Raw genomic sequence first — 506,689 nt, 5'->3', positions numbered from 1 at the left:
ATCTATGTCAAGTGATGCCCCAGGTATCAAAACATGATCCAATCACATTAAACAAACTACAGAATCCTCGTAAAAAATAAAATAAATAAATAAATAAAAAAATCTAAAAATGAAAGAAAAAATGTGTTTGACAAACAAAGATCCTGGACTATATTTTATTTTATAGATATTGTGCAAAAAATAGCTTATGTATAAGTAATAATACAACAAACTTAATAAAATTTAACAAATTAACTTAAAATACATTAGACTTGACATTTGGATAATCTGTACTTTGCAAACATAAACAAATATGTATTTAACAGCAGTGACACATTGGAATGCTTTAAACAAATATCACCCAGACTGAATTATTATTAGAGCGCAAGCATAGGAGCACACAGATTGCTGTAGGTTACAGAGATGTCAGTCTAGTCAGGTTTCACATGCTTATTCAAAACAAAGCATCTGCACCTAATACGTTTAACCAAGCACAACCAGAAAGAGATCCTCTGTAGGAATTGTTTTTATAAAGCTTTCTATGCCAATGTTAAAAGCAACTGGGATTGAAACCTGTTAGGTCTTTGAAGCTGACACCTGCTTGCATCTAAACAGTATGGTTTCTGTGGCAGAGCAGCTCTTTCCTTCAACTCTTTCCAGAATCCCACTACCTCCCTGCTTTGTTTGAAGAAAAACAACAGATGGAAAGAGCAGGAGGGAATCGTTTAGTTGGGAAGATCACAGCATGTTCAACAGTGCAGAACAGAAATCACAAAGCTATTTCCTTAAACAGGACACCTCCTGTTAAATGATCCACTGGGACAATCTGCACAAAATCCAGAGAACTAGGAGCAAATTGTGCATGTCAATTATTGTGTGTTTTTTAATCACTTTACTACAGGCTTACACAATGCAGGTACTATTTGAATGAGGGTAGTCACCATATTATTAAATTACATTTAACGTGCAAGGAACTGATTGACAAAAGAAAAGGATGAGGAAACAACACTTGAAATGTGCAACACTTGAAATCAAGCATTTTATCCTCGTGTATGTTGCTTCTGCTCTCTGTTTCCATTTGCTGTTTCCAAAATGGATTCATTAATGACTGAAAACTTTGTGGCCCTTCTAATATTAATGCTAAATCAAAAAATTGGGATGAATAAAAATGCTAACATAGCATTCTCACATACTATATTGTCACTCTGATAGATAGATAGATAGATAGATAGATAGATAGATAGATAGATAGATAGATAGATAGATAGATAGATAGATAGATAGATAGATAAGAGTAATTCATGATGTGTCGTTAAATTGCTTGGCTGGCAGCTAGATGGCAGTAATTCCCCATTCATCCTTGAGGGAAATGCAATACTTGAGCCCTATAGCAAACACTGAACTCAATTATTAGGTGATTTATTACAAAGTACTACTCGCTGGCTTTGTCAGCGGTACATAGTTCAAGTATACAGGTGTTTCATGTTTTGTAACAAAAAGATGAAACAGCAGAAAAGGGAAATGGCACACGGGCTCTGTGAGACCTTGCTCACTGACGTTTCTGAAGTATTTTGTGTTTGCTGCAGCTGCAAAAACATAAGTGGTAATCTATCTTTTCTGCCTAAGAAAGAAAAGTTATAGGACGAAAGAGCAAATAAATACCTTGGAACGTGGCGATGAAAATCTAGTCTCTGTGAAATAAAGGTCACATATAGCTACACACTGCAAAGTTTTAGCAGCGTCAAAGCATTTAAATACAGGAGTGATTCCTGTGGACTATCGTTGTGTGTGTGAATATAAGAAACACTTCTGAACCCCCGACGGCTGACATCGCAATGTCTCTGCTGTAAGAAGAAGAAGATTGCTAATTTTATATAGCCCTATGCCTATTTATATAAAATATGTATTAGCGACCAGAGCTGTTCGAGCAACTATGTAGAAAGACCCGAATTCACTACCTGAAGATGTAATACAGGACATGAATGTATTATGTAGATAACCTGGAACTTACTTGTCACTTTTCGTTGGAAGGTTGATGGTTGGTTTGTTGGTTTTATTTATTTATTTGCAGGCATGAAGAACACTGCAGGTTGCTGTCAACACCATTGATGTGTGTTCTGTCACGGAGCATTATCCTGCTGGGAATTTCAATTTGAAAGTGGACAGACTGTATCTAGCCATAAAAGGACAGTCAGAAGGAACACATTTATGTGAATTTGTATGTAAATTATGCTCATTTGACATAAAGCGGCTTAGTTTTGCCAGGAAAACATTTCCAGTGGCATTACACTGCCAACATCAGCTCAAAACACAGGAAGAATCCGTAGATTTGTGCTGTTTATGCCTAATTTTGACCCTAGTATTTGCGTTAACATGATGGAAATTGGGATTAATCAGACCAGGCCATGTTTTTCCTGTCCTCACTCATCTGTTTTTGCTCATTTGGCTGCTATAAGCTTTATCTTCCAGGCCTTAGCTGGCAGGAACGGAGCCTGGCGTGTTATTTCACTACTGTAGTCCTTCCAACCCTTGATGTGTTCATGTTTGAAGATGCCCATCTGCTGTTCTAAATTGTTCCGTTTAAGTAATTGTTGCATTTTTGACAGCTTGAATATGGATCGCTGTTCAACTACTCATTAATAGGGGTTTTGTTCTTAGCAATGGTGCTTATTTGGAGTCGCATTTGCGTTTTGGTTTATATGAAGCCATGTGATTTGCTCTTTGGCTATTTACCTGAATGTTTACATTATTTAAAGGCCTAATGATTATTGAGATAATGCAGTATTGATGCGCAGTCTCATGTTCCATTGTCCCATGAGACACAATAACAGTAAACTGCAGGTCCGGAAATTGAATGAAAAGATAAGCAGCACAGGAAGTCACATGATGGGTGAGCAAGCAAACAGTTTGAGACGAAAGACTTTAATTGCCTAATTAATTCTGAAAGATGCCAATAATTGTCTTCAAGCAAAAATTTGACAAACAAATTACTGTGTAGGCTATTTTAAATAAATAATAATAAAAACATATCAAGTATATTTATTGGTTATTTAAATGTGTTCTTCCTTCTAAACTCTCAGGTTTTAGTCGAAAGCAATGAGAACATTATTTTTAAACTTCATTTAACTTGGATTCCAGGATCATTACATGTTCTTCAGACCCCAAAAAAAAAAAAAAAAAAAAATTGAGTGAAATTGAGTGAAAAATGATCTCTTTTATTGTCATATTAATCTAACCAGTCACCTTAAAGCCTAAGAAAACTTTGTAAACATTGTCGAGGACTGGTTTTGACAAAACTTCAGCCTTATTTACTTGGCTTATGCCAAGTGCATATTAAAAGGAAATGACAAAGACATCATGGTTGAAGTCTTACAGAGATGTCTCATTTCAAGGCCTTTTGCCCTTTATGTTTCTTTAGTGATATGAGCCTCTCTCCTCCCTGTCTCTCAGCAGCTCTATCCCCTGCCTGACAGACACTATGAATGGTCGGTTTGAGTCTAAACATCACAGTGGCTGTGGGTGGATGATGGAGCATGATACCAGAATCGATTCCCCACAAATTAGATACAGTAATGGGTCATTTCTCCCCATAAATACCCATCGCCGCTGGGACCACTGTGTGTTCTTAGCCTTGTTGTGTACACACAGTGTTACACTTGTATCAATCTTGTTCTAACCCAGATAGGTCTTCCTCTATCAAATTGGCTCATCTAATAGAACAACAACAGGAACTGATCTATGGCACAATCTGTAAAATACATAATAGATTAGTAAGATGACTGTTTTGTAATCTTTTCAAATGAAATTCAAAACTATGATTAATATAATACTATAAATATAATTATGTCAGAGTTTTTTTGAAATACCTTTCATGATTCACGTTACCAGCTAAAGGCCCGGTTCCATCTGAGTCTTGATGCATTTCAAACAGTGTAGGACCACCTCCTCACCTGTCAATCAATCAATTACTGTCAGTGCACTAAATAAAACAAGGGTTCTAAACTCTAATTGTTATGAATGGCTTTAAAGCTTATTCAAAACAATAACAAAGCCGTAGTTGATGGTGCCGTGAATGAGTGTGGAATCATAGGAGTTGTCATCTTCACTTCCACAGCTGATGAAAAGCAATCCGATGGGACTCAAGGAGAAATCATGTTCATAGATGAGCTAATATATTCAAGTTTTATTAAGATTACTGTGGTATGAAGCAGCGCGCGGCTGACAGCCGGGGACATTTTATGTTGCTGTTTTTATTTTGCTTATATGCCACAGTCAAACATTGTCGCTCCTTTCATTTGGTTGTTACTACAAATAAAGCCCTTTCTGATTTTGCTATGTTAGCGACTTGACAAAATAGTGTTGTCTCTGAGGCATGGTAAAAACATGGTACTTGTATGTCAAGAAAACAAGAGATTCAAACAGTAAGACTATGAGATATATAACAATGATTAGTATCTGTCGATAAAGGTATCCAAACAGTTGCTCGCCTGTCTATAAAACGCATAATATATTAAAGTGTATTTGGTTTCCATGGCCTCTATGGAAGTAAAACGGAAATCGAAGGGTAAAACGCATATGACGTCATTAACAGGCAATGCAATACAATTAAAATAGCTGATTTTTCTGGATTTAAAGGGATAGTTCACCCAAAAATTATGCCATGATTTACTCACCCTCAAGCCATCCTAGTTGTATATAACACAATTGGAGATATATTTAAAAATATCCTTAGTCCTCTAAGGTTTAACGAGCTTCCGGCAAGACAGCCATATGCATTCGACATACGTCTTCCATGATATTCTACACAATGACATGACGTACCTTGTGCAGAATGTCATGGCATTGTGTACTACGTTGCAGAAGTTAACGCTTTTTGGACGTACGTTGAATGCCTATGGCTGTTTTAAATAAGGATACTTGTCTTACACAAATGCATCTATTCGCTTCAGAAGGCCTTTATTAACCCCCTGGAGATGTATGGATATCCTTTGGTAAGGATATATATATATATTTTTTTTAAAGATTTATTTTTGGCGTTTTTGCCATTATTATGATAGAATGGTGATTAGTCAGGAAGCGAAATGGGAAAGAGAGAGGGGGACGGGATCGGGAGAGGACCACGAGCAGGGATTCAAACTCGGGTCACCCGAAGCGCATTGGACTAAGGATATTTTTAAATACATCTCAGATTGTGTTCGTCTCACAGAAGATAGTCATACACACCTAGGATGGCTTGAGGGTGAATAAATCATGGAATAATTTTCATTTTTGGGCGAACTATCCATTTAAACATTGTTGGAAACATTTGGAATAAAGTACACAAGTCAACAAAATATATAACATTTCTTTAGTGGTTTTTGGATATTAAAATTGAATAAATAGAAACACTTATTAAAGTCGAGGATAGCAAAGACAGAAAATATGAATTGAAAAATTAAAATATGAAAAATATTTTACCAAGAGAGAACATATGAATGGCATTTTTTCAACTTTTATTTTTTAATTCATTTTAATGTATTTTTTTTTTACTTAAAGGTAACCAGATTTTCAAAGCCAGAGTGTCCAGTTCATGAATTTCAGGCATTTTCAAATGTTTTGTTGTTTCAAATGTTCTTTGCTGTGTATCTGGTAAGAACATTTTATTTTAATAGACTAAAGATATATTCAGGAACCGTTTTTAACACTGTGTCCTTACCAACCGACTTGATACAAGAACTTATGTGTGGCGTGAAAAAGTTGCAGCCAATTGGGAAATATTTGATGTTTAATATACTCTTTTCTGAAACAGGACCAACTTTGGACCAATCAGATTTCACAGTGAATAGGTAACCACTGCAACTGTGCGAAAATAGAAATCAGGCAATCAACAAAATGTCCTGTTGCTTCTCATTATCCCAGTCACTGCTGGTTATGACAAAACTTTTTTATGTACAAGATCTAGTTAATACACAGTGTAATAATGAGGGTGGTGACTGAACCATGATCCTATGTTAATAGGAGATAAAAATGAGAGAATATAGCAGTTGTATTTAAAATGAATCATCATTTGTCTCATCAAGTGAACTGAAATTGGATTGCCCCGTCAACCTCATAATTGGGTGGCCCCCCTGTTGAGCCATGCAGGCCAGTTTCCTGCCCTGAAATGAGGTGTAACCTGTCTGCCAGCAAAATTGTTACCTTTGGAAACAACAGACAAAAGGTTCTTTTAGCTTTAGAGGAGAGGTTTATTTCACACCCAGTGGAGAGGTTTATTTCACAATCAGTGAGAGATAGAGTGAATGTGGGCAGCATTTATGGAATGTCTGTCCCATTCAGCTTCCTGACATCTTGGTCAGCGCAGCAGCTCAATTGAACCTTAATAAAAGTGCCAAACCAGCAGTTTTCTGCATTGGAAATGGAGTTCTGCCGTCAAAACTGTCATATTATCATTCTCCACCAGATAGCCTTGACAGCAACACATGATTTTACGACCCTCAAAGCATAAGGCCAGCTGCATTTCACATACTGGCAAAACATATTCTCAAGGGAAGCTTTCTTACCATTTCAACTGAGCTATATTGCTTCCAAGTACCTTATTATTCTCATCACCAGCTAAGCTGGATGCTGCACACGTTACTGGTGGGGTTTAGGTCACGTCTTCCAATATGAAGGTATCAAAAATGTATCCATACTATATGCAATTAATGGCAGAGCTTCTTGCTTCACAGCTAACAAAAATATTTTCTAAGAAAATTTTGCTAACATACCCATTAAGTTATGAAAACGTTATATCTGAATGTTGTCTGTCTGAACTAAAACATCAATTTTTTAAATGTTTAAAAACAATTTTTCTTGGTTATGCTATAATGTTAAGCGAACATTCCAATTTATAATTTTGCAAACATTATGGGAACGCTACTTTTGGATGTTCTCTGAACATTTTAAAACAAGTAATAACATTTAAAAATGTTAGATGAACATCCAACCAATATATTTTTTAGAAAGAAGATGAACATCCAACCAATATATTTTTTTAGAAAGAAAATGTTTCATGAAAATGTTTCATGTATAGGGTTGAATTCAGGTTGAATTCAGTCATCTCAGTGGCAGAAAGTGTCCCAATCAACCTGAATTCACCCGGATAATGTTTTTGCGCTAAGGTTTTGAAAACAGGTTTTCGAACAAACATTTTATTAACAATACTGAAATAACTTCTTGTCTTAAATTTGAGAGAACCTTGCCAGAACGTTCTAGCCAAATTATTCCCTGTTAGCACATTGAGTTCATCACCATTTAGAGTGCTGGAGTGTGTTGTTTGCCAGTGCTGAATTGTTCTGTTTTCAAAACTGCATACGATCAGTGTAAATCATTATTTCAAGTACTACACTTCAAGTAACTGCAACCCTACAAGCTTTTCTGAAGCCTGAAGCATTTGATTAGAGACTCTAGGATGTTTCGGGGAAATTCCTCAAGCTTTCTCTAAAAGGGTTCATACATGCATGTTCATCATTGTCAAAAAAGCTGCTGTCTTTGTGCTCTGGCTGTCACTAATCCAAAAAACCCATTTCAGTACAATGATGTACTGTACAAGGACTGGCAGCAGAAATCAGAAATGGCCTAGCTCCAAAAAAGAAAGGTGAAGGCTGTTTGTTACTTAATACTAAATATTCCACTATAGGCACTGTTGACCTATGGACTTTTTATAAAATAACTCCCTTAAAACACTTTTCGCACTCTCACTGGAACAGTGCTGTTACTGTTAAAGGTGCTAAAGAGGATGTTTTGTTTTATACATTTTTGCAATATTACTTGAAACTGTCTTTACTAACTGATAAAAGACTATTTATTAGGTGCACTGAAAGGAATAGTATTAATATACATCATCTGTGCACGAGGTAGGGCCTTAAAAACATCAGCCAATCGTTTACGCAATCATCGTGTAAACGATTGGCCCTCTGGCTTGTCAATCACTGCCATGACGTTCCTTGTGAGAGACGCGCGCTCCAGTAACTTTCCACACTCCACAGGCGCCGCATGCAATGTTTTTGTCAGGAGACTGGAGTAACAACTATCTGCAGTTGTATGAGTTACCTGTGGTGAGTCCGGCATAATGAATCCACTAACACGACACAGCGAATGCCGGTGGTAAACAAACACTCGTGTTCCAATACTCGTGCACGAGTTTTGGGAGGCGTTCCCTCGAAATTTTTATTTATAAATACTTTTTGATATACTGGTTGAAATTCACTTCACATCCTGATAGCAATCAATAGTATAAGTGGTCTAAATATTTAAAGGTGCCCTAGATTATGTTTTTAAAAGATGTAATATAAGTCTAAGGTGTCCCCTTGAATGTGTCTGTGAAGTTTCAGATCAAAATACCCCATAGATTTTTTTTAATAATTTTTTTTTAACTGTCTATTTTGGGGCATCATTATAAACACGCCACAGAGCTCGCGCTTGCCTTAAACAGTGCCTTAACAAAGTTTACACAGCTAATATAACCCTCAAAATGGATCTTTACAAAGTGTTCGTCATGCATGCGGCATGCATGCGGCGGATTATGTGAGTATTGTATACTGTTATATTGTTTACTTCTGATTTTGAATGAGTTTGATAGTGCTCCGTGGCTAACGGGTAATGCTACACTGTTGGAGAGATTTATAAAGAATGAAGTTGTGTTTTATGCATTATACAGACTGCAAGTGTTTAAAAATGAAAAAAGCGACGGCTCTCTTGTCTCCGTGAATACAGTAATAACCGATGGTAACTTTAACCACATTTAACAGTACATTAGCAACATGCTATTGCTAACGAAACATTTAGAAAGACAGTTTACAAATACCACTAAAAATATCATGATATCATGGATCATGTCAGTTATTATTGCTCCATCTGCCATTTTTCGCTATTGTTCTTGCTTGCTTACCTACTCTGATGATTTGGTTGTGCACATCCAGACGTTAATACTGGCTGCCCTTGTCTAATGCCTTTTATAATGTTGGAAACGTGGGCTGGCATATGCAAATATTGGGGGCGTACATATTAATGATCCCGACTGTTACGTAACAGTCGGTGTTATGTTGAGATTCGCCTGTTCTTCGGAGGTCTTTTAAACAAATGAGATTTATATAAGAAGGAGGAAACAATGGCATTTGAGACTCACTGTATGTCATTTCCATGTACTGAACTCTTGTTATTTAACTATGCCAAGATAAATTCAATTTTTCATTCGAGGGCACCTTTAAAAAATGTACATACAGTATATCTTCTGTGGAAGTCTTGGCACCAAAAATGTTCGTCCAATCATTGCATTTGGTCCAAATGCAATGATACTATGTCCTACCTGCCAGTCAACATATGTATTTACATACCTCCATGCACTCTGCTCACACGGACATCATTTCATCAGCACGTTTCATAAGGCTATGCGGAGTTGTAAACAGACGGTCACTAAGCGACAAAAACAAACAGCAGCCGCCTTTTACAGTTCCTCCTGAACCAAAACAACGGGCTTATGCTAGGGTTAGTTCACCCAAAAATTAAAATTCTGTCGTTAATTACTCACCCTCATGTCGTTCCACACCCGTAAGACCTTCGTTCATCTTCAGAATACAAATTAAGATATTTTTGATGAAATCCGATGGCTCAGTGAGGCCTGCATTGACAGCAAGATAATTTACACTTTCAAACACCCAGAAAGCTACTAAAGACATATTTAAACAGTTCATGTGATTACAGTTGTTCAACCTTAATGTTATGAAGCGACGAGAATACTTTTTGTGCACCAAAAAAAACTAAATAATGCCTATCATATTCAACATTGTATTGTGGCTCATTATCGGAGAACCCAACGTTAGGTATGCCTTGCCTGGCAAATTGAGCTTTCAGCTTGTTAATCACCATGGAAGACTTTGTGTCTGGCAAATAATCAACCTCCCAGAAATTTGAAAAATTATCCACAGAGACCAGATAGTCATAACTGTTGAATACAAACAGATCTGTGCCTCCTTAGACCACAGTCGGTCTGGCAGTTCATGTGGTGTTTTTATCTGTTGTTTCATTTCCAGTGATCTACACAAATCACACTTTTCAAAACATCTCTTCCACGAACTTGCTGGTATATTTCTTTTGTTTGTTGGCCATCCTTCTCTGATTGTCTTCAGTAGTGTGTGAAGTGTGTCATCTTTTATCTCGCCTTTGATTTCTTTTAGTCTCTCATCAGATATCGGGAGTTCCTGAATCATGTTCACACTCTATCTCCTTTTCCACCAATCCTTCCTGTGCGGTGTCCTCCAGGTATGCTCGACCCATTGCATCTTCCAACAGCATTTCCTTTACTGGAACATGGGTAATGACAAAATCATATTTTTGGAGTGACATCCTTTGAAGTCTCTTGGGTGCATGCCGCAATGTTTTCCTCACAATATTCTCAAAAGGCTTACGGTCAGACTGTACAAACACTTTCTGTCCATCGCTTTTTGTATATTGATGGAATTTCTCAATGCTAGGCACTCTTATTCAATTTTGGCAAAACTCCGTTCAATCAGTGATAATGCACAGCTACCAAAAGCTACAGGTTTTCCCTCATGTGTTAAGTACTATGTTTGTTGCCTTGGTTACTGATTTAGTTACACATGGGGTCCATTTTATTGATTGGTTTGATTGTGTATTTAAGCCCTGTGTTTCTCTCAGTTCTTTGTCAGTTCTTGTTGTGTTATACCCTGGTTGTTCTGTTGTTGTGCCCTGAGTGTTTGGTTTTTGAGTTATTTGTTTAATAAAAACTTTATACTGCTGCGCTTAGATCCTTTCCTCAATTTTTATTTCAACTGAACTCTGACAGTTGCATTCAGCATTATTTAGTATAGCTTGTATTTTAAATGCACACAAACATTTTCACATTCCCACTTAATTTGGTGAAATTTTATTTTAAAATTGTTTGGTTTCAAATGACTACTACTGTCAAGACCAGGTCTTGAACTCAGGTCTCTGGAGTGAGAGTCTTATTTACCACTGAGCCACAGACAGGAGATGAACCCAATAGTCAGACGTTTTCTTAAGTTGCTTCCAAAGAGTTTATTAAAAATAGAAACAGGGTACAATAATCCCTTTCTTCAATGCAGTCAAAAATAGAAGAGTATCCAGACCAAAAAGGAAGAAAAAAAAAAAAAAAAAAAAAAAAAAAAAAAAAGGGAGAACCAATGATCTCCAAACAAAAACTTTGGAAAAATCTTCCAAAAGCAAACTCAGGAAAATACTCCAAAAGGCACAGGAGAAAACTTAGAACAAGAGCAACACTTACGGCAGCAACTGGCTAAGAAACCACAATAACCAAGCAAAGATACAAAGAAAGAGCACAGCTTAAATACACAGCACAGAACGAGAAACATGTGAAAACAATAGAGCTGATTACTAAAGGTGAAAATTATAGGCATGAGAGTCCAATGGCGACATCTAGTGGCCAAAATAAAGCATTACAAAGCCTAAACTCTGACAGGACCCCCTCCTCTAGGAACGACTCCTGACGTTCCTTCCAGGATGACTGGGTTTATGAGCATGAAATTCTTGAATAAGCTTGGGGTCTAAGATGTCCTTAGCAGGGACCCAGGAGCGCTCCTCAGGGCCATAGCCTTCCCAGTCCACAAGATACTGCCGGGACCCACGTACTTGACGGACATCCAGTATTCGGTGGACTGTGTAGGCTGGCTGGCCACCAATGATACGAGGAGGGGGAGGTTTACCTTTCGCAAGAAAAGGAGAAGACAAAACAGGTTTTAACAGTGAGACATGAAAAGTAGGATTTATCTTTAAAGACTTAGGCAAGTATAAACGATAAGTAACTGGGTTAACTTTCCTGGAGATCTTAAAAGGCCCGATGAACCTCTGGGAAAGTTTACGGGACTCCACCCACAAGGGAATGTTCTTGGTGGAGAGCCAGACTCTTTGGCCTGGGCGCAGAGTGGGGGCAGGCCTGCGTCTTCGATTAGCCTGGTGCTGGTACTGCTGAGAGACCTTAAGGAGCTTAAGTCTGGCCCTTTTCCATGTCTGGCGGCAGCGCTTGACGAACTGTTGAGCGGAGGGAACTGCAGTTTCCACTTCTTGCTCAGGGAACAGTGAAGGAGTATACCCGAACTGGCACTCGAAAGGGGACATGCCTGTAACAGAGGAGCGAAGGGTGTTGTGAGCATATTCTGCCCACATGATGAAGGAAGACCAAGAGGATGGGTTGTTAGCTGCCATACACCTCAGGGTAGTCTCAAGATCCTGATTAAGCCTCTCTGTTTGCCCATTGGACTCTGGGTGGAACCCAGAAGATAAACTCACTGAAGCCCCCAAAGATTGACAAAATGCCCGCCAGAAACGAGAGGAAAATTGGGGTCCTCGATCAGACACAACATCTTGAGGAATGCCAAAGACTCGAAAGACATGGGTTATAATCAAATCAGCCGTCTCTTTTGCCGTGGGCAGTTTGGGCAAGGGAACAAACCGGGCTGCCTTGGAGAATCTATCAACTATGACCATGATAACAGTGTTGCCCTGTGATAGAGGTAGTCCAGTGATAAAATCCATGGAAAGATGAGACCAAGGTCTATGAGGTATAGAAAGAGGATGCAATAGCCCCTGGGGTGAACGGTGAGAGGCTTTACCTTGGTTGCACGTGGGGCAGGCACTTACAAATGTTGTGACATCCTCTTTGATAGTTGGCCACCAAAACCGTCTCTGGAGGAACTCAAGAGTACGAGAAGTGCCTGGATGACAAGTTAGGCGTGAGCAGTGGCCCCACTGGAGGATCTGGGAGCGGACAGCTTTCGGGACAAACAGACAGTTAGTAGGCCCTCCTCCTGGGTCAGGTTCTCTGGCTTGGGCTTGTTTCACAGTATTTTCCAGCTCCCACCTGATAGGAGCTATTATCTTGGAACTGGGGATAATTGGTGTAATGGCAACTTCTTGGGATGCTTTTACATAAACTCGGGACAGTGCATCAGGTTTTAGGTTCTTAAAGCCGGGGCGGTAGGATAAAATGAACTGGAATCGGTTGAAGAATAAAGACCAACGTGCCTGGCGGGGGTTGAGTCGCTTAGCTTGCTGAATGTACTCCAGGTTCTTGTGGTCTGTAAGTACTTGGAATGGGTGTTTGGCCCCCTCAAGCCAATGCCTCCACTCTTCAAGCGCTAGCTTAACTGCCAGTAACTCTCGATCTCCCACATGATAGTTCCTCTCAGTAGGCGTAAGGCGGTGGGAAAGGAATGCACAAGGGTGGAGCTTGTTGTCCGTACCCCTTTGGGACAGCACAGCTCCAACTCCCACATCTGAGGCATCGACCTCCACGGTAAAAGGAATCTCGGGGTTTGGGAGAATAAGAATAGGGGCAGAGGTAAAACGGCATTTGAGTTTGTTAAAGGCCAACTCTGCTTCAGGACCCCAGTGAAAGCCAGCTGTGTTCCCCTTGGTGAGAGCAGATAAAGGAGCTGCTACAGAACTGAAGTTCAGGATGAACTTACGATAAAAATTGGCAAAGCCAAGGAAACGCTGCACTTCCTTTACTGACGAGGGGGAGGGCCAATCCACAACTGCTTGAACTTTTTGAGGGTCCATCTTTATCTGGCCAGGCTTGATGATGAACCCCAGAAAATGGACCTGGTTCACATGAAACTCACATTTCTCAGGTTTGACATATAGATGGTTGTCAAGCAGGCGTCCGAGAACCTTGCTGACGTGTTTCACATGCTCTTGGAGGGAACTTGAGAAGATGAGGATATCGTCTAAGTAGACAAACACAAATCGGTTGAGCATGTCTCTGAGAATGTCATTAATGAGAGCTTGAAAGACTGCAGGAGCATTAGTAAGACCGAAAGGCATGACTAAGTATTCGTAATGCCCAGTGGGCGTGTTGAAGGCAGTCTTCCATTCATCTCCTTGTCTGATGCGCACAAGATGGTAGGCATTGCGTAAATCAAGCTTGGTGAAGATGGAAGCTTCTTGAAGGATTTCAAAGGCCGTGGCCATTAGAGGCAAGGGATAGCGGTTACGAATAGTGATCTTATTGAGCCCCCTGTAGTCAATACATGGCCGAAGTCCACCATCCTTCTTACTGACAAAGAAGAACCCAGCTCCAGCAGGGGAAGTGGATGGGCGGATGATCCCTGCCGCAAGGGATTCGTTGATGTACTTGTCCATAGCAGTGCGTTCAGGGGAGGACAATGAGAATATACGACCTCTGGGGGGACAGGTTCCAGGGAGCAGCTCAATGGCGCAGTCGTAGGGGCGATGAGGTGGTAAGGATGTGGCCTTCCTTTTGCTGAACACTGCCTTGAGATGGTGGTACTGAATAGGGACTTGGGACAGATCTAGGGGTTCCTGAGACTCGAGAACAGGATCAGGGGAGTTCTGGACCAAGCATGTAGTCTGACAGGTGGAACCCCAACTGAGGACTGTGCCAGTGGACCAGTCAAAGTGTGGGTTATGCTGGAGGAGCCAGGGGTAACCAAGGATATCAGGAAACTCAGGAGACTGTATTAGATGAAAGCACATTCTCTCCTGGTGCTGGTAGGTGGAGAGACAAAGGAGAGAGGTGAGGTGTGTTATTTTCCCAGGAGCTAACGGTCTTCCATCCAAGGCTGTCACAGTTAGGGGAGCAGGAAGAGAATTAGTGGGGATCTGGAGACTTTTAGCAAGGGAAACATCCATGTAGTTTCCGGCCGCGCCAGAATCAATCAAGGCCTGGAGTATGTGTTTTTGGTCTCCCCAAGTGAGTGTGATGGGAAGGAACAACCCAGAGTTGGAAGGTGAAGTAGTGCTTGTTACTCCCGTTACAGTCCTTCCTTGCCTGTGCGGGACCGGGCATTTCCCGAGAGTTCTGGACAGGTGGAACGAAAATGACCATACAATCCACAATATTAACAACAGCGCTCCCTCATACGACGGTCTCGTTCTGAAGGAGAAAGTCGAGTCCTACCCAACTGCATAGGTTCAGGGGAATCTTGAGGCACTGGTAGCATTTGAACAGGAGTAGGGCTGGCAGACAGGGTGGAAACAACAGGACGGTTCAGGTTTCTCTCTCTCAAGCGATTATCCAGCCGGATTGCTTGATCGATAAGAGTCTCAAGATCACGGGCAGGTTCTCTGGTAGCCAGGTCATCCTTGATCGCCTCAGATAGACCGTTCAGGAAACACACCATGAGGGACTCGTCATTCCAGCCACTCCCCGCTGCAATTGTCCGAAACTGTATGGCATATTCAGTGGCACTACCATTATTTTGTCGGAGGGTGAGAAGTTTCTTAGAGGCTTGCCGGCCACTGAGAGGGTGGTCAAAGACTCGTTTGAACTCCTCTATGAACATAGTGTAACTCGAACAGAAGGGTGCCTGTGCCTTCCAGACAGCCGTTGCCCAGGAGAGGGCCTTACCAGAAAGGAGGGTAATAACATATGCAATCTTGGCCCGATCTGAGGGGAAGGAAGATGGTTGCAGTTCAAACGTGAGAGAGCATTGAGTCAGGAACCCATCGCATGCACTGGGATCACCAGAGAAACGTAGCGGGGGAGGTAGACGAGGCTCAGCCAAAGGAGAAGGCATTGGAGAATCTGGGAGAGGCACAGAAGCAGCAGAAGCAGTAGCAGAAGTAGAAGGCAGCCGGTCAAATATCTGACGGATAGAAGTCATGAGATCAGTCAGCACCTGTGAGTGTTTAGCCATTAAGGTCTCCTGCTGAGCTAGAGCTGTCTCGTGGCGTTGAACTGTGGATTCATGCTGAGCCACTGTGGCAAGAAGTTCTTGAGGATTAGGCGTCTCTGGGTTCATTATGTGGCTTGGTTATTCTGTCAAGACCAGGTCTTGAACTCGGGTCTCTGGAGTGAGAGTCTTATTATTTACCACTGAGCCACAGACAGGAGATGAACCCAATAGTCAGACGCTTTCTTAAGTTGCTTCCAAAGAGTTTATTAAAAATAGAAACAGGGTACAATAATCCCTTTCTTAAATGCAGTCAAAAATAGAAGAGTATCCAGACCAAAAAGGAAGAAAAAAAATCCAAAAGGAGAACCAATGATCTCCAAACAAAAACTTTGGAAAAATCTTCCAAAAACAAACTCAGGAAAATACTCCAAAAGGCACAGGAGAAAACTTAGAACAAGAGCAACACTTACAGCAGCAACTGGCTAAGAAACCACAATAACCAAGCAAAGATACAAAGAAAGAGCACAGCTTAAATACACAGCACAGAACGAGAAACATGTGAAAACAATAGAGCTGATTACTAAAGGTGAAAATTATAGGCATGAGAGTCCAATGGCGACATCTAGTGGCCAAAATAAAGCATTACAAAGCCTAAACTCTGACAACTACTGTCATCTTTCCTCACCCCCACATTCCCATTTTGTATGACTTCTTTCATCTGTGGAACACAAAGGGACAATTCAGTGCACATATCATATGGTACTTTTGTGCTTTTTTGTTCTTTTTGATATACGAAAACTCCAGTCCCCATTAAATATAATTGAATAAAAAATTACCAGTGCATTACATTTTTTCCCCTTTTTTGTTTTTTTATTAAAAAATGAGTTTAGAATGACACAAGGATGAGAAAAATTTTGGATGACATATCCTTTTAATAAAAATCTACCCCTGGGAAATAATCCATATGTAGTTGAAGAAACATTTAGACATATTGCTGGAAAAATGTGCCTTGCTGAGAATCTTATTTTTTCTCACCTATATTCTCATTTGAATGATATTTGCAGCTTAAATGCCACACACTTAAGATATCGTTATTTTAAATACCTCTGCCCAGGTTACATAAAATAAAATGATATGAATTTGATTAAAGAAATAAACATATGAAAGATCAGTAGTGATGACTCATGACTTAATACAAAAGCTGACATTATAAGATTTCTCAGCATAGCTGACCTGACAATGAACCAGATAAAAGACTGATGAAGCGGAGTTTGGCGAGAAAGGATTGTCACCCTGAGAGAAACATCATTTTGATGCCACCATATATCAGTTGGGTTGATAACACTAAAAAAAAAAAAAAAAAACAGAATAGCCTGGTATATCTCAGGGTAATGGCTGTGCACAGCTGCTAGTAAATAGTTTTTCTTTTTCAACACACTTGAATACATTTCTAAAGATAGAGAGGTCAGTTCATTAAACAGTTGCAACATTGCATGCAGTATTTCAGTAAAGCATCCCTGATTTTGATATTCTGCTCTGTATTCACTCAGAACAGGCCTGCAAGATGGGAAATTGCACCTTGCAAACTGCATTCAGCACAGATTTTTTTTGGGGGGGGGCATTTGCACCATTATCAGATTAGCATAATTACTATAGTGAATTGGGTGTTAAAACAACACATGCAATTAAACGATTATATCTACAGGTGCAAATATATCTGAACAGAAATTAGGAATGAGAGAATGAGATTTCCTCAATGTCAACATAATAAACAAATACAAAGTTCTGTCATGAAACTCTAGATAATGCAGGCTGATAGGTCCTTTACTCAATCTGCGAGCAATCACATCGTTGTCTACATAGTGCAGCTGATTGGTTGCTTTTGCATTAGCAGCCAATGAGCTTTCTGCTCAACATTCAAATACTTGGTCGTATTTGCTGTTAGCAGTTTGCAGCACACTTTTGGAAAGCATCCGAAATCAACATCTAAAGCCCGGGATACACTGCACGATTTTCGCTGTCCAGGCGAAACATTGCCATTGTGAAACAATCGTGGCGATTTCTGTGATCGTGGCTCTTAATCGGTGGTCAAATGTCATACAGTGAGAGAGGTTCAAATACAGCTGTTTTCCCGGTCTTGCGACCAAAGATAGCCTACGATAATTTTCTGACAGTGTCAGAAATTCAGCATGATCAACACACATTGTGTTTGCTGCTACGACCTACGTCTACTGACCAGCCAATAAAAATGCGATATGAAATTAACACAACACGGTGCTAAAACTTAAATCTTCTTACCTCAAGCTCTTTTCCCTTCTTCTTTCGCCACTTCCTTTTTTTTCAGCACACATAAAAACTACAACTGCCAAAGTGTGATTCAACATGGTCTTTTTGTTAACTGCTAGCACATGCTGCTGACGTTTTATTCTTGTATAGAAACTTGCATCGTAGCCTTTGAGTCAATAGGTGTCGTCATCGTACAGTCTACATGCATGTCGTACCCAAGTTTAATAGATCCGTGTCACACAGTGTGATAAAGTAATGATCTTATAGGATTGCTAAAATCATGCAGTGTATTCTGGGCTTAAGATAAGTAAGCTGTTTTAATCCATGTCTCTGTGCATATTGTGTGGTCTACTTATTAATTCCTAAATAATCATGACAAGTTTAAAACCTGTTTAAGGAGTGAATTACTTAGCATATAAGCAGCAGTGTTTATGCAACTGTGTTTATGCAGCAGCAAGCAGTCTATTGTATGTAATTGCTGTGAGGATACGCTGTCTAAGTTACTGATATCATAACAGGTTAAATCTTATCTAGCTTCTGCCAGACCGCCTTCCGTATTCAACTTACAGAAAAAGCTTTTTTCACAATTTGAATACAGAAGGCATAGGACGTAGCGTAAGCTTTTGAAATAAGAGAGTTTTACACTTTCTTCGTGAGTTGAATACGGAAGGCGGTCTGGCAGAAGCTAGATATTTTATTATATAACTTGTTAAATATGGATATTTTTCTAGCACAAATGTGTTGCTTTGCATCAGAAGGCCTTTATTAACCCTTTATTAAATGGTTGGTGGAGTACGTTTATAATGGATGGATGCACTTTCTTGAGCTTCATACTCGTTGGTCCCGTTCACTGCCATTATAAAGCTTGGATGAGTCAGGATATTTACTAATATAACTCTGATTGTGTTCATCAGAAAGAAGAAAGTCATATACACCTAGGATGGCTTGAGGGTGAGTAAAGCTTGGGGTAATTTTCATTTTAAAGTGAACTAATCCTTTAAGCCATTCGGCGTGGTAGCCCAGGCACACATAGTCATAGGCTACTAGAGTTAAGCCATTCGGCGTGATAGCCCAGGCACATGTAGAAAGTAAAACATGCGGTCTCATGGCTCTTGAAGCAGCAGCAGTACATATGTTTTGGTAGTAGATCTGCTTGTTTGGGTGGGTGGGGGTGTTTTGACCTGTCCTGTCCTATGTTCATCCATACAGTATGTGCGGATATATGCATGTCTGATCCAGCAGCTTGTTTTCTTACCCTCAGCATCATGCATATATTGGCATAATGTATTGTCCATTTCCAGTAGCAAGTCTCTGTACTTGTTCTGCAGCAGCAATAATCAACAACAGCAGCAGCAGCAGCAGCATAGCAGATCTATTCTGCCAAACACATTAATCGCCATGTCCATTACCATACTAATCTCTCCAAGATTTGTCATGACAGAACTAGTTTAAGAGTCAAACACTAGCAGCAACAGCAACTTATCATGCAATGGAGATGCAAATTAACAAAATATTAATGTATTAAAATATTAATATTAAAACATCATTCATGCAACATCCTGGAATGTATAAACTTTACTACAAACATAAATGGTATGACAAAAATAATGCATCATTAAATTTACTTCTAGTTTAACTCACAGTATATTAAATCAGTTCTATGGGTTCGGGCTCAATTTCAAGCTCAGAGCCCTCCCCTTGGAAAGCACGCCAAATGCCTCTATTTAATTATATGTAAGTGTGAATTCCTGAAAGAAACAAAATAAAATGTGATCTGCCTGCAAATCAACAAATTTTGGTAAACATATTTTCAAAATCCATCCTTTTTGAGCCAAAATCCTGTTTGAAGACACATTTCTATCTTTTTATAATCCATTATCCCTGATGACAGCAAGGACAGTGACATCTGTGGAAAAAAACGGATTTTGTTACTGGTTGGATCAGATTTGCACAGATGTCTTTGAACACTATTGCTGTCTAAAGGAATTTATATGTGTGTGTGTGTGTGTGTTCCACATTAGCACATTTATATCACTCAGGATGAATATTCTGAGAGACATCATTAATTAACCCAAATTGCATCATCAAAGGAGTGACAGGTTATTCACATTAATGGCTTTTGTTAATTACAAACATTAGTGATGAACATGAATTGAGGTCAGTATTTATTTATGTGTAGTTTACTTGGGTCACCAAGGACGATATTTGGAATCTCACTGGCAATCAGATTATTTAAAAATGACATATATGGACTCATCAAGTTTTTTGTTTTTAAGCTAGTTCACGTAAAATGAAAACTCTGAAATCTTGTATGACTGACTTGCTTTCTTGGAACACAAAGATGATTGGTGGGGGGATTTTTTTGTGGATTTTCTTGGTACATTTTCTGCCTCAAATTATATGAAGTAGTTATCTGAAAGAGCCCGCTTTTTATTCCTTTTTTATCCTTGTATTTGACAAACAACTTCCTTTTATTTTTCTGAGATACAAAGTATCTATAAACAGTAGAGTCAATGGGTACATTTACCACTTCATGTTCAATATTTGGCACTGTCATTGCCAAAGCTCTCATAGCTCATTTTAATGGATTATGCTTTCTCTGAGCTACTGTAGGTCATGTCTATCTATCTATCTATCTATCTATCTATCTATCTATCTATCTATCTATCTATCTATCTATCTATCTATCTATCTATCTATCTATCTATCTATCTATCTATCTATCTATCTATCTATCTATCTATCTATCTATCTATCTATCTCACACACATACAGTATGTTTAGATAAGTTCCATCTAATACATAGTGCAGAACTCAGAAAATGCAGTTGCTATTCTATTCTATTCTTCATAAAAATGTCTCATCACACATACCCCACTGTCTTCCATTATCATTTTTATTTTCTTGTTTTTAAACTCCTTAGCACAGATGTTTATTTGTTTTTTGTTTTTTGTTTTTGTTTTTTTGAAGACTGGTTTGGGGGTTGAATAATTTGCCTCATTAAAACACTCAGTCTTTTCATCATTCTTCATGATCCTCTGAGCTAAAGAGCATAATATGCACATTGTGTTTTAGTGTTTTGGCTGAGATAGTCACACACACTGTACTTACCCACTGATTTGTAATCAGGCATAGATTAGAACACTTGTAATAGAGGTTGGAAAGGTGACTTGTAATTTCAAGGGCCATGAGGCATATATCCATTCCCACCCCATTTGCTTTATGTAAATTTGCTGATAACTGATAAGTTGAGCTGTAACTCAACTGGTAGAGCATGGAGCCGCCAGCTATGCCAAGGTCACTGTTTCAATTCCCAAGGAATACATGTTCTAATAACATGTATAGCTTGAATGCACTGCAAGTCACTTTGAACAAAATTATCCTTCCACATGAACAGATGTAAATTCGATAAGGCTAACAAAAAGAGAATTCTTTGGGGGAAAAAATATACAGTATGTGTTACACAATACATCTGAATGTGTTTTTGAGGCAGAACAACCTCTACTTTGTTATCTGCTTGCACTTGTATGCACATATATACATGCATTATAGATGTTATCGGTGGTTGGCAGGGTGTTGTTATGTTCTTGCTAAGGTTTTTAAAGTCCCCCTGTGTCCACCTTTTAATCTTGTTTTTATGTGGAATTCATAAGTCAACACCATTGCGGAGTATTTTCTTGTTTGTGTAACATTAGCAACACATTATTAGCTGTTTGGTTAAAGGGTTAGTTCACACAAAAATGAAAATTCTGTCATTAATTACTCCCCCTCATGTCGTTCCACACCCTTAAGACCTTAGTTCATCTTCGGAACACAAATTAAGATATTTTTCATCAAATCCGATGGCTCAGTGAGGCCTGCATTGACAGCAAGACAATTAACATTTTCAATTTCCAGAAAGCTACTAAAGATATATTTAAAACAGTTCATGTGACTACAGTGGTTCAACCTTAATGTTATGAAGTGACGAGAATACTTTCTCAAGCCTCACTGAACCATCGGAAAAATATCTTAATTTGTGTTCCGAAGATGAACAAAGGTCTTATGGGTGTGGAACAACATGAGGGTGAGTAATTAATGACAGAATTTTCATTTTTGCGTGAACTAACCCTTTAATCATTAATTACCATTATGTGTTGGAGTGTGGTTTCCATGGGGTGTTGTGGGACATGGGTGGTTGCCAAGGTGTTGCCATTGTGAAATGCAATAAAATACGATGTTTTGTTTGTTATATTCCAATATTCCAGAGAATATTATTCAGTTATTTAACATTATCCAGCGAATTATTCTTAGCCTATGAAATAGCTTATAAATCTACTAAAACTGTAGTTTAAAATGAAGTATTACATTTCTGCAAAGTTGATATGACTCGTCTTTAATTTATTTTCTCCATTTGAAAACATTAGACATTTAAATAAGATTTGTTTTGTTTTCTATGCCAGGAAGGACTGAGTGTTATAAATAAAATGGTTTGTGTTCAGTTCAGTGGTGTTGTAATCGTGTAATCACTACTATTTTTGATATGTTGCTAAGCAGTTTCTAGCATTTCTTGGATGGTTGCTAAGGTATTCTGAGTGGTTGCTTACTGGCTTGAAAAAATGAACTTTCTGTGACCTTCTTTAGATATAAGTCAATGGAATTTATTTTAGCCCATTTTTTTTTTATCCTGGCAAGTAAAAATGATAAATCTGACCACACATCTCAAATCTGAACACATTTCTCTTAAGGAAGCCACATAATTTGAGTTGACATTCACAAATGTTAAAAAGCAGTGATGAGTAATATATGTGTTTAACAGGTTTGTTTAATAGGTATGTTCATGTCCAATCGTGTATTAGAAAAATTAATAGCGATTCCTGTATTGTTAATACCTCCCTTCCCAATATAATAGAGTAAAAAGCAACCTGACAGACATTCAGACTTCGTATTCTGATTCTTTACATTTTTGACTAGATGCTGTATTTAAAATTTAAAGACTTATTTTAAGGCTATGGATGAAAGACTGTCACTTACCTTATAAAGATGGCTCACAGCTTAACATCACTATAATTATGTACTTTGTCAAAGTGGTGGGAAAAGATGTGTGTTATTCTGTTATATTGATTCTAAAACATTGATCACAAAAGATTAAAAGCCTTAGTGCACTGCGTGTCACACACAACTGTAATGAACTGGCTGAGAAGGGAAGAAAGAAATAATGAGTGAGTAATTGCAGAGAGAGATAAATAGGTGATTGCAGTCATGTGCTTTCCTGCTTTTCCCAGATTGTAGTGATTATTCTGAAGTGTTGTTTTGACTCTTGAGTATTGATTGACTCCATATTTAACATCTGATCGCCTCTGTGAACAAACCCTGTTAAACATGTTGATCCCCTTGAGTAGCATCACTACAGCACCGATGCTATTTTTAATGCTCTTTGCTTCCATCTCTGCCAATAAATGAGCTGAACTGCACAAGTGCTCTTGTGGAAAGCTCAGGGCATCGTGCGTGTCCTCATCATCATCTATCCACTCATAACTTCACAAGCACAGCATCACTTCTTTCCATGTAATCTGCAGTCTAAACTCAAAGGAAATTTTATATGGCTTAAAAGGATCTATCACTACAGATGCCATTTTTCATTTCAGCTTTGCAGTTAAAACTCTAGTAAGCTAAAAAAGGATGATGGCATAATATTCCAGGAGGTGGATGGATCCATAAACTCATTCCAGGTTTCCCTCAGTACACCTCTGAATGATTGCTTTCTCAAGCACTTCATATCTTCCTATAGATGGATCAAGGGGATAAGCAGGTTTTAACAGAGCTTTATCACTGTCCCCATCTCATCCCATCTCAGTTTAGATGTTTGTCAAAGCTTCCTGCTTCCTTCCTGTCCTCTGTCAGTCATCTCCATTAGAGGATTCCTCTTTTTGTCACTGTACATTGCAGTTGTACACTCTACACCAACTTCTTTCACCTTGCTTTTGCCTTCATTTACCTATATTTTTGTAGCATATGGCATTTTGGTACAATTATGCCTTTTTATTAAAAGTGCGCAAAAACATTTATATTATTATTTACTCGCCCTCATATGGAAGTCTGTTTCTGCCTCAGAGTAAAAAATAAAACATATGCATATAAAAATATATAAAATATGAAATATTCACATTATGGGATACAAAGTCCAAATTTGGGACATAAATTCTAATACACTACCTTTCAAAAGTCTCCAATGCTTACCAAGGATGCAATTTATTTGATCAAAAATACAGTATAATCATAATATTGTGAAATATTATTACAATTAAAAAACTGTTTTCTATTTTAATATTCTTTGGTGTTACATGATCCTTCATATATCTTTCTAATATGCTGATTTGACACATAGCGGTAATTAATATGATTAGGCTTTTGCTTGACTATGTTATCAAACAGCTAATAATGTGTTGCTAATGTTACACAAACCCTGTTCCCATTTGTGAATCAGACAGCTGTCTTCCAAAAATCAGTATCCTTAGAAATGCTTTGAACAACTCAGAACATCAGTGAAGAAAGGCATATAGTTCATCATAACATCGTTATATACAAACCCGATTCCAAAACAGTTGGGACACTGTACGTGTAACGAAGGGGGACTCAGGCAGGGGATCCAAATGCAGCGTTTTATTAAAGGTAAGCGAGGTCGTACAAGCAGGGTCAAACAGGAGCAAACAGGTACAGCAGAGGGTAGACAGAATCGTAATCCAGATACAGGCAGAGGTCAGGACTGGCAATATCACTCACAGGTCGGTATACAAAGCAAGGGTCAGGACAGGCAGCAACGGGTCAATAAACAGGTACAGGCAGGAACGGTAACAACAAACAGGCAGACAGGATATAACGCTCAGAAATGTCACACGGGGTAAACAAGACTTCGCGATCAGGTGGTGTGTGCGCGAGTCCTTTATAGTCTAAGTGATGTGCAAAGCTGTATGTGGTGACAGGTGATTGGTGCAGAGTGTGAGCATGTGACTGGCTGGGGGGATGATGGGAATTGGAGTCCGGGAAGTGACAGGAACTGACGGTGATCGTGACAGTACGAATTGTGAATAAAAAAGGAATGCAATCATTTACAAATCTCATAAACTTATATTTTATTCACAATAGAATATAGATAACATATCAAATGTTGAAAGTGAGGCATTTTGAAATGTCATGCCAAATATTGGCTCATTTTGGATTTCATGAGAGCTACACATTCCAAAAAAGTTGGGACAAGTAGCAATAAGAGGCCGGAAAAGTTAAATGTACATATAAGGAACAGCTGGAGGACCAATTTGCAACTTATTAGGTCAATTGGCAACATGATTGGGTATAAAAAGAGCCTCTCAGAGTGGCAGTGTCTCTCAGAAGTCAAGATGGGCAGAGGATCACCAATTCCCCCAATGCTGCGGCGAAAAATTGTGGAGCAATATCAGAAAGGAGTTTCTCAGAGAAAAATTGCAAAGAGTTTGAAGTTATCATCATCTACAGTGCATAATATCATCCAAAGATTCAGAGAATCTAGACCAATCTCTGCGCGTAAGGGTCAAGGCCGGACAACCATACTGGATGCCTGTGTTCTTCGGGCCCTTAGACGGCACTGCATCACATACAGGAATGCTACTGTAATGGAAATCACAACATGGGCTCAGGAATACTTCCAGAAAACATTGTCGGTGAACACAATCCACCGTGCCATTCGCCGTTGCCGGCTAAAACTCTATAGGTCAAAAAAGAAGCATATCTAAACATGATCCAGAAGCGCAGGCGTTTTCTCTGGGCCAAGGCTCATTTAAAATGGACTGTGGCAAAGTGGAAAACTGTTCTGTGGTCAGACGAATCAAAATTTGAAGTTCTTTTTGGAAAACTGGGACGCCATGTCATCCGGACTAAAGAGGACAAGGACAACCCAAGTTGTTATCAGCACTCAGTGCAGAAGCCTGAATCTCTGATGTTATGGGGTTGCATGAGTGCGTGTGGCATGGGCAGCTTACACATCTGGAAAGGCACCATCAATGCTGAAAGGTATATCCAAGCTCTAGAACAACATATGCTCCCATCCAGATGTCATCTCTTTCAGGGAAGACCTTGCATTTTCCAACATGACAATGCCAGACCACATACTGCATAAATTACAACATCATGGCTGCGTAGAAGAAAGATCCGGGTACTGAAATGGCCAGCCTGCAGTCCAGATCTTTCATCCATAGAAAACATTTGGCACATCATAAAAAGGAAGATGCGACAAAGAAGACCTAAGACAGTTGAGCAACTAGAAGCCTGTATTAGACAAAAATGGGACAACATTCCTATTCCTAAAGTTGAGCAACTTGTCTCCTCAGTCCCCAGACGTTTGCAGACTGTTATAAAAAGAAGAGGGGATGCCACACAGTGGTAAACATGGCCTTGTCCCAACTTTTTTGAGATGTGTTGATACCATGAAATTTAAACTTATTATTATATTATATTAAACTTATTTTTCCCTTAAAATGATACATTTTTTCTCAGTTTAAACATTTGATATGTCATCTATGTTGTATTCTGAATAAAATATTGAAATTTGAAACTTCCACATCATTGCATTCTGTTTTTATTCACAATTTGTACAGTGTCCCAACTTTTTTGGAATCGGGTTTGTACATCATACACCCGCTACATTGCTAAATCTACCTGATTTTTCAAATCAACAGAAATATATACCAGGATAACCTTCTCTTGAGATTCGACTGGTTCAGAGCGGTCATAGATAATGATATGCTAAAGCCTGCCGGCACATTGATGTGATTGGTTACAAGGTAGTTTGTGATGTCAGAAACACCAGCGATTTCAAACTGTCTTTAGATCACTGCAGTTTTAAAGAGAAAATACTCAGCAATGGTGTTGACTTATGAATTTGCACATGATTTGTCTGAAAGCATGTTAAAAACATATATACATACTTGATTTTCATCACAGGGGGATTTAAAAACAAAAATCTTAATGACCCAAAAATTTGAATGGTAGTTTATATAGCATGATGAATAAACATATAATTGCATATTTTGATAAAGTTTCATTTATTTATTTGCAGTGAAAACGGCTTATATTTTGGTCTGTTCCTCTACTTTATTAACTACTTTGACAAGGCAACACTGTAGCCACGTCAGCTAAAAAAGCAGTCGGCTTTCAGGTATTCAGTTTGCCACTACAGTAGACTAGATCTTATTAGGTCATGCAGATGAAAATGTGTTTGTCTTCTCTTGAAACACGATTTGGCTCCATGAGTCATTGCTTTGAATCCATTCCAATTAATAATTTCGGGAAAATCAATGCCAAGGGCACCTTAAGCATTTTGAGGCTTCCTGACTATGACCCCTTTAGATAACATAATTACACACCAATCGAGAAGATAATTCATGAATTGAATGTCTCTCTACTGTCTCTGTGTGCCCATTAATTAGCCTCAATTTCTAGGAGATTGTTCAATTCTCTGAATTCACTGCAGCAGAAACAAAAAGCAGGGAGGTGGAAGGATGATTGAATGAAATGCATGTCATTTTTTTTTTCAACCAGATTGGTCTTTACCAGTATTTTTAGTATAGGCCTACATTGTATGTTAGACTAACTGTACAGTGTATCTCTGTGAACCAGAAAAGTGAACTAGTAGACATTACAAGCTGGCAAAATTGATTTCTTGCTGAGTAGGTCAACTGCAAGTAGAATATTCTGCCATAAATCTTTGCAAAGCCTGTTATAACCGAGATCTGGATGTTTCGAGTACCAGCTAAAAGAGGTTGAGCTAGTGCTGAAATATTTGTTGCTCTAGTTACCTGTACTCCTTACTGCACAAATGTTGCAATTAAATCTCAAGGGGCTGTGACAACATACAGACACTATTGAGGCCCAGCTGGAAGAAGGATGTGAACTGCTTCAGACTGGCTTCATATGGGTAGAGTGGGTCATGCCTCATGCTGAGAAGCATTAATCAAAGCGATCTGAGTTCCCAGTGCCCACAGGTAGGAAAGGAGAGATGTCTGCCGTAACTAAAAGAGAGAGAGAATGGCTGGCGGCGAATTCTCCCATTAACTGCTTCCACACATGCAAATCTTCCTAGCAGGGCCCTTCCACCGCTTATGAGGAGACAGGAAGTATAAATAGCAGGAATCATCAATAACTCGCTGACTTTTCATCAGTCTCTAATTTCCCTACAGGAACGCTGTTGGAATGCCCATCAATGCAATCCAAACATGACAATTCTGTAATAAACCTGTAACCTGTATGCTGTATTTTCATTTTCAATCATATTCAAACAAGTCTTTTCTTTTTCAACTCCAAAAAGGCATTAAAAACACCATAATAATTTCAGCTTTGTTTGAGAAACAAATAGAAATTTAGGTTGCTAGTCACTGAAAAATCTTCAGTTTCTCTCCATTCCACATGTTCAAACTGGTTATGACAACCTTAAATAGATAGTTCATTTCAAAATAATGAATAAATGAATATTTTACTCTAACCCTCATGTTTTTCCAAACTTGTATGACTTACTTTCTGCAATGGCACATTAAAGATGGTCACCAATGGTTATGTTACCAACATTCTTCAAATTATAATAATAAAAAAAAGATAGTCCAAGGCACACTCCAGATACAAATAATTAAAAAGCCTTTATTCAACTGGCTAATTCATATATAAAACTTTTTTTGTAAGTTTTCTATATGAATTATCCAGTTGAATAAAGGCTTTTTAATCATTTGAATCTGAAGTGTTCCTCTGACTATCATTTTTTGGATTTGTCCCTACCAGGGGTGGTTCTAGGCCCCTTTCTAGAGGGGCTTCAGCTCCCAATCTGTTGTCTTAGCCCCCCTAAAATCTAAATGATTGGGCCAGTGGTGCTTCCTCAAGAAAGTTGATCATTTCCACGTTTTTAAATTTTGTCAGTTAAAATTCAAGTGATTTTAAGCCATTCAAGCGCAATATGGCGCGAAAGAAGAGAACTCAGATCGTTTCTGTGCGCGCACACACCTGAAGCACGCACACAGAAAGCTGCCTCTCAGACAGCATGTGAGTACCGAACTGAGTTATCTTTTGCATCTTTTGAGCAAATTCACACAAAATTAAGTAAAATCGCCCGTTTTGACGAGTATCCACATAAACGCAGTCTTAAAGGAATAGTTCACCAAAAAATGAAAATTCTGTCATCATTTATTTACCCTCAAGTTGTTCCAAACTTGAATAAATTTCTTTGTTCTGTGGTGCACAAAGGAAGATATTTGGAAGAATGTTTGTAACCAAGCAGATACGGCAGTTACTGATTTGAACTGTACTGCAGAAAGACTGGTATCATTATATAATTTAAAAATATTTGTATTTTCTTAGTACCAGTTTAAGTACCGGCAGGCTACTTTTGATTTACTATACAGTAATATAGTGGTGTTGATTTAAAGATGCCCCTGTTCCCTACCGAAGAGCACCTTTGGAGATATCTTATGTTTTTTTTTAAAAACTGTATAAGACTATTACAGTGCATAAGAATGACTTCCATTACAATAATGACACACATCTTTGGCATGATGCAGACATTCAGCACATCTTTATTAAACTCAAGGAGCAGAAAATCATGGGGAAATTTCTAGATTGAAATTACTGAAGTGTCTCTGATTGTATGTATTTCCAGCTTCTCATGGCCATACGCTGAATGCTGTGCTTCGCTGTTCCAATTACATCCGTTCTCTGACAATTGGATCACTTAAACCTATTATGCAGCCTGTCTCAATCAGGGTCATCATGAAGGGTAGAACAATCAAGATGATGCAAAGGGATGTTGTTCACTCATACTGTACCACAGAAAAGAAAGACGTCTGCAAACTCTGGGCAGAAACCATCCATAAAAATAATGCTGTCTAAAAAGGTTTGAATTGTATAGCTCAATAGGAATAATAATAAAATAAAATGTGTCATTATTTACTCACTGTCATGTATTTGTATGCTGTTCATTGTGTTCATTGTGTATGTCAAACTCCAAAAGGAAAAAAAGGACCAGCACATATGATTCAATATGATTTGATTTTTGAGTTTTAGTTTTTTTTTTAGAAATGATTTTAATGCAATTCACATATTTTACAATATTGTGATTCTACATTTATACATTATAATCACATTATAATCAGAAATAGAACTTTTGAAACAAAAGATCAGCAGATTCTGATATTTAAAATGCAAAAAAAAACCAAAAAAAAAAACACTTATCTATAAAATATTAATCTAATTACTGATATCCATCTAATCTTTAAATCTCTGAATAATTCTTTGTCAAAGGCCTATATGAGCTTTCCCAACTTGTATGGACTACACATACTTTAGCATGTAAAAGTCATTACATAATGAAAGACCAGTTCTCTAAAGACACAATAAATCTCCCTCTATTAGAACATTTTCTAAGCAACTGCCAGAAATATAGAATCTTTACTCGGCTGTATACTCTGAAACGTGACCAGAGTTTTAAGTAGTACATGCTAAAGGTCACATAATGTCATCCTACCCCCCTCCTCCTTATATATCTACACACAAAGTCAACAAAGAGTATAAAGAGCATAATTAGACCCTGAATTATGTTCCTCTGCCATAGTTCAAGGAAGATAATTAAAGGCTCAGGTCACTCCAAATCATGTTGGAGAGCACCTATATATACATATATACATATTATTCATATATAATCTTTCTTCATAATGTTCCAAGTCAAATTTACTATGCATTACTAACATTAAAATAGATAGTTCAACCAAAAATAAAAATTCTGTCATTTTTACCCTCGTTATTCTAAATCTGTATGTTTCTTTGTTCTGTTGAACACAAAAGAAAATATTTATCAAAATTCCTCAAAATATCTTCTTTTGAGTTCAACAGAACAAAGAAACTCATACAGGTTTAGAACAACTTGAGGGTGAGTAAATGATGACAGAATTTGTATCCCTTTTATTTTTATCATCTATATTTACATGAGTACAATAGTAAATGTTAACATTTCAATTCCCACGAGAATTCCCTCATATGTTCCTCAAACACAGATTTTCACTGCTAGGTTTTTTTCTACCTTAAAATCTGTTGCTATATGCAATATGAGTACAGCAATCACTAGCCAATTCAAAGCAAAGCGTACTGAACTAACGCACCCTGAACATGTGCAACCACAAAGAATGATTGACTCTACAGAGCACTTCACTTGCAAGCCAATCCCAAGAGCAGATGCAATTAGATTTGTAATCTACACTTGTCAAAACGAACAACGCCTCTGAGACGCCATCAAGACAATGAAAAATTGAACATGACAGATGGACCGAAATTAATACACAGTTCCAAAGGCTTTTGAAAACAACACTACAAACCTCAACAAAACATCTGATCAGGAACTCATCTAAAAATTAATTCAGTGTGCACTTTGGGGTGACACAATCAAACATACATGGAGGATAACAGCATAGTTTTTCTGAACTCTGTCACCTTACTGAGAAAATTACATTTCGTCATCTTGAAAGAAGTTTTAAATGGAAAGATAAGCATGGTCTGAATGCATTTCGATGTTTGGGATTGGGGATCATCTGCAGAGTTTATAAAAACAGGTTGGTACAGTTAAATATAATAAAACTTTGGATTTTATTAGGCCATTAGTGTGTGTCATCAGCCACTCCTTTGAGAGAAAGATTGCCCTGAAATGACTTGGCTCATTCAGCTGTATTATGTGACATAAAATGTACATACAATTAACTGTAAATAATGATAAAAATGTGTATTTTGTTAGGGCATTACAATGTGTATTGAGCCCAGTGTTGCCAAGTCCGCGGTTTTCCTGCGGAATCGGGCTACTTTTATACTGTTTCCGCGGGTTGAATTGACAACAAATAATGTAATATTTAGCCCTTGAATGTGAATTTTACCAGTGGAGCCCCGCCAAAAACAAGGATTTTACCCCCCGGAATGCTATTTTTACCGTGGGGCTAGTTTTGGGCTAGTTTTGAGCAATTTGGTGGGTTTTGTTGTGAAAACCTGGCAACCCTGATTGAGGGTTACCAGATGGATGCCACAATCCCACTCTCACTCTGGCTGCGTCCGAAATCATCCCCTGTCCCCTTAAATAGGGTACTATTTGGGGGAACAGCCATTTGTACTGGTGTCCAAAACCATAGTGGACGTTATCAAGTGCATGCATTCAATCCCACAATGCACCGCAACAATGAGTGTACAAACAATGTTTGCTCACTGGCTAGAGAATACCCAAAATGCACTGTGAGGGTTGCGTCGAATGAATCATCCATTCATCCATTTTCCAAACTGCTGGTCGAGTGGCTACAGTGTTATATCATACAGGCAGGGGCATAGTTTGTGGGGGGGATGGGGGGGAGGTAACTCCCCCAATATTCAAAGCCATCAGTTACAACCCCCCCAATACAATACAACCATACCAACGTTCAACCCCCCCAAAGTTGAAACCAAATCTACGCCCTTGCAGGATATATAAGTTCCTTCTTAAAGCCTCTTTGTCACCATCTCTGCTCAAAACCTGCAATTGCAGATTGTAGTCTTGTAAGTATGACCAAAATAAGAATTTTCTCCAGAGCTAAGCGGTCATTAGATTTAAACACCATTGGTAGTGCTATTTATTGAACAAAAGTGGCAGATTTGTGTATTTAGCGTGTATTAGCGTTAATTTGTCATACCATACAATCCGCCATCAAAATGATGTTTAATTACTGCAGCCTCTGTGAGAGAAGGCTATAAATGAACCACCACCTGCGGCATCCACACGCGTATAGCCTACTAGCTAGGACTCCTCTTTTATATAAACAGACATGACATAATGATGCAAAGAAGAACGGCTGCATGCTCGAATTTCCAGTGGAAACCTACCAGTATCACTCGAATTAAAAAACATTATTACAAGCTTACCGTTGTGAACCGGGCTAGGGTAAGGAGATAGTTTTGAACACTGGCTGGTTATGTACTTGCTCAAAAATTGATTTTGGATCATATTTAACCAAAAAAAAGTATGGACTGCAGCTTTAATTGATTATTAATTTGTCTTATTACTTGACCTGCCAGTTTGCTAAGTTTCAAATAACTGTTAAACAGCAAGCACAAACTATGCATAAGTGTCTGTAGTCGCTCGTTCGTTTTCATTTACTCCCTCAAGTGAACTATATTAGTGAACTAATTGTGAATGAGGGTGTTTTGGTGTTTTGATAGCACACAGAAACGCAGCTTCACTTGAATCTAAAACTTTTCAACTAGTTTAGCAAGCAACTACTTTTGCCTTTTGCAGCAAGGGAAAATATAGGCCTAAGTTTGTTTCATGCCACTAAAAGCACTCCAGAACAAACTGGTCAATAAACATCTACTATGATATAATGACATTTCCCTCTATATTGGTATAGTTATGCCATGCGTCTAGTAGATACCTGCAGAAAAGAACCAGTCAAACCCCAAGCTTTCCTTTAATTCCTTTAGCCTTCTATACACTGTAACTGAAGTGGTTGCATTATGCCATAGGAAAAAAAAGGGATTGGTGCCTTTCATAATTAGCCAGGAGATTTCACTTTCATTACTAAAAAATGCAAACAAGATCATGCATCTAAGTTTAATACTGTAATCACAATCGGCTAAGAGCAGAACCCTGTGACACACCGTTCTCAGAGTGACAAGGCACTGTAAAGCTGATTTTATCGCTAATACGTTGGCACTTCACCAAAGCAAGTCACTCTTTTCTTCAAAGTGTATTAGTCTTTTTATTGGATGGAAGACTCCTTTACCCAGTAGGCAGAACATTAGATGAGCCCAGTCTGACAGAGGGCATTTTCAAACTGAGTGTTTTGGGTGGACAGTATTGATTTATTCTTGTGCTTCTGAAATCTACAGCCAAGGAGGTGTTACACTTTCGCTATGCCTACAGCATGTCATTAATCTCCCTAGATGAAGCTCCCCCTGCCAAGTTAGGCACAGAATGGATTTGCTGCTGAATCTTAGGCTAATAACATCTTTTAATAATGATTCACTTTCTCGGTCCCTTGAATCTGTGCAAACAGAGCTTCCTATCAAATCCCAAAATACAAAGTGGTTTAAATCCTCTTCACATGCATGAGCGTTTAGGGCTTAAATGCACGCATCAAACAATGTACACAACCCTTGAATGAGTATGTTCTTTTATTACTCACAAAACAAATCAATAAAACCTTTACAGATTGAATTTCAGGCGTTTCTGTGTACGTTCCAGAGACAGCGAGATTAATGTATAAGGTACTGCTGTAGCATGTGGTTTATTTCTGAGGTGGCAAAGTTCCCTCTCTATAGACCTTATTTACCAGAGAAACAAGCGCGCCGCCATCTTTATAAAATTGTCTTTGAACTTCCGTTTTGCGGTAGCTCTGTACATTTCTATGGCATCGCTGTCAAAGAATAATTAGTTGGTTAAGTGGATTTACTTGTTGTAGAGTTAATGAAAGTTATCATGAGCATTGTTATGTTTAAAGCTGATGTCTTAACAAATGTCAGTAGGTCGGGAAGATTTTAAAATGAGCAGTTAATTCATAAATGTAATATCGCTGTGGAAATACAAACCGGAAGTCAAAAGACAACGAGCGCAACGCTGAAAAGGGGCGGGGCTACATAAGGTCTATATTTGTGGTTTTTAGTGCATTGTGAATTTATATTACAATACCAAATGCTGTTTACACAGAACACCATTTACCTTACACAAAAAACAAGCAAATACACATATCATATGTAATCATACACTAGGACTTCAATGAGAACACAGTGGCCTTGAGGGAAGCAAAAGAGATGATGCCTCCTGTATCCACTGTTGCTGTTGGACAGTGATACTTTATAAAAACAGTTGCCACACTATTTAATTTCACAATACATAATATTTGTTTTGTCTTTTTTTTTTTTGTACTGTCGATTATCTTCTCTATGAATTTCTTTGAGGTGGCACTGCCTCCTTGAAGAAAGCATCCCTGAGGTACAGAGGTAGATTAAAGTACATAATACCTTGAATAGCAGTCCCACTCTCCTCCTCACGCACTCTGTGAATGTGAAGACAGACTGACCGCCTGTTTGAGGAGGAGGTGGTGGGAGAGGGTGAGAGTTGGCGTAACATGCTGAATCACACAAATAGTCTCAATGCAGTCTAAATTTACTGATGTCGTCAATGGATGAGCCTTTCCATCAGTGCAAGGAAAGAGACTTAATCATTTAACTTAACAGATCATTTACTATATGATTTTCTTCTGTATAACACAATTACAGAAATTTACTGGTAGTTTTTTTTTTTCTCCATGCAACTGAATAGGGTTTAGAGTGTTTATATATTCAATCCACTTTATTTTTCAGTTAAAAGGGCCATATAATGCCACTTTTACAAGATGTAAAATAAGTCTCTGATGTCCCCTAGAGTGTCTATGTGAAGTTTTAGCTCAAAATACCCCACAGATAATTTTTTATAGTATGTTAAATTTGTCACTTTTTGAGGGTGAGCAAAAATGCTCCGTTTTTGTGTATGCCCCTTTAAATGCAAATGAGCTGCTGCTCCCAAGAAGAGGGTGGAGTTTTTAAGAGCTCCTGTTAGCAGCTCTGATTCTGATTACCTCACGCAGACACAGTGAAAATGTCAGAAACTGTTCAGCCTATTATGTTCAAACCGGAGTCGGACAATGATGGAGAGACTCAAGAAGAAATGACAACGTGTAGAATGCAACAGGACGTTTCTGAATGGTTAGTTGATGAATTTATGTAGCTGATGTGGAGTTAACTATCTTAAATTCATTGATTAGCATATTCTGTCATGATAATCTATACATCGGCTCATGTGGGAACTGTTGTAAAATGCCTACAGAGCCATAGAATATATGCTGCATGAAGATATATAGTTTAGTTTGATTACGGTTATAACTTATGTTGTCATCTTGCTTTTATGACATGCTGTTGCATTTGCTGTTGCATTTGCCCTCGCCCCCTTTATTGTGTATTCTCGGGGGCAGGGTTTATGTAAATTTTAGGGTTAGTGATGTCACCAACTCGGGAAGAATCTCGTTGTAGTCCTTAAAAGGTGATTTATTTAAAAGAAAATATCTCTCTTTGCTTTGAACTTTGAGCGTCGTAACTTTGCAGATGTTGTTTATGCTCAAACAGCAACATTACACACTAACTAAAGATAAAAAAAGTGAAATTATAATCAACCACCCCTTTAAGAGCGGACACGGCCATTTGTAAATTTAATGTGTCTGGCTTCCACTTCCATTTATTTTTTTATTTTTATAATTGTCTCAATTATAAACATGCTGGTTTGTAGCGCATACAGATTTAAAGTTTACTGCACTTTGATATCCTTCATTATTTCCCTATAGTGGCTAATAAATCGGAAGTCTTGCACATTCACAGAAAACACATTACTTCAGCTTTGAAAAATAAAGTGGATATTCTGAAGTAATACAAGGTTTATGTGATGAACAGACCAAAATTGAAAGCATTACTTGAAAATAATCTCCCCCTCATGAGGCTTTAACTGTTCATAATTGCATCGTAACATGAGAATCGGATCAGTCATATTAATATATGAATCATTAAGACACAAATGAATCATTTGTGAACGATTAGTTAAGATTCATTCCTCACACAAAAGCTATTGTATGACTTCAGGGGCCTGTTGCATAAACACAGACATTATGTTTAGAAAATTAAAGTCAAGTCAAGTCAAGTCACCTTTATTTATATAGCGCTTTTTACAATGCAGATTGTGTCAAAGCAGCTTTACAGTGATAACTGGTATATAATTTGGCTGCACAGCAGCTCTTAAAGAATAGTGTCAATGCAGGCAGATCAAAGCACTGTTGAATAAATGTCAAGAATACTGTTGAATATCAAATGTCAAGTCAAATGTCAAGAAAGGGGAAAAAAGTCTTAAAGAAAAAAATTGATGACTAACTTGTAAGACCGCCAAAGAAGCAACCGCGCAACTGGCCAGAGAAGATTTGCAGTATAGTTAAAGTATTCGTTCACTTCTGAATGAAAATTTCTGATAATTTACTCACCCCCACGTCATCCAAGATGCTTATGTCAAAAAGAAATTAAGGTTTTTGAGGAAAACATTCCAGGATTTTTCTCCATAAAGTGGACTTCAATGGGGTTCACCAGGTTGAAGGTCCAAATTGCAGATTTAATGCAGCTTCAAAGGACTCTACACGATCCCAGCTGAGGAATAAGGGTCTTGTCTAGCGAAAAGATCAGTCATTTTCTAAAAAAAAATAAAAGTGTATGTACTTTTTAACCACAAATGGTCAAGGCGACGCGTGATGTAGGCGGAAGTACCTATCCAGTGTTTACAAAGCGAACATGCAAAGACTAAGCCAAACGCCCTTTACAACAACAACAACAACAAAGGTAAAACAATGAAATTGGCTGATTTTGAAGTTGGATTAGATGAAGTTTTTTGCACTACTCCGGTACTTCCGCCTATGTCATGCGTGACCTTTTAACGTAATGCATGGCTTATCGCAGAGCAGCGCTCTGTATATACTTTGTGGTTAAGTATATACAGGTGCTGGTCATATAATTAGAATATCGTGAAAAAGTTCATTTTTTTATTGTAAATTATTTTAAAAAATGAAACTTTCATTTATACTAGATTCCCTACATGTAAAGTAAAACATTTCAAAAGTTTTTTTTTTAAATTTGTTGATTAGAGCGTACAGCTAATGAAAGTCCAAAATCCAGTATCTCAAAATATTAGAATATTTACATTTGAGTTTCATTAAATGACCATCCCTACAATATAAATTCCGGGTATCTCTTGTTCTTTGAAACCACACTAATGGGGAAGACTGCTGACTTGGCAATGGTCCAGGAGACAATCATTGACACCCTCCACAAAGAGAGTAAGTCACAGAAGGTCATTACTGAATGTGGTGGCTGTTTATAGAGTGATGTATCAAAGCATATTAAATGCAAAGTTGACTAGAAGGAAGAAATTGGGTAGGCAAAGGTGCACAAGCAACAGGGATGACCACAAGCTTGAGAATACTGTCAAATAAAGCCGATTCAGACACTTGGGAGAGCTTCACAATGAGTCAAATGAAGCCGGAGTCAGCGCATCAAGAGTCACCACACTCAGACATCTTCAGGAAAAGGACTACCAAGCCACTTCTGAAACAGAAACAATGTCAGAAGCATCTTACCTGGGCTAAGGAGAAAAAGAACTGGACAGTGAACAGTGGTCGAAAGTCCTCTTTTCAGATAAAAGTAAATTTTGCATTTCATGTTGAAATCATGGTCCCAGAGTCTGAAGGAAGACTGGAGAGGCACAGAATCCAAGCTGCTTGAAGTCTAGTGGGAAGTTTCTGAAGTCAGTAATGATTTGGGGGGCCGTGACATCTGCTGGTGTTGGTCCATTGTGTTTTATCAAGTGCAAAGTCAATGCAGCCATCTTCCAGGAGATTTTGGAACACTTTATGCTTCCATCTGCTGACAAGCTTTATGGAGATGCTGATTTCCTTTTCCAGCAGGACTTTAGCACCTGCCCACAGTGCAAAAACCACTTCCAAGTGGTTTGCTGACCATGATATTACTGTGTTTTATTGGCCAGCCAACATGCCTGACCCCTGAATCTATGGGATATTTTCAAGAGAAAGATGAGAAACAGTCGATCCAACAATATACAGATGATCTGAAGGCTCAGTAGTGCCTCAGCAGTGCCACAGGCTGATCACTTCCATGCCACACTTCACTGATGCTGTAATTTGTGCTAGGAGCAAGTCATTTGCTGTAATATGTGCTGCTGACCAAGTATTGAGTGTACAAATGAACATACTTTAAAGAACTTGAACTTTTCTGTTTTGAACATCCATTTTTTGATTGATCTTAGGAAATATTCTAATATTTTGATATACTGGATTCTGGACATTCATGAGCTGTACGCTCTAATCATCAAAATTAAAAAAAAAAAACAATATTTTCACGATATTCTAATTATATGACCAGCACAAATATATTTTTAAATGACTGATTGTTTTGCTAGACAAGACCCTCATTCCTCATCTGGGATCGCATAGAGCCCTTTGAAGCTGCACTGAAACTGCAATTATGGACCTTCCACCCGGTGATCCCCACTGAAGTCCATTATGGACAAAAATACTGGAATGTTCTCCTCAAAAACCTTAATTTCTTTTCGACTGAAGAAAGAAAGACATAAACATCTTGGATGACGTGGGGGTGAGTAAATGATCAGGAAATTTTTATTCAGAAGTGAACTAATCCTTTAATGGGACCACTTTTATGATACTTGCAATTTTTGAAGCTTGAAAGTTCCAATTCTCTTAATCATAGAAAATCCTTTGAAATGTCATTGTGTTCTATTGATAGAAAGCCATACAGGTTTGGAATGACGTGACGGTGAGTAAATGATTTTTTTCCCCCTCCCTTTCTGGCTGCATTATTCCTTTGGCTTAAATTCTAGAATAACTAAAGCTCCTCAGCCTCTACAGGAAATCAACACACAGAGAGCTCTCTACGCTCTGAGAAAAAAAAAAGCAGTGAATGGGAAAGCACATGAAAGAAGCTCCATTAATGAAACAGGAGCTTGAGAAAACAAAGGAGTGCACATGCATCTTCCATTAGGGTCTTTTTGATCTTACGCATGGTCTCTAGACCAGCGAGGGTTCGTTTTAGGCAACATTTCATTTTAGCATCTGCACAAAACCACAAATGAGGCCTGCCAGCCGCCTAAACAACACATGATAAAGAATAAAGCCAGGAACCAAGGTAAATGTGAGCACACTGACACACATACGCAAAAACAAATAGAATTTGAATACCTCCCCCACAAAAATGGGTACTTAAAATATAAAAACAACAAAAGGCTTGTCATTTAAATCGGCAATGCCAGAATTAATGCTTTATAAAGGTCACTGCGTCACAAATAATATTGGTTTGTTTTTCTCCTAAGATAGACAGATTTAAAACCGATATGTAAGACAACAATCTCTTACAATTATCACAGTCAAATATATTATTCCATCAAAATAAGACTCTGAGCGAGTAGAGAAATGGATGCATTCGTTTAGCATCAGATGCCAGTGGAAAACTAAATTTGTCAAACTCATTTCCTTTAAAAAAAGGAATGATTACAGCTGTTCGTGTAAGTCACGCATCACATTCAGAAAATCACATTTAGTTCTCAGGAAAATCTCTTATACAAAAACTGAACCTCTAGTTGTAGTAGATACAGATTTCCAGATCCAGTTTAAACTGGAGTGGGACTTGATTGGAAGAATGAAGAAACCCTGACCTCTGTTCATGAATTTCAGATGAGGACATCTAGTTTTAAAAGAATAAAGGAGTGACTAAAACATTTTAGGTTTAATTCATAATGAAGTAAACACATTCACATGAAAATAATATGTTATGATCATGCATGCATATTAGAAATTACTTTGGACCCACTAATGAACGTGATGAAGAAGGTATGGCGCATTCCTATATATGTGAATGAAGGTGAATGGAACACAAGTCTTGAGGGAGGTGGGGTCAGAAGGGGCACAGCATGTGTGCTGCCTGACTGTGCGTCCAACCGACACACACATTACACCTGAATGCCATCGGGGGGAAATGATGGCAGTAAAGGTAGTGCATCAGAACAAGGACAAATGGCTGTGTGCTGCAGGAAGAAGAAGCAGGGGGTTTAATCTAGAAGTGTTTATATTGTTATGAACAGATGGCACATGTGGCTAATGGCCAGACAGAACAACCAAACACAGACTGAGGTAGAGGGTCACATTCCTTCACATAAATTAGTACATGTAATGACAGGATGGCTTGGTGGTGTTATGGTAATAATAGATAATGAGTGAAGAGACTGATTTTAGTGCTGCCATCATTAGAATAGAGGAAAATGTTGCCATTATTTTGTGCAAACAAAAATTTCATTTGTACCATTAGTTTATCACGTGGCAAAGCAACAGCAGACCAGTCAAAGGAAAAGCAGTGGCGTGTCTGAGACTACACTGAAAATCTCTGATTCAAGATCAAATTTAAAACAAAGTTTAAGAATTTTGAAAATTTTAAAACATGAATAAGACAAAAAAAAAAAAAAAAAAATGTTGATTTTTAAAGTAATATTAAATGTAAAATAAAAATACAATTAAAAAATACAGATTTGGCACATTTATCACACACACACATACTTGTATATAACAGTTTTGAGGTTAATGACAATGTATTATGTTGAATATCAAAGATTTGTTAATGAGGGATTTGTGGACACATTAATGTTTTTAGATTTGTGGAGTAAAAGTTATAGTTTTTATTTTAAATTAAAACATACATTTTTAGTAGAAAGATAAAATTAGACCCGTGGGGGAAGATTTGCACAAAAGGCTCCAAGTGGAATGTTGTTTCTAGTGTTATTATTTTTTAAATGTAATAAATATTGTTATTGATGGGGTTATTATTCAGTATTTCCTTGAATTAGGTGTACATTTTAGATATCTTTGCTTTTATTAAAACCTAAAGGTTAGTTGAGTAAAATCATTATTTGCATTCATAGTGTTGTTATTATGTCATGCAATTAAATAAATATTCATATGCCTGTATATAAGTCATAGAATAATTTTACCTTTCAGATGAATCACTTTTAATGGTATTCTGCTTTGTCTGTCGTTGGTTATTCAATTATTATCAACTAAATTTTCAAAATAAATATGTTTGTTTCTTTTATCTAAATATGTTTGTTCAAATGTAAATCCACATTTTTTTTTAAGGGGGCATCTTCCGCATTCTATATATAATACAGCAGAAGATTTATTCTGTTCATGCATAATTAGTACACACATTATGTAAAAAATGTCAGTGATGTAAAAAATGAAATGAAAAAAATAATCTGTGAAATGGTGAATTTTGAAGGACTATTTTTTATGAATATGCACAATAAAAAATTGAAACAAATGTATAAATAATAAATACAAATAAATAAAAACACTACCAGTCAAAAGTGGAAGAGTCAGCATAATTTAGAAATGTGGAAAATATTTATATAAAGAATGACAAGATGTGTCCAGACATTTGACTGTTACTGTAACCGAAACTGTAAATAGAAACATATACCCACAGGAGCTTTCTGAATTATTACTAAGAATTTTCAGAGAAATGCAGGAGGCTCAATACGCCCAATCTAAGAGGAAAACACTGTTTGGATGGTGCAGATTACCCCTGTGGTGAAAGAGCACCAACAAATAAACATCTCAGTAGAAGGACACATGGCCAAGCAAAGATAACACTTCTGCAAATGACAATCTAGAGCAGATTGTTAATATGCACTAAGTGCTGTGAGCTCCACTTAGAAAAACACTCCTGCCAGCTATATGAATAGCTCAGGAAAAGTGGTTTATAAAAAGCTCTGGTTCAGTATTTCTGATAAACAAAATACTGAACCAGAGCTTTTTATAAACCACCATCTTAAAAGGTGTCTTTCATTAAATGCAAGTGCCCAAACTAAGATCAATAAAAACAATTCATATTCAGGCGGTATTATGCTTGAACACATGGGGGTCTCTAGTCAACATTTTATTCTTATGTATTCATTTCAAATATGTTTTTGTGGCCCAGTCTTTCATGAAGTCTTAGCTTATTGTAATTGGCGGCCAGAAAAGAAAAGAAAAACAAATTGATTCTTTATTTTTGGTCTGAAAAAGTTTCGACCATGTAGCAGACTGTGAGCTCATTAAATGTGAAACTTGCTGCAAAATCTTTTGTCAGCTAAACGACATGAAATATGTTTTCATCAATAAAAACATTGTCTAGTGCATGACCTGCGAGGAGATGTGAATAGAAATGTGAATAGAATAGTGCATGTTAAAAACCAGTAAGGCTACTGTGTGTCTTTGGACCAGCTGACTGCATGTCATATTAGGGCACAAAGAGCATCTGTCATCTATGCTGTCAGAGACTGATGGATAAGCCATGCTGAGATCCTCAAACAACATCCATCTCTCAGAGGTGAACTAGGTCAGTGATGACGTTTGGAAAATTGCTGATGTTTCCTTAAGAGTAAGTAAGCCTCTTGCTTTCTGGTTTTGTTTTGAAAGTCAAATGCACTTCACACAGTGCTGTGGTCTAACCCTAAACTGTTGTGGTTGGAGTCTATTATATGCTCCATTCTGTCATCTAATCCTTTTTCCTTCTGTACTGGCTTTAACCACAGGCGTAAGAGTTATAGAGCTAAAACCCCATCACATCAAATGTATTAAAACAATAGAATCAGTCATGTACAATACAGCTGCCAACCACACCCACAACATATTCAGCAAGATGATGAGTTATTGTATATTATATAAAAGGGTTATAATTCATTGAGGTGATCAAAATGGCTCTGTTCCAACTTGCTGAAACAGGAGATTGATTCATTTGATTTTGAAGGGTTAGTTCACCCAAAAATGAAAATTCTGTCATTAATAACTCCCCCTCATGTCGTTCCACACCCGTAAGACCTTCGTTCATCTCCGGAACACAAATTAAGATATTTTTCATAAAATCCGAGGGCTCAGTGAGGCCTCCATTGCCAGCAAGACAATTAACACTTTCAATGCCCAGAAAGGTACTAAAGACGTATTTAAAACAGTTCATATGACTACAGTGGTTCAACCTTAATATTATTCGAATCAGTGGTTCGGAGCGTGTATCAAACTGCCAATTTCTCCAACAGTGTAGCATTAGCCCGTTAGCCACGGATCACAGCCTCAAACTCATTCAGAATCAAATGTAAACATCCAAATAAATACTATACTCATATGAACCGATGCATGCACACAGCATGCATGACGAACATTTTGTAAAGATCCATTTTGAGGGTTATATTAGCTGTGTGAACTTTGTTTATGCTGTTTAAGGCAGTTGCGAGCTTGGGGGCGGGAAGCGTGAAGATTAAAAGGGGCAGCAGCCTGAATCTGCGCATTTTTAATTATGCCCCAAAAAAAATTATAAAAAAAAACCTATGGGGTATTTTGAGCTGAAACTTCACAGACACATTTAGGTGACACCTTAGACTTATATTACATCTTGCGAAAACATTGTTCTATGGCACCTTTAAGGTTGGACCACTGTAGTCACATGAACTGTTTTAAATACGTCTTTAGTAGCTTTCTGGGCATTGAAAGTGTCTTGCTGGCAATGCAGGCCTCACGGAGCCATCGGATTTTATGAAAAATATCTTAATTTGTGTTTTGAAGATGAACAAAGGTCTTCCGGGTGTGGAACGACATGAAGGTGACTAATTAATGACAGAATTTTCATTTTGGGGTAAACTAATCCTTTAAAATTAGCTTAACCCTTAAATGCATGAATGTTTCGCCAATCATTATTACATATTTGGGTCTTTTGTGACCTATAATAAAGCACATATATTTATCTTTTAGAACGTGGAAGGATTCAATTTGAGCAGATGCTTTTTACCATAATAACTGTCATCAACAGAGCTCTTTTCCCCTGTACATTCAGCATCTGGCTCATATTCACTACCTCAACCATATTATCAAAACTGTTGTTTTCAATGTCTTCAAAATTAATGTTTTGATCGCTTACAGCTTCTTCACCAGATCCACCATCATGTTACAGTGACACTTGATTGCACACAGTACGAGCTAAACACAGTAAATTGCTGAGCCATTTCAAGTTTTGTTGATGATAATTGTGTATTATTTTGCTTTTTGTGTCTACTGTAATTATGAGTGAAACATCTCATCATCATTGTCTATCAGACATTGCAACCTTGAGAAATAAAAGTGAATTGCACTTATTGAGTCATCAGTGATTCAATTATTGTTGTGCAGAAAAAAAAAAAAAACTACCTACAATATTAGTGTTGTAAAAGTCGGTATTGAAATTTTAAAAATGTGACGATACCAGCATTTCCCTCTAGCATTTTGAGTGTTCAACAGATTCTCAAACACCTCTGATTGGCCAATGTGTTCATGCACTTAAAATATATGTCTATGATTGGCTACAATGATCTAGATGTCTATAAGATGACATCTGTTGAGCACGTGAACACAATGGCCAATCAGAGGTGTTTAAGAATACACCCAACAGGATTCAAAAATGCTATGGGAAATGCTAGTATCGTCAATTTTTTTTTAAATTTCAGTACCGACTTGGTACCAAAGATAGTACTTTTGACAACATTATTACATACACTACATTTGTTAAAAAATTAAATAGAAAACATTAGTTCTTTTATAATTTTGTTTTGTTGTTGTTGTTGTATTGTTTATAATGAATAGATTGAGGAATACTAAGAAGGTTGATGTCTAACTTTAAAAAACGGTAGGGGCAGGGTAGTGAATGACGTCCTGGGTCACTAAAGACCCGAGATATGCTTTTATGTGTTAATAATTTTTTTTTTTTAAATATGCTCCAAACGGGGGTCTTCACAGCAAAGCCATTGAATAACCATTTTTGTTTTCCCAAAAAACTTTCAGTGATAAGTTCTTAAAAGAAGAACCCATTGTTAAAATAATTGTGTGATTGAAAGGTGCCATGGATGTTAAAGGCTCTTTATGGAACCATAGATGCCAATTAAGAACCTTTATTTTTAAATGTGTATGTACTGCAGGCAGCTCATTAAGTTTTAGAAGATGGCAAATGTCTTCAACCAGACATCTAAATTACTCTGTAAAAAATGTTGTACATAAAACAATAATTATTGTAGTATAGTATTTTACAAGAATATACTGTTTCAGTCTTTCTACTTCAAAATTTCACATTTAATTCAGTGTCATTTCTTTATTATTTTTGAAATTTACAAGCAATCAAAATTGTTTCAAAGAGGGGTTTTCCCCCCCAGTGTACTTACTATATCATTGGGATGTTCATTCCCAAAACTGCTGAAACAATATTACTATGAATAATTTACACAATTTTAAGAGATAATTAAAACATTCCAATTTTCCATTAAGTATGAGAAACAACCCAGCAGAAATGATAACTTAAATTATGTACATAATAAATCATTCATGTCCCAAATGTGATAAGCTTCTCCTAGATTTAAGTAATATCCTGCTAATGTTTCCAGATAAGATTTATTAGAGTTAATACTTGCTAATGGGCTTTTTATATAACATATAATCACAAAATGGCTTAGTACATGAAATTCTGGAAGACAATCATGATGTAACAGATTTTATATATATATATATATATATATATATATATATATATATATATATATATATATATATATATAGTTTTACAGTGTTGAGGGAAACTGATAGTGAATCTGACTACATATGATCCAAAATCCCATGTGTTTTAAAGGACAAATCAAGACTTTGGCAAAGGTACATTTATAGACCTCAAGGGTTTCATGAACAGTGCTATATGGGGATTTACTGCAATTAATAAATACAAACTTTAGGGTCATTTGTTTACATATAATCAGATATAGTAAATCGTTATGGAGCACTTTAGTGCTAAACAGTCCAGAGCACCCCTTCAATGTTTTCTTTTAAGACAGAAGCAAAAACACAGCCACTTTCACTTACACTTTGGCTTGATAGATCCTCACTGAATTGAGGGTGCCATCTAGTCCCAGAACAGCATGCCTTAAAGCTCACTGCAGTTTTCCAAACCTTCTCCTGTAATGAATCTGTTATTGATCTAGAGCTACAGACTCACATATGGCTAGACCTCAAGCACCCTGCTGGAAAGCAATCATAATATCCTCTCTCAGTGGCATGACTCCTCATGAAATCCCTGAAGGTTCAAGAAACATTTCTGCAAGGCATTGTTTTGTGCCTAGTACTCACACAAAACAAAGGTAAATAAAATCAAGGACCTCAAGCTATCGATTTTTTGTTTGCTGAACATGTCCACAAAAGCTCATTCATAGTAAATTGAATGCAACTTAAAAAACACCAAAGAAATTGAAAAGTCTAGGCAAGAAGGCAGAGTCCTTCTAATAGCATTTTTATTTTCTTATGATTCTATGATATACACACTACTGCTGAAAGGCTTATCACAATGAAAAACTGGTACATGTGGACAGAAATTCACATTAGCCTACATGAAATATAACCTGCAAGCCCTTTTAACTAACACACAGGTGACATAATCCATTTTGAATGTCATCTCATGATATCTTCTAATCTTACATAATAGCAACATCAATCTGAAAAATCTTTAAAATACACCAACATTTTCACTTGACCTAAAATGACACTGTTCTTCTTAACACTCACTATTAAAGGATTCTTTTTTATTATTATTGTAGAACAACAGAGAGATAGCAAACCAAATAATGCCCAATGCACAGTGTATTGGTGCTGAGGTACCAGGATCAGGCACTTGAGTTTAAAGAACTCTGCCAAAAATGGGGCAAGTTTCCAATTATCAAGGCAGAGCTTAACTTAACTTTTTTTTTGGCAGTGCTTATGTACTTGCTCTACTTGGTCAATGCTATAAAAGAAGGAAAATAAAAATCCTGTTAATCCAGCATTTAATATTCAGTTCTGAAACACCATTACATTAGCATACAAATTAATAAATCAATTCAAGAAATAATGTGATTTAAGCACCTGCAGAAAAACTGAAGCTTCTGCAGAGCTTGTTGTGAGGCACAAAGCGGCCACCACAGAGACTGCAGGACTTATGTAGGTCGACTGAGGGGAATGGGAACACGGAATTGCATCACGGAACAATTGTCAACACATTCATTGTTTGAAAACCCACTGAAAACATTCACAATCAAATCAAATAATAATGTAACTTAGGAACAGTGGGGTAAGATGTGTCAGATGGTAATCTGTCACCCCCTTAAACCAACAAAGTGGGCCATATATTTTTAACTCCTTCCCCGCCAGCATTTTTTGAAAAAGTTGCCAGCCACCGACAGTATTTTTTGATAATTTTCACAAAACTTTCATGGCCCCCAGGATATTTTTTGTATGAATATCTGAACATAAGACATGAAACGGTTGAGAAAATTGTGTTTTTGTCAAAGACTATGTCCGGATTAGATTCAGAACATAGATGGAGTAAATTGAGTCCATCAACACCTGCAAAGCTTCACAGCGATAACGTTAGATAACGTTTGGCAGGTTTAATTTATATGCTGTTTGATGTTTGACGATCGCTTTATTTTACATGTGCATAAGAAATGCTTTTATGGCTTGTTTCTGCTTTTTTTTCGCCTGATTTGAGCTGGAGACTTTATACTCTTTCAAAAGATGTGTAATAGCGCCCCTACAGTATAACAGTGAAAACATGGATTGCCGGAAATTTCAGTCAATGTCAGAGAAAGAGGTAAAAAAGGACTTTTTTTCCATGTGCATCTCTCTGTACAAGATTTTTGAATGCTAAAAATGTTTTTTGTTGTTTTTTTGCATGTAAAAATATATTTTCTGCAGAAGAAAAAATTAATTTGATGTCAAAGCAAAATAAATAAATCAATAAAAAGATATATTTCATTTCATGCATGTTTGGTATTTGGTAAGATTTGGTTCCAACTGCACAAAAATACTATTACAAATAAAAAAAATATTTAAACTAAAACATTCATAAAATGAAATGTTTTTCATTCTTATGAAAATGTATAATGTGCAGCAAAATAATACTTTGTAATAGTAATTGTGCATTAGCAAAACGTTTTCTTTTCCTCATTTACATTCATATATGTACAGTATTTGAAATGTAAATCTTACACGTGTTCATCAGTGATTCTTTACTTTTCCTTTCCTAGAGATCATCTTCAGTATATGACACATCTTGCCCCACTTTTCGTTATAAGGCTTGCTGTTGTGCCATCATCACTGTACCAAACACATTCACTCCTACACTGCATTGATTGATGCTAGAGAACAGTGCTGATTGTGTCAAAGTCCTTACTAATTTGGGAGCTACTTGGCAGAGACTTGAGGTACTCCAGATGCCTCCTGGCATCTTCCTGGTTATGCCGTACGTAATAGATGACATAAGCGATGACCATCGTGAACCAACCAAACATGGTGACAAACATGGCCACATCAGTAGTCTTATGGTGGAAGTTACAAAAGTTTATGCCTGAATCCAAGACTTGGATGACAGGCTTGCCCGCATACTCTTCCTGAACAGAGGTGTGGCAGCTCACCTCGTTCACCGTCTCGGGGTCCAGCCTGAGTTCGCGCAACACCTCCTGCAGGGTGCACTCACAGTGCCACGGGTTATTGGACAGGCTGATCTTGGCATGCAGCCGAGCAAAGGCCTCCTTGGGGACGCTTTGCATGTGATTATGGGATAGGTCGAGTGCCCGCAGACTCTCTGCGACACCTTGAAAAGCCCCAGCATCCACGGTTTCGATAGCGTTCCTTGATAAGTCCAACTCTTGGAGCCAGGGAAGGTTTTTAAAAGCCTGGTTTGGGATTTTGGTTATATGATTGGAGGACAGCTGAAGTGACACAGTATCGTGTGGAAGGTCGGGGGGAATCTCCTCAAGCTTGCGAGAGGAACACTGCACTACTGTCAAGCCATTCCTCTCGGAGCAGTGGCAGCTCTTGGGACAGGCAAAACCCATCACGCTCAAACAAATCACAGCTAAAAGTAATCTCAAGATAAGGGGACAGCCATGAGGGATGAAGACTTTCTTTGACACATGAGCCCCTCCAGGGTAAGTCATGTCCAGTTACTTACTTTCAGAATGCTCTACTGTTCAAGGGCAGCCATTGTTAATCCATGTCATATTGGAAAATTAATGAATAAACATTACAGGTCACTGTGTCATTCCAACAGCAGGAGTTTTTCCTTATTAACGCCCTTTGAGCACATGTAGATTAGCGGTTTTAATTTTCAGGTGTTTGAAGCCATTGTGAATGTCCTGGAGAGAATCCAAATGAGTCAATCAACATCTGAAAGGCAATAAAACATTTGAGAGGAAAAGGTTCTACAGCCAAGCTTTAATTAGGCTAGAAACCAAAAGCAGAAGAAATGTGAAGAGGGCTCCATTCATTTAACATCCATCCTGCCAAGTCTGGAAACTGCAAAAACAAAAGAAAAACACAAGAATCACCCACACATAGATGTTGTGGATTAACAAAGTAACATATATTTGATCAATATAAATATGAATTAAAGACTGACAGAAAGAGAAAAAATGAAAATTCTGTTATTTTCTCACCCTCATGTCATTACAAGACTTTCATTTTTTCTGTGGAACAAAAAGATATTCTGAAGAATGAAGTAAATGATCTCATTTTTATTTTTCGATGAACTATCCCTTTAAGATATGCTTTGTAACATGCAAAGCAGCATCATATCACACAGAGTGCTCTGACCTGAAATGGCTCCAACCATGACAAAACAATTTTAGATAAGTCTCGTAATCTTGCAGACGAATACATTTGTTATGCTGCATATAATCCAATAATATTAGAAAACAAAACAAATCAATTTCTCATTTGCACAGCAACACAATGCTCATTAATGGCTATTAAAAACTCTAATGATGCAAACAAAAAAGAATCAGGCTCCTTTAGACATACATTTTTCTAATATCCCAATAGTTCACTCAAAATTAAAAAAAAAAAAAAAAAATACCATTCCAATGTCATTCCAAATCTGTAATTTTCCCATCAGAGAAATCCAAAAGATGTATGCAATAGGCCAGTGAGAACATCCCAGTTGTGTGTTTCAACACAAGGGAAGTGAACACTGCAATACTTACAAACTCCAAATAGGATAAAATGGCTTCTCATAAGTATCATAAAAGTTGCCCATATATAACAACTATATTTCACATTTTTTGAAAGAATATAGTGTTCATCAAACAAAGCTTGGAGCAGCTTTGAAATTTGAAGAACGAAAATAATACAGTGTCAGAACAACATGAGGGTGAGAAAAACATCACAAGATTTTAATTTCTGGGTGCACTATACCTTTAAGCTTAGAAGACAGGAGAGGAATACTTCATTCTAGAACAATGAACTCCTTACCCTGCGCCGATCAATCAGATCATGAACCAGTCTACACGGATAGCTTACACCTTAGGGCATTTCACATTGTGCTTAACCCTGGGTTATCCACATTCTATAAACCCTGCTTTTAACCCCAGGTAAAGGAACACTTCACACTTGTAATTTAGAAGTTTTAAAACTTCTTTTTACCTGCTGTTATGAAACCCTGCTCTGGAGCAGGGTTAGAACTGCTTTTACTGGATTAACCCTTCATTGCAGTGCCAAACTTGTACAGTGTGAAACGATGCGGTGTTATAATGTTATGACTATCTGACAGCCAATCGTGTGCCTCACAACCTATTAACATTTTGTGAAAAGCCCTTTTGTTAAAACCCCCTCTGCTGAGACAGCAACTCATTTTACAAGAGGCCGTAAGGCAGGTAGAAAAGATTAATATGCCGAACACATGCTGCAGTGAAGCGACTTTCATTCTTTCCAGTAAAACTTTGTCACATGCAGGCAGCACTCGAGACATGTTGAATGCATCATTTTGAAAATGTCGAAATAAAAGATTAATTCACTGGCAATGTACAGTGAGCAATAAGCAACACAGCTCAGGATTGATTGCAGTATCAGCAGCAGCTCAGTAGCGGTTGATTATTGTGATGGATGCTAAAACCACAAGCCACATTTAGAATCCAATACGATGCAAGTAGGCTATACATGGTTCATCTATAAAGGTGTGTTGCGAAAGAGGGATTGTGATACACCCCCAGCAAGCACAACTTCGGTTGCTTGCAGTTAGGTAAAGTCACAGTAAAACGTTTTAAAAACATCCTAAAGAAACCACACATAGGCTAGAACTGAAAAATACTTAAAAACGTTGAAAATTTCAAATTGGTCAGTTTTCTTTAGCCTTAAAAAATGAACATTTTTACTACGAAAACAAAACCTGACCAAACTGCAACGTTTGTTTTTGAATAAGACGTTTCAAAAAATTACCTGAATGCAAACACGTATTTTTTCTGCTTTTTTAAACTTATCGTTACATGAATTAAAAGTAAAATGTGTCAGCAATGTACCAAACGTTTCAACTATATTGTCAGTGGAGGAGACTTTTTGAATGAGAGCACGAGATACTGTAGCGTTTTCCCCGCGAAATAAAGGTTAAAATGACTAGAGCAAGGAGTCTGAACAGGAGGTGGATTTTCTGAGGTAAGAGACTTTTACCTCAACACAAATTATATCAAAAATCTTCTAAAAAAAAGAAAAAAGATAGAAATAAACATAACATACGAGATCAATGTAACAAGTAGGTACATGTAAGATTGAATATAAAAACAATAGCCTACATCTGGAAGTAAGACTGTTCACGGTTTAGACTTGCATGAATCATATACCTTTGATATAATTTGAGAGCGAACTAGACAACGCTGGAGTATCATAATTTATCTCAATCTCTCTGTCTTTTCTCATTGGCAAAGACGTAGGTTATATGCTACTGGTAAACACTTTACATTGAAAAATGTACCTGACAAAACATGACGACGCTTATGTACTCTACGAGGCTGGACTTGTTAAGCGTAGCCTACTACCTACTAACAACAGACTGAATACGAGAAAAAGGAACGCAGAAAGTGAAATAGTTATCGCATTTAGACAATAATGTGGGAAATTAAGTCATTTGCAAACGAAACTGAACATAGTGCTTGTGAACCTACTCAAAGTCTGTATTTAATGATCACGCTTGAAAACACAATATATTACAATAAACAGCTGACTAGGGAATATAATATATAGCATGTCAACCTAAATTCAATGGGGAACTACAAAAGACGTAATAATAATAAAATAAATGAAAATATGAATGCAAGATTACCAGAAACACATTAGGCGACCATACTGTATAAAGACAAGACAAAAAGACAAACCTCAATACTTTCCAGAACAAATTACAACTTACATTTAAGCTTTTCATGTACGGTTTAAAAAAAAAAAAATAGAAAATTAGCGTTTTAACAAAAATTGCATGCGTTATCATGACTTACCGTAGGCTACTTGTTGATAATTTACTGGATCAGACGCCTTTGCAGTGAGTGTAAAAAGTGAAGAACACACAGCAGCTATAAGACAGCCGCCTTGCGCTGATTGGATGGAGAGCTCTGTTTGCTGTGCTGGAGAATGACCGCTCGCTCCACCCGCTTCTGACTGAATACTACTGGTGGGGATTATGATTCATTCCAATGACTCGAATCAGTTCACCACAAAGATTCATTCATGCGTTCGTTCAGTGACGCTTTCGGAGTTTTTTGACTCAGTTCATCAAAAAGATTCGGTAACTGGTTCGTTCAGTGGTTCTTTTCTGCAGGTTACATCGTTTTACTCCAGTGGTGGAGATAGTGTCGTTTTGTTTTAAAAGTACCACTTTCTCATAAAACATTATACAGGCATCTTAACAGCAAAAGTATTAAAATGCCCTAAACTGACTCTTTATATATAGGCTATATATCTATATATATTATACACACACACACATTTAATTCCAATTAAAGGGTTAGTTCACCCAAAAATGAAACTTCTGTCATTACTCACCCTCATGTCGTTCCACACCCGTAAGACCTTCGTACATCTTCGGAACACAAATTAAGAACTTTTTGATGAAATCCAAGAGTACCTGATCCACATACTGGCAGCAACGTCATTGCATCTTTTTACGTCCAGAAAGGTAGTTAAAAACATGGTTAGAATAGTCAACATGACTACAGTGGTTCAACTTTAATGTTATGAAGCGATGAGAATACTTTTTGTGTGCAAAAACCAAAAATAATCATATGCATGAGTCGTGCTGCTCACGTGTTCAGCTTCGGCCAATACTGAGTTGGCATTCGGACGTAAACAAAGAAGGGTTAGTTCACTACATATGAAAACGGTTCAAATTGTTGAATAAAGTCGTTATTTTTGTTTTTGCACACAAAAAGTATTCTCGTCGCCTCATAACATTAAGGCTGAACCACTGCAGTCATGTTGACTATTTCAAGCATGTTTTCAATTACCTTTCTGGACGTCAAAAGGTGCAATGACGTTGATCAGATATCCTCGGATTTCATCAAAAATATCTTAATTTGTGTTCGGAAGATGAACGAAGGTCTTAAAGGGTTAGTTCACCCAAAAATGAAAATTATGTCATTAACTACTCACCCTCATGTCATTCCACACCTGTAAGACCTTCGTTCATCTTTGGAACACAAATTAAGATTTTTGATCAAATTTGTTGGCTCAGTGGGGCTTGCATCGCCAACAATAACACTCCCTTTTTCAGTGCCCAGAAAGCTACTAAAAACATATTTAAAACAGTTCATGTGACTACAGTGGTTCAACCTTAATATTATAAAGTGACAAGAATATTTTTTGTGCGCCAAAAATAACAAAATAGCGACTTTATTCCACAATATCTAGTGATGGGCGATTTCAAAACATTGCTTCATGAAGCTTCGAAGCTTTAAGAATCATTTGTTTCGAATCAGTGATTCAGAATGCCAAAATCACATGATTTCGTCATAAGTCTTTTGAAACTTCAATAGTTCACATGACTATGGCAGTTTGATTCACGCTTCGAACCACTGATTCAATACAAAATATTTGTAAAGCTTCAAAGCTTCATGAAGCGGTGTTTTGAAATCGCCCATCACTAGATATTGTGGAATAAAGTTGTTATTTTGTTTTGTTTTTTGACGCACAAAGTATTCTCATCGCTTTATAATATTAAAGTTGAACCACTGTAGTCACATGTACTGTTTTAAATATGTTTTTAGTAGCTTTCCAGGCATTGAAAAAGGGAGTGTTATTGCTGGTGATGCAGGCATTACTGAGCCATCGGATTTTATCAAATATTGTGCAAACCAATGAGAAGAGGATGCTGATGCTGGCATACTGTGTAGCCTATTTGTAATATGGAAATATTCTGAGTGTGCATTGGAGACTGGACATTGGAGATTAGATGCAAATGTTCTCTCAAAGTAGATTTCTATTTACCTGACTTAAAGATTATACCTGTACAAATATTTACTAGCTATATTAATAGCTAGTATGTTTTGGAATGCATGTTTTGGAATACTTTAGAACATTTATACAGACCTGTATAAAACTCAAATATACCTGATTGTTGTGAAATGATTCGGGAACTATTAATTCAATCCCTCAGCATAAACCTAGAATAGCCAACACCTCCTTATTTTGGCAGGACTGCAGAATATAAAATGATTCAACATAATGAGTAGTCTGTCAGTGACAGCTGACAGGTCAGACCATCACTGCACAGGATGGGAAACATACTTGTCTAAAACTTGCTTATGTGACATACTCACAAGTCCTGTAATACTGGGTGCACTGCTCTATGTAAAATGAAGATAAAAATTATATTAAAACAATTTGTCTGTAGGGCAAATAAGAAATTAAATGAAAAATATGCATCAACGTCCACCACCAATTCATTATATTTCTTGTTGAAACAATGTTTTATGTTAGCAGCAGAGCACATCACAACATTTTTTTCTGTATTTTGAAAGCCTTATGGGCACATCATTTGCAGAATCCTATTAAATGTGGTAGTTCAGGGTTTCTTCCCTAAGGTAAAGATAAGGAAACTGCTCCTTTTTTAGTGTTGGATTTTCTCAAAGTTATACAATGAATCCAGTTTCAAACAGGACTGTAGTCCTCGAGATAATTAAAAGTGTGAAATCAAAGGCATTTAATTACTTACCACCACAGTGTTTGTTCCAGCACCATCCACCTATTAAATCACATCAGTTACAGGGTGTGATTTACATCAAGCAAACGTGCCTATAGTACACATTACCTTAATTGCTTCAGTTGAATTATAGGTAATGTAGTTAAAAACCAACAAAAGTTTAAAAATAATTGAGGATACTGTGAACAAAACAATCAGAGAGCTCCTTGCAACTGAAAATATGGAGATAATTGGGACATTAGAAGGAGTTCATAAAAAGAATAATGATCAAATCTTCACTGAGACCAGGAGACCTTGGTTTGAGAGCATAAGTCCAAAATGTTTCCCTCTGGAGAGCCTCCCCTTCTTTTATATTATTCTCCACAGCTTTAATGACTTCAGTGTGACTGGATTTAGTCTTTGGGCAATTTCAGAATGCTGTTGTTACTCTAACAACCCACAACCAAACATGTTCAATTCACAATATCTTCTTGTAACCAAACACCTATACAGTACATCCTTTACCATTGGCCACAGATAAGAGAGTTTTGTTGTTGTTGTTGTTTGTTTGTTTTTTGCTATTATACTGGTTTTCATTGTACATTTTTCTGATGGCACTGACCTCCATTGATTGTTTTGTGTTTTGTAAGCAGTTCTCCAAACTCTTATTTCCTCAGCGGCTCATTGTACCTGGGGCACTATTTTTATCTCTCAGCCATTTATTAGAATTTCGTAAGAGGCCATTTCTACAAATAGAAACTAGTTCACTGGTGGGACAGATTCACCCTAATGTATTTCAGTGTAGATATACTGTATTTTCATATATTTTCCTATACAGGTATGTAATAAAAAGCACGAAAAAAAAAACTCCAAATTATGTAGCATGTATGGCATAACATGAAAATTCATACAGACTTAAAATTTACATCAAGCAATACAGCTGCTGCCACTTTACATTCAGTTCTTCAAATTGTGATCAGAAATCACTCTCTTTTATTTCAGTCTGCTGCAAAAAGTAAAAAAAAATAAAAATAAAAAAAGTTAATCACATAAATTTATTTTTACAATGCCCAGAGCGCTAATAAACTTGTTCTCACCATGCAAGAGTATGAGTTGTAAAACAAAGCAAAAAAGTGCCAATAAGTGCACATAAAAATAAGCCTTTTACAACCCCAATTCCAGAACAGTTAGGACATTTTGTAAAACACAATAAAATCAAGAACCTGTGATTTGTTAATTCTCTTGAACCTTTAATTAACTGACAAAAGTGTAGAAAAAAATCCAATGTTTTCACTGACTAACGTAATTGTATTTTGTAAATATAAACAAATTTAGATTTTGATGGCTGCAACACACTCCAAAAAGTTGGGACAGAGGCAAAATAAAAGTGAAAAGATCTCCAAGTTAAACTGTTTTGAAACAGTCCACAAATGGCAGTTGAATTAGTAAAGGTGATGGTATCATATTTGGGTATAAAAGGAGCATCCACCAAAGGCTCAGTCTTTGGGTCATGGCTTATCACTTTGTGCCAAATTTCAGAAAATTGTCAAACAATGCAAAAATCACATTTCTCAATGCAAAATTGCATTGTGTTTAGGTCTTTCAGCATTTAACACATATATTTTGAAAATATTCAGGGAATGCTTGATCTTCGAGCCCTCTGATGATATTGCATGAGAAACCATCATGCTACGGTGTTAATGTGCTCCAGAATACTTTGGGAAACCGTTGTCACTTAACACAGTCTGCTGCTGCATCAAGAAATACAACTTGAATCTCTGTTACGCAAAATTGATTCTATGCAGAGATGCCGCCGAGTTCTCTGGGCCCGAGCTCATTTCATATGGTCCAAAAGAGAGTGGAAATGTGTGCTGAGGTCAGATGAGTCCATGTTCCATCATGTTTTTTGGAAAAAAATGGACATTGAGTTCTCAGCTCCGGAGATGAAAGGGACCATCCAGACTTTCATCAGCGACAGGTGCAAAAGCAAATATCTGTTATGGTATGTTGGTGCATCAGTGGAAATGGGTTACTTGCATATGTGTGAAGGTACCATTGACGTGGAGGCATATAATGGAATTGTACAGAGACATATGCTGCCATAAAGGTGACATCTTTCCTGTGAAGCAAGACAATGTCAGGCCTCATTCTGCACGTGCTACATCAGAGTGGTTTCTAGAGACTCTAGTCTACACCATATGGATGTGTTTGACTGGTTTGCCTGCAGTCCAGATCTGTTTCTTATTGAAAATAAATGGCTCATCATGAAAAAGAAAATTAGGCAACGACGACCACGGACTGTCGAGCAGCTGTCTTGTATCAGGAGAGATTGGGAAAAAATTCCACTTCAAAAACTGCAACAATTACCCAGCAAACATTGGTCCAACGGCAATGTCGATGTCCCTGGCCAAAAATAGTTGCGGTAGGATGGCATAAATCAGTAAAAATATGCAACACAGAACATTCACATACATTTGTACATGTCTACAATTCTCTGGGATTGCATGTATAATTGTTACTTTGACTTTAAGTTACGTGTAGTTCAATATATGATGCTTAATTAATTATTTAATTAATAAATAAGATAACATCTCAGTTATCCTAAATTTCATTTTGGAACTATTTTTTAACCATGGTGGGACAAGTCGGAGGTATTTTCAGGGATGCACCGATCCGATATTCAGATCGGTATCGGCGCCGATACTGCCCTTTTTGCCGGATCGGGTATCGGCCGGACGGGACCGATCCAAAATCCGATATTGTGCGTGTACTATTCTGCTGTTGTTAAGCTCTACAAAAGGCACAAACACATTAAAAAGCACCATAAAGTTTCTGTAACTATATTCCAAGTGTTCTGAAGCCATTCCATAGTTTAATTTGAGGTACAGATGAATATTTTAGTTGTTAAATTAAAGTTCACGTAAAGGCCCCCTCCGCTGCGGCTGTCAGTCACTCTCCATTCAGCATTCAGACTGGTTCGCGTTCAGTTACGACAGTAACACAATGAAACTCTCTCCAAGATGAATCAATGTTTCTATTATTATACTTAATCAAGATACCGGTAATACATTACGCATTAATATTTCTTCACTTTGTGCTTTGAACTTTTCACTGGGAGCGCTGCCGCTGCGCGCTGATTCCATGGTGCTTCAGCACATCATTCTGCACACGGGATACGCATAAAAGCGCTTTGTGCCGCTCATGGGAGCCGTTCATATTATAATATTTTTGCGCAATGAAAGATTGTTTAATAGCTTTTTTTTTTTTTGTTCTTCCTATCACAAGTTGCTGCATCATTTTAATTTTTATATTTTAATTATAAGACATTTAATAGCTTCTGATTTCGTCCACATTTTCATATGTATTCACAAACGTATACGTAAACAAATAGGCATAGGCTATGCAATTATTTATATTATGAAAAGAAAGTATTATGAAAAGTTAAAGTCTGCGTCACTTTTCAGTTTTCATTTCATCTCATCTCAACACTTTTTGAGGATCTGAGTAACGTGATCATCTCTTCTTCTTTACTACTTTACAGAAGGAAATAAACATGAATGAAAATCAAAAAATATGTTGAAAGTTGCAGTAGCTTACCGAAATCTGTATTCACAATCAGTGTTGTAAACAATGTCACGTAGGAAAAGCCATTCATTGACCATAAACTTAGTCAGCAACAACAAAAATAAAAACTTTAAAACAAAACGGATTAGAAACTTTATGTAAGCATAAGTATTATAATATAATATATAATAAAATGGACAAACTGGGTGTGTGTAATCAAAGGCATCGTTTTCATTTTATTTGGAGACTAACTCGCGCTCTGCTGCCACACTGGAGCACACTACCACCTCTGGACAGGGGTGGGAATTACAGTTGTTACATCAGTCAGTAATCTGTCAAAAACGGACAGGCTCAGATTTTTTCTCACTTAAAAAAAATTCCACAATGACGGAAAATTTGTCAGTTAATTAAAGGTTAACCGTGGTGGCGCGGTTGTCATGCCGACCGAAATTATGTTTTATTAACCAAGTTCGGGAGGAGGAAGTGAAAAAGGCATGATTTATTTTCAACAGATTTGGGTCATTTCTATTAAATTATGTTCATCTAAAAAATGGGAGCAACCCAAGTTGGGTTAGCACATTGGGTTAAAGGGCACCTATTATGTTAATGTAATATAAGTCTGTGGTCTGGTCAACTCAATTGTTGCCCCTAGGGGGTGAGCATCACTATATTACTCCACTATATTTACTATATTAATCCAAAATTGGAGGTATATATACAGCAGACTTACCTCTGTTCTTTGACAGTTTTCCAGCATCCCTCCATCACCACATCTTATTGCTTATTACTATTCCTTTCCCAACCTGGGATGGGAGGAGTACTCTGGGTTCAGGCCAAATTCTGAGCTCGGAGCCCTCCCCTCGGACAGGAGGCCAAACACACGTAACCTCTATTTAATTGCACTGCCCTCCAAAAGTTTGGAAACACCCCTAGCAAGGTTTGTTTTTGGACGATATCAGCATAAATCCTTATCATTTTTTTTGGTGCAAATACATTAAAGTAACTTGACATATCATTAAAGACCAGCAATAAAAATTTTAATTTTGATTTCATAATAATGGCAATATATACATGTCAAAGTCAGACATGCCCCTTTGCCAGCTGTGATGTCTGGTGGTTACTGGTTTAAACTTGCCGCAGGTTTGTAAAAGATTTTTGGGTCAGCACACCTTAATAGCTTCAACAATTGGTTGCCAATTAAGTTTAGAATACAATGAACCAATTAGAACCCAATTTAGTTCATTTACCCAACAGTTCACGTGATGTGCCAGTGTCATGTACTACTGTTCGTCGGAGACTTCAACAAGCAGGTCTACATGGCGGAATATAAGCTAAGAAACCACTGCTAAGATCAAACAACAAGAAAAAGAGGCTGCAGTGGGCAAAGAAGCACAGAAACTGGATAGCAGATGATTATTATCCAACAGATGAATCCAAATTTGACGTTTTTGGCTCAAAGAGACGATTTTATGTGAGACGCAGAGTTGGTGAAAAGATGTTAGATGCCTGTATCACACCCACTGTGAAGCATGGAGGTGGCAGTGTGATGGTCTGGGGCTGTTTTGAAACAGGAAAAGTTGGTGACCTGTATCATGTCCAAGAAATATTGAACCAGCATGGATACCACAGCATTTTGCAATGACATGCTGTTCCTTCTGGTCAGCACCTTATTGGACATGGCTTCACCTTCCAAAAAGACAATGACCCCAAGCACACTTCCAAGCTGTGCAAATCCTAGTTGGAGAGGAAACAGTCAGCTGGCATCATGTCTGTCATGGAATGACCTCCCCAATCACCCGACCTCAACCTAATTGAGCTACTATGGGAGGAACTGGACCGTGATATCCATAAGAAGTGTCCAACCAGTGTGAATCATCTTTGGGCAATCCTTCAGGAGGCTTGGAGTAATATATCAAGTCAATGTTTGAATAAACTGACAGCTCGGATGCCCAGATTATGCAGAGCTTTAATAGCTGCTAATGGTGGATGTTTTGATTAATCGAAAATTTAAGTTTTTTTCTATGTATAAACTGTTTATGTAATAAAATATGTTTTCGTAGTTTGTGTTGTCCCTTATCAGTGCAAAATTATCACAAATTAAAAAGGATTCATGTCAATATTGTTCAAAACCCCACTTTTCTAGGGCGTTTCCAAAATTTTGGAGGGCAGTGTATATGTAGGTTTGAACATGTGAATTAACAAATCCTTGATTTTATTGCATTTTACAAAATGTTCCAACTTTTCTGGAAATGGGGTTGTAGAAATATTGCTCCCTGGTTGATTTTGTTAGTTGAGTCCAATCATAGCAGAAGTAGACAGCTATTTCAGAAATTATAGATGACCTGTCAATGCTCAGTCTAAACGAACAGGAATTAAGTGACAGGTATGGACAGCAGTCTGTCTGCACAGTTAGTCGTTTGTCATTCTGCTTTGAGATTTCTTACAGCTATATGACACATCATGGCATCCAACTGAGATAAACGTAGACTTTAAATTATTACTAAGATAATAAACTAAGATAATATTCCCAATTTGGTGATCCCCTTGAGGAAGATTGAATTTAGATTGAAGGGTTGAATTTAGATTAATGAATATTTCAACACATCACCTGCCTCAATGTGCTCCGGATTGATTGAAAGTTAAAAGTGAAAGAGTCATGCAAGTGAGCTGTGATTTATAGCCCATGAAATCACAAACAGCACAAAACAAACTACTGTAGAAGAAAAAAGTCTATACTGATTTGGTTGATTAGAATATATAAGAGAACATGAATGTTACACTCAATGTTGAGCAGATTTGGACTCTTAATGGTGTGTGTGGAGACCTTTAAAGAGAATGTTTCTTTGACCTTTGTGTTTAACTACGGTAGATTAGATACATTATTAATGTTCATCTTCGCTAAAGTGGACAGTTATGAAAAGATAAAAGAAAGATGATGGCATTCACTTATGAGAAAGTGAGACTTCTAGTATATAGCAAGCTATAGTCCCATAAAAACTCAGTTATTGGATTCATCCATTTTAATGTGAAAACCGTCCTGTTTCTATCTCTTTTTGAAGGGCTATATCACTCTTCCATTAGTTTCATTGTTCTGCTGTCCATTGGAAAATGTTCTTGCACACAGGTTGCTCTTTAGCTCTTAAGACTCAATCGAGTTCTTCTAAGTTAAATTTCAGTTGTTTCTCCTAAAAATCCTTAGAAAACAGTTGACATACAGCTCAGTGGGAGTATAATAATTGTGGATAACATAGCTCAGATAATTTGGTTTTATTAGAATTTAATGTTTTTTAGTTCACATCAAAATGACCTGACCTTTTATTGCATAATTAAATGGTTCAGAACACAAATTAAGATATTTTTGATGAAATTTTATTTTTTATCCCCAATAGAAAGCAATGTAATTACTGTTATTCAATGTCCAGAAAAGTAGTAAAGACATCATTAAAATAGTCATCAGTGACTGCAGTGGTTCAACCTTAGTGTGTGAAGTGACGAGAATACTTTTTGTGCGCAAAAACAAAACAAAAATAATGACTTTAATCAACAATTTCCAGCTCAGTATTGGCCGGCTCCCGCGTCAGCATCACACGCATGCATCGTGGTGCTCACGTGAACAGTGTTGGCCAATAATGAGCCAGCGTTCTGACGTAAACACGGAAGCGCTGAACTACATCAACTGTGTAGGAGCCTGACAGGGTAGAGAAGAAACTGTTGAATAAAGTCATCATTTTTGATTTGTTCTTGCACACAAAAAGTATTCTCATCGCTTCATAACATTAAGGTTGTGTTCCGAAGATGAACGAAGGTCTTACAGGTGTGGAACGACATGAGGGCGAGTAATTAATGACAGAATTCTCATTTTTGGGTGAACTAACCCTTTAATTCTGAGCATCTCTTCTGAAACTCTATAGAGCAGTCTCAACCTTTCTGACTTTCATTGGTTGCCTTTTATTTACATTATTTATAGTTTACCTCTAAAAACTAAAATCTTACCTGATCAGCATGGCATGTATTGCTTTTGAGGGTCCAAGGAGACGTAGAGTAAGTGTCATTGCATGGTCCTTAGCCATGAACAAACTTTACCTAACTGTTTATCAAGGCAGCTCATTTTCTCTTTCAATACACCTTCACCTGAATGAATTCCTCTTCTCGAGCATCTTTAATGGATAAATTACGTGTGTCAAGTCCCAAAAGAGAATTCTGCCTCTGTAACCATTGGGCTAATTCAAGCGAATCAGTGCTGTGACAAAGCAAATCCATCTCCTCTGATGGGTTGGTTCCTGATTAAAATACGCTTTTAACCCACTTAGATTTATCACAATTATCCTTTGAGGTCCAGCCAGGGTTTGCTGGTCACTGTCACCAATCTGCAAACCAAGTCCCACAGCGCACATACATTAGTCAGAGCCAAGACGAACGGAGTGTTTCAGAGGTTAATTAAAAAACCTGCTCTTACAACGCATAAACACTGTGACAATCCAATGTGAAACAATCCGAGAAGCACTGACTCTGTAGCGGATAAGGAGAGGTACTGAGCTGTGAAAAAGGGAAATTATTTTGTCCTGCATTGTGCGTTAAACGGTCAGCCATGCGCAGAGCTGATAACAATACAATGCCCGGAAATTTGAGCGGCTTCTGAACAAACTGGAGCCTGGCAAATTCAATCAACAATTTAAAGACATCGGGATTAGGCAGCATGTAGAGCACAAATTTAATATAGATTTACAAATAACATTTTAGACCTTGTGATACCTTCAAAAGTGATACCTTATAATTTGTAAAGTCTGGTCTGCAGATATGGCTCAGTTCCCTCCTCCAGAATTAAAGGGATAGTTCACCCAAAATTGAAATTCTGTCATTAGTTACTCAACCTCATGTCGTTCCAAACCTGTATGACTTTTGTTCATCTTTGGAACACAAATGAAAATCGTTTTGATGAAATCTGAGAGCTTTCTATTGACAGCTACACAACTACCATTTTGACACTTCAAAAAGTTCATAAAGATATTGTAAAATTAATCCATATGAATTGAGTGGTTTAGTCCAAATTTTATTTTAAGAGATTTGATTATATGATGAGCTTTTATTTGCATTTAAACATTGATCAGTGAACATAAACAGAAGATCAACCAAACCTGCTTGATGTGCAAGAACAAACCTCATGTGGAAGCTCAAACGTGCTGCATAACACACGAGAATGAACCTCATTGGTTCTCGCACGTCAAGCAAAAATGCTTGAGCTTCCGTTTACCACAACTGATGTGTGTTGATGAAAGTTTATATGTGATTAAAAGACTAAATTCAATCTGTTCACCATATAAAGTGATCATGTTTCTTTGGAAAATTTGGACTAAATGGCTTAATTCATATGGATTAATTTTACAATATCTTTATGAACTTTTTGAAGCATCAAAGTGGTAATTGCGTAGCCGTCTATGGAGGGACAGAAAGCTCTCAGATTTCATCAAAAAGATCTTCATTTGTGTTCTGAAGGTAACCAAAAGTATTACGGGTTTGGAACAACATGAGGGTGAGTAATTAATGACACAATTTTCATTTTTGGGTGAACTATCCCTTTAATTCTGTGAGATTTTTTTTTTAATCCATAGAGGTTTGTTCAAATCACTAACCTTAAAGTTGTCATGAAACAGAAATAGCAACCGTAAGGTCCTTTTGTGATGCATATCTGAGTGAAACGCTGTCTCGAACAAGAAAACATTTAGGGTGGGACTGGATTTTGTCCATTGGGAATTGATTGAATCATTGGACCAAGGGAGAAGGGACATTATTTATTGATTTGAACAAATCATAGAAGCTTGTTCAAATCCCTAAACTTAAAGTTGGCATGAAAAGGAAAACTGTAGGGTGGGAATTTTGTCCACTGGGAATTGATTGGATCGTTGGATCAAAGGAGAATGGATGTTAATGTTTTTGATTAAACATTACGAAGGCACATGAATTAAAAAAAACATATATAATGATGTGCATGGATAAATTATTTAGAATAAACACTGCAACATTCCATAAGAAAATAAGAATTCTCAATTTTGATTTCATGGTGACATTAAAGAGAAATTAAAATAGTGATGATTGCTTTAGCAAACACCACAGTATCTCTGCACTAAAGGCTAATAAGCTTATGGCGATCTAAAATTCATGATGAATTTGGGCTTTAAAAATTCAGAACATTATATAATATGAAGTGTAATAACTCTTATCATTTCCAAGATTACATGCCTGATGTAGATCTGTGTCTTATCTTTTAAATACACATTAAATGTCCTATCTTGATGAATAATTGATGGGGGAAAAAAACACCTAATTAGCTTCCATGCCCCATTTTATCCAACATAAAAGCCAACCTTTCAGCAATTCAGAGGGTGCCACCCAAGGGAATTGGGCGTTTTGCTCTGTGATTGACAGTGAAATGTATCCTGCTCCACACATTTATGAACAAAGTGCTTGAGTTTTTTTTTTTTTTTTTTAAAGTGTAATTCATTTAATCGTTGTATTTGCTGTCTAGCAAACCCAAGCCTCGCTGAAGATTCGTTGTCGTTTTTAACTTGCTTAAAAAAGCATTTAATTGAGATTATCTAATGTATTTTGTCAGCTGCGTTCTTAATGAATTGAGTTTCTTTTATTGGCACCCGCTTTATGCAACTTCAAATAAGGCTGTCAGGACACATGGGAATCACACATTATTGGGTTTAAGTATATTTAGGATGAAGTCAGTTCCTCAGGGCACAGTTTTAATTCAGAATATTGTCAGTGGAAAATGAATGTCATATCAAGAGATGAAGATATGCGTAAGTGCACATCTAAGAGAAATATTCTACAGAACGAAATAGAACACTTGAAAAAAATAAATCCCTTTTTGCTTGACATATTTAAGATCACAACACAATGCAATGTCTGCAAGCAGCTATGGAAGAACAGGCAACTGAATGCATGTTGAGAAGAAATTTAGGAGCTACCCACTATTTATCAAATCTTAAAGAGATCAGCTCAGATTCTGCCACCATTTACTAACCCTCATGCCATTTCAAACCATTCTTTCTTTTGTGGAACACAGAAAAATGTATTCTAAAGAATGTTGTTGTCCAAACAACATTGAATTTAAAAAGATTTCTCAGAAATTAGAATATCTAAAAGTATATATCAACTCTCATGAAAATTCTGCATTCTAAATTGCTTAAAAAATATTAATACTATATCAATACAGACCTTTTCTAAACCTCTCTTATTGGAAATTGAGTTTCACAGCAGTATATTATACAGCAGCAGTCAGCTGTCCCTCAAATCCTTCCTACAATGGTCAATTTTATTCAGGAAATTGAAAAGCATATGGAGTTTTGGTTTACTACAAAGACTACCAGCGATAACACAACAAACACTAAAGTTATGGGCTGTTTATTCTCTGGACTGTACCTTGTCTCCTCTTTTCCACTGGGAACACGTACAGCCAAATGTATTCAGGGACTTGGGGAGGGCAATCAAGAGGTGTTTTAATTTGAGCTTATTTCTGGCTGGGAACAAACCGAGGCCAATGACGGAGGGTGGGTAGAGGTGACCTCTTCTCCCCCTGGAGTGACGTACTAATTTTGAAGCATAGCGGTGATCAAGGGCCATTTCTGCTGCCTTCCCTTGGCGTTCAGGAGAGGCCGGAAGGATCAACCGGCGATTAGCCACACTGCCATTTTTAATTTAAAGAAAATGACTTTGAGTTTTATTAGTGCTGTCGAGAACCTTGTGCAACAGAATTACAGAGGACGGCGAATAAACTTTTGTTCAAAACCTAATGGATTTTAAATAACAGTTCAGGTTGTTTGTGGTTCTAAAGTGATTCATGTGCAACCTTGAGTCTTTCTATATGGTCTCTGCAGAAGAGAAAGCATCACAGAAACCTATAGCCACTGGCTATTATTGATTATGTCACACATGAACAACAACATCTTCAGCCTGACAATTAATCACTTTAAATGCAATTGTATAATGCTTGTTTGTGGTTATTCTAGGTAAAGCATCTCAAAAAATGTAAGGTTTATACTAAATAAACATCTGGTCACACTATAACTGTTCTTGAGGCAAAATCATATAGTTCAATTTGCATAAAGGTAATTACAACATTTAGTGACCTCTAGTGGTAAGGATTGGCAAAAAGTGCAAAAGTATTACTGGTTTGCTTTATATACGGTACAGTCAAACCAAAAATTATTCAGACATTTTTTTTATATGTTTTTACTAGTGGGTGCAGGACACTATAGTTCATTTATGTAAGTGAGGATAGCAAAATATACCCAAAAATTCTTCATACAGTGGACTACCAGTAAAATTGATAAAAATTTGGAAACAAAAATTATTCAGACGCTTTGACCTGACCATGTTTTGTTTAAGTGTTATCTGACATAATTAAGATTTTTTTTCTGACACAGTTTAACTCTGAGATCTTGTCATATTTTATTACCATTTTTTTTAACTATAGTGAATAAACTGAATTAATGAATTGACAATAATATGACAATTATATTATATATTATATGACAATTGATGAATTAATTCAAGATGTCTGAATAAATTTTGGTTTGACTGTATGAATTAATTTATTCTCAGTCTAAATATCTACAAAATCTATAAAATCAGTATTAAATACAAAATTGTAAATTGAGAAAGTTGAGAAAACTCAAATTTCCTACAGCTGGTTGCCTTAAACTTTTAAGTTCTCAACTTGATTTTTTTTAAAGTGTGCTAAAAATGATTTTACATAAACAAATAGTCCCTATTTCATATTATACAGCACTGTTTACCATTACAATAAGTTATGATGTATTTAGACTAGGGGTGTGACGAGATCTCGTGGCACGAGATCTCGCGAGACTAAACTGTGACGAGATTTTTCGTCGAGGCGAAAAGTAGTCTCGTGATGTTGCCATGACAGAGTGTTAGGATGATTAGTAAAGAATATGCCACAGCTACGTTTACATTATGCCTCCACTGTCGTTTTGCTTTGTATTTAAATAAAAAAAAAAACATTTAATTCAGTTGGATAACGGTCGCCGCCGCTCCATATTTACAGAGTACGCGCGACCGTTGAAAGTGAAAGTAAACGCGCGCGCGCATTCAAACGTGATTTCAATACCCCGCATTTGAAAGCGGCTCCCTGATGAATGCAAATATCTCTCAATATGAAACCTATTTTAGGCTGGGCAGTGTAGTTGTAACCATCTCCTAGCTCTGTATCAAAGAAAAATTTGGTCTTATTTGATCTTTGAATATTGAGAGAGTGCGATTATGGTTGCACTTATTGTAAAGTGTTACCATAAAAATGAATAACAGTTTTCTCTTCTTATTATTTACTAGTACAAACAATAAGGTTTCATTTGTTAACATTAGTTAATGCACTGTGAACTATCATGAACTAACAATGAATGACTATTTTTATCAACTAACAAACAAAGATTAATAAATACTGTAGCAAATATATTGCTCGTTGTTAGTTGATGTTGGTTAATACATTAATGTTAATAAATGAGACCTTATTGTAAAGTGTTACCATTTTTATTTATACTGTTTTATTTCTGTGATCAGTTTGTGGAGAGGAGTTCAGTTAGGAGGTCAAAAGCTGTAGAAGCTCATAATTCATGTACAGTAAGATCTGAAGAGAAGCCAGTCAGTTGAGTTAGTGGCAAAACCTTTTACAGTACTTCAGTATTGTTGTCTTTTACTGCATATGATAATTCAGTCTCAGAAAGTAGAACTGAAATGACATTCATTACAAAATGATTAGTTAAAACATTTCAAATACACCTGCAGAATATTTTTTCTAGTCATGTATTTCGCCATCTTGTCTCGTCTCGTGAACTCAATCTAGAGTCTCGTCTCGTCTCGTGAGATACTGGTCTCGTCACACCCCTAATTTAGACTTATATTATATTAGTATGAAGAGGTTGCTAATGTTTTTTTTTTGTTAGTTAAGTTTTTAGATCACAGCTATTTTTTTGTTTGCCCTAAGCTCTGGCTAATTTCTTACCGTAGACCATAGTGACAAACCGCAAATAATAAATATAAAAAAAAAGGCATCACAAAAATTCAAGGGAAAAAAACAAACTTTATTCTCTCCTTTTTACAAAACATTTCAAAGTTAAACTAAACTCAGCAGTAAATTGAATCTAATATAGACCTGCAAGCAGCAAATTGTCCAACATAAAATAATTACTCTGTTACATTTTTTCCCCAAACAGAATCATTTACAGAAGCACAGACAGGTAGATGTTTTTTTTTTTTTTTTTTTTTTTTTTTTTTTGCTGCTCTAGTACATTGAAAAACTGCATGACCAACAAAATGAATGTAATGATTTCAGATGTGCACAGTGTGAGTTAATGTGTATTAAAATTATGAGTGCAAATCAACCACATGATTTGTACGAAAACAACATCATGTGATATCATGAGGTCGGGCAGAGATGAAACATGAAAAAAATATAAAAGCCATTTGTAATGCCATACCCAGTTTTCCACCAAATAGTTAATCATTTCCGACACGGCACTGCAGTCCTATACGCACATTTATTTTTATTGCATTTGTGAAATAATAGGCAGAACAATAGTAATAAAAAATAACAGCCTCCCTTGGTAAAGCATTCTGCTACTGAAAAATGTCAAAGTTACGCATGCTGCTGTCTGAATATTAATATGCATCTGTACAGTGATCTAGAGTACAGCACATTATGGACTAAACATAACATCAAATAAAACATTCCATACATATATCACAAGACATAGTCTTGTGTAAACATACAATCTAACTTAATGTATAACAGAGCCTAAGACACTGACACAAATTACATTTCAAAGCAGTGCAAAACGTATGGTAAATGTGACAAGAAACTAAACGTTGAATATATATATATATAAAAAAAACAACAACAACAAAATGTGTTGAATAATTCCAGATAAATTAGTTATTTTAAAGCAACAGTATGACATCATTTCCGGCCATGTGCACGGATGTGCATGCCTTTTAGAGTTCCAATATTATAAAAGTTCTGTGCTCATAATGGACATTAAATCATAAAATGTCTGATTTTGGTGTAAATTAACTCTTGGGTGGATATCTATGATTTGGCTGCAGTGCATGATACTGCTCAACAGATACCAAATAAAAATATAGAAATATATATCTTTATGCCCAAATGCATTCTTTTGTACTTGATTACCTCAATGAGAAAGCATTTGCTGTTACAAGACTGGGAAAGAAAATTGTTTCCTCTAGTGCAATTGGAAAAAATGGCAATAAGTGTAAACTAGAGGTTGAATAATGGATCACATGTTGAAGCAGTTACATTCAACTTTCAGCCTCAATACCACATTTTAGACATTTAAATGTGGAGGATGAAATACATATTGATTGCTGACTGATTTGGATAAAAGGGTAAATCAACATGACCTCTGCTTGGTACGTAATCTTCAGAAAAAAATTGGGAAAACTTAATCAAAGGGCTTCGATGCTGGAAATAAATTGCTTAACTACAGCAACACCACACTGACAGTTTTGGTGAGGCGAGAATTGAAGTGTGTAATTTGTGCGCCACTAGCGGTAACAAACAAAATTGCAAAAATAATGGCTTCAATCATTCCCCTGTATGTTTGAATGGAATTCAAAAGACGAAATGCCTCGATACAGTAACTAAACAGATTTTGTGTGGAAACGCATAATAAATTTAGTTCCTTGCTGCTAATCTTCAAGATGCATGGAGGAGGGGGAACTCATTTCCACATTCAAGCCACAAGGATTTCTCAAGAGGTATTTACAGTACAACAGGTGGGATTTACGGCACTACACATTCATTTTAAAGGTCTTTATACTTGAAAAGCATTTCAATGTCTTTTTATACTTTCCTTATGAGATGCGTCGCATTTTATTAGAACATTTCTACCCCCCAAACTCATCAAGAAACAGATTACAATTGTTTTGTGCTGCAGAAATTACACATTTCTTCTAGCTGGGATCAAATTATAATTGAAGGTGCCAGTAGGTGAATAATATAATAGGAAAGAATATGTATGCATTATTTATAGTGTACACAGGCTGTCTTAATAATAACTATCCACAGCAAAACATGCAACATAACAGCCTAAAGTCAATCAAATTTTGCATGTGAGAAAAATATTATTAGAGCTGATCAGTAAGGCTACATCAGCAGGTATCATGGGTATCAGTAATAATAATAAAAACACACCTTAACTGAAACAAAACAGCAAGAAACAATCATGTTTAAGAGCAGACCAGGGTGGTAAATCTGAAATCACACATTTGAAATTCTGGCCTAAACCCATGAACATTCCAGAGCCCGAGATATAAATGCTCCTGACTTATCATTGGTGAGGTGGCCTAGGGAAAATAACCAAGCATTCTGTTGTATTGCCATGTAGCAGAAATACACCCTCGGCAGCTGTGTCGACTGTGTGCGCGTGTTTCAAAAGCTGTCAGTGGAGAACGACCTTTTAGTCTCGTTTGACGCATGCAGAGCTTGTGCATGTCTTTTCGCTTCAACTGATAAATGGGTTTTGGAGAGCAATATGAAAACACTGTCAAAATGAAGTGTGTCGCTGAACTCATGAGGGCAGGGTCCAAAATTAACACTAATCAAATACCAAATGTGAGTAGACATTGATCAAATTTATCAGGAGCCTCATTTATATAAAGATGCGAGTATAAAGACGCGGTCACGCTAGACTTTGAGCAACGGTCGTGATTTGTGTTGTCAAAAGTACCGACTTGACCGAAACTTTGAAAAAGATGTGACGATACCAGCATTTCCCACGAGCATTATGAGCGGATTCTTAAACACCTCTGATTGGCCGTTGTGTTCACGCGCTCATCAGATATATCTGATGTGATTGGCTACAATGATCAACGCTTCAAAAACATGTTGTAAATAGACATCTTTGATGCTCTTCACCGAGCGCTTACACAGATACACACGGGAGCCTTTGAAAGCAGGCGTCTATAAGCGGACCGGGCCACTGATAGGCGCCTGCTATCAAACGCTCCCGCTTTCAAACATTTCCGTGTGCTTTCAAATGCTCCTGTGCTTTGATCATTGTAGCCAATCACGGTTATATCTGTTGAGCGCGTGCACATGATGGCCAATCAGAGGTGTTTATGAATCCACTCAATAGCTCTCAAAATGCTGGTAACGTCACATTTTGAAAATTTCAGTACCGACTTGGTCGTTAATTTTGAAAAAAATAATCTTTTTTTATAAACAAATTCAATATACAGTACAATATACCACTAAGATTTTTAATGTTTTTAAAAGAAGTTTCGTCTGCTCACCAAGGCTACATTTATTTAATTAAAAATACAGTAAAAAACAGTAATATTGTGAAATATTATTACAATTTAAAATAACTGTGTACTATTTAAATATATTTGACAAAGTAATTTATTCCTGTGATGCAAAGCTGAATTTTCAGCATCGTTACTCCAGTCTTCAGTGTCACATGATCCTTCAGAAATCATTCTAATATGCTGATTTGCTGCTCAATAAACATTTATGATTATTTTCAATGTTGAAAACAGTTATGTACTTTTTTTTTCAGGATTCCTTGATGAATAGAAAGTTCAAAAGAACAGCATTTATCTGAAATACAAAGCTTCTGTAGCATTATACACTGCCGTTCAAAAGTTTGGGGTCAGTAAGAATTTTTATTTTTATTTTTTTGAAAAGAAATTAAAGAAATGAATACTTTTATTCAGCAAGGATGCATTAAATCTATCAAAAGTGGCAGTAAAGACATTTATAATGTTACAAAAGATTAGATTTCAGATAAACACTGTTCTTTTGAACTTTCTATTCATCAAATAATCCTGAAAAAAAATATTGTACACAAATATTTTGTACAATTGTACACATTAAATGTTTCTTGAGCAGCAGATCAGCATATTAGAATGATTTCTGAAGGATCATGTGACACTGAAGACTTGAGTAATGATGCTGAAAATTCAGCTTTGCCATCACAGGAATAAATTACTTTGTCAAATATATTCAAATAGAAAGCAGTTATTTTAAATTGTAATAATATTTCACAATATTACTGTTTTTACTGTATTTTTAATTAAATAAATGTAGCCTTGGTGAGCAGACGAAACTTCTTTTAAAAACATTAAAAATCTTAGTGGTTCCAAACTTTTGGACTGTACTGTATAACATAATAATAAATCCAAAATGTTAATATATAATCTACTCCACTTTACTGCAAAAAATTGCATTTAATTCAGCCAAGAGGTCGCAGTGGTGACGTATCGATCTTCTATTTGTCACACGTCTTCACATGACACGAATTTACAGGTCGGAGTTTAACTTGAACTTTGGAATGCTTCGAAATGTGAAACTTCGATGTCGATGTTCGACTTTGTGTTTCCGGTCTCCAGGATTCACATGCATTTGAATGGAAGTCAATGGAATGAAAAACTGCCACTTAATGTTCCTAAATATTAAAGTACAACAATTTCCGAAATGTTCCTTTACAAATGATTTATAAAAACGTCTATACACACAAAAGATTTTCCTGAATTAATCCCCCTTTACAAATCACTTCTTTGTTTTCAGGAAATCATATACAATTAATAAATTAAATTCAGTGACGTAATTATCACAAAGCAGTTGCTCATTTGCGCATATCATAATATTAATGCATATTGTGATTGTCTATTTACCTTTACATTTTTATTAACGACTCTGGATTATTTTAAATCACTGGTATATATATGAGTGCAAAAAGTTTGCATGCATTCTCTTCAGTCGGCGTATACGTAAGAACATTTTCACGTCAATTTTTACCTTTATAAACCCCAATATATTCCTCACGTTTGATGTAGGATGAAAGGGAATTTAGGATCAAATCCGATCGTACATGCATTTTAAAAATGAGGCCCCTGGTGCAGATCCGAAAAATAATGCAAAATACAGTTTCATAGTAGGTAAAAATGTTCAAATTCATCTGCCATTGGTAGATATGGCCAAAAGTTAATTTTGGACCCTACATGAGAGTTTACCATACTCACAGAGGCCGTATGGTAGATAAGCATGGGGCGGATTTCATTATCAGCAGGTCTGTATTCACTTCTGAAAAGGAATAAAGCCTTCGTATTTCTCATACTACTGCAAAAACACGCCGCATATAAAAATATTCTATAAATAATTCTGCTGTGATATATTCAATTACTTAAACTAAGATTGTGGGCTGAATTGAAATGTCTCAGCATGCAGTAAAGCTGTCACATCCTCATATCCTTTGTTTTCACACTGATTTTTTTCTTCCGCTCTCAAAGTGAATACAAGAGGCTAATAATGGATTCTCTGCGTTACTCCGCATGCCACAATGACAAATGCAAACAAATCGTGCAGGCGTGGTGCAAACATTCCAACTCCATCAGTTTGTTTCATTATTCATGTAAAAGATGCATGGTTGTAAGGTACCTGGTGAGCAAAGCCCTGGAGCAAAGCACAGGACCGCTGCTTTAAAAATCACAAATTCAGTCTGACCAAATGAAAGATTGGAAAAGGTAGGATTTCATTGGCTTAGCTGTACCACACCATAGAATACGGATCGGAAAACGTGAATTCACAGTGAAAGCTATGGCAAAACAGGACACCGGTGACGTGAGGTACTAGAGAGTCAAAAAAAAAGTAAAGTGTCTTTTAAATTAAACAGGTAATAAGTAGGGAGCACAACAAAGGTTGAGTAGGAGGAACATTATGTGCACATTATAGAATATAAATTAGTCAGAAGTACTGAAAATACAGGACAGCAAAAGTACAGAGAGAAAACAAACTAGGTGCAATGCCATTGGCTCAAGGGTCATGTGATGCAGTGAAGGATCATGGGTAGAAATTAGAGAGTGCCCATTCCAGTGACCTCAGACGTCAGCCTAGAATAGTTCAGGGAAGAGGAAAAAGGGGAGGGGTAAGGAAAAGATAGAAAAAAATAGATAACATAAAATAATTCTGAAAGCATTTGACACTTCTGTACAAGAATGATCGCTTTTTCCGCCTGCTCTCCACGTTGAGTAATAATCATGCATTTCTTTCAAATCGGTCAAGCTGAAAACAATCAAGCCACTGTCAAATGTAAAAATAAAATCTTTTCCGCCTCTAAAGAAACACAGTTTCCAACATCTCCTCGATTCTGACATGCGTTTGTACTTCATTACAACATCTGCATCACATCACTAGCTCCTTGCCAACAGCATTGCTAAAAATGCTATTGGATGCAATCTTTTTTTTTTTTTTACATTTTTTAAATCATGTTAGGCTTTGCTGTCAAACTACAAGACTTATGCAGCAACCATACTGAACTAATCTATCCGATTTAAAATAATAAATAAATATATAACAAGATCCAAGCATTCAGCATGCTAAAATACTACACTGAAACACGGCATAACATGAACAAATCATACTACAGTTGTCCTGCTTTTTTTTTTTTTTTTTCTGCTTTTTTTTTTTTTTAATTTCAGGAGTCTGCCTACATGAGTGAAGCTACTGATGAAGTTGACCATGGGGTTTAAGGGAAGGGTTGGTGAGTTTTAAGGGAAGATTGTATGTAAGGTTTATTGGGAATCAGCTGCTGATAGCTTCAGATAATGAAAGCAGTTTGGGGCTTCAGGATGTAGTCATTGATGAGGGGTCATTCCACATGGCTGCCACGTCTCTGAACCTGCCATCAGAACCGTGGGAAAGCAATATGCATTAGTATCGCCCCGGCCGCTACCCTGCAAACCTCAAAATCACACACAAGAACAGATTTAGAGGGTCTGTGGCTAAGCATCTCTGATTCCCCAAACACATTGCTAGGAAAACAGAACACTGTTGCATTTGCGATGACCCTATCTGAGCTTCTTTTAAGAAACTGTGTTGAGTTAGAACAGCATGAGGCCATTAAAAAAAGTTAGGTTACTGCAGTTTGGAAGAAAATGGCAACACTTTTGTGAAACGTTGATGGGCTCACCTTGCATTGATGAGGTACTGGGCAAGGCTGATGTTGGCGGGGGTTCCTGTAATGGTGATCTGGCGCTCTGATGACCCTTCCATGGCATTAGCTATTTTGATCTGCGCTCCAGACATCTGACGGATCTCGTTGATTTTGGTTCCCTGGCGCCCGATTATGCAGCCTATTAGCTGGGAAGAAAGCGTAAAGGTTCTTAAAAGACTGTCAAAAGAAAAAACTGTTTTGTTTATTCATGTTACAGAAAGTATGATCCGTTTTGTAATATTCACAACAGAATATATGAGTATAGTAGGTAGGTATGCTTGAGTTTTGTGACAGTCAGATAACCCATGTCAAAAGATCCTAGAAATGCAATTTGAATTTTTCTAATAATGCGGAAGCAGACTTAAAGGTGGGGTAAGTCATTTTTAAAAAACACTGTTTGGAAGTTAGTGGGGGCGACACCAACAACAAACTTGTAACCAATCAGCATTAGGGGGCGTATGACGGTCGAGGAGACAGAACGAGCAAGAGGGATATTTGAAGAAAAACTACAGAAAGAGAGATGAGACAATACAAAAGAGCTCAAAAGAATATCACTGGAATGAAGGTTTATGACTGGGCAAGCGCATTAAGACACGTGTTTATATTAGAAAAGCTTTCCAGCACTGGAGAGAGCAAAGCGGGAAGGCCTGAAAACAGATACGGAGGCTGCTTTTATTCCACTTCACATGTGAGCAACACTGGGTTTCGATTGTCTGGAGCTGCTGTGCTGTTGGCGACCAACAACAAACTCTTGTTTGTATTTACTCTTGTGTACTATACATTCATTTTGTTTGTGCTTGCTTGTTCGGTCATCATCTGCGATTTATTTTTCGTTAAGTATTTTGTTGGTGGTTAGGATTGTAGGGTGAGTTTTGGAGGCGGAGCAATGAAGAGAGGGGTGGGTTTGTTTGGGTTGATTTCAAATATCAACAATGTCCAATAGCGTTTTTGAAATATGGCTTACCCCACCTTTAATGGGATTGAAGAATCAAATTTAATCCAACTGGATAAACTAGAGATGGAAACTCAAGTCTGAAACATAAAATCGAGTCACACTTACACTACCATTCAAAAGTTTGGGATCTTCTTTTGAAAGAAATAATACTTTTATTCAGCAAAGATGCATCAAATTGATAAAAAAAATGAGAGTAAAGACATATCTAATGTTACAAAAGATACCCATTTCAAATAAATGCTGTTCTTTTGAACTTTCTATTCATCAAAACATCCTGAAAAATATATTACATTTTAAAATATATTAAAGTAGAAAACAGTTATTTTAAATAGTAATAATATTTCACAATAATACTGTTTTACTGTTTTTTGATCAAATAAATGCAGCCTTAGTAAGCATAAGAGACTTATTTGAAAAACATTAAAAAAAAAAAATAATAAATCATACCGACCCCAAACTTTGGGCACATTGGTATGTGTACAAACATATTTTTAAAAGATTTTCAGACTTAAAGGATTAGTCCACTTTTAAATAAACTTTTCCTGATAATTTACTCACCCCCATGTTATCCAAGATGTCCATGTCTTTCTTTCTTCAGTCAAAAAGAAGGTTTTTGATGAAAACATTCCAGGATGTTTTTCTATATAGTGGACTTCAATGGGCACCAAACAGTTGAAGGTCAAAATTAGTTTCACTGCTGCTGATCCCAGACGAGAAATAATGGTCTTATCTAGAGAAACAATCGCTCATTTTCTAAAAAAAAATAAATAAAATTTTATACATTTTAACCAGAAATGCTCATCTTGAACTAGCTCTCTTCTTCTTCTCTATTAGAATTCCAGCAGTGTAGATACTGCTGAGTGTATTACTGCCCTCCACAGGTTAAAGTTTGAACTAATTGTTATATACTATTGAACTAGCATATTGCATATAAAAAATACTTTGACCTCTGGAGGGCAGTAATACACTTAGCAATGTCTACACTGCTGGAATTCTAATAGAGAAGAAGAAGAGAGCTAGTTCAAGATGAGCATTTCTGATTAAAATATGTAAAATTTTATTTATTTCTTAGAAAATGAGCGATGGTTTCTCTAGATAAGACCATTATTTCTCGTCTGAGATCGTGTAGAACAATTTGAAGCTGCAGTTAAACTAATTTTGACCTTCAACTGTTTGGTGCCCATTGAAGTCCACTATATGGAGAAACATCCTGGAATGTTTTCATCAAAATCTTTAATTTCTTTTCGACTGAAGAAAGAAAGACATGGACATCTTGGATGACATGGGGGTGAGTAAATTATCAAGAAAAGTTTATTTAAAAGTGGACTAATCCTTTAAAGCAACACCATGGAACACTCTTCCGCTGGCAGGGGATGGGGTGGGGCTGTGTGTACCGATCCGAGCACGAATCTTGCAGAATGTGGTTGTAGCCACTAGGAGGCTGCTCAGGTAGCAGCGGCAATATAATTTCTCCGGTTAAGAGTTGTTTTAGAGACATTATTTTAAGGTCGAAAAACTACATAGTGTTACTTTAAAAGCCTTGAGACTTGATGTAGATTTGTTCTTGAAAGATCCTGACATGGACTCATTTCTTCAGTTATGACAAATTATTTTTAGGATTTTCTGACAAGGGACTGAGAGTCAAAACTGAGCATAAATCTACTTATACTCACATCATTGGGAATGGTGAGTTCATGAGTACTGGCCGGGGGACTGGCATCCAGACCTGGATCAGAGAGCAGAGGGAAGCTCGAGAGACAGCCTAGGACAAACAGCACTGCATGCACACTCATGATGGTGTCAACACTGAGTGTGAGCTGAGCAGTGTAAGACTGGCGACCTTAATGGACCAGGTGCAGAGTGCGAGGAACTCTAAGTCCTCCAGAGGCTTTTATGAAGGCCTTTTTTCACCTTAAACTACCATAAATATCTCTAGCAGTTCTCACATCTTGTCATCTGTCAAAGCTAAGATTCCTACAGCATGTCCTTGGTCTGACATAAACATATATTTGATATGTGTGTGATATACTGTGTGTGAATAGCAAGGCATGTTCTACTCAAGTGTACGGCATTGGGTTTGCCCTTAGTAACTGCTTTAAACTGAGCTTGTACAAGAACGTTTTTTATCAAGATGAATACGTAATGAATGGCTTGATGGAAGATGTGTTGTGGTCTGTAAAATCAAAACACTGATATGGTTCTCTTACACCAGTTTCTGAAGGGCAGGAAAGAACACTTTTTGTGCCACTGGTAATTTCTTTCAAGCATAAAATTCTACACCATTAGTCCCCTGTACGTGACAATGTTGCATAAGCAGCAAAACTTCACTATCTTTTATCCTGGGTCTTAGCAAAACAGGATAAGGTGCTTCAGAAAAATTTGACAAATAACAAAACGACAACAATGCAAGTTGAGTTAGTGTAACAGTGAGATGTCATTTTCTGACATTTATGACTAAGCTTTTTTTTCCCCAAAGTTAACCCTGAAGTTAGAAAATAAATAAAAAAAATGAAAAAATTAAAAAAATTGAAAATAAATAAATAGTGGGTAGCAAGAATGAAACAATTAATGGATATATGGTTTAATAAAATAAAAAAAAGAATTAAACACTAGCAAATAAAATAAAATACAAGCCAAATAAATAAAACACTGACCAAGCCAAACAAAACAAAAGTAAACAAAACAAGACAAAAAAACAAAACAAAACAAAACAAAAAACAAAGAAAGAAAAAACGAGACAAAACAAAACAAGGCAGTAACATTCATTTTTAAACAAACACCACCCCCCAAAAAATAAGTAAACAAAAAAAATTTGACAAAGTGAAGAGCAACCACCACGGGCATGTCATGATGCTTGACATGGAACGAGAAGGAAAGAGAGAGAGAAAGACAAAGAGAGCGTCTCTACAGGTACAAAGAGAAGGAAACTTCAAAAGGGCTCGTGGGTACGTACCAGGGAAAGCAGGGGTGGTCTGTCCGAGGGGGGTAAAGGGGGTTTGCTGCATAGCCAACTGGTGGAGCTTGGTCAACTGCTGAGGGTTTGGAGGGACAGTAGAGCTAAGAGGTTATTGTTATAAGACAGGTCACACCAAGAAATCAAGAAACTAAACTAGAACAAAGAGACAAAGAGGATAAGAAGCCATGACACACTGTGGTGGAAGAAGAGCAAAAGAGAAAGCTGAAGAGATTGAAACTTTAGTAGGACTTGGCCTGGCCTTGACCTGATCTGATCGCTAACTGACCTTTGCTGAGCCCCACCTTAAATTATGATTTATAAATGTAGCACAATTAAATCACGTTACTGGGTTTTATCACTTTAAAAAAAAAAAAAAATGCTTAGCAATGTCATACTTCATTCCAGACCACAAAAGAATATCCAAATATCAAATATTTTATATAATTATATTTTAACATTATTTACTACTTTATGACCACATTTTATTGAAAATAGTGCTGTTCACAGAAATGTCAAAATTAATTCTTATTGGACATTCTGTAAAGCTTGCCTGATTGAGCAACTGTAACCAAGGGGGCGGAGCTTAACAAAAAGGTCAATCGGACTCTAGCACAATGTCATTTCGAAGATAGGCACTAAATGTCCTTGTGAGTTTAGTTTGTTATTTTATATAACCTGAGCATCTCAGAAGAGTATAAATGCATTAGAAGGTGACGTTATTACCAAGAATAATTTGTCCTTAAGACAAGCCTGAACCACGAGTGAACCGTTATTTATCAGAGATATGAACATGTAAGTGCTTGGGCAACCTTCAGAGGACACGCAAGCCTCCTTTATAAACAGTCTTTGAACCAGAGCAGACTTGCACTGGGTGTTGTTGTGTACATCCCCTAAATCTGAGTTTAAAGGAGGTTGAAAGGATGTCCAACCTCTACTTGAGTTATTGCAGTGTCAGCTGAAGCATCTCTAAGCATCAATCACTGCCAATCTTAAATGAAAAGGACTAACACACAGCATCTCTCCTTCTCTCTGAAAGATATTCATTCAGATTATCAGTGAGGAAAACACAGCTATCAGGATTAAAGAATCACCAAGATTCCATTTTGAAAAGGTCAGTGGTTCTCAAACTGGGATCTGTAATTTGTGTTGTAGGTAGAAAATACATTTCCTATCTATATACACTACCATTCAAACGTTTGGGGTCTGTAAGTGTTTTTAAATGTTTTTGACAGAAGTCTCTTATGCTAACCAAGGTAGCATTTATTTGATCAGAAATCATTCCAATATGTTGATTTGAAGTTGAAAAACAGTTTTGCTGCCTAATATTTTTGTGGAAACCATGATAGTTTGTTCAGGATTCTTTGATGAAAAGAAAGTTCAAAAGAACAGCATTTATTTGAAATGAATTTTGTAACATTCTAAGGGCCCGATTTTAACGATCTAATCGCATGGTCTGAAGGTGCACTTAGGGCGTGTCCGAATCCACTTTTGCTAGTTTAACAATGGAAAAAATGGTCCAAAAGGGTTGTACCTACCTAGTCTCTTAATGCTGTGTTTTGGGCATAACATGCAATAAACCAATCAGACTGTCATCTCCCATTCCCTTTAAAAGCCAGGTGCGCTTGCACAGATTTCTGTTTACATGGCGGAATATAGACACCCTCAACCTGACGAGTCAGTTTAAATACATGTGTGTATTGCCACGATTTGTCAAATAATTAGCCAATTTCATTCGTTAATTTCATTCGTCAATACTGCAAATAGATAATTCTGATACATGCAATAACTAACATGTCCTTTAAATAACAAAAAAATACTGCGCCATTGACTTTAGACCAGGTTTTTGTTGTTCGATGTTGGCAGAGTTGCTTTCAGTGGCCTAAAAATAGCAACACGCCAACAATGCGCCTGAACACACCTCGTTTTCAGACCAGCACGCCCATGGGCGAACAGATGGGCGTAAGTGCATTTGCCATTTAAACAACGTGGGCGCTGGACGTGAAAATGATAATTGTGTCAGGCTGAAACTAGCAAAAAACACTTGCATCTCGCCTGGCATTGCATTGTGCCGGGTGCATGATAGGGCCCCCTAATATCTTTACTATCATCTTTGATCAATTTATTTAATCTTTCTTTCTAAATAAAATCTTACTGACCCCAAACTTTTGAATGGTAGTGTACAATTTTAATGCAGCTTTGTGCATGTTAAACTAATGCAACAGGTAAAGTACAAACAGATAAAGAGATGATCATTCTCAAGCTGTGTATGCTGAAAATAGAATGACAATCAAGAAAAAAGAGAGATAATTCTGTTTGCCTGGTTTTGATACTTATATCCATAATGTAACAAGTTTGACAAAGGATTTGTTTCTCTGTAAACAAATGATGCCTTTTCATCCTTTGACAAAACTACAACTGTAGTTTTAGGCAGTATTATATTTTTCACAGAAATGCTGATTTGCTTAATGATGAAATAAAAAGACGAAAAAAGGATAAGTGGTTCATGATGGTCTGAAAAGTTTGCAAACCACTGGATTAGGTATCCACGTCACTTTTGAATTACCACAGAGCGCAACGAGTCTCATATGTAATTCTATGCGGACCATTTAGAAAATGACAAACGGTGTCATTTCCTCCAACAGGCCAAGTCCTTAGAAGTTCGGTTTACATTTCGGAGGGCTGAAGTTGAGAACATTTTCAGATTGTAATGCGACAAAAATTACACATCAGAAACTTCATATTAATATTACTGCTTAATATTAATAGAGAGGTCCACACTGAAAACTACATAGCCATGCAGACTGCTGACGGTGCTGGGGGGAAGGGGGTGGATGGCTGGGGACTCACATCTGGGTGTGGAATGGCATATTGTCCCTGAATTGTGTAAGCCTGTGAAAATGGAGAGGGGAAAAAAGAGAAGAAAAATCGAATCAACATTTTTACAAGGCTGCAGGGCCCATTAAACACAAGAACTAACTGATTCATAACCGCTAAAGGATCTATTAATATTTTACAGAAACATTTGGCTTCAAAAGATAAAATTTTCTTTCATATCTTGCGTGAATAATTTTATGGGTAGTTATACAGTAATAATAGTCATCGTCTTAAATAATAGAGGCTTCTCCACACACATTTACAACACTCCCAGCTTTTCTTATCTATGCTTTTAATATATTTTATACTGACTGCAAATAATAACAGATAAATACATTCCTTGTTTGGGTAAATATACCCAACAATAAAATCAAATCTATTTCTGAACCATTTGAATAGATGAATATATAACATCCTTCAAGATTTCTATTTAAAATGTTAACTTCATATCAGCTAGTATCATATTTTCAAAAATGACCTCATTTCCTATACATGTCCCAGAGAATTCAATTTAAAGTGTCACACTGATAATCATGTTGTATTTCATGGAAAAAGCTGTGATGTGGCATCTATGGTGATGTTGGATGAAGTGCCTGTGAATGAGTTATGTTAAAAAGATGTTGAGAGTTTTGTTAAAGGATATTATTATTATTCATCAATGGAATGTTAGATTAGTGGGAAAAAAAATTTTACAAACAAATTGTATTTTGTGTTGGTTAGCGAATGAGTGGGGATGACTTTGTTTGCTAGCATATCCATTTAATATTTATAACTTGGAATGGGAATCTCAAATAATGCAAATCCAGGTCATTCAGAGTTTCTAGTGATGTTACACCTCAAGCTTTGAAAATATTAAAAGGATATGATATTTGCTCGGAGAGGGAGGAGTTTATTTTGCAATAAGAGTGAGCCGTCGATCTAGAATTAAAATGCATTCAAAGCAGCCAAAATGAATTCATTGCCATGTAAAGATGAAGTGTGCAATTTTGTATATATCAAAGAATTTAATACTTTCTTTCTAGCCCAGTTTAATCTGCAGAGACCACTATACGGCATTTGTATGTTGATTTCCTGAAGAGTGTAAGAGCGGCCCAACATGTTACAGTTTTTCAATATGTGCCTCATTCCAAACTTTGTATGGTAATATAGGTGAAATGTCTGGAATATGAAAATGAAGTGAAACCAAAGCACTCGAGTTCAAAATGCACATAGATACAAGCAAATGCAAAGTAACTTGCAAAGTGATTTTAAAGTGAACTAAACTTTGAGCAACTTCCAAGAGCTCTTGCAATGCATTACTGCACCAGAATGACAAAAACATAAAAATGTGCATTTCATTTCATTTCCATATTTGCTTAAAATTTACTTTTTGGATGGCAGTAGAAGACTAAAATATGTGATGGCAGAAGACCAGAGCCCACCGAGGCCGCTTTGAGCTCTCATTCACAATCTAAAGCTCCTTCCTCTCTGCAAGCATTTCCCTGGTTAGGATGGTGTGACAACATGCGAGTGAGAAGGTGAGAAAACCTGAGTGAACTAACAGGCAGTGGCTGGTGCTGCAGTAAAAGGCTGAGGTTGGCTGCGGACGCCGCCAGCGGGTCGGCTCTTACCTGGCCACCTGAAAAAATGACGGGGGTGGAGGCGGGCTTTGGGCGGTAGGGAATGGTGGCACCTTTCGGTGGGGACTAGGAGAGGGGAAGAGGTAAGAGGCAGAAACAGCGTTAGACCAGGAGACAGGTGCAGACAGGTGTGCGTGGTGGAGCGTTTGTGTGGTAAAGTTGTACAAAAACAAAGTCAGGCATGTTGTGAGAGCCCAACGCTAGGGGTGTCCAATTTGCTAGGCCAGGAGTGTCAAATCCTGCTCCTGGAGGGCCACTGTCCTGTGGAGTTCAGCTCCAACCCCAATTAAACACACCTAAAACAGCTAGTCAAGGTCTTACCAAGCATAACTTCTAGACAGGTGTGTTGAGGCAAGTTGAAGATAAACTCTGCAGGACAGTGGCTATCAGGACTGAGTTTGAACACCCCTGCGCTAGGCTGTGTTGTTGCTGTCTACTCTACAAAAACTACTTAAGGGTTAGTTCAATCAAAAATGAATATTCTGTCATTAATTACTCACCCTCATGTTGTTCTAAACCCGTAAGACTTTTGTTCATCTTCAGAACGCAAATGAAGATCGTTTTGATGAAATCTGATTAGTTTTACAAGTTCTTTATAAACTTTTTGAAGCATCAAAGTGGTAGTCGTGTAGCTGTCTATGGAGGGACAGAAATATCTCAGATTTCATCAAAAAGATTTTCATTTGTGTTCCGAAGATGAACGAAAGTGTCACGGTTTGGATCGACATGAGGGTGAATTAATGATGACAGAATTTTCATTTTTGGGTGAACTATCCCTTTAAGACTCTCTACATAAGAGTAGGCAGTATACAGTGTATTAAGTTAATATGTAGCATTATTCCATGATAAACGTTTAATATAGTGGTACGCTACATTGTAGTCATATGACCTCATCACATTGCATGCTTACTTCACTGAGTCTACATTTTATTTTGCATTTTTATGTTAAAATTCATGGCTGATATTATTTCCAATTAATTTGTCACACTGGAAATATAAGGTTGAATCAAGCACAGTGAATTTTGGGTACAATAATAACTGCAGTGTTCTGTATACTGCACATTTGTAAAGATAAAAAATAGCCCTAAAAATTCATCTACCCACAAAGGATAAGAGTACCTGTTGTAAATTCCCAGGCGATCTGATTACATTAGAAATATGTCTGTGTCTGTACAAGTGAAGAATGAAAATCATTCGGTAACACCCGATCAGAGCACAATTCACCTCAGCAGGACATCAGCCCAGCACGTCATTGGTGGATAAGAATAACATTTAAATCAATAAACCGAGATGGCGGAAGTAAGCCAACGGATGCTTTGTGTTTCTCATTAATCACAACTAAAACAATGTAGTCTCTCTTTGGCAGAGTGGCTGTAATGGAGTGTGGCTGTGTGTATGGTTGTGAATCCACCCTATTGTTATAGTCATAACAAATGGATTTCACCCCTCCAAAAAAGAAAATTCATTTGTTACTCAGCCTCAAGTTGTTCCAAATTGGACTTTCTTCTGTGGAACACAAAAGGAAAATGCTCTACTGTATGTACTGGTTGCTCTGTTCCATGCAATTACAGTGAATCAGCACTAAAGCTTTCAAGATTTATAAAGGATGTATCATAAAAATATACTTGAAGTAGTCCATTTGCACCATATCCAAGAATAGTGAACTTGATCAAACAATTAATCTAACTCAGATCTAAATGAAAAGAACAATTTGTTCATGAATTGGATATCAACACAAACAACAGCTTGGGCATAAAAGCAAAAAAAAAAATGCCTATTTCAGTAAATAGCCACTTAAAGTTATGATAAAATGGAATTACAGCAGTGATCTTTCCTTCCATATTGTGATGCACATTCAAGTGAAACAGATTTTTTGAAAAGGAAAAAAATGTAGGGCAGGGACTTGGTTGTTGATGGAGGCAGACCTTAATGTAAGTTACCCGAGGACGTAGCCTCACGTTTCACCAGACGATCGAGCTATGACATGAAATCAAATTGGACAATTATTTTTTTTCTGGAATATTGCAGTATTTATTATAAATGTGACCTCATAACCTTTAATCAAAATAGCTTCCACTCTCTCTTAAAACAACATCTTTTCTCTTCTCTGATGACGGGACAACCTGTCACTCAAATGAGATCACAGCAATAGCAATTCCCGATGGACAAAATCATGTCCCGCCCTACATTTTCTCTCCTTCGAGAAGCCGTTTCACTCGGATATACTGTACGTCACAAAAGGGAAAAAAAGACTATCACAACTTCCATTTAATGCCACATTGGAAAAAAACAACATGCATGGATGAATAGTTCCCAATAACATCAATAACATGCATTTAGAAAACATTTTAATTTCATGCCAAATTTAAATTTCAGTCATGTAGCTTCAGAAGTCGAAAAGACTGCTTCAATGAAAATGTTATAGTGCTTTTCTGTCCTTTTTGAGCTTTTGTGTTCAACAGTGTAAAGAATGTCACATGAGTTTTAAATGAAATGGGGGGGACTATAGGATGACAGTTTTCATTTTGGGTGAACTATCCCTTGAGCAGTACTGTTCAATACTCTACCTCCAGCATGACCACACATATTTGTTTGACACACTGGATGATGGCTTCCGGGGTGCCGGAGATTGTCACTGCGCGCTCTGTGGAGTTAGGCAGCATGTCCCCTGCTACCTGAACCTGAGCTCCTGTGGACTGGAGAGAGAGAAAGAGAAAACAGCCGTCTAAGATTCAGAGCATCCACTGCTGATAATGGTGTGATCGGCTCTGAGACCACACAGCTCTCAGGGGAATGCTGGGACAAATGTTGCCATCTGCATGCAAGCATATGTTTCCATTGAAGTCATTTAAAAGACAAGAACATAATCAGCACTGTCATGATTTCCATACAGCAGGGGTCCTCAACCTTTTTTAGACCAAGAACCAAAGAATTGTGCGTGACCCTGGACCACAAAACCAGTCATAAGGGTCTTTTTTTTTTTAAATTGCTTTCCACTGATGTATTGTTTGTTAGGACAGGACAATATTTGGCCAAGATACAGCTATTTGAAAATCTGGAATCTGAGGGTGCAAAAAAAAAAAAAATCTAAATATTGAGAAAATTGCCTTTAAAGTTGTCCAAATGAAGTCCTTAGCAATGCATATCCACTCACAAAAAAATAAATTTTTGATATATTTATGGTAGGAAATTTACAAAATATCTTCAGGGAACATGATCTTTAACTTAATATCCTAATGATTTTTGGCATAAAAGAAAAATTGATAATTTTGACCCCTAAAATGTACTGTTGGCTATTGCTACAAATATACCCATGCGACTTGTGACTGGTTTTGTGGTTTAGGGTCACAGGGTCACAATTGCGTTTGTAGGGTGTGTTAGTCCTGGTCTGCTTAGCGTTTACATTGGCATTTTTAACACCGAACCTAAAGGCATAGGGATACGTTTACAACCTGATTGGTCGACTTTTATGACGTATATTTAGTGACGAAACCTACCGAACATCCAAAACAATACTGTGTGCTGGGCTAAATGCATTCGTTGTACATGCATAGCCTACATATGATGGTATTTTGACCAGCTGAGAACTCGTGAAGAGCTTATAAAATGTGTAAAGGAGTCAAAACAGCAACAGGATTCCCACCTTCACACACACACAAACGAAGATCTGCTGCGAGGAGACGCGGTTCTATTGCCTGTACCGAACTGTAATGATTATGACGAGAAAAAAACAGGTATGCTTGAGCATTCATCTTGTGACATCGTGTCCTGTTTTTGGTTTGTTTACATGTCTTTGGTCCGTGTTGCTTTCATATTTCATTCGACATGCACCAGAGTTCATTTGGAAGCACACCCGTCTTTTCAGGGGTCTCGGTCCGCCTGTTTGGTGCGCAGCAGTGTTCTGATGGGAGCGTTCACGGTTAATCAAATGAACCGCACTAACAGAGCAATCGCACCAGGGTTCGTTTTAATCGAACCAAGCATGCCAAGTGTGAACAGACGTTTAGTCTGGGCTATAATAGCATGTGTTTGGTGGCATATTAATATATTTACATTGTTTGTGGCTTTGTGGTTGAAGACTCCTATCATACAGTATTGCCTATTTACAGTACAAAATGGGCTTGGTAAAGTTGCATAGGCTAGTAAATTCAATGGCAATCCTTAACCTGAAAGTGAGAATAATAGCAGTTTCATACCTCTCTCATCTCTTTGATTTTTGAGCCTCCCTTGCCAATGAGGGAGCCGCACTGACTGGCGGGCACCACAAGGCGCAAAGTGACAGGGGGCTTACTGGTGGCTGGGCTGTTGCTCATGGAGTTGATTATATCCTGAAGAAATATCAGAAAATAAATTACATAATAAGCAAAAAAACTTTAATATAGCTGCAACAACAATGTGGCTAATCTAATCAGAAATCACAGTTTAAATTTTTGTTTTTTGTGAAGATGTTTGTGCATTGAAGCCAGACTAATCTTATCTTTTGGTTTGTCCATCAAGTTCCAAATATAAAGAGAAGAAAATTAAAACAGATGAAGTACTGTTCATTTTGCAGGATTATTTAAAAATGTGTATTGCCAATTTTGAAATTAATTGTTGAAAGAAATTAATATTTTTATTCAGTAAAAATCCATTAAATTAATCAAAAGTTACAGTAAAGTAAAGCACATAATTGTTCTTTTAAACTTTCTATCAATCAAAGAATCTTGAATTTTTAGTCACAATTTCCAAAAAATTGAGCTACACATCTGTTTTCAGCCCAATCTTTCTTGATTAGCATATTAGAATGATTTCTGAAGGATCATGTGACACTGAAGACTGGAGTAATGATGCTGAAAATTCAGCTTTGCCATGACACAAATAATTGACATTTTACAGTATATTAACATAGAAAACAGTCATTTTAAATGTTAATACAATATTACAGTTTTAACTATTTTTTGATCAAATAAATGTAGTGAGCATAAGAAATTTCTTTCAAAAACATTTAAAAATCTTACTGACCTTTTGAATAGTAGTGTATACAGTACCATTAAAGGATTAGTTCACCCAAAAATAAAAATTCTGTCATTAATTACTCATGTCGTTCCACACCCGTTAGACCTTCGTTCATCTTCGGAATACAAATTAAGATATTTTTGATAAAATCCAATGGCTCAGTGAGGCCTCTATTGCCAGCAAGATAACATTTTCAATGCCCAGAAAGCTACTAAAGACATATTTAAAAGGGTTCATGTCTACAGTGGTTCAACCTTAATGTTATGAATTGACGAGAATACTTTTTGTGCAGCAAAGATAACGACTTTATTCAACAATATCTAGTGATGGACGAGTTCAAAACACTGCTTCATGAAGCTTCGAAGCTTTACGAATCTTTTGTTTCGAATCAGTGGTTCGGCACGTGTATCAAACTGCCAAAGTCACATGATTTCAGTAAACGAGGCTTCGTTATGTCATAAATGTTTCGAAACGTTTTTCAATGGTTTATGTGACTTTTTACGTTGCAGTTTTCAAAGCTTCATGAAGCAGTGTTTTGAAATCGCCCATCGCTAGATATTGTTGAATAAAGTCATTATTTTGTTTTTTTGGTGCACAAAAAGTATTCTCGTCGCTTCATAACATTAAGGTTGAACCACTGTAGTCACATGAACTGCTTTAAATACATCTTTAGAACCTTTCTGGGCATTGAAAGTGTTAATTATCTTGCTGTCAATGCAGGCCTCACTGAGCCATTGGGTTTTATCAAAAATATCTTAATTTGTGTCCTGAAGATGTACAAAGGTCTTACCGGTGTGGAACGACATGAGGGTGAGTAATTAATGACAGAATTTTAATTTCTGGGTGAACTAACCCTTTAACATTGACAAATAACATTTTGGTCAGTTGTGTTAAAGTGGTTTGTTTGTGTTAAGTGAGATTTTCAAATACTGTATTCAAGACAGCACCTCTTCAAACTTGTACGCAATCATAGCGAAGGCCTTAAAGATGGCATCTGTGGGTCCAGTGATGGTGACGATCCTCTCAGGACAGTTTCCTTCTGAGATGTTGATGCGAGCGCCACTCTGTAAGATGCCAAATGTCAAGTTAACCATCATGTTCTTGTTCTGCTTGGCGTCTGAGAGACTCCAAGACCCTTTTAATAGCTCAACAACACACATAAAGGTGCAATTTTAAAATATCTTATTTTAACAAGGAAAATAACATGAAAATTTCAAATTACTATTATTATATTTAGACATACCATTGAGGTTGTTGTAATTCATGAACGTGAAAAACAAAGCCAATCTCAACAGAACAAGAGGGTTTTGGTCAAATGAATTAGTGAAAAGAAACATACCTCTTCACGCATCTTCTTCACAGTTTCCCCTTTCTGTAGCAAAAAATAAGAACTGAATATTTAGATTCAGTGCTTAAAACGTACACACACATATACATACAATGCCTGTATCTAACATACCTTTCCAATGATGCTTCCCACTTCCTGCAGGAATAAAAAAAAGAACCAATCAAATCTTTGCAAGCATAAACAGAACATTCTGGCCATTCACAGTTTTGTAAGAACAAATTTCCTCACAAAAAATGGCTCTATTTATATTCAGTCCTTGTTTACAGAGATTTAACGAGTCTAAAAGGTCACTGGTATTGACGACCCCTGATTCACCTTGTCCTGAAACAGTGGGTCAGGAGAGGACACATCCCTCAGGCACACTCTGCAGTGACATCACCAACCTACCCCCATCCACTTCTCTCTGTACTGCTCTGCGGGCTCAGCTTACCTTGCCGTGCATGAGAAGCCGGATGGTCAGGGTCACATTCAGCCCGCCCTCTGACTGGACTTTGTTGGGTTCCATACTAGGAGTGGAGGTGAAGCAGGAATATGGTCACGTGACAGGAATTCCCCAGGAGAAGGACGAGAATGATGGTTCAGCAGCCAACCAGTCACCTGCAAGGGAGGATGGGATAACAATTCACAAGAGTCATAAAGAGCCCAAGACTTCCAAATGAGAAATGAAGACGGTTACAGAACGTTTGGCTCGGCTCAGGATCGAAAGTTTGGAATTAAAGGAATGTTCCTCCGTTGAATGGCTCAGCATTTGTGACATTTGTGACAGTCACAAAATATAATCTCGACTCGTTTAAAATAAACACACTACTGTTAAAAAAAAATTGTGTTTTAATTTATTTAATCAAAGTAGAGAAAAAAAATAATAGCATTGTGGAATGTTCTTACAATTTTAAATAACTTATATATAATTTTAAAATATATTATATATAAAAAATATTATTCCTGTGATGCAAAGCTGAATTTTCAGCATCATTACTCGAGTCTTCAGTGTCACATAATTCTTCAGAAATGAATCTAATATGCTGATTTGGTGCTCAAGAAACTGTTCTTATAATCAACATTGAAAAAAAGTTTTTGCTGCTTAATATTTTTGTGATGATACATTTTTCTGGTTGAATAGAAAGTTAAAAAGCATTTATTTGAAACAGAAATCTTTTGTAAAATGATATAAAAAAAGCTTTACTGTCACAATTACTGTCAATTCAATGCATCCATGCTGAATAATAGTAGGCTATTAATTTCTAAAAAAGACACAAACGAAACAAATCGAAAAAAAAAAAACACTTGCTGTCCTCAAACAATAGTGTAAATAAAAAAATTGCAAATTTTTTTTTATAGTTAAACGTTAATGTAAAAAGTATACAGTCCGTTCCAGAGAGTTTAAAAACAGAAATGTGAACTTGAAGTTTAACTTGTATTGTAATTTCTGTAAAGACTGAATATAATTTGATCATCTCACTATAGCCTCATGTATGTTAATATATGTTAAGTGGCTATATACATTTTATATACAGTGTATGTTTCATTATTTATTTATTTTTTTAAATTACTTAAAAGTCAAACTATTTTCTGCAATGAATCAACCTTATTCACTAAGCATAGTTGTATTGAATATGGAACATTCCTTTAACACCACAATGCCACGTCATTAATAGCCTTTTATATTCATAGTCTGAACACAAGAGGGAGCACTTCACAAGTAATCAAACTAAATATGTTTGTTGCCAGGCAGTAATCTCAAATTAATTTCAAAATCTAATAGCCGCTGAGGTCATTCGGCTTTTAGCATACAGTACAATACTTCATGGGCTATTAAGCCAGTGTAAGAAAATACATGAACAAAACCCGTAGAGTTAAAACCAAACTGATCTCAGTAAACTCATGTTAAAAAAGATTTCGATCCAGTGCCCAAAAATACTGGAGAGAGAATGACCAACACTCAACACAAACACAATATTGATGACAATATTATGGGTAGACAAAGACGGTAGTTGATTTCTGCATTCATTAATAAAATTCTATACATTCCAAGGACCAATTCTATTCAATTAAAACTAATTTACATGGCATTTTAAAATCATTTAAGAACATGGAACTAAAAAAAATTTTTTTTAAAAAGTAAATTAATAAAAAAGAAGCATCAAGCCTCTTCAATTCTGCGTAAATCTGCAGATTTCTGTGGGTTTACCATAAACAAGGTCATATAAAACAACTTCTTTTCCATTTTGTGTAATAATTCATAACATTCAGCTTATCCGAATCTGTATTTTGGGTCTCTCTGATCCCTCTGATGATTTCTCATCCTCAGAGGTTATAATGAGTATCTGTCTGTACTCTCATGAGGGAGGGGGAAATCCTAACTCCTCAGCACAGCTTCAGACCTGTCCCTTTTTCAGTGATTTATGCCGTCATGTGGGTCTGGGGATCAACAACGATTGAGAGATTGAAACATTAAGCCGTTCCAGTGCAGCTGCCAGACCTTCGAATGGAGCGCAGGATAAAGAGAGAGCAAAAAGTGAATGATGGCGACTGTAAAAAGCACGACGAAAGAAAAATAGCACGCGTGCTCAAGGATGAGATGTGCGGAGCAAAGTTTTGAGCACAAATGTTTGGGTTATGTGTGAGAGAAACGCAACGAGAAAGCAAAGGGAAGATAAGAACAGATTCACATGGGTATATGAGATGAGCTGCCAGCTGTCCGCAAATCTCCTGCTTAGCACAGATTGCATAAAAATTCTAATCTGAGCTAAGAGCACACAGAAGCAACAAAGCAAATGGACAGAAGTGAACCAGCCTGTACTCTTACAAATGGGTGTCCTCCATTTTAAGAAGCCCCTGACCTGAGAAAACCTTCTGAAAAAGAAGTGCTCTTAACGGTAATAAATGTGCACTTTAAAACTATTAAGTATATTTTTGAAAAACTATACTTGCAGATATTATAATATTAATGTAATAAAAAGCCACTTGAGTGCATTTAAAAAGAGTTCACTTTTAAGACTTAAAGGTGCTAAAGAAGATGTTTTGTTTTATACATTTTTGCAATATTACTTCAAACTGTCTTTACTAACTGATAAAATACTATTTATTAGGTGCACTGAAAGGAATAATATTAATATACATCATCTGTGCATGAGGTAGGGCCTTAAAAACATCAGCCAATCGTTTACGCGATCGGCCCTCTGGCTTGTCAATCACTGCCGTGACGTTCCTTGTGAGAGACGTGCGCGGCTGCGCGCTGCAGTAACTTTCCACACTCCACAGGCGCCGCATGCAATGTTTTTGTCCGGAGACAGGAGTAACAACTGCAGATTATGAGTTACCTGTGGTGAGTCCGACATAATGAATCCACTAACACGATACAAACACTCGAGTTTTGGGAGGCGTTCCCTCGAAAGGAGGGGGGGTTGTTCTTACGCATGCGCTCATTTCAAAAACTCAGTAACAGTCTTTGGTTTCTCAGTCGACGAAAAGATCCTCTTTATCACCTTTAAGTAAACACTTAAGTACACTTTTAAAAACAAGTACACAAGTTTTTCAAAGTACTGTTTTATATCATGTAAAATCAAAGTAATGACTTATAATCATGTTTTAAAGGTCCCGTTTTTCGTGGTTTTTTGAAGCTTTGATTGTGTTTATAGTGTGCAATATAACATGTGTTCATGTTTCGCGTGTAAAAAAACACAGTATTTTTCACATAATTTACTTATCTGTATACCGCTGTTTCCACTGTCATAAAAACGGGCTGATGACTTCCTTGTTCTATGAAGTCCCTCCTTCAGAAATACGTAACGAGTTCTGATCGTGCCAGCGGTTCCTGTGTTGTGATTCGACAGCAGCTTAGCGGAAAGGTCCCGGAAAGGTCACGCCTCTTACCATAACGTGGAGATGCACGCGCTCAGTGTTATTGTAAACATGTCTTTAATTTTACCCTATCAATTTGAGCCGGAATCAGACCCGGTGATTGGACTGCGGGATGAAAATAACAGCGTTTCGACGACATGGCGACAAACACACTCTACAAACGCAACTCTTGTGTATTCCTGTGGGCGGAGGTTAGTCAAAAAACTGTTTTAGTGACGTCATTAAAGAAGGAAGTAGAGGGATGTAGTCCAAACTGGCCGTTCGATGTAGGCGACTTCTGTTAAATAAAATATCTCGCTTGGCATTGAACTTTGAGCTTTAAAATTTTACAGATTTTATTTATACTCTAACAACAACATTACACACTAACTAAAGTTTGAAACATGGGATCACGAAGAACGGGACCTTTAATAATATATCGTCAAGCTTTTTATAAAAAAGTACAAGTATTTTGATTACTAAAGCATATGTAAAGTACTTTATTATAACTTCAACTGTAGTGTGTTATTTGATGTACATTTTAAATGTACTAAATTGCAACATCATTACAAATGTGTAAATACAAATATATTTAAATAGATTGCATACAATTTTCGATAGAAATTACATTAAACTATATTTTAGTTCACCAAAAATGCTCGTCAGACAATAGAATTATGCAATTAGATATAAAGAATGTTTTTTGACACAAGTAGAATTTAAGTTCAACCAATACCATTTGATATAAATTTAAATTAGAATACATTGATTTAATTGCAGAAAACATGCAATTAAGTGTCTGAAAACATTACATTCAGTTAGCATTTAAGTATATTCTTTTAAAGGATGAAGTACTGTAATAAGTAATAGGGGTGCGACGAGATCTCATGCCATGAGATTTTGCGAGATTAAAATGTGACGAGATTTCTCGATGAGGTGAAAAGCCGTCTTGCGATATAGCCATGACGGAGTGTGAGGATGAAATTATGATAGAATATGTCACCGCTCATTTTGCTTTTTATGGAAATAGAAACCATTCAATTTAGTTAGATAACGGTCACTTGAGTTCCATCCAGCTCATTCAACAAGGGCTGCAGAGTCACGTGACGAGACCATGCCGGAGGATTTGTAGCGCAACAGAATAGAATTGTAGAAGTATTGCAGAATGCTCACTCGGCACCTCTGCTCCCTATTCACAGAGTACACACGAAAGCGAAAGTAAAACGCGAGCGTGCAATCAAAAGCGATTTCAATACCACGTATTATGAAAGCATCTCCCTGATGCATGCAAATATTTCCCAATTTGAATGTTATCTTAGGCTGGGCTGTGTAGTTGTAACCATCTTAGCTCTGAATCAAGCTTGAAGAAAAAAACCATCTCTATTTGCACTTTGAATATAAGAGAGTACTCTGATTATGGTTGGTTTAAAGTTTGCACTTAATAAGAGTAAGCGAAAACTGTGTTAGTCATTTTTATTTATGCTTTTTTTTATTTCTATGATCAATTTGAGGACAGGAGTTCAGTTAGGAGGTCAAAAGTTGAAGAAATTAAAGGGATAATGCATACTCAGAAAGTAGAACTGAAATGACATTCATTACAAGATGATTAGTTAAAATATTTCATGCACCTGCAGACTATTTTTGTAGTCATGTATTTCATCACTGAGGATTTCTTAAAAATAATGTGTAAAAATCTTGTCTCGTCTAGTTCTCGTGAACTCAATCTTGTGTCTCGTGAGTTAACGGTCTCATCACACCCCTAATAAGTAACTTTAAAAAGTATGCTAAAGCGTACTTCTTTTTTCACAAGAGAAATCAAAAGAAAACTTGTTTGAAAATGGGTACAGAGAAACTCTGTAGCATTTCACTCCAAGAATAAATAATGTAAAAAAGGAAAGTAATTACAAAGAAAATTGGGTTGAATACAAACACTTGATGTTTTATTCTTCAACATTGAACTATTTTCTGTCATAGTGTGTAGAAACTCACACACACACCACAAATGCAATGTAAGGTTTTAGAAGTGACAACTACATTTAAATTCCTTTAATTACAAATGAGGAAAACATTGTTCGGAGTAAATGTGGTTGGAATTTGTTGAAGGAGATGTTGCAGATATGACCGTGTGCGTACAGAACGGGAATAAAAGTGGCAACTGTATTTAGCTGTAGTGTGTGCTTGGTCACAGAGAGCAAACAATGTTCCACGCTTCTCCTCATGACTCACTTAATGTTGTAGTTCTTCATCCTCCTCAGATGACTTAAATCTCAAATGCCTTCAAGTTCAACCCTGCATGAAATCTTATCTAATTAAATCAGCATGTAAGACAACAAACAGCATGGATGCTGTGGGCGAGGTGCTAACACCTTGTGGCAACTTTACGCATACACTAAATTTGGATTGAGGAAAGGCAATCTTATCGTTTATGTGATGCTAATGCTCCATATCTGGTGCTTCAATGAAAAGCTGCTTGAATAACATGAATATTATTACTCAGATGATCATGTTTAGTGAACCGTTACGAATGCCTGAAGGATTACATTTTTAAAGTGCTTCTTTCTTTGTATACTTTGAGGTGACATAATAGAGTGTTTCTTCAGACACTGGGTTGATTTAAATGCACAAATATTATTTTTGTCACATGAAGGTCACAATTAATATGGTCTAGGAAACTTTTTACACCACCATTATTTTTTATTTAAAGGGTTAGTTCACCCAAAAATGAAAATTATGTAATTTATTACTCACCCTCATGCCGTTCCACACCCATAAGTCCTTCGTTAATCTTCAGAACACAAATTAAGATTTTTTAGTTGAAATCCGATAGCTCCGTGAGGCCTCCATAGGGAGCAATGTACACTTCCTCTCTCAAGATCCATAAAGGTACTAAAAAACATATTTAAATCAGTTCATGTGAGTACTGTGGTTCAATATTAATATTATAAAGTGACGAGGATATTTTTGGAGAGCCAAAAAAAAAACAAAATAACGACTTATATAGTGATGGCTGATTTCAAAACACTGCTTCATGAAGCATCGGAGCATAAATGAATCAGCGTGTCGAATCTGCTGTTCGGAGCACCAAAGTCACGTGATTTCAGCCGTTGGCAGTTTGACACGCGATCCGAATCATGATTCAATACACTGATTCATTTGTGCTCTGATGCTTCATGAAGCAGTGTTTTGAAATCGGCCATCACTAAATAAGTCGTTATTTTGTTTTTTTTGGTGCTCCAAAAATATTCTTGTGGCTTTATAATATTAATATTGAACCACTGTACTCACATGAACTGATTTAAATATGTTTAATAGTACATTAATGGATCTTGAGAGAGGAAGTGTCCATTGCTCCCTATGGAGGCCTCACGGAGCCATCGGATTTCAACTAAAATATCTTAATTTATGTTCCGAAGATTAACGAAGGTTTACGGACGTGGAACGGCATGAGGGTAAGTAATAAATGACAGAATTGACAGAATTTTTTGACAGAATTTTTTCTTTTTTTTTTTGGATTTTTGCGAGTTTATATCTCGCAATTGTGTGAAAAAAAATTGTGAGATAAAAAGTCGCAATTACCTTTTTTATTTAGTGGTAGAAACAAGCTTCCATAGTATTGACATTGTTCATAAATTATAATGTCAGAATTGGGAGATATAAACGTGCAATTACGAAAAATAAAGTCAGAATTGCAAGATATACTCACAATTCTGACTTTTTTTCTCACAATTACGAGTTTATATCTCGCAACTCTGACTTTCTCACAATTCTGACTTTTTTCCCACAATTCGGAGTTTCTCACAATTGCAAGTTTATACAGTATCTCGCAATTCTGACTTTTTTCCTCACAATTCTGATTTTTTTCTCAATTGCGAGTTTATATCTCGCAATTCTTTTTTTCTCACAATTCTTACTTTTTTTCCCTCAATTGCGAATTTATATCTCACAAATTCTGACTTTTTCCCCCTCACAATTCTGACTTTTTTCTCAATTGCGAGTTTATATCTCGCAATTCTGACTTTTTTTCTCAATTGCGAGTTTATATCTCGCAATTCTGACTTTTTTCCCTCACAATTCTGACATTTTTCCTCACAATTCTGACTTTTTTCCCCCTCACAATTGCTAGTTTATATCTCGCAATTCCGACTTCTTTTCTTCCATACAAAACAGAATATGAAACAAATTTCACAATGTGTACACAAATAAGGATTGGCCATCTGAACCAACAATTTTGCCTCTAAAACATAACTAGCATGATATTTAAATTGTGCATCCTCAATAGTTTTGCCAAATAAGCAAGAATTGTGAAAAATTTTATTGTGTGCATTTAGTATACATCATCTAGCTATGAAATTAGTCATAGCAAGACAAAACAATTCTATCAGAAAAAAATAAATAAAATAAAATCACAAAAATGCAGAATCATGTGAGGCATGCATATAGTTAGTAGACAAATTAAATAAACTAATGAAAGTGTTAAAAGTGTGTTTAGTTTCTAAAAGTCCACAGGGTCAAAAGTGCCCAAAAAACACCCAAACACAGAACAAACACATGGTCGGGTGAACAACAGCCCGCAGAATTCAGCAGACATCTGAACGCTACATCTGTGGGCTGATTACAGCAGTCATCAGAGCAAAAGCAATGGCTGCATAAACACACTAATGTTACCTTAAATGGCATGTGTCCTTTAAACCACTTTCTTTTGATGTCAAAGTGTGTGCATTTAGCAAGCACATTTCCAGTGCTTTTCAAAAAAGTATGAGCAGATTAAAAATTAGCCATTGAAATACTTCACATTTTAATTCTATTTTATGTTAATCATAAGTCTGATATCTTCCCGGTGGTAGATAAGCTCAGTCTTTGCTGAAGCGCAGGATACAGAAAGTGGGTCAGCCCTTCCTCTAAAGAGCTTCTGGCCCCTTCCTCTGTGGTACCTATTGAATTAATCACGCTTTACGCTTGGTCAAGCAGTGCTCCCAAAATGCTCCTTTTTCTATCTCTCTCCACTTTGCTTCAAAAGCAGCACAATACTGTCTCATTTTAATTCATATAAATGACCAACAGCCAAACATGGTATACAGTATCTGTGAAATTATGTTGTTTAGTAAAAAAAAAAAAAAAAAAACGTTCAGACTAAATTTTGATTAAATAAACACATGACCGCACATTCAATTTTCTCTAAGGGATAGTTCATCCAAAAATTAAAGGGGTCATATGATGCTTTTTAATGTTTTCCTTTAGTGCGTAATGTATCTCTTTGTGCAAGTATATGACCTGCAAAGTTACAAAGCTCAGTCTCCCAGGGAAAGCTCAGGGATTTATTCACAACACTGTTCCAGACCTGCCTAAAAATGCCTGAAGTCCAGATATTACTTCCTCAAACTTTACATCACAATGTGAAATATTAGCATAAAGCCGCCCAAAGGCATACGCAAAGAAAGAAGGCGAGGTTTCAGTAAATGTCGCAGAGATGCTGTGTGTTTGGATGCGAAAGCAAAACCGTTTTTGTTGGGCCTGAGCTGGTCCTGAGCAGTACAATCCATAAGTTTGCTTGCGCACAGCGCATTTTACAGAGGACCTAAACCTGGGAGAGCAGGCTACAACACCAGCAAAGGGGGCAATACACAAAGACTACTTACCACCAAAACGTTCTGCTCAAGTCGTGCTTGCAAAATTGGTTCCGATCGTTCAGCTTGATAATCTGCATTTTCAGAATCTGATTTTGGCTCAAAACTAATACGGTAAAACCCACAACATTATTAACTGTGTTTTTTCAAATGCTTTAGAAGCTGAAGCTCGTAATATGGTAAGGGGCGTTATATTTCTGACACAAGCTTGAGATGTTTGGCCAATCACAATGTACTGAGTCAGCTGGCCAATCAGAGCGCACTGGGCTTTTCAGAAGGAAGGGCTTTGCAGAAATCTGTTCGTTTCAGACAGACTGAATAGAGGAGTTGCAAAAATGTACAGTATGTGTTTTTTGAACATTAAACCATATTCTACTACACTCAATAATCAAATTAATAAACATTTAAAATAGCACCATATGGCCCCTTTAAAACAGGCATTAACTCGCCATTTACTCCAAACCAAGCCATGCATTTCTTTTGTTTGCTGAGCAGAAATGTAGATTATTTGAAGAATGTTGGAGCCACAACATTAGACCCCATTTGAATGTTTTTGATTTCATTGAATGGACATGAAGAAAGCACTGTTAGAATGAACTAAAAATGATTAAAAATTGAAATAAAGATAAAAATTGAATAAAATATAAATATTAGATGAAAAACGTAATGCTTAAATGAAAATTAGAAATTTTGCCATGGCAGTTAAATGAAAATAAATTAAAGTATTACAATTATTATAATCAAAATTGAAATAAAAATATATAAAAACAAAATCTAATAAAATGACAAAAGCACATCAAAAATAAAAAACTTAAAAGCTAATTCAAAATATTAATAAATACTATAAAAGTATATAAATACTACTAAAATAACAGTAAAGGACAGTCATACATGTCTTGAATGCCATGATTAGGAGTAATTTTCAGTAACTTTCATTTCGGGTGAACTATCCCTTTAAGTTGCTACATTGCTCTGACCCCTAAAATGTGGTATAAATCTGTGTAATACAGAGCCTTCAACTGGCAATGTTAAAATTTATTTAATTCAATTAAATTTTGCAGATGTACCTTGAGCTGCCAGTGTCCCGTAAGTGTTTTTCATGTCCACTGTCTCTGTGCTCAACTTCACCTGTCTTAATAGCTAAAATCTCAATGATTATTGGCAAAAAATATCTTAACTTCTGTGAACTTTCTAAAAACAATGGATACATGAAGACAAATTACACGGGTTATATGACAAATATACAGATGTATAGACTATGTTAGATTTAAAGTGAAAAATAACTGCTATGCCTTCACCACTCCTGACCATGGTTGATGGAGGTTAGAATAAGTGTATATATGGAGTGTACAAAAGAATAAAAGATTATTCAAAGAACATTTAAATCTGGTGTTTTGATAGCTGCTATAACAGGAGAAGAAAAATAATAACCCTATTGCTTACAACGGTGTGACCATGTAATAGGGAAAATAATAGGAGACAGAACCTGAGGCTGCAATTCACTCCCACACAACCAGAAACGAACAAACACCCCACTTCCTCACATGACCACTGCAATTTAAACAGTTCAGCAATGAGAAAATAAATCAAAATGCTTTTTCACACCATACAGGCTGTTTTTCTAATTACTGTGAAATGGAAAAAAAGTTCTTGAACATCAGGAGCCAGAAGACTACATAAACAAGCCATTTGTCAACTGCTCAAAGCTATTGACCCCTACTGGCTGAATCACAAAACAATAGAGGTGTGGGTAACACTAGGGTACAATCATTTAAAAGGTACACTATGTAACTTTTTGTGCTCATTATCAGTTCTTCTTACAAAACTTGTTTTTGTCTTACCCTTATTCACTATGGTAAGCCTAAGTGTTTATGTTTTAGACCTGATGGGATATGGTTTTTGCAGGAAACTGCGTACATGCGTCACTCACCCGTGTGTGTCACGTCATATCCGTAAATAGAGAAAAGTTGCTCCGGCTACTTTGATGCGTGTATAGTGTGGGAGTGGCATAGTTTAGTTGTCACAACACGTGAGAAAAGGTTGACATGGAGCATGTTAAATCTCGAACCTCCAGGGAATCACCCGTTTAAAAAAAAAATGCCGAACAGAGGAGAGTTTGCTGGCAAAAAGAGTACGCGAAAGAACTCGTAATAAAATGAGAATTAGCATCGGTTTCTCTTTTCAGAGATAGCGACGTGTAGACGTTTTTATTACTCAACAGGTGAGTAAGGTATTTTACTGAAGAGATAAATTGCCATAAGTAGCTCTCTAACAGAGTTCATTGTAAAGAATTATCTATTCTTAATGTAGCACTGTGCTGGAATTTATTTTCAAGGAAGTACTTTGTCTATTATTGGGTATAGCTACTAAACGTCTTTAGCTAGTCAGCTTGAGATCCTTTCCATTATATCTCTTGAGCCTAGAAGTGAATTTATGAGCAGTAGGATAATCTCTCCCTTTCTCTCTCTCTTTTAGTTATGAGAATGAACCATATTCATCTACAGCAGTGGTCTCAAACTGTCATTGCGCTCTCCACGATAACGAAGTTTCAGCAAAAGAAAAATTGATTTCTAGTCCTTGCATTAGCTCTACTACGATATATATATTTATGGAGATAAGAAATAAAAACCCACCCTGTACAGCTATGATCAGCTGTTCGGCTGAGCTTTCGATGTTGTTAAGGAAAGGCCGATGCTAATCGGTTGGTCCTTGTCACGTGAAAAGTTGAGATGTTTTCATCTCGCAGTGGCATAGGTGCGCCTGGAAAAACGAGCGCGCCGCACCACATGCGTCGCTTCTATTATGAGCGCGTTTGCCTAAATTACAGTAAAAGCACTCGCGTAAGTCACGAGCGTCGATTTAAACCACCGAAACGCGTCCGATGCGCGTCAAACGGCATCTTGGACAAATGTGGCTCAGCTGTGTGAGCAGAAGCGTTGCCAGGTGTCTGGCAAGAAATATAATAGTGTACAAATGTATTCAGGGATTGCATTTGTTCAGTGCAAGATTTTGATGTTATTTAAGCTAAAATAAATTAAGGGAAAATATTTGCACTAACTGTTAAAACTGTAACAATGATAGAGACACTGCTGTTTAAATTTTTTAAGTATGGCAAAAATATTTTAGGCAAGGCAATTTTATTTGCATAGCACATTTCATACACAATTGTAATTCAAAGTGCTTTACATAAAGAAGAACCAAATACATAATAATAAAAATGGAACGCATAAGAAATAGAAATAACAGTAAATATGGGGAATACCGCTATCTGGATGGAAGAGTTAGGAAGTTTCAGGGAGTTTTTTGTTGTCCGTCAGAGCGGATCTAAATGGATCTATCCATTAGAGCAAATCTAAATTTTAGAAATGAAATCTGAAGTAAATGAGAAATAATGCAAAGGAAAGTAAATTTTCTTGTGCTTGAATATTAAAATGGCCCTCCTATGAGGCGTCAATCACAGCAACGGCCCCCAGCCAATTTGAGTTTGAGACCCCTGATCTACAGTCACGCAGAGCCAAGCACAACCAAAACAATGTTCTTCTGCTAAATGCATGCAGTTACATAGTGTACCTTTAATTTCTCCTTTGACAAAATCATGATAAAGAGAAAGGCCAAATACTGTAATGAAACAATTTTGCCAAAATAGTCACCTGACATTAAAGTTAACCTGAAATGTCGTTCACAATATGATGCATTTCCGAGTGAAACATGTGACCCTATTTTAACGATCTAAGTGCATGGTCTAAAGTGCACGATTCAAGTGCACTTAGGGCGTGTCCGAATCCACTTTTGCTAGTTTAACGACAGGAAAAATGGTGGGCGTGCCCGGCACATGGTCTAAATGGGTTGCACCTAGTCTCTTAATGAGTAATGGGTGTGTTTTGGGCGTAACGTGCAATAGACCAAACAGAGTCTCATCTCCCATTCCCTTTAAAAGCCAGTTGCGCTCGCGCCATGGCGAATTTGCTATTTACATGCCGGGATTTGCAAGTGGAAAAACTTATCTAGTGAGGAAACGCATCTGCTCATGCGCAAGATTAAAGCGCACAAGCAGACCATCTACAGGACAAGCCGGGTTCCACCAAAACATTATCTTTATGCACACAATAATAATCTTTTACATTGTAATCCTTTTATTTTTCCAACGTCAACTGTTTGACCATCATTCTTTAAAATATCTTATTTTGTGTTCAACAGAAAAACAAAACTTGAAACTGGTTTTGAACAACTTGAGGGTGAGTGAGTGATGACAAAATTAAAATTTTTGGGTGAACTATCACTTTAAAGTCAACATGAAATGGCATTCACAGCTCATTTTCTTTTCTATATATATATATAAAAAAAATAGACTGGGATTTGATTTGATTAACAAATGAGACGTTTATATTACAAAGAATTGTTTTAATTGGAAAAGTTTTCAACAAGACCAGAAACCTGTGAATAGAGTTTTTCATGTTGACTTTAAGGTAATGTTAAATCATAAAGACATAGAACAGCGAGTGTGGTCCTCTCTGGCAGAAAGATGGGGTAAGTCCCCGAACAAGTGGGCTGGCAGGGAGGCCTGGACAAATCAAGCGCCATGATTTATCGTGTTAAACACATCACTAGTCCTGTCAGTGTATCAAGGGCGAGAGCCTAACAAGAGGCGACAGTGTTTATTGGAGACACTGGCTCATGCGAGATTTCAGGGCAAATTATAGCCTGAGGCAGTTTGTCTTTTCTCTTGCTTTCGAAATCACAACCATGGGCGGGCATGAGGATGAGAGACAAAAAGCAACCAGGAAGAAGGGAGGTAACGGAGGAATAATCGGCAGTATAGTGTGGCGGAAGCAGCACAGTCATTCTTCATCGACCTGAAAGACTGTCAAATACTATTTTCAGAGGGCCAAAACAACAGCCAAATTAAATTGTTCATGCTGTCTAAACTATTTTTACTTGTTTTTTTGTACATTTTGTCCTGGTTTAGCCCTTCTTAATACAACAAATCTGGTCATTTAAAAAACAAAACATTTCTAAAAGTGATAAAAATAGCAGAAATATCAAAAATATGTTCACCTGTCAATCAAAGGTGTTCCTCACCCCTTTAACTAATTTGATCACTCTTCCAGCCACCAATAAGTGTTTTGTTTAACATGCACTACATTTAAACAATTCACAACAACAGATTTTTGCTGAAAACAGTGCAGAAAATGTGATAAGTCCACAGGATTTGTCTATGCCTGGTTGGAAGGGTCATGCAGAAATTTTAGATGAATCAACGGTATTTATGCTCAACATGAAAACAACAATAATCAAAAAGAGAATTTGCTGTTGTGGGCAAAGAAAAACTAGAGGATTAAATATTATATGTGTAGTGCAACAAAATAATATGATTCCAAACAGGATTATGAACCCACAGCAGAATACTTCCACTGCGATTTACAGCAGGATCAAAAAGATCAAAGAAAAAAAAAAAAATCTAGTAGCATTCTGTATTTAACAATAATAAACATATGGCAACTGAAAAGTCTGAATATTCTAAAATAAACACTGATGTATGCAAATAAGTAACAGACCACCCACTTCTGATTTTCACGTTCACAAGAGTTCATGAATGTAAAATATGTGCAAACGGTCCCCTTAATACCGATTTGAAGATCTGTATTATGATTGCTTCGGCTAAGAGAGGATATTCTCTCCGGTGATGAGGTCCTTATGATGGGTCATCGCTCTAACTGTGGGGAGGAATTAAATTAAAACCTCTGAATAAAGAGCAGGGTGGGAGCATCTGATCTGCAGCCATTAGAGATACAGAGAGGGAATAATGTTGGAAGATAATGCATGATTCCTACGACTGTTGCAATTTTATAAATACAGAAAACAAAAAGCAATATAACAGGAGCAAGAGGAAAACGGTAAATATAATCTGAGTCTATCCACCGTCATCTGGCCTGCCCTAATCCTCCAAGGCAGTCATTACATTCGAACATAAACCGGCCATAAGCCTGCTCCATAATTCCACGGCATAAGGAGTTTTTGACTGCAGAAAGTGTTGCTTTCATCCTAAATTGTCATAAAATACACAATGAACTTATGAACCCTTTCGTAACCACTCGGTTTATGAATGTCAAGTACTACATTGTGTACTACATTTTTTAATTGTACAATACTTTTTAATATAAATCTAAACTGCATTTTCAGATTGTGATTCTGTGATAATAGGATGTTCCATAAATGTGATAATAGGATGTTCCATAAATAGATTAACACTAAGTATTTTAGGTATTACGCAGTTAAAACTTTTAGGTAAAAATGTCGTTTTTAATCACTTTTTGTTTTATTAAACATAAAAAATAAACTAAGAAGTGATAACTTAAAAATTATCATTATTAAAAACAAACAAAAATATTATTAAAAATACTTTATAATCTTTATATTTTATAAAATATATATTTTAAATACATTATTATTGACATTTTTATACAATACACATAACTTTGCAAATTGTTTAAAAAGAGAGCAATGTGGAATATTCATTTAAAGCAAGACTACAGGCAAAAACTTTTTTTCTTTTTTTTTCACGCATTTCAGGCTTTTTGGCTTTTCATAAAGTGTTTTATCAAACTAGTGGAAAGAAAATATCCAAAAAACACTTTTATGTGTATATTCTACAGCACTTTATCTATTTGCGTCTTACATTTCAATTACAGTACATATCTTTAAAGGCTGTTTTCTCAAAAAGGATTTTTTTTCTCCTGCTCTCAGCCGGAAATCTCCACTTCAGTAGCACTTACATACACCAAACTTTACAGTTTTATTTATCTATATTCTGAAGGTTTTTGCAGAGGGGTTCGTTCATATATAATTTGTCTGATTTTATACTACATTTAATTCCTAGAAAAAATTTGAAATTTATTATTATTATTTATTTATTTATTATTCTTTTTGGCTGTTGACACTATTTTCTGATTTATAGTGATAAAAAGAGATATCCAAAATCCCCTATGCAAATCAGTGCAAATTTAATTAGATATATATGCAAATGAGGCAGTAAACACAACATTTCAGAAAACTTGTAATACAAAAAAAAATGTTTGCAATTCTTAATGTAATCAATCAACTGGGGAAGTATGGTGATCTCTATTAGTTAATTTTTTTTACCTTGTTCACCTGGGTGACTTGCCTTAATTAATCAAAATAATTGACAGATTAATTGTTTATTAAAATGGTTGTTGGTTGCAGCCCTAATCTGGAGCTAAAAGTTTTTAAAGGGAGAATTTTAATTATCTTTCAAAAAATATTCAAAGTTATATCCTCCAGCTTACATTATGAATAATCACAAACACTATGATTAAGGCAAAGCCAATTGCGCATAAACCTATAGTCTTCATTTCATTTATTGGATTCCCAGCTCATGCACAAAATGAGCAATCACAAAGTCCTTGATACAGATAAAGTAATTTGCCCAATCAAAATCTTTCATGAGAAACATATCGATTAAAACGGCCACTCAGCCAAACATCAATTTCCTAATCATGCAGTACAAGCACACTATGTTAAAACCAAGTGATAATACAGCTTTTCACTGTAAAAAAATGTAGGTTTTCTGGCACACACGTTCCCCGTAGGCATACAGCATCACCAGGGCTGGGGTCCCTTTGGCTTGGAGTTGTGTTATGAGGGAGGAGGGGGCGCATGAACACTCATATGTGAACAACTCTAGAGGAGCCTTTTGTTGCAGTACGCGTGTCTGCAGGGGCACCCTCCCCTACTCAGCCTGACAGGCGGCTCGAAAACTGTCAGCCCTGATCAGTCGCCCTTGCCTGGATCTCAACCCAAATTATAATCAAGAGCTCAGTCGCCCAGCAATGCCAATGCAAGATCAAGCAAAACCGATCCAGGGATCTGAGATCCAGGCTATCGGTACCAACGACCCATGCTACGCTAACGGCCTACTAATCGAAAGTGCCGAAATGCTAAATGGAGACACCTCTGGCCGTCTCCAGGCATCACAGTGAAAACCATTTCTGAAATCATCGACATGCTGGCAGAAAGCGCAATACCAATTTAACCCTGCATCTTTAGACACTTTAAAAAGCGTTTAAGTACATTATCTGCAAATAAACTGGCTGTTTTTCTAAAGAGTCTATAATGCAATGTTCAACCCTTGAATTAGACAATTCTGTGACACCAACAATCCATTAGACATGTTGGGAAGATAGTATCATGATGACAATATAAATACACCACTTGAAACTCTTAAGGTTCTCAGGTTCAGAATAACCTAAAATATTGTAAAAACGGTTTGTTCTGTTCATACATAAATCTATTAAAAAGCTAGCAATGGTTAGACTCTGCACCAATAGTTTTTAGGATGAAATCTCTTCCGCTTCATTGTGACAGATAAAGAACCCATGACGATAATTGAAGTAACGACGACGAACAAAATTGTGTACCTCTCTAGAAGCATTAATCAAAGGGCCGAGCAGCGTTTAATGTTACGAACTGCCATCAAGGTCGGAATCGCAACTGAGACTGACACACAAGTCACAATCCTTCACGCCATACTGTCTGCGGCATACAGAGCATTGTCGAACAATATACGGATATATCACAAATGCCACAACCTACAGCAAATAAAGCAAATCACAGACTACAGGCTTAGACTACATACTTCCTATAGTTTCAAGAAATTTCATCCGATGTAAAGACCATTTAATTTAATGTTGAATGGTCAAAAGTCTAAATATAGCTAGCATTAGGAGACTTGGGGCTAGAAGAATGATTCCAATGGATGATTCCAAAGGAACATCATTCATAAAGATATTGTAAGGTTCATTTCTCAGTGAACGGACACACAGAATGCCGTTTCTTAAGACCAATCATAACTGACCAGGCCACAATGTTGTTTTGAAACATAAGATTTGAAAATGTAAAAAGATTTACCTTCACAGAGCTCCTAACCGATGGCCACCAATATTGACGTTCGGAAAGGACTGAAATTAAAAACCACAGAGGGAAAATGATTTCTCCAGCGATCTCTTGCTCAGCCCCAATGGAACGACACCATTTGATTGGTCCTGGTATGAGGTCATGTGGGTAAGGCGCTGGACACGTGATCCCTCACCGGATACAATGCGCAAAATAAAAAAAACGCCTAAATCCAAATTTCACTGCAGCAGTTCCTTGTTTGTCGACAGCATTATCACTGCTTGGGCTGAAGTAAAGGTTTTTGAGGCTAGAGAAGTCCCACTACGCTCAGCGAGCAGCCCCAGGGGTATTGGGGGTGGAATCGGCACCCAAGACTCCAGCCGTCTGGGTATCTCCAGCGGGCAACACGTCAACGAAGCTGTACCCACCACTGTACATGCCCATTCCTGCAGTCTGGTCCAGCCCAGGGTGTCTGGTCACCATCTGTACACTCAGTTACTTTTGTCATTACACTGTATACTTGTCTGTTGTGACATTTAAGCTTTAACCTTCATATGTTTCCATGCCCCTTCTACCTATCCCTCACCGCAATCTGTCCTCATTTTTTCAGAGCTAAAATACGCATGGCATGAGCAACAAAACCAGGGGAACAGACATGGCCTGAAAACCAAGAGATTTAAGCAGGGTGAGGGGTGGCTTTCGATCAACATCACGATATCTGACAGTCATTGCGTCTACCAGCCATTTTAATCTGGCAGAGTAAGGAATTATGGGGAGCTGCGCTGGCACAATCTGGATTACAAACCCTAGGCTAATTCGCTTCAGTTGACCGGCAGAATAGGAATTAATCATGAATCATTGAGGTTAAAATCCTGTAGAATCACGACTCTGTTACAGGAACTACAAATTGCTACTGAGACAAATATCTCTTTCAATGTCTTTGACTTAGCCACTTAAGGCATAGTACGCAAACAATTGAGAATCTAAGGTACTCCTGAGATAAGACATCAACTCAAAAGCATTTAACTTTGAGACTCATCAAATGGGTCCCATCTTCCGTTCTCCACTGAGGTAAATTCAATCCGGTCACTGAAGACAACAGAAACACTAATTCAAAGAGACAAACGTTCAAACATTCACAAAGGGAAAGAAACTTTTGAAGAAACCAAAATCAGAAACCCAAGATATTCTAGCATCCTTACCAGTTAAAGGGAAGTTCTCAAGGTTTAGTAAGGACCAGAGATGGAAGACAGTAGGCAAATGAGAGGAATGTGAATGTGCCTAGTCCTATAAGTAAACTCGACCATTGCCCCCAGCAAGGTCAAAAGGCAGGGTGGGGTGGGAAGCACAGTGGAGTTGTTTGGGAACAACATTGAGTCCATCATACACCCATCAATTGAGCAAGCTAATAGGCCTTGACGAGCATGAAGGAGACAAAGTTACAACAATCATACAGAGTTTGAAAGGGTGAAGGGCAGCTGATCTCATAGAAAGCACAATGAAAATTTTGTACAGAACATCAAATCAGTCTCTTGTTCTTTAAAGTACTCTTCTACCGTACGTCCGTCAGAGCTGCCGTGCTCTGCAGATGCACTTCCAGGATTGATCAGTTTAACTTTGTCTGTAAGCCCTAATTGAGCCACAGGCCTGCAGGGTTTAATTAAGAAGCTCATTACTGACTGCATGACACGAGGACCGCTGTACTGGCTCAGTGCCTTTGCTTCGAGAGGCCTGAAAAAAATCCATAAATCGCTGAGCGTAGAGGGAATGTGCAAATGCCTACGCCAGTACCGCATGACAGCGGCCTCTTATTTTATGCACTCGAGCAAAATCTCTTTCCACTCAGATCCTCAAAAAGAGTTCTTCAGGACGTTATTAGTGACAATACAGGTTCCTTTTGACAGTGGAAAGAAAGGTTTGTACCCTACTAGGTTTAAAATGCTTGAGGTCAATGTGAGAATAGTTCTTCCTTTCTAAGAGGAAGTGGATGCTTAAGACACGTTGCCCTGGAGGTTTGGAGGAATTCTGTAGTTTAAGTGTATCCCTTGGCCATACCTTCACACATACAGGCTGAGGATAAGTGGAAAATTCTGTTGCCTCGGGTCTCAGTCATACTGTTGCGAACTGGCTTTTGCCCCTGCTCTAAAAGCTTTTACGCCACCCCTCTCATCCAGACCTAGCTAGAGTCGGTAATGGAAAATTTCGCCTGACCCTCCATTTGGTTGCAGTGAGAGCTTTCAATAATGGGACACCCCTGCAGCTAAAACCAATAGCTTGTGACATCCATTTCAAATGGATCTTTCAGAGTGGAACTGTCACCTTTATGGTGCATAAACAACCTTGGTAATTCACAGAGCTAAAACATGCAAGGCCATGTAATTTACAAAACTCAAAATGTTACGTGTGTGCTGCATCTCTGATGAAAAGTGTTTTATTAAATAAATAGTTAAAAATTCTGTTATCATTTACTCACATTCATGTCCTTCCAAACCTGTGTGAATTTCTTTCTTCTGTGGAACACAAAATGTATTTTTGAAATAAACTGTAAATTTTTAAAGATTATTTTGTAGATACTGAAGAATATTTGTACAGAAACACTTTTAGATGCGTCTAAAAACACTAAAGACACCACTGATTACAAACAGGTGCCATATTTGCTTTAAGAGGTAGTGTGGAGGACCAGTTTTAATTAATAAAAACTTTACATCATATATTGTATGACTTCAGAAGACTTGGAATATATATTGCACAGGTCATATAGACCACTTTTATGAAAATTGTAAGTTTGTTTGTTTTTGTTTGTTTGTTTGTTTGTAACTTTGAAGCTTGACAACACCCATACCTACTTACTTTCTTTATTTGGGGAGAAAAAAAGCACTAGGTACTCTTGAAAAATGCAATTTTTGTGTACCACTGAAGAAAGTAAGACAAAAAAAGCATGTCAACGCAAGTAGTTTTCAGTGACATAAAGGTGACTAAAAGACAACATAATTTTTATGTTTGGGAGAACTATTCCTTTAAGGGATGTTTTCATTTTCTCTCTTTGCTCTGAGAGAGGTGAATTTAAGCACAAAAACGTCAAAGATGGGCTCAAAGAGAGACATTTCTTATAAACCCTTTTGTTTATGAATCCTTTAAGATATTTTTTTCCCATTAAGTGGATATGAACAAGAATGGACAGTTGGAAGGGATGCTGCATAAATGCATCTTAGTTGTATTAACACAACTAAGATGCATTTATGCAGCATCCCTTCCAACTATCCATTCTTGTTCAACTAGGGAAGGGTTATCAAATAGCTATCAAGAATCGGCAGATGTTTAAAGGGATAGTTCACCATTGTTGTTCCAAACCTGTATGACTTTTTTCCTTCTGTGGAACACAAAAGATGTTTTTTAAAATGTAATTTTTTGATCAGAAAGACTTTCCTAAGATGGGTTAAAACAGTTGAAACAGTATTCAAAATACCTTCCTTTGTGTTCAAAAGAAAGAAAGTCAGGTTTAGAATAAAAAAAAAAAGAGGGTGAATAAATTATGAAAATGTTTACCTCTGAGTGAACTATCCCTTTCTTTGAAGAAACACCTCTGAAGAAAGAGACGACGACAGCTTCACTATGATACCATCATTTGTTCTGTGTGTAAAGTTTTGAATTTGCCGTAAAACTTTACACACCGAGGGAAATTATTATTTTTTAAGAAGTTAAAGGTGCCCTAGAATAAAAAATTGAATTTATCTTGGCATAGTTAAATAAACAAGAGTTCAGTACATGGAAATGACATGCAGTGAGTCTCAAACTCCATTGTTTCCTCCTTCTTATATAAATCTCATTTGTTTAAAAGACCTCCGAAGAACAAGCGAATCTCAACTTAACGCAGACTGTTACGTAACAGTCGGGATCATTAATATGTACGCCCCCAATATTTGCATATGCCAGCTCATGTTCAAGGCATTACACAAGGGCAGCCAGTATTAACGTCTGGATCTGTGCACAGCTGAATCATCAGACTAGGTAAGCAAGCAAGGACAATAGCGAAAAATGGCAAATGGAGCAATAATAACTGACATGATCCATGATAACATGATATTTTTAGTGATATTTGTAAATTGTCTTTCTAAATGTTTTGTTAGCATGTTGCTAATGTACTGTTAAATGTGGTTAAAGTTACCATCGTTTCTTACTGTATTCACGGAGACAAGAGCCGTTGTTATTTCATTATTAAACACCTGCAGTCTGTATAATTCATAGACACAACTTCATTCTTTATAAATCTCTCCAACAGTGTAGCATTAGCCGTTAGCCACGGATCACAGCCTCAAATTCATTCAGAATCAAATGTAAACATCCAAATAAATACTATACTCACATAATCCGACACATGCATGCAGTATGCATGACGAACACTTTGTAAAGATCCATTTTGAGGGTTATATTAGCTGTGTGAACTTTGTTTATGCTGTTTAAGGCAAGCGCGAGCTCCGGGGGCGGAGAGCGTGAGCAATTAAAGGGGCTGCAACCTGAATCGGCGCATTTCTAATTATGCCCCAAAATAGGCAGTTAAAAAAATTAATTAAAAAAAATCTATGTGGTATTTTGAGCTGAAACTTCACAGACACATTCAGGGGACACCTTAGACTTATATTACATCTTGTAAAAAAACGTTCAATGGCACCTTTAAATCTTTTATTCAGCAAGGATGCATTAAATTGATCAAAAGTAACAGTAAAGACTTTTATAATGTGACAAACATTTCCATTTCAAATATATGCTGTTTTTTTAACTATCTACATGCAAAACAAAATCATGTATCACAGTGAAAAATACATTAAGCAGCAAAACTGCTTTCAACACTGATAAGAAATGTTTTTTGAGTACCAAATCAGCATATTAGAACAATTTCTGAATGATCATGTGACACTGAAGACAGGCATAATGGCTGCTAAAATGTATTCATTTTAAATTGCAAAAATATTTCATAATATTACTGTTTTCATTGTATTTTTGATCAAATAAATGCTGCCTTTGTGAACTTAAGAGACTTTTTTCAAAAACATTTAACAATCTTACTGACCCCAACTTCAAAGGCAGTGTGTTTCATACACACTATATCAAAGCACTATTCAAACATGCTAGAAACAAGATTTAGAGTGAAAAGATTCTGCTGTGTGTTACTAAAAAAAAAATAATAATAAAAAAGACCCCTATAAAATATAGGACTATAAGTAAATGCTTTCTGGGGAAAACACTTTAGAAAGCTTTCATTTAAGAGGCCAGGTATATATTTTGAATGAAACGAAAAATAAAAATGCAAAAGCAAAAGCCAATTGCATAGAAGTGTAATGCAAAATAATAATCTGGTGTGGAGATATTCAAATATTGTGTATCTGGAGGAAACAGGCGCTGCATGGTAATGTGGTCCATCCTACCAAGATGTCTGTTCAGGTCAGCTTCGCAGCACACTACATGGCTCATCCTTCCTTAAAGCAACGCCTCATCATCCTTCAAACAGCGCCAGTGATTCAGAGAGACCTCTGGAGTCTTCTGGGTCTTTCCTTCCTTGCTGTCCTATGCTATATCTTCTCGTGCGCACCAAGCCCCCCCTCTGATCTAGAACACGGAGCCCAAACACTGCGGCTCATGTGGCCGGGTGCCGAGACCCAGTGACACAGGACTGAAGTGGCCGAGGAAGATGTCACAGCGACTCACTGATGAAGTTCTCCCAGAGTTCTCTTGCCAAACTCCCTCTACTTGTATACACTTAAGGCTATTCTTCATAGCATGTTTGACTCCTACTGTCTACACTGGCAACTTGAACATACAATACAGAAAACCAACTGGTGAGCCAAATATCTTTTATAACGGTCAATCGGATATATAGCCTACATTGCTATCTGAAAAAAAAAAAGGATAATAAAATTGAAACTGCAATATCAGCGAGGATGTAATTGCAAAGGCTTGTAGAACAAGTCTAAATAAATCAACATGCATTTATCAGTGTCTGAACGTTTGTCTCAGGGGAGTTGTGAGATATCATCCACACATTCTGTCGAGAAGGCAAGTTGCAGAGTTTTGAGGAACAAACTAATTCTCTCCTATTTTCTATCTAGAAAAGAGCTGGCCTGTTGCATGTTATAAAAATCATGTATCACAGTAAAAAATACATTAAGCAGCAAAACTGTTTTCAACACTGATAAGAAATGTTTTTTGAGCACCAAATCAGCATATTAGAATAATTTCTGAAGGATCATGTGACACTGAAGACAGGCATAATGGCTGCTAAAAATTCAGTTTAAAATGTATTCATTTTAAAATGAAAAAATATTTTTAATGGTATTTTTGATCAAATAGCCTTGGTGAGCTTAAGAGACTTTTTTCAAAAACATTTAACAATCTTACTGACCCCAACTTCAATGGCAGTGTGTTTCATACACACTATATCAAAGCACTATTCAAACATGCTAGAAACAAGATTTAGAGTGAAAAGATTCTGCTGTGTGTTACAAAAAAAAAAAAAAAAAAAAAAAAAAAAAGACCCCTATAAAATACAGGACTATAAGTAAATGCTTTTGGGGAAAACACTTTAGAAAGCTTTCATTTAGGAGGCCAGGTATATATTTTGAATGAAATAAAAATGCAAAAGCAAAAGTTGAACATACAGAAAAGAGCTGGCCTGTTGCATGTTATAGATATTCTCTTGTAATTCTGGGGGCTAATGGGAAGATTAATGTGGCAGATATTTGTTCAAAACATAAAAAGGTAATTGTGAGCTACTCTAAAACAAAAGAGTCACATTGTTTCTGAGAAATAAACTTGTAACTGTGAGATATGAAGTCACAATTATGAAAAATACTCACAATAATGGGAAATAAAGATGCATTTTCAAGATAACTCATTGTGAGATATATACAGGTAGTTGCAATTACAATAAACAGTCACAATCTTCAAAAATAAAGGCACAATAATGAGAAATAAAACCACAATCATGAGAAATAGTTGCAATTCTGAGAAATAAACTCACATGAAGTCAATTATGAGAAAAAAAGTTCTAACTTTTCATTTTTCACTCAAAGCAGAAACATGCTTCTATAATTCTGGAGGCATTTACATCTTATGTTGTATTGCTATGAAGAACAAAATTTCTAGTTGTTTCAGTCTATTGACAGCCCTGAATTATTTAAATTGCAGCCTCTATTTAAAATATTTAACAAAGCTTAAATGTACTTTATGATGCTTATGTACAGTATCGCTGGTTGCAAATCAATGAAATAGAAGACCACAAAAGCAGTGCAATAATAAAAAGGGGGGGGGGGGGGGGGGGTAGTCGTCAGGGAAAAATTAGAACTTTATGCACACAACAACAACATCTATAAAAGTAAGTATAAAACATGCTTATTTATATAAGCTTTCAGAATGTGTAGATCTATAAATCAAAGCCAAAATGCCTGCCTTTGTTGTTTTCTGGAGCACTGAGAAGTGTGTGTGTGTTTAATGCCCTGCCTTAGAATCAGTCAGACTGCATCAGCATCAAAGTGAATCATTAGTGGCAGAGGAAAGTATTGCAAAGGAAGCTTGAACAGAAACAAACAATCCATGTGCTGTTGAAAAGCATGACTGTTTAACAAGGCGAATTATGCAAAACACAAAAGTGCGTTTTGCTCGAGACCGGCTCAATGTGGCAATCGCTCTGGATTTCAAAAAAGCTCAGCTGACAGGCAGGGGCGGTTCTGGGGGGGGGACCTTTTGCAAGGTTGTTAAAATGATCAAATAAAGTGTTTTTTCCTTCTACAGAGTACCTCCCACTTTCACAGTGTTCAGGTGACATAACAGGTTTCAGACTATTCCGTTTACATAACACATCCATACTGGACTTTAAGACTAATTGGGGAAAAAATGCTATTAGCAATTATTGCTATTATTTTATTTATCCTACTTTTCTTCCCTCTGTGCACACATTTGCAATTGCAGACAGCTAAATGTGTTCCAAATCATCCACTTCATGTATTTTACTCATCATAGGCGCATTTCTGTTCTTAACATAACCAGGTCTCACTAAAACCATGATTATTTTATTACAACATTATATACTGTATTCAGTGATGTTCCTACTTTTCATGCTGTATTAAGGAATTATATGTATAATTTCATGCGTCGATTAAGTGATTCAAGACATACAATCACAATGGTCATAAACTATGCTAAATTAAGTTCTCCTGGTTCTGGAAGCACTGGAATGCAAGTTTGTATGTCTTTTAAATAATGTTTGTTGTATGTAATGTAAGTTTGTATGTTATTCTTTTCTTTCTTTTTATTTGTTTGATATGGACCTAAGGGTCTGGAATAAAGAATGAAATGAAATGAAATGAAATATATACTGTATATATGGCTGGTTCTGCCTTTAGGGGGCAGTTACATTAGTCTAGAACAGGGGTGCAAAACTCAAGACTGCATCTGAACCGCATACTTCCTTTATATATAGCAGGTGAAAAACAGTATGTGACGATGCACCAATACCCCTTTTTCCAGGAGTCTGATACTGATACTTTCATTTTTAGTACTTGCTGATACATGTATTTACTGTATTTTCATTGCATTTGTTATTTTTAAAATACTGGACAGAGAAATCAAAAGAATATGAATCAAATTAGTTGGCTTAGCAAATAGATATATCCTCCATTTTCACACCCAATTATGCCTGTTAAAGGTGCTAAAGAGGATGTTTTGTTTTATACATTTTTGCAATATTACTTGAAACTGTCTTTACTAACTGATAAAAGACTATTTATTAGGTGCACTGAAAGGAATAATATTAATATACATCATCTGTGCACGAGGTAGGGCCTTAAAAACATCAGCCAATCGTTTACGCGATCATCGCGTAAACGATTGGCCCTCTGGCTTGTCAATCACTGCCATGACGTTCCTTGTGAGAGACGTGCGCGGATTGGCCCTCTGGCTTGTCAATCTGGCCATGACGATCCATGTGAGAGACGCGCGCGGCTGCGCGCTCCAGTAACTTTCCACACTCCACAGGCGCTGCATGCAATGTTTTTGTCAGGAGACAGGAGTAACAACTGCAGATTATGAGTCACCTGCGGTGAGTCCGACATAATGAATCCATGGCTTTAAGTCGCACACACACTTAACGATTGTAAGACCGATTATGAATGTAAATTGATACTTATGACAGTCAGAGCCAGTTGCTTTCAGTCTGCGTTTACAGTCGGTGTTCAAATTCCATGTGAAAGTATATAAATCTGCTTCAGGAGCAGGAAACAATCGCTGTATGTTGAGCATAGTCAGAATGTTTTAGCTAGTCGTTAAATGTGTGCCCGGCTTAATAACATGGTGAATGCCGGTGCTAAACACTCGTGTTCTGATACTCGTGCACGAGTTTTGGGAGGCGTTCCCTCTAAATGAGCTGTGAAGGAGGGGGGTTGTTCTTACCCATGCGCTCATTTCAAAAACTCATTCGACAAGAACCTCTTTAGCTCCTTTAAAATGTATTGCAGGAGCTACTGATACTTTCACTGTTCATATTATTGCTCTATTATATTTTATCATTAATTTAATTTATTGCACAAAAGCTGCTCCAGCAGGGCTCAAACAGTAAAGAGCAGTTTGTGATTTTCTGTTTTTTGTTGTTAGATTAAAGGTGCACTATGTAATATTTTCTGTCCGCTAGAGGTTGCTAGAGGTCTATTCAAAACAAAGGCGTAGCTTGATGACGCCAAGTTTAAGCACGGAATCTTGGCATATGTGGTCTTCATCTCAACGGTCGGTGGAAAAGAATTGGGATAGGACTCAGGAACAAATCATGTTCATGGATGCGATTATTAACGTTACTGTAGTATGAAGCAGAGCAGGACCGAGTGCTGTGGGAGCTGAACGAGGCCACTGGAGCGATTGCACAAGACATGCCGCGAGCAGCGGAGCTTTTATTATGCCACAGTCGCCGGTGCTGCTTCCGCTTTTCCAGTCATGAGTATGAGGTAACACAGCTCTGTTTATCATATTAGATGCATTTGAGAGTATTGAAAATGATGTTATAACTCTGTGCGTTTGCTCGGTGGCTGCTGTGAGACACTGTTACACACTGCAGTGAACTAGATCGATTTTAGAATATCATATTAAATACTGGATGGCTTATGTTTATAAATGGCATGCAGTTAATTTTAAAATGTATTGTATGATGGAGAAAATGCTGTATTACTGTTACTAAAAATAAAGCTGCATCTGATCATGCTATGTTAGCAACTTCACAAAATAGTGTTTTTCTCTGAGGCATGGTAAAGCATGGTACTCGCAAAAAAAAAATCAAGAAAATTAGATTTAAACAATAAGACTAAACATGTTGAGCTATATAACAATTTGTTTCCTGTCTATAAATATATCAAAACAGTTGTTCCCTTTTCTATTAAAATATGTATTATATTTAAGCGTCTTTGGTGTTTCCATGGTTTCTACAAAATAAACCAGAAACCGAGGGTTAACGCGGGTATGACGCAATTGACAGGCGGCGACTCACACATCCCAGAGCCTTGGTTTAAAAAAAAAAAAAAAAAAAAAAAAAAAAAAAAAAAAAAAAATCGCAATTTTCTCACGATTTACAAATAGTTGGAAACATTTGGGATATTGTAAGTACTCAAGTGAATATATACAATATATATAACCCTGGCCTAGTGGTTTTTGGATATACTGCAAAATTCTTACATATTGCACCTTTAACATTAAAGACAGCAGTGGATTTATTAGGCTGCTGTCACTTTGATAGCTGCATGTATCCAACATACTGTTACGCACGCGTTTTCGTTCTCAACCGTTTACATTCACTTAAGACATAACCGACTGTTTCATTTTGGCATTGAATTTGTCCATTCAAGCACAAGAAGACATGAAAGAGAACTCAATTTAATAGGCAATTCACATGCTGTCTGAGAGGAAGCTTTCTGGGAGCGCGCTTCAGATGTTTGCGCACAGAAAACTTAATGAAAACGTCATGTGATTACAGTTATAAAGTAGGGAACCACTCGTTATAGGCTACAAAAATCACTTAACAGTTCATGTTTTTACTTGCACACATGATTTAATTTTAATCCAAATGATGCATGTGTGCTCCGTAAGCGATCAACAATCAAGAGCATACAACAGAAGTGCGCACGCTCTCTCTTTTACCATCAGTTAACGTTAATAATATGCTCCTCGTTTTACTTTCTTTGCTATTGCCATATCCGACGGAACTACAAACTTAGTTTAGAGTGATGTCTGTGAAAAAAGGGATGTCATCGACAAGCTAGAACTGAGGAATTTCCACTTCCGGCAGGAGAGATTTACAAGACCTCAAAGCTCTGAAATAGATGGCAGTGCATTTAAAAAATGATTGCAGTGAGGATTTACACTATATGTGAAAGAACTACAACAATCTGATGGTATTTTATACAAGGCTCACAATGATTTTCAATTACAGTTGGCTGGCTCATCTTTCTGTACAATGTAGGTACAAGACCCTGTGTGCAGAAGTCCAAACAAGTTTTAAATTCTAATCAGCTAAAAACTGGCAACAATACCTCTGCATGGTGATACTTTCCACATAACAAATCCAAAAAGCAGAATTCATATCAGAAAGCAATTTCAAGATTTGGTAAATATTGCAAGAGGGCATCTTACAATGACATGGGGCTTGACAATAAGAATGGCCTGATGCCCTGGGGTCAGTGTGAGAGAGTTTGGGTGCAGCTGATGGAGTGGTCACTTGTCTAATCGGACCAGAGCTGTGTTGACACTGTTGTTGATTTTATACTTGTGTTTTTACGTAAATTATAAAAGTAATTAGTAAAGTTTTGTATAAACATTTGTATATATTATTGCAAATTTAAAATCTATAATAAAAAAAACGACATTTTTATTTTTTTGTTATATATATATATATATATATATATATATATTATATATATATATATATATATATATATATATATAAAATATTATATTATATTATAGTCAAGGTCAAGGCTTATCTCTGTGCTCTCACGGGGCTTGACTCTAAGGATTTCTGATGGTTATGATTTTCTAACTTTTGCAACACTTTCTGTCACCCATCACAAAAATGCATTTTGTTTTTAGAAATGTATTTTTATATGTACCAGAAAAAAAATCTTATATATAAAAATGCAGATACAATTATTATAAATATTTATATAAATTTGGCTATTTATCTATGACTTTTTTATTTAATGAAAAACATAATATGAAATATTATATATATTTTAAGATTTTTTTTCTGGTACATATAAAAATACATTTCTAAAAACAAAATGCATTTTTGTGATGGGTGACAGAAAGTGTTGCAAAAGTTAGAAAATCATAACCATCAGAAATCCTTACAGTCAAGCCCCGTGAGAGCACAGAGATAAGCCTTGACCAAGCTGTAATGTGGGATTTTTAAGATTGGGCATGTTCTTGCATATCCTCTCTGTGGTAGGTTCAAAACATGCATAACTAAAAAAAAAAAAATCTCAAAAGTGAGATATTGACATCTTAATAATTAGGTCAAATTGTCATTCACTTAATGAGCTGATTAGAAAATGCTTTTGATTTAAAATGAAAAAAAAAGAGTCTATAATGGACTCACACTACAAAGAGTAGGTGCTAAAGGAATCATGCAAATGTATTCTGTAGCTGGTAAACCAGTCATTCCAGTGAGCTTGAATATATATATTGATTTGCGGTGATGTTTACATAAGTTGCATGGTCATTGCCGTCATACGCTGCATACATTAAGAGAAGTTCAATGAGTTCAATGAGAGGAAAAAAACATGCATCCAAGCTCTCACAAACAAACACAAGTGAATGTGCTCAAGCTGTGCACTATGAATATATGAATACTTAAGAATGACAAATTAGAGTCACGACCACACAACACACCAGACGGAGTCGGTCTTAAACACGGGTGAAATAGTCCATCATAAGTCAGGCTTTGACTACACTGGAAACATTAACTGTGACAAACTGGGGACTCCAGTCCCCGCTGAGCTGATAATGGTGGCACTGAGATGTTAATAAGAGTAATCTGCGTGTGCCCTGCATTCACTCATCCCGCAGTCACAGATGGGCTTGCCTTTAATGTGTGCCCAGATGACAAGAGCATCATTTAAGCCAAAATACCCGAAAAGCCAAAGCATGCAGTCGAGACAGGAAGCGCTCCAGCATGCTAACTACCCACAAGCCTCTTCATCCATCCTCCTTGGACTGTGTAGAATTTTTATGTCTTTTGCGCCATGTTTCGCATATTATTTCCCCAAGCAACCCTTGCTTTCAAAGAGAAATTTCATAAAAAAGGAGACACTCCAAGACAGGAGAACATTCTGTACTGCTATCACTGATTGAGGAAATGTATGGACATGTGGACCCTGTCAGAAACATCAGCTCTGTGTTCAGATGGGAAAAAAAAAAAATAATCAAACCTTGTTGTAAAACATTTTATAAGTGAATCAAATGAATCTGTGAAGAACATCTCCAGCCTGGGGTGTAAAGCCCAAAGTATACTTCATTTTGTGCGCAAAGGTAAGCGTAGTGCGCAACTGCGCACAACACAAATTTCATCATCAGAAGAGTATGCGCATGAACGTGTACGTGCACCGCCGGATTTGTCGCATATGCGCAATGTTTTTTTTTGTAGTAATTCTTTTATCCACAAGGTGGCAACCGTGCCCTGGGGGCGTAGTGCATAAACACTACAGACCGGAAACCTGCATAAACAGAACAGACCAGAACGCATGCAAGCTAGTTACAGCGTCAATGGAGGCCTACAGTATATAGACAAGAGATTGTGTGAAGAGGTTAGAAAGTACCCTCATTTGTACAACTCTAGCATGAAAGAATACGAAGATATTTTCATGGGTTGTAACTAGGGCTGGGCGATATATCGCATGCGATTCTCACGCGCATTTCGTCAGTAAAGCCGGTTCCCTGATTACCGCTAAATGCATTTAAAAAATGATTGCAGTGAGGATTTACACTATATGTGAAAGAACTACAACAATCTGATGGTATTTTATACAAGGCTCACAATGATTTTCAATTACAGTTGGCTGGCTCATCTTTCTGTACAATGTAGGTACAAGACCCTGTGTGCAGAAGTCCAAACAAGTTTTAAATTCTAATCAGCTAAAAACTGGCAACAATACCTCTGCATGGTGATACTTTCCACATAACAAATCCAAAAAGCAGAATTCATATCAGAAAGCAATTTCAAGATTTGGTAAATATTGCAAGAGGGCATCTTACAATGACATGGGGCTTGACAATAAGAATGGCCTGATGCCCTGGGGTCAGTGTGAGAGAGTTTGGGTGCAGCGAGAGATTGTGTGAAGAGGTTAGAAAGTACCCTCATTTGTACAACTCTAGCATGAAAGAATACGAAGATATTTTCATGGGTTGTAACTAGGGCTGGGCGATATATCGCATGCGATTCTCACGCGCATTTCGTCAGTAAAGCCGGTTCCCTGATTACCGCTAAATCGCCATCACCTGCTTTCAAATGGAGCGGCATTTAATAGACAGAACCGTGGTTCACCAACAAGCTACGCAATATCGCGTTCATTTTCATGTCTTACAGTTCAGTATGTACATGTACATGACAAATAGAGCCTAACCTTGTAGCCTAACCACCATTAACCACCAATAATCGCAATAAGCTCCATGTTTTGTTACTTTTGATAAGAGACAAACTTTCATCTTTCAAATTCTGTCATTTTATCATGAAATTCAAACAGTAAATACTGTTTTGACATTCTTTAATGTGATGTGACAGATCACTGTATGGGTGCCCTTAGTTCAAGCGTGAGCGTGACTGAACATGATCATCTCTTCCTCTTTAATACTAGTTACAGAATAAACATGAATGAACATCTGAAGGTATGTTGAAAGATACAGTACAAATTACTGAAGCGTATCATATCTCATGTAATCACTCAATCAGTGTTTCAACGACGGAAAGACATCAATAAAACGGCTTGTAAACATTGTCATGTAACATTACATTTACCTCAGGCAAGTCATTCATTGTCGACAGCTTGTGAGAAATGAACTCTTTCGCTACATATATGCACTATATTAACCTATTTATTCATTATATTTTACTTAACCTATGTTTTAGGTTTAGTTTTCTCCCCCTGCTTTACCGAACCCGTACCGTACCCAACTTCAAAAACTGAAGTACGCACCGAACCATCAATTGTGTGTACTGTTACACCCTATTAATATATCTAGGGTACACAACACACACACACACACACACACACATATATATATATACACACAAAGTTCTATCATGAAACTCTAGATCCTTAATAGGTCCTTTAACTCAACCTGCTCGTAATCACATCGGTATCTATAGGGCACAGCTGATTGGTTCCTGCTGTATCAGTGGCCAATGAGCTTACGTGCTCAACCTTCAAATACTTTTGCCTTAGCAGTGCAACACGCTTTCAGAAACCTTCCATCTTCCCCAGCTCCACCTGTATAGATCTGCTACAGGTAATTCATATACACTATATTGTAAAGCAGCGACAAGTCTTACTTGTCTTACTTGCACTTCAGCGTGTCGTGTATGTATTGCCAGTACCAAGTCCCGTACTTGATCTGCAGCAGCAGTAATAACCTACAGCAGCAGCAGCGTAGCAGATCTATTCCGCTAAGACCAAACATATCAACACTGTCATACCCATTACCATGCCAAACACTCAAGAGTTGTCATGACAAAAATTATATTATATATATATATATATATATATATATATATATATATATATATATATATATTGTCTAACCTCAAACTACTGATCAGCTAGTGTATAAAATGTTTTGTATTATCTTTTTATTTTAAATGTAACATGGACGAAAAAATGCAGTAATAAGAATCTATTGAAAATCACCATTGAAAATAAAGGTAATCACTGTCACATTAGAGTAATGAGATGTTGGTGGAAATATATGCTTACTTACAGTATTATTTTACTGTATTATTTTATAAAAAGTACTGTATTACAGTAAAGAAAACCTAACAGGATTTACATCCAGACACATTATGGCAGTGGTTCTCTGATATATAAAATGACTATTGTTTTTTATTGAAGAACATACAGTTCTTGAATTTTATTACCTATCGACACTTTCTCTCTTCCCCCTCAATGTCATTCATCACACAATAGCCATGTTATTATGCCAAGACACATGAAGAGATTTGGTCATGTGATGTGTCAGAGCTGGTTAAATTAGTCTAGTCTAGTCTAGCATTTCTCAACATCTAAGCAAAGCCTGTCAGGGTGAGCTCGCTCGCGTCGTGACAAAGCTTCGACGTCCCCTTTCGCCACCAACATGAGCCAACGTGTGACACAAGCTCTCGACGGTTCACGCGAGTTATTTTTAATGCTCTATTCCGCAGTCCCTTTGCTGATCGCCCTTGAGCAAAAGCTGCCAATGTGGCAAAACTACTTGCGATGACAAAGGACAAAAACTCCCTTTAGAGTTCCCTCTGAGGTATCTGAGACAGGTCGGTGGGACGGAAAATAACCATGATGCAACATCATGTGCAGGGAGATGCCAGAAACCTCTGGAACTACCCATGGTGACAGATGCAAACACGCCATCTGCCATTAATATTCATTACGAAAATTATCCTCATTTCTACAGCATTCGCTCAGTCAGAATCAACCAGGCCCTGAACCGCAAGCACAGTCAGCAAGAAAGTCTCACGTCAAACTGGCTAAATATATCACAGTCAAATTTTCCCATACTACTGCAAATGACTTTCTCCTCCAGAAACATGCTCATAACATTCAATGGGAAAAAAATAAATAAATAAATAAAAATAAATAAATAAATAAATTCATACGCTGTGCTCAGAGCTTCCACGCTTTGAATTCAGCACAGAAATAAACCTACGCGCTTCAAGGCCTACAACAGTCAGCGAAAGCTCCCAGCCGAATGGATGCTGATTCATCAATAGATTGCTAACTCAAAAGGTCATCCCATTTCCTATAATGACATTTCCTGTTCAAAAATTGGGCCTAAGAGGAACTTGCAAGAACCAGTTGAGCAAGATTATAAGGATTAGAAGGGGTTCTAATAGGCACATGGACAAAGAAATAGCACGGTACTCACCAGAGTTGCAGAAAGTTGTGGATCTCAGGACATAAATGGGGAGATTGGACAGACGAAGAGGGGAAGAGAGCGCAGCTGTGTCGCTGTGCGGATCAGTTCATCAGCCTTTAGACTTCTTTCCAGGTTGATAACCGGCCCATTCTGCAGGCAGAAGGGCAAATCAAAACAACACAGTGTGTCGTCATGTCAGTTTAAGCCACATTTGTCAGTCATGCGAGGCTGCCATACGTTGCACTTTCTCCACATCAGGGTCTCTGTGTAGCGAAAGGGGGTTTGCCTCAAGAGCACGGGTGAAATCGCACAAGCCATATGTGCGCTGAATTACTTATCTCACGGTTAACTGAATCCTTGAACAGGAACATTGTGTAAAAAAGGCCAAAAGCGTCAGCTTCTAGTTAAGCGTCTAACATTTCTGTGGATGCACCACCTTGGGGGTTTTAACCAAAAAAATCTGCCATGTTATGAAATTCATAAAAAGGTGAAATGTTGTCACTAACCAGATAGGGATCCCAGAAGTCTCTTGGGTTTTCTCTTCCAGGTCATGTGACCACGTGCCGTCACACTTCCAGACGACTTGGGTTCCGATGTCCGTCTGTCCAGTGTACCTCGCCTTTCAAATAGATGCAGATGTGTGAGAAAACATTCAAAAATACATTGATTCACAGAATTGTATGAATTCTATGCATTACCTGAGCAACTCCTTACTGTTTCTCTGTACAGGAGTTTTTTTTTATTTTATTTGAATTTAAAGGTTTTCTTCTGCGTGTCCAAACCAAGATTCTGCAAGAAAGACAGGGGGGAAACATTTGCATATTATATTAAGTAATAAATTAAAGTTGGAATCCAATTCCATTCAATGTATTTGCACGGTGCCTTTAACAATACATGTTTTTATTTGATGTTATGTAGGATATTTTAATGTTTCCATCACATATGTCTTAATAAATTGGGTAAAGTATTATTTAAAAAAATAATAATAATAATTAAATCATACAACTTCATAATTAAGTGAACATTAAATTGATTTAAGCAGATGTTGTTATTTCTGTCATGTCCTTGGGTGACTGGGGGGGCCTGGCAATGTATTATGAAATATTTGAGGTGTATTTCAGATTTCATTTTCTACTAGAAATGTTTCAAGCCAAACATGCAGAAATTGGTGTGATCAATTTAATATAAACAAAGTGTTTATTATTATAATAGTATCATATAATGTTGCATTATTATCATTATTTTAAAATGTTAAAGTCTTACATTTAAGAGAATAATTCTATTTCTGTTTGAGCATAGGTCTGTTGTATAATTTTATATAAATAAGACCATAAATTACAACACAAGTTACAGGAGATCTGTATTGTTCCAGATTCACATTCCATGTCTAACATACAAAACTGCATAAAAAAAAATGAGCTTTTTTGATATATATTATTGTAATTGCGACCATCTCTTACGTCTGTGACTGCACTGCCAAATCCAGCCTTCAACTCCAAGCAATGAGAAATTCCTTCGAAAAGACAAGGAGACATTTATCAGTATAAGTAAATGAACGTCTGTATCTGTGTGTGTGAAAAGTGCTCCCTCTAATGGTCATGTTTTGCACTGTTTAACAAGATGGTGATGAATTTGGTTCTGGCTCTGTAGTATATCTATTATAAAATGGTTAGTTTGGACTACATTTTGTTTGGATGAGCCACCATTCAAATCTGCAGAAAAATGCCACTAAACATACTTACGACCGCACATTTCATATTCATTCAGCAAGTTACTACATTAATCATGGTTTCTGTCTTATTACCAAAGCATCAAACAATAATTTATCTAGTGAGATATATTTAGCCTGAATAGACATGGCAGAGAGAGAGAGTGAGCCATCTGAAGTTTCTCCTGAACACTATATCAAAAACTCTGAAGCTTGACCCGAAAACACAATTTACAGTCCTTAGGGAAGACTGCCATCTACTGGCAAAATAAACTACTGACACCTACTGTCAATCATTTTCCAGTTTGATGACCATTCTGGAAAAAAAGGAACGTGCAGACTTCTCCACATGTAATATATTGGCAGAAGAAAAACCTGCTAAATATTTACCCAGTGTGGAGCTGGTCCAAAAACCAATTTGGCCAATTTATTTAGAGGCTTCAAGCGGATGCAGATAAAACACTTCGGTCGCCAGCCTGTGAGCGATTGTGCGAACCAGAAGTTAATCAGTTCCTCTAAAGGCGCTTACAATCTGATCTCCTGTTTGACACGGAGCCACTTCAGAGGGTCCCCGAGATGAAATTCTATAATGATGTAGACTGAAATTCAGCACAAGGGCTCGACACACAAATCACACTGTATTAATGTTTAATGATCTCTAAAAGCTTATATTCCTTTTTCGCTTTCTCAGGGTCCCGCGTCCTGGCGTTTACAGATTATCACCTGACCCCTACTCAAGGACTGTCCCAATGCGCTGGCGAACACACATCAGTGAGATTAAAGATCTCCGTTGTGATGGCGGTTACAGTGCTCATAAGATCCATAAAACACACAAGTTATCTCCTTACGACACACGGCCCAGAGAGACAAGCATACTCACTCTAGGCACATGCATGATGTAAGTGCATATTTAACACAGCCGTTGGACTCCTTTGTTACAAATTACGCTCAACGAGTGAAGCAGGAATTATATCAAAAGACAAACACATATGGCATGCGTATGTTTACGTTTTGCTTTTCCTACAGGCAATATTTCAGACGAACAGCTTTTATAATATATTTACAGATTTTCAATACTGTAGCAGTCACTCAAATCTTTTTTTCTACCATAAATGAAATATTAATAAGATCTAAACTATTTATATTGTGAGCATTAATAATGAATTGCAGCCCTTTCAACATTGTGCTTCAAAACGTAATATCAAGCCTGAGAGGAAAGCAGATATTTTTCCATTTTCATTTAGCCGGGGGGTAATAAATTAAGAGGGTCTATGCTTTGCTAAATATTGTAAAAGCACCTAATGCATTAATCAAATAAGTAAATCTTTGTGGGTGCTCGGAAGGCAATAAAACCAGAGCAGCACAAAACAGTGCTATTGAAATGTGTTTAAGCGTTTCATTACTTTCATTTACTAATAAATAAATGAATCAACTCAGAGACACTTCACTGGCTGTAAAATTTTAGAATCAAATGACATTTTGATGGAGATGTTAAATAGGGAAAGATCTCCACGGGGCTTTTAGAGAAAGTGCAGACTCTTAACTCCGTCATGGAAAAAGTCAGCTCACTTCTGCCGGTGTGCAATTTCATTAACGCTTACATGCAGGCAGTCATTGATTTGCAAAGGAATCTCTCTGAAATGCAGGTCTAATCAATCAAACGTCTCCATTAATTTCAGCCAGGCCTGTCGCTTGAATTCACAGGGCCTCGGATGAAATTTTTATGGGCGGACCCAAGGAAGTTTATAATACCTGGAGAAAGCTATCCGTTAGCTTTCCCATTCATCTCAATGACAGATGTTTGGCTGGCCAAGACCCCCCCGGAAGTGTGCAATGAATGGCCGTCGATAGAAAAATATGTAGATACACCATCTACCAATATAATAACTAATCTAATTATGTGTGATTATTAGTAATATTGTTTCTGTTAATATTCTACTGTACAATTTAACATGAAATATTTATATTATTATTATAAAAATAATAAATAAATAATAATAATATAGAATACAATTATCATCATTTTATTATCCTAGTTTGGATTCAGTGCCTTTTGTGTCACCAGTAAAGATTATGATCTTAATGACTTAATGTTGAACAATATCAATTTTAAAAGCCGTCTAAGTCATAAATAACACCAATTGAACTGTAAGCATATTGAAGTTGATTAAAAGAAATAATTTGAGACATTTTACAGCATTTTGAACCACAATATATCATAAATTTGTTCTTCTCCAAGTAATCTATCTCTATATTAACTGTCTTGCAATAAATAAATAAATTGCATGATAAATACAACACTTACTATACATTATTTTTTCCATTGTTGTCTCATTTTATTCCATTGTCTCTCTAATGTATAGAGCTTTTCCAACTATTACATTTATTTGAACAATTATAATAAAGGTTTTTAGCTTGTCCCTCAAGTTATTGTCCACTCTCTTATTTTTGACTACTTTCCCTTCAAATGAAAGTTGGAAAAGTTAAATGACATCAAATCATAAAGCAGTCATCACTCAAAGTGAGTGAGATCCTCTATTAATCCTCTATAAATTTTGACAAATTTGATGTAGTCAACCTTGTTACATCCACTCTGTCAAGGGAAATATGAAAAAAAGTTAGTAGAAAAATCTTATTTTTAAAACTACAATTTTAAAAACCATGCATTTCTTTATTAGATAAACCTTATATGTTCACTTTTGCTCAAACATTAGCTCAGAATCCACTCTGGAAAATCAGAAGATTTAACAGAGGGGAGACTGAGAGTGTACATGGAGATTCTGAAGGAATTTGGGCACCTATTAAATCCAAAACTTTTACAAGGTGTTTGGATATAAATGTGTGTTGGCAGTGTGTGAACACCACAAAATAGAAAAATCCCTCCCACCCACTCCTTTTTTTAAAAATCCCCATTAAACCAAAGCAGTCTCATTAGAAATGGCATTTTGATTTTCTGAGCAGCGTGACATCACACTGCTCAGGCCCCGCCCACGCTCACTGACTGACAGTCCCGCATTACCATAGTTACCATTACCCTCAGCGAGCTGTATTGCTGTCCGCCATTTTCTCCTCACTCAGCAGCTGTAGCGACAACAACGTCTGGTAAGTAATTGAGATGTTTTGTTGTTGGGTGTACGAGTGAACATAACAGTCTTCATTTACTGACATCTGAGCCGCTGAACGCAGTGGATTGGTTTTAGTTTTGAAGGGAATGCGCCACAGATCTAATATACACGATTTCTGTAATGTTGCCTGCTATTTACGTTCACACACATAACTGTTTATGTGAACTGTGTGTGTTTTCGACAGAACCTTGTGTGTATGACAGTTTAAACAAAACAAAAAAATGTGAAGGAGAAGTTACTCACGAGAATTGACGTCTGACAGTCAGCTGTCTGTGTGCATGTGCTTCAGATAAGTGCGCTCAGAAAATGATCCATTAGAAGTTTAAATTGATATAGCTTTAAAACGTGTGGAAATAATACACTTTAATGAAAGAAGAACTATGCTATCCATTAGAGTGATCGCGATATAGACGATAATCAAAACCAAGCAGATGTGTTGTTAATATTTGGTAGAGAATCCGATTGAGGCAGGAACTGTGATCGTGGAGAGGGGGCGGGGCACAGCAGCTCATTTGCATTTAAAGGAACATGCACGAAAACAGCCTTTTCTTGACTGTAGTCAGAAATGGGTATTTACAACATGGATTTATAAATAATCTGTGAGGTATTTTAAGCTGAAAATTCACAAACACATTCTGGGGACACCTGAGACTTAAATTACATCTTGTAAAAATGGGCATAATAGGTGCCATTTAAAGTTGTAGTAGTAGCGTATTTAAAGTTCTTTGGTAATGTTTTACACATTGTTCAAAATCCAGTGCAAGGCTAAAGTAATATTGTAACCAGTTGTACAGTATGTGAGAGATAGGACATCATCCATCCATCCATTCTTTATACCACTTGTCCACCCTGTTATTACTTTGTCCATCCCATTACTTAGTCCACTCTGTTATTACCTTGTCCACCCTGTTAAGCAGTTTTTTTTTTGTTTTGTTTTTACAATAATTTAATAAAAACAGCAAAATATATTAATAATTCAGGGATGATGAACATTTATTGGAGTATCAATGTAGTACTTTAAAAACTTGACAAAAATGCATTTGAAGCATTTTTATCTGAAAACGAAAAATGTAAAATCATGCATTTGTAAGAAAGTCAGTAAAATTCATACATAATATCTATATTTTCTGATGATTTATTAACTGATATGCCTTTAAAGTGTCAAATTGACATGAGTTGTCTAAGGAAAATGTACACAATGGCCATAAATTAGAATCATACGTATTTTAAACTGTTGTTCATTTGTCCTTAACAGGGTGGATATTTTTTGTCTTTCTTTTCATTAAATTTTGTTTAATAAATGGTTAAATTCATTTACCCGAGCTTGACCAAAATTATCAAAATCAAATGTTTTACATCGACCTATCATGATTTTGATTTTCTAAAATGTATGATGTCCAAAAGGCACCAAATATCAGGAATGTTATTTCCATATTATTATTATAATGGATGATGATGATGATGATGATAATGAAGAAATATATAAATAATAATATAGAATAAAATTATTAGTATAAATATATACTGTATCTGTATATAATTATTTTATAGATATAAACCAAAAATATTTTATATTTGTTTAATTTAATAAAATATTTAAATTATATTATGAAGAAATATAAATATACATATATGATATAAACAATAAAATATTGTAATTTAAAAAAAAAACAAAAATGAAAAAGAAGAGAATGTAAAAGCCACACACAGAGACAATTAAGAAGAATAATGAACAGTAAATAAGATGTTCTTTTGATATATAACTGAATACGTTTCAATCCCAGTATTTAGCGGACGCAAAGCAACTTTTAAGTTGAACAATCACATTTTTGTGATACCAGGACTATACATCAAGTGTAAATTCTCCCAGTAATATTAAAATTGTTGCTAACTGTATGCCACCATGCAATAAAGAAAACACTGATGAAAGCTCTTTTTTGCCCGGTAATGAAAATAATGCGGGCGTGACGGTGTGAGAGAGTTTGTTGGTTTGCTTTCTCATGACAAGATGCTTTGAAAGTCAGTTTGAAAAGTTGAGCAAGGTTTAAAAGCGAGCTGCAGTTTCAGCAGCCCGAGCACAGCGAATGGAGCCGACCAAGTGCGGAGGGATTACACAGGAACAAAACAAGTCAAGAAGCAGTAAGCATAATGTTAGGAGAACTGCTTATGTGCAGAAACAGTCTGACAGGGCTGTGAGAGGCTGTCATTTATACACAAACACCCAGCAAAGGAGCTTAGAGGAACCTTTAAAAGCATTTCATCTACACCAGCTTGTTTGACTTGCCACCTCTTTTCATTCTCTGCAATAAAAACCTGTTGAAAATGCAGACATTAGTGCATAATAATGCCTTGAGTCATAAATCTAGAATACAATATCACTAGAATCAAAGTCACAAATGACTTTCTAGGTATTAGAACTGCAAACAAGTGACTTAATGTATACGAGTAAATGACAAAGGTGGCAGAAAGGTATTCATGCAGGATTCATTTCTGAAACACTGATAATATTTTCAATAAAAGTTTTGATTTAATGAATAATATTTTAGATTTTTATTACAATATATATATTTATATTACACTCTCTGGTTAGTCATACATTTTTAATTTAAGCCTCAAAAAATTATGAATATATAATTTTTAATATATCAAATCAAGTCAAATTTATTTGTATAGAGCTTTTCATAATACAAATAGTTTCAAAGCAGCTTTACAGAAAATCATGATGGTAATGTTTACAATATCTTAATATCTTTATGCCTTATAGTCGCATTTAGTAGATTAGAGCTGGGCAATAATATAGTTACTTTTTGCTTTTACCTTTTACTTGATGTGTACATGCCAGCCGCATCTCTTTAAAATCTCTTAAACAGTCATTTACTACTGAATTACAAGCATTATTCTGAGTTTTATTACATCAGACAATATTATGTCAGGAATATAGAGCAACCTCATTATTTGTTGAAAAACATGACCAATAACATAAATTGTAAAATATTTGACAAACATAGTGGTACACAGTGTTGGGGAAAGTTACTTTTAAAGTAATGCATTAGTAACTTTTTATAAAAAGTAATGTGTTACATTACTTTTGGCTGGGCTTGCTTGTTTGTTTTTTAATAACAAAAAAAAGTTTTTTTTTGGCAAATGTTAAGGCCTTCGCACCAAAAGTGAAACGAATAAGCCTCAGGCTGAAGGAAATGCACATTTACGCCTGTACAGTAGAGGGCGCAGCTCAAACTAACCTTTCAGATGTGCTGCTGTAAGTTCTGCATATAGTGTTGTTGAATTAGATTACACTGATGGTCAGCAGCAAAGGTTAATAAAGTGAGACCAAAGCAATGGTTAATAAAGTGAGATTAAATACATAAAGTATATTTGTGTAATTGAATATAGTTAATTACTACGTTTGCATAAATTTATGAGATTGCATTTCACAGTTTTTATTCATTTTGAGGAATACTGAATGTTTTTGTGCAAGTGAGATGAGTAAATGCATGTTCACATTTAGTCAGAACTACAATAACCATCATGTTTACACAGCGCACACAACACCTCCGCACTTTATTTCTCTCAACATGGGGACAGGAGAGCTGTCAGTCAATAAATGTGAAAAAGTACATTTTAAAATAATGCGTTACTTTACTAGTTACTTGAAAAAGTAATCTGATTACATAACTCAAGTTACTTGTAATGCGTTTACCCCCAACACTGGTGGTACATGCCAGTATATTTTCACGGGGCTTGATCTTTTAGCCGTCAGTTTGTCCAGCACAACAAATAGAAACATGAAATTAATTAAGAAGTTGTCTCAACAAATTACCAAATCTCTAAAGGCATCAAAACTAAGGTGTCAATGTATTCTTGAGAGAGTGCTTCTTATAAACTCATAAGTGTGACTTAATCTAGAATTGAGCAAAGTCTGTGAAAAATGAAGTGATGATTTAAATGCTTCAGAAACACCTAATACTGAAACTCATGAGCAAATAATACAGTGCAGAAGCTTCATTAACTCTTAAAATTAAACTATACTGTAGAATTATTTCATTGTAAATACAAACTACCATTCAAAAGTTTGGGGTCAGTTTTTTTAAAGAAATGAATACTTAATAATTATTAATTATACTTAATAATTAATAATTATTCAGAATTCAGATTTTTACTGTATTTTTGATCAAATAAATAGCCTTGGTGAGCATAAGAGACTTCCTTCAAAATCATTTAAAAAAATATCCAAACTTTTAAACAGTAGTGCAAATACTAAAATACATTAAATTAATGGGTATTTCTCTGTGCAAAGTAAAAACAAATAATGATGTTACAGAATTAAAAGGACTATTTTAATATGAAAATGGCCAAACTATCCTCACAGCCACACACCGAAGCCTTCCCTCACCCCCTCTCAATATGCTCTGCTCTACATGCAAAGTAAGATAAAAGGCTTGTATGCCAATTTTCAATAGCTGTATCAGCCTTTCCGGACACACGCGTATTACCCAGACGAGTCATTATACTTTATATGCCCTTGGCCTTAATTGAGAGCTAATGGCATTTCATAGATATCCTTTATTTGACCCCTTTTGTGCTGAGCGGCTTTTGTATATTGCGGTTTGTGCTGAGCCTCAGACAAGAGTCAGTCCCCCAGAAGCCCCTATTCCACCTGGGTATCTTTGCCTGAGGGAGACAGTTGTCCCATAATACCCTTCACAGTGTGTGTGTTCTTAACATATGGGTGGGATTCTTCTGAAGTCGCTCGCACAATCTGTGAAAGGGCAGAGCTTAGTACTCCGGCCCAGAACAATGCAGAAGAATGCTATAAAATACTGCTGTAAAACACAGACGATGAAGGAAGTGGCCACACCACAAAATATTACTTACAGTAGTGGTCATAATTACAGTTATTGATCATTGACAGCCAAATTGGAAATTTCAAATGCTTAAATGTGCATCTCTATCAGTCTGACTGCATTTGACTACATCTGATTGATTTTGTGTTTGCAGTAGAGATGCACGATTAATTGTTAAAAGATTGTGATCTCGATTCAAACACCCACACTTTCTTATTTATAAATGACTATGATTCGGCTAGATCTAATAAACCTTTGACAAGCAGCGAACATTCAGATCTGTGTTGATGCTGCCACTGACCCAGAGAGAACAGTTGTCATGAAACAGCTTCATGAACAGTCTTTTCAACCACAGTATCATTATTTCTGTGTTACAATAACTAAAATTAATCAGAGAAATACTGGGATAAAAGTTTATAGCTCGAATATAAACACTGATGTCTATGGCAGCAATCAAAATAGAGTAAATCACCTTTTGAAAGTAACTTAACTCAAATGAAGACCAGTAGGTGGCGACTGACCCGAAACAGGTATGATTTGGACTTACACATTTTTAGATTTTGTTTTACCAAAATGTATTACTTTTGTGAACACCTCACAACATTAATGACATATTTAACTTTCAGAAAAACATATTTTCCCATCTCAGGCATCAAATCCCTATTATTATTGGTCATTGTTTTAAGTTATGGACACTATGGGAGCTCTCTGAATATTATTATAAATGTATTTGTGATAAAATCAACATTTTCCTATTAATCAGATGTCCCTCACACTAATTCAGTAATTGCAAATATAAAAGTTACATACAATCTCACACTTTTGCTATACCAAAGCCTGAAATGGGCACTTTTTGTGACAGCAACCTCATCATTTTTGATCAAAGGCTTAACTTCAGAATTTGAACTAAAATCAGTATTCTTATGAATGCTCTGAATATTTCAGACAGAATTCAACTAACTTTAAATTACTTTTTCATAAACAAATAATAATAATAAAATTGTAGGCGTGACGGGGTTGACTGTGACAGGGTTGTGATTTTTTGCCCAAATTGGCCACTGCTCTAAATCTAGTGAATAAATGGAGAGCGTGGCATGCATGATATTAAGAAATCATGAATCATGTTGAAATAACAAAGATAATTTTCCCAAGTAATAGTTTTCTATCTTTAATTGATGTAACAGGGTTGAGTTGTTAAGCTTGACAAACACAATTTCACAACATAATTTAGTTATAATTATTAAAGAAGGGGGTAACTTGCCTGTATCTGCTCACAATGTTGTTCAGAAGACTTCTATGATGTCACATAAGTATCAGTTCATTATTGGTTTGTGTAACGGGGTTGAGGGGTTACTGAGGTACGGAACTAAATAATGTGATTTTAATAAATAATCATGAATTTACTTAGAAAAAAAGCACAAATGGATATTTATGGCAAATGGCAAAATGTATGGATTTTTTTCTCATTTTATTATTCATATCCCAAGTACACTTTCATAGAAGGCCTTGAGAGACATGACAAAATAGGTAGTGTCAACTGAAAAAAAAAAAAAAAAAAAAAAATTCTAATATGAAGATAAAATGTAGGTCATGTTTTTAAACATTATTAAAGGAGATATTTCAAGCAATACAAAAAGCTTTTAAAAAAAAAATATTTTGGTGACCCAATAGATAAAATACACTGGAAAAAGGTCAGAGGTACTCAAATCATACCGGTTTCGTGGAATGACTCAAGTACTTGTCATTGAATCATTCATTCAAAAGATTCGTTCATAAACACTGATTCATCCAGTTATGAAATAAGTGATGTGTTTATGAGTAAATCATTGAACCATTCATTCAAACCAATTTAATAAAAAAAAAAAAATGAATACAAATGTAATATTTTTTGTCAGAACCTCTAGTAGGCAGGGCTTGACATTAAAGGTGCCGTAGAACGTCTTTTTAAAAGATGTAATATAAGTCTAAGGTGTCCCCTGAATGTGTCTGTGAAGTTTCAGCTCAAAATACCCCATAGATTTTTTTTTAAATAAATTTTTTTAACTGCCTATTTTGGGGCCGATTTAGGCTGCGGCCCCTTTAAATGCTCACGCTTCCCACCCACGGAGCTCGCGCTTGCCTTTAACAGCATAAACAAAGTTCACACAGCTAATATAACCCTCAAAATTGTTCTTTACAAAGTGTTCGTCATGCAACATGTCTAATCACGTAAGTATGGTATTTATTTGGATGTTTACATTTGATTCTGAATGAGTTTGATAGTGCTCCGTGGCTAAAGCTAACATTACACACTGTTGGAGAGATTTATAAAGAATGAAGATGTGTTTATGCATTATACAGACTGCAAGTGTTTAAAAATGAAAATAACGACAGTCTTGTCTCCGTGAATACAGTAAGAAACGATGGTAACTTTAACCACATTTAACAGTACATTAGCAACATCCTAACGAAACATTTAGAAAGACAATTTACAAATATCACAAAAAATATCATGATGTCATGGATCATGTCAGTTATTATCGCTCCATCTGCCATTTTTCGCTGTTGTCCTTGCTTGCTTACCTAGTCTGATGATTCTGCTGTGCACATCCAGACGTATCCATATCCTGCCCTTATCTAATGCTTGAACATGAGCTAGCATATGCAAATATTGGGGGCGTACATATTAATGATCCCGACTGTTACGTAACAGTCGGTGTTATGTTGAGATTCGCCTGTTCGTCTGAGGTCTTTTAAACAAATGAGATTCATATAAGGAGGAGGAAACAACGGTGTTTGAGACTTACTGTATGTCATTTCCATGTACTGAACTCTTATTATTCAACTATGCCAAGATAAATTCAATTTTTAATTCTAGGGCACCTTTAACACCTGCCAACCCGCTAAATGTGGGTAGATTTCAGCTGTGGCGGGTAAGACAGCCACTTTCACTAGCCACTTTGGCGGGTTGAATATAATTTCAGCCTACAGCCAAATGAAATGCCAAGTTCGTCGTGTCACAAAATTACAATTCAATCACAATTCTTTATCGATTAACTTGCTGTTAGCGAAGGCGGGATAGGCGGAATCGCACTGAATGACACATTGCAGAAGCGCTCTCTCGCGTACGCTCGCTATCTCTCTCTCTGTCGCGCACGCGATCAGTTCTCCTTGCACCTGAATAGTCAAATGCACGCACACACAGATGTCAAAATGCCCATTGTGTGGAGTATCTCGCGTAAATAGTCGGTTATGGCTTAAGTGGACGTAAACAGGTGGGTAATAACTGGATATGTGTCAGTATATTACATCCGTGCATTCAGCAGCCCAATTAAATACCTGTCTGTCATTAATGTTAATCTAACAACAAAAGATGTTAAATAAATATATAAATGTTAAATAAACCTACTGTATCTGAAAAAAATATATATTTTACTATTGTTTTTAATTTGCTTTGTTCTTTTATATAGCATAACAAAAATAACCTTTCCTAACTGTACATACCAGCTGATATACAATGTAGTCTTGATTTGGGTGGTCACTCTGCATTTGAAAGTTTGAAAGGGTTTAAAATCCTCTAAATCAAGTAAAATGACTCAAAATCAAGTAATTTAAGTTTAATTCAACTTTCAACTTTAATCATATAAAATGTAATTTCCCAACAGCAAAATTGTGGCCAGTGAAAATGCTGAGTGGCTAATAACTTTGGAAAAACACTACTCTCAGTGGCTGGTGAGCAAAAAAGATAATGTCAAGCCCTGCTTACAAGTAAATGACATTATGTTTAGTTGTCTATTCAGAATCGTGGGATAGATCATGATTTCTATTAAAAAAAAAAAAAAAAAAAAAAAATCATGATTCTCAATTAACCCAGAATCATGCAGCTCTACTTTGCAGCAACACAAACTGACATGCTTGTTTTGTTGAACTCCATATGTCATCATTTTATAAACACTGCAGTTACTGAGTCCTTCAATTCTTAAACGAACAGTTCCAAAAAAGCATCTTTAAAGTCATTTACTCATCCTCATGTCATGTCATTTCAGATCTGTATTGTTTCTTTCTCCTTTCAAAGACAAAAGCAGATGTTAGGTGGGATATTGTTTACACACTGTTGTTTCCAATGAAAGTGAATGGGGTGTTGTCAACCTCTAAAAATAACAAAAAAGCACCATAAAAGAACAATAAAACTATTATGTATTGTATGAATCGCATGCAATATTGCAAGCCTCATGAAGCCATATGACAGGTTTATGTGTGGAAGAGACCAAAATTTAAGTCGCCATTCACTTATGTGCTATAACCCTTAAATCTCATTTGTATGATTTAAATATGCACATACAGTGTATGCATACATAAATATGTATATGTGACATGCTTGTTTGATTGTGCAAATTATATATAATTAATTATTGCATTTATACATCACAATAGGGTAAGAGATACACAAGAACTACTGACTTCAAACATGGCGACATGTCTTGACGCTCAATATTTGAATACACAAACATGAATGAGATTTAAAAACAGAGGCTCTTCAGCAAGTTATCACTGAGCAACAACTTAAATTTCAGTCTTTTTCTCTCACAAAGCTATTGCATGGGTTCAGAAGACATAAAATGCTTTGGATGAGTTGTAAGGATGACTTTTACATTGTTTTTTGTTATTTTAAGAGCTTGACAGCCTCTAGTCACCAGTCATGTTCACTGTAAAAGAAAAGAATCTACATTCAGCTAAATTTCTCATTTTGTGATCCACAGAAGAAAGAAAATCATACAGGCTTGGAATGACATGAGGGTGAATAAATAAATGCAGATCATTTTTAGGTGAACTATCCCTTTAAAATACAGTAGCTTAAAATAGTATATGATACATAAGAAATTACAAAAAATATGTCTTACTCAGACGTGCATATACATTACTGTTCAGAAGGCTGGGGTCAAGGGGCAAGGTTTCATTTTTTTAAAAATTAAATTAACACTTTTAGTCAGCAAGGATGCATTAAATGTATTAAAAAAATTACAGTAAAAACTTTTACATTGTCACAAAAATGATCCATTTCAAACAAATGTGGAACTTTCTATTGATCAAAGAATCCTGATCAATGCATTGTAATATGCTAAAACAGAAAACAGTTTTAAATTGTAACGTTTCACAATATTAGTTTTTACTTAAAGGATTAGTTCACTTTCAAATTAAAATTTCCTGATAATTTACTCACCCCCATGTCATCCAAGATGTTCATGTCTTTCTTTCTTCAGTCAAAAAGAAATTAAGGTTTTTGATTCAAAGGGCTTTAAACGATCCCAGATGAGAAATAAGGGTCTTATCTAGAGAAACCATCACTCATTTTCTAAAAAATAAATAAATAAATAAATAAATGTATACATTTTAACCATAAATGTTCATCTTGAACTAGCTCTCTTCTTCTTCTCTATTAGAATTCCAGCAGTGTAGACACTGCTAAGTGTATTACTGCCCTCCTCAGGTCAAAGTTTGAACTAAAGTGTCATATACAATATGCTAGTGCAAGTATATAACAATTAGTTCAAACTTTGACCTGTGGAGGGCAGTAATACACTTAGCAGCGTCTACACTGCCGGAATTCTAATAGAGAAGAACAAGAGAGCTAGTTCAAGATGAGCATTTATGGTTAAAATGTATATAATTTTTAATTTTTTTTAGAAAATGAGTGATGGTTTCTCTAGATAAGACCCTTATTTCTCATCTGGTAATGTTTAAAGCCCTTTGAAGCTGCACTGAAACTGTAATTTTGACCTTCAGCCATTTGGGCTCCATTGAAGTCCACTATAAGGAGAATAATCCTGGAATGTTTTCATCAAAAACCTTCATTTCTTTTCTATTGAAGAAAGAAAGACATGGACATCTTGGATGACATGTGGGTGAGTAAATTATCAGGAAATATTAATTTGAAAGTGAACTAATCCTTTAATTTCACTTTCAAAAATATTTTTAAAAATCTCACCAACCCCAAACTTCTGAGATATGCGAAGATGCACATACTGTATGAGCTGCTTATAACTATTAAAATGTGTTTGGTTAACACTGAGCAATGTGAAAGACTGCAAATTAGCTTTTAAAATAGACAGGATCCGAGACTTGCAGAAATGTTTGGCAAAACGCTTGCCACTTTCACACCTTTATGATTGGAGGGGTTCTCCTTTAAAGGCTTTTAAGTCTTAATCCTGCAAAAAGGCTCCTGCAGAAATTCAAAGGCACGTCATACATTTGAATATCTCTACAGCTCTGTACCTCCCCCCTTGAGAGAAGAACAGATAGCGATATCATGTGCTTTACCTTCTCTGCTGAGGTTTTATTGAAGTGAGGGATAGTGTTGTGATGTCACAGACAGTTCTCATCGAGTGGAATTAGCCGATAGATCAAATCCCTCAACCTCGTGGGAGAAATCATAGCGCACTAACTAATCTGCAGTTGAGATTTTCCTGCAAGAAGCAGATTGAGTCTCAACTTGTGATGTGATGTGCTGTTGAAAAAAATGTCAGAAATCAAATAGATCCCATTAATTACACTACACTTAAATTGCTTATGCATGGGCGCACTGAGTTAATATCTTCAACCGTGGATGAAATCCTGCTCATCTGGTTTGGGTAAATGTTTTCAGCAGTCATCACACAGAAAATGCATGCAATGCAGATAATATATGGGTTTAATGTGTCAAGAGTATCATATGGCCCTATTCCATTTCCATGTGCTCTATTTGTTAAGTCTTCCTCTTGCTATAATATTTCAGATCCTCATTGTCTTCTATAGTTATGTGGAGCATAGCATAAAAAATCAATATCAATATCAATATATCTCTACACTGATCTTAATAATGACAAAGCAGTATGTAAGGGTATATTGACTAAGCCTTTATTCACAAAACAGAGAAATGCCTACCTAATAAGTATCCTGTTAATACTTGCTAGCCCACGGTACTTTGTTTAACTGTTTCAGGCGGTTCAGAGAAAACATAAGCTCAATATGTGGTCAAACACACAGCATTTCTCTATACTGATGATTAAGACTGGCCAATACAAATCATACCATTTTTCAAGTGTGTTAATAAATATTTTAGACAATACACACACACTACCGTTCATAAGTTTGGGGTCAGTAAGATCATGGATGGATTAAACTGATCAAAAATATCAGTAAAGGCATTTAAAAATGTCCATTTCAAATAAATGCTTTTCTTTTGATCTTTCTAGTTATCAAAGAATCCTAAAAGATTTTTTATTTCACCAAAATATCAAGCAGCACAACTGTCCACATTGATAATAAGAATTGTTTCTTGAGCATTAAATCAGCACATTAAAATGATTTCTGAAGGACACTGAAGACTGCATGGCTGCTAAAAATTCAGCTTTCCTATTCACAGGAATAATTTACTTTTTAAAATATATTAAAGGTGTTGTGTGTAAATTTTAGCTGCATCTAGCGCTGAGGTTGCGAATTGCAATATAGAGAAGCTACGGTGGCCAACACAGGGCAAACATGTCGTCATCTGAGACAGAAGAGAGTAACCAGTCAAGCAAACATGCTCTGTAGAGCAGTTTGTCCGTTTAGGTCTACCGTAGAAACATGTCGGCGCAAAGACTCATAAGACTTAGGGGTGTAAGAGTACACAAAAATTACGGTTCAGTACGTACCTCAGTTTTGAAGTCATGGTTTGGTACGGGTTCGGTACAGCAGGGGGAGAAATCTAAACATAAATTTTCTTTTTTCTCTCTTTTTTTTTTTTTAAACAGTGGTTTACTGAACAAATTATGTCAGTCTATAAATGAATTCAGTTTTAATTAACATTTTCTTAAGGATAAAAACAAATCTATCTCTGCTAAACTATAAGGAGTCCTGACTTTACATTACTATAATATTAAAGGTTGCAATTAACAACAGAGACCAAAAAATAAAATTCAGTTCCTCTTTATTTTAGAAAAAATAATCAACACTCAAATAAAAAATAAAAAAATAATTGTGTGTAAATATGTAAATTGCACATGGGGCCGTTTTTGTATTAACTTCTATATCTAATTATAAAATTATTTTTATACTCAAATTAATTTTTGAAATATAATCATTTACACAGTGGCTGTCATAATTTGTTTTCATGATGGATTTATTTAAATTAAATAATAAAGATATCACTAACAATATAAGCACTACTAAAGCAGATGCTTCATTATATAAACAAAAACAAATCTTGTTAGCAGGTCCTCAACCCAAGCAAAAGCTCTACACTTCACCACAATGGTAATCACCAAAAAACATTAACATAACAAAAACTTTTACATAACAGAACATTAAACGGTAAGACGTCTCTCCATATTCTCATCTTTCTAAAAAATGCATAAAATAACACTTTTTCAACATTTACTCTCCCAATTCAGCCCGGTGCAAAGCATGATGGGAAGTGAAAGTCCTGTTTGATTGGGTTACTAGACTGAAACATGTTATTTCAAAATGAAAACATCAGGTGAGTTCTAGTAACCATTTCAAGTCAATTTAACATGATGCAATCACATTTGAACCAAAAACAATGGTGTTAAAGCAGATCCTAGTAAGATTTGCGAAGCTCCCCCTACAGGTTCCTTCAGTGAATCACACTGTCGTAAATACTCCAAGCGCAGCTCTGGACTACAACGACTACAACGCTCACCAGTGCAGTAGTTTTGCAAATACAGTACAAGAAATCTCGATGGAGGTGGGTAATTTTCGAAATTGTCTTATAAAAAGTCATAATATATACATTGTTTTTGAATTACCGTAAAGCATTTTGTCACTCTTGCGTGAACATGAACATGAGGCGAGATTGTGTCAGGTTGGCGCAGCTCAACTTGCAAGTGCTGTTTTTTGGCATAGACGTGTCAGAGGGGGTTACTGCTCGCCTCAAACACACCACTACAAGTCAATTAACCATCGTAAGGACTCCAAGTAATACATGTGTCTTCTTTGAAACACAACGTTAATCTGAAGTTAAACCTGCCTCCTGGTAGGTTTAATTTAAGCCTCAGTTTAGTCCTGGAGTAGCTCTAGTCTTCCTCCAGGAAATCAGCTTATTAAACTCTGGACTGGACTAAGTCTAGGACTATTTTAAACCATGACAGAGAAAGCAGATTTCTGTTAATCTGGTTTAAAGGGCCATTTTATTCTAGGACTAGGCTTAATCTCTGTCCGGGAAACCGCCCAATCGTGTACACATGCGTACCGAAAATTTGCGTGACGAATACGTGTTCCATTACACCCCTAATAAAAAAAAATATATTACCAACTCTAAACTTCTGAATGGTATCTTTATCAAATATATACTATTCCTGCATTTTAATAATGAAATATGCCACAATTGGACAGACACACATCATGCTGATGTCCAAATGAAAAACTCCAAATACTTGTAAATCATGCAAGTCTAACAACACAGTCTTGAGGAAACGATAGACAAAAATGTATTAGAATTATAGTAAAGTTCACACAATATCGCCAGCAGAATCATCTCAAATATATTGTAAATATTTTATATATCAGCCAAATCCTCCTGAGGGCAAATATAAGGACACAGAATTCAGATTTTCAGATTTGCATACAGTACACTGCACAGAGCTGAGAGGAAACTCATGCCTCTTTCCTCAATCTGTGCATCCCCAGAACACAGAACCGTTACTGCTGACTTAGCTGCGCAGATGCTTTGGAAGAGCGAACGGCATCGGCTCAGGAAAGTGTGTCAGGCAAGCATATTTGTTATAGAGAGGGCAAGCCAAGAGCTATCCTGAAAAAACGACAACAACAAAAAAAAAAAAAAAAAGACCCCAGGTGAACCAGCAGTCAAAACACAGCCGATGTTTACAGGTTTAAGACGGTAACTGTCACTCGGGAGTCCATTTCAGAGGCTAAAAAAGACTTTTCAAGCAGCAGGTCACACCTTTCCCCTCACACCTCGCCCTGCTGGGTTCAATCTGGCCATCGCTGCGGTCACAACACTCTGGATCGGAGGCCTTGCCAGGGAGCAGGTGGGAGGGCATCAACAGACACCAAACATGAGGTAGAGCTTTTACTAAAAGCTCCAGAGGCTCTAGATTTTATTAGAACGCATTTGCAAGGAAGCGGACATCCTCTCTCTCCTCCTCGCGACGCTGCCGATCACTCCCCGTCCGATAAGAGGGGCGAGGCCGCTGAGAAAATGCTGCATCATTCATGGTTGGGTGTCTCCTCGCGTCACGCCATGTGACCCGCTGACACACTCCCATATTGTTGGGGGTTGGGTGCGAAGGCAGGCAGGAGCATGGTAGGAGAACCTGACCAAAGCCTCGTGCCATAGTGACACTCAGCGGATTATGTCTAAATAAAGCCTCAGCACTGCATGAATCACTCTGCTACTGATCCCACTGCTCAATGAGAAAGGAAGAGAGAGAGAGAGGGAGTAAGAAAGCAATGCAAAAAAAAAAAAGTCAAGGGAGCGGGAATGTGAAGTGGAGAAGGCGTTCATCACTGGAGTGCCATGGCTTAGCCTAAGAGGCTTGAATAATCAGTGGTTAAGCTGTCAGCCCTGCTCTTGCACCTACCGTGTGCTACAAACTCCTGTGCGCTTTTAATCAAACAAAAACGATGAGATCCAGCCATGCTGCCAAGACAGCGCTATAAGACAGGCCTCAAAGTCTCTTTAAGACTTATCCTGACATATTATATTCCCTGCAATGCACAGGCACCATATGGCAGACATTTTCTCAAGTCGCTGACGTAAAGACTACACCGAGTCTCAAGTCTTTGAGGTGAAGTGAACCGTTTTCTATTAAAGGTTAGTTTTGTAAACCTTTTTGAAGGGCAAGCAATTTTGCATATTTTGCTCATCTCTAATTTGGAGTTCAAGCCAAGTCTCAAGTACCTGTGGTAAAAGTTTTCTATACAATGCAGGTTAGTTTAATAAACCTAGCCGAAGAACATTCAATTTTCATTATGCCGTTCAATTGAGTCTAGACTTCATGTCTAAAGTTTTCAAGTATAGTGTGAGTGTCAAGTCTTTGAATAAGAGGCTACAATTCCAAGTCCCAAAGTCCTTTACAGAGTTTTCTATAAGTTTTATAAACCTTGTTGAATGGCAATCAATTTAATGCATTTCAGGGCTCAACAAGGATGGCCACTATAATAATAAAAATAATAATATTAATAACCTTTTCCAGAACATCTCCACTACTTCACTGGAAAATAAAAATAATAAAAATTAAGGAAAATATATAAAAAAGAAAAAGGATCATTCCTCTGTGGCAGATCAGTAAGAAAAATCTGTATTGTTGAGTCCTGGATTTTGTATTTGGAATCCAATTCAAGTCTCAAATCAAAAGTGTGAGCCTAAAGCCGGGTGCACACTGTGCGATTTATAATAGTCCTTTACGATTGTTGCTTGTCAGACTGTACGAACATTATCCTCATGTCACACTGTGGGATCTCAGCTGTCATTTATGTCAGACTGTACGACAGTCAAGACACGTTAAAGGTGCTAAAGAGGATGTTTTGTTTTATACATTTTTGCAATATTACTTGAAACTGTCTTTACTAACTGATAAAAGACTATTTATTAGGTGCACTGAAAGGAATAATATTAATATACATCATCTGTGCACGAGGTAGGGCCTTAAAAACATCAGCCAATCGTTGGCCCTCTGGCTTGTCAATCACTGCCATGACGTTCCTTGTGAGAGACGAGCGCGGCTGCGCGCTCCAGTAACTTTCCACACTCCACAGGCGCCGCATGCGATGTTTTTGTCCGGAGACAGGAGTAACAACTGCAGATTATGAGTTACCTGCGGTGAGTCCGACATAATGAATCCACTAACACGACACAGCGAATGCCGGTGGTAAACACTCGTTTTCCAATACTCGTGCACGAGTTTTGGGAGGCGTTCCCTCGAAAGGAGGGGGGGTTGTTCTTACGCATGCGCTCATTTCAAAAACTCAGTAACAGTCTTTGGTTTCTCAGTCGACGAAAAGATCCTCTTTATCACCTTTAAAAACGGACGCGCACATGAAAACTTGTCCGGAGTTTTACATTAACAACCCACACACATTCGGTGACTGACTGAAATGGCGGCTAACAAAGACATCTCTAGCGTTAATTTTGATCACGGCTTATCTTGAAAAATGAAGACACACTGCAGGACTGTGCGCCAAATCTTCTGACATTGCCAGAATTTCGTCGAAGGGTAAAATTGGATTGCAACGATCATTAATCGGCTGTCTGTGAACATGTCAAACTAGCGACCAAAGACTACAGATTTTAGCCTAGGATTATAGGAATCTTTTAGGATTCTCAAAATTTGACCAAATCTTGGCCAAAATCACACAGTGTGAACCCGGTTTATGTTGATTCTCATACCAATTAATTTGTGACATGCACAACTCGAGTCCAAGTTTCAGAGTATAGTTTCTTCCTCTGCCATATAGAAGCACAGAGAACGGCACAAGGTAACTTTGTGCATTCGGTGTATAGCTTGGACTCCATGACTGATTAAACTGGTTCACTGACAGATTAACAACAGGATGACCTGACTTAATCAAACAGCCAGCCGCATCAGTAGCTTACATGACCCACGGATCTGCAAATTCAGACAGGCCTGCAATGTTTGCCTAACCTTTTCCAGAAGATCTTCTCCACTACCTCACTGCAAACAATAAAAATAGCCGCACCATCCAGCCAAGCATTAAGAACGACGGCAGCGGGTGGTCCAGGGCTGGTTCGACTCACTCCCACCCCCCTCCAGCTTCCTGGGTCCTGATTGATCTCACGGCCCATCGGCGGGTTAAATTACACTGCAGAGTGGCTTTGCGGAAAGACAAAGGGCCCAGGATTTCACAGGCCATAATTCTTTCCGGGCCTTAACTTTGAAAAGGTGCAGCATTCAATTTCAGCCCTCGGCAACACTTTGCATTCGCTTATGAGTTATGACACAACCATGACGTTTTTAACTTACTATACGGCCATGCTGAGGAGACCGGCGTACTAATCAGGCCTAAGGGAGGATGGGTGGAAAAAAACAAATTCTCTGTCAGCACAGAGTATCAGTAATAGCGAAATGTAATACAGTAAATAAAAGTAGCCCATCTTCTGGCTGAAGCTAAAGACGAGTTGGCTTCTTTCCACATCCTACTTGCCGAAAGCACTGAAGTAAAGTCGGATATGAAATGATTTACATGTACATGTTTGGATCTCAGTCCGAAATGACATCCAGGCTCCCATAGTTTCCTGGCACATGGGGAATGGAGAGGAAGCCCAGGGAATGGCAGAGGCCTTTTGATACTGCAACTCTGCCGAACCAGCAACTCGGAAGCCAGGACAGCATGAGATCCGGAGAAAAAAAAAAACAGCCAAAGCACAAAAAGACCAGCTGCTTCGAGATCATGGGCGTCAGCGGAAAAAAAAAACGTCTTGTTAGAGAGAATATAATTGAACTTGTCTGGCAAGTAATAGCTTTTCCTAAAACTTCATGCATCTGTTTCATGCTGATGAAAATATACAGTGAAGTAAATATGCAACTGAAACTAATCTAAAGTGGTTTAAGAGATATAAGTCCTCATCGATGACATTTGCAATTTACTCTAGCTTAAGAATCTGCCCATATTTATAATTATACTATATGTGATAAGCACAGCTTTCAAGGCCAAAAGCTAAAAAAAGGCACCATGCTAAAATGCAAATCCTGATTGCCTGACAGGAACATTTCAAAACATTCAAGCTGTCAGTAAAACAACCTCCAAATCTAAGAACCTACTAGATCTAAAAGTCACAGAAGCATTAAGGCACGTCTCACTTCTCAGGAGGTGCCGCTATTTGTGCAATGATTTAGAAATAATATAAAATCAGCCATATGAAACCGCTGAGTTGTTTTAGAGTAAACACGAGGGGCAGCTAAAAGTCATTGTCAGCGTCATTGTAAGGGAGAGGTTAAATGAATTTCTCGATTAGCATAAAATATGCTGTTTGCATCTTAGGAGTTTTGATGTAATCCACTTTACAAGGACTGCGGGACACAAGATGCTATGTAACTTGATAAATCAACGCTCAGTTAAATAAAGAAAGGCAAAATCTTTTAGTCCTTTTATGTTCCTATAACACGTCTGTGTTAATTGAAGATCTGTTTTTTGTTTGAACAATCATTCCTTCTTTATTCCGCAGTTGGAAACAGGCCAACAAGGCGGCGAAGGAATAATGGTGTTAATTAAGACACCTGTTCTTCTGTGAATTCACTCACCTAATCATTGCTTCCAATAACCTCAGATAGTTCAGCTCTACATTTCAAAATAGCTTAATAAAGAGAATATATACACATGTATGATGTGCTTGTAACCAGAGCAAACAGTGGAACTGTAGTGCTGTTAATCAAATTGATTGGAAATGTCTTTACTATTAACCAACTGCTAAGGTGCTGGAGACAAGTTCAAGATCTGTCAAACCATGGGCCGCTATTGATGTTTGCACCACTTCAATCTCACACAGAACCCATTCACATCAAAGCACTGAACTGGATGAAGACCTAAGCAGTTTTTGTCTGCTGTGCTCTGTAGATTTAGACCCGAAACATACTCTAGCAAGTATATTAACGTTAATGCTTCTAGCTACTTGATTTCACACATCAGTGCGTCCTGAATTGCAAGTCCAAACTTCTACGGTCAGTTTTCACCTTCAGGTCAAACGCTGTCGTGACAGAGCAATAGTTTCTTATAGAATCGTGTTAACGTAAACAACTTTTTGTCTTCTCTCTATTCTGAGTTTACCCAGAAATAAAAATTCTGTCATTTTTTTTCAAATCTGTATGACTTTCTTCTGTGGAGCACAAAGGAAGATATGAAGAACGTTGGTAACCAATAGTTGGTTTCTATTGTAAAAACACTAAGATATTTCTCAAAATATCTTTTGTGCTCCACAGAAGAAAGAAAGGCATACAGATTTGGAACAACATGAGGGTGAGTAAATGACGACAAAAAAATCATCCCTTTAATAGCTAAAAAAATTTGAAGGTAACACTATCGTTTCCCTTTTGGGTAGTGACGTTTATCACTGCCAGATTTGTGCAAATATAGACGTTAAAGGTGGAATGTGTAATTTCCCCGGCATTATTATCAACAAACATGTTTTAAACACTTCCTAAAACAATCCTATTAAACTAACGTCATTGGTTGAATGTGAGAAATTTTTAAAGTTCAATGTTTACACACTTTTTTTTTTTTTTTTAGAGAAATCAAACTACAAAATGGCTTACCGAAACTTTTTGTGTTTTTAAAAATGTAAAAACTATTTACAACAGAGCCAAAAACTTAAAACGTGTCGACCAAGCATTTGTGTGATGCATGGAGATGCACGTTTCTGGCCTTACAGATCATATTAAATGTTTGAATACCTTGTCTGAATCAGTCAGTCCAGTAGTTACATCATGACATTGGTAATCCTAGAGCCGCAAAACCATCTGTAAGTTTACTTGAAACACTTCAGCATGAAACAGAAAAGAAACTGCTGCAGGGGTCAAGGACAACACAGAGGAAACGTGTGAAGCTAAAGTACACACTCGGTTCGTGGCGCGGAGCATCGGTTTTCCAGCATTGCCGGTGGGCATTACATCGCTTCAGATAAAGTCTTAGATAGAAGAAGTGGTAAGCACTCTGTGTGAACTGAGTTTGGGCTCGCAAACAGTGACCTCACAGATTCTAATCCCTCATCTCTCTTTGCACGCTTCCCTCTGAGAGGAACTGCCAGAGGGGAAAACTTGAAAGCTAAAGAGAGTGAGGGAGGGTGCGTGAAAAAGAGCGTGTGTGAGAAAACAGAGACGAAATCACATGCAAAGAGGAAAGAGTGTACAGAAGCAGAAAAAAAAAGCACAACAAAGTCACATTTAGGTGCTGGCTTACCTGCACACAGTTCACAAGATGGGACGGTGAAGTGAGGATAGTCAAAGGGGTTGTGGGAGAAGGGTCCGGGCGGGTTGATCCAGCCGCTGACGGGTGGTCCGGGAGGGAGGAAGGAAGGATGGAGTGACAGGGAGCAGGGAGACGGGGAGGCCAGAGGGGGGATATGAAGAACTAGTCCTCTGTCTTTCTCTCTTTATCCCTCTGGCACAGAGGCATAGAGGCAGACACCAGTACCTGCAGCCACTCAAATAATAGGAGAGAAAAGAGTGCTCACATCCACACACGCTCCAGCACAGGGAGGAAAGAGAGAATGCCCCTCCCACTCCCTCCCTGGATCCAATCGCACACAGACTTCACTGGCAACGAATAGGAGCGCAGGCAGCCGGTGCCATGCCCTAGCCAATAAGTGCAATTGCTCATATCCAGTTGGAATAATTAGTCCGAGAGCAACGCGGAGCGGCTTGCCTTCTGAAGGACAGACAAACGGGCGCACTTACCCAATAAGTGTGATTTAAGACCGCATCCGACATTAGAGTAATTAGATTGTGCCGCACTTAACCTAGCAGAATAACGCTGCATGCTCCACTGCAGAACTGGCAGAGGCGCAGGCTACACGGGGAAGGGTTTGAAAAGGTGGAATGATGTTAAGTAGGCAGAAATTATGCTTATATAGGAGAAGGAATAGGAACTTTTACCATGGTGATCAATGTGTATTATTATCACTGTGTGACACTTCCAGGCTTTCAGGTGCTGTATTCCCAATATTCACAATTAGGGGCAGGAATGTTAAAAAACACACAGAAAGTATTGTGTAATGCACATTAAATTCAAAATGTTGGCCAAAAAAAAAATCATTATGGACTTCTGTGATTTTAATATTTAAAAAAAAAAAAAATGAATTTTAAAAATGCATTTCTAGGTTGTTATGCATATTATCACATACTATAAACTTTTTTTTATTTAATGACCATTCATATAATTAGGGATGTCCCGATCACGTTTTTTTGCCCTCGAGTCCGAGTCCGAGTCATTTGATTTTGAGTATCTACCGATACCGAGTCCCGATCCGATACTTCTATAATACATGAAAAAGAATAAAGAAGAGCGAAAAAAACAGATCCAGGAACAGTGCTTTTCGGGTTTTTCAGGAATCTAACAATCGTTTTCACGTACAGAAAATGGATAAAGTAATCAAATATAAAATATCACTGCATATTTAGGGCTGGGCGATATATCGCATGCAATTCTCACGCGCATTTCGTCAGTAAAGCCGGTTCCCTGATTACCGCTAAATCGCCATCACCTGCTTTAAAATGGAGCGCCTTTTAATAGACAAAGCCGTAGTTCACTGATAAGCCACGCAAAATCGGGTTCATTATCGAAGTCGATTCATCTTCGATACGGCGCGCTGACTGAAATAAGCGTGTACGCGCTTCGGATGAGTGCACACAAATCTTCTCACAGCGCGTGCGAGTTCTCTTTCGCGTCTTGTTCTTGAAGGTTTAAATCAGCAAGGCTTAAATGAGTTAGTTTAAACACAGACAGCAACATGTGCTGTTCAGGTCTCACCTGTATCAACACCCGGGTGATGACGGCGTAAATGACTGGACATTAGAGCATACGGCACTTGCAGTTAACAGTTTACAAAGAGTGACTGTTTTGTCCACGCTTTCTGAATATCGTTGTTGCGCATCCATCGACTGAAACATGCATTATTTGAACTCTGTCTGTCTGTTTTCCACGTTGCTATTTTAAACAAACCATATTAACCAATAGATGCGTCGTCATTCGAGATGGACCGCGGTGCAAGTGCATACCTAACCGTAAGTGGAGAACCGTAGGGTTCGATTTTTTTACTGAGACCCGTTGCACCCCTAATACATATATATCCGAGTCCTGATCGGGAGGTAACGTCCGATTCCGATCGAGTCTGAAACCACGTGATCGGGCCCGATTTCCGATCATGTGATCGGATCTGGACATCCCTACATATAATGTCATTATATCAATGTCATTATATCATATATTTTATAGTCCATTTTATTATTTTTTTATATATATATATATATATATATATATATTTATTACACACACACAATGACATTTGATCAGAGGTCGCATTAACCGAATATTTTCTGTCATTGACAGAATTTTTTTTGCAGTGATGGAAAAATCAAAAGGCCGTCCGTAATTTTGACAGATTACACTGAGGCTGATGTAAACTGTAATTCCCACCCCTGTCCAGATGGTGGTGAGTGCGCTCCAGTGTGGCAGCATAGCGCGAGTTTTTGTCGACAGAATAAAATGAAAACGATGCGTTTGATTACACATGGGCGAGCACACAATTTAAGTCCATTTTATAATAATTAAGTTATAATACTTATACTTACATAATTAAGTTTCTAATCCAGTTCGTTTTGATTTATATGGTTTGTTTTGTTATTTTTCTTACTCACTATCAAGTTTATGGTCAGCGAATGGCTTTTCTTAGGTATAATGTAGCCTACGTGACATTGTTTCTAACACTGATTAAGACGTGATACAGATTTCGGTAAGCTACTGTATCTTGCAACATATTTTCTGATGTTCATTCATGTTTATTTCGTTCTGTAAAGTAGTAAAGAGGAAGGGATGATCGCGTTCACTCATGATTCGCGACAACTGTTCAAGATGAAAACTGAAAAGTGACGCACGGTCTTTGTTCAACTTTTTTTTCATAATATAAATAAATGCATAGCCTAGACCCATAGCTCATGAATAAAAATGAAAATGAAAATGTGAACGAAAAAAGAAACTATTAAACGTCTTATCATTAAAATCTAAAAATTAAAATGACGGGTAATAATTGATCATGACGGAATTTTTACTATCCTGTCCGTCAAAATGACGGACAGTGTGAAAGTCTAACGCGACCACTGATATAAATATATATATATATAACGGTTAGTTCCTGTCCTTGATTCTGATTGGTCAGTAGCTGTGTTTTACTCACAATAAAACATGGCTATGACCACTGTTGCCAACTATTTTCAAAAGAAAGTAGCTAAAGCCTGCCCAAAAAGTCGCTAAATGTCGCTAGATGACATCATGCATAAATTAGCATATTCGTGACGTCATCAACTCGGTTGCATTCTGCCTGCCTAATGTGTTTCCTCTCCTAATCCATGCTCACATACTGTATTTTAATACAATATAATATAATATAGCCGAATGTCAAATAAAGCTGTTCTTAATATATATATATATATATATATATATATATATATATATATATATATATATATATATATATATATATATATATATATATATATATATATATATAGCCTATATAAATTTTTATTTTTTTGTCCGGCAACAAAACGCGTGTGATATAATGAATGACATTTTTATACATTTGTAAATTAAATGAATTCAGAGAGTTCGGAAACTGGATGAACTAAAGCTCTGTGATAGTGAGTAATATAATAAGCACACGAGAAAAATGGAAATCAAATCCACCAAACTAAATTCTTTAAATATAAATCAAAGGAGAATCAGAAATAGTATTTGGTCCGTGGCAACACTGTGTGCTCGTGTGTACTCGCTCATTCACGTCTGTCAGATGCCGTGCACTCAACGGTGCTGCTGCTCTCAGCCACTCAATGAACAGAGTAGACGCTAAGAGAGGTGTGATGGCAGCGGGAAAGCAAGACCTCGCGCTCACAGGACAGTGCTGGTGACATTTGAAAAGTTACTGAGGTTTGTCCAAAAAGTCGCTAGATTTGTCGCTAGGCGCTTTTTTGAAAAATTGTCGCCAAAGGGGTCTGAAAAGTCGCTAAATCTAGCTACAAAGTCGCTAAGTTAGCAACACTGGCTATGACTGCTTCACCCAACGGTTCTGTGTATCACTACACAACAACCTTAGCAACCACCCTTAGCAATGTAAACTGTTTGTTCTCAATTGATATTGTTCATTGAAGCTTACTGTATTATGTAGATGAGAATTGTGAGAAAGAGATCGACTGAGGGAGTTTATTACCTGCATTCAGATTTAGCATTTTCCTTCAGGTCAGTCCTATGTTCTTAATAAAAAATTTGTTTAAATGTCCGCTGCAATATCTTGTCCTTTTAACAGTTAAGGGGTTTTCCCGTGACTGACAGCGCTAGTCAAAGCATTTGTCAGTTGCGTCTTGTTCCGTGTTCACAACAATTCAGTCTTTTCAATATAAAAGTCTTCGCTACTGACTGACAAACCCATGAAGACCGTTTTCCCCGCCATTTAATGGCGTAATAATGTAACTTCTGTTGCTGTTCATGGTCAGGGACTATTTTTTTCCAGTGGAAGGAAGGCTTTAGTGAAACTTTGAAACTTTGCATACATATTTTTGGCTTTAATATTTGTATTGTGTGGTAACCGTTTTATAAAAGCAATAAGGCACTTGAGGCTAGTGCTGTATCGTGAATAAGTCACAGCTGAAGGGCACAGCCTCTCGTACCTTATTGCTTACATAATATAATATAATATAATGCATAAGGATTACATAGTACATTTTAACTGGCTATAAATAAAATGTCATCTTAATGCCATCTTAAAAGAAAATGCCCCTTAAAATTAAGTCCAGTGGTGGCAAATATAGCCTGTTAATCAAAAAGATAATTTTTGACTTTACACTTTCTCTACATAAAACCAAAATCATAGAGCCGGAACGGAACTCATTTCATGAAGACCTTTTTCTGTTTTCTAGATCGATATTCTGGCTCAGGTCTAGGCTTGAGAAATGATCAATGGCGAACTGTTAGAATGACGAATGAAAAGCACATCGTCTGGCACCATCCCCTTCACAGCAGGAAGGACCGATGTGGGGACAGAGACTTAATAATGTCCTATTAACAACCATAAGAAAGGGACCTCTATATACTTTCAGGATGACAGGACGGCGCTCAAAGTGGCGAAACTTCTCTTAGCACCCAATTCTGCTGACATCCAAGCAACGAAGCATTATTTCAGGGTCGGGGCTCCCAAGCCGTTCTTGCTTTCTCAGAAGAATACGCACTTCTGCTCATTGAATCTAATGCAGCGGTAAAATCGATGCACCTATTGATACCGTGCATCATAACATGAGCCGATATGCATAGCATGAGCAAGCACAAACCTATGATGATTCAGCAGGGGTCCAAACACAGCCCTCCCAGATATCAGCGTGTCAGTATTTACGAGTAAAGCAGCTTAAGTATGAAGTTGACAGCGACGGTGAAATGTGCTATAGACTGTGGTACGCTACAGAGCGTAGGGTTTCCTCCAAGAGGACTGGGTGGGAGAGGAGGGCCCATAAAAAATGCATGAGCAACAGGAGGAGATGTCACATCGGATATGTTTCCAGCTGCAGAGATACCGGTGTGTGGAAAGCCATGAGAGTGAAAGGTACAAGTGAACTCAGGTCTAAGAGGAGAGAAGTAAGGGGAAAAAGCACTTAACTTCCACCGCTAAACCTGCCAAAACCATTGCCGCACTGTGCCAGCAATAACAGAGATTTAGACATAAATCCATTGATGCACAAGAGATTTAATGGCTCATGTATGGCTTAATGTGTAAACATCCACAATCGCTATAAAAAACTAGCATTTATTTAGCCTGTATATATAGGCTGTCATTACACTTACTGCCCCAGTGATTTACATTTAGTCTGAGACACAGATCCATTTCATTATAAACACATTTACAACAATGGGGTTTTGAGAGCATGGCATACCACTGCCTTAGTCTACAATTTCAGAAAGATATCTCATCAAATATTCATTAATTCTGGGGTACAATCATGCTTTAAATGTCATGCTTAGCAGGGGAGATGGGCTCCACTTAGGCAAGAGGATTTATAACATGTGGCACTTATAAGTGGATGTCATTATACTGGGGTTTGATGTCTTTAAACAGACACTGACAACAAAAACAAACATATGTAGGTGTTGAGCACAAATAAATTGAGGTTCTGTTGTTTAAAATAAAGCAATTAATTAGTTATTGGGCTGTGATTTTTTTAGAATTGCAAAATATAAATGGTTTACATCCAACTTAGGCTCACTGGAAAAACATGCCTGTGGCGAAATTTCTATATTTATGCATTTAGCAGGTGCTTTTATCTACATTTCTACAAAATTATGTTACTGTACGTTGGTTCTTGCACATTTCCTGACATTTTCAAAAAGAAATGTCCAGTGAGTTGCGCTAAAAGCACATTCAGTTTTATTCCAAACAGATGAACGTGAATCTGGCAACAGTTTCTGTACATATCGCTGTAGTTCTGAAATGAAATCTCCAGGGAGTGCAAGGCGCTAAAAGGGTTAATGCGTTTGAAATAACTTACCACCTACAATGAACCCCACACTAAACCTAACCAATAGTGTTAACAAAAGCAAATGTGAGGGAAAAAAAACGCCAGTTTAGATTTTAAATTTTAGGTTTCTATTTTAAAATCTGGCAAGGGGCAACAGATGAAAATTAGTCTGTTGGGCTAACTCTGGCTTATTTACGATGTCTGACTGGTGATTGATGAGCACTGTCCCTATCCAAATAAAAAAATATAAAGCTTGCTTCTAAAAGTCCTTGATCTGTTTTATTGTGACTCGTACCCAAGCACTGAGTAAGTGCAATGCTGTATCAGGTGAGCTACCAAGCAAGATCACTATGTCAGAAATGCCATAGTAAAGACGTGATTATGTGATGCAAACTTTAAAATGTATTTGTGTACAAATCATGCACTATGGTAAAATTGTTTAAAGGTCATAACATAGTATTTTGAAAAGAATTAAGCAAAAATAAGTCTTTATTAACTGATTATCTGCCCTTTAAAAAAAAAAAAAAATCACTTTTACATAGTGTTTGAACATAAATCTGTGTTGGCAGTGTGTACACAACCACCCTATAATGACCCTCATAAATCACAAGTGACGTCACTTTGCTCAGGCCCTGCCCAAGACTGCTGACAGACTCTGCCATATTATCACTGACCCTGCCCTGAGCGAGTTGTACACTGTCCACCAGCTGTAGAGACAAGAATGTCTCATAACCAAGGTGTTTTGTTGTTGGATGTAAGAGTGAATATAAGTCTTCATGTACTCCCGACATCTGAGCCGCTGAAGTCACAGTGGATTCGTTTTATTTTTGAAGGGAAAGCGCCCCATATACCTAAATTTGTTTATGTCTGCGTGAATCATTTTACACCAGATTGATTTGCGAATGAGGGTCAATACAAAAGGGACAATACAAAACACGTAAGGGTTTTGCTAAAACTTTGTTACTCACGGATGGATCAGTACCAACTGTCCGTGATCCAGCTTATAGTCTCCGGAGTGATACTGGTCACGTCAGTAATGAAAGAGAGAGCACGCTCTTTATTACAGTTCTTCAGAGTTGTTTTACGGATATAAAGTTTACCAGTTTATTAAGGACCCCTTGAAAAGGCATAAGGTCTGTATATATTTGCCAACTATAAGATGTAACGAGCGTTTTTGTGTAATTCGCTGTGTATGTTGATGATAATGCAAGGGAGAGAGAGAGTTTATGGATAAGACTTTAATGCGCACTTCTTGTGTGTTTTATTCAGCTTATACTGTGATTTTCTGGAGTGAAAACAGATACTTCATCTTTTGTGAAGTACAATAAATTAAAGTAAAGTTTTGGCCATCATTCGGACGGGGTCCACTACAACAGGCTTGTACCAATAGTGGATAAAAGCAAGATGACCCCATAAGTTATAACCATAATTAAACTAAATTATACCTGTTCTATCTCCATGCAGCATATATTCTCTGGCTCTGTAGGCATCATTGTCCGACTCCGGTTAGAACGTATAAGGATAAACACCGCTACTGACAGAACTGACATTTTTAGTGCGTGAGATTGTCCTGTTTTGTTGTTGCATGAGCTCTTGAAGCTCTGCCCACTTCTCGAAAGGGGGCTGGGAGCAGCAGCTCATTTGCATTTAAAGGGACACGCACAAAAACGGCGCGTTTTTGCTCATCCCCAAAAAGTGGCAATTTTAACATGCTATAAAAATTTATCTGTGGGGTATTTTGAATTTAAACTTCACATACACTCTGGGGACATTAGAGACTTATTTTACATCTTGTAAAAAGGGGCATAATAGGTTCCCTTTAATCATAATTTGTTTGAGCATGAATAAAACTTGTTGGTGTTTTTACATTTATGAATGCGAATCATGACTAGTACAATAGCACAATTAACTCTTATCTCAAAAGATGATTCCTAATGACATGACTGCTTTAATGATGTATTTAAAATACATTTTCATGGTCGGTAAAGACATTTATGGATCGTAAATCGTCTCAGTTAACATCCAGTGGAGTTCATTTTGGACCCTGCTTATATAGTTAAGTAACCTTTAAAATATGTAGATTACAATGACTACAATTTCATTGTTAGTTCAACAAATAAGCCAATATTTTGCTTGATATAATATTGAGTAATAAGGGCTATCATATTTCCGTAGTCATTCGTGTGACATTTCATTTAAGCTGCATCTCATTGACAATTTTGGCAGCTTCATATGCAGAGACAAGAGCGCAAGATAGTAAATGAAGCAGCAGCATAAACCACCTCCATAAAACCAGCAGCGTTCAGCGGCAGAGCATCTTCATTTCAGTGACTCACAAAGACAGCATAAACACAGCACGTCTAACAGACATGGCTTTGCCTCTGCTACCAATGTAATTAAAGCCAACATCTTGTCCCGCTCTCATATCATTACCGTCTGTAGACCATTTGGATGAGCTTTGTTATTACTTACTTGCTGCTAAATATAGATTTCCTGTGCCAGCGCTAGAGATTGCAGTCAGCTGTGTTCCTCGTGTTTGCAGTCACAAAGACTTACGTGGATACTATATTACTAGACAGGGGTGCAAAAAGCTCTTTTGGATCCGTCACCCCTTTTTTTGGGGGGTGATTACAATGAACAGAATGTCAAGGTTTATATTTAGGATATTTTAGAGCTGTATTAACGGTTAAGCTTATACTAAAAGTAAATGCATGAGTGCATTTTTAAAATATTTCTATTTTATTAGCTATTTTTCACATTTTAGAATAATACTCTAAAATGAATAATTTATTTTAGAATAAAGGTCAAAGCAAAAGTATTAAATAGCATTAGGTAGCGTAGAATTAGGTAGTGATCATCCATAAAAAAATTATTAAAACATTAGTTTTGTTCATTTACAGTTTTTCTTTCCATTCATATATTCTTTTTACTTATTTAGTCAACTAATTTCCACTGACATATGTATGAACATAGATGTATGTATGTAGGTAGGTTGTTGCAAGTATGTATACATATAGTATGAATATGTGAGTGTGCTTGGTCATGTACTGTATGTGTATATGTACTGTATATATATATATATATATATATATATATATATATATATATATATATATATATATATATATATATATATATATATTAGTATTTCTATATATATTAGTTTTTCGCTGTGTGTGTATATGTATATGTTTGTCTATATCATTAGTATGCATTCTTATCAAGTTAATTTTAGTTATTAATTCATTTTATTTATTTTTTATTTTTCATCTTATATATATATATATATATATATATATATATATATATATATATATATATATATATATATATATATATATATATATATATATATATATATATATATATATATTATTCATACATACATTTACAAAGGATTAGTTCACTTTCAAATTAAATTTTCCTGATAATTTACTCACCCTCATGTCATCCAAGATGTTCATGTCTTTCTTTCTTCAGTCGAAAAGAAATTAAGGTTTTTGATGAAAACATAACAGAATTTATCTCCATATAATGGACTTCAATGGATCCCAAACGGTTGAACGTCAAAATTACAGTTTCAGTGCAGCTTCAAAGCGTGCTACACAATCCCAGATGAGGAATAAGGGTCTTATCTAGAGAAACCATCACTAATTTTCTATGAAAAAAAATAAAATAAAAATAAAAAAATTATATAAGTTAACCATAAATGCTCATTTTTAACTAGCTCTCTTCTTCTTCTTCTTCTTCTTCTCTATTAGAATTTCAGCAGTGTAGACACTGCTAAGTGTAATACTGCCCTCCACTGGTCAAAGTTTGAACTAATTGTTATATACTTGCACTAGCATATTGTATATGACAATTTAGTTCAATCTTTGACCTGTGGAGGGCAGTAATACACTTAGCAGTGTCTACACTGCTGGAATTCAAATAGAGAAGAAGGAGAGACCTAGTTCAAGATGAGCATTTATGGTTAAAACTTATAAAAATTAACCTTTTTTTAGAAAATGAGTGATGGTTTCTCTAGATAAGACCCTTATGTCTCGTCTGATCATGTAACACACTTTGAAGCTGCACTGCAACTGTAATTTTGACCTTCAACCGTTTGGGATCCATTGAAGTCCACTAAATGGAGAAAAATCCTGAAATGTTTTCATCAAAAACCTTAAATTCTTTTCGAATGAAGAAAGAAGGACATGGACATCTTAGATGACATGGGGGTGAGTAAATTATCAGGAAATTTTTATTTGAAAGTGAACTAATCCTTTAAAGGTGCCCTCGAATGAAAAATTGAATTTATCTCGGCATAGATGAATAACAAGAGTTCAGTACATGGAAAAGACATACATTAGGGCTGGGCGATATATCACATACGATTCTCACGCGCATTTCGTCAGTAAGTCGATTCATCTTCGATACTGAACGCGATTTTGCGTGGCTTGTCCGTGAACTACGGCTCTGTCTATTAAAAGGCGCTCCATTTGAAAGCAGGTGATGGCGATTTAGCGGTAATCAGGGAACCGGCTTTACTGACGAAATGCGCGTGAGAATCGCATGCGATTTATCGCCCAGCCCTAACATACATTGAGTTTCAAACCCCATTGCTTCCTCTTTCTTATGTAAATCTCATTTGTTTAAAAGACTTCCGGAAAACACGCGGATCTCAACATAACACCGACTGTTACGTAACAGTCGGGGTGTACGCCCCCAATATTTGCATATATGCCAGCCCATGTTCAAGCATTAGACAAGGAAAGGCAGTATTAACGTCTGGATCTGTGCACAGACAAGGTAAGCAAGCAAGAACAACAGTGAAAAATGGCAGATGGAGCAATAATAACTGACATGATCCATGATAACATGATATTTTTAGTGATATTTGTAAACTGTCTTTCTAAATGTTTCGTTAGCATGTTGCTAATGTACTGTTAAATGTGGTTAAAGTTACCATCGTTTATTACTGTATTCACGGAGACAAGAGAGCCGTCGCTATTTTCATTTTTAAACACTTGCAGTCTGTATAATTCATAAACACAACTTCATTCTTTATAAATCTCTCAAACAGTGTGTAATGTTAGCTTTAGCCACAGAGCATAGCCTCAAACTCATAGAGAATCAAATGTGAACATCAAAATAAATACTTTACTCACATGATTCGATGTATGCACACAGCATGCATGACGAACATCTTGTAAAGATCCATTTGAGGGTTATATTAGCTGTGTGAACTTTGTAAATGTGCTGTAATATAGTCGAGAGCTCGTGCGGCAGGGGGCACGCGATTTAAAGGGGCGGCGACTGAAAAAATCAGTGTATAGTTAATGATGCCCCAAAATAGGCAGTTAAAAAAATTAATTAAAAAAAATCTATGGGGTATTTTGAGCTTAAACTTCACAGACACATTCAGGAGACACCTTAGACTTATATTACAACTTGTGAAAAAGCATTCTTGGGCACCTTTAAGTATTCAGTTACTTATTAATTCATTTTCTATTAGTACAACATGTATGATTTACATTATTCACGAATGATGGCAGTGTAAAGTCTTGTTTCTGACACTTATTGCTATTAATGTTTCCCTGTTATGAAAAGCAAAATAAAGTATTTTAAATAAAAAAATAAAAGCTTTAAAATATTTTATTTATACAATTAAAATATAACAACTGTCAACAAAATAATTAATGAAACAGCAAAAATGTCAAATGTAACACTGAAATGTATCAAACGAGGCCAACAAATCCTACAATAATATAATTAATAAAGTGCATATAATATTATAACAGATTACATTTTGCCTCAATAAACTTGACAACTTGCCCCAGCCTTACATTTAGAATAAATAGGATGATATTTTAGTTTAGATGAATAGTTTAGACTATGCATTTGAAAACAACACACAAATCCACTGCTAGAGAAAATACACATTTGTACAAAATACACTGGATTTTTTTAACCTTACTTAGATAAAAAAAAAAAAACCGTGACACTTGTTGACAACAGAGAAGTGTACCAGACGCTAAACCGATAACGACGTAAAATTAAGGTAGTCAAATAATATTCAATACAAATAATCCCAAAACTGACTAATATATAATTAAGAGAAAATACCTGTATATCCCAGATGAACCTCAAACGGTTACATTCGCCAGTCCAAACTGCATGGAAGTTAATGATCGCGATAATAAGGCGCGTGCTGATTGTCATGAGAGCTTCTGTCGTCAGTGAATGCTTTTCCTGATTCTGCCGATTCATGAATAAAATAAAATATAGGGCCTTTTTGTACCTTATATCCATCGTTTGCTCTGTGTGGAGTCGTTTCCCTCTGGTTTATGTCACGGCCAAGTGTTTACTGATTGGATCAAAATTGAAATCTCGTTTGCTAACCTTCTGGCTTGCCGTAGAAAGTCAACTTTACATTTTCCAAACTAAATAACATAAATCTAGGGATATAAAAAGAAAATTTTTCTTTTTATATCCCTAGATTAAAAAATAATAAGGATTTGACGAATAAGGCAAAAAAAAAAAAAAAAAAAAAGTAAATTTACTTATTTTTTTTCCTTATTCGTCAAATCCTTATTATTTTTTTAATTTAAATTTAATTAATTTTAATTTAATTTAATTTTTCCAATTTAAAATTACTGTGCTTTCTATGGTTTCAGTTAAATTGGACCACTTTTGCCATTCATCTGAATAACAAAAAGAGAAATTTATCTTTTTATCTAATTTATTTATCTTGAGGTGACCTCTATTGTTGATGGGTCATTCAGCTGGTAGCTGGTTCTAGAAATGTGCAGTAAGGCACTGACCTAAGAACAAAACTTTGTTTTTTACTTTAATTTAAATACAGAGATCACAACAAAAACCACAAAAGTTAATCATAAAGACAGTCATCCTGCTGAACTCCTGCAGAGTTCCTGCTGTCATCCTGATCCATACTCCATCTCAAACCATTTTAAACAGTACTCTTTGACAGGCATGACATGTTATTCATTTTTGGCACACCATTTTGCTTAATCAATTTTCTCAAATGCCCATGGGTTATTTTACCACAGGCTTGGTCCACCTGACTGAAATACTTGCAGAGGACCTTTACGTCCTGAGATACAAAAGGGGCCGCTCCACCAGCTCCCTGTCAGCAGTCTCTGATTTGTGCCTTGAGGCCCTCTCAAGGCCACATCGCTAAATCCTATTGAACAGGCTGTAAAACCCTTCAGGCGGACAGAGAATCAGAGCAAAAGGCACTGAGGAGGGACTGCAATGTCATCAAAGGGGCACGCTGTGCAATTTAGAGACATGCATGAATCAGGACTTTGGGGCCCTCTGCCATAGGCGCACAGAAGATGTTTGCCTGAGAGTATTTCATTGCTTAAACAGCATTTAGTAGAATCGCATAGTTTACACTTCCATCCATTGAGAATGAAGAGCACTTACGCCGATCAAAGATGGCTTTTGTGTGAACTATAAGTCAGGATTTATAGCAAAAGTCACTTAATCTTTGCCTGACCGTGAGTTCTTCAAAAAATATCTGGTTTGATGTACAAAATTACAACAAATGCATGGCCTCACTAAACGATGAAAATAGTGCTTTTTAGGTGAAATACTCTATTAAACATCTAATGCTTGTGGGGAAAAATGAATCTCACAAATGAAACAGTGGGTGAAAACCTTTTTTTATGAATTTAAAATCTAAAATACATACTTGTGAGAGGAAAACAAAATGTACCTTTATTTTTTTAGTAATCAGTCAGTGAGCAGTAAACACATTCATGATATGAAATGGCTTGTGAATGATATCTAATGTTAATATTGTGCATGAACAGACAACATAGTCTAAGATATATGTTGACAGGTCAGGTTTTAAGGAAACAGATTTTAATAGTGATGCCAAAATTATTGTGGCAAACGAAAACAAAATCATTTATTCAGTGCCTCTGAGACATGGTACAGCACATACTGGTAAAAAAAAGAAAAAAGACTAGAAGCCCACAGGGTTGTACTGAACACAACATCAGTAGCACTATAGTGGATTAGGTGTCTGAAATTCCATATGGATAGAAGATAAAGTGTCTTCATAAAACACATCTGTCTCTCTCAAACAAAACTGTCAGCAGCTGTTTCATCAGTGAAAAGCACCGAATGCAACCAAAGCCTCTGATATGTCCAATGAATTATGGGACATGTAACCGCTATTTTTGAGTAACAATTTTTTTTTTACATCAATATTTGTTACAAAAATCTTGCAGCTTCTCTTTACTTAATCATCCACTTTGCTTTATCAAAACTTCTGGAATCAACCAGAAGAATAAAACAAGCAATGACACTAAGAAGAACGTCCATATGAAATTTCACATTAATCACAATAGAAAAAAACACACAGTGATCCCATAGATGCAACAGGAGTATTTAAAATAATTTTGTTTTGTACAAAAACTCTTCCGAGGGACAAGTATTGAATTATTCAAGGCATCTTCTCTTTGCCTTCTGGAGCTTTTTTGAGAGAGCGACCATTTTTTAGCTACAGTTAACTATCTTGCACTTTTATCTGTGGAAGTATGTAAAAGTATGTTTATTAAAATAGAAAAAAGTATTCTATCTAATTGTTTCAAATCATATTTTAGCTCTCTTTATTGCAAAATAAATATTTTCTCTTTTAAATCGTAAAACTATCAGGTCTGCCCCTCAGTATCCAACAAACCTTAGATAAAAATGAAAACAGTACAGGCAAGTAGGGGGGAAAAGTTACACAAAAAAAATATAGCTAAAATTGGTTAAATATACCAATTAAGACATCTTCAAAAAATAAAACAACACAGATGACAAACAATTCATATACAAAATTTTATATGGATACAGTTAAAAACACTGCCTCAGTTGGCCTCACTTCTCTGGTTTAACCCCCTGAAAAATATGTGCCAATGCCCTGAGAGAGAGCAAACACCTCCACGTTCAACCTGCCTCTTTGGCGTTACGGTGAGGGAATAGATGACTGGCAAATTCTCCTTAAGGCAGACTCAGTTCTTTTTTTAATTATTTTTTTCTCCATTCATTAGATACAGGCATCTACTGGAGTGAAACAGGACCTGTATAAACTGTTGTGTTGAATGTTCAAAAGCGCCTTAGGATGGCTTTATTTCTTGGATTGTGCCATGTAGCTGTTCTCGATGCACAGCACGATGTAGGAACTGGAGCAGCTGCTGGAGGTCTGCTGGAGGAGTTGGCCAGCCTGCAGAGATGAGGCTAAGCCTGTCACTGCGTGGTCTCCGGCTCTCCATGTCTCACAGTAGTTATCCGTCTGCCTGTGACCCCTGCCACTGGACCCGTGCCAGATCATCTTCTCTGGCCTACAGGACAGAGGAAGAAAAATGATCATTTTAGGTGGTTCTCAGACGGCACTCAAATCCTACAAGACCTTTCCAAAATTGCAAAGTCAAATTGCATTGGCTGACTGTGGGGTCAGGATTTTAATCAGTCTTTTGGGAAAATACATTTTGTTTACAAGGTACCAGGCAGCTACAGAAAGAATGAATCATTGGACCGGCCAACGATTGGGCAATGAATTGTTGAAAGATATTGTTTGAGGCACTTAATAGCAAGTAAACAGGATATCCATAGATAAATAGATACATAGAAACTTTGGTCTACAGCCGACAAAATTTTAATCCCGTCTGGCTAGCACGCTTCCCATAATGTTTAGGTCAGTAGGCGGAGAGTAGGCGGCTTTTTGTGGCTGTTCGACCACATTCGACCACATGATCGTCTCCGTCTACATTACGAAAGCTATCCAGTTGAATGCGTTTTCGACTACCTCTGGAATTGGTCAAAAGTGGACAAACTCAAAATGTTTTAGACCCCATTTACACATGTGTTTAGCATTGTCCACTTGTGATCTGATCGACCAAAGCACATCTTAATACCAGGGCCATGGATGGATGGATGGATGGATGGATGGATGGATGGATGGATGGATGGATAGATGGATAGATAGATAGATAGATAGATAGATAGATAGATAGATAGATAGATAGATAGATAGATATTGCATTCATCTCTAACTCCAGTGGACTGAGTGATTTTAAAGGAAAATGAAAACTGACAGGATGATCTGCTGAGGCCTCTGTTTGAAGGGTTCACACAGATCAGCCAAAGCCACTGGCACTCACCAGGCACTGTCCCTCAGGACATCTCTGCCATCAAAGGAGTAGATAGGAGCATTGTCCTTTATCCTGCTCTCTGAGTCACTGAAGAGAGACTCCCAGCTTCTGAAAAGGACTTGATCCTGCAGAAGAGAATATCAATGCCATGAAAAGACAAGAAACACGATCACCAAATTAGTTCATTGGTTAAGTTTGGAGAAAACCTTGAGGAATTGTCAAAATGATCAAATGATCACCTTTATATTCTGAGGCCCGAAACATACCGGTACTTAATGTGAATGGTAGATGATTCTAGGAGCTCATAAATGTGATGGGCTTCATCTCATTCTACCTAAGCAAGCTCGATTTTGTGTGTTGTGCGTTATGTATTTTCAACTGAACTGCGTGATCAAGTCATCTCTTTCATGTAAATCCAAAGTAATGTCCTATTATGTGGCGACAAAACAAGCAACATGATATTTTCAATTCTTTGAAAGCAATGGAGAGGCTGTGCATTACAGTGATTTTATCACGCACTCAATTGGCCCGTTTGTGATCGTCTTCTGTGTTCCCCCTTCTGTCTGTGCGTGTTCACTGCAGGGCACCAGATGGGCACCGCCCTAAAGACGACCCTGGTTGTTGCCATTTTATGAAAGCAATGGAGAGACCGTGCGTTACAGTGATTTTATCATGATTAAGGGGTTTTGACACCCTTAACCATGGTAAAATCAGTGTAATTTAATGGCTTGTTGCTTTGATAATCTGGAATGAAGTAATGGACTACACACCTTGAGGTTAACAATCGGTAATGTCTCTCTGTCGGATTTGCGGACGATACTGTAGAGATCCTGAAGTTTGGAAGACAGGAAGGCTCTGAATGTTCCCTTCATCCCCACGGCCCGAGCCTGCTGGAAGCACAGGAAGTCTGCCCCACGAATGCCTCTCATGTTCCCCACTTGTGGAGAATTCAGGGCAATAAGATGCAACTGCACAGAGAAAGAAAGTGGTGTCAAAAAAGCAAATAAAAAAGGGGACATGTGCAAATGTTGTGATGAAGTTGACTGAACTAACCCCTGGTCCGGAAGTGTGGCTGTGGCCTTCTGGTTGATTGACAGGGGGGCTGGGACGGCGGGCTGGAGTGATAGGGATCCTCTCAGGTTGAACAGGGTATCTGATTTCTGGTTGTACAGGATTGTACCTGCTATCAGTGTAGGGTGGGTATCGTGGATCTGGGTAACGGGAGTCAGGCGGATTGGGGTTTCTATTCTCTGGCTCGCTCCTTGGAAACTCAATCGGCTGGTCCGGTGGAGAAATCTGCTCTGCTCCATTGTCCTGGGAATAGTGAACAACAGGGGGCGGTTGGACCGCTGCCACCTCATTGTCCTGAAGGAAAAGCCAACAATCTACAGTCATACCTTCAGGAATTGATATGCACATCCACTAATTCCAACTTCCTTTGATTAAATGGTGGGTCCTTATTTGAATATTAAAGCATAAAAAGAGCTTTATTCACACTGCTTACCAGGTCTCCATAGAAGGGTTTATAATCTCCAAGCTGCAAATAAAGGAAAAATTGTGGTAATGTGTGAAAAAAAGGAATACATTCCTACACTATTCTTCTTGAAGTGGGTCAATGACAAATAAAGATAAGATTATGAAATGGAGAATTTAAAAAATATATCTAGTTTAAAACACATCCACCATGTTCTTAGAAATCTCTGCATTCATGTTGTCATTTTGATTATCATTGATTTAATGGCTCTAACAATGCCAAGTGGTATGACAAAGTAAAAAGTGATAACATGTTTTATTACACCTTGAATAATTAAAGAATTATTTTCATAAAAATAGACAGTAATAACTAATCATCTTCATTATTTTTCTAAGTAGTTTTCAAGCATATTTTTCATAGTATTTTTTGTAAGGTTTCTTGGAGTTATTCCATATGACAATCAGAACCCTGCTATACCATAAAAAGGTCAATTATCAGATATTTTTTTAAAAACTTACTGACCCTTCCAGTCATGTCTACAGTCTACAGTAGTCCTCTTTATGACTCATTTCCAGTTTTATGGTTTTCTTGTCACATGACAAGAAAATTGTAACCTGTATGTTGGTTATACAACTCTGACTTTGATTTAGCAGACTCATATATATATATATATATATATATATATATATATATATATATATATATATATATATATATATATATATATATATATATATTGTTTTTAAAGAAATAATAATGAAGGATTAAGTTTTTATTAATAATTTCTAATAATTTCAATCTTTTAATAATATTTTTTTCTTAATTAATAGCTTTACACTAATTACACCAGATTTTATAATTAGATTATAAATAGATTTTTATAACAGACCATATATAATTAATTTAATTCAGAAATGTAACATGTGTCTATCAAAAAAGACGATTATTAACATCATTTTATTCATAAAATGCATTTTTTTATATATATAAATCAATAGGTGTGCACAAAAATTAGTGTTTTAAAGAATCCTACCATCACTTGTCTGACACCATCCCGAACTCTGAGGTAGAGATCGTTTCTGTCCAGAACATAAATCAGAGCTCCTTCTGTCTGTCTGCGTGCCGTAGCAATCATGATGTCATAAGACCTCAGGACAGTCACCTGCTGACACATTTAAAACCAGGGGAATGATTAAAGTATCAAGTGTCAGTGTTTTATCAGATACACTCCATTCGTAATTTCTTCAGCTAATGTCCCACTCACCCCAGATCCAGTGCCGGGAATTCCAGGTGGGCCAGGGGGACCTGGAGGTCCGGGAATACTGAGTGCTGAAACATACAGAAATCATACAGCATTGTTTGTTATTTAAGTTCCTCAGGAATATTCTGAAAGCAAGAAGAATTTGTACTTATTTTTTTCTTACATGGTCTGTAGGCTCCTGGCAATGATGGTGACCCTGGAGGGCCAGGGGGTCCAGGAGGTCCTGGGTTTCCTGGACGGCCATCATAACCAACCCCGGGTGGTCCTGGTGGGCCCTGCGGTCCAGGGGGACCTCTGATTGAGTCTCCTTTAGGTCCCTGGAAAATATGACTTTGATGAGACCCTCCATATGAAGAATCAGGTTGTGTCTAGAAACTCCTATCAATCCTTACAGGAAGTCCTGGGTTTCCTGGTGGTCCCTGTACCGCTCCAAAACGAGGGTCATAAAATCCACCTCCTGGCTCTCCTTTCTCTCCTTTAAGACCGGACTCACCGCGCTCCCCCTTCATCTCATTCTGGGAAAACAGGTGTCATGTTTTGCATTATGTTACATCATAATCATAAACAACTGTTTCATCAGATACTGTGATTTATGTATTTAGTGATCCACATACCTTGAGGGCATAGATATCAAAGTTTGAGGATAAACCTGTTACAAAAAAATAGTGAATATTACATTTTAGTGAATTAATTATCACAATACCTTTTACAATGATTTGATATTGATGTCAAGCCAGAAGTCAGGGTACTTTAGCAAGAGAGTCACTAAAATTTACAGGGCCCAGGATAGCGTTGTTTACTCGCCTGCCAATGGCCCTGAATGTCTAGAAACAGCAACAGTGGTAAATTTTACCTGGCGATCCGGGAATGCCAGGAGCTCCCTGGTCTCCTTTCTCTCCTTTCGTTGCTTAAGAAAACAAAACAATGCATTGTTCAAAGCTGTCAACAATTCACAGAGTTATGGATCATCGGAGACATCTGAACTCTTTCTATGCATTAAAATCAACATGAAATGCAGTTCTCAATCCCTTTTTCTTCCGGCATGTTGAGTTCTGGAATTTTTGAGTGAAACAAGGCATTGAAGTGGGGAAAAAGGGTAGGTTGGGACTTGATTTTGTCCGTTTGGAAATAATTGGACCAGAAGAGACATTGAAAAAGTGCATTACATGAAGGATTCATTGCATCAGCAGTAAAATAAATTGTTTGAGAGGCAGAGCAAGTTTTTTATTTTTAGGAAATAAAATATATAATTTTATTTGAAATAACATGTACAGATAAATCTTGCACAGTAAGAATTTATCAAAGTAGATAGGGTACATTTTGATTTCATGTTGACTTTTGTGACACTTTTATAAAATATCTTTTGATCATCTGCTGTGACAAGAATGACTAACAACTTACCTGTATATTGCCTTGAATAATCTTCGTATCTCTGAAATGGAAAAGGAGATTGCAAATTGTTGCTGTTGCAATCATGATCACTTTAATTCAACATAGCCACCATATGGAGCTCATTTTGCAACATTTCATGCATGAATTACTCCTTATTTGACACAAAAAGCACTTACTCCAAATCTGTCCAAGGGCACAGCAGGTCCGGGGGGACCAGGGGGTCCTGGGGGACCGGGGGGACCCTTAAAAAGACACAAAATAACTTACGAGGACAAGCCATTTATATAACAATCACTGATGGAACAAATTGCATGGTGTACTTACTGGGTAACCATATCCAGTGCCTGACCCTGAGTCTCCCTTCTCTCCTTTGTATCCGTTCACACCTGGGCGGCCCTACATTTATAAAATGAAGATATTAATTAAAATTCAATTACATACTTAGTTAACTATGCTGTTGCCTGTTAACGAATATTTTTTGTTGATGAAAGTTATTTTTTGAGGGACTTACAGGTCTGCCTGGCATTCCAAATTCACCTTTCAAACCAGGAGGTCCAGCTGGACCCTGAATAAATGAGATTTGACTTAGTTGTTCAGAATGTTATTTTTACCAAGTAGAGGCTAATGATAGAATTGTTTCTGAATTTAAAAAATATGTAACAAATATAAACGTACAGGAGGTCCGACTGGTCCAGGAATCCCTCTCTCACCCTACAGAGAGTGAAAAACAAATTAATTTTGATGTACGCTACTCTAGTATTTTCTTAAGTAAAGTCATCAATACTATGAATCAAATATATGGTTGTAAAGTAAAAAATAAAATAAATAATAAAATAAAATAATACCTTTTGGCCTACCGATCCACCAAGGTGAAATGGGTTTCCATCAGGTCCAAGAATAATTCCAGGTTCTCCTTTATCTCCCTGCAAACAAAGTAAAGTTGCAGCAGTGAGCTGTTGAGGTTTTTAAACACTTCATATTTAGCTTTGTGTGTTGAGTTCTGCTTACAAACCTTAATGGCATAGCCTGGTGAACCAGGTTCTCCTCTGTCACCCTTTGGTCCCATTGGCCCCTGATTGGATAAAGAGACATAGTGTTAGATAAGTGCACACAAGTCTATATTATTAATGCACCAAATTGCAACATTACTTTGAAGCTGTGAACAGTCTACAGTTGAACTACTGTAAAAAAAAGTTTATTTAGATTATAATATTTTTTATATAATTTTAATAGAAAATTAACTGAACTATTAACTAACTGGGAGCTCAACATTACCACAGTTAAGGGTGTTTCCCAGCTTTGCGTCATACCAAAGAAACCATTTACCCATAGTAAAAATCACTGCAACAGTCTCACTTGTCTAGTGGCTTTATTAATTACTTCTAATATATATATAAATGTCTAAAGTGTTTGGATCAAAAAAGGGGGATGAACAAATGAAATTATACAGTACTTACAGGGAATCCCGCTTGACCAGGACGACCAGGCCCACCCTAAAAACCACACAAATGATAAATAGATATTAGAAAATGTGATGTTATGAGTCTATTTTTAAATGCCAACAAAACTATTTCTGGTATCTTTCATACCTGAGGCCCTGCTACTCCAATTTCATCATCCTTACAGAAAAATGACAATCAGCTTAATAAAAACAAACTATTATAGGCAAAAAAGGGCAATATAAACTTGAAGACTTACAGTTTCAGAATAACGATAAATAATTTGTCCAGGTGGTCCAGGGGGGCCGGGTGGACCTGGAACACTAGTTCCATCTCGTCCAGGTTCACCCTAAACAGATGATCACATTTAACAATGATCAAGTAAGTAATTTGCAATTTCAAAGTCCTAGATATTACACTAAACCATTTCAGACAGAAGTAAACTCACCCTCTCGCCTCGGTCTCCTCTGTCACCCTTTGGTCCCTGCAGGCAAATGCAAAACACTGATATCAGCCTGAAGTACTGCACACAAAACTGACTATTTAGTAAATTTGCACCTTGGAGTTTTATTAAAACAAAACGCACCTGTGGTCCAGGGAAGCCATCCAAACCAGGGCGGCCATCTTGTCCCTGAGGTCCTTCACTACCTTTCTCACCAGGAAATCCTGGGAAACCAGGCTTACCCTGAGGAGCAAGATATGAATAAATGACAAAATCCCCAATGGAAAATTATATCTTTGGGATATCTCAATCTCATTTGAATGAATAAATAGTCTTACTTGTGGTCCTGGAATACCGGGAGGTCCCTGAAATGAAGTAGGATTGCAGTAAATGAAAAAAAAAATTCTAAAAATTCAGTAAATTCTAAAAATCCAAAATGGTAAATAAAGGTACAACAGAGAAAAATCAACCTGGATTCCTACTGGTCCTCTTATTCCAGGGACTGAACTGAAGTGAATACCAGAACCCTCCATATCATCCTGAACACATACAGAGAACACAATATTTTGTGGATTTCCTAAAAGACAGCGAGGCACAAAGGATGATTGAATAATACTTACAAAACCAACAAAGCTCGGGCCAGGAGGACCAGGTGGCCCTGGTGGTCCGACGGGTCCCATTGGTCCTGGAAGACCAGCAAGTCCACCCTGTCCATTGAGGCCAGGAGAACCAGGAGAACCTGTGGCACCCTTTAAAGACGAAGATGAATAAAACAAAGAATGCCGTTAGCTTGCAAGATACCGAGATTCCAAAAGCAAAATATGTTAGTTTGCAGAGAACACATTCACACAACGCATCTACAAAGCAATGCCGCAAAAAGTCCACACTACCATCAGTATAATAATGATACTACATTTCAAGCATTAGAACTGTAGAGTAGAAAGTTGAGATGTTTGTGAAGAAAATCGATTGCCACACACAAGACTTGCTACCTGCCACCCTGCAGCTTTAGAGGAGAAGGATGAGGTATAGTAGGAGAGAAGATCATAGAGATAGCTGGGAAAGTAGGAGTTTTGCTACAGAGACAGAAACATAAAAGAATCCTGAGTGGGTTTGACTGTTTCAGAAAAAGATGTTTTCTGAAACAGCTTTCCACACAACACCATTTTCTAACTAGGCGTGACACAATAAAGCAACATTATTCTTGCATTTTTCTTCAACAATGGGCATTTTTGATCACGAACATCTGCTCAACAATGTCATTTCTACTATATTTCAAAATATGCATTGTGTTTGAGAGCATTTTATGGAGGAAATTTTTTATGTATCTTTACAGTGTTTTTTAAATTATTATTATTATTTTGGCAAAATCACAGCTTGATTGGAAATGATGCACACTTTTAAAAATCTATTAGCAAATAATATTTATCTTAATGTTTAACTTTCAATGCAAACATGCTCTTCACTGACTGCATGGTCACCAAGTAAACTAACTTTTAATTAAATGTTGTTATAAAATATGTTAATATAATAGGTAAAGTATGTATATAAATCACTTTCATAAAATAAATGGTGAAATCACTTTCACTTTGTCTGGATTATTCCATTTATTCTATTTAAAGTATTGTTAAAAATATTTTAGTATTTTATTAAATATTATAATATTTATTTATGGATTTTCATATTTTAAGACTGAAAGGCTGCATCTGGGAAAAAGTACAGAAGAGGGTTAGGGCCAAGCAATAATAAAAAAAATAAAACCATCTCGAGATTAAAGTTGTTAAATTTCGAGAAAAAAGTCGAAATAAAATGTTGAGAATAAACTCATTAAATTACGAATTTGTTCTCATAATTTAACGACTTTTTTCTCGTAATTTAATGACTTTATTCTCATAATTTAATGAGCTTATTCTCAACATTTTATCTCGACTTTTTTCTCAAAATTTAACAAAATTTTTCTCATAATTTAACAAAATTGTTCTCGTAATTTAACGACTTTTTTCTCGTAATTTAATGACTTTATTCTCAACATTTTATCTCGACTTTTTTCTCATTATTTAACGAGTTTATTCTCGTAATTTAACGACTTTTTTCTCGTAATTTAATGACTTTATTCTCAGCATTTTATCTCAACTTTTTTCTCGAAATTTAACGACATTTTTCTCATTATTTAACGAGTTTATTCTCGTAATTTAACGACTTTTTTCTCGTAATTTAATGACTTTATTCTCATAATTTAATGAGTTTATTCTCAACATTTTATCTCGACTTTTTTCTCAAAATTTAATGACATTTTTCTCATAATTTAACGAATTTGTTCTCGTAATTTAACAACTTTTTTCTCGTAATTTAATGACTTTATTCTCAACATTTTATCTCGACTTTTTTCTCATTATTTAACGAGTTTATTCTCGTAATTTAATGACTTTTTTCTCATAATTTAATGACTTTATTCTCAGCATTTTATCTCGACTTTTTTCTTGAAATTTAACGTCATTTTTCTCATTATTTAACGAGTTTATTCTCGTAATTTAATGACTTTTTTCTCGTAATTTAATGAGTTTATTCTCAAAATTTTATCTCGACTTTTTTCTCGAAATTTAACGACTTTTTTCTCGTAATTTAACGAATTTGTTCTCGTAATTTAACGATTTTTTTCTCGTAATTTAATGACTTTATTCTCAACATTTTATCTCGACTTTTTTCTCGAAATTTAACGACATTTTTCTCATTATTTAACGAGTTTATTCTCGTAATTTAATGACTTTTTTCTCGTAATTTAACGAGTTTATTCTCAACATTTTATCTCGACTTTTTTCTCGCAATTTAACAACTTTAATCTCGAGATGGTTTTATTTTTTTATTATTGTTTGTCCCTAATCCTCTTCCGTACAAAAGAGTTTGTAAAAGATTTTAAAAAAAAATCTGTAGATACTTGAAGATAGTCGTGGAAAAAAAATTCAGAATAAAAGTTTTTGAATAAAAATTAACCCCTAAAGTGATGAGAGACTCCTATAGGTTCCATAGGTTTGTATTTGTGATGCTGACAGTTAAATCTCACTGGTACAAAATCTTACTCTCCAAAACTATACATCAGACAGTTTAGTGATTGTTATTGTGAAGACAAACTACTTCTCCCTGGATCTTGCTGTGTCACTCCTGGGTAGAACATTATGTTTGACTCTTACTTAATTCCCAGTCATACAGAGCTTCACAGTTTGTTCAGCTGTACACAAGAGACATGTGATATACGAATATGTTCATACTGTGCACAAGTGTTTCAGAGGTTTCTCACTAGGTGCGCACATTACGCAAACTGACCTTCTCTCCCACAGGTCCAGGTAGGCCCAGCTCACCGGCATCGCCCTGTGGAGCACAAAATCAGTCCAGCGTCTAAAGATAGCTACCATTACAGGGATCTCAACAGAGCTGAATTATGCAAGTCCGAATCCATTAAACGACCAGCATAGCTGACTATATATAGCCAGGGTTCCCATGCTTTTTACCAATGGATTGTCATGACTTTTCCATGACCTTTCCAATCATTTATGATTATAGCATAATGGTGTTTTAGAAATCATTTTATAGAGATTGCTTGGGTAAATTTACATTTCTACGTCAGACTGTGATGAGGGGGTCCCACTACTGTATGTTATTGCCTGCTCATTTAGCCCAGCCATAAATATTTTGTCAATGAACGTGGTAATTTTACAGATTACCCTGATTTCAAGGGAATTGATGGATTTAAAATGTACGCATAGTTTTCAAAATGTCTCCAGTAAGACTAATAAACAAACTGATGTCATCACTTTGGCCTGTGAGCATGTTTACTCTACACAAGCACTCACAAACAGCGAAATTTAGATGATGAAATGTTTTATAGCAACTTCGTAAGATTTTATATATTTCTAAGACTTTTCCAGGCCTATAAATCACAACATCAAATTCTCTGTTATGTTTTAGGTTCTTAAGTTTCAGTCCACTACTTCATACCTTCTCTCCTCTTGGGCCAGGTGAGCCTGGCTTTCCATCAGCACCTGGTGGACCTGGAAGTCCCTAATAAAAACAATATCATTTTTTACAATTATTTTATAAGCTTTTTATGACAGGGAGGTGGGACTATATACTATATAATGCAACAGAGAACACACAATAGCCACATCTAATAAACTAATAAACACTTTATTCCGACACAACATATGCAAACCAATGCTATACATGTGTATCATGTCCCTTAGACTTACAGGTTGACCTGGAGCTCCATTTTGCCCAGGAGGACCAGGAGGCCCAAAACCACCGGAGCCTGAAGACGCAAGGCCAGGGGGACCGGGGGGACCAGGAGGACCAGGTGGGCCTGGTAAACCGGGCATTGCCTATCAACCAATTTAAAGAAACTAAGTGAAAAACTTTTAATGGAAAATTACAGATGAAATGTTAATAAAATTGATAACATTCTGCTTCTTAACATCCAAAGTCGGAGGTCAGTAAGATTTTTTTTTTCTTTCATTAATTATTTGTACTTTCTATTCATCAAAGAATCAGGAAAAAAATATATCATGGTTTCCACAAAAAAATATTAAGCATCACAACGGTTTTCATCTCTATACTAAGAAAATGTTTCTTGAGCAGCAAATCAGCATATCAGAATAATTTTTGAAAGATCATGTGACATTGAAAACTGGAGTAATGATGCTGAAAATTCAGCTTACCCATCACATCACATTTCTTTTTTTTTAAAATATATATATTAAAATAGAAAAAGGGTTATTTTAAATTGTAGGAATATATTTAATATAATATAAACCACCTCCAAATGTGGTTTGAATCAGATTTGAAAACATAGTTTTTTTGCTGTCCAGACTTTCAAAAACCCATCGGGAAAAATATGAATATGCAAAAAATCTGATTTTTGCTGGCAGTCTGAACATGGTTAATATAGTTAATATAGTGTCCACATGACGTACCCGCACACTGTCCATATCAAACCCAGAGCCCTCCATGTCCACAAATGTCTGAAAAACGAAAACAGAGGAATGAACGCTTTTATAAACCAGGTTTTTAATAGGAATGGGTTCATAAAAAGAGATGACTAATAATGAACTCACAGGCCTATCAGAGCGAGAGGGGGGTCCTGGTGGACCAGGAGGCCCTGGAGGCCCACGGGGTCCTGGCTGACTTTCACCTCGGTCTCCCTAAAATGAAAACAAGAAAAAATGTCAAACAACTGAACTGGAATATAAAGGCATTCACAATTCAATTCTAATGGCCCTATTTTAACAATCTAAGCACATGAAGTGCGTGGCTAACGTGTACTTAGGTCATGTCCGAACCCTCTTTTGCTAGTTTAATGAAAAAAAATGGAAAATGGTCCAAAAGGGTTGTACCTAGTCTCTTTGGGTGAGATTTGGGCATAACATGCAATACACCAATCAGAGTCTCATCTCCCATTCCCTTTAAAAGCCAGTTGCACTTGCACCATAGCTGACTGCTATTTACAAGGCGGAAATTGCAAGCGGAAAGACTGAACGCTTCCCCAGAGAGGAATCCTTTTATTTTTAATATTTGGCATGTTTGTGTGCTGCGCATCCCTGTGTGTGTAACAAGCAGAGTGTATGCGTGTTGTACACCTGCCTATAAGTGCATATTTCTAACGCGCCCTTTAAATAACAAACAAAAATAAATAAATACTGAGCTATTGACTTTAGACCATGCTATTATTGGCCAATGGCGCAGTCGTTTTCAGTTGCCTCGATATAGCAACACGCCAACAATGCACCTGAACGCACCTTGTTTTCAGACCAGCACGCCCATGGGCGAGCAGATGGACTTGAGGGCATTTGCTATTTAAAAATGTGGCGTAAAATGTATAACTTCATCGGGCTGAAACTAGCAAACAAGATGTGTCGCACCTGGCGTCGCATTGCGGCAGGTGTTTAATAGGGCCCTAAATGGTGAACAAGCCTGATATTGTAAATTATCATTGACTTATTATGACACCAATAATACTTACTTTCTCTCCTTTGGGTCCAGGGGTCCCAGGAAAACCGGGAGGTCCAACTTGGCCCTGTTACAAAAATAGATTTTTAATCATTTGTACATGAAGCGTATGAATGCAAACACAAATCAACAACACCACAATCAGACTTTACTTCCAGTTTTGTATGGTGAAAACAAACTGGTCCCTCCAAATACACAAGCAGGTATAATTTCAGAAGAATAAAGTCATTCAGATATATTGAGAAACGTACTTGACCCAGGCCTGTTTTATTAGAGAGTTTATGAAATGCATTACTTACAGCTTTTCCATCTTCACCAGGGTCACCCTATAAAAGAAAGGATAGAATATTAGTTTTGTTCAGATATGACCAATGCCCGATGCATTATGCATAGTCTCAAGGACAGAAACACAATGTGCCTTTGTGTTTGCAATGATGCATATCTTAAACCTGTATTAACATCATTCTCTGCTTGTGATGGGGAACACCATAGAGATCTATTACTGTCCTAACACATCCACGGCAAATACAAGACCACTTCTGACACATGCGGCTTGAAATGGTATAATGCTGTTCCTTTTAAATGTAAATGCATTCGCTAATAGAAAATAGAGGTGGTAATTGAACCATTCCTTTCTCTGCGAGCTACTCACCGGCTCCCCATCAACTCCAGGAGGGCCAGGGGGTCCTGGTGGTCCTCTTGGTCCTGCCACCTTTTGAAGAACTGACCCATCTCCTCTCACCTCTACCTCTGCACTGGGCCCGGGGGGACCGGGAGGCCCTGGAGGCCCAGCGGGACCACGATCACCCTTTGATCCAGGATAACCAAAACCAGAACTGCCCTGAAACCAAAAGGTAACAGCGAAAATCTTCATAAATGTCAGTAAATGAATATGCATTAAAGAGAGGCGCTTAAAGGTATAATTCACCCAAAAATTATAATTTTGTCGTTTTTAGTAAAAGCATGTTACTAATTTTAAGAAACGCAAAATGAGAAATTCTTCTGTTTGCTTATTATCTAATGCTGTGATTCACAAAAAATAATAATAAGGACAAGACGGTAAGTGAATGATGACAACTTTTTCATTTTGCCACAATCTATTCCTTAAATTCACATTAAAATATGTTTTCATTGTCAGTCATGTCTAGGTATAAGCATCACAACAAACCTTTATTCCTTTCTCTCCTGTGTCACCCTGTGAAAACACAAAGACAAAAATGATTGACCTGTCTGCCACTCGCACCACTCGAACAGACGACTGAACATTCAAGCTCCCCATCATTGACTTCACACATTACTGTGAATTTTGAAGGACATAAAAATATAACAATTCAACTAAAAAAAGGGCCCTGTATCAGATACGTGATAGAATGACTGAATGTAGACAGACAGAATAATAATACTTCTTATTACTTTATATTGAAACTGAGCTGTTAGAGATGTTCAGAAACATTCAGTGAGGTTCACACTACTCAACAGACCTTCTCTCCTTTTGCAGCACCACCAGACACAGATCCAGATCCTGAATCGCCCTTTGGCCCTGTAAGGCCCCTGTCACCTTTGACACCCTTCTCTCCTCTGTCTCCTTTCTCTCCTCTTGCACCAATAGAACCTGTAAATTTGATCATGCATTAATCTTATGTGCTTTATATTTACCAAAACATATCTGGTGCATTTCGGAGAGCGCAAGCAATTAAAGGGGCCGCAGCCTGAATCGGCGCATTTCTAATTATGCCTCAAAATAGGCAGTGAAAAAAATTAATTTAAAAAAATCTATGGGGTATTTTGAGGTGCAACTTCACAGACACATTCAGGGGACACCTTAGACTTATATTACATCTTGTGAAAAAATGTTCGATGGCACCTTTAAATTGTTGAAAAAAAAATGAAATTTCTGTCATTAATTACTCACCCTCATGTCGTTCCAATACCCGTAAGACCTTCGTTCATCTTCGGAACACAAATTAAGATATTTTTGATGAAATCTGATGGCTCAGTGAGGCCTGCATTGCCAGCAAGATAATTAACAAATCTACTAAAGACATATTTAAAACAGTTCATGTGACTACAGTGGTTCAACCTTAATATTAGAAAGCGACGAGAATACTTTTTGTGTGCCAAAAAAACAAAATAACGACTTTATTCAACAATATCTAGTGATGGCCGATTTCAAAACACTGCTTCATGAAGCTTCGAAGCTTTATGAATCTTTTGTTTTGAATCAGTGGTTTGAAGCATGTATTGAACTGCCAAAGTCACATGACTTCAGTAAATGAGGCTTCGTTACATCATAAGTGTTTCGAAATGTCAATGGTTCACCACTGGGGGGCGTGACTGGCAGTTCGATACACACTTCGAGCCACTGATTCGAAACAAAAGATTTGTAAAGCTTCGAAGCTTCATGAAGCAGTGTTTTGAAATCGCCCATCACTAGATATTGTTGAATAAAGTCGTTATTTTCTTTTTATTGGGGGCACAAAAAGTGTTCTCGTCACTTCATAACATTAAGGTTGAACCACTGTAGTCACATGAGCTCATTTAAATACGTTTTTAGTAGCTTTCTAGGCATCCGAATGTGTTAATTGTCTTGCTGTCAATAGAGGCCTCACTGAGCCATTGGATTTTATCAAAAATATCTTTATTTGTGTTCCGAAGATGAACGAAGGTCTTACGGGTGTGGAACGACATGAGGGTGAGTAATAAATGACAGAATTTTCATTTTTGGGTGAACTAACCCTATAAGTATGTATTTATACAACATGCTAGTATTTGGTGTGTGGCATTTACTTCATGCTGATTACTACAGTAACAAGAATCCAACTGACAATACATGCATGGGAATTACAAGAAAATGCAAAAAAAAAAAAAAAAAAAAAAAATCATACATACAGACTTATAATGATAATAAAAATTTAGGGAAAAATGTGCCTAATTGTTATGATAATAATGTCAGAATGTAGAAGATCTAAAAGGTCCAAAAAAGATTTATCATGTCTTTTTATATATGTCTTTGTTGTGAAACATAACTCTTTTTTCAACCTAAAATACTTATTTAGTTGTATGTAAAAAAAAACAAAAAAAACAAAACAAAAAAAAAATGACAATATTCAAGGAAGATGGGCAAAACTCCACATATTCGTGTAAGAATATGCTTCCAAGCAGAAGCTTCTATAAGCAGCTGAATAAGCAATCTGTCAATACAAAACCAATACATCAATTATGCTTGCATTAAACAACAAACATACATATGTGCAATAAACAACATACATATGCGGCAACGCTATCACTTGCACCCAGTTTGATACAGTCCTTGTTGGGCATCCACAGCTTTTTGCCAGCATTTCATGCAAAGCATCATGTAGAAATTCTGCTGCGAATTTCTATCCAGAATTTCCATGTCCATTTGAGAGATTATCATCTCTTTATTAGTGACCCACCTGTTGGACCTGCAGAACCCAGTCTGGACTCCACAGAATACCGTATTCCATCATCAGCTGAGCCCGACGTTCTTAGAGAGTTTGAAGCTTTTCTAGAATCATCATACGACCCCGAAGTTTGCTTGCTAACAGCGACCGAGTCAAGAGTTTGTCGAGAACCACCATACGTGCCCGATGATTGTCGAGAACCGCTATATGAGCCAGAGGTTTGTTGGGAATCACCATATGAACCAGAAGTTTGTTCAGAATCACCATATGAGCCAGAGGTTTGTCGAGAATCACCGTAGGAGACAGAAGTTTTTCGGGGATCCCCATATGAGTCAGATGTTTTTCGAGAACCACCGTAGGAGCCAGTTTGCCGAGAGGAATCGACTGATCCTAATGTTCATTAAAACTTGCCAATTCAGCTCATTTTGAGGAAAGATCACACAGCAAACCATTTAATGTAGATGATTGTTGAAGAATGGATTATGGTCAGTTTGACTACAAGGCCATTGTTGCCCACACACCATGGGGGTAGTAAAAACAACCCCCAAAAATCTGTGGTATAAAACCAGCATTTCTCATAATTGTGATTTTATATCTCAAAGTTACAACTTTCATAAGTCTAACTTTGAAAGGTGGCAGATAAAAATCTTAAACGTAGATCTTAAATGTGAGATTTTTTGCTAATATAAATGTATACAAATATACATTTTTACAAATACAACTGTGAATTTAAATAGTCACCATTACAGTACATTCAACAATAACAAATGTAGATTTGTACACATCAAAACTGCAATATTGCCCCATAATCCATCCTTGGGTTCAAGCCATCTATTACAAAGTCTGAAAAACATATCTTTTAAGAATACATATGCAATTGAATGTAAAAGACATTTTCTCTTTGCTTTCCACCAGTAGAGGGAGCCAAATACCACAGTGGCTCTTTCCATAAACACACATAATTTCATGATTAATACTAACATTACTAAACCTCAAATCTCCTTGCATTCAATACCCTGCTTAAACACTATCTTAGATCTGGTTGACCATTTGGGGAAAGTGTACCTTTTTGAGTAAGCAGGCTGATTAATAAACTGAACTTGCTGGTTGCAACACATACTGGTGACCATTCATGCTGTTCTTTTCAGAAGTGGAATCTATGCATGCAACTCAAATGTCATGAACAAAATGACTGTATAAACATAAAGAAAGTTGTAAATTAACCAACAAAGGTACAAAAATGCATTACTCCAAGTTTACGGGAAGAAAAAGAGCCACTTAGGAGCTCAACAGAGCAATAAATACTACTGATGAGCCGAACTGTCAGACTAGCTGATGTTTTACAGACAGACCAGTTCAGACCTGATACTGAAAAGAGAAAGCTCACCTGTCTGCTGCTTCTCAACAAGTGTTCTGCTGGTCACCGGCGGCTGCTGGATCGGCCGAGAGGAGGGAGGTGTCGGCTGAAAGTGATACATATCATTAATTTATCAATTAACATAAACTGCAAATCAGACAATCAACTTTGTAATGCAATGCATGACAGCATGCACACTGATAAAAATCATATCCTGAGGCAAATGTCTAAGCATCCTTAAAACAAGACAAATTTGCAAAACAATTGTAAATATTAGATATTATTGCCTGTTTTCAGATCATTTATCTTGTAAATAAGTGTATTTTGTCTAGTGGCACTGGCATTTTCGATATTTTTGTTTAAACACACAAAAGTTGAAAAATCTGTCAGTGCTACAAGACAAAACACACTTCCATTCAAGATACACTACTGTTCAAAAGTTTGAGGTCAATGTTTTTGAAAGAAATGCTCGCTAAGGCTGCACTTATTTGATCAAAAATACAGTAAAAACAGTAATATTGTGAAATATTATTACAATTACTAAAATAACTAGTCACTATTTAATGGAAGCTTATTTCCATAAAAAAATTAATTGCCATAAGTGCCTTTTTATCTCACAATTCTGACTTCTTTTCTCAGAATTGCAAATTATGTCAGAATTGCAAGTTATAAACTCACAATTGTGAGAAATAAAGTCAGAATTGCAAGATATAAACTCACAATTCTTCTTTCCTCACAATTCAGACCCTCATAACTCACAATCCTGACATTATAACTGGCAATTGTGACTTTATATCACACAATTCTGACTTTATAATTCGCAATTTTGACTTTATAACTCCCAATTGTGAGTTTACATCACACAATTCTGACTTAATAACTCGCAATTTCGACTTTATATCACACAATTCTAAGAAAAAAGTCAGAATTGTGAGATGTAAACTCGCAATTGCGAGAAAAAAGTCATAAATGATAAAATGTCGCAATTCCTTTTTTTATTTTTATTCAGTAGCGGAAACAAGCTTCCATACTATTTTAATATGTTTTATAATGTAATTTATTACTGTGAGGGAAAAGCTGAATTTTCAGCATCATTACTCCAGTCTTCAGTGTCACATGATCATAATTCAGATATCATTCTAATATGCTGATTTATTGCTCAAGAAAAAATCTTATTGTTATCAATGTTGAAAACAAAAACATGTTCAGGAATATTTGACTATTGGAAAGCTCAAAAGAACAGGAATATTTGAAATAGAAATCATATGTAACATTATAATTGTCTTTAATGTCACTTTTGATCAATTTAATGCACCCTTGTTGCTTAACAGAAGTATTAAAAGAAAAAAGTCTTAATATGTTTTGCAGTTTTGCTTCTCAGGTAAACTTATCTTGTTTTAAGGACATTTAAATATTTTTACTTTCCTATGTTTAGGGGAACTCTAGAATATAAAGTGCCTTAAAGTTAAAAGATGTGGACTAAATGCCACAAAAATCCTTGGGTTCTTAAAGAATAGTACAAGAACATCACTGCTTATTCCTTTCATACCTGTTCATACCAGTTTCATTTCACTGATTGTGTACAAACACTTTGGCCTTTTGTGACCTCAAATATTACCATGACCATCTTAAAACACTATTGACACTACTGATTTGGCAAATCAAAGGACGGTGACACTGACTGCATAGATATTTGTACTCACACACTGCTTTCAACCTACTGGTAGAGAGATTGAGACATGCAGCTAACAGTTAACAAAGCTGCTTGAAGAAAAGCTGCCAGGGCTGGCCATCTGAAGCGCAGACACAAAGAGGGTCTGACCTTGCACTTTACAAAACACGCGCTGCTGAAACTGCAGAACCCACTGATGAAATCCCAGGCATCAGGTTCTAGAACACTCTGATCCTCAGATTTCATGCCAGGATTGAGAAAAAGGAGACTGGAGGACATGGAGTGCTCTGATGGCCAGTGTGAGAGGATGCTGACAGCATGTATTTTCAGACCAAGAGAACGACCATCTTGGGGAATGCAGGCCATGGGTCCAGGGGTCTAAAGATAGAGGTCAGGAGTGGGCAGGTGGGGGCCGTCCGGCTAGATGAGGAGGGGCTGCTAAACATCTGCCATCACGGTCACTGCTGCGGAGATGGAAGAATCTCGCCAGCCACTCTGACCTTGAACACATTACTCTGAGTTATGGTGGAGGAGTTGAGGATATGGAGGCGATCATAAGGCACAGAAGGATATTTCCTTGTGCATTAAAAAAGGGGCCATTCTTTGCTGCCACATGTTTTTTGCATCATGGTCTTCCAGGAGAGCAATTTAGATGTAATGGATTCTTCTGATTATGTTCTAGGGCTGATACACTTCAGTAAACTTGTTATAGGAGTCCAGATCTGAGGGTTCTAAACTATTTGATTCCACAAAATATGATGATATTTTAAATTCTATTAATTTATACTGTGGAAAAATAAAAATATCTGGAAATCATTACAATGTTTTAATGTCAAATTTGGTAAATTCAAATTTATTTAGTTATTTATTTACCCACTAGCACCCCTTTGTGTCCCGTTCATCCTGGTCTAGATTATATGCTGCTTCAAAAGAGTGAGATAAACTGATTCAAAATTATTAATCTACTTTAAAATAATGTTTTAAGATTTTAAAATAAAGATTTATATTAATTTCATAACTTATGGTTTTTTATAATCAATTAACATAGCTTTTGTCATTTTTTACAAGAAGGACAAAATTTGTCACCAAAAAAGTCAATCGGTTTAACCAAAATTTTGGTTATACCGACTGACGATATTTTCAAACAATGTTAACAGGCTGATATCTAGCTAGCTAGCAAAAGGACAATCAAACATTTTATTTTTAGTACAAGTTTTTAAAATATTACAACATGCGCATGAGCAAGTGAAAACATGAATTTTTCAAATAGTTAAAAGAAAGTTAGTTACTTTGCTTCATGACCATGTGGTCCTTTGCAGGTGTCTGAATGATCTCACATCCTGTCACATGATATTGATCGCATGACTTGATCCAAAATGGTCCCTTTTTATTGGTTACTCCGAATGACATCAATGAAATTCATTTTTATGAATCATAACAAAGCAACGATTTCTACACATAATTTTAATACCATTCTGCACTACGTTAATATATGATGTTATAAAATCATGCCAGAATAAAAAATAAATGCATTTATTACATTTAAGATATTTTAATCACAAATGAAATGGCTCTATTGGCCTTTGGACGCTTAAACCGAATGACCTTTTGACACTTCAATTCCTTTAAAATACCTTTATATGTATCAAAATATAATTAAACCCTTTTGGATTTAACAAAACAGATCTAGTGTCATATCTTTGTTTTTTTTATTATTATTAAGGCCTTTGGACAAAAAAAAAAAAAAAGAGCTATCAACACTTTCAACATACATATATATAATTTAATTTTAATTTTAATTTTTAATTTTTACTTCTGTTCACTCTTCAACTTTTCACTCAAATTGTTATTTTATATATTATAATTTGCATTGATAGTGTTTCATTAAATTTGAAAAGAATACAAAATTATTTCAAATAAAATCATTTACCGAATGCTTAAATTTAAATGTGATTTCGTTCTAGGTAACCTTAATTATTATGAGAACAGATAGAAATAAAAAGACTAATGAAACTTGAGCACTGAAGACATGCTAAAATTCAATTTTGTCAAACTGAAAATGAAGTCAAACTTGTGTTTAGCACACTGTCACAAGACTACTTCTCTTCCACTAGATATAATAATCTCATAAAATTGGATTACACAAAATTAGGCCTACACACACATAAGGCAGTCATGCAACACAGCTTGCAAGAATGCATGCCCACCAGATGCCCTCTCCTCAAATGCACTTTCTAACATCCAAGCAGAGTTGGATTGGTTGTGAAACAAGTGTGGAAAATGTCCCAGGGGGGAATGTGGCATCCTTCAAAATGAATTGCACGGTAAGACAAATGAAAGTTTACTTTACAGCACTTCGGAAAATGCTGTCTCTGTTTCTGTCACAGCATGTTAAAATGCGTTGCATACTGTAAAAGCAAACAAAAGCCATGTAATTTAAAATTACTCGGTTAGAATTAAATTAGTACCTGCATGCTTGGCAGCAGCTGTTTAAAGAACTATAATGCCAATAAACTCTTGTAAGTGAATACAAAGAAACAGCAACTTCAAAACAAGTACAATTTACTCATAAAATTCAAACACAAAATGAAAAATGGCCTAAATGTTCTCAAATTGCACTAAACTTCAGCACTGATGAATAAACCAGTCGCACAAAAAAAGCAGACTCTTATGGAAGACGATCTTTGCGGTCCACACCTAAGAGCCACCTGGTTTCTTTCCATTGTAATTAGCTCTGGCATGCTCAGACAGGGCCTCACACATCAGTAGCAAGGGTTCATTTCAATTTCCACATGGCCTATTTCTGGATTAGTAACACAAGGCATGGGAAGATGGGTTTTAACATCTGGGATTGGTCTGGAGATAATAGCGTTCATCCGGGACTTTCCCCCAGAAGAAGAGCAAGTGTACAACGACAGATCTGCCAGAACTCACAGGCCGCAGCTCTGTAAATAGCCCGGAACCTTGAGATCATCATTAGATGTTTTGAATGTGGACATTAAACCGATCACAAGAAGTTTACAAATGTGAGCTCAGCGTCACATGGTTACCAACCAAAGCATAACAAGGAAAATGAAGGTAATACCTGGACTGATGGTGGTCGGTCGCCATCTCCACTTGCTCCAAAATCACCTGATCCCTGCAGATTCTGAGGGCGAACGGAAAACTGCGTAAATTCTCTTATAGTGTTAACAATGAGAAAGGGACATTTCATCACACTGTTTTCTAGACCACTGGAAGGCATGTAGTACGTCAGGGGTCAAACTGATAGGCATTAAAGCTTAAACCTAACTTGAGGTGACACATTCTTTTCTTGAAATGAATGGAAGTGAATTCCTATCGGCCGCAGATGGATAGCAATCAGTTGACAAACACTCCAGGTACTCTTTTAAAGGAACGGTTATTCACCCTCATGTCATTCCAAACCCATATTGTTTTCACATATTGTGTTAAGCATAATGTCCAATAATCTTCCTCTCTGCCTGAGTTGTTAAAGGATTAGTTCACTTCAGAATGAAAATTTCCTGATAATTTACTCACCCCCATGTCATCTAAGAAATGTATATACTTTTTAACCACAAATTCTCTTCTAGCACTAGCTCTGCGATCCGCCACGCATTGCGTAATAATGTTGGAAAGGTCAAGCGTGAAGTAGGCGGAAGTATTGTTGTTTTACCTTTTTTTGTAAAGGGCGTTTGATTTAGTCTTTGCATGTTCACTTTTCCGCCTACGTCACGCTTGACCTTTCCAACATGATGACGTAATGCGTGGCGCATCACAGAGCTAGTGCAAGACGAGCATTTGTGGTTAAATGTATATCATTTTTATTTTTTTTTAGAAAATGGCCAATTGTTTCGCTAGATAAGACCCTTATTCCTCGGATGGGATCGTGTAGAGCCCTTTGAAGCTGCATTAAAACTGCAATTTGGACCTTCAACCTGTTGGTCCCCAGTGAAGTCCACTATATGGAGAAAGAAACTTTTCGACTGAAGAAAGAAAGACATAAACATCTTGGATGACATGGGGGTGAGTAAATTATCCGGAAATTTTAATTCTGAAGTGAACTAATCCTTTAAATCACTTTTAGATTTGTGTGAAAGTCATAAATGGCACCTTTTGATGCTTTGTGCCAGGTTTGACATACAGTACAGTCCAAAAGTTTGGAACCACTAAGATTTTTAATGTTTTTAAAAGAAGTTTCGTCTGCTCACCAAGGCTACATTTATTCAATTAAAAATACAGTAAAAAACAGTAATATTGTGAAATATTATTACAATTTAAAATACTTTAAAGTACTATTTAAATATATTTGACAAAGTAATTTATTCCTGTGATGCAAAGCTGAATTTTCAGCATCGTTACTCCAGTCTTCAGTGTCACATGATCCTTCAGAAATCATTCTAATATGCTGATTTGCTGCTCAATAAACATTTATGATTATTTTCAATGTTGAAAACAGTTGTGTACTTTTTTTTTTTTTTCAGGATTCCTTGATGAATAGAAAGTTCAAAAGAACAGCATTTATCTGAAATACAAAGCTTCTGTAGCATTATACACTACCGTTCAAAAGTTTGGGGTCAGTACGAATTTTTATTTTTATTTTTTTGAAAAGAAATTAAAGAAATGAATACTTTTATTCAGCAAGGATGCATTAAATCAATCAAAAGTGGCAGTAAAGACATTTATAATGTTACAAAAGATTAGATTTCAGATAAACACTGTTCTTTTGAACTTTCTATTCATCAAATAATCCTGAAAAAAAAATATTGTACACAAATATTTTGTACAATTGTACACATTAAATGTTTCTTGAGCAGCAGATCAGCATATTAGAATGATTTCTGAAGGATCATGTGACACTGAAGACTGGAGTAATGATGCTGAAAATTCAGCTTTGCCATCACAGGAATAAATTACTTTGTCAAATATATTCAAATAGAAAACAGTTATTTTAAATTGTAATAAAATTTCACAATATTACTGTTTTTTACTGTATTTTTAATTAAATAAATGTAGCCTTGGTGAGCAGACGAAACTTCTTTTAAAAACATTAAAAATCTTAGTGGTTCCAAACTTTTGGACTGTACTGTACTTGACACTAAACATCACTGATTCTTGTTTGTAATGTGTTCCTTACATTCAGTACTGTAGAGCTATCGTGTGGCTTCAGAAGACGTGGATATAGGCCACACATGGAAAAACTTTTGTGATGATTTCATGATGTTTTTTGGAGCTTAGCGGTATAAATGAAATTGTGTCGTCTGGAAAAGATCTCAGACGTTCTGTCTTCACATCTTGTTTTGTATTTCAAGGAAGAAATAAATGATGAAAACATTTTCATTTTGGGATAACCTATACCTTTAAGGGTTGTGTTTAATGTACATTTATCTAATTTGGCAGGGCTTTGGGAGGACATTGGTTCAATTCCCATGAAACAAAGAACTGATGAAAATTATACCTTGAATGCACCGTAAGTCGCTTTAGATACAAGCATCTGCCAAATGCATAAATATAAATGTAAAATGATGCCGCATCTAATATAAGATGAGTCATCTGGGTAAAACAATGCACCAGGCAATCTTTTCCTTTTACACTGGTCTCTAAAAAAATAAAAAAAAATAAAGACTACACAATAACTGGGTAAGCATTAAAAATGAACACACACAAGCTTTCCTTTTTCCACTTGTTTGAGTATGCGGGTATTTAAAGACCTTGCTTTTTACCACTGATCTCCCAGGGTACAATTTCAGTGCTTCTCACTTCACTGCATTAGCTTTTCTTTGGTTTAATCACCCATTTTAGAACCGCTCAACTTAATACAGAGTTTGTGTAGCTGTACTGTGAAGCATTTATGTAGCTATTTCCCATTCCCAATTAGCTGAAACATAATTGAGGCATGACTCAAGTGAAAATGATTATTTCACTTAGGGCGTTTTCAGCCCTGTATATCATTTGCTTAAACAGGATCTAAAATGTTACAATTTTGCATGTTCTTCTTGGTTTGGTTCACTTTCACATAGTTCCGAAATGAGAACCACAACCGAACTGCTCCAGAGTTCATTTTCAATCAGGCCAAGACCACCTCATTCAAGCGATCTCTGACCGATTATTTTGGTGCCGATCTGAGCGTGATTGCTGTGTTCAAATGTCTAAACATACCGAACTAAGGGAGAAAACGTTCCAAAACAAATGCTCCAAATGAGCCAGGTGTGAAAAGGCACTTAGACACTCTCATTAGACAACTTACCGCATCAAAGTCATCCTCTTCTTCTTCACAGTGCCGTTCAGCCGCCCCAGGGTCTCCCACCACCCTCAGATCACCGATAACACCCTAGAATGCACAAGCACAGATTGGTAAGCTTATTTTGATGGTCATGGAAGGTGTGGTGACATGCAGTCCATGTTGAATGGCAGCTGCTCATTAGAGATTGAATCCACTGCTATTGCCATTGCCTTGCACGACAGAAACGTTGGCAGTCAGATAACAATGTGTGCCTGATATCTTGCTTTAAAAACACATTGCTATCTGTCTTCCATGTGGGATTTCCTTTTTATGATTTTTGGCACAATTTCAATGCAGATGGGGATAACATTCAATACAATCCTCCAAAACAACACATTTCTACATTCAATGGCTAACATACAAGTCTCATTAAATGGATAATTGATCTAAAAAGGGAAAATTCAGCCATCGTTTAATCACTCTCATACAAACCCGATTCCAAAAAAGTTGGGACACTGTACAAATTGTGAATAAAAACAGAATGCAATGATGTGGACGTTTCAAATTTCAATATTTTATTCAGAATACAACATAGATGACATATCAAATGTTTAAACTGAGAAAATGTATCATTTTGAGGGAAAAATAAGTTGATTTTAAATTTCATGGCATCAACACATCTCAAAAAAGTTGGGACAAGGCCATGTTTACCACTGTGTGGCACCCCCTCTTCTTTTTATAACAGTCTGCAAACGTCTGGGGATTGAGGAGACAAGTTTAGGAATAGGAATGTTGTCCCATTCTTGTCTAATACAGGCTTCTAGTTGCTCAACCGTCTTAGGTCTTCTTTGTCGCATCTTCCTCTTTATGATGCGCCAAATGTTTTCTATGGGTGAAAGATCTGGACTGCAGGTTGGCCATTTCAGTACCTGGATCTTTCTTCTACACAGCCATGATGTTGTAATTGATGCAGTATGTGGTCTGGCATTGTCATATTGGAAAATGCAAGGTCTTCCCTGAAAGAGACGACGTCTGGATGGGAGCATATGTTGTTCTAGAACTTGGATATACCTTTCAGCATTGATGGTGCCTTTCCAGATGTGTAAGCTGCCCATGCCACATGCACTCATGCAACCCCATACCATCAGAGATGCAGGCTTCTGAACTGAGCGCTGATAACAACTTGGGTTGTCCTTGTCCTCTTTAGTTCGGATGACATGGCATCCCAGTTTTCCAAAAAGAACTTCAAATTTTGATTCGTCTGACCACAGAACAGTTTTCCACTTTGCTACAGTCCATTTTAAATGAGCCTTGGCCCAGAGAAAACGCCTGCACTTCTGGATCATGTTTAGATATGGCTTCTTTTTTGACCTATAGAGATTTAGCCGGCAACGGCGAATGGCACGGTGGATTGTGTTCACCGACAATGTTTTCTGGAAGTATTCCTGAGCCCATGTTGTGATTTACATTACAGTAGCATTCCTGTATGTGATGCAGTGCCATCGAAGGGCCCGAAGATCATGGGCATCCAGTATGGTTTTCCGGCCTTGACCCTTACGCACAGAGATTGTTCCAGATTCTCTGAATCTTTGGATGATATTATGCACTGTAGATGATGATCACTTCAAACTCTTTGCAATTTTTCTCTGAGAAACTCTTTTCTGATATTGCTCCACTATTTTTCACTGCAGCATTGGGGGAATTGGTGATCCTCTGCCCATCTTGACTTCTGAGAGACACTGCCACTCTGAGAGGCACTTTTTATACCCAATCATGTTGCCATTTGATCTAATAAGTTGCATATTAGTCCTCCAGCTGTTCCTTATATGTACATTTAACTTTTCCGGCCTCTTATTGCTACCTGTCCCAACTTTTTTGGAATGTGTAGCTCTCATGAAATCCAAAATGAGCCAATATTTGGTATGACATTTCAAAATTTCTCACTTTCAACATTTGATATGTTATCTATATTCTATTGTGAATAAAATATAAGTTTATGAGATTTGTAAATTATTGCATTCCTTTTTTATTCACAATTTGTACAGTGTCCCAACTTTTTTGGAATCGGGTTTGTATTGTTCCAAACCTCTATGACTCACTTTCTTCTGTGGAACTCAAAAGATGTTGTTTAGCAGAATGTTGACATTGTTTTTTTCTAATACAATGAAAAATAAATGAAGACCAAGATCTGTCAAGCTCCAGAAATAACAAAAAGCACAATAAAAATAGTCCATACAACCATTTCTGCTTCATTTTAAGTCTTCTGAAGCCATATGATAACTTTGAGGAGGAAAAGACAAACATTTAAGCCGTTACTCACTAATAAGGTGGCTAAATTTTAGTTTGTTCCCCACACAAAGCTATCATATGAAATATAGTGTATGGACTACTGTTATGGTACTTTGGTTGTGCTTGATGTCATTTTTTTGGAGCATGACTGGTGTGGTGACCATTTATTTTCATTAAGAAAAGCATAAACATCCTAATATTTCCTGGGGTAATAAGATCTGACAGGACTTCCCCTCTCATGTCTCACGAACTAAGGTCAAAGGTTTAGGAGCAGAATGCAGTGAAGGAAGCTTTAAGATGGCTTAATTGTCCTTTTGTGTAATGCTGTGACCTGCGCCGAGACCCTCTTACATCCCCAACACAAGGTCAGATTTACAGACCTGATTGCCCCCACAGTTCTGCAGATAAGCACATGCTCTTAATGAGAGGGATGGAATAGCAATCATATCCTGCCTAATCAGGTCTGTAATTATGATGGCCATCTCCTTATGGTGGAGTTCCCACAGGAAATGGAAGCCACATGAAACAAGGAGTCATACTGAACTGAACAAGATCCATCTGCTTTTGAGTGGACATTATGAGCTCTGGGAAATGTGAGGCATTCCTACTGTCCTTAGTTGCCTCACTATGGTAATTGAACAATATGCTTGAAAGCATTTGCATAACTGCTGGACACAAGGCAGGAAATTCAATCACATTACTTCACAGATAAGTTAGGCTATTGTAGTAGCACAGCAGCTGGTAAAGAATCTGCTGGCTTATATGAGCTATTTGTTTATAGTGCTATATTTGTATTTATATTTATTTTACATTTTAATGTATTTTTATATGTAATTTAATTGGCAACATATTTATTTCTTTACTCCTGGATGATTTATGTTTAATCATGCTATTTCAAGGCATATGAATAAAGACTAAATAATGTAGCCAATTAAAGTACATTAAATATTAAATTTTAAAATAAATATACATAAGTACTATATATATATATATATATATATATATATATATATATATATATATATATATATATATATATATATATATACACACACATTTTATTAATTAATAAACAATAACACAAAAATTTAATTAAAAATATTAATAATTTGATTAAAATCATAAAACATAAAAATAAATATATATATATATATATATATATATATATATATATATATATATATATATATATATATATATAACATATAAATAAAATATATATATATTTTTACAAATAAATGATAAATAATTTGTTTAATAGAAAAAAAAGGATACAAATAAAACAAAGAATACCGAGGAAAGAATAGGGCAGCGGTCCACTGGTTTTCACTGATTTGAGATCAAGCTGTGGGGTCAGCTGCTAAACATCGGCACACAAAGCTAGCAGGAGCTAATTGCTCCCCTGTGGTTTCTTAAAGCAATTAACTACTCTACTCAAACAAGGAAAGATGAGTGGACTTTTGTTTTACAACCACAGATTGTATGTTGGTTTTTTAAACAGGCCAATTTGAGCAATCAAATCATGCAGGAGTCACTCAACCACAGAGATCTTTATTGCACTTTCCCTTTTCTAGCCTAAGCTAACCTTAATTGGACTTGTTTTTCAATAAGTTTTCTTGATATCAAAGTAGGGTCCTTGTACGTACCACAAACTTATCTGGATCTGCTCCACTAGCATGGCCAACAAATACTCCAGCCCTGGCATTCAGCTCCATATCATCTGGGGACCGCTCAAAATTGATGACCTGAGGATCTGAGTCACAGTTGAAGTAGAGGGAAACCTTCTCATTCAAAACACTGATGGAAAACCGGGTCCAGGTCATAGACATTGAGGGCACGGTGAATCTGGCCGCCTCATATGAACTCTGCGAGTCAGGCTCAGTGTAGTAGAAGATAATTTCCTGCTTGCCGTTTTTCACTGCCGACAGCTTCACACCAACATACATGATGTTCTGGGTTGGGTCAGTGATGGAGAATATGACACCAGGCTTGGCAGACATGAGTTTTATGTTGAAGATGAGGGAGAAATCACGGTAGAAAGGGTTGGGCAGGTGGGCCGCAGCTGACTGTCCCACATTGGCGTTTGGGCCAAACATATAGCTGGGGCTGTTATCATGTTCAAAGGTTTTGGTGACGCCATCAGGTGGAGGATCGCCAGTTAACTGTAACAGTGACACTCCGCTTTCTTCTGTGGAAGGAAAGGAAAACAATATAAATGGACTTTACAAAGAACAATACAAAAGTGAATGGTCAGGGATGGGCAGCAGGCTCAGACTAGGTTAAAAAGCACTTTATTAGTCTGCTCAAACAAATATTGTAGTGTAAAGTGTTCAACATTGACAGCTGTGATGAAAATCAAGCAGTGAGTCTTGACTTTAGTTGTGAAATACTGTGAGAAAGTATTATTTTTGGCTGTATATAGTATCTTTGGTGAGATAACTTTTTTGTTTCAGGAGGAAAATGTGTGAATAAAACAGACAGCTGGCTCTCTATAGAATATTTGGGACTTTTTGATATCCTGAACCAAAATACAACCCTTTAGATTTAATAAGAATGTACATTCATCAGCTAGTAAAAATTCCCCAGTTTTAATAGAAAGTGACCCCTTTGTTTATTGTTCCCAGAGAACCTTCTTAAGAATGTAATTTACTATGTATGGAATGCACTGACAAAAAAGTATATATATGTGAACACCCTAAAAACAAGATTTTTTAAGACCCATGAGGCAGCAATAAGTTAAAGTACTTTATACTAGACTCAAGAGGATAACACTTGTTTTGACCCGAGACATGGGAATGCCATGCCAACTACTGCAAATTTAGGTTTCTCCAAAATAAAAAGCTATGTTATCAGCAGTTGACGCAAAGTGAAATTTTAGAGAAAATTAATTTTAATAAAATAAAATGAACTCAAAATAAAAAACAACACTGGATACTTTTTGCAGATGATTATGAGTGCATACAGTAATCAAACTCAAGATTGTTGGCTGAGATCAAAAGGCTTGCCCTGAAGAACTATGGATAGAAACCTTCGAACTCATGCTAATATCACTCAGCACAGACATATTTAGCTAGTTGTGAAGATAAGCTAGACATGGAAACATCACAGACTCTATGTGCTGACATGTCATGAGGAGGAGGGAAAGGTGTGAGGTTACAGCTGGACAGCTTAAGACCCTTCCTGCCAACACACACAAAACACACTTCATCCTCTGAGCGATTCTGCTTTGTTAAATATAGATAAGTAAGGACAGTGTGTTTCTTGACAAAAAAAAAAAAAAAACTCCTTTTTTCATCATACGGAAGATGATTTTGTTTTGTTAGATAAATCACAGTAGCATGAAAAGAAAGCAAAACGAAACAACATGAAAAGAAAGCCAAACAAACCAAAACAAACCAAAACAAAAAACAAAAGCAGAACAGCATGAAAAGAAAGCCAAACAAACCAAAACAAAAAACAAAAGCAGAACAGCATGAAAAGAAAGCCAAACAAACCAAAACAAAAAACAAAAGCAGAACAGCATGAAAAGAAAGCTAAAACAAAACAGCATGACAAGACAGCCAAACAAACTCCTTACAAAAGAGAACAAAACAAAACAAAAAAGTTAATTATACTACTGCATAAATGTGTGTTTTGTAACCATTTACAGAAACAAAGGATGATGTCAACTTCTAGAACTTTAAGCTGCTTTAATGTTGAAAAATAAATGTTTTGAACCATGACTTGACTTGTAAACTTCCTGTAAAAGACTAGCAAGTATAACTCACAGCCACATGGTCTTATTTATCAAACAAGGATCAAAGTCCTTTAGGGGCTTACATTTTCATCATTAAGTTCTTCAAATGGTGCCTTTGTTATTAGTTGAAACAAAACCCCTCTTGTCTTTGGTGCACATGAAAGGAATAGAAAACACCTTACGTATGGTTTTGGTGTGACATGCATTTCTAGTGGATAACATTTAGTTTGTGAACCTATTCTTTGGGTTGATTTAGACATAGAAAGAGAACCACTGTTCCAAGTTTCACTATTCAAAGAGTAAACTGTGTCTTTAGATCATGACAGAATAATGACAAGCTTAGAAGAGGAGGAGCTTTTGAAGATCACCTCGCATTCCTGCACATGTTCAGGAGCTGCTGTGTAAACCAGCGCTCTGAATGGCTAATGGCCATATCAACACGAGACTCAAGTTTTCTGAGACATTTTGGGCTTGTGAAAATTACTTTAGGGAAACCAGAATCCTGGACTGTTGCTTTTCTGACAGCAGGCAATAAATTCTAATTCCAGAATCCAGATGTGTGTCGGGATAAAATGAGACAGAAGTCCTGAGGCCATGTGTGTCTGCTCTTGTACATGAATACAACAACCCAGATATTTGACACTAATGACTATCATAAAGACAACATTTTTGCAACTGAAAAAGTGCTTCAATTTTTGACAGCATCATCATTACTTGGTCTAGCTAGGGAAGACAGAAATAACAATTTTAAAGTAAATGGATGCAACTGATTTACTGATGCATAATGCATTGGGGTAAGGGGGGAGATGTAGGACTTGATTTTATTTATCAGGAATTGATTGGATTGAAAAAAAGTATATTACATACAAAAAAAAATTGTGTTAAAAAAGTAAAAATAATTAAAATAAAAAACATTTAAAATAAAAAATAAAATAAAAAGTAAAACATTAAATGTGCTAATATAATTCTTACAGAGTAATACAAAGCAACTATAAATGCATAAGTTATTCTTATTTATAAAGCAAATCTTTTGGCAAAAACCATTTTATGTCAGTTGGTTGATCTGATTTTGTACAAAACAATATAGTTTTAGTCTATTAACTGCTTTCCATGTCACACACTGCTAATGACCTATAGCATCCATATGTTCACCAAACAAACCAACCTTGACATCAATATGTGGTCAATGTTTTACTAGCCTGCTGTAATATGGTGAAGATCTTAAAGGGCCACCTTGTTAGAGTTAAATATTAGCATTTTAATTACAGTGCCTGTTTTTCTATCGATCCATAGTAGTCTTCTTGACCTCTTTGAAAATAAATAGGTTGGTTAAAGCAAAAATGAAAACTTTTACAGGTGCTATAACCTTTCTGGGTGGATTTATTACTGAAAACACAAATGTAATGTTAAACTTCAGGCCTTTTACACATTCAAAGTCACCCTTCAAAATATTCTCAAATTATAGCTGATCAGGGCATATTTCATATAGGGGCAGAGTCCGCATGCTGACAAGAGAGTATTACGGGGCATATCTGAATAGCAAATGGCCTTATAAAACTCTGAAATATAAACATTATTATATTAAACTGCTTAATTGTTTACGATGTTTCATAATTTAAACTATATTCATCACCTTCAACAGCACCTGGAAGTGCATGAAACTGAACTGAAATAAAAAAATTAAAAAAAATGTAACCCGCTCTTTCAAGCCCACATATACTAAACCACACATAAACAAGCAGCTTGTAACTTTCTGAGAGTTTTAGCTTGATGTTAGAGTAGTTTACATAAGTTTGGCATTTTAATCTAAGGCTGTCTCAATTTCTAATCAAAAACTTTAAATAAGATGCGAGTTGTAATCAGTTTATCCTAAAGCTTTACTAGGCATCCCCTCTTAATCCTGACAGAAAATGCAAAATCATCAGCGTCATTCACCAATCTTGCACTTTGAAGCTTGAATGTGATCACTTGTAGGGGTGTAAAGAGTGGGTCTACATTTTACGTCAGCAATCAAAACGCTACATGACCTAATTAAACCAAATAGGCTTGTATTAAAGATTTGTTGACTTGTACCTTTTATTGGACGCTAGAGAGCATTAAAGGCCGAAATACAGTTTCATGCAATTGGAAACCTGCACAGCATCCTTTGCCAATACAATGGATGAAAGAAGTATGATCCAAAGTGACATCAACACTACCAATTTACCCCAGCAAACCCGTTTAACCTTGGAGGCACAATACAGGCACAAAAGACATCTCTGCTAAGATTCTCAACACAACACTTCCACATTTTTACTTTTTTCCTGACAGTCAAGTCATCTTGGCAATTGCAGGAATTGCCCTCTCAGTTGATCCATTACAGAATGAATTGAGCACACTGTCTATTGGCACTCAGAGGCTCTATTGTTGTGGAAAAGGTCCATGGAGGGCCTCTGACCCAATGAGAAATCTCACACAATCACTTCCATTTTCCCACTGAAGCCATTTTTTTTCTAAATCTAATAGCTCTATCTACAAGCTTCACTGGAGTCCAGACACTACATAACCCCATTATGATCTGTGACACTATTTGAGAAAGCTTTCAGAACAGTCATGGGAGGATATGAGACGGGACCGTACAGAATATGAAAGTGTGTGCGCAGCAGTGAAAGGGAGGAACTAACTAAAAGTAGTGACACTACTAACAGAATTACTTTTCAGTAGATTGTAGTAGCTCTAGTGATACAATACTGTTCAAGTTTGGGACTTTTTTCCCATTTTTTTAAAAGTAAATGATTCATTAAAGGCACAATATATAAGATTTTTTAATTAAAATATACAAAAACCACTAGAACAATATTATATCTTTTGTTGATTTGTGTACTTACATGATCCCAAAAGTTTCCAACAATGTTTAAATCCAGATAATTCAGCTAGCGTAATGGCCCGTGTTATTGTGTCACCTGTCAATGATGTCATATCCGCGTTACCCTCGATGTCCAAAGACACTTTAATATATTAGGTTTTACTAGATAGGTGAGCAACTGTTCCTTTATCGACAGAAAACTTTCTGTATTTTTGATCAAATAAATACAGTCTTGGTGAGCACTTCTTTTAAAAACATTCTACCAACCCCAAACTTTTGAATGGTAGTGTACATCAAAGAAATACATATCTGTTCATTTTAGTGAATAAATTTACAAGTATTAAATTGAAATTTATTTTTCAATTTAATACTTTCATCACAATTTAGACTGTTTTTTTGTGCCAGATAAACACATCATCTAAAAACTGATGGTGTGTTCACATCATCAGTGCTTTGTTAAAATGCTTCAATGGTTAAGTTAAGGTTTCAGTGTAGTTTCCCCAGAAACGGTGATCAGAAGGGAATTCTGATGAGGAATGCAAATACCTTAACATAACAGACTAATTAACAAGAAAACCAATCAATTGTAGTTAAAGGAAGACTAGACAGTCTGTTACACATTAGCTTGTACTTTGCACATGGGCCCAGAGACTCACAAAAGCTAACAATGGCTAGACGCTGTCACACTTAACAATCTATTGCCCCTGACAATTTCACTTTCCAAAACAAGCAGAACACCTGGAATTCACTTTTTAGTTTGCGTTGAAACAAATGTCAAATCCTTTACATGTAGCTAACATGAGGACCGTATAATTAGCATAACTAAAACTATGAACACAACATGAGCAGTCTGCAGCACCACAGGGAAGCTTTACAGCTGCTGAGAAAGCCTTGCTTTCTGACATGCTGCTTGCATTATAAAAAACAATAATATTGTGGTTTGATCTTATCTGCCATAAATTAGCCTTTGAATGTCTGAAAACACTGCCCAATCTAATTTAATTTAGATGTTTCCATTATTATATGACTCTAATAGAGGTTGATGATTAGATTATTCAAACATATACACGCAAACACATCTCTAATTCTGCAGCAGAATCTAAGTCCATGTTTACACTTGGTATTACAATGCGTTTTGGTCGATCGGTTCACAAGTAGACGAGGGAGACATGTACCCATTTACAGATGGTGCTTTAATCCGGAGCCGTGCTGACTTCTTTTATAATTTATGGGTGCAATTTTTTGGACTTCAAATTTTGGGTCACCATCCACTCCCATTATAAACCATGGATTACCCTGGACATTATTTAATATAACTTTAATAGAATGTCACTAGGACACCTAGGATGTCTTGAGGGTGAGTAAATCATGGGGTAATTTTCATTTTTGGGCGCACTATCCCTTCATTAGGCGGAGAGAGGGTGTTCTTTTGTGGCTGTCTGAATGCATTTGACCACATGAGCATCTACACTACGAAAGCAATCCGGCCTAATGCGTTTTCAACTACTTCTGAAAGTGGTCAAGAGTGGACAAGCTCAAAACGTTTTAGACCCTGTTTACACCTGTATTTAGTGTTGTCCACCAGTGATCTGGCTGACCAATACACATCTTAATACCAGGTGTAAACAGGGCATAACATATAAGGGAGAACAATAAACTGATTACAGCACACATTTTCTAACTCCAGTGAAAATTTCTCAAGGTAGGTTTTTTTTTGAGAGTGAATTCCTATACATGCACATACATTCAAAATATTTCTACCATTAATGCCCAGGGGGGGGGGGAATTCACTGAAGTTCATTGAAAACATGTTGAACTTTTGTGACAACATGCCCCAATAGTCACAATATATGGGGTAAGTTGTCACAACAAAGCCTGTCATTAAATAGCATATATATATATATATATATATATATATATATATATATATATATATATATATATATATATATATATAGCAATTGCAACCATTTCCAACATTGATAATAATAAGAAACTTTTCATATCAACATTTAATGTTACCATATGGCTGCTGAAAATTCAGCTTGAGCTTTGCATTAGGAATAAATTATATTTTTAAATATATAAAAAAAAAAAAAAAACATTTTCAATAGTAATAATATTTCACAATATTGCAGTATTTTTATCCTTAGTGAGCCTATTTAGCAAAATGTAAAAGTTTTATGACACAAAACTGTAAAAGGTAATATAAAACTTACAGTATCAAACTATTGTTTTGGCCACCAAAGTTGTACTTGCCTTAATAAAATCTGACAGCTTTGTGCCCCTAAACTCTCAAAATAATTCAAAGAGACTTTCTTCTGCTGTGTCCCTTCAGAATGACTTGGATGGGCTCCTAAAACACGATGTCCACTCAAAGTTGTCAATATAACAAGCTGTCTGAAAGATAAAGTCTTTTTTAGACACTCTTTTAAGATAAAGGCCTTTTGGCCTCAGCAAACACAGCTTATAGTGCACTAAAAATACTGCAAATGAACAGCACTGGAAATTCAAGCAAGAGTCTCAACTGCCAAATGAAATCTACTCATCATGACTCTATTTTCTCATTGTGTATTTATATATGTTCATTTGCTTCACATGACAGTTTATTCTGTAACCGTGTTTCTAGATGTTTATCACAAAACCACTCAAATACCCACTGTATGCTCTCAGGATTTACTTGGCAGAGGATTGCAATCATAAATTCAGCCCGAACATATGGACTAGCAATTCTGTGCTAAAGTCACTCCGGCCAAAAATGTAACCTGAAACTGCATTTACTGCGTCTCAGCACAAAGACATGCTTATTACAATACAGATGTTTCTCTCCTCCAGCCACAGAGATGATGAACATTTATCTGTCCTTCACTGTTAAGGACAAACTCTGGAATGAGGGGAAAGTCATATGAACGTAATTCACTGTCGAAAACAACTCAAGATCAAAGTGTATGCTTCCCAGCCATATATTCAATAAAAAGAGCTCATGTTTCAATAAGAAAAACACATAGTTTCAGGCAAAGTACAGCAGACTCCTTTTTGACCATCTTTATTCAATAAAACCAAATCAACTTACAACCGGAACAGCTCATGGCCTTTTCAACATACCTACTAATAGCACCAGAAATGACTCTGTTTAACTTGCATTGCTATTTATTAATAAAGCAAAGTAAAGGGACTTTCCACTGCCTTAACATGCATGCATGGAGGAATGTAATCCAGTTTATTGGTGATGTATGGATAGGTTAACAATTTGACCACTAACTGCATACTCAGATAAGGAACAGTATGCATTAGAGAAAAGTAATGTGCAGAGGTGTTCCTCTGTATTTACCTATACTTGACAAATAACAGGTCTAAGATACCCCACTTGAACGTAGGTTAAGAAAGAATGTGGGGTATTTTTATGGTAAATTGTTTGACAATCTCTTATGGATTTATTCTTTTAAGATCACCAAGTTTAACCATGGAAACCATTTGAAACTATGATTATCTGTACAACTGCGATACACAGGGTGAAGTCATGGTTTAAATCCTACCTCTCACTACCAATCATTCCTTCAACTGCTAAAATAAAGTTAAGCTATTATACTAAATGATCTTTAGCAGATCCCTGTTTATATCATTGGAAAATTAAATGTACCATCAGATTAGGTTATGAAGAATGTGTGCTGTTGATACTGGATGTATTCAGTGCTTCACGGGTTGGTTAAGGGTCATGATTCCCAAATCTTCTGACTATTGAACTTACAGGGCATTTTCAACCATTCTTGATTTGAATTCACTCAACAGATAACCCTCACAGACAAAATTTTTAGTTAGATGCTCCGTTCGATCGTCTGCAGATCGGTATCAGCCGATAATGACATTTTATGACTCGTTCGGTAGGGTACGTTTACACGACAACGATGCACTAAAAACTGAAAAATTTTTCCATTGCATTTTTCAGATACAGACAACACCATTGTCAAAATGATCCCTGTTCACACAGATCAGTGAAACCAACTAAAAACACTGTATTATGCTTGCCAGGCCAGTAGTTGGCAATGTCACTTTGTACAGAAACACTGCGTGCCTACAAACTGAACACGTAATATGCATATCCATGACGTCACCGTTTTCACAAATCCGCGTTTTTGTAGTTTTCAAAAGTTTGCTTTTTCAGGCCTCCAAAATGCCGTTGTCATGTAAATGAATGGCCAAAATGCATAAAAGGTGATTTTAGTTGAAAATGGTGTAATTTCAAATAAATTTGGCCAATCGCAATTTGATGACGTAAAACCGTAAAACGTTGCCGCTGACGCCCGTGAGGCTTTCACGCCATGTTCTGCTTTGTAACTTCACAAAACAGTAATAAAACATAGTTGTCTCAATTCAGACAAGCCCACACAAAACTTAACATGATGCATAAATCTTGAGAAAACCCTCACGGAGTGACATGACATGCTGCTTGGCTAAAGCTATAGGACTTCGATAGCGTTGTGATCATGACACAGTGTTTTCCAACTTCATTTGAAAGTTTAACCAACGGAAACTGGATCTCGGGTATGGTGAGTAGGGACATTTCTCATGGATTGGATCGATCTCTGATATTGACAGGTCTTGAATTTAACGTGTAGTACAGAATAGACCTTATGTAGCCCCACCGCTTTTTAACGCTATGCTCATTGTGTTCTGTCTTCCGGTTTGTATTTCTACAGCATGAAGGTAAGATCTTACGAATTTATGAATGAACCACTCGTTTTAAAAACTTCCCAGTCTATGACATCCGCTTCAAACATTACAATGTTCATGCTAACTTTCATTAACTCTACAATAAGTAAATCCACTTCACCAGCTAATTACTCTTCGATAACAATGCCATATAAGTTCAAACACAAAATTCTAAGGATGGCTGTGTTCTTGTTTCTCTGGCACATAAGGTCTATAGAAGCACACAGCTGAAATAGCGCTGAAAGATCATCACTCATCAACCAGGATCTTATTACTTGTTCTATGTAATTATAAATATTTTTATGCGTTATGGTGTTTACTAGGGGTGTGACGAGACCTGTATCTCACGAGACGAGACGAGACGAGACTCGAGATTGAGTTCACGAGACGAGACAAGATGGCGAAATACATGACTAGAAAAAGCTCGTGTTTACTTCGTGTTTACTTTCACTTTCAACGGTCGCGCGTACTCTGTAAATATGGAGCGGCGGCGACCGTTATCCGACTGAATTAAAAAAAAAATTTTTTATTTAAATACAAAGCAAAACGACAGTGGAGGCATAATGTAAACGTAGCGGTGGCATATTCTTTCCTAATCATCCTAACACTCTGTCATGGCAACATCACGAGACTACTTTTCGCCACAACGAGACTACTTTTAAATCTCGTCACAGTTTAGCCACGAGATCTCGTCACACCCCTAGTGTTTACACAATGAAATTATTTCTTATGTCAAATCATTTGACATGACTGTGAACAAGCCCAATTTTGATTTTATGACCAGTCACATATGCTTTCTAATAGTCATGTCAAGCATGAATAATAACAGAATAAATCAATCAATTGAATCACTTTTTCTGGGGTTTTCTTAGCAGTGTTGTAACATAACCTCAAAACATTATCAAAATCTATGTTCTTTAAAATTTGAAAAGTTAACTAAGAAATGATAGACTTACTTGATGATAACTTGTTTTTCCTTTAAAGTATTAATTTTAAGTATGCCACTTGAAATCACATGAAATCATTAAAAATGCCTTCAAAATGTGTAAGGAGTTAACAGTGACAGTCAACAGAGAGCTTACAGTACATATCACTTATATAAAGCTTGAATGAATGGGATCGGAATCAGCCAATCATGATGACAAGAAATCGGTTGTCAGTATCAGCTGTAAAAACTCTGACTGAAGGATTCATATTTTTAGCCAATAATATATTTTGGAGCTGGGTAACTAAAAGAAGAAATCAAATTCGGAAAATTCTGAAAACCACAACAATCCAAGGCCGTGGGAACTGAGAGTTGCATGTCTATTGAAATACAAACACATAAACATGCAAAGACTTGATTTAGTAGCGCCATGCAGTCATCCTTCACACTTCCATGCAGTTTTGACAAGCGTGCAAAGTGAATGCATTAAAACACATCTCCCCAGAGACTCTGAGTGCTTACAACTGTTGAGGACCACACAACACTTACAGACAAACAAAAACCCTCACCAATACTGGTGGATGACAAACAGACAGACAGGTGGCACTGGTTGAAAATGCATCTCTCTTTTTTGAGAGGGATGGCATTCTAACCGTCCGTTACCTTTCTGGTTACTAACTGACAAGCACCGATACCCATCATGCTTTTCTTCAGGCAGAGAGTGGCACTCCACGGGGAGGCGGCCCTCATCCAGGAGTGTCCAGCAACTGTCACGCAGGACCTCGCAGAAACTGCGACAGGGCAGCGGGGGCGGCAGTCCAGGCGGGCCACACCGCGGTGTCAACAGCAGGCAGAAAAACCATTCCAAACTATGATGGCAGTTTGACCGCAAAAGCCATGCCCATTGGGTTAAAACCACCTGAACTTCCTCCACGCTGCTTTGATTTAGAAAATTGGGCACCATGAAACTCTCCTCTCTCGTTCTGGTGCAAAATGGCAAATCAGGATCGACTGGCAAGCAGCGTGAGGATTCGACGACCGGCATGCGAGCTACAAAATACTCACTTTCAATGGTTAGTAGATTATCGGAGACAGAGTATTCAGAGGAATACAGCGTCGTGTTATCATACTCATCATGCTCAGTATTATTATTATTATTATAAGTGCTAACATTTTTAACATTAATGCTTTCATTAAATTGACTGTATGCTGGGTCACTGCCGCTCTGAAGTCCATCCATCTGGTCCGCTTTGGTCTCCAATTTGAGGTTTCCCACATGCAAACTAGCATTTTCACCAGCAATACCAGAAACGTTGGTTGACGTAACATAGGCATCCTGTCTTTCAAATTGAGAAGATCCAGATCCGGATCCAGAAGCAAATTCAGACCCATTTACAGATTCAGACTCAACCCCCAACCCGGACCTGGATATGAACTCTGATTCCCCCTCAAAATGACCTCCATTGTAACTGACCTCTTTTTCCACCACAGTTACAGAAGCACTTGTACCTGCTGTTCTGGGCGGCTCTGTCCTCGGTGGTGATATGGGCCTTAGGGTAGACAGGTAGGCCGGTGTCTTGGTGCCCTTTGCATTTGAGTCATCGTACCAGAACCAGCCATGTGTGTGGCAAATCCTCAAGCACACCACAATAAAGAGGCACAGCCAAAACCTGAGCTCAGACATCACGTTCACTTCCAGTCATTCAGCAATTCAAGCAGGATCCTGACATGCCCTCAACGGTAATCCACACCACACACACAGAGACTCGTCCCTGGCTCACCGTAAACTCACCACAACCAGCCCACAAGCCAGGCAGGAAAAGTTTAGAGGAGGAGTAACATATTTAAAAAAGAGCAGGGGGCTGCTTCGTCATTGGACGAGCTTGGGACCTTTTCCTCCCCCGTAGCTCCATCTCCCCTTTGTCCTTGTGAAAGAGTGTCTCTGATGATAGATATTCTTACCAAAAATGCCTGTAAGGCGTCCTTTTGTATACGCCGGTGCTTCTAAATGCCCTCGCGGATGGAATTTAGAGTTGTTTCAACTTACTTTTATAGCCTTTTTAGGGGCACAGAAATTCCAGAGACCCACTGTTACACAGAAACAAGCGGCTTAAACACCCAAAACACCTCTTAAATACAGACATTTATGCTTAAAATAGGGGGTTTAGTCATTTTCTACACCTCTGATTTTAATTATAATTAAAAATTAATACTTTTTTGTATTTTGTGAAAGAAAATACCAGTGCTTGCAAGGCATGAAAAAAAGAGATATTTAGGAATTTTATGAAATGCTGCATCAGAGACACTTTATAACACTACTATTGAAAAGTTTGTGGTAAGTAGTTAACAAAGTATGCATTAAATTGATCAAAAAAGACAGTTAAGTAAGTTTTACAAAAAAAGTTTCAAATAAATGCTGTTCTTGTGAACCTGAAAAAAAAGTATCATGGTTTCCATAAAAATATTAAGCAGCACAACTATATTCAACATTGCTAACAATAAGAAATCTTAAGTAGCAAATCAGCATACAAGAATTATTTTTTAAGAGTCATGTGACACTGAAGAATTTAAAATCAAATCTAATATTCTGTGCAGGTCCTGATAATTGGCAGTTCGGCTGGAGACTGAGAGACGCCACCTCATGACCCCAAAGGGACATCCAGTCCCTAAATCCAGGGTCCCCTCATCAGCGTCCTGATGCATGGAGATACGCTTCTTACTATCTGTCCATATGTGGAAGATTTCTAATCTTGTCTATCTTCTCTTAGCCAATCAGAATCATTTTTACCTTAGTAATATATAATTAGTGTGGAAATGTGAATGTACGCAGAGCGGCCTACGAACTCCTTGTGAGACCTGAAGCTGGCTTCTGCTGATGAAACTGCAAACTATTCTTCAGTAAAATTTCTTCAATTGATTGCATCTCTGACTCCTGGTCTTTCATTCGACATATCTGGTCAAGGGTCCTAAAACTGTTAATCCCCAACAGTTTTATGGTTGGGGATTAACAGACACTGAATTTTAAAATATATCAAAACTATAGAAAACTTCATTTAAATTGTAATAATATTTCACAGTATTACTACTTTTTACTGTCTAATAAATGCCACCTTGATGAGCCTAAGAGACTTCTTTCAGAAACATGTTAAAAATCTTACTGACCTCTGTAATTATTATACATAGTTAACAGATGCTATAAAAACCAAACTATGCTACCTAGTTAAAACAAAATTAACAGTATTCTCTGTTTAGGAGTCAGAGATGTCATAAATCATTTCATAACTGTGTCAGTGAAGTTCAAACAGTAGCTAATTCCACACTCCAGCTTGGAACAAGCTGTCTAAAAAACTTGCTCACCTCCAACATAAATTCTGAAACCAACCCCCAATATAAATCACATTCTCTGTTTTAAACTTACAATTAGTTTTGACAGGGGCCACCTCATGTTCTGTGCTTCATGCAGGGCACAGTTACAGAGTTATCCAGAGCTTGTGCACTTGTTCAGACAAGCCTACGGGAGCTGGTGACAGAGACCCTCCGCATGCTAACTGACACTCTATAAGCACTGTCAAACTACAAATATTACTCCTGAAGAAATTTACAAATATGCACACATGCATCAGTGGACATTGTGCCCCCCTCTGTATACTGTAAAAAAATAAAAGATTTTAAAGTTAAAAATGAAAAAAGTACATTTCACTATTCCAGTCTTTCATGATTTTATGTTTAATTCAACGTTACTTTAGCAATTACTAGTATTTTTTAGCAAAATGATATGCCACTTCAGTCAGAAACAAATGGACTACAATATGATATAATGAAATATTGACAAAAAATAAAAGACAAATTACTATTAATAACAATAAAAAGATTTAAAAAATAAATAAATAAATTTAAATAAAACTCAACACTGGTCATGTCTAGATCTGACTATAATTTAAAACATCTGATTTCAATCCACTGAAAAAGAATGAATTTATTTATTTTATTTTTTTCATACAATACAAAACTAATTTTAGAAGTGTGAAGTACTTTGCTTAAAAGTTGAGAAAATGAATAATGAATAAAGTTGTATAACTTTATGACAGTGCACACTCCTCAAAATAACAGTAAAGCCAAAAGATGCAATGAAGTATTATGTTGTGTTGTGTTTTTCTTATTATCCTCAGAGCTGACGGAGCACTGAATTTACAGCAAGATGAGTCTAGGATGCAAAATCACTCTTTAGGGTTTTGATAAACCTGGATAAAAAAGCTGAACCAAGGGATTTGGTTCACAGAAAACTCTAGAGTTCACTTAAACAGTGAAAGGACACAATGAGGCATGCAGATATTTCAAAAAACTTACAACGTCTGCCAAACCCCTTGAGGCACAATGGAGAAATCAGCCCCTCAGAACAATTCATCAGGAGGCACAGCCAAATCACTGGGGCTGCCCACAGTGAATGTGGGAATGACATTAACAAATGCTGAGCAGCAGTAGGGTGGACAGTCCTCAAACCACAGCCAAGAACACAGTGAATCTAGCATGGACTCAGCATAGCATTAGAAGAATTCACTGCTAGAAGAATTCTCAGTGGTTCTGTGGCAAAACCTAGTGAGCAGCCTTGTTGTCTACTGCCTATGTAGACATTAACCTTCTGAGATAGCATTCGAACTGAAATGTAACCTTGTTTAGAACAATTTAAACAGACTCTACTGTAGGTGTGACGGAAATCACACACTGTCTGAGTAAGTACACTCGATGAAGAATGAATTTCAAGTGCATTCTATATGGTATGATTCCACTATGTTGGCTTTTACAGCGTCGTTTGGGTCGCTTCATTGCCATTCCCATCTACTCCCCCACTGCCTCATGGGATAGTAAAGTGTACATTGGATGTATGCTTCAGAATCTCACCAGCAGTAGTAGGACATCTGGGAACTTTTCGACTACTGTTTTATACTGTGAATTTGGACATAATATTCTTTTCACATACTGTTTCCACATACTATGCATAGGAAGGAAGTATGCAACATATTTTATTTTTAATTTTTTTTATTGACAATGTTGTTATGCATTATGGGATTGACTTCTATAAGGAGGATACATGCAATGCTACATTAGAACTAGGCCAAAAGAAGATTTAATGCTGTCTACCTTTTGGGAAAAGGTCACATTGGGAATTGTGCCAACAATACATGGACACTTTTTCCTTAAATCTGAATGAATTTGGTCCGATTGATGAATCTGAACGTAGTGTTTATATGAACGCTAAATAAATTATCGGGTTGATCCACGTTTATATGTCACAAGCTTCTGGCCGGATTTAATCTTTTGACAAGCGCACACTGCACGAATATACAGAGTTTCCCACTGTTGTTGCATACTAACCATCCTCCTTTCCTTTGTTTTAAAATGCACACTTAATATTTATCCATTTCGGCGACGACAATTAGGCGACGACGAGCACATGAACCGTTGAGTCGTGCTGCTTGTATTTATCAAGCAGTAAAAGCATCTTTTCTCCATGCAGCCTAAAACCAATAGTCTGTGGATGAGTCAGTATAAAACAAGGACTGGTGGGACATTATCCTGGTCCACTTCACAGACGATGAGTGGAAAGAGAATTAAGAATGACAGGACACTCATTTAAGAACAGCTCGTTCCGTGCATCATACACCATTACGCTATTCCTTTTGTCCTCTCGATCGGATTACAAAAGGAATAAACCACGCAGCTACTGTCTTTAAATGCTACATATGTAAGCAATGAACCGAGCGCCGATTGGTTCTTCCAATGCCATGGCATCAGCCAATCAGAAGTACTTCCTAATCCACGTAATCATATATCTTGTACCCTAGCCTGCAATGCGCGATTATGAAAACTTCTGTCCCTCCTCCTCCTCCCCAGCACCACCTGTAGAAATCTGCTATGGGGATTCTACCATTTTCTTGCAGCAGCCTGTCCTTTTTCTTTGTTATTTTGACTATAAGATAAACAAATTCTTGTATTTGCTCAGCAGCAGCAGTGTAGCAGATTTTCAAGCTTATGTAAATTCCATGCTCTATGCTAATAATTGCTAGTTGAAATAATCCACTCCGAGAGTTGTCATGACTGAACTAGGTTTTAGAGCCGAGCCCATTTGTTAACAAATAGGAAATCTTCCACACACAAAAAAAAAAAATCCATAGTAAGTCACTAAAAATATTTTATCACAGAAATCTTTTCTATTTACTGCCAATTCCTACATGCAAGAAATGCAAACAGTAAAGTCAGTTAGACTCCAGCGTTCACTGCAGGTTAAAGGAAGTATGACTATCTTCATTTTTTTTCGTCTCTTTACACAGGAAATAAAGGTTAATGAACTGCAAACACAGCTTTACCCACAAGGACACTGAAACACGAGCAGCTATGAGAACATGACATCGACACATGCTTCTTATTACCTCGAGCCAAAACGTCACATATATCACCAAAGCAGCTAACAATTCAATAATCCTGCTGTTTGCTTTTACATAAGGGTTAATGCTAAACCTCATGATTCAGGTCCTACATGGGTGGGAATCTTAGTTTACAATTCTCCACGGAGACTCCCTCACAGTCATGACCTTTCTCGGCACACATTCAGGGCCAACGTGTTTTCTGCCATCGGCCAAAAAGATTGTTTGGTGGATGAAAGCTGCACTCACCAGGATGTGATTTAACATGAATTGTAAAAGATATGGCAGCTTTTACTCGTTGCCGTTACAGAAATAAAAAGGCGCTTGTGATGTTTTTTCTTTGGGGAGTCCCTCATTCCTTTATGACTGAACTGGGATACCCTTTATCTTGAATGCCAAGGGACCAAATGATTTGGAAAGTTTGGTATCTAAGCTTTGTTTTGAGTAAAACTGGTATTAGTCATACATCAATAGCATCAAAATAGGTGTCACATGTTAGTCTGAGGAGTTTGAGGTGCTCAGGATATGTGGGATGTGCGGCCAGAAAGGATGGCCAAAAACAACATCCACACCGGTATGTTTTCAGTCACACTCCTCTGCAAACTTCTATGAGGAAACTGAGCTTTCCTTACATTTCCTCCCTCTCAATGATGAGAATTGTGTCCTTGACATGTAATGGCCTTGGGTGTGTTTGAATAAAAAGATTGTGGTTTTCATTAATCGCTTATTTTTCGGATGGTGTCCATCGAATCTACACGGTCTCATCAGTATCTTCAACTAAATTACCAAATTAAAACATTATTTGAAATAGAAAAAAAACTATACACTGTACATTGTCATTTAAAAGTTTCAGTCAGATTTTTTAAAAAGAAATTAATACATTTGTTAAGCAAAGAATTGCATTAAATTGATCAAAAGTGGCAGTAAAGATATTTATTTTTATGTTATAAAGATAAACTTTCTATTCAACAAATCCTGAAAAAATGTATGAAGTTTTACACAAAAATATTAAGTTTCAAAACTATTATAAAGTATATTAAAATAAAATTCTTACATATGCACAACAGTGTATCAGGGTATGTATTGGCAGTAGCAAGACCCCAAGATTTTAAGTATATACACTTAAAATCTCAGGGTCTTGCTACTGCCAGTGCCAATACATACCTTGATACGCTGCTGTGTGTATGTAAGACATACTGATGCTGCACAAATAGCATATATAAACTACCCATAGCAGATCTATACAGGTGGAGCTAGGGAAGGTGTAGGGTTTCAGAGGAAGCATGCTGAAAAATGCTATAGTGATATCTAACCAGCCATTTAAATGTTGTGAGCAGCAAGCTCATTGAACCAATGAGATTGTGCCAAGTAGTCAACACTGAGAATATCATCAGTTTGCGTTAAGCCTGCATCAGCCTGTGCCATCTAGAGTTTCATGACAGAACTAGGCATTTACAGATATACACTATATTGCCAAAAGTTTTGGGATGCCTGCCTTTACGTGCACATGAACTTTAATGACATCCCATTCTTAATCCGTAGGGTTTAATATGGAGTTGGCCCACCCTTTGCAGCTATAACAGCCTCAACTCTTCTGGGAAGGCTTTCCACAACGTTTAGGAGTGTGTTTATGGGATTTTTTGACCATTCTTCTAGAAGTGCATTTGTGAGGTCAGGCAGTGATGTTGGCGAGAAGGCCTGCCTCACAGTCTCCACACTAATTCATCCCAAAGGTGTCCTATGGGGTTGAGGTCAGGACTCTGTGCAGGCCAGTCAAGTTCCTCCACACCAAACTCACTCATCCATGTCTTTATGGACCTTGCTTTGTGCACTGGTGCGCAGTCATGTTAGAACAGGAAGTGGCCATCCCCAAACTTTTCCCACAAAGTTGGGAGCATGAAATTATCCACAATGTCTTGGTATGCTGAAGCATTAAGAGTTCCTTTCACTGGAACTAAGGGGCCAAGCTCAATTCCTGAAAAACAACCCAACATCATAATCCCCCTCCACTTGGCACAATGCAGTCAGGCAAGTACCGTTTTACTGGCAACCACCAAACCCAGACTTATCCATCGGATTGCCAGACAGAGAAGTGTGATTCATCACTCTAGAGAACACGTCTCCATTGCTCTAGAGTCCAGTGGCAGCGTGCTTTACACCACTGCATCCGACGCTTTGCATTGCACAAGTGCAGCTGCTTAGCCATGGAAACCCATTCCATGAAGCTCTCTACCCACTGTTCTTGAGGTAATCTGAAGGCCACATGAAGTTTGGAGGTCTGTAACTATTGACTCTGCATAAAGTTGGCGACATCTGCGCACTGTGTGCCTCAACATGCACTGACCCCACTCTGTGATTTTACGTGGCCTACCACTTGGTGGCTGAGTTGCTGTTGTTCCCAATTGCTTCCACTTTGTTATGATACCACTAACAGTCGACCGTGGAATATTTAGTAGTAAGGAAATTTCACGAATGGACTTACTGCACAGGTGGCAACCTATCACCACGCTTGAATTCACTGAGCTTCTGAGAGCGACCCATTCTTTCACAAATGTTTGTAGAAGCAGTCTGAATGCCTAGGTGCTTGATTTTATACACCTGTGGCCATGGAAGTGATTGGAACACCTGAATTTAATGATTTGGAGGGGTGTCCCAATACTTTTGGCAATATAGTGTGTGTGTGTGTGTGTGTGTGTGTGTGTGTGTGTGTGTGTGTGTGTGTGTGTGTGTGTATACATTACACACACATATACATATATATATATATATATATATATATATATATATAGTTAGGCTTCTTCAACAGTCACCTTTTGTGTTCAAAGGTATACACCAGGATATAAGGTAGAAAAATACAACATACTGTATATGGTTGGGACCGCATTGAGGTGAGTTGGAAAACACTGTCAGATAAATGAAAGGATATTGTGAATTTGAGCAAAGCTTTCTGTATTTACAGGTGACAGGGAATTTGTTGAGTGCTTGTAATTAAGCACAAGGATAATAACAGCATCTCATCCTGTTTCCGCTGTCCACAGGATTTCTTTTTAAATGCAGAGAGAGTCTGAACCTTTAACTCAAGCTGACATGCCAAAAGCAGAAGTTATGAGATGTGCAAATAAGGTGTCCTTGATCCATAATAACACAGAAACAGATGTGACACAGGTTTACTGCATCAGTAAACAGGAGCAGACAGAACAACAAACTTGATTAAATATATTCTTTGGGTTTTTCCCACTGAGACTACTCAAACAGCACTGAAGCAGACATTACAGACTTTATAAGGTATATGGTCACACAGTCTCCCTCAATCCTGAATATAATGTTTACATACTTTTAGGTAGAGAACTTACAAAGTAAACTCTCTCAAAATTATTTAATTTTAGTGTGTGTTACTGATAAGAAACAACAGAATGTTGTCCAGCGAAAAAAAAAAAAAAAAAAAAAAATCATAGCATAATGTTATTTGCCATTACTGTGATTTAAAAGAAGTGTGGTTATGGGCTAAAAGAATCCTGCATTGTGGCTCCTGAGCTTTCCAATGTTGAGCAGTACACAGAGGCACAAAACAGATGTGTTATAGATGGACCACCTACTTAATAAATGAAAAGACAGGCTTAGATCAGATTAAAGCTGCCATCGAACGTTTTTTTACAAGATGTAATGTAAGTCTAAGGTGTCCCCTGAATGTGTCTGTGAAGTTTCAGCTCAAAATACCCCAAAGATTTTTTTTAATAAATTTTTTTAACTGCCTATTTTGGGGCATCATTAAATATGAGCCGATTTATGTTTACATTTGATTCTGAATGAATTTGAGGCTGTGCTCCGTGGCTAACGGCTAATGCTACACTGTTGGATTTATAAAGAATAAAGTTGTGTTTATGAATTATACAGACTGCAAGTGTTTAAAAATGAAAATAACGACGGCTCTTGTCTCCGTGAATACAGTAATAACCGATGGTAACTTTAACCACATTTAACAGTACATTAGCAACATGCTAACGAAACATTTAGAAAGACAATTTACAAACATCACTAAAAATATCATGTTATCATGGACCATGTCAGTTATTATTGCTCCATCTGCCATTTTTCGCTATTGTTCTTGCTTGCTTACCTAGTATGATGATTCGGCTGTGCTGCTCCAGACGTTACTACTGGCTGCCCTTGTCTAATGCCTTTCATAATGTTGGGAACATGGGCTGGCATATGCAAATATTGGGGGCGTACACCCCGACTGTTACATAACAGTCGGTGTTATGTTGAGATTCGCCTGTTTTTCGGAGGTCTTTTAAACAAATGAGATTTATATAAGAAGGAGGAAACAATGGAGTTTGAAATTCACTGTATGTCATTTCCATGTACTGAACTCTTGTTATTTAACTATGCCAAGATAAATTCAATTTTTAATTCTAGGGCACCTTTAAACTGAAAGACAAATTACAGATTAGATTAATATGTCCTCTTAACACCAGCCAAAGGGGGAAACCTAGTGATCACATGCTGCAATTTAGAGTAAAGTCACTCTTTCTCCCGTAATTTCACTCTTAGACTTCATCCATATGGCTTAGAAGCCAAACTGAGCACATGTGACCCACTTTAACCTCTAATTGCTAGGTCAGTCCTAAACGGACACCATATTGGACCACTTACGGGGGAGTTTAAAAAGGGTCACATCACCTGCCAGTCTAACATTTCATCATATGCCACTTTATAGGTCTATTAAACCCTACATACGTTCAGATACACAAGCTTGCAAAACTATTCCACACAAAATGATCAAACCAATAAATATTTCTCCTTTTGTGTTGTTCAAATGACATGGGCATCTCTAGTCTAAAGCTTCATAAAAGTGCTGCAGTCAGTAAGAAAACTGAGCATGTAATCAGACCCCTGCCAAAAAACCAGAGGATACTCAATAGCCCCTCGCGGCGTCCAGTGAAATTTCTATGCATTTTAGCTTCCTCCAATCTGTCCTTACCTTTCAGGTCCCCCATCTATACATCCAATATAACATTATACCATACAACACAATTAGTGAATCTGATATGCACTAAGGCTGACAAAAGCTGTAGACATTTCAACATAAGTCCTTTGTGAAAGAAAGAAAGAAAGAAAGAAAGAAAGAAAGAAAGAAAGAAAGAAAGAAAGAAAGAAAGAAAGAAAGAAAAAAAGAAAGAAAGAAAGAAAGAAAGAAAGAAAGAAAGAAAGAAAGAAAGAAAGTGGGACTCGACAGACCAAATTTAAACAATTTCGTCTTTAGCTGCATTTGAATATGATTATATTATGAAAAGCTTGGGTTAAAGGAATAGTTCACCAACAAAAGATTTTTCTTTATAATGCCATTCCAAACCTGTAAGACTTTACCTATTTGTTTAAACTTAAGAAATGTTAATGAATTTTCATCAATTATTTTACAATTTAGCAGAATTTTCAATCTGTGAAATGAAACTGTGAAATGAAAATGAATGCTGACCATGGTGGTGTCAAGTCAAATGGGTTTCAGGAAATTTTGGGGTGAACTACACCAAAGTAAACACACAAAGGAAGTGCAAATGGATATATATGGTCACCCATCATTTACATGCATAGAAAGGTCCATGGTGACCTACAGTATGAGCTCTCTAAGGAGCATATGGAAAATCCATATGATGTGTTTTTACAGCTACAAGGGGTTGTAACCCCTGCACTATGTCTCCATAAACCGAGGTCACCCTCGAAAAACTAATCTACAAGACCCAATGATGGTAAAGGCAGTTTGCACAATAAAAACACCCTCAGCCTGAATCAATTACAAACAAAGACACAAATGCACATATTCTACACAAAAGATCCATGTCCAGCACCTTTCTTGCTTTGTACATAAATGTACATAAATCTTTTAGGACAAAAGAAAAGAAAAGAAAAAAATAGGCAACTGGGGAATACAGAAGGATACCCCATCCTAAACTTCAAAGACACAGTGACAATGACAAGGAATGCATGGCATGCCTTCATGACACCAGCAGGCTTTTGTCTGGACCTCTCTGGTTCTCTGCTGGGTAGAGAAGTCAGCAGGCGAGCCGCAGGAGGGCATTTACATGCTAAACACTGCTTCCTCAGGGAGGGTGCACTGGACAGAGCTTACCCAGAGGGGCATAGCACTGCTTCAAAAAAGTAATGAGTTTTGTTAAGGGGTAACTCCTGAGCGGAGGGTGGTCCTGATTTCAATCTATCTCCAATGGCTCCAAGAGCTCCACCGCTAGTCTTCTAGTGAGTCATGGTATGTGTCATCTAGCTGTGTTCAGTAGTTGCATTGATTCTGCAGTTGTATTGTTCATAAAGGCACTTAAGGTTAATTTTTGTGTATATATTTGTTGAGACATATATAATGTTATATATATTTCATATATAACCAAAAAATGTATGCACCTCTTGATAACATTACAACATTTATTCCATCAGGAGGTTCATCAATTTTTGGTCAAAATCTTGTATTGACAATGCAAGAGGTGAGCACTCTGTAAAGTCTCCTCCAGTACATCCCAAAGACTTTCAATGAATTTAGGGTATGGAAATGATTCTTTATGCTCCCTCCCAACCATTCTTTCACAGTTTGAGCCTGAATCTTGGCTTTGTCATCCTGGAATATGGCCATGATGTGTCTTTCTACATGGTTGTTTAAAGGTGCCCTAGAACTTCTTTTTAAAAGATGTAATATAAGTCTAAGGTGTCCCCTGAATGTGTCTGTGAAGTTTCAGCTCAAAATACCCCACAGATTTTTTTTAATTCATTTTTTTAACTGCTTATTTTGGGGCATCATTAACTATGCACCGATATATAGGCTGCGGCCCCTTTAATTCTCATGCTCCCCCTCCCCCGAAGCTCGCGCTTGCCTTGAACAGCATAAACACAGTTCACACAGCTAATATAACCCGCAAAATGGATCTTTACAAGATGTTCGTCATGCATGCTGCATGCATACATCGGATCATGGAGTATTGTATTTATTTGGATGTTTACATTTGATTCTGAATGAGTTTGATAGTGCTCCGTGGCTAACGGCTAATGCTACACTGTTATAGAGATTTATAAAGAATGAAGTTGTGTTTATGAATTATACAGACTGCAAGTGTTTAATAATGAAAATAGCGACGGCTCTTGTCTCCGTGAATACAGTAAGAAACGATGGTAACTTTAACCACATTTAACAGTACATTAGCAACATGCTAACAAAACATTTAGAAAGACAATTCACAAATATCACTAAAAATATCATGATATCATGGATCATGTCAGTTATTATTGCTCCATCTGCAATTTTTCGCTATTGTTCTTGCTTGCTTACCTAGTCTGATGATTCAGCTGTGCACATCCAGACGTTAGCACTGGCTGCCCTTGTCTAATGGCTTGAACATGAGCTGGCATATGCAAATATTGGGGGCATACATATTAATGATCCCGACTGTTACGTAACAGTCGGTGTTATGTTGAGATTCGCCTGTTCTTTGGAGGTCTTTTAAACAAATGAGATTTACATAAGAAGGAGGAAACAATGGTGTTTGAAACTCAGTGTATGTCTTTTTCATGTACTGAACTCTTGTTATTCAACTATACTAATATATTTACCAACATTATTAATGTAAATGACAAACTTGAACAAATAATCAATTATTTAAAAAAATATATATTTATAACTAATATTTCTCATACTTTGTGTCTGGTCTTTACACTTACAATATCATAAAATGCTGCACAGATCTGGAATAGATCCAGTGAATGCGTTTTATCAGCAGTTAAACTCTTTCAACATAAATTTTCAATGCCACCTATACTTCCCTGGGCTATGTTTTATGTTATTTTATATACCAAAACTGCACAGCATTGACTGCTTTCTTGTAAATCTTGAAAGATGACAGAAAAAAACAGAGCCTAGCGAGGTGGTACAGGATAAGAAAAACTTTCCTGTTCCTTCTAACACAATCAGCCCCTCACCCTCCCATCTTGTACACTGTAAAACTTCCAATTCTATACTACACTCCACTAAATCTGTCAGAAAACAACTGCTGGGCAATTCCCTTAACTTTTCAGCATTATCTATGGACTTGCTGAAACCAAATCCTTACAGCTCCACCATGGGAAATAAAGCAGTAGAATTATAACTCTAGGCCAAAAGTTCATGTAAAACCAAGCATCACAGATACCATAAATGAGAACAGACCTCCAATACATGCGCTACAGAAGGTTTGCAGAATGAGGTCAGACCATCAACAGTCTATTCCGGCCTTCAGGAGACTTAGAGGAGCATGTCTGGGCAGAAACAAGTGTGAGAGACAGTTGTTTCTCAGCTGTGGCAAAGAAGTCACCCATTGAGAATTTGGACAGGAAGGAGTTAATTGGTTAGGGTTGATGTCTGCAACGGAAAATATCTCTCAGGACTCTGTCAGGGACGTGTCATGGCCCAGCAGTGCAGATAAGAAGAGCCTCCTCTTGACAAGCATCTTTCAGACCTCATTCAAGTCCTGCGTTCTGGGTAAACACATACAACAGAGACAACCTCATGAAGAGAGCAGCCCAGAGGGTCTTTATCCTGCTCAGACACGCTCGACAGTCGCTCTCATTCATGTCATCAAATTATCAAAATGTAGAATCCCCCGGTGATCCTTCACAAAGTCCGTACTAACAATGGACGGCAAATACTGCAGTCTAATTCAGAACAGGCCAAATCAGGATGCAACATGTAGCTTAATGTGATTAAGGAAAGACTTTCAACTTTTCTAGATATAACAAAAAGATACAAAACAGAGCTTAATTACTAAATACCTGAGCAAACTATTGCCAGAAAACGTTGGCTACATCTGGGCATATATATTTTATTGCTGCAAATAATATAGTTTTAAAGATGTCTGAGAATGCTTTCCAAGTGCCCTAAGGACAAACTTCAGTGAGCATGATGCCCTTTTAGCATGGGTGGCTCCCTCTGCTGTACGATGAGAGGTTTACACAATGTAAACTCTTGTATAAATGATATCTCTTCATAAAATTTTAAAAACTTGGAATCATCATTCTGATCTGAAGAATACTGAATACAAGTGCTATTTAAGGAAACACTTTACAATAATGTTTAATTCGTTATCATCAGTTAATGCATTAGGTATCATGAACAAACACTGAGCATTTTTACAGCATTTATTCTAGATTAATGTTAATTTATAAACATAATATTGTTGATTAAAGTTCATTCATAATAGACTGGTAATCTGAAAATGTGAAAATGTACATGAAGCAAATAACATACTGTAAATAAAAGTATTGTTCATTGTTTGTTTATGATACCAAATGTAGACAACATGCGCATAACCAAGACAATAATCATAATTAATCTTATATTGATCTTATATAAAATTTTACCAACTCTCAAAAAAAAAGTAATGATTTGACTTTTGATTCTAATTTTCTTCTGATAGATGATAAAACAAAGAAATTTGAAAAATAATTCTCACTGACTTGCATTAAAGAAGGGAGAAATCTAGGGACCTCAATATTAAAGAGATTTGGACAAGCAAGCATCAGCCTTAGCAAACACATAAAAACCATTCAGATCATCTAAGCCACTGAATAGCAAATATCCAGCACTGAGGCATGACTTTTGCAAGTCAAAGTCTTTTTCACTCAAAATCTAGCTTTATCCATTTATTTAGGATTTAATAAATGGTAACTATTATCGTTCTCCACTAGAGGGAACTACAAACACTCCATGTATAAACAGCTAAAGTGTTCAGTGTAAAGCACGAGTGACATCTTTAAAATAAAATGAGAAAGGTGAAACAAAATAAGCTCTTAGGCTTAACATTACAAACATGTGTTACATATAAAGAAATAAAATCCCAGTTACTGTACATGCACCTTTACTGTGGAAAATCAGTGGAAAATCCTTGGCTATGACCATATTACACATTTACACCATGACAATATGCACTCATTACCTCACTTTACATAGCCTGATAAAGTGTGTTTGATCACTGAATATAAAGCTTTATCTAATACTGATCAAGCCTGAGGAGAGATCGAACGTGTGCAGCAAAAGCATAAAAAAAACACCCCCTACGGCCAAAACGCACCTGTTCAAACACGCATGCAGACACACACGCTCGGGCTGTTAATAAGACTTGTCAGCATCTGATGCTGTGCTCTCTGTAACACTGCAGTTCGCACAGTTTATACACAAGAGACAGAACCGAAAAAAAAGACAAACACAGAAGGCCGTCCCTCATCTGCTACTTAAAGTGAAGGAGTGTTGACATTAATCCCTTTTATCTTGTGTAAATCAACACACTCGGGACCCATATAACATACGGTTACAATAATGTGCTGATTGCACCTCACTTTTCTGACTGTATCAGGTTTGTTAGTCTCACGTAGACAGACTTAAGATTTTCAGCAGGTTTGGTCCATATGTGCCATTTAGTGGCATGTATACCACAAATATCACAAAAATAAAAAATATTATAATAAAATAATAAAAATCTTTTATTAAGCAAGGATGCATTAAATTAACCAAAAGTGATAGTAAAAACATGTAAAATGTTAAAACAAGATGCCTATTCTATTTCTGTTGCTGCTCTTTTGAAATGTACAGTATATACATAAAAAAATCCTCATTAAACTGTATCAGGGTTTCCACAAAAAAAAAAAAAGAAAATGAAAGGGGTTATGAAGTGGATTTTTTTTTTTTATTAATGTTCCATGAGATTCACTTATAATGTAAATAACGTTTTTTTGCACAAAAAAAATGAAAAAAATAAAATCAATCTGACCCTCTGTCTGAAATGATCCGTTTTTAAAGGGTAAGACCTTTGTTCATCTTCAGAACACAAATTAAGATATTTTTGATAAAATCCGATGGCTCAGTGAGGTCTGCATTGACAGCAAGACAATTAACACTTTAAGATGGCCAGAAAGCTACTAAAGACATATTTAAAACAGTTCATGTGACTACAGTGGTTCAACCTTAATGTTATGAAGCGATGAGAATACTTTTTGTGCGGCAAAAAAACAAAATATCGACTTTATTCAACAATATCCAGTGATGGGTGATTTCAAAACACTGCTTCATGAAGCTTCGAAGCTTTACAAATCTTTTGTTTCGAATCAGTGGCTCGACGCGTGTATCAAACTTATCTTAAAGGTGCTACAGAGGATGTTTTGTTTTATACATTTTTGCAATATTACTTGAAACTGTCTTTACTAACTGATAAAAGACTATTTATTAGGTGCACTGAAAGGAATAATATTAATATACATCATCTGTGCACGAGGAAGGGCCTTAAAAACATCAGCCAATCGTTTACGCGATGATCTGGCTTGTCAATCACTGCCGTGACGTTCCTTGTGAGAGACGAGCGCGGCTGCGCGCTCTAGTAACTTTCCACACTCCACAGACGCTGCATGCAATGTTTTTGTCAGGAGACAGGAGTGACAACTGCAGATAATGAGTTACCTGCGGTGAGTCCGACATAATGAATCCACTAACACGACACAGCGAATGCCGGTTGTAAACACTCGTGTTCCAATACTCGTGCACGAGTTTTGGGAGGCGTTCCTTTGAAATGACCTGTGAAGGAGGGGGGCTGTTCTTACGCATGCGTTCATTTCAAAAACTCAGTAACAGTCTTTGGATTATCAGTCGATGAAAAAAATCCTCTCTATCACCTTTAATTTGTGTTTCGAAGATGAACGAAGGTCTTACGGGTGTGAAATGAGGGTGAGTAATTAATGACAGAATTTTCAATTTTTGGGTGAACTCTAAGGGGCGGCTCTATTAAAGCTTGTCAGTAAACTGCCAATGTTATGATTGGCTAACATCATTGCATAGGATAGAGTATCAACACCCACTCGCTACTCACTATATTAACCATATAAAACTCACAGTTTACAGACAAAGCATTAGAAAATCATTTACTTAAGGTTTGTGATGCAGCTGCTGTCAGACTGAATACAGTTGCTGTTTCATCTGTCAACAAAAGTTTCTTTGCAAACTCTCCATTACACTGTGTCTCATTTACAAAACAAAATGCTCCGAATAAACATATCCTCTGATGTGATCCGGCAGGCCATTAAACCATCCACTTGTTTCCAATGCTGGGATCCTTGTGAAGTCAGTACAGACACACAAACAAGCTGTTTAAACTGGACGCATCAAAGCGAACAATCTTTCACTTTACATTTGTCCTTTTGTCGACAGACTCAAGTGTGTGGGGCATGTCATAATCTGAACATACATCTGTATACTGTATCCAGTGTAGACAGCATCAGTTATTATAATGGGTTTTATTTGCTTTTGATGCAACACAACGCTCACATCCAGTGTAGGCAAATAAACTGATTGCCAGTGGGCGGGGCCTATGGTGTGATGATGTATAACTATTCATTGATGTTCTGGATCCATGCATATGCAAATGTATTTGCCCATGAGACATTACAGATCCCGCAATATCAAAACAAAGACATTTTTGGAGCTTAAATAAATGCTTTGGTTATATACTGAGGAGGACATTTTAAACTATGAAACCTGCAGGATGTTTTAATGGTACAAAGACCTCTTATATGTCAAAAGATCAAGGGAAATTCATGACCCCTTTAAGAAAACATAACTGTTTTCAAGATAGCAATAATAAATGTCTCTTGACCACCAAATCAGCATATTATAATATGAAGGATCATGTGACACTAAAGACTGAAGTAATGATGCTGAAAATTAGATTTTCTTATCACAGAAATAAGTTAAATATTTTGCAATATTACTGTTTTTACTGCATTTGTCTGCAAATAAATGCAGTGTTAGTGGGCATAAGACTTCTATTAAAAACTTTTTTTTTTCCTTTTTTCTTTTTTTTTAAACTCACAATATACAGGTGCTGGTCATATAATTAGAATATCATCAAAAAGTTGATTTATTTCACTAATTCCATTCAAAAAGTGAAACTTGTATATTATATTCATTCATTACACACGGACTGATATATTTCAAATGTTTATTTCTTTTAATTTTGATGATTATAACTGACAACTAAGGAAACAAAACCTATTCAAAAATGTGAAACAAAACCCATTCAAAAATGTGGGGGAGATTCACAAAGAGTGGACTGCAGCTGGAGTCAGTGCTTCAAGAACCACTACGCACAGACGTATGCAAGACATGGGTTTCAGCTGTCACATTCCTTGTGTCAAGCCACTCTTGAACAACATACAGCATCAGAAGCGTCTCGCCTGGGCTGAAGACAAAAAGGACTAGACTGCTGCTGAGTGGTCCAAAGTTATGTTCTCCGATGAAAGTAAATTTTGCATTTCCTTTGGAAATCAGGGTCCCAGAGTCTGGAGGAAGAGAGGAGAGGCACACAATCCACGTTGCTTGAGGTCCAGTGTAAATTTTCCACAGTCAGTGATGGTTTGGGGTGCCATGTCATCTGCTGGTGTTGGTCCACTGTGTTTTCTGAGGTCCAAGGTCAACGCAGCCGTATACCAGGAAGTTTTAGAGCACTTCATGCTTCCTGCTGCTGACCAACTTTATGGAGATGCAGATTTCATCTTCCAACAGGACTTGGCACCTGCACACAGTGCCAAAGCTACCAGTACCTGGTTTAAGGACCATGGTATCCCTGTTCTTAATTGGCCAGCAAACTCGCCTGACCTTAACCCCATAGAAAATCTATGGGGTATTGTGAAGAGGAAGATGCGATATGCCAGACCCAACAATGCAGAAGAGCTGAAGGCCACTATCAGAGCAACCTGGGCTCTCATAACACCCGAGCAGTGCCACAGACTGATCGACTCCATGCCACGCCGCATTGCTGCAGTAATTCAGGCAAAAGGAGCCCCAACTAAGTATTGAGTGCTGTACATGCTCAGTTGGCCAAGATTTCTAAAAATCCTTTCTTTGTATTGGTCTTAAGTAATATTCTAATTTTCTGAGATACTGAATTTGGGATTTTCCTTAGTTATAATCATCAAATTTAAAAGAAATAAACATTTGAAATATATCAGTCTGTGTGTAATGAATGAATATAATATACAAGTTTCACTTTTTGAATGGAATTAGTGAAATAAATCAACTTTTTGATGATATTCTAATTATATGACCAGCACCTGTACAGCATCACCATTTAGGGAATGCCAGGACACCTACAAACTTTTGAACAACATTGTTTCCACACAAACTGATAACGTGCAAAAACCTGTGTTGCTCTTACTCACAGAATGCAACCCAATTAGATTTCAACCAGCAATATACATCGGACGTACATGCATCAGTAAACGGACATTGGGCACAGTGGGCAGGTGAGGCTGAGACAATAATCTCACTGTTTTCACCCTAGATAAATAAAAGCACTGTGGTCTTTTCCACTTTAAATGGTCATGCACCTGGGAGATGTTTTGCTAGATCTCAGAATCACCGTGAAGAGCTTTATCTCATGCAAATAGCTCATGAAAACAAAAAGTTGAGATCAAATCTTCAAATGTTGACCTGAAACAAAGCAGCATCAAAACTGCATGTGTTCTCTATTACAGTTCTTTGATTTGTTAGGTTTGCAACTTTTAACAGAGGTTTGCCATTTTAATTAGCATTTCAACAATAAACCTGATTTCCCAGAACAGTATTGGCTGAAATGTGAGAGGAAAAAAACAGTTTTACAAAAGTACCATTAGGGTGCGCTGCTGAGCCTAGTGCCGGGGGGCCTCTTGGGGGTGCTGAGTGCAGCCTTTCCCACATTGACCTCATTACAGAGGACACCTCAATCGAAGCACTATCATTAGCAGGGCTTAAGTTCAGTGCTGTGTTACAGCGTGTGTGTGCATGTGTGACGTGGTTCGCACAGGGAGAGCAGACAGGCCACATTGCTGGACATGGGACCCGTCTGGCAGGAACAAGCCTCGTCTGTGTCTTGTCAACAGTGGGGTTGGGCTAATTATTTACCTGTGCTAAGATTTCAAACCTCTGACATGACCAAGTCAAGGACAAGGTGTGGTCGTCCCCCGTCCAACCATCCTTCCTCAGGTCATATTAACTGAGAGCAAGGGTGAGGCTCAGATAAAGCAAACATGCCTGAGGAAAGGCTTTGTTGACGCTGAAACTTACAGATGACTACTCATCCTTCCTAAGTGAGCTCAAGCCAACACTTGTCTACACAAGTGAGCAACGATGGCATAGATTTGGATTAGGTATATGCAAAAGTACATTTTTTCTAAATCATTGCTAAGGAAGCCATGTATAAGGTTGGTTTTGGGATCACCTGACCCTGATCAGATGCATTCGGGGGCGAATACACAATACATTCTTGTATTGAAAAGCAGCTGTATAGTGTGCAACAAAACAGAACGCATTTTTAAAAGTAAAGGTGCAGTCACAATAACAATATATAAGCAAAATTTTGTGAGAAAAATATCCATTGTCTCTTGTATGAAGCACAGGTCACAAAGAATTCACATTCAAACCAAAGAGCTTTTCTGTTGGTCAGCATGTTGAATTCAAGTGACTAAATGGAAAATTAGTGAAATATGTGTGGGGAACTTTTTCGGCCTCATGAAAAACTCAAAAATCGCATGGAATTCTTTTGGAATGATTCATTTATTTCCAGAAAAAAAAATTAGAGCAAAGGTAAATGTGTCCTTGCTGAACAAAAGCGTTACTTTCCACAATAGTACGATTTTAATAGTTTCCACAATAATATCCCGAGCGGGATTCGAACAGCTGTTCCAGCGTGGAAGGTAACAAGGAAGCTAAAGACCGCAGCGCCAGTGTGCCTCTAGAGGCCAGAGGAGTGAGGTTTACTCACACAGCTCTTAAAGGGTTCAGCATATCGAATCATGATTCGGATTGCGTGTTAAACTGCCAAACTGCTGAAATCACGTAACTTTGGCGCTCCGAACAGCTGATTCGAAGCAGCGCTTTGAAATCGGCCATCAATATACATCAATATCGTTATTTTGGTTTTTTTTGGGGCACCAAAAATATTCTCGTCGCTTTATAATATTAATATTGAACCACTGTACTCACATGAATTGATTTAGATGTGTTTTTAGTACCTTTATGGATCTTGAGAGAGGAAATGTCATTGCTCCCTATGCAGGCCTCACTGAGCCATCAGATTATAACTAAAATATCTTAATTTGTGTTCCGAAGATTAACAAAGGTCTTACGGATGTGGAACGGCATGAGGGTAAGTAATAAATGGCAGAATTTTTCCTTTCATGAGAGATATGCCATTACATTGAATGAATTCAATGCACACTACATAACTTCTATTCACACACAAAAAATTGCAAGCAGATGCCGAATCTCAAAATGGCCAAATATTGTCTAGTCTCGCGTAGCCAGACCTTCAGACTGACTTCAGAAAGTCTGGACTCTATTAAAGATTTCATTGGCCAAGGACCACCCAAGAGGACGTTTGACTGACATGTAACGCAACCAATCACAGTTTGTTTAGGGGCGTGAAAATGTAAAGTCAATGTCCCTACAATAACAGACCGGCGTGCATCTAATAAATGATTCATTCAAGAACATTGTGCAAGTTTAGTGCAACAATGAAGCCACGAACTTCACATACTTTTGAAAATCCAGCTTTAAGTTGATCCTGATACACGCTAATTGTCACAGTTGTAAACACGACAGCGTTCTTCTTCCACAAGGGGGTTTGGCATCACAGCATTTGTTTCCAGGCTGAGCGTTAAAGAACGTGACACACACATCTCCCGGACATCCTGTAGAATTTAACTAACCAAATGATGACTTCGAAACTCCTGAAGCGTTTCCAGTTAAGTCTGCCATATGCATCAGACGTTCAGCCAATGGTCCGTGGCCGTGACATATGAGGCTGAGACTAAATATTGTCCGACTAATCTGCCTGACTGATTTATCAGTTTATCAATATCACAAAAGAAAAGAAAAGTTATGAGGTGAAACTCAAACTACTTGTGACCAAGCAGTGGCCTCTGTCTTGCCCTCCTTCGTTTGCAACAATGGCTTCGCTGACCTCAACAGAAACCCACACCTGTCAGTCTTTAAAATGCCCATCAATCTGTTTCCTGAAAAGAGAGCCCTCTGCTGTCCTAAAGCTCTTTTGAAAGGCGCCGGGGGATGGGGATGCTTGTAGACAACAGCTGTTTGTTGGGTAAGGTCTTTGAAAATCTGGATTTTTGAGGCAGCAGAGGGCAAAACAGAATTTGGTGGGTTAGCAGAAGTGGACATGAAACTTCACAAAGTCTATGAGTAATGGTCAAGTAAAACAATACCCTTATATAACACAAAAGAAAAATAAAAAAGGATACGTTTTGGAACAAACAAGTTATATAACTGGACATATTTCAGCAGTTTGCCGGGCTAACATGGTTATTTGTGCCACAAGAATTAGGACAAAGCCAACAATTAAGACAAACAATCTGTGTGACTCTTATTAGAAGGGAGGAAGTTGACCAATGACACATTTGCTCATTGTATAATGCAGTGTGGCACCAGTTGCCATCAAGTCACGGACAGTGACTTTTTTTGAAAAAAAAAAAGATCATTGCAAATTAAAAATGCAACTAAATATATAAAAGCAAAGATAAACATTCTCCATATCTTATGTGGTTGTGAAATCAAAAGCCATACATCTATTTAAGCTCTATGGTACCTTTTGCTGCAAATTCGTTGGTTAAAAAAAAGAAGTCAGCCAAGTTAGTCATATACCAACATGGACAAGTTGCATGGCATGCCATGTTATGAAAGCCATGAAAAAAAAAAAAAAACTAAATTAAATACTTACTTTAAATACTAAATTAAATACTTTGGGTTGCCACTTGATGTCTAACGTGAAGTCTTGATCCTGAAGCAAAACCAGTCATGAATCACTGTTATAATAGAGGTCTAAACACTGACTCTTGGATGCATACCCAACTAAATGTACTGTCATCCCTTTGTCGCTCTCACCTCCTCCATGAGGTGGATCACAGACGGAAGAGGGGAAATGGAGGTGGTGATTGGAAAGGAATAACATCTGGAGAAGAGGCCATAATGGGACACGAGCCACCCAACAACATCTGCACACGCTTCAGCAGAAGGAAACCTACACAAGCATCCTAATTCTAATCTGAACACTACTCTTTTCTTTGACAGAAAACACTACATCCGCTGCATTTATTGGATGCCTCGTAATACTGTCAGGATGTGTTTGTTCTTCTGGGAATTTCATGAAATAGTTATGTTTATCTGAAAATCATCTGTTTCCTTTGCGTTTATTTCCAGATAAGTGAAGGCTTCAAGAATGAAAGGGTATTCCGCTTCAAAAAGCATCTGGGGAAACATCTCTCACGAGGACAGGCCCAGCATTCTCCAGACATCTCTGGGGTTCGGGAACAAAGCTCCTTCAAAGGCTAGCCATCAGGGTGACGAAAAGGTGGAAAATGCCGTCTGCCAGAGGGAGAATAGCTGGGTCCTCCCTGCCCTCCCACCCAAACACTAGAGCGGCTCACAGTGTGAGATCTTTTCAAACCCCAATGCACAGTTGGACAGAACATGTAGAAACCTTTGGGTTCTTTGCCCCTTCCCCCTTCTCACTTTTTTTTCCTTTACTGGCCTTTCTTCATACCGACTAAGAGCAAAATTTTGGGCACTTGCTAGGATTTTAAGGCATCCTCAGACATGTAAATACTGGTTTCCAGAAAAAGCTTATCAATAAGATTTTAAAGGGATCATGACATTAGAATCAAATTTGCCTTTGATCTTTTGACATATAAGAGGTCTTTGTACCATTAAAACATCATGCAAGTTTGATAGCTTAAAACATCCTCTTCATTATAAACAAAGCATTTATTTAATCAAACTCCAAATCAGTTAGTGTTGATATTGGGTGACCTGTGACATCACACGGGCAAATACATTTGCAAATGACTGCCTCCAGTGCAAGACATCGACCCAATATCAAGACAATAACCCAAAAGACATCGACCCAACACTAACTGTTTTTGGTGAGGAGGCAGTAATGCTGCGTACACTACTATTTAATTAAGTTTAGAGTTGGTAAGATATTTCAATGTTTTTGAAAGAAGTCTCCAAGAAGCTCACCAAGGCTGCATTTATTTGGCTGTATTAATCCAAAGTGACTAATAGTAGAACAAAAGCAATTAAGTTTAATGCATTCTTGCTGAATAAAAGCCTTCAAATCCTACTGACCCCAAAATTTTGAATCGTAGTGTATATAAGGATGACTAGAGCACATTTGGACCTCCCTGATAGTTCACAATTCCTTTGATTAAGAGCCAAATGGTAAATATAGGAAGTTTCTCTTCAATACCAGCATTTCCTTTTTGCCCTAACTCAATACTTTCCATCAGTTCCTCTGTTAGCAGAACATTTGAGTATTTCAGTGAGCACAAGAAGCTTTTAATCAAGTGGAAATGAGGCAGACTGACAGCAAGCGCTTTGTCAAGATTGCTCCATCACCTGTGCTGGTCCCACAGGACCCACATGTCTGCACGAGACTACACCATGTAACCTTTATTTATCCTGAGCCTCACTTTGTTAAAACTTAACAGCTTGAAGTAAGGACATTATGTCTGTCTAACCTTTTATGTCAAGCCATTTCCTTTGTGTCACTCAACAAACCCTTGTTTGATAAGTCTAAATTTGGTTTTACAGCATCTTGTTTAACCTGACCTTGTCGTTTTGTGGTACATCTACCCTCATAATTTAGTCTCATTTAATGGCTTTGTTCAAACAAAAAAAAAAAAAATCTTTTGTCTCCTTGATTTTGTTCCAACTTTAAAAGCCACAGGAAAGAAATAGTAAAATAAAAAACCCAGACGCATAAGCTTGGTCTTAAATCTTAAAGACAGGAAGAATGTTTTTTTATTTAACACCTGAGGAATTAAGGGAGCAGCTACTGATGTGTTAAGACATGACTTTACATAAGCTGACACCAGCAGAATTGAGTTAAATTTTGGCTCATCAGTTTCCCTTTGATTCATAAAAAACAATTCCATGTATTTTGCCAGATTAGTCTTTGTCTGAACAAAACAAAAAAAAAAAGGTTATTAATTGTTAAAAAAAATTGCAATCTCGATTCAAACACCCATAAAATGTTATTCAGCTATGCCTATTAAACCTTTGACAAGTACAGTCACAGTAAACATTCAAATCTGCATTGGCTTTGCTGCTGCCCCAGAGAGAGCAGCTATCATGTATAAGTATGAAACAGCTTCACAGTATTTTCAACCACAATGTATCATTATTTCTGTTTTACAATAATTCAAATTATTGCAGAAGTTCTGGGATACAGGTTTATGGTTCAGATATAAACACTGATGTCTACGGTAGCAATCAAAATAGGGCAAATCACCTTTTGAAAGTAACTTGACACTTCAAATACAGATTGTATTACACAGTTACGCCAGTAGGTGGCGACAAATGAAATGTGTTTGTCTTTGAATCATGCATTCAAGAGTTTCATTCAAAAACGCTGAGAGAAGTCTTCATGAATGAGTCATTAGCTATATTTTCATCCAAAGTTGCGAATTTAACTTGTGCGCAAATATATAATATCGCTTGTAACATTTGCGAATAAAGCAGCATGTCCATCCAGTGAGTCGAAGAGAACAAAATAATCACTTCCTGATAAACTTGCCCTAAATATCACTAAGAAAAATGGAATATAATAATTTTCATATAATAAATTATTTGCGCCTCAGAGCTCGCAGATGAAATACAATAAACGCTGTCATGTTATCTTGCATTCAGATGCCTGGTGTTTATGAACGCATAAACACCTGGGAGGGAATTAAACTGAACCACTTTAATGACAGACTTGCTCAGGCATTACAGAATGATTAAAACAGCATTTCAGATGCTGTGCAACGAGATCGGTCTGCTGGTTGGTCCAGTTATGCTGTTACATTGCAAAGTCACATGTCTTTTTTGATGCGCATCCTGCTATTTATTCAGTAATAGTGTTTCCATCATAGTTTAAACACATTAAAAATTTGATTTTGTGCACATTTTTAGAATTTATGCGCATCTTGGCTTTTCCATCCAGCGTTTTTTTATGCAATATCCTAAAATGCGCATAAAAATAGGTGGGTGGAAACATAGCTATTGAATCATTCATTCAATCCATTTTTTTTTTAAATAGTTCATTCAAATTAATGACATATTTTTAAATAGACTGTTTTGTTTAGTTGTCTATTCAGGGGAGAATCATCAACAAAAAAACCGTGATGCTTAATTTAGCCAGAATCGTGTAGCTCTAGTTTATGCCTAAAAATATAGATAGGAAGAGGTGGAAAACAATTGCTGAGGGGCAGCAGCAATAATAATAATAATTTGAGCAGTGATTACACTGAAAAAGTGCAACTTCTGTAAAAGCCATCAACTCCTTTCTAAATTACAGAAGGAGGATCTCGTAACTCCCCAAAGCGCATGTTAGTAAGGTTAATGACATAGACACAAGTCAGTGACTCAGGACTCAAATAAATGAGTCACGGCATCATTTTTGTCTGATTATCCCTTTCACTCACTCATGGGAAACTCCTACTCCATCCTGTGTTTATACAACCATGACGAACTCTCGAGTATTTTGCATTGAAAGCAATCATTCTTATGTTCTTGAGGACTGCTTTCTATGCAGCTTTTCATACAAAAACTCTTCCAGTAGTCTACCACTTAGTTCTTATCTTCTCAACTAATTGTGTCAAAGAAAATGCTTGCACTTTTCACAACTTTTTAAGATCAGACAAGTATGAACTACTTGAGTATGCGACTGCAAAGCTTCTACAACCAGTGTTTGTGGCCAGACTGAGTTTTGTATCAAAAGCCCCCTGCTAGGGCAACATTCAAGCTTAATTTTCCACAGGCCTGTCTATGAAACAGAGCCCTTATTGCATTTCTTTAATTCGACACTTCCAGGGTAAAGGCCTATTCATTGAACTGACTCAAAAATATGATAAAATAAACCTTGACAAATGTATTAAATAAATAGGCAGATAGCAAGGCTCAACAGGTATTGGAAGAGAGTCAGTAAGTGCCACTAAACATTGTGACAATAGATACAGCTGTGCATATCTAAAAGAAAAACACAACTGACAGGATGTCCTAGATTGCAGAGTGTAAGTGGACGTTTCAGGAGGGATTAGCCAAACTCACTGCCCTGTCCTGTGGTCACATGACCCTGAACTTCAGCTGTCTATAAGCCCACAGGCTGACTCACATTCCCTGGGGAAACAGCCCGAGTCAACCAACCTTCCCTCGGGGCATAAGAAATGCTTTCCCTCCTCCATCCTTCCCTGTATCCAACATGTGTTGGAAGCGTTCAAGAGCTTTTTCCCAGATCTGAGGTTTAATGTGCTTACTCATCAGAGCAAGAATGAAAAAAAAAAAAACAGGAGAGATACAATGCTACAGTTTTGAAGAACACCCATTATTTTAACCATTAACACACAATGTGAGCCTTGATGTGTCTAGGAGGGAAAGAGCTTATGAGAATAGAATTAATGAGCATGATCCGAGAGCCCCTTTGAAACACCGCTCTCCCGATGAGTCAAAGTGCTGAGCAAACGGAGACAAAGGAGAAATCTGGAGGGTGCATGTACAGTCCGCTTGATGTGACAGGCAGACATCTCTAAAAGAGGCTAGACTCTAGGCTAGAGGCTAGACTAACTACTCTTAGAGAGAAAGAAATCAGTCTTGAACCAAATTCTGGAAAAGAAGATCTTCAAACATCCACTGCCTCTGCCCTTCCTACACTCTCTCCGCTTATCCAACCCCAAAGGCCCCCTGAAGAGAATACATTCCAACTTAATTATCCTGCTGGAACAAAAGAGCCATGCCAAACAAAAAGAGAGAGAAAGCGCGAGAAAACGAACAAGAGTTCAAATCATATTAAGGCTAGGCATTATTTACAGATCAAAGAGTCCAAAAAAGACAGGATCAACATGAGAGCATATCAAAACTTCCTGTTTAGAAAAATTCCCAGATTCATAATTTATCTTGCACAGTAAAAAAATTGTTTTCCTGTGTTTGGTAACGGACAGGGAGTGTAAAATTAACATTCAAAAAGTAAAATAAACTTTAGAAAAGACTGCTTTACTTGAAAACCCCCTTGTAAGACTTCCTAGTTCCTTAGTTTTACTATGCCTCTAAAGTTAAAACAATAGCATCTGGTAGATCAATACCCAGCAGATAGATAAAAAGAAAATATCATGCTCTTCCTGTTTGGAGGTTTAGAAAAACTGATTTCCCAGGCTGTTTCACTTGGCATTCGCCAGTAGGCCACTCCTACAGTGAAGCGTGACTATAAAAACTTTGTCTGTACAAATTCTTCAACATGTGGGCCTTAGGCTAAGCTGTTGAAAATGTTGTGGTATTCTCTTAAGATGAAAAACACTACTTAAAGTAAGTGCTTGAATATAATTACTTACAGTTTTCATTCATTAAAATCTTCAGCATAATTACTTTTTTTCAATGACCTTAAAATAAACGTTCAAGGAGGGCACAATGTTCAGTAAAAAGGAAGGTTTTTAAAGATAAACTTTGACAAAGCGTTTCTGAAATTTTTAGGAGATAAAGTTTGAAAGTTTGAAAATGTGGTTGCTAGTAGTTGCTAAGCAATGGCTGGGTGGTTTTCAAAGTGGTTCTTAGAAGTTGCTAAAGGCCGGGATACACCAAGCCAACGGTTGGCCAGCGGACAATGTCAGGGCCTTTTTGAGCGTCGGTCAGCTATGTGTTCCACATAGTTAGCTCTAGTTGTACGCCGTCTGGGTTTGTTTGTTTTTTTGTCGATACAGCATGTTGAATCGGCATTGGCGCCGTCGGTGAGAAAGAGAACTCTGGCTGTTCAGCTTTGTGAATGAGTTAGTGCACAAGAATAAAAGGTGATGAACGCAAGCAAAGATGTTCTAATTTAACGTCATCTCACCTGGGCATTTGAATGCGCAAATATTTTTATGATAACATGAGCCATCTGGAATGAAAAAAGTGATCAGCATGACTGATATTCAAAATGGTAAGCAAGCACTGCTTTGTTTACAGATTGTACATCCGCAGTTCTATCATGACAACTCTTGGAAGATTTTAGCATGGTAATGGATATGACAATATTAATGTAATGGGTCTTGGGCAGATTAGATCTGCTATGCCGCTGCTGAATTGCTGCTGCTGCTGCAGAGCAAGTACAGGAACTTGCTACTGCCAATACATACGCCAATACACTGCTGTGAGTGTGTAAGACATAATGCTGCTGCACAAATAGCATATATCAATTCCTCATAGCAGATCTATACAGGTGGAGCTGGGGAAGGTGGAGGGTTTTAGACGAACTCTAAAAGTGCGCTGCAACTGCTATAGTGAAATCATAACCAGCCATTTAAATGCTGTGATCACAAAGCTCATTGGCTGCAGATGCGACATGAACCAATCAGCTTGTGCTGTTAGTTAACGCTGTAAGAATCATCAGCTTGAGTTAAGGACCCATCAGCCTGCGCCATCTAGAGTTTTATGACAGAACTAGGCAATTTCCCTTTTTGAATGAGGAAAATAGACTATTGATACTTGCTGAAATAGACAGATATTAACTTACACGCAGGTGCAGAATGCATGTGCTTCTTGACAGTCCTTTTGGTGTATTCAAGCACAGCTTTTTGGCCAAGACACACACAACGAGAGGCGACAACACAGTCGACAACTTTTGTCACCACTAGTTCTTTGACGATGGATTGGTGTGTCCTGGGCTTAAAAGGATAGTTCACCCAAAAATGAAAATTTGATGTTTATCTGCTTACCCCCAGGGTAACTTTGTTTCTTCAGTCTGACACTTCATCAATAAGAGTCAAAAAAACATGCACAGACAAATCCAAATTAAACCCTGTGGCTCGTGACGGCACATTGATGTCCTAAGACACGAAACGATCGGTTTATGCGAGAAACTGAACTGAAACTGAACTGAGAAACTACTGAAGAAACAAAGTCACCTACATCTTGGATGCCCTCGGGGTAAGCAGATAAACATCAAATTTTCATTTTTGGGTAAACTATCCCTTTAAGGTGTTGCTTAGCAGTTTCAATGGTGTTTCAAGAAGTTGCTATGGAATTGTAAGGGTTTGAGAGAAAATTTGAAAGCCATGTGCTTGCTAGGGTATTGCTACAGTAGGTGTTCTGAGTGGTTGCTAAGCAATCTCTAAGGTGTTTTAAGTTACTAGTCGGTTGCTTTTCTGTTATGGGTGGTTGCTAGGGCATGGCTAAGCAGTTTCTAAAGTGATTTCCAAGTCGTTGCCAAGCAATGGCTGTGGACTTGCTAGGGCATTGCTAAGGTTTTCAAAGTGGTTCTTAGGAAGTTGATAGGGTGGTTTCTAAAATGGTTCAAAAAGCTGTTATGAAATTGCAAGTGGTTGTGAGAAAGTTTGAAAGCCATGTGGTTGTTAGGGTGTTGCTAGGTGTTCTAAGTTGTTGTTAGGGTGTTGCTAAGTGGCTAAGGTGCTTCAAGAAGTTATGGAATTGCAAGTGGTTGAGATGCCAGACAGACAGACAGACAACAAACCACATTTTAATTTTAAAGCATCTTAATGGGATTCAACCTGATCTCTCATCCTGACTGTGAGCATGCTTTAGGGAGTCAGTCTGGTGCTGAGGTAAGAGAGGGTCTCATTGTCCACCGGCCACATTCCTGAAGTTGTCTGCGCTTTACTAAGGAAACCCTGTGGGGTGGGCAGTGGCCTCTCAGGCTGACCTTTGCTGGAACTTCAGCCACTATCCTCACCAGCATTGAAGAGCAGTGGTGGGGAGCAGAGATGAATCAGCAGGAAGATAAAGGGACTTGTTCAACATGAGAATGGACAGAAATCAGGCCCATGTATGACAGGCCCCCTACAGCAGAGAGGATTTATTAAAGGTAATGGGTAGCTGGCTTTCTCTCTCTCTCTTTCTCTCTGCCTCTTTATGTCCTTCTTTTCAAACAATGCATCATTCATAAAGGGATAAATAAAACAAAAGCACAACCAGAGGGTATACAACAGACAATTTGTAACAAGGACTTTAGAAGCCATAATTTAATTAGGGCACAAAGCAACAGGAAAATGCTGAAACACTCTCACCACAGTTCAGACAGGCCAGTCACTTAGCTGTTTCCAGCAACAAAACATTTATGAATAGGTTGTTTTGTACAGAAAATGACAGACAGACCGTGTACAAACATAGTGCAAACATAGGCTAATATGAAATGTGCGTAAGGGATTTGGGAATTTATTCATATGTGTGTTTTAGCTTACAATTCTAAAATTTTGTTGCATGCTCCTGTCATGGCTTTGTTCCCTTAAAAACTGATTGATCCATATGACCATTTTAATCATTACTTCTATTCTAACTAATTTATTTACTTCTTTGTAAATCCCTTTCAGAAAAAATACTTATGAAAATCCCTCAAGATGTTGTCAAAAGGCTGACAATAGTAATATAAATAATATTGAATATATATTTCTTCCAATATATCTTACCCTCTCTATATTTAGTTTTTGCTCTGAAATTTTTTTCCCATCATTTACCATCAACTAAATGCAAGATGTAAAGAATTTTGTTTATATGCATCATTTAACAATAAAAAGTAAAGAACAGCACAATTAACCTACTGTAAATAAAACATTAATACGTGAAAAATGCCATCTGAAGACTTCCATGAACATTGTTGAGTTCTGATGCAAACAAACCACATAATCAGTTTTGAATCAATTCACTGAAACAGTTTGAACTGGATCACGAAAATGATTCTAATGGCATCTTTTCTACTAACGTTTAAATCAGATACACATTTACAACATGCCTGCAAGAGTATAGACTTATTAAAATTGATATTAAAATGTTCAAGTGTATTTAAAAGAATTTTGGAGCCAATGGAAAATGACGTAAAAAATTGAGTCTGAGGTCACAGAACCCAGGATCACTGAGATTTGTGTAATCTTGAAATATACAAAGCTTATTTCTTCCCAAGCATGTTTCCCACACAAAATGGCTTTACTTCAGCTTGTAAACAAATTACAGTTCAGGAACGGTTTCGCTCAAGTGTGTTTCTGCCCTTTGGGGTGGAGGGGGTAGGGCTGTCAGGAATTTCCTTTGCGGTATTTTTGAGTGGCTCAATAGCGCGATATGCGGTATTACCGCCAAATTGTATATATATTATATATTATATAATCTGTGTAACGAGGTCATATTCAAAACAGGAAGTGAGGAAGAGAATGTCTAAATAAGGGTCTACATTACAGAACATAAACCTGACATTAAGATCGTAGGGCTATTGTTATATGTAAAATACTTATTTACGATCTTTGAATCTGACTAAACGAGACTTTCTGCTGATATTTCACGAGTATAAGCAGAACTAGACGGGCTGTCAGTCAGTACAGTTACATTGTTGCACCACAAGGTGGCGACAAGGGACTGTCTTTGAGTCTTTAAACCGTTCATTCAACTACACGCTCAAAAACGCTGATTCATTCCAAGAGAGATGTAAATAAACAAGCTGTTGAAATCATTTTAACTTTGAGCGCCACTTTATAAGGCTCAGCTGACTAGTAATCGATGCTAAGGCAGAGATTTCGCTATCCTTGGACACGGCCTTTTTTCACAAATATATATATGTCTCGGCCTGAAGGACAGGTAATTGCACACGCTCAGTTGATCTCTCTCACATTCACTGTCTGTTTAGGCTTGTTTAGCACAAATCTACAGAGCCTCTGTACAAATCACCAAAGTACACTTGCTATCATTATTAACTTGTAAAATTAACTTTTAAAATATTTAGTACACATGCATGAAGTGTAAAACGAGAAGGACATAATCTTTCAAAAAATAACATGCAAATATCGCGGTTGCTGCATTTTTTGCAGTCCTCTGCGGTTGGCTCGCCAATAGCGCGGTATTACGATACTGCAGTTATCGCGACAGCCCTAGGAGGGGGGGTAAATTATGATTATTCCTAAGAACTGTGGAAAGACATAAACCCAAGAAAAAGTCTGAATAGCATCCCAAAACCCTACAAAGCCAAAACAGAGCATTGCTCACTTTGAAATGCTAGCCCGCAACAGAAACATGAAAAGCTGTCAGTTGCAAAACCCATTAGATTTATTTCCTTCACAAGATTTCGGTCTTGGTGATCCCTGAGATATACAACACAAGCTAATGGAGCAAGTTGCCTCTAGGTAGTGAAACCATGGCCATCAAGACATTTTGGCTGCTGTTGGCCTGTGGCTGAGTAGTCGGCTAAATAAGTTCCTCAGTAACTGTCCAAAGGTCTGTTTAGCAAAGATCAGGTGTATTGAATGACATTGTGTAACTGAATAGCGCTGTAAGAGCAGGCAGACTGGTGAACAGAATGCATGGCAGGAATGTGGGCAGATACCGCTGTTAGGCTGAGGGGAGCTACACCTGACAGGATCACAGTTTAAGAGTCTCTTGTTTCCCTTCACTGTCAGGTCAACACGTATCTCCCTCCGCCCTCCGGAGAAAGTCCCACCACAAATCTGCAAAAATACAAGACTCCTCTGACTTTATTGAGGAATAATTTGTTGCCGCTTTGCTTCTCAGTGTGAATAATGCATCTGAACTCCTGGAAGATGGCCAGTGCCCACTAAAGCTCTCATCCATTGAAATCTTCCCACTGTGGCTCCTGGCAGCCCAGGCACATTTTACAGAGTTCTTGCTGGCAGAAGTGAAGTCCATGTATTCTGAAGGAGTAATCCCTAACCTTTGCCATCAAGTAAAAGGCTGAATCTAATTAGATTAAACAGGTCCTGACCAGACTTTGGTAACAAAACAAATACACAAAACAATGTTTTACACCAAGTACAGTGCCCAAACTGAGACTTAAAATGTCTCGAGCAGCTTTCTTTGTTTGTTCAGATATTTGCCTTTTCTTGACCAGAGGTTTCACATAATCATGAATTAATGTCAAACTTTATTCAGTCTGAGAGTCAGGACTTGCATTAATCCTTTACATAATGGCCTCACGCCATGGGTTTTCAGTGAGGTTACTGAGTTCACTACTATTCCACAATACTTAAAGGCCGGTTTCACAGACAAGGCTTAAGCCAGGATTAAACCTTAGTTCAATTAGGGTATTTAAGTAGCTTTTATGAATGTACACCAGAAAAAAAACATACTGGTGTGAATCTTGAGACAAAACAGTGGCACTGATTTATTTTAAGGTATGCCAGTTCGAGTTGCTTTCATTTAAAAAAGCTCAAACATGCATTTTAGTCTAGGACTAGCTTAAGCCTTGTCTGTGAAACCAGGGGAAAGTGTCTTAAGGGCTCCTAAGCTTATGCTTTCATAATGATGAAAAGTCATTAATGTCGACGCATAAGCAGCATCTCAAATACCCCTGAAGGTGTGCTGTGGTATCTGGCACCAAGATGTTAGCAGCAGATCCTTAAAGTCCTGTAAGTTCCAAGGTGGGGCCTCCATGGATTGGACTTGTTTGTTCAGCACATCCCACAGATGGTCAATTGGATTGAGATCTGGGGAATTTTGAGGCCAAGTCAACACCTCAAACTCATTGTGGTGCTCCTCAAACCATTCCTGAACCATTTTTGCTTTGTGGCAAGGCGCATTATCCTGCTGAAAGGGACTACCGTTTCCATAAAAGGGTGTACATGGTCTGCAACAAGTCTTAGGCAGTTGGTTTGTGTCACAGTAACATCCACATGGATGGCAGGACCCAAGGTTTCCCAGCAGAACATTGCCCAAAGCATCACATTGCCTCCGCCAGCCTGCCTCCTTCCCATAGTGCATCCTGGTGCCATGTGATCCCCAGGTAAGGATAACATGTTTTTTTTTCCTTCTGCTCTATGAGCTGTTAATATGTAAAAATACTCTGTTTCAAATCCTAGTGAGCTGCTTTGCAACTTTCTGTCTACAAAGACGGCTTCCTATTCAAAATGGAATAAACAACTTGAACTCATTGCAATGCTTTACGAGATCGCATTCTTCAGGAAGGTTACACTCAAAGCTGTATTAGATTTTGGCCATAAAATGGTATAGCAGCATAGTTATCTAGCAGTGCAACACCAATATAAAACAAAGACTATACACAAGAATGCATTATCTTTCATCGAGAAACTGCAAAAGGAAAAGCATATTTGTTACATGGGAATGAAAAGTATGTGTTTGGTGCACCAGGACAGATTATCTCAGAGGTTTTTAACTGATTGGAGCTCAGCTGATCCTCTAAGGAGACGCAAACAAACCTGCTATTGTCACTTTAAGAGGGGTGCACTTAATACACCTAATCCCTGGCACCTGACAAGGTGAGGCCACACAGCAATGCTGCCACAAAAATCCAATGACAAGCACAGGAAAGGGTTTAAGCTTTTGTTTCAATGGTAAATGTCAATTGAACTGGGCTTAATAAGTCTTTAACAAGAATATACCTGAACACAAAACTTCTTTCTAAGCATGTTAGTCTAAAGGAAAATGATCTGTGAGTCAAATTTATGACTCTTATGTACTGGTTCTTTCAACTGAACCTGTAAAAATGACTCACAAATAAGTTTATCAAGTCAGTTCACTTAAGGCCAATTCACACTGCGCCGACAGGCGACAATACACACTTTGTCAGGTTTTGTCAGATTAGTGTTACCTCTGTCGGCATCTGTTGGCATTGGTCTGCATTTTTGTTGAATCTGCGTTTGTCGGGTCATGGAATGCCTGAGAAGTGACGTACTGTAATCTGGTGATTGTCTGTGATGATCGAGTCTGTCGGTGCATTGTGAATTGGTTTTATTCACCAAACTGCAAATATCCAAAACTAAATGAACCAAGAACTTTTGCTGTTTATGCTTGTGAAACTCAAATGGATCAACTGTAAAATCTCAAACAAATAAAATGGTCTTCTAAACCCAGTGAACCTGTAAAACATGGAATCTGTTGCTGTTTTTTGGTATTGCTTCATTTTAAGATCTCTAGAGTCTGTCAGTGCCTGTTCACATTCCTGTAAGTAGTCATATCTAATGAAATAGGGGCCCACAGCTTCACTTTTCTGTGGGCATCCACTGACACACGAACCAGACATCCAGCATTCTTGGCATTCCCCTGTCAATCAGTGAGTAAAAGTGATTTGACTTTTATCACCACAACATTGTAATGATGGAGCCAAAGATTAACAACCCCATGGGCACATCACAAAGCAATTAACGTTTTCCATATGGTAATATAGGATGAATAGTGAGTTTACAATATCAGAATCTCAACACTCTATCTACAAGTGATATAAATTACGTGGTCTGGCAAAGTTTCCAGCAAACATTTTTTACGTTTTTTTTTTAGATTTGCTACGGTTTAGTCAACAGCATTACCACATATTTGGGATACAGCCTAATAAGAATTGGCTACTGTGCAATATAACACATTTTCTTGCAATATAAACATGATGTCTTCACTACATAGAACATGGTGAATATAGAAAACAGCAATTTTTCAGACTGAGCAACTGCTCTTATTTAGGGAGGTCCCCAGGTTGTGAAGCAAATGCTGGATCCGTAATCATGATTCCGAGTCGTTTAATCTTCACACCTTTGGTGCGAACAAAATCTGACTCTCATCTTACTTACTTTAAGGGACCCAAAGCCACAGTGTGAGAACTCCCATGTAATGACAAGCTTTTGGTTAAGGCACAGCATACAAATTATAAACCATAATTTGGAGAATGAAGAAGTTTTGAGTCTTTAAATGATCTTTTGAAAGGGATGTTAGTGAAGACACAACACAAGATAAGGCTTTTAAGCCAACACTGTCTGTAATTTTTACTTCCAATAATCAGGCCGACATATTAGAGCCTTTTAACCTCATAAGGCGATGTCTATTTATTACCATTTCACAAAAGATCCCACACAAGCTATGTAGTCTCACGCCCATGGACTGTTGGCTGAACGTCTGATGCATATGGTTCACTTATCTGGAAACACTTAAGGATTTTCGAAGTCGTCATCTGGTTGGTTGAATTCTACAGGATGTCCGTGCAACGTGTGTGTCGCATTCTTTAATGGGCTGCCTGGAAACAAACGCCGCAACGCAAAACCCCCTTGTGGTAGAAGAACGCCGTTGTGTTTACAACTGTGACAATGAGTGCTTACCAGGATCAGCTACATGCTGGATTTTCAAAAGTATGTGAAGTTCGCGGCTCTATTGTTGCAGTAAACTTGCACAACATTCTTGAATCAATAATTTATTAGATGCAGGCCGGACTGTTATTGTAGGGACATCGACTTTACATTTTCACGCCCTTAAACATGACGCGGAACAAAACGAACTGTGATTGGTTGCGTTACATGTCAGTCAAACGTCCTCTTGGGCGGACCTTGGCCAATGAAAGCTGCGATAGAGTCCAGACCTTCTGCCGTCAGTCTGAAGGTCTGGCTACGCGAGACTACAAGCTGTGTGACTACAATTATCAATTACTGTCACTTTATGTTGATGAGGTAACTTTATGTTTGAGGAAAAAACAGCTACAATAAACAAAACTGTTTAAATATTAAATAATTAGCATTTATGCTGTCAAATTTGCTGAAGCCAAAAGACATTTAACTCATGTTAATTTTTTGTTTATATATATATATATGCTACCATTTAAAACATTGGAATCAGTAGGACAATAAACACTTTAATTCACCAAGCATGCATTACATTAATCAAAAATGACAGTATAGTTTTACATTGACACAAAAAGAATTATATTTTAAATGGTAACACTTTATTTTAGGGTCTTTTAACTAGTTGCTTATTAGCATGCATATTACTAGACTATTGGCTGTTTATTAGTACTTATTAAACACATTTTAATGCCTTATTCTGCATGACCATATTCTACATTATTAATCCTACACAATACCTAAACTTAACTACTAACTTACTAACTATTAATAAGCAGTAAATTAGGAGTTTATTGAGGGAAAAGTCATAGTTAATAGTGAATATGTGTTCCCTATACTAAAGTGTTACTTTTCAAATAAAGGCTGTTCTTTTGAACTTTCTATTCATTAAAAAATACTGAAAAAAATGTGTTTTGATTCAGCTTTTCCATTGGTGAGCATAAAATATTCTTTCCAGAACATTTAAACAGTAGTGTATAAGCTACATGTCCAAGCAGGTATCCCTCTTAGTCTACTTATGATAGTATATCTTGCATGAATGATGGCACTCCAACATTCTGCTGTGGTCAAAGCATTGCATTCTCATTCTGCTGCTGTTCATTGCCAGGCTCATGAATCACCAACAAAGATGCAGATAGTGTTTTCCAGAGTTGCTGGAACAGGGAATTGTTAAAACAAAACTGTCCAGGCCTGGTACATGCTTCATCCTTGAATGAAAATGACTAAACTAAACTCTGGTTATCATCTTAGGTTTAAAAGAGCTTCGCTCACTGATACTGCACAAAACAAGAGTAAACTAAAAGAGAAATGGTGCTTGGTTGGCACACAAAGCAACTCAAATCATCTAGAAACACGCAAAACAGAATCCCTGCCATGTCAAACCACACATCATCATCATAATCCCACCCTGTGATATCTGGCAGAGTACTGCTTTATGCTGTCTTCATGGAAAAACCCAGATATTATGTGAACCGTACAACTTCAAAACATATTCTCTGAAAGCACCACTCAAAGCTAGCATGAAATCCCACGGCAAGGGGAATGAAACGGTCCCAACTTCAAACTTAATCCCTGTTGTTTGGTGACTGACTGTTAAAGAAAGCTAATACTTAAGGATTAGTGGACAGAATGTGACCTTTTTGCTTGTTTGTAAGAATGACTAAGGGAAGTCTAAGTCTTGCTGATAAAACAGAACTAAGAAGTAAACTTACCTCTACACACTCATATGTAACTATACCCTACCCTTCTTTAGTCGACATGGTAATCCTGTGTAATGAAGTAAGAAATTATCTAAAGGGTGACGTCTTGCCTCAAGCAACATCAGAAACTTTAGATTCAACAGGACCACTGAGCATGACAAAGGGGTCCTTCATCAGTCGGGCCGTGCCTGTCCCGCAATTAGTGACAGGCAGGCTGAAAAGAGACCGGCGGTCGCATTGTTTTCCATGAGACGATTTCCAAAGAGGGTCTAAAGATTGCCAGCCACTCGACTCGAGATAATAAAGGGCAAAGGAATGATAATCTGAGGGAAGAATCTCTCTGAGAACTGTGGTGACACTTGCCTCAGAAGAGCACTCATTAACTGAATGTGTTTTGTAAACATAGTAAATGTGCTCCAACAACAGGAGACATGAGACTCGTAGCCGAAGACTCTACATCTGAACGTTCTAAGCTAGATAAAATCATGACATCAATCAGCACCAGGTACCAACATGGACCTGACCCAACCAGTCTCTAAACTCAGACTGACCTGGATTCCAGTGGAGATACACAAGTTTTATTGTTCATTGTGTCTCAGGAATTGGTAAGACAGATCATTAGGTAGACCATGTGTACTGTAGCATTGTGCATTCTGGGAAACGTAAGGAACTTAATGATTCTAGTACCGATTCCATTTCCACTTCATGATTACGGTTCCTCCATTGATTTTTTGATTAAGCACCAAATAATCTAAAATTATACAATAACTTACTAAAGTTTTGCTTACAATTTTTTTTATGTTTTTGAAAACTGTAATATTACTATTAGGGGTGTAACGGTACACGTATTCATACTGAACCGTTTCGGTACAGGGCTTTCGGTATGGTGCACGTGTGTACCGAATGCATTACATTGCAACATTAAGGTTTCCTGTTTGGGAACACTTTGGTTTCCCGGTGAATTATGACAATGGACAAAGGCGAAAGCAGTACACGACGAATACAGCGTTGTAGCCTAACCACCATTAACCACCGATAATCGCAATAAGCTCTGCGTTTTGTTACTTTCGATAAGAAACAAAGTGTCATCCACAAATTCCACAAAATCCAAACAGGAAATGCCGCTTTGCCGCTTAGCATGACAGATCACTGTACAGGCAGCACGAGCGCGAGTGAACGTGATCATCTCTTCCTCTTTAATACTAGTTACAGAATAAACATGAATGAACATCTAAAGGTATGTTGAAAGATACAGTACAACTTACTGAAACGGTCATATCTCGTGTCATCGCTCAATCAGTGTTTCAACGGCGGAAAGACATCACAATAAAACTGCTAGCAATTTGTCACATAGCATTTATCTCAGAAATGCCATTCAGCGTCCACAGCTTGTAAGTTCGCCAGAAAAACTCTTTCGCTTAATATATGCACTATATTAGCCTATATATTCATTATATTTTACTGAACCTGTTAGTGAAAATGACAGCCACTGTGTATTAATGATTATATTTCAACAACGAATTGGAGTAAAACATAATTTTATAATCAGATTTAGAAGTTAATGCATAAACTGCCTTATGTGCAACATGTTTGCATACAATTTGTTATTTGAATGTTGATTATTATATCTAAAAATAAATAGCAATTGAATTAAGGCTAATAGTTTGGGCTCAGTTGTTAACCTGTAATATTATAGTAGCCTAATGTTCAAATAAGGGCTCCCTACATAGTTTATAGCATTAGCAGAGATAATTTTTTATCCTTATGAAACTTTTAGTTATAATTTAATTTAATATATTAAAAGACAGGTCACAATTTGTTCAGTAAACCACGGTTTAATAAAAAAAAGCAATTTTATCTTTAGTTTTCACCCCACCTGCTGTACCGAACCCATACTGAACTGTGACTTCAAAACTGAGGTACATACCGATCCGTGAGTTTTGTGTACCGTTACACCCCTAATTACTATAAATTAAAACTGTAAAGTTGTTTCTATTTTAAAATGTAATTTCTTTCTGTGATGGAAAGCTGAATTTTCAGCATCATTACTCAAATCAGTGTCACATGATCCTTCAGAAATCATTCTAATATGCTGATTTGGTGCTCAAGAAACATTTCTTATTATCATAATTGTTGTGCTGCTATAATTGTTGGAGATTGATAACAGACCCTAAGAACTTTCAAATGATGTATAATTTATTATCATTCTCAATATTTTTAGACAGTATTCTATATAGTACCTGTAAATGTATACCATGGTAAACAAAGTGACGTCAAGCCCGAAGTCGGGACAGTGCGCCTCAAGAGTTTAATGTTTTTGTGGAAAATTCTAGTTCACCAAAGAGATCACAAACAGAAAAACAAGGACAAAACAGACTTCAGTGGCATAAAATTTCAGAACACAGAGAAAAGCAGTGCCAAAGAATGTATAACATTGCAAGGGTGTGGAAAAAATGAAAATCTATTGCTCCAACTTGGCTTTGGGGCAATGGAAAACGTCAATTGTCATGCAGTCTGATATCTTAAGAAAAAAAAAAAAATTTCAAGCATGCAGCTATGTAGCCAGGGTAATTGGTGCATAACGGTATTATAAACCTACAGCACTTCAATGAACCATGTTCATTCTCTCCACCAAGTTACCGTAGAGCAAAGCAGCTTGGGAAATTTCAGCCAAAAAGCCTGTAACAAGAGAGTCAACTGTTGACTCTTCCAAAATGATGGCCCTCCCTCACTTGTTGTGTGGATAACTCTATAGCTTTGTAAAGGAATGGACTGGCAAATCTTTCACTGCTCTCTAAATGTTCTAAGTACCCCACAATTGGCTTAATTCCCTTCCCTTTTTGTGAATGTCTCAAAGAATGGCACCGTGCCATCTGGCCTACATTACAGAGAAGAATAGAGGACTTCCTTCACTGTTTCAGTTCCAGCTCAAAGACAGAACAGTTATGGCCTCCAAGCATGCTGAGCAATGTGATGCTTTGGCTTTTGTGCTGATACAAGCCCATGCAATTAACAAAAAAAAAATTTGGTTAATAAAGTCAAAACTACTAAGAACCTCCAGCCCCTGCAGTCTGTTTTTATTTAGCAAATTAGATGCATCCTTAAGCATCTCAATAAACTGTTTCAGCATCCATGGAGACATATGAAGGGATAACTCACCCTAAAATTGAAAATTCTGTCATTATTTACAAACCCTTTTGAATTTTTTTCTTCTATAGAACACAAAACACGAAGACTGTTACATACTCTTTTGTTTGCATTTTCAAGGAATGGGAACTGAAGCTTTCAATCTTCAAAAAAAGGAAAAGAAACAAAAGCACCACAAAAGAAGTCATCCATATGACTCGTACACTATATTTCAAGTATTGTGAGGTCATACAATAACTTTGCATGAGGATCAGACCACACAGATCCAAATAAATAAATAAATATTTGGGGTCAATAAGCTTTTGTGCAAGATATTCAAATTTTTATTCAACAAGGATACATTAAATTGGCCAAAAGTTACAGTAAAGACTTCCACATTGTTACAAATACATATATATTTCAAATAAATGACTTTCTATTTATTAAAGAATACTGAAAAATACTTACTGACCTATACATACAGAGAGATTTATATTGAGTCACATTTTTCAATGAATCATTGATCTGGTTCACTGGAGGTAAAGATTATCATGGAATAAAAACTTAACTTGTGATCTTGGAATACAGCACACTAGCTCTAAAAACCATTGTTAATGTACATTTCTGTTGCTTTTGTGTCCTTTTCTTAAGTTTGAAAACTTTAGTTCCCATTCACTGTTCTGCTTATACTGCTTGGAAAGGAAAAACGAGCACTATCTTCAGAATTTCTCCTGTTGTGTACCACAAAAGAAAAAAATCATAGTTTTGGAACGAGATGAGTGTGAGCAAATGATTACAATGATCATTTTTGGGTGAAGAATCCATTTAATTCCCTCAAGCCTTCAAATAAAGACACTTCCTCTCAAACTAAACCTACATCCATGTTAAACCCACACACCCTGACTCACCACTCTTGAAATCAGAGAAGGCAAGAAAATGGTCACAGCACAATATTTGCTCTATCCCAGCATGCCTTAACATGCCTCTAGCTGTCAAAGCAAAGAAGAGAGCCGCACTAGCAGTGAGAACCGAGAGGATCCCTGAATGCCATTTCATGTGACCTCCTATAGAAAAAAGGTGTTGCTATAGAAAACAGGGTTTTTGCACCTGCCTCAAGAGGGTCTTTAGAGTGTTAAGTCTCATTGCATTCTTTCCCTGACAACTAAAGAGCATGAATGATACCGTCTCCCATATCTGACCTCAGCCCCCATTCCCAGAACTCTCAGGAGAGACAGAAATGGGTAAAGGACCTCTGCAAATCTGTGTTTTGTTCTCAAGCCCACTGCCCTTGATGGTAATCTCCCCAACCCAGGGGACAGACGTCTTTCACACCATTGGGGAGAAAGATTTATGTGGGGTGAAACAAGAGAACTGTCTGTGGACACTGCTGTTGGTGAATGAATGAACGAAAGAAGGGAATTTCAAACATCATCTTTTAAAAGCTACTTCAAGGAAGACTATCACAAAGTAGAGAGTTTTAAAAAACAGAATCTACAAAAAAGACAAGAAGAAACTCATATGATAACAAGAAACCATAAAATTCACAAGCACATACAGAGCAGAAATGGACGCTAATTTGCCTTGAGCAACTAAAGGTATCAGTTCACTGGTCTTTGCCCTAATAGTCTTGTGTGGTGTACAGTGGTGGTCATTCAAATCCCACTTTCATTCATGAGAATAAAGGCGCTGGTATGGATTTCGTGGGATGTTGTATCTGGTTTCATCCAGCCCTGCGTTCAGCAGACTGTTACTTGGGACATGTAAACACTTCTTAAGCTGGTGGGAGGATAAAGTGCCAGGTAACGGGATCTTACTTCTCACACAGGGGCCAAACTACTCTTTGTGCCTGACAAATCTACACCTGGTTGGCATGGAAACCATTTTCCTATTGGCAGCCCCTCATTACTGACCAATTGTCAAGATCTAATGACGAGATGACTATCTGCACAAGCGTAGTTTATATATCTCCCATTAGAAAACATGTCAGGGTAGGGCTGTGCGATATATTGAGTATTTACTATTTATTCACTGTTATTTTGTTGGATGTAATGAATATTTCAATAATTTTATTTATTTAGCCATTAAATGTCTAAATTATGAGTGCATTAGCACAGAGAAATTTGAAGTTTTTCATTAATCATCATTTTTGAATAGTCTATTTCAAAGAATTAGTTGATTATTTTTAACTACATTTTACAGTAATTTCCCAGTCCTGCATTTAACATTTTGAATGCAACAATGGCTCTTTGATCAAGATATTAAATGTACTGAAAATTGTCAAAAGGCTGAAAAAAAGTGTGACTTTTTTTAAAGATTCAATTACATATGAAAATACTTACACAATCACGTCTACGTGCCATAAAATTCTCACTAAATCAAAATGATCACCTTGGAAGTTAAAATGATTTGCTTCCAGGCAAAATAAAACAAGTTCAGCTCTCATCTTTTGCAATTACACACAATAATTGTTATAGAGAATAATTATTCAAAAACAGTACTCGTGCCAACTGCCATTTAGAAGACATAAAATGAAAAATGACTATAATTAAAGACATAAGATGATCACATAAATTATTTTCAGTTGGCTTTTTGTTTTTACCAATTTATATATATTTATATATATATATATTTTTTTTTTTTTTTTTTTCTTTCTCACCAAGGCTGCATTTGATCAAATAATGTACATATATAAATTATATTTTATAACATAAACATATTTTAAAATGTAATTTATTCCTCATGGCAAAGCTGAATTTTCAGCAGCCATTATTCCAGTCTTCAGTGTCACATGATCCTTCAGAAATCATTCCAATATGCTGATTTGGCGGTCAAGAATCATTTCTTGAATGACAAGCAACACGCCAAAAATCCATTCTATCCTCAGATCCACTGAAGTGCAACTTTACACCGATGACAACTGACAGTAATAAAGATAACGTGCAGTTGTCCCCAACCCCACCCGTCTGCCCCTCCTTATCAACACAATCTTCTTCCACAACAGCTGCAAAACCAAGACACTATCTGTAAAACCCAAATAGGAAGTCAATCCATCATCTGGTACACAATACACCTTACAATAAAAGTACACAGTGTCTATATCCACATAATGCTATTTCGGCAAAAGTCAACTTTTCCTATTTGCCTTTAACGCCTTTAAACCACAGGTGCATTTTCTGGGGAATTTGAGATGTGTACAAAACCCATTGGCCTGTCATTTGTCAAATAACGCTACAGAGCCACAATTACAGGTGAAGGAAGCGAAAAAAGTAAGGGTTTCAACCTGGGCAGGAAGGACTTCAGGAGCACTCAGTGCCGCTCAGTGGCCTATTAGCCATGATGATGGTAGGGTGCGGGCCATAAAGAGTATTACAAATCGTCCTTTCATGACCCAAGAGCTGTAATTATGGTTTTCCTATTGGTTTTTGGCACTAAATTGCTAAAGCTCAGTGTGAGACCAAGAGGCTCAGACACCAAGGACTGACGCTACATGAAAAAAACAAACAACAGCTGCTAGCGCTTACAGCATCACCCTGGAAAGGAAGAGGACATGCTACAGCAAATTCAGATCAAAGCTTTTTAGAGAATAAATATCTAGTGGTATTAAATATCTAGTGGTATAGAGGCGGTAGCGTGTGTTTGCAAATATTTTCTAGAATTCAATTGTGGTTTAAACCTTGGAAAGCTTTGAAGATCACTAAATCACCACTTAGAATAGGCCTAATTGTCTCAGGAAGATATCATTTAAACAGAGCTGCGTTTATGGCACTGGACCAAAATGAGAGACCTTTCAGCTTTGACCTTGTGAATAGCCACAGCGCACACCTGCTTTTATTGAGAGGACACAAATGCACTAGAAGAACAGCTGATTGCTCATTGTGCCAAGAAAACAAAGAGAAAATCTAACTTTGTGACCCAATAAAGTTAAAGCTTACAAAAACATGACCGACAGGTCTTTAAACCCTACATACATCTGCCATTGCTTACAGCTGCAATCCAAAACTTTTTTTGGTTAAAAATAATCCAAAATCAATTATTGAGCAAGTACATAACCAGCCAGTGTTCAAAACTATTCTTACCTTAGCCCGATTCACAACAGTAAGCTTGTAATAATGTTTTTTAATACGAGTGGTACTGGTAGGTTTCCGCGGAAAATACGAGTTTGCCTTTGCGTCAATACGTCTGTATACATAAAGAACGCTGCAGGTGGCGGGTCATTTGAAAACTCTTTTACAGCAGCTATAATAATTAAGCTTGTCATTTTGATGGCGGATTGTAATCAGAACAGAACAGTAAAGACGACCATCCTCATTGACAACTAGTGAATCACCTGTAGTAAAAAAAGACTTCGGACTGTGGAGTGGCTACAGCAAAAAGGGGAATGCATTCAGGCCCACGCGAAAACAAGAATAAAAATATCGGCAGGGCTTTTGAAAGGTGGCGTGAACTCTGTGTTTTGAACGGGATAAAAACGGACACAGAGATTCATTTTAATGTTCATTTTAACATTTTAATGGTTTATTGGGTAAATAATGCTAATTATATAACGCTAATACACACTAAATACAAGTAGTCACACAATGTTGATGTTGTTAACATTAACAATTTGAGAACAAACAGTTTGACGTCATATGATATGGTTATGTTTAATCACCTTCAGATTTATTGTAGAACTTTTTTTCCAGTTGGTCAACAAAAGTGGCAGACATGCTACTTAGCCTACTTGTTCAGATGAAATTTTCAGGAGAAACGTAGTATCTGCAATTCCGAAGTATTCCGAAGTATCCACACCTGTGCAGTGACTGACAATCTATTCCTCAAAACATTAGATTCATCCACGCTGAGGAGCCACGCCGATGCACAACCCACGTAAAATGATAATTCCGCAAATAACTGCAATTGCAGGTTTCAAACAGAGATGGCGACAAAACTTACGGACTGCAGCTTTAAAGAGTTAGTTCACCCAAAAATGAAAATTATGTCAATTACTACTCACCCTCATGTTGTTCTACACCTGTAAGATCTTCATTCATCTTAGAAACACAAATTTAGATATTTTTGATTAAAAAGCTCGAAGCTTTACAAAATTTTCGAATCAGTGGTTCGGATGGCGTAAACGAAGCTTCATTTACTGAAATAATGTGACTTTGGCGCTCCAAACCACTGATTCGAAACAAAAGATTCAAAAAGCTTCGAAGCTTCATGAAGCAGTGTTTTGAAATCGTGCGTCACTAGAAATTGTTGAAAAGTCGTTATTTTGTTTTTTTGGCACACAAAAAGTATTCTCGTCCCTTTATAACATTAAATTAAAACCACTGTAGTCACATGAACTGTTTTAAATATATCTTTAGTAGCTTTCTGGGTGTTTGAAAGTGTAAATTATCTTGCTGTCAATGCAGGCCTCACTTAGCCATCGGATTTGATCAAAAATATCTTCATTTGTGTTCCGATGATGAACGAAGGTCTTACGGGTGTGGAACGACATGAGGGGGAGTAATTAATGACAGAATTTTCATTTTTGGGTGAACCAACCCTTTAAGTTTAAAGTGATTTCTAAGGATGGTGTGAATAATAAACCAATTGGGCTCTAAATTAAATGTACCAAACAAAACAGTGACCTACAGATTGAATGATTTACCTGCTGTAATCATTCAGTCTGAAATACTATGCTCCTGATCTCATCAACTCTAAATCTCGGACATTACGCATGCTATTTGAATGCACATCCTTTAAGCCCCCCAACTTTTGTGTGGTAAAGTAAAAATGACAAGCATTAAGGAGAAACATATGTTCTCATTCCTGTCACTGAATGTTAGCGGTACCCTCTGTTCTTGCAGGATTACTGTGAATAGATTACAACACAGTGCTGTAAAACACAGATGTGTCGCAGTCAGTTCCCATTCATCAGTGCGGTCCCCACCCTTTTAGCTGGCATGCTGGAGTATCACATCTCCAAAATATGCACATATTTAAAGCAAATCTGTTGTGATAAGCCATTATTTGGCCATTTGGGGTTCACTGGATGATAACAATACCCACTTGGTTGATTAACAGAAAAAAAGAGTCAATTTTGACCCACACTGCCCGACATATATCCTAGACCCTACTTTACTATAAATAAATTGCCTTTTACGTAACTTTGCCAGATTGTTCCAAACAATAAAATCTCAAGCTGTGTTGCATATGTAGCCTACATTGGTTTCAAATTTTGTGAGGCAAAAAGCCACAGACAGCACAGCAGGCAAACCTACTGCATGAACTTTCGATCTTCGGTTTATATTTTTCATGTCAAGGTGTGAGATTTGCCTCATTGCATATACTGCAGGTCATTGCTGGGTCAAATTGACTAACTAAACACATTAACTGTAAAAAAAAAAAAAAGGACAACATAATTGTGCATGATGAGGCAGAGGAAATACATTCTGTGTGCATTCCAAGAACATGCACAGTTTTTGTTTACTTTTGTGTTATAAACAATTTGTTACTGTGGAGGGTCACCACTTCATGTCTTCAATTAAAAAAAAAAAACATGGTTCCTCTCTCAAAACAAATCTTAAAGGTCCCGTTTTTCGTGGTTTTTTTGAAGCTTTGATTGTGTTTATAGTGTGCAATATAAAGTGTTCATGTTTCGCGTGTAAAAAAACACAGATTTTTCACATAATTTACTTATCTGTATACCGCTGTTTCCACTGTCATAAAAACGGGCTGATGACTTCCTTGTTCTATGAAGTCCCTCCTTCAGAAATACGTAACGAGTTCTGATTGTGCCAGCGGTTCCTGTGTTGTGATTCGACAGCAGCTTAGCGCTCCTTGCCCGGAAAAGTCACGCCTCTTACCATAACGTGGAGATGCACGCGCTCAGTGTTATTGTAAACATGTCTTTAATTTTACCCTATCAATTTGAGCCGGAATCAGACCCGGTGATTGGACTGCGGGATGAAAATAACAGCGTTTCGACGACATGGCGACAAACACACTCTACAAACGCAACTCTTGTGTATTCCTGTGGGCGGAGGTTAGTCAAAAAAATGTTTTAGTGACGTCATTAAAGAAGGAAGTAGAGGGATGTAGTCCAAACTGGCCGTTCGATGTAGGCGACTTCTGTTAAATAAAATATCTCGCTTGGCACTGAATTTTACAGATTTTATTTATACTCTAACAACAACATTACACACTAACTAAAGTTTGAAACATGGGATCACGAAGAACGGGACCTTTAATATTTTTTTTGAAAAGGAAGCTGAAATCTACCCATGAACTACTGATTTATAATGAATGTTATGAGAACATCACATGGAGTATGCTTTACAAATCTAAAACACAAGTGACGTCTAAAGACAGAGAAGTTTGGGATGCTTCAATTTAGTTGTTGATAGTGGAAAAGTGAAAAACGAGAGCTATTATTTTGCTTGACATCTTTGTAAATCCTTCGCATCACCGGTTGCCAGATCACAATACCTCTGAGTTTAATGATAAATCCAGACTCTTTGTACTGATGGGGTACATGAGAAGTGCACAAACACACATACTCTCTCACTCACTGTCCCTCACACACACACTTTAGCCATCTCTTGATCCCAGGGGCTCCCATTCTCACAAAGTGGGTTAAATACAGCCCTTTTAGCTCACAGGATAATGCCGTCTCCACTGCTCCCCTTGAAAAGAAGAGGTGGGTTAAAGAAAAATTCAATTCACATCTCTGCATCAACACTTCTCAGACAGAGAAACGGGCCCCCCACTAGAGTCTGCAAGTGAAAAAGACTCTGCTATAAGGGAATCTGTTTATTGACTGGAAAATCTGTGGATTACTGAAACCACAGGAGTTGCTGAACCAGGACAGAGCTTCTGTCCACACAAAAAATGTGGTTGGTGATTTTTACTGCCTACCTCAAAAAAGCACCATGCAAATCTGAAAATAATGACAAAATATTTAATCTCTGGCTGAACTATTCCTTTAAGAAAGCACTGCCATTCACCTACAAGAATGCTGCCGCTAACTAAAAGGTTACGCTTCGCTTGTGGATCACGCCCTTTCGTCAAACATATTGTCGATCATCTGTTTAAAGTGTAAATGAAAACTAAAGGACTTTGTTGTAATGATTACATTTTATCTTTGAAGGCATTCTATTCATTTTAAAATATGATTAGCAAATATATGTTTGTGCCTGTGGGTGTTCAAAGGAAACACATAAAACATGTTTAGGCAGTTAACATAAATCTAGCATCAGAACTCGCATTTAAAGTCATCATGTCGTATCATGTTTAATCCACCCTTTTTAACCTCATCAACAAATTTCCAACAATAAATTATTTCATAATGGAAAAGCAACAAAGTTGATGCTATTTTCTGAGGCGAAGTGAAGGGGATATAAATGCTATGAGATCATCAATCCAATAGACGAGATATTTATGTAATAAAGTAACAAGCATCAGCAATCAAAGAGGTGTCAGGGTTACCGAAGTCTTTAAGTAAATCAGCAAGTGTTAGGTCTTCGACTTCTGCTCTACCCATAAATTAATTTTCATCTTTGAAAATATGTTTGAAAAGGGCTACAAACTAACCTTTTCGTTTTGCCAAAGTTACTTATATTAACTTTGTTTATAGAACTATTGTATAAAACCAATATCACATTTGCAATCGAGTTTGTAACGTAAAAAGCTGGTCTAACTAAAGCACTGCGCAGAGAACAGGTCATGGAGGTTATTTGGTCTCCAGGTATCCCTGAGCATGAAGAAAGCTTTGTTTTGGGTAAAAGCGTATTGTTACTTGCAACCACGGAGTTCTCAACAGGACATTCCTGCCTCCTATCGTTTAGGCATCCATATACAGCAGGTGGGAAGCCTTGTTTGCTGTGATTTTTAATGCAGAATTTAGCTCGGCGATTAAATATCCCGGTGGGGTGTCCTTTTACAGCTGTTCTCCTCCGGCCTGCTGTGCAGCCTCAGGCCACGATCAGTCAAAGAGCGACAAATTGATGGCATGACAAAAGAAAAGTCCACTATGAGGCAAGAAAGTAGTCTGCACTCTGACAATCCCAGACACTTATACAAAGTGGATCTGATCAGTGATTATTTAAATTACTGTGCAGCCCTCTCTCTCAACAATACTACATCGCTATAAAACAATCAAACAGACATTCATATAGTCACACAGTGAACACTTGACCTCTCTGTAACCCATCAAGAATTTACTACCTCCCATAAATTTATAAACCCAACCAGGGAATCTTCATGGTATATATTATTTGAGAAATTGAGATGCAACACTCATAGCCTATGCAACACTCATGTGCCTCAATAAAAAAGGCAAATGGCACACCCACAAACTTTGATGCAAGTTTGTCCATTATCCCTATATAATGTGATGACAGCAACAGTGATCTCTGTCAATCAAATATTTATAAAGAGGTTCTCAGTTTCTAAGATCTCTCAGTTTCATGTCTGCCTAACATGACAGCTGTATAGACCTTTTCTTAATTAAATGGTCTGCAACTGAAGTCAATGCAGAACAAAATACATTGGAAGAGACTCCATCACTTGCAAAACTACTGCATGGTAGGCAGATCCCACAAACAGCCACAGAAACTTTAAACAAGTCCAGGCTAACACTCACAAAATCACTGAGAAAGACACCGGATGAAGGAAAAAAAATTATGTAAGCAAATTTTGGCGCCTCTGTCTAATAGCAGTGGGGGAAATTAAACAGACCTAACTTTAAAAAAAATAAATAAATAAATGAAAAACTCCAAACCTGACAAAATATTTTATGATGTACACCAGAAAAAAGACAGATAGTTATCTAAAAAAATAATAATATATATTTTAAAATTATAATTCTTTTGGATTGGGGACAGGAAAAATTGGCAAGTAAAAAAAATGCAACTGTTGGCCTGACTAGGGAAGCAGAATAAAATCCTTATTGTTGAACTGATAGATTAGATAGATAGATAGATAGATAGATAGATAGATAGATAGATCATTTTTTTCCCCACAAAATTTATTAGACAACATGATCTTTTACATTATGCAGTCAAACCAAAATTTATTCAGACATCTTGAACATTTAATTCATTAATTCTGTTTATTCACTATAGTTTAAAAAAAATGGTAAAAAAAATATGACAAGATCTCGGAGTTAAAAAAAAAATTATCTTAATTATGTCAAATAACACATGGTCAGGTCAAAGTGTCTGAATAATTTTTGGTTCCAATTTTGTATCAGTTTTACTGGTAGTCCACTGTATGAAGAATTTTGGGGTATAATATGTCACAGTTTATTTTGCTATCCTCACTTACATAAATGAACTATAGTGTCCTGCACCCACTGGTAAAAACATTAAAAAAATATTAAAAATGTCTGAATAATTTTCGGTTGACTGTTGATCATTCTGCTGTCTTTGATACTGCAGCACTACAGATAATGAAGTCTGTATTTCTCGACTTTTCAACAAGTGTAAGAACACACGTGCCAGTGGTCCAGCTCTCATCCCGTGCGGATCTGTACTCACCTTTTCTCTGCGATGCAGCCGGTGACAGAGCAATGAACACGCAGCAGATGAACCGCTCCAAAAACGCGAGACACCTGCAACGATGACCCACATTTGCTTAGTTTTTTTTTTCTTTTTTCTTTTTCTTTTTCATCTTAATCATTTACACTCTGAAAGGCTTCTGAAGTGCATCTCTCACTTATACCTTGCCATTTCAGTTTTAAAACTGATCGGTTCCGATAGCTACATGGGATCCTGGTTGGAAGGTGGATGAAAGTTTCCCGCTTTAGAGTGAGAACAGCCCTCGCGCCGGTGCAACAGCTGATGAGCGTGATCCGAGAGCCGCACTGATGAACGAGACGGAGCGAGAGGACAGCGGCACACGAACAGTTCAAGACAAGTCCTCTGGGTCCTAAAGCCAACCGCGACAACCCACCTACCTGCATTCTTGGCCCCCGTGACGCCACGCGCTCTCCATGTCAAGTCGCCTACGGAAGCCTTTGGAGACCATGCTTTTTTTTTCTTGTTTTGTTTTTGCATTATTGTCTTGTGTTCTTGTTATAATTTTTTTTTTCTTGTGACCTAAAAATAGCAAGTTTTTTTGTAATCTTGCTTTTTCCTGGTCTAAAAAAATAAACAGAACAAAAAATAAAATATACTTTTTTTTTTTTACCATCAAAATAGGTGATTTCTTTAAGTGATATAAATTAAGATAAATTACAATAATATGTTTTCTTCACTACATGGTTGCTCAGTTTACACAAAATATGAACCACAAATATAGTTGTTGTTTTTTTTTCCTTAAAGGGATAGTTCACCCAAAAATAAAAATTCTATAATCATTTCCTCACCCACAAGTTGTCCCAAACCTGTATGAATTTCTCTCTTCTGCTGAACACAAAAGAAGATACTTTGAAGAATATGGGTAACCAAACGGTTTATGGGCCCCATTAATTTCCATAGTATTCCATAGTATTTGAGGGTGAGTAAATGATGACAGAATTTTCATTTTGGGGTGAACTATCCCTTTAAGAAAAAAAAAAAAAAAACTATATTTGTGTTTCATATTTTGTGTAAACTGAGCATCCATGTAGTGAAGAAAACATATTATTGTTAATCATATGGCTTAAAATTGCAATTCAGTGCAGCTTCAAAGCAGTGTTCATTTTGGCAGCCATTTCTGATTTAGTCTTCATCTTCAGATGAAAATGCTTTTTAGTCTTTTGTCTAGTTTTAGTCAACGAAAAGTCATGGTATTTTTGTCAAGTTTTAGTCATCACTTTTAGTCAAACTACAATTACCAACATAAATTTTGATAGTTATTTTATATGTAGTCTTTAAACAACAGTCATAATTTTTCTCTTTAGACCAATTCATTTGAATTAAGGTAACAGGCTGTATTGACATTGCACTCTTAGCAGTAGCACTTATGCAGTTCTATATCTCTTTTCAAAATCATCCAACATCGTTGTTTTACCTTCTTTTGTAAAGGGCATTTGACTTAGCCTTTGCCGGTTCGCTTTGTAGACACTGGATCAGTACTTCCGCCTACCTTTCCAACGTAACTATGTAATGCGTGAAGTCGTCGACGCACATTGCAGAACTAGTGCAAGATGAGCATTTGTAGTTAAAAAGTATATCAATTATTATTTTTTTAGAAAATGACCGCTCGTTTCCTAGATAAGACACTTATTCCTCGTCTGAGATCGTGTAGAGCCTTTTGAAGCTGCATTGAAACTGCAATTTGGACCTTCAAACCATTGGTAACTGCCCACTATATGGAGAAAAATCCTGGAATGTTTTCCTCAAAAACCTTAAAGGTGCCCTAGAATCAAAAATTGAATTTACCTCGGCATAGTTGAATAACAAGAGTTCAGTACATGGAAAAGACATATGTTGAGTTTCAAACTCCATTGTTTCCTCCTTCTTATATAAATCTCATTTGTTTAAAAGACCTCCGGAAAACAGGCAAATCTCAACATAACACCGTAACAGTCGGGATCATTAATATGTAACAGTCGGGATCATTAATATGTATGACCCCAATATTTGCATATGCCAGCTCATGTTCAAGGCATTACACAAGGGCAGCCAGTAATGCTTTCTCATATGCTTATGTCAATTTTCTATACAGAGGAGTTATATTTATTTAATATTCATTGTCATTACTGTGAGCGCTGGTGTTTTCAATTCATCCTTGAAGTCGGAGGGCGCTCTCTGTGCATTTTTAGTCCACAAATTCATCTAAAAGAAGAAGAGGCTATTCCATGAATGGAGTTTCCAATTCATACTGCAGCCGGAGGGCGCTAAAGAAACAAAAACTCATCTAAAATGTCTATAGAAGAAAAGAAAACAGGAACTAACTGCATGTCTTCTAGAGCTCCCTAACCATGACTTTTACATCCAGATAAACACTTTTCAAGACAATAAATACACGATTGAGACGATGAATGCATGTATTGACTGAATTTGCGTCTGAATAGCGCTGGCTCCGTGGGCGTGGCCGCATTAGCAGATAATGAGCTGAATCACGGACTTCTGACATGGCTCTCTTTTCATACAGATTACATAAACACAGAAGGTTTGTTTTCGATTTGACTTACATGATTTAAAACCTGACATCTTAACGTTTTAGACATAAGTTTAGGATTGTTTCATAAGCAGGGAGGGAGAGATTTAAAGGGGCCGCGCAGCCTGAATCAGTGTATAGTTAATGATGCCCCAAAATAAGCAGTTAAAGAAATTAATTTTAAAAAAATCTATGGGGTATTTTGAGCTGAAACTTCACAGACATATTCAGGGGACACCTTAGACTTATATTACATCTTTTAAAAAGAAGTTCTACGGCACCTTTAATTTCTTTTCGCCTGAAGAAAGAAAAACATGAACATCTTGGATGACATAGGGGTGAGTAAATTATCAAGAAATTTTAATTCTGAAGTGAACTAATCTTTTAATCTAAAAAACTGCAGAAACCTGTTTAAGAAAAAAAAAAAAAAACGTTTGGATTTCTTTGATGAAGCGGAGTGTTGTTTCGCTGTCTTTATTTGATAGCACTGCCAGCATGTTGGCAGAAAGATCATAAACACTAAATCACTGGCATCACTGCTATTATTAAATGTTAAGTGTGTAATATCTGCGCCAATGTGGCACCAAACTAAAATGCAAAAACAATTGCTCATTCACGGGACAGATTGTAAATTTTGTTTGACAACACAAGTGGTGCAAAAATTAATAACTTCGGCATCACCAAACAGATTTACAAAACTTTCAAACAGGTTTCCTGAACATTTCTCCATCCACCATTGGTCAACCAAGGGGATAGACCTGCTGCAAACTCACACCATTGGTTAAGTCAATGTAAATGGCTTATCTAGCTGTCTCTGCATGTTAAACTTGAATATGAGATCATATATTCACATGGGGAAAAAATGACATCACCTTTAAGCAACTTTGTTTGTACTGAGGAAAGTTTGAACTGCCATTAAGAAAAAGGGTCAACAAAAGAGAAACAAATCTGATCCTGTCTTTGACTGGGAACAATTTCAAATGTGTACAGAGTTCCTCCTATGCTTCCAGCCCTAATTTGTTCTTCCAGGTGAACTTGTCACCAGCGCTCTTGAGCAAAGCATGACCTGGAGTGCAGTTTTAACTTGGTGTTATGTGGTGTACTTGTGCAATGCAAAGGATAAGGTGAAGTCCATTGTGAGCAGAGTGCTTCTCACACATAAAAGTTAATCACTCCTCAAATATGTCTGTCACTGTCTGGTATGCTGTCAGTTGGAATGGACTCATAAAATCAGAATCCAGATAAGATGTATCCAATGAGCTCAAGACATGATAATTCTTCAGAATCTTACCGATTGCAAATGACCACTTTAGGCAAATATGCTTCTGGACGTAGTATAATATTAAACAAAGATCCTTTTAAGAGTGATCACAAAATATTTCCATTTCTTTCAAGTTGAACCCAGAGCGCACATTCTTTACAAGTGTGAGGTAAAAGAACGTGTCACCCAATCAGATTTATGCACCAGTGTGAAGTGGGTCAATAAGAGTGCAGCTTTTGTTTTCCCAGTCAGGTCAGCTTTCTTGGGAACAGTGGGTCAACAAGAGAGGAAGGGGAACAGACACACACACACACACACACACACACACACACCTACGATTTCAGGAACACCCACTGGGTAACCTCTTACTGCGGAGGAGAGGGAGGAGATGGGGAGGATCGCCGAGGAGTCTGATGCTAGGAGTTCAGTGACTGCCTTTGGAGCCAAAGCTGTGATCAGCAGCTTGCGGGATGCTGTTGAAACACGTTCACAGAACTGGTGAGCTTTGCTAAAAGCAAAGAATGTATTAAAGGGTTAGTTCACTCAAAAAGGAAAATTGTGTCATTAATTACTCACCTTGATGTCGTTCCAAACTGTAAGACCTTTGTTCATCTTCAGAACACAAATGAAGATATTTTTGATGGCCTCCGATAGACTGCAACATAATTACCACTTTCAAGGTCCAGAAAGGTAGTAAAGACTTTGTTAAAATAGTCTTTGTGACGACAGTAGTTCAATCTTAATGTTATGGAGCGACGAGAATACTTTTGTGTGCAAAACCACGTCAGTCTTCCATGTCAATCTCCTACGCAGTTGACGTAGCAAACACAGTGCAGCACTTCCAGGTTTTACGTCAGAACGCCAGGTCAGTATTGGCTGACGCTGTTCACGTGAGCTGCGTGGTGTGGTGCTCACGCAGGAGCCGGACAATAATGAGCCGCCGTTCTGATGTAGAACCCGGAAGTGCTATGCTGTGTTTACTACGTCAACTGCGTAGGAGACTGACATGGAAGAGAAGAAACTGTTGAATAAAGTCGTTATTATCATTTGCTTTTTGCACACAAATGTATTCTTGTTGCTTCATAACATTAAAGGTGCCGTAGAATGGAAAATTGAATTTATCTTGGCATAGTTGAATAACAAGAGTTCAGTACATGGAAATGACATACAGTGAGTCTCAAACACCATTGTTTCCTCCTTCTTATGTAAATCTCATTTGTTTAAAAGACCTCCGAAGAACAGACGAATCTCAACATAACACCGACTGTTACGTAACAGTCGGGATCATTGCATAAACATCGTTGCATAAACAAAGGCTACGTTTACACGTGGGCGGCTATTTTCATGAACGGACATTTCAACCTCTCCGGTTTCAAAAATAACATTGTGCACACATGTCAGTTTTCAGAAAAGTGTTCATTTACACGTACCCGTGTATATATGACGTCAAGAGTGTAACGAGCAGCTCAAGCCCACGTAAGCCAATCAGAATCCCGAAAAAGAATCCCGAATTCCTCTTGAAGTGATTCGAAGTTGTTGCAAAATTGCTGATCTCCGAGCACTCATTCGTCTCTGCTCCTCGACATAATGAAGCAGCTGTATTTGCAAATGCAAACACACGAGAAGAGTTTGCACCAACATAAATGCGACTGCTACTCTGAACGCTTCCATGATCACATGTAAACGTAGGTCGCACTTTTGACGTAGGTGCGAGCTCTGGCGCATACTGTGACGTTGGCTGCCTAAACACCCGTTTGTCTCAGTTTACATGCAAACGTGCAAACGAAGATTTTCAAAATCTCCACTCTGGCCGGAGTTTTTAGAAAAACTCGTTTTCAGAGGCGACTTCTCCGTTTGCATGTAAACGAAGGGCGCAAACGAAGGGAAATGTCTCCGTTTTTCAAAATAAATATGTAGCCTACGTGTAAACGGGGCCAAAGTTTACACAGCTAATATAACACTCAAAATGGATCTTTACAAAGTGTTCGTCATGGAGCATGTCTAATCGCGTAAGTATGGTATTTATTTGGATGTTTACATTTGATTCTGAATGAGTTTGATAGTGCTCCGTGGCTAACGGCTAATGCTACACTGTTGGAGAGATTTATAAAGAATGAAGTTGTGTTTATGCATTATACAGACTGCAAGTGTTTAAAAATGAAAATAGCGGCGGCTCTCTTGTCTCCGTGAATACAGTAAGAAACGATGGTAACTTTAACCACATTTAACAGTACATTTATACAGACACTTGCAGTCTGTATAATTCATAAACACAACTTAATTCTTTATAAATCTCTCCAACAGTGTAGCATTAGCCCGTTAGCCACGGAGCCTCAAACTCATTCAGAATCAAATGTAAACAACCAAATAAATACTATACTCACATGATCCGATGCATGCATGCAGCATGCATGACGAACACTCTGTAAAGATGCATTTGAGGGTTATATTAGCTGTGTGAACTTTGTTTATGTACTGTTTTATAGTCGAGAGCTCGGGGGGGAGCGCGAGGATTTAAAGGGGCCGCAGCCTGAATCGGTGCATAGTTAATGATGCCCCAAAATAGGCAGTTAAAAAAATTAATTAAAAAAATCCATGGGGTATTTTGAGCTGAAACTTCACAGACGCATTCAGGGGACACCTTAGACTTATCTTACATCTTGTGAAAGAACATTCTAGGGCACCTTTAAGGTTGAACTACTATAGTCACGTGGACTATTTTAACAATGTCTTTACTACCTTTCTGGGCCTTGAAAGCGGTAATTGTGTTGCAGTATATCGGAGACCAGATAACTCACGGATTTCATCAAAAATATCTTAATATGTGTTAAAGCATTATACATAAAGCTGAAAACTAAAAATATAAAATTAAAAACTATTTTAAAATATGAATAATTGCTATAATAGTATATTAATAATACTTAAATGACACTTAAAGCAACTCTATGTAGTTTTTCGACCTTCAAATAATGTCTCTAAAATTATTTCAGTGGTAGAACAACTCTTAACTGGAGAAATTCTACTGCCGCTGCTACCCGAGCAGCCTCCTAGCGGCTATAACCACACTCTACAAGTTTCGTGTTTAGGTCAGTACACACAGCCCTGCCCATCCCCTGCCGGACAACATTTTATTGTATTATACAAATTACACCCTTTGCAAACAATGCTACATACGAAATATGCGAGCGAAAAAAAAAAAAAAACTAGGCTAACATTCTACCGTTCTTTTTGTCATTGTACTTTTCAATTCTGGAGTAACAATAAATAAAAATATGTAATAATATTTGTAGAACATAGTGTAACACGGGCTACTTTACCTGGTCGGTGGACATGGTTTCCAAACGAAGTTTCTGCATTCGCCGGTTTTGTCAGCTTAGTCAACAAATTCACGTGTATTGAGCTGCACACGGGGAAGCTTATACAGCGACAGTATTTACGACACTGGTAACAGATAACTGCGCTTATCAACCACATGGGGGAACCGTGAGCAAATGTTCCATGGTGTTGCTTTAAACGAATAGTTAAATTTGCTATGAACTGCTTTTCTCTTTCATTTAATGGAATTGAATGGGGCAGTTGCTGTCAAGCTCCAAAGTGATTATAAGAGAATTATAATAAAAGTAATACACATAATTTGAGCAATATATCTATAATTAATTATATAATATAAAGTCTTTTTATAGATTTGCATGACGAACAGGCCAAAATGTAAGTCATCGTTCACTGAAAATTATTTTCTCCACTGCAGCTCTCAAGTCATATATTATGGTGCTTTGAGATGCTGGAAAATATGGAATATGGAAAAGAGCAGCCAGGGCAGTCTACACATTTTCACTCTTTGTGCTTCACAGAAGAAAGCTTTATTCTTTTAATAAAGGCAAGACCATCTGGATTACACAGTGTGTTTTCTGTAAATTGAAAAAGATGCTTACTATGTCAGGATGGTATTAGTAGACTCATTTTGATTTCAGGAAGGACTTTAAGTCTAGAAAAATATAAACACCAGATTTTTTGGCAGCAAACATAAGGAAGTAGATTTGCTTCACAGATGGAAGAATCAAGGTAAACAACATTCAAAGTGTAAGTTTAGTCTATTTGAAAAAGGTTAGTAATCTAATCAACAGAGCTAGTAACCGCAGAATTGCACAAATACACAACTAGATTAGCCTTTCACCAGACACAACACAAACTCTTGGCCAAGACAGCATTTTTTCACAATTATCAGTCATTTCGCAGTTCACTAGCTGAGAAGAAAAGCTGTTCTTTCCAAGCCTGGGCATTAGTGGCAAATTTCATGGGAAAATAGGGGACAAAAAACACTGTGCATTTTTGTTATACACCTGGAGTTAATAAGAGTCTCAAGAAAATGAAGTTATGTTGTATAATCCCCTTACATAAGCATTCACCAAATTCAATTATAAGTGAACTATTTTTAACTTTTACCTTCATTTCACTTTTTTATTTTTGCATGTATGCTTGTAATTACTATAACTATAAACAACTTATGAGAAGAACTCAATAAAAAGCCAAACTCCAAACTACTTTTAGATGGTGTTCTCATTGTTAGTTCCACTTGTCAAATAGTTGTTGAGACCTAAGTGGCAGTTGGTTTCTGCCTGATGACTGAACATCTCTATCTTGTCAATTTTTGCTCACAAAAGTGCTTTATTGTGCTCATCCATGTCCTTCAGCTAAACTCCAATCACTTCACTCTTGATTTATAATGTGCTGCTGTTGTGCTGAAATAATCTGCAGTTCTGTTTCAAACATAGACCCTCTGAATCCATTCTATTTGTGAACGTCAATCAAAGACTCTTCTGTTTGGAGATGAATGTGTCTGGTCTAGTTGAGGATTTTTTTCTGTCAAGAGTGGATTTCATATTTTAACTTTTAGAATAGTGATTCAAATTCCACTAATATGACATTCGAGCTGATGACTGATCTGTGTATGCTGCTTTATTCTCAAGGAATTTGAATTGGTGGTGTTTTGCCACAGTTAGGACTTGACGCAGAACAATGGGCCAAATTGTTTGAAAGCTGCTTTTTTTTGTCTGACATAACTTTTAGCAATATGTGTATTCATGTAGTATTTGCAGAAAATCCCCCAGGACTATGTCAACATCAACGTTCAAAATGTTCAAAAGTTTGGGGTCAGTAGGATTTTTTTTTAAGAAAAGAGGAAAGATGCATTAAACTGATCAAAAGTGACAGAAAATACTTTTTTGTAACAATTTAAATTTCAAATAAATGCTGTTCTATATTCATCAGAGAATCCTGAAAAAATGTAGTTTTCACAAAAATATTAAGCAGCACAACGGTTTTCAACATTGATAACAATAAGAAATGTTTCTTAAGCGTCAAAATTGGCAAATTAGAATGATTTCTGAAGGATCATGTGACTGAAGACTGGAGTAATGATGCTGAAAATTCAGCTTTGCATCACAGGAATAAATTACATTTTAAAATATATTCAAATAGAAAATTATTTTAAATTGTAATAATATTTCACAGTATTACAGTTTTACTGTGTTTTTGATCAAGTAAATGCAGTCTTGCTGAGAATGAAAGACTTTCAAAAACATTTTTAAAAATCCTTTGAAAGGTGATCATTCATCCACATATTATCGCCTAAACCTGATGCGAAGTTAATGGTATGTTATTCCTTCGTGTTATACAGGTACTTTCCAAATAAATGAATAAATGGACATGAAATACTGATATGAGTTGAAATTATATGAAAAGAAAGAGAGAGCAGAGTAATATTACAGACTAGCACAGCTTCATATAATATCAATTGGCTGGGATTATGGATCATTAAATTAATGGTCATTTCACTAAAATATTTGATCAATTAAAATAATGACCAATCAAAATTGAAAATTGTCTTCAAATATGTCTCTGGGCATTTTTAGTACATTTATATTCTATGCTTGGAATTCACAGTGTCTCAAACTATGGATCTAGGCCACACTTTTAGTTATTTGGGTGAGGCAATGGCTAACAATGTCATGCATGAAAGAATCCTGTTATCTGATTATGGAATCAGGACGAGGGGCCTTTTGCCCCAGGTTGGGTTAGGTGTATAAATCTAGTAGCTGCAAGAAGTTCAGGCGAGATAAGCACCGATACAGCTTCCCGCTGTTTATTGTATGACAAAGGTCTCTCTTATTAACTTGACTCCTTGTGGGTATTAACATAATGCCAAACATTCTGAAACATTGTGCCTCAAGAACAAGAATGTGCAGGTGTTATTAAATTGTGTGCTATATAAATTCAGACATACTCTTTAGTTTGGCTTTCACAATCCCTCCTTCTGCAGGTCAGAGGATTGTCCTGGTTTCGTTCTTCTCTCTGGTTGAACCAGCATTCAACAGAAAAAAATAAAGACCTATAGGCCATTTATCTATTTGGATTTGACACCACCTGCTCTTCAGCTATTGCCACGGTGTTATAACCAGGAAAACCAGTATTTAGCAAGCACAATGTCACAAGACATTTACAGCCAAAAACAGCAAAACTGATGATTAATATACAGTGCGATTTTGGGACAAAGTTAAATTTAACGTTGGTTAGGGCACAACGCCACTGTAATAGCAACCAAGCAATTGAATGTCATGACCTGAAATTACATGGGAGTGTTTATCACTTGTCACTTTAACATATCGTGCCAATTGGTAGCTGAAAAGAACCAAAACCATTTCTGATTAATTTTTTTGAGTGAGCAACATCACTAAAATGGAAAATGCTTATGAATTATTGTGATTTCAACAAAACAGTCAACAGAAACCAGGACAAAAGGTCATGAAAACTCTCAATGGAAGCACCTGAGTGGAATCTGCATAATTTGATTCCAGGTGCTCCTGCTGACTGCCTTGTTCACACATGTAGGCCAGCATACCTTCAGCTACCACCCTATACCTCAACTCTTGTGCCTGGAGGCAAGTAGTTAGTGCTGTCCAGGTCTCACAGGGCCATCAAAATTCCTGACACCTTCCATTCGGGTCATTTTCCATCTGTAAGGGTGGAAGCCATTGGCACCTAGACTGGAAACAAATAACAGCTTATGCCACCTTTATTTATGTAATGCTTTATACAATACAGATTGTTTCAAAGCAGCTTTATAGTGATAAAAAGGAAAAGAATGATCAATTACACACACAGAATTCAACACAATCAGAGATATATTTAAAAATCCACGCTTTATAATGGTAGTGAACAGGGAGCATGTTTTGAAGCCCCCCAAAAATCCATCCATCCATCATAAATATAATCCATACAGCTCCATGGGGTTAATAAAGGCCTTCTGAAGCTAAGCAATGCGTTCTTATAAGAAAAATATACATATTTAAAACTTTATAAACTAAAATAGCTACACTCTAAAAAATGCTGGGTTAAAACAACCCAAGTTGGGTTAAAAATGGACAAACCCAGCAATTGGGTTGTTTTGACCCATCTGGTGGGTCACCTGCTGGGTAGTTTTATTTAACTCAACTGATGTTTAAAAATTACTTTATTGATCACTTAAAATGAACCCAAAATAGGTTGGAAATTAACATTTATTAATATGTTTAATTAATAATAATTAAATAATAAACATGTATTAAATTGCTTATTAATAAATGTTCATCTTTTGATTATTATTGTTGCCTCTAGTAATTATGTGTCTGATTTTTAATTTCCAACCTATTTTGGGCTCATTTTAAGCCAGACATATAATCATTTTTAAACAATAGTTGAATTAAATAAAACTACCCAGCATGTTGGGCAAACATTTAACCCAACCGCTGGGTCAAAACAACCCAATCACTGGGTTTGTCCATATTTAACCCAACTTGGGTTGTTTTTAACCCAGCATTTTTTAGAGTGTAGCTTCCGCCAGACGATCGCATGCATACTGCGCAAGTCGACTTGTGCCAAATGAGTAACCCCTGAAGCGATTTAAACAAGGGCTGTGCAACAAACTCAAGCTCCTCTTCTCTTATATCGAAATCCTCCAACATTTCACTTTAAAATTTTGTGACAAGTGTTTTGTTTTGCTCTATCCTCTGTGCTTCCGCGTTCGTCATTGCATCATGCGCCGGGTCAAATCGATGCGTATGGCCGTCTGCCGTAAGCTAGTTATTATACTTAATAAAGTTTTAAATATGGATATTTTTTTAACAAAAACCATTTGCTTCGCTTCAGAAGGCCTTTATTAACCCCCTGGAGCCATATGGATTATATTTATGATGGATGGATGCATTTTTTGGGGCTTCAAAACAGGCTCCCATTCACTAACATTATAAAGCTTGGAAAAGTCACGATATTTTTAAAAATATCTCCGATTATGTTCATCTGAAAGAAGATAGTCATACACACCTAGGATGGCTTGAGGGTGAGTAAATCAAGGGAAAATTTTCATTTCTGGGTGAACTATCCCTTTAACATTTATGGTTCATGTTCATTTCTACATATAATGCATAACATTTTAGGTTGCATACATTAACATTAGTTAATGAATTATAAACTTAAAACATGAATTACCAATGGATATATCAATTTACTAATCTAGATCTAGATTAATGCTGTAAAAATATACAAATTAAGTTAATGGGCCATGTAAAGAGTTAAACAAGGCTTTTAGCAAGGTTAAAGAATCATTTGAAGAAAATATTTTGAAAGAATAAAATGAAAGAATCAAAGTCAATGCAAGTGTGGACTTCAAGTCTGACAACTAATGCATGAATTCTCTGATTCTTTATCACCACACAGTGGTTGCCAAAAGAACTGCAGAAGTTTCAATTCTTCATTTGTGAACAAACTGGCCTACTTTATCCACAGTGCATTAAAACATTAGTCTTTGTTCAGATTAAACAGACTGTGCTTTGATTGTGAACATGTTTAAACAAATGAGTACTCAGGCAGACGGTTCGTAATGACTCGGCTCAGACAGACAACCTTCCAGCTGAAATGTTTCCTGGCGAAAACACACACACACACATACACACACAAATAAGCAAGTAGAGACAGGGTACTACAGACCTTTAGCATCCAGCATCCAAAACCTTGTGTGAATTCATTCATAGCCATTGCCAGGTCCATGCAATTGTCTGATATTTATGCATCACCTGCCTGTTCTCTTTCAACACAGCAGAAGAGCAGGATTAATTTTAGGATTTACAGAGGTAGTAATATTAAATGATAGCTTGGCTCTGTTGTAGATCAGCGAGGTTGTATAGAAATAGACTTGCCAAGCTCAATTTTAAATCATGAGGAAAAGGTGAGGTTGATGTAGGAAAAACAAATAGCTTTGCCCCTATGGAAACTGAGAGGTCATGCCAGGTTTATGTCACTCTGATTTAGTAAAACAGAGGTAAACACTGTCATGTCAAGAAACCAGCCGTTTGATTAGTTAACTCTCCACTGACTGAAACGGACCAACTAAAGTGACAGCAAAAGAAATGACCGCTTTCAGTTACCTAAAGAGATCTCCATTTCAGCACATCACCTAGAACATTCTTTCAGACAGCGCTCTGAACAAATGTCAAAGACAAACCCGTTCACCTGCAATAGAGAAATGCAATGAATGGACATGCATAGTTTCACAAATAATCCAACATTTTCTTGGTATTCTTACATCCCCTGAGAATTCTCTACTTAAGATGTGCTGCAATACACATTCATCATTCATGTCCATTCATGTTTCAGGAGGCAATCTGAGAAAGTATTTGGAGCCTGGGGAAACTATCTGTGTTTTAGGTTTAGTAGTTTATCAGCTTATTGCAGCCAATGAAACTTCAAAAGAGTTTTTAATAAGATAATTTACACCCATGAAAACCAGCCCACTGCATATTATATTGTGTTATTACATACTTGGGCAAACAGTAGGTTGTTTCTAGCGGACTTTTAGAAAAGAAACACTTCACATATTCATTAGTTTCATTTCTGTACAACAAATTCTGTGATTATTTAAGCCAATAACATTTACGCCACATCAAAAATGATTTTTCAATATTTTTTTGGAATAAAATAGCTGACTACTTTCATTACTATTTTATGTACCCTAACAATTTTTGCATAATCACAAAAAATACCTGAAATGACAAGCAATATATTTTCTTCATAAGTAATATTTACCTTGATTTTTATTAGCCTTTTTCTTGTTCCTCAGTAACACTTTGGTTTCCTAAGTATACTAACTTTTGGGGAGGAAATGTAATTAAAACAACACATGAACACACGTGTGCTTTTATTAATTTATGTGTATTTTTATTATATATATATATATATATATATATATATATATATATATATATATATATATATATATAAACACACACACACACACACACACACACACAAGCGTTGTTAAAATAAAAATTCACATAAATAAATAAAAAAAATGCAATGTGCCCAATAATGTTAATAAATGTGCAGCAGAATAACAGCAATAGTGAAGTACTGAATAATGAAAATTAAATATTAAATAGTTTTTTCTATCTACATGACATTCAGTTCTTCACTCTGGTGAAATTAGATTAGATTGCCCAGTATTCCAGAGTCATTGTTTATTGCAATTCACTCTTTGGGGGAGCTCAGAACTTAAACATTTAAAACATTGTGAGTAGATATGTTTTACACTCTTTGACATATCTTCATCTCTGTGCCTCTATCTATCATATGCTTGTTTACCACAGATAAAAACCAATGTTTTCTAAGAGGAGATATCACTTGTCGGTCCAGTGGCCACCTTTGTAAACAAATGGCTAGAAATACGTGTGGATAGTTCTGGCAGGCGTGCAGCCAAGATCTTACAACATGTCTGAGCCAGTCAGAAGAAAGACGCTTATAAAGCAATGACGACGCTTTCCTAAATTAGAGTACCTCTACTCAGATACAAAAGAACTTTGTGACGATTTCCAGCAGACAGATTACTCTGATTATTAAGGGGAAGAAACATCATAGACATCTTTATATTTTATTATTTTGGTGATGGAATCATGAGGTAAAATGAAAAAGTTTCAGACAAAGTTGATAAATGGATAATGACAGCTGTAATCCTGCCAGCAGAGGGAAGGAGCAAGCCATTTAGAGCTCTCCAGAGATGCACTTGCCATCATCAAAAAACTATAAATAACAAATCATTTATTGTTATCATATTGCGACTCTAAACAAAGTTCAAACACTATTTAAAAAAGAAAAATTCTAATACCTATTTCATACATAAGCTACAGAAAAACTGGTTATATGTCATTGATGGCAAATTCAGGAAAACTTACTTTACATGAAAATCTGTGGTGATATAAATTAAAGGAAGAGAAAGAAAAATGTTTCTACAAGTTCCAGGTTTTATCATATATAGGCCACATTCTTTCAAATATTTGAGTTCTTAAATACAGTAACATTCACACACAATTCAGTTATTTACAGGAGTGACAACCACATTCAATAACCAAACTCACACCTGTAAATTTTCAGGATTCACAACTGCATTCTCAGAAAACCCACGCTGAGTGAATGGAACCAGACCGGACAACTCGTGTCATGAGGCGCTGCACAAATACGTTTCTACCGTGTGTTGAGGGTTTTCACATGTGGTTATCCTTTCGGTAATTTACAGAGATGGAGATATGAGCTGTGTGTCATCTAAAGGTTTTAGATAACAGTCACTGTTCTCCATCGGAGCTGCTCCCGTCAGTTTTGTATTCTACTCGTGACTGAAATGCTCCACTTTCCATATAGATATAAAAACTGCTGTCGGTTAGTGAAGATTTGACGGATAAACTTTATTGGACTCTTGTCGTATCAAAATTGATAAGACTTTTATGGACGTCACCATCTTTGAAATTATTTTGGTCACTGGTAAGAGAATATGGGCTTGGCTTGTTGTATGAACAGGACATTTCGAGACTCACACCTGTAAATGTGGTTGTCGATCCCAAAAACTGACAGTGTGAACGTAGCCTCTTTTTCTTCCAAGAAAACAGAACATACATGACTCAAGAATGAGAATATCTTACTCTTTCCCCCTCATCTTGCAGCAAATCATATTACTATCTAACATAACTAAAGCTTTTCCCCAAACTTCCTGTTTTGACAGAAACTGTCAACACGGAAGACAACTGTGTTCGTCTTGCAATTTCACTGGGTCTTTATCAGCAGAGCATAGCTATTAACAGACTCTCAGTGTTGTTTTTACAATTATTCCTTTTGCCGAGTCCTCATTGCAACAGGTTGCAACACAAAGAAACGACACACTTGCTAATATCTTCTTTAGCAGCTCGGGGAATTTAGAAGTTTCAAAAAGAGGACCGCTAATCCCTGCAGGTTTTCACAAAGTGGCTTGTACAAACCGTTTCATTGCCAGGATGCTGGTTTCAGGGTTCAGGCTAAGATCAGATTACTTCCAATGGCTGAAATCAGAGGAGGCAGCGTTGAGCCTGTGAGACGTGAGCCTCTAAACAGCTGAGGGGTCACTGCTCTCTGTGTTCACCCTCACACATTCATAAGCCTTATCACACGTGCATGCAGCACCCCTCTGGATCTTTTCTCTGAACGCTTCGTTTTTACATATTTTGCTGAGCTTATTTAAGGACACTTTGCTGTACCTTCTCTGACAATGAAATACATAATGCATTTCAAAATAACACCATCAGCTATGTCAGTTGTGTCAGATCCCTCCAGTTGACACATAATGCTATTTACACCAAATGTTGTTGTCGTTGTTTATACACAAAGTACATGTGATCAGCATACTTGTCTAAATCATTTGTAGGGCTACACATCTACTAAGGCTGATGACAGATCCCATAAAATTATGACCATTACCAGGAATCCTCTGCGGTGTCTGAATGCCTTCAAATGACTACGCTGGCACTGCTGCCATAAACAAAAGTTTCTGAACATTCATCTAAATGCTGAAAGTTTTCAGGAGGCCAGAGGGCTGCTCCCCTTCTCCTTAGATTTTATTGCAAGGTCTCAAGTAAGTCAAGCAATCTGCCCAGGACGAGCAATCCAACCTATCTTTAGCCACTGCGAGCAAGTGAATGGAGAGCCTGACTTATCTTCACTGCTGTCATCGAGGCTGCCAGTATTTTTAGGGGACAGGAGCAGCTGCAAAAGCATTTAACAGTCTTCTATGAACAATAACACTAGGGGTGTCTCAGGACTAAACGCCATAGAGATCGTGAGACTGCTGGAGCGTTCAAAGGAAAGCTGTCTGATTAGACTAAAACCATCTTAAAAGGGGCACTTTAAAAGCCTTGGCAAAATGGGCAGGTGACACTGACCAGATGTTAATGAGGAGAACATACCGCAACAAACTTACCGAAGCGGAAAAGGATTATTCTGTAAAAAAGAAAAAAAAATACTACAGCTGGAAGTGAGGGCCAGTGAAGCAGGAGGACCTGGTTGCCGTGGAATGTATATTGACAGTTGTCTCTGAGGACTAAAGAGAGGTAGGATATGTTAATGTTACAAAGTGCAGTTTCCCTGAGGTCAAAGGTCAGTCTAATGAAATTAGGAGCACAAACAGGAGGTTAATCTCCTTTTAAAGTCCTAAGGGAAATTCCTGCTCTAGATTGTTGATGTTATACATTTAAACCTTCAACATTAATACCAGTTGGAGATATAATAGGAGTATCTGCTTTTCCTTTCTTTTTGATGTGTGTTCTTCAATGCTGACTACATGATGGAACATCTGAACACCTGTTTTCTTAAGACAATATACAGTATGCAGTCGATATATAGAGTATAAAGTGATATAATTGATATTTTAGGGAGATTCTTATAAGGTGATTTATGTGTTACATATCATGTTTTGTTGTCTTGTTTGTAGCGTAGCAAATGCGTAGCATGATGAATAACTAGCAGACGTTTAAGGTTCTGAAGAGGATACTTATACCCGGATCGTTTTCCTGAAGTTAGCTGTGCGTCATAGATTCCCAAGACTAGCGATTCATGTGTTGTGCCATCCTAAAGCAGATAAATCAGCCATGGCGAATAAACATCCCTCTGTACACCCCAGAAGCCAAACTTGCAGCGTGATTGAAATTGAGAAGCCACACATTAAAAAAAAACCATTAAGCCAACATGATCTGGATTACTTCATATGCAACAGAGGATATTTTCAGAGGAAGATATCACTTAATAGTACAGAGAAAGTGTTTCTTTCCTGAAACGAATGACAAACAAACTAATTTTGACAATGACATTTAACAGCTAAATTCGTCGCTGCATTTGTTAAAGGGGGTGTGAGAGGCATAGCATATTTTGACTGAGAGGTCCCCATAGGGTGTGTCCATGCGTGAGTGTGCAAGACCTGTGTTGTATGTGCACGCGTGTTCTGTGGTGTGCTTTGTGATACCTGACACATGCCCTCCTACAGGTCTTTATTTAGGGCAGACTATATAAAGCACTTTCCCATTGAAATACAGCACCAGCTGTGTTAGTTATGTGTTGTGGTCGCTGTTGCAATAGGGCTAAAACATGGTTCACCTCTAGAGCTCTTCTCACACAAGGTATAATATCTAAGAAAGTTCTGGGCATTAAGTAATCTGGTGTAATAGAATCCTTTCTCTCTGGGGAGAGCCCACGCTATCAAATCCCACTAGTGCACATACATACCAACACCCTCACGCAACAACTAGTTTTTAATCTAGTCTGTATACTTTAGCAGATTGCTGAAGATTTGAGAAATATACTATCAGAAAACCTTTAGAGGTACAACAACTTGTCACTGGGGCAGAACCCTTAAAAGGACATCTTTGTACCTTTTGTACCTAAAGGGTGCATATTAGTACCTAAGGGTAGCAATATATACCTGAAGGTACTACTTTGAACCTTTCAGGGGTAAATAAGGTACAAAGATGCCCTTTGAAGGGTACTGCCCCAGTGACAAGCTGTATGCACATTTTTTTCTGAGAGTGTAGCTGAAGCAGTTTTCTTTGGGACATGAAACATGAAAGGTTGGGTTAATAATTTTTGATAGATATGAGAAAACTTAAAAAGTTGAACCAACATTGCATTATACTACTTTTGTAAATGATGGCAAAAAGTCAAATGTCAGATCCAGTGGCAATTGTAATTCTGCTTTAAAAATATAATAATTATGTTTTACATGTAAGGTGAATTCAGTTGATTGGGACACTTTTTGCCATTGAGATGACTGGGAAAATGTGTCCCATTCAACCTGAATTCACCCCTACACAAATGACCAAGCAAACAAGACATATTTCAAATGATCAAGTTGTGATGTTGGAAGTGTTGCAGTAAAACAGAGCAGTAAAACTGCTAACACGGTTTGATTTAGACAAAGTACATTGTTAGTTGTTAGATACAAAGCTTTCCAGGTGCAGCTGAAGGCAGCATTATGCAATAATCAAACTAACATGCAGTTCTGCACATTTACTAAATGAATTACATTAAATGATTTCCTGTTTGACTGACTACTGTGGCACTTTACTTTCCTCTGGAATTTAAAAGGCATTCTATTGAATTTCGAATGGTCCCCAACCCTTGTATTTACATGCAGTATTATATAAATAATGTATGAAACTGCTGTTTATCAAAGCATTTTAAATGCATTTTTCTTTGTTATGATTTAGAGCCTTACTTGATAAACAGCTGGACAACAAAATTCTTTCAAAGTAATAAAGAGACTGAATGCCTGTAGCCTGTCAATCTGAGTGGAGGTTGGCAAGTGAGCAGGGATGGATGTCTTTGGTGGAGCGCCACGGTTCCTGGCCTACCCTCGTCCCGTGGTTGTACAGAGTGGCACAGATGCAGTTCTGAAATGCCAGATCAGTGGAGATCCCAGACCAGCAGTTATATGGGAGAGAAACAATGAGAAGATTCACCCAGAGGGTAGATACCGGGTGTTTGAGGATGGCAATGTCTACAACCTTATCATAACTTCTGTGACAATGGAGGACAGTGGACAATACATCTGTAAGGCCAAGAACTGCATTGGAGAGACTTACGCAGCAGCCACTTTGAAAGTAGAAGGCGAAGCACAGGAGATGGAATTTCGGGAGGAAAACAAGCCACGCTTCCTCATTAAGCCCCTGTCGACTAGAGTCGGACGAGGAGAGGATGCAGTGTTCTCCTGTAAGCTGTGGGGAAATCCTAGACCAGAAGTGATGTGGGAGAAGGATGGCAAGAAGTTGAATGAGATCTTTGAGAGCACACATTTCACCATCAGCTATCAGGATGGAGGATGGTTCCAGCTAAAGATTTTCAAGACAAGAGCACCAGATGGAGGGGTGTACACATGTAAGGCCAGGAATGAATTTGGAGAGAGTCTGGCTGGGGCTGTGCTGTTAGTGGATGCTGGACCAGGACACGAGGATGAAGGGAACCGTAATGGATACACAAATGCCCACTGGAAAGCACATCAGGGAAAACAGAGAAGTGGTAGGCAAGTTGCAACAAGACTGAAAGATGACCCGCTACCAAACTCAGCCAAAGTGAAAATGTTTGCAGTGACAGAGGGGAAGCATGCAAAGTTTCGTTGCTATGTAACCGGGAAACCAAAACCAGAAATATTATGGAGGAAAGATGGGAGACTTATCTTGTCTGGGAGACGGTATCTCTTGTATGAAGACAGAGAGGGTTACTTCACACTTAAAGTTCTCTACTGCAAACAGCAGGACAATGGAGTTTATGTCTGTTCTGCTTCAAACACTGCAGGGCAAACCCTGAGTGCTGTACACCTTATCGTCAAAGGTAAGATGCCTCTCATTTGGAATATGATAAATCCAGAACAATACAAATTCAATACAATTTTATGGATTTACCACCTGATCTATAACATTATACAGTATATATTAGTTTGGAATACACTTTAGTTGGTGTTTAGTTTCCAGTTGCCGGCTGTTGTGTCAAGCATTTGGTTCCTTAATCAACGGTAACTTTTATGATGATTCACTTGTAGGAAATGCATCAAGGGAGTTTTAAAATTACCTGACCAGGCCAAACTCATTAACATGAAATAGATTCCTTCCAGTCCTATATCTGCAAAGTCACTTAAGCTTTGAAAGACCTGAGGCCCACACATGTGATAGAAATCTCTGGAGGCAAGCTCACATTTCTCACATGGACCATCAAACAGTCAAAACTGATTGCTTTGCATGACTATATTGTATCAGAGCCAGGCAACTACATAAAGCTCAAAAGTGTTTCAAGTCACCAAGGCTAAACTGAAGGTATGACTACTAAAGCAAGCACGAACAAGAAAAAAAAAAAAAACAGAAAAAAAACATTAATAATGTCAGGGGTGTGGTTTAAAAGCTTTAAGACATAATCCATAAGAGTGGCAAGAAATAACAACTCAATACTCCTAAAATCTTAAGACTTTTATAAATCACAAGTTTTCATAAATGTTATCTTGAATGTAAGCCTTACTGCACTGGTAGATTTTTTAACTTGTTTATACTTAAAATCATTGAATTACACAAAATACCCTCATATTAAAGATACATTCTCTGAAAACTTGTCTAAATATCTTAAGCAGGGTTGCTTCTCAAACAAATTTGTTTCAAGAGCCATATTTTAAACTGAAAAATTAGACAAAAATACTAATTTACAAATGGAGTACAGTACAAACAGCACTTTCCAAAATGTAATACAGACTGCCTCAAAGACACTATTGGACAAAGAAAAGCAACAAGACTACTTTGATTTTCCACGCATGAATATCCATGCTGATCGAGGCTAGTGTATGCTAGTGTATGGTAGTGTTGCTCTAAAAGGTAAACAAGCATAGTCATGCAGTTCACCAGGAAAAAGTGTGCTTTTCGACCAACATGGTTTGTCTGATGAAGCTGTTTTATCAAGGAAGTCTTGCTGACTAAGCTTGTTAAAAAACATGGTGGGGACACCAGCACATCAGTATCCAAAACACAACATGTGCTGGTCTGATATTTTGTAAATGCATCTCTGCAATGTATCTCTGAGATAATGCAGATCTATCCATTACTGACATAAAGAAAAAGTCTCCTTTTTGGGTCCTTTCCTTCTTGTAACAGAGCCACCTGTTCGATTTAAGCAACCGCTGAATGACTTGCAAGTATGGGAGAGAGACTTGGCTGTTCTTGAGTGTGAAGTTCCTGAGGACTCTGTTCCAATCACATGGTACTTAGAAGACAGACGACTACAGCCTGGAGCCAAATATGGGATGGAAGAGTGGGGGACAAAGCGCCGACTCACAATTCGTGATATTGGAGTTGATGACGATGGGATTTATCTATGCGAGATGGCTGATGGGGGTAGAAGCATTGCAGAGGTAGCAGTCAAAGGTAAAACAAAAAAGTTATATTTATTTGCCATCATCTGTCTGGGAAAACAAATTCATCTGATTAGCATTTGCAGTTGTATAACTTCAATCAAGTATAAACTTACTCTATTGAAGGCACTATAGTAAGAAAGCTGCCACGAAAAGTTGATGTCCTGGAGGGGGAAAATGCAGCCTTCTGTGTGGAGGTGGAGGAGGAGGAAATGGACATTCATTGGTACAAAGATGGAACCGAGCTAAGGGAGACCCATCAGACCATTCTCAAATCTTTTGGAAGGACACACATTTTGGTTTTTGTAAACACCACACCACAAGACTCTGGTTTGGTCATGTTCTACGTGGGTAGATCAAAAACTTCATCTCAGCTACGGGTGAAAGGTATGAAAACATTGGAATTATTAATATGTAAACACATCTTTTCCATAATGTCCAAATGTATTCATTTCCAACTAACCTCTTCTTCTCTTGTGCTAATTTCAGCGGCACGGCACTGTCCACCAAGCTGTCCTATCGGGGTACAGATAAACACAGAACGAGCGAATGCAGCTCTTCTTTCCTGGTTTCCAGCACAAGACTCTCGAAAGAATCCACCTTCAGGGTATATAATTGAGAGACAAGAAGTTGGCTCACAAGAGTGGCTGCAATGTTTGACCACAGACTCTGCAACCTCAGTGGAGATTCTTGGCGACAGTGTTCCATGCGAGGCAGACTACAGATTTCGGATATGCAGCGTCAACAAATATGGAAGGAGTGGAAATGTAGAGTTCCCTCGAGCAGTTCACCTTGGTAAGCTCCTTTATAAGGCTGTCCATTGCATACATATTAAGAAAGCACTAACAAATCTCATTCCCAATTTTTCTAGTTCCAGTTGCCAGAATCCAAGCACCTCTACAAGATGCTTTGGTGCCAGAGGGCCAGGATGCCTGCTTTACCATTGAGCTCTCTGCCTCAGTTATAGGCACTTGGTTTCTAAATGGAAATCAGCTTCAAGACGATGAACGTTTCTCCATAAGGCGTTCACGTACACACCAGTCCCTACGTATTCGTGGGGTACGAGACACAGACAATGGAGCAGAGATCACCTTCATTGCTTACGGAATTCGAGATTCTGCTGCTTTGTATATACAAGGTGAACACTTAACTTTGATTTTCTTTGCATTGAGATATATTTATGAGGATATTAACATTGTTTGTGTTGTGCTGGCTTGTATATTCTTCTTAATCAGCTCCACTGGTAAAATTCACTCCACTTTCTGAAATGGATCGAAACAAATTTGTAGAGGTTGGCAACCCTATAGTACTCTACTGTGAGCTGTCAGACCCTGAGGCTCCAGTTCGCTGGTATAAGAATGGTGTTGAACTTCAATCAATGGAAGGTCTGCATATCCAATCAGAAGGAACAATGAGGAGGATCGTCATCCAATCAGCAGAATTCTCCCACTCAGGAGTGTACAGCTGCGACGCTATTGATGACGTCATCAGATTTAATGTGGAGGTTGAGGGTGAGTCATTTTTGTTCTTATTTCTCCTTTCTTCAAAGATGTTAATCAGCTTCATAAAGTTGACATGTTTGAAATTAAAGAATGAAGGCATAAAAGAATCTTGCACTTGCAAGCCTCTAAAGTTTACCAAATAATGCTGAATGAAAACGCATATAGCTCCACCAGTGAGGTTCTCAGTTCTTCCGGAGGGTGAGAGGAACAAATCCATTGAAGTAGGCTCAACGATAGCACTACAATGTGAGGTCTCAGATCCACTTGCCTACGTCTCCTGGTACAAAGATGGTGCAAAACTTCTGCCACAAAGTGGACTAGACTTCAAATCTGAAGGCACAAAGAGGGAACTGTTTGTCCAGTCAGCTGAATTTTACCACTCAGGGGTGTATAGCTGCAAGACAAGGGGTGATGCGGTCCACTTCAATGTGGATGTTAAAGGTGATTTTGTATTTTTACTAGTTAAATTACTTTAATTAAATTGCATTTTCATTTTGCCAGACAACTAACAAATGGTAAGACAATGGCAATGTTGATTAAAACTGTACAGATGTTAAAATGTATTTCAAATTAAATGTAACAAATAACAATTAAAATCATAAAGTGAGACTTAAATCACTCTAAAATATCCATAGCCCCACCTGTGAGGTTCTCAGCTGTCCCAGAGGTTAAGCGGAGAAAGTGCATTGAAGCAGGCTGCCCCATTATTCTGCAGTGCGAGATTTCAGACTCTACTGCACAGGTCCAGTGGTACAAAGATGGGGATCAGCTCCTTGTAGAATCTGGAGTAGACATCAAATCAGATGACTGCATGAGAACACTCAGTATTCAGTCAGCACACCCGTCTCATGCCGGTGTGTACAGCTGCACAACAAAGGATGATGTCATCAAGTTTCATGTGGAGATAAGAGGTGATTTGCCATCTTTATTCCTGACTTACAAATTAACTGTATGTCTTCTTGCAATTATGCCACTAACAATCACTGCTTTCTGTGTTGCGCTTTTGTCACAATCTTTAGTAATGTTTCCAAGATTTTTTGTTGTAAAATACCTGTCTCCATTTTTTTTCTCGTTTAGTTTTACAATTTTGGATGATCTTTTCAGCCATTATGTTCTTGTAGTTGCAGTTGTTACAGTATTTGTTATCTTAAAGCAATAGGTACTTTAATTTCTTGTAATTCTTGATGATTCTGATACAAAACCATAATCTGTAGCTGCACCGGTGAGGTTCTCAGCTGTTCCGGAAGCTGAGAAGAATATATGCACTGAAGCTGGTGGCCACTTTGAACTCCACTGTAAAGTTTCAGATCCCACAGTCCATGTCCGCTGGTTCCACAACAATACACAGCTTCAGCCAGAGACTGGTTTGGATATTCAGTCAGAGGGAGATTCAAGGACACTAGTAGTCAATCCAGCTGAGCCTAGTCATTCTGGATTGTACCGCTGTGAAACATCTGACGACTCTGTCCAGTTCACTGTGGATATCAAAGGTGATTTGTGACTTTTTGAGAAACTTGTACATCCAGTAACACATTTGCAAAACTAGATGCAAACTAACAATCAAGCTTTTTTGTTGTCTGCGTCTCTTAGCATTGCTGTTATGGACATGCCTCTCACCATGCATCCAATTTATGGGCAGTGATTTGATACAGATGTTACATGTTTTGCATTACTTTATTTAACTTGCTTCTTGGCAGATGGTCTGAGAAATCACAGATTAGGCAGCCTAGATAACTTTTTAATAAAGGATATTAATTCTGTATATTCTTTAATAATGCAATGGATCACCTTTAGACCCACCGGTGATGTTCTCAACATTACCAGACACTGTGAAGAACCAGCTGGTTGAAGCAGACTACTCCACTGATATGCACGGTGAGATCTCAGATCCAAATGCCAAGGTGTGTTGTTACAAGGATGGTGTAGAGCTCGTCTCAAAAAGTCAGCCTCATATCAAATTGGAGTGTACCAGGAGGACGTTAGCTGTCAAGACAGCACAGCCCTCTAACTCTGGATGGTACGACTGTGTGAAAACGGGTGATGTCATCCAGTTTAATGTACAAGACCAAGGTGATTTTCAAATATTTGCTTCTAACCTTCTTAAAGTTTTTGTGTGACAACTAACAATTGTGTGCTTTACGTAGCTTTTTTATTCTCTTTAAATGTATTCTGACTATGTTACTTGTACATGCCCTTGGCTTCATTGGCCATAATTGGTTCTGTCTTTCTGCGTTTTGAAAAATAGTCACATTGAATAAAGCATTCCTCTGTCAATGGTCATCTGTAGTGCCACCACCAACATGTTTGGCTGATCCTGACGTTGAGATGACCAAATGCACGGAAGAAATGGAACCTGCTGCACTGCATTATGAGATCTCAGATCCCACTCCATATGTCAGGCAGACAAAAGATGAGGAGGTCATGCTTCCTCAATCTGAACCTGCAGCTGAATTTGAACCTGAATTGGAACTTGAATCTAAATCTGAATTTGAACCTGAATCTGAGCCTGAAGTTCACTCAGATGCATCCAGAGGAACTTTAATCATCCATTCACCTGAGACATCTCTTTTTGAAGTAAACAGCCCAAAGACACCAGATGATCCCATCCAGTTTGAAATGGACCAAGGTGGTTTGCCACTTATTTGTACGCCATTCTGAATTAGGAACATTGACATGGCTGAAGCAAGTCAGTTATTGTTTTCTTTGTGGCTTTTCTAACAGCAGAACTGTCTCACTATGAGGTGTTCAGTGGTGAGACCTATGATGACTCTGTCCAGTGCACGGTGGATATAAAAGGTGATATAATGCTACCTCAACCCAAGCATTTAACCCAGCACCTCTGTGCCACTAACAAGGATGGTTTTAACTATCCAATAGCTCTTCCTGGAGATGCTGGTCCCCTGCATCTTGGTTACCTACCCAAAACAGCTCCCAAAACTAATCCATGCTATCATGTCTTTATCCAACATCCAGTTGGTCTGCAAACCCTTCTTCCAAACTAACACTCATTCTATAGACTTACATATCTTCATTCTTCATTGAAGCACATTTCATTTAAACTTATATTGTACACCGTCTTCATTTGCTTGAGTCATGTGCCATTCAGAATCATCATCAGTGTTGTGCTGACTGAACTATAGAGAACTGTAATACAGAATGAATGGTTGAGTGAATGAAAGTTGGTGATCTGAGTTCTTGCGTAATCATGTTTTGTTCTTAATGTGTTTTAACCAATGTTTGACTTGTTTTTAGACCACTATGTGATATGGTCATCTCTCTTACATTTTTACAATCTTGAAATAATCTTAAAAATTAACCAATCAATAAAACTACGTCTTTAAAAGCTTTTCTGATTACGACGACAGAAAAGTACTTCAACTTTTCTTTGTGTAAACCACTCAATCATAGAAGAGTTCCTGAGAAGATCAGGAACTGAGGCTGAGATCAGATCTGAAAAAGAGAACAACAAACTCACAGCGGAAAGATCTGGAGAAGGGACCCCAGTGTCCATTCCAACAACCTTCAGACTGACTAAAGAGGAACCACAGCTACAACCAATACTACAACCACAGTTAAAAGGAATGCCAGAGTTACGACAACATTTAGAACCAATGCTACAACCACAGTTACAAGGAATGCCAGAGCTACAACCACATTTAGAATCAATGCTACAACCACAGTTACAAGGAATGCCAGAGCTACAACCACAGTTACAAGGAATGCCAGAGCTACAACCACAGTTAGAACCAATGCTACAACCAATGCTACAACCACAGATACAAGGAATGCCAGAGCTACAACCACAGTTAGAACCAATGCTACAACCACAGATACAAGGAATGTCAGAGCTACAACCACAGATACAAGGAATGCCAGAGCTACAACCACAGTTAGAACCAATGCTACAACCACAGATACAAGGAATGTCAGAGCTACAACCACAGATACAAGGAATGCCAGAGCTACAACCACAGTTAGAACAAATGGTACAACCAATGCTACAACCACAGTTACAAGGAATGCCAGAGCTACAACCACAGTTAGAACCAATGCTACAACCAATGCTACAACCACAGATACAAGGAATGCCAGAGCTACAACCACAGTTAGAACCAATGCTACAACCAATGCTACAACCACAGATACAAGGAATGCCAGAGCTACAATCACAGTTAGAACCAATGCTACAACCAATTCTACAACCACAGTTACAAGGAATGCCAGAGCTACAACCACAGTTAGAACCAATGCTACAACCACAAGTGCAACCTCAGCTACAACAGCTGCAACCACAGCTGCAACCAATGAATCAAACAAGAACTTCAATTTCCGAAGATGAAGGCTCAAATCACATCACAATACAAGAGAGTGACATGGATCAAGATGTCTTAGCTTTTAAGGTGGATGTTGAAGGTGATTTAAATAGTTAGCTCCATCATTCTGCAAATAATGATGAGAGCAAAATATATGCCATTGACATTTACCACCTAACAACCATTTAATGTCATCTATTTGGATCCATTTTCTGAATTTAGAAACAAAAACAGCCCTGTTCTGCAATGTAGCTGCATTTCATAATTATTCACCAGTAAAAATCTATCACCAAATATTTATCTAACAAAGATCATCTCACTAAAACATATTGTATCATCTTGAATCTAACTTCTAGCAGAAAGAGTGAAATTTTGATATAGATAATAAAAAACACTAAGATACAAACCTTTTTCGATTGTAAGGCCATAAATACAGTGCAGTTCATTTAGCTTAGTTAACTTTAAATATGCAATGTAATATGTCATAATTGTAATACATGTCTCTTTTTATATAACTTGAAATATCCCTAGCTTCGACGACAAATTCCACATCACTTTGTGGAATGGATGAGAGCTTGCCCATTGATGCAGACTGTTCCAGTGCACTACTAATTGAGAGCTCTGACCACACAACTCAAGAAAAACCTATATCCTGCCAACAAGATGAAGCAACCATGATATTCAATAAACCTGCAATACAGAAAGAGCTCATCCAGTCATCAAATATGTGTCTGCAAGAAGCATATGAGACTGTTACCAAGGAAGAATTTGTTTATCAAAAGGAACTGAAAGGTGATTTAAAACTGTTTAACACAGCATTCATGAACAAAAGCAACTAACTTCGTCTGGCTTTTTGCTTAAATGTTGTGTACCCAAATCAGTCCAAATTGATTTATACTTATACTCTTGATAGATAACTCACTATAAACATTGCTTTGTCCCCTCAAAACTGAAGAACCTGTTCATAATGAAGAATTATTTACACAACCACTTGAAAGTGAAGTTTCCAGACGCATCGAAGGTGATTCTCCAGTTTGTTGGTACGAGGACGGAATGCAATTTTACTCTGAAAATGGACATGTTCTTGAAATGGAGGAAGGCGTACAAAGACTGAATGCTCCAGCCACTGACTCTGGTCAATCAAAGGATGATGACATAATATTTAAGGTGGATGTCAAAGGTGATTTTAAACTAGTTTAAATCCACACTGCTATATAATCAGTTCCAGTCATTCAAGTATTATTTAAAAAAATAATAATTAAAATCTAACAACAACAACAACAAAAAAATCATACATGAAATATTTTTTATATCTAAAAAAAAAAATTAACCATTAAAAAACATATTAAAGAAGCAATTGATACTCATAACAACTTTAATGCAGTATAGCCTCTCATTTTTCTCATGGCTATGAAGCAAAAAAACAAATACTTCCCTTTCATGCATGTCACATGTTAATTATAAAAACATTTATTTTAAATACTACCTGTTTAGATCAAATTATCTGCTCACATTAAAACATATTAAATTAAACTCCTTAGCTACATCTTTGCAAACTTCAACTATCCGTGAGACTGAAGGGAGCGAGTCAAATGATGAAACAGGCATTGCTTTTCCACAATCTGAGGTATCAAGCACAATGGCAGAGGTGTGCCGGTACAAGGAAGGCGAGGACCTCCAACAATGTGATGTTATCACTCAATCTGAAGAGACTTTCAGAGCTCTTGTTGCCAAAACAGCTGAGCCGTCTCACTCTGGGGAACATGCTTGTGAGACAGATGATGTCACCGTCCAGTTTGCAGTGGACCTACCAGGTGATTCATCAGTCATCTACGCCAACTCAATCCATCCGATTACCAAACTAACCCCTTCAATCATGCAACTGTCACTAACTTTGTAGCATCTATTATTCAAATAAATGCCAGACTAATAGGTTGTTGTAAGATGTTGCACCACTGATGAACACTTCAGTAAAGAATTTACTTTTTAGCTAAAATCGTGCTTTTTTACCATAGACCATTCCCTTTCATAAAGTTAAAATAAACACAAAGTAAAATAATTTCCAAAACTAGAAAATTGGTAATACCAATGTCTAAAGTATGCTTAAAGAAATTTTACAGTAATTATCTCCTTTAGATAGAAATCTATTTAGATATGCTCCTGTTGATATATTACTACTACTATTAATACAAATAATATATAACAATCATTATATATATATACTGTGTGTGTGTGTATATATATATATATATATATATATATATAGTATGCTGAGGGAATTACACAAAGTCCCATCAAATGTGCAAAGGCCTGATACATAAAAAGGTAACAAAACTAAATTTGTTTTCATGAATGTTTGTCTTTGATGTTTGTTTCCAATGTTTTGTCTTTGTTGTTAAATATCTGTGACTTTCCATTTTGTCCTTTACTCTTGCGCAACTAATCTTTCATCTTATATTCTGATGTTTGAGTATGTCTGTTTTCAGTTTTGTATTTTCATTTTATTGATCATTACAGTTAATCGTCAGCATATTCTTAAAGTCATGTTCTTAAAGTCAATGAATGATTGTCAATATTTTGGTTCATTCTTGAGAATCAAGTTTTGAGAAAAACTATAAATATAAAATGTATGTTTTATAAAAAGGCAACAAACAATATAAAAGTAAATGTGTCTGTACAAAATTGTCTGTAGCTCCTCCAGTGACGTTTTCCAGTGTCCCTGAGGCTCAACGGACCAAATGCATTGAGTCAGGAAGACCCTTTAAACTGCAATGCGAAGTCTCAGACCCTGATGCAGAAGTCTGCTGGTACAAAGATGGGAATGAGGTGCTTCCTCAAGATGGTATTGTCACTGTGAATGAGCAAGCAATGAGAACACTCTCTGTGCAAACTGCTGAATTACGTCACAGTGGAACATACAGCTGCCAGACAAACAATGACACCATCACATTCCATGTGGAAATCAAAGGTGATTTGATGCTTTGTATCATGAAGACACCACATGAGATGTGTGTAAATCAGGTCAAGCAATCTCCTTCATGTAACCATATATTGTGGTTATTCAGAAGCAGAAGGCAAATATTTTGGCCTTTATCCATCAAAAGCAGCTTGACATGTTAATTCATTGTCACTCAAGCACATGCATTTATAAATAGCAGAACAACAACACAATAGCCAGTAACTTTCCATTAAATCATGCAGTTCTTTCTCTATGCCATTCACAACTTTGTAGCTCCATCACTGAAGTTCATTCCAATTTCAGAAGTGGAGAAGAACAAGTCCACCGAAGTAGACTCTCCGATTGTTCTGAAATGTGAGCTATCAGAGGCTTCCGCTCAGGTGCTCTGGTGTAAAGATGGTAGAGAGCTGGCCCCAAACCCTGGGCTCAATTTCCAATCAGACGGAAATATGAGGAAACTAACTGTTCAATCAGCAAAACTGTCTGATACTGGAAACTATACCTGCCATGTTCCAGGTGATACCGTATCATTCAATGTGGACGTTCAAGGTGATTTTCACAACACTACCACACAAATTAACTATTAAAAAGATAATTTGCTGTGTATTGTTTCATTGCCCTATATATATTCCTTTCATTTCTAATCACTCCCTGAGTCCCTATGGAAAAAAAGTATCTCCAGTAACACTTTTTACCTTTTATCCATTTAAACCCTGCTTCTCTCACTTCTTGATAACTCTGCAAATCCTGAGACTAACACATCTGTAGGTTAAGACTGCTTAAATGTCTTTCAACAGATTTGTACTTTTTTGCAAAAATTACTTTGTTGATAATCTACTTTTTTTATTTACATTTTCCAAATTTTCATAGCTCACCCTGTTAGGTTCTCAGCACTCCCAGAAATTGCAAGGAACAAGTTTATTGAAGCAGGCTGTCCTATTATACTTCAATGTGAAATCTCAGACCCCACTGCACAAGTTTCCTGGCTCAAAGATGGAGTCGAACTCCAACAAGACAGTGGACTTGACATCCAATCAGAGGGCACTATGAAGACAATGATCATCCATTCCGCTGAGCTCAAACACTCAGGCGTGTACAGCTGTGAGGCTGTGGATGATCGCATAGCATTCAAGGTGGATGTTGCAGGTGATTTTGAGTCTACATACTTTTTCTCAAAACCACTAACAATGTGTCAAATAACGCTTCATCCACTAAATGCTGTTTGCCCTCATCAGATTTTAACAAAGAAAACATTCATAACCAAATAATCAAAGTCCCATTTTGTTAAACAATTCAATAATCTCCTCACCCATTCTGCTGACACAAACAAAAACTACTGTATAAAAAGGATTGCATAGGTTTTTGAACATCTTTCGAATCGCTTATTGCTATACAATATCACTATATTGTATAGATCATGTCACCTAATTTAGACCTGCTCATTAAGTTATATGTTCAGAAGAATATGCTTCAGAACTACAGTAGCAAATAACACAAGAGATCAACTCGTAATATACACATGGACTCAGCAAAGTGTCTAATTCATTAGCCGTACGTAAGTTTTAATCTTTTTCATTATTTCATTTCATTATTTCTCATCGATTATCTGGATATATAACTTAGAAAGGCTCTCTTTTTTTTTTTTTTTTTGGTAATTCTATGAATTTTGACTGAACAAAATCCTCTTAGCTCCACCAGTGACGTTCTCAGCTGTTCCTGAGATTGAGAAGAACAAGTCAGTTGAAGCAGGCTGGCCAATCATTCTCCAATGTGAGATATCTGATCCTACAGTCCCGGTCCAATGGTACAAGGATGGATTACAGCTCCTACCTCAATCTGGGGTTTACATCAAATCACAGCACACCATGAGGACATTGGTTATCCAATCAGCAAATGTATCCCACTCTGGGTTTTACAGTTGTAATACTGCTGATGATATCAGCGAATTTTTTGTGGATGTTAAAGGTGACATACAAACCTTATCCAAAGTTTTCTGTTATATAACTAACAAATACATCAACTTTGTAGAATTCAGTTTCCATTGGGTGAAAGCATTCTTCTCTACCTTTCAACAGATCCATTCTGCTGCTTTTATGGGCTCCTTAACCATTTCCCTAATGCAGGAATATTTTTGAAGCTTCACAAGTTTGTTTGCAAGTTTTCCACCAACTACTGCCATCCGTAGATGCTATTTAACCACCATCTTTGTTCTCTTTACTTTTTAAAAAAATTACGCTGGGCAAGCATGCCTTGTAACCATTACTATCTGTGCTTAACAGCACTTCATTCTCACAAAGCTTTCCTTAACTGTATTCTCTTTTTCTTTGTATTTGATTTGGCTTTTAGAGTGGAGAAAGAGTTCTACAGGGCTGGCCAAGCAATCATCATCAGTGCTTGAATCGCATGCTTAACATGCCATACTTGTGTGACTAAGTAAAAGCAGCATAACAAAAAACTAATGTCCACTTCCTTCTCATTGCAGCACCTCCTGTGACATTTGACTACATACCAGAAGACGATCTGCACAGAAATATAGTGGAACAAGACAATCTGCTCCTTTGCTGTCAAGTGTCAAGGTCAGATGCTACCGCACAATGGTACAAGGATGGAGTAGAGTTAAAGTCTAGTGACAATGTCCTCATAGAGGCAGAAAACACTTTACGAAGGCTGATCATCCTGTCAGCTCAGCTGTCAGATTCTGGAACATATACCTGTCGAGCTGGAGATAATGCCTTAATATTTAAAGTTAACGTAAGAGGTGAGTAAATGCATCTATATTCCTACCAGTCAAAATCTGATCAAATTACAATTACAAGGCTATTTTCTTTGTTTTGCTTTACAGAACCTCCAGTGATGATTGTATATCCCAAAGAAGACGTCCACCTTGATCGCTATGTTCCTGAAGAAATTGTCCTTAGCTGTGAACTTTCACGACCAAATGGAAAGGTGACATGGTTCAAGGATGGACAGAAACTACAAGAGAGTGAAAACATAAAGCTAAAGACAGAGGGCCCATATAGACGGCTAAAAATTCTGCGCAGTGGTGTTGAGGACTCTGGAGAATATGTCTGTGACACAGCTGATGATTCAATATTCTTCAATCTAAACATAAAAGGTATCAAATTTGGCTTTAAATATAGAGATTTAAGGGAAGAGAAAGGGATTTGTGATGCCAGCTGGAAGGAAAATAATCAGAACAAGTTATTCAATTGGATAAGATTACAAAGACTTTTTTTTATCTTTGAACAACATTCAGAGATGAATTGCATGAATTCTGTGCAATTAGGTCAGGAACGTGCATTAAGAAGAACATACATAAGGTCAAGTTTGATGTCATGTTAACTTTTGTGGCATGTTTCTCTAAAGAACCACCGGTACGCATAGTTTCTCCAAGCCAGTCCCAAATGGAACTTTGCCAACAGACTTCTGAGAGGATGGTCCTGAGCTGTGAAATCTCAAGACCCAACGCCACAGTACGTTGGTATCGAGATGGTCTTGAAGTGGAGGAGAGTGACAGCCTAATTCTGGAGGTTGATGGTGTCTATAGGAGGCTTATTATCCCAAAACCCACTGTTAAAGACTCTGCAGAATATGTCTGTGACACTGCTGATGACTCAGTAACTTTCTTTGTAAATATTGCAGGTATGTCAAAGACCCTACATTTAATAATTCATAATTTAAAACAACTTTCAGTTCTCAGTATCATTAATGACTTAATTTCTTTGTGCAGAGCCACCAGTTAGATTTATTCGGCCAAGGAAAACAACCTATGCAATAGAGAAACTTGTTGGAGAAATTGTGGTCCTTGAGTGTGAAGTGTCTCGACCAAATGCTGAAGTTAGCTGGAAGAAGGATGGAGAAGAGATTGAGGAGAACATCAACATTACTATCACAGAGGATGGCACAAGTCGACAGTTAACGATTCACTCCGCAGCTTTGGATGATGCAGGGCAATATGTCTGTGATGCCAGAGATGATGTAATGGACTTCCTAGTGAAAATCAAAGGTACATTTCAGCGATAAAGAGATTTTTCTTTTACAAAAGCTGTTGAATTTATCACTGCAACTAACTAAAATTCTACCCTCGTCCTTCCAGATCCTCCACTAAAAATCATGCGGAAAGCTGACATAGAAACGAAACGCCAGTTTGTAGTATCTGATGCGATTGTCTTAAAATGTGAGATCTCAAGAGCAAATGGGGTGGTCAGTTGGCTTAAAGACAATGAGAAGATTGAGGGAAAGGACCATTTCATTTGTGAAGAGGAAGGGACATTCAGATCTCTGATTGTTCTGAGTGCTGAGTTGATGGACTCAGGAGAATACATTTGTGATGCACAAGATGATAAAGTTGTCTTCACTGTTACTGTAGAAGGTACAACTTGTTTACCACAATGAAAACCTTGCATGTACACGGTCAGAGAAGATGTATAAAACTTGTACCTTTAGCTTGTCATTGGGGCAGAACCCTTAAAAGTTCTCTTTTGTACATTATCTACCCATCTTTAGGTGTACAAAGCTGTACCTTTGAGAGTACTACCCCAGTGACAAACTGTTGTGCTTTTTGTTTTCCTAAAAAAAAAAACGCATTTTATTTCTGACAGTGTACAAAAAATAACTTTTTCTTTTTGCACAGAGGCTCCAGTGTCCATTGTTGGAAATTCAGAGAAGCCAGAACACCATATTTTAATGACAGGAGATGAGCTTATCCTGGAATGTGAGGTATCACGAGTAAATGCTATAGTCCAGTGGTACCGCAATGGAAGTTTACTACAAGAGGATTCACGCACACACATTGAAAGCAGAGACACAATGAGGAAGCTTGTGATATCAGGACTTCAGACATCTGACTCTGGAGAGTATCTCTGTGATGCCATTGATGACAAAATGATAACTAGGCTAACGGTTCAAGGTAAATTTACCAATAGCATAGCCAAGAAAATGCAATTTCATATGTATCAACTGAAACATTGTGTGCAAAACACTAAATAATAACACAATTCCTTTTCATAGAACCACCATTCAAATTCATCAAAAAAGAAGAAAGAACAAATATTTCAGCCTATGAAGAAGACAGTGTGACACTACATGCCACTGTTAACAGGGTCAATGCCCCAGTGAAATGGCAGAAAGATCACAATCCAATCAGAGGGGATCGTTTCCACACGACAAGTGATGGTAGCACCCACTACCTTACTATTAACCCACTTAAGAGATGTGATACTGGAGAGTACACATGTCATGTGGGATCCGACGAGATGCACTTCAGTGTCCATGTCAAAGGTAAGACTGGGGAATGAACCATACATTTCTACAAAATTGTTACTAATAATTGATTGCTTGTAAAGGTCTGCAGTAAAATGTTGTCTTTACTCTTTTGTAATCAGCAATGAAAGTGAAATTCTCCAAACCACTGGAAAACATAGCGGGACTCAAAGGTAGTGATGTGGTTTTAAAATGTGAACTGTACAAGTCAAAAGGAGATGTTCAGTGGCTTAAGGACAGCCAAGAGATTGTGCCAAACAGACATTTTACAATCAGAGCTGATGGTCGAGTGAGAAGCCTGACAATACATAATGTCACAGAAGATGATGCAGGAGAATATGCTTGTGAATCCAAAGATGAAAGGACATCAGCTGCTGTAGTGGTCAATAGTAAGTAAAATTCTACCAAAGGATTTACCTTACATAAAGTTTAACCTGAAATCAGGAACAAATCACATATTACTTTAGTGACAACTTCCTTCTCTTCGTTTCTCAAGTTCCTCGCATTGTGGAGTTTATTGCAGAGCTACACAACATAACTGTCATGGAAGGAGAAGACGCAACATTTAAGTGTGTGGTGTCTCCAGAGGATGCAAAGTTGGCCTGGTTTAGAAATGGCCAGCTAATTTCATCAAATGATAAGTTCAACATCTCAAGTAATGGATTATGCCATATATTGCATATCAACAACTGCCAAGTCTCAGATAGCTGCAAGTTGACAGCTAAGGCTGAAGGTGTGATTTCCAGAGCTATCCTTCAGGTCCAAGGTAGAACATCATCCATCATTATTTCATTGCTTTGCTTGAATAAAACATATTCAATATAAATACACAAGTCAATATTGGAGGGTAGGGGGAGTAATTTGAACAGAATATTTAACTATTAAACATTTATTTTTAGTATCAACAAATTAAAGGGTTAGTTCACCCAAAAATGAAATTTCTGTCATTAATTACTCACCCTCATGACATTCCAAACCCGCAAGACCTTTGTTCATCTTCAGAACGCAAATTAAGATATTTTTGATGAAATCCGAGAGGTTTTTTATCTTGCATAGAAAGCAAAGAAATTACCACATTCAATGTCCAGAGCAGTAGTACAGACTTCGTTAAATTGGTCAATGTGACAACAGTGGTTCAACCTTAATTTTATGAAACAACGAGAACACTTTTTGTGCACAAAAACAAAACAAAAATAACAACTTTATTCAACATTTTTTTTCCTTTTCCCTGTCGGTCTCCTACGCAGTTGACGCAGATAACGAAGTGCAGAGTTTAGTTTTTTACGTCCGAACGCTGGCTCAGTATTGGCCGCAGGAGCAGGCCAATACTAAGCCGGCGTTTTGACGTAGAACCGTTAAGCCTGCACCGTCTACTAGGGCTGTCACAATAATTAAATAATCGTCTCACCGCGATTGTTTGACCTCATCAGCGATGTCCGCGATGATGCACACATCTCTCTCTAAAAACACAAGAACATCTCTCTCTAAAAAACACAGCGTCCCTACATCCACCACTCTGGCTGCACGCAATACAGTGCTCTGACGTCATCAGAGTTGTACATCCACGGGTAAAATGGATCTAGTTTTAAAGCCGAATACGACGGCACCAATCTGGAAGTATTTTGGTTTCAAACCAGATGACAAAGGGCAAACAAAGGACATTGAGAAGGCAATATGTCGTATGTGTAAAAGAGAAATATCCATGAAAAGCGCTAACACCACAAACTTACGGACTCACCTGAAGACACATCACCCCACAGAATTCGCCGAAATCACGAAGACATCCGCGACCGCGCATCAGTCTCGTCAATTGCCTATAACGCAGGCTTTTGAGCGTATAAACGAGACAGTTTTAGATGGCGGTCTTTGACTGAGAGTGTAACGCGATACATAGCAAAGGAAATGCAGCCATTCAATACAGTCGAAAAATCAGCATTTAAAGAAATGCTGCAAAACTTCGACAAGCAATATGACCTTCCAGGTAAAACTTACATGTCAAAAACATGTAGTTCAATCAATAATTAATACAAAAGAGATATTATACAGTTTGCATAGTAGAATTGACTACTAAGGCCTGTTCTGTTATAGGCAGTTTATTTTTGATTGCATCTTATTTCAGTTGTTTTTCAGATACTTTATTGTGTTTATTTTTGATAAAGAATTTTCAGTTTTTGAAACATATATTCATTAAAAATACTTTTAAATATGTGTTATGTGTATTGTGTATTAATATTTACTGCTAGGAAAAACTTTAAAATTTAATCAAATTTAATTTAAATAATCACAACAATGTGTGAAAATTATTTTCTGAACAAACAAAAAATGTATGAGAATTAAATGTCAAAGCAATAAAACAGACAATTAATCGTCATAGCCCTAAAACAGGCAATTAATCGTCATAATCGCCATGATTTATTAGACAATTAACCGGCAGCCAAATTTCATAATCGTGAAAGCCCTACAGTCTACACAACGTAAAGAGTGTAGAAGAATGACGGGGAGAGAAGAAAATGTTAAATAAAGATGTTATTTTTGTTTTTGCACACAAAAAGTATTCTCTGCACTTCATAACATTAAGGTTGAACCACTGTAGTCACATGGACTATTTTAACAATGTCTTTACTACTTCTCTGGACCTTGAATGTGGTAATTTCATTGATTTCTATGGAAGATAAAAAACCTCTCGGATTTCATCAAAAAAATCGTAATTTTTGTTCTGCAGGTGTGGAACTGCATGAGGGTGAGTACTTAATTTCATTTTTGGGTGAACTAACTACGGTGGCCCAGTAGTGCACAACACAACGAAATTAAAAAAGCAAACATAAGTTCACAACACAACGGAAACAAGCCACAACACAACGAAATAAAGCCACAACACAACGGAATAAGCCACAACACAACGGAATTAAACCACAACACAACGGAATAAGCCACAACACAACGGAATTAAACCACAACACAACGGAATAAGCCACAACACAACGGAATCAAGCCACAACACAACGGAATCAAGCCACAACACAACGAAATAAAGCCACAACACAACGGAATTAAACCACAACACAACGGAATCAAGCCACAACACAACGGAAATGCTCCCGACCACTTGGGGGCTCTCAGAGCTAGGTAATATTACTATTCCTTGCCACTGTTCTATAAAGTCGACAGTTTTACAAAGATATCAATACCATGATTAGTTTTAAGTATGTAAGCATTGTATATCGACATGGTATATTAATTAAAAATCAACTACGTTCACAATAGCTTCATATTTATACTTGTGAATGATTTGACGCGATACCACGAATCATGATGAAGGGAACGTCTGCCAGTTCCACCAAGTGGTTAAAACGTATAATTTGTATTCATTAAAATTACTTTTAACATTTAAAAACAGACATGTTCAAATTCCAAAGGTTGTTAGTTCCTGTTGGTAATACTGACAAGCTTTGGAATTTGAATATGTCTGTTTTTAAATGTTAAAAGTAATTTTAATGAATACAAATTATACGTTTTAACCACTTAGTGGGATTGGCAGACGTTCCCTTCATCATGCGCCGTGGTAGCGCGTCAAATCATTCACAAGTATAGGCCTAAATATGAAGCTATTTTGCACGTAGGTGATATTGAATTAATATTTCATGTCGATATGCAGTGGTTACATACTGTTTAAACAAATCGTAGTATTGATATTACTGCCGACTCTATAGAACAGTGGCAAGGAAAACTAACTTTACCGAGCTCTGAGAGCCCCCTAGTGGTCGGGAGCATTTCCGTTGTGTTGTGGCTTGATTCCGTTGTGTTGTGGCTTTATTCCGTTGTGTTGTGGCTCGATTTCGTTGTGTTGTGGCTTTATTCCGTTGTGTTGTGGCTCGATTCTGTTGTGTTGTGTCTAGATTTCGTTGTGTTGTGAACTTATGTTTGCTTTTTTAATTTCGTTGTGTTGTGCACTACTGGGCCACCGTAACTAACCCTTTAAGTGAGAAATTAATCAATAGGTCATTTTCTACAAAACGGTATTTGGAGTGTAGAGAGTGGTATTTTCTTTAAGAGCCTGCACAGGTCTTTAATGTCATGTCAACATGTTTGAGTTTAATAATGACCCTTTCAGGCATGCCTAAATTGTTGAAAAGGTGCTTATGATGGCTTGTGCTTAACAGCTTCTCCAGTTAGAATTCCACTCTTAACTGACAGAGACAAGTGTTACTACAGCACATTAGCAATGTAGAACGAGGAGCTGTACTCCAAGCACATGAAATAATGTTGTTCTTATTGGCTTCGATCACTGGTTTAGAGCTTCACAAAGTGTTAAAAACTGCTACGGGAAAGATTGTATGAATTACCCTGATCTGTATTCAGAGGCGCAGGTGCTTTTCACAAAGAGCATGGACCCGGTGGTTGCAGAGGAGTTTGGTGAGGCAACACTTGAGGTGGAGGTCAGCCTTGAGACTGCGGAAGTGCAGTGGATGAGACAAGGAGTGGTTATACATCCAGGGTCCAAATTCACCCTGAAGCAGAGTGGCAAAAAACGTTCTCTCACAATCCACAAACTCACCCTTTCAGACCGAGGCACCTACAGCTGTGAAACGCTCCATGACCGCACACAAGCCAAGCTCAGTGTGGAACGTGAGTCCGCAAATGCTGATCTCTTTCTCACTATGTGCTGTTGTTAGCATTTCTCTACGGTGATGGTACCTCATTATTGCCCGTTGCGACGTTGTTGTCTTAAACAAACTGAATCAAGTAACCAAGAGTAATGTGAGCAAGAGGCAGCTACTTTAGTGACACTTGTTCCATGGTTTGACAGCAGCAAACAGGTGATTGGCAGACCACTTATTGCAGCAGCTTTCTGTATTGACATTAGATCAGAAGAGCTATGATAATTCAATTAAGCATGTCAAATGAGAACTAGATCAAGAGCTGGTAGAAGGTCCTGGCTGAGTAACCTTTTAATTCCTCTTAGTTGCCTGCGAAACACAGATATTATGAGAGGAGGATAAAAGTTACATGTGTCTACTCACAACTACTTTCCATTGCCTTTGATTATTAACTGCCTACATCAAACTTCTCACGATAAAATTAATTTGTTCTTTAGCAGACAAGCAATTAATTACCACTGATAAACATTCCTTTCAGGATAGCTAAAGAAGATAAAGCTGTGTTGTACAAATGAGTAAGTGATGAGAGAAAGTCTGTGCTTTGGCCGTTCCTGGCACCAACTATGAATCTGGATCTGTTTTCATTGCAGCTAAATTTATGCACTGGCCTTCAAAATCTAGGGTGGTGTCACCAACTCTCTAAAATAAACCACCCTTTTCCACGGGGAATGCCTGTCTGCTTGTCTGTTTTGGAATACTTTAAAAAAATGTTGGCATAGCCCTGATCGAAGGCAGGATTTAGTGTATTGCTAACACCAAGCGGACAAAACCGAGCCAACTAATTCAGCAACTGTTGTTCTATTTTTTTCTCTTTATAATCTTTACCTTTCATCTTAATCTCTTTCCCTTTCTTTTCCAAACTCTTCACTGATTTCTAACTGCATCACCACTGAACTATACTTTTTTTTGCTTGTCATGCAGCACGAAAAATCAAGATTCGGAAAGGTCTAACTGAGATCCAGACTTATGAACGAGAGACAGCTTCTTTTGAAGTGGAGCTGTCACATAGCAATGTGGAGGGTGTATGGCAGAAGGATGGGCACGCTCTCAAAAACAACAACCGTTTGCGTATGACTGCAAAAGGACGGGTACACAGCCTTACAATCTCCAGCCTGACCTTGGATGACACTGGCACCTACATATTCTCTGTTGAGAATGTCAGATCATTAGCAAGATTGGACGTTAAAGGTATTGTGCAAATTAAACTATTTTTAGAGTGGAGACTTTAATGTGGGTCTTTCATTTTGTGTAAACTTGTTTAAAAAAACATCCAAAAGTCTTTAAGAGAAACTCACAGAAGCAACACAGCATAAGATATTAAGACTTGTTTTCATAAATTGTATCTTATCTTACTATACTTGTATATGTAGTTTGTATTTTTCACGTTTTTAAAACAAATGTAAAAATCTGTCAGTACAGTAAGACAAAATACACTTGTGTTAAAGACATATTCTCATGAAACAAGTCTTAATATCAAATATGTTATCTCAAGTATATTTATCTTCAAGGATTTAAGACTATTTTAACTGGAAAATTAGATTGAAAATACTTATGTAGGTTTCAAAGTTAAAATATATTAAAAAAAATCTAAGTTAAAACATAACATTTAATCCAGTTTCAATTGAAAAGACAACTAAAAGTAAGTCATTTGTTGGCTGACTTCTTCAAGAGTATAAATACTGTGGCTGTATAGGCACCTTTAAAACATTACTTTGTTCATTTGTGCCTGACATGTCAACTACTGGCTCAACCAATGACATAAGTTTGGGGCACGACAACTCTTGGGGACAGTTTTCAACTAAAAACTTTTCAAGGATTCTGGCCATTCATGAAAACGCACACTTTTGAAAACATTAAACTAGTGGTGCAGGAATTACACAGATCACCTTTAAAGATGCTGTAATTCAGCCATTATATTCCAATTTAAGGCCCATTCACACTAAGAACAATAAGTATAAAGATAACTATAATGATAACTATATCTATGTCCACACCAACAAACTATGTTTTGAGTGAATAGCTAGTGTAATCGATCTAATCTAAAAGTGAATTTAGCTGACAAAGTCACTATAGTGGAATAGACACAACTCCTAGTCTTTTTCACTGCAACTTCAAAGGAAGCAAGACATTGTTGTCGAAACTAGCGCTGTATACCTGAGGTAATTTTATGTTACACTGTTTTGCTAGCCTGGCATGATCTCATTATTACTTATCACCATTTATTCCGAGGGTATGACAGATTATTTTCCATACATCCATTTTCTTTAAAGTATCCTTGAAAAGGGGGTTTGACTTGTCAAACAGTGGTGGCTTTTTCTAGACCTAACCGATTAAAGGTAGCCTGACTACGTCAGACTTCCTACTTCCGCTCAATTTCATTTCGCTTCTGTACTCAGTCTGATACAGCGTCAGAGCTTTGTGTTTGCCACCGGTCTGGAAACAGCCGGGCCAATCAACGAACAGAGGGCGGGCTGAGAGCCGTGACGTAATGCTAAGCGCCGAGTTTTACATTGTAGGTTAGAGAAATCGAAAACCAAAACGACCGCGGAAATGGGAAACGAGACACGGGATGCAAACTTCGGGATGCATTAACTTCGCATAATCTGCAAAAGTCGTTTACAGCCATGTTCACTCCGGTATTTCGCTCGCATCATCATGTGTTTACAACAGGTTTACAGTGGAAGTTCAATCATAGATTTGAGTTCGATGCATGATGTCTGTGCTTCGATGCGGCTGTACAGGCCCATAACATACGTCATAACTAAACGTATCTGATTGGCTTACGGGTAACCAATGATTTTAAACTTCAGACAAGCGCCCCCTAGCGAGAGAGAAAACACTTCTCTATTATGCCATTCCAGACTCTGTCTACGAAGCAAAGTGAAGTAGCAGAGTCTGGTATTACCAGGCTAGATTAAAGGTGCCCTAGAATAAAAAATTTAATTTACCTTGGCATAGTTGAATAACAAGAGTTCAGTACATGGAAATGACATACAGTGAATCTCAAACTCCATTGTTTCCTCCTTCTTATATAAATCTCATTTGTTTAAAAGACCTCTGAAAAACAGGCGAATCTCAACATAACACAGACTGTTACGTAACAGTCGGGATCATTAATATGTATGCTGCCAATATTTGCATATGCCAGTCCATGTTCCAGGCATTAGACAAGGGCAGCCAGTATCAAACTAGGTAAGCAAGCAAGGAGAATAGCGAAAAATGGCAAATGGAGCAATAATAACTGACATGATCCATGACATCATGATATTTTTAGTGATATTTGTAAATTGTCTTTCTAAATGTTTCGTTAGCATGTTGCTAATGTACTGTTAAATGTGGTTAAAGTTACCATCGTTTCTTACTGTATTCACAGAGACAAGAGCCGTCGTTATTTTCATTATTAAACACTTGCAATCTGTATAATTCATAAACACAGCCACGGAGCACAGCCTCAAATTCATTCACGATCAAATGTAAACATCCAAATAAATACCATACTCACATAATCCGATGTATGCATGCAGCATGCATGACGAACACTTTGTAAAGATCCATTTTGAGGGTTATATTAGCTGTGTGAACTTTGTTTATGCAATGATAGAGTTGAGAGCTCGGAAGGGGGCGGAGAGCACGAGATTTAAAGGGGCCGCAGCCTCAATCGGCGCATTTTTAATTATGCCCCAAAATAGGCAGTTAAAAAAATTTATTTAAAAAAATCTATGGGGTATTTTGAGCTGAAACTTCACAGAAACATTCAGGGGACACCTTAGACTTATATTACATCTTGTAAAAAAAACGTTCAATGGCACCTTTAACTTCTCCACAATGTCGTCTGCCATTTTAAATGCGCAAGCCCTTAGAATGGATTCTGATTGACTGTCAGTGTTTTATCGTTCAACAGCCAGAAAAAAAATCATTCTGAAAGTGATCCCAGCGATTATAGTTTCTCTATATCGTTGTTGTTACAGCTGTGGTGTGGACAGTGCTATTCTTTTATCTTTAGAACAATTTTTATATTTATAGTTATATTTATAGTTATCATTCATGGTGAAATGGGCCTTTAGCCACAAAAAAAAACACCTTTATCCCTTCAACACCACACCTTCTCAACAACACACTACCACCCAAAAACATCTCAGTTAACTTGAACACACCAAAGACAGAGTGTTTTCCAGCTGACTAAAAGGCACAGGCTACTACCTCAACATAACAGACATGCAAAATGACCTAAAAGGAAATCAATCATCCCTAACATATCCCTAAATAAACCATAAAGGTCATGCAAATACTCATATTTACTTATTATAATATTATCACTCATATTTACTTATTTAAGGTATACAGGCTTGTAATCATCTGTCTTTTGTTCTTAATTGCCTTGGCAACAATTAATTTATAAGGGGTGGAATCTGGCCATGATTAACTTAGTTGTGAGAGGTAAGAGCGTCCAGGGCAATGATGTAAGTCCTCAAACTGGTTAAATTTCTGATGCTGATGACAGTACAATGGCATGGACAGACAGTTTTGCTACTGCTCTTACCATGTGTCAGGTTACACATATAAAAAGATATGGATCACATGATCGGACTCCAGCTACCGAAACATTTCAAACATTCACAAGCATAAGGTGCTGGTGTAAGGTAATCTCTTCTATGCCAAGTCACTCAATAGGGCTTATCCTTTGGAGTCACAGAGCTGTCATTGAGGATGACAATAACATGTAAATGCCACTACAACAAAGGACTCTTCTCAAAGTCCTCTAAGCACAAAGCTGAGGTATGGTTAAATGATAAGCTCCAGTTGTACTAGACAGATTGACTTGTACACAGTTGACTATGTGATCTCAAAAGTCAAACAAGGGCAACCAGAGGTAAATAATAATTAATAAGTGACTTGCTTTTAAGATAACAGCCTTTTCAAATGTGATCAAAATGGTTTTCTGTCAATAAGCTGATCAATGTCAAATGAAGTCTAATGATGAATGTCCACTTTAGCAGCAAAACTCCACCCAGTGCCGCTGATAATGCTAAAATACCTCCACTTAGGGATGTGTCTGTAGCAAGTGTGTTTAATCAATGTTTCCAAATGAAGTAAAGATGCTGCCAATTTTATAAACTTTTGTAAACCCAGCCAGTATAATAACAATGAAAGCATGCAAACTGCAATATTTGACCACTAAATCCAGCATAAACCCCAGCACAATCTGTTTATTTTTAATACTCAAGACAAAGGTCACTACCTGAACTTGTCTGTGATTGGCTGCCACCCACCTTTTTCGCTTGATATTTGCATAAAGTCGAGAACTGCCCAAACTTTTTGATGCTCTCAGCTGCGCTCAACACTTTCTCCGGTCCGCTGTCAATCTCACAATTCACCACGCAAATGTGAAGCACCGAAACAATAGCGTTTCTCTTTTATCTAAATAAATGTTTATATCTAACATATACAAAGTTCTGTCATGAAACTCTAGATGCGCAGGCTAATAGGTCCTTAACTCAACCTGCTCGTAATAACATCATCAATAGGACACAGATGATTGGTTCCTGCTGTATTAGTAGCCAATGAGCTCATGTGCTCAATCTTCAAATGAGTAGCATTTGCCTTAGCAGTGTAGCATGCTTTCAGAAACCCTCCACCTTCCCCAGCTCCACCTGTATAGATCTGCTACGGGTAATTCATGTATGCTATATTGTACAGCAGCAACATGTCTTACTTGCTCACAGCAGAAAACACTCCGAAAGTTGTCATAGGCCTGGGCAATAAAACTGTATCGATATTTATCGATGGTACGTCTTAATCGATAATGATAGAAAAAATGTTCGATATAACTCTCAATATAGTTTCACTTAAATGCGTTAGAATGTAAATAGACGAAGTTCGGTTGCATGAACAACTCTCAAGCTCGTGGTCACAAACAGATGCGCTATGAGTGACGTGCAAATAAGCTGCTGTGGAGTTCAGTTGCGCAATCGCCACGTGAGATCAGAACACACAAACACATGAAAATGAGTGCTGTACCTGCCGGTGACAAGGAGATTGTGAATAAAAACAGGACATGTCAGCTCGTCATTGTGGAATTTTCATTGTTTACCTTCTGTCTTACAGTTGATCTACTTCATTTTTTTCAACCACAAATATATGTTACAAATATTCAAATTATCACGGAAATACTATAGTTTAGAAATAAACACTAATGTCTATGTTATCAATTAAAATTGAGCAAATCAGCTTCTGAAAGAAACTTGGCGCTGAAAACGACACATTTATCGATTACATTGTTTCACCACCAGGTGGCGACAAGTAAGTGTTAAAAAAATTTATCTGACATTGAATCTTCATTGAACAGATTCTTTCAAATACACTGATTCATCCAGTAATGAAACAAGAGTATTTATGAGTGAGTCATTGAATCATACATCCAAACAGATTTTTGAAAAATAAATTAACTCAAATAAATTGAAAATTTTAAAATTGACTGCAGCAATTAATATTTTGTCAGAACCTCTAGTAAATTACATGTTATTTCGTTTAGTTGTCATTCAGAATAGTGACCTTAGTTTGACAAATCTAAAAAGTTTCTCAATTTATCCAGAATTGTGCAGCTCTAAGTTTCTTTAGCGCTTTACATTTTATTTTTTATTTAAAATTATTTGTTGTTTGCCTCAATTAAAAATGCATTGGTTGAATTCAAACCTTTTTTCTACTGTTCTTTTATTGAAAAAAGGTTTATTAAATATTTTTCAAAAATTATCGATACCGAACAATATGAAACATTACATAGTGATACATTTTTTAGCTGTATCGCCCAGCCCTAAGTTGTCATGACAGAAATGTTTTTAAGTCAAAAGTAATGTTTTCACATAAGCTGACAAGACTCCTTTGCTTCCTCAGAAATCCCAGTAACAATCTTGAAAAAGCTTGAGGACATCAGACAATCAGAGGGATCTGGTATAACCCTTGAATGTGAGCTGTCACGCCACAACATAGACATAAAGTGGACAAAGGTAAAATTACATGACAATCCCACACCCTCTTGCTGCAGTAGATTAAAAATCACTAATATTTTAATGTTTATTATTTGAAGTGGCAATTTGTTTCTACAAAATAAAGCGGGTGTCTTTCAATTTCAGAATGAAGTTCAGCTTAAACCAGGAAAAAATCATCGCATTTACTCTATGGGAAGAAAGTGCTTTCTACATATACTGAAGTGTGAGCTGGGAGACTCTGGTTTATATGCGTGTGATGCTGGGGAAGCTAAAACATCCTGTTCAGTGGAAATCTATGGTAATAACAGAGAGTCTGTTAATTTATCATCACATTTATCTGTAGATTGTATACTTTCCTGATGATAGTACTCTAAATATTAATCCTCCTGCTGAAATAATGCATTCTATGTACAACACTACCATCTACTGGTACAGGTACAAATTTGACAAAATGGAAAGCATTCTCACTTGCTGTTTTAACTGAATTAGTAATATATTATGGAATTACGCAACACCTTTCTATGTTTATTAACATTTTAACAGAGAGGGAACTTGAGATACTACAAAGCTTAGAGGATCTGGATATTCAAGAAGATCAAAATGCAGTGTTCATGTGTGAAGTGTCACTAGATGATGAGCCCGGTGAATGGTTTAAGAATGGAGAGAAGATAAAACCAACCAGCACCATCAAGATCCGCCAGGAAGGTTATTCTAGCACCCGTTGCTAAACTTTGCCCTTTTCCAAACACTGACTACTCAAACTCAGTAAATATTTATATCAATATCTGATCATGACTTTTCTGAACCATGTTTTCTTAGGGACTAAGCACTTCCTCCTCATATGCAACGTTAAAGGAGATGACTCTGGAGAGATCAAGTTTGTATCCAAGAATGTTGAGACTACAGCTTACCTTGAGGTGGAAGGTCTGTATGTTTAAGTCAAGCACACACTACAAAACCAAAGCTTGTCACCCTCTTTGATGAGTAGTCACAGATGCTATGACATTTCAAACAATTTTGAAATGTGGCCAACCAGACATCAGGTATTTACACTGTCCCGACAAGTAAGAGAGCAGCAATGATGACCAACAGCCAAACACAAAAACTGAAACCTGTTTTCCAAGCACTCTTTCATCTATATTTTTGGTTCTTTTTCTCATTCTGTGCAAATTATTAACTTTCACGTTACTATATGCATACGTTGTTGAAAGTTCAAGATCATACCTATAGTTAGGGATAAGAATGATCTTACAACTGACACACAAAGTCAGTGATTAATTGTATAAAATGCACACAACACAACATAAAGCAAGAAATGGGTCTTTAAATGCATGCAGAAGCTTCAGTCTTGCACATAGCATTACACTACTGTTAAATGCTAATGTCTTGAAAATGTGTATTCTTTGTATCATAAAATATTTAATTATGGCTCACTAATTTGATTGGAAATTAGAGGTCGACCAATATTGGATTTTACCGATACCGATAACCAGTGGCGTGCACGGGGGATAACCAGTGGCGTGCACCTTTGATCGCAAAAGTGAAAGTGCTCTTTGCAGTCGCATAGTGGCATCCACCGATCAACTATTGGTGCCGATTAATCGCAAATCAGTAGACCTTTATTGGACATATTGCATTCCAAATGTGAATGATGACTGGTATAAATCTGGCATTTCACTGTTTTTACCACACTGATTGTCCATGTTCACCACACACAATTCCAAGTCTATGGTTCTAAAACTGTAGCCAAATGTTTAATAAAATTGTTGGCAGAGCTGCAAAAATAAAATAACTGGAAATATTACATCACAAATGTTATTTGTTATAACAGCAATATCACACTCAAAATGCTTAAAACTACGTCTTTTTATCTCCACAGCACTACCAGCAAACATTGCGAAACCACTTCAGGATAAAACAGCTCTAGAAAAAACCCGTGTCATACTGGACTGCACTGTGACCAATCCTCGTTGCAGCATTCGCTGGTATAAGGGACCTAATGTCATCCTGCCCTCAGAGCGTTTTGAGATCTGCAGTGAAGGGTGCTATCGAAAACTTGTGATTCAACAGGTGTTGCTAGAGGATGAGGGCACCTATAGTGTTCAAGTTGGAAACTACACATCCTCAGCAAAACTAACTGTTGAAGGTGAGACAAATTCAGTCCTTTCAAACCAATTAAGAGAAGCATGACAACAGTTGAATGTGAACTGGAATGATTGACAGCACTTTGATTTTCAACTGATTTACTTCTTTAAGCCGTCAATCATACAGTTGTTCATTTTGATTTGATAATAACAAGACTTTCTCATACAGAATATAGAATGAAATGCATGTATGTTTGCAGTACATTTTTTTAAACATTACATCTTGATTGTGGGAACGTCCAATTTCCTTAATGCAAGTGGAACATTATTTAAAAGTTAGAATAAATTTAAATTAGGGATGCATAATATAACATCACTATTATGGTAATGGAAAATATGTCAAAATTAATATTTATCCATATTACATAGTGTAGGGTACACCATAATGTTGATACCAAAATTCACTTATAGCAGGGGTATCCAAACTCGGTCACAGTAATTTTGCCAGGTAATACATGTTCCTGGATCAACATATTTTGTCAATCCTGGAACATACCAAGTCCAAAACTTTAGTCCTAACCCTACCCATAAAAACTTATCCCTAATGTCAGAGGGAAATGATAGGTAAATAGCACTGATGTAGAAGCACCTAACCCTTGTTGTAAGCCTAAACTTGACCTAAACTGTAAACTTGTCCCTCAAATCTGATTGGCTCATTGGAATGCTGTTGCAGGATCAACAAAGATGTTGATGGGCTGTGTTTAAGTGCAATTTTTCATGCACTTAAGTGCTAACTTTTCTCCGTCTCATCTCGTTCACTCGGATGTACATCATTGCTTAAGTTGCATGAGTGCCCACTACTGGCAGAACCCTTGCAATGTGTTTAAAAGTAATGCCCTAAGCCCTTGATCACTTGGAATCCACAATGGAGCTGATTTTTTATTTTTATTATTATTTTTTTTTTTAAAGGGTTAGTTCACCCAAAAATGAAAATTATGTCATTAATGACTCACCCTCATGTTGTTCCAAACCCGTAAGACCTCCGTTCATCTTCGGAACACAGTTTATGATATTTTAGATTTAGTCCGAGAGCTTTCTGTCCCTCCATTGAAAATGTTTGTACGGTATACTGTCTATGTCCAGAAAGGTAATAAAAACATCATCAAAGTAGTCCATGTGGGTTAGTTAGAATTTGTTGAAGCATCCTAAATACATTTTGGTCCAAAAATAACAAAAACTACGTCTTTATTCAGCATTGTATTCTCTTCCGGAATCCTTTCCATTGAATTGATTCCATTGAACTGATTCCATTGAATCCTTTCATCTGTCGGCGTTGGTAATGCACTTTTACGTCGCCGTGGTTGTTTTTGGCGATTAGGACATCCGCAACACTTTGAAGCATCGAAAATACATTTTGGTCCAAAAATAACAAAAACTATGACTTTGTTCAGCATTGTATTCTCTTCCGGGTCTGTTGTCAATTCGTGTTCACGACCCCGCTTCTTCTTCTTCTCCTTTCCTGTTTTACGGCGGTTGGCATCCAGCTAATTGGTGCATTACCGCCCTCTTCTGCTCCGGAGTGTGGTTCACGACTCCGCAGTGATGCTGCTGACGTGTTATCTAGTGCGCCAGAGCTTCGTTTACAGTCTGAGGGAGACGCACGCTGTATTGAAGCTATTCTACATTGTTTGTATTTTGGTATTGCTATATTTTTTTTAAATGGTGCGTAAGTGTGCATGTCGCGGATGTCCTAATCGCCAAAAACAACCACGGCGACGTAAAAGTGCATTACCAACGCCGACAGATGAAAGGATTCAATGGAATCAGTTCAATGGAATCAATTCAATGGAAAGGATTCCGGAAGAGAAGAAAATGCTGAATAAAGTCGTAGTTTTTGTTATTTTTGGACCAAAATGTATTTTCGATGCTTCAACAAATTCTAACTAACCCACTGATGTCACATGGACTACTTTGATGATGTTTTTATTACCTTTATGGACATGGACAGTCTACCGTACAAACACTTTCAATGGAGGGACAGAAAGCTCTCGGACTAAATCTAAAATATCTTCAACTGTGTTCCAAAGATGAACGGAGGTCTTATGGGTTTGGAACGACATGAGGGTGAGTCATTAATGACATAATTTTCATTTTTGGGTGAACTAACCCTTTAATGTAGAATACCATTCTATAGGGCCTGTGTGTATGCTTGGGCTGTTTGGAAAACATAAAAAAATACACAAACGAAAATGATAAAAATACAATAAAATATAACAGTCAGCTTAAGGTAGCTACAAGTATTATGAGGTTAAATATCGAAATAACTCCAATATCATGCATTACAGTTGTGTGGGGTAGGAGTAAATTAAGCGTGATCTGCTGTGACGTCACAATCATGTTGCATTGTGGTCTATGGATCCACCTGAAGTGTACATATTCAGTAGACTCGCTCTCTCAGTCAAAATTGAGAGGTCAAGAGTCTGTCATTTGATGAATTGAACGCACTTCAAAATGGTGGCGGGAATTTAGTGAGTGAGTGGGTGCTTCTCAATACTCAAATTGATGCTTCCTCATTTCCTCACTGCTCCGTCCTCCAGCCCATGGCCCAGAAACCGATCGAATTCAGCCATCTTGAAAGACATCTCAGTTCTCTAATTGCATCGCGAGGATACACAGGTGTATCCTTCCCTCGCATCCTAAGTGGGTGGAGTTGGGACATGAGGAATTGAAACTAGGATGCACAAATAAGGCCCTGTCCCAAATGGCGCACTTCATGTGGACTTTCGGTCTCGTGGACTTAAATTGCGCGTCCTCGCCGAGTCTACGAGTCCGTAGGGCGTCCCATTCAGCATTTTAACGCTCTGAAGTGTGCTCAGCAGTGCGACCTATAGGCAGCATATTCCCAGAACCTGCAGCTCCTGTCAAAAAACAACCAGACCGTTATTTCCGGCGTGACGATCGAGACTGTCCCAAAAATACCTCTCAATGCGCCCTCGTGGACTCGCGCCAAGGGCATACATGACGTCACCAAAGTGTGGACTCTGAGGAAGTCCACAAGTCCGGAGTGTGCCATTTGGGACAGGGCCTAAGAAATGAGAAGCACCCTATGTCTAAAAGTGGAGTTAAATGCAGCCATGTTGTACTTGGTGAAATCACATTCACCTCCAAACTCGGTCCTGGAGGGCCACTGTCCTGCAGAGTTTAGCACCAACTTGCCTCAACACACCTGCCTGGAAGTTTCTAGTATGCTTAGTAAGACCTTGATTACATGGCTCAGGTGTGTTTAATTGGGCTTGCAGTTCACTACAGTTGACATTGGCCCTCCAGTAGCAGGACTGGACACCCCTGACTTATAGCATATAAACTATTTTTGCAGTTTGTTTATTTTTTCTTAAACGTATCAGCCGCATCGGTTATTGCCCAAAATAGCTATCATCTTATCATATTTGTCTTAATATTTGACCATTTTAAATTCTGTGCATCCCTACTTAGCCCTATATCAACAATACTTTGATATTCTGCTTGCTAATATCTAATATTTATTAGAAATAAATAAAGAAGGGTTTACTAACGTTGTGACAACTTCAATCAGTCAGTCAGTCAGTCACTTACCTGTTAGGTGGGATGTTCTCAATGAAGGTCAAATTAGTTTCTTGGCACCCAAGATGAATCAGTCAAGAAATTGTCTCATAAAACGCCTATTCTCGTAGGAAATTACCTCACAACTGTCTTAATATTCGGTATTATTCGACGCCAAATACATGACAAAGGCTTCCAAACATGTTTGTAGCAAAATTATTAAGCAATTTGCATTTCGAACTACCTTTGACGAACAAATCTCTGGACCGCTCTGAGTGTCAAAACTTACCGTTACTCACAGCGCCAAACTTCCACTGCAGTTCCTACGACAACCGGCAGATGGCGATGTCTCCTTTCTGCACAGGAGAGTGTGCACAAAACACTGGCTGTAATACCACAAAACATTAGAGACCTTTCATTTTGAAATAGACAACTTAAATAAAACTAAATTAAATATAGCATCTTTTATTTAAGTCCAATGATAGATGTCCAAGATGGCAAAAGCCAAAGTCTTTTTTAAAATCGAGTTCAAAATGCATTATACATGTCATTCATATTTATGTTGTGTTTTTTTTTAAACCTGATAAAAATGTCAAATAAAACCAATATACGTTCCTTTCATCTTGAAGTGCATATACTATGTGCTTTTCATAATATGGCCAAAATAAAATGATCGACAGCCATAAAGGGTTTTTGGTGTTTTAAAGTTTTCTTGTGTCACGACAATAAAATAATTATCTATATCATACTGACTTTAATTTTGCAGATAAAAGCTTTTCAGATATTAATAGTATCCCTATTAAAAAGAAAACTGCTTCATTGATTGTTTGTTTAAAGAAATAAGCTAATAAAAGATTATGGCAATTTCAGAAATTAAAAACATGTTCATCGTAGAGGAGCTTTTGTCTATATGATTATAATGAGAAAAGGACTATGTGTGGTCTACATTGTACTTCAGGAAATAAAAACATATTGCATGTACATAACTGGGATAATATAACACGTGCCAATGTGGATTGGCATTTCCTCTCTGTTTAAACAGCCCAGTCAATCCTGATGGTGCGAGAGCTGCAAGATGTGGATGTAACTGCTCCTGCAGATGCATGCTTTGAATGTGAAGTCTCTCTGCCTGTGGTCAAGGCACCTTCCTGGACCCTGAAAGGGGAGACACTGCATCCTGGTCCTAAAGTTGTGCTGGAGAAAATGGGAACTGTTCATAGGCTCACTCTTAAACAAACATCCGCAGACATGAGCGGCATTGTGTGCTTTATCACAGGAAGAGTTAAAAGCACTGCACATCTGCGTGTCATAAGTAAGTCATACATTTTGTTATTGACAATGTGCATGTTTATATATTGCAGAGTCGAAGTTTATATGTATATTTGTTTATATACTGTACATATATACTGTAGATCATTACCTTTACTCTGAATAGGAGACGTTTCTGATGCCTATTCATAGAAATGGAGTCTGGACTTGTTTTAATAAGAACTTGATACTCAGCATGGGCCATGTGATTTGTAGTGGTATCCAGCTGAGGGTATATGGTTTATCAACTGACTGCTGACTTGTTGATTTCTTTTTCCTTTTTTGCAGGTAACCACTGAGAATCAACACATATGCACTTACAGTGCATAATACTCAACTATGCCACTATTTAAATACCAAATGAAATGATGAAACCATTAAATCTATTTTCTTTCAATGTGTTTGAAAGTGCGAGGCTTATAATTCATTTATTTTAAATCTTTAGTGCCTTTTTTGCACATTAAATCCCATTCTACATGGTTGACCATCCATTAGGCTACATAATAATTTCTTAAATTCTTGACAATTCTTGTCTAAATTTATGATCAAACACAATGTGCTTTATTAAAATAAAATGAACAGCACCAGGCCAGACACCCATGTAATTCACCCACGTTGTTATGACTTAAATTTCTTGCACAGTAATTTGGTATTTAATTTTGAAAATTGTGTACTACTGTATATCCTTGTATAGATATCCTTTGTTTTGTTTTTTATTATTCTTGTTTTGTGGGATGCAGATTAAAGTGAGGTTAAGGCGTGTAATTATAATGTGCAGGGCCAAAGATGATCAAAAGAGGGTTTGGGACGGAAAGTAACTTTAGCATATGTAACAAATACTCTGAGTTCATGAATGCAGCCATTTTACAAATTAGGGAAACATTTACAAATAAATGGAAATGCTTTTGAGAGTTTTAGTTTTTTTGCTTCTGTTGTATTAAAAAGGTAGCCTATAACAGTTCTTGCCTTTTGCTGAAGTATCCAAATAAGTGCAAAAGTGCTGCAGTTTTCCCTGGTTTAGCTATCAATATCTTTCAATAAAATTTGAAAACAAATTTTCTTGAGGAGTGTTCTATCACTGTATTTTTGTGAACAGTCAATACAACCCTGAAAATATTTATCTCTTTCTTTCTGTGGAAAACAAAGCTTATAATAAAAGGTAGGCTATATCAACTTAAACATTTCTTCTACCAGTGCATTCTCTAGTGTTTTAGAGAAAGAAAGAAAGAAAGAAAGAAAGAAAGAAAGAAAGAAAGAAAGAAAGAAAGAAAGAAAGAAAGAAAAGTGATAAAATTATAAAATTATAAAAGCGAGGTGATTAAATAAAGTAAATAGGTTTGTAATGGCATGAGATAATGAAAAGGTTGATTTTCCAACGCCCCATGACGCTTTGCGTGAATTATGGGAGTATCTTCTGTTCAACTGTAAACAATCAATCTATGAACACATTTATACGAATTTTCAAAAACTGGGTAGGCTACAATGAGATGACATATTAGCCTATTCTACTCACTTTTCAACCATCGAACTTTAAAAGTAAATTTTAAAACTTCAAAAGCAGTAACATTTATACAACAGGCCATGAATAACCAGAAAGGCTCAATTATTTCCGCTGCAATCAAAAATGTTTATTAACTGGGACATTTTTGAGTGATGATATTTCAAAGTATTTTCCATCATTTCGACAGACAACAGTGGGTGGGAGATGTAATTTGAGAATAAAAACTCTTTCTTTGAGAAAGTTTATTCTTTGAGAATAAAAAATTCTTTGAGATTCTTCGTGCATTACAGTAAATTATTCATGGGATAGATAGGCTATATGGTAATCGGGAGAGCAGAAAACGAAAAGAAAGAATAATCAGGAGGTAAACAATGCAGGGACTGAAAATTCTTGCCATATTCTTGTTACATCACATTAAAATACTAAGCTCAACTACGTTAATCTCCTGACGTCTGAAAATAGAACGTGAAAGGTTGTTGTTTTTTTCAGATCATTTAGTCAAACTGATGGATATTAGGATTATTCGAAGGGCAACATTATGATTTGAAATGATTTGTTTCAGTCGTTTTAGTGGAATTTCCACAAACCGGAAGTGCCTCCCATAATCTAATGCTGCCTTCACGTGCTCGGTTACTTCCTGGTTGTCGTTAAACCAGCTTGGGCATTTCCGGTGAGTTAGCTATTTATTCTGTAGTCGCTGTACATTGACACAAAACCATCAATGGTTGACTTTTTAATGTTGTATTCATATTTTAATGCAGTTATCACATTTACCTAATTTGTCAATAAACCAGTTTTATTGATTGCAAAGACGAAGCTATTGGGGCCGTTTAAAAACACTGTGTCTGTAATTAGACATGCACAGGCATTTTTCCCCAGCACTTCAAATGTTATTTTTAATATGATGACAACAAACATTATTTGTTCATCCTTCTGAGACTGTCCCCATAAACCGAACGTTTAAAAATGTAGGAAATTCAACATTTGATATAAAACACTTATTTAAAAAAAAAAAAAAGACATTAATTAGCCTACCACTTTAACAACCAGTGGCGACAAAGTAGCATTTTATGCGCATATATCAGCCATTTCCTCTAATCGCTTTTCACTTCGTTTTGACTAAATATTAAACATTATAAAATAACTAGGTCTAAAAATACATTTTGTCAAGGTGAAGTATGAAGTACTCACAGAATCTCATGAAAAACAATAACTTTTCGTGTGAATGACACAGAAGCGAGCACCGCGCTTTCCCTTTATAATCACGGCAGCTATCAGTCATTGCAGCGCAAGATCAATGATTTCAGCACACTTGTAAAAACACACATTTTATTCAATTAATCGAACTAAAGTGCACAATAAATATTTAATTTTTGAAGGTTTTTTTCACATGAAAGTGTGAAAACTGATGGGCGAATTTAATTTAGCCAAGGAGGAACACTGAGGTACGTCTTTATTTATTTATTTTTTATACTGTCTTACGTTTGAATACCTAAATTAATGCTATGCCTGACTATTTAAATGACTATATTCTGATTATAAACTAAGTATTACTCTACTGATGCTCAACACACCAGCAAATGACATCTCACCGGTAGTTTTCAAGCTGGCTTATATTAATGCGGAAGTTCTATAATGCTCTGTGCATATAGCCCATTATCATAAATACTAGTTTCCTAGGTAAAAAATTGCACATGAACGCCCTCCCATTTCGAAACTTGAATGCGATGAACTCGACGACTTCAGAAGTGGGAATTATCAAATTTCCGATAGCACGTGAAGGCAGCATAAAAGGCAGTAGGCTTGTTTTTGGGTAGCAATCAGTGCCCGACTAATTATCCCTTTTGATGTATATTATATTACATAACTTTATGCAGTTTTAGAAAAAGGCTAACAAGAAAAGTCATTTGCTATTACAATAACATAAAAAGTCCCTTTTAGAAACACATTAAACATCTTTGCACCAGTGCACCTAATAAAACGAGAATCGGCATTGGCTTGGCTTTTCGGAGATGGCAGAACTGAGGGATTTCAAATGTTTTAAAAGCGACGCAGAGTTGCCGTTTTTATTACTCAACAGGTGAGTAGCCTAAGGTATTTTATTGAACTGATAAATCGTATTTCTAACATAATTCATTGTAATGCATAATCTATTGTGAAGGGTCACATCCAAAACGATGTTCTTCCGCAAAATGCATGAAGTTTTGTTTATTAACCGTTAGAGGGCAAAGTACTACCCAGTTAGTGAAGCACTGTATTATTTTTCCCCAAAAAATATTCACTTAGATTTGATGCCTCTTAGTCATTTTTAATGATATATCCCACCTTCACACTGACTTACAATTACTTTTGATTGTGTTGTATTAATATTTAGATTGTTTGCATAGGGCATTTCATCATGTGCTTCTTCTCAAACGGAAGGCTGCATCCTGAAATGTTAGACAAAAATAATGTTTTCGGACTTGAAATTATAGATGTTTTGTTCTGCTGTAAATTAATCATTTAACACTAAACTGACAATAGTCACTGGGAGACCTCAGATGGCTGTCATTCACTCTATTGCATTAATAGAAAGCCAGTTAATATAACACTTATTACACAGTATTATAACACAGTTAGTATAACACACTTGGTAGACTGTCTCGTAGTCTAGAAGCCTCCGAAGGTCTGGACTAAGAAGGACGCAGCCTTCGGTTTGAGAAGCACCCATGGTATTGATGTAAAAGATTATTTCTATATGCAACGCTAGGTGGAGCCATTAACCTTCAAATAAATGTAAGAACAGATCTAAGCAACCTAACAGTTTTTTTATGGCAATGTTTTAAAATTTAGCCTTCATTTTATCTTAACACCTATAAAAAGACAGGCTATGAGAAAACTGACTGCTAACTCATGGAAGGTAATTAATTGTGAAACAATTTATAAAGCCAGGCCTACATTAATCCTTTAAATCTAACCATCATCAAATTTTTGTTCAGACCAAAACTAGCATTACATGTTTCTGATTCAACAATTACACATTAGGAGAAGTGCATTTGTGGCCTCTCTCATACATCTGTGAGAATATTAAAAAGAAGGCGTATCATTCAAAACAAGCACTACCAAGACTGTTATATAACCTCTGAAAAACATGGGCCAGGGTTGGTCCGGTTGCATAATCAGACAAGTGTGAGAAGTCCAACTGAGACTGATGAATAGTCAGACTTCGGAGAATGTAATAAGTCAGACATGCGATTCAGTATCATGTCTTATACTACATCATCAGTTTTGAATGTTGAAAGACACCATGTACCCAGTTAATATAGGCTGATCTTCATTGAAGTTTCTTGTGTTTTTGTTTTCATGACTTTTGAAACGGAAAAGTGGATCTCAAGGAAAACTAGTAACACTTTACAATAAGGTATAAGTAAATGAACAATGTTTACTCTTTCTCCATGTTACCTGGACAGAGAAATTCACATTTATTTGTCAGCAAAAGTACATTGATTTTAATAAAATATTACTAAATGTTGAAATTAAACAAACCACAATTAATAAATGTGTCTTTTTCAGAGCTAGTTCATGTTAACAAGTGGAACCTTATTGTAAAGTGTTACTGGAAAACGTTGAAATACTGACATTGTGTATTTTTTTCTTTTCATGTCAATTTGTTTAAAAAGGTAAAAATACCTTATTCTTTTTTCTTTTTTTTTGTTACATAATGATTTATGTTCAATTGTTTAACTCATCTGTAGAACACAACCCAAATATCTTAATACACAAACCACGTTACTGTACATCAAATACTACTGGAAACAATACCGGAATAAAACACAGGGTGAGATTCAAGTACAAAGGGGAGGGGAAATAAATTGTGCTTTTTAAGAGTCAAATATTCAACACTCAAGCTGCTCTTTAAACTTTTATGAATAACAAAATCTTTTTTTTTTTTCTCCATGGCACAGCACTATTTTCATTAATATCACAAATATAGAAAGATGGCAAGTGTTTCGCCATTCCCGAAACTATTTAAAAGTCAAACACTGAAAAATGGACAAAACACCAGTATTAAAAACCAGAACATCATCTTTCCACTCTCTCTCGTACACATGAACATCAACATTGGCACTTGCAGAACAATCAACTCAAATAGTGCTGAGCAAGTATGCGATTCCCATGAGGAAAACCATCCATATTAAATGGCACAACTAACAAGAAGGCACGTCAACTGCACGTTAACAGGGGCTCTCCAGTCCACGTTACAGCATGCTTACGCCAATGCCCACATCACTTTCTCAATAAACCACCTAACAGCTTTAGTGATCTAATGGAGCGTTAAGGCATTACAATTCAAACATCTGTTTCCACTGACAAATCAAGGTTTGATTCCAGTATTCTTTACTTGCTTTGATTAATATAAAACACACAAATGGCATACTGTTATGAATTTAAAACTATACAGTCTCAGACAAACTGATTTTTTGTAAATAAGACCATTTTGATATTGTCTGACAAAAATTTGCTACAGTAATTTTAAGGCCACATTGAAGGACCTCGCATTAGACACAATAAAGCATACTTTATGATTCAAAAGGTGCATTAGCTTAACCTTCAGAGTGAAACGGACCGCGTGACACAGTAGGTGCTGGGCCGATTTCCCTTTCTTACATCTGTTGATTTGTGAAACTTGAATTTCAAGTGCTGCTGATTGCATCATGACTCTTTCATTTCTGATTTAGAAATTAAAATGGAGAAGAAAACAACATAATTTTTGAAAAATAAAGGGATAATGAATGCTTGTTTCAGAGTCTAGTAAACTTGTCTAGATAAAAAAGATAGACAGCATATTATTCATGTGATTGCCATTTATGGTTTTGTCCTCACTTGAGATCTTGAGGTAAACTCATTTAACAAAGGGAATGAGGGAAGCTTAACTCAAGATATAAACTCAAGAAGAGGAAGTCATTTTCTTAAAACACAAATCTTCTCAAATCACCCACCGAAGAGGATTTTTAATTTTAACAGGGCTTCCCTCAAGCATGAAAATGAAAGAGTTGCAAAGAAGGAAAGACGCGTCTTTTTGTGAATCTCACCGAAAACAAGCCTAGGCCACGTCTACCCCTGAATTCAAATGAAAAATAAATACAAAATAATATTTGCATTAAGAAAATATTATATTTTATGACAATTCAGATTTTATTTTGCATTGTGAAATTATTTTCATGACAATTAAAAAGTTTTTCCCTCATTATTACCATAATGCATCTGGACGTTTTTTTTTTTTTTTTTTTTTTTTTTTGTGATTTCCTTTATTATTCACACTAGTGATTTTCATTAGATTTTCATAACCGTAATACAGTACTTTTTAGCAATAAGCATTAAAAGGCAGTACAACAAATATAACCATAACGTATAAATACAATATAATTTAAATATATTATCATATTTGTTTACACATTACAGTAAATATAAGTTTGCATTTATTTGCATCATGGCAGAAATTGGGGGGAATGTGCTTAGTTGTCAAAATATTCTCACAAATGCAAAATCATTTTTCTTAAGCAAAATATAATTTCTTATGTCTATTATTTGACTTCAGGGTTAAATATGGTCTTGTCAGCTTTCCTGAGATTCACCCATTCGAGTGTTAAAACAATCAGCTTGTTATTTTATGCTTGTAATGGATAAAGCAGTCCGTCACAGTTCTGTCATTCGCCTTCTTTTCTCTATCAAACATCATGTGAATGGAATTCTGGGTAGGTGATGAGGACTGAGCTAGTGGCTGGTCCTGTTAGGGGGAAGCAGTGTGGTGCTCCGAGCCCAGCAGCCTCCCTGGCCCCATAGTGACAGCTGCCCTTAGTGTCTCGCTAGCTAGTAGTCCTCTGCTGCTTGAGCACAGTGTAGACATTATCCACTTTACTCAGTCTTTCGAAGAAAGGGATGAGATCCAGCAGCTCTGTGTCAGACATGTCATCAAACCAGGAGGCTACAGGTACCTAAACATGACAGAGAAGAGTTTCTGTTAAAATAATATAAAAGCTGGGACAAAGCAAAAAACCATAGCGACAAAGCAGGCTAAGCACTGCGCAGACTCTATCGTCAGACCCAAAGCAGTAATATGTGCAAAAGAACAAAGAAAGGCAGTAACGTACAGCATTGTCTGGGTGGAAGATGTAGGAGGCTGGCGAGTTGTCCACAATGATGACTTTGTTGAGATCCCTGCCTAGACGGCTTAGGTCCTTGACGTAATTTCCACGGTGGAACACACAAGATTCCCGGAAAAGACGGCTTCGGAAAGCTCCCCACTTGTCCAGCAGATCCGAGACAGGATCGGCATACTAGAAAAACAGAATCGGATTAATGTGATGGACACGGTTAGACCGAGGAGACAAAAAAAAGTGCCAAGTATCAACAAAAAACTCCTTTGTAAAATGCAAGGCTCACACCAATGAACCAATGACTACTGAAATTCCATGTCAAATTCATGTGTGAGTACTGGATTAAGAAATCATTAATATAAACAATCCTCTTTAATTATATTTTGTTATTATATCTAGGTAGAAACTGATTATATGTAATCTGGATTACATATCAGATTCCAAAATTTATATTACATTTTAAAATACTCAATCAGACTACTGTTACATTTTTATTGATTACATGATTACTTAATATTCAAAAAATGGAAGTAAATTATTCATAATTTTTATTGATTCTTACTAATTCTGTCCTTTCTAAAACAGCCAATTGCTTATGTATGTTCTGAAAGTCTTCCAGTTTTGTGGAAATGCACAGCATAGATAAAATATTTCATCTTTTTTGTGTTTTACTTTGATTATTTTAAAATTCTACATTTTTATGGGTTGATTATTACCTTCTCATCAACTTGCTCCCTGCAGTTCCTTCACAAACCCTGGTTTGGAAACCCCTGACATAATGTAAAGTTTAATGCGCTTCATTTTGTTGATGACATTTTCAACCATTTATTTTTCTTTATTTTTATAATCACTATAGTACAAGATAATCCTATTCAAATCTATGTGATAAACAATTTCTAAAAGTAAGGTCAAAAGTAATCAGATTATAATACCTAAAATGCGTAATGTAATAGATTACATTATTAAACTAAAATTTTCATCATGTAATTTTTATTCAGTAATGGATTACATTTTCTGTAATTGTAATCTGCCCAGCACTGTGTGTGTGTGATATGTATGTTGTATCCACTGTATGCATGCATGTGTGTGTTTGTGATTATATTATATATATATATATATATATATATATATATAGGCATGGACTCTACAGGACCCCTGAAGGTGTCCTGTGGTATCTTGCACCAAACGTTAGCAGATCCTTCAAGTTGCGAGGTGGAGCCACCATGGATCAAATCTGTTGGTCCAGCACATCCCACAGATGCTCAATTGGACTGAGGGCAAAACCCTGAACTCTTCATCATGTTCCTCAAACCATTTCTGGCACAAGTCAAATTTGAATCCACATGAATGGACGGACCCAGTGTTTCCCAGCAGAACATTGCCCAGAGCATCAAACTCCCTCCACCGACTTGTCATCGCCCCACAGTACATCCTGGTGCAATCACTTCTCCAGGTAAGTGGCGCACACGTACACGGCCATCCACGTGATGTAAAAGAAAACAGGACTCATCAAACCACTTCCACTGCTCCAAGGTCCAGTTCCCAACACTCGCGTGCCCATTGTAGGCACTTTCAAAAGTGGAGAGGGATCATTAAAGGCACTCTAATTGGTCTGCAGCTACGCAGCCCCATACACAGCAGAGTGCGATGCACTGTGAACTGTGACACATTCCTCCCATAACTCATTAAAAATTTGCATGACTTGTGCTACAGTAGACCTTCTTTTGGCTTAGACCAGATGGGATAGCCTTCGTTGTCCTCGTGCATCAATGAGCCTCGGATGCCCAACAACCTGTTGCCAGTTTGTGGTTGGTCACTCCTCAGACCACTGTTGGTAAATTCTCACCACTGCCGACAAGCCTTGTCGTTTTAGAGATACCCTGACCAAGTTGCCTTGCCATAACAATTTGGGCATTCAAGTCATTCAGATCTTTATTCTACTACTGATTGTTTGCTTACCACCTAATCTACCCAGACCTTAATATGTGGCCTTGAAGGGAGATGATCAACAATATTTACTTCACCTGTGACTGATATATCCTACACATCCTAAAAAAAACATTTTAAGCTCACCTAGAGACCGCAAAGATATATTTGCTTTTTTACAGGTTCGAAAGTACATTTTAAAGGTGCCCTAGATTATGTTTTTAAAAGATGTAATATAAGTCTAAGGTGTCCCCTGAATGTGTCTGTGAAGTTTCAGATCAAAATACCCCATCGATTTTTTTTAATTAATTTTTTTAACTGCCTATTTTGGGGCATCATTATAAACGCGCCGATTTTATGCTGCGGCCCCTTTAAATCCCGTGGTCCACGCCCACAGAGCTCGCGCTTGCCTTGAACAGTGCCTTAACAAGTTTACACAGCTAATATAACCCTCAAAATGGATCTTTACAAAGTGTTCGTCATGCATGCGGCATGCATGCGTCGGATTATGTGAGTATTGTATACTGTTATATTGTTTACTTCTGATTTTGAATGAGTTTGATAGTGCTCCGTGGCTAACGGCTAATGCTACTCTGTTGGAGAGATTTATAAAGAATGAAGTTGTGTTTATGCATTATACAGACTGCAAGTGTTTAAAAATGAAAATAGCGATGGCTCTCTTGTCTCCGTGAATACAGTAATAACCGATGGTAACTTTAACCACATTTAACAGTACATTAGCAACATGCTAACGAAACATTTAGAAAGACAGTTTACAAATATCACTAAAAATATCATGTTATCATGAATCATGTCAGTTATTATTGCTCCATCTGCCATTTTTCGCTATTGTTCTTGCTTGCTTACCTAGTCTGATGATTTGGTTGTGCAGATCCAGACGTTAATACTGGCTGCCCTTGTCTAATGCCTTTTATAATGTTGGAAACGTGGGCTGGCATATGCAAATATTGGGGGCGTACACCCCGACTGTTACATAACAGTCGGTGTTATGTTGAGATTCGCCTGTTCTTCGGAGGTCTTTTAAACAAATGAGATTTATATAAAAAGGAGGAAACAATGGAGTTTGAGACTCACTGTATGTCATTTCCATGTACTGAACTCTTGTTATTTAACAATGCCAAGATAAATTCAATTTTTCATTCGAGGGCACCTTTAAAATAACTGGATGTTTTTCATAACCATGGGAACCCTGTATCCGTCTATAAAACTGATACAGTAAGTGATGTTAAATCATATTTCTTAATAAACTGAATTCTGAATGCCTTGCATAGTGCAAAAATCATTTTGCATTTCTTACCTTGGCTAAGCTTGCAGTGAATAACACACACTCAAACAGTTCCCCCATCCGTTTGAGGAACTCGTCAACATGAGGTCTCTTCAACACATACACCTACATTCAGAAGGCAGACACAGGAAAAAACGGTTAAAATGTGTCATTACTTCAAAGTATTAAATTCACAGCATATGAGAAAAACTGGCACTAAACCAGGTCACATTCATAAAGTGCTTACAAAGCGCACTGTTACAGCTAAGATATATTGCTAAATAAATAAGATTTATATTAGCCTGCATCTTGATATGATGCTTCATGTAACGATGAACTTTATGTGACAGTAGAACGATAAACCCTGTTTTAAGAGAAGCAATCAAACGGGTTGTTTTACTCTAACAACTAGGTCAGCCAAGCTCGTTTGTGAAGCTGGTGGTCTCATTCCTGAACCAAGTCATCCCGAATAGGCTTTCCGGACATCACAAGCCTATCCTGGATTACTTGAAACAGGCCAAAGCCTTGTCTGTCAGTCGTCTTCAGTCTCCTGGTGTAACAGGGGCCGTTGGCCTTTAAAGGGCCAAGGCATCGTACTGTCATAGCTCAAGAGAGCAGTAGTTTCGCTCTGAGGAGAGATTGATGGCCAATGACTTCTCAGAAGCCGGTCAGGGTTTCTCCATTTCGTCAGGGCACAGAAATAGCCACCTGCTGCTCTGACCCATCAGCCGAGATGGCAACGATACTGTCAGGTTGCACACCCGTGTTAAGTGGTAATAGGTAAACAGAGGAGAAAATGCTTGCGTTGACAGACAAATAATAGCGGTCACAGGCATGACTTTTACAAAAGCATAACTGATGCTTATTTTTCTTGATATTGTAAATCACAATTGTTCATTTTAATGAATAGAAATTACATTAAAACAAATACTTATTCTGCGTTTGAAAACGTAGTATTCTTTATGCATGTACGCAGGAAACAAACAACAGAAAAACATGACAATGCTCACATTATAATCAACAAAGATGTCATTGCAGATTTGAACAGAATTAGGACCGAAGTTTACAGTTCTTAGTTTAGACCTATTTATAAGGCTCTGCATTCATGCGTATAATGGACTATGACTGACTACAATTCTCAACCAGAGCATGTAAATCATGTAAATAAAACAATTTGATCAAACACTGTAACACCGGGGGCAGCAAAAGGGTCCGTGGAAAATTTGAAGAACAAAACAAAAAAAGATTTTCGGATTGGAAAGATAAATATAAAAGCTGCTTTCGACCTCTAACAATGTTTATCTTGAAAAGCACTGTACTAATAAATCCGATGTGGAGTTTCTTTCAGGTTTATATATCTAACATTAACGGTGATTAAGAAAAAAAAAAGATACACTTAATATATTATTATAATAAATTGTCTTCAGTGCAATAATATTATAAATTATTTAATTTTACAAATTAGTTTTTTCCTCACTCAGTATAAATTATCTTAATAATGGGGAATCTTGGCATTGTGGTAATGAACACTTTTCATGATTGAAAAAGCAGCAATCATATTTTTATTTCCCCAACTGATTGATGGCTGCCCTACAGCTAATGACATAACCTTCCAATCGTCAGTTATCCATGGACAACCTTGCATAAGAACAGGTTATGCTCACCTGATGTACTGTCCCATCAATTTCCACTGGAATGATGAAGTCAGCATTGTTTACCGGCTGGGAAATAAAAACACATTAAAATTGATTTAATTGCTGTAGGCAGGTAAGATTAATTTGTATTGCAGGTGACTGACTCAATGACTGACAGGATGTGTAAACAATATCCATCAGGCTCCAGTCACTTTCAGAATATTGCCACAGACTCTGAGAGTGGTCTTTAGATAGGTCTAGAAACTCAATCTCAAATGTTGAGATAATCACGTTTGTGTTATAGAGATGTCAGGACAGTGTGACCTACATTCACAGATGTGGCATGAAGTAACATTATGCTGTCTTATGCTGTAGGATCACACTTGTTTTACTTCTGACTGACTTTAAAGGATTAGTTCACGTTCAAATAAATATTTCCCGATAATTTACTCACCCCCATGTCATCCAAGATTTCCATGTCCTTCTTTCTTCAGTCGAAAAGAAATTAAGGTTTGTGATGAAAACATTCCAGGATTATTCTCCTTATAGTGGACTTCAATGGAGCCTAAATGGTTGAAGGTCAAAATTACAGTTTCAGTGCAGCTTCAAAGGGCTTACTGAAAAAAACTGAACTGGTGCTGTGTTCGTTCCGCAAGTTGAACAGGGAAGGTGTAGGACATACAGCGTAAGCTTTTTGAAGAATACGGAAGGCGGTCTGGCGGAAGCATTTGCGAGGCGATCATTTGTGTTTATAAAGCAGATACATTTTTATTTTTTTTTCCCGAAAATGACCGATCGTTTCTCTAGATAAGACCCTTATTCCTCATCTGGTATCGTTTAAAGCCCTTTGAAGCTGCACTGAAACTGTAATTTTGACCTTCAACCGTCTGGAGACCATTGAAGTCCACTATAAGGAGAATAATCCTGGAATGTTTTCATCAAAAACCTTCATTTCTTTTTGACTGAAGGACATGGACATCTTGGATGACAAGGGGGAGAGTAAATTATCAGGAAATTTTTATTTGAAAGTGGACTAATCCTTTAAAGGAATAGTTCACCCCACACATGAAAATCATCATTATATATTTAGTCATTCCAAAATGATATTCTATTAATTTTCAGTAAAACACAACTTTTTTCAGTAAAAAAAAAATGACTCTTCTTCTTTTGTGTTCCACAGAAATAAAAAATATATATATAAGCATGCAGATTTGGAACAACATGGGGGTAAATAAATTAGGTTTTTCAGCTCTTTCAATCTAATGGACAAAATAAGCTCACGCAATTTACGTATGAACGCGACCGGAGACAAAAGAAAACTTAGAGGCAGGTTAGAAATCATGAATGGTGAGAGAACATTGTGCTTAGTATGTTTTCCGTCTTCAAATAAAATCTGGGTCTTCAGCCAACAAAGTTTAAATCCTGTGTGGTTAGCTCACTTCCCATAATGTTTATGCATTAAGTCAGTCTTCTGTGGCTGTTCGAACACATTTTACCACATGAGGGTCTACACTACGAAAGCAATGCGGTCGAATGCGTTTTCGAATACCTCTGGAAGTGGTCAAAAGTCGACAAGCTCAAAACATTTTAGACCCTGTTTACACCTGTATTTAGCGTCGTCTACTTGTGATCGGTTCAACCAAAACGCATCTTAAAGGGTTAGTTCACCCAAAATTTAAAATTCTGTCATTAATTACTCACCCTCATGTCGTTCCACACCCATAAGACCTTCGTTCGTTTTTGGAACGCAAATTAAGATATTTTTGATGAAATCCGATGGCTCAGTGAGGCCTGCATTGCCAGCAAGACAATTAACATTTTCAATTTCCAGAAAGCAACTAAAGACGTATTTAAAACAGTTCATGTGACTACAGTGGTTCAACCTTAATGTTATGAAGCGACGAGAATACTTTTTGTGTGCCAAAAAAACAAAATAACAACTTTATTCAACAATATCTAGTGATGGGCGATTTCAAAAACACAGCTTCATGAAGCTTCGAAGCTTTACGAATCTTTTGTTTTGAATTGTTTTAAATACGTCTTTAGTAGCTTTCTGGTCATTGAAAGTGTTAATTATCTTAGAACGGTGTCACAGCTGGGACTTCTGTGAGGAAAACATTCCATTTCTTTCTGGCTTCCCCAAATTGTGCACATAGCATCTTTATGATGTCATGTAGACAGAGAAGAAAAAAAAACTTCCATAAAGAGTCAAATCAGGGGCTGCCACATTTCTCCATCAAGTGCATGTATGCGTGTAAAAACAAACACTAAATGCCGCAGAATCATTTAACCAAATGTAGCAAAACAGCACTTTCTTTAGACAATTCAGTGCTTTCCATCGGCTCAAATAAGCTTATGTGTATTTACACTGGTACACTCCCTGCTAACTCGGAAGACTGGAAAATAACTATCTGTTATCTTGCATTTTGCAAAAGATGACTTTTGTGCATACATTTTCTGTTGTGTTCTTTTGTCAAGCACATTGTAATAGGCACTGCATGTGTTACAATGCAAAAATTATTTATATTATTACACTGTAAAAGAACATTACATTGGTTGAAAGCATTGCATTAGGCCTGCAAACACTTCTCTACATTAACATGCAAGAACATACTGAACTAATACTGGAGTTTTTTTTCCTCTATGCTTCCATATGAGGCAACAATCAGTTTACAGTAGAGTCAGAAATTGTTCACTTAAAAATAGGAATGAAAAACCGCAAAAAAATGTGCATTAATGCATTCTGAACCATACCACCAAATGGTATTTCAAAAGTAATAATGTACTATATAGACTACAAACAGGTTTCACAAACCCTCCCATTATCTGAAATTGTTTGGACAAACAGAAGTCCATTTTGGAATGACATGAGGGTGAGTAAAGTGTTTTCCTTTTTGGGTGAACTATGTCTTTATGCTCAGACAGGAGAAAACATTTTACCACACTTCAACTTTAAGGTCCGTGATTATGTGAATGCATGCAATGGTGTTAAATGTCTATCTATAACATTTGAGTCAAGTGTATCTCATTGCCATGATATGATTAGCTGAGCTTCCAACAGCACATGTGACATATAGTTTCTTCACACCCGCTGCCAGCTATAAACTGATGGAAAAAGAGGGCTCAACACATTGGCTTACCTTGAATGAACTGTGGACTAGTGTTTCATCCAGATCAATGACTACACAGATCTTCCCTACATCTTTAGACTTTATCTGTGGAAGAAGTGGCTTGGCTGGGACCTGTAATTAACATTTCAAGGACATTGGTAAATAAGTAGCTAAGTTGGCATTTACAACAAGGAGCTATTATACAGTAAAAATACAGTATAGGTCAGTGTTTCTCAACCAGTGGGTCACAACTCAAAAGTGGTTCGTGGACTGTATAAATAAAAAGCCTCTCACTTCAGAAAAATAAATTGATGTTATTAAGATGTTATATTAAGCTCACATAATATTGGGCTGTGGCGTAATGATCACAGGAAAACGTGGGTCCCATGGCCAAACCAGCTGAGAGCCACTAGTATAGGTTTTTAATGTCACAGACATTATTAAACAAATAAAGATTAAAATTTCACAGCAGCTATGCAAAATACTTTATTATAAACATTATGACTCATTATTAGTCTTCTCTAATCTGTTAGTAAAGAATCGAGTTTTATGAGTAACATGTAGGATTGTCTGCTGTAATGGAATGTACTGTATGTGATGGACAGTAAAGTTTGGTAAAGATTTTATTTGATATTGTATAGGTAGAATTTAAACAGAATTTAAAGACAGAATATTACACTAGTTTAACTATTTGAATCTTTTGTTTTAACCCAGATATTAGACAAATGTCAAACTAATCTTTCACAAAAAAAAAAAAAAATAATAATAATAATAATAATAATAATAATAATAATAATTATTTGTAAAATATTTAATTCACTGGAATGTTAAAAAATTGTTTACTGAATAAATAAATAAAAAAATTCCCAATTGAATTTCCTGGGGAAAAAATATATAAGTACTATTCTAAAGTTTGGGGTTGGTAAGATTTTATTTATTTATTTTATTTTTTTAAAGAAGTCTCTTATGCTCATCAAGGCTGCATTTATTTGATCAAAAAGACAGTAATATTGTGAAATATTATTACAATTTAAAATAATTGTTTTCTATTTTGATAGATTTTCAAATGTAATTTATTCCTATGTTAGCAAAGCTGAATTTTTAGCAGCCATTACTCCAGTCTGCATTGTCACATGATACTTCAGATATGATTCTAATGTTTATTTATTTGGAGCGTAAGAAACGTTTATTATTATCATTATGTTGAAAACCGTTGTGCTGCTTAATATTTGTGTGGAAGCGCTGAATCTTTTATGAATAGAAAGTTCAAAAGAACAACATTTATTTATTGATTTATTTTACAGACATATTTTTCATATTTGATCGATTTAATTTGTCCTTGCAGAAATAATTTTTTTACTGACCTCAAACATCAGAATGGTAGTGTACAGTTAACAAAATGCAAAAACACCATGATAGGATTTTGGTCATACAGACCATCCCAAACTGGGTGTATTAGTTCTAGAGATGAGTATCCATAAGGGGGCACAAGGTAGCTCTTTTAGCACTAGCATTCCATAAGCAGAGGAAGATCAAGTGACTGACTGCAGCTGGGGTGGAATTGCAAAGCTGCTGGCCAACCAATTCTTCAGCAGAAAGTACATAGTGCACACAGAGTCTGAAACCGTCTGTCCTACGCTTATAGAATGAGTATCTCAGGACCTACGTGGCCTTCCGGATTCATTACAAGTTGAAGAGTGTGCAGATGACTCTGATTTAATTCACATAACATATGCCATGGAATAAGAACCCAGCATGGAGTCTTATTTTAGTTCTGTTGCTAATGACTTCATACTAATTAAAATTCAAATACATTCCTTCACAAGTGAAATCTTTTGAGATTGTACTATCAAATTCATGCATATAAGATGCTTTTCAAAACATGCTTTAAACTCTTAAAATCAATCAACAAGTGCCTCCCCTAAAATAAAAGTACCTGATCTATGGGCGGAACACAGATTTCACAATCGCAGTCCTCGGAGTATTCTTCATCTTCAGATACATCTCCATCCTCATAATAATCACTCTGTTCACTTGTCTTGCTTTGGTCAGACTTAAAAAATGTGTCCTGTTCAGATGCCTCACTTCTAGCAACTTGATGTATAAGTTCCTCTAATTTTTCATTTTGCTTGTTCTCCTCAGGCTGACCATCTGTTTCAGGAGGATGAAGGAGCCCAGAGGTGTCTTTTGACTCGCTATGGGTTTCTTGCTGACCATCTGATACACAAAGAGAGCCAATCTCTGCGTTTGACTGATCCTCAAATGCACAAGAGAGCAGTTGAGCAGCAGTTGGTGTCTCTTTACCTTTATCACTTTCCTCAGAACATCTCACAAGATCTTCAAAATCTAAAAGTGTTGTTTCTTCATCTTCAGTAGTTTCAATCTCTCCACAACACGGTCCATGAGCCCCTTCATTTTCATCAAAGTTAGGGTGCGTCTCCTCATTTCCATCAATTTCAACCACAGAACTGAGATCCTGTATGATTTCCTTGTTCTCAGAACTGTAATATTCAGATAAATTCTGACAGACCTCATTTTCCAACAATTCTTCTTCAGGTGATTCTGAAGTATCAGCTTCTTGAAATGTGTTCTTTACAAAACAGGACCCTGTGGAATCTCCAGATATATTGCTGAAAGCATTTTCAACCACTTCTTCCAGTCCATAACCTTCAACGGCTCCAACACAGGATAATTGTACTTGTGTATCAACATGGGGTTCAACGACCTCTCTATTTTTGATGCAAAGATCATTGCCCTTGCCCTCAGAATACAATGTGAGACTCTCCTCAATAAAATCAGGCCCATGGGCTTCAGTTTCACACACCTCATCTAGTATAGCACATTCATGGATTTGAACTGGTTCAACAGGGAGTCCAACAGCTACAACTTCAGCATATGTTTTACTGCTTTCCTTTCCTGTCACTTGTTGCTCAGAATCAATCTCACATGCTTCTTCACAAGCATCTAAATTTTCCTGCGTATACATGTCAAAGTTCTGATTACCTTCTTCAAGGTACTCATCAGGCTGTAATATTTGAATTGAGGACTCATCCTCGGCAAAAAGTTTTTCCTTTTCACATGGCTGGTCTGAGAATATTTCAAATGATTCAGACTCATCAACAAAACTTTTGAATGATTCATCACAGCTACTTTGACTTTTAGCATCCATGCAGTCACCGTACTCCTCCTCGCTTGATTCATCTGAAGAACCTGGTCCCATGGTCACAACATCCAGGGATATGTCCACATTTGAGTGGAGTTCAAAAGTTGCCTCCTCCTCTTCATCATCATCATCAACTTGAAAAGGTTGACGAGTTTCATCATTACAACATTTCCCTTTCTCCAGCTCTTCACACTTTCTACAGAGCTTCCTAGAGATATCCAAAGCTTGAACTTCAGGTTTAGAATCTACAACTTCAGGGATTTCTACCTCTCCCTTTGACTCACTAATTTCAGCAGCAAGACTTGAAGTCTCCTTATTATGTCTCAAAAGATCAGTAAGAAATTGAGAAAGCCAGCGAGCCTCAAAATTTTCCATTGATCCAGAAAACATGGCATCGCACTCAGATGGTTTCCTACCCTCAACTCTGTTGCTATGATTAGGCAAATTCTCTTTGTTTTTTACGTCAGGGTTGTGAAAGACAGAGTCGTGTGTTCCTGACAACTTTGGGCAATTTTCTGCAAGTCTGCTTTGATGTGGGCCCTCAGAATGGTCAGTGGACACAGAGGGAGTGCATTGTTTAAGGACGTCAGATTTTTCGAAGTACATTCCACAGCTTGTGCATTGTTCTAAAGCCTTAAAAGATACAGAGGATTCGCTGTGCTCAGAGAGTTGGTTACAGTCTTGATATCCTTCAGTCGAGGAGTCAAAGGTCCGGCTACAATCAAAAGTCTCCGACAAACAAGTGCAATCATCTAGACTGTTTAGCAGAACTCTGTCATCAGAGGTGTCCATTTGCCCAGTAAGCTGTGTTTGCTCAAGGGACGCACAGTGGTCAGATGGCTTACTTTCTTTAGAGTCCTGACACAGTTCAGGGGATTCAAAATGTGTGGCATGGTATTCATCAAGCTTGTTTTGATTGTTAGTCTGGGATTGTTTAGATGTCTCACAGTCTTCAGAATCTAGTTCAACTACTTTGTTTTGTAGTTCTTCAGAACTGGTGTTTTCACACTTGCTGTACTGTTCTGGATATTCTGCACCACACTCAGAAAGCATTTCATAATCTAAGAGATAAAATTGTGAGGACTCAACACCAACTTGAGGAAAAGAATCACAAAGATCTTCCTCAGTTAACTGTTCTGCATCATCTTGCGGAAAAGACTCACAATCATCTATACTCGTCTCGGGTGAAGCGATTTCTTCTGCATCGTCTTGTTGAAAAGACTCACAAAGATCTTGGCTCATCTCAGATGAGTTTAACTGTTCTGCATCATCTTGTTCAAAAGAGTCACAATCATCTAATCTCATCTCAGTTAAAATGATCTGTCCTTCATCTTGTTGAAAAGATTCACAATCTTCTAGGCTCATCTCAGATAAAGTTAACTGTTCTGCATCGTGTTCAGAAATCTCACTTTGATCACTTGGCACAAATGCAATACAAAGTTCATCATTTTGGCATATTTCAACCAAGTCAACTGAAGAACTGCTTGTTTCAAAACACTCACTGTGCTCAGAGCAGCTGTCCAACAAAGAGCTGTACCCAGATGAACCAGACTGATCTGAAAATTCACCATTGATTTGACCATTTTCAATGCAAAGTCCATCAGCTTCATTCAATTCGATGGAGTTTTGGCCAATAGATGTTTCTTGTTCTGTGCACAATTCTCCAGCGCATTCCAAAGACTGGTTTTCCTTTTTAGGATCTCCTTGTCCAGAGACCTCCGGATGGCCAAAGCACAGTTCAGCGGGCATGTTTACTTCGGTGTGCTCGCTTTTAAAAAAGGAAGAGGATTCCAAGTATTTAGTAATGTTGCTTTCGACAAAAGACATCCGTTCTCCAAAACACTGGCAAAGGTCAGAAGAAGGGAAACACTCCAGACATTCTCCCATAGGTTTGCTTTCTCTAGAGAGCCTGCAAGAACAGTCAGAGATCTGCTTTTGCAGAGGGGGCTCACAAAACTGAAGGGATTCGTTGAGCCCACAGCCTGCCTGAGACACCAGCAGCAATGTGCACATTGACATGACAGAGGGGTTGAGACTCCACTGAACCCTGCACTCAGCCCGCCTTCAGGACACCTACCGATTTATTTTGGTGCTTCAGAGACGTGACAAATAACCCTGGTGTATCAAATCACTATAAAAAGCTGAAGTAAGGCATAAATCTGAACCCGACACCAACAGCGTCTTGACACCCGATCTGCTAGTAGTTGTTCACAGCCATGTTTTTTTTTTCCTGAATACTTTGTTTAATGGAATTATGAGTGGAAAAATGCTTGACATATCTTCATATCAGCTTTCAATTAATTGGGAATTTTGAGGAAAGATGGCTTTTCTTTTTGCTGAATAAATTACCAGCATTCTTTTTGAGTAACTTGGGGTCTCTACATGAATGCAAATTTGATTAATTCTTATTATGGTACATTCAACTGTGAGAGCTCGTAAACAGGAAAAGAATTGCGCAAAAGCTAACATGAGGTTTTGGTTTCCTCACTATCACAGCTGATCATGTGGCTCTCGCTTGTGTTAACCACGAGCTGTCCAGTATTCAGAAAGAGCAAGAGAGTACACGGTGGGGAGGCAGTGGGACGTCAAAATAAGAAGTTACCAAAACCAAAATAAACTCTTACTTTTGAGATGGTTCCATTCTCTTCCACCAGCAGCGGGGCATTGTTATTGACAGGCACGTGATCCGTTTCGTCATGACAAAGGCAGCAGAAGAGACTGTGGAAAATGCCACGACTACGGGGTTTCTTCGTTGAGGATGCAGCATGTGGAGGGGTACCTGGGAAACGAGAAGCATATCATATCATACCAACAGCTACCCTGCTGTTCACCATCATATAACTTTGCATACACGATACACTCAGCTAGTTCCGACAGCTTATGCTCGTTATAAGATGAGTGTACTCAGATGCGGATATAAATGACTGGTCTTAAATTACATATTATCTAAACAGCTGAGTGCCAGCATCAGAATTAAAAACAAAATGGAGAACTTGAAACAAAAACTGTAGGGGACACAGAAACAGCAAGTAAAATAGAGTGTACCATAAATTAAGGCCAAATCCAAAGCATATGTCTAAGTCACATGTTGAAATATTGATTAAGACAAGCAAGATACTTAACACTGCAGTAAAATCTTTCACTGAAAGCCTTAGCATATTTGGTGTTTTAACTGTATAGAACGAAATGGCGTCTATGAATTTCTAAAAGGGTGGAGTGAAGGTTTTATTAATAGGAAACACATGTATGTCACACCCATGAGTTCCCCAAGACTTACCCCATACTCTGAGCTTCAACAACTTACTTAACCATACTTCTGACATACAACAACAATGTTTTTAGTCTGGGATGGTTTGAGGAAAAACTATGGGGGAAAAAGGATGTCAAACTGCTTTTTGCACACTTGTTCTGCACCAATTAGTCATCCACAAAAAAAAAAAAAAACAGCACAAATTGATTTTACTTTGCATCTTTGCTTAGAATTACTCAAGTAAGCTCACATTTTACCTGATTTCAATTTTTAATAGCCCACTTTTTTCCCCACAGAGAGTTTCAATAGGGTCTCTAAGCGGTCAGAGGAAATATTTTTAGAATTTTAAAGTTTTTACTAAAAAAAAAAAAAAAAAAAAGTACTATTAAAAAGAATTATTAACTCTAAAGTTAATTGTAAAACTGCTCTGGCACAAAAAATTTTGTAAAAAGTGATGTACAAATACATTTTTAGAATAGGAAAAAAAGACACATGATTGCATTTCAAAAAGTAAATCCTTTGCAAAGGGGATCATCATAATCAGGGATCCATGGACTCCCTGGCATCAAATAGTTTGAAATTCGGTGTCAAGAGTAATCAAACACTACATTATTCTAAATACCCATGTCTACTGTTTGCTAATAAGCAAGATATTTGTCACCAAATACAGCAGACGGAGACATAGTATCCATGAATAGTGACACATTACAGGGAATCCACGTGATTATGGATCTATGTTGGGCTCGGGGCAACAGCACAGCCCTAAGCAACTTACAAGAGCGAACAACAGCGACGAAAGCTGGACTTTGCGAGACAAAATCTTTGACAAATTAGGCTGCGGCCAAGACAGCCGAAGCAGCTGTCAACAGGGAGGATAATCATACAGTTCAAAATTCAAACTTAAAGCTCATGTATCAATCAAAGCCGTTATAAACAAGTTGTTAGAACATATTGTACTTTCATTCAGTTACTCTGAGAGCCTTATTGTAATGGTAAGAGTTGATAATCAGAAACTGAAAGTTTTATTTTAAATTTAGCCTGTTAGATTTAGCTCCGTTCTGACGTGTCCTTCAACATAAAAGTTGCCCTTAAAACCAAACTTAACCTAAAGAGTATATATGCCATGAGCTGCCAACCCATCATCAGGATATAAAACACGTCTCTTGACCTTCAAACATAAAATGTACATTGACTTGTCAATGGTGGCACACACGCTATCCGTGCATATGACCCTCTGGAAATATCCAGAGAATCTGACAGGCCGTAATAGTGAAACATCGCCAAGTGAGCACACCTGCATCCCGGCACAGGTCACGAGGGCGGCGGGTCTACAAATGTGATGAAAAGGGCAGGTGAAGAGGACTGAAGAAACTGCATCCATCTCTTCACTCTGATATCACACATCAGAAGGCTTTAAATAGCACCCCCGGGCAGCTGTTGACAGTGGTTAGTGATGGCATTCTACATAAATATAGACCACGCCATAAACGGAATCGCAAAACAAAACTTTGTTGTGTTCCCAGCGCAGGGACAGGAGGGAATGGCTCAACCATATGTTTATCTCATGCCGTACATATGATACCTTGATGGATACCATGATGAAAGGCTGAAAAGCTGTAAGCTATTAGCCTGGAGCAACAAACTTGAACTTGTAAACAGAAAAAGATCAAACAGAGACTAGCTAGCAGAGACGATTCTAAGGAAAACTTGATTCCTTCGTATTCTGTAATGAGCCAAAGGCCTGAATGCACTTCACTTCTTAAGAGCTGATAATAAGGGTACAGTTTTTTCACTTTACCCAGGTCAGTTTCTAGTCACATACTTAAGGGTAGCTTATCTAAGTCTCTTTTAAAGAGGGTCTTCATGCTATTCCAATCCTGACAGAGAGAGGCCACACAGCGACTGACTTTACGACCGTGACATGTGATCCCAAGTTACAATCTCACAACTTGTTTCACGCCACCCCTCGGAGGAGGAGGACAGCTGATTTGGTTGACATTGCACATACTTTACACAAGTATAATGAAAGGCTCTAGACTAACTTATGAAAGTATGACACTGGTGCCACCAAATTCATATTCTAATCGTGATAATTTCTGCTTCTCTCAATTAAATAAAAGTTAATTGTCATGATATTTGCCCCACTGATTATTTGTCCTGAAAATGCGTTTAACATTTTTTGCAGACATTACCGTTATCTTGCATTGGTAACAAGCCTCCACTATTTTTCCTGCTTGGGGTTGCCAGATGTCAAGAGAATAAATCCCCCAAATGGGGCTTGTCTCTTAAAAGCATACATTTTCTGGCCAGTATTTTACTTAAAGGGTTAGCTCACCCAAAAATGAAAATTCTGTCGTTAATTATTCACCCTCATGTCGTTCCACACCCGTTAGACTTTCGCTCATCTCCGGAACACAAATTAAGATATTTTTGATAAAATCAGATGGCTCAGTGAGGACTGCATTAACAGCAAGATAATTAACACTTTCAATGCCCAGAAAGCTACTAAAGATGTGTTTAAAACAGTTCATGTGACTACAGTGGTTCAACCTTAATGTTATGAAGCGACGAGAATACTTTTTGTGAGATTTGCTGCCACTAAATCTGCGAGCGAACCTTCTCTGTGATGCACTGTAATAAATCCAAACATGATTCTTGATCATATTGTTTGCAATAGAGGGTGGCTGATAGTGGATTTTTACTCCATAAAAGTATTTATTTCTTTTTTTTAAAAAAAAGGTATATATTCATGAATACTGAATATATATCATAATATAGATAACATGCATTCATAAATCCATCTGTTGCAATCACAAAAAATATACACACATATACAAATGATATATACACTACTTAAATCTCAGTTTCAACAAATGCAAAAGCTGCTAAAAGCGGTAAAACCCACCCACCGCTTAATGACACAAAGCGGCCAGTACCAGAAAGGAAACACAAGACAAACAGAGCAGATCGTAAAATGACAAGTCTTGCTGCTTGGATTAAACTCAGAGAGCATGAGAATCCCTCTGGGGGCCCCAATGAACTCGTTCTCCCTCCCTATCTTTCTCCCTCTCGCACAACCTCCCTGGAATCCAGCCATGCGTCTGGCCCATAACTCTGCTGCACTGTGCCCGGCCAAGCCAAAATAGGAACAGGAAGTGTGAGGAAGTGAAGTAAGAGCCGCCACAAGGCAATGGAAGGCCCACACTGAGCCTTCATTGTGTCCCGCCTCAGCCAGATCGTGTTTCACGTGCAAACAAAACAGGTACAGAATGGCAAAGGCCTGGGAACACCACGCTGAGATAATCCACAATGCTGTGCAGACAGGGAGGGATTCCGATTACTGACCACATCCACTGACCCACTTCTCTGAGGCTGTAACACCTTCCTAGACAGGAAATAACAAAAAGGGATATTTTTGAAATATTAGGAATATTTGGCAAATGCATGCAGACTTGCCAATGCAGCCTTGGCCGCTGTCAATCCCAAACATGGAGAAATGACTAGGGCACAGCTTTGAAGCTCTGCCTTTCTAAAAATACAGTACTATAGCAAAGTAGAGAACAGGTGTTCCGTCTCCATGCCGAAAATGTATCCGATAGTCCTGGACAATGTCTTGGCACACTTTCACAGGGTCACACTAAAAGCTAAGCCTCAGTAAACAACATTATCCAGTAACATATCTTCTATGTCGCCGCATTAATAAGCGCACCCAAATTAATCCAGGTACTAAAATGTTCCTTAGCTCAGAGACCAAGCCATTAAGAAGACGATTACTGAATTATGCAAGTCCGGGTGCTTGTGGGGCCAGACACAACACGTCAAGAGTTTAGTCTAACTCCAGTATCCAGGAAAAGAAGTCAGTCACACGCTGATTTAAAGGGTTAGTTCACCCAAAAATGAAATTTCTGTCAATTACTCACCCTCACGTCATTCCAAACCTGTACGGTCTTCTTTCATCTTTGGAACACAAATTAAGATACTTTTAAAGAAATCCAACAGGTTTTTTTATCCCCCACAGAAAGCAACGTAAATACCATCATTCAGGGTCCAGAAAGGTATTAAAGACATTGTTAAAATAGTCAACAGTGGTTCAACCTTAATGTTATGAAGCAATTTCAATTTCAATTTCAATTTATTTATAAAGCACAATTAAACACAACTGCTGTTGACCAATGTGCTGTACAAAATAAAAACGACAGAATCACAAAATAAACGACAGAACATCGAAACAGGACATCAACATCACCCGTCATATAGAATAGGACAGATCGAATAAAACAGTTTTTAACTTAGATTTAAAAATGGACAGAGTTGAGGCAGTTCTAATATCCGTGGACAAACTGTTCCAGAGTTTTGGTGCCGCTATTGAAAAGGCTCGATCTCCCCTGGTCTTGAGCCGCGATCTAGGAACCACTAAAAGCCTCAGGTTGGCAGACCTGAGAGCACGTGTAGGCTGATGGATTGTCAGCAAATTAGAAAGGTAAGGTGGTGCTAACCCATTCAGCGACCTAAAAACTAATACCAATACTTTAAAATGTATCCTATACTGCACTGGTAACCAATGGAGTGACTGAAGGACAGGAGTTATATGTTCTCGTTTGCGAACTCCTGTCAGGGCTCTGGCAGCAGCATTTTGAATCATCTGAAGGCGATTTATGGACGACTGATTAATCCCCAAATAAAGAGAATTACAATAATCAAGTCTTGTAGTGATAAAACAATGTATTACTCTTTCAAAGTTTGCAAATGACAGAAAAGATTTCATTTTTACTAAGGTTCGCAGCTGATAAAAACTGGACTTCACAACTTGATTAATCTGTTTATCGAGCTTTAGGGCACCATCCAACCACACGCCCAAATTTTTCACACATGGTTTATGTGTTTAAATTATAAACACATAAACCACACATCAATTTATGTGTTAATGTTATGAAGCGACGAGATTACTTTACCAAATAACAATTTTATTCAACAATCTCTTCTCCTGCCTGTCAGTCTCCTATGCAGTTTGAACTGAATTTATCTGACCATACAATATCTCAAAAGAAAGAACAGAGCCTCAGCTTTTAAATGACAAAAAAATTATTCTAGCTTCATGCATTCTTCTTTTTACCATCATAAATAAATGTGGAATGAGAATGTGGGTGAATTTCATAAAAAAAAAGCAACAAAAAGCTGAGAAAATCACATTTTTGTCAAAGACTTCACCTAGATTACAGGTCGACCGATATGGTTTTTTCTATGGCCGATACCAATATTTAGAAATCAGGGCAGCCGATGGCCGATATATGATGCTGTTTTTTTTGTTTTTTTTGGCCAATATGTTTGGCCGGTTTTCTTTTTTTTCCCCCTTTATCTCATAAAATTGAACAGTAAAGTAATAAGAAGTGATACAAAAATTGCTTAAAATAAATATTTATTGAACAACACAAGCCTCTCCAAACAGTCCACTTGTATAATTTAAACAAAAAAATAATGTATACGTTAAATATTAAATACACAAAACATATAATCAAAAATTTAGGCTTTGGATAAAAAAATTAAGTTTTAGAGCACAAAATTGGCCATCGGTCCTCTTAGCATGAAAAACTATAGTTTTATTCAGAAATCAACAACTACGGCAGGATCATGTGTTCCACAACAACGCTTAGCTGCTCATAGATGCGCCCGACTATTAATCTACCTAACCTGCAGCACAATCGACCTCTAATCTGGATCGGATTCAGAACGATGATCAAAATATAGATCAAGTAATTTGAGTACATCAACACCCCCAAAGCTTCACAGTCCTATAGCTCGTCCTGGATCGATATTTCATTCGGTAACGTTAGGCAGTATTGATTTACATGCTGTTGAATGCTTGATGATCGCATTATTTTACATGTCCATAAGCAATGCTTCTACCGCTTGTTTCTGCTGCTTCTTCACGTTTTTGGATCCGGAGATTCTGTACTCTTTCAGAAGATGAGTAATAGCACCTCCTACTTTATAACAGCGAAAACATGGATTGCCGGAAAAACTCATCAATGACAAGGAAACATTGTGTCATAAATGATGGAAAAATTCAGTAATGTTTTGCACTACGCCATTATTTTGGAAAAAGCAAAAACAACAAAGTATTAATTGAATGAAAATATTGGCATGGGAAAGTAAAAATCTGCACCAGTGGTAAAAACATTTTCCTTACTGATGAGCTTTACAAACTAAACCGCACTGTCAACATTCAGCATTAGAACTTACTATGAATAACACCAATTTCCGCCATGATCCTTCATCACTGGCACACCCCAAACTCAGAGGTCAAAGAAAATTCAGAGTTTCTTACTGGTTATTATGACTTTGTAATAGCGTTCATGAGCGCTTAACATGTAAACAGAACACAACCATTACAACACAATCTGAAAGCAGTAATAGTACCTGCTAAATTGAGAGTACAAATACTCAAGACAAGAAAATCCAGGGATTCCTCTGAAGCATCGGGGCATGTAGAAACAGGCCACACGTGAAAAACTGAAGCATAATGCTGGACTCACACACATGATGTGATGACTACCATGTTTACAGTACATGACAGAGCATTAACTGAGTTACTTTGATGTCGTTCACCTTTAAGAACAAACACGTAATTCAAAATAAGTTTAGAAATGAATGTATAAAAAGATCTCACATCGAAGACCACAAGAGCGTCAGCATATACACCTCAAGCTACAGCACTTTTGCTAGACAGGCCAAGAAAGGGACCCAATGCATGATGCAAGCACACCCAAAAGTTTAATCTATGACAAAATCCACACATCAACAAATCTGACCACAGATTATAAGCACTGCTGGTAAAAATAAAATGTCATTCTATTTTGAGAAGGAATCAGTCATTTAAAAATATATTTACATTTTAAAATGTATTATGCAGGGGAAGGTTTTATATATGAATTGCAGTAGTTCAGCATTAAAAAAAAAGAATGATTGTCAATAAACAAATAAACCTTAGTGAATCAGCATGCAGACAATTTCTGACTTGGTTTTTTTATGCAACATTATTTTTTCATTTTCTTCCATGTGCATGTACTCAGTCAATACATCTTCAACTATATTATCTCATAAGAGACAGACCAGCATACATGTTTCCATCCATCTATTTTTATGCACATTTTGGGATATCGAATTAAAAAAAATTCTGGATGGAAACACCAAGATGTGCATGGATTGCAAAAATGCACAAAAAAACAACAAAAAAAACCAACAAAAAAGAAAACGTATGCACTCAATTGACTCGGATACATTTTTATCTGAAAAGAAGACATGCACATAAACTATGATGAAAACACATTTATTAAATAAATCCCTCAATGCACAACAACAACAAAAAAAAACCCTCACATGATTTTGCCTCAAAAGTGATTGGATAACTGGACTAACCAGTGGAGCAGTTTCATTGCACAGCATCTCAAATATTGTTTTAGTTATTCTGAAATGCCTGAGCCAATGTTGGTCATCAGAATGATTTGGTATAATGACCTCCCAAAACCGTCTCACACGACTGCGTTCCCAAACACCAGGCATTCGCCTCCGAACGCAAGATAACATGATGGCGTTAATTGCTTTTCATCTACGCGCGCTGAGATGCATTCAGTCATTTATGATGTAGGAAAAAAGAGCCACAGTGGCTTCTCCGATTGCAGCAACTTCCATGTTTATTAGATATTTTGCGCCAATTTCCCAGGAAGTGGCGATTTTGTTCTCTTGAACAAAACACATTGGATGGAAACTGCTTTATTTGCAAATGTTTTCACCAATAATTTGTGGTTAAGACAATTAAAAGCTTAGGTGAACTTAATGAACACAACCGTGTTTTCTGAATGATGCCGACTACACTAAGAGCCTGGGGAGGATCTTTTGTGCACAAGTTAAAATCGCAACTTTTCACACTCATTGAGAATCTTCCCACATTAATCATTTGCATAAAGTAATTTTTCTTGACATTTTTTAAGCTCCTCCTTATGTTGCTCGCAATTGCCAATTCTTATTAAAAACGTCTGGGCAGTTTATTGACGCAAGTCATTTTTAGTCCAATACCACTAAAAAACTCTGAACGGAAAAGTAAATGGCTTTGTGAGGGATGTTCAGAGCATAAAGAGTCAATCTGAAACTTAATATCACACATGACTGTACAGTCAGTAAATGCTCCTGATTCCTTTTCAACCACGTCATACTTCGCCTTACAAAACAATCTGTTTCTTTTTACATTCATAGGGGCAACCGGATATGTAACTACCCAGTTCAGCAACATTCTCTAGGCACGTCGCAAAGGCTTGTTGCTCTTTTATTTTTTACCATAATAGACCTTCCTATATATTATAGTGCATCACTTTCCTCTACATGTTATAATTTGGATTTGAGCACAAATAATATATTACAATTAAGTTGCATTTCTAGGTAAACGATCAGTGCTCTGGGTCTGTCCGCTGTACTGAACCTGCTACAGGGAGTGGTTTTCTTCAAATCTTTAACAAAAACACAGGCCTGTAAACCATCTCCATCTCTGTGTGCGCAAGAGGGGAAAAAGGAGTGCTGGTGAAAAACACAGCGGTTGGAAAAACAAGCAGTGAGGCTGACTGCTATGGCTTTACCCGTAGCAGATCCTCCCCAGGCTCTTCGTGTAGTCGGCATCATTCAGAAAACACGGTTGTGTTCGTTAAGTTCACTAAGCTTTTAATTGTCTTAACCACAAATTATTGGTGAGGAAATTAGCTAAATTTAAGCAAACGCACTACATAAAAAGCCATTGCGTTCTCAGGAAAACATCAAGTTTTTGGCAGAATATGGGAAGTTTTGTGTGGAGTGATGAATCATAATGAAACACGAGTTGCATGGTGATGCTCCAGAGCGATGCCTTCGAAAATCTGCTGAGAAATATAATAATAAATGCATCTCTACCACAGTGAAGCCTGGAGGAAGAGTGTCGTTGTTTGGCGAGCCTTTTAGCTGCTGGTATTGATGAACTACTTCACTGTGAAAAGTCATTAGGACTTTTCACACTTGAAATGGTTAACCCTGGGTCATTCTAAACCCTGGGTAAACGGAATCCTGGGTTATCTTGCTTCACGTTTAACACCGCTCATAATGTAAGAATTAACAATCAATCCTGGGTACTCGTAAGCTGACGTTTCACATTGTACATTCCTAAACCCTGGGTTAACGTTCCTATTTGCATATTTGCGGTGTCAATGTCATTGATTGGATAAACGCAGCATGCAACCTGTTTACATAAGCTCTAGCATTGTGCATCCTCGTATTGCCGACTGTACTACCGAGTTTATACTGAATGGACATTTCGGTCTATAAAAGGTAAGAAACAGTCTCTTTTTCACTCACATTGTCACGTTTTCTGTCAGCATTCAACATTTTTCCCCTCAAACGCTGAATTTATTTACAATGTGCAGTGTTTCCGTGACCAAAGCAGGCAAATATTAGTATGTGACTGCTAAGCCTCAAGCTGTAACATTCTAACACTGCATCGTTTCACACTGTACAAGTTTGCCACCGCAATGCGGAGTTAACACTGCAAAAGCAGGGTTTCATAACCCTGGGTAAAAAGTGGGGCTAACCCTGCTTCTAAATTACAAGTCTGAAACGTTCCTTTACCCGGGGTTAAAAGAGGTGTGGAATGACGATAACCCAGGGTTAAGCACAGTGTGAAAAGCCCTATTTAATGTTTCAGAGTACAGGAGAGTATTGCAGAATGTCTTGCTTCCCACAATTGAAAAGTTGTTATTAGGGATGCTCGATATATCGGCCACCATATCGGTATCAGCCGATATATGTTCATTTTTAATGTTATCGTTATTGGCCCAATAAGAAAATTTGATGGCCATGGTTGTTTTGAATTGCTTGAAATATGATTGGAGTCACTTCAAAAGGGAACAGTTAAAGTTAAAAGATTAGTCCACTTTCAAATATTGATAATTTACTCGCCCCCATGTCATTCAAGATGTTCATGTCTTTCTTTCGTCACACAAGAAATTAAGGTTTTTGATGAAAACATTCCAGGATTATTCTCCTTATTAGAGATGCACCGATCAGTCTCACTTCTTACCGATTCCGAGCCGATCTTTTTTGTTACCACCAGCGGCACAGGCAATAACGTCAAATGCGCGTTCCCGCTCTCTTCTCTGACACGATGAAGTGACACACACCCGCGCGGGCGCCTCCTCTCTCTTTCTCGCCTCATTCGCTCCGGTTAAATAGTGCTTACTGCGCATAATTTTAGTCATTCCCGCAGGTTTCGCGGTCACACCGAAAGCGCGCGCTCCACTGATCTATATTAGTGAAGCGAACAAGCCACGCTCAGTCTCAAACAGAGTTAGAAGTCAAACAGACTCACAAGTACCAAAATAAGCGCCTTCCTGCGCTCAAACTGTCAAATACATACACAAGTATGTCAAAACCAGCGGCACAGGCAATCTTGGCGAGTATACAGATAAACACAGTCAGTTTTGAATCGTTAAATAGCTAAGAAAGTGAACCCATGTCGTGTGTAACAGTATTGGGTCCGTTGAACACCGTTCATAAACTCTTAAAGGGACAGCAGTCCAATATTCCTGCTGCTGTCTGTCATGTTAATCAAAGAACAAAAGACAAAGAAAATCAATTTCAGCTCTTGACTGAATACGTTTTATAACTTTAATGGTAAGAATTGATCTGTATTAATATTTACAATAAAGACTACAGAAATTAAGGTAACCAATGTAAAATAAAACTGAATGTGTCATTTTACATTTGATTAGGCTACTTTAATTTCTGTAGTATTTCTTACCTGAATAGAAACCCAGTTAACCCAAAAAACTTAGTTTCATAGCTCTCTTTATTCTATTGCATTGCATTTATTTGAGCTGTTTATATTTTATTACTGACTTTTACTTGTTTTTTTTTTTTAATGAAAATAAAACTTTGCATTGAAGAAAAGTAGATTTTTGTTTGTATATGTTGTCAATTATAGTTCTTAGAAAGAAAATAGGAATCGGCAAAAATCGGTATCGGCCGATCTCACTAACAAAAAAAAACCGAAATCGGAATCGGCCAAGAAAATTGCAATCGGTGCATCTCTACTCCTTATAGTGGAATTCAATGGCCTCCAAAGGGTTGAAGGTTAAAATTACAGTTTCAGCGCAGCTTAAAAGGGCTTTAAATGATACCAGACGAGGAATAAGGGTCTTATCTAGTGAAACGATCGGCCATTTTCCAAAAAAATACAACTGTATATGCTTTATAAACACAAATGATCGCCTTGTACGTGCTTCCGCTTTCTGTATTCTTCAAAAAGCTTACGCTGTATGTCCTACGCCTTCCCTATTCAACTTACGGAAAAAAACTAAACCGATGACGCGTTCGTTCCGTCTTCCTGACAGACGGTGTTTACGGAGCATGACTGATGATCCAAAATAGCCTAAGTTGACAATTAAAAAGAAAAACATCAATACACAAATAAAATATATTGTTTAAATTATTATTTCCTTTAGTTATTATTTTGGAATTAATGTAGAAATTCTTAAAACACTAACTTGATGAGATTGACTTGGTTTTGATAAATACAACATTTATACTTTGTTGATGTAAAATTACAAAACAGAATTGTATTTGGATTATTTTTTTTCTTCTTTGATGTAATGTAAAGTAATGTTCATTTAACAAGGAAGATGCGTCAACGTTAAGAGTAATGCACATGAATTTACATCGATTCATAAATAAATAAAAAATGTGCCTCCTCATTTCAGAACATCACTGCACGCCACTATACATATATACATTTAAGATTTTTTAATAAAGACATGGAACTTTCATTTCACGGCAAGACGCTGCGAACGTGCGTCACTCTTTTACTTTCGTTTTCAACAGTATTTCTCTTTAGAAAAAACCAATCAAGAAAAGCATGTGCCTAGAGCACCTCCTAGTGGTCATTACATAAAACACAAAGGAAAACCCTACATGAGATATTGCTTTATAACTTAACAGCTTTAACTAAAAATATACACAAGCTTAACTAACAGAAATGAAATAATTATATATTATATATAATTATATATCCAACAATGATGTGAGGAAACAGTGGCAAAATATAAGTTTGAAGGCTGTTAAGGAAATGTAATTTAGCCAAATAAGAACTTTCATTTTAAATAAATATTTTTTATTCCTTTGTGCAGTGGCTCAGGAGAGTCTTTTGAGTCTGTAAAAAAAAAAAGTCAAACTTAAAACCAAAGATTTTTTGAGGTAATGTAATCTTGTTAAAACAGATTCAAGGTATCGGTATTAGTATCGATATCTAAAATTTTTGAACAATACCCACCCCTACGTGGGACATGGCTTTTAATGGTGAAACTTTTGTTATTGTAATCAGGCTCTCAAAAATGATATAAAAATTTGGATTTAGATTTAATCAGCCAATATATCGGTTACCGGCTTTCAAATATAAAGAATTATCGGTAACGGCCAAAATTTTCATATCGATGCATCCCTAGCTGTTATCTAAAGAGGAATGATCAGATGTTATTTTTCAACAAGACAATGCTCCTGGACAAACTGCAAAGACAACCAAGAAGTGACTTAAGAACAAGTTCATCAGGCTCATGTTTTGGCCAGGTCAGAGTCCAGATTTGAACCATATAATGAATATTTGGTCTCACATTAAACTCCAACTAGACATTTTTCAACTACTCATGAACTGTTTGAAGCCATTAACATTGAGTGGAACAACATTGACTTCCTGTAAAAAGCTGTCTGCAAGGCTTAAACATTTAAAGAAAACAAAGGGAAAGTCTATTGCATGCTAAGCTTCTTTATCTACAGCATTTGTGCAATCCTTGCTAATTTCCTGACCGGTTATTTGTGAATAAAATGGTTAAGACCGTTAAAAGACCACTAAATATTTAGCCATTTTTTGCTTGCCCAAGAGTGTGTATGTGTATGTGTATGTGTATATGTATATATATATATATCATTATTCATCACTGACCAAACAAAAGAGAGAGATGGCTAGATATACACTGTTTACATCACAGAAAGAGTCAAAATATTTTCTCTGAAATTCTATTGAAATATGAGTTTAACAATCAGAAAAGACAAGCAAAAGACATTTGTTTCCCTATAAAGTTGTTGTAGCCATACTGTTTTCCTGAGAAGTCAAATAATTGATTACAGGGTCACTTTTCATCTAACCTTTGACCTGCAAATAGTGGCCAATCTTGCTTACTGTGACATATTATGACTTATGACCTTTCAATAATTCTACCAGTCAAACTACTGATTGATTGCATGAAATCTTTTCATCTAAAGTCTTAAATACTTGAACCATTAAATACCACCACTTCCAGTTTTGTTATTTAATAATTTTGATGAATTTATGATAATCCTAAAACGTAAAAAAAACTCAATTAACAATACAAAGGTGTGTCCAAACTTGTAAAATGAAACTGAATACTACTAACATGTCATCTAAACGTTTAATGCATCTTTTGCGCATACTACAATACACATGCAATTCTTGTACATTCATTCATTTTTGCATTGACACCACAGCAAATAGACAATCTAAGCATCAGAGATGAGATAAGGGAGTCTGGAGTCAACAAACAATGACTACTACGCATTAGTATGCAATCATGATAACCTGAGTAGAGACTCTGGGTCAATCATTATAGGATAAGTACATATATATAAACATAATTTAACTGGTTAGCTGATGTATAATATGACAGGTTAGCTGATGTACTACAACACACTACAAAGTAAACAACGTTCCCTCAGACGTCAGTGAACACTGTCATCGTGGACACGCCCCCTCCACTTCAAAGCCTTCGCTTATATTTATACATATATATAAAATATAAAAGTTGTTTTGCAATAAAACTCAAGTTATAGCACACACGTGATATGTGCTGGGTCCTCATTGCATTATTATAATAAATGGACGTATTTATCCAAGTCATGAACTTTCGAAAGGGGATATCACATGTTTTTGTAGGGTTTTGAGGTGCGGAAATGAGTGTTTTAACACCGAGTTTTCAATAAAGTCCAGTTAATGCGACGCTGATGCACATTTGTATCAAGCGGCCGTCGCGCGCCAAACATTCATCAAAGGAGTTTGACATGTGCCGACTCAAAACTTTCTCTCGACTCACCTCTGTCCCGCAAAGGAGCACTCGTTTCTTCATCTCTGCTCACTTGCGTGATGATCGAGGCGGACGGGTGGTCCATGAGATCCGTAAAGCACGTAAAATCGCAACTTAAAAGGGTTTTCCGTATTAAAATCTTTCCGCTGGCTACGATTGAATTGAAAAAAAAAAAAGAAAAAAACTCCCTGCAAATGCCCCCTAAACTCTTTTACCACTTAAGAACATTCATAATGCGAAACCATACGAGGCTGAATGTGATGTCTATGTTTTCATAAGTTATACGACAAAAAGAAAATTAAATAAAAATAATAATAAAAAGTTAAGTTCCTGGATGATAACTTTTCACAACATGGAGTTCGGCTCTGCTCTCAATTTCAACATACAAACATGGAACTCGGCGGTTTCAAGGCACCCTTCGTCTTAAAGGGGCAACGACACTCAGGGAAGACTGAACTATGCAAAGCCACTTTGAGTTTATGAAAGTGAAAATATGTTGCGAATCAGTACAGCACAAATTATGTTCAGCTAATTTTTTTATTGTCTTACAGTAATATTATTATGTGAAACGTAATATAAAAAAAGTAAAAAGTAAATGATGCTGTTATAATTATTATTTTAATGACTTTATAGTATTATACAGTATGTAAATACATACTACACACACACACACACACACACTATTATAGGCCAGGTTTAAAATGCAATACGCTTCTTCTTTTTTTTTTTTTTTTAAGTAAAACAAATCACATTTCACATTTGAAAGATTCTCTAAGATTTAATTGTATAGTTTTGGTGGGGTCCACTTAACTTACAGCATATTTTTATTAAACAATTTCGTTCAAATCATTAAATATTTTCTACGCTTTAAGTATTCTCTTTTGTTTATTTTTCTTCTTCTTTCACTTGAACTGGATAATAAACCCGACTTTCTGTTTGGAACAAAGTGTCCTAATCGCTTGGACTCGGACTTGATTAATATGCGTTGCCCCTTTAAAATCTACAAAATCCAACACGCAAACAAAGTTTAAAAGATCTCTTGGCCTCGGCGTAACAGAATGCTCAGTTCTGAGTTAAAACCGTTTTTTCTCACGTCCGACTGGGAATATATATCGTAAATAGTTAGGCGTGAGAGATTTTCAAATGAATGCGTGTGTATTTTATGCTTTTTAACAAGCAAGACAACTTTCTTGCGAACTTTTTTGGCAGGAGCTGCGAGCGCGGGGGGCTTGAGACCGTCTTTAGAATGGAGGATAGGGAGAGTCCTCAAAGTTCGCGCACTCTCATGTTGATTACAAAGTTTACATCATTGGTATTCATGACACACTACACTTAACAGGCTGCAGTCATTCACTGAAAGCATTAGAAAGACCCTCCAGATTATGAGTTTGAAGATTTTTTTTGGTCACATCACAAGTTCTTTCCAAAAATATCTTAAAAACATTTTTAGCACCATTGTATAGACACATATATAAAATGCATGTCGATATCAGATATCAATAATATGTCTTAGTAAGATGATATTTAAAAGTTTAGTTTTATGATCAAAGCTCTATAGATTTTATTTGTGAGGGGCAAAAACATAAAATGCACTGTAATACAATGATGATTGACAGATGTATCATATTTGATGCTAATATTTAATATATTTTTTCTAAAAATGATATATGGACTATCAAAACCTAAGTTGCTTTAGTCCAGTCGCGCGTAATGTTTAATCTTGAAACATTACTAACAATATAAAAGTTATTTTTAAGTTTATTTTATAAAAATCAGTAAAGATTTCACAGCAAAAAAGACGTGTATCATGACCTGAAGGGGGATGCTTTTATTATTATACTAAAATGACTTTTACTTTATAAACGAGTATAAACTATCAATCAAATGATTGAAGGCATATAGATTGTGTGCAACGGGTTTTTCAGTGTGCAACAGGCTAGAAATTTGCATATAAAATACACCAATCAGGCATAACATTATGACCACCTTCCTAATATTGTGTTGGTCCCTCTTTTGCTGCCAAAACAGCCCTGACCCATCAAGGCATGGACTCCACTAAACCCCTGAAGGTGTGCTGTGGTATCTGGCACCAAGATGTTAGCAGCAGATCATTTAAGTCCTGTAAGTTGTGAGGTGGAGCCTCCATGGTTCAGACTTGTTTGTTCAACACATCCCACAGATGCTCGATTGGATTGAGATCTGGGGAATTTGGAGGCCAAGTCAACACCTCAAGCTCGTTGTTGTGCTCCTCAAACCATTCCTGAATCAGTTTTGCTTTGTGGCAGGGTGCATTATCCTGCTGAAAGAGACCACAGCCACCAGGGAATATTGTTTCCATGAAAGGATGTACATGGTCTGCAACAATTGTTTAGGTATACGTGTCAAAGTAACATCCACATGGATAGCAGGACCCAAGGTTTCCCAGCAGAACATTGCCCAAAGCATCACACTGCCTCTGCTGGCTTGTCTTCTTCCCATAGTGCACTTGGTGCCATGTGTTCCCCAGATAAGCGACGCACTCAGCCATCCACGTGATGTAAAAGAAAATGTGACTCATCAGACCAGGCCACCTTCTTCTATTGCTCCATGGTCCAGTTCTGATGCTCACGTGCCCACCGTTGGCGTTTTCGGTGGTGGACAGGGGTCAGCATGGGCACCCTGACTGGTCTGCGTCTATGCAGCCTCATACGCAACAAACTGTGATGCACTGTGTGTTCTGACACCTTTCTATCAGAACCAGCATTAACTTCTTGAGCGATTTGAGCTACAGTAGCTCGTCTGTTGGATCAGACCACACGGTCCAGCCTTCACTCCCCATGTGCATCAATGAGCCTTGGCCACCCATGACCCCGTCGCCGGTTCACCACTGTTCCTTCCTTGGACCACTTTTGATAGATACTGACCACTGCAGACCGGGAACACCCCACAAGTGCTGCAGTTTTGGAGATATTCTAACCCAGTCATCTAGCCATCACAATTCGGCCCTTGTCAAACTCAGGCAAATCCTTACGCTTTGCCATTTTTCCTTCTTCTAACACATCAACTTTGAGGACAAAATGTTCACTTGCTGCCTAATATATCCCACCCACTAACAGGTGCCGTGATGAAGAGATAATCAGAGTTATTCACTTCACCTGTCAGTGGTCATTATGTTATGCCTGATCGGTGTATGATACAGTAGGTTTTATAGGGTTAAAGAGGTCTTCAGCAAGCCATTTATTTTAGCATAGTGACATAGAGGCATCAATGCTCGCTGCCCATTGAAGACAAAGGACATGATTTGAAGTATATAAACAACACAGAAGAAACAAGAGGACCTGTGTCTCTTAATGCTCAGAGTGCTTCCCTGAATCTGCTGGCTAAGTGTATTTGATGGTCATTGGTCAGGAAAGTAGCCTATTAGTGTCATTGTCATAGAGGTTCATCTGGGAAACAGCCACATCAGAGAGGTTATTGGACAAAATACAACCAATTAAAGGATCTTCACAAACATCAACTGACATTTCTAATACTTCCTTTGTAATTTATGAGGTCAATAAAAGAAATTAAAGTCAGCATGAAATTCAAGTTGCGTCTTTTTTTCCCAATTGTGATGTATATCCAAGTGAAATGTCTTCTCAAAGAATAATGATATGCATGGATGAATCATTTATAATAAATACAGCAATATTCCATTAAAAAACAAGAATTTTTCCATTTTGATTTCATGGTGACTTTAACTTGACTTTGCATATTGATGACCATATATCTGCATCCATATGGCTTTAGACATGGCCAGGGCCACAACATCAGGATCCTCAAAAACATATTGGTAGGCCTACTTAGTCCATCTTTCAGCTGTTTCCTATCCTTTGACAAGAGGATGAAGGAGTCTGGTAAGACACTGCACTGCCAGAAGCACATCTTTCAGTTCCTGCAGACACATTGGAGGGCCTATTTTGTTGCAGCTCTTTCCTTGATTTAGACAGACAATGGTCCACATTCATGCAGACGACAAATCAAAGGTCAGCTGTTACTTGCAGCTGAGGCACACAGCATTAAATAGAGCTTCATCTATATCCGATTGTGACTCACCAGTGCTCTCGCTATGAAGCTTGAATGTGGATTGCTGCCTCTTAGACTTGAAGGTCATTCATGTACAAAGGGCATCCTGGAAGTGCTGGTGCAGCATTTGGACAGACAGATTCGACTGGAGAAATCTTGAAAACTGTCAGAATGTCCTACTGGAGAAGGATCTGATCATGGGTTTTTGATATTTGTGAGATAGCTAGCAGTCAGTTAGCTTGTATATGATTACAAAAGAAGTTGATTGTTTCTAAATTATATTTTTATGTTGAATATACACTACCACTCAAAGGTTTTTTGGAAAGAAATTAAAGGATTAGTTCACTTTCAAATGAAAATAGCTCATGATTTACTCACCCTCAAGCCATCCTAGGTGTATAAGACTTTCTTCTTTTTGATGAACACAATTGGAGAAATATTAATAAATATCCTGACGCATCCAAACTTTATAATGGCAGTGAACGGGACCAATGAAGCTCAAGAAAGTGCATCCATCCATTATAAACGTACTTCACACGGCTCCGGGGGGTTAATAAAGGCCTTCTGAAGTGAAGCGATGCATTTGTGTAAGAAAAATATCCATATTTAACAAGTTATGAAGTAAAATATGTAGCTCCAGCCAGACTGCCTTCAGTATTCAATTTATGAAAAAAGCATAACTGATGTCACGTTCGTAATTTGAATACGAAAGGCGAGAGTTTCACACTTTCTTTGTTTTTAACATTGATAATAATAATAAATGTTTCTTGAGCAGCAAATCAGCATATTAAGCCGTGTTTCCACCGCAGGAACATTCCCCAGGAACTAGGAACTTTGTGGTGGTACTCGATGTGTTTCGACCGCAGGAACCAGGGTCTAAATGAAGTTCCCGGTAAAAATTTTCCCCCTCAGAAAGTCCCTGCTCATGAGGTAGTACTTTTTCAAAGTTCCGAAACTTTCGGGGGTGGGACTTGGGCAACATTTCATGCAACATTTTGATTGGTTGACTCCACGCAGCATTTTATACCAACCATTGCTTTTTAAAGTCTGTTGCGGTGCGTGCAGTAAGAGTTGCTTGCTATTCGAATCAACAATGGAGTTTAAAAAATACAATCGATGGACTGACAATGAGGTTCAGGCTTTATTAAGTTTATATGCAGAGGACGAAGTCCAGCGGGAACTGGAAAGTCACGTGCAGTCCTATGTCACCGGACTATCTTCACGGTACTTTAGACGGCTATGGAAACGCAGCTAGGTCTGGGGAAAAAAGCTCCTGGGACAAATTGTTCAAGGTAATTTCGGTGGAAACGCGGCTTTAGAATGATTTCTGAAGGATCATGTGACACCGAAGACTGGAGTAATGATTCTGAAAATTCATAAATGTAATACTAATTCACAATATAATATAAAATACAAAATGTTAAATAATAAGTAATAATATATCACAATGTTACTGTTTTTACTGTATTTTTGATCAAATAAATTCAGTATTGGTGAGCAGAAGAGACTTCAAAAACATACAAAAATCTTATCGACCTCATGTTTTAATGGTGTATTAAAATACCCACTACATTAATATACAATACATACACGGTGGATGGATGGATATAATAGTTATAATCCTAAATAGTACTGAACAAAATCAACTATTACCCAACCAGAAGAAGTTCCTTGACCTTTACTTCTACTCAGGATCCAACAAATGGCCAGTTGTCCTCATATTATGCCTGAGTTTTATAAATGCAGGTCCATAGAGAGTACTCAAGTTTGAGACTGGAGGCCTTTAAATACCAAAGCTTTTGCCCCTCAGTGGATCTTTTTCTTCAGGATGACATGCTGAGGTTGATAAAAGATCAACATGTGCTCTAGAGTGAGCAGTTTTGCTGTATATACTCAACCTGGAATGAAAAGACCCCTAAGGTTAAGAGCAGTCCAAAATAAAATAGTGCACATGTAGAAAGCCTGAGAGTCCTAACATTTTGAATTAGTATGTTATTGTTCTGAAGAGTCTCCTAATGAGTCTCCTAATGATCAGACCATTTCCACTTAGGAATAGTAGGCTACTTAGATGCACTTATAGAGACACTGGAATGGCTGGAATAATAATAATAAATTAATTTAGAGTCTGTTGAGTATTGCTGACAGCTGATTTTATTCATGAAAAGTCATGGTTTCGACATATACACACTTCATTCTACTGTAAAACATTCATATTATCTCCACATTGTCACTGTTTTAGTGCAACATAATTCATTCCAGAAAAGCTTGATTTAGTTTCACATTAAAGGGTTGCTCGGCATGACTGAAAGAGTAGTAAACACACACACACGCACACAAAATGAAATAATATAAAACCTTATTCACAACAACACATTGAGTCTGAAATCTTACTTCTTTATTGTGATTCCATTTTTTCTCACTTTTAGTTTTTGCACCGTAATTTATTTGAAACTAGAAGCTTGAACAATTTGAATAACCCATGATGAAACAAATAATAAACAAATCGGATAGAAGAACAAACCCAAAGTTAGCTTTTATGCAAAGTGATGGAAAACAGAAGAGAGTTTGCACTGAGTCTCAGAGTAAGTACTGCAATAAAACAAGCAAACAGCTATTTATAATCCAAGCCAATATTTATGTATTTGATAGAAGGTGACTTGCTGTGTGTGGATAGATGAGCTCACAATAGGACCGTGCTGAAAACAATAAGGACATTACTGCAGTGTTCCCACACTTTTTGACCAATGGATTTCCAGATCTTTGTTCATGATCATTGGATAAGGAGTTTATGGAAATTTAACTCACAAAGAGCATTTTCTAACCAATGAAATATTTTTGGAGTTGAGCATAACTAGTAAAATTCATATTCACTGTAGAAAAGTCCAATTTAAATTCCTAGGTTTTCCGTGACCGTGGTACCCGAATACTATTTTTCTCTCACTTCGCTTAGCAAGTTTGCTTGCTGCAATTGTGAATATGATTTTTAATGTTTTTTGTGGGTGTGAATCACTCATTTGTCCATTAGATAAATTAACATCTAAACAAAACAAACAAATAAAAAATAAATCAAGATTCTGTTTCACCAAACAGGATGCAAACTGTTCAAAAATAAATCTAAATAATATAAACTATGTAAGTAATATAACAGTGTCTCTAATAAAATAGAATCAAGATCAACACCCGTTCATAAAATCATTTTTTAGACATATATTTCCATCTGTAAAATTGAAGAATACATGTTCTGCTTTTGATCATTCATTAAAAGTCATTAAAAAAAAAATCTCAGATGTTTATATCTTAATGTAGTGTATATATATATTGTATGATTTAGATCAAAACAAGATGATTTTTTTAAATGACCAAAGATGATGATACTCATTCAACCATAAAGTTACTCTCATTCATGGCTATAAATCAATCTTTCAGCAAAAACTTTCAAAATAATATACTAAAGATTCTCATAAACATTCAATGCAGCAGCTAACGTACGTTTTACAACATATTCTAGTCCCTTCAGGAAAAAAATGGCACTTGTCTGAGACATCTCCATTCCATCCATCCATTACAAGATCACTAGGTAGTTTCCAAGCACATCTTGAATCAGTCGACCTCTACATAAACTCAGCTTTGGCTGTTATACCATCCTCTTGCATTCACAGGGACTGAGTTTTCTCTGAAAACCAATGCTGCCGATACGCTATTAAGAGGAATTTGTACCGATGCATGCTGTATTCACTGAAATCTGCTATATATAATACATTCCTGGTGTTAAACGCAAAGACGTCAACATATCAGAAGTTGAGTGTCAGGGAAAACCAAACCATGTGTGCTTTAATGAACTGGAAATTCTTGCAAAAATGTCACTCCCTAAAGCTGCGAGGCCTTTCAATATTACAATAAAGTCAATCCGCTTTAGTTTAGATCAAAACACTTTAGTAAAAGACAAGGCGCATCTTGTTTGAGGACATGATTTCAGTCAATAGTTTTCATATATACTGATAATCACTACAGTATAACAACTAGCAGTAATAAAAGTATTACTTATGCCATAAAAACTAGGTCAAAAAAAGATATACACCATTTTCCACAAATCTCAAGGCCCTGGTTCACAATTGGAAGACACCACAAAAATACACATTGACATTACATTTTTTGCGTCGAGTGATGGACTAGTCTTCTCGATTGAGTTTTGTGTATGAAATACAGTCACTCTTCTCAACCAGGATGGGTCCAAGTTCCTGACCACTTGCTAGAGATGCAATGTTGAGAATTTCTAAAATAGGTTTGTCAAAAAGTCATAGGAAAGAAGTGTAGGACGAGAGGAGCTTAAAGTAAGGATGACGTCCTGAACAATAAACACAACTGCACTGTGCATGCTGGCCACAGCTAACGGAGGTAAATGCACTGAAATCCATTACGCTTTTGGACGACAGGTTTTGTGTGTGTGTGTGTGTGTGTGTGTGTGTGTGTGTGTTTCAGGTGGCGTAAACGCTGTGGCGAGGACAGAAGATTCTGTGCTTGATCTGCTTACACACACCGCACATTTACCGGCCCCCTAAGGGCCCACCAAGGGCTGGGTTTTTCCTGAGGCTGTGTCTCTCTCTGTCCTTATCCTGGAGAACCCCGGAGCCGTCTTCTCATCTCTCTGGAGGACGTCCAGTGCTCACTGAGAGATGGGTGCTGCAGGGGTGCCGGGCGTTGAGGGGGTGGACGGAGTTTGTGGAGTGCTCTGGTAGGAACGCAGAAGGACTTTGTGCTTTGTTGCCACCTCGGCCCTGACCTGCTGCTGCTGCTCCAGGAACTCCTTGAGGCGTGTGGTGGTAAATGTCAGAGTCTGTCTCCGCAGTCTCATTAGATAAGCGTCCTGCAGCCAGGAGTTGTTGAAGCAGTCCTTAATGGTAGGACGGGCCCTGAAACACAGAAACGGAGGAATCAGTTAACATCAAGACACATAGCCTGGCCCATACTGAAAGCCAGATGACTGAGAGGTGAAAGGTGCCACAAACATCACGCCAAACAGAATCGCAAAAAATGATGTTTCCAAAAAGAATACATTTTAATTTATTTAAAAAATATGCTTAAAATAATTTAGAAATTACCATAATTCTCAACGGTGATTCTAATTAGATCCTCGTTACTGTTGTAAAATTATTTATCACATTATTCAATAAAAATCAGTTAAAAAAAGAAGCAACGCTACTATGATGTATATAAATACTTAAAATTGAATATATAATTAAAATATGTTTTTGTGCATTACAAATGTGATTTTTTTTTTGTCATTTTACTAAAGCAATGAGGATCTATTTTCTAAATTATTTTAATATTTGGAAATATTTAAGAAATAATTTTACAGCAGGAATGAGGATCTAATTTGTAAATTATTTTAATAATTATATATATATATATATATATATATATATATATATATATATATATATATATATATATATATATATATATATATATTTCAATATTCTTAACCTTCATTCAATAAAATATAGTGATTTAGTTTTTTTTTATTTTATCAAAATCTTAATATTAAAATATATTATTTATATTAAATATATATTGTATATTAAATACATATATTAAATTATTTATATTCAAATATTAATATTATAATAATTTAAAATGTATTAGTCTCAATGATTCTCAATTATGATTCTAATTAGATCCTCATTACTGTTGTAAAATTATTTATCACATTATTCAATAAAAATCAGTTAAAAAAGAAGCAACACTACTATGATGTATATAAATACTTAAAATTGAATATATAATTAAAATATGTTTTTGTGCATTACAAATGTGATTTTTTTGTCATTTTACTAAAACAATGAGGATCTAATTTGTAAATTATTTTAATAATTATATATATATATATATATATATTCTTAACATTTATTCAATAAAATATAGTGATTTAGTTTTTTTTTATTATTTTATCAAAATCTTAATATTAAAATATATTATTTATATTAAATATATATTGTATATTAAATACATATTAAATTATTTATATTCAAATATTAATATTATAATAATTTAAAATGTATTAGTCTCAATGATTCTCAATTATAATTATAATTAGATCCTCATTTACTGTTAGTTGTAGTCAATTAAAACAAAATCATATAAAGTTATTTTTATTAAAATCAGTATAATTACAGTAATTATAATTGCAAAGAAAAATGTTCTTAATTGTCATGAATATAATGTTACAATGCAAAAACATAATGGTCATAAAAAGGCCTCATTTCACAATGCAAAATAAAACGTTTTTCTTTCTATTTCGGGTGAAATGTGACTCAGACATGTTCTTGACAGGTTTCTTGAGATTTACACATACAGCCTAGATGATTTTTTAATGCACTGTTTTACTTACCAAGGGTAGCTGCACAGGATCTTTTTGAGGAACAGAGAGGCACTTTGGGACACATTTTGGTAGAGCTTACTGAGGTCAAACTTGGCTGCCTGGATTCTGGCCTCTGTCTCAGCAGGGTCATTCTCTGTAAACGGCAGTCTCCCGCTGAGCCTGAATGGTGTACAGCATGACAAAGCTTCGAGTTACACACTAGAATAGCATTTAAGTCAAACATAATCACAGACACTGACAGCACACAAGCTTCAGAGAGCTTCTGGAATGTGAAGACAAAACTCATGAGACAAAACAATTGTAATGATTCAAATGCTCCCGCTGGAATAAGATTGCTAACTAAATTGCAGGTATCACAGAAAGCACTATACAGCAAAATAAGACATTTAAAATCAACATAAAATCAGTTTAATTTCAAAGACAGAGTTGCAGTGGATAGCACTCACATGATATAAGTCAATACGCCAATGCTCCATATGTCAGCTGGTGGACCCACCACGTCTCCTTTCAACATCTCAGGGGCTTTCAGTAGATATCAGAAGAGATTAAAACACATTAGAAAGTGTCAAGAATCGCACAATTACTTAAATGAGAAGGAATGGGATACCACAGGAATATCTAACAAAGAACAACCATACAATATTTTAAAAGGATTATGAATATAATGCAAATAAATAAAGTAACGCTTGTCTACGTTTGTAACATGACTTTGACTATTGAAATGTGACTTTGACTGTGTTCTGAGTGGTTGCTAAAGAAACAGTAGTTAGCTAGTGACTAAGATTTTTTTCTGCGCCAAAGAGGCATTAAAAGTTTGTGTTTTGGGATGTACCAATGCACATAAGAGTCTCCCTAGACTCCCGCCATCTGAGTCACTGAGGACATTGTGGTTAAATTTCACGTTTGAAGGAAATTTCCCAAAGAAATTCAGTAAAATTTTAACAACTTGTGTTGTTAAAATTGTTAAATCATTTTGCACAGGACTGCTTCACAAACGAGGGTCTTTTCAATGCTGGATTTTCACAAAGGTTGATTCTGAAACATATAAGGATGAACACCACTACTGCCAGTTTCTGACACGTTCAGTGCATGAGATTGTCCTGTTTTGTTGTTGCCAATATGCCAGAGCATGAACTCTTGAAGCTCTGCCCTCTTCTTGAAAGGGGGCCGGGAACAGCAGCTTATTGGCATTTAAAGGGACGCGTTTTTGCTCACACCCCAAAAGTGGCACATTTTCCATGATATAAAAAATGATCTGTGGGGTATTCTGAGCTAAAACTTCATATACACACTCTGGGGACATCAGAGATTTATTTTAATTGTAAAAAGGGGCATAATAGGACCCCTTTATTATTAGCAAGACAACGTTGAAAGAAATATGAAACAATATGTACAAAAATGTTGTCTTACACATATAATCTAGAGTTCCAATGGATGGGCAGAACTGCTTCAGGAACAGTGGATTGAAGGTCTGTGCACTACCAAAATCAATAATCTTAACAACATTCATGTAAGTGACAATGATATTCTCTGGTTTGATATCCAGATGCAGGATTCTCCGGCTGTGCAGGTAGTCCAGACCCTGAAGTATCTGTACGATATATGCCACCACGTCATCCTCTGAGTATCGGAACCTAGGAAGGGAGATAAACAAAGAGCTTCACAATCAGAGATATACTTCATAAACTTAATGCTGTCAAGTTTTTAAATAATGTTTAAATACTGATTAAATTATTTGTTTTGGTTAATGCTGTTTTTTTTTTTTAAATCAAGTACAATCAAATATGAAAATTATAAAGTATATTTTTGGCTTTTTAATTGATTAAAATTATGACACAGTTCCCATACTTTAAATCAAGTATATTTTTTCAGTACTTTTCATAGCCCTGTTCACAAACACCATACAACTACCCCGTACACCATCAAGTCAAGTGTTGTGTAGTAGCCCACAGTGCAAAACAGTGTTGGGGAAGGACTGAAAAAGCCCGCAGCAGTATCTGACCTGTCAATCAGACTATAGAGCAGCTCTTTCCCTGAGCAGCACTCAGAGATGAGCACCAGGTAGCGTGGGGTGACGTAGGCCTCATGCAGAGCCATGACCTTCTCGTGGTGGAGGGACTTCAGTATGTCATACTCCTGTAACACAGCCTCCTTGCTATCAGGCTCATACGGCACAATCTTGGCCATGTACAGGTTACCGGTGGCGTTTTCCCGACACTCTCTGATCACACCAAAACGACCTCTGTGGTGAAAAAAATACATGATGATCAATTGCAGTCAATGTCAGTTTTAAATCATTTATTTGTCTAATAATAATCTTATTTTTGCTTTGAAAAAGGTTTATACTTTTGTAAAATAAATTCCACTTGGTTTGATAATCTGTTATATAGTGCAAAACATTCATACATTTTGTCCAAATTTTTTTTTGGGCCATTGTACAAAAACTATGAATTATTCTGACTTTATAATTCGCAATTGCGACTTTATATCACGCAATTCTGGCTTTATAATTCGCAATTGCGACTTTATATCACGCAATTCTGACTTTATAATTCGCAATTGCGACTTTATATCATGCAATTCTGACCTTATAATTCGCAATTGCGACTTTATATCACGCAATTCTGACCTTATAATTCGCAATTTCGACTTTATATCATGCAATTCTGACTTTATAATTCGCAATTGCGACTTTAAATCACGCAATTCTGACTTTATAATTCGCAATTTCGACTTTATATCACGCAATTCTGACCTTATAATTCGCAATTGCGACTTTATATCATGCAATTCTGACCTTATAATTCGCAATTGCGACTTTATATCACGCAATTCTGACTTTATAACATCCAATTGTGACTTTATATCAGGCAATTCTGACTTTATAACATCCAATTGTGACTTTATATCAGGCAATTCTGAGTAAAAAGTCAGAATTGTGAAATGTAAACTCATAATTGCGAGAAAAAAAGTCAGAATTGTGAGATAAAAAGTCGCAATTTGTCTAATAATAATAATCTTATTTTTGCTTTGAAAAAGGTTTATACTTTTGTAAAATAAATTCCACTTGGTTTGATAATCTGTTATATAGTGCAAAACATTCATACATTTTGTCCAAATTTTTTTTTGGGCCATTGTACAAAAACTATGAATTATTCTGACTTTATAATTCGCAATTGCGACTTTATATCACGCAATTCTGACTTTATAATTCGCAATTGCGACTTTATATCATGCAATTCTGACCTTATAATTCGCAATTTCGACTTTATATCATGCAATTCTGACCTTATAATTCGCAATTGCGACTTTATATCATGCAATTCTGACTTTATATCACGCAATTCTGACTTTATAATTCGCAATTGCGACTTTATATCACGCAATTCTGACCTTATAATTCGCAATTGCGACTTTATATCATGCAATTCTGACCTTATAATTCGCAATTGCGACTTTATATCATGCAATTCTGACTTTATATCACGCAATTCTGACTTTATAATTCGCAATTGCGACTTTATATCATGCAATTCTGACTTTATATCATGCAATTCTGACCTTATAATTCGCAATTGCGACTTTATATCATGCAATTCTGACTTTATATCATGCAATTCTGACCTTATAATTCGCAATTGCGACTTTATATCATGCAATTCTGACTTTATATCACGCAATTCTGACTTTATAATTCGCAATTGCGACTTTATATCACGCAATTCTGACCTTATAATTCGCAATTGCGACTTTATATCATGCAATTCTGACCTTATAATTCGCAATTTCGACTTTATATCATGCAATTCTGACCTTATAATTCGCAATTGCGACTTTATATCATGCAATTCTGACCTTATAATTCGCAATTGCGACTTTATATCATGCAATTCTGACCTTATAATTCGCAATTGCGACTTTATATCACGCAATTCTGACTTTATAATTCGCAATTGCGACTTTATATCACGCAATTCTGACTTTATAATTCGCAATTGCGACTTTATATCACGCAATTCTGACCTTATAATTCGCAATTGCGACTTTATATCATGCAATTCTGACTTTATAATTCGCAATTGCGACTTTATATCACGCAATTCTGACTTTATAATTCGCAATTGCGACTTTATATCACGCAATTCTGACTTTATAATTCGCAATTGCGACTTTATATCACGCAATTCTGACCTTATAATTCGCAATTGCGACTTTATATCATGCAATTCTGACCTTATAATTCGCAATTGCGACTTTATATCATGCAATTCTGACTTTATATCATGCAATTCTGACCTTATAATTCGCAATTGCGACTTTATATCATGCAATTCTGACTTTATATCACGCAATTCTGACTTTATAATTCGCAATTGCGACTTTATATCACGCAATTCTGACCTTATAATTCGCAATTGCGACTTTATATCACGCAATTCTGACCTTATAATTCGCAATTGCGACTTTATATCATGCAATTCTGACCTTATAATTCGCAATTTCGACTTTATATCATGCAATTCTGACCTTATAATTCGCAATTGCGACTTTATATCATGCAATTCTGACCTTATAATTCGCAATTGCGACTTTATATCATGCAATTCTGACCTTATAATTCGCAATTGCGACTTTATATCATGCAATTCTGACCTTATAATTCGCAATTGCGACTTTATATCATGCAATTCTGACCTTATAATTCGCAATTGCGACTTTATATCATGCAATTCTGACCTTATAATTCGCAATTTCGACTTTATATCATGCAATTCTGACCTTATAATTCGCAATTGCGACTTTATATCATGCAATTCTGACTTTATATCACGCAATTCTGACTTTATAATTCGCAATTGCGACTTTATATCACGCAATTCTGACCTTATAATTCGCAATTGCGACTTTATATCATGCAATTCTGACCTTATAATTCGCAATTGCGACTTTATATCATGCAATTCTGACTTTATATCACGCAATTCTGACTTTATAATTCGCAATTGCGACTTTATATCATGCAATTCTGACTTTATATCATGCAATTCTGACCTTATAATTCGCAATTGCGACTTTATATCATGCAATTCTGACTTTATATCATGCAATTCTGACCTTATAATTCGCAATTGCGACTTTATATCATGCAATTCTGACTTTATATCACGCAATTCTGACTTTATAATTCGCAATTGCGACTTTATATCACGCAATTCTGACCTTATAATTCGCAATTGCGACTTTATATCATGCAATTCTGACCTTATAATTCGCAATTGCGACTTTATATCATGCAATTCTGACTTTATATCACGCAATTCTGACTTTATAATTCGCAATTGCGACTTTATATCATGCAATTCTGACTTTATATCATGCAATTCTGACCTTATAATTCGCAATTGCGACTTTATATCATGCAATTCTGACTTTATATCACGCAATTCTGACTTTATAATTTGCAATTGCGACTTTATATCACGCAATTCTGACCTTATAATTCGCAATTGCGACTTTATATCATGCAATTCTGACTTTATATCACGCAATTCTGACTTTATAATTCGCAATTGCGACTTTATATCATGCAATTCTGACTTTATATCACGCAATTCTGACTTTATAATTCGCAATTGCGACTTTATATCATGCAATTCTGACCTTATAATTCGCATTTGCGACTTTATATCATGCAATTCTGACTTTATATCACGCAATTCTGACTTTATAATTCGCAATTGCGACTTTATATCACGCAATTCTGACCTTATAATTCGCAATTGCGACTTTATATCATGCAATTCTGACTTTATATCACGCAATTCTGACTTTATAATTCGCAATTGCGACTTTATATCATGCAATTCTGACCTTATAATTCGCAATTGCGACTTTATATCATGCAATTCTGACTTTATATCACGCAATTCTGACTTTATAATTCGCAATTGCGACTTTATATCACGCAATTCTGACCTTATAATTCGCAATTGCGACTTTATATCATGCAATTCTGACTTTATATCACGCAATTCTGACTTTATAATTCGCAATTGCGACTTTATATCACGCAATTCTGACCTTATAATTCGCAATTGCGACTTTATATCATGCAATTCTGACCTTATAATTCGCAATTGCGACTTTATATCACGCAATTCTGACTTTATAACATCCAATTGTGACTTTATATCAGGCAATTCTGACTTTATAACATCCAATTGTGACTTTATATCAGGCAATTCTGAGTAAAAAGTCAGAATTGTGAGATGTAAACTCATAATTGCGAGAAAAAAAGTCAGAATTGTGAGATAAAAAGTCGCAATTACATTTTTTTGTATTTTATTCAGTGGCGGAAACAAGCTTTCATACTTCTCACTTAGGGAAGCCAGGGATTAAAAAAAAATACCAAAAAACCCCCATAATAATAAAAAATAAAATAAAATATACATGTCTGAAAACACTGAACAGAAATAAATCACTCAACGACTCCAAAACGTGGGAACGGCAGTTACATCAAAAGCTGATTTACTTGATGATAGACAGCAGCCAATTATTTAAAATATATTCTAACACAGAGTTTATCATGCTATATTATTATATAGATTACTTACAGCTACTTTTGTATTTGATGTTGTTTTGATTTTATTATTTGATGTTGATTTGATAAATAGCTATTAAAAGCTATTTTGTGACACTAGCATAAGATAATATAAAATTGATCAGTCGTCGCACTTTACCTTGCTTTCTCATCCATGAATGTGTACGGTTTCTGGGGGACGCCCTGCCTTAGGGTCAAGTCTCCAGGTTTTCCTATAGGGGTCCTGCGCCCTGTAGGAGTGATGCGTCCAGATGGAGTGGCTCGTCCACTTGGGGTCATACGATTGGGTGTTCCAGTACCCTCCCCTACGGGACTCAGACTTGTAACTAACACCACTGGTGGTGACAGGGCTGGAGTAGGCGTGTTTGGGGTGACTGGGGTCACATGTGCTGTGGTGGTGGTAGGGACATACATAGGCACTGAGGAGATGGGCTTGCCGATAGCGGGCGGAGGGGACACTAGTGGAGGTGGGGACACTGGAGGAGTTTGAGATAGGGGGGACACCACATTGATGGGGGTTTGAGGTTTGGGCAGAACGACGGGTGGTGAAGGTTTGGCAGGAGGAGGTTGAGCTGCAGGGGATGCTGGGGAGGGTTTGGCCACAGTGATGTTGAGAGTGGTCTTAGCTTTGGCAGGAGTAGGAATCCCGGGAGATGGAGTTTGAATATCAGGTACAGTACGATGACTCGGGGGAAGGGCAGCAGGGGAAGGTGTAGTAGTTGACGCAGGAGGAGATACAGGTTTTACTGGCTGGGCTGTAGAGGGCGCTGAAGTAGTCGGTGGTGCAGCAGCCGGTTTCACTGCAGCAGGCTTCATTGCAGGTAAAGTCATGGTAGATTTTACTACTGCTGGTGCAGGAGGCGGAGCTGACGAAAGTGTTTTGACAACAACTGTTCCACTGGACTTTTGAGGTGCTGTGGAAAAGACTTTAAATTTGAATAATGAAGATGCATAGATGCATAAGCTCCATTAAAAATGATTTTATATTACACTACTGTACTGTTCAAAAGTTTGAAGGTAAGATTTTTAATGTTTTTGAAAGAAGTCTCTTATGCTCACCAAGGTAACACTTATTTGATCAGAAAAACTAATATAGTGAAAATATTTTCACAATTTAAAATAACTGTTTTCTATTTGAATATATTTTACAGTACAGCTGATTTGGTGCTCAAAATAACATTTCCTTCTACTGTCAATGTTGAAAACAGTTGCTGCTTAATGTTTTTGTGGAAATCATGATATTTGATAGTTTCAGGATTCCTTGATGAATATAAACTTCATTTGAAATATACATTTTTATAACAATGTAAAATTCTTTACTGTCAATTTCAATTTAATGTGTCCTTGCTGAATAAAATTATTGATTTATTTTGAATGAAAAAAATCCTAAACTTTTGAACGGTAGTGTATACAGTATAATGTTAGCTTAACATTTAAAAAGGTGGAAAAAACATTTTGTTGTTGACATCAAAGCCATATATCCAATCAAACTACAATATTTTGGTTCAAATTCATTGTCATGTCGTAAAAGCTAGACAATCTTGGCAGTTTTTGTGACATGTCTTTGTCTTAACAAGGTAAAAGAAAATATGACCCAAAATACATTAAATATGGATTCATTTGCAACAAATATGAAGATTTTGTTTAGTGAATTATTAGCTGCTGACAGCATGAAACAGTTGAAAATCACTTTTGTGCACCTGTTGAGTCCAGGACCACTTTTTCAGACAAGTTGCTGTAAGGTCCCTGGCCAGCCTTGTTCACACAGGCCACTCTGAACCTGTATGCGGCACCAGTTGGAAGGTCCATGACATTGTAGTAACAGTCAGCCACACCTGTGGCTACTATCAGCCAGTTAGTCTCACCTATAGGAAAATAAACATTGTAAAGAATAAGAATTAGCTGCAATACCAATCCTTTCCAAAAGAGGGCAGTAGAAGGGAATGATAACTGTCTTTCCTCTGCAGTGCATTATCCACCATTTATTTTAAAATCTACATATGAATTAAACAAATAAAAAGTAAATTTGACTGATTTGGGAAAATCAAGATGGAGGGTGGATTTTAAGGGTGGACTACAATTACACTACAATTTTTGCATTTAAAATGATATTAGGAAATGCAGCTGATAATCTTTTCAACATTATACTGTACCTTACAAATCCCACTCTAAATCATCAGTCAAAGCAAGATGAATAATGAAAGATGTCCACTAACCCTCTTTCTTCCTCTCCAGAGAGTAGGTGCATGGTGCCGTGGTGTCTGAGGGTCTCCACACAACCAGGGCGGTGTTTTTATATTTCTGAGGAACCTCAGGGGTCCCAGGACTATTAGGCAGACCTACAAAATAATATTCAGTTTTTACTACTACAAATTCTTATTTGGTTGATCTGTCTTGACAAACATACACTATCATTCAAAAGTTTGGGGTCAGTAAGTACTTTTTGTTATACTTTTATTCAGCAAGCAAACATTTAATTGATAAAAGGTGACAGTAAAGATATTTACAATGTTACAAATCATTTGAAATTAAAAAATGCTGTTCTATTGAACTTGAATAAAAAAATATTAAGCAGCATAATAAGAAGAAATGTTTCTTGTTTCTTCAATTTAGCATATTAGAATGATTTCTTCAGAATAATGTGACAATGAGGATTGGAGTAATGGCTGCTTAAAATATAGTTTTGCATCACAGGAATAAAAAAAATTAAAATAGGAAAGTTATTTTCTATTAATATTATTTGACAATATTACTGCTTTGACTGTATTTTGACCAAATAAACGCAGCCTTCCTGAACATAAGAGACTTCTTTCAAAAACATTTAAAAAAATCTTACAGAACCCAAACTTTTTTAAGTGTGTATTATTGGCTTTAGCAAGTTTTATAAACTGGACCAAACAATCATATAACTTTTAAACTTTATATTTGCTGTAGAAATTTCCCACATTTTTACAATTTCCACGGTTTTCCTTGATCGTGGGAACCCTGTGAAAAATGGCATACTATTATAATAGCCACATTTCAGGCACTATACACACAAAAAAATAATAATAAATGAAAAAACACTGTCAGGTGAGGCAACTACAAGATATTTGCCCCTCTGCTAGCAAGTCACCTTTCCATATTAATCAGCTCTGAAGCACAAAAAGGAGTGAATAATTTATGGCCTGCTGTTAGGAGAAAATGGCTTTGCACAATGATAAGCAGTGCATTAGACTGCACACGATGTTAGAAAGCCAATGGCATTTCTGTTCTCAAGGCTAAAAGAGCTCCTTCCTGAGTCTAGCTGTGAGCTATGCACTAACTCTTAAAAAATAAATTAAACTGTTCTTTCACTGTGTCCCACTTTCATCTCTGTTCTAGCCATTACTTTTCTGAGAAATTCTGGAACGTTGTGTTGTGGCACTTCTCTTTTTATTCCCTCCTTAAGGGGTTTTCACACTGACAGAGCTTTCCTGCAGCAAAGTGACTGGATCTCAATGAGAGATCTGAGGCAACATCACTATGGCAATGTGATGTGAGCGTGTCCAGTGACATGTCAAAGTTGAGAAAAGTAATGTGTAAAAACTGATGCATGTATAACCATGTCAGAAAATGTCAGTATTCTGAGTTAAATTAAGTTTGCCTGATGTACTGATAATCATTCTTGTTATGAAGTATTATGCAATTTATACACTAACAATTTCCCAGAGCAGAATATTAAAGGGTTAGTTCACCCAAAAATGAAAATTCTATCATTAATAACTCACCTTTATGTCGTTCCACACCCGTAAGACCTTCGTTCATCTTCGGAACACAAATTAAGATATTTTTGATAAAATCCGATGGCTCAGTGAGGCCTGCATTGCCAGCAGGACAATTAACACTTTCAATGCCCAGAAAGCTACTAAAGACATATTTAAAACAGTTCATGTGACTACAGTGGTTCAACCTTAATGTTATGAAGCGACGAGAATGCTTTTTGCGTGCCAAAAAGACAAAATAACGACAATATATTACAAAATAACGACAATATATTACAAAATAACGACAATATATATTGATATTATTCAACAATATCTAGTGATGGGCGATTTTAAAACACCGCTTCATGAAGCTTTGAAGCTTTTGTTGAATAAAGTCATTATTTTGTTTTGTTTTTTTGCGCACAAAAAGTATTCTCGCTGGCAATGCAGGTTTTATCAGATTTTATTAAAAATATCTTAATTTGTGTTCCGAAGATGAACGAAGGTCTTCTGGGTTTGAAACAACATGAACGTGAGTAATTAATGACAGAATTAAAATTTTTGGGTGAACTAACCCTTTAAGTTTTCTTGTCTTTCAACTTACGAGCAAGGGACACAACGCATGAGCTGGTGACAGAGGCCAGTGTGTTTGAAGCCACACATTCATAAAGGCCTGCATCTTTCTTGGTGGTCTTCATAATCATCAGCAGCTGTCTCCCATCAGGGCAGGATATCAAGTTCATCCTTGGGTCAATCTCAAGTGGCTTCTTATCTGAGAATACACAAAGTTGAAAGAAAAAATGTTAGTTTGGAGCTTAAACTTTTTCCAAAATCATAATCTGAAAGCCACAACCTAGTGTTCTTGAATGTTAATGTTGACATTTTAGACTTTGACTTCGGTGGTGTTACTTTGAGGTGACATTTACTTTGAGGTGAAAAGAGATCCTTCTATATATAGCCAAAAAATAAACAGGTTTGGTTATGTGAGCACATGGACTATTAATGCATCTAGAATCTGTGGTGCAAAGAAATATACAGCATGCATTTGATCATCTTTTAGTATAAAATGAACGACTGAAAGAACTAGTTTCTACATATAGAATAACATGAAGCCAATATAGTGAACAAAATCTTTACAGAAGTGAGATAATACACTCACAATATTGTAGTTATTTTATATTCAGCTTTTAAGCATATTGTACTCAATTTAGGTCAGATTCTTTTATCTTTAGTCCCATCAAAGCTAATATTATAATTTGAATCAGACCTTTCATCCATGAGATGTGTGGGTGAGGACTGCCAGCAGGGAGGCAGCTGAGAGTGACGGGATCTCCTTCCAAGAGAACGTGGTCCCTCAGTTTGATATGGAACACAGGAGGGAAGTCTAATTGTTGAGAGAATCAGTGAGACTATAATTTATCTCCCACAGCTGTGCCAAAGTAAGTCCATATGCATAATTGATTCATTGATGATATATGTAAATGTTTGTGACAAAGCAGGAAGTCATCCAACAGATGTCTCTTTTTGTGCAGACGTTACAGTGAAATACTGAAATAAAACATGCAATACCAGATGTTAGACGTGTGTACTGCCGAGAGCGGAGAGAGCCATTTTCCCTCGCAATGGAAGCTGGGATGTCTGGTTGTGAAGCGGTCTTGTCCCTTTTTCCCCTTGTCAACCCCCAACGGTCCCACCGTGATCTACGCTCAATATCTGCACCTGGGAAAGAAAAATTATGATATTTAAAGTCAGAAGAGTTGACAACAAACATAAAAGAGTTAATGTAATTAGAACATTAACCAGAATAAAATGGCATACTTTTAACCGCTGATTCTGATTGGATGCTTGACATGGAATCGAGAGATTCTGATGAGGTCCCTTTCCCTGACTGGGCAGCCAGTTGGTTCTGTGGGACACCCATCCTCTTCAGACTGCCCCCCTCAGAGGTGGAACGCCGCATTTTGGTGAATATAGGTGTCCTCTTGTGCTCCGTCTTGCCTTCATTTTCATCTTTCCTGTCCTCGGAGTGGCTCCTAATCCTTGTGGATAAGCTTGCCATGGTACTGCCAATCTTCTTTCGCATGGCAAGGATAGGTGACTCCGAAGGTGCTTTGGACTCAGGCTCTGGGGGAGGCTCAGGACCTCCATCCAACCTCACCATTTCAATCTCCTTCTTTTCTTGGGATCCCCTCCGTCCCAGTGCCCAGGACAGACGTCTCCTGGGTGCTGAAGCATCCTCCTCTTTGAGCTTCTCCTCCTGCCTCTCCACAGATGGGGTCCTTTTCAAGCGCATGGAGAGTCTCCTCATGAATCCAGGGTCCTTCTGTGCCTCACGAAGATCCTGAACTGATTTAGATTTCTCCTCTAACCTCCTGGGCACAAACTCTAAAGGAGCACCAATTGGCCCTGGGCGATACATTTCTTCTGCAGTTTCAGGAGCAACAGTGGTGGGCTTTTCTTCAGTCTTCTGAAATGAGAAACGTTTGAGACTACGGGTTAGAGAGGACTCGCGCTTTTTGAAGCGAGCTTCGAAGACCTCCTCAGATGCAAGGTCCTGGAGGTTGCTTCCAGGAGACGGCTCTCGCTTAGGTGAGGCACGAGTGGGAGTCTTAGGAGGACTTGGTTCTTTGGGAGGGTGTTCTGTTGAGGCAACCCGAGAAAAGACTGCGGGATGTTCAGTGGTTTGGTGAAGATCTGATTTGGATGAAGAAGCTGATAGAAGGGTTGGTTCAGAGATGTGTCTGGAAACAGGTGCATAGACTGGAACTGATGGTGGGGTGGACATTGGTGAAGGTGTGGGGACAGGAACAGGGTCAGGTAGGCTAGATGCCTGGACCGATGGTACCATGATGGTCTGCATGATACAGGCATATGCAGACATCCTACCATCCGGGAGGACTGTACGTGCAGGGAGAGATGGGGTCACATAGGTTGAAACGACACTCTGGGGGCTGGGAGCTGGGGCAGCTGTTGGGGTCACCATGATTGAGCTGGTGGAAACAATGATCTCTGGAGACTTTGGTGATGCCTTTACATCATCCTCAACTTCTTTAACCTCAATCTCTGGAGCAGGAGGCTCCGTTTCTTCCTCTGGCTCTTTATCCTCTCTTTCTTCCTCTTCTTCGATAGTTTCCTCTGCTATGGGGGTCTTCTGCTTAATTTCAGCAACTTTTTCAGACTCTTCACTGGGTTCCTCTAACTTGCTCTGGCCCTTCTCTTGTGCATCTGTCTCCCAAGGTTTCTGATCAATGCTTCTGACTTCATCCGCATTAGTCTTTGACACAACATTGACGTCTTCAGATTTACTGTCCTCGTAGACTTCTGACTCTTTTTCCTCAATTTTCTCCTTCTCATGTCTCTCTGGTTCTGGCGTAGGAATTTTTGGGGTGACGGGGCGAGAATCCTTGACTGGCTCTGTGAGAGCAGACATAGATACAGCTTGTTGCAGCCGTCTCTCCTCTATTTGTGCCAGTGGGATCTCTAGAGGTGCTCCAATCCGTCTGTGCAAGGGCATGGGCTCTGAATCACCCTGGCTGAAGGAAGCACTTTTGCGGAGTATTTTGGTCTTTGGGATGTCATCTCTAGGTGACTCGCTGGATGCTGCTCTAACAAGTGGAGGGTTACCAAGGCGAGATCCCCTCACATAGCGCTTCTCATCCCCCATACCTAATGTCTCCAGCAATGGGCCTCTTAATCCGCTCATCTTGTTGTCAACAGAGCCACCCCTGAGAAGTCTCTGCCTCATCAGTTCTAATTTCAGGGCGTAGTCTTCCTGGCTCAGCTTTGCAGCCCCTGGGCTTGGGCTCCTCCTTGGAAGCTCCATAGATACTGACTTTTGTAGAATTCTACTTCCATCGGCTGGGCTTTCTTCTGTGCCCTCCTCTGGTTTGATGTGGAGCTGTAGGGCACTGTCAGCTGAGCTCCCTCTGCGCAACTCTCCTCTGCGACGTGCTCCCTCTGGCTCATCTGATTCCATGCTTGAACCTCTGCGCATTGGTCTCTTGGCCTGTTCTGCCCTTTTGGCCAGTTCTGCTGGTTCTTCATCAGATGATCCTTTTTCATCTTCTTGTGTTGACCTCTTCCTTCCTCTACCCCTAGAATCTCCACCCTCTCTCTCTGACGTCTCCACTTCCATCGGCTCTGACTTCTGATGAATTGAAGCAGGCCTCTCAGCATTTCCATTTGGTCTACCTGTCATTTCATCATCCCCAACAATTTCAGTCAGTGACATTCTAGATCCTGAGAATTCCATGTTGAGGGGCATTGGGATAAAAGGCAGCTCATCAATGTCTTCATCCGAATCTGAAGATGATGAAGGTGGTGGTGAGCCTTGTTTCAGATGTCGTGGAACAGCAATGGAAATATGGCTGGAGGAGTCGTCCAGTAACTCAGGTATAGATCTCATCACCATCTTAGACTTGTAGCTGATAAGAGATCGCTAAAAGAGATGTGAACATTGTTACAACGACGTACGGAAAGAATTTATAATGCTCTAAACACTGAAAAAAAGTCACCAATATTATCTTACCTGCCATTTTCTTCTGGACATAAACTTTTTGAGGTACTCTGTGCTGATGCTCTTACCCTTATTCAGGGTCTAAAAGAAAGAAATATATATTTAAAAATGGCAAAGTAAATAACTGTTTCCATAGGAGTTATAGAGAGGAAATACTTGATTCTGAAATGTTCACAACTTAAATCAAGCATATATGTTGTACTAATTTAAATATGGGTCTCTGTTGTTACCTTGAACCAGGGGTGCCGAAGACATTCATTAGCATCGGGTCTCCTGCAGATAAAACAACATTAAACAAATTGGCAGTTAACACAAAGTGCTCTTAGCAGTGGAAACAATTTTCTTGACAATAAATTATCAACAGGAGCATGGTGCAACAGATAAGCCCCATAGATTCCACTTACAATCTATCAGCCACCAGCAGTTTGATGACGAATCCCTTGGCTTCATGGCAGAGGTCGGTAAACATGCTTTCTTCAAAAGCCACATTATAGTTTCTGATGTTGAGAACAGAGCTGCGGTCATTTTCTCCAGCAAAAGGAGAAACTCCAGTGAGACTGCAAAACAGAGTTCTCTAATGAAGTCTTAACTGAAGATACTTGTTTTAGCGATGAACATTCTAAGTAAATATATAACATAATATAATAATTTAAAATTATATAAATCATTTTATTATAGAGATAATTGACATAACCCTACCACAAGTATGTTAGAACTCCAATAGGCCTGTAAGAAAAAAAAAGTTGAATTGTGAGAAAGACACTAATGTATTCATGACACTTTAGAGGCTGCATACAGATTTGTTCAAGAGCCGTTTTGTGATAGAGGGACCAGGTGCGTTACCAGATGTCCGTTGCCTTGGAGACGGGTGTCTGGTTAACAATCTCTGGGGCGACAAATTCTGGAGTGCCATATTTGCAGTACTGTGCCTCATCAGGCGTGAACTTTACAGCATTTCCAAAATCACATAAGCGGATCTGATCACTAGTAGGGTCTGCCATAAGGATGTTATCAGGCTGAGTGGAAAAATAGAGGATTCTAGTCAACACATTGGTTCCTTACTGTGATTATTGCTTACTTATAGAAGGAAATGGTGATGACAACAAATTACATGATGTTTACCTTGATGTCTAGATGAAGTATGTCAAGCTGATGAAGATAGCTAAGACCCTCCAACAGCTGCCTCACGCTGGATCGGATCTGCAGGAAACAATTCAGACAGTTTAGGCACACGTGTCACATTGGCCTATCCCTACAGAAAGTCTCTGAGTAAATCTAAAGCTTCTTTCATCTGTGAAATAATATATTCCTTATCCAGAAGATGACTAGAGGATGCAAGGATAAATGGCCCAGGACAAACCAAATGTGACAAACTGTTACAGAATAGTCTGTTCACACATTTGAAAATTTTTATGGACACTTTGAAAGATCAAATTGGTTCACTCACCTCTGACTCCATTACTGTTGATTTCTTTGTAAGCCTTTCGAGAAGCTCCTCATGGCATCTTTATACATTGTCAAAGACAACAGAGCAATGGGGCAAAGCTTGTGGACAACTCATCACTACAACATGGGTGTGATTGATGGGTGTACAACAATTGTGACTGTGCAAGACTGGATGTGAGATAGTACTTTTGCAACACTATTGACACTTGGTCAGGACCCCTCGGTGTCACTTTTTAACGCACAGTACCCCGATTTTTCGATATGCAGGGTACTCCATTGCTTTCAATAAGAAACCTTTGGTGTCATACACAGATGCGATTAGCATGGGAATTTTATCCCTGTGCATTAAAAACTGACGAAAAGGGGTCCTGAGTAAGCGCCAATATGTGACAAGTTGGGAGTGTTGTCTTTTCTGTTTTTTTAAATTTAAAAAAAAACTAAAAAACTAAAACTTTGTTCAAAATTTTCAATTGTTCGATTTTAATTTCAGAATTTTAATGCATACTCAAGACTTTCAGACTTTCTATGTAAATGCACACACCGGAACAATTACAGGCATATGAGTAAGGCAGTTGTGAGTATGAAGAATTTAAGAGGTACAGATTACACAAACAGCTCTAGCAAATCTCAGTGCAGAAGGGCACTACTCATCAGAGGGTCTGACTAACAATGAACTATAAAAAAGTTCACCAAGACAAACTTTGAAGTTTAAACTTAAACTTGCTTTTATGGCCAGTGATCCCTAAAGCTCTCAGAGATGATAAAAAGGATACAGCTCTGTAATGATGATAACAGCATTCTTCTTCTCGAAGGCATCATGAAAGTAGAGGATCCGCTCATGGTCTAGATGAGACAGGATGTTCAGCTCTCTCAGAGCGGAGGCCTTCCGTTTAGCACGAGCCGAAATAAACTTGGCTGCATATTCAATCTTTCCTGCCTTCTGTATCACCCGCTTCACATATGAGAACGCCCCTCTAAAGAAAAGAACAATTCACAAAATACAGAAAATAGTTATTTTAAATTGTAATAATATTTCACAATATTACAGTTTTTACCGTATTTTTGATCTAATGAATGCAGTCTTGGCTGAAAGAGACTTCTTTCAAAAACATTAAACAATTTTAAATAACCCCAAACTTTTGAAAGGTACACACACATATTGCATTAAGTACTCAAGTTTTGTTAGACCGAATATTTTTCTCAATACTTTTCAGTAAATGCATAAAATCTATATTTATCATCAACATTTTCTGTTCACCATCTGTGGTCAAAATGTTGCCAAAAGGTGTACAAGGGTACAAAGGGCACTCCTATTATGCCTTAACATCCTTTTAGAACAGACAGCTCACTATGTTTTGGAAAAGAGTGTGTAGCATGTGTCTGTTTTCAGCGGGTTCAGGTCTTAATAGAACGATGGCAGTCGGCCATGAAGATTATAATTAAAGCACAGAGAGAGCGACAGCATGCAGAGCAGAGATACAGAGCCACGAAGGCTGCACTCCTCTCCGCCCAGTCGAGCGCTCAGTGTACCATTGTGTCAAACAAATAACCCTTCCTTTAAAATGTGGCTTTGACCATATTATACTGAACAGTTTCAAAGTCGCATTGAAGCAAATCTTATCTGGATCAAAACTGACATGGTTTGAGGAGTATGATGACTAGATCTGTCAATTTACTATAATATATTGATTAATTAATCGCATAATATAATAAACATTTTGAAAACCCCAAATGGAGGTTATTCAGATACGTTGTGGAAGATGAGTAAATCACTGAATAGACCTTAAAAAAAGTGGCTTTAGAAGCTAATATATTGTTTGTGTCCATTTTATTGAACGCATCGCTTTAAATTGACATCCCTAATATTTATATTAAGGGATTCTGGGTAGTTCCTCAATACAGAACCTGTACAAACCTTATTAAGAAGTGCAGAGATCCCATATTTATACAACCTTCAAATTTCAAGGGTCTTATGGCCTCTTCTGAGGTGGCTGAATCATCCTTTGATTGTGGAGCATGAAATTGCATACTTCCAGACCAAAAGTGTATTTTTAATAATGTGCCAACGCTTTTTTCGGCTGATGCTTTATTAAACCTTAGACGTGTGTGATGAGTCAGAAGACCTGAGATCTGTCATCAGCAAAAGCTGATGGAGTCGGCTCTTTGAGTTTCTAGGCCGACAGAGGAAATCATTAGAGATAAATGGTGCGTGTCCAAGTGAGGCTTCGGGCGGATGACTCACCTCCCAATTTCCTTGTGCACGTCATAGTAATCAGTGAGCCTCCGCATCTTTCTTAGGATGGACGCCTCATCCTCCATCGGGTCGTCTTTGTCCTCTTTGACTACACACAGAAAGTCCAGACAAAAACAAATCACAAAGATAATTTCTGAAAGCCAGACAAATGAATTTCCAAGCTCAGGTTGCACATGCACCACAAGTTGAACTGTTATTCTCATTTTTTTCTTTCGGAAATATGTCAACATTTCAACACATTCACAATGTGTGTGTGTGTGTGTATTTATTATATATATATATATATATATATATATATATAAAGAATACAAAGCACAACAAAAGAAACAAAGAAAAAACAAAGAAAAAAATAAAATACTGTATATGTGAATAAAATAAATGTGTATATATGTGTATACATTATTGCAAACCTGATTCCAAAAAAGTTGGGACACTGTACAAATTGTGAATAAAAACAGAATGCAATGATGTGGAAGTTTCAAATTTCAATATTTTATCCAGAATACAAAGATGACATATCAAATGTTTAAACTGAGAAAATGTATCATTTTAAGGGAAAAATAAGTTGATTTTAAATTTCATGGCATCAACACATCTCAAAAAAGTTGGGACAAGGCCATGTTTACCACTGTGTGGCATCCCCTCTTCTTTTTATAACAGTCTGCAAACGTCTGGGGACTGAGGAGACAAGTTGCTCAAGTTTAGGAATAGGAATGTTGTCCCATTCTTGTCTAATACAGGCTTCTAGTTGCTCAACTGTCTTAGGTCTTCTTTGTCGCATCCTCCTCTTTATGATGCACCAAACGTTTTCTATGGGTGAAAGATCTGGACTGCAGGCTGGCCATTTCAGTACCCGGATCCTTCTTCTACGCAGCCATGATGTTGTAATTGATGCAGTATGTGGTCTGGCATTGTCATGTTGGAAAATGCAAGGTCTTCCCTGAAAGAAACGACGTCTGGATGGGAGCATATGTTGTTCTAGAGCTTGGATATACCTTTCAGCATTGATGGTGCCTTTCCAGATGTGTAAGCTGCCCATGCCACATGCACTCATACAACCCCATACCATCAGAGATGCAGGCTTCTGAACTGAGCGCAAAAACAACTTGGGTTGTCCTTGTCCTCTTTAGTCTAGATGACATGGCGTCCCAGTTTTCCAAAAAGAACTGTTTTCCACAGAACCACAGAACAGTTTTCCACTTTGCCACAGTCCATTTTAAATGAGCCTTGGCCCAGAGAAAACGCCTGCGCTTCTGGATCATGTTTAGATATGGCTTCTTTTTTGACCTATAGAGTTTTAGCCGGCAACAGTGAATGGCACGGTAGATTGTGTTCACCGACAATGTTTTCTGGAAGTATTCCTGAGCCCATGTTGTGATTTCCATTACAGTAGCATTCCTGTATGTGATGCAGTGCCATCGAAGGGCCCGAAGATCACGGGCATCCAGTATGGTTTTCCGGCCTTGACCCTTACACACAGAGATTGTTCCAGATTCTCTGAATCTTTGGATGATATTATGCACTGTAGATGATAACTTCAAACTCTTTGCAATTTTTCTCTGAGAAACTCCTTTCTGATATTGCTCCACTATTTTTCACCACAGCATTGGGGGAATTGGTGATCCTCTGCCCATCTTGACTTCTGAGAGACACTGCCACTCTGAGAGGCTCTTTTTATACCCAATCATGTTGCCAATTGACCTAATAAGTTGCAAATTGGTCCTCCAGCTGTTCCTTATATGTACATTTAACTTTTCCGGCCTCTTATTGCTACCTGTCCCAACTTTTTTGGAATGTGTAGCTCTCATGAAATCCAAAATGAGCCAATATTTGGCATGACATTTCAAAATGTCTCACTTTCAACATCTGATATGTTATCTATATTCTATTGTGAATAAAATCTAAGTTTATGACATTTGTAAACTATTGCATTGCTTTTTTATTAACAATTTGTACAGTGTCCTAACTTTTTTGGAATCGGGTTTGTACTTATTTTGTATTTTTCTTGCAGATGTGCACACAGTAAGTTTGTTGAAATTATTTAATTAATTAATTAATAATAATATATATATATATATATATATATATATATATATATATATATATATATATATATATATATATATATATATATATATATATATATATATATATATATATATATATATATATATATAATTCAAGATATATTTGAATATTTCCAGATAATATTTTTCAGTAATATGATAAATGGTCAATTATTTAATTTTGGAAACAACATGTTCACATTTAATTACTTCATAACATCACATTTAATATTTCTCATTCAGTATAAAATTATAATTTTTAAATTATAATAAAGGACTTTATATTTTAGGATGGAGGTCACTTGCATATTTTGGGGTCCTCTGCATGAACAAAATATTCTCCTGCTAAATAAGATACTGAATGGAAATCAAAGTAAATATCCTCATCATTTCAGCAGCTCAATGAGACTGGAGGAGGGAAGGGAAACCACCTATAAACATTTGATATCTGTCCCTGTGACAGTGCTGGATTTATCAATTTGTTGCATCTCAGCTAGTTAGGACATGAGGTTACAGTAAGGTGGTGAATCAACGTGCTTAGAAATACAACCTCCTGCATTAATGGCAAAGTGCTCACCTGTGTGGACAGTCAGCTCAGCCTTGCAGGACACGGATCCAGCCAGATTCTTAGCAGTGCAGGTGTACACTCCTGAGTCATCTGCTTGAGTGTTAAGCACCACTAGAGAACATTCATTGTCATCGTACACAAATGTGAAATGGCTGCTTTCGGACAGCAGGGTGTCTCCCTGAAAATCAGAGGAAAACAAGTGGAAAAGATTGACTAAGCAGCCATCCCACTGTTGTGATTTGAATTTGAAATGAATTTGTGTGGGTTTGAGGTGAACAGGGTAGTGAGGAATTAAACAGAAGGCAAAGCCCTGAGGCAGGAGATGTAATATCCAACAGTATCATTCAAAGCATAAATTAGCATGATTTACAGGACGCAATGAATGTCCCAGGGAGGTCATATGGCTAAAGGAAATATCAGACAGGCAGCGTTAGTGAGAGATCAGCAGGTGGGAGAGAGGCCGACGTGGTTTGACTTCAAGATCTGGATAAAAGTCAGAACCCTCAGCTAAACTGACTGCAACTGATACGAGAACAACAAACATCTACCACAGCATTAACATCATGAAATGGCAACTTTTGGTTTCAGAACATTTTAAAAGTAAAAAATTGATGGGTTTTTAAAAGAAATTCAATGTACTCCGTTTCCTTCGGTAAAACGTATATGTATAACATTAAAAGAATAATAAAATCTTTTATATGTATGTTTATTATTTATAATAATAAACATTATAAAGTGTCCTTGGAGCAAAAACAGTTATAATTTAGTTTTTCAGTGAACTTTATACAGTCCGCCATGTTTATCTCCTCGCTAGAGGAGACATTAAACACATGATAAAGAACATAAATGTTCTGTTGTTGGCTGTATCAATGAACACAGAATGCAGTTTTCCATTCCACTGCCCTACTTTTCCATTGCTTTTCTATGTAAACATGCTAGATGGACGTGCTTGACCGTTGCGTTCTCTTCTCACACAGGAAATGCCATTCTAAAAACACAGCACTCAAGTTAAAAGTTCAACTTTTAAAAACCGTGTCTTGCATTTTCCACAAGCCCAAAAAGGGAGACAGAAAACACAAGGTCCGTCTAGACCATGTTTATATAGAAAATAATGGAAAAGCAGCGCAGTGGAATGCAAAAACATGTTCTGTGTAAACGGCCCCATACTGTTTCTCATGTTTTGTTGTTGCCAGAGTATCTAAGGCACGAGCTGTAAAGGCACAGTCCTTATCTGGAAAGGGGGGCGGGGAGCAGCAGCTAATTTGCATTTAAAGATACACACACAAAAACATTGTGTTTTTGTTTCCACCTAAAAAGGGGCATTTTGGGCATGGTATAATAAATGATCTGTGGGGTATTTTGAGCTGAAACTTCACAGATACATTCTAGGGACATTCTAGGGACTTATATTACATCTTGTTAAAAGAGACATAATAGGTTTTTTGCTGCAATTTACATGCCTAGTTCACAAACCGAAGTTTAAGTATTATAGATTTTCACTGTCCCAAATCTTGATTTATCAAAAGAAAATAATTGTTAATAGACTATAAATTCTCAAAAACTATGTTCTAATTAAACAGTGCATGCACTACAACAAAAACACACACCTTGTACCAAAGAATGTCTGGGACAGGCTTTCCTTCAACCACCACTGCAAAACGAGGAGTCTCGCCTACATTCACATCCAGGTCTTCCATGATGGACTCAAAAGATGGTGCCACTAGAGACAGAGAAATCATTGAGACTGAATATGTGCAATAACACAGATACTCATACAGTTTGTATTCTGAAGGCAACATACCTGCCATTTCCAGGGTTAGGATGCAGGAGTCGCTGCCATACTTGTTGCTGGCGACGCAAGTCAGCTGACCAACATCACTGCTCTTTACCTTGCACAGCTTCAGTGTATGCTGGTCATCATCAGGCATGCTCAACTCAAACAGACCCGGTCTGTTAGACAATGTCACTCCACCTCTGAAAATATAATGGCACAATAACTATTTGTTTTATTCAGGTTAAACTACATTTACTTGTCCTCGCAAATGCAAAAGATTGGTGTTAATATTTTAGGTTTTATGGCTATTAAATAAATGCAAGACATAAAAGACCAATCAGAATTCAGTATGCAAATAGGTGTAAAACTAAAGACTAATCAGAATTGAATGCAAATGTAGAACACTCCATCAATGTATTTCAGAGATTTTCAAACTACACGTGTAACTCCTTCAGTTCAACCCGCACTGCTCCATGTGGGATTCGAATCAACATTTCCAGCATGGGAGGTGGGCGTGCTAACAAAGACGCTAAAGACTGCATCCTTTAGCATCAGTTGCTAATGCACCTCTTGAGGCCAGGGGATTACTGGCATAGGAAAAACTTGAACTGCATGTCTGTATACAAACAAAGAAACTAAGAATCACGATTTGAAGGAGTGGAGGGAAAAAAACTACTTAAATTTTTTCTGTTCAAAACAGCTTTGTGTACTGTATAGATACAGAAGATTTGCAGCAATGCAAACAATTCATATGTATTACTCTTTTATGCCTATTTTGAGGCTTGCAAGTTTAAATTCCTACTTTTGATGTATGTAAAAGAGTAGCTCAGGCATTCTTCTAAATATCTCCTTTTGTATTAGATGGAAGAAACAACATGAGGAAGAGTAAATTAAGTCAATTTTAATTTTTGAGCGACTTATCCCCTTAAATTTTGTAGTTATTAACAGTTTCATAAGTTATGAATAATTATTAGGCAAAACAAAAAGTATGTTACATAATTCAGTGCAAGCAAAATGCATTTCCTGAAATACCAATGATTTTCTAACTTTACAAAAAAAAAAAAAAAATGATGAAATACTTAGGGGTTCAGAACAAACCTTAACTAAAATGTTTAATATTAAGGAATATTAATGAGGTGCTGTCTTAATCACAGCATCAAAGAATTATTAACATAAGAAAAACTTGCATTAAATGTCTATATGCAAAAAGTAGCTATCCTGTGTATCATAATTTAAAAGAGTGGAAGGCAAGACTTTCAGGTTATAATCATGAACTAATATTATGTCTATTTTAAGCTTGCAAGTATATATGTCCCCATCAACTTTTGTTGTACTGTATGTACAAGAGCAGCTCAGACATTCTGCTAAACATCCTCTTTTATGTTTGATGGAAGAAACAACATGAAGGTGAGTAAATGATGACAGAATTTTCATTTTGAGTGATTTATCCCTTTAGATTTTGTATTTATCAACAGTTTCATAAGTTATGAATAATTATCAGGCATAGAAAAAAGTATCAGTTACAAAATGATTCAATGCAAATCAAAATGCAAAATACCTCTTCCATGTGACCGATGCATTGACATGGTTGAGAGTGACAGTGATGCTTAAGGGCTGCTTTTCCACCATATACACAATGTCCGGCTTGTCAATAATTACAGGAGCCTCCTGGACGTACGGACCTGCAGACAGAGAGATAAAAGCCAGTCTCCTGCAGTAACTCATACATCTCATTGACCCGTCTGACTGTGGCTGTCCTTGTCTGCTGAAGTATACCTCTATCTAACAGCTGCACTGGGTCGGTGGCAGGCGACGGCTTGCTAAAGGCCTTGTTGGTGATTGATAGCACCCTGAAGGCGTAGCGGACACCTTTAGACAGATTGGTGATGGTATAGGTGGTCTGTTTCAGGCAAGAGGCGATGATGGTCCACTGGATCGACCCCAGGGCCTGCTGCTGAACAGCATACATCAGGGAGCTAGGATCTGGAAATATAAATCAATCTTTTTGAGTTAAGTTTGAAAGCTATAACCAAAAAAGGAAAATCTGATTATTTAAGGATCGATCTTTCCGATTCATTTTTCAATTACACTGCAAGGAGAGGAAAAAAGTGTTTGACAGTATGGGGCAAGGACACTAAAATTTTAGGGCTTGGACAGTGAACAGTCAATACAGCATTAAATTTGTGATTGTTTCCAACAACATCACCAGGACAGAACGTCTGCTGGAAAGCAATAAATAAAATGTCACCGTACAACAGAGCAACAAAACTATATTTAACAGGTGCCCATACTTGGAAATGTGTAAAGAAAACAAGAGCAGGTCAGGTCAACCATCCGTGCTGTTATCCAACCTGTTCTATCAATATTTACTATACACGCTACATTTAGTACAATGAGAGGAGGCCAATAGAGAGTAACTCTTGGAAATAAAGATCACAAATGAGATCTCTTTAATAGAATAGTTCACCCAAAAATGACAATTGTGTCAACTTATATTTGTTAAATTCAATCCGTTTGGCTGAGTTTAGAAGCGGCATCATACAAATTTTACTTTTGTACTATATTCTATGGAGCATTTGAAGTATTTTTGAAAGTTTCAGTTTCTTTCATTGTAATGGCATCGAAAACAGTTACCATTGAAGGGTTAGTTCACCCAAAAATGAAACTTCAGTCAATAATTACTCACCCTCATGCCGTTCCAAAGACTTTCGTTCATATTCGGAACACAAACAAAGATATTTTTGATGAAATCTGAGAGCTTTCTGACTCTCCATAGACAGCTACGCAACTGACACATTCAAAAAGAGTTCGTAAAACTAATCCATATGAATTGAGTAGTTTATTGCAAATTTTCTTAAGAGACTTGATCGCTTTATATGATGAACAGATTGAATTTAGGTTTTTATTCACATATAAACATTGATCAGCGAACATAAAAAGAAGCTCAACCGAACCTGCTTGACGCACGAGAACAAACCTCTTGCGGATGTTCAAACGTGCTGCATAACACATGAGAACGAACTTCATTGGTTCTCACAGACGTCAAGCAAACATGCTTGAGCTTCCGTTTACCATAACTGATGTGTGAGTTGATGAATGTTTATATGTGAATATAAGCCTAAATTCAATCTCTTCAAATGATCATGTTTCTTCGGAAAATTTGGAGTAAACAGCTCAATACATATGGATTAGTTTAATGATCTCTTTATGAACTTTTTGAAGCGTCAAAGTTGCGTTTCAGTTGAGTAGCTGTCTATGGAGGGACAAAAAGCTCTCAGATTTCATCAAAAAGATTCATTTGTGTTCCAAAGATGAACAAAAGTCTTACGGGTTTGGAACAACACTATCCCTTTAAATGTTGTATATCACTTAAAACTTCTCCATTAGTTTGAATAAGTCTTACAGGTTTGAATTGACATAACTGACAACAGAAATTTCTTAATGGACAAACTCATCCTTAAATATCTCTATTCCTCTAAGACAACAAGATTAAGCAGAGGGCAAATAGAGAATTTTGTATAAAAGTGAAGTGCAATATCTCTGCAGCATTATCGGGACAAAATAACTGCAAAAATAATCCTCGCATCTTCCACGGGTCAAAAAACAGGTGGCCCGTCCCAAACTTACACTAATTGGTTGAACTTAATTAGGCTGGTAAAAAGATTCCAATTCTGTTGCCAGACAACTCGTGAGCATTTCTCATCAATGATTTCACAACCAAATTATTCCAAATCATAGTATATCTTTGTACTCTTCCTATATGTCAAAACGTCTCTATTTTCCACCTAAAGTATTTATAAGAAACATCTGAGACACAGTGGATATTTAGATAAAACTTAACTGAGAACTCCATTATCCTACATCTATGAAAGAGCAACCACTGACCAATTAAAAGTGTCCAAACCTTTAAAAGAGATAATTTACAGTACAAGAGCGGTTTCTAAATTTAATAAATAAATACATAAATAACATGCATAATTATACCAATGGATGGATCCAGTCTTCTGGGTTTCTTCCAGCTTAGCGTGATAGTCTTGCCAGTGATGGACTCAATGACTGGGGCCCCATCTGGTGGGTCAGGAAGGATGTCTAAAAAAGCAAAAGTGTCGGTCAGAATATTTATTTGGTGCCAGAGGAGTCTCTCGCCACTTCTCATACATACACGCATATGCTTCAGCCTTAAATAAATTGTAGTATTATTTCAAACAGTCTTAGATGTGGGTCGTAGTGTTATTTTGAACAGTCTGGGATGTGGAAAAGATCATAAATAAGCTGTGGTTATCTGATGCCAATCTGGCTGCTAACTTGGGAGTGTCTAACTAATCCTATGAGTAACATCAGCAGTAGGCACAGCAAATCCAAAGAAAAATACTTAAAACACCCCATTTGACCAATGAATTTTTTGTGAATTGTTCATAAATTGACATGTAAAAAAAAATTGCATAAAAGTTTTCTTCTTTCTTACTGGTGAACTTCAGTCCTTTTTAAGTTGCTTTTTCAACATAATTCAAGTTGCATAGCTAGCAGAAGCAATGGAGATACTAAACTCACCTGTCACATAAAGATGGGCATAGCATGTGGCCTTGCCCACCTTATTGGATATGACACACTTGTAAACTCCTCCGTGGGCATGACAAACACAGCGGACCACCAGGCTGTGAACGTCTCTGACTGCAGAAAAGACAACAAAAAGAACAAAAACATTATATTCCTGTTATTCCCACCACTCACACTATCATTTCCATAGGGACTGCTTTCCGGAAAGCCTCAGTAGACTGTAACAGAATTGAATTAAGGCATCAACTAACTTACACTGTGTCATTTTTCTGTCCTCTGTGCTGTCAATCCTCTTGCCATTGTGAAACCAGATTATGGTCGGGTACGGCAAGCCAGCCACTTTGCACCTGAGCACAGCCTCTCTGCCCTCAACTACATCCAGATCATAGAGCGGCTTGACAAAGTCAGGCATGGTGAAACGTTCCACCTCATTCTCAGGCACCTCAGGCTCCTCTGGAATGGAGGGCATTTTTTCCAGCTTTGCTCTGGTAAAGCCAAACCAAAACCATCATAACAAGTTATTACATTGTAATGCAAAAATGTGTTGAGTTCTTTGATTTAAGGAACAGTTCACCCAAATATGAAAATTGTCAACTTGAACCGGTCAAAGCACCATTTTTATCCTCGCAAAATGCTATCATTTGGTTTAAGAAGACTTGGAATATGGTGCATAAGTCCTATGGATGACATTATAGTGCTTTTATGGTGTATTTTGTCCTATTTGGACACTATGAACTGTCCTTATATGGAGCGTTCTATGGACAAAATAACAGCTTACAGATTTGGAACAACACAACAGTGAGTAAATAATGACAGAATTTTCATTTTTGGGTGATCTAACCCTATAAAGCAAGTTCTGAGCGAAACATTAGTAAAAGGTCATACATCTGTGAGGATATTGCCGGTCTGGGCTCCTGCACATACAGCTCTGCTGCGCATTCGGCCTCTCCGTATGAGTTGCGTGCCACAACCGTATAGAGGCCCTCATCTTCATTACTAACATGAGAGATGATTAACGAGTGCCGTCCTCCTTCTTTCAAGATCCGAATGTCTTCGCTGTCCTCCAGAGGATGATCTGTTGAAGACATGACACATAAATGACCCAACCATCTCGATGTTATTTTACAGGACTGACACTGGTAGGCACTCAAGGGAATTAGACTCATACCAAAGTGGCTCCAGGTGACCTGAGGAGGCGGCGTCCCGCTGACCTTGCAGTCAAATCGAGCATTACGACCCTCGATGACTTCCAGTACATCCAGCTGACGGGTGAAGAGCGGCTCTATGGATGCTACGACCTTTAGCTTGGCACTAGAGGTCAGCTCCTCTATAAATTACATGACATATGAAGTGAAACAGACAGTTTAATAAGGATCATGCTATTAGTACAGATCACGTCATAAAACCTTTTGCCAAAAGGGTCATAGCTATAATGTAAGCAACATTTTAATTTACTGGCTGTTTTTTTTGGCTACTGTGCATTTAAAGGGATAGTTCACTCAAAAATGAACAATTATTTTTCACCCTCATGTCGTTTCTTCTATCTAACACAAATGTTTTGAAAAATGTCTCGGTGTTTATTTTGTCAGTGCAATGTTGTTTTTGGACAAAAATAGTTCATTCTTCAAAATATCTTATTTTGTGTTCAGCAGAAGAAAGTCAGTCATACAGGTTTTAAACAACATGCGGGTGAGTAAATGATTCATTTTTGGGTGAACAATAACTGGAAAATTGGTGCAAAATATCTGTAATAAAAATGAAAGTTAAAAGCAAAAATAACTGTTTTCGATTTGAATGTGTTTTAAAATGCATTAAATTCCTGTAATGTTGTACAACAACTTGAAAAAAATGAAAATTACTAATATATTAAAAATGGAATATTGGCGCAAAATATCTGTAATAACATTGTAAGTCGCAGCAACTGGGGAAGCCACTCTGGCTCTTTTTTGTTCATACAGCATAAATGACTTCAGAGTGCAATAAACACTGTCATGTTATCTTGCATTCAGAGATGGATGCCTAGTTTTTGGGAACGCAATCGTGTGAGACAGTTCTGGGAGGTAATTATACCAAATCATTTTGATGACAGACTTTGGCTCAGGCATTTCAGAATGACCAAACCAACATTTGAGACGCACATCTTTTGTTGAGGCAAAGTAATGTGGATTTTTTTGTTGCGCATTGAGGGATTTATTAAGTAAGTGAGTTTCCATTATAGTTTACGCATATGACTTCCTCAAGCATTTTTAGAATTTATGCGCATCTTGGCATTTCCATCCAGTGTTTTTTATGCAATACCCCAAAATTTTGATGGAAACATAGCTAATGATGTGTTGATATCAAAGTGTACACAAAAGCTTCGCAGGCCATTACCAAGCTGCTCACCTTTAGCTGTGCTCAGTTTGCAGGTATACGTTCCACTGTCATCTTCATGTACAGAGTTGAGCAGCAGCCTGCACCTTTTCCCGTCAAAGTGCATCTTACAGTTCAACAGAGCTGGCTGGATGAGTTTCCCATCTGACAGCCAATCAACATCTGTGTCCTGCGGGCCGATCACATGACACTCGAACAGGGCAGTTTCTCCTGCCTTCACCATTACATCCCTCACTGGCCGAATGATGGCCAGGCCTGGCTCTACTGGACGAGCTGGAGTGGAAAAAAACAACAACAAAAAAAACATAAGAGGAAATCCCGAGAAGCTTAAAGTGCACAGAGACTTTGAATGTGTTTAATCTGCTGCAGATATAGGAGACGTAGTCTGTTAATATCTTGTGTTGTACAGCAGAGCAGAAATATTAGATGAATACGCTAATACGTTGTCTGTCAGCATAATCCGTTCATGGCTCAGTACGGATCAGCTTAAATTTATACCCGGAATTCAAAATTGCCAGATCTGAGACTCTGCAGTTTGGCTTTTTCAGACTCATAAAACTTAAAAGGATCTTAAAATGAATAATATACCAAGGCTATACTAATGCATATTATAACAAGGCTGCCTTTATCTGATCAAAAATACTATAAAAACAGTAATATTGTGAAATGTTATTACAATTAAAAAACTGTTTTCTATTTTAATGTATTTTAAAATATATTTTATTCCTGTGATGGCAAAGGTGAATTTTCAGCATCATTACTCCAGTCATCAGTGTTACATGATCATTATAATATTCTAATTTTGTGCTGATGAAAGTAATATCTTTTTTTTATTACTGACCCCAAATTTTTGAACAGTAGTTCACGAAATTAAATGAAATACCAAAGTTGCAAAAAGATGCATTAAACAGCAAATTTATTAAATATTCAAAAGGTGATAATTGGTGTTGGGAAAGCTACTTTCCTTAGTAACCATGACTGAGGTGCCCTTGAGCAAGGCACCTAACCCCCAACGATGTACAGGCATGACTACTGTAGCTGAAGCCCTTACCTTTCACCTCCAGTTTGCCCTCACACTGTTTAGTTCCATACTCGTTGATGATCTTGCAGGTGTAAACTCCAGTGTCCGACTTCTGTGCTGATTTAATTACCATCTCAAAGTTGCCCTCCTCTGTCTCATGGACGATATGCCGGGGACCTGTTTTAATGGTCACTCTGTCTCTCAGCCTGATATGAGGGAAAATGAAAGTTGTCATTTCACAGTCCATCAAGAAATGTATGAACTAACAGTCCATACTGTTTAAATCTACATTATGAATAGTTTAGGGAACACTTTGTTTTGATAGTCCACTTTAGACATTCTACTAACTGTAAATATATGCTTTTTTATTTTAACACTGTAAAATACATGTCATCTAGCAGCCATTAGTATAAGTAGACTGTCTGTATAATATCTGCTTACACTACTTAGATGGTTTCCCAACAGACATTCTACTGACTATAAGTAACTTTGCAACTACATGTCAACTTATTCTACTGACAGTGTATTGTTTAATCTAGACTAATAAAGGGAAAGGTTTGAAGAATGGAATGTACCAGTAAAGCATGGGTTTAGGCTGTCCACTCACTCGAACAGACATGGTCACCTCCTGACCCTCTATAACTGTTTGGTCTCCAATAACAACCTGTTATGTTGATAAATGCACAGATGCTCATTGCACAGATTATATAAATTCAAATATTAAAAGTCAATTTTACATGCACAAAACCATCCAGAAAATTAATCAGCATCTCCAGGTTTTCCGAAAGAGAATAGTCATGTTTTAGTTTATTCTGAATATGTCCACATGATAACACGTGCACATGAATATCCATTCGCTTTTGAGCATCTAAACGTCTTTTCCAGAATAAAGGCTTAACTACAACATGGATTTTATATGACCTGCATGTAAAAGTGGTCAATTAAATATTCTGATATAATATTTCAAAATGTCTCATTCTCTTATACCTGAAAGGCTGGAGGCTCCTTGAATCGAGTGTCCACGATTTTCCTCGGCTCAGGTCCCCTGTAGGAAGAGAAATCCATCCCTTCCTCAAGAGGACTGAGGTACTCCTCATCAGATGTGATGGGACTGCTGACATCCATGGGTACACCAAGGTTCCCACGCTGGTCCTGACTGGGCTCTGTGAAAAACACCAATGGGATTGGAATGAATTTTACAAGCAATGCTTTCAGATTTGCATTTGCGCATCTCCACACCTGGGAAGATTTTCAACGAATATAGTTGACATTCATCTCAATAACATTATATATATATATTATATATATTATATATATAAAAATTAAAACAAAATCTGCGGAACGATATGATTATTATTTTTTTTTTTCAAAAACAACATCACAGATGTGAAATTCACAGAGAATTACTTTTTGCTTTTGGCTCTGACAGAGAGAAATGGATTAGAAAGGTGAAGGGTGAAAAACATGGGCTGAATACAAACCAGCATTTCTCAAGAGAAAGGATACTGTAATCCCAAATCCAATTTCAGAAAAGTCCAATGACAATGGGAATGCCAGTGCTAGGGACAGATTGCTTTCAAAAACCATCACAAAAACAAAGGATGAAGAATATTTACTCAGAAGAGTGTCTAACAACAAATTTGTTATGCTATAGGAAATTTTGAAGGATTTTCTGTGCCATTCAGATGAGCAGAAGAGATGAATTTGTAGTTGTGTGCATTACGCTCCACAATTTGCAAAAAAAAAAAAAAAAAAAAAAAAAAAAAAAAAAAAAAAAAAATCACACCTTTAAGACATTCTGGACAACAACAAATTTGTGTGATTGCTATGACCCTCCAATAATTTTTAATTATTTAATTAAAAATTGTTTGGTTGTAAAATTTACATGTATGTTTAACTTTAATCTAGACAGATCATATGAAAACAAAATCTCAAAACAAAACACCTTATGAACACAAAATATGTTTGTGTACGCCTAAAATGTTGACAAAACTTTCAGCAGATCAACTCATTCAGAATTCACATTCTTTCTCTTCCAGCAGAACTGCTAAAAATACTGATGAATTGTCCTGTATTAATACTACCTGCCAAGTAGGATGTAGGTTCATGGCTGTGATGTAAACTAAATCCGGTTGCAAAACTTTATTTTACAGTACGTGCACTTACATGTACTTACAGTGTACTAACCTTAGAAAGTACTGGGTAATATCAGGTAACTACATGGGTTAAGGTTAGGTTTAGAGGTAGGTTCAGGGTTAGTACCTAGTTATTACCCAGTATTTGCTATTTCTATAATAAGTACATAGTATGTACATGGGGAACAGGACTGTACAATAAAGTGCTACCCTAAATGCTATGGGCTATTTTACCCTGTAAATCTTCTGTATGTCCTATTTCAACTTCCCGTTTTAACAGGGAAAGAAAAAAGAGCTCGCCAAGCCATTTCATAGTGTCTTTAAGTTGCATCCATTCAATCTAAAACTAAACTGCTGATGTTGATTTACAAACGGACATACAGAAATAAGCTACAGAACAGAGAGTCATTCCTTAAGTGAGATACATGTGTAAACACTTGAAACCATTTGCCATGAGAGGCCTGAAGCAAAGCTGTGCAGTGAGACTCGGCAATGCATGTACCAGGAGAAAAAATAGACACCATGTCTCTTCTTACAACAGCTTAGAGCATATACATTACCGTGAACTTGGGTATGATTCTAATTTCAAAGCGGTAACATTTTTAAGAACACCAACAGCTTAAAGACAGTGATTCATTTCACTGTACTCTATAAAAAAAGAATAAAACTTTTAAAACAAACAGGTTATCCAAAAGCACCTTAACAAAAAACAGGAAAGGCTCATCAAACTCTGTAATATTGTACTATTCTCTGGAAATCCACCTTACAAATTCTTGAACACAAACCTACCTGGCCCTGCTCCTTCAGCCAGACCTTGGCCATGTACTAAGCCGACACCGCTGGCACCAGCGCATGTTCAGTCCCGACAGTATCTGTGGTAATATGTCAGCACCTTAGTGAATGGCCCAAGATTTCAACTGGTAATCTGGTGTAGACACTATGTCTTCCGTACCCTCCCTTGCTCTTTCTCTCCGGCTCTCTCGCTTTCAATGAGACACTACCTCTCAGATTTACATCAGCACAAACAGATGCAGATGTCCTCCCTTTTTTCCATTCAAGTCAAAGGAACTGCCATCAAATACTTCTCATAGCAACCATCCTATTTATATGCCTCTTACAAACTCTCTCACTTCTGCTGTAGCTCAGCAAACCTATGGTTTCATGAACTGTAAAGTAAATGACTTTCATGCAGGTCTTTTATCTGTCAATAAAAGGGTTCTTGATTTCTCAAGAACAACTGTCTAGCTGTAGTGTTACTGTGCAAAATAAAGGCCTACTTGTTAATGGCAGGTTTTAACAACATGCTGTCAATGAAGTAATACAAGGATGCACTATATATGAGATTATTAAGAGATCGTTTCATGGAGGAAGGAGTGCTAAAAATACCCCTGGTATTCACCGCCCTAATAAGGCAAAGCTTCCCTTTCTCTTTCTAACCATTAGAACAAATGAGGGTGTGCATTAGAAGAATATTAGAATAGGCTATGTACTCAGACATCTCCATCAGACTCTGCAATGTTTCCTGGAGAATTTTTGTGAAATATTAAGAATTTACATTTTGTTAAATAAAACCTAATGTTAATCATTACCAAAAAGAAAAAAGGAAAAAAAAAAAAAAAAAAAAAAAAAAATCACTAAATAAAATAACATAATTTCACCATGCAATTTAAATAACACAACAACAGTGGGACAAAAACAAAATTATTAAAACAATAAACACCTAAAAATGTAAACATTAACCTTACTGTATACTTCACCACACAAAAACATAAATACATTCTCATACTGTATGTACATACAGGGCTTTACATCCTGCCAACCCACCAAATGCGGATTGAATTTTATATATAATAAATACATAAATAAATACATTTTTCAATTGTAGCATTTTAAAAAGGCATCTGAAATAATAAACCAAGTGCAATGTAGTGTTGTCAAAAATATCTATTTTTCGATACATATCGATACTGAAATATCTGAAACGCTTCCAGTACTCATTTTCCGCAGAATAGATAGGCTACACAATACACAAAGCCACACAAAGCCGCCTCCCCTCGCTTACTCGTTTAATTTCCTCCGGATGAATATTGTTTGTGTTACAGGGCTTGAATTTCAGCGTGGTATTGCGAGTATTCCACATAATTTTACTCATTCCTGCGGATTTTGTGCATACACACAAAGTGTGCGGACATAAAGCCGCCTCTCAGTACTCAGTTCTTTTTCGCTGCTTATTGCGCTTAAACAATCAAATACACACAAAATAATGTCAAAATGCCATTCTTGGTGTATTCATGTAAACAGAGTCAGTTATGTTTTAAGTGAACTTAAACAGAAAATGCATGTGTAACAGTATAATGGATCTATTCGTCAGGTCTTGAAGGGTTAGTTCACCCAAAAATGAAAATAATGTCATTTATTACTCATCCTCATGTCGTTCTACACCCGTAAGGCATTCGTTCATCTTCGGAGCACAAATTAAGATATTTTGATTAAATCCGATGGCTCAGTGAGGACTGCATTCAAACTGAATCAGTGACTCAGAGCGCTAAAGTCACGTGATTTCAGCAGTTTAGACGTTTGATAGGAGATCCGAATCACTGATTCGATTCGTAAAGCTCCGAAGCAGTGTTTTGAAATCGGCCCATCACTATATTGTTGAAAAGTCGTTATTTTGTTTTTTTGGTGCACAAAAAGTATTCTCGTCGCTTTATAATATTAAGGTAGAACCACTGAACTCGCATGAACTGTTTTAAATATGTTTTTAGTAGCTTTATGGATCTTGAGAGAGGAAGTGTCATTGCTTTGAATGCAGGCCTCACTGAGCCATCGGATTTAATCAAAATATCTTATTTGTGTTCCGAAGATGAATGAAGACCTTACGGGAGTAGAACGACATGAGGGTGAGTAATAAATTACATTATTTTCATTTATGGGTGAACTAACCCTGACTGTCAAGTCAATTCTGAGAATTGTTTCTAAACACATAAATGTTACACATTTATTGCTGAAACACATTACAAAGTCTGTGAACTATGTAGTACTGAATTGTGGAGTTAGATCGAAAAACAGTTTTTCACCAATTCTGTGTTCAGGATTTTTTGGGCGGGGCTAAACTGTGGCTCGATGATGCACTGGAGCCACCGAGCATTGCCGCCCCAACACTATAATAACTAAAATAAAATAAAAAACACACACACTCAAAAATAATAATAATAACACTAGTATAAAATAAAATAAAATAAAACACAAAACAATAATAATAATAATAATAATAATAATAATAATAATAACACTAGCAAATGAAAGCAACTTCTACTTGCCAAATTTTTTGTCAAACAAAGCAACTGAAGAAAGTGATTAATGGCTATGACTAACATTTTCAATTTGTCCAGCCTAATTCACATGTGTGCTTCCATCTTTTTTTCCCCAATCATTATGGGGCCAGTACGCAGTTAAACAATTCATATGTTCAATTTAACCTCTGGGTTGCTATGGTAACAATCCAGGCAGAACCACAGTGGGAGAACAAGGGAGATCTCAAGGAGAGAAGGAGAGAGCAAAGAAGCACAAAGAAAATGATAGAGGCGGCAAAACAGAGGCACTGTGAAACCAAACAGAGAGATCACGAGAGAGAGCTGTTGGCAAGGAAAAAAGTTTTATGGTTAATTTAATGACTATTTTGCTTTAGGGGGGATTTAAACACCAACACGAAGATGCTAACCCCTACCCTGCAGGGCTGCATGTTGACGGAGTGACTCACCGCCTTTGATCCTACATAGATATCTGAAGGTATTGAAATTCACTCCTCTAAAATCCCATACGTTACCCTTCAAACTCCCACATCCTCAACTCTGGTTGGAAACACATCCTTGCTGCTCAAAAAGTATATACTCAAAATATTTACTTGGAACCTTTCTCTGCATTGTTCAAATCCAAATATCAAGCTTAAGGCAAATAATATGATTAAAATGATCTTATACTTCTGATTTGATACTAGACATGAAAATGAGGAAACCTTATAGCTCTCTTCTAAAAAGATGAAGGGGCGTTCACACATTCAGCAATATGCTGTAACGAAGAAACCTGAATTCCTTTTTCATTGAGATTTGCAACAACAAGTGACGGCAACCACTGGCAATTGCCACAATCCTGAGCAGAGCTCAGCTCTTTGCAAATAAAAACCAAAACAATGAACAATGGGAGTGATCTGTCACCTGATACAGCGGTTGAGTAGGGATGCCTACTAGCAACCAACAGCAGAGCAACTTGCTGCCAGTGTGAAGGAACATCTTCATCATAAAACACTCACCTGATTTGATGAAAAGAGTAGCGCTGCTGGACACCTCGCCCACCTCATTGGTAGCGGTAACTGTATATGTTCCTGCATCACTTGGCTTAGTCCATTTGATGAGCAACGAGTGCCTTTCTCCCTCTACCTTTACAACATGAGTTGGGCTGTTCTTGATCTCAATGTTGTCTCTCTTCCATGTAACTGTATATAAAAAAAAATGTCTTTGTTGTTATATCCCTCCAGTAGCAAAATCATGAATGTTAGAAAATACAATCTTATTCCTGAGACACCCTGGAATAAGCTGGAACAAGTGTTGCTGTCTGAACATATAGAACTGATAGTACTGTTCACAGATTGCACTTTTGAGTTAATGATTCAGAGTCAACAGGGACTACACCATGGCTGCCTCCCTGTGATGCTCATGTATTGCAGTTTCAAGTCAGCTATGCAAGATGCTAAAGGTCTGTTTGAAGTTATTAAGGCGGCAATAAAGTACTTACCTTCGGGGAGAGGGGTGCCGCTGATGATGCATTTTAAAAGGACCTCTGTTCCAGTGGAGGCCACAGTGTCCTGAAGTGGAAACTCAAACACAGGAGCCTCTAAAGGATCCTCTCCTGCAGACACATACGAGTCGTCCGAAGATTCTGTAATAGCAAAAGGGATATGTCAGAACCAATATATGTTAAATTCATCAAATGTAATATCCAGCTTGGATATTACAAACTCAAAGATTTGCATCCCACTGGATATGCCTTAACTTACCTAATTCAGGGGACATTGGTCTTTGTCTGCGTCCTCTTCCTCTGCTTCTTTGGGGTTTTTCATCTTTACCAGTGCCACTTTTCACAGCCTTTTCAGTCTTTTCTGCAGGTATATCCGTCTCCATTGGCTCATCTTCAACAATAATTTTTGGTATGGTGAGCTTTGGTGCAGATGGAAGAGGAGTCACATCCAGCTCCATCTTTTCTTCAGATGAGGAAGATGAGGAAACTCTTGGAGGTTTGGGGGGAGCTTGGAAAGGGCATTCTTGAATGGTTACAGTTTCTCCTTGCACCAGAGGACTTTCAGGCCTTCTTTCCAGTTTTCTTAGTGTGACCTCTATTGGCGTCTTCCTATGCATGGACTCATCGTCTGGTTGAGGAACTTCCTGAACACGAACAACCCGTTTTACCAGTGGACTTGCAGGTCTTGGCTCCACTTTGCGTAATGTCATCTCCAAGACATTTCTGGATGGAGATTCAGCTCTTCCTCGAGAGCGATCTTCAGCCATGGCAGATATCTCTACAGTTGGAGACCTTCGCGGACTATCCCTGCTTGGGCTTGGGCCACGAAGTCTTGGAGATCTTTGTCCGGGTAAATCAGAGAGTGACACTGCCTCCGGAGGGGATGGTTCATGTCCAAATGTGCTTACCATCTTGGTAGATGGGACAAGCCGATCACTTTCAACTTTTTCCAGTGGTTGCTGTGCCAGCTGATCTTTTCGTCTGCGAGACGGTGATTTCGGAGGTGATCGTTCTTTGGCTTGCTCTCTCTCTCTCATCTCTTGCTCTCTCTGAGCACGCTCTCTATCCTGCAGCTTTTGAAGAACCTGAGGTGGGATAGGCTCCAACTTCCCTACAGGCTGCCTGCTCCTGGGAAAAGTAGAGAGCTGCTCTGTTGAGAAGGATTTCTTCATATGTGGTTTACCGACAAGTTTTTTGATGCGCTGGAGCTCCTCTGTGAACTTGTTCTCAATGTCCTGCACCTTCTGGGAGTAACGGGGTCTGTCCTCCAGGGAAGCAGCCCGCTGTCTGAACATAGTCCTTCTCTGGGCTGCATCTGCCTTCAAAGCCTCACGAAGGTCTTCTTTGGAGCTCTCCCTTGAGATCCCCAGCCGGCTCCCTCCTTCATCAGAGTCAATAGATGAGGCTCTATTAAATCCAGCCCAAGAACGTCCGGATATAGATCCCTCGGGGTTATCAATACTTCTTCTGCGCTCTTCAAAGACTCTCACCTTCTCAAAGATCTTGGAGCTAGCTCTGGTTAGTTTTGGTGAGGGCCGAGGTGTAAGTTCCTTACGGGAATACTCGCTGACAGGGGTTTGGGGTCGAGAGTCTTGAGCACTACTCTGAGACATGCCTGAGGATTTGGGTTGCTTAATCTTCTCCTCAAACTCTCCTGGTACTGTGTCTTGATATTCAGTTGGTACGACAACTTTCTTGCGTGGGGCTAGGGGTGTGGCAGGGGCCGAACCAGAACGGCTGAGCAAAGGAGAGGCAGTAGAGCGGCCAATTTTGGGGGAAGGGGGTGGTAGGACTTGAGGGGGAGATTCCCTCAAAACTTCTTCAGATGGGCTCCTAAAAGAAGGTGTTTGAGGGAAATGTTCTGTTAGAGTATGGGGTTATGCAAGGGGTGAGCCCAACTGTTTGGATGAGGACTTTGGAAGAGGGGCCAGAGAGGCTAATTTCTCTGATGTGGGATCTTAAATGGGACTGTCTGCATGTGTTTGTGCGCACGTTAATTGTCTATTTCTGTTATATAATAATTTGCTTTTCTTTTTTTTTTTTAAATAAGGAGGAAAAAGTGATGCAAACCTTCATAATTTTCAAATTTCAAGAGAGATAATAAAACAAAATCAAAAATGATTATGAGCTTCTGTTAATTGATAAATTGAAATATAAAAATAATGTGAGGGGATGTTCAGAGCATGAATAAAACATATTCCATTATTCTCGGAGTGACAGTCAAGACCAGATTTAAATGTAAAATCTATAAGAAATCTATAAGAAGAAAACTGAATCCTACCTTAAAACAAATTTTAATTTATTGTGTTTACAACACAACTGAATGCGCAAAAAGAATGTAATATTAGCACATGGCAGATTAAATTGTGCCTACCAGCCTATACCTTCCAAAATCACTGGGCTAGACCACCACACATCACTGGATATCTACAGGAATAAGTCAAGAGTCACTTGCCAGTGCTAGGAAGGAAGAGTAAAACAAGAATTAGAGCAGGCACATAACTATTAAATGTTGAATCATCAAGAATACGGCTAAAAGGGGTCTAATTCAAAATGGCTGTGCACTAGAAAATGTCTGAAGAGCAGTAAAACATAAAAATCTGTCTTGTTTACACAGCACAGACCAAACTACAATAACCTTGCAGAGCTGATACAGCTAAAAGTACTGTAAATCTAACAAGTGTAGCTTCCTTCCCATCCGGCAGTCTGACAAACTTATTCTTATATTGTATATCCAGTGCACTACAATGTGTGAACATCTCCCATGCAGCATCAAAATCATGCGAAAACAAAGCACAAATTTGGTTAAAACAGAGGGATGATCCTTAGAAATGTGTGACGTTAGTAAAGTATGACAAAATCAGCAACTGGCAACAGCAGTTCTAGATGGTTCACTAAATAATTTCCAAATTTATCTACACATGAATAAACAGTCTGTTGTATTTTTTTTGCTTTACTTGAGGGAATAATACTCAACACATCACAGTGTTTTAGACTGCACTTTATTTAAGATCATTACCATTGAAACACTGATATTTAATGTTGGCAAAAAATGACATTTTTTTTTTTTTTTGTACAGAGCATCTCAATCTGAGAGTTCTTACAAGATCTATGCCCTCCTATCTTTGCAAGTCAAGGCATCATGTGCATGCAAGCAAAAATTCATGCTATGCAGTTCACCGAAAACAGCATGCACAAAAAACCAGGGGGAAACCGAAGGGGTCGATGATACCTAACAGAAACAAAGTGATGCAAGCATGTTCTTAATGCAAACTTTGTTCAGCTTCAATTTTGCATCAACTGCTGTGCGAGTAGGAAACTAAAAGAATTTGCATATGGACAATGGGGGTCAAAGGAAAGTATGAACTAAATGAAAATAAATCTAGATGAATGAAAAGGCAATAACGGTGCGTGACGAAGGAGCTGTATTATGATTAACTAAATTCAAACAATTTTTCTCTCAACCTGTATCCTCTCAATATTTTGAGCAACATTATTACATTATTAGTTTATTATTAGTAGACTGAAATTCAAAGTTCTTTGAAAGAGTAACGCTAGATATAAGTGTTCATATTACAGCTTATAAACCTTAATTTTACCATTACTTTTATGATGATGCAAAGTAAAATGGTAATGTTTTAGTGACATTAAAACAGAATGAGTGTACAGGCAATGGAAGATGCATCACCTTAAGCTTACTCAGCAATTACTATTTTGGAGTTTAAATGCTTTGTCTTCAGATATAACTGTTTGGCCTACAGCAGCACTTCTGCAATCTATTCTTAGCCTCCTTTAGCAGCTCCCAAAAAATGTTGACCTGCACAAAAGGTCATTGTGCTCTCAGCATCTCAGTTTGTACATGATGTGTCACAGATCTGACAGATTATAAGTTGGCTGCTTTAAAGGCCAGGTCATTACCTGACAGTGCCCTGCACCTGCCCTCTCTTAGACAGAGCCATGACTTTCTGTAAGGTTATCTAAGTGTTAGGCATGATCAGCAAATCAAAAGCAGAACCAAACAACGGGGTGGAAAAAAGAAACTAATGGACAAACAGCGAGTTTGAAAATATGCAAAGCTCGGTACTGTTCAATGCTAAACAGAGTAGGATGAAATTTGAAAATTTGGTTTATAATAGATTAAGAAAACTAAAATTTGAAGGAGAGTTTGAGTTATATTTGGTGTTAAGAGTGTTACAGTCAACCCTGGCTCAAACATGGATGAAGAAGAGTGCTACGGACGGATGAATGACACCGAAGATACAATAAGTCGCCCTCTTTTCTTTTCTAACGATATCTACACTTATACATTCCAACCAGCACCCAAAATAAAACGTCAAATATCAAATGTGAGTAGATACTGGCTTTTGTCCAATAACTAACAACACAAAACACGGTTTGCAAGAATTAGTAACAAATCATCAGTGCTTTTTGTCACTAATATGCAGTGGAAAACAGCTAAAAAAAAACAACAGTTTTGTAATAAAAATAATGCACAATACATATTTGCGGCAATAAATCTGTAAAATTTTAAGGAATATTTGAGGTGAATTTTCAACCCTTGTCAAGCCAGCAGAGTAAAAAAATGACTTGATCACGAAATTAAATCACTGAGATTAACATAATTTAAAAGTTATACCTATGACTATGTGAAATGAATATGAGCATCCACTGATGTTGTTTAGTGTCATTTCAATAATTTAAAAAAAAAAAAAAAAAAAAAACTTTTGCTGTGCTGCCACTTGCGAATGAGTCACATATAACTGTAAGGCTTTTGGCAGCTCACACTCTGTGGGCTGAGCTGAATCTCATCCAAACACAGAGAGCCCACTCACTGTATCTTCTGTCATTCCTGTGGTGATGTAAGCTGTCCTCGTGGGGCCACCACAACACATGGCTCAGATACCAAGAGAGACAGAAGAGGAATTATAGCCTGGGTCTTGTTCTCAATCCCCACCCATCTTTAGCACTTACAGGCGACACCATGTTAGAGCAAGGGTCTCTTGTGACTCTGTGATGGGGGATGTGGTTGTTTATCTATTGATGAGGGATCTTTTTATATCTGTTTTGGTCTGCTTATTGTGGGCTGTGGCTGATTGAGGTTTATTTTAGCTTGGGAAGGTTTACTTACAGGGGTACAGAAAAAGTCCTTCCTCTATAAAGACTGAATGTGCTACCATAGTAATCGCTAGCTAAAGACACACTTTCCTCAGACCCCCACACCGGTCGGGATAGATTGGCGCGTGACGCTCGAATCAGAGGCTCGACCCCTAGGTGCCTGATCTGGGTGCCCGTCGGCTCCCGGCTGTTGGCTTGCCTGGCTGATTGTGGCCCCGGAGCTCTTGATCCCAGGGCTAGAGCTTCTTTCTCCAACACTGTGGTCTCACCGGCGGCGGCCCAGCGATCGCTCGCATCTGGGGCGACATCCATCATTCTCTCACCTGCAGGGAGAGCCAAAACAGGAACAAACAGAGCAAATTAAATTTCAGCCAAGATACTCAGGCGTCCTAGCGTTCACAAGTCATGGGCGAATTCATCCACATTACAAAAAAAAAAAAAAAAAATGTAAACAACAGAAACTACTTTCTTTTAATTACACTTTATACCCCTTTTTGCTAACTTTTTCTTTAACATTTCTTTCGCTAACATTTTCTTTTCTACTTTAAACTATATAAAATGCACAAGAAAGTAAAATATTTATTAAATTTGTCATATCATGAGAAAAAAAAAGTTTCTCGATCTTTAGAAATAATATAGTTCATTGTACTAGAAAAACACACTTTAAAGGTGCAGTGTGTAAATTTTAGCGGCATCTAGTGGTGAGGTTGCGAAACAACAGCAGTTTGCCCTTCCCTTTCGAAGCAAAATAGAGAAGCTATGGTGGCTGTCTGGCCGACACAAGACAAAGATGTCATCTGAGATGGCAGAGAGTACATTAGCCAGTCAAGCAATGAGGTTTCTTCTTACTTCTAACAAAGATCGGTCTCTGCTTCTAATAAACCAGACTACTACTACTACAACTACTACTTCTTCTTTGTGCGTATTCAATGTAGTGATGATGCAAGCTGCCTCTAAAAACATGAACGATTTAGAAGAACAACATAGTGATGAAACATGCTCCGTAGAGTGTTTGTCCATTTAGGGCTGCTGTAGAAACATGCCGGTGCAAAAGGACGACTTGACATGGAGGAGGGACCCGCGGTGTATGAGATAGAAATGGCTCATTCTACGGTAATAAAAACATAACGGTTCATTATGTAAGGTCTTTATGCACCACTGAAAACATATTTATGTATATTATATTGCATTTCTGTCAATAGATCCTTCCAAACTTTACACATTGCACCTTTTACTTTAAAAACTAAAAACATGCTTTGCAAACAAAAAAGACTGTTTATCGAAATCAAGCTGCAAGAAATTAAAATGCTTTTTTTTTTTAAATTTATCATTTTAAAATTCTCCAATTTCTGATGTTAAAAAACTCAACAAGACTTTTAAATTTTTTAAAATCTATATTGGACTCGAAACAGAATCGCTAGATAGAACTATAGAATGACAGAACGACAGACAGACAGACAGAACGACAGACAGACAGACAGAACAACAGACAGACAGACAGAGACAGACAGACAGACAGACAGACAGACAGAACGACAGACAGACAGACAGACAGAACGACAGACAGACAGACAGACAGAACGACAGACAGACAGACAGACAGAACGACAGACAGACAGACAGACAGACAGACAGACAGACAGATAGATAGATAGATAGATAGATAGATAGATAGACAGATAGATAGACAGATAGACAGATAGACAGATAGATAGACAGATAGATAGATAGATAGATAGATAGATAGATAGATAGATAGATAGATAGGACAGTTTGTTACACCTAGTACCTAGTGGATAATGTATAAGTGGATTACATGAGCATGCATTCAGAGGTGTGAAGAATAAAGCCCAGGTGAAGCCTTTCAGCTGCAAGCTGCGTTGAAGCAAAGTCCCAGCTGATGCCTTCAGAGCCAGTGTGATTCACAGTGACTGAACGGATTAGACTGCAGTCAGGAAGCATCCATCAAAATCAATGACAATGGGCCTCCGCCCACCTCTCTACGCCTACCATAACAGATCAAATCAATCACTTATTCCACTACGGAAATCATACGCTCCACCAAATCCTGACACATTTATTCCTCCAGTATCTCTTTGTTGGTGAAATTGTTGACTTTCATTTTGTAGAAAGGCTTTGGATCTTACAACTGTATGTTTTGCGCTGTGAAGACAAGAGCATCATTCATAACACCACTAATGACAAACAGGCAATTTACAGTGCAATTCAAGCTCCATTGCTTGTGGTGCACTTCTCTAAAATCTATCTTTGTTGAAAGCTGCGTTGTAACAAGATAAATGAATTTCAATGTTAGATGCTGAGATCAAAATGGATATTTATATTCAGGGCATGCTGTTGTCAAACTTCTCATTTCTAAGCTGAAATCACACATCAAATAAATATCACTCTATTCTTCTCTTCTAATTTTCAGTCCCCTCTCTTGATGATGAAAGAAATGGAAATATTGTCCACCCAGTCTGTAAGTGTCTCAAATACACTCCTATCCACTTTCCCCAAGGGATAACGGAAGGCTTTTGTCATAATACATACTGACAACTGAGGGTTCAATTGCCTAGACTCCGCAAAGGAACTAAATAGAATCAAGAGAATAGGACTCAGAATTGTGTCTTTGTAAACACATCCATGCTTTTCCTCTGTTTAAAGACAACCTATATTCATGAATATCATGGAGATTTTTTTGTTAGACACAAAAATAGAAATAAGGGTCTGATGAGGCAAAATACACATGCTCACATGCAAAAATCAACCACGTTTGGCCTCCAACAAAGAATATTTGTGTGTAACACCTTAAATCAGATGACATGCATGCAATGTGATCTCATTAGTATTCATAGGCTTTCATACTTAAAGTGTGGTTCAAGCACACATACGTTTTCGTACATTTGGATAGACACTAAATGTACAATACCAGCTTACTGAAAGCATTTGCATGTCTAAAGTTAAACATGTTTGTTTATATTGTGAAAAAAAAAAACATTTCAGTAAAATGGTAAAGATAAATTATGACCATTTTGATTACTAACATAATCGGACCAAAGAATAAAAATAATAAATTCTATATAATGAATAAATACAATTGCAGTTGTTGTTTGATTTGCGGCTTGCTGTTGATGTGTGAGCTTCTGGTTGCTGATACCTCTTTATTTACACTCCTCTGAGCACCTGTCTTATCAGATCTGTGATAAGAAATGCCTAGAGATTTACCATAATGTGTGATTTATAACTGAGTGAACTGACAATGCTAAAAATATCTGAAATAAGCATAATGTGTGATTTAGGTCACCTTAATGTCAACTTACTGTATGTAACTAAAGCTAATATTGCAATAACATTTTCAGAATAATCAATACTATCAAATATCAGAGACAAGTATTTTTTGGTAACACTTTATTTTAGGGTCTTTAACTAGTTGCTTATTAGCATGCATATTACTAGAATATTGGCTGTTTATAAGTACTTAATAAGCACATATTAATGCCCTATTCTGCATGACCATATTCTACATTCTTAATCCTACCCAATATCTAAACTTAACTACCATACTAACTATTAATAATCAGTAAATTAGGAGTTTATTAAGAGAAAAGTCATAGTTAATAGTGAATATGTGTTCCCTATACAAAAGTGTTACCTAATTTTTTTTTTTTATTAACATGAAACATGAACATTCTGTCATTACTTACTGAGCCTCATGTCTTTCCAAATCTGTATGCTGTATGCAATTCCATACATTCACAGTTGATTGTGACCAAGCTTGATAGAACCAAAATAAATAAAAAAGCCACAAAAGAACTATAAAAATAGTCTATTTGACTCTAGATTCCAAGTCTTCTAAAGCAATACAATAGCTTTGTGTGAGTATCAGACTGAAATGTAGCTCATTATTCACCGAAAAGGTCATGTTCACCAGCTCGTCATGTTCAAAGATGAGAAACAATGTTCTGTTTGGTCAACGTGCCATTTTTAAATCAAAACTATCGTATGGCTACAGAGGACCTGGAATATATTGCATAAGTTGTATTGACTACTTACTTTTGTTATGCTTCTATGCTGTTGCAGTTTTTAATGGTGTTTTTTGAAGCTTGACAGCCGTGGTAGCTATGTACTGCCATTATATGGAAAAGATTGTCTTTTCGTATGTTACAAAAGAAAATAACAGAATAAGGGTTTGGAACAACACCCCTGTCCTCCCTCCAGGATGTCATCACCTTCAAGGTGAGGAAAAGGGCAAGAAACCTCAATCACAATACCCACACACCCAGGACACAATGTCTTTGTACTTTGGTACAGACCACTGTGAACCTGAACATCCAGGAAGAAGAAATTCCAATCTCCATCTATAACAGTTAAAGGCCATTACTGTATGCTCTATTACTTTTTACTGTTCAATATTATATCAGGCATTATGCAATAAAAATGTACATTATGTAATATATATATTTACACTGTTGCACACACACCTGTTAATGTTTCTGTTTACTCAGTCTGAATGCTTATCCTTGCACTGCATCTTGTATTTAATATATGTAAGTGCTCAGAGTTCCTGTAAACCCACTTCATTTTCATTTTATTGGGAAACCTATTCATTTAATGGCTAAGGGGTTTGTACAGTACAGTACATACACTACCATTCAAAAGTTTCAGGTCAGTAAGATTTTTTTAATGTTTTTGAAAGAAGGCTGCATTTATTTGATCAAAAACAGTAAAATCAGTAATATTCATAACAGTATATTGTGAAGTATTACCATTTAAAATAACAGTTTTATTTTAATATTAATATATTTTAAAATGTAATTTATTCCTGTGATGGCTAAGCTGAATTTTCAGCAGCTTTTACTATAATCAGTGTCACATGATCCTTCAGAAATCATTCTAATATGCTGATTTGGTATGGCAAGCTGTTTTAACGTTTAATTCTTAAAGGGTTAGTTCACCCAAAAATGAAAATTCTGTCATTTATTACTCACCCTCATGTCGTTCCACACCTGTAAAACTTTCGTTCATCTTCAGAACACAAATTAAGATATTTTTGATGAAATCCAAGAGGATTTGTCCATAGATAGCAATTTAACCACCACTTTCAAGGTCCAGAAAGGTACCAAAGACATTGTTAAAAAAGTCGACTGCAGTGGTTCAACCTTAATTTTATCAAGTGACAAGAATACTTTTTGTGTGCAAAAACAAAAAAATAACGACTTTATTAAACAATATCTTCTCTTCTGTGGCATTCTCATACGCTGTTTACGTTCAGCGCTTTCAGGTTCTATGTCAGAACACAGGCTCAGTATATACATTACTTGTTAGAAAAATTACAACTAGTACTTAAGGCCCCGGTGTACTTCAAACAAAATCGAAGAAAGAACTGATGTGACGTAATTTCAAACAAAATCAGGCCAAAACGAAGTTCATTTTGTGTTCTTTTTGAAGTTCGAAACGGCTTGCCAAAGCGAACTTTCAGGAAAAGTTCGTTCCAGCACCAAAACACCTTCTTACTACCATTGGCCAGTGACGATAACATAACAGAAGGTGTGCGCTGAGGCTCCGCCTTCACTCGCGTGGACCGCGTTTCTGACTCATTTGATCTGTAGAGTTTGTTGAGGTAAGATCTGCGCGGGTGAAAACATGAACAGACTAGATAGCTGCTTTATAGTACAAAATGAAGTTGTGCTTGTAAAAAAATGAGGCACTAACACTTTTCATGTTTGATACTGTAAAGCTGTTTGATTTTAAGCAGTCTATTGAATAAAGTGCTATATGAAGACGTGACGTGACTGGAGTGCTACTTTGCAGAGCTAGTGCTAACATTCCCATGCTGTTATGATAAAACGCTTTTCTTATGCTTTCAATAATAAATGCTTACTGTTTTCTCATTTTTGTTGTGTTTATTTTGTTACTGAGAAGAGAAGAAATTTTCTGTGCATGGCACATATTTACATATTCATCTAACCGTCGCTCTTAGCAGTGTGGGCGGCGTCAGATGTTCGTTTACAGTATATCGCTGGTCACACGTTTCAAACTTCGTTTTACCCCTAAACGAAGAACGAAAAAGAAGTTCGTTTGAAGTATACCGGAGCCTTTACTATCATACTAGTATTTAATGAATAATTACTAGTATTAAACAATAAATACTAGTATCTAATAAATAACTACTAGTATCTATTTAATAGGTACTAGTATCTAATGAATGAGTACCGGTATCTAATAAATAAGAAATAGAAATAGTAATAAAGAAATACGCACTAGTCTCTAATGAAATAAATACTAGCATAGAAAAAATAAGTACTAGTAGCATGAAAATAGATACTAGTGCATTTTAAGGATTAAATGTTAAAATGGCTTGCCATAGATTTGGTGCTTAAGAAACATTTCTTATTATCATTAATATTGAAAACAGTTGTGCTGCTTATTATTGTTGTGGAAAGAGCATTCTATTTGAAATAGAATACAATAAAAGTACTAATTTCTTAAAAAACAAAAAAACAAAAAAAAAAAACTTAAGCTCTGCTATAATATACATCTTAAGACAGGTCTGTATTTGAAAGGTTGACTTGACATAATAGCTCATTTTGAAAGTGTCATTTACCTGCAGGCACTCGTTGGGCCTCATCCTGAAAACCTCTGGCTCCTTCTTTAGCTTCCAGGGGTATTTGTGGCTCAGCGGCTTCGTCTTCTGTAGTCTCAGAGTCTAGCACAAAGAAATAAGACATTTTAGTCAGAAACCACCACCTGTAACGGATATCAAACCAAGAAAATAAAAACATATCATGACATTTTAAGTAAACTATTTATTGCTTCTTTGAGGAAAAGTGTATCAATTGCATAAAAAAGCAGTCGCCACATAGTGATCCATGAAATGAATAAATAGAAATGTGTACGAAATAGGAGCATGGTGGGGAAGGAGGGGACGAACCACTACATTGAGCCCAAAGATGAAAACAAACATTACCATAACTTTGCTTCCGACAGGAGCGGAAAACTTCGCTTCCATAGTGGCAGAGGAAAGAAGCAGACAAGACATCACCGTTACTATAGAGACGAATCCCATCCCAGTAAACAGATAAGACAGTAACAAACTGCTGAATGGACACATTTGCACCGATTACTGGTCCTGGTTGACTAGCACTTGCTGCACAACATCACTGCCATCTGCTTTTGCTTTGTTTTCTGCGTATAGAAAACTTGAGCTTGTAAGGATGGTCAAACAGGCCAATCAAAATACAAACTACTTACTTAAAGGCTTAGTTAGTTAAAGAAAGTATCTGCACATTAAATGAAATAATTTAATTTTCAATTATGTTGGATTATTTGCAGATCAAACCCTGTTGACTTAATCATGCCAGTACAAATTTGTAAAAGGAGCAGCAAATTCCCGATATTGTTAATCAAATATTTTATATCAGACAAGATAAAGGGTTTTGAGCCTATTTTTCAATAACATATGTATACTACATTGTTAAGCCAGTTAATTTTGAATTATCATCCATTTTAAATGAGATCAAAGCTAATTTAGTTGCACAGATGGTACTGCGGTAAATAATCTACTTCGTATTTCTAAACATTAAGGATTATCAGAAACAACATTTTAATTCATGAGGTTCATATATAATAAAGGAAATATGAATTCCCATGAATGAAAATGTTGTAATAGAGCCTGATCTTAAATGGAGAATGTGATAAAGAGAGTAATCCAGATTAATTCTGCCTGTCTAATTAATTTTTAAAGCATAGTTTCAATTTAAAGAGCTTTTATAGGGAGCCATGTCTAAAATCTCATCACATCAATGCAAAAGTGTCAGCAGTTCATATAAATTACTTCAGTGCTAAGCACTGCTAAGCTTTTTGCATTATTGATGCTGAGATGATAGTGCCTTTGTACATAAAGTGAATTGATTCATTGTCAGGCTCCTCTTTATCAGAGCGAGCAGACAGACAATTCCAGAAAATCTGTCTAGCATGACTTCTCAAATCCAACCACACAAACACAACACCGACTGGGATCTTCAATAATGATCAAAAACACAATGATTTATTACAAATCACAACAGGAACACAAATTTCAACAACACTGACAATTCATAAAGATGTACAGTCAGTACTTAAAACTGAGGATGCATTACGTAGGCTATCTGCTTTGCTTTTGCATTGGGGAGATGTTTTCAAAACTGATATAAAGCAGACTCAATTATTTTATAATTATCAGACATGAATATGAATGATATCTCCATTAGCAGTAATTTATAATAAACGCTTCTCTGAGAGGTAATGGGAGCAGTGCAGCAGCGGAGGTACTTTATGCTCAATTTAGGGCACACAATTTAGATCATATTTGTCTGAACTGAACACTTCCTCTGATGTAGGCCCTCTAGGTTTCACTGATGAGGTTATTGGAGAGCCCTGATCCAGAGATTGATTACAATTACATATTCAAAGGGATTCTAGATGAATTTTTGAGCTTGCCTCAGAGTATAAAGTGATAGGAATCATAAATCTTAATTATTTATCATCAATCTCCAGATGCCAGAGAGACTTAAGACTTTGTTTTGGCACAGATTTGCATGTTACTTCTAAGTTGGAAACAAATTTTACAAGTAATCAATGTAGACGCCAATTCTTGGCTGATTGCAAGCATGTGGCCCTGCTGAAGTCTCCTGACAAGCAGAGTTTTCTGTCTTGTGTTGATGTATTTCCTAAATTCCTACTGAAACAAGAAGTCTGGACTAGATATATCGAGCAGCTTACTATCAGTGTGCTAACTAAACACAGCGACAAACTGTTGAATGGACACATTTGCACAGTTTACTGGTCCTGGTTGACTAGTACTTGCTGCACAACATCACTGGCATCTACTTTTGTTTTGTTTTCTACATTAACCCTTTAGAACCTAAAGCTAAAATAGCCCGGTTTTTTTTTTTATTATAAAATTCTCTAACAAAGGTGTCATTTTTTTCAGAAAACAACTGTCTTTCAATAAATTACAGTTATTGACCATTGAAAATTCAACTATTTTACATATATACAAGTCATTTTGTGACACTTGGGTGCACAGTTTTCATTCAGGAGAATTTTTTTTATACATGCATACATATACTACATATGCACGCATCGGCACGCATACATTTACCGCACGGACACATTATACAGATGCACACAGCAAATGCGAAATGCAAGTCTCACTTAGCCTCCTCCCAAGTCTTATCAAAAATCATCCCAATTGACGGTGTACTCCTTCCCCATGTTTTTGTTTGTTTCTTCTATTATTTATGCGATTCAAAACTCCCTAAACGGCCGCGCTCCATATCTCTCCGTTCAAATCCTCCTTCCACCCGCTCTCCCCGAAAGCGGCTGCCATTTGCTGACGGAAGGCACGAAATTACCACGTAATAACCCTTATATTGCCGAAAAGCCCATGTTGTCTACTGTCTGCAGCAATTTGAATTATTACGATGGCGGTTCAAGAGTTACGGTAACATGAATAGAGCTTGGTTGGGTGTGTCACCGACGACACATCTGGTTTTAAAGGGTTAAGAAGAATTTTTCCTGAACTTCAGTGGTTGTGCAAACAATTGATCTTGTAAGGATGGTCAAACAGGCCAATCAAAATATGAATTTCTTACTTAAAACAAACCTGATTGGTTCTTGTGGAAGCTCAAAAGTGCTGCGTAACACACGAGAATGAACCTCATTGGTTATTGTGTGTCGATGTGTGCGTTGATGAATGTTTACATGTGAATAAAAAGGCCAAATTAAATCTGTTCATCATATAGAGCGATCGTGTCTCTTCAAAACATTTGGACTAAACCACTCAATTCAAATGGATTAGTTTTATGATCTCTTTATGAACTTTTTGAAGCGTCAAAGTGGTAGTTGCGTGGACTGTCAATGGAGGGACAGCAATCTCTCAGATTTCATAAAAAATATCTTCATTTGTGTTTTGAAGATTAACAAAAATCTTACGGATTTGGAACGACATGAGGGAGAGTAAATGATGACAGAACTTTCATTTTTGGGAACACTTTAAAAAAAACTTAAATGAAAATTAGAAATGTTAAGCTAAATAGATATATTTAAAAAAAAAAAATTGAAATTTTGACAATTTTTGAATTGTAATTCAGTCCTCTTCACGTCAATCAAAATTCCAATGTAACTTTCTGTGGGGCGCCGCCAGTTCAAATCAAATTCACGCTCATGACCGTTTTGTTCCTTCAGGTTTGAATTTCTCCCATGTCTTCTGCCAGAGGGATATTGCAAGATTAGCTGCACTCTCTTTCAAATTGTAGGGTGAAAAACAAAATCAATGCATCCTCGCTTTTAAACAAAGACCACACATTAGATGACTGACAGACTCTGAGGAGTTATCATAAAATCTCTCTTGTAATAACCTGTTATCTATAAAGCCAAACACACCATGAGTGAACCTCCCAAATGTTCGGTTAGAGTGTCCGGTTTTCTGGAAAGAGAAAGAGAGAAGAGCTATTTTAGTGGTTTCACAGAATGCTTCAAATGTATGATTATCACTTCAAATGAGCAAAACAAACAAGCATTTCAAACAGCACAAGCAGATATCCCCAAAGCTGACTAACAAGAGCGCTTTTGAAATGAGACGCCTGTGCCACTTGTCGGTCTTCAAAAAAAACATGTCCATCTTTGCTCTGCTAACCTAGATTTGAAATCATATGTAGGGCATTTGGTGACTGAGCGGCTAAAAAAATTGAGCTGGTTTCTTTTGCCAATCCCTGCGTTGGTGTACCCGCATGTCACCTTGCATTAAACACATCTGCTAAATGACAAGTATGAAAGCATCCAGTACAGCTTAAAAGGGCTACGAAACGGTTGATCTTATTCTGTTACAAACTGTTATTCCCAGCTTTCAAGCAACATACTGTAAGGCATGTAATTTCTTTGTCCATTTCTAAACAAATACATCATGTTTAGTGAGAAATGTGATTCTCAGCTTCCCGGTATAGCTTCCTAAGCAACTACGCTCACAATGGATGAATGTAAACCGAAGCAACACCGAGGAGGCATCGGGCAGCGGCTGTCTGTCACTCCCAATCCATTAGTTACAGGGAGAAATGAAATCCTAATGGCCGAGGCACCAGTAATTTCAAACCCTTCTTCTGTGAATCTGTTCCCTAACCGCATTAGCTAAGGACGGTGGCCATCCGTTTCAGAGACTGGTGCCTGGAGCTTTGCAGGGTTGGTGAAGGGGAAAGGCAAATAAAAGTGGATGAACTTTTAGAGGAATTACAAGCCGGCCATTTCATTTGCTTAAGCTCAGTGCTTTCTGCTTGTTGTAAAGAAAACATAACAGGGCATTAAAACATCTGAATAATTCATAGGTGAAGAAGGATTCATGTGCACGTGATGCTGGTTAGTTTGTCATTAGCCTCCATGTTTGGCATCTTAATGGACGAATATGCTGCTTCCACTCCATCGCACAAGTGCCATGCATTATCTGAATTCTTCTACTGCCTTGATTAGGCAAAAAACTAACAACACAATTTCCACAGAAGTGCATTGGTTGATCAATCCACACATACAGACGGCTACTGACAAAGCCTACGCACACTTGAGTTGCTACAAGTACCGTTAGCATTTATTTACATGTATTTCTAGACTGAAACTCTTAAGGAAAGTGCACATTTATCCATTGTATGTATGTAACATTGTATCTGAGCAAAAATGTATTCTGTTTATCCCGTTTTAATGTCCACTAGGCAAATATTACACTTCCAGTTATTTAGAAAATAATAGCTCACTGTAAAAGCCACATTTTTTCAGGTGTCGTCGCTGTAGCGCAAACAGAAAGATTCAGGGATTTGTTCCTAATCTCTAACCCTAAGTGTGATCAATAATAATAATAGGGATGCTTGCTTTTGCAAACACCTCTAATTACAGCAAAGTCAATGAATCCACATAACAATCATTTCCCTAATCTATATTTTAAATGGTAAATGTACAGAAAGGAGACTCTGAGGTTGACATAATATTTGAGCTTTGTTCTCTGTCCCATGATATTCTAAAAGCTGCTAGTAACACAGAGGGCCATTCAAGTCTCGATTACATTTTCCAAACTGACACTTATCCAAAATGACCTGCCAAATGCACACTCGCTCCTTTGATTGTGAGCAGGCCACTGAGGGAGGATCTTCAGCCAGCCATCTGTGCTGTGAAGAGCTGAGGCAGAAGTAAACATGGATTCAAGCACTCAACGGTTGACAATCAGTGACTATGTTGTATGACAACATCAAGAAAAGAAAACAGGGCTAATCCAGTTACAAAACTGAAATTAATTGAGTCATCTTTGTCTGTGGCTATATTCTAACAGACGAAAACGAAATGGAATATCCATAACCATAACAGGATGATAATTATATAAATATATAACAATATGAATATTGCTTATTAGCTTGATAAATCATTCTTTCCAACAGCATAATATTTTTAGAGCTAAATTTATATATTTTCTAAAGAAACTGAGATTGTAGATGCAAACTTTTGCTTTTCAATGCATTGCTATGCGATTACTAAGGTCTTCCAAAGTCATTTCACTTGGCAGCCATCTTTGAAACACCTCTCTTGGCATGCAAGTGCAGCTCCTATCTCTTTGAATGGGGAAACATCAAATTCTCCAAAGCTGTTCACCAAGCTTTCAATTAAATTTCATATTTGAAATCACCACTGAAATCTGACAACAACCGTCTCATAAATTTTGTTTCTAAACGCTCGAACCATGACCAAAAACTGTATTTTTCAGGCTGGATCAAGCTAATGTGCATGCGCTGTCCTCTTGTGTCTCATTTCGGAGGTGCGCGTCTGAGTTTCTATATGAACCGGAGCTTCTAACGACAGCTGCAGTGACGTGATGACTTTACTAATTGGCGATTGGCTCTTATTTAGAAGGCGGGACTTATTCCGCCATATTGCGCGTTTCACTTTCTCCCATTCAAAACAATACGAGTGACGCATCTTGTGTTATTCTATAGTTTTTGGGTCTTCTGAAATATTTTAGTGCATTAAGCGGTTGCTAGTGTCTTTTGGATGGTTGCTAGAGTGTTCTAAATACTCCATAATGCTACCTTCGAAGATAACTTCTTTTGGACAAAGTCGCATATATTCCTCATAGTGATGGCAATTCCAGAATGCAAGATCAATAAAAATATTATTCTAAGATGGTGGACATAGAGGTAGAAATGGCAATAAGACTTATTTTTCTTTCAGAACAGAACAATATTGACAAAAACAGTTAAATCTATACTAGAATTCATTTGAAAAATCCAAGATTGTGGACAATTAATTCAATACTGAACAATATTAATGGTTAAATCCATCAAAAATGAACAATTTTACCTAATATCCGTGCTAAGTAGATAATGTGTATTAGATAATATGTAGAGTATTATCCTTAGCTTAGCAACATGCTAAAACCAAACCGTATTGAAACTTTGAGTAGACAGATCACTAGGTTTCAGAACAGAGCTATAAAATGTATAAAAATGTGATATAGTCCTTAGTTGGCACCAAAACAACATAAGCTGTGTGAAACAGTGTTGCTATTGTTGTCTGTTTCTAGCCTCTCTATCTGTTCAGACAAAAACCTCTAAGCCCCGTTGGTCAGCACCTTGGAGAGCTCAAATTATTTTTCTTGTCAGCCCACACCACAGGCATTCATACTGGATGAATCAAACATCTCTGGGCAACAGCTCTGGCTGTTTCCATGCATCATTTTTACCTTCTTGGTCAACAGGTAATTTGTATGTTGCCAGGTTAGGCTGAAGTCTGATGAATGCCGCCAGGCACTGTTTAATCTGGGTTACGGTATCTGCTTTCTGCTCTAACTCCACTCTTTCAGCCCTGAGCAAGTGGGATATTTCAATCTCACCCGGTCTAACTTTTCATTACTCTTGCCAAAGGAGCAAGTGAATCACTTCACACCTTAAGGAACATAGCTCTCTTAGCTACCCGTTGAGTTCCCTAATGCTTGTAAGTCAGCAGGGCAGGTTTAGAAAGAATTGTGGGAATTCATGTGATTCATGGCCCCCGCTACACTGCCGACTTGGTGTATGGCCACTGTATTGATATTACTCAAACGTTCTAGTTAAAGGTTTGTTCTAAACCTTTAACACCATGTCACTATGCAAAAATGTCAGCCATGTTAATCAGAGGTTTTACATCCATGGTCAATTTCTACAAGGTACAAGGTCAGAAGAAAAAAACCTTTAGCTTGACACTAGAGCAGTACCCTCAAAGGTACACATTTGTGCCTTATTCACCCCTCAAAAGAGCATATTAGTATATTAAGGGAGTATTTTAAGGTAATATTTAAGGCTAATATACACCCTTTAGGAGTAGATAAGACAAATGTATACTTTTGAGGGTACTACCCCTTTGACAAGCTATTGTATCCCTAAAGGTAAAATTTTTGCTGTTTTTCTGAGAGTATATGTTGTACGCTGTGCAGTGCGTTGTGAGAGCACTCAAACAGAATCTGCGACTGATGGACATTCGAAAAGGTTAAAGGGTAAGTTCACCCAAAAATGAAAATAATGTAATTTATTACTCACCCTCATGTCGTTCTACACCTGTAAGACCTTCGTTCATCTTCAGAACACAAATTAAGATATTTTTTGATTAAATCCGATGGCTCAGTGAGGCCGGCAATGACACTTCCTCTCTCAAGATCCATAAAGGTACTAAAAATATATTTAAAACAGTTCATGCGAGTTCAATAGTTCTATCTTAATATTATAAAGCGACTAGAATACTTTTTGTGCACCACAAAAACAAAATAACGACTTTTCAACAATGTAGTGATGGGCTGATTTCAAAACACTGCTTCGGAGCTTTACGAATCAAATTTAAATAAAAAATCTCTTAATTTGTGTTCCGAAGATGAACGAAGGTCACAAAGGTGGAATGACATGAGAGTGGGTATAAATGACATTATTTTATTTTTTTTGGGTGAACTAACCCTTTAAATGGTCCTGAAAAAAAATTTTGGTCAAAAATGACCACATTGGAAATGAATGGGAGATGAATTCTACTGAAATCGTTTGGTACTGCGCACAAACAAATTCTTACTAAAAGCTTGTTTTTTGAGATATCAATCTCAAATTTGGAACAAAGCTTGTTTAGATTTATGGCTTTGGTTTTCTCACAGTTTTAGAGTAAAAGGTGTTTTGGAATATATACATTTCATATGAATATATATATATATATATATATATATATATATATATATATATATATATATATATATATATATATATAATTTATTTTATTTTATTTTTTTCAGTAATAATCTGCCAAGTTTCATCTTTAAAAAGAGACCAAACTTAAGTCTGTGCTCCAAAGCATTCAAGATTTTTGACAGTTTAAGTTGGAAATTTCATTTTCAGGTCCATGATCAAAATGTGAATAAATGGATTATAACTACTGCATAATTTAGTACCATAAAATCCCTTAAGAATACAAAATATTAAATAAAAAACATTATTGAACTAAAATATAGTACAATCATTTGATTGAAATAGGGTTAATTAACTACATGTACTTACTATAGGTTAGTTACTTACTATAGGGTTAGTTGCATGTATTTATGCATAATTTATAGTTATTACTATAGTAATTATATGTAATATATGTAACAAGGACCGTGTAAAAATTTTTTTACCAAAAATGTTAATTTTAAGACTAAAAATTCAAGATATAAAGAATGTTAAGCAAAATAACCGTCAGCAATTGGTCTTTTATCTGTGTTTGTACACCAAATTGTGATTGACAATTGGATACATTCCTTTCTTGCATACATTTAATAATTTATAGCCACCTTTACACTGCATAATGACTATGACTAAATGCAACTGCCTTGCTGCCTCTGTATCCAGTCAGTCAATTTATGGGCAGCATTTTTGTATGAAAGCACCGGTCCCACTTTATATGAAGTAGCCTTAACTACTATGTACTTACATAAAAAAATAAGTACAATGAACTTATTGGGATCATATTGAATTGCAGATTGAATTGAATTGCACTATTGCCGCTATTGAGGTGGGATACGGGTAAGGTTAGGGAAAGCTTTGGTGGTATGGGTAGGTTTAAGGGTAGGAGTGTAAGGGATGGGTCAACAGTGTAATTATAAATGTAATTACAGAAATTAATTACAGATGTAATTACATGCAGGTGTTTTTAAAATATAAGTACAATGTAAAGACATGTATGTACACAATAAGTGCATTGTATCAAATAATTAATTTAAATTTAAGTACATAGTAGTTAAGGCCACTTAATATAAAGTGGGACCAAGGCACCTTTTAAGAAAACTGATTTCAGGCAGGCTTCTGAGGCATAACGCCATGGCTAATGGTCTAGAACAAATTCAAATGGGTTTTAGAGAAAACCAAGCCAATATTTAAGTGACTAAAATGCTTATTACTTAATAGAAATTGAATCGATAAACTGGCATTGTTCGCACAATCAGACACAATTGTTTTCTTTCCACCAAGAGCCAAACCATTTGCACATGATTGTGAGATACCACGTAGTGAAGGAAACATCTATGGTTTTAGCAAAAAAAATCTTAGTCAACAAGACTATGCAAATACTGAATTCAGACGTGCCTTCACACCTCCATACACTGACTGCAAAAACAGACTTTTTCAAGTTATGAAAACAGCCTGTATTTTGAATCTTATGTGCAGCATACAGCAAACAAGATGCGTGCTGCCGAGTGTCATAATGATGGCAAAGTGTTGCAGTCTTATTTCCAAAAAAAACAAAACCTACCACCTAAGCGTCTTTTGATGCCTCGCAAGCACTGGTATATCCTTCAGGAAATGTGAATCTAGCTATCTTTAGTTCTTTTACTAGCAGCAATGGGATATGCCGTCTCCCTAAAACACATCAAATGAGGGGATGAAATAATTACATATTATTCACATGACAGGATAGAAAATGAAACTACCATTTAGCCTACATCTGAAACTATGACTCAGCCACCTGTTTGGTCTCCGTCTGGTCTCTAAGCTACATCTCTGCCCCATCCACCCGCTTGTCTCCGTCTGCAGACTAAGATCCAATTATCTTTTTCTTTCACCCATCCCCCTCTCCTCTCCTTCACACCCACTTTTCCTTTCATCTTCACAAGAATTCCTATCACCCTGAGAAGAAGAGGTAAAAGCTCGTCCTGCTCTCACCTGTAAAATGTCACAATGACATATTGTCAAAAGGTCACTCTCCTGTACTTACAGCCAATGGCAAAATGATGGTGTGCAGATTGCTCATTTTCACTTTATGTGCCAACCAGGGAGGGGGACAAGGTTCGCATTTTGACCTGACAGTCTATATATAGAGAAATTATCAATCATTTGTGGTGTTTGCTAAGCCAAACGAACCTAAATATGACATTTTACTATTTAAAGGGATAGTTCACCCAAAAATTAAAGGGATAGTTCACCCATTTACCCACCTTAATATTGTTCAAAACTGTATGTATATATTTTTCTACAAAAAACAATGGAGTTCAAAGAACACTGGACCCCAATGATTAAAAGAAATTATGAATATCTTCTTTTGTGTTTCACAGAAGAATGCATTATTGGAATAACATGAGGGTTAATTTTTTTTAATCTGACAGACAATAAGGGAACAGAATATCAGAGATTTGTGAAGGTGAGCTCTTTTGGCAAGTAGCCCCTAGCAACCACCTAGCAACACATTAAAAGCACCTTAGCAATCGAATAGCAATGCTTTGGGAGTAGAATTTCAACAGACATCTAGTTCTGTAGTGCAATAACAGCCTGCTGATGTGATTCTGTTTGGCAGCAGTATTGAATGTAGTAAATAAAATAGTAGAAATCTAAGTTTTGATGTAAAAAAAAATCTCTCTGTTAATGCAGTGAAGAGTGAGGTAGTCAAATTTATGATCCTACAGATCCCTAGAAATATGCATCAGGGGAAAATCAGTTGCTGCTACAAGCATTTCTGTTTTATTGCACTTGGATAAGAAAACAACCTACATGCTGACTTGCCATATGTTTTCTGTAGAGGTGCAAATTTTAACAAAATGAGTCATGACATATCCAATGCTGGTTCCAATATAAAACTTTTCTATTATAAACAACATCTTGGATTTCCAACCCAATGAGAACCCCTTAAAAAAATGACAGCAAACTACCCAGGGGCTGTCATCCTTGTCTGATTCCTAGAGTAACCCAGAATGCATCAGAATATGATGAGCCGTGGACATTCACCTATTCAGCTGTAATCATCCTCATGCAATTAGCCAGATGGGTGCCGTTTGTTTACAAGAAAAGGGTGGGGCGCAGGAGTGCGAATGAGCGCTAACAGCCCTAAAGGAGGGAATTGGGTCAAGCCTTCCTCAGACGGAGCTCACTGAATGACAAAACCCACACATATGGGTCAAACTCAAACTCCAAGTCAGTTATGAGTCAACATGCAAGGCAAGACAAATAAGGCATGCAACAACTCACCTGAAAGCGTTTCTTGGACCAGATTTTCTTCATGGCTTGGAGTAATCCTGGTCTTTTGTTGCGTTTAACCGAGGTGGGAGTGACGTTCTCTGGGAGCTGGGGATTCACGGTCAGACCCGGTGGTGACCTGATCGTATCGGTAGCATGATCAGAATCCAGCTTGTACTGCTGAAAAAGCCACTTAAGAAAGGAAACTGACTGGCAATTCACCTGCTGTAATTTCTCTGAGAACAAAAGTTCTTTCTCAAAAACTTGATTTTTCTGAGCATACTCCCTAAAAACTCAATTTTGTATTATAAAGTTGTTCCGCTGCAGATATTGCGCTGTTGTTGTTTCGGTTTAGGCAGCAGCTCGAACTAATACTAGAATAAAAAAACATTTGAGAAAAATGAACCTTAGCAGACAGCACCCCCTCAGTGCTTTAGGATTCCCAGAGGCAAATAATCAGAGCTGGCTCTAAAACGTCGTGTTGACCAATAAGAGCGCAGAATAATAAACCCAGCCAGCAGCAGCGAGCAAAATATTGTGTGTGTGGAGAGGTAAGCAGAGAGCGAGCGAGCAAGAGAGAGAAAGGGAGAGAAACCACTAGCCTGCACCGTTTCGGGGGAAGGGAGGAAAGAAGACAAAAAGAGAGAGAGAGGAAAGGAAAAACAGACAGAACGAGTGAGAGAGAGAGAATGAGTCAGTCCTATTGAGTCTTGCACTGGGGGATGCCAGTTGGCAAATCCTTTTTCATATCTCGTTTTGCTCCCCCCCCCCCCTTTGTCCCCCCTCACTTTTCTCGTTCTGTTGTGCACCAAGGCTGAACGCGCCTCTCCTGCCCAGCAGCAGCTCCAGTCGGGAGTCTCCTCACCCACTGCCTTCGTTTCATATTCAGGATCAATGCCCATGACGTCAGAGCAGCCTCCAGTCGATGCTGCTTTTTTGCAACCCACCATTGGCACATTTAAAAAATAATTTTAACATTTTTGTCTCCTTGCCTTCTTTATCCCCAAGGTAGAGGTTGGTGGCATGAACAAAATCTTATAAAGTTACTCATTGCATGACATATCACAGTAAATATCAAATTATAGTTCTTTTTGTTGAAGGTATACCAAAAAAAAATGATCCAAAAAGATAAAAAATATAAAGAAAGTCAACTGAATCTTCGATTGGAAATGGTAAACAATGCAAACTCTGATTCTTCTTGAGACTAAAGCCGCGGTCACATTTACCATTGTTCTGCAAATTTTTGCAGACGATATCCAGTCATTTTAATAGGAATCCACACGATTTGGAATTTTGCATGAAAGATTTCCCCACATAGATTTCCCAATGGGTTCAAGTTGGTCACACGGATTTGCCGCGTTGACCATCAGAAACTTGCTGAAAGTGACTTCTGTGTAGGGCTGTGACTAATGATTATTTTGGTAATCGAGTAATCGGTCGAATATTTTGATGATTAATCGAGTAATCAGATATTTTTTGTGGTAAGAAAAATAGACCTAGGCAAAGACCTAAGCCTTTAAAAATGACTTATATAATAACAATGAGGCATTAATATTTGGTTCAAATAAAATATCAAAAGCAAGTAATCATATGGTTTTATAGAACAACACTGTTTAAACAATCATCTTATGCACATTATGTGTCATGATCATGAGTTGGAGTGCCCTGTTTAGCCACCAGAGGGCACTCCAACATGGACTTTTGTTCACCTTAAGCCGAGTTCAGACTGCACGATTTTAGCCCCGATTTTTTTTTTTTGAGAAATCGCCGACAAATGCCCGAAATCACAGGCAAATCGGTGCTCGTTCACGTGAGTGACAATCACGCAGTGTGAATGAGCAAAGACGCAATCTGAGAGAATCGCCGACACCCGTGAGATATTTGGCATGCTAAATATCTGGACCTGTCTGCGATTCAAAATCCTGCTGTGTGAAAAGTGTTCTGACTGGAAACTACATCGGCGATGACCGACAGCCAATGAGAGAGCAAGATACAGAGCAGCGGGGAGTTCGGGGAGGAGTTATAGACCACAACATCAGCAAGCATGGCTTCATTCACATAAACATTACAATTCTATCAAACAGAACCAAAGCACAAACATTTGCTTGACCATCAACAGCAGCACATTGAAAAGTTATTTATTTACCTCCAACTCTCATTGCAGAACACACAATCCACAGTCTCCTCAACCGTTTCCTCCTCCATATTCTTCTTTTCTTTTTCTTGTTTTCGCTGCAAATCAGCGCACAGGTAATTCGTATTGCAAGCTTCTTGCGGGCTACCGTTTTTAATAATAATAATAATAATAACTCCGGTCTTGCACGCGTGATATCGCGTTGTTTCCTTGTCACATCTCGCGTGTTTTTGGTTGTGAAACGTAGTTTGTGTGCCAGACAGTTGTCGGCGATTCTTCCTATCATGCAGTGTGAAACCTTCTGTCGCCGATCCATCGTGCATTTTGAACACAGCAGCGACTGAATGCTGGCCAAGATAGTCATGCAGTGTAAAAAGAACAGTGACCCGACTGCTTTGAAAATCGTGCAGTCTGAACTCGGCTTTAGACTACATCACCCATAATTCACCTCCTGGACTCATTATCCTCTTTTCATTGCACTCAGCTGTTTTGTGTTTGTTCATTAATGTCCGTCTATTTATACTCAGTTGTTTCTGCCTTTGTTTGTGGTTCGTTGTATATTGTTACATGCACTTTTGTATTCCTGGCTTTTTGTAGACTGTTTACGTGGAGTTTGACCCTTGCCTGTTATTGGATTTACGACCTTGGATTTCCCTATAATAAAGCTGCGCTTGGATCCCTACATCTTGTCTGTGCATTCCGTGACATTATGTATTATAACAAATGCCTGCAGAGGGCGCCAACAGCCTGTTGTTGTTACACTTTACAGCAGATCAAATCCTTGATTAATATTGGCCAAACGACATTTAATTCAAGTGTTTACTTAATCTTTAATATTTGGCCACATATTGACGTATTCTCCTGTTTTGGCGTAGGTTTATAAATGATTTACCTTACAAATCTGATGAAATGGCGCACACTGTGTTCCCAGATGAACTTTATAAGCAACCCAAACTCATAGCATTTGCAGATATGGAGTTTGAGAGCGCTCCACACAAATGATAACAGTTTGTGTAAAGCAGCATTTACTGTGAACGGAGCATCTCTGATACGCACGCAACCTACTCGGCATGTAAATAATTAAATAGCATTTATATTAAACCCGCACGGCATATATTTATTTAATTGACACGCAGCCTTTGTGAATTCACAGTAGCACTATTCTATAGCATGGTTTAAATGGTTTTTACACATCGTGCAGAAAATGGTCTAATAATGCAGTTCATGGATTCTCGTCTGTGGAATGCATCACTTCCGATATTTTGCCAGTTACTCGACAAGGGTAAATTGTAATCAAGGATTTATTAAAATCAAGTACTCGAATTTAAATCGAGGAATCGTGACATCCCTACTTCTGTGTGAGCGGTTTCATACATTGCTACTATTGACAAGACAAAAGACAATTTGCCAATGAAGTTTCAGTAATGTGATTGCACCTTAACGAATATTTTCAGTCGTGCTTCTAACTTACCCTGTCACGATAATACCCAATAACAATATGGTACACCCAATGAATTGAGCCCAACTAGAACCCCAAAGCAATAACTCCTTAAAATTTTCTGTTTACATCTTTTTTATACACTTACATTTTGCAGCAACTGTTCAGCATGCTAGTTTAACATATCACTGACATTGAACAACAAGCTAGCCTCTATGCAAACTTACCCTACACTATTTACTAAATAAAATAAATAAAGATAGAAAAGCAGCTTACACAGCAACTCAGTCCTGATCTTGACTTGGTTGGGACATGTCATAGTCTGTATTTGACATTATTCCACATTTCGTCATTCATTTGACCTGTAAGTACCGTAAAGCAGTCCTTCCAACTAATAGCTGCAGGAATATATCTACCACGGTCTAAATGATATATCAAAACACATACTGCTGTCATGCATGTATGTATATCGTCATGCAGCAGAGCCCGAGCTTAAGATGTCAACTCAATCCTCCCATTTCCCTCTCCAATAGTTCAAAGTAATTGATGTATTTAAGTTTATTAAAAGGTTTATTCGAATTTGAATCCCTTGGACAGAAATCAAATATCTTTAATGAGAAGACTGAGGCAATCATGTGCAGCTTTAGATTTGCATAATGAAATCATGAATTATAGAGTCTTGCACCTGCGATGTTAGCAAAGGGGGAGGCACATTGATTTTGAGCTCTTTAATTTCACGAAAGCACGCGATCCATAACTGTACTACCAATACAGCAGCAAAGTGCATGTTGTACAACAAAAACTCACTCAAAAATACATTGAGAAACAGATTGTGGTCTGTGACGTGGCCACTGAAATGGATTGCCATTTTTCATAGCCAAAGTGCTCTCATTATACAGGCCGATGCCTGCTGAGGCAGAACATCAAGGGGGTTGTGAGAGAGCCAGACACCTGAAACATTCTCTTATTCATTCTAATTAGCTGTCACTGTTTGTGTCTAAAATGACCCAGGTGAATGGTTGCTTTCCTTCATTTCTGTGGTGTTGTCCACACCTGGGTCTCTTTTGTTCTAATGCATTGCATGTCAAGCCAACATGCATACAATTACAAACAGACTAGAAGAGAATTTGGTGCACAAAAACACATTATCTACATATAAAAGGTACTGATAATGCACAAATCACTGAAAAACTACTTGATTTGTTTATAACCACCTTAATGATTATTAGTATAGTTGATCAGTCATGAAACATATAATTCTTCTGTTTTAAGTTAAAATGAAGTCAAAACTGACCCTCTTTATATTCACAAGGCACATTCCTTATCAAACTGCCTCAAACAACATTCATTTTCATCTGATATCACAAATCCCTCTTATTTTTCTTCCCATTTTAAACACCCACTTCATGACATCAAACAAATCCTGATGTATAAATGTCCCTGTTTCATGCAAAATACACCAGTTAATAAAAGTTTAATGGGTAAGCATTGGGGATGCAATATTAGATTTTTTATTATTATTATTTCTCTATATTAGCCAATATTGTATATCAAATTGTGCATGTAACAGTTAGATTAACTACACCATCATTGGTTTTTCCAACATGTTTTTCTTTTTTTTTTGTTCAAATAAATGCAGCCTTGGTGAGCATAAGAGATGCATTTCAAAACATTACTGGCCAAAAAAAAAAATTATACCAAAAGTTATAATTTAACATTTGTAACATTTCAAGTTTTATAAATAAACGTTAATACAAATTAATGGATAAGAATTAACAATGAACAATAGTATAAACCAACATTAACCAAGATTAATAAATACTGTTAAATAATGTTGCTCACAGTTGGTTCATGATACCTGAGGCATTTACTAATGTTAACAAATTGAATAAAATCAAAATAGAGATTTGTTTATCAGTATCAGTCAAATTTATGCTGCATCCCAATTCGCCTACTTATAAAAGTATGTACTGTTTTTGTAAAGAAAAAGTACATACTTTTGAGTGCGTAGCAGAAGAGTATGCAAGCTTTGGACATACTACCTCATCATAATTGCGTCTTTAACGGACGTTCTGTCACTTAGTTACGCAACCTGTAACTGTTTAAACTACCCTGTCAATCATCTTGTCACAGTTAAAATCCTCCACATTCAATTAAATTTAATTTCCTACTGTTTCGGAGAGAAATGTAGTCGCACGTTGATCTGCCAGTCATGGGTCTTTCATGCAGAGAACTCTCCTCATCTTTGCATAATGATGCATTTAAAAGTTAATGACCAAACGCATCGTTATAAAAGTTCACAATGCTGTTGCAGATGAAATAAAATGTGGATAACGTTTAATAAATATCTTTTCTTCACGTTAGATACTGATTATTAATCATTCAAGCCCCTTTATCTTAACCGCTCTGCTTAACCGTCGGTCTTGCACATCCGTCATGTTTGTAGTTTTTGAACACTTTTATTCGTAATCATCGTCCACAGCGCAATGTGTTATGGGCAATATTAGCCGTTAGAAGTGTGCACGGATCTGCACTTCGAATACTAACCGGAAAAAGTAGACCATCCGGGTATCTTTGGAATACTCATTTCAACATACTACGATTTGGGACATACTAATTCTTATTTCGAATACTATTTAGGACGGATAGTATGCGAATTGGGACGCAGCATTAGAATGGCATTTCATGTTGACTTTCAAACTGTTTTTCTCAGATGTGTGCTGTGATGTGAACAGCATTGTTACAAACTAGACTGCCAATTGACCTAATCTCATTCTAAACACATTTTCTGTGTCTCTTTCTTCTGTCTCTCTATTTATCCATCTCTTCAGCCCTCGCTCTCTTTCTGACAGACAGTGGTCAATATCTGAGGGACCACTACAGCTCTCTCTTTTCCTTGTTTCATGGATCTCATCGATCGGTCTTAAGAACAATTATAAGGCTCAGCTCTGTTCCTCCTGGTGTCACACAGCTAACACACACGTGTGTTGTTTTCACCTGTAAAACTCCCACATACCTCACTGACGCTAGCCGAGACATGAATCATGGTGCTGAATGCCAACTGTTCCGATTTAGGTCACACACAGCTGACTTAGTTCCAAAAATGTGTTAGATTACACACATTTACTAGACTAAAAAAAAAATTGTCAATCTAAGTCAATTATTTATAAACAAGTTTTTTTTTTTTTTTTTTTTTTTACACAATAAGCATTACCATTCAAAAGTTTGAGAAAAGAAGCTTTGGAAAAAATTAATCATTCTTGGGGTGATTTTGTAGGTGAGTGAATATGCATAGAAAATAACGAAACAAATTACAAGCATAGATAAATAGAACAAAGATACAAATGAAATAACTAGTGCTTTATATTTTTGAGGTAAGTCTAACAGTATTCAGGTACAGAAATTGAATAAATCAAATGAATAATCAAAATAACACTGCATAGTCTTCACTGTATAAATTAAATATAATCTGTGTTAAAATTGAAAGTGATTTTTCTCTTTGTCTTTTGTTGTTTGATTAACATTCACAACACAGAAAGCAGCAGGAATATTAGGCTGCTGTCACTTTAAGAGCAAATGTGTGGATCCAAAATACTGTTAAGGCCGGGACACACCAACCCGACTAGCGGCAACAAAAGCAGACGGTGTTGATGGCTGCGTCGGGGAAAAAAAATATGTGCTTGAACACAACGAGCCGACTGTCAACTAACACGTGCATAATATATTTGTCTATATTCGTCATTCAAAAATGGAAAGCGAAACTTAGACTGCATGTATACAAACCATAAACAAAGCAGCACTTGCTTATCATTTTGAATATCAATCATACCAATCATGTTTTTTTTTTTTCACTCCGCTCATGTTATTATGAAAATATTTGTGCATTCGAGTGCTCAAGAAAGATGACAAAAAATTAGAACAACCTTCTGTCTGTGCCGTCATGACTTAATTGCTTGCTTTCATACTTTTGCTTATATTCTCGTGAACTGACTGGTTTGCTAAACTAAACAGTCAATCAGAGTTCTCTCTTTCGCCGACGGCCCGACGGTGATTCAACATGTCGAATCGGCCGAAAAAAAGCCGACAAGGACCAACTTCAGGCGACGTTATGGAACGCACTGAGGAAACTTAGTCGGCTGCCCGACTGCCGATCGTCGGCTTGGTGTGTTCCGGGCTTTACACGGTTTTCTTTCTCAATTGTTTAGTTCACTTAAGCCATAATCAACTGTGTTTACAAGGGTACTTGATGTTTTATGTGCATGTTGACAATATTTTTTACATGTATGTGTCCGCTTAGTGTGTGTGTATGCGCAAGCGAGTGCCCACAGAAAATAGCCGCAGTTTCGAATTTGAATCTTCATGTGCTCAAATGGTTTAAAATCGCTTGAATGTTTAAACTGACAGGACCTAAAACATGTCCAAATGATAAACTTTCATTGTATGATGGTCAAACTTTGCAATTAAGCCGAGAATAACATGCGTTTTGAACCTGTTGTGTCTGGTGCGTACGGATTAACCATCCCTATACTTGACATCGCACATCCTGTGATGTGACTACCGCGGATGCGCACATCGCGATTTCAGTGCTAAAACAATATATCATGCAGCCCTATTTCACAATATTACAGATTTTTCTGGTCAAATAAATGCAATCTTGCATAAGAGATTTTCAAAAACAAAACAAAAAATCTTAGAGACTCCAAATTTTTGAATGGTATAGTGAAAGTAAATAAGACAAAACCTCACAGAATTAGCTTAACATCACTGCTCTTATGAGGATCCCCTGAATAAACACTGTGACATTGAACCAAAGGGAGGCAGAACTGTAGTGTGATTGCATCTCGTTCCAGTTTGTTTTCCAGGATGACTCATTTTAGCACTTTCAAAGAACAGCCACTTTGATTATCAGACAGGCTGTCTTGCAACCTCTTCACTCATAGCTGCAATCGCCCAGCGGGCAGTGAAATAATGGCTTCCTATCTTAATGTGAATGGCACACTATACCAAGTCAGAGTTATGTAAAAGTGATTAAAGCAAGCAGTGAGTCGTCCTCCAGGAGTCAGGACCAAGTACCCACTGCACATCCACGGTTAGATCAGCAGGGCCTCCTATTCCCCTCTCCCCGGGGGACCATCTAATGAAATGTGGAGCAATTCCAGAAGCCCTACACGCACAGTGTAATAAACAAAACGACTCTATTTAACAAGAACAAGTCACATAAATCACAGGGCCTGGGCACTTCTGCAGTGCATTTACGTGTGTTCTTGTGATGGGAGTGACAAACAGGAAGATCAGGCTAAAATAATAATATTGAAAAAATGATTTACTCATCTTAGTTTTGTGAAACAAAATGAATTGTTCAGAAGCATCTGGGTGGGCATGTGCTCCATCAGTCTGAATAGGCATGAATGGATAAAACAGTAGCTCAGACACTCTGCCTTCTTTTGAGTTTCAGAGAAGAAAGAGAATAATACCTGGGCTGGAATGACTTGAGGGTGTGTAAATGATGACAATTTTCCTTTAACCTGGTCTAATGAAGGATGGAGCCAGACATAATCATGTCTTTATTAATTCCATACACACACAATCTGCAGATAAAAAGCCTTCTGCCTCTCTGAACACAAATTTATTTGCAACATGCCAGGCTGCAAGAAGAGTCAGAATGTAACTGGGGTGAAATAACAGTCAAAAGGCATTACTACTGTGGTAGTACCATGATATTGGATATATATTGCAATCTGATATGTACCATGGTCCTGAATGAAGATATTTTAATATTTTTGAAAGAAGTCTCTTATGTCACAAAGACTGCATTATTTGATTTCAAAAATACAGTAAAACATTTAATAATGTGAAATATTACAACAATTTACTTTTTTCTATTTTAAAGGGTTAGTTCACCCAAAAATGAAAAAAAATGTAATTTATTATTCACCCTCGTGCTGTTCCACACCCGTAAGACCTTCGTTAATCTTCAGAACACAAATTAAGATATTTTTGTTGACATCCGATGGCTCAGTGGGGCCTGCATAGCCAGCAATGACATTTCCTCTCTCAAGATCCATTAATGTACTAAAAACATATTTAAATCGGTTCATGTGAGTACAGTGGTTCAATATTAATATTATAAAGCGACAAGAATATTTTTGGTGCGCCAAAAAAACAATATAACGACTTATTTAATGATGGCCGATTTCAAAACACTGCTTCAGGAAGCTTTGGAATGTTATGAATCAGTGTGTCGAATCATGATTCAGATCGCGTGTCAAACCGCCAAACTGCTGAAATCACGTGACTTTGGTGCTCCGAACCGCTGATTTGACAAGCTGATTCATTATGCTCCGAAGCTTCATGAAGCAGTGTTTTGAAATCTGCCATCACTATATAAGTCGTTATTTAGTTTTTTTGGTGCACCAAAAATATTCTCGTCGCTTTATAATATTAATATTGAACAACTGTACTCACATGAACTGATTTAAATATGTTTTTAGTACATTAATGGATCTTGAGAGGTTCAGTGACATTGCTGGCTATGAAGGCCTCACAGAGCCATCGGATTTCAACTAAAATATCTTAATTTGCGTTCCAAAGATTAACGAAGGTCTTACGGGTGTGGAACGGCATGAGGGTGAGTAATAAATGACAGAATTTTCATTTTTGGGTGAACTAACCCTTTAATATATTTTAAAATGTAATTTATTCTTGACACCATTAGACTCTGGGCCCAAACTTTGGAGAAGCTCACAGTTCGACTTTCAGGCTGGTTTGAATGTCAAGATTTTTGTATGGATATATTTCTTTTACATAATCTGTAGTACATGTATAGTCTTGCGTATATTTTAAATCATATTATGTCTCAAATATTTGTTTTCTGTATCTGTGTCATTTACTCTTCAGTGTAACTGTCCATATATATATATTATTTATTATATATATATTTTTTATTGATTTATTTTATTTTATATTTTTTCACTGTTATTTTGATTTTTGCTTACTGTTGTAATGGCTGATTGTTTGTCTTCATCATTTTGTATGTTAAAACGATATCAAAACAACAATAAAAAATTGATTAAAAATAAATGTAATTTATTCCTGCAATGGCAAAAGTGAATTTTTAGCATCATTACCCCAGTCTTCAGTGTCACATGATCAATCAGAAATCATTCTAATATGCTGATTTGGTGCTGTAAAAGAATTGTTTAATTAATCATAACTAACATTTCTTTTTCTTGCAGGCTTAACAAAATATACCAACACTTTAGCCAAAGTTAGTGTGTTGAAATAACAGAAACATATGGACATGGCTAGACGGCAAACTAAATATAATAACCCCATGACTTGAGTAATGAGCTGAAGTAATCAAAAAAACAAATTTGCTTTGCCAGTAACTGGGGAGGGGGAGTGGAGGGGTGAATTTGCACATATGTAGAACCAATCATATTCGAGAAGAGTGATGTAATGAGTCATGTTACTTTGATATGTACCTATTCTATATAAACTGCGGTATTCTTTTTGCAGGTGGGATACTCTGCGATTGATACAAGATCCTCCTCCCTGTGATTAAAGCATATTCAAAGGCATTGTCTGGAGTCTGTCAGGTTAGTGGAGCACTAGAGACATTATTCCCAAGTGATAGTGTTCATAGGGGGCGAGACATAGTCAGACTCAGAGTGAAGCTCTTAGGCATCTGGAATTACCGATGCAGTCAGGTAGCTATGACTCTTAGGCATCTTATGCGGTCAGAATATAATTCTTAGACATCTGAGTTTTCCAATGCGGTCAGAGTATCTATACTTAGGCATCAGGGGTCAGAGTGGGACTCACCTGAGGATAACATGATGTCGGGGACACCTGGTTTAACTTAAGTGAAAGTGACGTGATGTGTAGCCAAGAATGCACTGCAAAATATGCTTTTCTTACTTAGATTTTTTTGTCTTGTTTCTAGTCCAAATATGTAAAAATTCTTAAATCAAGATGCATTTTCTAGACAAGAAAACTTATTGTCTTGTTTTCGGTTTAAATTATGATTATTTTGCTTACCCCATTGGCAGATTATTTTGCTTGTTTTAAAGGTGCCATCGAACATTTTTTTACAAGATGTAATATAAGTCTAAGGTGTCCCCTGAATGTGTCTTTGAAGTTGCAGCTCAAAATACAACAGATTTTTTTTTTATTAATTTTTTGAACTGCCTATTTTGAGGCATAGTTAGAAATGCGCCGATTCATGCTGCGGCCCCTTTAAATCGCGCGCTCTCCGCCCCCCTCCTGAGCTCTCGACTCTATCACTGCATAAACAAAGTTCACACAGCTAACATAACCCTCAAAATGGATCTTTACAAAGTGTTCGTCATGCAGCATGTCTAATCGCGTAAGTATGGCATTTATTTGGATGTTTACATTTGATTCTGAATGAGTTTGATAGTATGCTCCATGGCTAACAGCTAATGCTACACTGTTGGAAAGATTTATAAAGAATGAAGTTGTGTTTATGCATTATACAGACTGCAAGTGTTTAAAAAATGAAAATAGCGACGGCTCTTGTCTCCGTGAATACAGTAAGAAACGATGGTAACTTTAACCACATTTAACAGTACATTAGCAACATGCTAACGAAACATTTAGAAAGACAATTTACAAATATCCCTAAAAATATCATGTTATCATGGATCATGTCAGTTATTATTGCTCCATCTGCCATTTTTCGCTATTGTTCTTGCTTGCTTACCTAGTCTGTTGATTCAGCTGTGCACAGATCCAGACGTTAATACTGCCTGCCCTTGTGTAATGCCTCGATCATGAGCTGGCATATGCAAATATTGGGGGCGTACATATTAATGATCCCGACTGTTACGTAACAGTCGGTGTTATGTTGAGATTTGCCTGTTCTTCAGACGTCTTTTAAACAAATGAGATTTATATAAGAAGGAGGAAACAATGGTGTTTGAGAACTCTGGTGTTTGAACTCTTGTTATTCAACTATGCTGAGGTAAATTCAATTTTCAATTCGATGGCACCTTTAAGGAAAAACTCACTTAATTTTGACTTATTTTTTCTGAAAACAAGAATTTTTACTTGTCTAGAAAATGCGTCTTGATTTAAGAATTTGTACATATTTGGACTAGAAACGGGACAAAAAATCTAAGTAAGAAAATCATATTTAGCAGTGTCCCATACTCGGAATTTGTGCTCTGCATTTCACCCATTCGAGTGGTGAAAACACACACACCTGGAGCAGTGGGCAGCCATTTTTGCTGCAGCACCCAGGGAGCGATTGGGGGCTCCATTCCTTGCTTCCTTGTTCATTCACTCACCCCACCTAAATTCCCTGCCGGTACTGAGACTTGAACCCACGACCTTCGGGCTACAAGTCCGACTCTCTAACCATTCGGCTACAACTGCCCCAGTCAGGTGCGTAGGGGAATTTGTACCACTGTGCTACAAGAAAAAATTCTTGTACTTCTTAATATTTTATAATATAAAATATTTTCCCTTTTCTACCTACATTTTACATTCCTCTTACTTTTCAACCTCTCAACTGCATTATCAGTGTGGTTGTAATACAATGCTAGTATTTTGTAAATGATGTGCTTTTTTCAAGTCTGTGAGATTTGGGGAGGGGGGAAAAAAGAAAAGGAAAATATCATGTGAGGGTGTTGACGCTTACACTGACAAATATCTCAAACGAACAACGGAATAAAGCACCATGGAGACAAAGATCCTGTTCTCCACTGCAGAATGGCAGCAAACCACAGCAGATGGTTCTCTCTCAGCCTGCTTGTGCCTCGCAGACACTCTGCAAAAAAAAAAAAAAATGATCGAAGCAAATCTGACTTAATCATCCCTTACAGTAACTGAAGCTGGGAGGTTAATGTGCTGAGTGCAAAGGAAATGGTGTGGTGATAGTGGATGGTTTTCCTTTACAACAAGCAAGTCGGAGTCCACAGTCATTTTGGATGATGATGATGATTGGGTAGTTGCTCTAAAGTACCCACAAACAGTGTATTTTTGTCACAGCTGCTGATTGTGGTTAACTAAGAAGATTTACTGGCCATGAAACTATACTTAAAGTAATAGGTCACCCAAAAAAATCCATATAATGAAAGTCAATGGTGCCCAATATTTTTTGGACCTTAATATTTTTTTACGATCCTCAACTGGATGGAACTGAAATAAATACTTTGATTGTTGCGATCCTATCAGACTTATGATAGCAACCTGAATCGTAACAAAGCACTGTTTGCCAGAGGAGAACTGGCCCCCTGACTAAGCCTGGTTTCTCCCAAAGTTTTTTTTTGTTTTTTTTTTCTCCATTTTAACACCTATTTGCCACTTGTTTGCCACCTGATGTCACCTGTTGGAGTTTGGGTTCCGTGCCGCTGTCGCCTTTGGCTTGCTTAGTTGGGGACACTTGACATTTGACATTCAACAGCATTCTTGACATTTATTCAACAGTGCTTTGATCTGCCTGCATTGACACTATTCTTTAAGAGCTGCTGTGCAGCAAAAATTATGTACCAGTTATCAATGTAAAGCTGCTTTGACACAATCTACATTGTAAAAAGCGCTATATAAATAAAGGTGACTTGACTTGACTTAATGACTATCATTGTATGGAATTTTTTTTAGGTGAACTATCCCCTTAACACAACTTTTTAAAAACATCTTTGTAACTATGACAACAAAATCTAGCTGTTTTTACTGCCCTAGACTTAGTACAAGTAATATTCATGTGTCACCACATGGAGTTTAGAGGAAAAAAACTTCCTAGGCATCCTAGATTATAAACTGTCAAACTGAAGGTTAAGTTGTTAGAGGACACAACCATTGCAACAGATGTTTTCATCAGTACACGATTTGAATCGCTCATGTCACTTATATATCAGCGAGAGACAGATGTTCTTCCAATTTGAATTAAAACATCAAATGCTGCAGTTCCTAATAAAGTTACCAGCCAATCGGCAAATACCTCTGTTCTATTTACTGCCCGTATCTAATTTTTACTCACATTTGGTGTTTGGCGAGGGTTAATTTTGGACTCTGGACATAAGTGCAGACTGATATGTGATATTCATGTACTTGTGTCCTAGAGGAAAACAGCAAGGGCGTCCAAACTAACCAAGAAATCAAAAAGAAATCAACTGTGTGTAAACAACTACTGCAATTAACAGGATAATAAAATGTATACAATATAAAAATGCAACCAACCATATAATCATGCACAGACAGCAAAATAAAAAGAGATGAACTTATATAAAAGGAGGAGAAAATTCCCCATATATTTTGTTGACTTCAGAGGACATGTGTACAGTATTTTGTTTCACATTTATCCATTAGAGGCAGATGACAGCATGGAAATCTTGTGGGACATTGGCTGCAATTTTTAATACCATAATCATTGATATTAAAATTCTAAATTTCAATGTTTAATTTTATGATCTACATTTTTTTTTTTTTACTTTTGTACAAAAACTTTATAGATTCAGTGTTCTCCAGCATGAATTCTATTCCACATCCAGTGTGAAAAGCACTTGCCAAGCAGCCATGATGTGAGACTGACACCTCCAGCTGACGCCCTCGAAAACACTTAGCCTCCATTTTCTGCCTTCCTCTCCTCTCCCTCTCTTCTGTCTGACTCTAAGCCCACTTCACTTGCTCCTTTGCTGCTCATGTCTCTTATTCCTCATCTTTTCCTGTTTTCTTATCCCCACAAATCCAGTCTTTTTTTCTCTGCAGTTGCAAAGAGTAGTATATATAGTGCAAATCCATTATCTAGTTCCTGTGGGTGGAGTTTGCTGCACATAAATGGTTCCTTTCTGGTATACGTACACATTTGTGGTCATAACATTGGAGTACACAAACAAGATCAGTAAGCAATTCTATCACACTAGCCAACATTTATACTTCAAGAAAAGCATATATTTTGATGTCTACTGCCTGGCCCGGCATTGTAAATGCCTTACTGTAACTTCAAATTTAGCCTTTTTTCTATTTTTTAGCCTGTAAGGCTTTTTTCCCTGTGGTTATTGAACCTGGAACATTTATTTAAAGCTCCTTTGCACTAGCTGGTCCATCCTGTGCATTGATCATCCAATAAGAGCAGTCCTGACTCTGACGTACAGTCACGTAATGGAAAAGTGCTAATAAAATTACACAGACAAATTTTATCCTGTGTTTCATCTCTCTGTCTGCCTGAGCACACAGACATTATTCTCCTTCTGTCCATTAAAGGAGACATTTGTTTTGGCTCAAGTCACATTAGCCCTTTACCAGAAATAACCCACTTTACCTGACGTTTTTGCCACTTATTGATAGGATACAGTAGAAAAAGAACTTGATGATGGAAAAAGAATCAGGAAATGAAGCCAGCCAGAGTCTGGTAGGCATTAAAATGTACTTCTTTAAATCTTATGAGAAATACACATACATACACAAACATACAAACATATAAGTGACCCTTGACCACAAAACCATTCATAAGGGTCAATTTTATGAAAGTTGAATAAATAAGCTTTCCATTGATGTATGGTTTACAAAAATAAATTTTTGATAAATTTACAGCAGGAAATGTATAAAATATCTTCATGGAACATAATCTTTACTTAATATCCTAAGGATTTTTGGCAAAAAGAAAAGTCAATAATTTTGCCTCATACAATGTATTGCTGGCTATTGCTTCAAATATACCCGTGCAACTTATGACTGGTTTTGTGGTCCAGTGTCAGATATACATAAACACTATATAAGATCCTAAAGCAAAATCAGTTTACAACCGCTGTAACACTGCTAATATTGTTGTTTGTATTTTTTCCTCATTTGAAAGTCGGGTAGGACAAAAGCATCTTCTAAATGATTAAATGTGAATTGAGATCAATTCTCTAAGATTGTGGAATATAATATAATGTTGGTTAATTGCTTATATTTCCATCACAACATCAAACTAGCTGACTGACTGGCTGACTAAAACTTTCATAAAACCTGGTGACTCACTTCAGCACATTTTGAGAGGTGTTTAGCTTTTCTGCACAAACACAATAGGATTAAATTGGTCCCATTATTAACTAAGTAGGTCAATATGATATGTGAGAGAGGTAGGACAGTTTAAGTGAAATACCACAGTTCTGTGGGTGTATATGTGATATTTAAGCAAATCATCCTGAGAGCCAATCAGCATTAAGAAAGACAGATTTAAAAAAATATACCAACTAAATCGCCTGTCTAACACTTTAGGAACAGTTGCCAAAACTGACAAGTGTATTTTTAAGCACTGTGTCTGCCGTTCAATCCAAATGACACGGTGAAATGAGGTTTTGTTGCACTACAAGCAGAGAAACATAATGTTCCAATCTCCCTAATAACCGAAAATTTTGTAACCTTTTCTACTCAGAGTGAAGCTTTTACCAATGCTAGCCGATTTATGAGGTAAATACAAAATACCCCGCAGAGTATGACGCACTAAGCCAACAACAAAAAGCCATTGAGCAACAATGCAGTCAACATTGCAGATGCACTCAACACAGTGAGCTCAGAATCAGGCTCTTAAGAGCATTATAGGGAGTGTCTGTGGCTGCTGATAATGGCCTTTTGCTCTCTTAGGAGTCCTTTTAGCTTTACAGAGTACTTTAACAAACAGAGAAGGACAATAGCAATTCTCAACGGTGTTTATCGGGTGGCAAAAGCTACAAAAATCGCATCAGAAACACAGAGATCATTGGTCAGATGCCACCAAGCAACCAACAGTTATTGTAGGTTCAAAATGATAAAGAAAATGATGTGAAAATATCATGTTAGAGAGACCAGGGGAACTGTAACATGCAAAATTTCTTCAGTCACAAATAAGCTGTAATGATAAGAAGTTTGCTCTTCTGTCTGGTTGTATAATTTTGTAAAAAAGTAATATGTGATATTTAAAATTGATAATATGTGATATTTAAAAATGATATTAAAAATAAAATAAAATATAAAATAAAAATGGCATATATTGATAACCAAGCATGATTATATATACATCTATCATGACTTAAGTGTTATTTTCTTGCCCCAATGGCAGATTTTAAGCATAAACCTCACTAAACTATGCTTAAAACAAGGAAATACAACTTGTCAGTGAGGTAAGAAAAATTTATTTAGCATATATTATGAAAACAAAACAATTTTGCTTCAAGTAATATATCTTGCTTTAAGTATGTGAGGCAACAAAAAGCAAAATATTAAGAAAAAAAAAAAAAAAAGTAAAAATATTTCTGTAAAACAAAAGGTTGCAGTGCAATTGTAAACACTAGATATAAAGTGAAAACTGCATTTAAAGACTAAATTGTGTCTAAAATGTAATTATCATTATTTATGACTGCTCTTTACTGCTTTGGAACAATAATACAACTAAATTTAATTCAAATTCTTGAGTCATCAGCTGATCTTGATGTTTTAGCTAAATGGATTTACCACATTAAAACAATTATAATGCAGACACCACTTAGACTTGTGTTTTAAACATGATTTCTGACAAAAAGCAAAATGTACAGTATTCAGCACAATCAAGTAATAAAGCAACATTTTTTCTGCTCTAATTTAAGAAACAGCAAGTTAATAATAATGTAAAGTAACTTGTCTTATAAATGAATATTGTGATAAAGCCTCCAAATGCAAATTTTTTTAACTGTACTTTTACTATTGCCGCATAAACCAAAGGATGAAAGATAGCCTCACAGTACTTCTGTGAGTTTTGAAGGAAAATATAAAAAAGAAAAATAAATGAAAGAAAATATTAAAGAATTGTCCCCAGTCCCCACTGCAAAGAACAAACGTGTGTGATCCCTTAGGTACTGAGTCACCTCAGAAGCAGAGCGGTATTGTGGGATCTTAGACTGTCAGGGTTATTATGATGACTAGAGGTTGGGTGGGTGTTTGCAGGCTTTGATCACCACTGGCTTAAATTAGGAATTATCTCAAGCACATGACTTCACTGGCAGCCTGCACGTGGGACTCGCTCAGTGTCAGTCTCGCTCATATATGCACACATCTACACACACACACAGCATAGGTGTTTATCCACACTCTGAAGGACAGCAACAACTGCAGCTCGCTTAGGGGAAGTCCCTGTCTTTCTGTGGCCATCAAACCACAGGCACGATCAAACTGAGATAATGGCAGCCAGTCTGTAGGACTGAAGCCTCCGCAGTGATGATAAATCAAACCATCATACCAGATATCTGAAACGGACTGATACCTGTCCGATATGTTCATATCACGGCACTACTCCAACATTCATACATGCCTTAAACAGTGCAGATCCTCAAGCTTCATCAATCTGTGCTGCAGGCTAAAGTTGTCATGAATAAAAGATGAGGTGGATGGACCCTGTGTCTCACTATCCACTCAATCAACGTGTAGTTCACAGTCACAGAAGAGAGAGATACAGTAAATAAGACTGTAGCGTTTCATATGAAACTCCCCAGATCTGCCATTAAAAGGCTCATAAATGCATTTTAAAATACTTAATTTGAATTAAATTCATTTGCAAAGTATGACTATGACTGTTTTAATAAAACAGTGATATACCGTAGTAAAATTATAAAAGACAATCATTACATTTATTATTAATAAATCAACTCTTTTGCATTATGCAGCGCTCACATCATTTCAATAACTGTACATCATGTCATGTAATTGTATGTTTCCCTTAAAATACTACTAAAACTAAACAACTGTTTTCTTATAATATAAATTTTACAATGTAATTCTTGTGATGGCAAATTTTCAGCAGCCATTACTCCAGTCTCTAATGTCACATGATCCTTTAGAAATCTTTGATGGATAGAAAGTTCAAAAGAACAGTATTTATTTGAAATAGAAACCTTTTGTAACATTATAAGTGTCTCTGCTGTCACTTTTGAATATCTTTGCTGAATAAGAATATAAAAAAAAAATAAATAAATTAAAAAAATCACACACAAAAAAAAAAAAGAAAATCGGTAACACTTTAGTATGGGCAACACATATTCACCATTAACTACGACTTTTCCCTCAATAAACTCCTAATTTACTGCTTATTAATAGTTAGTAAGGTAGTTGTTGTAGTGTTGAAGTTTAGGTATTGGGTCGGAATAATGGTCATACAGAATAAACCATTAATATGTATTTTATAAGTACTAATAAACTGCCAATATGCACGCTAATAAGTAACTAGTTAAAAGTGGGAATTGTTCCCCATAGTAAAGTGTTACCAAAAAAAACTTACTGACCCCAAACTTTTGAACAGTAGCGTATTACATAATTTCATTACAGCCAGCATTAATTGACGATCTTTCTTTTTCTATACGTTCTACAAGAGCATATAGAGGTGACCTGATGTATTGATTCATTATTTTTCTGTCAAAAACAATAAAGCCACACATAGATCCTCATTACACATTAAAACACCACAGGACAACACTTTACTTCGAATGCAGGTCATCCAACCAGAATTTAAAGTTGGAACAATGCATTTATAATATTACATATTCACCACTATCTGTGTGTAAAAGGGGTTTGAATATCAATACAGAACTACTTAAAGGACCTGAATTTATTCAGCTCAGAAACTGTTTATTCAATTAGCACAAGCTTCATGACTCCTCAGTTAATCAAGGGGTCTGGGGCAAATGTTGCATTTGCCCCAGTCTCATGAGTGTGGCATCATGGGAAAGCACTCTGTTTGAATCCATTTCATTTTAAAGCTATGCTAATTAACAGCGTTTAATTGGAAACAGAGGGAGTGCCATTAGTGGAATCTGACTGGTGGGAATACAAATGGAATGAAAAACCAACAATCTTTCATCTAAGATGCTCTACAGAAAACAGAAAGTTCAGATTCTGAATTCTAACAGGATAACATTTGAAGTTAAGGCAAATAAGTGCACTCCTGTGACCACACATTCTAGATTAATTCATTAAGATGCTACGTTGTTTGGGAATCGAAAGCAGCCAACAGTTTGGTTAATGAACTTTATTTCTTGATGTCTTATACAATTATGCTGTTGCCACTTTAAATAAAAGCATTTGATGCAATGCATGTTTAAGCAGAGAAACAGAGAGGAAGGTCTCTTGTTGCTTAATGCTTCAGTTGATAGTTATAGATATGAAGTGGCAAACTAAGGTGAAATGCAAACCTTTGATAAAAACAAGTCTCCATCACTAAACGTTAAAGGTCTCGTTTTTCGTGGTTTTTTGAAGCTTTGATTGTGTTTATAGTGTGTAATATAATATGTGTTCATGTTTCGCGTGTAAAATAACACAGTATTTTTTACATAATTTACTTATCTGTATACCGCTGTTTCCACTGTCATAAAAACGGGCTGATGACTTCCTTGTTCTATGAAGTCCCTCCTTCAGAAATACGTAACGAGTTCTGATTGTGCCAGCGGTTCCTGTGTTGTGATTCGACAGCAGCTTAGCGAACCTTGCCCGGAAAGGTCATGCCTCTTACCATAACGTGGAGATGCATGCGCTCAGTGTTATTGTAAACATGTCTTTAATTTTACCCTATCAATTTGAGCCGGAATCAGACCCGGTGATTGGACTGCGGGATGAAAATAACAGCGTTTCGACAACATGGCGACAAACACACTCTACAAACGCAACTCTTGTGTATTCCTGTGGGCGGAGGTTAGTCAAAAAAATGTTTTAGTGACGTCATTAAAGAAGGAAGTAGAGGGATGTAGTCCAAACTGGCCGTTCGATGTAGGCGACTTCTGTTAAATAAAATATCTCGCTTGGCACTGAATTTTACAGATTTTATTTATACTCTAACAACAACATTACACACTAACTAAAGTTTGAAACTTGGGATCACGAAGAACGGGACCTTTAACATTCCTGCAATATTATCCAATTCAACACATACAGCTTCAGACCTTGTGAATTTTTGAATAGCAGCATCAATGGGCTACAGGCAACGACAGGGGAAAAAAATTGGTGTGTTAGTCAGGCAATCAGACAACCTCTCATACATAACCTTGACAGTTCCCATTGCAATAAAAGGGTTTGATGGTTGCAGTTTGATCTAAAGAAAACAGCCTGGGCCTACTCAGGAATTCCATGCTCCTATATAGAGATCTCTGAGCAACAGGTGAAGCCTCGTATAGCAATGACATATGTTTCTAAGGATGCATATGTTGGTCTGCAGTCTCCTCACTTCGTCTGGTGTATCGTTTCATCACAAGGACTTAGTAGTGCACGCATTTGTGAAGTTTATAAAAGCACAGCTACATTAAAATGCTGAGAGTGCTTCACACTCGCTGAACAATATACCATGCTATTTTTCTTTTTCGCCATTTACAGAGCCAAGTGCTGTCACAGAGACAGGTGTGATATCTCTATTTCAGTTATATCTATCCATTTTCAGCACACCGTTTTAAAAAATATCATTTGTACAGCATCATTAAAAACATTTCCTGACTCATTGAATCATCTACCCATGTTCAGCACACCACCGTTGCATCAACACCCATCACATTTGTTTTAAAAGATTCTCAACCCAGAGAACAAGAGCACAGTATGGAAATGCATTATGAATTTTGATTTGTTCCAGAAAGGGAGAGAGAAAATAGAAAGATGACTCAATCCAAATCAAACCAAACGTGTGGTCACCCTTACAAATTCTCAATCTTTCTTACATCATAAACCTTGGAAAACATGCCAGTGTGAAAAGGGCTAGACTGAAATACCACAGGTCTTAAAAATGCAAGCAAGAGATGAAGAGGTCTCAAGCAAGTGTGGGGTGTTTATTTCTCTGTTGGCACCCAAAGCCCTTTCTTGCTCTTTAAAACACTGGTGAGTCAGATGCTTTTATTCTGGAGCCATCTTATATGCTCAACACCCTAGCATAACTACTGCCTCAAAGCAGTACCAAAAGATTAGGTAAGGCATTTGTGGCATGCTGTAAGTTTTCAAATTTAGTTCAAAATCAATACATATAACTGCATGAGCATGTTATGCTTTATCACATCCATTAACAAAGCTCTGAGGTCATGCCACCCCTCTGATACAAGCCAGGATGGAATGAGATTACACAGACCATCATTATGGCTTTAATTAGCTCAAAGTTACATAAATGCCACAACAAAACAATCATATGCACACTTCACTACTGTAGAATGTGGCATATTTTATAAAGCTTAAGTATACAGAGAAAACTGGAATTAGCAAACATTGTCATATAATATAACAATACAGTATATAAGAATGTAATATCGCAGTGATAGTTCACCAAAAAGTGATATTTTATAAACTAATTCATATTTATAAATGTATAATTATATATTTTATAAAACTATTGATTAAATGTGTACACAAATTGACAGCACCTTTACAATTATTAAAATATATTATAATAATACAGACAGTTCACCCAAAAGTAAACATCTATAATTATTTACTCATCTTCATGGTGTTCCACCATGTCTCCACCACTGAATAAAAAATAAAGGTAATTTTTACTCTTGCATAAATTGCGAGTTTATAAGTCAGAATTGTGAGATATAAATTCGCAATTGCGAGAAAAAAAAGTCAGAATTGTGAGTTTATAACTCGCAATTCTGAGTTTATAATTCACAATTCCGACTTTATTTCTCACAATTGCAAGTTTATATCTCGCAAGAGAAAAAAGTCAGAATTGTGAGATAAGAAGTCGTAATTATCTTTTTTTTAATTCAGTGGTGGAAACAAGCTTCCGTAGTATGCTGTCAATGGAACAAAAAAAAGAGATTTTTTTTCTTCCATACAGCATCAGTTCATAGTGACCAAGGGTTCTCAAGGAGAGAAAAAAGTAAATAATGACAGATTTAAATTTTTGGATGAACTATTCCTTTAAGAGTGTGTATACAACTTTATTTGGAGATTACAGCAACAAAAAGCTACAGGGGTGGCACATATAAAAGTGCAACACCAGTGGTTTGTTAAAACCACCCACTCACTAAAGGCCAATGAGAAGCTAAGCACAGAGTAAACAAGATGCTTTTAAGAAAATTAAAATCAGTGGATCATCATTAAGTGTTGATGTAAATGCCGTTAAAAAGAAAGGAAAACTGTCACAAAGAGCAGAGGAAATGGGCTTTCTAGTGATGCAGAATGTCGCCAATCGCAGATTGGAAAAGCAATAACGTTTCAGTGCAGCCTGAGGGATGTTTCTTCTCATCAGAATCACTACACAAAACAGAATAAATGCATATTAACTCAGTTAATTCTAATGCACTGAATTAGTCTCTTTGCATTCAGTATTGATTCATCTCCACCTACGAGCAATGCAACAACACAACCTCTCAGCTGGACAAAGAAAAGCTGGTGATATGCTGAAAATTAATGAGTGAAGGAGGCACAGCTGTGTGCTTTGTTAAAGAATGTGACAAAATGTACCTCAGTGTTTGCGAGAACATTTTTCAGTGTGCGTAGATGCCTTTTTATATAAAATCAACTAGCGGGACTGTTATTACTTCCCCCCATCATTCTCTTTGCAAATGGTTAAACTGCATTTCACCGACCACAAAAGAACAAAACAATATTCAAATGCTCTAGTCATTTTCCATGAGTCATATGTGGTCATGACAAATTTCAAAACTTAGCAAAACAAAGATACGAGAAATCCTCTAAAATCCGAGCAATTTATCAGGGATTAAAATTTCCATTTGGTCACAAATATAAATGATGTTTGAGACCTTTCGTTACACACTCCACAGATTGTTTGTGTGGACAGTTTGACCTCTGAGGCCAATGGAAAGTTGTGCATAGCCAAGACAACAGAGTGCTATCTCCTTACAGAGCAATTATTGCTAAGTGTGTGGGTTGAAGCCAAACCCACATCTTATTGCTCAACTTTCCCCTCCCAAATGCAAACTCAAACACTGAGATTTTTCTTTCATTTGCATTGAGAAAGTCACAATTACAGCAATCCATGTCATTTACATTTATTACCATAGTAGAATTTCTACCGTAATTTTTAAGCCAATGAGAACAGCACTTGAAAGAATGCTATTTTTCAAATAAAAACCAACAGTAAAGACTCCAAGTAAAGAAAAAAATACAGGCTATGTTAGCAACTCCTTTTGCCAAGATGATAAAGCTGTAGATTTTGATGTTTCTTTCTATATTCAGATGTACTTTACTTGCTGTACATCATTTCTCATCATTTCCATTATTACCCAGCAGTTTGAAACACCCATATTAGAAACATTGCTGTGTAAGAGCAATTACAGGTGAAATGTTCCCTGAAGAGACAGAGACAGCAGGCACTTTACAAAAGAACTATTTGCTGAGGATGAATATAAGCACTCTCGGTTTGAGTGTCGGCTGAAGCAGACCAAAAATATGCATTGCAGTTGCATGTTTACCAATTTAAAGTCCAAGGGTTGGTTGCACCAATAAGGATTCAATCCTTAAAAAGGTTTGTTCATCTAGGTTTTATTTTACAGCTTAATTTTGAACATGGCTAAACAAATCAATGATTAAAACCTGCCATTAAACATTCACCTGTGGTTAATTTTAATTGTCTGCCATGATAGATTTGCCAATAATGGCAGGAATGTTACTAGTTCAGCCTCTGCAATAAGGGATAAAAAAAACCCTACCTAAAACACTTGTTTGCTATGTATAATAAACATGATGGTGACCAGCCAATGTCAACCCAGTCTCTTGTCTCACAATCTAAATCAGTAATGACTCTCAAACAACACAGACTATTTCAAAGCCAGCTATTTTTACCATACTTGTAATGACAGAATTTTAAAATGGTAAACCAGACAAAAATATTTATTCTCCCCTTCATTCAGACTGACTCTAATTGAATAAGGTCTAGGCAAAACTCCTGTGCTGAAGGCCTATATATAGCTGTGATGTCTTCCTGTGTAACCGGAGAATGAGTGGCCTATTAACATCACAAAAATCTGAAGCCTGGCACATTCCACTGTCAGAAATAACCAGAAGGGTAGAGATGGTCCTTCAGGCCAAGAAGACAGGAGAGGCATTGAAAGACACGGAAGTGAAATAAGATGTAAGAAAGGCAGAAATAAAAATGAGAGAAAAAAGGAGAGATGTACAGAATGGGAATGGTCAGAATGACAAAGAAGTAAAGTAAAACAATACAGACTCAAGAAAGATTTAAAGGAAATGGGAGAATAACAGTGAGAAGGTGGAAAAAAAGCCATTGTAAAGGAAAAGCAAAAGAGAAAGACATATGGCATTTAGCTGAGTGACAAGACAGGTGTAAACTCCACAAGTTGTCCAGAAGATTGACACATGTATCATGACTACAGACGTCATAGACACATACTCTATATCAGTGGGTCTTAACTGGTTTTGCTCCAGGACCCAGATTTGACATCAAATGTTTATTCGATATTAAAATTGTTTAGCATACAAAATGTTAACAAAAAATGCACTAAAAATCTAAATGAAATGTTATTATGAACTGCTTAGTCCATCATATAAATTAGCATGACATGGCCATATTAGGAAACAATTGAGATTATTATAAATGCATAAATGAAAAATATTAAACGATGTTTATTTTGCTATGCACAATTATATGATTATCTTTTTTGAGAACAACCACTGCCCTAGATTTCAAAATGTACACACCCAGATTCTCAGCCATGCCAGTAAAAAGCTAGATTTTCTGATAACATTGTAATTATGAACATTATCTATCACGCATAGCAAACAGATCATTAGTTACTTTGAACATGGCAAAACTTAAAAGTTCTATATGCCTAATACACAAAATCTTTTCCACAGACCCCCTTCAGGGACCTCCAGGGGTCCAGAGACCCTTGGCTGAAAAACCTGGCACTACACAAACCAAACTGGGTCCAGTGAGATGCAACACAACTGTGAAAAAATCTCTGATGCCCAGAAGACCACCATATAATGCTCAAGAGTCAAGACGCTAATCATTAACATAGAATGCAATAAATATACACCAGTTTTGCATTTTAAGACCATGTTGCAAATACAGCAAGGGCAAAAGTTTGACCTGGCTAAATAAAACGCCAAAATTATTTCTGTTGATGGAGTGCAAATGAGAAACCCAAATCAAATGAGAGTCATAAAAGACACCTGCATTGCTGACAGTTTGGTGATCAATGTTGGCGGCATCGGAGAAACCATAACACTGTCAGAATTATGTGCTTTGACGTGGCCAGTGCCGCACTGTGAAGGACAACAAGATGGCAAAGCCAATCCATATAAACACCTGAAGTGATCCAAAACCAACTTCTGAACAGCTAAAATATACTACATATCCCAGTAACACTAGTCAACATTAGTTAACTACTTTAGTTAAAATGAACTATCAATGAACAATACTTCTACAACATTTATTAAACTTAAATGTTAATTTTAACATTCACTACATTATTAAAATCAAAAGTTGTATTTGTTAACATTAGTTAATACACATGTGAAGTAACATGAACAAACAATAACTATACTTTTATTAACTAACATTTAATATTAATAATAATACTGTACAAATGTATTGCTCATTGTTAGTACATGTTAGTTAATACATTAACTATTGTTAACAAATAGACCTTATTGTAAAATGTTACCCATATTCCTTTATGAGCAAATTTCAAATTTTAACCCATTATTTTAAAGTATGAAGGAACAAATCACTATTGTTTTTTAGGTTATATTGAAATTTCAACATATAATTGTGATGATTTTTTGAGGGTATATAAAATTTTGCAACATTACAACCGTTTTGATTAGTTTATTATGCCAATTACTTCGCACTTAAGTTTTTTTAAAGACTGTCAATAGATTTCACAATCCCTCTTTGAGGTGTTTATATATCGAAAAACATAGAGATAACTTTTTTTTAGCTATATTGCTCAGCCTTATTGTTCGAATGTTTCTGAGTTCTGAGAAAGACTTGGACAATTATATACAGTTTAGGGTGTGAAATCAAACAACCTCTGATACATTTTGGCCCAAAGGTAATTGCAAAAGAACACATGAAACCTCGTCTTTCCCATTTGAGTAAGAAGGCGAAGTGCTTACTTCAAACCTTCAGAGAAGATGGAGCACCCGAAAATTGGGGGTGGAAATTTAGCAGCTCTACATTAAGATGGGTGAACAGTTCGTCTCAGCCCATCAGCTGCCCCCATCATTCCACATTCAGCCCACCAAACAGGTCCTTGATGTTACTGCCACCATGGAACCCCAACCAAACAAAGTGACTGAAGAAGGAGGGGTGGCTACTTTATTTTTCATAACTGGATTATCCACCATTTTGTGAGACTCATCTGAGGGGTGTTACTCCTTTAGCAAATTATCACGTACCACGTTTTGTTGAGTGGGAACGTTTGCCTGCCACCTTTATCTCTGAAGCCTAGACTCGATAATTAGCCACACAAGCTTGATAATAGGGCACAATGTCCTTATGTTCGTGTTCCATTCATTTCTACAAGGCTGTAGGATGTCTGAATAAGTCACTGACCTTTCGAAATGAAACATGAAACATTAAATGTTACATTTACTTAGCTACATTTGTAGTTACCTTCACCCAAATCCAAAACTGCTAGAACAGCACTGCTTCTGGCTTCCCCAAGATGGTTGGTGGCGATGCAGGTATAGAGGCCGGCATCACTCGGTTTGCAGTCTCTGATCCAGAGGCCTCCATATTCCTGGTTGTCCATGTTGAGCAGGTCGTCATTGTGGTACCAGTAGAGGGTAGGCTGTGGGTCTCCAGCCACTGCCACTTTCAAACGGATATCACAGCCGGTACCTACCGCAGCATTCCTCATCTTCCGGATGAACACTGGAGGAGTTGGGGTTGGGTAGACGGAAGCAGCGGGGTCTGGTACGACCTGATCCGAACTAACTTTTGCTCGTTTTGATGGTATCCTGGGGCTGGGAGGTGCCATTCCCCCTGCTTCTTCATCAGCACCCTTCTTCAGGGTCATCTGGACCTCAGCCTTCCTCATGATGCAGTTGAGAGCTTCTTTACGAACTGCTGCACGTTATTGAACTGATTAAAACTTCAAATTACATTAAAACGTATCTCTAATGCACAATAAATCGTCCATAAATAAAATAGATTTTCATAATTTGGCGTTTTGATATGGAAAACATATTCCAAACATCATTAAATGCAAGACTCCACTCCAGGTTTAAGTTATGAACACCAGTTAATGCAATACTTACATATCAAATGACTTCATAAAAAGTGGAAATCTCTACCTGCATTAACAGAAGACCCTCTGAAAGGCCTTCAGGCACGTAGAAATGTCAAAAAAAAAGTGTGTAGAAATTTCCCACAGGTTTCCTGCATTATAAATGTTTTGGAATATGTTTCTCACATCCTTGAGACGTCCAATTAGAGAAACAGAAAACAAAAAGTTTAATCTTTGTCCAATTAGGCGAATGGAGCTTGTGCATGTACTCCTGGCTGGTTGGTATTTTTAGAGCGAGTCCCAGAGGATCATATTGCATTAGCAGCTACCCCTGTTGCCTTTTGGAAGATTTGGCCTCAGCTTTTCACCCTCAGACTCAGGTCCCACAGTTCTTCGGCATCTAAAGGAAAAAATAAGCGCTGGATCCTTGATGATTACTCAATTGCAGGATTTCCAACTCTGTAGTGGTTTCCAACTCTGTGCCTGCAGTGCCCAGACTTTCGTCCCCTTGCCCTCCAAGTTAAGCTGGCTCACTCATGATAGCCCCCTCCCTACATTCGCATGTTCCCCCAGGGAGGTGACAGACAAGTCCCACTAAGTCATCAAGGAACAGCTGTACTCTGATAGGTCAAATTTTTTGGACAGCCCGGATGCTTTGGCCCAGCCCATCATCTTCTTCTTTGGCACTCACAGCCAATCACAAGCCCCAGAAATTGTGACATGGGGGCCTTATGAGGGAGGGGTTCAGAATAAAGCTCTGATTCATCTGTCAAAGATAGCTGCTGAGTAAGAAGCGACATCGTCACCAGCATCGGACTTGGCAGTGTTTTTTTTTTTCCCCCTCAGAAAATAACATGATTCAACACTCGAGCCTTGTAAGCCTGTCTAATTTCTCGAACAGACCTTAGAACAAAACCTATTGATATTTGATTATCTCATCAGCGATGGTGATAGTTAGCAAAATTAATGAATTTCCTCATAAATCTAATGAACATAGTGATATCTTGCACAGTCCAAAGAAGAACATGAGAACCAAACAAAAGACCCTAAAAAAAAAACAACAGCTGCAATACAACATAGACTGCCATCTGCTGGACACTGTGCACATGCAATTGTAAAACTATTTCATGGTTCCAGTCTAAATTGTGATGACAACAACATCATAAAATATTTATTAACTGTAGTGGTTGACTATGTCCATGTCCAAAGCTGGTAACAACAACAAGAGAGCAATATAGTATAATGCTGATATTTTATATATGTATAATATAAAACAGAGTGTTTGTTTAACACCAGAAATTGTGTGTACATATCATTTGCTATTATATAACACACTATATATTTTCATGATTTGTTATTACAACATTTTTTTCTTTTGTCAAATCAACTTCAATAATTAATGTGGTACAGATAGCATAATATTTTGAGTTCTTGTTGATTAAACCAATCACCTTCATTGTATTAACTGAAATGGTTCATTTCAATGAACACAAAATATTAAGGCAACCAGGTAACTTACTTTAAGTTAAACCAACAATTTTTTTTTTTTTTTTACAGTTTAGACAGAATAATCTATTTGCAAACACGTATATGCATACATACACACACGCATATATTATATATATATATATATATATATACACACACACACACACACACACACACACACATATATATGTGTGTGTGTGTATATATATACATATATATATACACATACATATGTTTTAGGGGATATATATATATATATATATATATATATATATATATATATATATATATATATATATATATATATATATATATATACACATACATAGGCCTATTGAATTTTGGTTAAATGGTTAAACATGAGAAAAGAGTGTTCAAAAACCATGAAACATTCTGTTAATTAATTGATTGGTACATCAGTCTATCACTAATTACTTACATGTTGACAGTCAACAAAAAGTTAATTATTCAATAAAATGATACTGTGTGCTATGCAACAAAATGATTAATAAATTAGGGACATGTTTACAGACTTGTATGAATTGAATAATCTGTATAACAAACCGCCAACCCCCTTGTACATTCAACAGATGACTGATATTCATTTTCCCTACTTTAAAATGAGATCATAAACAAGTAAAAGGATTTCAGAGCACTGAATTTCATGCTAAACATGTGCTCCCTTCTCCTTGGAACCCCCTTTGAAAGGAAAATCCTTTCTGCAGTTTGTCCTGCAGGACCAGGTTGTCATAGAAACAGCATCGCTCCCTAGACTGTTGAATTGAGAGCAAATGTATGTGGATGGTGCACAGGTCTCTGAGTGAGTGGGAGGGAACAGGGGAGGCAGATACAACACTTTACTATTCTAACACAATAGGGGAGATAGCAGATGTTCCAGCAGGACATTGTTTTAGGGGCTAAGATGATTGGAAAAGGCATGGATGAATGGCAGGCATGAAGACACTGGCTACGAGAATGATTGACATTAACGGACAACAATGAATATAAGAGTTACACTTACGTGTGGTCGAGTCTCACTTAAAGCTGGAAGCAGAGCGCTATGATGCTGTGATGATTGGAGCATCTGGTGTGCGTGTAAAACATCGCCCCCTGCTGGTTGAAATGGGGGTGTTTCCTCGGTGATGTCACTAAGGAGAGAAGCTGCCCACTTGTGGTCACATTTCCCACATTCTGCTTGAAGACAAGGACAATTTTTTAAGTTTTTTAAATAAATTGCATTTCAGTGATGTGCTTCCATATCTCATTTCTATGACAACCAAATATAAACAACTTATATTAAAGGATTAGTTCACTTTCAAATGAAAATGACCCCAAGCTTTAATCACCCTCAAGCCATCCTAGGTGTATATGACTTTCTTCTTTCTGATGAACACAACCGGAGAAATATTAATATCCTGATGCATCCAAGCTTTATAATGGCAGTGAATAGGGGTCACTAGTATGAGCTGAAGAAAGTGCTTCCATCCACATCCAGCCATCATAAATGTGTGCTCCTCACGGCTCCAGGGGGTTAAAGGGTTAGTTCACCCAAAAGTGGAAATTCTGTCATTTATTACTCACCCTCATGTCGTTCCACACCCGTAAGACCTTCGTTCATCTTCGGAACACAAATTAAGATATTTTAGTTGAAATCCGATGGCTCGGTGAGGCCTCCATAGGGAGCAATGACATTTCCTCTCTCAAGATAATATTAATATTGATATTTAAATCAGTTCATGCGAGTACAGTGGTTCAATATTAATATTATAAAGCGACGAGAATATTTTTGGTGCACCAAAAAAAGCCAAAATAACGACTTATTTAGTGATGGCCGATTTCAAAACACTGCTTCAAGAAGCATCGGAGCACAAATGAATCAGTGTATCGAATCATGATTCAGATCGCGTGCCAAACTGCCAACGACTGAAATCACTTTGGCGCTCCGAACAGCAGATTTGACACACTGATTCAATATGGATATTTTTTTACACAAACACATCGCTTCACTTCAGAAGGCCTTTATTAACCCCCCGGAGCCGTGTGGAGTATGTTTATGATGGATGGATGTACTTTCTTCAGGTTCATACTCCTTGGTCCCATTCACTGCCATTATAAAGCTTGGATGTGTCAGGATATTTACTAATATAACTTCGATTGTGTTTATCAGAAAGAAGAAAGTCATATACACCTAGGATGGCTTGATGGTGAGTAAAGCTTGGGGTAATTTTCATTTGAAAGTGAACTAATCCTTTATAATATACTAATATATATTTAAAATAAAATAAAAAGTTCAAATGTTCCCTAAAATGTTCAATGTGATAATATTGGCAGCAGTATTTGGACAGTCTTATTGTACAGATAAATACCAAGTGCACTTAAAACATGATTGAGAGATTTTTATAAGCTAATCCCTCATTTTAACATTTTTAAATACAATTTTATAGGGAGTCCAAAAGTCTTGGAACACCCCCAAAATATCGAAATTCTTTCAAAATTAAAGCACTAGGCCTAGTTAATAAAAGTAAACATTCTGTAACCATTTACTCACCTTCATGTTGTTCCAAACCTGTATGACATTAGTTTTTGTTTCTGAGGAACACAAAAGAAAAGACATTTTATAAGATATTTTCATAATCTACAGTGTTCAAAATTCATAAATATAAAATTTTATTGCTTAATCGACTGCTAGCTAACTTCTTGTCCAAGTTTTTCTTCAAAAAGAATGTGATTTCCATGACCACATACAAAATTAAGTCATATTTTAGAAAAAAACTTATTGTGAAACATCAGTTAATATTCAAACTGGAGAAGGAACAATAGTCTTGGCACATTTAATTCATAAACTAATTCTTAACAAAGTCAGCATTGATCAAAGCTAATTATTTGTATAGTTTTATGCCAGGCTAAATAATCTGGGTGCATATCTTGTGCTTTCCTTTTTGGTCACATTAGCCTTCTTGACAGTCTAGTTTTCTAGTATGCAAGTCACGGCATTACTCATATTAGATGGTATGCATACAGTATCACCATCAAGGCCATTCAGGACAGTGTGAGTTTATACCTTGAAAGTGTTTTCAAAGCAAAATAGCAATTCATGTTGAGCATATGATGAATACAAAATGGTTATGCCTAGAGAGACATCTTATCTTATGCAGACGAATACACTAGTCACCAAAGCATATGTACCAGTGAGCGTAGCTGTGTAAAGATTATTATGAGATGCATATCTAAGCCCAGGCTTATAAAAAGCCATTCACAGATTCTTCAGTAAGCTTTTTAAATACCAGGCACTTAACAGCTAAATGGAGTCCTGAATATCGTCTATTGTACAACTTTACATTGTTAAAAGTGCTAATACAAGGTTTAAAACAAAAAGGAATTAAATATGATATATTTCAGTTAAAAGCCTATCTTCCATCCTACTTGTAGGCTACTATAATTTCTTACGTTCATGCAAATTATTTACATTAGCTAATAAGTTAGCTACTTTACATTTAAACATATACTATTTTATCTATGCCCTACGTTTAACACAAAAGTAGGTTAAAATACCTTTTTAAAAAACGTTTTTTTAGGTATTTTTTCGGTTAAGTCATTTTGGCGTTATTTAGGAGTAATAGTTAGCAGTGACGCGCGAATCAAACATACCCTCGATGCAAGTTAACAACATTTAATGTAGGCTAATCTAGGTACGATTTTCTTTTACCTTGTTGTCAAGTTTTGTTGAATGTTTTAGAGGAGGAAGGAATGTCACACTCGCTTTCCATGTTGTGTTTGTTTAATTGGACGAATTCTGATTTTGATGTCAATTCATACGTTCATTCAAGTGAATCGATTCTTCCTACTCGGTGGTCGCTCCACATGTAGCGTTGGAAAGCCTGATTCATCTCGGTGAATCGCTAGGCGTTTCTCAAAACCAAGTTCGCAAAGTTCGGACTCGCGTCCTTGGTAGTTAGGACTTGGCAAGTTCGACTCAGGAGAACGGACTCCCGTGGACATGAGGACGCAAGTCCGGTGATTCTGCAAATGGAACAGCAGCGTACTTGTTAACGTCCACTAGCGATTCTAATTATTACCCGGATGACTCGTTTTTGTAGGCCAACCCGGAAGTTAACGGCGCACGGGTTCCCTAGATTGAAAGCCTATGCATTTTTCCTATAGACTTTTGGAAAATCGCAGATAATAAGCTCTGTGTTTAACAAAGGGTTATGACACTTACACGTTTTGTCTATCAAGATAATCTTTACAAGTTAACACAACATTTATAGATTTTGAAGCCTAAATAAAGTCGTAAGATATAAAAAGTTAACAGTAGGCTATAAACGGACTACAGCCAGGGCCGGATTAACATAAGGGCTAGGTGGGGCTGAAGCCCCAGGGCCCGCGGATAGAGGGGGCCCGTGATTGGCTGGAGGAAATGAGATTGACAAGTGGTTGATTTGTGTCTAATAAAATAACAAGAAAAAATGATTGGAAAATGTGCCTGACTGATAAATCACCGTCCAATCAAAATCACTTTACAATTTGCGCCATGACATCGGGAAACGCCTCTTTGTGTTATGCTATCGCATGTAGACTAGAAAATGGGAAATTGGCTTTTATTGCTTGTTCAGCCTCGCTGGTGTTCAAAATGATAAAAAAAAGTGATAGTGGTGCGCAAAAAAAGGAAAAATAAGCTTAAAAAGGAGAAAAGGGATGCTAGTCTTACAGCAAAAATTCCAAAACTAACTACTTCGGTTCACATAAAACATCCGCGCCAGTAAGACCCCGCCTGCAGCGGCAGCTCACAATTATCTTCACCCACCGACACCGTCGCCGGTCTGCGTGCTTTACATGCTGAAGAAGGTGAGATAGCAGCTGCAGCAAGTTATTATTCTTATAACGAGTCAAGCCCTATTCGGATGGTAATTGTTTCTCATGAAAACGTAAGGTGTTTTCAACATTTACAGGGACGAGTCGATTGATTTTATTGCCGTTTGAATTCAGAATGTCAGTGTTTTTCTCTCATCATCATCACCCGTGTAAAAATCCCGAATTAACTTAACTACTGTTTTTTGACGAACACCAATGTCGTGTGATTTGTCTCCACTATCTGCCTTAGAAGCACATCCTTTCAGTTGCAGTTCTGCTGGTGCCTCCATCCGTACAACTCGACCTCGACACATTCACATCACATGTTAACACAGCGGTAGAGTTACTCACGGGACACTGCACTTATTCGCAATCACAAAAGTTATTTATTTGCATGTGCTTTAAAGCCCTGCCAGTTAAACCTGTCGTTCGTGTGCTGTTCTGAGATGCGCTTTTTCTGACCCCATACACCCGAAGCGTGTACACACACTTAAGCCTGTCAAACAGCACCTGACTATGGACTTCATCTTTCGCGTCTGATTGCGCTATAATACTGTCAAATACACAAAAGGTTTACATAAACACAGTTGGTTATGTCTGAAGTGAGTTGAGAAAATCGAGCGCGTGCAGGTCTTAAAGTGACAGCATCCTAATAGTTAGTATGTGGACCCTTGTCCTTAAAGGGATAGTTCACCCAAAAATTAAAATCCTGTCATCACCAAGCGGCAACCTCCCCCTTTCTCTCGTGAAGCCAATACGGAAGTAACTTAAACTGCGATTCATCGACTGGCCGCTAGGGACAGGCTCCAAAAGAGAGCAGAATCTCATAGAGTCCCATGTTAAATTGGCCAAGTTTATAGCAGAAAAAAACATGTTTACAAGTTGGTTCAAATTGTGGTTTTGGTCTATACTGCTATTTTTGCCCTTCATGACAACTCTGAGGGGGGTGAATTTTTTATAACTTATCCGTTTAAATTATATTAAGCCTTAAAGTTCTGCATAATTAAGGGCGTGGTCACTTGAGTGACAGGTAGATTTTGCGCTGCTGTCTGTGAGCCGTCATGTTACCTCAGCTGCCGCTGAATTTGGCATCTCAGCCGTATGTGTGTTTTTTTACTCGATTATTTTATACAATTATAAAATATGGCTTGCTGCATAATATTCGAGACTGATGTGTGTCTGTGTAGATGTGCATGTATGCGGAAGAAACAGAACACACGTTGTTGGATCGTGGCATTGGCTGAAAGTTTTGATTGTGAGATTTACTACAATGACAATGGCGGGAGGATATCATAATCCGACAGCACTGCTTGGATATTATAACTAAAACTGCTGCACTATTTTGAAAAAAATATACTTTGGACACAGGCTCATTTGTTTGTTAGATACGATCGCTGCTCAGATTGCATCCTTTCTTGAAGAACGATGACAGAGAGCAGATCATTCAGAAGAAATGTGAAATGTTTTTTTGTTTTGCAATGGACACTCATATTTTACCCAAGTGCCACAGATTGGATTCATCTCGCGATCTCTATTTCATTATAAAGGTATGAAGTCCCATTTGATTTTCCATGTTGTTATTTGCACAACCAACACTACTGGTGTTGGAGGATCTATATCTTAAAAAAAACACCGTAGATTGACAGTAAACCTTTTGATGATAAAACTTATCTTCATTAATATTTTAGATCGTATCTAAGATAGATAGATAGCTCCTTTGCTGCTAACATGGTCACGTCGAGCTAGGCGGGCGTGGTTTCAGCAACCAGTCATTTCAGCTCAAACCACCTCCCCGCCTCTTTGCCCATTTTCAGTTATCCGGGAGTGACGTGCGGTGACGTGCAGCTAAGATGGCCGCGGCCTCATTTACGCTTCAGAACTGCTGTTCAGAACTCTATGGGTGACGTCACGGACGCTACGTCCATATTTTTTACAGTCTATGGTCATCACATACTCACTTTCAAGTTGTTTTGAACCTGAATGAGTTTCTTTCTTCTGTTGAACACAAAAGAAAATATTTTGAAGAATGTGGGTAACCTAACAGTTGCTGGTCCCCATTAATTTCAATAGTAGGAAAAAAATATATAATGTGGAAATCACTGGGGACCATCAACTGTTTGGTTACCCACATTCTTCAAAATAGTTTATTTTGTGTTAATCAGAGGAAATAATTATTGTGTCAGCAATATATGCAATACAATTTTAAAATATGTATCATGCACATTAAAAATATTAATCAGCTCTACTTTACTTCATGTAAATAAGAGGCTGCAGTAACTTATTTCCGCTAATTTCTATATTTTTAAAATAACATCTATCATTTTGAGATAAAATGCAAGATAGAAAACCAGATGGACAAATCTCCATCTGAATGCATGAGTTGCACTGAGATGCAATGCAAATTGTTAGAACCATGGATTTTAATGAAATCATTAAGGATTTCTGCTCTGTTAAAGTTAGAAAAAAGACTATTTAATAGTAAGACCCTATTTATAGTGATAGTTCACCCAAAAAATACTTACTCACCCTCATGATGTTCCAAACATGTATGAGTTTCTTTTTTGTGTTAAACACAAAAGAAGATATTTTAAAGAAGGTTGGTAACCAGACAGTTGATGGCACCCACTGACTTTTTCCTACTATGGAAGTCAATGGGTGCCGTCAACTGTCTGGTTACCAACATGTAACATGTAAGTAATGACAATTTTCATTTTTGGGTGAACTATCTCTTTAAAATATTCATGATAAAGTAATCATTGAGGAAGTATGACTGAAGTATGCCAAATGTTTTTGCTGCTTTTGGCAACCTGTTTTTTTGGAGTTCATATCTGGAGTTAATGCATTTGTTTTTAATGTGTTAAATAGCATGGAATATTTAGTGTGCTTGTGCTTATATAAAATGATTTGATAAAATGAGATTTGTAAAAATATAAAAATAATAACAATTAAAAAAAAATCTCGTGGTACAAGACACTGTGGCATGGTAATCAGATGAAAGGGGGCCCTTGGTGTTGCTATAGCCCCAGGGCCCAATGTGTTCTTAATCCGGGCCTGACTACAGCACACCATGTCGCAGATCAACGTCGTCACCACCAAGCTTCCTCAAACTTTATTTAGAAAACAACTCTATTTAAAAACATGCTCACTGATTATGATCTGCGCTGTGAATACTTATCCACTTTTTCATAAGAAATGCTGTCCAAATGTCCTATTTGTCATGATGACGTCTAAAGACCCCGCCAAAGGAAGTAGTCCCTTTTAGCAATTTGTTAGCAACCGCCGATTTTAAGACACAGTAAAAGTTTTAAAAATCACAAGTGGGTTATATAACTGGTGTTTTATGTCATAGATCAAAACTTGAAAGTATTTAGAGGCTTTTGTCTGGTATAGCGACTTCAGCGAGGGGGGTAATAGAGTACCTCAGGGATGACGCATTTTTGTAGGCAAAACCCGGAATCGAGTTAGCATTTTAGGGCTTCCGGTTCCAACGCCGTAATGTCTATGGGTTTTTTGAATAGGTTTTTGCTAAATCGCCTGAAATAAGGTCTGTGGTTAACAAAGCCTCTAAATATTTTCACGTTTTGATCTATGACATAAAGCACACCAGTTATAACCCGCTTGTGATTTTTTTAAACCTTTACTGTGTCTTAAAATCGGCGGTTGCTAACAAATTGCTAAAAGGGACTACTTCCTTTGGCGGGGACTTTAGACGTCATCATGATAAACAGGACATTTGGACAGCATTTCTCATGAAAAAGTGGATAAGTATTCATACACAGCGCAGATCATAATCAGTGAGCATGTTTTTAAATAGAGTTGTTTTCTAAATAAAGTTTGAGGAAGCTTGGTGGTGACGACGTTGATCTGCGACATGGTGTGCTGTAGTCCGTTTATAGCCTATTGTTAGCTTTTTATATCTGACGACTTTATTTAGGCTTCAAAATGTATTTATGTTGTTTTAACTTGTAAAGATTATCTTGATAGACAAAACGTGTAAGTGTCATATAACCCTTTGTTAAACACAGAGCTTATTTTCTGCGATTTTCCAAAAGTCTATGGAAAAAATGCATAGGCTTTCAATCAAGGGAACCCGTGCGCCGCTAATTTCCGGGTTGGCCTACAAAAACGCGTCATCCCTGAGGTACTCTATAATTTGGCAGGGAGTCAAAATTGGGCACAACACCTGTATTATATTGGCCCCGGGGCTAAATTATGAAAGACCGGTGTATCAGTAAGCTCTGACATTAACGGTTCTGCTATCGGTACTGGAGAAATTATGAAGAAAATACACGTTCATTTATTATTGCTATATAGACATTATCTTGCAAATTCTATCTCGCCAGAGTCGCCAGCTGAGTCTGTATGATGCATTTTTTGCTTTCGCAATCCAGAAGAGAGGAGCTACAGCGCGCGCAGCCACTCACCTGAAAGCCCTGTTTAATGGTGACGATGGAGGAGAGAACTAAACAACTAAACGTCTGCTTACACTTTAGGCCTGTGATATTAAGCTAATTTTATTTTTGATTTTGATTTTGGCTTCCAAGGATCAGACAGAAGATCAGTGATGGGAATAACGGCGTTATAAATAAACGGCGTTACTAACGGCGTTACTTTTTTCAGTAACGAATAATCAAACGAATTACTTTTTCTCCCGTTACAACGCCGTTACCGTTACTGACAAAAAAAATGCCGCGTTACTATAATTGAGCTCACTGAAGCGGTTTTCATCCGGGTAAGCTCTCTCTCAGCCATAGGACCTGCAAAGTTTTTTTCTCTGGTGTGTGCTGCGGTAAGTCATACACAAATATAATTTTAAACTGATAATAATGTACGATGCGCTGTGTGTGTGTCTGTCAGAGCATGCCAGCAGAGCTCAAACCAGAATACCCTTTTTGATGCTTGATCGAAAATATGTGAAATTAGTTTTTTTTCCAGTCGACTAGTAGTTGTTCATTTAAGCTATTAGTTGACTAATCACATTTATATTAATTTAATTTCTTAAATACTGGAGAGAATAAACCATAATAAGGAGCGTTTACATAATAAAGGCTATATAGCACTCAATGGCACGCATAATTGCCATAAAGAACCGGCAAAAGTAATGATTATGAGTGTGACAAAAACAGTAAGGACTGGAGACATTTTAATTGTTTATTAATAAAGTAATGTTTTCTGAATCAGTGTCGGCTGCAAAGATGAAGTTGACATTGCTGATTCTCATTGCTGATCATCTGCTCATATGGACGCGCCTAGAGAGATAATGCACATTTCATTCGGATTAGGCTACATAATCAGAGTAGCCTCTTTCTTTTCGTTTTTAATAACTTCATTTTCGTTAAAGTAGATATTTCAAGCATTCTATAGATATATTTCTCATGTCTGCGAGGCAAGCAGCCTCTGAGTTTCGGTTCATTTAGCCTATAAGATGCGCTCCAGTGATCGCGCCAGTGATCGCGCCCGCGCCTCCATGTCATGATTTTATTGTCTGCTATATTTGCTTGTTATATATTAAATCAAAGCAATTGGTAGATGAAACATTGATTAAAATTAAGATACAATTTTTACAAAACGAAATTCACTTTAAAGAAAGGCTTTCTACAAAGCAAAACTTAATGAAGTGGTCAAAATCTTATCTGACCCACTCCATGTCTCCCGATATATTTGCGCATCTTATGATGCATCTTACTCATGCTGTTCACTAACTTTTCATAATCGAATAAATGGATTTAAAACATAACATAGGACTATTTAAACATAAATATGAAACTACGTTTTCTTTAATGGCTACCAACACAGTACAGAGAAATTTCATGTCGTGAGCAAGAGCGGATCATGAGTCAGGAGTCGCATTTATTCTTAGACTTACATGTAATATTGGGGGCATTCAATTTATTTGGCATATTTTTATTTTATTTTTTTAAAGTAACGCAATACTTACTTTCCCTGGTAATTAGTTACTTTTATAATGATGTAACTCAGTTACTAACTCCGTTACTATTTGTGAGAAGTAACTAGTAACTATAACTAATTACTTTTTTAAAGCAACGTGACCAACACTGCAGAAGATACCTGAGGTAAAACTATTAAAAACTAGTTTCGTCTAGCACACCTTCATTCTCTTCACAGCTGTGCTCGTTCCTTCCTCCCTAAACCAAAACTTAAAGGTCCTATGACATGCTACTTTTTGGATGCTTTTATATAGGCCTAAGTGGTCCCTAGTACTGTATCTGAAGTCTCTTTCCCGAAATTCAGCCTTGGTGCAGAATTTCAGCCACTACAAGCCAGTCCCACAATGAGCTTTCCTCAGGACGTGCCGTTTCTGGGTCTGTAGCTTTAAATGCTAATGAGGAGGAGAGAGGCGGGGCAAGGTGGAGGGTGGGTGTGGCCTTAACTAGCTTGCGGCCACGGTACCATTCGCTAATGTTGACAGTGGATGTATCGCAATGGCCCGTAGACACGTTTAAGTTTTCAGTTTGACCAGAATCTGATCCGGATGGAGAAGTTGCAACTCAGCGGCTACAGCAGGACATCTCCGAATGGTTAGTTTAAAACATTGTGTCTGGATACGGTACTTTAGTTGGTTTATGTATGCTGTTACAGTTATCATGTAACGTTAGCTAATGCTAGCCTACATTTTTAGCTCTTCATGTTGCTCTGATTTGCTATCGTATATAATTATCAGCTATAGACACTAACCAGCGCAACTAAATTAGTCCTCTGCCATTATTACAAATACCTTTTCGGATAGGTGCCATTGTGGAAAATGTGCTAACGTTACCATGCCAACATCATTTATCTGTTTACATATTTTATATTTCATAAATCTTAAAAGTTTTTACAATTACAATTACATCAAGCTCTGCAATCTGGAAATGTGGATATCGCGTGCGCCAACAGCAGAACGGTTTCAAACAACAAAGAAATGTACAACACTCGCGTTACAGTGTGTGTATTCACACACACACACTTGTTGCTGTCTAACGTTACCTTTACATTAGCGACAGTAACTGGGCAGTATTGGCCCACGTTGAGGAAACAGTCGTCGGTGAAATGTGTGGCGCAGACCTACAAAACTATGGGAAGTTGTATCGGCGCATTACCAGAGAAAATAAAATTAACCCACTTCTTCATAGGCTCGGATGAAGGAACTAAAAAAAATACTAAGGTGTTCATTTGTACATCCAAACACTGAGCAACTGCCATGATTCTCTCCTTTACAAGGCATGATGTGTCTCTCGAGGGAAAAAAAACTATTGCGCTCGAATCTCACTGTAGTAGCTCATTTTCTCATGGGCGGGCAAAGCAGAGAAAGGGGAGGTAACCTTTCCCCTTATGACGACATATGGGGAAGATTCCAGATTGGGTCGTCTGAGCTTTAATTTATCAAACGCGAAGCAAAACACCCAGTGCTCGGTTTACACACCCATCGCCTTTTCTAGTCACTGGGGGACCATATGCAGGTTAGGGGAACTCATATTAATGTTAAAAAACCTCATAAAGTGAAATTTTCATGCCATGGGACCTTTAACGTCAGAATCAGCACAATCGGTGACTGTTGTAAAATGCAGTCTTTACTGTTGCTAAATTGCAGTAAATGTTTGATAATTTATTATCAACGGTTTAAAACGCTGAAAGCACAATAATCCACGCAAGAGACGCTGTTCCTCAGGCTGAAATGTGTGCGCGCTCCAAAACGGATCGCAAGTCGACAAACAAATTACACGTTGGGCTTCAGGGGCACGTCCAAGCGATCAGATACACACAAAAATGTGTTAAAATGACCGAAATTTGTATCCTAAGTGTACATGAACAGCTGGGAGGAAATCCGATGTGTGTTAATATCTATTGTCTTAAAGTGACAGCAGTCACCTTCTGACAATTGTGCCAATGTTAATCAAACAACAAAATGCAAAGAGAAAATCACTTACAGCTCTTTATCTGAATATAGTTAGCTTTAATAGGCATTAATATATTAATGTATGCTGTGAAAACCATGCAGTGTTATTTTACATTTGGTTACTTAGATTTCTTTTATAGGTTAGGCCTATATTACTTACCTGAACACATGAACAAATGAAAGCACTTTATTTCATTTGTATCTTTGTTTTATTGTATTTGTCAGTTTGTTTTACTTTGTTTCTTTTGTTCATGTTCTCACTGTATCTTAAATAAAAGACCAAAAATGCCAGACACTATATAATATAAAGCAAACTAGTTAATTCAGCTCTTTTTATATATTATATTATATTATATTATATATAAACAAAAAGTGCAGATAAGAATACCGTTAAAGTACCGGAATGATAAGCAGTATCGATAAGAGTAGTAATACCGTTAAAACCTTAACGATACCCAGTGCAGAAAATGATTTGACAACAATAAGGTCTAAATGTAACTGGCCCCAGCTTGGCCCCCCAGTTGAAATGGTCTAGAACCGCCACTGATAATGTCACTCAGCTCGCTCTGGCTACTGCGGTTATCTCTTTATGTATATTTTAGCCAACAATAAAACGAAATGTGTTATAAAACACCACTCTGCCTCTTTCGTTTTATTTAAAAAACAAACAAAAACATTAATAGCCTCAGGCAACAAGTGACTGATTATCTGCAATGTCTGCTTATATTTATAACAAAACGAAATATTAAACAACCCTGCCTCTTTTCGTATATATTTCAAAAATATTAAATGTAATACTATTTGTGCATACTCTGATTATCTTCACTGTAATGAAATGAAATAGGCTATAACATACAACAAAACCCTGTCTCTTTTTGTTAAATGTCAGTTTTAATGATCAGTAATAGCCATTATAAAAGGTATAAGAATATACAATAAGAAATAAAGCAAACAGTTCAGTCAAGCGTACAAAATCAGAGCTTTAGAAGAATACAAATGTTAAATAGCCACATATATAAAGTTATGGAACGTCACGTTGCCCTTTGAACGAATCGTGATTCGTGAGAGTTAATGATTCACTGATTCATTTACAGCCACTTGCTTTGTTACTGAATGAATGACTCGATGACTCACTCATAAAAACAGTGAACAAGTCAACACTTGCTGACACCTACTGGCGATTTTAGTTTACCATCATTGCATTTTTCTCTATTGAACATTTTTTATTTAAAACATTATTTATTTTTATAAAGTTATTCATAAAGGTAAAAAAATGCACTGGAAAATCAATTTAGGGGGCAAATATTGTCGCTTAATGGTAAAGGTGTGACTGCAGTCGAAGTGGAAGCGAGGGTGTATGCAGAAAGATCCCTTCAGGGGGTACTCCAAGCTAAAAAGTTTGGGAACCACTGGATTAGATTAATAGTTATAGACCTATATTTTATATGCAAGATTGGTAGCTACTTGTTAGTGACGTTTTTCTAAAAGTTTAAAGGGTTAGTTCACCCAAAAATGAAAATTCCGTCATTAATTACTCACCCCCTGTTGTTCCACACCCGTAAGACCTTTGTTCCTCTTCAGAACACAAATTAAGATATTTTTGATGAAATCTGATGGCTCAGTGAGGCCTCCATTGAGAGCAAAGCCATTGTAACTCTCAAGATCCATAAAGCTACTAAAACATATAACATTCATGTGAGTTCAGTGGTTCTATCTTAATATTATAAAGTGACAAGAATACCTTTTGTGCGCCAAAAAACAAAATAACGACTTTTTAACAATATCTAGTGATGGGCCGATTTCAAAACACTGCTTCGGAGCTTTACAAATCAAATCAGTGAATCGGAGCTCCAAAGTCACGTGATTTCAGCAGTTTAGCCGTTTGATAGGAGATCCGAATCACTAATTCGAAACAAAAGATTCATTAAGCTCAGAAGCTTCATGAAGCAGTGTTTTGAAATCGGCTCATATAGATATATTTTGAAAAGTCGTTATCTTGTTTTGTTTTTTTTGGCGCACAAAAAGTATTCTAGTCACTTTATAATATTAAGATAGAACCACTGTACTCGCATGAACTGATTTAAATATGTTTTTAGTACCTTTATGGACCTTGAGAGTTTGAATGGCTTTGCTCTCAATGGAGGCCTCACTGAGCCATTGGATTTCATCAACAATATCTTAATTTGTGTTCCAAAGATGAACGAAGGTCTTACAGGTGTAGAACGAGATGAGGGTGAGTAATTAATGACATTATTTTCGTTTTTGGGTGAACTAACCCTTTAAAAGACTGTATCTTAGTCTTTCATGGATTTTAGCTTTATTTTGCGCCGGTAGATGTCGCTGTTTTATCACAATATCTAGAGTTGGATTATACTGCACGAGCTCTCCGGTCAAAATAAATGGTTATGCTATTCTGTATACTCAGGGGAAAAAAGTTTAAGAGATGGAATCATATTTCATATTAAAATGCCTTTTAAATCCAGCAGTAATTTAACCCTAGAAAATAACTATATTAAACGACATTAAAGTCTATTTTGATTCAACACATCTGCTTCACCTTAGACATCTCTTGGTTAGAGACTATACGGGAAAACGTCAAATAAAATAAAAAAAATAATAATAAATAAATAATCAGCAATTAAAAAACGAAATAGGGTGTCACTGTTGCTAATGACATCAGTGGAAATGAAGGCAGTCCCACGAGCGCACTGACGCTGCGCACATCGCAAGCAGGTGAGAGATTGACGTCAGGTCGGATGAAATACGGTCGTAGAATAAACCTGCTCCTCTGCTCTACGGGAATACATCTCAGTTTGAAGATTGTTCGGAGAAAGTCAGCAAAAATCCAGGATGGTAATAAAATGATGGTTGGACGGAGAGAGCAGCCTGATGAAGAGATCGTCCTGCTTCAACGCCAGACGGTGAAATAACATAAACTTCCTCACAACAACTGGGTAAGTGAGCTTGTATTTAACCACACCGTCGCCTGTTTTATACTTGAAACACTGTATCAGTTGTGTTTGTAAATACATTTACGCATTGTGTATATGCACATTGTTAATATAAGGCTGTGTGTTACTCCGCTTCAGACAGGGACTACACCCTTTGAAGTTTATTGTGATATATGATATATATGTTTTAGGATGTTGCCTGCGCCTAATTTCGCAACACAATGATCTCCAACTCATACCCAAGAATCTAGTTTTACTAACACTACCTGATATTCCACATTATAGTCACATGATAATAGTGTGTAATTATACTAATGTTCTTTATTATTGATAATCAAGGGCAATTACTGAATTTATTTTGTATGAGGTCAGTGTATATGACAAAAACTCATTCTTATACAACTACAAAAGTAGCCTACCATTTAGTCTTCCTTAAATAAAATGAAAAAAAAATAATAAAAAATAATAATTAACAGTTTTTTGCTTCATTTGACATCAAGTGCCAGTATCAGAATGATTTAATCCTCAAAAGTAAGCAATATTGTACTTAATATTAAACGCTGAAATGTCTTAATGGTAGTATAAACTGTATAAACAACATGCAAATTATTAGCATGTGTGAATAGAAAGATTTCAGCCAATCACTTGACCCATAAATGCAATGCAACTGTAGAGCTGCAGAAAAATATCATCATGACAATGCTGAATAGCTGATGTCATATCAAGAATGTTTCAAGCTCTTCATGATCGTATACTATGTGAAAGTCAGCATACAAGGAAAAAATAATCATGTTAGAAATCATTTCATGCTTTTAAAGGCCCTCCAAATATTTGATCCCTGGCAAAACGTCTACTATAATACTATAAAATATGTTGCTAGCAAAAGAAATGTGTATATATAGCAGAATGCATTGCAACTTTTCAATTGCGGTCAGTGGGGAAAGATGCTTTTTGGCTCTTCAAGGTAATGGCATCTACCAGTAAAATGACCCATGCTAATCAGCCAAACCTTGACCAGATGGTTGCGACCCAACATTTGAGAATCAGTAGTCGAAGACATTATCCACAGTGTCCTTAACAGATGTTTGTTTATCACACAGAAATGGCGAGCGATCGGGTGGCCATCCTTACAGATGATGAGGAGGACCAGAAGAGGAAATATGTCCTGTCTGAACCATTTAACACGCTGTCCCTGGGGCAGGTGGCAAACACTACACCATCCAGTCAAATGGCACCGCCTGCCCCCTCGGAAACACTTCAGCCCTCGCAGAGCATGGACTGCACGGAGAGGTGCTGTGTGCGAATAGACAATCATCTCTTGATTTCCAAGGTCTTCTACTTCTTCTTTTACTCTGCATATGGCTCTTTACACCCCCTCCTTGCAGTGTACTACAAGCAGCTGGGAATGACACCCAGCCAAAGTGGCCTGCTAGTTGGGATCCGTTATTTTATAGAGTTCTGCAGTGCACCGTTCTGGGGAGTAGTGGCGGACCGCTTCAAGAAAGGGAAGGCAGTGTTGCTGTTTTCTGTATTCTGCTGGGTGGTCTTTAACTGCGGTATTGGCTTTGTTAAGCCAGCAGCTATGAGCTGTGTCAGTAAGGACTCTGTTGCAGTGCCAACCAATTTAACAAATGATACACAATATTTTAACCATACTAGACACCGAAGATACTTGATTGAGGATACATACTCCGCTCCTCCACTTTCTCAGCCAACATTAGCAGCATTCGGATCTCACTCTAGATACATTCGAAGTGCAGATGTAAATACCACAAGCACTCCCTCTGAAAACTCTTCTACGAAGACTGTCGGGATTAGTATTGTATCTAACTCGACCACGGTGCCGCCCGGTACCTCAACAGTTACTTCAAAATCTACCTCGACAACTGAAACACAATCTACCACTGCCAAACTCGAAGAGTATAGCATAGTCTTCAATAAGGAACAAGTAGATACTATATTTCTCCTGATCCTGTTGGTCATTATTATTGGCGAGTTCTTCAGCGCCCCGGCTGTGACCATTGTGGACACTGTCACTCTTCAGTACTTGGGCCAACACAGAGACCGTTATGGACTTCAGAGGATGTGGGGATCTCTGGGATGGGGTATCGCTATGCTGTCAGTGGGCATTTGGATCGACCACACGCACATCACCATCATCATCCAGGGCTCTGGTTGTGTCCTACCTGACTATAAGAACTACCAAATTGCGTTTATAGTTTTTGGGGTGCTGATGACCTCAGCGCTGATTGTGGCTACGCAATTCCACTTTGACAACAGGGTTTATCGGTCCGGTGAGGAAGAAGACAAGAAGGAGGATGTGGAAATACCTCAAGTCGTTCAGGAGGTCTCGTCTCCAGAGTCCAGTTCAGATGACGCACCCGTGTGCCCTGAAAGCAACCCACAACCTTTTCCCTTCAAAGATCTGTTCCGGATCATTTGTGGCGTCCGCTATGGTACGGTTCTCTTTGTGGCCTGGTTCATGGGCTTTGGTTATGGTTTCGTGTTCACCTTCCTCTACTGGCATCTGGAAGACCTGAAGGGCACCACCACACTCTTCGGCATCTGCTCGGTGCTCAGCCACGTATCTGAGCTGGCCGCCTATTTCACCAGCCACAAACTCATTGAGCTTGTTGGACACATCAGGTGGGAACCATGAAAACCTTTACTTATGTGTAATATATGGCATGCATTTTTAACTTAAAGGTGCTAAAGAGGATGTTTTGTTTTATACATTTTTGCAATATTACTTGAAACTGTCTTTACTAACTGATAAAAGACTATTTATTAGGTGCACTGAAAGGAATAATATTAATATACATCATCTGTGCACGAGGTAGGGCCTTAAAAACATCAGCCAATCGTTTACGCAATCATCGCGTAAATGATTGGCCCTCTGGCTTGTCAATCACTGCCATGATGTTCCTTGTGCGAGATGTGCGCGGCTGCGCGCTCCAGTAACTTTCCACACTCCACAGGCGCCGCATGCAATGTTTTTGTAAGGAGACAGGAGTAACAACTGCAGATTATGAGTTACCTGCAGTGAGTCCGACATAATGAATCCACTAACACGACACAGCGAATGCCGGTGGTAAATACTCGTGTTCCAATACTCATGCACAAGTTTTGGGAGGCGTTCCCTCGAAATGAGCTGTGAAGGAGGGGGGTTGTTCTTACGCATGCACTCATTTCAAAAACTCAGTAACAGTCTTTGGTTTCTCAGTCGACGAAAAGATCCTCTTTAGCACCTTTAAAGGATTAGTTCACTCCAGAATTAAAATTTCCTGATAATTTACTCACCCCATGTCATCCAAAATGTTCACGTCTTTCCTTCTTCAATCGTAAAGAAGTTATGGTTTTTGAGGAAAACATTCCAGTATTTTTCTCCATATAGTGGACTTCAACAGGGTTCAACGGGTTGAAGGTCCAAATTGCAGTTTCAGTGCAGCTTCAAAGGGCTCTACACAATCCCAGAGGAGGGAATAAGGGTCTTGTCTAGCAAAACGATTGGCCATTTTCTAAAAAAAAAAAAAAAAAAAAAAGTAAAATAATAATACTTTTTAACCACAAATGCTAATCTTGCACTAGCTCTGCGATGCGAATGAATTTTAGAATGTTTTCCTCAAAAACCTTTTCAACTTCTTGGATGACGTGGGGGTGAGTAAATTATCAGGAAATTTTAACTCTGGAGTGAATTAATCCTTTAAGGACATTTGTATTGTAAGTTTTTATCTACTACATATACATTGGGAAAATGGGGGCCTGGATCAAAAATATTAATTTAGTGACATAGCATGCACTCAGAAGTTCTGTTTGATTTGTTTAAAAGCAGGTGTGTGGGTGCTAGCCAAAGTAGGATTACCACTTACCACTTGTGCATCCGTTCAGTCTAGTGCCAGTGCAAGCGGTTGGCCAAGGTTACTCCTGTTATTTAGGGCATTCACTCGGGCAGCAATTTGTTGAAACCGTGAGTCATTCAGTTTCAGTGAGAGTAGACGTTTGAGCAATTTAGCTGACATTTGAGCCCACTTTGACTTATGTAAATGAGCAGTGGCAACTAATGGTAGTGCAGGCAACGTTCTGCTGCAGAGTTGGATACTAAGGTTACATGAGAGTCGGTTCATCTGTAAAGCATTTTAGTGTTCCACTATGCTATTAATGTTTTTTCTATGTAACCGTCCGTGCACTAGATAGAGGTCTTTAATTGGTGCGTTGTGTCTTGTTGCTTTTAGCCATGTTTTTTAATCTTTAACGCAAGTTCTTAAACGCAAGAATACATTCTGTGTGAATGGCCCCTAAGACCTCCAGCAATTAAACAGCTATTATAGTGAACACCCCATTTACAGTTGTTTTGTCAACTGTGCCCAAGCAAAACCGTGCTCTTAAATATGATGATTCTTTTCCAAAAAATAGAAAGCATGAATTAAAGGTGCAGTAAGTGATTTCTGGTAAAAGCTGTTGATATTTGAAATCACCAAAACAAACCTGAAAGGATCACACCCCTATATATTTATGCCTCCACCCCCACATTCACGCTATGCAACACAGGCAACGACTATGGCGGAATCATCTATGCCTGCTGCTCGAGGGTATGATGTCATCAATAAGTGAACACAATTTGTGTTGATATGATTATTCAGATCGAATGTCAAATTGTTATTTAGCTCCTCTACTCCTTCGATGGCAAAGTCATCCTTTCCATCCCAAAGAACAAACACAGTTTTAAAGGTGCCCTAGAATTAAAAATTGAATTTATCTTGGCATAGTTAAATAACAAGAGTTCAGTACATGGAAAAGACATACAGTGAGTCTCAAACACCATTGTTTCCTCCTCCTTATATAAATCTCATTTGTTTAAAAGACCTCAGAAGAACAAGCGAATCTCAACATAACACCGACTGTTACGTAACAGTCAGGATCATTAATATGTACGCCCCCAATATTTGCATATGCCAGCCCATGTTCAAAGCATTAGACAAGGGCAGCCAGTATTAACGTCTGGATCATCAGACTAGGTAAGCAAGCAAGAACAACTGCGAAAAATGGCAGATGGAGCAATAATAACTGACATGATCCATGATAACATGATATTTTTAGTGATATTTGTAAACTGTCTTTCTAAAAGTTTCGTTAGCATGTTGTTAATGTACTGTTAAATGTGGTCAAAGTTACCATCGTTTCTTACTGTATTCACGGAGACAAGAGCCGTCACTATTTTCATTATTAAACACTTGCAGTCTGTATAATTCATAAACACAACTTCATTCTTTATAAATCTCTCCAACAGTGTAGCATTAGCCGTTAGCCACGCAGCATAGCCTCAAACTCATTCAGAATCAAATGTAAACATCCAAATAAATACAATACTCACATAATCTGATGTATGCATGCAGGACGAACACTTTGTAAAGATCCATTTTGAGGGTTATATTAGCTGTGTGAACTTTGTTTATGCTGTTTAAGGCAAGTGCGAGCTCCGTGGGCGGGGGAGCACGAGAATTTAAAGGGGCAGCAGCCTGAATTGGCACGTTTATAATGATGCCCCAAAATAGGCAGTTAAAAAAATTTATTAAAAAAAATCTATGGGGTATTTTGAGCTGAAACTTCACAGACACATTCAGGGGACACCTTAGACTTTTATATAACATCTTGTAAAAAAAACGTTCGATGGCACCTTTAATGAACAGCTCCCTACATAACACGGTAGTCCAAGTAACTAATATTTTACAAATGTGACAAGATTAAGGGGGAAAAAAAATATATTTTAGGAGTATGTTATCTCACGTTTCATACACACTTTGGAAGACGATGCTTGAAACGGGTGAAGGAGGTTTAGATGTTCCAGGCTTATAATAAAAATGCAAACGAACAAACAAGCCAAGATGACACATGAGTATATTCATACAAAAGACAGCATATCTTAGTTCTGTGAAACACAGCAAAACTAACGATACTTGCATATCGAAAAGAAATAAAGCAACCTCATCATCCGTTTTCAGTCCTTCACGCTACTTAAGGTCTCTCCAACACTGGAAAGCTTCTCTTCTTTTTCTCTTCTCTTGCTTATTGCACCTTTATCTGTTTTATTGGAAATTGTATTAATTGAGAAGTGTCAGTAGCATTCTATAGGTAGATAGTCATGAAGGAGTGTTATTTTAGTATTATTTATGTACTGTTATAGTATTTATTCATATTTAGAATTAGCTGGTATTTTTATATTCTCAATTGTAATATTTAACTCTTATTTTTATTTCAGTTCTAGCTGTAATTTTAGTACTTCAACTTAGGGGCCATTTACAGGACACCATTTTTAACTAAAAACTTTTTATGCGTTCTGAAAATGCAAACTTTTAAAAATGGGATTCAGAGTGCAAGTTTTTGAAAACGGTAATGTTACCGTCTCTGTGTAAACGTCAGAAACGCAAATTTGTGTAAACTGTGACATCATGTGCGTACGTATTATTTGTTAATTCTCTAAGCGCATAGTGTTTCTTTACAAAGTGACATCGCCAACTACTGGCCTGGCATACATAATACAGCATTTTTAGCCATTTTCGCAGATCTGTGTGAACTGAGATCGTTCTGACAACTTTGTCGTCTGTAGGCGAAAAACACAAAGGATAAACTCCATTTTTAGTACATCATTGTCGTTTTATATTTTCAAAATTGTCAGTTAGTTGCCCAGGCAACATTCCTAATTTTTGTTAATAATTTTTACGTTTCAGTTTTTCATTTAATATTTATTTAATTTTTTTATTTCAACTAAAAGAAACTATAGTTTTAGTTAACGATAAAAACACTGTTCAGAAGCAAACTCATGCTGTTGTGGCAGCTACAACAATTTTTGTTCTGACTCAACTCAGTGCATAGACATAGTTAGAAAGGCTTTAAAAGGGCTTGTGTTTTACTAAACAAAATGATGGTTAACTGTCTTTCTTTGAACAATCTATTTTGCATTTGGTATGCCATAGACGTGTCTTTTGATGTTCACAAAAGTTAAAGTTAAATGCTCAGGGATTAGTGTTGAGCAAATCTTTGTATGGGCAGAGGCAACAATTTTATTTTAGTATGGTAGGTTTGGTTTTTATGTATTTTGGATCTGTGCCAAAGCACCACTTTCATGAAATGGTTACCATATCCTGGTAGCTCAATATTTTATGAGAACACAACCAGGCACATCTGGTCAAAAGTGATGTAAATGCTCTTCTTTCTTCTTCCTTGCCTTGTTTTTCAACACATATAGACTTATATATATTTGTGCCATAGACGTGTACAGTAGGCACACAGGAGAAGTCCAAAGGTTGTTTAAATGTCACACTCAGTAATTATTGTTGACTTTGGCTTAGCTCTAAAATGGGCACTGCCTAGCTTGGGCACACAATGTACATCCAAGATGCATACCACCCTTTTCCAGAATGTTTACCATGCGTTTGTGGGCACTGGTAAACAGACACATGGAAAGGTCTGCTCACATCCTCTATCTGCTTTGTGGTATTTCTCATGTGTGTGGCATTTCCCAGAGCACCGGCTCTTCAGAGTGAACAAGATGAATTACCTTAAAAGATAGTTCAAGTTGTACTGGTTGCTCAGTCTTTGCATTTTTAATAACGTTAGCTGGTAGCATTTGGCAGTATTTCTGCCAGATGTCTTGCGATACAGAAACCATCAAACTAGTTTCACTGACTACTTCCCAGTTTATGGTGATGTTATATTGGTCAACAGATGCTGTTTTCTGAAAAGCTAATTATTTAGTGTCAAATCAACACGGTTGTTGTTTCTTTCTGGCCTTTTCTAATATGATGGAGAACACTGTTAGCTGTTTCATACATTTTATGTCTAGCGCATGTTAGTGTAGCAGTAGCAAATGCATGTGTAACAGAACTGTAGCTACAAAATATAAAATGATTTCTGGCTTATCACATTGACAGTTTCAAATGAGAATGTTACAACTTGATTGTAAAAACTTAATGAAATCTAATGTACATGAGGTTGTGAAACTTGAAGAACTGCTTCTGCTACATTATACAATGTGATTTCATATCTCATAATGTGACTTTATATCTCACAATTGTGTCTCTTATATAACTTTTAAAACAACATATTATTTTATAAATAATATAATATATTTTAATATTATATTTTTAAAAAATGCTACATTTTTACTTTTTTTATAGTTCATATAACGTAAATGAGTAATTCCTGTTTAAAAAATTAAATACATTTTTAAAAAATCTAGAAAAGCTAATCTTCATATGGAGGCAAAGATGTTTTGTTCATACATGTGATACCTTCAGTTTTGTCTCTGTAGCCTTTGTTAAGTGGCCTATTTTCAGTCATGCCTGTGGAGAGGCGTGTAATGTTATCTTGCCATTAGCCCCATCACACATTGTCTAGGCTTTCAAGCATTGATCCACTGCGCTTGCTTCTTTTGTGGATCAATTCTAAAGCTTTCTAAAGGCACACAGGGTGTGGCAGAGCCAACGCAGTCTACAGTGAGACGTTCTGTGTAGTTAGTAGAGTCAACATTTGCATGGATATCTCCCAGAGCTGCTTTTGCATGTAGTTGCATGGAGAAAGTTTAAAATCTACTGTTTAAAGATTTTTTTTTTTTATGTTAAAATGCTTACAATGCACATAACTATAAGTAAGCCATTTGGAGGTTGATTCAAAATGCGTAAACACTGCAGCGCAGATCATTGCTTTTTTTAAGCTTCCTGACCAGCCGGACAACAGCAACACTGACTCAACCAATGGTGTGAACTTGGGGCGGGGTTATGTATTTGTTAAACCAATGAGAGACTGGGAGAGTGTTTGGGAAACTTGTTTGGAAACGGTCATTATTTTAAAGGGGACCTATTATACCCCTTTTCACAAGATAATATAAGCCTCTGGTGTCCCCAGAATGTGTCTGTAAAGTTTCAGCTCTATATACCCCACAAATCATTTATTATAGATTGTCAAATTTGCCCCTATTTGGGTGTGGGCAAAAACATGCTGTTTTGTGTGTGTCCCTTTAAATGCAAATGAGCTGCTGCTCCTGGCCCACTTTCCAAAAGAGGGTGGAGCTTTAACAGCTTATGCTTTGGTTGCTCAACAACAACAAAACTGGAGAATCTCACGCAGCCAAAATGACGATTGTCAGTAAAGGCTTTCAGCCTTACATTGTTAAAACCAGACACTGATGGAGAGACTTTTAAAATGCAACTGGACATTTCTGAATGGTTAGAGGATAAATTTATGTAGTTGCTGTGGAGTTGATTCAACTCATCATCTGGCATGTGCCGTCATGTTAATTTTTTGTGCAAATCCAGCGTTGAATTGACCCTCGTTTGTGAAGCAGTCCAACGTAAAATGACGGCATGGAAACAACACTCTACTACAACAACTCTTCCTCTTCTCTAAAGCAGCCCAACATGGCCCCACCCCCTTTGTTGTGTGTTCCAGGGGGCGGGTTTATGCAAATTTTGAGGTTTGTGATGTCACCAACCCGGGAAGAAGCTTGTTGTAGTCCCTACCATCCTTTTGTTGTAGTCCTTAAAAAGAAATTTCTGTAAAAGAAAATATCTCCCTTTGCATTGAACTTTAAGCGTCGTAACTTTGCAGATGTTGTTTATGCTCAAACAGCAACATTACACACTAACTAAAGATAAAAAAGTGAAATCATAATCAAGGACCCCTTTAAGTCACGATGAAACAGAAGTAGCAACAGATCATTTCTTGCGTATTGTGACGTACATCCGAGTTAAACAGATTATTGGAAAATAAAAATTTGGGAGGTTGGGCTTGGTTCTGTTCATCGGTTGTTGATTGTCATGTGACGCTTCACCGGAACATTAATTTTTGATTTGACATTTTGATTAAAAATAACTTGGTAAAAAAAATCACATGGATGAATTATTCACAATAAGATCACTAACATGCGTTTAGAAAATAGATCTTGTATTTTCATTTCATTCTGACTGTAATTGACACTAGTAGAGCTGAAATTAGATGCTTCATTTTTTCAAAGTACCAGTCTCATTAGAGCTGTTTTCCTGGAAACATTATTCGAATTAAACTGTTAATAATCACATTAACGTTGTTTTTTCCTGTTTGAGATTCAGTGTTAGTAGATTAGCACTGGTGAGATCTTGTGTGGTCACGCTCCCAGACAGCCCGTCCTTAGTACAGAGTGAGTCATTCATTCGGGTGTCAGAATAGAGACTGACATCACCAGCAAATGAAACACCCAGCCTTAACTACAATAGGCCTTGTAAAGCAACCTGTTTAGCTACACCCAACGTGACATTTTCATTGTACAGAAAAGCTTTTATATGTTTGAATGAAATATGACATACCTGTATTATATAATTGTGTTTCTGTCTCCTGTTTGCCTTGTCTTTTTAGAGTCCTCTATATCGGACTGGCCTGCAACACTGCACGTTATCTGTACATCTCCTACCTGGAGAACGCATGGATAGTTTTACCCATGGAGGTGCTTCAAGGTGAGAAATAAGGTGTTTTTGTGTCACCCGAGTGGCTGCAGTGCCATTATCAAACAGGAAGTGGAGTTTAGATTGGAGGGCTGTGCTCTTGAGTGACCACGGCTGACGTCGAGTTCATCTAAGGACATGATTCAGCTGTTTCTGCAGTACATCTGACAGCTTATTTCACATCAGACACCCTGTTGCAATCACACAGTTACAGTTTAGAAGTAGACAGGTTTAGACATTTGCTGTTTGTTTCAAAGGTGAAAGAAATGTGCTTAATAAATGTGTAAAGTGCTTTTTTTCGGCATAGAGGTGAGGGGAAAATGTCAGGACCTTTCTAAAGCAGGTTCTGAAAGCCTGTTTAGCTGCCCTAGCCACTATTATCTTGCAAACATGTTGACTATTGACATACTGTACAGGATGGCCCTGTTCCCACCTCACATGGGTGTAACGGACAATTACTTTAACTGTGACTGGGCAGTATGACATCATATACCCCATATAGTTAGCTTGTTAGGAGTAGGCAAGACAGCTTATTTACATATGCAAGTTATGAAGAAACATTAGAGGAATCTGAAAATACAGTGTGAGATCAATCCAACATGAGAAAGAACTTAATGAAGGATGTTGATGGGCACAACATGATTTTTTCAGATGCCAAGCAATTTGCCACGTTAATATATAATTCTGCTGATTTGAATTAAATATTATATGCACTTTTTTTTTACAGCATTCTCAATTTTGAGAATTTTAAGTCATAACTGTTTTATAAAATGAGCTTTACTGTTTTAAGTCTTTTTTTATGAATAACTGTATGTTTTGGTTTGCCTTCAAGTAATGAGTAATCAAATAATCACATGATACTGAAGTACCTTTCATTTGTAAGGCAAATCCACTAGATTATACCAAAATAGGCAAACCATCTTTGTTAAATTTACAGCAAAAATAACTAAATTTTGGTTCCTGTGGCAGATTACAATCATATTATTATTATTTAAAACCAGTATAGAGCTGCTTTTCACTGTTATTTTATTCAAATTTTGTTTTGTTAAGCAAGTGCAAATATTGTCTTATTGTTGTGGTCATATGTATTACTAAGTACTCATGAATAGTGTATGTTTATCTATTCAAGCGGATGCACAAGTGTTTATTTATGTAATCTGTCGTGCAGGTTTGACACATGCATCAGTGTGGGCGGCATGCATCTCGTATTTGAGCGCTGCTGTCCCTCCAGCCCTGCGCACCTCGGCTCAGGGGATCCTGCAGGGTCTGCACCTGGGGCTAGGGAGAGGCTGTGGAGCCATGCTAGGAGGAGTTTTTGTCAACTTTTTCGGTATGACATCACAAAGACCATGTGACGTCACAGACACACCATACGCATGCTTTTATGCTATTATATTTTTAGACATGGTTACAGAATCAGACTCTTGTAGTCAGGGTTGCCAGGTCAGCACAACAAAACTAGCCCAATGGCCATTTGAAAATATATCTTGGGGAGCCGAATTCTCCTCTCAATTTGTACGTGGGGTTGGGGAGTCTTTTAGGTAGTGATAGAGCACCAAAATTATACGGTGCTTGGTGGAAATTAACTCATGGCAACAACTTAAATTAAAAGTTGCCAAATTCCAGGGGAAAACCTTGTTGTAATGATTCTATTAAGGCAAAATACTACAGGCAAAAACATTCTTTCATGCACTGGTCAATTTTGGGCTATTTGCCTTTTCATAACATATCGTTTCAGACTAGTGGACAGAAAACATCCAAAATACACTTCTAAGCATTTATTTTATTGCATTTTATCTATTTACACCTGTAGGTTTCATTTACAATACATTTCTTCAAAGGCTGTTTTCTCAAAATGAGTTTTTTTTTCTTATGCACTGAGCCATAAATCTCCACTTCAGTAGCACTTGCATATCCCAAATTTTACAGTTTTATTACTATCTATATTCTGAAGGTGTTAACAAAGGGATTTGTTGTTCATATATATATTATTTGCCTTATATATATATATATATATATATATATATATATATATATATATATATATATATATATATATATATATATATATATATATATATATATATATATATATATATATATATATATATATATATATATATATAGAGGGTATGCATTGGCATCACTTTCCCACTGGAACACATCCCCTGAGTGGCAAAAGAACCTGCTGCATGACTGGATTTAATAGGGGAAACTGCAAATATTGTAGTAAAACAAAGGATTATCAGTTTAAACTTAAGATTGGTCTCGATATAGTGTTCCTTACAACTTAACAAAGGTCCGGTGATCCATGGATATTGACAGCCAGGAATCGTGTTTCCAGACATTTATATGTGCCTGATTTCGACACCGGGGAAATACATAAAGCAAATTTGCCTATGAACGCTTTATATAAATACAATATAGGTAAGTCTAAATCCGGGTGATCACTTAAATCAATGTTAAATATATCGTCATATCGGTCAGCCCTAAAACTTGTATATTTTTTGTCAGTGTTTATTTGAAACATCCAATTATGCAGAATATAAGATTCTAAATATTTAATTGAGTTGTCAATACAATATATAACAATGCAATATATAGGGTATGATTTTACCTCAAAATTCAACATATTGAAACAAAATGATAACTGCAAATCCATGTTTCACTGCCTGGAGTCCAGCTGTTTCTGTGAATTGCAGGGATCCATTTGCTTCTTTTTTCTGTAGCTTTCGGCACTCTTTAAATATATACCTCACGTTTCTTGTCAAATCTATGTGTATAGCCAATTGCACAGCTCTTTCCCATTTTAGATGTGTTTTTCGCAGCATTCAAGCTGAAAACCAATGCTGCCACTTTTTGTCTCTCAGTGAGCTTAACCGCAGTCTCTTCGACCAACAGTGATGTCACTTGCACACCCTCCCTCTCTCTCTCTATACATCATATATATATGTAATATATATATATTTATATATTATATATAATATAAAATATTAGTCTTACATTTGGACCCCACTGAATATATATATATATATATATATATATATATATATATATATATATATATATATATATATATATATATATATATATATATATATATATATATATATATATATATATATATATATATATATATATATGAATATAGTATATCAAAAAGAACAAGAAAACGTTTAGATTGTGATTTCCGGTGTGAATAACTTCAATATCTGACAGTATCAGGCTCATTTCCTCTCGAGCTTCCTTTTTCATCTTGCAAATTTCCTGTTTAGGTGCTGCAGAAACCTTCAGAGGCCTCGGAATGGCCTCTCTGGTCACATTACTCATCTTCGCTCTGATACAGTGGCTGTTCGGTCAGAACGAGGATAAAAGTATGTTTCTTCCTTCCGTTTTACAACAAAAAGGTTATTTTGCAGTAAAACCTGCAACATCTCATTTATTACATCTTTGTGCTCTTCACAGAGGACTCGATGTTGGCAGAGAACATCCCAGTACCCTCCAGCCCAGTGCCTATCGCCACTATTGACTTGGTGCAGAACCAATCTGCGCCTCAGCCAAATCCTGAATCAAAAACGCCTCTTAGGAAAACCAGGCATCAGGAAGAGCAGGAAGATACCAATAAGCCGGCATGGGTGGTGTCTGCTTCCCCCTGGGTCACCATTGCTTTCGCCCTCTATCAGATCAGAGATATGGTGGCTTTGACAAAGAACAACCAATGTGGTGAAAGTCAAGCCTCACAGGTAGGATGGCACCCTTTGTGATATGGGATGTGGACGTGAGGAGGTGGTGAAAGTTTCATTCTTGCCGTTTAATATTTGTTTCATGACCTTTTCCTGCTAATTTTCTTATTTATATCTGTATTCATTTGCCATCTTGGCTTTTTTGGTTTGTAATTATTGTGAAAACTAATATGGAGAAATGTAAACATTTCATACTGAGGTATAATTATTTTATACCTTCTACTTAACTTTTACCTCTTTTTCTTTGCATTCATGCTGTCATTTTCTCAGGGGAAAGGTGAGGAAAATAATCTTTGTGTCTCTGCACAGTCTGTTACTGCATTTCATCTTTCATTCTGTATTTATTATTTAATAATTTATGAGAGTCTTACTAACACCATTGTAACAATCACTTCTTACCAAAAATAAATGCTTTTCTGTTGTCAGTTTTGTTTGTCCATTCTTAAAATACGCTTCTTTGCTTCAGCTGCTTTGTGTACAAATGTCTCTTCTCTGCATTTGAATACTACTTGTCAAGGCTTTAGCTAAAGCTTTTATTGTAATGCCAAATTGAAATATTTATGTATTTTTGTTTTTGAGCAAATGTTCAAAGTCAGGAAATGCTGTTTATTTGTTACATGGACGTCTATGTTTTTGTCACATTTGGCACAATGTAAATAACAAAAAGTGACTTATTTGTCATCTGGCTGTCGAAACAAGAGATAAACTGGAAAGTACACAATGTTTACAAGCAGTGACTCATACCTGTTTGAAGTCAAACAAATGCTTGGTTGGTGAACCTCACGAAATGTGTCAATAACATGACTAGGTCATATTTCACCCCAAAATATCATTAATTCTATTTTTATTAACATTAGGGATTTTTTTTTACATCATATCATAAGTATTTATCTATATTCCTTTATTTTTTTATTAAATAAAAACAGGTATTACAGTATTGTTTTATCATTTATCTTAATAAATAAAATATAAAAAAAAAATATATATATATATATATATATATATATATATATATATATATATATATTTTTTTTTTTTTTATATATAATATATATATATATATATATATATATATATATATATATATATATATATATATATATATATATATATATATAATATAAAATGTAAAAAAAAATATTTTGAATATTAAAAATGAAAAGAAACATCTGGATGCATTACATTAATGCAAATCAAGAGGGGAAAAAATATGAAAATAATACCACAATGAAAACCATCCTAAATGGAGGATACTAAAATAAGCTAACTAAAATAAAATTATTTTAATATTTAATTTTGGGGTTAAATGACTTAAACCCTAAATGGACCCTTAAACAAGTTTGTTTTTTTTTTTTTTTTTAATTAACCTTAGAACACCCTGTATCAAAAAAAAAAAAGTACCTCTCCTCAGTCTATTATTTATTTTAAATGTTTACCCTTTACATGCTGTTATTCATGTTATGATGTCCTCCTCTAGCAGGAGACAAGTGAGCAGACCTCAACAACGCCACCTGCTGAGGAATCCACATCATCGCAACCAAATACATCAAGTCCAGTAGAATATCCCTCTCAAGGACCTTCTACCAGTGCATTTGTTCATCAAAACACACATCCTGTCCGTCCTGTGGAAGAACCGCCTCAGTCCACAGTGAGAAAAGAACCAGTAGAAAACTCAACTCCGTTGCCAGGACACTCCCAACAGCCGCCCCCAATAGCACAACCAAAATCAATGAACTGAAATTGTTTGGGATATAGCCTTATGATTTAAAGGCATACAGTGATATGGGGTGTAAAAGGTGACAGTTGTCTTTGGACCAAAAATGTTATGTTGACCAACAGGTATTCTAGATTAGCAAGGGGTTTGTTTGCTAAGGCAATAGAATCGATATGCTTTGCACTGCCACAGTTGATGTCTTGCCTTAACCGCAAATGGCCTGCAAGTCTATGAAGGTCGATGCCTATAATGAGATCTGCACATTACTGAGTGTTTAATGGTTATAATCCAGCAGCTGAGATGCTTCAGCATAATATTCATGGGACTTGATGTTGCAATAGTGAAGCATAGTTGCTTTGCACTCTGTATAAAATGTCTTTTGCTAATTGTGCTTCCATATAACTTGTGACCAAATTAAAAAAAATAAACATCTACTCTGTATAAAAGATGTTTAACGCCATGCTCTGTTCTGTTAAAGGTGGTATAGAGGATGTTTTCGTCGACTGAGTTTTTGAAATGAGCGTTTGAAATGATACACATTTTACGACTAGCTAAAACATTCTGACTGTGCTCAACATACAGCGATAGTTTCCTGCTCCTGAAGCAGATTTATATACTTTCACATGGAATTTGAACACCGACTGTAATCGCAGACTGAACGCAACTGGCTCTGACTGGACGCGTTTGAGCGCGATCAGTCATAAGTATCAATTTACATTCATAATCGGCCTTACAATCGTTAAGCCGCGCACACACTTAGTGGATTCATTATGTCGGACTCACCTCATAATCTGCAGTTCTTACTCCTGTCTCCTGACAAAAACATTGCATGCGGCGCATGAAAGTTACTAGAGCGCGCAGCCGCGCGTCTCTCACAAGGAACGTCATGGCAGTGATTGACAAGCCAGAGGGCCAATCGTTTACGCGATGATCGCGTAAACGATTGGCTGATGTTTTTAAGGCCCTACCTCGTGCACAGATGATGTATATTAATACTATTCCTTTCAGTGCACCTAATAAATAGTCTTTTATCACTTAGTAAAGACAGTTTCAAGTAATATTGCAAAAATGTATAAAACAAAACATCCTCTTTACCACCTTTAAATATATACAATGATCTGTAAAACCAAGTGTATAGTAATGTGAACCACTGGAAGGTATTCTTTTGCTACAGTGTGAAACTATCTGCCTCGCAGCTTTGTGACCTATTAAAAATACATGAAATATTTACATATGAAGACAATACAATATTCTGGTTGAGAATTTAGCCATTTGTCTTTAATTAAATAAGATTGTAATATAAAAGGCTGTAAAAACGTATACATTCATTCTTCTGAAAAAAAAGATCCATAAAAAGTAAAGAATATGAAATGGCAGGATGTATTGTAGATATGTAAATCCATACGGATAGATGCAGACCATCAACTTTGAGTTGATTCATTTTAAAAGTATGGGTCACCCAAAAATGAAAATTCTACAGAGCCCCTAATGGTGATAGTAAACTATAGTATAACTATATATATTCAATGCTTTTTGCTTTCTCTCGCTTCTCGCAAGTTTTGTGCTACCAGGGAAATTTTGCATTTGCTCTCAAAACTAGTTCCTTTCCCCAAAAAAATTTTTTGCATTTGCTTGCAAAGAACTTTTGTGAGGTTTGTTTTGAGAACGCAAAAAGAATTGAGCAAACGCAGAAACATTGAAATATAATATCTGTATTCATTTTTTTTGTGAGGGAAAAAAAAAAAATGGCAAAAAGACCCAAATTAGTCCACATAATGCACTATATTCCTAGTCTTTTGAAGTCATAGGGGGGCATTCACACTGAACATAATTTGAGTGTAATGGACGTATGCCGGCAAGAGCTGTGCATGTAAACCTCATTCACCTGATATCAAGAAGCACTCTAGCGACTGATGCCAAAGACTGCGGTCTTTAGCCTCCTTGTTAGAGCAACCTGGGTTTGAGTCCCGATTAGAGTGGGCGGTTCGAACAGGAGGGGTTACATTTACATAGAAAAACATTGGAAAATCAGTGCAAAACATTCTGAGTGAAAGGCTCCATAATGAAGTTATGAATAAGTTGAACTTGAGGGCAACGTTTTAAGAACGCCATGTCACATGTGATGCTGCAAAACACGTGAGACTCAAGCACAATGGTCAAGCACATCCGTTTAGCTTTCTGATTAGAAAGAAAAACAATGAAAAGGTAGTGTAGTGAAATGCAAAAACACATTCTGTTTGAACGGCCCCTGTGGTAGCTTTGTGTATGTAATAGATAAAAATGTAAGTTATTATTCAATAATAAACCGTTCTGCTATAGTATGACTACGGTACTCTATAATATTGACTTCAAAAGACTTGGAATAGAGCGCACAAAAAAACGCAAATGCTTTGTTGTTGGTTTAAGAGCTTTTGAAAACCATATATCCTTCATTAGTTTAAATATATGATCAAGAGCAACTTCTGCTAAACATCCTCTTTTGATTTCCACAGAAGACAGAATGACATAGCTTTGAATCAACATGAGGGTGGTGAGTAAATAATGACAGAATTAGCATTTTTGGTGATGTTTCTTCAACCAACACTAGAGGGCTCTATTTCCTTAAAATACACTTCTGTTGTACTGTGTGTGTTGAGTCATTCTCTTGAGCAGTCGACTGCAAAGATGTCCTGATGATTTTATAATATACCTGAGAGTAGCACAGTCACCATCTATTTACACATGCTATTAACATACTGTATGTACAATAAAGTGTTATTCCCAGCTCTGCATCACTTGGGTATGAGAATACAAACTGCTAAAAAAATATATAGTAACAGCCCACGCTGCCTAAAAGAGATCATTTAAACACACAATTGAGAGAGAATGATTATTTTACAATCCTTATGGACCTACTAATTTTCCTTAGAGTCAATCCTTCCTAACGATATTGCGCAATTCAAAAAGTCTTTTTAAAGTTTACATAAAAATCACTTCCTACATATAGTGGCACAATTTCAAAAGAAATCCTGGTCTTCTGGATCCATGGGTTCTGGCTGAGGGGTGTAGGTGACAGGGGGATACGGGCACACAACTGGGGTGTACACAACTGGGGTGTATACAGCAGGACCGGGAGGTTATTTACTGTTGCAGGACCATTTCTCACCAGTTCATCCTCGCTACTGTCCTCTGCCTCTCCTCTCTGAGACTGGGTTTCGCTGGAGCTGCTGTTAAAGAGCACGTTCTCGTAGTACGCCCCACCAACCCCGTACTGATTCTCATGACTCTGAAGCTCCTCTTGAGTGATGTGGCTGCCACTGCGCAGAAATTCAGCAAACCTGAAAAAATTGGCAACAACTGGTGAGGACTTTTTAAAATGTCATTAAATAAAATGGGCCATATAGCATTTCATAGCATTTCTCTCCTTCACTCAAGAGATCAATGTACAATTGCAACACATTTAAAGCAATTACAACAATCTTTCAACAAATATGATTTAAAGTTCGTATTGTGAATGTCAAACTTATTTTTATTTTATTTTATTAAAAAAAAAAAATCCTTTTCACCATTATATGTCCCTTTCAAACATGCTTATTTGATGACTACAAATGTTTAAAGACCCCCTGTGAAAACCAAGTTTTTAATGTTGTTTATATGTCAATGTGGTGCTTTAATATGCTTTTCTCCTTAAAACTCTACATAACATGTCGTGTATATAACACATAATGTATAATGTACAGTGGGTACAGAAAGTATTCAGACCCCCTTAAATTTTTCACTCTTTGTTATATTGCAGCCATTTGCTAAAATCATTAAAGTTCATTTTTTTCCTCATTAATGTACACACAGCACCCCATATTGACATAAAAACACAGAATTGTTGACATTTTTGCAGATTTATTAAAAAAGAAAAACTGAAATATCACATGGTCCTAAGTATTCAGACCCTTTGCTCAGTATTTAGTAGAAGCACCCTTTTGATCTAATACAGCCATGAGTCTTTTTGGGAAAGATGCTACAAGTTTTTAACACCTGGATTTGGGGATCGTCTGCCATTCCTCCTTGCAGATCCTCTCCAGTTCTGTCAGGTTGGATGGTAAACGTTGGTGGACAGCCATTTTTAGGTCTCTCCAGAGATGCTCAGTTGGGTTTAAGTCAGGGCTCTTCATTCAAGAACAGTCACGGAGTTGTTGTGAAGCCACTCCTTCGTTATTTTAGCTGTGTGCTTAGGGTCATTGTCTTGTTGGAAGGTAGACCTTCGGCCCAGTCTGAGGTCCTGAGCACTCTGGAGAAGGTTTTCATCCAGGATATCCCTGTACTTGGCCGCATTCATCTTTCCCTCGATTGAAACCAGTCGTCCTGTCCCTGCAGCTGAAAAACACCCCCACAGCATGATGCTGCCACCACCATGCTTCACTGTTGGGACTGTATTTGACAGGTGATGAGCAGTGCCTGGTTTTCTCCACACATACCGCTTAGAATTAAGGCCAAAAAGTTCGATCTTGGTCTCATCAGACCAGAGAATCTTATTTCTCACCATCTTGGCAAACTCCATGCAGGCTTTCATGTGTCTTGCACTGAAGAGAGGCTTCCGTCGGGCCACTCTGCCATAAAGCCCTGACTGGTGGAGGGCTGCAGTGATGGTTGACTTTCTACAACTTTCTCCCATCTCCCAACTGCATCTCTGGAGCTCAGCCACAGTGATCTTTGGGTTCTTCTTTACCTCTCTCACCAAGGCTCTTCTCCCCCGATAGCTCAGTTTGGCCGGACGGCCAGCTCTAGGAAGGGTTCTGGTCATCCCAAACGTCTTCCATTTAAGGATTATGGAGGCCACTGTGCTCTTAGGAACCTTAAGTGCAGCAGAAATTTTTTTGTAACCTTGGCCAGATCTGTGCCTTGCCACAATTCTGTCTCTGAGCTCTTCAGGCAGTTCCTTTGACCTCATGATTCTCATTTGCTCTGACATGCACTGTGAGCTGTAAGGTCTTATATAGACAGGTGTGTGGCTTTCCTAATCAAGTCCAATCAGTATAATCAAACACAGCTGGACTCAAATGAAGGTGTAGAACCATCTCAAGGATGATCAGAAGAAATGGACAGCACCTGAGTTAAATATATGAGTGTCACAGCAAAGGGTCTGAATACTCAGGACCATGTGATATTTCAGTCTTTCTTTTTTAATAAATCTGCAAAAATGTCAACAATTCTGTGTTTTTCTGTCAATATGGGGTGCTGTGTGTACATTAATGAGGAAAAAAGTGAACTTAAATGATTTTAGCAAATGGCTGCAATATAACAAAGAGTGAAAAATTTGAGGGGGTCTGAATACTTTCTGTGCCCACTGTATATAACGATGTTATGATGAACTATATGCCTTTCTCCACTGACGTTCTGAGTTGTTCAAAGCTTTTCTAAGGATACTGATTATTAGATGGCAGTTGTCTGACTCTGAGATGGTGAATGGGAACATGGTTTGTGTTGCTGTTTGATAACATAGTCAAGCAAAAGTTATGTGTACGACATAGAGAGCGATACATAAAACACATACCATTCTGATACATCGACTTGTATACGAGCCTGTATAATTGACTCTACTGCTTCTTTTTATGAATCAGTTTCTGGTTCAAACATATATGGCTGAATTAAACCAGTATTTCCACCAGTGGATCAGGTATTCTGAGCTTGTGTGAATGAGTGAAAGTGTAACTGACGCAATGCCACTTTAATTTTAATATGGAAGGCGGTCTTGTGGACGCTAGATATTTTATTTCGTAAATTGTTAAATATGGATTTTTTTTTTTCCACAAATGCCTTACTTCATTCATTGTGTTCATCAGAAAGAAGAAAGTCATATACAGTTCGAATGGCTTGAGGGTGAGTAAAGCTTGGGCTAATTTTCATTTGAAAGTGAGCTAATCCTTTAAGGCATGAATAAAACATTTTCACAGGAAAAAAAAAAACGCTTAGATATGTAATTTTGTTGATCAAAGATGAGTTTTAAGGGATAAAATTATTGACTACAGCGGGACTTTACTTACTTTTGTGGTGATCTGAGCTTCAACACGGTGTCCCATGCAGGAAAGCCAGGCTTGTTACAGTGCTCCCGTAGTTCATCCAGGGAGGCTCTGGTGTGGATCTCTCCCTGCTCTCTGTACTCATCCTCAGTCAGTAGCCTGACAGCGTGCCGTTTCTTCCTCCGGAACAAGCTCAGGAATGAGTAGAAGAGACTGAAGGCAGAAGTTCATACATACAGATATTTAGGATTACATATTTCACCTGTTCAAAGCTTAATTTCATCATACAATTAGCTTTCAATTTCTATCCTAGACTTAGTCAACATGACTTCAAAATTACTACAAGTTCTTAATGCATGTTTTATTGTGCACACAGTAAAACAATATAGATAGATGTTAAAGATACTGTATATTAAATAGACAAAGATAGTAAATATACCCAATAACGATGTGAACATCTTTAAAGAAATCTTGGCTTTGCATTTGAAACAACTTTCCTTTTTGGCTAGGGAATAAAGCCCTGCCCTAAAAAAATATTCTCACTGAATATCCTGTTTCACTCAGAAATTTTGAGTACTGTTTGTGGTGCTTTCCTTACCTGCAAATCCACATTAGAAGGCTCCAGATCAAGGGCAGAATCTTTGAGCACAACAGGACAGCGATCAGTATGTAGCAGGCAGGGGGGAATGTAATCCCATAGTAAAGCAACACCATGCCTACTATTTGCATACACCAGGTCATAAAGTTGAGGCTGTGTTTGTTGGTGATGGGGCCATGTTTATAGCATACAGCAAAACTAAATAAGCCCGATATGAGCACATATACTGCAGACAAAGAGAAAAAAGAAAATGTAAAAATAATTTTCAAATGCCTAGCTTGGTGTTATCCACCTTCTTGCATATATACATACATATGAAGCACCTAACTCATTTATGTAGCTAAGTAACATTAAAAATGCATTCACAATTTGAATCGGACAGAAGCAGCCTGCCTGAGCTTGCCTGTGATTCATAAACAGCCCATAAACCAACAGTAATAATACGTACAAAGCACACTCAGTTGCAAAAGTCACAATAGATCTATATGTGTTGAAACAACTCAACATCACATCTTATGACATTCATTAATTTTTGGGTAAACTATTCCTTTAAGGCAAGCTTTCACTTGCTAAAATGTGCATTGTGTAAATGTGGGCCATGAATATCAAATAGTGGATGTCGTGCTGTATTTGCCCAGCCTACACTCACTGGATGCAAACATTACAAGCTACTGCTGCAACAAAGCAATGAATTGCTGAATACTTCAGTATACAAACAAAAGAATAATGGAACAAAACTGGTTCTATTAAAATACTGACTTACTATTTACTCAGCTTAAAGTGATTACTAACCTACACTACCGTTCGAAAGTTTGGGGTCAGTAAATTTTTTTAAAATGTTTTTTTGAAAAAAAGCCTCTTATGCTCACCAAAGCTGGAATCATTTGATGAAAAAAATACAGTAACATTTTTTATGGAAACCATGATATATAATTTCATTATTCTACGATGAACAGTTCAAGTTCAAAGGAATAGTATTTGTTTGAAATAAAAAAAAACATTTTGTAACATTATAAATCTCTTTACTGTGACTTTTGATGCATACCTGCTGAATAAAAATACCAAACCAGTGTATGGTATAGTGTAGTGTATGTTTTTTTTTTTTTTTTTTTTTTTTTAAAAACAAGAGGTTCTTGAAAAATATCCCAGACATATTTTCCAGATAATGATAGTGGATGTCAACTGGATCTGTCAAGCGCCCAAAATTTAAATTAAAGCTATACAATACTTTTATGTTAAATTTAAAGGTGCCCAAGAATGCTTTTTCACAAGATGTAATACAAGTCTAAGGTGTCCCCTGAATGTGTCTGTGAAGTTTCAGCTCAAAATACCCCATAGATTTTTTTTAATAAATTTTTTTAACTGCCTATTTTGGGGCATCATTAACTATGCACTGATTTTTTCAGCGCGCCGCCCCTTTAATTCGCGTGCTCCCTGCCACACGAGCTCTCGATTATATTACAGCACATTTACAAAGTTCACACAGCTAATATAACCCTCAAATGGATCTTTACAAGATGTTCGTCATGCATGCTGTATGCATGCTTCGAATTATGTGAGTAAAGTATTTATTTTGATGTTTATATTTGATTCTCTATGAGTTTGAGGCTGTGCTCCGTGGCTAATGGCTAATGCTACACTGTTGGAGAGATTTATAAAGAATGAAGTTGTGTATGAATTATACAGACTGCAAGTGTTTAAAAATGAAAATAGCGACGGCTCTTGTCTCCGTGAATACAGTAAGAAACGATGGTAACTTTAACCTCATTTAACAGTACATTAGCAACATGCTAACGAAACATTTAGAAAGACAATTTACAACTATCACTAAAAATATCATGCTATCATGGATCATGTCAGTTATTATTGCTCCATCTGCCATTTTTCGCTGTTGTTCTTGCTTACCTAGTCTGTTGATTCACCTGTGCAGATCCAGAGGTTACTGGCTGCCCTTGTCTAATGCCTTTCATAATGTTGGGAACATGGGCTGGCATATGCAAATATTGGGGCGTACACCCCGACTGTTACATAACAGTCGGTGTTATGTTGAGATCCGCGTGTTTTCCGGAAGTCTTTTAAACAAATGAGATTTATATAAGAAGGAGGAAACAATGGAGATTGAGACTCACTATATGTCATTTCCATGTACTGAACTCTTGTTATTTAACTATGCCAAGATAAATTCAATTTTTCATTCGAGGGCACCTTTAACGTGTCTGCTTGTGTGAATGAGCTGCGCTGTTTTGTGCACTACATACTTAAGTATGCGCAGCGCTCTTATTGTTTTTTAAGTGTTTGTCGTCTCGTTATCAGAGGACATGAACACAAACATATCCACGGTTGCTCTGAGATAGCGCTTAATGAGCATTTTATCATTTTATTTGAGAAAAACCATTGTCAAATACACTGAAACTCAAAGCTCTTCACTACATCCCGTCAAAATAAAAGACCGGTTTTTAACTCGAAGAAATTGACAAATTTATTATGATTGTTAAATAGAATGTACTTCTCAAAATAATTATAAAAAAAGTTAATTTCATTTCCATCATTTTTGATAATATTTGTATTAAAAAAATAAAAGCCAGAAGAATTAAGTCAAAGCAGAAATTCTGAATTTCAATTATTAATAAAAGTTGTTCAATTTCTAATCTATAATAATTTATTAAATGTATTTGATTGTTTTTGATTAATGAAATCTGAATAGAGAAAACAAACATTTTAATTAATTTATTGGTCATTTTAATTGATGATATAAATAAAAATTGATTGTTTAATACTGTATACCGTGAAACCGTGATATTTACTCAGATGGTTATCATACCGTGGAAATCTCATACAACCCTACTGTAGTCACATGAACTGTTTTAAATTGTTCAATGCTTTCTGGGCATTGAAAGTGTTAATTATCTTTCTGTCAATGCAGGCCTCACGAGCCATCGGATTTTATCAAAAATATCTTAATTTGTGTTCCGAAGATGAACGACTTGAGGGTGAGTAATTAATGACAGAATCGTTTTTGGGTGAACTAACTAAGACATTATTTAACAACAAACCCCTCATCTGTAGCTTTAAAATAAAATAAAAAAAGAAATCAATTAAATCCCAAAACAATGGGGTTTGGAGAAAATGCTGACAAATTGTGTCAATGCACCATTTATCACTAAATAACAAATAAATTTAGTTCGTCAACAAAGCGTTTGCATGGTTTGGAGTCATTTGGACCATTTTTGTGTTTTTTGTTGTTGTTTGTTTGTTTTTTGGAGCTTGACAAAACCAGTCTCCATTCACTTTCATTGTATGGAATCATATGAAAAAGAAAAACAAAGGAAAAAAAGAAAGAAAGATGATGATAAAGTCATGGGTTTGGAACAACACAATGGTGAGTAAAATGACAAAAAGCTCATTTTTGAGTGAACTATTCTTGCAATGTTACAGCAGCCTATATCTGTGAAAACAAAGAAGAAGAAAAAAAATCAAAGAGGAAATAAAAGGGCCAGAAAAAAAGACACACACTGGGGCTGTAATCCACCCAGAGCCTTTTTGTTTTAGGCATAGAAATCAATGTTCCAGCAGCATTGCAGCTTCTTTCCCATAATCTTAATATGCCTGTAGTTCTCGCATTCAAACACTGATGCATTTACATACTGCGAGTGCTTGAAGAGGGAAATTGATTTGGCAGAGAATAGAATCTATTGAGCAGTCAAGAGGCAGTCATTTCAGCATTCAAAATACTTGGCCCTCATATTATAACACTAACGGAGCCAAGATATACGATACAAAAGGTGAATCTCAATCTGCTCTAGACTGTTACTATGCGATTCTGGCGTGTTCTAATGCGAGCGATTCAGCTGATGAAATATGCAGCGAGAGTGTAGAAGGATAATCTGTCTAAATGACATGTACAGTAATTATTCTATTGTATAAAGAGCACGGCAAGCAAATTAACAGACAACACGACTGACATGCAAAACTGTACAAGAGGTACATTTGAAAGACCATTTATTAACATTAGCGAAGGCTTACTGTCTGATCTAATTGGCTGATGAGATGATTGCAAAGGAAAACAGGGCAAGATGGGTTGTAACAGAGAAAGGTTGCCTAGTTACCCAGTAATTCCATCCAGTGCTCAGTCACGATGTCATCCCATTCATTTAACACCCTCTGGATCCCCATGTAGGACAGACCGGAGCCAGCGCCCAACAGCACCAGGAACAGCCCTCGCTGGGGGGAAAAGCAGAGCCTTAGTGAATGTTCTTGACCTTCTGACCTACCCCAAAACTGGAAGCTGTCAATCAATCTGTAATTGATTACACACCCCTGATTTATACATAAAACCTTACAATGATGTACATGCCTGCAGCTGTTTGTGTTGAGGAGTGAGTCTCCACCTCCCTTTATCTTTAATCTCATCAGCAGAGACAATGCCAGCACTGACAGGCTTAAACTCATACTACTCATCCGACATGTTTGATCGGTGAGGAAACATGTGATAGATCATGATAAAAGGTAGTGACAGAAGCATTACACACCTTTGGTATGAAGTTTCGGAGGAGAAGTGTCAGGAAGACAAATGTGGCGATGACTCCCAATGAAACTCCGGCAGTGTAGAAAAACAGTGAGCTCCTGGAAACCATGAAGATTGGGTCAGATTAATAAGTTACAACCACAAATGAAAATTCTGTCATTATTTACTCATCTTTATGTTGATCAAAATCTATATGCTTTCATTTTTTCCCCATGGAATATAAAGGGGGAGGTTTTTTTAAGAGTCTTCTCTTGGCTTTGCACAACAATTCATAGTGGCCACGGCTTTTAAGTCCATATGACTTCTTGTGTGCCCTATTCTCTTCCACGTTACAAGTAATCACTCACTGAATCTTGATGCAGATGAGATTTATATGGAAGCTTGATTCTGGCATGGAATTAAAAAGAATTAAAAGATAATTGCGACTTTTTATCTCACAATTCAGACTTTTTCTCGCAATTGCAAGTTTATATCTCGCAATTCTGAGAAAAAAGTCAGAATTGTGAGATAAAAAGTCGCAATTATCTTTTATAGTTATGTCAGAACTGCAAGATATAAACTCACAATTGCGAGAAAGTCAGAATTGTGAGATATAAACTTTCTTGAAAATGCGAGTTTATATATTTTTTTCTTGTAGTTCGGACTTATTGCGAGTTCAAGTCCAAAGTCCAAATCTGAAGAAAAAAGAAAAAAAGCCACAGAATAAAATTAATAGATAATTGCGACTTTTTATCTCATAATTCTGCCTTTTTTCTCACAATTGCGAGTCAGAAAAGTCAGAATTGCGAGATATAAACTTTTTCTCACAATTGCAAGTTTATATCTCACATTTCTTACTTTTTCTTGCAATTCTGACTTATTGTGACTTAGAAAGTTCAATTCTGAGGAAAAAAAAAAAGACTTTATTTCTCAGAATTTCTCAGAATTATTTCTCAGAAATGCAATTCTGAGAAAAGTCAGAATTGTGAGATATAAACTCGCAACTGCGGAAAAAAAAGTCAGAATTGTGAAATAAAAAGTCGCAGTTATCTTTTTTTTTTTATTCAGTGGCGGAAACAAGCTTCCATAGATTTCAGAGCGTTGACGGACAGCAAGATATTCAGCAAACAATTATTATATTTCACAACAAAAACACCCCCCATTGTTAATTACAAAGCTGCTTGTTTTCAAACTTAAGTTACACAAACTATGAGTGGCAATATATTAAAATAACTGAATTAAAATATTTCAATTAAATTATCTTTTATAGTTATGTCAGAACTGCAAGATATAAACTCACAATTGCGAGAAAGTCAGAATTGTGAGATATAAACTTTCTTGAAAATGCGAGTTTATATATTTTTTTCTTGTAGTTCGGACTTATTGCGAGTTCAAGTCCAAAGTCCAAATCTGAAGAAAAAAGAAAAAAAGCCACAGAATAAAATTAATAGATAATTGCGACTTTTTATCTCATAATTCTGCCTTTTTTCTCACAATTGCGAGTCAGAAAAGTCAGAATTGCGAGATATAAACTTTTTCTCACAATTGCAAGTTTATATCTCACATTTCTTACTTTCTCTTGCAATTCTGACTTATTGTGACTTAGAAAGTTCAATTCTGAGGGAAAAAAAAAGACTTTATTTCTCAGAATTTCTCAGAATTATTTCTCAGAAATGCAATTCTGAGAAAAGTCAGAATTGTGAGATATAAACTCGCAACTGCGGAAAAAAAAGTCAGAATTGTGAAATAAAAAGTCGCAGTTATCTTTTTTTTTTTTTATTCAGTGGCGGAAACAAGCTTCCATAGATTTCAGAGCGTTGACGGACAGCAAGATATTCAGCAAACAATTATTATATTTCACAACAAAAACACCCCCCATTGTTAATTACAAAGCTGCTTGTTTTCAAACTTCTTAAGTTACACAAACTATGAGTGGCAATATATTAAAATAACTGAATTAAAATATTTCAATTAAAATAAAAAATTGAATGTATTTCAGGGTTCACACCTTTTATGACTGATGAATTTACATAATGTTTCCAGTTGTTCATAATTATGGGGCAAGTTTTTTTTATTTCCAAATATCATTTTCTTTGGAAGTGTCCAGCTCATGATTGGGAAGCACTGTATTAAAGGTGCCCTAGAACGTTCTTTCACAAGATGTAATATAAGTCTAAGGTGTCCCCTGAATGTGTCTGTGAAGTTTCAGCTTAAAATACTCCATAGATTTTTTTTTAATTAATTTTTTTAACTGCCTATTTTGGGGCATCATTAACTATGCACCGATTCAGGCTGCGGCCCCTTTAAATCAAGAGGTTGTAAATAAATCTCACACAGCTAATATAACCCTCAAATGGATCTTTACAAGATGTTCGTCATGAATGCTGCATGCATGCTTCGGATCATGTGAGTATAGTATTTATTTGGATGTTTACATTTGATTCTGAATGAGTTTGATAGTGCTCTGTGGCTAAAGCTAACATTACACACTGTTGGAGAGATTTATAAATGAAGTTGTGTTTATGAATTATACAGATTGCAAGTGTTTAAAAAATGAAAATAGCGACCACTCGTCTCTGTGAATACAGTAAGAAACAATGGTAACTTTAACCACATTTAACAGTACATTAGCAACATTCTAACGAAACATTTAGAAAGACAATTTACAAATATCACTAAAAATATCATGTTATCATGGATCATGTCAGTTATTATTGCTCCATTTGCCATTTTTCGCTATTGTTCTTGCTTGCTTACCTAGTCTGTTGATTCAGCTGTGCACAGATCCAGACGTTAATACTTCCTGCCCTTGTCTAATGCCTGGAACATGAGCTGGCATATGCAAATATTGGGGGCGTACATATTAATGATCCCGACTGTTACGTAACAGTCGGTGTTATGTTGAGATTCACCTATTTTTCGGAGGTCTTTTAAACAAATGAGATTTACATAAGAAGGAGGAAACAATGGAGTTTGAAACTCAATGTAAGTCTTGTCCACGTACTGAACTCTTGTTATTCAACTATGCCAAGGTAAATTCAATTTTTGATTCTAGGGCACCTTTAAAGGTTTTTGACATTTTAGATCAAACTATTTTTGTACTGAAATGAATTTCCCTCATCCACAGAGCACAAGTAGATATTAACTGATACCCAAGCAGCACCCTTTGCATACTATGTTTATATATAACTATTTCATATTCTTTCTTTTCTTCACCAAAGCTACTTTATGGCTTCAGAAGTCTAGAATGTTCCACACAAGTTGCACTGACCACTTTTATCAAGCTTTTACGTTGTTTTTTGGTGCATGATAGATGTGGCCACTATGAACTACCAAAGATTTATTTATATTTGCATAAATTGTCTATTTTGGTTCCACATTTTAAATAAAAAACAAAACAAAGGTAAATAGTGACTTTTTTTTATTTCTTAAAATGTAGTGTAATTTGTATGTTAAAACTACCTTATCTTATTCATGTTTAAGGTACAGAGACAAGCATGGTATATTTTTTTTGTAATTAAGGTTTGCGGGGGGGGGGGGGGAAACACCCTTGATCAGAATTAAATCTGACATTCTACTGTAGATTTTCTCTAGATGGGAACATCTAAACTAGAGCTAAATTGCCACTTACCTGCATATGTTTCCTGCTCTAAAAAACAGTATCAACCCACACACAAAAAGCAGGAAGCGCATTCTATTTAACCCTGTAATAGAAAATAAACAATTATGATTCAGTGCCCAAGTACTCTGTATAAGAATAAGGTGTGTGATGCTTACTTTTGTTGGAGACGTGTAGTGTGTACTCAGTATTGCTTCTAGGCGATTTGGTCATGAAGCAGACATCTTCATCAACCATAGGAATGTCCAAAGACTTCTCTCTTTGGATTATGGATGGCCAATAGTGTTCAACAAAGCAGTTAGTAACCGTGAGAATATCATCCGGATGTTGGCAATTTCGAGTCTCCATCGGGAACACGACAAAGACATCCTCATCACTTGTCACGTTTACCTGTGAACAACATGTGTCTTGTCAGTATTCAATTTAAAGTGAGAATTAACCCAAAAAAAGTTTTGTCATTATTTACATAACCTGATATTGTTCCAATCATAAAATTAATTTAAAAAACACTGCAGGACAAGTTAATAATAGCACAGCAGGATGTAATATACTACCTTGAAGGTGGACCAGATGTCCTTCCATTTGATTACTGTGCCAGAGCTGTAACAGAAGCATCGACCCCCAAAATACTCGTGGGCACTGTCTCCTTTCACATAGGTGCAATCTGTCAGAATCAGGAAAGGTTCAGAATTACTCCTCTGCTTTAATTTAACGATCACCATGATCTGTTTTCTTTTTCTCTATGTCTAAAACAGTACAGAAGCCTCCCAGAAAAGAACACTGACTACGAGCTTCTGCCCACAGACTAAATTCATCCTAATCACTGCACTAATTTAAATGCTGAATCCTCACTTTCCAAAAACCAGACATTTTCATGTGTGGTTGCTTCTATACAGCAGTATTACTCACTTATCATTTATAAATGGATGTTTCACTTTGGGGAAGATTTTCCCAAACTGGGGTTCGTGAGGGAACTGTTACTGCTGCTAATTAATAAATTAATTATTTAAAATTAAAAACAATAATAAAAAAAAGCACTTACTTAAAAAATGATTTTTTTTATTTGATTTACAACGAATGCACATGTTTGTTACTGTTATTTTACTTTTATATTTAGAGTTTTCAAATATTCAGTTCTTGAGCTATTTAGCATCATGTGTTGCTACTGTCTGACAGTTGCTGTGAAAGTCACATCAAAACATAATCTGCAAAAACACTATTTTTATAGTGTTTTGATTGAAGGTAGGGTAGGCAATTTCAGAAAGTCTAGCAATGGCAGGCTAGTTCTGAAAGCAGAAGATCCCACCCTCCCTTAAGAGCCACGCCTCCTCCAAAACACATAAACGCATGCAGCAAAGTCTGCAAAGTGTCACAAGAGATGGCGTTAACTTTATACATAACTTTAGAATCAGCTTTATTTAAAAAAAAAGCTCTGACTTGTACCACTTGACAGCTACAGATTAATTTCGGCATTGATAGTGTTGCCATAGAAATATTTAGCATAATTATAGCATAATTCTGAGTCTGAGGACATGAACAGCTCTGAGTAGAACATCAGGGTTGACATCTCTTAATTACGGTAATTACGAAATGGCGTGAATGCAGCATAAGTTTTTTGTTTTGGTTCAGCAGAAACTATAAAAGCAAACTGTAAAAACTGCATATTCTCACGGAACATGTTGATGACGTGTGATGTCTGGGCGAGCAAGGAGGTATGCAAATACATATCATTTGGACTAAATGCAATGATTGGACGAACATTTTTTGGTCCTGTAGATGTTTTAATATTTAGACCACTTTTATAATTGATTGCCATCAGGAATGTGAAAAGCGTTCCAACCAGTATAACAAAAAGCGTTTATGAAAAATTGCCAACATTGCCTTTAAAGATTATGAGGGCACATAAATTTAAATAATATTAACGTGAATGGATAAATCAATTACAATAAATACTGCAATATTTTGATTTCATGGGGACTTTAAGGTACAAAACAAACATGTTAGAGGGACCATGGTGTGATTACAGACACATACAGACAAACCAGTTATATTTGGTTGTTTAATGCATGCTGAAAATCTCACATACTAAAAAGTGCAATATATGTTACTCATACACACATACACGTTAAATAGGCCTAGTCTTTTTGTAATTATGTAATACGGTTCTTATGTAACTATTTTCTATCTAAAAGAACTTCTAAGAACTGTCTAAAAGTCTACTTTACTTCAAAATACAAAAACTTTGACTTCATAAAGAGTTAAAAAACTACAACTTTTTAAATACAGAGCTCACTATTTTGGCACACAGCATTTGTGTCCAGGTTACACAATTCACGATATATAGAGTGATTTAACTGCAGTCTGTGGTTTTATAACATTCAAAACCCCATAGATATACACAATGCAACTGTTTTGTAATGTTAGCGATGTTTGTTTATGCCGCTGTCTTGTTTAGCATGTGGCTCAAGTCATTTACCTGTGTATGAATAGCCTTTGTTTCCCTCTGCGCTTTGCCAGTAAGCACATAATAGAGTTAAAACGGGTATAAAAGCAGCTAACTTCCCCATGTTTTGTGAAGTATTGTGTTAAATGGATGGATTTGACAGACACAGCAGGTTAATGATTAGCCCGCTAAGCTAACATGAGCTAAGCTAATGTTTTCGGTTTCAAATTCGGTGGGCTTCGTGTAACCCAGACCAGACTAACAGTTTCAGAGTGGATGATAGGTCCCGATATTTTATTTATTTATTTATCAAGTATAGAGGCTTTAACTTCTATTTATAAAATAAACAAGTCGTTATATACACAAATTAGCACATTTCATGTACAAAATGGTGTCTATTTAATGAGCCTATTTGGGAGTTTAGTGTTCGATTAGTCAGGTCTTAAGCCGCAGTCAAAGGTTTGAAAGTAAACACCAGTGTTGTTTTAGATTTATGTAGCCTACTATTTTATAGTGTAATATTTTGAATTAGCTTCCAATTTTTATAAATATTATTTTCAAATATTACTATTTAGGTTTAATTTATTTTTATTTTAGATGTTTAGTTATTTCCAATTAGTAATTTTAGTGCTTCAACTTATTTCAGTAAGTTGCCAAGTCAACGTTTCTAATTATGTAAAATTACTGCGTACTAATCTTTAAAAATGATATATGAAACAGTAAAACGTTTGCATTATACAACAATAAAGTGTTGTAGTAGTAAGTTGCATTGTTGTCACATGACCTCATCACGTTGCATGATGAATTCAGCAAGAAGTGTTTGGTTATCATTTCGGAAATAAATATATTTTCTAAATATAGCCTATTTATATTTAACTTGTTTGTGTTAAAAATACAAAAGCTAAGATGTGTTTATTCACCACATTGGAACTGGAAGAAGGTTGAGCACAATGCATTGTGGGATACAGTACTGACTACAGTTTGTTCCGTTATCACGGAAATTAATAAAATCTTTAAAAAGTCATAGAAATTTCTATAGTGAATATACATGTTTCTAGTTATGCACAGGTCTAATGCATGCAATTGGCTCTTTGTGAGTGCAATCTCTATAAAATGATTTTTTTAAAAATATCACAACTAGAAAATCATTGATAAAAATGTATTGAAATGTATTTATCATTACAATCTAGCTAAACGTAGAGAACATGGAAAATCTATTGTCTATCAGCAATAAATCAGTCTTAAAATGTCTAGTCCTGCAAATGCAGTCTTTTAGCAAACGCAAAGATGAAGCGGTGGGAAGAAAAACGTTAAACCAAAATCTAGAGGAGACCAGATGAAAATGTCATCTCTGTGCAGTCTTCGCCCTTTGAAATGGAAGGGGGATTTTTGTGGTGGGCGTAGACACAGCAGGCGGCTGCTTTCTCATTTCTCTAGGATGCAGAGACAACAGCGGCTTTTCCTGACAGGCACACCCACGCCAGGCTGAGACCCACTGTCACTTACGCTTGCATGGAGTCAGCAAGCATCTGACTAATGCAGATGCTGTCATTTTGGTTTCTAGGAAGGATTCTAACCTCATTCCCCATGAAAGAGTGCATTTCTTTTCTCCATCAACCTTTTAAATGACAATTTTTTAATAACTCTAGTTTTGCTGTATTTTTGCTCCTTGCACTCAGCAAGCTCCAATGAGGTTTATCTTCAGTTGCAGACAGTTGCAAGGTTATGTCCCACAGGGGAAAGTATTAAGAAAAAAAAGTTGGTTAGAGGAAGGCTTTGTGGTTTTTGTTAAGGTACAGAAAGTCCCGTTTTTGATGCAGAGTCAGTTAAGGGCCTTTTAACAAAAAAACAAAACAAAAACTCAACTGGTTTCATGACCATTGCACGACACTTGTTCAGAATAATAAGAGAAAAATAATGTTCCATAGAGCATGAAAGGAGATTATTTGAAGAATGTTCATGCAGCTCTTGTGATCCAAAAAATATATAAAAGTTGCCATGTAGTCCATACTTTTGGTCATAATGTGGTCTATTCCTCACATTTTTAACAAAAGTACTCTTATAGTTTCGTGACCATTGCATGACACTGGTTCAGAATATTAAAATTTAGTCATCATTTACTCACCCTCAAGTTGTTCCAATTTCTTTCTTATAACCATATTTTGAAAAATATGGTTAACCAATCAGTTGATGGACTCCATTAACTGTTTGGTTACCAACATTCTTCAAAATTTCTTCTTTTGCGTTCAGCAGAAGAAAGAAATGTATACAGGTTTGGAACAACTTGAGGGTGAGTAAATGATGAATGGTAGCAAAGTCCCTTTAAGACAAGTCATTTCACTCGGCGGCCATCTTTGAAACGCCTCTCGGGCATCCTGGGCATCATGCAACCTCTTTGAATGGGGAAACATCAAATTCTCCAAAACTGTTCGCCAACCTTACGATTAAATTTCATATTTGAAATCACCAATAAAATCTAACAACCGGCTCATAAATTTAGTTTCTAAACACTCGAATCATGACAAAAAAAATGTTTTTTTCAGGCTGGATCAAGCTAATGCGCATGCGCAGAACTAAATGCGCGTCTCTTCGGAGGCTCAAGTCTGACTGTTTCTATCATAGAGGTTTCTATAGAAACCGGTGATTCTAATGGCCGCTGAAGTGATGCGATGACTTTACCAGTCGGCGCTCTTATTTAGAAGGCGGGACTTATTCCGCCATATTGCGCGTTACACTTTCTCCCATTCAAAACAATACGAGTGACACGGCACGTGACGTCACGGCCGACCGTTACGACTGCGGTCACGCCCACTGAGTGGCAAAAGACTGAAGGGGCCGGCTCACACACCGGACGCGAAGCTCAGCGCCTCACACGTCTTAAAATTCGAACGCATTGTTTTCTATGAGTGTAACTTACGCACACCGGCAGCGACATTCGGCGTCTGTCCGCAGCGCCCAGCTACGACTCAGAAAAAAAATAGAAAATGATGCGTTCGAATTTGAAAGACTTGTCGCGGCGTAGCGCGGCGCTGAGCTTCGCGTCCGGTGTGTGAGCCCCTTGAGCGGCAGCATTGGTTTCCAGCGTGAATGTCGCGAAAAACACACAAAACACATCCAAAACGGGAAAGAGCTTTGTGATTGACTGTACAAATAGCTTTGACACAAACCCATTTAAAAACTGCAGAAAGCAACAGAGAAAAAAAGCAAATTGATCACGGCAATTCACAGAAACAGCTCGATTCCAGGCAGAGAAACATGGATTTGCAGTTATCATTGTGTCAAATTGTTGGATTTTGAGGTAAAATCATACCGTATATATTGTATTGTTATAGCCTATATTATGTTGACAACTCATCAATTAAATATTTTCCATCTTATATTCTGCATAA

At 37.1% G+C, this 506,689-nt stretch overlaps 8 protein-coding genes and 1 long non-coding RNA gene across 45 annotated transcripts; 2 read left to right on the top strand and 7 right to left on the bottom strand.

The window, feature by feature from the left end:
- Window positions 1-46,859: 46,859 nt before the first annotated feature.
- On the bottom strand, window positions 46,860-53,250 carry lrrc3 (leucine rich repeat containing 3). The gene is made up of 2 exons (XM_048194472.1): window positions 52,897-53,250; window positions 46,860-49,933 (listed from the first exon to the last, which is right to left on the bottom strand). Exon 2 carries the CDS (start codon window positions 49,573-49,575, stop codon window positions 48,775-48,777), a length of 801 nt encoding a protein of 266 aa, XP_048050429.1. The 5' UTR covers window positions 49,576-49,933; window positions 52,897-53,250; the 3' UTR covers window positions 46,860-48,774.
- A 21,031-nt stretch (window positions 53,251-74,281) lies between these two features.
- Window positions 74,282-152,760, bottom strand: pcbp3 (poly(rC) binding protein 3). 8 transcript variants are annotated; one of them, XM_048194465.1, is made up of 17 exons: window positions 152,012-152,760; window positions 127,904-127,956; window positions 127,142-127,232; window positions 126,950-127,062; window positions 126,453-126,593; window positions 91,352-91,518; window positions 91,033-91,056; window positions 90,913-90,945; window positions 90,521-90,637; window positions 88,775-88,906; window positions 87,146-87,274; window positions 84,501-84,644; window positions 82,933-82,974; window positions 80,083-80,158; window positions 78,803-78,855; window positions 76,151-76,320; window positions 74,282-75,071 (listed from the first exon to the last, which is right to left on the bottom strand). In XM_048194465.1, the coding sequence occupies exons 6-17, from the start codon at window positions 91,424-91,426 to the stop codon at window positions 75,035-75,037; spliced, it is 1,032 nt and encodes a 343-aa protein (XP_048050422.1). In that variant the 5' UTR covers window positions 91,427-91,518; window positions 126,453-126,593; window positions 126,950-127,062; window positions 127,142-127,232; window positions 127,904-127,956; window positions 152,012-152,760; the 3' UTR covers window positions 74,282-75,034. The 8 variants fall into 8 exon arrangements, with proteins under 8 accessions (XP_048050422.1, XP_048050421.1, XP_048050426.1 ...); XM_048194464.1 differs by having other exon boundaries at window positions 80,083-80,161; window positions 152,012-152,759; XM_048194469.1 differs by having other exon boundaries at window positions 84,570-84,644; window positions 152,012-152,759.
- Window positions 152,761-165,976: 13,216 nt separating this feature from the next.
- col18a1a (collagen type XVIII alpha 1 chain a) lies at window positions 165,977-261,923 on the bottom strand. Of its 6 annotated transcripts, XM_048194443.1 has the most exons (43): window positions 261,737-261,923; window positions 261,553-261,626; window positions 197,094-197,635; window positions 193,183-193,266; window positions 190,021-190,083; window positions 185,294-185,369; window positions 183,919-184,296; window positions 181,963-182,093; window positions 181,650-181,676; window positions 181,134-181,322; window positions 180,781-180,807; window positions 180,495-180,548; window positions 179,590-179,676; window positions 179,449-179,496; window positions 178,729-178,857; window positions 178,478-178,540; window positions 177,806-177,850; window positions 175,105-175,233; window positions 174,955-175,023; window positions 174,823-174,849; window positions 174,629-174,727; window positions 174,491-174,526; window positions 174,302-174,391; window positions 174,193-174,222; window positions 174,061-174,096; window positions 173,616-173,675; window positions 173,449-173,526; window positions 173,279-173,314; window positions 173,115-173,168; window positions 172,928-172,999; window positions 172,780-172,845; window positions 172,613-172,643; window positions 172,065-172,118; window positions 171,826-171,860; window positions 171,604-171,726; window positions 171,375-171,528; window positions 171,215-171,279; window positions 170,984-171,115; window positions 169,981-170,013; window positions 169,530-169,841; window positions 169,247-169,444; window positions 168,486-168,601; window positions 165,977-167,666 (listed from the first exon to the last, which is right to left on the bottom strand). In XM_048194443.1, exons 1-43 carry the CDS (start codon window positions 261,742-261,744, stop codon window positions 167,453-167,455), a joined length of 4,374 nt encoding a protein of 1,457 aa, XP_048050400.1. In that variant the 5' UTR covers window positions 261,745-261,923; the 3' UTR covers window positions 165,977-167,452. The 6 variants fall into 6 exon arrangements, with proteins under 6 accessions (XP_048050400.1, XP_048050396.1, XP_048050397.1 ...); XM_048194439.1 differs by lacking the exons at window positions 261,553-261,626; window positions 261,737-261,923 and adding an exon at window positions 208,327-209,459; XM_048194440.1 differs by lacking the exons at window positions 261,553-261,626; window positions 261,737-261,923 and adding an exon at window positions 208,327-209,459 and having other exon boundaries at window positions 170,984-171,112.
- Window positions 261,924-270,918: 8,995 nt separating this feature from the next.
- Window positions 270,919-315,349, bottom strand: LOC125270646. The gene is made up of 4 exons (XR_007185398.1): window positions 315,000-315,349; window positions 274,820-274,904; window positions 274,383-274,479; window positions 270,919-272,404 (listed from the first exon to the last, which is right to left on the bottom strand). It is a non-coding gene; the product is annotated as an uncharacterized LOC125270646 (long non-coding RNA).
- obsl1b (obscurin like cytoskeletal adaptor 1b) lies at window positions 278,365-317,329 on the top strand. 17 transcript variants are annotated; one of them, XM_048194425.1, is made up of 40 exons: window positions 278,365-278,797; window positions 280,946-282,065; window positions 283,367-283,636; window positions 283,750-284,010; window positions 284,113-284,418; window positions 284,495-284,761; window positions 284,859-285,134; window positions 285,291-285,566; window positions 285,761-286,036; window positions 286,340-286,615; window positions 286,950-287,195; window positions 287,413-287,751; window positions 287,847-287,921; window positions 288,534-289,538; window positions 289,970-290,230; window positions 290,394-290,618; window positions 290,980-291,252; window positions 292,131-292,406; window positions 292,671-292,946; window positions 293,268-293,543; window positions 294,087-294,362; window positions 294,473-294,550; window positions 294,880-295,155; window positions 295,240-295,512; window positions 295,764-296,039; window positions 296,128-296,403; window positions 296,494-296,769; window positions 297,031-297,306; window positions 297,408-297,677; window positions 297,782-298,048; window positions 298,156-298,425; window positions 302,019-302,285; window positions 303,239-303,505; window positions 309,209-309,321; window positions 309,448-309,601; window positions 309,847-310,008; window positions 310,123-310,227; window positions 311,183-311,449; window positions 316,009-316,278; window positions 316,563-317,329. In XM_048194425.1, exons 2-40 carry the CDS (start codon window positions 281,051-281,053, stop codon window positions 316,571-316,573), a joined length of 10,905 nt encoding a protein of 3,634 aa, XP_048050382.1. In that variant the 5' UTR covers window positions 278,365-278,797; window positions 280,946-281,050; the 3' UTR covers window positions 316,574-317,329. The 17 variants fall into 17 exon arrangements, with proteins under 17 accessions (XP_048050382.1, XP_048050380.1, XP_048050381.1 ...); XM_048194423.1 differs by having other exon boundaries at window positions 286,920-287,195; window positions 287,850-287,921; XM_048194424.1 differs by having other exon boundaries at window positions 286,920-287,195; window positions 292,701-292,946.
- A 4,334-nt stretch (window positions 317,330-321,663) lies between these two features.
- ctdsp1 (CTD (carboxy-terminal domain, RNA polymerase II, polypeptide A) small phosphatase 1) lies at window positions 321,664-352,842 on the bottom strand. Of its 3 annotated transcripts, none has more exons than XM_048194448.1 (7): window positions 352,452-352,842; window positions 337,655-337,809; window positions 331,898-331,999; window positions 328,788-328,844; window positions 327,157-327,249; window positions 323,907-324,092; window positions 321,664-323,750 (listed from the first exon to the last, which is right to left on the bottom strand). In XM_048194448.1, exons 1-7 carry the CDS (start codon window positions 352,525-352,527, stop codon window positions 323,622-323,624), a joined length of 798 nt encoding a protein of 265 aa, XP_048050405.1. In that variant the 5' UTR covers window positions 352,528-352,842; the 3' UTR covers window positions 321,664-323,621. The 3 variants fall into 3 exon arrangements, with proteins under 3 accessions (XP_048050405.1, XP_048050404.1, XP_048050403.1); XM_048194447.1 differs by lacking the exon at window positions 352,452-352,842 and adding an exon at window positions 348,374-348,566; XM_048194446.1 differs by lacking the exons at window positions 337,655-337,809; window positions 352,452-352,842 and adding an exon at window positions 333,804-337,109.
- A 5,777-nt stretch (window positions 352,843-358,619) lies between these two features.
- Window positions 358,620-454,433, bottom strand: spegb (striated muscle enriched protein kinase b). 4 transcript variants are annotated; one of them, XM_048194386.1, is made up of 43 exons: window positions 424,323-426,042; window positions 416,236-416,278; window positions 412,778-412,807; window positions 412,415-412,516; window positions 406,010-406,133; window positions 400,955-402,528; window positions 400,693-400,836; window positions 400,211-400,393; window positions 394,754-394,929; window positions 394,342-394,430; window positions 393,797-393,972; window positions 392,758-393,018; window positions 391,541-391,699; window positions 391,258-391,447; window positions 390,628-390,857; window positions 390,367-390,486; window positions 389,800-389,904; window positions 387,592-387,798; window positions 387,374-387,497; window positions 385,843-386,015; window positions 385,649-385,761; window positions 384,051-384,219; window positions 381,396-381,495; window positions 379,927-380,127; window positions 379,155-379,212; window positions 378,830-378,907; window positions 378,551-378,723; window positions 378,407-378,433; window positions 378,112-378,264; window positions 377,938-377,980; window positions 377,720-377,788; window positions 375,010-377,629; window positions 374,761-374,910; window positions 374,459-374,575; window positions 373,796-373,963; window positions 371,683-371,805; window positions 371,167-371,331; window positions 369,606-370,380; window positions 364,868-365,107; window positions 364,276-364,499; window positions 363,312-363,387; window positions 362,875-363,024; window positions 358,620-361,396 (listed from the first exon to the last, which is right to left on the bottom strand). In XM_048194386.1, the coding sequence occupies exons 1-43, from the start codon at window positions 424,353-424,355 to the stop codon at window positions 361,150-361,152; spliced, it is 10,482 nt and encodes a 3,493-aa protein (XP_048050343.1). In that variant the 5' UTR covers window positions 424,356-426,042; the 3' UTR covers window positions 358,620-361,149. The 4 variants fall into 4 exon arrangements, with proteins under 4 accessions (XP_048050343.1, XP_048050344.1, XP_048050342.1 ...); XM_048194387.1 differs by lacking the exon at window positions 412,778-412,807; XM_048194385.1 differs by lacking the exons at window positions 412,778-412,807; window positions 416,236-416,278; window positions 424,323-426,042 and adding an exon at window positions 452,412-454,433.
- A 15,059-nt stretch (window positions 454,434-469,492) lies between these two features.
- On the top strand, window positions 469,493-486,591 carry mfsd6b (major facilitator superfamily domain containing 6b). 4 transcript variants are annotated; one of them, XM_048194384.1, is made up of 8 exons: window positions 469,493-470,217; window positions 471,315-472,860; window positions 480,601-480,698; window positions 481,855-482,016; window positions 483,962-484,060; window positions 484,152-484,429; window positions 484,700-484,706; window positions 485,910-486,052. In XM_048194384.1, exons 2-8 carry the CDS (start codon window positions 471,317-471,319, stop codon window positions 485,918-485,920), a joined length of 2,199 nt encoding a protein of 732 aa, XP_048050341.1. In that variant the 5' UTR covers window positions 469,493-470,217; window positions 471,315-471,316; the 3' UTR covers window positions 485,921-486,052. The 4 variants fall into 4 exon arrangements, with proteins under 4 accessions (XP_048050341.1, XP_048050340.1, XP_048050339.1 ...); XM_048194383.1 differs by having other exon boundaries at window positions 485,907-486,052; XM_048194382.1 differs by lacking the exon at window positions 484,700-484,706 and having other exon boundaries at window positions 485,910-486,591.
- Window positions 486,592-487,399: 808 nt separating this feature from the next.
- nemp2 (nuclear envelope integral membrane protein 2) lies at window positions 487,400-503,577 on the bottom strand. The gene is given in 10 exon segments (XM_048194380.1): window positions 487,400-489,250; window positions 489,253-489,460; window positions 492,161-492,349; window positions 492,735-492,960; window positions 496,841-496,955; window positions 497,264-497,357; window positions 500,870-500,942; window positions 501,016-501,247; window positions 501,412-501,521; window positions 503,334-503,577. Coding segments are annotated over 10 exon segments (1,449 nt in total). The 5' UTR covers window positions 503,425-503,577; the 3' UTR covers window positions 487,400-489,139.
- Window positions 503,578-506,689: the final 3,112 nt, after the last annotated feature.

This window comes from Megalobrama amblycephala, linkage group LG6 (assembly GCF_018812025.1).
Source record: "Megalobrama amblycephala isolate DHTTF-2021 linkage group LG6, ASM1881202v1, whole genome shotgun sequence".
Lineage (NCBI taxonomy): Eukaryota > Metazoa > Chordata > Actinopteri > Cypriniformes > Xenocyprididae > Megalobrama > Megalobrama amblycephala.
The sequence above is the reverse complement of the archived record's forward strand: the minus strand, read 5'-3'. Positions and strand labels throughout refer to the sequence as shown.

Bases quoted from the DNA above. Each gene is read 5' to 3' on its own strand.
- lrrc3 (XM_048194472.1), bottom strand. From the start codon at position 49,575: ATGACTTACCCTGGAGGGGCTCATGTGTCAAAGAAAGTCTTCATCCCT.
- pcbp3 (XM_048194462.1), bottom strand. From the start codon at position 91,426: ATGGAACCCAACAAAGTCCAGTCAGAGGGCGGGCTGAATGTGACCCTG. The intron at 84,645-87,145 runs GTAGAGTATTGA...CCCCTCTCCTAG, and splicing joins TATGTGTGGTCATGCTGGAG to TCCCCACCGAAAGGTGCCAC. The intron at 78,856-80,082 runs GTACGTACCCAC...TCTCTGATCCAG, and splicing joins GACCACCCCTGCTTTCCCTG to GTCTGGATGCCAGTCCCCCG.
- col18a1a (XM_048194439.1), bottom strand. From the start codon at position 209,347: ATGTCTGAGCTCAGGTTTTGGCTGTGCCTCTTTATTGTGGTGTGCTTG. The intron at 184,297-185,293 runs GTGAGCTTTCTC...AATGAACATTAG, and splicing joins TGTTGAGAAGCAGCAGACAG to GATCAGTCGATTCCTCTCGG. The intron at 171,116-171,214 runs GTGAGTGGGACA...TAAATGTGTCAG, and splicing joins TTCCCGGCACTGGATCTGGG to CAGGTGACTGTCCTGAGGTC.
- obsl1b (XM_048194422.1), top strand. From the start codon at position 281,051: ATGGATGTCTTTGGTGGAGCGCCACGGTTCCTGGCCTACCCTCGTCCC. The intron at 286,037-286,339 runs GTGATTTGCCAT...CATAATCTGTAG, and splicing joins GTTTCATGTGGAGATAAGAG to CTGCACCGGTGAGGTTCTCA. The intron at 298,426-302,018 runs GTAGAACATCAT...ATCTGTATTCAG, and splicing joins AGCTATCCTTCAGGTCCAAG to AGGCGCAGGTGCTTTTCACA.
- ctdsp1 (XM_048194446.1), bottom strand. From the start codon at position 337,049: ATGTCAATGTGCACATTGCTGCTGGTGTCTCAGGCAGGCTGTGGGCTC. The intron at 332,000-333,803 runs GTACTTTTATTT...TGTTAATTACAG, and splicing joins GTGTTCCGCCCATAGATCAG to GTCCCAGCCAAGCCACTTCT. The intron at 327,250-328,787 runs GTGAGCATAACC...TTCTGAATGTAG, and splicing joins TTGATGGGACAGTACATCAG to GTGTATGTGTTGAAGAGACC.
- spegb (XM_048194385.1), bottom strand. From the start codon at position 452,838: ATGAGGAAGGCTGAGGTCCAGATGACCCTGAAGAAGGGTGCTGATGAA. The intron at 394,431-394,753 runs GTATAAGAGAAT...TCAACATAACAG, and splicing joins AGGAGCCTCCAGCCTTTCAG to GTTGTTATTGGAGACCAAAC. The intron at 363,388-364,275 runs GTAAGACAACAT...ATCTACTGAAAG, and splicing joins TGGAACTCTAGATTATATGT to CCCCTGAGATGTTGAAAGGA.
- mfsd6b (XM_048194381.1), top strand. From the start codon at position 471,317: ATGGCGAGCGATCGGGTGGCCATCCTTACAGATGATGAGGAGGACCAG. The intron at 472,861-480,600 runs GTGGGAACCATG...TTGTCTTTTTAG, and splicing joins GAGCTTGTTGGACACATCAG to AGTCCTCTATATCGGACTGG. The intron at 480,699-481,854 runs GTGAGAAATAAG...TCTGTCGTGCAG, and splicing joins ACCCATGGAGGTGCTTCAAG to GTTTGACACATGCATCAGTG.